The following is a 482,636-nucleotide window of genomic DNA, read 5'->3' as shown; positions in this document are numbered from 1 at the left end:
TCCCATTTCTTTTTATATTTTTTTTTTTATATATTTACCTCAACATTGATGTCTTCCAGGTCTTCAGTAGGAACATTTGCTGGAGCAGGCCATGTTAGTCCTGCAGTAAGTCAGGATTTTATTTTGTAGAAAGTTTTCCAGGGGTTGAAGAAGATCTTGCATTCTAAATTCTTTAGGGAAAAATATTAACTACTTTGTTTTCTGTGATTTTTCAAAAGTTTTCGATAAGGTATGGCACATTGGATTAATGAATAAATTAAAATCTTATTGAATTCGAGGAGATATTCTGAAATGGTTACAAAGCTATGTGAGTGATAGGAAACAAAAGATCGTTCTAAATTCACCAGCCTCGTCAGTAGACAATCTCATATCAGGTGTGCCTCAAGGTTCAATACTTGTACCTCTTTTATTTGTTGTTTTCATTAACAATATAGCTGAAAATCTTGCATCTTTATGCAAATTTTGTGCAGATGACACATCATTTAACTACTCGGATCGCGATAGTGATCAAATGACAACGGTCATTAATCGTGATTTAAATGAGTTGGATAAATAGGAAAAAAAACTTGGTTCATGACTTTTAATGAGGAAAAAAACTGAGATTATGTTATTCTCAAATATCGAAATACCGATGCTTATTTTTTTCTTTAAACGGAATTGAAATTCCAATCAAAAATCATCATAAACACCTAAGTATTACATTTACTAGTAATGCAAAAGGATCCATGCATATTGAAAATATAATAGCTAGTGCAAACAAACATCTTAATGTATTACGAAAATTAAAATTTCAACTGAATCGTATCATTTCAGAACAACTATATTTATCTTATATTCAACCATTATTAGAATGTGCCTCTGATGTGTGGGACAACTGGAATGCTTCACTCACTGGAAAACTAGAGCAAGAATTGTAACTGGGTTACCGGTGTTTTCAAAAATTGAAAACATATATAAAGAAGTAAATTGGGAGACACTAGAAGAACGTCGAAAACCCAGAAAATTACAAATGCCCTATAGTATCGAACAAAAGCATGCCCCTGAATATATATGTAATCTTGTTCCACCTAAGGTACATTCTTTTTCCTACTATCCATTGCGAAACGGAGAGGACATTTCATTGCCGTATTGTAAATTGTCTGTTACGAGGGAATCCTTCCTTGCAACTACTTTTAAGGAATGGAGCAATCTCGACATTACAATAAAAAAGATAGATTCAGCATCCAAATTTAATTTGGTTTTAACTAGGAATAAGGATCGATCCATAGTACCAAAATATTTTTCATACGGGCCTAGAAAGCTAAATATACTGATAACCCAACTAAGATATTCTGCATCTTTTCTGAATTATGACTGCACCGAGTAAATATCGTCTCAGATCCGCTATGTAGATGTGGTACGAACATAGAAGATGTTGACCACAACCTCTTTCGTGGTCCTTTATATAAAGTCCAAAGACAAACTTTGTTTAATAATTAAAGCTAGCTCTGTGGTACTTATCCACTTGATGCAAACATTTCACTATCTGGAAGCCCTGAATTAACATATGAAGAAAATATTTGTATTTTTCAGCAGGTTTTTCAGTATATAAAAGGGTAAAAAAGATTCTTAATAGAAAATAACTTAAAGAAAAATATATTGTAAAATTAAGGTGGCATCCATATAAGGACTCCACAATTGGTATACATGTATTACAAAATAGCAAGCAGTTAACAGGGAATCAAAAGTAAAATATGGTAATAGTCAACTAAAATATATACTACTGATAGAAGGTCTCAAAACATTTACCATCAAATTATGAATAATTTCTCTCTGGTCTTTAGCCTGGGAAAGTAACTGTACCTTTTAGTTGACTCTTGGTATTCTGATTATGTCATAATTTCTGTTTGTATAGAATTTAAATATTGAGCAAAAAATTTTTTTTTACTATCTCAAAGTTATAAGCAACACTTTAAGCTCACTAATGATAAAAGAAACAAAAGAAACAATTAAAAGTTTTTTTTGTAGAAAAACGTTAACTACTTTTAAATTCTTGGGTCCTTATTCAATGTATTGTAAACACTGTTACCTTTTGTATAGAAATGTAAAATCTCGTATTTTTAATGGTAGAGAACATTCAGATTATTTCCCCTGTAATATAGGTGTTAGACAAGGAGAAAACTTGTGCCCTGCACTATTTTCATTATATGTAAATGACTTGGAAAATTTTGTGTATAGTAAAATCATTATTGGTCTGAAAAGTATATCAGATGAAATAGAAACAGAACTTGATAATTATTTAAAACTTTTCCTGATATTGTATCCAGATGACACTGCTATTTTGTTGGAATCAGAAAAAGACTTGCAAAATCAACTTAATACATTACATGAATATTGTAATATTGGGAAACTGAAAGTTAATGTAGACAAAAGAAAAACTATTGTATTTTCAAAGGGAGGTGGTATGAAATTTTATTATGAAGTTCAAGAAATAGAAATAGTTAAGGACTTCACATACTTAGGCGTTTTTTTTTTCTTTAAATCTGGTAGATTTCTCGAAGCAAAAAAAATATAATGCAGAGAAGGCAACCCGTGCAATGTATGGCGTACTTCGTAAAGGGAGATTACATAACTTATCTATTGAATGTCAGCTAGATATGTTCGATAAAGTTATTAAACCCATATTTTATTTGGGTGTGAGGTGTGGGGGGCAGGGAATATTTCCGTGATAGAGAGAGTTCACCTTAAATTTTGTAAACTTTTGCTAAATGCAAAGAAATCGACGCCAGATTTCATGATTTATGGGGAGCCAGGGAGAAACCACCTTGATATTTACATTAAATGAAGAGTTGTCAAATATTGGGCAGAACTTATTACAGGGAAGGAAAATGTCGTTTTATATAGACTTTGTCATAAGAATTTCAATGATAATTATATGTGGCTTATTTATGTGAAATCCATCTTAGATAACTGTGGTAAATCAAATGTATGGAATAACCAATATTTTACTAGTATATCCTGGTTAGTTAACTCATTAAAACTAACACTTATAGATCAATTTAAACAAAATTGGCAATCTGACATTCAAGGGTCGCAGAAAGCTCTAAATTATTAACTTTATAAAAATAGTTTTGAGTTTGAGAATTACTTAAAGATTTTAAGTGATAGGAATTGTATCACTCTTTTTAGATTCCGAACCACAAAATCATAAGCTGCCTATAGAATCTGGCAGATGGCGCCACATTTCTAGAGAAAACAGAAAAGGCAATGTATGCAACTCTCAAGAAATTGGTGATGAATATCATGTACACCTCTTAATGAGGAGAGAAAACTTTATTTGAAATCAAAATTTTATTTTCGCCCGAACATCTTGAAATTTAATGAGTTAGTGAGCAGCAGAAATTTATCAGATTTTAATAATCTTTGCAAATTTATACGAGTGATAGAATATCCAGGGTAACCGCTGATATTGTTACAATTATCATAATATGTTTTATATAATTTACCTCTGTGCAGTACATTCGTGTAATATTGTATTATTATATTAACTGATTTTGTTTCTCTGTACCTATTTGGTTATAGAGAATAAAGTTTTATTGTACTGGGATGATGTCTGATGACCTTTTAATGCAAAATAAGAGTTTTTGATTACTGGTGTCAGTTTTTAGAATTATGATTTATTATATTATCAGACACTCTAGGGTTAGAATGAGACCACTCACTTCGTCGCAAATAACTTGGTGAATTTAACAACTTTTTGACATCAAAACTTTTGTATCACATCATATAAGAATACAGAGATAACTCATATTGGGTCAATGACCCATTCCTTTGACATGAAATGGGTGATTTAAAATATTACTATGGGTCAATTATATAAATAATGTATTATTTTCGTACCAACATGGGCCATTGATCCACGCCTCCCTATACTATTTTGTCATTTTTTGCAAGTTAAGGCCAATGGCTAATGACCCCCTCCCAAAGTGATCCCTGGAATACCCAATTAATATTTTACAAAAAGAGACAGAATAATTGACTATAGTTTGGTTACTCCATACCAGAAACACTCATACTATTCTAAAATTAGCTGTTACAAGGCAGCCATAGAGTGGAGGTCTGGGATTGATGGTAAACTTCCCACTTATTGATCTACCACCAAGGTCTACTGACGGCTGGGTAACCTCATCTTCTGCTGAAGGGTCATCCCTAATCCCTTTTGGGGTTCAGCGTCCGGGCAGTTTTGACTAGTAGACTAGTAGACTACAGTCTAGTAGAATTTGATTCGGACTAGTATTTTTCTTTTGGTCCATAAAATAATCAAAATAATACGTACAAAGCAACAGAAGTAAATGAGCAGCTCGGACTCGACTAAAATATGTTAGCATGGACCAGGTGCACCGATAGGGTAAGCGTCCTCTTGTTTTCTAGAAACACCCGCCAAGCTCTCATAAAAAGTCAAGTCCGGGGTAGACGAAAGAGGAAAGGACAACTGTGACCCGTTGAACAAATCGGTTCTCATGGTGAAGATAGATACATAGTAACGATCCACGAGTTCATGATGACGACCATAAAACTTCTGGAGTGATGTCTTCAATCTTTTAGCAACATAACCTTGTTCCAGAATCGTAATTGTAAGAAGTCTAGCGTGGTACCAAAAGTCTGCGTAGTTACGGCAAGGTCTGGCATAACGTATGAGTTGTGGATTGAAAACTCCGTACGCAGATGCTGAAAGGAAAGTTGACAATACGGAATGAAAAGTCATCGCGTTTGTCGTTTAGTTTGGTCAATAGTTTTCTTTACCATCGATCTTTAAGTGTAGGTCAAGCTTTGAGGCTGATTTCACAGTCTGTAGTATTCTTTATCTTTGGGGTAGATGCGATGTATAAAATCCCCGAAACTAGGATTGTTTAACGATAATACGTCATCTATACAGCAGAAACTGAGATTAAAGGATCTAGCTAAACGATGTCCCTTCTTTTGGATTAGATAAGCTTTAAAGTCAGATTCATAGGAGTGAAGGAATAAGTCAGCCAGTTCAGGAGCACAATATGTTCCTACTGAAATGCCGACCGTTTGTTGAAAACGCGTCCACCACACTATGTTGTCGATAAAAAAAATCCCAGCATTTTGAAAACATGAACATGATTTGGAATCGTTTATTTACAAAGCATAAAGAAACTCTACCAAGTACTTCATAACTATATCTAGGCGTGACGTCCTTTTTTTGAGTAACAACAATGTATGTTTTTTTATTCGGGATTTTAACTGATGTAACCTGGATTTAGAAAGAAATTCAAATTTACTCATATAAATATAGTTAAACTAACCAATGTAACTATGTAACCTGACTAAAAATGCACTGAAAACTGAGAAACTGTGCAGGGAAAATATCAAGTGATCAGATGCTACCATTGTAATCATAGAAAGCAGTGTAACCTGTGTTTAGAAAGAAATTCAAATTTACTGTAACCTTAAATATAGTTACAAGTATACTCGTGTAACCTGAATAAAAATGTACTGAATTGTATATGATTGTTATGTTACTATCGAAGTACCATACATTATCTATATTTTTATTTCCAAGTAACAAGTGTGGACACAGACTAGTATCGCCCGACATGCAAATTTTAACATGCATACGTTTTGTCTTGAACGTGTTTGCATTGTCTAGAAAACTTCTCCATTTATTGATATCAATAATTGAATTATGCACATGTTAATAAATATGCATTAACATGTGTTACTAAACATCTAAATGGGGAACAAATTGCACTATGAATTGCTATTCGGTCGAAAGCTCCTTAGAGCTTGTTTTTATTTATGACACTCCGAATCAAAATAAAGTTTTCTTATCTTATCTTTAGTCATATATGCATATTACAATGCTTCTTTCTTGAAGGAGTACTTGCACGGATGAGTTAAACTTGCTATGTCATTTTATGAATTGATAATTTCGCTTTATACAGGTTAGCTTGATGAAATTCGGGACTCTCAGTTTTTTTTTTAGATCAACAGAAACCTACAGTGTGGTATCTGCCAGTTACATGGATGGCCTTTATTTTAAAATGGTAGGGGCCATAAACTCAAAATCAAATAAGAGCATTTATTTAGTAGTAAGTAAAATAACATCAAAATTTCATAACGATTGATTAACTATAAAGTCATCGCACGAAAACCAAATGAATATGGACGACGACACGGACGCCGTCGACGGTACCGCCGCTGTCAGCACCATACCATATACAATGTGAATGCTCCATTTTCAATTCCCTACAAAGCCTGTCAATTACTCTTCTTTAGGACCAACTTAGTAGTGTGTGATTTGCTAAGAATTTACATTTATAAGGTATTTTCTTTTACATTAGTCCTAGTTAAACAGTTCTCTAGCAAAGGAGAATAAAACTGCATAATGGAAAAAATTCCCACTTACGGTCATGTACTCAACAGATAACATTCGAAATTCTTATGAAACAAAATTATAATACCGATATATGAAGGACTTTAAGGCTAAATCCATCGATACTGGCTCACAATTAACACTTCAAAATCAATATTTCAACTAATTCTTGTATCAAACAATTTTAATCAACTTCTAAATAGTTATATACATTTGTAGCCTGAAAAATGTTTCCTTGGACAAAAACTGTATACTATAGTACTTGTTTTGCAGCTGTATAAAATATATCCAGAGGCACTGCCAGTATCGTTCAATTTCAGAACCAATGTAACGTGTATGTACATTCAGCATTTCAAAACACTTTTCTTTAGAATCTCTATTTCATTAAATCCTGTTAATCTTCACAATTTAACAAAACTTAGTTATTTTATAGGTGTGTAGTATCAATGTCTTGATACTAAACAAAACCCTCATCCTTTTAACAGAAAAGCGATTCATCCATATTTTTCTGTCTGCAAATATAAGAAAAAGAGTTGACGTTTATTTGAATACTTTACAAAAATAATCAAAAATGTTGTTTTTGTTAACATACATGTAGTTGTATATCAATGCCTGCATTTGTTGATTGAGTGTATGGTGTTACTCTACATCTATAATCATATACAGTAAATCTAACTGTGTAATTCAAAATCAATGTCTATTGAATATTCTAAGGAAAACAGACATCGCTATGGCTGTAAAACATCATCTGACATCACTATGGCTGTAAATCATCACCTGACATCACTATGGCTGTAAAACATCATCTGACATCACTATGGCTATAAAACATCATCTGACATCACTATGGCTGTAAAACATCATCTGACATCGCTGTGGCTGTAAAACATTTTTAAAGAACATTGCATGTGCAATGTATTTTAACATGCATGCACATATGTGTACAATATCATAATAAAATGATCTCAGAAAAGGAGATTATGATTATAACCTCATTTCAATTTCCTAAACTATTTCTCCACTTATTATGATAAGGTCAAATGTTGAAAATCAAATTTTAGCATTCTCAATGGAGAAATAATACTGATGGAGAATCTTGAGTAATACAAATACATGCACATATATACAGAAACCTGAAAAATGATCAAAAGGTTTGTCAAGTAAAGATTTTGTTCGTGTTCATACATGTATTTAAGTGCTTTGATTTCAAAAGCAAGTTAACCAGGTTACCTTTAATGTACTTTTGTACATGTATAAAACATACTTGATTTAACAAATGCAGACTTGACGGACCCGTTGTACTTGTACAGTACATTATTTACACACAATAACATGTACATAAAGTCATAATGTGACGGTTTTCTATAAATCGATAATTTAACAAAAAATGTTAAGTAAACTTTAAGTATTCAAAAAAGATTTTATGTGGTAAACATCTTACAAAAAGTAACATTTACATGTACAATGCTTAAGTATGAAGGTGATTAAAATTATATTTTTATGTACATGTACAACATGTACAAACTTTACTTTATTTACACGAAGTCATAAACCAAAAAAAAAGGCTAAGTTAAAAATCATATAAAGAGTTGTCAGTACATGCAGTCTGACATATACATACAGTATATAGCAAAATCGTTGGAGCTAGCTCCTCGGGAATGTACTTACATGTACACACTACTTTTATGTGCACAGAAACTCTATGTATAATGTAGAGTCCCCGAAACTTCATGTTACAGTAATGGGGAGCTAATTGGACTACCCCAACTTAACAGATTCCTCAATGCCATGTGTTTTGCAACAAAACGCCGAAAAGTTCATATACATGATATACACTTATGTGTATGGAACATGAACTGTTAAACAATATGTAAAAGGAAGGTCCTATTTAACCTTGGTACCCAAGTTTTTCTCCAGCAAAATGTGAAGAAATATGGACCATATTCAACTTGTGTTCTTAATAAAATGCAATTTGAATAATCTATACCTATACTACTAGACTGCTTCTTGAGCATTTTTCCATTAAAATATTTAACAATTTGAAAAAAATCGATTTCAGACCCACTTTTGAAAACACAAAACCCAAACCTCATATTAACTGTAACGTAACCTTCCGCTCCGTGCGTAGTGTAGGGAGGGTTATATTATCATAACTACATACCCCTAACCAAAAGTTTTTATTTGTGATATTGAAAAAATAATAATTAAAAAGTCTGCCAATTGTCTTTCAGAAAAAGAAAGAAAATTAAGCCAAAGATGTTTTTTTTATCCTAGATGGAAAAAGAAAGAGTTAGAAATACTGGTTGTTTATATTTAGAATCGATTAACGTGAGTGTGCTCTTGGTCGTGGATAATTCCTTTTGGGATTCGGCTCTTGAGATATTTCTTGTTTTGACCAATGCTAATAAAATTATTACTTGTTTAGTCTTTGCATATTTGGTTTTCATCGTATTCTGAGTTTCTGAATTTGGTGTCGCTATAATGACTTATTTCATTTCAAAAGTTTTAAATAAAAATGAATCCGTACCTACCGACCCCACAAAATTTCAGAATGGTGATTGGAATCATAACTTTATGGTTTTTTTTTCGGCCTCGGGGATTTCTCATCAATTGACTGGCATGCACCAATAAGTTTACTTATCTACCTGTCTTACATGCGTTGAAAGTGTTGATTTTATCCCGAAAAGTATTTTGCAGGGTCAAAGATTCAGCAAATGCTGTATGCTGTGCAATATGAGCATGCAGATCACAAATTGGATCACTAGGTCACGGATCGACATTAAACCACCTGGTAATGCATTTATGAATGAACTGAATGAATGAACGTGGTCACATGACTACTATAATTTCCCCGAATACACCATGACCCACATTCACGGGTATGACTGTGCCCGGGGAGTGTGTAAACGCTTCGATGCTTCGATGCTTTGCACCGTCCGTGAGAGACCCCAAATAATAGCCAAGGGAGTTAAGAAACCCCTCAGTCCGTCATGAATTACCAGGCGCGTAGCTGAGGCCAAATTGAAGTTTAGGCAAAATTACGGCAGGGGGGTCCAGGGGGGGGGGACCCCCCCCCTTTCCCGAAGCTCCGCGGAGATAGCGTTTTAGAGCATCATTTATGCCTCTCCTGGATGTATTTTATCTAAAAAAAAAATAAAATACCACATATGAGTGCAAATACCACATATGAGTGCAAACTGTGTCTAACAGTATTGAGTATATATGTTAGCACGGAAACAAAAATTAAATCAAGTATAGGAATAGTCAGCTGGTAATCAGCGTCTCGCATATCGTGCAAATGATTGGCTAAAACTGTGTTACGAAAGATTTTTTTGTGGGGATTTTAGTGGTTTATATCCACAAAGACAGTCGAATTATCAACTCAATTATCTGCTAGAGGCAACGATGTCCTAGCTTTATAAAGCACGAAATGAAAGGTGTAACAGATATACGGAAAGTGCTATCGTTTTCAAATTTATTATTATAGTGTTATTTAACCATTACAAATTAATACTCTGTTAACCATGTTACCTGACGTAACCATACCTATTACTGAGGTTGCAAATGCTGGTATGCTCAATTATGCACACATATTTGGACCTATCGACCTAAGGAACAATCATACCAACTTTCATTGAATTCTGTACAGTAGTTTCTGAGGAGAAGATCATTTTTAAAGCCAAAAAATCAAAAATAGCAACAACAAAATTCGACTAAAAAGGGCAATAACTCAAACATGGGAAGGTCTCACTAACCACTTCCGGGTCAAATGGCCATTCCCCCCCCCCTATTTAGTACCAAAAACACACTGAACCTAGACATATGCATTGTAAGTGCATTATTTGTGTGTATTATGATTAAAAGTAGTCAAAATAAAGCTAAGAATGTGTACTTTAAAATCATATATGTAATTAATTACAAAAGTGTATGAATATTGTTTACATGTGTGAGTAATTTGCCTCCATGCTGTCAGTTAGCAGAACAAGTAAAAATGTGGATTTTCAGTATTATTTATTCAAGCAAATTTTGTGAAGAATTTCTACTATCATCATACCATTAGCATAATGATTTTGGAAGCCTTACTTTCCAAGCTTCGCAACGGTATGCAACTTTAAGATGTCATTTGTCCTGGGAATTCACAGTGAGACTTTGAAAATTACTTATTTAACACGTAAAGTAATGGAAACGTTAGAAGTGGTTAGTGAGACCGAAAGCAGATTTTCACAAAAAAATTTCCTTCAGACAGATCTCATCATGCTGAATACTTTTACCCCATGTCAGTATTTTGTTAAACATAACGGTTTTGCAACAGATGCAAAAGACTGCTGTCTGATCCCCATGGTCTATTTTTAGTAACGGAGGCCACGTATTTGTTCACGGGTAAAAAAAATCCAACAATCATTTTGCGCAGGATACTCCAAGAAACAATCATACCAACCTTCATTGAATTCTGTTCAATAGTTTGTGAGGAGAATATTTTTGAAAGTAATAACATCAAAAACAGCAAAAAAAAAAACGGATAAAAAGGGCAATAAATCCAACATAGGTAACAAATTTTCAGCAAAATTTGACCACAGATCTCATAATGCACTTTTACCACCATATCAGAAATTGTTCTAACCTTAGGGTTAAAGAGATATGTGCGAAAAATTACTGTCCTGCTGTCGTAACCTGGGATATTCAATAATATGCAATGCGCACCGCGAAACATGCATAATCTATAAAAAGTATTTCCAGCAAAATAAATTATTTTTGTTATTATGTATGCAAATGTTCGAATCCCAACTAAATTTACTTTCCAACATCTTGAGCTTTCTGTTCAAAATGTAGACGTTCTAGTATCAGTACACCTAAATCCAATCTTTTAATTAACTCTAAACACTGTCCTGAACGAGCCCGGTTTAGATTTTTTGGACCTGGTTTCAATAACGCAAGACGTCGGACGGACACTTTGACGAAAGGTAGGTGTCTTATATATCTTTCTGGTACGACCTTGTACATACTTGTAACTGCTTAAAATAGTAACGCACACACAGCAATGATATTCTATTTTATTAACGATACTCGTATACGGACGAAAACGCCTTTTATCTCAACAGATTAGATTAATCAATCATATCAGTGACCTTGAGTACTTTTCATTCGAACAGTTTGCGGTTTAGATAAAAGAAGTATTGTTAAAATAGAAAATCATTGATGTTTGTGCGTTAAAATGGCAACGAATATAGTCGGATTCGATTTACAGCTAGTTGAAAGGACTAGTTCCAATCTCAATACAAATCTTGGAACGCTACTATGAAGTTTATATAGCTCTCCATGTATAAATCTGCCCTAGATTATACTAATATCCTACTTAACCACCACAGAACACCTGTGTGATCTTTTGGACACTGTCTTTTAACTTTGAATAGCTGTCAATTATGATGAGCATAACCTCTAAAGGTCAAGTAAATACAACTCACTGAGGCCATTTAAATCATTGTTCAATACAAACTTAAAAGGCAGTGTCCAAAAGATCACACAGGTGTTCTGAAGTAGTAAAGTAGCACACATTGGTATAATGTAAGCCAGATTTCTACCTAGAGAGCTATTTAAATTACTCACTAGCCTACATTAATAGGCATTGAAATTGGAACTGGTCCTTTTCAATAAGCAGTAAATACCAGTGAAGTGCGGGTGCTCGTGCAGTTAGTTTAGCGCGAAAGTATATAGTTTTACGTAAAATATAGTCCGTCTAGAAGTTAAAGTTCGTTTCTTCATACTGTCCCATCGAAGTCGTCAATATAATTGAAGTAATGAATGAATAAACAAATAAATAGATGGAAGGATGGATGAATGAATTTATGAACGAATGATTAAAGAAATTTATCATGCCAATATGCAAAAAAACTACTGTTTGACACTTATGTTCTATATTTAGTAACGGTGGCCATGTTTTCTCATGGGTCAGAAAAACTCAACAGTCATTTCGTGCAGAATACCCTAAAAACAATCATGCCAACTTTGGCTTCAATCGATCCAGTAGTTTGAGAGATTTTGAAACTGTGTCCACGGATGACGATGACGACGAAGGACGCAAAGTGCTGTCTGACCCCGTAACGATGGTCTTTTTTCAACGGATCAAAAATCCGAAGAACAGTACTAAGCAGAATTCCCTAAGAAACATTCATACTAAAGCTGTTTCTAATTGGTTCAGTAGTGTCAGTGGAGAAGATTTTTGATGAAAATATAAAAACTCTAACATGCCTACACTGATTTATACGAAAATTTGACCACAGATAGATCTCTGTTTAAAAGATGTGTTCTCGTTTTCACAAAGATTGGATAATTTTTCTTAAGTTATCCTAAACAGACTAGACATTGTCCCTAACGGAACTAATACTAGAACCCTGTACATTTGGGGAACAATGTGGACATACGATTCAGTTTTTTATGGTGGATAGACTATGTACTTTTTTGCTTCCATTTCTTAAACACCAAACTCCAAAAAGCAATTAGTACATTTTTTTTGTTGACATCATAATAATAGAATACATGTATGACTTATTCCTGGTAATCTAACACTCCAACAAGTTTCATTACAATCCTGCAAGTCCTTAAGGAGAAGTTGTAGACAACGCATCAGACCAAGTTTTGCTGAAAAAAAAAGCGGAAGTTCCAACGGTCATTATTTATATAAGTTTAGTTCAAACATAAATTTCTGACAATATGCACATTCCAATATGGTAATCTAATACTCCATTAAGTTTCAATCCTGCAGGTTGTTGAGGAGGAGTTGCGGACAACGCATCAGACCAAGTTTTGCTGAAAAACGCCTATTTAAGTTCACTTGAACAGCCATCATTTCTACAATTTTTGTCCAAACATAAATTCCTGACAGTATGCACATATCCATGTGGTTATATTACATCCCAAAAAGTTTTTTCAATGTAATGTTCCAAGCTGTTTAGAAAAAACCTTGGACAGACGGACAGAAAGACAGGCAGGGTGAAATCTAAATATCCCCATAACTTCGTTTGCGGGGGTTTTTATTAAAGTAAACGGATGCCAATGACGACGACAGGGTGATCGTATCAAAAGTGTGGAACATTGACCCATAAGTCCGAGAAAAAAAAAAAAAAAGGGCTGGAACAAAATTCAAACTTGATCTAGAACTTATTATGGTTAAACAAATCAAAGCCGGAGTGACAGAAAATATACCAAACATCAAAGCCGGAGTGACAGAAGATATACCAAACATCAAAGCCGGAGTGACAGAGGGATGGATGGACACAGTGCAAACCTAAAGTCCCCTTCACCAAAAGTCGCCGGTTGGAGACTAAAAGCATATTCAAAGTTTAAGAATTTTGTTTTGAAGGTGAGTACATGTAGGACAGATTTTGGCAATCTTTTGTGAGACTGTTTGTATGGTCCTTGACTTTTACTATCATTTGCTCATTGAAGCACCTTCCTTGATTAGCCTTCATCCATTACACAAAAGGCCAAAATATGAAAGATGTGTCGAAAACATATTGTATCTAACAACTATAATAAAAAACAACACTCTTCAATTATGAAATACTTTATTATATTCTTACATTACATGCTTTAATATTACAATTGGTGTTGTAATGAAAAATTCAATAGTTTAAAACACTTAGAGATGGAATTTCTCAAAGAGATCATAAGTAAGCACCTGGTTTAAAGCTTTCCTGGAACAAAGTTACACCATCACTTTGAATGTGTCACCTGTGAACAGCTTACTCAACTACATAAAATCCTTGGGTTGATTTACTCTAAACTTAGTAGGAAATTTTTATGGGAAAATCTTTACAAACAATCCACATTTGGTTCTACTTGCCACCAGAGGCTAAGATTTTGTTTGGCCAATTTTCAAAGATCCACAGGTACACGTGTACCAATATTTTGAAACTTTATTAGGATGCTGACCTAAATGCCCTCTACAAATGATCCATTATTTGTATGGCTCTGGTGGCTCAGCAGGTTTTCTGTAGGTGCTTTGACTGGCCAATGAAACACTGAGGAAACACATTTTGGCATATACACTGTACGTTTGATAGTACTTAACCAAGGTTTATCAAACTTGGTAGGAATATCAACAGGGACCTTTACAAGTAATTTGCTTTTTTTAGGCTTATTCAAATAATATGGCCACCAGCTTTCTAATTTATCAATGTGAGTCATTCAGGCTCGAGCCTTTAGTTATAGACAACTGTTAGATCATTCTCCTTTTGTCCATACTTGAATTCAATTCATCCTTATACAAAAATAAGTCAACAATTATGGCACTCAGTGTTACTAATAATAAACATGCTAAAAAATGTTTTCATTATAAAACAAGTACAAAAGAAAGGGTTTTGCCAAATATACAATGTAAGAGAACTAAGATAAAATACATGGAATTGATCATTTCAAAACATTTATTCAGAGTAGTACAGTTAAGACCACTGCTTCAACCGGATCTACACAACAGTTCATTGAATCAGTAATAATCCTGTTGTAAACTGTAATACACAAGCCACCCCAGCAGAAATTGCCGACCATCTGATCTGTGGAACTGATGAAGGACTAGATTCGTCAAGTTTTCCATAAAATATCATCAGAATAAGAGATATGACAAAACCTGGAAAATAGGATGTCAAAATTATTATTGCCCTATTTTAATATCTAGAAAATCAGTATTATATTAAAGTATACAACCAAAACTTTAAAATTCAAGCTGTTATTTTACTTGTTGATCTCAATGAATTTCTGGTCTTTTGGTCCATTCTCCAAATGTTTGGTCAGGGCCTAATCTAATGGGAGAAATGAGCAAAAACTTCTATTGGTTTGTGCTCACTTCTCCCATTTGTCTTTGACAGGTAGAAGTTGCTGTAATTGACCGCCAATATTGTTATTTTTCAAACAGAATTGACTACAATGTCTTGACATTGATGTCCTTTGGTAAAGATAATATCTAGTCATTGATGTCTAGGCCCTGTTGGTAGAGATAATATCTAGTCACTGATGTCTGACCCTGTTGATAGAGTCAATATCTTGTCATTGATATCTGACCCTGTTGATAGAGTCAATATCTTGTCATTGATGTCCTGTTGGTAGAGACAGTATCTTGTCATTGATGTCTGATCCTGTTGGTAGAGATAATATCAAGTCATCAATGTCTGACCCTGTTTGCAGAGACAATATCTTGTCATTGATGTCCTGTTGGTAGAGATAATATCTTGTCATTGATGTCTGATCCTGTTGGTAGAGATAATATCTAGTCACTGATGTCTGACCCTGTTGATAGAGTCAATATCTTGTCATTGATGTCTGACCCTTTTGATAGAGTCAATATCTTGTCATTGATGTCTGACCCTTTTGATAGAGTCAATATCTTGTCATTGATGTCCTGTTGGTAGAGACAGTATCTTGTCATTGATGTCTGATCCTGTTGGTAGAGATAATATCTTGTCGTTGATGCCTGTTGGCAGAGATAATATTTTGTCATTGATGTCTGACCCTGTTGGTAGAGATAATATCTAGTCATTGATGTCCTGTTGGTAGAGACATTATCTTGTCATTGATGTCCTGTTGGTAGAGACAATATCTTGTCATTGATGTCCAGTTGGTAGAGATAATATCTTGTCATTGATGTCTGGCCCAGTTGGTAGAGATATCTTGTCATTGATGTCTGACCCTGTAGGTAGAGACAATATCTTGTCATTGATGTCCTGTTGGTAGAGACAATATCTTGTCATTGATGTCCAGTTGGTAGAGATAAGATCTTGTCATTGATGTCTGGCCCTGTTTGTAGAGATTGGTAAGCAACAACTTGATTCATTTTTATTGTTTGTTTTAAAAGAATTTTAATGTAAAAAATATAATTTATTGAACTTGATTTCGAGATAATTGAGCCTTAATAAAGGCAATTTTTACTTGGATTCTGTGAGGAATTTCACTATTTCGTTAACTATAAAAAGTGGAGATAGATTTTCTTCCCAATCTATAGAAAGAACACTTAAATGACATTCTTTAAAACCGAAAATAAGGGGTTACTGAACTTTTTTTCTAGTAATATTAAAAAAATGAAATTCCCATTACATTTTTACAGAACATTTTCCTGTCAATTATCTCCCCTTAATAATTTGTGTTTGTAATTTTATCATACAATCTATTATCATAAAAAAATTTAAACATACTGTTTTACATCATTTAGAAGCTGCCAAATTTGTTCAGTATTGATCCTACTGAATTTTGCTGATTCAATGAAATAAGTTTGTTGTAATACAATTGAAGCAATAAATGTCGATAATACCTACAGAATATTGTGAAAACGATGTTTTTTATTTTCAATCAAAGAAGATTAATAGCTCTAATCTAATTATTTTTCATTACTTCCAAAAATTGCAGACAGTACATTACCTGGGTTAAAAATACTTTCACCTTGGTTAAAAGTAGCAATAACGGATACACAGGTTAGCACACTTCTTGTTTTAATTTAATTTCATCTATTTCTCGATTAGTTTTCAAAAAAATAATGACAATGACTGACCACATTTGTGCCATATTATATCACTATACGTAAGTAACAAAAGGATCCTTGTGTTATATTTGAATATTTTTTCTTTTACGGCTTCAGTCCGTCAAAGAAACGGGTCTTCCTTGCTGTTGATAACCACTTTCGCTTTGCAATCAGAATTTTTAATAGTAATCAAGGGAACCAAGGTTATAGCGGTTATCAAAAAGAATGTAATCTAGGGACAAAGACCAGACATGGAAACAAAGAACATAGAGTAACTTAAATCATACATACAAAGTAACAAAAGCTAATGAGCAACTCGGACTCCACTAAAAACTGTTTTCATGGCGCAGATGGATATTATACTGATGAAATTATACAGCAGAAGTGCAGTTTAGTAGAAATAATTCAAAGTAAAGGCTACTCCAGCAATGATAGAGGTTGTCTGGCAAGCTATTTTCTGACTTGGTGCCGTTGGGTTCCAACCTCTTACGTTGTAGGAGTAAGTAAAGGCATATTTCAACAGAAACAAAAATGAATGAAAATGACAGCTAAAGCAGCTTAAAGCATTATTTATTATAGTTCGATGAAAATATATAAGTCTGTATGATTTTGTAAGAAGACAGTAAAGAATGCTCCGGGCAATTGGTATGATCTACCTTAAATTCAGTTGAACAAAGTTAGATTCAGAATATTGGAAATACCCATAGAATTCAAATTTAGTTGAAATTAAAAAAAAAGAAAACAGAGGCAAAGATTGAAAATTGTATTATACAGTTAGATGCAGAATATTGAAGAGCCACAGAAATTCAGTTTTTCACTGATATTAAGATTAAAAACTCAAGTTTAATTTTGGACCCTGTGGACCTTCTTAGATCAATTGAAAAAGGACCCAAAATTTGAGTATGAGTATAGGGTCCAATTATAGCTGTCCATTTTGTCTTCCAGTAATTGGTGTCATAGGATAGACAGTAGCTGGTGTCATAGGATAGACAGTGGTGCCCTCTGGTTCTTACAGAAACACCATACACAACTGTAAGTGTACATTTGCTTTACTATTGTTACATGAATGTTTAGTTTTTGGTCACCAAATAAATTAAAAAAAAGAATGCATAAACATACCAGATGTAATACACAGCACAGCTATAGCCTGTTGTCTTCTGATATTGTATTTATCAATCAAGTGGAAAGTTCTGTACATTAATGTCAAGGAAAGCAGCATTCCTGCCCATCCAGCAAGACTTAGAAACTGAAGAACGTGATACCAAACTACAATATAATAAACAAGTATAGAATTCAGTTTATTTTCAAATTAAATTGTTTGTAGAAAAAATTAACTGTTGACCTAACATACAATGCTTACCTAAATTATCAGTCGATATAACTATTTGTCATCTTTTCACATTCATCTGTTGAGTTCGCACACTGTGCCAAAAAATATTAAATGCCTGTCCCCATTTATAGTGTGCTTACAGTCTCATAACTCAAATACAATAAAATGTTTTGCAAAGTGCAGCTAGATAAGCCCCTGAACAGATGGGGCAAATACTCTCAATTTGATTGTGATGAAGTGCTTAACACATGATAACATTTTGACCAGAATTGAAGTAGCCAAAAATTAAATACTTGCAATGAGATTTTTAAAAGATAACATGAACAGACACACAGAAGAACGGACAAAGTGTTTTGTATTATTCCCAAAATTTGTTTCTGTAGGGTATGATAAAATAACAATCAAAAGCCTAGATCAAAAGAAATGAACAATTCACAATGTCATGGCATCTAGTGGAATCAAGTCCCATAACTCAATAATCCAAAATAGAAAACGATCAAAAGGGAGCTTACAGAATATAAAGAGAATGAATATGGTGAATATGTCAAAGAGACAATAACCCCCTGTTCACCTAATATACTATCAAAAAATGTTATATGAAAATTGCTTTAAGCATTTTCAGGTTATTGCGCAAGTATGGGAAATCCTTCCTTTTTACGAATAACATCTAATAACTCAGAAATTTATAAAAATCGAAAGGGAGCTCACATCAATCCAATGAAACAATTCACCAGAAATCCTGTTTATGAATAAACTAATAAAGTCCCATTTCTAAATTGTAAAATCACAGTTTTTTTTAAATAGAAAAGGAGCTTTCATCAGTATTAAACAATTCACTAATATTTCACTAAAATTGCTGCAGTAGGTTTATGAGTTAGTCCGAAAACAGAAAATCACTCCATTTTTGTAGAAATAAAGCCCCAAAAAGGAAAAGTAAACATGAATTGAAAGGGAGCTAGCATCAATAAAAAAAAAAAAAAACAATGCGCCAAAGTTTCACGAAAATTGGTTGCAGCATTTTGAATTATTGTGTCAAGTATGAAGACTGACAGACAGGACACTGGTATAACTTATTTCATCCCTTCAGGCATATAAAATAAGGAAATAAATGTTAATAATCAAATGTTTTGTGGGTGCAGCTTGTTATGACCGCAGGGATTGAAAACCCTGAATACGAGTTCTGTATTTGAATAGTGAATAACTGTTTGACACAGACTAAGAATTTGACCAAAACTGAATTAGTCAAAATCTATTGAAGTAGATGACTACTGTGAGTTCAGTGAGTGAAACTGTTGCTTTCAATTTGAACTAGAATTTATTTTTCATTGAATCTAGAACTGAGTGTAAGTTAATTTATTGACAATTCCTTCTAGCTCAATGTAAAACTTTTCCAAGCATCTATCAATAATTATCTTACTTTATGTACATCTATACTTCATGCCCATACTTTCTTAGTTTCATCAAAAGCCATTGAATAGTTCATAATCAAAGTGCTGTCAGCACTGGAGGTTTACAAAAGTTTCATAAAAGTTGGTGAAAGTGTTTCTGAGTTATTGTCTAAAAACTTAAAAATCCCCCTTTTTTTAAGGAAAAAAATTCTTAACACAGAAACGAAAAATCTGAAATTTATAAAAATCCAAAGGGAGCTTACATCATTAGATATGAACAATTCACCAAAGTTTCATAAAAAAACTTGGTGAAAGCATTTTTGAGTTATTTTCAGAAGCGTGTATGGTGGACGGACGGACGGACAGACAACGGTATACCATAATACGTCCCATCTTTGACGGGCCTATAAAAACATCTCAGACAATATTTTTGTAGGTTATTGGAAAACCATTAAAATGTCTTCAACAAATGAAAATAAGTGTAAGCAGTTTTAGCTAGACACCTTTTTCCAGTACAAATCAATAATGAATTAATATTTACTTTTTAAGAATAAAGAAGAAAAACACACTTTGCTCTCCTGGTTTAGATTGAGCAACCACAATTGCCTTAATGAGAGAGGGCATTACGAAAGGATAGCAAATGATGAGGGCAAGACTGCCAGATTACCTCGTTCAGAGAGATATGCAAGTTTTGCACTATGAATTCAATTGAAGATGAAGTTCATTTTCTTCTTAATTGCCATACAGGAAGGTTTTTGTATATAAAAGTTACCCAAGTTCAGCTAAGTGATAATAATCTACATGTATTTATATGGATTATGTCAAATGAGGACTTACAGTTCATTTAACTGAGTACTTATACTTAATAAGTAGTGAATCATAACCATCATATATCAAAAAGCTATTATATAATTTTAGTGTGATAATGAGTTATTTACTCACTTTTGGTTGACTCTCCACATAATTATATATATATTTATACTGCAACCGTTCTACTTGAGCAATAAAAATGCATTGACCGTATATTTACGAGTGATATACGGTCACTGACTGAATATAACTTTTCTGTTGTGATGTCACAAATGCTACAATGTACATTGTTTTGAAGTTGCCAGGATGTTGTCCACTTCAAATAAAAAATGTTGGTTTCCTTACATAAACATTCATTTTTCTTTTACATTTTGTTGCAGAATAATAACAATAACAGTGCACTGACTTGACAAAAACTTTGATATTCCAATTTGGCTCGAACCAGTGAAAATGCTCAGCACAGCCTGGCATTTTCCCCCTGGTTCTAAGCCTCATCTGTATATCAGTTTAGCTTAACGAGTCATTGCCATCCTGGATACTCCATCACCATACCCAGGGTACTACATTTTGTACAAAGTACCCAGAATGAATGTATCATGAAGGAAAATGCAAGGATTACTTGAAAATAAATTATTATAGTACTCTGTGTATCATTATCGTTATTTAGGAAAATAGAGTAACATTCATCAAGTTTAAAGTACCCTGGGTATATTGATGAAGTACTCAGGAAGCATCAGTTTTATGAGAAGTCAGTGCATGTGTTATGTTTATATACACAATCAAAATAATCAGTATGAATGAACAGTCCAAAAAGTGACTCCGAAATGGGAGTTTGATAATCTATACTTTTTGGGTGTACTGTAGGTTGAATAAAGAATTTTAATTTATAGTGCAAAAGTGCCAAAACAAAACATCCTATTAAATAATGCATATACCTGGTTCTTCAGTAAAGAAAGCTGGAACAATTTGACAGGAAAGATAATCACAGAATATTGCCCACCACAATCCATATGAAACTCCAGGTAATTTGAACCAAGCGTGACTGAACAGTGCGATGACATACAGAACGTTGGCCGGAATGAGGAGAAAAAGACACAACCTTTCTTGTTTTACTCTGACTGTGGGCATTTCCACTGCCTAAATTTACAAAGTAATAGTCATTCTACAGAATAACTCAGGACGCCTTTCATGTTTCGTAAGCAGCTTTAAAAGGGAATTACAAGAATGCATTGAAATACAAGTTTTGCAGAATTTCATGGACCGGAAATGCATTCAAGTTAATAACTACTGACAGTTACGGGTCACAATATTTCCCGGATAGGTAGCTCAGTTGAAGACAATTTAAAAAAAAACTCGGCTGGCCCTCGTGACAACAAAATGTAGAATTATTCATGGAAATGACAAAGACCAACATCAGTCGAGTGGTTTAAACATAACACAACAGAAATTGTCATAAGGGGAAAATCAAAGAAAGGATATCACACCAGGGTCTTGTCAGATATAAAAAAAAATTTTTTGCATAAATCTTTGTTTTTACCCACAAAATTTTCTTTAATTCTATTTACCTCCACCCTAACCTGAGATTCTGTATCCGCTCCTGGACCCGGCATTCCTCCTCTTTTTTATTCGGATCAATATCCAAATAAAAAAGAGGAGGGTTGCAGGGTCAGAGGAATTTCGGACTAACCATGTGCAGGGGCGGCAAACTCTTCTGTCAGCTATATTGAATGGACAGAGGTACGCAAAAAGATCAACATATGGATCGTTACTCCTACAGCATAATTTGAGAGCTTCCATACCCGATTCACCAAGTCAGAAAATAGCTCTATTGCCAGATGGTAAAATAACGCCTGACTTGGCAATGAACGGTTTTACAGAAGATATAAACATGTTATTAAATATTTATTGATATCGAGTTGCTCATTTGCTTTTGTTACTTTGTATGTATGATTTTAGTTACTTTATATTCTTTGTTGTGTATGTCTGTTTTCCATGTCTGGTCTTTGTCCCTGGATTACATTCTTTTGATTACCGCTATAACCTTGGTTCCCTTGATTACCCTTTCAAAAAATCCTCGGACTCCACTAAAAACTGGGAGCATTGACCAAGTCCACCGATAGGGTAAGCGTCCTCTGCTTTTCTAGAAACACCCGCCGAGTTGCTCATAAAAAGTCAAGTTCGGGGTAGACAAACGAGGAAAGGAAAACTATGACCCGTTTAATAAATCAGTTTTCATGGCGCAGATGGATACACCATAACGATCCACGAATTCATGATGACGACCATAAAACTTCTGTAGTGATGACTTCAATCTTGTAGCGACATAACCCTATTTGTAAGAGTTCTAGCGCGATACAAAAAGTCTGCGTAGTTTTGGCAAGGTCTGGAATGACGTACGAGTTGAGATATGAACACTCAATGCGCAGGTGCTGAAGGGATGTTGCCACAGATGAAAGGAAAGTTGACAATTCTGAATGAAAAGTCATCACGTTTGTCGTAAAGTTTGGTCAATAGTTTTCCTTTACCATCGATTTCTAAGTGTAGGTCAAGATATGAGGCTGACCTTACAGTGGCTGTAGTATCCTTTATCTCAAGTTCTTTGGGGTAGATGCGATGTATCAAATCACCGAAATTAGGATTGTTTAAAGATAATACGTCATCTATATAGTGGAAACTGAGATTAAAGGATGTAGCCAAACGATATTATTTCTTTCGTATCAGATCAGCTATAAAGTCAGCCTCATAAGAGTGAAGGAATAGGTCAGCAAGTAAAGGATCACAATTTGTTCCCGACCGTTTGTTGAAAAACACGTCCACCACACTGGACAAATATGTTGTCGATTAAAAATTACAGCATTTTGTAAACATCTTCCTCTGTATATTTGGAAGATGATTTGGAGTAATATCTTACAAAGCATGAGGAATTTGTACCAAGAACTATATAGATGTACCATGTTTTTGGAAAAACAACGATGTATAATGTTTTTAAGTCGGGATTTTAACTGAGTATGGGGAACAGAAGTATACAGTGTTGAAAAATCATAGGTTTTAATGCTATTATATATTCTTAAACTGATTGTCTCCAAAAGATCCTTTGAATTTTTCAGGATCCACATTAAATTAATACCACTACGGGAGTAACAAGTATTGTGGTAGAACTGCAGACCCTCTTTGACAGTTATGAGTATAGAAGTTAAAAGTTTTGAAAGAGATTTGGTGGTACATTTCGCAGATTCAGCTATGAAACATTGTTTGTATGGATTCTTGTGGAGTTTAGGAATCCAGTACATAGACGGTAAATCACAATCATCGTCCTTGGTAGAGAGACCAAAAGAGAATAGCACAGATTTATGGTTTTCCACAATCTCTTCTTTGGAGAGTGTGGTAGCAGTATAGGTCTTATCACTGCTATTATTTTCTAGGTCTACCTCTGATAATAAACATTTGATGTAAAACGTTTTGCAGAAAAAAAACTATGTTGTTTTGGGCTTTGTCAGCTGGTACGACAACATATTTGTCGTGTATAGTAGACAATGTTTTGCTACATCGGGGTCTTTGAAAACTGATGTAGCCTTGGCACTCATTGATGAAAACATATAATAAAGTGTCTAAGTGAAACATTGTCTTCATGGCAAGAGGTGAGACGAAATGTATTATAGTTAATTGATATTTAATTTCAAGAAAGTAGTTGTTAGAACCAATAGAAACATAATTTAAAGATTTAACAATGATACGATGAAGAAAACCCTTACGGATAAGTATATTCAAATATTTTTGTTCAGTCTAAAAGGATTCTGTTTAAACTTTAGAGTTCATGTATAACAATACCACAAAAACTGGGATGATCTCATAGTGTATGGCAAGCCAAAGTGGACAGAAATGCATATTTATTAATATTACAAATGATGATAAGTATTTATAATTCATTTATAAATATTTAAAATATTAAAAATATTTATAAATCATGTATGAATATCTGTAATTTAATTATAAATATTAATAAATAAAATATAAAATTTATTATTCAAGCCAAAATGGATAAAAATGCTTATTTATAAATATCGATAAATAATTATCAATATGAATAATTCAATTATAAATATGTATAATTCATTTGTTAATGTTTATAATTTATTTATTTATTAATATTTATAATTCATTTATAAATATTTGTAAAGATGATGTGATGTACAAATATCTATAATTCAATAATAAATATTAAGTTATTAAACATTCATAATATCCCACGTTAAAACGTTACAAAATATTTTGTAACGTGCACTGCAAGAGTGCAATGTGATTTTTTACTTCGCTGAACCGTTTGTGTCCTCCAATATTTTGATGAATCCAAACAACCTTTTCACAAATGTTTCACACAGGAGCGGCATATAAAAATCCTTTACTTCCAATAAGTCAACATTCCAAACCAAATCACGATCTCAACTAAGTGGAATTCCTGCACGATCTGGAGCTATTCACAGAGGTTGAAGCGGGAAGGGTTTTAGATAAAAGAACTCCGTGTCTTACATGTATAGTTTATTTTTCTCTACAGTTTATGTTTCTAGTTGAATTGCTCACGAAGTTCAAGATAGATGGGTCTGAAAAATTGCCAACGATGTTAGAACTGTCAAATTTACGAAGTAAAGTATTGGTCGTTCCCTCCGCTGGACTCCAACTCGTACCGCTGTGACATCTATGGCAACACCGCCTGCGCAAAGTCCAGCGCCTTAGACCACTCGGCCAGCTGGGCAATATAAAAATATAGCTTTCGCTGGCCGGGTGATTCCTCCTCGTAGGATGAATCTAGGGCTGTAACTTAGTACACGATGTATGGTAGTACGGGACAGCTCATCTAGTTGTTATGTAGGATAGAGGATCAAATTAACTATATACATGTCACAACAAATCACTATTATAAACACGTCTAAGAATGTGACAGCTAAATATGTTCAACATCACCAAATGATGGTTTGTTTGTTTATTTATTTGTTGGGGTTTAACGTCCGAGCAGCAATATTTCAGCTATATTCAGACGATGAACATAAAATTGATGATAAAATGAACATGAAATGATGATGAAATGGAAAAGGGATGGGACACAAGGACAATGGGGTCGACAAATTTTGATCGCCACTGGAAATAGGGAGAGGTGGGTAGGATCGGGCAATTTAGCCTCCTGTGGTGGAGCCATATGGTTCCTACTCCGGAGAATACCACAGTAGGGTTCTTTAACGTGCGAGGAACGTGACATCTTTCCCAACACGGTGCACCACTATGGTTTGCGGTCAGGTTCTCCGTATTATAGCCTGACAACCCCAGCATGTAACACACCACCTGGGGCACACATCCCAGTTGCTCTGTGGGCAGAGCGCTCTAGCCCCGGCTAGGGTTCTGAGCACTATTTAGTCGCCTTTTACGACAAGCTTAGCGCTGCTGCAGGCCTATTCTTGTTACACCCGGACCTGCACGGGGGCCAAATGATGGTAAAATTTACATTTAATATTTCGGATAACCGATATCCTTCTTCAGCAAAAAAAACAAAAAAAAACTAACAAAGTTCATGATCAAAATATTGATTCTGAAGCTGAATCACGCTGTGAGTGATTGTACCTTTATCAAAGGCACACATATGTAAATGATAAGGAAGCTGAATGAGAGCGAGAACGGGGACGCCGTAATTAAAAACTAGAAAAGAATTAATTATAGAAGGGTCTGAAAAGTTCCCAACGATGTTAGAACTCTCAAATTCGCGATGCAAATTTTTGGTCGTTCCCTCCGCGGGACTCGATCTCGTACCGCTGTGACATCTATGGCAACACCCCCTGCACTAAATCCAGCGCCCTAGACCACTCGGCCAGCTAGACAACATATATAGACAGAAATAATGATACAATTAGTGACTACTGGAACTATTCGGTTATACATAATCTCACCATGGATATATTGCACACTCAAAAGAATGCAGCATTACAACATTGACTAACTATTATAAATGAGGGGCTACAATACTTAAAAGGTAGTGTCGTAGCAACTGAATGTGGTCATTGTCGGACTAACTTTACCAACAGACATGTCCAGTATGAGGTGTTTAAAATGTCTGTTATGGACCAGTGCTATTTTTCTGTTGATAGCAGCATTTTTTCAGATTCTGTCTGTAGCAGCACCATACTGGAGTTTTGATGGTTTACATTATGTAGGACTATGGAAATATGGACGCTGCGTATATCCATATACAAACTGTTACAGGATATGGCGCATCGAATACTTTGTTTCAGGTTTGTCAGTATATATATATCTCTTTAGGAACTACATAAGATATTGGATACCATGTTGATTTTACACCTACGAATAAGACTAGGTTATAGATAATTTATTTTCTCGCAAATTTATTGATTTGATCTACATCCATTGTCGGAAACCTACGGTTTATTAACAACGTATTCAACCGTGTGTTTCCGACGATGATCTGTTACTTATCAATTTTAAAAAGGCTTAACACGTTAGACTTATCACCCACAGGGACTTGAGATCATGAGTTAGATCTATTAAATGGATCTAACTCATGACCTCAAGTCCCTAAGATACGACCAATGCAAACAGTAGGATGGTGTTCCAACACCACAATTAATGTAATCAGAAGGGTCACGACCAATCACAACTAATGTAATCAGCAGGGTCATGACCAATGTAATCAGTAGGATGGTATCCCAACACCACAATTAATGTAATCAGCAGGGTCACGACCAACCACAACTAATGTAATCAGCAGGGTCATGACCAATGTAATCAGTAGGATGATGTTTCAACACCGCAACTAATGTAATCAGCAGGGTCACGACCAACCACAACTAATGTAATCAGCAGGGTCACGACAAACCACAACTAATGTAATCAGCAGGGTCATGACCAATATAATCAGTAGGATGATGTTCCAACACCACAACTAATGTAATCAGTAGGGTAGCAACAAAATCCAATCCATAATCAAGTCCAAAATAGATATTACACCACCAGATTAGCACTCTACAGGCATTTCAAACGAAATCAATTGATAGATAAATGTAATAAAAACGCCTATTTATATGATCAATAGAAAACCATAAATATTTACCCTGACCCCATAAAATCAGACTCAGTTAAAAACATAATAATGGTACATGTAGATTGAACCCAAGTCAGGGTTTTGAGTCCACCATCGCTCCCTCAAACATACGGATCCTACCCGTGACGATGTATTATATGATACTTGCCTACGTGTCCGTCCCGCGACGGTTTCTAGTTGATAACTTGAGGGCAAATCAATGAGTATTCAGCAAAATCCAAAAGGCAGTATTTGAGTTAGGCCACTTTAAACATTTTTTTCACCATTACTTAGCGGGGTATCACCTAATGTTACATTTTTTTCATATTCATGATCAAAAATATGATGATGACAAATTGATTAAAGTGGAAGTTTTATTTGAACAAAATCGTTACATGTTAGTTTGATCACTCTGTAAATTGCAACGGTTGTTATACTTCAAGGAAGCACAAGTAAAGTCTGATTTCCATAATAGTCGGTCACTCATCATCTAAAATGCTACCCTACGCTTAATCAAAGTGCTGATAGCACTGGACGTTTTTGATTCTTGTGAAAATTGTTGCACGAACAAAATTTCAAAGATTACATGATGTAAAATAAAACTGTGATCATACATTTGCATTTTTCATATTATTTAGAATTGTTTGCCCTAATATCCATAAACTGAATGTCAATCCATAATCCTGATTAACTTCACAAATTTTGTTCCAGTTCATCCTTTTAAAAAAAAAACCCAAAAAAACAATTAACTTTTAAACCTGTCCAAAAAGTAAATTTGCATTTACATTCAAAAATTTATGTTAACAGAGTATCTATTCTGCTCTGTAATTATACTCAAATAAAATTAATTTCAGCTTACACCAACCAGATCTCTGTTTTTTTACATATATATATATATATGTGTGCGTTGTCTACCCACCTCTCGTTCGGTAAATATCCATGACTTTTTGACTCGCTTTCGTCAAACATCAACACAATTCCACATGGTAGTCCGTTTTACTTAAGCGGCGATCTGAACAGCTGAGTAGCTGATACAGAAGACTGTATTGTAGGAATTGACAAGTTATCTGATCGTAAAGTGGTTGACTTTCTCGTAACAGCTATGATGAAATATTTAGCGAATTTTTGAGTAATATTCACAGATGTATTCTGAATGGTAGAAGCTCTTTTCATAACGATTTTACGTATATGTCAACGAGAGGGAGGTCTGTTGTTGACCACTGCATTGTACCATATGAACAATTAAAACTTTTCGACAATTTTGAAGAAGTTCGTGCTCAACATGTGATTGAGAGTATCTATAACGTCGACGAGTTTGATCCTCTTTTTTGTTCGACATTTGATGTTAACATCTCTAACCATCATTTTGATATGTGCAACAGGGAGGTACCGGTTAACACGGACATTAAATTTGACACTCGAACTCTACCGAATGACTGGATGACGGATGCATAAACGAACTCATTCGTAACTTATATTAGAACAGTCTGAAGTAAATCAATTAGAACTGGACAATAAACACGATTATCCATGATGAAATGAACTCCTTAAACTAAAGAAGCGCAAAGTTAACTGTGTGGAAGGCGGGAGCAACAAGCACAGGAGGATAAAGAAACCGTGATCGACCGACAGGCTTACGGAACTCTGGAACGAAGTGTGTGTAGCAGAACGGAGCTGGAACAATGTAATAACAATGACCAAAAACAATTACGAAAAATATTCGATAAAAACTGTCAAACTGCTTAAAGACAACACTGGTATCGTAGTCAGGAAGAACTGTTAAATGTACAAAATTCAGATCCTCGTGAATTTTGGCGAAAAAAATTGTATCGGCATTGGTAAAGATCGACAGAAGTACATTCCAATGGAAGTAACATTAGGTGATGGTTCTATTTGTACTTAAACTGTTCTAGAGAAATTGAAACATTCATTTGAAACACTTTTAAAGTGTAATGATGCAAATAACTTTTCAGATAACCATGTATTAGACAATGTCTCTTTCAGACTATTCAGACTCTGAGATAAGTTTTGATGAGGTATGAAAGGTGTTAATTAAAGATTATAATGGTAAAGCACCAGGGATTGATATGATACCTGTAGAATTGTATAAAAATAATGTTTTTGTTGGTATATTACAAAGATTATTTAATGTATGTTTTAAATGTGGTAAAACTCCCACTATGTGGAGTAAAGGAATTATAACACCTATACCAAACTGTACTACATCAGACCCGAGAGATCCTAAGTCATACAGAGGAATTACTCTAATACCTTGTTCATATAAATTATATTGCAGTATTCTGAATAACAGACTTGTATCTTGGTTAGAATCAAGAAATATTTTACATGATGAGCCAAATGGTTTCCATAGTAGTAGAAGTATAATTGATCATTTAATTACGTTTATTATTGAGACCAGAAAACCGAGAAAATTGTCTACATTTACTGTGTTTGTTGATTTTAAAAAAGGCGTATGATACAGTTAATAGAAATGTATTATTCAGTGATTTAAACCAACTGGGTATTACTACACATTTTTAATACTGTTAAAAAAATATGTATTCTCATGACGAATGTGCAATTAAACCGAACGGTAATATGACTAAATGGTTTACTGTCAATTCAGGTTTAAAACAGGGTTGTGTGTTATCTCCTGTACTGTTTAACATTTATATTAAAAGTCTTGTACTGATGTAAAGGCATTAGACATAGGTACTGACATTGATGGTGAAATGGTTAACATCCTTTTATATACAGATGATACAGTACTCAGAGTCAGAAAATGATCTTCAGTTGTTATCAGATGTGCTTAATACATGGTGTAATAAAAATCTACTTAATTTAGATAAAACTAAAATTGTACATTTTAGAACTCATTCTGTGAATAGAACAAGTAGAATTTTTTCATATGGTGACAAACAAATACGTGTTTTTAATAGCTATATTTATCTTGGTTTATTATTGACAGAACACCTTGATTGTAACGAAATGGCAAAAGCTGTTGCAAGGTCAACCATTAGAGCTCCTAGTTTACTAACTGTAAAGAGTAAAACACACGCAGGTTTCCAGAATAAAACTTTCACCAAACTTTATGATAGCTTAGTCTGGTCAACAGTTAGCTATGGTGCAGCGATCTGGGACACCAGAGATTTTTCATGTATAAATGCTGCCCAGCACAGAGCTATTAGGTATTTTATGGGTCTTGGTAAATATGCTCCCAATTATGCCATTAATGGGGATATGGGCTGGAGACTTCCGAGTGTTAAACAATGGCGCTGTGTTTTTAGACACTGGACTAGAGTTAATGTTATGCCTATGGATAGTTTGTTTGTTTGTTGGGGTTTAACGTCCGAGCAGCAATATTTCAGCTATATTCAGACAATGAACATGAAATGGATGATAAAATGAACATGAAATGAAAAAAAAGGATGGGTCACAAGGATAATAGGGTCGACAAACTTTCATTGCCACTGGAAAAAGGGGGGATGGGTAAGGTCGGTCAATTTAGCCTCCAGTGGCGGAGCGCAAAGGTTCCTACTCCTATCGAATACCACAGCAGGGTTCTTTAACGTGCGAGGAACGTGGCATCTTTCCCAACACGGTGCACCACTATGGTTTGCGGTCAGGTTTTCCGTATTATAGCCTGACAACCCCAGCATGTAACACGCCAGGGGTACCCCATTCCACCACCTGGGGCACACATCCCAGTTGCTCTGTGGGCAGAGCGCCTAGCCCCCGGCTAGGTTTCTGAGCACTATTTAGTCGCCTTATACGACAAGCTTAGCGCTGCTGCAGGCCTATTCTTTTAACACCCGGACCTGCACGGGGCCCCATGGATAGAATCAATCATAGAGTTTTCATATGGTGCCATAGAAATGCTATCAGTAATAAGAAAAAATGGTGTTTTACAACTATGGCAAACTTCAGAGAATGTGACTTAGATCTATATACAGATTTTTATAATATATTTTATAAGAATTTATTTCCTCAACTTGAGATGTTGTTTCATAAGTATAAAATTTAATGGCAAAGAGGAATTTTATCCAGTGATGTTGGTAAAATATTAAGAACTTATAAACTTTTTAAAACTACTTTTGAAACAGAATTATATTTAAGTAAAATCTATTACTCACAGATACAAAAGTGCATTTGCAAAATTTAGGTGTGGCATAGCCCCTTTATGTATGGGAACAGGTCGTTATGAAAATAAAGAGGTGAATGAACGAGTATGTTTTATATGTAATGATCAGATTGAGGATGAGAAACACGTGTTATTAGCTTGTCCTCTATATATAGATTTGCCAGAACAATTATTATATGAAGTCAAAGGTATAAATAGGGAGTTTGATATTTCATCTGATGATGATAAATTTGTTTTTATGTTTCAAAGTGTTGAATGCTTTGATATAGTTGCTAAAACCTGCTTTAATATTTTAGATAGAAGAAATAGTTTTCTGTATTCATGATAACATTTTATCTTTTAAACTTAGTCACGTTTTACAAGTGTGTTTATATTATGTCTTATTCAACTAATTTATATTTTATAATTTCTCACATGTACTTTTAATACATGATAATCTTTAATTATTGTATATACTATGTTTTATTATAATATTGACATATCTAATGCTATACATGTGGTGAGACTTTAATCAAATATTGAATCAAAATCTGAATCTGTGCCCTCTTGTACACCTGTTTGCCCGAGGCTTTTAAATAAAATCTTGTCATGTCTTGTATTGTATGTAGGTTAAAACAATTAATCAATGTCTTTATTCAAAAGCAATACATATTTACATACACCAGTGGTCAAATGTCTTTAGCATAACACATTATTAAATATATAACATAATAATAATAAGGGGTTTAATCCTGGTTTGCCCACATTTAATTATACCAATTATAAACAAAAAAGATTAAGGGTTTACTGACCATAAGATTGCACCGTCCATTCCAAATATATAGGTGTCATATTTGTGTGTTTCTGTGTAAAAAGAAGATTTTGTTTTCAATCTGTAGTTTCTTTCTTAATACATAAATGTAAAAAAAGATGAATGATATATCTTTATATACTTTAATAATACTTCAATGAAGTATATTATAATTAATTTGAACAATTAATATTGAAAAATAATTAACTATTATATCAGACGATCATAGCACATATAAATTATTTTGTCTTATAAGCACAATTTAAGACACATAATGTTGAAAACAAAATATATGAAACATTATACATAACACAAAAAAAATGTATTTACAAATCATGAATATTTCATCACAAAATATATTTAAATATGCACCGTGGATTCATATTACAAAAATACAATATTTACAATGTCAATTAGAAATCAGTCTTTAAGTCCAAGTGAAGTAGATGGGATGCTGTGTCAACGTGGTCTACCACGTTGATGAGTCCTTGGTGGTACCTGTCTTTGAGTGGCTGAAGTCTGGTGTCTATCACTCTGTATCTGCGTCTCTTTGGTGGGCGAGCTCTTCCTGCTGCGCACTGGATGATGGTGCATTCTGTAACTGTCTGGGTCTTCTGTAGTACCTCTATGATCTGGTAGATGTTTGGGTGGGCATATTGAACTTTCTTCTTGATGTTGTTGTGCCAGCCTTCCATGTGGTTGGTGGTGCGGGGTCCCTCGGTCTGGTAGTGGTTCCATAAGGAAGGGCGTCCTTCAACCCAAAACTCTGTCACATAGTTGGTGAATGATGTTGTGTCGGGTACTTTGTCAGCTTCTCCGATGTCTTCAAGTGCGTTGAGCCATACGTATTCAACTAGGTGTTGTGGTACGAGTGGTAGGACTGCTGCTCGTCGTACAGGCTGGGTGATGTCTTTATTTTCTTTGTAGTATTCTGAAGTCAGCATTTCTGTGTCTTTCGCCAAATACACTGTGTAAAATGGAAGAAGCAGCCTTTAACGATAACCTCAGGGAAGACGGTGAGTGCTGCGTTGTTGCTTTTTTGTAGTCGATGAATACGGTGTCTGGTTGGAGTTGTAGTTGGTGTTGTTGAGAGATGTGTCGGGTCTAGCTAAAGAAACGTGTGTAGATCTCGTCTTTTTCTGGTAGTAAAGCAAATACAAGTATGTACATGGAACCTTCTACCATTGCATGACTGTGTACAGCTGATGGAGCAGTGATGGACATACGTATAGAATGTGCCGTCGCAGAAAATTGTGTTGGCAGCTAGGTGAGTTAAGTTCTAGATAGTAGAGAAGATTAGCATGGGTGGGTAGAGGTCATCAGAAGGTAGAAGGAACTGGTCTCTGGCAATAGTAAGGTACCATTTATCTTGTAGATTGATGTCGGTAGTTGTCTTGGGTAGGCCTGGTATGTTGAGTAATTTCTGGTGGTAGAGTGCTGTCTTGCAGGAGTAGTATGTTGGTAGCTGCTCAATAATTTGCCTGGTGTCGTCGTTCCATTCTGGAGTACGGAGTTTGGTGAGTTCTTCCTCGTAGATGGTTGGTATTGGAGTGACCTCTGCGTTGGCTCATTGTTTCATTGTATGCATCACTTTCAATCACCCCTATCTTAGGTTGGATGACTGGGTGGTTGTGTGGTGGACCAAATTTGACAGGGTGACCCTCATGTGTATTAACTGTTGCTGGACAGGCTGGAATACTAGATCACCAGTAAACTCTGTCATTGCGTCTTTTCTTAACTCTGAAACGGTGACCTCCTAGGACCAAACTTTCTCGGCCAAACTTGTTCTGGACGTGCTGAACTTCTTGAAGTTTGAAACAATATTTTTGATACCCATTTATCAGCATATTAATAAACCCACATGTTTGATATGCCACAGTTATCAAGTATATCTTTTATATACATCAACTATTTATTTTCTAAACCATAGTTATTATAATTTATTAACAATAATCTGTATAACAAGTGTGATATTTTACTATCTTTGTCATTCATAAGTCGACCCCAAAAATTAATCATACGTACTTTTGCGCTTAAAGCAATTGGATATTTTCTGCATAAATAATAAAATCAGGTGTCGATTGTTTTAAATGCAACAACAATTTACAAAATTTAAGTTGAATACGTTCTAAAATGTCCATGTTTTCGAATCCCAAAATTTCAGATCCGTATAGTAAAATAGGCAACACCGCTTTATTAAAAGGGTCTCATTGAAATTCAATAGATAGATTATTTTTCAAAACTGCGTACATAGCTTTTGTACCCTGGTCATATAAATATTTTCGTGTTCTCAGAAAGGAACCACTTCTGGCAAAAATATACCAAGATATTTATAATTTTTAACTATTTCTAATTCATTTTTTTCAATACAAAATTTCAAGTTTTGTGGAATTCTTCCACAAGAAAATATTAGAACTTTTGACTTCTCTGTATTTATTTTCAATTGCCAATTTGAACAGTAAATAACAATTTTATTAAACAAAATATGCAATTCAGTACTGCTGTCTGCTAGTAAAACAGTGTCATCAGCATATAACAATAAAAATATCTTCAGGTAAACTGTAAGTTCATTTTCTAAATCCGAGCTAACTGATCCTAGGCCATTTAGATTAGCTCTTTCTAGATAATTTTTTAAGTCATTTAGATAAAATGAAAATAAAACTAGGGATAGATTTTCGCCTTGGCGAAACACCAATCTCACATGGAAAAAAATCTGATTTCTTCATTATTGTGAGCTACACGTGATTTAATATTTCTATACATATTTTGAATAACTCGGAAAAATTATTATTCAAAAGGTTAACTAAAAGTAAATGTCTGTGTATCGAGTAAAATGCTCCCTGGAAGTCAATGAAAGCACGACATAGTTTCTTTTTCTTCAATTTCAATAGTTCAAACAAAGCATAAAGAGAAAATATATGATTATTTGTGCTATAACTGTGTCTAAAGTCTGCTTGATTTTCATGTAAATTAAAAGTTAATGCAAACAATCTGTTATTCAAGACTGAGGTAAATATTTTCTTTAGGCTAGACAATAATGTTATTGGTCGATAATTTTTCGGATCAGACTTATTCCCTTTATTTTTAAATACACGAATAACATTTCCAAAAAGTCATGCTTCAGGCAACAAGCCTGTATTAAAAATCAAATTAAACAACTGTAAGTACACATCAATCATAATATCAACAGATGAACATATATATATTCATTAATTAAATGATCATCACCTGGTGCCTTGTTATTTTGAACACCTTTAATAGCTTTAAAAATTTCATCTCTTGTAAAACTATGATACAAGAACATATTCGATTCTTCAATATCATTTTCATATTCTGTAACTAAATTTGAAGCATTAGAGTTATTTTTATCAATTTCTTTAAAAAATCAAATAAAGTTCCAATGTCTATATCTGACTTTAGCTCTTTTTGTTTTTGTTTAAAATTTTCCAAAATTCACATGGATTCTTGTTTCTCGTAGTTTTCATGTGTTGTTTCAATGTTTGATTAAAATTACGAATACTAGTATCTATAGATACCTTATAACATTTTTCACTATATTTCAATCTTTCTTTAAATACATTTGATCCATAACGTTTATACAATAGTAAAGATTTCCTATATTCTTGTCCGCTCTTTTTGCAGTTTTTATCAAACCAATCAAATAGTATATACGCCAAATATTTTCTTAGCAGATTCAAGTATAACATTAGTGATATTATAAACAAGATTATTTACATTTGTTCTACGATATCAATATTTTCACCTTTCAATAAAATACATGACAATATCCCATCAACTTGATTTCTATCAATATTATCATTGAAGTCTTTTGTTTTGTCACTTTCCACTTTCCAATGAGTGCTACGGGGCTCTCAGTTGTGGCATCTACATTTGTACATGCATTTGTAACTATCTCATTTTTACAATCGATTTCGATAATCAGTGGTGAATGAACATCCGAGAAAAGTTTGCTAAAGTTCAAAACTTCAAAGTTACTCTTTTTGTGAAAAAGAAGTTCCTGAACATATACCGTAGTCAATTACACTCGAATTTTTACTGGTCGGTCTACCGATACAATCTGCATACATTCGACCATTTAAAATGAACATATTATTGTTGTACAATGATTAATCAACTTTCTACCATAAACATTTACAATATGATCAATGACGACGTTTTGAGATACCTAAATCATCCAATGAATATCTGAAAATTCATTCAAATCGACTAACTCATGTACAAATCTGTCACCAAAATCATTTATTTCATAGAAATTATTTAGTTTCCCAGTTCTACTATTAAAATCATCGCATAAGCATATATAAGAAGACTCATTTAGTAAATCATGAAACTCAATCTCTATTTCAGATATGGCATAATCTATAGCATATCTGGTATTTTCAGGTGGAATATAAACAACACTATGCATTGCATCTTGTTGAAAATCTAGAATTTTTTAAAATCAATTTTGAAGCAATATACATATTGACATTCTGTATTAATCGGAAGAATGAATTTTTTAAGAAAATTTCTACATCCAACTGCTATACCACCTGATCTGTGATTCGTAATTTTTTTCTGTTCTTGTACTAAAATGTGAAATTTTCACAATCAATTTCATCGAGGCCATCTAGTTTTGTTTCTGTATAACATACGATATCATGATTTTCCAATAAAGTTTTAAATTCTGGATATAATATTTTAGATTTTATACCACACACATTTAATGCAAGAAAACGTAAGTTTTTGCTATTTACAATGCTATTTACTCTACTACTATTATAACTGAGAAAGTCTGTCCGAGTAGAGTAACCATATTGAGCACAATGAATGTCATGTGACCCTCCTTGACTGACCTATGAGTGAAGTCCGTGACAGGTCTTTCTGTTTGAATTGTTTCTCTGTACCAGACTTGGGGTCAATTATATGCAAAAGTAATTGATTACAACATTTATCCAGAAATCGGATAGTTACAATTTATGGTCAGACTAATTTCAAGATTAATTTCAAATGTAATAGTTACATCTAATCATCATAAGGTCATGAACTGTCTTGTCAAAAAGAGAACATCTCTCTGGCCTAATAACGTTCACTGCAATGGAAAATAGTCTTTCAACAAAACAGAAGACATTGGTGTACACAAGTAACTCATTGCTAATTTTGAAAGCGGTTGGGAGTCTCTGTTTGATTTTTAATGATGTCCATTTTTCATTCAAAATGTTTGAATATTTGTTTACAGGAAATTAAAAGAAATAGCCAATAAAACGTCAATTAGTTTTTAATGATATTAGGCAATTGTATATATATTTCCATAATTAAGAAAATAACTCAATAACAATTGTGTGGTTCAATATTTCACTTACTCTCATATTGGTGACAAAATTGGATGTAACTGAAATTTCAGATTTCCACTTGTAATACAAGAACAATGAAGACATATTGCCTTGAAATTTCCAGATTTGTCTTTTGGTAGATAAAAATTATTCAGAACATTAGAATTCCTGTTGACTTGAACTTGTCTGAAAGTATTAAGTAGCAGTCTTTATAAAAATCAGACAGGAGGTGATTCATACATGTCAAAAACCCACCAAAATTAACTTTATTTCTTACTCCAAAACAGTTACAGATCGCATAACCAGTCTTTGTTTTTCATTTGGTTGTCGCACTTTTGAGATAAAAAAAGTATAGATTGTACATGAAATTGGGATTTTGCAAGTTATCGTTCTTGATTTCGTTCGATTTGGTTGATTTTAGTGGGAGATAGATGTATGATTTTCTCAAAAGTGCAGATCCGTAAACAGAAATCGTTATCGTTATGTAAAAATGTAGTATTTGTAGACTGAAAAAGGATCGTTCGTTCGGTGGGTTTTTCTACACCATGAATCACTTTACCATTGGCATGCAGTGTCCGAATTTTATATGGACTAGTACTTAAGTTCTTCTCCGTCTAAGAATCAGGCAAAATGAGTATAAGATGTGGCACATGAAGAAAAAAGAAGAGATTTTATTGCATCATCCAAGTATTTATTTCTCATAACCTCCAGAAATTACTGTCAAAGAGTAATCAAGGGAACCAAGGTTATAGCGGTAATCAAAAGAATGTAATCCAGGGACAAAGACCAGACATGGAAAACAGACAAACACAACAAAGAACATAAAGTAACTAAAGTCATACATACAAAGTAACAAAAGCAAATGAGCAACTCGGACTCCACTAAAAACTGAGAGAATGGACCAGGTGCACCGGTAGGGTAAGCGTCCTCTGCTTTTCTAGAAACACCCGCCGAGTTGCTCATAAAAAGTCAAGTCCGGGGTAGACAAACGAGGGAAGGAAAACTATGACCCGTTGAATACATCAGTTTTCATGGTGCAGATGGATACACCATAACGATCCACGAGTTCATGATGACGACCATAAAACTTCTGTAGTGATGACTTCAATCTTGTAGCAACATAACCCTGTTCCAGAAGCCTATTTGTTAGAGTTCTAGCGCGATACAAAAAGTCTGCGTAGTTTCGGCAAGCTCTGGCATAACGTATGAGTTATGATATGAACACTCCATACGCAGGTGCCAAAGGGATGTTGCCACAGATGAAAGGAAAGTTGACAATTCTGAATGAAAAGTCATCACGTTTTCCATAAAGTTTGGTCAATAGTAATCCTTTAAGTGTTTGTTAAAGTTTGCATTTTTAAGATATTGTTTGTTCAAATTTATTTGAAATGCACTATTGAAAAAATGGCGGGAAAAATTTCCCGCATATTTTCTCTTTTTAAGTAGAAAAAAATATCTAAGTCACAGATGCTTCGGGAAAAGTTTAAATAGCTTTTCAGTTTTTTTCTAGATGTACTCAATACGTTTGGGCAAAAAGACCTATATGAGAAACATAATGTGCACCCCACTGCCTGATTCTTACACAGAATGGTACTTAAAAGATTTTAAGCATTTAAAACTGATGACTTTGCACCACTAACATGATACACATCTTTTAAGGACCCGACACAATGCAATTGCATGTAAATGAAATGTAATCACTAATTACATGCAAAAATATTGAAATAATGCATTACTTTCAGTTACATGTAATAAAAAAAAAAACGCTGAATTACACATTACATTGAATTATTTCAAAAGTTGAAATTAATTACAGCTAATAACATTTTTAATAATCCCAGGTCTGATCATTGCATTAATTATGGTGTTTGAGTGATAAAGACAATTATACATAAACTAGTTTTCATTCAATTTTACGAGTTACAAAATGTAATTTTCTCAATAAATTCACTGTTTTGTTTTGGAGTATGGGTAGATTTTTCACTATTATGTTTGAACTCATCGTAAAGTAGAAACGCTGGAGAATTATTTATGGCAAAGAAACAGTAATTTTAGTAATTGGTAAGTTTAAATCTATTGTTTAAGTGAAAAGTTTGAAAATTTCCTAAATTCACGGCACTTGAATATTTTGAATGAAAGTTTTCATACTTTACATTATTTGCAAAATGACAAACAGATCAAATCTCATTTTATAGATGATAAAAAGTTTGTCTCGAAAGTTCCGCAAAAGGGGAGGGGAGTCACCTATGGTGTATGTGGCCCATGAACTAAATACAGAAGAGTTCATTATAACAGCCACTTGTAATTTGATAGAATATTTGTAGAACTTGTGTATAAACAGTATACATTGTTTTAAAGATGTACGATTGTAGGAGATACCAAGGGACATGTTGCAGCCTAACACGCTAGAAATAAATCAGTCAAGCAGTATTAAACAACATCAAGGATAGCAATATTACAATATGACAATAAGTTTTATCCCAAAAACCTCAATGTTTCCAGGGACCTACCGTAGAACAGGGTTTCTCAATTTTTAATATGGAATTTCAGGCTTTCTACTCACACAAGCTAGATCGTAAAATACTCCGGTAGCTACAACTATTCTTTGACCCAAGTCCTGTAAGTACCTGTGAATATGGAACATACATGTTTCTTTACAGGTTCAATGCAGAAACTGATATGTCCCTTAACTGATCCTCATTTTGAAATATGTAACATTTGATGTCAAAGCCTTTTCAATGAAGTAACAGTGAATGGCATTTTAATGGAAGATGTAGTATGATCACGTGACTTTTCACCTGTCAGGTATCTTATCTATCACTTTGGACCCAATATATCTGCATAAATGGGTGATAGAGTGATAGGAGCCGCTAGTCTACCTCTGATCGCCTGTATAGCGCTCATAGCAGCTGCTGTCTTCCAAATTCTCGCCCTGGCCTCGGCGAGCTGGGGATACAATGACAAAACATCAATGTACGTCGGTCTTTGGCGTGACGGAAGATGCTATAAATCTGATCATAGGGAATGTTTCAAATCTGATCATGTTGAGTATTTCGCTGAAGGTAAGGAAACTCGTAGAATTAACACCAATATAAAATAATTCTTGTACAAAAGTTAACATCTTTTGAGGTATCGTTACCATCTCTTTCTCAACTTCATGGTCTGCTCTGGAGATTACAAAACATTTTTTTTCAAATAGTGTACTATAGGATAAAGAATGTTTTTAATATACATGTAGCAGTCATACGAATATTTAGAGAAAGACTCGCATTATAAAACTGTCATCAAGAAGAGTTTAATATTTGGCAAGGAAACGTTGACTATTATGTGTTTCTGTAGATTACAGTAGGACATTGACCTAGCTTTTCTCCCAAAATGTGAAGTAGCTATTTATGGTGATCAAACTGTTGATTTTTAAAGATGTCTATATTGACAAACCGGTTACTGAATATAAAATGATTGTATAAATACATAATGTAGTTCCTGTTTATCAAAGCAGAACACCCCTTTTATGAAAATTTATTTATTATTTTAAAATTAAAGGATGATATGAAGTACATGTAAATGTAAATCATGTGACTTCTGACTAGGACAAACAGTAATAATCTTTATCCTAAATGTTTGCCACACTCTCTGGGCTTAAGTATATTAGCATAACAATCAATTTCTTCTCCAAATCATACACGCTTTTAACTTTACTTGTTTTATAAATAGAGTTAATCTGATCATAGAATAGAAAATTTAGCTTTGTATAACAATTACGGCGGATTCAGCCGATGTCCACTTAATTTGTTTTGTGAACGAAGAACGAACTTTATCGTTAAACAAAACTAGGCACCCTAGAAACAACAAACACACAAATCGGTTCTTTTCATTCATTTGATATAACAAGGATAGGTATGGTGTAAATGTTAAAGAGACAACCCAATCAGCAGGAAAATGTCAGCCAAAAGCCACCCACTGGCCTTCAATGAACAAGGTAACCCTCACACCACAAGGCAGGCTGCATCTGGCCCCAAAACATTATTATACATTCGAATCCGTCTCATTTGGCTTAATTATGGAAGTAATCAATCGTAATATTAGGAACAACAAAATGATATACAAAATCTTGAAAATAACGTACTTGCAAATGAAAAAGAACAAACAAAACAATCGAAACTAAAAGGTGACGACGAATACATACAATAATCCTCAATGCTTTCCTGTGCCTCTTGATGGTACCTTGGAAGATCGGAATTTAAGAACTTGCATAGTATGTGTGATACGTTAAAATTCTATTGATGTTGACCTATATTTTAGATTGGTTGAAAGCAGTTCGAGGGTTGGCATGTTTGGCCTTGATTTTCCTTTCTTTTCCGTTGGTGACACTTCCTGTGTACATGTACATTGCATTAGGGCTGTATTACAGGTGTATGTTGGGAACTATGGCACTATGTAGTCTATTGTCAGGTAAAACCTTTGGTTACATGTGACGATGACGTAACGCAGTCTAAAACACAATGACACAACAATTTTACCAAACATGTGACGATGACGTAACGCAGTCTGAAACACAATGACACAACAATATTACCAAACATGTGACGATGACGTAACGCAGTCTGAAATACAATGACACAACAATCCAACCAATAATGTGACGATGACGTAACGCAGTCTGAAATACAATGACACAACAATCCAACCAATAATGTGACGATGACGTAACGCAGTCTGAAATACAATGACACAACAATCCAACCAATCATGTGACGATGACGTAGCGCAGTCGGAAACACAATGACACAACAATCCTACCCAGCATTAAACAAAACAAACAAAACAGGTGAATGTATAATTCCCGGTAGGTATATACCGTCTTGCAGGGTTTGTTAGATAAATAAACCATAATTTGAAAAAAGTATTTTACTACAGACACGGGGACAAGACGTTATTTTTCCCTCATTATTTAACGTGTTGCACATACACAGCTTTTAAATCAGGGACTTTATATAAAGTCTCTGTTTTAAAGTAACACATAGCTATACTTAGTAATAGTAACCATTCTCAGTCCATTCAATATTACGATGAAATGCTTTAGATTAAAATAGAATGCAAGATTTCATGTCACAGAATTAGACTCCCATTCAACCAGCTCTTATAGACAGGGGTAGATCCAAGATTTCAGAGTAGGGGACGTATACAAAAGAGCGAGGTTGAAAATTTGTTTGATAAATTTAAGTTAAAATCACAATTTTAAGCAAACTTGTAGATTGTTTTCAAATATATGGATTTAGGGAAAATGTGTGTAAAATCATGATTTCATGCAAAATAAAAATACAACTGTATCAACGAAAGTATTCTTAACTCTACGACACACTAAGACGATCAAGAAAACACAACACACACAAATATTCAATAACTTAATGGTACGGGTATTTTGAATATTAAATCACATTAAATGAATGGAATAAGGACACAAGTGCTTTTTTATCAATGTAAAGTTGTCTGTTTTCAGCTGTATGCTGTCTGGCTGGAGTTGTTGTATACGGAATACAAGTAACGGCAATGGACTGGGAAACATCATGGTGTCTGTATGTTGCTATAGTGGGAGCAGCGGCAGCATTCATAGCATTCTTGGTTTTAGCTGTAGCCACCTTGACTAAAAGACCAGAAACTGTACGGAAAATTGAAAAAACACATATGTACACCATATATGCTGAACACTAGTGCAACAGACATATACATATACCATTTCCGATAAATGCTAATGTATGAACACGTGTGTATACATCTTGGCTGAATACTAATGTTACTGACACATGTGTATACCATCTTTGCTGAATACTAGTGTTATTGACGTGTATATATATATATATCTGCTGAATACTAGTGTTACAAACATACCTGTATACCATCTGCAGCATACTAGTGTTATTGCCATATGTTTACATCTTTGCTAAATACCAGTGTTATGGGCACATGTGTACACCATCTGCTGAATACTAGTGTTATTGACAAATGTGTATACCATCTTTGTTGAATAGTAGTGTAATGGACACATGTGTACTTTGTACTAATATTAGAGCTAGGCAATAGTTAGACAGTGTTATAGACTGTTTGTATTAATATTCTTTATTCTATAATAATACATTGTTTTCATTGCACAGCCCTGAGAAATGTTTGGAATGCGAGACGAACTTCCTTTATACCAAGAAATAAATGTATCAATTCTTCATAGACATTTGTCAGAGGAAAGGCCAACACATTTATATTTACACACACATGAATACTACTGTTTCAAAAAGATAGTTCCCCAAAATGTTGATTTAATATCAACTTTTATATTTACAAGGTGCTGCATATATGTGGATATGGTTAGCATCAAGGATTTACTTCCGTACACAATAGCTATATACCTTAAAAAAAGATTAATTTTCTTGGTAAAAAGTAATTTCTGTTGATACTATGAATTTTTCACAGATATAGGTATCTGGCTGGTCAATACATCACCATGAATATTCCATATTTTATAGTCCACAGTCACGTATTCTTCAACTGGAAAAAAAAACAAAAATCTTGGTGAGGTCGTAATGTATACACAGGGTTAACCTCAAGGGTCATTAAAAGAAGAGACTAGAGATTATTCAACAATTTCTGGAAAGTGGAAAAGATGAATTTTGATAATGATAATAATAATCAAGCAACGTAAAATAACAATAAAAAGCTTCGCCGAACGCAGCATGATACGACCACAGCCAGTTGAACTCTGTTCTTTTGGGGCAAATGTATATACATCTTCAACATATGACTCACGGTTCATTGTGGACACAAAAGCTAAAAATTCTAAATTGGACCAAAAATAAAAAAAAAAAGAAGATTTTTAGGGTGTTGCCCCACTTTGGCCCATAAAGACTGAAACTGCTAAATGCTATTTTAAATCTGTTAAGTATTCTTATCACGATATTTTGTAAGAAACGCATTTTAAAAAATTGTCAAAATTGAATGAGAAATAAACCTTCTACACCAATTGTAAATAAACATCCATTTTACCCATTTTGAACCTTTTTGGAGAACAGTAGGGCCTAGTGAACCCATTTTCAATAGCAAGTAACAATATATCAAACTTTCATGATATCTGGTTCAATACAACTAATGTTATCGCAAGGAAACCAAACAAATAACAACGCCGACGACAACAACGACGACAGCATCATAACATTAAACGACTGCAACTTTTGCGGTCGTATAGAATTGTTTCAATGCGAAGAACAGTACCAATCATATATTTGTTTATTCCTTAGACTAATCATCCAGATTAATCATACATTATACAGATTCAATATTTTATTATAGTCTCACCACTTGTATGACATTATATATAATACATTTAAAACAACAACACAATACAGTTATAATACACAAGTGCTATTCTATAATTAGAATATGAGAGACTTAATACAACGTATTAGGCCAAGCCGATTTAAGAGGATAAAATTATATTCATAAAATAGATGCACGGACCAACTGACGGACGAACAGACGGACGGATCAAACACGTTATATCACCCTAACTCATTCCGTGGGGTACAGTAACGGTTTTCTTTCGTAAAGAGATCCCGGTTTTGAAGAGTATCGCCTATTTATGACTAGGAGTTTCTCGTCCTCCCAATTCTGGGTTTAGAGCGAAGGTGAACTCAAAACCCTGACTGGAGGGATGGGAGTTTCTTTGTACAACCAATAATTAATGTGAGCATAGCTAACAAAAGGATACCCTCGCAACCCTAAAATATATATATATACAATATACAATATGCATACTGCCGTCACACATGTAAATTCTGGAATTTCCACCTAAACCAAAAAGTCATTCAATCAGAAAGAAAATGCCGTTATCCAATACAAATACATTTATTTACATAGTTTATTTCAACAATCTAGGTCCCACAAGGGGCAGTTATATCAATGTAAGCGAGATGACAGGAACCTTATTGGAGATACAGAAAATGGGTACAGGTACCTTAGCACATAAAAACTTTAAGGAACTCAGATAATACATCAAAAGATACACAATGGAATTACCTTAATTGTAATTATTCATCGATAGTAACATAATTGGTTTGATTGATTATCTTTTATTCCTTCAACAACAAGAAGAACTGAAATCTAACCTTGGGTGTCTGCGAATTCTCTGTCTTGCACACCCAACTGTGTAAAATGTCTTATTTTATATAAATTTATACAACTAACAAAAATGATACAACTTTCATATAACGAAAATCTGAAATCAAACCCCCCATACATGTATAAAATCTGAAATCAACCCCCCATACATGTATAAAACCTGAAATCAAACCCCCATATAACTAACATACATGTATAAAATCTGAAATCAAACCCCCCTATAACTAACATACATGTATAAAATCTGAAATCAACCCCCCTATAACTAACATACATGTATAAAATCTGAAATCAAACCCCCCTATAACCAACATACATGTATAAAATCTGAAATCAACCCCACCCCTATAACTAACATAAATGTTTAAAATAGAAATTGACTTACCTATAGTAAGTTTAAACTTAGTATTAGGTGAAACTTGAACTGTTTTAGGGTCTATGAAACATCCAGAATAAGTCAAGTCAGACATCTTCAAAAATAACTGAAACACACCATAGATCAACATTTAAATTATACTCCTTACACGAATTTTTCTTACGAATCGTTAAGAATCTAAAAAGTTTACATATGGGAAAACGTCGTTTTTCGCTACTGGGACAACCTTGTAAGACTCAGAAAATGTGACAATGTTTTAATATTAAACAACGGAAAAGTATAAAATATGGATTTGATTAAAATTGTGAAAAACAACATTCTAAAAATTAATGAAATTAAACATGCAAAAGAGCAAACCATAGCTGTTAACTTCAGCCACTCTCGACAATCCTGTAAGCCTCAGTGAAATAGCTCATATATCAAAATATTACGTCTAGAGGGCAAATTCGCTGAATAATTATAAACTTTAGCAAAACAACATTTATTTAGTAATAAAATTAATTTCACACATCGAGTGAAATAAATTTTATTGTTTTGATCGCGAGGCTTGCCGATCTATTCGAACTATAAAATTTCTTTCACGAGATATGAGAAATTCATAATCAACAAGCTTTGAGTGTAGATTCTGTTTCTCTAATGCACAAAAAAACGTCAAAAATACCCAAAATGAAAAGCGCGCGAAACATTATGATTCCGATTCTTTAGGAAACATGTTGGCGTCACACAAACGCAAACATTCCAAACAAAAGAAACCAGACGATTTCAAAGGTTTTTCTTTCACTTCAAATCTTCCCGAGTCCCTTCATAATTCTTATTTAAGGTAAGAAAACACCAAAATTATCCTATTTAACTGAAATATAACTACAATGGTAAGCGAGGCGATTCAAGATGGAGTCCAAGACAATTGATTTATAAGCCAATCGAACTCTGGGAACAAAAAAGTCAAGCGGTATGAAAATTAAACTGAGCACATTAGAGAATGACCATTATAATTCTAGCCATATACGCTGATTATTCAATGAAATACGAACAGCGCGCATAAAGTTAATCCTTTGACTGCCAGAGTTTTCTCTAAGAGAGTGCCAGACGTATTTTCAAAAATATTTTCCGAGCTGTTGTTCTGTGACGTTTCGTCGTGCAACGATTGTATGACGTTACAATGCTGCCTCCGATATGAGGCATCAAGAGGGTGGAATGAATACCATGCAATTGTTTCCCTATTACTATTTTTAAAAATTGATTTTCCCTTGATTGAAAGTCTGAAAATATTGACAGGGCAGCTAAGCTAAATATTAAACATTAAAAAACAATTACAAAATGTGAACGTAAATGAACAAAAAGCAAACGACACTGTCGACAGGGAATGACCTTTTGGAGGAAATAAAATAAATACAAAAAAAAGATGCTACCTCACTTTACCTACATTTTTTGTAGACTTTTATCTTAAATTGTGCATATAAAATATTTTTCCCGGAAAAAAATAACATAAAAAGGGCAGTGAGTACTATCAGACAAAAATGATTTCATGTAAAATGCTATTCAAACGATACATGTAAAAATAATAGTTTGTTTAGTTTGCATCCAACTGTCTTTCCAATCAATGAAAAGTTTAAGAGGAGTTTCACCTTTGAGCCTCAAAATATATGAACACTTTTATCGAAAGATCTCCCTTTCGCAGGCGCAAGTGGTCATAATTTTACTGCATCGTACATTCAAACAAAACACAAACAAAATATTGGAAGACAGACATGATACATGCATGGCGAGTCACTCCTTATTTTTTTTTTTGGAAGGGGAATAACTGACAAATTAAGAAAGCTTTTGACAGATTTTAAAATTCACATTATTTTACAATTGATTAAATTTCCAATCCATTTGATATACGGACTAAGACAATACCGATTGTGATTTTTTTTTCGGGGAACACTTCACTTTTTTGTTTTCACCAAAAATATGATTGTTGGAATAGAGGCGGTTAAATTTGACAAAAATGAATGTACAATGGTTAAAAAAACTTACCATTTCTATTGCTATCACTTTATTTGTTATGATCTGTGTATGAAAACCTATATTGGCCATTCTTTTTTAATTAAAAAAACTTCAAGATAATAAGTTGAAAATTCAAGATACAAGATAAAAAAAAGAGTGGCCGATATCGGCCTCCGTATCTGTGTATTCATTGGTATTATTTTATCACTTTTAACCCCCCCCCACTAAACGACATTGAAACCACCTTGTTTGTACGTCATTCCGTCAATGGATGGGCTTGTTTCAAAATTTGGTGTGGCTTTATAAAGATATGGCATACATTATAAGTAATTTTGGTTGATCTACGATATCAGCTTCCTGTTCGAGTTTTGCATGCCTAGAAAAATACCACGCCAGCAGCTTTTTTTGGGGGGATGGGGGAATGAAGGGGATAGGACCAGATACGTGGCCTTCGGTTCCATAGAAAATAGTGATAATAGAAAAATAGAACAAAAATAAAAAATGATTTTTTTCTCTAGCAACTGATATAAATCAAATAACGGTTCAATTGTCATCTTAAAAGACAAACAATTAATTGGGGGAAATGAGGTTCATGTTAGCAAAGGCTCATATATTTAAATGAATGCATGTACACTGTTTATTGAATTCATGTAATACCATGTCTAGCACTAAATTGTATATAAGCATTTCATTAAGATTATATGTTAACGTAAATGTTATAATTCTTATGATAACCAGTACATGTAACAGCATAAGAGAAAAACTTGTTGACGTTAGCCCCTCCCCCAGTCATCCAGCCAAGGTAATTAAAAATATATATAATTGATTAATAAAATCACTAGTGAATTACCAAAACTTTCCTGTATGGAGCCTCCCCTTTTTGCCTCTCAATGTCAAGTTCCGTCGTCACAAAGGCCTTGCTATTGTGGCGCTAAGAAAACAACAGGTTTTTGAAAGGGCCGATGGATCGGCCCTCTGGTACTGAAAGGAGTACTACTTTGGGCCGATGATCGGCCCTGTGGCACAGAACTCGTTAAATATACAATATTGTTGACAAAGAACAACTGAGATGCAATGCCAACTTTTACGATTTTGACATAGCTTTTACGGATGATTAACGAATTATGGTTTGCGAAAACTTAACGGAAACTTCCGGTTTAGTTACGAGTATTTTACAAACGGTAATGATTTTTCAATTGAGTTGCATTTTTTCATACAAATTCAAGCAATGCAGCCTCATGCTTATGCAATTTGACATTCTTTACGAGAGAAATATGTCAATATCAAACCAAAAATACATTTACCTTCTTCGCACGACAACCCATGCCTCTTCCCCTTAGACAAATCATTAGTATATATTCGCAAAGTGTTTGCTTGAATTCGTGTTAATCCGTAAATCCATCCAAAAACTTTCGTAAACTACTAGCAATCATTTGTAAATGAACCATGAAACAATCGTATAAAATAACAATCAAAACAGTTCTTGCGAATACTTCACGAGTTTTTACGATCGATTAACGATGCCTTACGAATGGTTAAGATTTGTGGACATTGTACTATTTCGACCCTAAAAATTACTAGTTGTTGGGTACAAGTTTTGTCATGGGTGATCGGTTTTTACGGTGGTTGATTTCTAAATTGAATTCCTGTTTGGCTGGTCCTTATTTGATTGACTTTGTCATTCGATTGGCTTATGTATTTTTTTTGTTTAGATCTATATTTATCGAGTCTTCAGTTAGAATTATTTTTGTATTTTGATTAATTGCACACTGAAATTATTATATTGTCATGATTTAATGTTTTGTTTTATACAGTATACGTTTATATTTGTATTCATTTCGTCTCTTGAAAATAATATGACCAAATCTTATATTTCGTCTTGTCTATTGATGCCTTTAAAGCTTGGATTGATATAATTTGACATGTCCATTTTTTTCTATTCTTTTGCGAATCGATACGTACGAATGCGAAATGTCTAGGAATCATTAAGAGTTGTTTACGAATGCCGACGAATTTTAATACGATTGCTTACGAATGCCTAAGAAATGATGCTTCATAAGGATTCACAAGAAAGATTCGTGTATTTCTATGATTTGGTTGTTTGACATCCTCACAAGTTTGGGAAGCAAGGGTAGACCCTGACTTGGGAGGATGCTTCTAGACAGTTGGAAATTTGTGATATAACGCCATCGAGAAATTGAATGTGATATGAAAAAATCGCTGATGGTTCTTGTGTGATTGTGTCACATTGTCAATAAAGCTTGTTCAAAAGTGATGTGACATTTTCATCTTGTTCTCCTGTAACAACTGATGACGTCACTAGAAATTCCACCATGGCAGATGCCAAATATTCCAAAAGAATCATAGGAACATAGGTTTTATGAAAGTTGAATATCAAATCATTTTATTTAATTTCAACATAACAAAGATGATTTACAAACACAATGTAGTGAACAGAATAAAATACATATACACCACTACTTGACTATGAACTCCCACAAAAAAAGAAATAAAAACTAGAAGCCCTGTTTGTCACAGTAGCCCCGCGTCATTTGTTAGTAGTGATAATAAATCATATGTGTCTGTAAGACACTAATGATGCCCCCGCTCGCTAGATTTGCCAAATTAAAACGTTTATTTTTGCATGAGGACATGGTTTGCTGATACAGAAAGGTTATGTACTGTCGATTGATGCAGTAAATATTTGGTGTGTTAGGCTAAGCACTGCAAAAATACTTGCGATGAGACAAAGAGGGCTAATGGACGGACTGACGTACACATTAAAAATGTTAATACCCCCAATAACAAACCCCTAACTTAGTTGCTTGGGGTATGTTTCTGACAAAAATTACTAAGTCCACCTATCACCCAGTTCCGTAATATTCCTAAGCCCACCTTTCACCCAGTTCCGTAATATTCCACAAAAATCAAGATCCTATGACCTTGCACACCATCATTATGTGTAGAAACATCCTGCAAAAAATATTTTACATGTAGTTCAAAAACAACAGGAGGAGATAGCCGGACAAGCAATATAGCCCTATTTCTGATGAAAATGACAAAGTCTAACTATCACCAATTTCCGTAATATTTCACGAAAATTAAAATTCTTTGGCCCTGCGCACCTTAATCATGCATAATCATGCATAGAAATATCCTGTAAAATGTTTTAGATGTAGTTCAAAAACTGTTCGGGGAGATAGCAGGACAAGCCATGATCATGTGTAATCCGGACGGACGGACATTGGTAAATTAATATGCCCCGACTGTTTGTCGTGGGGGCATAAAAACGGAAGTGATATCAAGGGTAAGTAAGTCCTGCTCAGCCAGTGGCACCTTTCATATTGCAAGTGAGTAAAATCTGGTGAGATAAATTTTGCCAAGGCAAAGTCACAGAGAGGTCCAACCACTAAACAACCGGAGCAACCTCAAGTGTACAACAGGTGCCATTCACACCTGTGCATCATTTCACAAAACTTACTTACTCCAGTGGATGTGTTAAGGATTTGCGTTTATGTAAGTCTAACGAGTGCTTTGTGAAAAGATGCCCAGGGCAATATCAGTTCATTTAACAATATCGCGGATTTGAAGTAATTTATTTCAAGAATGTATGAAGTTTAAAAAGTGGGTTTTAAAGTCAAGTCTGATATGAAGAATGATACTAGAATTACTTCGGGGGACTGGGCAGTTTTTAAATTCAGGCTTGCATTTGGTTAATCCATTCAAGTTTGGCTATGTTGAAAGGCTGATTATCATTTTAATATTGTTCTGTTTAATAAATATTGATGATTAGTTGGAAAAAATAATCAAGGGAACCAAGATCTGAACAGAAATCAAAAGAATATAATCCAAGGATAAAGACCAGACAGGAAAAACAGACACACACACAACAAAGAACATGAAATAACCAATATGAACATGTACACATAATCAGATTTAAAGCAAACAGCAACTCGGACTCCAACCAAAAACTGAAAGCATAAACCAGGTGCACTGGTAGGGTAAGTGTCCTCTGCTTTTCTAGAACACCCGCTGAGTTGCTAATAAAACGTGAAATCCAGGGTAGACGAAAACTATGACATGGTAAACAAATCGGTTATCATGGTGCAGATGGATACACCATAACAATCCATGAGTTCATGACTTCTGTAATGGTGACTTCAATCTCTGGTATAACATATGAGTTGTGATATAAAAACTCCATAAGCAGCAGCTTAAGGGATGTTGCCATAGATTAAAGGAAAGTTGACAATACAGGATGAGAAGTCATTGTGTGTATGTCGTATAGTTTTGTCCTTCATGAACAACCCAAATGCAAATGATGAACTTAAAGACTCTGTACTAATAAGGCATAACTGGATAATGTCAGTCGTACAATTGAATGTCGCATGACCAGTCAAATAGAGGCTGGAAATAATGGAATGTCCCATGACCGGTCAAACAAAGGCTACTAATGATGGAATGTCCTATGACCGGTCAAACAGAGGCTGGTAATGGTGGAATGTCCCATGACCGGTCAAACAGTGGCTGGTAATGGTGGAATGTCCAATGACCGGTCAAACAGTGGCTGGAAATGTTGGAATGTCCCATGACCAGTTGAACAATGGCTGGATATAAAATGGAATGTCCCATGACCAGTCAAACAGTGGCTAGCTGTGATATAATGTCCCACGATCAGCCAAACAATGGTTGGCCATGATGAAATGTTCCATGACCAGCATAACAGTGGCTGGCCAACCTTTATTACATCAATTTACATGAGTAACATATTCAGGGAATGTTCTATTCAATCATACAGTCATCATGGGAAAAACTAAAGTTACAACATCTACACAATTATGTACAGTAGAAAGGTCACAAAGAGAGCTTAATTCTATAGCTTCATCTTACTTATGAAAGAAAAGCAGGACAAACAAAGTTCCACAGATTTCAACTATCAATTAGTAGTAGTTTGAACTTCTTCAGTGTGTCAGTTGTAAAAGAATATTGAGGACACCTGCAATTATAACACATTTTTTTTTCTTAAAGCCTTGCCACTACATTAACACCCACCTCAGCATTTATGTCCATACATTAACACCTACCAGAGTACATAAGTTCTGTCCCTACATGAACACCCATCTGAGTACAGGAGTTCTGTACCTTCATAAACACCCACCTGAGTACAGGAGTTCTGTCCCTTCATAAACATCCACCTGAATACAGGAGTTTGGTCCCTTACATAAGCACCCACCTGGGCACAGGAGTTCTGTCCCTACATAAACACCCACCTGAGTATAGGAGTTCTGTCCCTTACATAAAAACACACATGAGTACAAGAGCTCTGTCCCTACATGAACATCCACCTGGGCAAAGGAGTTCTGTCCCTTACATTAACACCCACTTGAGTACAAGAGTTCAGTCTCTACATAAACACCCACCTGAGCATAGGAGTTCTGTCCCTTACAGAATGGATCTTCATAAGAACTTCCTAGTTTTCCATCAGCAAAGTTGACAGTAGCATCTAATGATATACTCTGTGTTTTAGATGTAAATCTTGTTCCTGCAAAAATCAAAGTATTAATGTACTGTGTCAATATCGGATGAGAAGAGAAACTTGTACTTAAATTTTACTTCAACATCTGAATACTGAAAAGCTGTTCATGTAAAATGGTGGTAATGTGCCAGCTAGAAATAGGACGACTTGTCGTGGTATTTTCATTTGTTCTAAGTATTCATTTTCTTATTTTCCTGTTATGATGCCCTTTTATGGAAATTTGTGATGAGCTATGGCAAATTATGAAATAATTTATTTTACTCATTTGAAAATCAGGTCCAAAAATAATGAAAACTTAAACTCTGACTCAATAAGAAAGCAGATTGATCAACACATGTCAGTGAAGTTACCTATATACATTTCACATCTACATCAATCTCATGGACTTCAATAACTCAAACTTACAAACGTAATAAAGTTTCTTCCCCTAGAGGTTTCTTAATAGATGTTTTACCAATATCAAAGTCAGGTGACTGCTTTGTCTATTCCAATCTTTGATCTTAATTGACAACAATGATTTTAAGCCACTACAATGACCAAGATAAATCAGAGCTAGTCTACGTACTCCAGTACTTTACCTTGTACAAACACAATGAAAATTTTGAGAAGTACCATTGTCAATAATGATATGCCCGTTGCCCTTTTAACTTGTCCTTATGCTTTAAATGAATTTATATGATCTAGAAATACTGTGAACCCTGTTAAATACCCTCCCCCAACCCACCCACCCCCTAAAAAAAGTAAATAAAAAATGCACACAAAATTTGGCACTAACATAACAAATAGTCTGTTTCTATGATTTTTCAATGAATAAATTTCCTTGGCCGTTTCTGCAATTTTTTAAAGAGTAGAACTTCATAACACGGAAACGTAAATTTTGACATTAATACAAATGGGAAGGGAGCATACTTCAAAAGATTTGAACAATACCAAAGTTTCATAAAAGTTAGTGAAAGTGTGTTTGAGTTATTGTGCAAAAACTTGAAAATCCCCTTTTTTCTATGTATAAAAATTCATAACACAGAAAAAAACAAAAAATCTGAAGTTTATAAAAATTGAAAGGAGCTTACATAAATAGATATGAACAATTCACCAAAGTTTCATGAAAGTTGCAAAAGTGTTTTTGAGTTATTGTCCAAAAACTTGAAAATCCCCCATTTTTCAGTATAAAAATTCATTACAAGGAAACGAAAAATCTGAAATATATAAAAAATCGAAAGGGGGATTACATCAATAGATATGAACAATTAACTGAAGTTTCATAAAGCTGGTGAAAGTGTTTTTGAGTTATTATCGGAAGTGTGGATGACATACGGACCGACAGACAATGGTATACTATCATACATCCCATCTTAGACGGGTGTATAAACAACCTTTGAAAATAACAGTAACACAGGAAACAGTATTTAATTTTCTCTGAGTTTATTCAGCTATTCAATATTAATTGATAAAAATAAACATACCTATATTCCATACAAGTATGGATTTATCTGGGGATAGCATAGTATTACCCTGAGTAACATTACTCTCAAACATAGAGATGTGTCCTCTGCAATGACAAAACAAAGACACTGTTTTTATTACAGAAAGTGATGCAATTCAACCCAAACAAATTAAGTGAATGTCGCACATGGATTCTTTAAACATTCAGTAATAAAACATACAATTTATTGCCCAGGGGAACAAACTAATTGGCCAGAGGGTAACAGTTTGAATTGAGAAATTAACTGGCTAGTCAACAAATGATCTACCTACTGGATAGACAAAAGCCAAACACAAATTTTAAGTAAAATCTATGTCCACTGACTGTTTTTCACTCATGAAAATTCACCAACAGTTTGAACCCATTCTAAAGAATATTGATTTTTGGATTTTGCCTCCTGTTTATCTAGAGATTTTTGTCTCCTGTTTATCTAGAGAGGCCTTTATACACTAGCTGATGCTGTTGTCTGATAACTGGTTTAGATTTAATGACCTCAGACATATAGACAACCTAATGATATTAAGAGTAAAACCTTTTGAAATGTGAATACAGTACTGTCATCCCAGTAAAACTAACGCCCCATGGAATCACTCATCTGGAACCCATTTCTTTGCCTTATTAATATTTAGTGCAAGAATAAAAAATGTTTTAGCAATTGAAACCTTTCTTTAACAGCTAGATGTTAGCCAAAAACTGCAAAAATGGCTATTTTTTTTTCACATTTCCAGAGCAGTAACTCCTATCACAAGGGACTGAAATCTTTTTATGGATCATTTCATCAATCAAAAGTTTCTCTGTTCAAGATATTGACTTGTATAAAAATAGACTGCCAATGAGACAGTCCAGCACAAACAATTAAATTTCTACAGGTCACCACATGGTCTTCAATGATGGGCAAAAACCATACCATAACGCAAGCTGTAAAAGGCTCCTAAATGAATAAAATGAAACTATTTATAAAAGACGAAAATCAACCTTATCTATAGAAAACGATGAACATAAAAAAACAATGACATCCACTAGACTACAGGCTCTTGGCTTGGGACAGGGACAGGGACATAAAGTATGTTGCCAGGGTAAACATGATTGTGAGCGCTCAACCCTCCCCCTAACCTGAGACAGTGGTGGGAAAATACACCAATAAACATGATTGTGAGTACTCAATCCTCCCCCTAACCTGAGACAGTGGGGGAAAATACACCAATAAACATGATTGTGAGTACTCAACCCTCCCCCCTAACCTGAGACAGTGGTGGGAAAATACACCAATAAACATGATTGTGAGTACCCAACCCTCCCCCCTAACCTGAGACAGTGGGGGAAAATACACCAATAAACATGATTGTGAGTACTCAACCCTCCCCCCTAACCTGAGACAGTGGTGGGAAAATACACCAATAAACATGATTGTGAGTACCCAACCCTCCCCCCTAACCTGAGACAGTGGTGGGAAAATACACCAATAAACATGATTGTGAGCGCTCAACCCTCCCCCTTAACCTGAGACAGTGGTGGGAAAATACACCAATAAACATGATTGTGAGTACTAAACCCTCCCCCCTAACCTGAGACAGTGGTGGGAAAATACACCAATAAACATGATTGTGAGCGCTCAACCCTCCCTCCTAACCTGAGACAATGGTGGGAAAATACACCAATATATATGATTGTGAGCGCTCAACCCTACCCCTTACCTGAGACAGTGGTGGGAAAATACACCAATAAACATGATTGTGAGCGCTCAACCCTCCCCCTAACCTGAGACAGTGGTGGGAAAATACACCAATAAACATGATCGTGAGTACTAAACCCTCCCCACTAACCTGAGACAGTGGTGGGAAAGTACACCAATAAACATGATTGTGAGCGCTCAACCCTCCCCTCTAACCTGAGACAGTGGTGGGAAAATACACCAATATATATGATTGTAAGTACTCAACCCTCCCCCTAACTTGAGACAGTGGTGGGAAAATACACCAATAAAACAAACTATAAAATCTGTTGAATTCAGATTTAACTCTTGAGATCAATACAGAATCCAAACACTTTAACAAATGAGACAAAAGACAACAAACTGTTTACTCAAACAAATATATCAATAAAAACACTTCCTACAGGATTTAGTGAAAACATATAAAATGTCTAATTAAAACAAGGTCATCTTGCAAATGCAAGATAAAAAGCAATGACGTTCACATGCATATTAACATAATTACGTGGGATTTGTTAATCTTAAACTTTGCAAAATAACTATCAAATGCCATCAGCATACTAAAAACATGAAATAGAGTACCTTAGTAAAGAACTTATTAATTTTATTGATCATGCAGTTGTCTGTGTGTTAACCAACAGGATTTATAGAAAACATATCATAAAATGTCTAAGTAAATCAAGGTCTTGCAAATGCCGAAATAAAAGTAATGGCATGAAGTAGGACAAGATGTAATGGAGTTAATTAATATTAAATTTATTAACAAGAGAGTCAATTTTAAAACAAATGAAAACATAATTTAACAATCAACAATGATACGGTGAAGATAACTCATACAGATAACTTTATTCCAAATTTTTGTCCAGACGAATAGGATTCTGTTTAAACTTTTGAGCTTTATCTATTACATTACAATAAAAACTAAGATGCGAAATCCCATTTTTGATTAAGTTTCAACAAGTACAGCTGAACTTCAGCATCAAATCTTTATATTTATGAATATATTTATGAATTAGTAAATTTAGTAAAACTCTCAACTAATTATGTCAACAAAAACCTTGATTCAACAATACACAGATATTCCAAGTAAAACCTACTTGTTATAGAAAGGTATTCCCAGTAAAACCTACCTGTTATAGAAAGGTATTCCCAGGAAAAACGTACTTGTTATAGAAAGCTATTCTACATAAAACCTTCTTGTTATAGAAAGGTATTCTAAGTAAAACCTTCATGTTATTGAAAGGTATTCTAAGTAAAACCTACTTGTTATAGAAAAGTATTCTAAGTAAAACCTACTTGTTATAGAAATGTATTCCCAGTAAAACCTTCTTGTTATAGAAAGGTATTCCCAGTAAAGCCTAGTTGTCATAGAAAGGTATTCTGAGTAAAACCTTCTTGTTATAGAAAGGTATTCCCAGTAACACCTACTTGTCATAGAAAGGTATTCCCAGTAAAACCTACTTGTTATAGAAAGGTATTCTAAGTAAAACCTACTTGTTATAGAAAAGTATTCTAAGTAAAACCTACTTGTTATAGAAATGTATTCCCAGTAAAACCTACTTGTTATAGAAAGGTGTTCCCAGTAAAACCTTCTTGTTATAGAAAGGTATTCTAAGTAAAACCTTCTTGCTATAGAAAGGTATTCCCAGTAAAACCTACTTGTTATTGAAAGGTATTCTAAGTAAAACCTACTTGTTATAAAAAGGTATTTGAAGTTCACAGTACTCCATGTTGTTCTTGATGCCAGGGTTTAGTTGTAACAATACAGACAGTGTTGCTGTTCTCCCTTTTATCTGCAAAAAGAAAGCATCATTTAACATAACTTTCTTGATACCAGAATTTGATTTTTTTAAGGAATCTTAGCTCAAGTTAATGGCCACATTTGTAAGCCAGGATTTCTCAAAAATCTCAAAATGAGTTTTCAACCTTCTTCAACCTCAGCACGACATATACAGACCAATCAATCTGCTCGAAGTGAAAGAGTAATCAAGTGAGCCAAGGTTATAGTGGTTATCAAAAGAATGTAATCCAAGGACAAAGACCAGACATGGAAAACAGACATACACAACAAAGAACATAAAGTAACTAAAACCATACATACAAAGCAACAAAAGCAAATGAGCAACTTGGACTCCACTAAAAACTGGGAGCATGGACCAGGTGCACCGGTAGGGTAAGCGTCCTCTGCTTTCCTGGAAACACCCGCCGAGTTGCTCATAAAAAGTCAAGTCCGGGGTAGACGAAAGAGGAAAAGAAAACTACGACACGTTGAACAAATCAGTTTTCATGGTGCAGATGGATACACCATAACGATCCACGAGTTCATAATGACAACCATAAAACTTCTGTAGTGAAGACTTCAATCTTGTAGCAACATAACCCCGCTCCAGAAGCCTATTTGTTAGAATTCTAGCGCAATAGAAAAAGTCTGCATAGTTTCAGCAAGTCAGGAAACTGGGTTTTGCTAAAAATGATAATTTCATTCACAAAAATTTTGTTTTAAATTTTTGAATCTTCAGTAAAGAAACAGAGCAAAAACAACCATGGACTACTAATAATGAAACTCTAGCCTTAATCAACCCAAGTGATGTCCCAATACATTATAGCAAAAACTATTTAAAGAAGTAAACTTTTTTAATGAAATGCTTCACAGGGTACAGCTTGATATGCAAATAGATGTCAAAATCTGAACAGATGGGGCAAGTTTGGATAAAACATCCGAGCTTGATACTGTTCTTAATTCTGAATGTGATTAAATGTTTTGAAACAGGATAAGATTTTGACCAGAATGGATGTTATGAGATAATTTTTTATATACTTAAAATAAGACTTAAATTATATTATCAGGCCAGACTATCAGACAGACAGACAACATGATTTCTATAAACCCCAAATATTCCTTCAATAGTAAAATTGTCTGTTCTTATGTATGAAAAAAGTCCCATAACTCAACAGACCCTTTTGTGCTAACTGTGGGATAGTCAATGAGTATATGTAGCGCATGCTCAATATACACTTCCTCAAAGAAATTTCTGTTGTTCTACCCAAGCCCTCCCATGTGGAAGTGTATATTGAGCATGCTCATCAACTTACCACAAAAGAGTCTATAAAAAACTTTGCCAAATGCAGCATGATGCACCTTCAGTTAGTCGAACTCTGTTGACTTGGGGCAATTGTGGACACAGTGTAAGTTACTGACACATTAATAAAGGGACTTACAGGTCAATATTGACACAACAACTGGTTTTGATAAAATATAGCACAATATTTTGAAATTCAACTTAAGTAATGTTCTGCTTTCAGGGTGTTTAAATGGATCACTTTGTGTCTAATATTTCAAAAACAGTTAATGACTGGGGAGATTTATTAGCATACTTCTAAATGCCTGTGTAAAGAGGAACACATTACGAAAAACTAAGATCAAATGAACAATTTTAAAATACTGTCTTTCAGAAGATGAAGTTTTGGTCCCTTTGACCACTGGTGAGAGGTACTCCAGTTCTGATTGGAAATACAGGTAGGGATTTCCACAAGGAATCCAATTCTTAAAAAATTCAGACCAGATAAAAAAGTTGATCTTCAGAATGTGGCCCCACTTTGGTCTCCTATAGACAGATAATGCTTTATGCTAATCAAAATCTGTTAAATAGTAAAAAAAAACCAGAATTTTACAACAAACAAATTAAAAACAGGTATTGTCAAAATTGAATGAGAAATAAACCATCTATATCAATTTTAAATAAACACCTATTTTACCCTTTTTGCAGAATGTTAGGGCCACTGACCCCATTTCAGATAGCAAGCTTTCTTTAATAGCAAGTAACAATATATACAAATTTTATGCCAATTAATTCACTACAATTAAAGTTATCACACAGAAACAAAAAAATTATCAAAGACAACAACATCGTTACATAATATGACTGCAATTTTTTGTGGTTTTACAATAATATATCATTAGAAATTAAAAAAAAAATCAAATGGGAGCTGACATCAATAGAAATAAACAATTCACCAAAGTGACATAAAAACTGCTGCATTTTTTTAGTTATTGTCTGCTTATATGTGAAAACCCTTCTTATTGTGGAGTAGTGGTAAGTCCCATAACATGAAAATGAAAAATCCGAAATTTATTCATTTTGAAAGGGAGCTACATATAAAAATATTGTATATATCCCAAATTTTCCCTTAACGGTGGATTGTCCCTTTCATGTATTGATGAAGTCCCACAACTCCTTAACATAAAATTGGAATTTTATATAATAGAAAGGTAGCTCAAATCAACAGAAAGAAACAATTCAACAAAGTTTCATGAAAGAGTAATCAAGGGGGCTTAGATTCGAGCGGAAATCAAAAGAATATAACCACAGGATAAAGACTAGACAGGGACAACTGCCACACACAACAAAGAACACAAAACAACACAGAGAAATAAAAGCAAACAAAAAATCTGGCTCACTAGTGATAACCCACTTTCAATCAAGATATATGGAACATAAACAAAGTCCTCAGTAAAAACCAGTAAATTGTCAACTTTTTCTAAAAATGGATTCAAATATATGGCAAACCTACAGAAAGAATGTGTAAAAATTTCAAGCCACTGGGATGTGTAGTTGCTGGGAAAACTGACAGAAAAAATAATTTTGGAAACAAGGACATACGAAAATACAGACAAGGATAAAACAGTATACACCCACTCCTTTGGAGCGGAGGTATAATGACCATCTCTGACCACTAAAAACTGGGAGCATGAACCAGGTGCACAAGCAGGGAAATGTCTTCTACTTTTTTAAATACTTGATGAGTTGTCCTAAAATGTTAAGTACAGGGTAGACAAAAGAGGAAAGAAAAACTATGAAAATTAGTGGAAGTGTTTTTCGAGTTATAGTCTTTAAGTATGAAGACAGATAACTAGATAGATGGACAGACAGACAATGATATACCATAACATATCCTGTATGGAAAGATAGGCATATAAAATTTATGAAACAGTTTCTGATATAATATATTATTTCTAAGGGACAACTATTCAAATTTTATTGGAGATGCATGCCTATCACATAAAACAAGAGACTCCTTTTCTCCCGAATCACTAATCTGGAAATATAATTTAAATGTTACAAGAACAGCAGAAAACTAATTTTTAAAATTTATCAACTATATTTGCTTCCCAATAGGATTTTAATGTCAAATTTGAGTGGCTGCAACCACTAATGGAGCTGACTGAGCAGAATCAAAAGTGAAGTCACTGCTGTCAACAATCCTATCATGTTTCGAAACATTGAATATGCACTTTTAGGGATGATGTACTTCAAAAATTGGCCAATTATTTAAATATAACCACCACAGGAGCCACCTGATCATTGATAGAGATCATTGCTGTTATCATACTACATTCTTAGGAACTGAACTGGCAAAAACCTAGAAAGACCACTAGCAGTCATCCTGTTCAATCAAGCAGATCTGTAAGAAACCATCAATACATCATACCTCACAAGTTTAATTAAGTGGTTGAATAAAATGTGAAAAGTTTATGGAGTATAGAAGAAAGTGGTAATGGTCATTTGAAACTTGTTTTGGTGAGATAACAAGAGGCTCCCAGGAGCCTGAATCGCTCACCTGGTTTAATAGCTTTAAAAAGTTGAATACATGCAAAATCTAAAAATGGTAAAACGTCTTTGACCAAATTTACACAGATGATATTTGTCATAATACTGAGCATTTTTAACATTAATCATCATTCTATTTATGCTGACAGAATAACATGTTAAAAGTGCAAAAAATCATTAAAAAATGCAATCAACAGATTTTTCCCAAATTTGCACCAATCATAGATCTTTACATACCGAAACATATATTTTTTTTAACTTTACATTTGTCATCAATCTGCTATTGTTTAGTTAACAACAGGCAAAAACAGGGAAAATGTCAATCACACTTTCTAAGGCCATAATTTAAAGAAGTGTTAACAGATATTTCAGAAATTTGCACCAAAAAAAAGATATTGAAATACTGAACATTTTATAATTTACAATTATCATAAATCTGCTTTTGTTTTCTAAAATATTGGCAAAAACTGATAAAAATTTCAAAAATGACATTTTCAAGGACCATAACTCCTAGAAAGGTCAACAAAGGTCAACAAATTCTCTGTAATTTGCACCAATAATAGATATGGAAATACTGAACATTTTATCAATTTACATTAATCATCAATCTGCTTTCATTTTTTCTGAATAAAAAGGTCGTTAAAAACTGCCAAAAAAACAAGAGGGTCTTGAAGAGCTTGAATCGCTCACCTGACAAACCATACCCTACTAAGTAAAGGTATCATGCCGTGTTACCATGTTTGACAAAAAAATTGCTGAAAAAGAGCATATACTGAAGAATGCTGTAACCTCAAAAGAGTACCTAAGGTACTGTAAAATGTTGGAAATGTCTTCAAAGTGTTTTAAAACCTCTGAAAGAAATTTGGGCAGGGGTACCCTTATGCCCTGTTATTCCACCAGGACTGAAGGGGCATTAGTCCAGTATAGATTTGCTGAAAAAGAACATAAAATGAAGTTAAACCATGGCTACCCAAAATTTTCTTCATCACCATACATATCAGGAAACCATGTTTACTATATAAACCAATTATCACTGAAATCAAAGCAAATAAAAAAAATATGTGGAAAAATGGCCACCAAGAACAATCTTTCGTCATCACCATTCAACTAAAAATATCTAGTTTCCTATACATGGAATCTGAGCAACTGGAGAAAATGGTCGTAAAATGGTAGCCATTTTGAAAATAAATTCTATACTGGCCGTCAACTCAGAATATCATGTTTATCTGATTGATAGCATTTATAGTTGAGAGAAAAAAAGCAAAAAAAAAGCATTTTGACCCCTGTGTTCAATTTTTAGTAACAACCGCCATGTTTTTTGACTGATGAAAATTTTTAAATGATCAGTTAATGGAGGAAACAGTAAAAAAATTAAATTGAATTAAATTAAATTTTGTTGCAATTGGTTTCAGAGAGTGTTGTACACATCAAAACAACAAAAAATCTGTTTCAGGGGCCATAAATCCTACAACAGGCAACAAATCATTTTGAAAATTTTGGCAAAGGTCCGTCTACTGATGGTGAACAATATTACTCTCCATCAGAATTTGGCTAAATTCAACGGCTTTTGAGTTATTTGCAAAAAGCTGTATTTCGACCCCCTTTATTCTATTTTTAGTAACAGAAACCATGTTTTTTCATCAATCAAAATTCAAAACAGTCACTTTGTGTAGGATAACCTACAAAAAACAGTAATACCAACTTTCATTGAATTCTGTATAACAGTTTCTGAGGAGAAGATTTTTTAAAGTAATAACATCAAAAACATCCAAAAAGGGCAATAACTCCAACATGGGTCAACAGATCTTCACCAAAAAAACATCACAGATAGATTTAATCATGCTGAACACTTCTACCAAGCAGAATTTGGTTAAACCTAACAGTATTGGAGATATATGTAAAAAACTACTGTCTGACCCCTATGTCCTATTTTCAGTAATGTCAGCCATGTTTTTTCACCGATCATAAATCCAAACAGTCATTTTGTTAAGGACACCCTTAAAAACAATCAGATTAATTTCCATTGAATTCTGTATTATAGTTTCTAAGGAGAAGATTTCTTAAAGTAATAACATCAAACACAGCAAAAAATGTTAAAAAAAGGCAATAACTCAAATATGGGTCAACAGATCTTCACCAAAACTACACCACAAATAGATTTCATCATGCTAAACACTTATACCAAGTTAGAATTTAATTAAACCTAACAGTTTTGGAGATATATATATGCAAAAAACTGCTGTCTGACCCCTATGTTTTATTTTTAGTAATGGCAGCTATGTTTTTTAACAGATCAAAAATCAAAACAGTCATTTTGTGCAGGATACTCTAAAAAAACAATCATAAAAAGTTTCATCCAAATCTATTCAGTAGCTTCAGAGAAGAAGATGTGTGAAGAATTGTTAATGACGACAACGACGTATGCCAAACGCCAAGTGATGGCAATAACTCACATGGCCTATGGCCAGGTGAGCTAACAAGGTAAAATTAGCAAAATAAGGGCAATTAACTCCAAAATTATTACATCGATTATCTTGATATAGACCTGGAAGATAGATCTCATCGAGCAAAAAGGCCTAAGATGTCTTAAATTTCTTCTATCTGTTATGGTTTTTGAGACATAAACAGAAATATATGGTGATACCCCTTATGTTCTATTTTTAGTAACAGCAGCCGTGTATGAATAGAATTTTGTGAGTAGACATGCCAAGGATGATTGTCACCAAGTTTGATCTAATTCCCTTCTGTGGTTTCAGAGGAAAAGATTTTTAAAGAAAAGTTAACGACGGACGATGTTTGTTTGTTGGGGTTTAATGTCCGAGCAGCAATATTTCAGCTATATTCAGATGATGAACATGAAATCGATGATAAAATGAACATGAAATGATGATGAAATGAAAAAAAAGTATGGGACACAAGGATAATAGGGTCGACAAATTTTGATTGCCACTAGAAAAAAGGGGGGATGGGTAAGGTCGGGAAATTTAGCCTCCTGTGGCGGAGCACAAAGGTTCCTACTCCTATCGAATACCACAGCAGGGTTCTTTAATGTGAAAGGAACGTGACATCTTTCCCAACACGGTGCACCACTATGGTTTGCGGTCAGGTTTTCCATATTATAGCCCGACAACCCCAGCATGTAACATGCCAGGGGTATCCCATTCTACCACCAGGGGCACACATCCCAGTTGCTCTGTGGGCAGAGCACCTAACCCCTGGCTAGGTTTCTGAGCACTATTTAGTTGCCTTTTACGACAAGTTTAGCACTGCTGCAGGCCTATTCATGACAGACGACAGAGGACAATGACGAGGGATGCAAATTGATGAGAAAAGCTCACATAGCCTTGTAAGACAAGTGAGCTAAAAAGCAGATTCACTCAATATTGTTCAAGCTAAATAGATTTTAAGTATTCCCCAAACTTTATTTTGACAAAATCTGAATTTGAAAGGCCACCAATGATTAAACTTGCCTTCATTTCATAACAGCCAGAAACAGGAAGTTGCTGTAACCTTGGTACTGAGTAATGACATAATGTAAACATTTCAATGGGAGGTGTAAATCTTATTCTTCTTGAGTTTGGTCTTGTGTCTGTTGGAGCTAGAAAAATCAACCAAGATAAAATGATGAATTATTAGCTGCTAATTAGCCAATAATGTAGATTTTCTATCAACTCTCCATAAACATATGCATTTGTGTGAAAAATATCACAAATGTAGTCTTTTACTAAAAATTAGGATTGTTTTTGCCATGCTGACCACTATGGTGTATTTTCAGATCAAACATTCCCACCATAGACCCGGACAGGAAACCCTAGGGAATGACGATGACTGATAATGCTGGACACCAAGTTAAAAAATAATGAAACAATAATGTAAATGATAATCCCTGATTTTATTTTCACAATAATATCTACTTGGTTAAAGGGATTTTCAAAACCACAAAAAATGTAAGTACCTTTTTATTTTGAATCAAAATTTGACCCAATAAACTTGATATCCTACAATATTTGGGATATGGGGTTTCTAAGAATAAAAAAAAACAACTTATTATTCAGAACTTAATTCTTAACCCTTGTTTTGCTGCACCCAGACCTATTTGGGATTGGCCCTGGTTCCACTTTATTGGTTCTAGCAGTGTTAATCTTAGTTCAGGAAAGCATAATTAGTGTCCATCTGCAAGCAGAGTGAATGTGCTTTAAAATTAGGCTATCTGATTTAGAGTTTGTTAAAAAAAACTGACTTGAAAGCTGAAGGAAGAGATTTTTTAGGGAGTAGAGAATTAATCTGTAGTGCTCTATTTACCCCTGGAATCACCACCATTTCTACATCAATCCCTTGTACTACTTTTGGTTTATGTCAAACAGAGGCTTTTTTTTTACATGAGTGACCCTTCAGGGGACTCCTGACCCCCCCACTCGTCACTATCCAACTGTATTTGGCTTCAGTAGCCTTCACGGGGTACAGGCTAAAGGATGAATGTGCTTTGGCTCCTGTTTTTTACTCCACATGTAGCAAAAAATGGCCAGAAATGGACAAAAATGACCCTTTTCAAGTGACAGACCCATTTTAAGACTCAGTTAAATCAACTGCTTTTACTCTTTTTTCTGCCAAACATTTGGATTTGGAAACAAACTTTGTACACGAAAAACTGTGTTGATCACTTTGTAGTGGATTCAACCAAATTTCTTGCATTTTACAGAGTTCTTTCCTTTAACAATACACAAACGAGATGAAATTCACCATGAATCAGCATTCTATACAAATCTACAACAGATGTATCAGCACTCAGTACAAACCTAAACTAGATGTATCAGCACTCTGTACAAACATAAACTAGATGTATCAGCACTCTGTACAAACCTACACCAGATGTATCACCACTCTGTACAAACTTACACCAGATGTACCACCACTCTGTACAAACCTACACTAGATGTATCACCACTCTGTATAAACCTTCACCAGATGTATCACCACTCTGTACAAACCTTCACCAAATGTATCACCACTCTGTACAAACCTAAACTAGATATTTCACCATTCTGTACAAACCTAAACTAGATGTATCAGCACTCTGTACAAACCTTAACTAGATGTTTCACCATTCCGTACAAACCTAAACTAGATGTATCAGCACTCTGTACAAACCTACACTAGATGTATCAGCACTCTGTACAAACCTACACTAGATGTATCAGCACTCTGTACAAACCTAAACTAGATGTTTCACCATTCTGTACAAACCTACACTAGATGTATCAGCACTCTGTACAAACCTAAACTAGATGTATCAGCACTCTGTAAAAACCTACACTAGATGTATCAGCACTCTGTAAAAACCTACACTAGATGTATCAGCACTCTATACAAACCTACACTAGATGTATCAGCACTCTGTACAAACCTAAACTAGATGTATCAGCACTCTGTACACATGGATGAATGAGTATGTTATCTAAAGGTAATTTATCACTGGAAATATTCAAGGTAATGTCAGGAGCTATTCCTTCTAAATCCGCTTTACATGAAACAGTTCCATAAACATCCATATCATCACCAATATTTTCTCTCTTATACTGAAATTTTCATACAATTGTTATTTTGTAAAATAAAGTTATGCACTTAAAAGAAGTTACACTTACAGTCAAATATCTAAATATGAACAGTATATTCTAGTTGTTTTAGGTAAATATCAGGATTTTATAACTAAGCAAGACATACGAAACATAATTGGTGTAGTTAATAGCGGAACAATAAACATAGGAAATGTTCTCAAAGCTTTAAATGACCAAAGAGGTCAAATACTTCAACAGTTGGGGCAAGAATAGACACAACATTCAAGCTCTAAATTCAAATGTTTGACACAAATGGTGAAAGGATTTAATATTGGCAATTAGACATTAGAACTAAGCAATTTATATAAAGTATATGGAAATGCCTAAAAACATATTATGAATTTTTTAAAGTTTTTTTTACAATTTATGAAAGCTTTTGGTATTGCAAGTCTAATAAGACCGAACTATTAAAATCACACATGGGACTACAAAGAAATGGCCATTTTTATATCATGCCCCTCGTTGATATTTTCCCTGAATTACTGAAAATGACAATTATAGTCAACTTGTCATGCCATTTTGATATCTATGATAATTCAAGAAGTTGTAGTAGTTAATATCATTAATCATTATGAAAAAGGACAGATTTCAACAATTAATATCATGCCTATTTCATCACTGTGTGATTTTTAGTCTGTGCTGTATGAGCATTTGAGTACTTTGAATATCCCAAGCAGTGAAGTTTGGTATTTCAGGGATGACGTCAAGTTATGAGTCAGTTTTACTGATAAAAATCTTGTTACTATGTTGTTTTTTTACAATATCTTGCACAATGCATCTCTTAAACTATAGCCAGATTACCAATATCACTATACTGATATTATGTGAAAATGGAAATAATGACCAGGAAAAGCTATTTTCATCAAATTATGCATTTCTCTGAAATATGCCAAAATTTAGCTTATGGTCTCACTAACCACTTCTAGCGTTTCCATTACTTTACATGCTAAAAATGTAATTTTCAAAGTTTCACTGTGAATTCCCAGGACAAATGACATCTTAAAGTTGCATACCATTGCGAATCTTGGAAGATAAGGCTTTCAAAATCATTATGCTAATGGTACAATGATTGTAGAAATTCTTCACAAAATTTACTTGAATAAACAATATGTGAATAAGTAAATTACAAATACGATTTTTAAGTACACATTCTCAGCTTTATTTTGACTACTTTTGATCAGAATACACACAAATAATGCACTTACAATGCATAGATCTAGGTTCAGTATGTTTTTGGTACTACATAGGGGGGATGGCCATTTGACCCGGAAGTGGTTAGTAAGACCCTATTTTGGCCACTTTTTCGGAACTTATTCCCACACAGTTAATTTCCAACTGTTTCCAAGCCTAATGTTTGTGGGATAGAACTCAATGATACCATTTCATCAAAATTCACTCAGTTATACTTATTTTATATAGTGAAGTATATAAAATGCTTGTATTTTTGCCATTTTTTGGCCTCTAATTTCCTGAAAAAAATCAACAATTTCTATTTATGAAACCATGTAGTGAAATATAAACTGATTACTCAAGTCTATAAACCAGAAATATCAGTTTTTAGTGATTCCTTAACAGTGAAAGACGTAACTATTGTGGAAATATTATTGTTCTGGGGTACCAATTTTTGGGGTTTTTGTGGGTTTGCTAAACTATAAAGTTTGATTCCCAATGAAAAGGAAATATCCTACATTGTATTTGTTTGTATAATAGAGTTGTCAAATCCACAAATTCAAGAATCTATGAACTGATCATTTTCACCTAAACCACAAAAATTGGTACCCATGAATAAAAGAACTTTCATGGTAATTCCTGCCTGACCTTTGTATATGGAACCTTGAGAAACAATGTTATATAAATCCTGCCTGACCTTTGTGTATGGCTTGAGAAACAATATTACATAAATCCTGCCTGACTTCTGTGTTTTTTTAACCTAGAGAAACAATATTATATAAATCCTGCCTGACCATTGTGTATGGAACCTTGAGAAACAATATTATACAAATCCTGCCTGACCTTTGTGTATGGAACCTTGAGAATCAATATTATGCAAATCCCGCCTGACCTTTGTGTATGGAACCTTGAGAACAATATTATATAATTCCTGCCTGACATTTTTGTATGGAAGCTAGAGAAACAAGATTATTAAAATCCTGCCTGACCTTTGGGTATGGAACCTTGAGAAACAATATTATATAAATCCTGCCTGACCTTTCTGTATGGAACCTTGAGAAACAAGATTATTAAAATCCTGCCTGACCTTTGTGTATGGAACATTGAGAAACAATATTATATAAATCCTGCCTGACCTTTGTTTTTGGAACCTTGAGAAACAATATTATATAAATCCTGCCTGACCTTTCTGTATGGCTAAAGAAACAATATTATATAAATCCATAAACTTATATTTAAGTTATATAGTATTCTAAAATGTTCAGCTCCCATTTCCTATATGGATAAAGTATCAATCCAAACCTGTCTTTAATAGTATAGAACCTTTTCACATAAGTTTATCAAGATCTATCAACTAAAACTCAAGTTACTGTATGGCAAGTTACTTTGATCGGTGTAAAATATGACAATTTTGAGGCAAAAAAGTATCTGAAAAATTTTGGCATTTTTAATTTCAGGGAATGCTAAGTAGTGCACTAAGTAGTGGAATTTATTTTGGTGTTTTTGGAAAGACCGCTCAAATATGCCAAAATTAGCCCCAATGAAAACTACCCACTGTACAGTATCAAACAGAGTGGATGATGACAACAATGATGGAGCTTACAACCTCCCACAACTCAATCTAAAATGAAAATAAAAAATTCAACAAACTTTTTATAGACTGTCAGACAATCACAATAAAGAGCTGTGTTAAGTTTTAAGGATTTCACACAAATCTTCTCAATTAATTGAAGTTTGTCTTATTGCATCTTGAAATGAACGAATTAATTCTTGAAAAATAGGTAAATAAAAATACCATTTTAATTTTTATTTACCTATTTTTCAAGAATTAATTTCTTTACCTGGTCCATGCTCACAGTTTTTAGTGGAGTCCGAGTTGCTCATTTGCTTTTGTTACTTTGTATGTTATGTTCCTTGTTGTGTATGTCTGTTTTTTATGTCTGGTCTTTGTCCCTGGATTACATTCTTTTGATTACCGCTATAACCTTGGTACCCTTGGTTACTCTTTTATCATAAACATATGTTTCTCATGTTTTTCATAGTCTGACAGCTTTTTTTTTTCCTGGAGATATTTGGCTTAGCACCAATAATTGATGTTTGTCTTATTACATAGGACTAAACGTATGAAAAAGGTATGGTTTTCATACACATTAGAAAAAAACCTTTTGTTTCCATGTGATTTTATAGGCATAAAAACATAAATTTCCATATTGGTCCTAAACATATGCTATTATTTCAGTTACTATATGTCCTTTGTTGTGAATGTCTGTTTTCCATGTCTGGTCTTTGTCCCTTGATTACTCTTCCTATATATTTTTAAACATATGAAAACACATGTTGCGATTTTTCCTGTAAGACTCCAGATACAGTGCCATATATATAATTGTTCCCCCTATAGGTGGATGTGTTTAACTACCAATACAGCCTTAATAAACTCTGTAACAGCCAAATAAATTGTGTTTTTCCCTTTATGTAGTATAGGCTTCCATGCTGCTTGCTGAAATTAAAAAAAAACCCCAATATTTTAAGGAAAAAATGCATGCCTGTTTATAAAGTCAAAATGTGATGGATAGTTTAAAGAACCTCATTACTTTGTAAATACAATGTAGTACAAATGTTACAAATATTATGAAACCAATCAAAACATGTGGAATGTTTAAGTATAACAATAACGTGAGTGTATGTTATTGAACCCTTATCAGAATGGCTTAAAAAATATCCTATTGTGTATTTTTTTAACTAACTAGTTGTAAAATAAAATAAAACTGGGTTAATATTTGTCCAACATGTTTACCTTCTGGGAGAGTAGACTAGATTTACATGAAAGTTTGGACACAACAGAACCTAAATTGATATCAACTATTTTGCCTAATGGTACTGCTACATTCAGCATGCTGTAGAATTCTGTATTTCTCTGGGTAATCTTAAAAGATAAAAATACACTGTCATCATATTTCCCTATATTAATCCACAAACCAATAATTATGTAATTTTACCCAAAACAAAATGTCAGGACCCAGTTATATTACAGTCACTAAGTTGTAAGTATATTCTCAGTTAAACAGAGAATGGCATGTAAATCAGTCACACTAGTGAAACAGAGATTGGCATGTACATCAGTCACCATAGTGAAACAGAGATTGGCATGTACATCTGTCACCATAGTGAAACAGAGATTGGCATGTACATCAGTCACCATAGTGAAACTGAGATTGGCATGTACATCAGTCACACTGGTGAAACAGAGATTGGCATGTACATCAGTCACCACAGTGAAACTGAGATTGGCATGTACATCAGTCACACTAGTGAAACAGAAATTGGCATGTACATTTGTCACCATAGTGAAACAGAGATGGATATGTACATCTGTCACCATAGTGAAACAGAGAATGGCATGTTCATCAGTCACCATAGTGAAACAGAGATTGGCATGTACATCAGTCACCATAGTAAAACAGAGATTGGCATGTACATCAATCACCATAGTAAAACAGAGATTGGCGTGTACGTCAGTCACCATAGTGAAACAGAGACAGATATGTACATAAGTAATTACAGTGAAATAAAGAAAGACGTGTTCATCAGTCACCACACTGACACAGACATGTAAACATACATCTGTCATCACAGTGACACAGAGATATCATGTACATCAGTCACTATAGTGACACTGAGATGAACAAATACATCAGTCACCATAGTGAAACAGAGATGGCCATGTACATCAGTCTCCACGGCGAAACAGTCACCATAGTGAAACAGAGATGGCCATTTAAATCAGTCACCATAGTGAAGATTTGGGGATAGTGACCTGGCATTAAACAATCTGATTCAGTTAACAACATTAGAGGACTATACGATGAAACTAGATCTGCATTTTATAGAACTATTAAACAGATTATAAAGTTGGAAAAAAATTTTTGACCTGTCCTTAAGTTGTCGTCTGGAAACAACTTACAGGTGAAAACAATGTTTAAAACTGCATTATAAGAAAATGCATAATTGGTATCCACTGAAAACTAAACTATATCTGTATTTTATAACAATTACAAAATATAAAATGTTGGAAAGAAATCCCCTGATAATTTCTCAAGTTACCATCTAGAAACCATCAATGGATGGACAGATAAATATATGGGTGGTAGGACACCTGTCTACAACAACTAAATATCACAGTATACCCTGCCACTACACGATCACAGTATACTCTGCTACTACATGATCACAGTATACCCTGCAACTACATGATCACAGTCATTCTCCCAAGTCAGGGTTTTGAGTCCACTCTAGCTCCCTCAAACCCTGGACATCACTCATTCATATTTAGTGGGTATCGTCCAGCCAATTCCGATTGGTTGCTTCTCTGGGTGAGAAGCACCCATGAAAATCGATTTAACATAAAATGTCTGTGGAAAGGTAAACAATAATACGAGGTAATGGACGATCCGATATAGTAACTGAAAGTTGTATGATGTCACAAATGATGCAATATGAGCAAAAATGATAATTGTAGATTCTGTGTGGAGTCTTTACTGAAAAAAATGACGTTATGTGTAGCCACTTTGTAAGTTATATCGAAAGAGTAATCAAGGGAACCAAGGTTATAGCGGTAATCAAAAGAATGTAATCCAGGGACAAAGACCAGACATGGAAAACAGACATACACAACAAAGAACATAAAGTAACTAAAATCATACATACAAAGAAACAAAAGTAAATGAGCAAGTCGAGCATGGACCAGGTGCACCGGTAGGGTAAGCGTCCTCTGCTTTTCTAGAAACACCCGCCGAGTTGCTCATAAAAAGTCAAGTCCGGGGTAGACAAACGAGGAAAGGAAAACTATGACCCGTTGAATAAATCAGTTTTCATGGTGCTGATGGATACACCATAACGATCCACGAGTTCATGATGACGACCATAAAACTTCTGTAGTGATGACTTCAATCTTGTAGCAACATAACCCTGTTCCAGAAGCCTATTTGTTAGAGTTCTAGCGCGATACAAAAAGTCTGCGTAGTTTCGGCAAGCCCTGGCATAACGTATGAGTTGTGATATGAACACTCCATACGCAGGAGCCCAAGGGATGTTGCCACAGATTAAAGGAAAGTTGACAATTCTGAATGAAAAGTCATCATGTTTGTCGTAAAGTTTGGTCAATAGTTTTCCTTTACCATCGATTTCTAAGTATAGGTTAAGATATGAGGCTGACTGCACAGTGTCTGTAGTATCCTTTATCTAAAGTTCTTTTGGGTAGATGCAATGTATCAAATCCCCGAAATTAGGATTGTTTGAAGATAATACGTCATTTATATAACGGAAACTGAGATTGAAGGATCTAGCTAAACAATATTCTTTCTTTCTGATCAGATCAGCTATAAAGTCAGTCTCATAAGAGTGAAGGAATAGGTCAGCTAGTAAAGGAGTACAATTTGTTCCAATTGGAATGCCGACCGTTTGTTGAAAAACACGTCCACCACACTGGACAAATATGTTAAATTAAAAATTCCAGCATTTTGTAAACATCTTCCTCTGTATATTTGGAAGATGATTTGGAATTATTTCTTACAAAGTATGAGGAATCTCTACCAAGAACTATATATTTGTATCTAGGTGTACCATCTTTTTTGGAAAAACAACGATGTATAATGTTTTTAAGTCGGGATTTTAACTGAGTATGGGGAATAGAAGTATACAGTGTTGTAAAATCATAGGTTTGATGCTATTATGTTCAGATAATAGTCTTGAACTGATTGTCTCCAAAAGATCTTTCGAATTTTTCAGGATCCACATTGAATTAATACCACTACGGGAGTAACAAGTGTTGTGGTAGGACAGTAGACCCTCTTTGACAGTTGTGAGTATAGAAGTTAAAAGTTTTGAAAGAGGTTTGGTGGTACATTTTGCAGATCCAGCTATGAAACGTTGTTTGTATGGATTCTTGTGAAGTTTAAGAATCCAGTACATAGACGGTAAATCACAATCATCGTCCTTGGTAGAGAGACCAAAAGAGGATAGTACAGATTTATGGTTTTTGAAATTCTATTATGTGTGATTCGATTGGATTTTGGATCCAATTTAAATTTAAGTAACTCACTAGATGGCGCTGGACGATACCCGCTAAATATGAATGAGTGATGTCAGGGGTTTGAGGGAGCAAGAGTGGACTCAAAACCCTGACTTCGGAGGATGGATCACAGTATACCCTGCTAATACATGATCACAGTATACCCTGCAACTACATAATCAAAATATACCTCACCACTACATAATCACAGTATACCCTGTTAATACATGATCACAATATATCTTGCCACTACATGATCACAGTATACCCTGCTACTACATGATCACAGTATACCCTGCTAATACATGATCACAGTATATCCTACTAATACATGATCACAGTATAACCTGCTACTACGTGATCACAGTATACCCTGTTAATACATAATCACAGTATATCTTGCCACTACATGATCACAGTATACCCTGCTAATAAATGACCACAGTATAACCTGCTATTATATAATCACAGTATACCCTGCTACCACATGATCACAGTATACCTCACCACTACGTGATCACAGTATACCTCACCACTATGTGATCACAGAATACCCTGCTACTATGTGATCATGGTATACCTTGCTAACACATGATCACAATATATCCTGCTACTACATAATCACAGTATACCCTGCTACTACAAGATCACAGTATATCCTGCTACTACATGATTACAGTATACCTTGCCACAGTATACCTCACCACTACATAATCACAGTATATGTAAAATCATGAAAAGTTCTTGAAATCTTGAAAGTATGGACATTCATAAGCTTGACACATATCTTAATCTTATCCTATTTATTTTTATTCCCCATTTATATAATCCAGATTATTAACAAAACAACATATGTATTAAAATATAAGACAGACCTAAAAGACAGACTTTAAAACAAGCCATATCAAAATCAATAAATAATTTGAAAAATGGTTGAAAATTGCATCTTTTAACTTCCAAATTAATTTGGATGAAAATCTAAAACTGCAGAAAAAGTAAACATCCTAAACCATCAATTTCAGTCAGTCACCAGACAGAAGACAAAGGACACTATTCCATCACTGAATATTACCACTCCAGGCATTGTTAAACTTCTTAATAAAAATCAACCCACACGAAGCTTCTGGTCCAGACAATATAAATGGTCAGAAGAACATAACACCAATACTGCAATTAATTTATACAAAATCTTTTGAAACTGGAGAAACACACTCAGACCAGAAACATGCAAACAAACCAGCTTTCAAACATCAAGCAGTTCATTATAGGCCTGTTTCCTTAACTTGCATTAACTGCAAATTAATGGAAAACATTGTCACAAAACATATACAGAATCACATGAAACAAATAACATACAGAATGATCTTCAACAGGGTTTCCGACATTTCAGGCTCACATGAAACTCAGTCATTCTCCTTCATTCAAGAATTGTCTGAAACTGACAAAAAACATTCAAACTGATCTAATAATTATGGATTTTGCAAAAGCTTTTGAACTGTACATCTCTACCAGTCACTAACAAGAGGCTTTCAGGAATCTGAATCGCTCACCTGGTTGAATTTTGCCTTTAAAAGGGCAATAATTTAAACAAGTGTTCAATAATGTTGACTCAAGAAAACTTTGATAAGACTTATCATGAGGATCATTTCAGCAATTCTTGAAGTCAAGGACGAGCATGCAACAAGATGTTAGACATAAAAGGTCTCCGTAAAAATATGGATTTCCTCAGGACTGAATGATACTTTAGATGTGTAACATCAAGTTATAAGGATAAAAGTATGTATTAATCGATATATTACAAGGAAAAGACCAACAAAAACAATTTAAATAGACAATAACTTGATAAACATTTCGTGAACAGTCGAAGGTCAAAATGGGTGATACAAACATGGCTGATTCTTTGACAGAAAAGATACAAGATAGCCTTTCATCTTTTTTACAACCCACCCCTGAAACTCCATCATAACTAGGAATCACCAGTGGAAATAATAGAGTTATCCCTGACAGTCCTGATGCTTTGCCTGCCACACAAAAACAAACCCAACGACAAACTTGGCGTCGCAACTCGATCAGTGATCTCAGAGAACTTGGTCTGGACAAAAAATCGTCTGTTAGAAAAACTTTTGCTGAAAAAATTATAGATGCTTTAACAAGCAAAGAGGTACTGAGTTCAATTATTCTGATTTGTTCTTGCTAATACATTAACAGAGACACATTGAAGAGGAGGTTCATAAAAGGGTTAGTAAAGAAGTAAAACTCCTCAAAGAACAAACAGATGAACAAGCACAAACACAAGAAAATCAAAATCAGAAAATTACTAGGCAGCTTATAGACATATCACGTCTTCAAAGGTCAGCTGTAGATACCATCAAGTGCGAATGAACATGACAAGAACTTGGAGTACCGTCAATCCAGAATTACTGATCTCGAGTATAGACTTGAAAATCAGGAGCATTATTTGCGCAGGACCAGCCTCCGATTTCACAAGATCAATGTACCTGTAGACGAGAAGGGTTGAATCGTCCACCCAATTGATACAGACAATCTTGTCCTAAACATTATAAATAACAAACTTAAACTAAAGAACATAACACTAAATGATATAGGTCGGTCACATGTCATAGGAAAAAGTGCGAAATGGAAAATCACAGATAATTGTTTGTTTCATTTCATATCGTACTAGAAACTTAGTATATACAAATAAGTCTCAGCTAAAGGGTGACGACAATGGAATCTACATAACTGAAAATCTAACTCAATTCAGAACAAATCTGGTTCAAAAACTATCAAAGTTGAAGTATGAAAAATTAATTGAAGCTTATTGGACATTTGATGGCCGCATCTATGTTAAAAAACTAAAGAAAGCAGTAGACTAGTAATCCGTGGTTATGATGACATCAATGATTTAATTGACTCAATAGATCGCCCAAGACATTCAGTACCTGATTTTGACTACAACAGTCTGGTCGCCTTATCCTATTACATGTATTACTTTATCTTAAAAAGTTTCAGAACTACTAATCATATTTATTCTCTGTTGTTCGAATTTTTAAAGTTTTATGTCCCTATGTTACCTCGTTAGTGTACATGTGTGTTATGTCCCTATGCTACCTCGTTAGTGTGTGTTTGATCATGATCTATGTTATACACAATATTTACGCAAATGATGATTGAACTAAAAAAATCAGCTAGGGCGGAGTTCCGCCCAACAGTAAGATATAACATAGCATGCAAATATTGTTTGTCTAGACTTTGAAAACTGGTCATACAGGTTTTTCATGGTCAACTGGTTTTCAATTTTTAATTTCAATTATATCATATCAATCAATAGATTATTGGATTCTTTTCTTCTTCAATTTAATACTCGTTTTCATATCCACTTTTTTTTCGCGCTAAATCCTACTCCATCAAAGTCCGCTTTATAACAATATAATAATTGTGGGTATGACGAATGTTATGCAAATCATAAACTGAAAAAGTCTACTTAAACGTTGTTTGTTTTGGATTGCTGCTAGACTATCCGAAATGTATCATAGGCTCAGAGCCTCTGATGAAGAGTTCGTCAAAAATATCAATCCAGACAGACTGCATCACATTGTTCAACGCCATTACTAGTTTAAAGCAGTATCCTGAAGATTATATTTTCATTTTCTTTGTTTGATAAGATTTTATTTATCTTGTGTAAACTTTTCAAACTTCTATGAAGTATAAAGCACAACTATATAAATATTTAATTTATTTTTTTCATATTTATGTTACCGAGGGCTCCCAATTTCCTTATTGTTTCACTTCCATGCCTCACTTTTACATGTTATCATTTCTCTTCTCCTTAATGTATATTCAGAGATATAGGGCGGCTACAGGTCAGTTTAACTGTATAAGAATTAAACAAAATGGATTTCTTAGTAAAATTGTTTGTTTGTTGGGGTTTAACGCCTGAGCAGCAATATTTCAGCTATATTCAGGCGATGAACATGAAGTGGATGATAAAATGAACATGAAATGATGATGAAATGAAAAATGGGATGGGACAATGGATAATGGGGTCGAGAAATTTTGATTCCCACTGGAAATAGGGAGAGGTGGGTAGGGTCGGGCAATTTAGCCTCCTGTGGCGGAGCCCTATGGTTTCTACTCCGGGAAAATACCACAGCAGGGTTTTTTAACGTGCAAGGAACGTGGCATCTTTCCCAACACGGTGCACCACTATGGTTTGCGGTCAGGTTTTCCGTATTATAGCCTGACAACCCCAGCATGTAACACGCCAGGGGTACCCCATTCCACCACCTGGGGTACACATCCCAGTTGCCCTGTGGGCAGAGCGCTTAGCCCCCGGTTAGGTATCTGAGCACTATTTAGTCGTCTTTTACGACAAGCTTAGCGCTGCTGCAGGCCTATTCTTTTAACACCCGGACCTGTACAGGGCTCTTAGTAAAATAAATAAATTTTATTTCGATATATTTAAGGTTAACCTGCAATTTACTTTAATGGTCTTGGCACTCACCTTACTGCAATCAACTTTACCAAATATTGACATTGTTTTTCTGCTGTTTGTTCTACATTTTATTCTCATAGTCGGGAATATCGAAAATAATCCAGGTCCATCATATGCAGAAAATAGAAGCGAAAATCACTTACCAATTTGTAACTTGAATATTCGAAGTTTACGACAGAGACTTGATTTCACGGATAACTGATATATTGGTACTGACTGAATAACACTTAGATCACAGTATTTCAAACGATGAAATTTTTCTTGATAACTTTTCAAATAATATAATCCGAAAAGACCGCAACTGTTATGGAGAAAGAGTAATCAAGGGAACCAAGTTTATAGCGGTAATCAAAAGAATGCAATCCAGGGACAAAGACCAGACATGGAAAACAGACATACACAACAAAGAACATAAAGTAACTAAAATCATACATACAAAGTAATAAGGTGGAGGTGGTCTTTTAATTTACTCCAAAGAAAACATTCTTATCAAACGAATCCCACAACTTGAAAATAGCATTGATGAAACTTTATGGGTAGAATTTGGAGCCAAAGGTAAAAAAAATATCCTATGCGCTGCATATAAGCCTCCGTCAACTAACTCTGATCTATTCTTTACACGATTAAATCATGCAATAGAATTCAGTTACCAATTAAGCAAAAATCTTGTATTTACAGGCGACCTCCTAAATCACAATAACAATAAACTAATAGATACAATTAATCTGTTTTTACAAATATATTTAAAAATATTATTACAAAGCCAACTAGAGTCACTGACGATGTAGCTCTCTGCCTTACCCAATTATTATCAGTGACACTATGCCGTGTAGCTATTCTCATGTTTTTGATATTCCACGTCAAATATCACATCACAATGCCTGTATTTCATTTGTAAACTGCCCTGAAAAATCCAACCGGACATACAAGCGAGAAGTCTGGCCCTACGATAAGATAGATAAAGAAAATTTGAAAATAGGCTTGATCAAACTGATTGATTAAAATTACTTCCTATATATGAAGATGTGAATGAGATTTGTAAAATATTACTGTCGAATTGAATTTCTTGAGACTGTAAGAGATTGTATACCGACAAAGCTCATAACGATATGCAAACGTGATAAATCCTGGTGCAACAGTGAAATTAGAAGAGAAATTCGGAAACGAGATCGGTATAGAAAATCGGCACTGAAATAGAAATGTGATAGGGATATTGCTAGGTACGAACAGCAAAGAAACAAGGTCAATAATATGAAGAAAAATGCGAAAGAAAAATTTGAACAAAATTTAGATAACATGATTTTGGAAAATACAACTTCCCCAAATTTCCTATTGGAAAATAATGAAAATGTTGATTAAATCAAATTAAGGATATTCCTCCACTTCGAGATACTGTTTTTAATCCAGGAGATGATGATTATATGTATGATGATATAAGTAAGTGTACCCTTCTTAATCAATATTTTTCATCTATATCAAAGCTTGATTTCGATGATAAAATTTTATTGAAACCTTACATATAGAAAAAAAAGTGAAATAGTTGATATTATAAAAATATTAAATCCAAATAAAGCATGTGGTCCAGATATTGAAAGTCATAAAATGCTCAAAATATGTCCAGAAAAAAATAGAAATTCCTCTTCAAATCATATTCAATAAATCCATCCATCAATGCATATTTCCATCTGAATGGAAAATTGCCAATGTTAGTCCGATATTTCAGGGTGACAATTTATTACAATCAAACTATCGACCGACATCGCTAATAAGTTGTGTTGGCAAAGTCATGGAAAGGATTATATACAAGCATGTTTACAATCATCTTGTCTCTAACTCTTTGATATATAAGTACCAATCACAATCAGGGTTTTTACCCAAATATTCTACAGTTCATCAACTTCTTGAAATGTATAACTGTATACTTGACTCTGTAGAAAAGAAAGAAATTAATTGTTTTGTCTTTTGCGATTTTTCTAAAGCTTTTGATAAGGTTTGGCATAATGGGCTTCTAAAGAAATTACAGGCTTATGGCATAAGGAATGATTTATTTCGTTGGTTTGAGAGTTATCTTGATTCAAGGAAACAAAGAGTTGTTTTAAATGCGTTTGAGTCTCTTTTATGTAGCGTATCTGCGGGTGTGCCGCAAGGTTATGTTTCAGATCCCCTGTTATTCATAATATATACATATATATATATCGAATAAAATTCCAACATGACTAGATATTTCATTTTGTATTTCACACATTTCACAAGTACTTTCACTGAAATACAAAATGAAATATTTAGTATATGTATTCATTCACCTAAAGATTTGCGCAAGCAGTGAAAGTACTTGTGAAATATGTGAAATACAAAATGAAATATTTAGTATATGTATTCATTCACCTGAAGATCTGCGCAAGCAGTGAAAGTATTTGTGAAATATGTGAAATACAGGATTTCTATTATTGAACGATATATATATATATATATAAATGACATTTCTGAGGACATAACTTCGTTATGTAGATTAATTACAGATGACACTTCGTGTAATTATTCTGACCAAACCTATGAGCATATCAAAACAGTAATTAATCAGATCTCCAGGAGTTGAATGACTGGTGAAAGCAATGGCGAATGTCATTCAATCCAGATAAAATGTTCTCAAATGTAGAAATTCCAGATATAACGTTTACTCACAACGATGTTGATATTCCCATTACCAACTGCCATAAGCACCTCGGAGTAACATTCAGTGATGGCACAAAATGGAACCTCCATATTGAAAATATTGTAACAAATGTAAAGAAGCATCTAAATGTTTTGAGAAGATTGAAATACCAGTTATGTAGAACTAACTTGGAAAAATTATATCTAGTGTATATAAGGCCTTTATTCGAATATGCTTCTGAAGTCTGGGATAACAGTGGTTCTGGAAACGCTTCTAAATTAAAACAACTCCAGTTGGAAGCATTAAGAATTGCTACAGAATTGCCAGTATTTACTAAATTAGAAATTTGTATTCCGAAATTCGGTGGGAATCTTTGGCTAATAGACGCATGTATAGAAGGTTACAAATGTTTTATAAAATACAAAATCAACATACATCTGAATATTTAACTAGACTCACTCCTGCTAAGGTCCAAAGTTTAAGCACTTATCCATTTCGTAATGGCGATGATATTATTCTACCTTATTGTCGACTCTCTATTACAAATAATTCTTTCATTTCACCAACAATTAGGCAATGGAATAGTCTTGATCCAAATATACGAAATTCTAATTCAATTGTTGTTTTCAAACATGCAATAAGAGGTACCGTGTATTATGACCATGTAGTGCAAGACATTACTCTTATGGCCCTAGGAAATTGAATATAATCTTAAAACAGATTTATTCAACGGGCCATAGTTTTCCTTTCCTCGTTTGTCTACCCCGCACTTGACTTTTTATGAGCAACTCGGCGGGTGTTTCTAGAAAAGCAGAGGACACTTACCCTACCGGTGCACCTGGTCTATGCTCCTAGTTTTTTGGTGAAGTCCGAGTTGCTCATTTACTTTTGTTGCTTTGTATGTATGGTTTTGGTTACTTTATGTTATTTGTTGTGTATGTCTGTTTTCCATGTCTGGTCTTTGTCCCTGGATTACATTCTTTTGATTACCGCTATAACCTTGGTTCCAATGATTACTCTTTCTTAACTCAAGTGAGATGTTCGGCATCATTTCTTAACTTTGACTTGTACATAGCCAAACTTATTTCGGACCCTACCTGTAGATGTGGTTCAGGAAATAAAGATGTAAAACATTTTTTCTTTGAATGTAGAAAATATAATGATTATAGAATAGAACTTTTTGACAATTTGCACTGGCTACCTATTGAGATGACTATAGATATACACATGCTTACCTGTGGTAATTCTGAACTTTCATATGATCAAAATGTAAGAACATTTAAATAAATAACATCGTTCATTTCTAGCACTTATCTTTTGGCCTATTTTGCAGTAAATATTTATTTATTTTTTGTCCACATATGCAACAGTATACAATAATCAAAGATCTGATTGAATACTGTATACCTAAAGGAGAGAGGTGCACAATAGGAATATGTAATGAAGAGTATGTGCAAGTTTCATTAAATAACATTCAGTAGTGTGGGAAAAGTTATGGGTAAGATTTGGTACCCCTATGCATAATGGATGGAAGGAAGGAAATACAGACAGAAGGAGGATGGACATTCCTATCACTTTGGCAGCACTGCCTGTAAACGAGCACAGTATTTCTTTTTTACAAGTAATTTTATGTATATCTGAAGATTTCACTCCACAGGACACAAACTCGTACCTCTGTTGTTAACAGCAAATAACAATGTTTTTTTCACCTTGACTTTTAGTTTTAACGTTGAAGATCAGAAAACATATTTTCAGATGTGACAATAGTAAAGGCGGTTACCTCATTTTCTGTGTTCTGTCTGAAAAAATCTGCTAAACCAGACAACAATGTAAATCCAAGTGTCACACCTGCTCTGCAAAGATAAAATTTGTTCAGTATAAGATTAAATGTCCTTTTAAAGGCATTTATTTGTGTATAAATTGTACTAATTAACTCACCATCTAAAATAATATGTGAAGGACTTATGAAATATTTGTAAGTGACCAGTTATTCCTTAAAAAAATAGCTTTGTGGGGTACAGCTAGATATGCCTGAAAAGGACCCAATACTCAAACCTAGTAAAGCTCTCAGCTTTGTGGAGCACAGCTAGATATGCCTGAAAAGGACCCAATATTCAAACCTTATACAGCTCTGAGTTTTGACTGTGATTTCTGGTAAATGATTGACACAGGATGAAAGTTGTGAAGTAATTTCAATATTTGGAATAAGACTTATTATAAAAGACTACATGGACAGACGAACGAACAGACAATAATTTTGATAGACCCCATAATTCTGCTAATGGAAGGCCTGATAATAAAAATCAAAATGGAAATCTAATCAAAGGAAATAAACAAGTCACAATTTCATGGCCATTGGTAGAAGGATCTTTATGTAATGGTGAAAGAAGGGAACTTTTGACCCATTTTTGTAAGAATAAAATCCCCTAACTCAAAAATGTATGATAAAAAATATAAGAAAACCAAATATGGAAAATCCCTCCTTTTTAAAAATAAGTCGCATAACTTGAAAACAGAAAATCAGAAATTTATAACAAGTAAATGGACTGCTTCCCACAAATAAAACAAAAAGGGTGTGTTCACCTTTAAGTTTTAGTCTAAAATGGCAAATTTCTCTTGTTTTTTTTATGAAGAAAGTCCCATAACTTTAAATCATAAAGGTCTCACTAACCACTTCCGGGTCAAATGGCCACCCCCCTATGTAGTACCAAAAACACACTGAACCTAGATATATGCATTGTAAGTGCATTATTTGTGTGTATTATGATTAAAAGTAGACAAAATAAAGCTGAGAATGTGTACTTTAAAGTCATACATGTAATTAACTACAACAGTGTATGAATATTGTTCACATATGTGAGTAATTTGCCTCCATGCTGTCAGTTAGCAGAACAGGTAAAAATGTAGATTTTCAGTATTATTTATTCAAGTAAATTTTGTGAAGAATTTCTACAACATTATACCATTAGCATAATGATTTTGGAAGCCTTACTTTCCAAGCTTTGCAACGGTATGCAACTTTAAGATGTCATTTGTCCTGGGAATTCACATTGAAGCTTTGAAAATTACTTTTTTTAACATGTAAAGTAATGGAAACGTTAGAAGTGGTTAGTGAGACCAAAATTAGAAATATAGAAATTGAAGGGGTCCACATCAATATAAATAAACAAATCCACAAAGTTTCTTGGGCATTGCTGTAAGCGTTTTTGAGTAACATGCATAGTCCAAACACAGAAAATAATCCCACTTTGTATTAATACAGTCCCATTACTCAAAAACAAAAAGTTAGAAATTTATAAACAATTCACCAAAGTTTCTTAAAAATTGGTGGCAACATTTTTTAGTTATTGCGCTGAGTGCGAATGACAGACACCAGTATACCATAAAACATCCCATCTAGACAGATGAGCTAAAAGGCAATTAATCCTTATAATACCCTTAAGTTCTATCACTCTGAAATTGTGTATTCATGCCATCAGATTGGAGCATGAATATTACTGAAATCTTGTTTACAATCATTCCATTGTCTATTTATTCTATCTTTCAAATTATTTTCTATTAAGACTGAAGAAATAACTCATGAAAAATATAAGAATCGTATAGAAAAAAATCTGTATTATATATCCTCTTGTATATAAAAGCATATTTATTGGTAATCTGTACTTTTTGCCTTAGATCTTGTTGACAGATATTTTTCTATCTCTTGTACATGACTATATATTTGAAAATATCTCTCAAAGAACTGAAAGTGATTGTGATGTCACAATCAATGATGTCACATATCAACGATGTGTAGTTACATTTGTGACAAATAGTATAATGTACATTAAAATGACTAAAAATGCAAAAATACATTATCCATAAACAGAAAATTAATTATTTTCAAACCTTAACTTGTATGAGTTGATATATTCCTGACATTTTCATGATCAAAATCGAAAGTAACTATTATTCTATATGTATATAATTTCAAACATAAATATATTTGCATACATCTTTATACGTACAAAATCCAATATTTTTATACTGGTCCTAAACATGTTTTAATATAGCAAATACATAATTACATATATTTATTATAAAGATAGCAGTGAGTGTTCCCTGTGTAATATATTCATCATAAAGATGTAGCAGTGATTGTTCCCTGTGTAATATATTTATTATAAAGATGTAGCAGTGAGTGTTCTCTATGTAATATATTTATTATAAAGATGTAGCAGTGAGTGTTCCCTGTGTAATATATTTATCATAAAGATGAAGCAGTGAGTGTTCCCTGTGTAATATATTTATCATAAAGATGTAGCAGTGAGTGTTTTCTGAGTAATATATTTATTATAAATAGATAGCAGTGAGTGTTCCCTGTGTAATATATTTATTATAAAGATGTAGCAGTGAGTGTTCCCTGTGTAATATATTTATTATAGAGATAGCAGTGAGTGTTCTCTATGTAATATATTTATTATAAAGATGTAGCAGTGATTGTTCCCTGTGTAATATATTTATTATAAAGATGTAGCAGTGAGTGTTCCCTGTGTAATATATTTATCATAAAGATGAAGCAGTGAGTGTTCCCTGTGTAATGTATTTATTATAAAGATGCATATGTAGCAGTGAGTTTTCCCTGTGCAATATATTTATCAAAAAGATGTAGCAGTGATTGTTTCCTGAGTAATATATTTATTATCATAAAGATGTAGCAGTGAGTGTTCCCTGTGTAATATATTTATTATAAAGATGTAGCAGTGAGTGTTCCCTGTGTAATACATTTATTATAGAGATAGCAGTGAGTGTTCTCTATGTAATATATTTATTATAAAGATGTAGCAGTGAGTGTTCTCCATGTCATATATTTATCATAAAGATGTAGCAGTGAGTGTTCCCTGTGTAATATATTTATCATAAAGATGTAGCAGTGATTATTCCCTGTGCAATATATTTATTATAAAGATGTAGCAGTGAGTGTTCCCTGTGTAATATATTTATTATAAAGATTTAGCAGTGAGTGTTCCCTGTATAATATATTTATCATAAAGATGTAGCAGTGATTGTTCCCTATGTAATATATTTATTATAAAGATGTATCAGTGAGTTCCCTGTGTAATATATTTATTATAAAGATGCATATGTAGCAGTGAGTTTTCCCTGTGTAATATATTTATCATAAAGATGTAGCAGTGAGTGTTCCCTGTGTAATATATTTATTATAAAGAGATAGCAGTGAGTGTTCCCTGTGTAATATATTTATTATAAAGAGATAGCAGTGAGTGTTCCCTGTGTAATATATTTATCATAAAGATGTAGCAGTGAGTTTTCCCTGTGTAATATATTTATTATAAAGATGCATATGTAGCAGTGAGTGTTCCCTGTGTAATATATTTATTTTAAAGATACATATGTTGCAGTGAGTTTCCCTGTGTAATATACTTATAAAGATGTAGCAGTGAGTGTTCCCTGTGTAATATATTTATTATAAAGAGATAGCAGTGAGTGTTCCCTGTGTAATATATTTATCTTAAAGATGTAGCAGTGAGTGTTCCCTGTGTAATATATTTATCATAAAGATGTAGCAGTGAGTGTTCCCTGTGAAATATATTTATTATAGAGATAGCAGTGAGTGTTCCCTGTGTAATATATTTATCACAAAGATGTAACAGTGATTGTTCCCTGTGTAATATATTTATTATAAAGATGTAGCAGTGATTGTTCCCTGTGTAATATATTTATTATAAAGAGGTAGCAGTGAGTGTTCCCTGTGTAATCAATTTTGATAATTCACATGTGAAATAATTCAAGGACTTTCACTCACTAAAATGTCACAACACTTTTTTCTTGTGAGGTTAACTTTAATTGATTATAATCACAAAATATAAAATTTATTTGATAATCAATAAATTGGATAATCAACTGGATATTGTGAATAACAGAAAGCATTTAACAAGTTCTTAACATACATTAAATCTTGGTGTTCTTCATTACTCAAAATTTTCAATTAATCATCAAGCAAGTATTTTAAGTGGGTATTAAACACAAAAGAATTAGAAATATGAGATTACATATATGTTTTGACAATAAATTTACAAATATTGAAACATTCAGTTAAGTAAATATACACCCACTTACATCTGTGTAAGAGGAGGTCTCTCTTTTGATTCAACAAGAGGTAGACAGCTGTAAACAATACCTTTCTGTAAAAGAAACATCAAATTGATTACCGGTAACTGTAGTGCAGTGGATCCTACTTCATCACATTGAAACCTGAAGAACAAAACCATTCATACATCTTCACCATGTAAAAAAATTCCTCTTATTTGCATAACATGAGACCAAAAATTAGAAAAAAATCCTCTTAACTGCATAAATATTTTCAAAAATTTACTTAAAAATGTATTTAAATGAGTAAAACATCAATACATTGTTATTGAAATCCCTATATTTTCTTAATAAACAGTGGTTTGGTACAACCATTGTTAAATGGTCAGAAGGTTGGTACAACCATTGATAAATGGTCAGAAGGTTGGTACAACCATTGATAAATGGTCAGGAAGTTGGTACAACCATTGATAAATGGTCAGAAAGAGTAATCAATGGAACCAAGGTTATAGCGGTAATCAAAAGAATGTAATCCAGGGACAAAGACCAGACATGGAAAACAGACATACACAACAAAGAACATAAACTAACTAAAATCATACATACAAAGTAACAAAAGCAAATGAGCAACTTGGACCCCACGAAAAACTGGGAGCACCATTGAGAAATGGTCAGAAGGTGGTACAACCATTGTAAAATGGTCAGAAGGTTGGTACAACCATTGTTACATGGTCAGAAGGTTGGTACTGTTGTACCCTCTAGTTTACTTTACTCCAACTCACCATTAGAGAGTGCCTTCTAGTTGTGTATAGTACTTTACCTCTTCTCACCAAAAGACGGTGTCTTCTAGTTGTTCTGAATGCTTTATTCAAACTCACCATTAGGCATTTCCCTCTAGTTGTGTTTAGTGCTTTACTCCTACTCACCATTAGAGAGTGCCCTCTAGTTGTGTTTAGTGCTTTACTCCTACTCACCATTAGAGAGTGCCCTCTAGTTGTGTTTAGTGCTTTACTCCTACTCACAATTAGGCATTTCCCTCTAGTTGTATTTAGTGCTTTACTCCAACTCACCATTAGACAGTGCCCGCTAGTTGTGTTTAGTGCTTTACTCCTACTCACCATTAGACAGTGCCCTCTAGTTGTGTTTAGTGCTTTACTCCTACTCAACATTAGACATTTCCTTCTAGTTGTGTTAAGTGCTTTACTCCTACTCACCATTAGACAGTGCCCTCTAGTTGTGCAGTGTGCTTTACATCTACTCACCACTAGACAGTGCCCTCTAGTTGTGCTGAATGCTTTACTCCTACTCACCATTTGGCAGTGCCCTCCAGTTGTGATCAGTGCCTTTTAGTTGAGTCAAACATTATCTATTGTATTCATGAATCACAGGCATATTCTTCAAAATACTGTGAAAGTATTATTGTTCGTGGGGTATCTATATTAGTGGTTTTTGTTGGTTGAGTAAACCACGAAATTTGGATCCCAATGAAATGGAAATTTCCCATTCGTTAGTATGGTAAAGGTTGTCAAATCCACGAATTCAAGAATTTTTTCCATTACCATGAAAATTGCTACCCACGAATAAAAGTACTTTCACAGTATTGGTTTCAGCAAAACTGAGGATTAATCATTTGTTTTACTGGAAAATTTGTGCTTAATACTAATTCAACTAATAAAATAACTTTTTTAATTTCAAGTTAAATAAGATTGTACACAACATAAAACACTTATATACTTGTAACACAACAACAAATGGCCACATGGTACCAGTACTTGTGGATATTTCAATACCTGTTCCATAAAACAATTGGCCACATGATACCACTACTTTTGGATATTTCAAATACCTGTTCCACAACAACCAATGGCCACAAGGTACCACTACTTGTGGATATTTCAATAACTATTAAACAACAACCAATGGCCACAGGGTACCACTACTTGCAGATATTTCTATACCTGTTCCACAACAACCAATGGTCACAAGGTACCACTACTGGTAGATATTTCTATACCTGTTCCACAACAACCAATGGCCACAAGGTACCACTACTTGTGGATATTTCAATAACTGGTTTTTCCTCTACTCTCATACAACTGTCTCTTCTTGGATTAAACTGAAAGAAGATTGGAGTTTGATTTAGTTAAATTATGTAAAAGAATGCATAAGAAGAACATTTATTGTAAAGAACAATAATATTTACATAAGAAAGCAAACAAAAGCAAGCCTACAACTTATTCCAATATTTCACTAAGGCTAATACGGTGTCATAACTAATAGATAAAACAAAAGTGATTTACAGTGACTTTCCTACAACCATGACACTCTTTTGTTACCAATCTGCTGAACAATACAAAGGATTGACAAAGCTATTGGGACATTTAAACTGACCAGTTGCTATTGTAAGAGTTGATGAATAGGTAGCCACTCACCCATGAAAATTTACCAGGTCAGGTGTAAGGCAGCCAATACTGGCTATGTTTCACATCATATGGAATTTTCTAAGCTTGTGAATATTACTCACAATGTGTTTTGTGTGACTTTAATGGTTTTTTTTTTTACATAATTGTTTTTTTTTTTTGTACTTGCGAACACAGGAAAAGTATTAATGTGGAAAACTATGATTCCATTTTGTGAAAAAATGGCTAAGTGCCACAAAACAGGAAGTTGATGTCATACAGCATCCAAAATCACCTTTTACACCCCTTCTATGTAAAGCCACACACAAACTTTTAAACCAATCCATCCACTGGGAGCCTGTTGAATGGGGATATAATTTTCTAAATATATATATGTTATATTATGAATTGTCAATAATTTCATTGAAGAAACCTTTGATTTATTTGAGGGGAAATATTTTTTTAGGTTATTTGTGTTATATGCAATTACTAGTGCTCAGGTTTTCTTATGAGAATTGGTGGGGGTTTAATAGTTCATAGGGCACGGTGTTGTACTCATTTACACATAGGCTGGGTCTTTATAGTTGATTATTTTAAACCAAACATTAGCAAAGTATAAAATACCAATAAAAATGAGGGCCAACCAGTGTCTAAATGAGTACTACACCATATCTAACATGAATTATTTCTATTCTATATATATGACAAAAGGAATCACTTAGGGGTAGAGGTATCAGATTATCTATATATATGAGAAAAGGAATCACTTAGGGGTAGAGGTATCAGATTATCTATATATATGACAAAAGGAATCACCTAGGGGTAGACGTATCAGGTTATATATTGATGCTTATCATATCAGAATGCAATTTAGTGAGATTCTTCCTCAATACTGAAAGCTAGGTAACGCCTCCTTGTTTAATTTTTTATAACAATTTAACTGCTGAGGTTGCAGTCTCCTGGATATTTTTTAGTTTAAAAAAATTACCACTTCAACACCATCTGCAGTGTGCCCTAACTCAAACAGCATTCCATTAATAAGATCTTGATCAGTAGGAAGTTGTAGATACTTTTCCTCTTGGCTAAGCCTAGCTTTCTTCTCTATAACAGGAAAGAACCTGAAAGCATACAACTATAAAACTAACTAAAGGATAAAAATGATTATTCTCTCTCTCCCCTATTTAGTGAAATCTCCATTTAATAATCCTTGAGGACTTCAAGGCCAAACCACCTGACTGTTCTAGCAAAACCTCTTCATTCAAATATGGTCCTTCTAGTCACGTCATTACGGGAGATTTGAACATTATAGAATATAGAAAACAATTCTCTCTGTAAAGTCCTTACTAAAGGTCCCAAATACCATGGACCATTGGAATTATAATTTAAAATTCTTATGAACACTGTGGAGAACTTAGCAAGAAAATGGATAAAACGAGAAAAAGACCTTCATTTGCTGCCAGAGTGGGTAAAAGCTGTGAGGTCTTTAATCCTGAAATGAATGAAGTAGGTCAAGCGTGTCAGGAGATCAGTTTTCAAAGATCTTAATATTTCTAAAATATCGTCTACTATACATGATAAATGTGTAGTCCACTAGCAGACAAAGCCCAAAACAACACTGTTTTTGTCTGTAAGATGCATACATTAAATGCTTATTATCAGTATTCAGAGATAGACATAGAAAATAAGAGCAGTATACTACCACCACACTCTCCAAAGAATAGTGGGAAAGTACCTATAACAATCCATGGCTAGAACAAATAAATACCATTCCAAACAACATTTAATAACACCTTCAAGTATTTGGACACTATTCTGGCTCTTAACAATGACGACTTCAATATTAATACTTAAAATGTATATTCTGCATAACTTTCTTTAAATTAAGCAAATATTGATAATAAAGAATGTCTGTTTCTTGATCTAAGTATTCATATCAATAATTGTAAACCTAATACTAAAAATTACAATAAAAGGGATGATTCCCTATTTTTAACTACAGTTTTAGATGGTGACGTCCCCTTGTTACTATCATATGGTGTTCACATATCACAATTGGTTTGACTTGCTTGTATTTATAACTATGTTTCGGACAAAACTTTGTGTAGCTTTAAACTGGTCTGGAGCTGGCATGTCACTTAACTGCTAGGAGTCCTTTGTTTGTTCATTTGTATAAGGTATAATAAGTTTCTTTATTTCTGTTTTAACAAGGAACTCAGACCTTTTTGAACTGATTTTTAGGGTTTTTTTTCATAGTGGCCACAAGAATCCATACAAGCATACAAGCAACTGACAATGACAAGCTGATAAATGATAATTTTCAGTAAATATCTATGTTCAAAGGGGCATTACTCCTATAAAAATTAGAGAATCAAATTTTTTCTGAAAATATGCACAACTACATATAGTGTTCCTACTACATACCAAGTTTAATGGAAATCAGTTGAGTAGTTTACAACAATTTGCCATGACAAGCTGATATATGATTTACAGTAAATTTCGTAGTTCAAAGGGACATTACTCCCCAAAAATTAGAAAATCTATATTTCCTGAAAATATGGACAACTACATATGCTGTTCTTGCTACATACCAAATTTTATGAAATTCTAGTGGGTAGTTTTAGAGTAGTTGTGATGACAAGCTGATGAATGATGATTTATGGTAAATTTCTATGTAAATAGGGGCACAACTCCAATAAAAAAAATTAAAGAATCAAATTTCCTGATAATATGGACATCTACATATGCTGTTCTTGCTATATACCAAGTTTTAGGAATTTCTGTTGAGTATTTTCAGAGGAATTGTGATGACAAGCTGATGATGATTTTTGGATAATTTCTTGGTTCAAAGGGGCATAACTCCAAATCAAAATAAGAGAATTTAAACTTCCTGAAAACATGCACTACATATGGTGTTCTTACTACATACCAAGTTTTATGTATTTCCTGTGGGTAGTTTTAGATTAGTTGTTATGACAACAGGACAAGCTGATACATAATGATTTATGGTAAATTTCTATGTAAATAGGGGCAGAACTCACATAAAAATTAGAGAATTACAATTTCTGATAACTAAATGTGGTGTTCTTGCTACACACTGAGTTTCAGGAATTTCTGTCGAGTTGTTTCAGAAGACTTGTGATGACAAGCTGAAGTGTAAGGGACGGAGGGATGGATGTCCAGACGCATGTCCAGACACACGAATTGACACTATTCCTAGACCTGCTTCCTGGGAATATGCAAACTAAATATGTTGCCCTGACTTTCTGCTGAGTAATTTCAGAGAGAAGTAGTGCTAAGAAACTGTGTGACAGACAGACTGTCAGAAAAAAAGAAAAAAAACCAATATGTCTGCCCATCAAAGTTGGGGAAACACATTGAAACGGATATCTTATACCATGGCATATGCCAAATGTATCAAAGTTTTCTCAACCAACATCCATGGTCAGTGAACATTTTAGTAGAAAATTGTACTACTGATTGAAATGGTTTTCTTAGTAGATTTTCCTTGATTGTCAGTTCAGTAAGATGACAAAACTTTGAAAATATTATGGTATTATTATGTAGTGATTATCATATTGGCTTAGTTATAGGTCCAAGGGTAGTCATATTGGCCTGAGGCCTATGAAGCGTAAACTGCCCAAAGTTATTTTGAAGAAAAAAAAATGTATACTTTAATAGACTACCTCAAGGTGACTTACCCTATAGATTTTCTCTAGTTACTACCTCAAAGTGACTTACCTTATAGATTGTCTCTACTTACTACCTCAAGGTGACTTACCCTATAGATTTTCTCTACTTACTACCTCAAGGTGACTTACCCTATAGATTGTCTCTAGTTACTACCTCAAAGTGACTTACCCTATAGACTGTCTCTACTTATGCTTGTCTTTAGAGTAAGGTTCCACTGTTGTCATGAAGACTTTTCTAACCTCTTAAGTCACTCTTAAGGTCTACAGATTTTATTACATGCAGCTTATCAAGGTGAGAAGAAAGATTTGTATTAAAATGTGTCGTAACATCACAAAAGTTTTTTGTTGATCTTTTCTTTTACTTCCTTTTAACCAAAATTGATATGTTCTAAACTATCCTTCTTGAAAATTGTGTAGTTTTCATCCACTGTTTGTAAACATTTCCACAAATCAACAACACCTAGCAGAACTCTCTAAAGTTATCAGCAAGTTCTCAAATATGCTAATATTAGCCTTGCAAACCCTAGGCCAATATGGGAAAAATCTGTATTGGCATTGTGGATTCTCGTATTGGCCTTATAAGATGTAATTATCGATGTTGCAGTTTTGTCTGTATTTAGTCATAATCAAGTTCATTAATAGAACATGGGTGGTCTCATTCTTCATATGGTCATTAATCTTACAGTCAGACAATCCTAGTATAGTTCGAGTCTATAATTAGTCCCCAAGTAAAAAAAAACCTTTAACTAATCGCTGCATCAAATCATAAACAAATTATAATTTGAAAATGATTTGAATCCAATGTAAATTACAATGCAAATGATCTAACAAATTGTAGTAACAAAATCCCAATGAAATCAAAAGCCGAAGTTATTTTCAATTGTGAAAATGGCAGGCAAGTCGCAAGCAAATCTAAAACAACTCATAACCAGAGCAAAAATATAAATTGCTTGCTAATAAAAAACCTTATAACAAATAGCAACCAAAACAATTTAATAAATTGCAATGAAATTGTTTTTACATGAATTACTGTCCTTTTATGCTAAGCCTTTGCATAAACAATTTTTTATAAAAAATAATTTATATAATGGTAATGTGAAAATCAACTGAATATATAACAACTTTATTCCTTGTTAGAAATGATCCCTTATTTAAACCATAATATATTTTTTGTTCCTAAAGATATCATAATAATTAAGAAATAATTAATGGAGGTATAAGGAGTTGTACTATTTACACATGGGCTGGGTCTTTATATTCAAATATTTTACACCATGTGTAAGGGACGTATAAAATACAAATATCAATTAAGGTCAACCTGTGTGTAAATGAGTACACCACAATACCTAACATAATTTATTTCTTTTTAAATATGACAAAAAAGCCTACATCTGCTTCTCAATTGCTGAGGGGTAGATATATCAAGTAACATACAGTTTGATGTTTGTAGGACACCAAATTACGGCTGGACTGTATATAGTTTAATAATTTGGCCGACGTGAAAATAGGCATTACAAACTTAACACATATGAAATACACAGTACATGAAATCAAAGAAAATGCTATATACACAATATCAAACAGCAACCTGAAATTAAGAAAAATCTGTAAAACTTGAAAAAAATCAGACTAAATTACTAATGACATCTCAGTATTACAAGAATTCAAAAAAATAGGTAACCCAGACCAGGACAGTGCCTTTATTCCCACGTCAGCATAATTACTTGTTTTAATGAGATAAAAACTTATAATTTGCCAGTTTAAATTACACATGTACATATGTAGGTCAACTGCAGCTACTTCTCGATCTATTGATCTTTTTTACAATTACCAAATTGTGGTTCATACAAATCCTCTTTAGACATGTTAGAAGAATCCATGAAACCCTTACATATAAAACATTCTATACTTCTCATGGAAATTTTAATTTGGACTACTTATCTTTATAGAAAATAAGTTCTTAGAGGCTCCATAGCTTCCCCATGCAGGAATGACTCACCAGAATATCTGAATGTATACTCTGTTCCCACTATCACAGTACTGTTAGAACACGATCATGGTACAATATAACAAGAATAGGTATGGTGTACATGTAAAAGAGACAACAGTCCTCTAGAGGACAGAAAAACTGATGACATACTTAAAAAATTATGTGATTTTTAACTATTTTTTAATTTGCTATGGTCATGTTTGTGTAAATTTCTGATAAATCAAATGAAGATGAAATTCGGATAAAAAAGTCATCATGATACATTAACTGAACATTTTTTGAAGCACTGGCAAGTAATTATTAAAGAATGAGTTTGATGTAATGAAAGATTAGATGTACTAAATTCAAACAAACAAAAAACCCACCTCCCAGAAGCCTGTTTTTCATCAGTCTAGAAAACAATAAACTACATGTGGACCCTGATACATTGGGATCCACTATACACATCAATGGATAAATATAGAAATCAACATACAACACAACTATGTTCAACAAATTGATATCATAAATATCAAATCTACCTAACAAATTGTTATTAACCCTTTCCTCCATAATGACACCATTTGACTGCCTTATTTTTAATCCCCCTTTCTAGGACTTGTAGAGGAATCAAACCTTGGATTCCTCTGCACTTTTTTGGCTAATTTGACTTGTAAGTTTTTGAAACTAAAAAAAAAAGGTCATTTTTCAGTAAGGTTGGGGACCAAAAAGAAATCCTGCAGGGGGTTCCAGAGGGGGTGTGACCCCTCTGTTTGGGGTTTTTAAGGGAGCATAACCTCTGTCAGAAAAATCTGGAGGCCTTACAGAGTTTGACACTAGCTTCATTTGCTTGCTGGTGAACAGGACTACTTCAGAGGTAAAACAGGTATTCCTTAGACAGTAATGATGGTTCTGTTCTTAGATCTTATGAAAAATAAGACAAAATTTAGATAGCCCATAGGACTACCATGAAAATTTTTCAAGTGGTTCTCTCAAAAGTTAGGGTGGCACAAGACTACTAGACTACTGCTAATGTCAATCCCTGCCTTACAGCTTTGCCAAATAGTCTAAAAAATGTGTTCAATAGCTATATTTTATGGCTTTAGGATGTTTCTGCCTCTACCATTTAATATTGATTTAAAAAAAACTTGAAGCCATTTTTCTGGGAAAAAAATTCCAAAAAATGCATTTTTCTGCCCTTTTGAGACCCCCTGCTGTCTCTATGGTAACTACATGTATGAACTGTCTCCACAACCTGTTTTCTGAAGATACTTTGCCAGTTAATACTTCCACCGAGTTTTTTAGATTAAATTTGAAAAATCTAGAACATTTTGAATGATTTGGTAGAATCACATTGTTACATCAGCCAAATTCCTTAATTTTATCCCTTTTGGGATTACCAAATCCCATGAAGGATAGGCCAAAAACAAAGAAACAGCAGAATAAATCCCATCAATAACTGTAGGTACATGTATTATCGACATTTATTGCTTCAATTGCATTACTACAAACTTATTTCATTGAATCGGTAAAATTCAGTAGAATCAGAACTTAAAAACTTGGCAGCTAATTCAGCTTTAAGTAAATCTCATTGAAATCGATTTGAAAGCCCTTGACAATTTGGACTTGGGCCGTTGGCGTTGGGACAAGTTCAATAATGAAGTTGTGTAGCCTTGTAGGTTAGCTTTTTGATAAAAACGAATCAATAACAATTTTAGTTATCACCTTGAAAAAAGTGGTTGCTTCAAGTTTTCTTCTGAACTTGTCGAAAAAATAAGAATTTTACGCAAAGACATATTCTTGTGTCCACAAAATGTCTACTTTCACTTTCTACTATATACTCCCAATTTAAAGCAGGAATAACACCGAGAACACAATTTTTTTTCGGAACTCGTTATGACTTTTCGCTGGAAATGATTGCCCAGGAAGTTATTCTTATTTTCATGTGTGCAATGCGTTGTTTGTACAGTCTATCGAGTCTGGTGCTACGTGACACAGTGAAGATCTCCCGTCGTTGAAGATGGGAGGTCACAGTGAGGAGGAAATACGTCAGAGAAAATTAAATGCTTACTGTACAACGAAGGACAAAGAAAATGGCAATCAAGAAGAAAAACCCGTCCAAGACACTACAATTAGAAGTGATAAAATGAAGTGTACCAAATATTTCACAATTTACATACCAAGGAAGCTAGTGTACCTCTCTATCCTTGTTGTTTTAATAGCAGCTGTAATTATCTATGTACCAAGAAGTTACTTTTTGCCTGAAGATGAGAGTCCCTATACTATGCTGGGGCAGGAAGGGGCTGCTTTGTTCAGAAGGTATGATAGAAATGGTGATGATCATTTGTCTGTCAGTGAATATGAAGCACTCTACCACCAGCTAGTTGGAAAAGGATTAAATGTAAGTCTCTCATATACATTTAAGAAACATGATCATGATAGTCAGAATTTCTTCTTTCAATTTGGATACTGATATATCGGGTTTGGAAGAATGATGTGCCATGCGAAAAATTGGAATTTGAGCAATACCCTGTAGCACTGAATTTAAAACGGCTTCTAACAATTTTCCAAGGCAGTTGAAATCATGCATGCTGATTCCTTATGTTTTGCTTTTTGCAAAGATTTCATTTTAATTGTAACAAGGAGTTTAATTGTAGAAAGGATTAGAGTCTTGTGTGATTGAACACAGATTGTATGTATAAGTACATGTATGTTTCATTGAGTGAAAACAAATGAGATTACATATAATAAAATTCCTAGACATCACATATTGGTTTATTGAATGGGAGATTGTTTGACACTTCAACACTTTATTGAATGGGAGATTGCTTGACTCTTGACACTCATTTTTGTACATGTACATATATGTAAAATCATAGTTACAGTACCAGTGAATTGAAGTTTCAAATATATTTGTTCTTACACTTTTTGTAAGTACAGCACCTCAGAAACCACTGCACTGAACTTCAGGAAGCTTTGTAGGTAGTGAGGTAGTATTGTAGTCATGCGTATATAGCCATGATCTGTAAAATTTTGTTAGAGTACTGTCTTTGAACAGATTGTAAACATATACTGAAACTACCCAACTGAATCTCATGAAATTTGGTAGGTAGCATGAAATGGAACTCTACCAGTAGTTTTGTGTTTCATAGATTATTCCTGGATTATAAGGTTTTTCATCTGTTATTATTGAAGCTCAATTTTTTAATAATACTTCAATGGATTTTTCATTGCCTTCTCTATATTTCACGAAACTGGGGATGAAAAATGTCAGCTTAAGGCTACCCATGGGTCTTCAATGAATAATGAGGAAACGTCACCTCTTTGGTTGCTTTTTTTTCCCTTATAGTCCCATTCCACACTAGAAACTTGTTTGGTGGCTGTTCTGTCCCTTGGTAGACCTGTCCCACATCAGAAATTTTCATGGCGGTTTTGTCCCTTAATAGACGAGTCCCAAATCAGAAACTCTTGATGACTGTTTTGTCCCTTTGAGAGTTGTGAAATACTTGTTTTGTTTGCAGATTTGTATAGGTATATAGATCTGTCCCAAATCAGAAACTTGTTTGGTGGCTGTTCTTTCCCTATATAAACCTGTTCCAAATCAGAAACTGGTTGCTTAATCATCCTTTTATACATGTAAATCTGTTCCTTACCAGAAATTACATTGTACCATCCTGTAGTTTGGACATTTTCTACAACTGTACATATCTTTACCTTGATACCATTGTGTGGTTGTTTTGGACATTTTTCTACATATATTTATATAAACCTACATGTATTCTCTTTCTGATGCAGTACATTTTTTGTGTATTTAGAGCTGGCTGTTTAACAAACAACAATCAATCAATTAACACTGATGTTAAACTTATTACATTCATGAATGTTTTAACTAATTCACTATCCTTAGAATTATATTAAATTTTTTGTAAGTCATGTATACATTAATGACATATAAAGTCTATGTTTCAAGTATACAATGTAAATATCAGAGACTTCCTGACTGGAAAGTTTTATCTATGTTGAGAAATTTGATTCTAGGGCCATCTGTTATTGACAAGGTTAGAAGTGTATCTCAGGTGTACATGATCAGTGTTACAGTGCTCAATCATGTATTTCTTATATGAGGACATGCTTTATATACAATATACAAATGTGTATGGGTAAAAATAATGATAATACTGATGTTCCCATATATTTACTGCAACCCTATATACATGTACATGTAAAACCCTTAATTCATTTTTCACAGTAGTAAATAAAACCTTAATTTCTATATAGTGCAGAAACTTTATACATGTAGGTACATGTACCTCTCTCATAATCAATGGCTACTATATGTTTCTTTTTTTTGGCAACTGAACCCCAGAATTCATGTGGATCAAAAGTCTTAAGAGTGCATTTTTTATAACAATCATCGGCAACTTAAACTTACCTGTAAGTTTATCAGTTACTACATGTAGCTCACCTGAACCAAGTGTGATTGGCAAGTCATTGTTAGTTGTGTGGATAAAGTGTAAGCCATGGCTGCCATTACTATTTTTAGACCACAGGAGTCAAGTCACCATTTTCTACATATATCTTAAAAACCATAAGAGGTACTGGTAAATAAATGTGACCTTCATTCTTCAGCTTTAAGAGCTGTACCAGTTTCATAATAGTGGAAGCTCTATGATGACTCCTTATTGGAGTTATTGCCCTTTGAAGGTAAAAAATAACATTTTTTGTGGGTTATATCTTATTACATGTACTTGAAACCATAATAGATAGAAATAAACTTTCAATTGTTGAAATGATACTTCAGATAAGGCCTACAAACGTCTACATTTGGTGCATGTTGTAAGATGTCTCTCATTGTCCTGGGAAGGAAAAAAATTGACTTTTTTTCATTTTTAGCTAATGTCTTGAGAACCATTACAAATACACATAGTAAGAAGCTTTCAATTGATGAAATGATCCTTTTGATTTAGCCTACAAAAGCCTTTTTAGCCTATATATAGAAACCATTATACATGTAGATAAAAGGAAACTAGCAATTTATGAAATGATCCTCTTGATAAAGCCTACAAAAGTAGTCATTTGGTTGATGTTATAGGACTACTCCTTGTTAGATTTATTGCCCTGGAAGGGGAACACAAAAAAGACAAATTTGTTGTTTTTATACGGCCATATAACAATGTATGTTATGATGTTGGCATTGTTAATTTTTTCATTTTCATGCAATAACTGTAGTTGCATGTATTGAACCAAATGTCATGAAATTTTTATATATAGTTACTTGCTGCTAGGGGAAGCTTGCTTCTTAAAATGGGATCACTGACCCATACTGTTCTGCAAAAAGGGGTGAAAAGGGGTAAAATATGTGTTTATGTCAAATTGATGTAAAAGGTTTATTTCTCATTCAATTTTGAAATTTTTTTAAAAATTTGTTTCCTACATATATGAAATCCTTTTTTAGAATATTCAACAGATTTAAATTCTGTTTGTATGGGGCCTCAGTGTGAATCCCTTCCTGTCATTTACTATCAGTATTGGAATATTTTTCATTGTTTTTGAAAAAAAAACGAGGTCTAACAGGCCAAAAACAGCATTTTTTGAAATATTGTTTTTTTTATTTTTTTCATCTGGCAAAACATTCTGGCTCTTTACAAGGGCTTTAAGAAGTATGCTAGCAAGTTTACTCTATCATTAATCAGTTTTGAGATAAATTGGTACAAAATGATCCATGAAAGAAAGCATCCTGAAAGAAGAACTTTATACTTAAACTGAATTTCAAAATATTGTGCAATATTGTTTCCAAACCATGTGTTGTGTCTGTGACGAACTGTAAGTCCCCATGTTTAAAAAAAAAAGGTTTAAAGTGGCTGTGATGATAGCATGCTGCACTTGGCAAAGCAGTTTATTAGCTATACTGCTTATTACTAGAAAACATTGTAGATAGAAATGTACTGTTAACTGTTGGAATGATCCTTATTATAAAGCCTACAAAATATATCAGAGAATAAGTATGGTGAATATGTCAAAGAGACAACCCCATCGGGATGAAAATGTAAGTCTCCCTTGTTTTTAGGCAATATCTTGAAAACTGTAATAGATATGTAGAAAGTTTTGATTGACGAAATGATCTGTAAAATAAGGTATTCAAAATCATTATTGGATTATTGTTGTAGGATAACTCCAATATAGATTTATGTCCTGTGAAGGAAGTTTTAAGTCAATGTCTTGAAAACCATTATAGATGTAGAGAAACATATAATTGATAAAATTATCCTAAAAATAGGGCGTACAAATGTCTTTGTTTTGTTTAAGTTACAGAAGAATACTCCTTAAAAAAGATAGAAACTTGTGATTTATAAAGAGATCTGTATGATCAGCACTACAAAACATTCAACTGAGTCTTGATAAGGATAAACTGAACTATTGTCATCGCTTGGCATCTGTCCCTGTTGGAAACTTAAAAAAAAATCTTGCCCCTTCAATGCAGACAGAAGTTGCAAGCAGATATAAGCCTCAGGCTGATTACTGGTTATTGACCCATCACTTTGAATGCATTTCCAACATTTTGCAGTGCTTTAGGTATTCTTTTGAACTTAAAGCATTCATCAACATTTGCTCTTTTACAGCAATTTTTTGGTCAAACATGGTAACAAAGCATGATACCTTCACTTACTTATTTAATAGGGCAAGGTTTGCCAGGGGCGCGATTCAGGCTCTTTGAGAGCTTCTTATATCAAAGAAAGTTCTGCAGTGTATATATCTTTAGTCTTCACTGTTAAGGTGTTATAAAATTTACCTACCAAATGTTGTTTGGAAGGGTATTTATTATATCCCTGCTCCAAAAGAGATGGTGGTATATGGTTTTATCCTTGTTTCTTCCTGAATTTCTGAAACACTTTTTTCTGTCACTGTCCTCTCAGCAACTTTTCATTACAGCGCCTTGAAGTTTTAACACATTCTTTCTGTAGGTGGGATTTATTTTTAGAAACATTCAACAATAACTTCGTGTGTATATGACTTGGTTATGTTCCTTGTATCAAGATCGAGCCATTGCTCACCGATTTCTTGTTTATTATAGCCATAAACTGTGAAGGATTTCTGTATGGGAATGATAAACAGTATCGCTATAGCAAATAAAAATATAGCAGGAATTTGAGTGCTGTAAGCATTAAAAGAATTCCAGTTAACATAGTATATATGATTTTCGATACAAAAAAATGATCTAAAAGAATTTGAAATAATATATGTACATCCTGATTTATGAAAGGACCATTTGATAAGACTCACAAATAAAAAATTCGAAAGATGTATGTAATTTATCAAGCACTTCAAATGAGTTTTTAACACTCCAAAATTTCCACTATTTTCACAAGCTTTGTTACAAAAATTTATAATTAGATTTTTATGGTATCGAGCACACTAGTGAGAAAAATAAAAAGTCCAGTTGTTGAGCAATGACTTGAAGAAGAAATAAATTTATATTTTTAAACATGTGATTTTTGAAGTTTGGGAAGCGAGTATATACATGTAGTAGGAACTTGGTTCAGCTTTAAATGACAATATTGCAAATCTCAATATGTTGTACACATGTTTCAAGGAGTAACATCTCATCAAATTGATGAGACTATTCTTATGGAAATCTGCTGACAAGACTAAATTATATGAACAAAAATATGATACATTGCTCAGTTAGCTAGAACAACTGAAAAGTTTGCTTTTGTTCCACCATCTCACAGAGCATTGGTTATACCACTAAATTGACCTGTTTATTTTAAACTCAATACAATTGTACAATCACAGCACTTTCTTATCACCAAATGTAATGTGCCGATGAAAAGGAAATGGATAAAGTTGGAGACAGCTATTTTATAGTTTATACCTAGTCATATCAAGAGTGAGGTATAAATATCCCATCTTTTACTTTACGTGAAAAAGCCAGAAATTAACCTGATCAAAAGCATCAGGGCTTACTTAGCATCTAGTACATGTACAATGGGCCTCAACAGGACTTTTTGTTCTAATGTGTGTATCTATTGTTGTTTCATGGAAACTTCCCCAGTTCTCTTAAACATGTTGAGTATTTCTTTCATAGTAATATTTAAGACACATACAGTAAGACATTTATTAATACCAAACAATTACTGTACATTACATAACTTGCTAAATACCTTGCTGTATCAAACTTAATTTGGCTTCTTGGGGGCTACTCATACTACACTATGGACTACGACAATTACATGTATAGTCCTACTATTATCATTGAACTATACCTAACTATTGAACAACAAAACATATTTACTATAGGCTTGTGGACGATCATGACAAGCTAAAGTGGAAAGATGAAAGAAAGGATCTGACTGAAAACCCTAATATGATGTCTAACTTTTAGGCGGCAGAATCCAGCCTTGCAGTGCTATGAGCGGTAGAAACCGGCCGAGACTGATTTAATTATTTACGACATACTGAACACAGGCGGCAGAATCCAGCCTGAGGCGGAAGATTCCAGCCTATTGTGATAAAGGCAGTCACAGTTATATATGTTCTGGCTCTAACTCCACAACCCTATATTACACTTAACTTATATCATATTCCTAGTTATGCAAAAAACCTAATCAATAAACAATGATAACGAAATATTAGTATGATGTATACCTGAATTGGGGGAAAATAATTTCCTGAAATTATACAGACTATACAGGCCAGACTGCCAAGTACACGTATGAGTAGCCCCAATATAAAGGTGTTGAAGGGGTCCTTTTAATGACCTTACTTATGTAAAAACAAAAGGACACCATTATCAAAATAGATAGATTAGATCCTATGACAAGTATAAACTGTAATTTAATAAATTAAATTTCCTATATGGTATGAGCATACAAATCAAAAGATTTTATATTGCAGTTTGTGATCAGCTACTGTTCTGTCTAGCAGTGCATCCATTTTCACTAAGGGATGTGTTCTCTTAGTATCAAATTCAAGTTGTCAAATCAACTTGGATATTGCATGATATTTTGTAAAATGGATGTTTACTTGCCGAGAAACCCATTTTGATAATCAATATGTCCATCTATCAGTCCATCCTTTACACTTTTCTCAGATTTTGTTGGAGAGATTGCTTAGATATTTGGTATATTTTGTTTTTACATGATAACTTTTACTATGTCCACCATTCCAGGTTCTTTGCTTACAGCCTGATAACCCTACAACTAAATATTTTTTAAGAGATGCATAATGGAAATTAGAAGGGAATGCTTAGATATCTGGTAAATTGCTTTTGCATGCTGACTTGTACTGTGTTGCAGTTCATGTATGGTTATATGTACCATGTTGCAGTTCATGTATGGCTATATATACCATGTTGCAGTTCATGTATGGTTACTTGAACTTCAACATGGTACCAGTCACATTTCATGAATTACAACAATGGTAAAAGTCACCCTACATGGACTACTGTGAATGTACTTTTATTCATGGATACCAGTTTTCGTGGATTAAGGAAGAAACACAAGTTCGTGGATTTTTGAATTCATGGTTTTTAGGTTTTCAATATACAAATCAATGGAATTCTCCTATTCATTGGGAACCAAATTTCATGGTTTGGTCTATCTGTGAAAACCACAAAAATTGATGCCCCACAAACAATAGTACTTTCACAGTACTTCATGTATGGTGACTTATATGATGTTGTAGTTCATGTATGGTGACTTGTACCATTGTTGTAATTCATGCATGATGACATGTACCATGTTGCAGTTCATATTTGGTGACTTGTACAATGTCTTAGTTAATGATTGGTGACTTGTACCATGTTATCCCTGTATGGGGACTTTTACCATGTTGTAGTTCATGCATGATGACTTGTACCATGTTGTTGTTCATGTATGGTGACTTGTTCCATTGTTTTAGTTCATGCATGGTGACTTGTACCATGTTGAAGTTCATGTATGGTTACTTGTACGATTGTTTTAGTTCATGTTTGGTGACTTGTACCGTGTTGTTCCTGTATTTGGGACTTTTACCATGTTGTAGTTCATGCATGATGACTTGTACCATGTTGTTGTTCATGTATGGTGACTTGTTTCATTGTTTTAGTTCATGCATGGTGACTTGTACCATGTTGAAGTTCATGTATGGTGACTTGTATGAATGGTTTTTCATGTCAAAATAGCATTATTTTCATCTAGATGTTACTTTCTATCAAGATACTTCTCACAACTATCTTGATACTACAAACAAGTATCTAGATACTTTGCATAACTATCTAAATGCTTCATACAAGTACCTAGATGCTTCATACAAGTATCTAGATGCTTCTTACAAGTATCTAGATACACAAAAACTCCTCACAAGTATCTAAATACTTCTCATAAGTATCTAGATACTTTGCAAAAGTATTTAGATGCTTCTCATAACTATCTAGATACTTATCAAAAATATCTAGATTCTTCTCACAACTATCTAGATACTTTTGATAAATATCTAGACAGTTATGAGAAGAATCTAGATACTTATTAGAAGTATCTATATACCCGTGAGGAGTTTTTGTGTATCTAGATACTTGTAAGAAGCATTTAGATACATGTACTTGTATGAAGCATCTAGATAGTTATGTGAAGTGTCTAGATACTTGTTAAAAGTATGCATAGTGATTTGTACTATGGTATAGTTCATGTATGGTTACTTGTACCATGTTGTAGTTCATGCATGCATGGTGACTTGTACTGTGATGTAGTTCATGCATGGTGACTTGCACTATGGTGAAGTTCATGCATGCATGGTGACTTGTACTATGGTGAAGTTCATGCATGCATAGTGACTTGTACTATGATGTAGTTCATGGATGGTGACTTGTACTATGGTTAAGTTCATGCATGCATGGTGACTTGTACTATGGTGTAGTTCATGCATGCATGGTGACTTGTACTATGTTGCAGTTCATGCATGGTGTTATGTACTATGGTGTAGTTCATGCATGCATGGTGACTTGTACCATGTTGTAGTTCATGTATGGTTACTTGTACGATGTTGTAGTTCATGCATGGTGACTTGTACTATGGTGTAGTTCATGCATGCATGGTGACTTGTACTATGTTGGAGTTGATGCATGGTGACTTGTTCCATGTTGTAGTTCATGCATGCATGGTGACTTGTACTATGTTGGAGTTCATGCATGCATGTTTACTTGTACCATGTTGTAGTTCATGCATGGTGACTTGTACTATGGTGTAGTTCATGCATGGTTACTTGTACCATGTTGTAGTTTATGCATGGGTACTTGTACCATATTGTAGTTCATGCATGTTGACTTGTACCATGTTATAGTTCATGCATGGTGACTTGTACCATGTTGTAGTTCATGCATGGTTACTTGTACCATATTGTATCAAAAAGAATGTTTTGCAAAATATTTACTTTGTTAAAGCTTGTTGGATAAAAAAAAAACACCCAGAACCTCCCAAATTCACAAAAAAGTTGTAGTAGATGGTGCACTCCTATTTATTTATTTATTTATTTATTTATTTATTTATTTATTTATTGTTTTTACCACAGGTGTCCAATATCTGTTCTTCCTGCTGAGGAGTTTTATTCCTTAAAATTCAGTCAACCCTGGTAATAAATATGTATTTTTACAAGTTTGAACATTTTTGCAGATATCTGAGATTGAATATATACCAGAACAGGTAATAGAAAAGGATGACCAGTTTTTGACACTGAGAGCTTACTTTAAACCACTGCTGTTTGAAACAATGACAAAAGATATGGCTGAAAGTGTAAGTCTGTCATACTGTTAGAAACTGTGACAAAAGATATGGCTGAAAATGTAAGTCTGTCATACTGTTAGAAACTATGAGAAAAGATATGGCTGAAAGTGTAAGTCTGTCATACTGTTAGAAACTGTGACAAAAGATATGGCTGAAAGTGTAAGTCTGATGTATTGTTAGAAATAATGACAAAAGTTATGGCTGAAAGTGTAAGTCTGTCATACTGTTAGAAGCCATGACAAAAGATATGAATGAAAATGCAAGTCTGATATGATGTTAGAAACTGTGACAAATGTGTGACAAAACATTTATTAATTTTAGCTGATCATCTGAATTGTTCAAAATTTTTTTAGCCTGTATGCAAACACACTAAAATCGTCATATTTTCAAATAGATGTATACATGCTTGCATACTAAAAATTGAGTATAATTTGGAACCTAAAGATAATTCATGATATCATGTTCATGACTGAATAGATTATGTATAAAAATCAATAGCTGTCAATAATATTAGTTTTGTATTAATTTCTCCATTATTTTGACAGGTTGAATTTCATACAGATGTTACATTGTTTCTTCAATATAATTTATGACTTTTTATAATTTTTATAATCATTTGAAAATTACTGCAGTAAAGGGATAAATAGACAATAACAGTTTTAATTGACTTGAAATAAAAATGATATATGGATGAGGCTTACAGTGCAGAAAGGAACATACTTATAATCATAGTCTCTTTTTGTAATGTAGAATCAAGGTATAATGCTAAGCTTTGCCAAGTGCTTTATTCAACTCATGTCAAATTTTTATATCATTTTTAGCTCACATGGCTGTAGGCAGTGTGAGCTATTGCCATCACTTGGCGTCTGTTGTCATCATTGTCTGTCACTGTCCTCATTAACAGTTTTCAAACATTTTCACTGAAACTACTGAATGGATTGGTATGAAATTTATCATGTTTGTTCCTTAGGGTATTCCTGCACCAAGTTTGTGCTTCAATTTTTGATCCCTTGAAAAACATTGCCGCCGTTACTAAAAATAGAACATAGGGGTCAGACAGAAGTTTTTTGCATAATCACTGTTTGGATTTTTAATCTGTGAATAAAACATGGCAGCTGTTATTAAAAATAGAATAGTGGTCAAAATGCAATTTTTTTTGCAAATAACTCCAAAACTATTGAATTTAGCAAAATTCTGATGTGAATAATATTGTTTACCATCAGAAGACGGACCTATGCCGAAATTTTGAAAATGATTCATTGCTCGATGTAGAAGATATGGCTCCTAAAGCAGATTTTTTTTTTTGCGTTTTTCACGTGTGCAACTTCGAAAATCTTCTCTACAAGCATAAAGCAAAATTTAATGAAAGCTGGCAGAATTGTTTTTTAGGGTATCCTGCACAAACTGATTATTTAAAATTTTTCATCAATCAAAAAACATGGCCGTCATTACAAAAAATAGAACAGTTTTTCCTCAACTGTAGAAGAATGATGAAGATGAAACTACTCATAAAATAAACATGATATTCTGAGTTGAATGGTAGTATTTAATTTTTTTTAGAGGCCATTTTGCAATGTTTTTACCAGTTGCTCAGATTCCAATGATCTTTGGTTTATTTGGAAAATATTTTGTTCTCAGTTGAATGGTGATGATGAAGGTTTGTTCTTGGCGGCTATTTTCCCCCTAATTTTTATACTTGCTTTGATTTCATTGTTTTTCTTTTAATGGTGATGATGAAAATGTTGTATAGCCATGGTTTATTTTCATTTTATGCTCTTTTTCAGCAAATGTTTACTTTGCTAATGCCCCTCAGACAGGGTGGAATAACAGGGCATAGGGGGACCCCTGCCCAAATTTTTCCAGAGATTGTGAAAACATTTTGAGAGCATTTCCAATATTTTACAGTGCCTTAGATTACTCAGTTGAACTTATAGCATTCATCAATATACCCAGTATGGTCTTTTTCAGCAATTTTTGGTCAAACATGGTAACAAAGCATGATACCTTTACTTACTTAGGTAATAGGGCATAGTTTATCAGGTGACCGATTCAGGCTTTTTGAGAGCCTCTTGTTTTTCTGCTCAGTATACTGTTGTTGTCTTTATACTGCAATCCTAATCAGTTTTTAAATCAGTTTAATTTTTGTAAAATGTGTTTATAACATTTCTTCCCCACTTGTGGCCCCTGATAGTGACACTAGTCTACTATAAACAGGTGGTTCATACAAGGGTGGGAAAGAAGCCTGAGCCAAAGTGTTATACACCCCCTGAAACGTTCATTTCCCACTTTAGTGTTCATGCATCGTTTATATTTCGTTAACACATCATTTTGTGTTCATTTAAAAGCACAATAAACACACATTAGAAGTGTTCGTTTATTTTTGTACATTCAGTGTTTCCTTATTCAACTGTTATTTTCACATTCATTTATTCTGTTTCCAGTTTTTATTTTTTTCATTGATATTTGTTAATATTATTTTTTTTCATTGTTGACATTTATCATACATTTTAATGCACACTGGGAGCGTTCGTTTATTGTGCGTTTGGTGAGCATTTAGCGTGTGTTTAGGTATTGTGTGTGCTGGAAACCTAAACATCTCGAGGAGTGTATACTGTCAGTGACCGTGTATCAATTAATATACAAGCATTTTGGTTACTCAAATAGAATGATTGCAGTATAAAAGGCCTTTCACAGTGTGGATCCTAGGGGGCTTGAGTCATCAATATCTTCCAAATTGCCGTAAAATGGTTGTTATTAATTTTTTACCGTTCAAACTTGGAAAAATAGAAGGACATGTTGAGAAAGACTCTAAATATGTCCTCCTTAATGTACACAAACTTGATCTGCTTTAAAATCACTTCTTTGTCTCTGGATATTAATTCATATTCCATGAAATAATTTCTTTTATTTTATTTACTTAAAGGAATGAAAAACATAACTGTAAAACTCCACTAATTTGATCCATGTGCAGATTTGTATTTTATTTTGAAGCTGTACTATGGATATATTGAGTTACTGGATGGATTAATTTGATGGTGCATATTTTTATTTTATTTTGAAGCAGTACTTTGGACACATGGAGTCACTGAATGGATTAAAAGAATGGACAGCTGTGAACCAGGAATGGTTGAACTTTGGTGTACAACATTTTTCAGTATTTTTTCCAGTGGAAATTACAGGTGTTGGCCAAATTTATGAACTATTTACTGATGGAAGATCTTCATTTATGTCATCAATAAGTTCTTCTCATTTGTCCAGTAATCGATACTATCCTACCAAACCAGAGGAGAGACTAATAGTAATACAGAGATTACTATCAATGTTTCATCCTCGACCATTTCTGGTGACTAGATTTCCTCCTAAAGGTGGTGTTGCTATGGTGCGGGCTTTATCAGAAGAATATATTGATATTGTTTTTAGGTAAGCAGTGAACAATTATCTATCATCATTCCACATACCTTGTTAGATCCTCATGAATTGTTAAATGGATTTTGATTTTTATGAAACTTTATAAGACTTCTTCACATCACCATTGTCATCATGTTAAGACTTTCTCATTTCAGCATTGTCAGCATCATCATCAAATAATGTCTTGATGTTTACCTAGCATCATCATCAAATAATGTTTTCAATTGATGTTTGCCTAGCATCATTATCAAATAAAGTCTTGATGTTTACCTAGCATCATTATCAAATAAAGTCTTGATGTTTACTTAGCATCATCATCAAATAAAGTCTTGATGTTTACTTAGCATCATCATCAAATAAAGTCTTGATGTTTACCTAGCATCATCATCAAATAAAGTCTTGATGTTTACCTAGCATCATCATCAAATAAAGTCTTGATGTTTACCTAGCATCATCATCAAATAAAGTCTTGATGTTTACCTAGCATCATCATCAAATAAAGTCTTGATGTTTACCTAGCATCATCATCAAATAAAGTCTTGATGTTTACTTAGCATCATCATCAAATAAAGTCTTGATGTTTACTTAGCATCATCATCAAATAAAGTCTTGATGTTTACTTAGCATCATCATCAAATAATGTCTTGATGTTTACCTAGCATCGTCATCAAATAAAGTCTTGATGTTTACCTAGCATCATCATCAAATAAAGTCTTGATGTTTACCTAGCATCATCATCAAATAAAGTCTTGATGTTTACCTAGCATCATCATCAAATAAAGTCTTGATGTTTACCTAGCATCATCATCAAATAAAGTCTTGATGTTTACCTAGCATCGTCATCAAATAAAGTCTTGATGTTTACCTAGCATCGTCATCAAATAAAGTCTTGATGTTTACCTAGCATCGTCTTCAGTTAATGTTGATGTTTACCTAGCATCGTCTTCAGTTAATGTTGATGTTTTCCTGGCATTGCACATTAAAATGTTGACTTTCAGTAGTTGTAATGGTTCCAATTCATATTTAAAAAAAAAAAATGAAAAAATAAAGATTTTTTAAAATAATGAAGTCTGTGAACTCAGAAACCAACAAAATTCTGACAATTAACCATGAAAACTTAGATATTTTGGCTAAATACCTTCATGTATACATAAGTGGTTTGATGTCAGAAAATATTCATGTGATACAATTTGAATTATTATTAATGAAGATATAGTTTGGTATAACTCTGACCTCAGTAAAGTATGTGTAGAATTATGGTTCTTGAATTGTCTTATTGTAGACTTTTGTTCCAAGATTAAACATGTTAGAAATCTGCCTTTAATATGGAGTTGGTGCTGGCTATCTGAGACAAATTTTTCTTTAGTCATATTGAAGATCACAAGACATCTAGAAGTGGACATTACTATGTATCAATAAGTGTAGAATTCTACCTACGTTTGTTTGAGAGGTAGATGGCTTTTGTGGTAGATTTGTACCATTTATAAGGATTTATATTTAGCAGATAAATATATGATTATTCTAATCTTTTTCCTTAGAATCCATGCAGAATTCCAGTTGAATGAACCACCATTTAATCCATTTTGGTTCACCCCTGGACAGTTTACAGGAAATATTATAGCCACCAGAGATTTTAAACACATTGTTTATTTCAATGTGTATGTTCCTAGTGAGAAAAAGTTAAATGTTGGTAAGTTGTATACAGTCTGAATAAAATGGTTGTCATCTTTCTTTATGTTCAGTGGGACCACTGGTTTATGGGCCAGTATTGGTTTGTACATGTATCACTATAGTTTGGGCCAATATTTACAGATACCTGCTTTCTTCTGAATATAGCTGAAATATTGCTGCTCGGACGTTAAACCCCAACAAACAAACAAACAAACAGATACATGCATGGCTTCAGGCTGATAATTAGGGCAATGGTACAAAGGTCATGTATTGATATATTTATCTTGTATTTTTAAGCAGTAATGAATTTTTTACCAATATGTCTCATGCTACTCCTGGGATATTGAAAAAAAAACATTTGCAACATGAATTGACAACATTATGTCTAGTCAACTGTGACCTCACCCAATAACATCTGACCATTTAAAATGTTATTGTCCTAGGTGGCATATAACATACAGGATGCAAGACTTTTTCTTGATACACATACAAAATATGTGATAATGGTTTTTATACGCCCATCTAAGATGGGGCATATTATGGTACACCGTTGTCCGTCCGTTGTACACACTTCGTACAATAACTTAAAAATGTTCATATCTATTGCTGTAAGCTCCCTTTCGATTTTTATAAATTCAGATTTTTTGTTTCCGTGTTATGAATTTTTATACTAATACATGTAATACTTTATAAAAAGCCAGAAACGGCCAAGGAAATTTTATTCTTTGAAAATGCGTTTAAAACAAACCATTTGTTATGATGATCGACCAGTAAATAAAAAAGGTACTTGGTAATCTTGTTAGAATAGTGTGTTTTAAACTTAGTTAAACTTGAGGTAGCCTTGACAGTGCCAAATTTTTTTTTTTGGGGGGTGGGGGGGGGAGGGTAAGGGTAATTAACACGGCTCTCAGTATTTCTAGTTGATCATATAATTCATTAAAAGCATAAAGACAAGTTAAAAGGGCAACGGGCATATCATGCTTTTAAAGCGCAGCTCTTTATTATGTATATCATAGTGGTTAGACAAGTATCAAATTATAAGTGTATTACGGTTGTTCCGTCAAATATTGATTTATATGTGTATCACAGTGGTTCAGTCCAATTTTGATTTATACCTGCATCACAGTGGTTCTGGCCAATATTGATATATACCTGCATCACAGTGGTTCTGGCCAACATTGATTTATACCTGCATCACAGTGGTTCTGGCCAATCTTGACTTATACCTGCATCACAGTGGTTCTGGCCAATATTGATTTATACCTGCATCACTGTGGTTCTGGCCAATATTGATTTATACAGGCATCACAGTGGTTCAATCCAATTTTGATTTATACCTGCATCACAGTGGTTCTGGCCAATATTGATTTATACCTGCATCACAGTGGTTCTGGCCAATATTGTTTTATACCTGCATCACAGTGGTTCTGGCCAATATTGATTTATACCTGCATCACAGTGGTTCTGGCCAATATTGATTTATACCTGCATCACAGTGGTTCACAATAGCGATAACCAATTGATTATCTGATTTATTATACAGGTTTTCACCATAATTGATTGCTATTTTCAACATAAATTTAAATTTTTTGATTAGTGGATTAATATTATTATGACATTTTGGCAGGAGAAAGTCTTTCTGGTTAATTTTGTTTTATCTCAGATTGTGGTTGTCAGACAAAGGTTTATCTCTGCATGGAATTTATATTCAAAATGTTGCTTTTTATGCTTTGAAGGTCTGTTTAGAGGTATTAAACCATCCCTTTATTCATCAACAAATAACCCATTCTCATGGCTTTTTGGGTAACCCATTTTTATGGTTTTATGGGTAACCCATTCTCATGGTTTTTTGTGTAATCTATTCTCATGGTTTTTTTTGGGGGGGTAACCCAACCTCATGGTTTTTCGGTGACCCATTCTCTTAATAAGTTGGGTGTCCATTCTTATGTGTTTTTTGGGATCTCTATTTTCAGCGATTTTGGTAGTATTAGATTCCCAATATTTTTCGTTGTAAAAATTAATAGTGAAATTAAAATAACATGCTCCAAACTAAATGAAAGATGAAAATTTACACTGATCCCATGAGTAATAGTCAGTCCAAAGAATGCAGATAAAAATGTGATTATTTTCTGTGTTGATCTGGATATTCCAGATATGGAATGGTTAAATGGCCCAACAGAGAGTGAGAACATGGAGGTAGATATAGGATACATGCCTCTGATGCAAGTAAATATATCAGCACCATCACGGATATGGAGGTTTCCAAGTGATATTGAATCACCTATGGATATAGACAGTAGTGTGTTAGATATTGTACAAAATATTAAATGGTCAAAGGAAATAGAACAAGAGGAGGCATTCAGAGAGCTAGAGGTCAAAATGTATCCATTTAAACAAGTAAGTATACTTTTGTACTTCCTGATAGAACTATTTATAAGTCAGCATACTGCTGTTATGTCCCCAAGCAAAAAAATACAAGTATATTACTTTGGTAAAAATATCATAAGGTTTATATTTTTAAATACTCCTCTCTCTAAGAATCGGGCAAAATGTGTATAAGGTGTGGCACATGAAAAAAACACCACAGTATTATTGCATTATCCAAGTATTTATACCTTGTGACTTCCAGAAATAAAAGTGTAAAGTTTGCCTTTTTAAGATGTTGATAGGCCAACTTAAGTTGAAATGCACTATGGAAAAAAAGGCAGGAAAATTTTTTCTCACTTTTTATACCACTGCAAAAATATTTCTAAGTTGTATAATGGTAGCACCTTTTTGTCTTCAGCATAGTTGTTGTTGGTTTCTGTTAACTTTTGTTTATGATAAATGAGTAAAACTTTTTAAAAAAATTAACACCATGCTCTTTGGGACTTGGTGGATGGCCCTATAATTTTAGAAGAATAAGGGGCTTAAGGGGGGAAAATGGGTCCCATCATTCAAGTTGAAAGGAAAAGTTTATTGTTGATTCAACTATTTCCCTTAGAGTATCATGCACTAAGTTTAAGCTTTTGATTTTTGGTCTGTCAATTAACATGACCGCAGTTACTAAAAATAGAACATAGGGGTCAAACAACAGCTTTTTGCAATTATCTCAAAAACCATAAGGTAAAGGCAAGGTAAAAGTGTTCAGCTTGATGAGAGCTACCTGTATGCTGATTTGCCGATTTTCTTGAAAATCTGTCAACTGATGTTTGAGTTATTGCCCTATGTCAACATTTTTTGCTATTTTTGATGTTATTATTTCAAAATCTTCTTCTCTGAAACTACTATTCAGATTCAAATGAATGTTGTTAAGGTTGTTCCTTAGGGTATTCTGCACAAATTGATCATTTAAAATTTTTTGAAACATTGAAAAACATGGCAGCTGTTAGTAAAAATAGAACATAGGGGTCAAAATACAGTTTCTTGCAAATAACTCAAAAATCGTTGTATGGTAGGTAATATTGTTAACCATCAGGAGATGGATCTTTACTGAAAATTTCAGAATGATTCGCTGAATGTAGGAGTCATGGCCCCTGAAACAGATTTTTTTTGTAGTTTTTAACATGCACAACTCTCTGAATCCATGTGACAAAATTTAATGAAAGATGGTGTAATTGCTTTTTAGGATATCTTGAACAAACTGATCATTAGAAATTTTCCATTGAACAAACTGATCATTAGAAATTTTCCATTGGTGGAAAAACATGGCCATCATGATATTCTGAGTTGACTGACAGTATTTGAAGAAAAAAAAACTTAAGCTGTCATTTTGCGAATATTTTTACCAGTTGCTCGGATTCCAATGATTACTGGTTTTATGTGGAAAAATGTATTCTAAGTTGAATGGTGATGATAAAAGTTTGTTCTAGGAGGCCAATTTCCCACTAATTTTTATACTTGCTTTGATTTCAACGTTATTTGGTATATTTAGTAAACATGGTCGCCTGAGTTGAATGATGATGATGAAAATGTTGTATTTTATGTTCTTTTTCAGTTTCAGCTAATATATACTGGGCTAATGCCCCCTCAGACCCGATGGAATAACAGGGCATTGGGGACCCCTGACCAAATTTTTTCAGACGTTCAAAAACACTTTGAAAGCATTTCCAACATTTGACAGTGCCTTAGGTACTCAATTAAAATTACAGCATTCATCAATATATGCTCTTTTTCAGCAATTTTTTGTCAAACATGGTTAACAAAGCATGATACCTTTATTAGTTAATAGGGCATGGTTTGCCAGGTGAGCAATTCAGGCTCTTTGAGAGCCCCTTGTTAATTTTTGGTCCAGTTTTGAATTTTTTTTTATTGGATTCCCTAAGATAATTCCTGCCTGCATCTTCCAATCATATTGCAGATATCTCTTATGATTTTCGAGTTATATGGGGCCAATGCCCTCCAAAAAGTGACTTTTATTTTTTTGGTCCAATTTTGAAGAAAAAAATTCATTGGGTTCCTGCCTGAAATATACAATCAGATTTCAGATATCTCTCAGGGTCCTTGAGTTATAAGAGACCAAAGGGAACAAACCCCAAAAAATCAACTTTTTAATTTTTGGTCCAATTTCAAAAAAATTTTCATTGAATTTCAAATTTTGTGCTATTTTGTTTTCCAAACCAGTTGCGAGTCAATAATGAAATGTAAGGTCCTGTGCTTAAGTATTTCCAAAATTAATATTGTGTCCACACTTCCCCCAAGTTAACAGAGTTTGACATGTTATGGTTGTATCAAGCTGTGCTCTACAATGCTCTTTATTGCCTATATAAGTGGTAAAAAATATCTATGTCACAGATGCTTCAGGATGAATTTAAATAGCTTTTCAATTGTTTTCTAGATTTACTGAATATATTTGAGGCAAAAAGACTAAATTGAGAAAAATGATGTGCCAACGCTTGCCTGATTCTTACACGGAATGGTACTTTTTGATAGATAATGATTGTTAGCGTCAGCCCATTTACAATACTCTCTGGTTTTGACTGTTTCAGGTTAGATACTACAATTTTACAGAAACACTAACAAAAGCCAAAGAAGAGGATAAGTTAATACATAGTATATTATTATGGGGTGCTTTGGATGACCAGAGTTGCTGAGGTTCTGGGCGAACACTCCGAGAAACAGCCTTGGAGAGTTCGCCCGTTCTCAGTCTTTTGCAAGACAGATTTATTAGCAACTGGGCACTAGTGGTTGATTTGAAGGTAAGACTATTAAAAAATTATTTGAAGATTACCAGGGTGCTACAACTAATCCAATCCATTATGCTACTAAAAGTTAGCCATAAGTACATGGCAGATATGATGATTTGAAAAATTTTAAAAATATCAATAAATAAACAAATTTACTTTTACCTCTGTTTTATCCCTGTAAACTTCAGTGTTAATAATTGGAGCACTGTGTATTCAATTGGTTGTAGTACTGTGCATATGCTTGTATACCCTGTTACTGCTGTGTTTATTTACTTTACCATGTACATGTATGTCACACCACTAAACACTATACATTATGTATGTACTGATGAGGAGCTATTCATGATTATTTCCAGTGTTAATATTTAGGTCAACAGGATATACACATAAGGCTCTTTTTTGTACCCCCTCTGCAACATGGAAGGGGACATAGAAATACTGGTGTCTGTCTGTTCGTCCATCATTCTTTTTGGACACAACTTTTTGAATACCACTCAGTGGATTGAGTTTTATAGGATTGTTAGTCACCATATGTAGTTATACGAAGTTGCGAAGGGTATAATGTCCGTCAGTCCGTCCATCAGTCCACCTTCGGTTTTCCAGACTTTTTTTTCTGAACCCTTGCAGATATTGACATGATTTTTGGTATATAAGTTCACTGTGATAAGTTACAGGTCAGTTAAACTTTCGTTTTTCTCCAATGATTTTTACTAAAATTACGGGCCTTGAACTTGAAAAAATCATATTTCGCCACCCATTTTGATTCGACAAATTTTACAGGAGTTATTAGACTTTGTTGAATTGTACATGCTACACTATAGGAACAACAGATTTTGTTGGAGTTTTGTAAGATTGTTAGTTATTACATGTCGTTGACCACATTGGGTCGCCATTTTGAATCAACAAATTTTACAGAAGTAATGGAACTTCTGCACTTTCAACTTTTTTTGCAGTGGCTGGTGACATAGGGCTACATGTTGCTTGTTACATAATTAAGATTAATTTGACATCTCTTTATAAAACCATATAATGTATGTTTGACCATCTGGTTAGGCACCAATCATTTTTATACTGGAGGGGAGGCTGGGATTTTTTGAAAAAAAATAAAGTTATTCCAAATTTGAGCAAACATCTTTTTTTACTCAGCCATGGACAGAAAAAAATATGATTCAATATTCCTTCCATTACTTTACAATGTACATTTTCAAATAAAAATTTAACTCGAGCTGCTGCTGAAATTTTTTTTTAACTCAAAATAAGAACCAAGGCCCCCCACTCTCGAGAAGAAAATGGTTTGTGTCTTAACATTCAAGACATATTATTCTAGATCATATGAAATATTAACAGAATGTTTTATAGGATCTTGAGAAGGATTCCTCTCAGCCTTTGGAAGTGCAGAAGGCAGCATCTCATTTCTTAGAGAACTATAAATTCCCAGTGATGATGTATGTAGCATACCCAAATGGTACCATTGTACATAAAGTCAATGCTAATGAGTATATGGATGAAGGAGATAATGCTGGATTTATGGGCAATCCTTACCTTCATTTTCTTAAAAACGGCATCGCAAATGCTGAGAAAATCATGTAAAGGATATATGATAGTAACTCTAAGTTACAAAACTTTACCCAGTGATAAATTACGAAAAAAAACTTCTTAAAAAATTATAAGTAGTTTAATTTGAGTATATATAAATTCTGAAATTGTATACCTTTTATGCATTAACGGTTGTAATCTGTGTTTCTGTAAAATATATTATTCAAATCAAAATTGATCTATGCAATCAAACTCTGGATGATCATGTCTTATGCATATTGATTTTTTTAAATCTGTAAATGTTACATTCCATTTTTTACACATGAAAAAATAGATGTATTGTAGTGATCATGTTGTTTGTCTGTCCGTTTGTTTGCAGATCTTATCCTCAACTGCTCTCAAAGTGATAAATAAAATTTGATGAAACTCTTTCATATATTCTTTATGACTTGATATCATTGTGCATCTTTTTTTTCACATCTGATTGACTATAGGGGTTTATGGTTTCTAGGGAGGAGAGCAGGGATGAACATGTACTTTGAACAGAATTCCATTTAATTGTTTATTTATAAATTGTAGTCAGAATTCCTATCTATTTGCTAGTTCTACTTTAGATTTTTGTAATTTGTTTCTTTTCATGAGAGGATGAAATGTTGAGATTCTGTTGTACGTTAACATATGGACATGTTAATAACTGAAGTGCCTTATGTTACAATTAATGGTTAAGCTGATGTTCAATATTACTCTTTTAATGGTTTAGACATATTTCCTGATTGTAAAAATGATATATGTTCAGATGAAAAAATGAAATCTTCGAATAGTTTATGGTAAAACAGTTGTTTAAAAAAAATGGTATCCAACACCAGTAAGGTAATGACAAGGTTCACATTAACCTTCTTCTCTCAGACGTCTACTCTTTCAATTTTTGTACATATACTCATTTCTCTGAAGTAATGAATGTGCTTAAAAAGAAATATATATACATGATTATGATAATTTCTCTGAAATCAAAAACCTGTTGAATCAATATCTAAATATTGTGACTTTAGACTTTTATGTATCGTCTCATGTATGTTACTATGGTAACTTTTGTCTATCGAGTCTGTTGCTATGGTAACACTTGACTTGGGAGTCTGTATGATAGCAGTATCAGAAATCATTATGATATTGTTGGATGTTAAGAGAATCTCATGGTTAATAACTGTAACCATAGTAACAGGTTTGTTCATCAATGTAACATATTACTGTTATTTTTATTTTTATGTTTTGGTAATGGTTTACTTTTTGTCTACAAAGTCTATTTTTTCTATTAAAGAAATTTTCTTGTTGAGTGTATTTTTTTAAAAGAAAATGTCCTATATGGTTAACTATTTACATCAATTGGAAAACCTTACAGTGTTAATATGATTCAATCTATACATTTTAGTATAAAGTATCTTATCATCATCCCCTCAGTGGCAGATCCAGGGGGTGCAGGGGGTTGGCATCCCCCCCCTTTATATTGAAAAATTTGTCATTTTCATGTGTAAAATTGACAAACTAGAGGCTCTAGAGAGCCTGAATTGCTCACCTGGGCAAAAATAGACTTTATAGCTTTCTAAAGCTGGAATCTTGATCTTACTGTACTATTGTCACAAGAATCATTTAATCAATACAGAGCATCTTAGTTATTCACAAGGTTTTTCATATTATAAAAATAAATCTCTAATTGTCAGTTTTTATTAAGGGCAATACCTCCAACATTGAGCATCAGATCTTTATGAAAATTTTGGCATAGGTTGGTCTCACCATGCTGATCAATTGCAACCCCCTCGCCAGAAAATTTGGCTAAACACTTGTTTTCAAGTAAATTCAACAAGTCATCAATTTTTAGTAGTGGTGGCCACATTGCCAACAGATAAAAAAATTGTAAGGATAACCTAACAAACATTCATGCAATGTTTGGTTTTAATCCATCCTACAAGGTGTGTGAGAGAAGATTTGACAAAAAAATCAATTTCAGGACCCAGAACTCATTCATTTGTCAATGGATCTTTCTGAAAATTTCGGCATACATGTAGGTAAACCCGTCATGCTGAACAATTTTAATTGAGCCAGACTTTAGCTACACCCAGCTGTTTTCGAGTTATTTGCTTAATTCTGAAATTTGACCCATATAGTGTATTTTTAGAAACAATGGCCATTTTTTTCCACAAGATCTATAATCCCTATACATAGATTGTTAAAAAAACCCTTACGAACATTCAAGCAAAGTTTTGTTTCAATCAATCCTGTAGTTTTAGAGGAGAAGATTTTCGAAGTTGGAAATGTAAAATTGGGGGATCTATTTAACATACTGTACACTTAAATTAACCAGTTCTAAAGGACGTGCTTTAACCAAATATTAAACACTTCTGTGCAAAGAAATGTAACTAAACCAAATGTAACTGAACAGAATGCACACTTCATACAACCATTTCTGTGAGAAGATCTATAACCAAACTCAATGAACACTTCAACCAACAATTTCTGTTGAAAGAAATGTAATAGATCAATCAAGCACTTCTGTAGGAAGATTTATAACCAAAAGGATTGCACACTTCAATCAACAACTTCTGTAAAAAGAAACTTATCAGAGAGTAATCAAGGGAACCAAGGTTATAGCGGTAATCAAAAGAATGTAATCTAGGGACAAAGACCAGACATAGAAACCGACATACAACAAACAACATAAAGTAACTAATATCATACATACAAAATAACAAAAGCAAATGAGCAACTCAGACTCCACTAAAAACTGGGAGAATGGACCAGGTGCATGCTCCGGTAGGGTAAGCGTCCTCTGCTTTTCTAGAAACACTTACCGTATTGCTCATAAAAAGTCAAGTCCGGGGTAGACAAACGAGGAAAGGAAAACTATGACCTGTTGAATAAATCAGTTTTCATGGTGCTGATGGATACACCATAACAACCCAAGAGTTCATGATGATGACCATAAAACTTCTGTAGTGATGACTTCAATCTTGTAGCAACATAACCCTGTTCCAGAAGCCTATTTGTTAGAATTCTAGCGCGATACAAAAAGTCTGCGTAGTTTCGGCAAGCTCTGGCATAACATATGAGTTGTGATATGAACACTCCATACGCAGGTGCTGAAGGAATGTCGCCACAGATGAAAGGAAAGTTGACAATTCTGAATGAAAAGTCATCACGTTTGTCGTAAAGTTTGGTCAATAGTTTTCCTTTACCATCGATTTCTAAGTGTAGGTCAAGATATGAGGCTGACTTCACAGTGTCTGTAGTATCCTTTATCTGAAGTTCTTTGGGGTAGATGCGATGTATCAAATCTCTGAAATTATTTAATTGTTTAAAGATAGTACGTAATATTTATAGCGGAAACTGAGATTAAAGGATGTAGCCAAATGATATTCTTTCGTTTGGATCAGACCAGCTATAAAGTCAGCCTCATAAGAGTGAAGGAATAGGGCAGCAAGTAAAGGGGCACAATTTGTTCCCATTGGAATACCGACCGTTTGTTGAAAAACACGTCCACCACACTGGACAAATATGTTGTCGATTAAAAATTCCAGCATTTTGTAAACATCTTCCTCTGTATATTTGGAAGATATTTTGGAATTATTTCTTACAAAGTATGAAGAATCTCTACCAAGAACTATATATTTGTATCTAGGTGTACCATCTTTTTTGGAAAAATGACGATGTATAATGTTTTTAAGTTGGGATTTTAACTGAGTATGGGGAATAGAAGTATACAGTGTTGAAAAATCATAGGTTTTAATGCTTTTATATTCAGATAATAGTCTTGAACTGATTGTCTCCAAATGATCTTTCAAATTTTTCAGGATCCACATTGAATTAATACCACTACGGGAGTAACAAGTGTTGTGGTAGGACTGCAGACCCTCTTTGACAGTTGTGAGTGTAGAGGTTAAGTTTTGAAAGAGGTTTAGTGGTACATTTTGCAGATCCAGCTATGAAACGTTGTTTGTATGGATTCTTGTGGAGTTTAGGTATACAGTACATAGATGGTAAATCACAATCATCGTCCTTGGTAGAGAGACGAAAAGAGGATAGCACAGATTTATGGTTTTCCACAATCTCTTCTTTGGAGAGTAAGGTAGCAGTGTAGGTTTTATCACTGCTATTATTTTCTACGTCTACCTCTGATAATAAACATTGGATGTAAAACGTTTTGCAGACAAAAACAATGTTGTTATGGGCTTTGTCTGCTGGTACGACAACATACTTGTCATGTATAGTAGATAATGTTTTTGCTACATCGGGGTCTTTGAAAACTGATGTAGCCTTGGCACTCATTGACCTACTTAAAACTTTCATTCATTTCAAAATTAAAGACCTCATGGCCTTTAACCACTCTGACAGAGAGTCAATGTCTTCTTGTTCTCATTTTGTCCATTTTCTTGCATAGTCCTCGACGGCATCCATAAGAACTTTAAAGTTATAATTCCAATTTATGGAGCATGGTTCACAGTACTTGGGACCTTTAGAAAGGATATTACGCAGAGATTTCTTTTCGATGAGGGTTAAATCTCCTGTAACGACGTGACCAGAAGGGCCATATTTGAATGGTAAGAACAGGTGGTTTAGCCTTGAAGTCCTCAATCTCGAGGTTCTGCAAATAGCCTTTTATAATCGAAAATTTTGGATGCAATGGGTGAAGTATAGGAATATGAAATAATTGGTATGGATTTGTCTTTTGAAATATGGGGGAATTTAGTGTACACTTCAATCAGCCACTTCTGGACAAAGAAATGTAACTAAACCGAATGTACACTTCAATCAACCACTTCTGTAGGAAGATCTATGACCTAACTCATTGTAAATTTCGATCAACCACTTTCTGCAGAAAGAAATGTAACAGATATTGTACACTTCAATTAACCACTTATTTAAGTAAATTTATAACCAAAAATAGGAAGATCTATAACCAAACTTATTGTGCACTTCAATTTACCACTTCTGTAAGAAGACCTATAACCAGAAAGAGGACGATCCATAACCAAACATATTGTACACTTAATATTATTATCAGTACCTCTTCTTTGCTACAAGGAATCCTTATATAGGTTTGTACAAGGAATCCTTATATAGGTTTGTATAAGGAATCCTTGATTTGTATAATAGTAGAAATAAACTAGGTTATACTTTTTTTACTTTTTAATTCTCTACAGAAGTTTATCAAATATAGATATACAACAAAAACAAGATGCATGCACCATTAACCATTCAACTAGACAATACACGTACAGTACGACATCGGCAGTGTTTTACCTCATGGATTGCCATGTATGGTTACAATTATAAATAAGTGCTTTCAAAACCAAAATCTCATCAATCTTATCCTCTTTGTTATGTTTTTGTTTCTAATAAAATGAACTGTTTCCTTTACCATGAACTAGAAGTCTGGCTAAATTTATAACTCTGATGTTGAAATCCAAAAAACATATGTTTGGAGTCAAAAAGTTTAATCTCATATAACATATACAATAAAAAAACTCTTAATAGAAATTACATTTAAATTATAATAAAGGTTAAGACAAGTCTAAAAAAATTTTATCCAAATCATTACATTATTATAAATGTCTATAAAGAGGGCAAACTTGGTTTGACTAACAATTACAGTGTATAAACATATATATATAGTATAACAAAGGAAGAAATAACAATAGTCAGGAAAGATCACCCTGATTGTCCAGCAAACATTCAGGGGAGGTTACTCTGTCACTCCTGATCTGCTGCCACTATTTGCCACTGCATCACTGACATATCATTGCCACCTGTTGACAGAACTCGAGAATCATCGAACAAGAACGACACATTGGTCACATGACTGCTGTGGGCTTTTGAAGCATTTCCTTTAGCCTGTTAAAAAGATAAATAAATTAACTTCTATTACAAGAAATTTCATATCATTAAACAAAAACAATAACAATAACATAAATATCATTGCATGACTGAAATATTTGGTGGCCTTATTTAAATATGTCTATATGTTTTTTTCTAATAAAAACCACAAAATTCAATCAATAAAAACACTATAACTTGACATAGTTGATCATAGATAGGATATGGTGATGGGAAATCAGGAGACACATCAGTCTAACAGTTTTTGATCATTGTCATAATATGTTGTTCTTGTAAATCTACTAAATAAGGTAATTACCATAGGTTGGTTGCATGGGTACTTGAACAAGTTAACTTTGCCAAAGTCATCAGCTGATACAAGTAGTTCTTTGTTGTTAGATCTGGCACAATTGTTGACATCTGTACCATCTGCACCTCTTGGCCAAATACCTTAATACAAAATCATATATATAATAACTAAACATTAGTTTATTAATGGTAGGAACACAACATCATTTCACTAATGATAAAAACACAACATCATTTCACTTATGATAAAAACACAACATCATTTCACTTATGATAGAAACCCAATATTGTTTTATCAATTTTTGAAAAACAACATTATTTCACTAATTGTAAAAACACACCAGCATTTCACTAATGATAGAAAAACAACATAAATTCACTATTGATAGAAACTCAACATCATTTCACTTATGATAGAAACACAGCATCATTTCACTAATTGTTAGAACACAACATTATTTCACTACTGGCAGGAACACAACATTATATTGCTAATGATAGAAACCCAATATTGTTTTACTTGTTATAGAAATGCAACATTACTTACCTAATGATAGGAACACAACATTATTTCACAAATCATCAAAACCATATATGTAATTATAGAGACACACTATCATTTAATAAAAATAGACACAAATTCTTTGGTATGACTGGATTGTATTTAACTAAAACTGCATGACATTGAGGATCATACAGCAATATATGGATCTTGTAGCAACATAACAGGGTTATGTTGCTGCAAGGTTGAAGTCTTCACTACAGACGTTTTATGGTTGCCATCATGAACTTGTGGATTGTTATGGTGCATCCATCTGCATCATGGAAACTGATTTGTTCATCTTGTCATAGTTTTCCTTTCCTCTTTCGTCTACCCCAGACTTGACTTTTTATGAGCAACATGGAGGGTGTTTCTAGAAAAGCAGAGGACGCTTACCCTTCCGCTGCACCTGGTCCATGAGCCCAGTTTTTAGTGGAGTCCGAGTTCCTCATTTGCTTTTGTTACTTTGTATGTATTATTTTAGTTACTTAATGTTCTTTGTTGTGTATGTCTTTTTCCATGTTTGGTCTTTGTCCCTGGATTACTTTCTTTTGATTTCTGCTAGGACCTTGGTTTGCTTGATTACTCTTGCCATAAAATTATCTGACAGGAAGTATCATGAACTACTTGTTATATTCCATGTGTTCAACTGTAGCTTACTCTGGATAATTCATGTTGAAGAAAAGAGAAAATTATGCAGCACCTTATAAATCAAGTACTTCATGTCTTGGTATTTAATTTGACAGTTTTGGTTGACCAAGGGGGATAATCTACTAATCTGTAACTTCTCTCAAACTACTGAATGGATTTAGATGAACATTTCATAGTTTCTTTATCATATGATGCCTTTGCGATCTATTATTTTGATTTTTTCCATCTGAATACCTGAAATCACTTATGGGTTTTACTATATGCTTTCTGGGAGGGAAGCTAGGGTGATTACCAAGAGAGGTTTGCTTAGTTTTTCTAGTTCTTCTTACCATTAGAATTGAAAGACAAAGTACAATTCTGTGTTGCCCATTCTATGTCTCTTAAAGATGATGTGGAAGTCTCCTGTTCACAGCTTGGGACAGTCCCTGTAAAAATAAATTTTCAACAACCTTTTCTAGATAGGCAAGATATAATTGCAAAAATCATTCGTATACCCTTCGTTGTTCTTTTTTGTGTCTTTGTATGACCTCTTTTTTTAACATATTGAAACATTCCCTTGGTATTAAATAAGATGGCCAGGGATTGCTATAACAGCCATAGACTGCTTAGGTTTTTTTATAGTTGTCCACATGCATAAAAACCAAATTCTAACAAATCCGGATTTTTGGTGTCATAAATCAATCACTAAAGTTACGTTGTATGTAATTACATTAAATGTGGTACTACCACAATACTAGTTCTGTTTGTCAGTATGACAATAAAACATGCATGGGACTCACAAATGTGTCAGGTGCCACACTACTATGAACTATGGTTCATAAGTAGTCTCCGCATTTGAGCAAAAACTTCAGAGAAGGCAAAATAAATTAGCCAGTCCTAAAATGTGTTCTAATAAAGCAAAAAATGAACCAACAAACATACACAAAAATTAAAATTTCTAATCATGTGTCTACAGGTGGTTGATATAAAGTGTGGAAGTGTTGTAAGGAAAAAAAACTTGGGAATACAAACTCAAGTACTAACTAACCAGACAATCTAGGTTAAGTGTCAACCTGAAGTAGACAATATCTTAAAGCTGCATTAGCTGTCATTTTTGTCATTTTTTTGTTTCTGTTGAAATATGCCTTTACTGAACTATTTCTACTAAATTGTACCTTTCTGTATAATTTCATTGATATCAACAATTAAAATGTGTTAAATACATGAAGTTGGTGTCTATATTTTATTGTCTTGCAAGACAAAAAATCGACCTAGATAAATTTGTATGCATATGACTTCTGGTGACCTTAATCCATGCATGTGCTGTAAGGGTCACGTTTTTTAAAAACAGATCTGATTGCAAAGTGAAAGTGGTAATCAATGACAGGGAAGACTAGAATCAAGCCGTAAAAGGCAGAAGTTCGAATATAGTGCAAGGGTCCTTTTGTAATTTACGTACATATGTATTCTGATAAAATGTGGCAAAATTATGGTCAGTAATTGTCATTATTTATTTGAAAACTAATAAAGAAATAGATGAAATGAAATGTAAACAAGGCACATGCTTACCTGTGCATTGGTTATTGTGATTTTTTTACCAAGGTTAAAGCATTTTTAACCCAGGTTAATGTTCTGTCGGCAATTTTCGGAAGTAATGGTGAAAAATAATTAGATCAGAGCTATTGATCTTCTTTTATTAAAAAAGCATTGTTTTCACAATATTCTGCAGGTATTACTAACTTTTATTGCCTCAGTTACATTACTACAAACTTATTTCATTTTATCAGTAGAATCAGAACTGAACAAATTTGGCAGCTAATGAGGCTTTAATCAGACCCTTGTAATTGTTTCTGATTTCTATTTTACAAATAATAGATATTTGTTTTAACAAAATGAATTAATTGTGTATATTTGTTTGTTGGTTGGTTTAGACATTTCAGGAACCATGCATTGTTCTGGTCACACATATATATCATGTCAAAAAATATCACTCTCTAAGCTAAAACAAATTAATAAAATGAACATAAAATTTTTTTTTAGACATTTGTAAATCAGACATGTTAGTGAAAGTGACCCCTTCATATAAGGATGTGAAATGATTTGCAATTTTGCATATTACTGATGGTATGATACCAGGCTATAGAATACATGTATTATTATAACTTACAGAACAGAACTTCATAGTCCCCTGAGTTACTCATAATATACTGTCCATCTGCTGACCAATCAATGTGTGTGATAAAACTGCTATGTCCCTGAAAAATCAAATGCAAGTCACCTTTAATTACCTATGTGTGGTTAATGTCCATTATTTAATTAAAAGCAAAGATGTCTTAATTGGTTTGTTCCCCTAAACAAAGTTCCTATTTAAATTTAAGGAATGTTTCCAATTTTTTAACATGTTACACAAAATACAGTTGAACCTGCTCTTACAGTCACTTTCCAACCAATGATTTTCCCTATATAATTTACCTCCATCAAGCAGTCACCTGTTTATGTTGAAAAGAAGCATTTTTTTTTTATAACCGCCATTTTTTTGGTCTACATTTGGAAATTTTCTTGAATCTACAATCTTTTCACCATACACGCCAGAGAATAATGAACAGCATTACAGGTGTTTAAATTAGGTCAATTCAAGGGTTGGCCTAATTTTGCTAATAAAAACAAATACACATGTATAACAATTGTCAAAAAGTGTGAAAATCTACTGAAAGGTAACAAAAAATAAAAAAAGTTTACACTGATCTGAGACAAAATGTCATAAAATATTTACTCCAGAGGCATTATATGGCATATAATACATCTGTTTTGATGAAATAAATCCTCTTTAACAGTAAGAACTCTCGCTCATTTGTACTGATATAAGTAAATCCTCTTCACCAATAAGCACTCTTGCTTTTTTTACAAATGTAATGTTATGATTACCTCCCTATCACCACAAAGGGTAGAAATCCTTTATTGAGTAAGATCTAACAATAGATCACAGTAGTAATTTCTGTGTGTTGTGTAATTCCAATCAAATATTTTAGTTTATCTCATTGACAAATTCGATAATACATTTAACCAATACTATTATTACCGATTTGAACACTTGGTCCAGAATCCAATCAAATGCTACGTGGGGCGCAGCTTGATACAACCACAGATGTTGAACCCTGAATAATTGGGGCAAGTACAGACACACCATTCATATTTGACACAGCTTGGAATCTCAATTAACGCAGGACAAAAATTCGAACTGATTTGGCCCTAATTCCTAAATGGTTACAGTCAAAACCTACAAATTCAATCCCAAACTTCCTGTGGGGATATGACTCCTTGTGGTACAATATCAAAGTGATCCATTTCCTTCCACTTAATCAACAAGAAATCAGAAGAAAACAAAATTGTTTCTGGCCACTTTGTTGCCCCTTATTCTCACTGAAGTCACAATCCCAGTCTTCCTTTTGCTGTTAAAATTTATATGAGATCCTTTTACTTTTACTCAAGTTATCATACTGAAACAAGGAAAATGCATGTTTCTGGCCCTTTTTTGGCCCCTCTTTCCTTCAAGGTTCAATTCCAGTTTTCCTTTGGTGGTATAGCACCTTGTAATAAAATTTCAAAGAGATTCATTCATAAATAGTCAAAGTACACTCTGGACATCAGGAAAATGCATGATTCTTGCCCCCCTTTTTGGTCCCTAATTTCTGAAAAGTCTTACCCCAAATTAATCCAAGTCTGACAATTGTGGTATAGAATATTTTGGAACAATATCATAGACATTCCAATGCTTTTACTGGAGTAATATAATTAAATTCTATGAAATGCTTGTTTTAGGCCCCTTTTTGGCCACTAATTCTATAAAAAAAATCTATACCAAATTTTCTTTTGTAGTATGGAACCTTGTTATAAAATTTTATAAAGATCAACATACTAATACTCAAATTATGGCATCCTAGTGACTATGGATGACAATGACAACACTGTGGCAAAGACTACGACAACAGCACCATACCAATATATGACAGCATTTTTTTTTGCAGTCTTACAAAAATCAAAATACAGGGAAAACATCTACAAAGGACTCACACTTAATTTTCCATTAACATAGTAAAATGCATTTTTTGGTCCCAAAATCAATCCCTGTCTTTCTTTTTAGATTTGGTACCTTGTGGTAGAATTTCATAGAGACCCATTGAATCATACTCAAATTATTTTCAAAACATCAAGAAAATGTTTAATTCTGACCCGTTTTTTGGCCCTTGAAAGCAACCCCAGCCTTTCTTTTGTGGCATGGCACCTTGTGGTACAAATTCAAAGAGATCCATTCATAGTTAATCAAATTATTGTCTGGACATCATGAAAATGCTGGTTTCTGGTCCCTTTTTGGCCTCTTACTCTTAAACAGTACAAGTCTCGACCCCAAAAATCAATCCAAGTCTTCATATAGTGGTGTGGCACCTTGTGGTATAATTTCATAAAGATCTTTACATTTATACTTGTGTAAATGTCTGGACATGAAGTGTCTATGGATGACAACAGTGTGATACCATTATAGGACCTCTAATTTTTTGCAGACTAATAAAAATTAGAAACATTCCTTACTTTAATTTCTAACAGATTTGAATCCATTTTTAAGAACTTGCCCATTTTCAAAACATTATTTTGTTTGGAACTGTTTGAATTGCATCTGATGTTAATGACGTTACAGTGCCAAAGTAAGTTATACCAATAAATTGGTATGCTCAAAATGTTTCAAATCCAATTAAAGAAATATATAACGAGTGTCATCTGTCCATGTGTGACCTGACAGGGTAGTCAAGGAAATTAAAAATACCTTCTGTAAAGAGTATCATTATAATTTGTATTATGAAAGATGTACTTACATGACATCTTCCAATACGACTGTACTTTTTACCACCATCATCTACAGCATATATGTAGATATTGTTGTCTCTTGAGCCTAGGGCCAAGTGTGCTCCATCTAAACAAAAAGAAATAGATGGTTTTTACCTTTGTTTTTACTGTTTCCTATACAGTATTTAAGCATAAAAACATCAACAATTTTTAACTTGTCTCAATAAAATGTCTCATCAATGATATATCTGCTCAATTTTGCAGTAAAACTTGGTATTACAATAATATAAACATTTTAAACAATGAAATAAATGAAAAATTTATAAGTTCAAAACACTGGTAATTAAAAATTTATACACAAAACTTGGGTAAAAATGTTGTAATAGGATTAATCACTGTTTTATTGACAATTCACTCATAAATAAAAATCTGAAAGGACTTCATGTAAGGTTCTAGTTAACACATCCATAAGTTCTAGAAAAACAGTGTTTAATCCTTATAATTCCAATCCCAAACTATCTGAAATGTATATAGTTTTCTTTCTTTGAGACTCTGATTCAGTGAAAATGGACATTACAAATGACAGTATTCAAGCGTCCCAATAATAATGCACGAAAGAGACCTATGCTAATTAGAATGGAATTATACAATTACATTTTATTTTTAAACTACTTATAGAAACCTTTAAGCTCTGATCATTGGTTACATTTTTTTCCTGTCAATATAATAGAACTTAAAGGGAGAAAATAAATAAGATAAATACAACAAGTCGATTTCTAATCAAAATTCGTTGTATTCTTATAGTTTTCCTAATTGTATTCTTATAGTTTTCCTAATTTTCAAAACACTTTTAAAGATTTGTAGACAAAATTAATATTCTATTCAAGGTATCTTCCCTTGAAACAAATATAAAATTACACTTTTTCTAAAGTATCTAATGGTTACATGAGAGACAACAGTATTCTTTGTAATAATTCAGGTTTATTTTTTCTCAGAAAGGATGGTAAGTGGTGGACCCTAAAACTACCTTTGAACAAGCATTCTGAGAGTTTTACATGGCAATACAAAGTCCCATACCGGACGAAATTTCTGTTGAAGAGAACAGAATGCAAAATTCATGTAAAATTCATCAACAAAAAAGTGAGGAAAACTTCAAGTCAGCATTAATATTCTAAGTCCAAGGCCCATTACTCAGCAAAATACCAATGAACCGAACAAAATTTGAACTTGCTAAGGGCCATAACTCAGTAAAAAATCTGTAACTTGCCATGGTAAAGCAATGTACCAGATATCAAAGGAACATCTGCAAGCATGACAAAAACAGTGTGGAAAACTGAGTTCCTACATTAATTTTCTCCGTCCAAGGGCCATAACTCAGCAAAAAATCAACGGCCTGAAAAATATTTGAATGTGCCAAATATCAAATGAATATATGCAAGCAAGACGAAAAAAAGTGTGGAAAATTGATTTACCAGACTAACAGAGTGCAAACCTAAAGTCCCTTACACGGGTAAAGGACTAATTACACTGTTAAAATAGTAACTGTAAGACCATACCAGGTGAAAACAGACAACATTCTATCTGCTCATTTCCATCTGTGTGTTGGGATATAATACTGTGAGTTGATGAATCTATAGCAACCCATCTACCAGTTTCCATACCAACCACAACAATAGCACCATCTGAACTGAAGCAGCAAGAATGGCCAGGATCCTGGAAAAATGTAAAAAAAAATCTGTGTTAGCTTTATTTATATATCTAACATACTGTGGATTAATTTCTATTTCCACAAATAAATTGAATGGCATTCTCTGCTTTATTCATATTTCCACTGATAGGGATTGGCAGAAAAGTGGTGTTCTGTCAACATAGATTTTCCCATTTTCAGTTTACCATACCACTTGCAATGGTGCCTCAAGTTTTCATTCTGAAGAACTTTGCATACTGAATGTTTTACTTGCAATCACTGATGTGTCATATGATGTGCATATTTTATTCCCAATTTAAATAACTTAAATATCAAAGTGCTCTTTTTTAAATGTCAGTGTTGTAAAATATGTGTCTAAAAAAAACTAAATGCTTACAGTATTTTCATTTTAAATCTTAAGTAAAAAACAGCTATGCTTCAGTGATGACTTACCCAAAATGCAGAGAAATTTGTCATTTTTTTTTTCATTTTATACATTCCTGTACAATATTCAAGTATCCAATGAAATGGTTGTTTACCTCTACCCACAAAAACAAATGAAACCACAATATATATATATAGTTGAGTTTTAAATCCTTGCTTCTGACCCCTTCTCCTAAACAGTCAGAGTTATAACCCCTAACATCAATATAAATGCTCCTTTTGGGAATTGGAATCTTATAGTGCAGATTTCAAGAGAACCCTACACTAGTACTCATGCAATTGCTTGAAAACAAAAAAAAAAAAGGGTTTACAGCCCCTTATTCCTAGAACCTCTGAAAATCAGTCACAATCTGACCTTTGTGGTATATATTGTTGTTGTACAATATCAGAGAGATTCATATGCTTACACTTGAGTTATGTAGTTAGGTTTTATGTTATTTCTGTTTATAGCCCATTCTTTAACTCCAATTTCAAAACAGTTTGGGCAACAATTCCAGAAAAACAATACCTATCTTCCTCTTGTGGTGTAAAGATCCTCCTTCTATTATACAAGATTTGGAAAACTATGTGGCAACAGACACCAACGTCAATAGATAAAATTGCTGTGGGGGTCATGACCCAACATTCAGAATTCAAATATTGGGTTATAGCACATTACATTTTTTTTATTTGAATGTATACCTTTTCAATAAAACTGAAATTTTAGGCACCTATACAAGAGCAGAAATTACCCATGAATAATATTTCATGCTTAAATTGTAATCAGTAAAAGCTATTTAATCCGTTTTAGTACATGAACTATAGTCATAACATGCATAGTCTTTGTTCTGTTTAGCAGAGAAGAGAGCAAACTGTTTTTAAGTTTTTAAGTTCTGATTGTATTGGAAGTTCAAAAGCCCTGAGGATAAGCCATGAAAGGACTGTCTTTTAGAGGGTCAATGCCAGATAGCCTGATTCAAAAACCCAATTCACCATCTATATCGAAGTCTTGCCAAACCTCCATTTATTTTTTTTAAATTGATGATCTTCACACAGTTTTTCCCTTCTGGCTTTGGTCACGATTTCATAAGCAGCCTATCATAAATATCAATTTGTCATTGATTGATATTCACATTGTCACAATTATTCCCCTGAAGGAAAGCCTTTTAATTCCATTAATTAAGGTTGATCACAGTCTGTATTTTATTGCAACTAATCCAATTGAAGGCATTCAATTTTTTAATTGATCGTAGCGGCTTACATTCATTGAAAAAATAGAACGTTGCATTTCTAAAGCATCTTGGTTCTTTCACATGTCTCAGCCCCAAGACACTACAATGGCCTGAAGGGAACAAGGTGGTCACTGTCAGGAATTTCTTTGGTGCTGATCTATTTTTTGTGGCTGATAACAATGACCATGGCAGGTCATCATAGCTGGCAGGTGAAGGGGGATTTTTTGCGGGTGTGACCTGTCAATTGCCGGTCATTTGGCATGTATGAATATACATCTATACAAATTGCAAAAATAAACTTTTTAGAAAAGGATTTTCACAGGACTAAATTAGTCCAAAAGTGAGGTACAACATACATTTATTACTTTTAAACAAACTTTTATCCTCCCATTTTCAGAGATTTGAAGAAAGAACTCCCACTGTATATAAACAAGAGGCTCAGAGGAGCCTGACTCGCTCACCTTGTAAAATTTCATCTTTCAAGGGCAATAAATTTAATTAACAAGAAGATGTCCAACAAATTTGACTCAAGAAGACTTTGGTAGGACTTATCATTAAGGATCATTTCAGAATTTAAAGAAATTAGCTAAACCAAACGGTTTTGGAGATATAATATGCAAAAAAAAACTACTGTCTGTCACCTATGTTCTATTTTTAGTAACAGTAGCCATGTTTTTTTTGAAAATCAAAAATCCCCACACCAGTTCTAAGCAGGATTTCCCAAGGAACATTCATACTAAGTTTGGTTCCAATTGGTCAAGTAGTGTCAGAGAAGAAGATTTTTGAAAGAAATAACATTAAAAATGGCAAATAAACGTCGAAAAATGGGCAATAACTCAATCATGGCTTAACAGATTATAATGAAAATTGGACCACAAATAGATCTCATCATGCTGAACTTTTTTACACTGTCTAAATTTGACTAAACCTAATGGTTTTAAGATATATGCGAAAAAACTACTATCCGACTCCTTTGTTCTATTTTTATTAACGGCAGCCATGTTTTTCAACGAATCAATAATCTAAACAGATATTTTGTGCAAGATACACTAAGGGAAATCTGTGCAAAGTGTCATATAATTCCGCTCAGTAGTTTCTGAGAAGAAGATTTTTGAAAAATTGTTAACAGACAACAAAGACGACGATGGATGACGACGACAGATACCAAGTTATGCCAATAGCTCACATAGGCTTCAGCCAGGTGAGCTCAAAAAGCTATATTTAATTATGCTGTTTAAATGGACCTCTTCGGCCAAAATTCTATCAATATAATGCTTATTATAGAATAGTCTTCTTAAATATAGGACATGTTCATTTGTTGAGTGACATTAGTAATGTTCTTGATCCTATTGGAACCAGTTGTATTATACTATACATACAGGTAATTCCAGAGACCAAACTGCTGTTTTTGCTGTACTGTTCCACATGTGAATCATCTTATCTGATCCTGCTGTTAAGAATTGCTGTTGTGATGGATGACAAGCTAAACCCCAAAGTTCATCCATATGTCCCTACATATATGAAGAAAAACTTCCATGTGAAAATTAAAAAATGTAACAAGCAATGACTGAGCAATAGCTCACTAGTGATACCCCCACCTTCAATCACAATATAAAGAAAATAAACAAAATCCTCAGGAAGCTGTTGTAGAATTTTTACGAAAATGAATCCCATCATAGGGCATACCTTACAAGAAGAATGTTTTAAATTTCAAACCACCGTGATGAGTAGTTGTTTAAAAAATTTGTTGTTGAATTTTACCAAAATAGATCTCACCATATTGCATGTCTACAGGAAGAATGTGTTAAAATTTCAAACTGCTGTGGCAGGTGATTGCCACAGAAAGCTGACAGGATACCCTGCCACCTAAAGGTGAAATATAGGGGTGTCAAAAGTGACAAACTGTTCAAAATGGTCTAGCTGGAATCAAATACAGCAAAGAATCTACCTGAACTAAAGGTTGAAGCTCAAGGTCAAGTGATCCACAGAGTATGGTATTTTTTGTCGTTCCTACTAATGTTGGTGCTCCTTGACCTTTGCTGATCATTCTGACTCCACCAAATTCTTCTGGCAGCTGGAAAAAAAATTACTAAAAGTAGTCAATGAAAGATATTATAAACCACCTGATCCAATGCTACTCAGAATAAATAATTTGTAACAATGAAGATGTTAAAGTAAATCACTGCAAATGTATTAATTTTTCTAATTTTCTTGAAGGACAGATAACTATGAAAATAAGTCCCCTAACACAATGAAAATTGACATCCAAGAATATATTCACTGAACATAAGCTGTAAAAATTATCAACCACAAAAATTAATCCACTTCATTCTTATGTACAATTATTTTCTCATCTCTAAAATCAAACCAAAAACTGAGTTATATATAGTTCTAAATGCCTTAAATTGTTACAACAATAAAATGCTCCACACAGCACACCTTCTTACGACCACAGAGGTCTAACCCTCAATAGTTGGGGCAAGATGAACACACCAATCAAGCTTAATACAGCTCTGAATTTGGTTTGTATTTAAATGTTCGATACATTATAGAAATTTGACAAGAACTGAAATGGTTGCTTTGTTGGCCCTTTATTTCTAAATAGTTCAAGTCAAAAACTCCAAAATCAATTCCAGCATTCCTTTGAGGAAATGGCACCTTGTGCTGCAATTTCAAAAAGATCCATTCACATTTATTCAAGTTACCGCATAGCATGTAATTATGGCGTGATGCTTATTTTGGTGTATTTTAGCTGTCTTTCTAAAACCGTCAAAATAAATTACACCAAATTTTACTCTGGGCTTAAGTACTAGGTTTATCACTTAGTGTCCACCGAATTTAGAAACACCAAAATTCTTGGTATACCTCTTTACCTAAAAATAACCAAATTTTACACCCACTAAAATAACCCACAATACATGTATGGTATTATAGGGACATCAGGAAAATGCTTATTTCAAACCAATTTCTGGCTCTACTTGCCAAAACAGTTCACATCACAAACTCCTTAATTAATTCTAGCAATCTTTTTGATATATGGCACCTTGTGGTATAATCTAAAACAGATTCATTCACTTTATCCGAATATTTACTTTTGTCCAGACTCGGCAGAGATCAGAAAAATGCTTCGTGTTCTGACCCACTAATCCTAATTGTTCAATTCACAACCCCACAAAAAAAAATCAACCCAAGCCTCAAAGTAGTGCTATGGCATGTTTTAGTACAATCTAAAAGAGACATTTAGTCAAGTTATTATCCAAACATGTCTATGGACAACAGCATTAGAATCATTATATGACTGCTATTTTTTTCAAGGCCTTTTATTGATACTTAATTGCCCCACCTCTTTACACAGTCCAGTCCTTTCATATGAGCTGTTCCACTGTATAACTTTTCTATCCTTTCCACCACCTGTTAACAATGTACCATCTTCAGGGTCAACACAGATGGAGAAAATTCCTCCCTCATGGGCCCCAGTTATAGCTTGGCCAGCTTTAGTTGTACCTAATCAAGTCAACAATAATTTTGAATATCAAAATTTAGTGTTTTAATGTATGACACATCATTGGTATCTGACACAGTAAAATACCAGTATAACTAGAGGCTCAAGTGAGCCTGAATCACTCACCTGGAGAACTTAAAATCATGTGGTCATATCATTTGATCATTTAAAGTTTAAATGGCCACTGGCAGCCATCTTGTTTATTCAAGCAGAACCAAAATATCATTAAATATTAAAGTTGTCCTTTTCATTATTTCTGCCAAGTTTGGTCACTATTGGCTTAGTGAAAGCTAAGAATTAGGCCAAAATGTGTTTCCCTTTAGGGTTCCAATGGCAATTTTGAATGGCCACAGCCACCCACTGAGCCACCTCAGCCACACAAAAAATGGATAGTTTGTAGAGGGCTTTGAGATCATTCACCTTATTAAGTTTCAAGACATTTGCACCAGTGGTTTCAGAGAAGTTGATCTTTGAAAATTGGCCAATCAGAGTCTAAATGCCACTGACAGCCATCTTGTTTAATCAAACAGAAGCAGAATTTTATCAGATGCTAAAGTTGACCTCTTTATTATTTCTGCCATCTTGTTTAATCAAGCAGAACCCAACGTAATTTTTTGTAAAGGCTCTTGCATACAACATTTCTGCCAAGTTTGGTTAAAATTGGTCAAGGGGTTTTCATGTAGTTGAGCAATTGTAAAAACTTTGTAAGAGAATGCCACCAGCATACCAGAAAACATGGAATAGAGTACCTTAGAAAAGAATTTATTAATTCAATACAGTTCTCTGTTTGCTAACCAATCGGAATAATTGAAAACTTATTAGATGTCTAAATAAAACAAGGTCTTCATGCAAATGCCAAGATAAAAAGTAATCGCAGGAAGTAGGACAAAATGTAAAAGCTTTCTAAACAACATTTTGCCAACAGTCTAAAAAGTACTTTCAATAAAATTTAAGAGAGTTGTTAGTTTGCACATTATAGCAACAGATTCTCCTTTCTGCAAGTTTCTTCAGTTTTTGGTTCACATAATTCTTTTTTCGCTTCATCCCACACAAGTCCTTAAATGTTTAATAAAAAAAATTTTAAGTCCCAGTTTCATAAATAATCTCAAATTGAAATTGTCCTCAATTTCCTTTCTCAACTAAAATTTAAACCAAACAATTCACAGATTTAAGGAAAATTTCAATATATTTGTTAATGAAAAACAGGCCCAACATTTGTGATCTTGATAATTCAAATAATTTTGAAGTATTGTCTGCTGATACCCTTTACAACTTGTTTTTGTCTTGTATTTTTTCAATTACAGAATTCTGTTCCTGAAGTATCTCTTTTCATTTTGAATTTGTGCTATCAAAGCAAAATATACTGACATCATCGTCATCATCAAGAAACTGCATTACCTGCTTCCATCAACAAACAGCATATAATTTTTTTCTTTTCTTTTTGTGTTTTTATCAATTAGGTCAATTAAGATACCACTAATATTTAGTAATTGTACTGAGGAAACAGCAAGTTTTATTTCTGACTATTGGCCTCCCGGTGTAATATTTAATATTTTCATAAGGATCATTTCAGCAATGGAAAGTTTCTTTCTATCTATTATAATTTTCAAGATATTGGCTAATTTTTCATCTTTCAAGGGCAATAACTCTTATAAGGAGTCATCCAACAACTTTGATCCCTCAAGACCTTTGAAGGCCTTATAATAAGGATCATTTCAGTAACTGAAAGAGTTTGGCTAAACCTAACGGTTTTGGAGATATATGCGAAAAACTACTGACCCGTATGTTCTATTCTTAGTAACAGTGGCCATGTTTTTCAACCGATCAAAAATCACCACATTAGTTCTATGCAGGATACCCAAAGGAACATTCATACCATGTTTGGTTCCAATTGGTCAAGTAGTGTCAAATAGAAGATTTTTGAAAGAAATAACATTAAAAATAGCAACAACAAAAAATGTCGAAAAGGGGCAATAATTCCAACATGGCTTGACAGATTAAAATGAAAATTTCACCATAGATAGATCCCATCATGCAAAACACTTTTACAGTGTCAGAATTTAGCTAAAACTACCAGATTTGGGGATATATGCAAAAACAGTACTGACCCCTACGTTCTATTTTTAGTAACAGTGGCCATGTTTTTCCACCTATCAAAATCCCCAAATCACATCAGTTGTATGCAGGATACCCCAAGGAACATTCAGACCAAGTTTGGTTCCAATTGGTCAAGAAGTATCAGAGAAAAAGTTCTTTGAAAGAAATAACATGATTTAAAAGAATAATGTGATTTACCTTTAGGCCAAATGATTATGCTGCCATTTGAATCACCAGTTATAACATCACCATTCTCAGCAAATGCAACACATAATACATACTTTGGTTTATCAAATTTCTGAAGAAAAAAATTGAAACAATCATTGGTGAATGTACTTTTACTTAGTCATTGGTGTTTTACAGCTAGTTGAAATAGATGAGTTCCAATTTCAATACAAATTTAGGTAGGGTACAGAGTAGTTTAAATAGCTCTCCAGGTAGAAATCTGCCCTACATTATACCAATATGTCCAACTTAACTACTTCAGAACACCTGTGTGATCTTTTGGTCTTTTAAGTTTAAATAGCTATCAATTATGATCTCAACCTCTAAAGGTCAAGTAACTACAACTCACTGAGGCCATTTTTTCTATACTGGTACATTTTCAAGTTTTTATTTTAGGGCATCTTACACACAGTCACTGTAAACCAAAGAAAAAAGAAAACTGTGAAAGTCCTATTGTTCGTGGGGTACCAATTTTCTTGGTTTTCATGGGTAGGCCAAACCACAAAATTTGGTTCTCAACCAAATTCAAGAATCCACAAAATTGTGTTTCTTCCCTAATCGACGAAAATTGGTATCCACGAAGTAAATTACTTTCACAGTAAATGATATTAGTATTTACAATCATTTTATATATTTGAACTTTTTTTCTTTTATGGCTGGAGTCCTTCAGTCTTCCTTGCAGTTGGATAACCACTTTCACTTTGCAATCAGATTTGTAATTAAAGAAGCGACCCTTACAGCACATGCGTGGATTAAGGTCACCAGAAGTCACATGCATACGAATTTATCTAGGTCGATTTTTTGTCTTGCAAGACAATAAATATATAGACACCTATTTCATATATTTAATGCATTTGATGTGTGGATATCAAATGAAATTATACAGGAAAAGTACAATTTAGTAGAAATAAGTTAAGGTATATTTCAACAGATATAAAATATTACGAAAATGACAGATTTAAGTAACTCACTAGCCTACATAAATTAGTATTGAAATTGGAACTTGTCATCTTCAATCAGCTGAATCTTTATGAGTGTACTTTTACTAAGCCATTGGTGTTTTATGAATGTACTTTTATTAAGTGACTGGTGTTTTGAATCCATGGATTTTATTTGAACATCATAATGTACATTTTGGTGGAAATTGTCGCAAAATTCCCCAAAAATTATACCTCAATACAAGGGAAACCCAATGTGTGACATCCCCTCGCTGTATAAAACTCTAGGGAAACAGAATGTGTGGCATCCCCTCCCTGTGTAAAACTCAAGGGAAACAGAATGTGTGGCATCCCCTCGTTGTGTAAAACTCAAGTTAAACACAATGTGTGGCATCCCCTTGCTGTGTAAAACTCTGTGGCCTTAAAAATCATCAGGGTTCTAGATTATCCTACTGACTCAGTATCTACTAAGTCTTATCAAAATCTGTTGAAGAATGTTTTGTTGATTCTAGAGAATAAAATTTCTATTGAAACTGACTTACAGAAAGGTAGAACACATCCCTATTGCTGTCTAGTGCTAGAATTGACTTACATAAAGGTAGAACACATCCCTACTGCTGTATAGTGCCAGAATTGACTTATGTAAAGGTAGAACACATCCCTACTGCTATCTAGTGCTTTAACTGACTTACAGAAAGGTAAAATAACATATGTACTGTTGTCTAGTGCTAGAATTGACTTACAGAACGGCAGAATACATCCCTTCTGCTGTCTAGTGGTAGAACTGACTTACAGAAAGGTAAAACACATCGGTACTGTTGTCTAGTGCTAGAATTGACTTACAGAAAGGTAGAACACATCCCTTCTGCTGTCTAGTGCTAGAACTGACATACAGAAAGGTAGAACACATCCCTACTGTTGTCTAGTGCTAGAACTGACTTACAGAAAGGTAGACCACATCCATTCCACTGTCTAGTGCTAGAACTGACTTACAGAAAGTTGAACACATACCTATTGTTGTCTAGTGCTAGAACTGACTTATGTAAAGGTAAAACAAATCCCTACTGCTGTCTAGTGCCAGAACTGACATACATAAAGGTAGAACACATCCCTACAGTTGTATAGTGCCAAAACTTACTTACAGAAAGGTAAAACACATCGGTACTGTTGTCTAGTGCTAGAATTGACTTACAGAAAGGTAGAACACATCCCTTCTGCTGTCTAGTGCTAGAATTGACTCACAGAAAGGTAATACACATCTTTACTGTTGTCTAGTGCTATAAATGACAGACATGTGCGTCTTTGTGAGTATGTTCATAATATAAAATTTTATCAAAATGTTTTTTTTAACTTATCAGTATCTCTCTATACCAGTAAAAGTGACTAAAAAGAGGATGTTTGTTAATCTAAAACTTACATCAAATATACCACTTTTCTTTGTGAGTTTTCCGGACTCCAATGTCCAGAACTGTATATGTGATTTGCCAACATCAACGATACTGTTGGGTTCTGAGGGATGAAACTCTACAGCTAATATTGGGTCTTGACTTCCCTATAAAAGTATCCTCAAATTAAAATTACAATCATTATTTGTTTTCCACAGGTTAAATCATTTTTTAAAAACTCTTTAATAAATAGTCACATACTTTATTCAAATGTGACCATCTTCATGTTTCGTTAGCCATTATACAATAGATGCCTTCAATGTATTGTTATACAGTAAAGTTTGTGTTTCTTTAAATGAACCAGATGGACACTGTATATCATCACAACCAATCTTAAAAATCTCTTTCAGAAGACATTCCACTTTTGTTCAAAATAATTATTTTATTTTATCTTAATAATTAAATATATATAAACCTAACAGATTTTATTTCTACTTCAGATTCTCTGCTTTATCAGACAATATCCCAAGATTATTAGCATATTATAAACAAGTAATCTCAGATGGTGAGATTAAATTCACTCAATCTTTTTCTAATATATGAGAAAAATAATTCAAGAAAATTTCAAAAATATTTGAGTACATGCCCCTATTTAACACATATTTCAGGCACTTTGTCATGTTGTTTCCAAATTTTACAGCAATTTAACTATGTCTTTACATACAACATAAATATTATGAATCAATCCATTTATATTACACTGCAATCTTTTCAATTTTATACCTAAAGAAATCACTTTTCAATTCACAAAGCATGCTTATAAACATCTACCTTCTGTTCTAATATATTTATCTATTTAATCTTTCATCACACATATATCATCTGGTGTCCTCCATTTTTTTGGAAAACAAATCTGTTTTTCATGTATAATTTTCATACAAAAAAATTTATCTAGTTTATCATTTCATTTAAAATCAAATCGCCCTTCTATAATTCTATGGTAGTCAATGATTCTGTGAATTATGAATATCCTTGGTATATAAAAACTGAGTCAAATTACATTAACAATCATGGACTCATGAGAATATTACTGCATATGTTATATTTAAACAAGGGCTTTAATTTACCTGCTCAGTTATTGCTTTCTGTAATTCTGGTTGTTTATCATTTGACTGGTAAAACTAGAATAATTTGTTCTTTTAAATTGACTGGTTGAACAGTGAACAATAAATTTGATGAAAGTGGGAAGTGCCTAACATCTACTGTTACCAGTTTAAAATGTCTATCTCTAATTGTTTTTGAGAAAGTGACCCTATTTTTACTTATGAAACAAATTTTGTATCAAATTTGGAACAAAGGTAATTTGACAATGATTATTCCTTTTATTTCAAACCACACCTTAACTTTAACCATCTTGAGATAGAGGTAAAAAAAAGAATACATGACAAATCTGTCAACTTAATATATGACAAATGTCCTTGGCCTAATGAACTGTTTTTAACCAATATGTAAAAAAGTAACAAAGAATCAAGGACAATTCCTTCTAGATACAAAGGACAATTCGTTCTAGATATAAAGGACAATTCCTTCTAGATGCAAAAGATAATTTGTTCTAGATACAAAGGACAATTCCTTCTAGATGCAAAGAACAATTCATTCTAGATACAAAGGACAATTCCTTCTAGATATAAAGAACAATTTGTTCTAGATACAAAGGACAATTCTTTCTAGATACAAAGGATAATTCCTTCTAGATACAAAGGTCAATTTGTTCTAGATACAAAGAACAATTCGTTCTAGATACAAAGGACAATTCCTTCTAGATACAAAGGACAATTCGTTCTAGATACAAAGGACAATTCGTTCTAGATACAAAGGACAATTCGTTCTAGATACATCCCTATTTGCCAGTATTAAGTATACATACTCTTACCTTAGTAGAGGCAATTTTGCGTCCTTTTTCAGTATCAAAAACAAACAATTCGTGTTCATTGCTTTCATCAACAACGCACAATCTCGCTCCACCATCCTACAAAGTAAGTCAGGAGTTCATTCACATGATCTCCAGTCACATTTCTCTAGTAAGTTGTATGTACTCATTGTTATTGTTTATTATAGGAAATAAATACAAACTAACTTTAACAGTGTACAATTTTTGCCAATTTTCACTCAGCAAAAAAAAGTAATTGTGGAAGTATTTATCATACAATGAAAGATATAAGATATGTCGCAATGATTTCAGTTGTTATTCAAAGACAAAGTAGAGACCTGTATCAAATATTTTATGGTTCTGTGAAAGTATTATTGTTCCTAGGGCAAATATTTTTGCAATTTTTTGTTGGGTTTGTAAACCACGAAATTTGATTCTCAACCAAAAGGAAATTTTCCATTCGTTTGTATGATATAGTTGTTACTTCCACGAATTCAAGAATCGATGAACTGATCATTTTCCCCATAACCATGAATATTTTACAATATTTAATTAAAAAAGCTCAGAACACTTTGATCTTAAATCATAACTAGTAGTTATCTACCATCAAATATTTCTGGATAATTCAAGAGACACAGATAAACATAGTTTTCTTTCCGTAACGAGTGGTTTACATTATTTCTCTACTTGATAAAATGCTGAAGGAGTATCAGTTTCTCCCATGAAATTTGTAGAAAACTTGGAAAACGTAAGGCCATACAAAAAAAATGCCTAGGTTCTGAGGCCACTACTTCAAAAAAATTGATGCAGGAGGGATGCTTTTTTTTTTCCTGAGAAGTTTCATTGAATTGAACAATTCTGTAAACGTACAGGATGTTGAGAAGTTAAATAAAATACTCCATGGCAAAAAAACTTTACTGAAATATGGGATGTGGCAAGAAATAAAAGCCATCTCTCCACCACAAGACAAACTTTCTTTTTTAATGATCAATGTTAAATAAAAGCCTCATTCACATCATACTTTTTACATTTCTGCCAAGCACACAAATGATTCTGTAACTAATTAAAAGTTGATTTCAGACTGAATATGAAAATTTCCGGATTTTACCGTAATAAAAACCGCAGATGCGGGAGGGTTTTCAGGGATGTGGCGGTGCCTGAGAACCTAACATATTTTTTTTTAGCCTAAAATGGTAGAAAAAACTTGCGCCAAAATTTAATCACTGCCCAATGTTTAAAATCTCACACACATTTTTAATCACTGGCTAAGAATGGGAGAAAACTAAGGCTAAGGCCTGCATATTTCCTGTGTATAATCCATTTCCCAATCTATCTTAAAACATTTCACAAAATGGAAAATTGAACTGAATAATTTGTCACTCACATGTTTGGAGAAAGACAAACAGGTAACAGATCTGTCAAATTCTCCAAGGCCTATGACATGGAGAGTATTGAGACTTGTAGAATGCCAAATCCTTACATGTGGCTGAAATAAAATAACCAACTATTAATAAAATATCTTCTTAATTATTCAAAATAATCAGTACATCTAATTAGACATGATTTTGTTCTGACTGTCTGTATAAACATTAAGAACAGGCAAGGTCTTCATAATGGAGGAAAAAGTACACACTTCAATTACTTACATGATACATCAATTAGGGATATGACCATGGTGTAATCTACAAGTCGAGTAACTGTGTATTTTGAAATCAAGTTGTTTGCTTCAGCATTTTTTGCAGTTGTATAAAAAGAACAAAAACCAGAGTGACAATCTTCATAGATAGAGATAGTAAAATGTAAAAAAAACAGTAAACAAACCATACAGTAATATTATATGATGTACAGTGAATGCTGTAGGAGTTTCTCCACATGTGTAATACATCCTCAAGTTGAGCAAATATTACTAAGGAAAAGATGTAGAATTCTACATCCACATGGAAGACATCCTACATCATCACTGTGTATAACAAAAAGAGGAAGATATAGAATTCTGCACCCACATGGAAGACATTCTACATCATCACTGTGCACAACAAAAAGAGATGTAGAATTCTACATCCACATGGAAGACATCCCACATCATCAGTGTGAACAACAAAAAGAGATGTAGAATTCTACATCCACATGGAAGACATTCCACATCATCAGTGTGCACAACAAAAAGAGATGTAGAATTCTACATCCACATGGAAGACATCCCACATCATCAGTGTGAACAACAAAAAGAGATGTAGAATTCTACATCCACATGGAAGACATCCCACATCATCAGTGTGAACAACAAAAAGAGATGTAGAATTCTACATCCACATGGAAGACATTCCACATCATCAGTGTGCACAACAAAAAGAGATGTAGAATTCTACATCCACATGGAAGACATCCCACATCATCAGTGTGAACAACAAAAAGAGATGTAGAATTCTACATCCACATGGAAGACATCCTACCTCATCACTATGTACAACAATCAGACATAGATGAAGAATTCTACATCCCAGTGTAATATCCTATCATCGTAGTGTAACATAGTGAATAGTCATTTTATATCACTTTAAAAATATAATAATCTGAATGGGTATATAGAGACAAAAATTTACATTCAGTGGAAAATATATTGAGAAGATTGTCATTTAAACTGTAATATTGACTAAATCTAGAACTAACATGCTCCATGCAAATGATTTGGATATGATATGATAGACAGAGGAGACACACAGTGTCATGTTATATGTTAGACAGAGGAGACACACAGTGTCAGGTGATATGTTAGACAGAGGAGACATACAGTGTCAGGTGATATGTTAGAGGAGACACACAGTGTCAGGTGTTATATTAGACACACAGATGTTATTGTTACCTTCTTTTCAGATTCCTCTTTCTTTTTCTGAATCAAAGAATATAAAGCTACTAGTGACTGTATATATATCCATTACAGCTAAGTACTTTGGGACCTAGCTTAGTTAACTGTTGATTGTTGATTCTCTTTAATGTTGTAACAAGAAACATGTTTTATAAGAGCAGTTTGATAGAAAAAATGATAAGTAAACTAAAAATTTTAATTAGTTTTTGGAAGATATTACTGTCATAAAAAGAACAATAAATCACTTGCATTTTAAGACTTACTTTTGTGTCTTTTCTCTCATGGCCTGCCACTTGTCCTGTAGCTACTCTTACTTTATCAGGATGAATAGCTAAACTAAAATATATATAACGGTCTACTGTGTAGCTGTACATACATTAATGTAATGGGTACAAAGCAAATAAATACAAGGGGAAATAAAACAGCAGGATAGAAAAATTTATGCACACCAACATAACTTGAACACATACATGTTAAAGAGGGAATGAAAACATACATGTTTAATTACAAGAGTTAGTATGTTTAGAGTGAATCAGCCATTAAAAAATATTTAACAGAAATTACATGGGAACTTATATCTTTAACCTTAAAAACGGTGAAGCAGCTTTAATTGATTACAACCATATTACAACCATATCAGATACAGATTTCTCATAAATACAATTATACACTGTAATACAAGTCAACATGAAACATAATGACATGTTTTGTCTGCAGCTTAACAACAGATAAACTTACCATTTAACATCATCTGTATGGCCAAGGTAATGTCTCTGTGTTTGTTCCTCTGGGTTATGGAGAACAACAACTCCAGCACAGAAATAAATAACCTCTCCATTGAGGTAGTAGAGGTTAGATCTACAATCACGCCCTCTATAACCATAACTCAACGTGTTAAGGACCAACAATTCCAATATCAACCTACACAAAACGATGGAGTGAATGACCATGTAACAGAGCACACAAAAAACTGTGTCGAGAATGACCATGTAACAGAACACACACAAAAAACTGTGTAGAGAATGACCATAGAATAGAACACACAAAAAACTGTGTAGAGAATTACCATGTAACAGAACACACACAAAAACCTGTAGAGAATGACCACATAACAGAACACACACAAAAACTGTGTAGAGCATGACCATGTAACAGAACACACACAAAAACCTGTAGAGAATGACCATAGAACAAACACACATAAAACTGTGTAGAGAATGACCGTGAAACAAAACACACATAACCATGTAGAGAATTACCATATAACAGAACAAACAAAAAACTGTGTAGTGAATGACCAAATAACAGAACACATAAAAACATGTAGAGAATTACCATGCAACAGAACACACAAAACCCTGTAGAGAATGACCATGTAACAGAACACACAAAAAACTGTGTAGAGAATGACCATGTAACAGAACACACAAAAAACATGTTGAGAATTACCATGCAACAGAACACACAAAATCCTGAAGAGAATTACCATGTAACTGAACACACACAAAACTATGTACAGAATGACCATGTAACAGAACACACAAAAAACCATGAAGAGAATTACCATATAACAGAACGCACACAAAACCTGTAGAGAATGACAATGTAACAGAACACACACAAAAACTTTGTAGAGAATGACCATGTAACAGAACACACAAAAAACTGTGTAGAGAATGACCATGTAACAAACACATAAAAACCCAGTAGAGAATGACCATGTAACAGAAAGTTGTTTGAAAAATGCAATTGAGTAAGAAGGCAAATATCCTGATGTAAAATAATTATTTTTTATATTTATTCTTAAAGTAGAATGATTCTTTCCTTGACTGGTACCAAAAATGAAGTTGCACCCCTTGCTATGCTAAGTATACCCAAAATCATACAAGTAGTTGATATTGGACAGCAACCGAAATTGCTTATAACATATGGCCTATCTATAAGAAGCCACAAATTTGAAATTAATCCATCTAGTGGAAGCCAAGATTTTTGTGACAAAAATTTTTTTCAATCATTCCATGTAGTGAAAAACTGCTAAGCCCCACTAAACAGGTAGTTGAAATCAGCTAGTGAAATTGCTTACAATATAAGTCCCATCTATACAAAGCCACACATCAAATTTGAAATTGATCCATCCACTGAGAGCTAATTGCACTGAAAAATTTGGGTGGACAGACAAATGGACAAGGTGCTTCCAATTAGGGGGGTATAGAAAAGCAAAATAAGGAGTTATGTATGGTACACCTATTATCTACACAACAAAAATAGTTCATGTCAATTTCTTTTTGAGTGAGCTTCACATTAAATCCACATGATTTTCATGTGAATACTGAATTTATGTTATTTATTTTTTTTTTGCATAACAAGACTTTCAGCTATCTAACAAGGATACACATATTCAAGTTGAAGTTTCTGTTCAGGAGCTTTTGAAGTATCTTTGCCCCCCAGCACAAAGTCAGATTCTGAGGTTGGGGCATATAGGCTAACTGGTCGTCCTCTAAGAAATATCCTCAAGTATCCATCCTCTGTAATGTATAAACTAAATAATGATAATCAGTTTAACTTTTAGTAAATTTACCATCCCATACTTTGATGTGATTAAGAACAGTGAATGAATGTTTAGTTGTCTCACAGAAATCTGCGATTGAGACCAGTGAATGAATGTTTGGATGTCTTACAGTAATCTGTGATTGAGACCAGTGAATTAATGTTTGGTTGTCTTACAGTAATCTGTGATTGAGACCAGTGAATTAATGTTTGGTTGTCTTACAGTAATCTGTGATTGAGAACAATGAATGAATGTTTGGTTGTCTTACAGAAATCTGTGATTGAGAATAATGAAGGAATGTTTGGTTCTCTTACAGTAATCTGTGATTGAGAACAATGAATGAATGTTTGGTTGTCTTACAGAAATCTGTGATTGAGAACAGTGAATGAATGTTTGTCTTACAGTAATCAGTGATTGAGAATAATGAATGAATGTTTGGTTGTCTTACAGAAATCTGTGATTGAGAATAATGAAGGAATGTTTGGTTCTCTTACAGTAATCTGTGATTGAGAACAATGAATGAATGTTTGGTTGTCTTACAGAAATCTGTGATTGAGAACAGTGAATGAATGTTTGTCTTACAGTAATCAGTGATTGAGAATAATGAATGAATGTTTGGTATCAAAAAGGAAAACAATCTAATTATTCATAATTTACATTTTATTTGATGATTGAAGCATCAATGATGGTCACCTTATACAGTTTTTTATGAAGTGTTGCTAGACATGGTTTACTGAAAAATGTTGTTATAGACAGGTTTTACTGAAGTGTTGCTATAGACAAGTTATACTGAAAAGTGTTGCTATAGACAGGTTATACCGAAAAGTGTTGTTATAGACAGGTTTTACAGAAGTGTTGCTATAGACAGTTTATACTGTTGGGTTATCACAGTTTTTGTTAGTAATCAGTGAGTATTTTTGTCCCTAATGTATCAATGAATAAAAACAACCTATTTCCTATAATTGGAAATTGCCAACAGACAGTGATGAATGGATCACTCAATTTATTATATTACCTGAATTCCACTGTGGGTCTTTAGAACTGAAAATAATCAATAAAATGAATTATCTCACAGATACATGTACTTAAATAGGTTACACTCATGCCAAATCAATATTTTATTGCCACAAAATATACAACACATGTTACAAAAAAATCAAACTGTATGGAAAAACACATGTTTAACAACAACCATCCAAGAAAATTCAGTTGCATTGCAACTGATGAAAAAAAAAACGTGTTTAACCACAACCATTCAAGGAAATTCAGTTGCATTGCAATTGATGAAAAAAAAAATATGTTTAACCACTACCATTGAAGGAAATTTAGTTGCATTGTATTTGAAGAAGAAAAAAAAAGGGTTTAACCACAACCATCCAAGGAAATTCAGTTGCATTGCATTTGATGAAAAAAAAAAAAAAACGTGTTTAACCACAATCTTCCAAGGAAATTCAGTTGCAATGCATTAGATGAAAAAAAAAATAATGTCAAATGGAGTTGAGGGGAAAATTTCCATGAGATACTGTTATTAAACTGGACACTCAGGTAAGTAGCGGTCAATGTCAATCAAAAGTACTCTATCATTACAACATAAAGTTCTAATACAAGTGAAAATCATATAACACCAATACTTTTTTGCCCCTGACGAAGGCCATAAGGCCGAAAATTTGGGCTCACATATATCAATTTGTTTTTACATTTTATTCTTACTTTATTTGTATTTAGTTCCTTTTTTACCTTTTAAACATGGCTATTGTTCACTAATTCATTATTCATATTTACGTTTAATTTGAGCCACTTCACAACATAGATTTTTTTTTTAAATCACATCACTTAATGTGTTTCTTCATGTTGTGTGTGGCAAGTCATGTATCCATGTGAGAAAGGGATGTATTTAATTGAGTTAAGTTAGATGAGACCTTTAAGTGCCCATGTGACGCCAGGATGCGACTTTAGTGCACCCATTAAAAAAGTCAAACCATGAAGAGAAGAGGTGATCAACTTTATGTCGAAGCTTGAGAGATGTTTTATTTTGAACCATGATGTTGTGTTTGACACACCAGGAATAAGACTATAAAATAAATAATTAACTTAAAAAGAAGTTACAAAAACTAAGGCCATTCATTTAATTAAAAATTGGTTTGTAATCAATTAAGATATATGAACATATCAAAAACCAGCTCAACATCTACATGTTTCTTGAAATTGGACTAAAAAGTTGTAAATTATGAAATCCCAAGGCAGAACAAAACAAACTATAAATCTGTAACCCATTAAGATACATTTACATACCAAAAATCTGTAACCCATCAAGATACATTTACATACCAAAAATCTGTAACCCATTAAGATACATTTACATACCAAAAATCTGTAACTCATAAAGATACATTTACATACCAAAAATCTGTAACCCATTAAGATACATTTACATAGCAAAAATCAATTTGATTTCAGGACTTATTTTGGAAATAAGTATGTTGGAAGGGTCATAAGTCCTACCTACACACAAACTGAAAGACCAAATTCTCTTCCTTTATTACATTGTAGCACTTTTCATGTAAATCCTTAACAGAAACACAGTCAGACATCAAGTATTTTCCTAATTTGTTATCCCAGTGATATTTGTATAATGGTGATGGTCCCTTTCAAGCATTACAACTGAAATCCAGGATCATTAAATAAACCATGCAAATAAACTAATTCAATAAAATATCACACTATAAAAATATTGTGTCAATATAACTAAAAAGGTGAACAGTGTATTAAAGGATTAATAAACATACAAATCTAAGGAGATAATCTTAGTATGGTGAATCTTTTCAATACTCATCTTATCTATAATGATTTGGTCCTATACCACTCACTTTATTCACAAGTAAACAATACAAATCTTCCATCAATAACAAAATCCAATGTAAATCACCTTGAGTAGGATTAAAAAGGCTTAACAACAAACCAACTAAATCCTTACAGGTCAGTGCTTTGGAATATTGAGGTAATATAAGTTTTGTAAAAGGTTAATGTATTTTCCAGTAACAGCTCTTATAATTGTAAATAAAAATTAACAAAAGTTGTCATTTCTAAGTTGAATTGGCTAAATTCAACTTACAAAGAAGTTTAAAGAATATGGCTTAGCAAAATGATAAATCATGCAAATCTACTGATAGCTTGATTCTTAACCATTACATACTGGAATATATAACAAGGAATTTTAACAGCACTAAAAAATAGCAAAAGCCAAAAGTGAAAAAAGGAAGGCAACACCAGCAGCTACTTAAGTATTATAGCCTGTATATATATTGTAAAAACTACATGAGGAGAAAACTTTACCCTTTTGTTGGCGTCCTTGATAACAGATTGGTCTGTGATACGCTACGTCTAAAAATAGAACAGACCAACATGCTAGACAAAATATAACATGCAGGACATGCAGTGTACATTTACATCGGTCCAAGGAGCCTGAATCACTGACAGGACATACATTATACATGTTCTTGTGACCAAGGAGCCTGAATTGCTCACAGGACATACATTATGCATGTATAAGGGACATGGAAACAGGGACACATGGAAAAGGATGAAATAGTATACCCCCTCTCCTTTAGAGCAGGGTAACAAATCCTGTAAGATACCATTTAATGAATTGTAGACCTTAAAATACATGAAAAGTACAGTCCCCTAAAATCATAATCTTTGGACATGATTTCATAAAATAATTTAAATAAGTTTACTCACCTGAGTGAGAATTTTCTCAAAATAGTCCTTTTTGCAGCTCTTACCCAAATATTACGTCTAACAATCAGCTTTAATGGCCTGATCTTATTTTAGGGATCAGTAAGTGTAGGTTTCAAGCTGTTTATCTCCCAAATGCATGCATTTATTGTGTCATATCAGAGGAAGTGATTTTAAAATGGATTTTAAATATTGACAACACTGTATGACAATAGATGCAAAGTGAAAAAATAAGCTCAAATGGACAGGAAGACAACACCTAAAATAAAAACAACAAAACTATCAGTTAGAAACTGTTAACCTATGAGTAATTAACAAAGGCTTATAATCTGATGAAGTCAGGTACATACAAATGGCACAATAATAGAACATCAAATGGTCAATTAATTACAAGTTTATGTAAACAATCTTAAGTCAGATAGTCACCTAATTTTAAGTCTACATAAACAATCTTTTGTCAGGTAATCACTTAATTACAAGTCTACGTAAACAATCTTTTGTCAGATAATCACTTAATTACAAGTCAATGTAAACAATCTGTTCATTTTGTACAACAGTTTTTTTTTTTTTAAATAATAATGGTAATAACAAATTTACTGAACTCATTATTTTTTTTAATTCAGTTTACTTATTCAGCCATGTCTTTGCAACCAACATTGATTTCTAAGGTGTGGGGTGCACCAAAATAATGAAGAGTAATCACAGGAACCAAGATTATAGCAGAAATCAAAAAAGTAACCCAGAGACAAAGACCAGATAGGGAAAACAGACAAAAACAACAAAGAACATGAAATAACCAAGATAATACACACAAAGCAACAGAAGTAAATGAGCAACTTGGAGGACATGAGACCAAAAAAATAGAAGGACATGATACTAAACAAGAGGCTCCCAGGAGCCTAAATTGCTCACCTTCTTGAATTTTGCCTTTCAAAGGCAATAAAAAAAAGTTGTCCAACAATTTTGACTAAAGAAGTCTTTGGTAGGACTATCACAAGATCTTTTCAACAATTGAAAGTTTCTTTTAATCTATCATAGTTTTCAATATATTGACTGAAAACTATTAAAAACAAAAGTCATTTTTCCCCTTTCAAGGGCAATAACTCTTACCAGGAGTCTGAAGACTTTTGTAGTCCTAATAATAAGGATCATTTCAGCTACCGAAAGAATTTGGATAAAACCTAACGGTTTAGAAGATATATGTGAAAAACTACTGTCTGACTCCTATGTTCTATATTTAGTAATGGCGGCCATTTTTTTTTGACGAATCAAAAATCTCCATGTCTGTTCTATGCAGTATACCCCAAGGAACATTCATACAAAGTTTGGTTTCAATTGGTCAAGTAGTGTAAGAGGAGATTTTGGAAAGAAATAACATTAAAAATAGCAAAAATCGTTGAAAAAGGGCAATAACTCCAACATGGCTTAATGGATTACAACCAAAATTTGACCAGAGATAAATCTCACCATGCTGAACACTTTTACCCATGTCATAATTCATGTTTTTTGACGAATCAAAAATCCCCACATCAGTTTTATGCAGTATACCCCAAGAAACATTCATACCAAGTTTGGTTCTAATTAGTCCAGTAGTTTCAGAGGAGAAGAGTTTCGTATAATTGTTAACGACTACAGTGGACGCCAAGTGATGGCAATAGCTCACCTGGCCTTTGGCAGGACATGAGACCTAAATAATGGAAGGACATGAGACCAAAAAAATGGAAGGATGTGAGACCTAAATAATGGAAGGATGTGAGACCTAAATAATGGAAGGACATGAGACCAAAACAATGTAAGGACATGAGACCTAAATAATGGAAGGACGTGAGACCAAAATAATGGAAGGATGTGAGACGTAAATAAAGGAAGGACATGAGACCAAAAAAATGGAAGGACGTGAGACCAAAAACATGGAAGGACATGAGACCTAAATAATGGAAGGACATGAGACCAAAACAATGGAAGGACATGACACCTAAATAATGGAAGGACATGAGACCTAAATAATGGAAGGATGTGAGACGTAAATAAAGGAAGGACATGAGACCAAAAACATGGACGGACATGAGACCTAAATAATGGAAGGACATGAGACCAAAATAATGGAAGGATGTGAGACGTAAATAAAGGAAGGACATGAAACCAAAGAAATGGAAGGACATGAGACCAAAACAATGGAAGGACATGAGATCTACACAATGGAAGGACATGATACCAAAAAAAAATAGAGGGATGTGAAACCAAAAAAATGGAAGGACTTGAGACCAAAAACAAGGAAGGACATGAGACCTAAATAATGGAAGGATGCAAGACCAAAATAATGGAAGGACATGATACCTAAATAATGGAAGGACATGTGACCAAAATAATGGAAGGACATGAGACCTAAATAATGGAAGGATGTGAGACCTAAATAATGGAAGGACATGAGTCCTAAATAATGGAAGGACATGAGACCAAAATAAATTGAAGGACATGAGACCTAAATAATGGAAGGACATGAGACCAAAATAATGGAAAGACAAGAAACCAAAATAATGAAACAACAGGAGACAAAAATATTGTTTTTAGTTGTCATTGATATGATATTCGTATGCAAACTGTAATGTCACCAATTTCATACAGACTAAAAAGGAACAAAACCAATACTGTCTGGACAAACATCACCATCATAAATTTGTCAGCATATAAGTGTCTTCAATATGAATATTAACATCAAACAGGTTTAAAAAAAACTACACTATGGGTTACAAATTTCCACATGTAATGTCATAATGACATACTGCTGAACAAATGGCTAAGTTCAACATGCTCAAAATGTAGGAAAAAAATTAATTCAATTTCTCCATTTTAATAGGTACACAATCTTCAATATAATCACTGTGCAAAGTTTAAATAATATTAATTATTAAGCTTTAATACTTATTGAGTTATAGTTTTCCTTTCCTCGTTTGTCTACTACGGACTTGACTTTTTATGAGCAACTCGGCGGGTGTTTCTATAAAAGCAGAGGACACTTACCCTACCGGTGCACCTGGTCCATGCTCCCAGTTTTTAGTGGAGTCCAAGTTGCTCATTTACTTTTGTTACTTTGTATGTATGCTTTTAGTTACTTTATGTTCTTTGTTGTGTATGTCTGTTTTCCACGTCTGGTCTTTGTCCCTGGATTACATTCTTTTGATTACCACTATAACCTTGGTTCCCTTGATTACTCTTACAGATTACACAAATTAAGTATGGAAGGATGAAGTGGAGCAGGGACTGAGCATGTGACTTAAAGGGAGGGACTGAGCATGTGACTTAAAGGCAGGAACTGAGCATTAGAATTAAACACAGGGACTGAGCATGTGACTTAGGGACTGAGCATGTGACTTAAAGGCAGGAATTGAACATGTGAATTAAATGCATGGACTGAGCATGTCAATTAAAGGCAGGGATTGAGCATGTCACTTAAATGCAGGCACTGATCATGTGAATTAAAGGCAGGGACTGAGCATGTGAATTAAAGGCACGGCCTGAGCATGTGACTTAAAGGCAGAGACTGAGCATGTGAATTAAATGCAGGGACTGAGCATGTGAATTAAAGGCACGGCCTGAACATGTTACTAAAAGGCAGAGACTGAGCATGTGAATTAAAGGCAGGAACTGAGCATGTGAATTAAATGCAGGGATTGAGCATGTGAATTAAAGGTAGAGACTGAGCATGTGACTTAAAAGGCAGGGACTGAGCATGTGAATTAAAGGCAGGGACTGAGCATGTGAATTAAAGGCAGGGACTGAGCATGTGACTTAAAGGCAGGAACTGAGCATGTGACTTAAAGGCAGGGACTGAGCATGTATATTAAAGGCAGGGACTGAGCATGTGAATTAAAGGCACAGCCTGAGCATGTGACTTAAAGGCAGAGACTGAGCATGTGAATTAAAGGCAGAGACTGAGCATGTATATCAAAGGCAGGGACTGAGCATGTATATTTAAGGCAGGGACTGAGCATGTATATTTAAGGCAGGGACTGAGCATGTATATTAAAGGCACAGCCTGAGCATGTGACTAAAAGGCAGGGACTGAGCATGTATATTTAAGGCAGGAACTGAGCATGTGAATTAAAGGCAGGGACTGAGCATGTGAATTAAAGGCACGGCCTGAGCATGTGACTTAAAGGCAGAGACTGAGCATGTGAATTAAAGGCAGGAACTGAGCATGTATATTAAAGGCACAGACTGAGCATGTGACTTAAAGGCAGGAACTGAGCATTAGAATTAAAGGCAGGAACTGAGCATGTGAATTAAATGCAGGGACTGAGCATGTGAATTAAAGGTAGAGACTGAGCATGTGACTTAAAAGGCAGGGACTGAGCATGTGAATTAAAGGCAGGGACTGAGCATGTGAATTAAATGCAGGGACTGAGCATGTGAATTAAAGGTAGAGACTGAGCATGTGACTTAAAACACAGGGACTGAGCATGTGAATTAAAGGCAGGGACTGAGCATGTGAATTAAAGGCACGGCCTGAGCATGTGACTTAAAGGCAGAGACTGAGCATGTGAATTAAAGGCAGGGACTGAGCATGTGAATTAAAGGCACGGCCTGAGCATGTATATTTAAGGCAGGGACTGAGCATGTATATTTAAGGCAGGGACTGAGCATGTATATTAAAGGCAGGGACTGAGCATGTATATTTAAGGCAGGGACTGAGCATGTATATTTAAGGCAGGGACTGAACATGTATATTAAAGGCAGGGACTGGGCATGTGCATTAAAGGCAGGGCCTGAGTCATTTACATGCATATATTGATCAAGATTACATGTAATAATTGCCTCAGTTCATTCATAATTATTAATTAAGCAGATAATAATCAATGACTTGTAATCAATATTTTATCCCCTTGCTAACCTACCCTGTCAAGGTAAACAAACAACAAAGTGAAGGAAAGTGGAGAGAGAAATAACAAATCACTAGTCTCATTAAAGATTTCCAATAAAATGAAGATCTCCATAGTAGTAAATGGTAAATATTGACATGTTTCTATGTAATTATGTGTGAAAGACAAGATATATCAGTTCAGTAAATTATTCATTAAGAGATTGGTGGTAAAGCCTTGGGGTCTAAAATATTAAAGTTTGTCTCTGTCACTGATACATTTGATGAATTTTCTGTAGATTTTATAAACCAAATTACTAACAGCAAGGTTCATAAATTGGTCATGAAAGTCTCCCTAAGATATTTGTACAATCAACTTATGTTCACTTAATGGTTAAAAACTGATAAAAATCAGAGACAGATAATTATTTTTTTTTGTTATATTGATTGGTTTTTAAACTGTTGTAAATTTTAACTATTGGCACTGGACATTCATCAACTACACATGCACATACTATTATTGGTGTGGATTAAGGTCTTTTACTCAACACTTACAGATCCACAGTCACATCCAAAGTAATGCATTACAATATCAGGTTGACTTCATATCAGATATTTGTTAAGGAGTCAAAATATAAATAAGGACAAAACTGAGAATATAAACAAATGGAGACAAATCTGAGATTTAGGAATATAGAATATTAAAAAAATTGGAACAGATCTGATAATATATAAAAATTAGAGACAAATCTGAATTTTTTATATAAATCAAACATGCAAAAAAAACAAGATAACAATCAAAAATGCATCTTTCAGTTTATGTAAATCATAATGCAACTTTTTTTTATAAAATAAATGATTTTGAATGTCATTCTCTTTATTGATGACAATGGTCATTACCAAGCAGAATAAAAATAGAACTTACTATTTACTGGTTTGTTTTGCCATTCTGTTTCTGTTCACAGAATAAGTTTCCAGATAATATCACACTGTCACATGATCAATTAGTTATGAATGAATAATGTGACCATGTGACTTATAAACATACTGAGTTGTTTCACATGATCTATCTACTATGGGTGAATGGTCAGGTGATCAATAGTTATGAAGAACCATGTTAAAACCTCTGTAATTAAGTGATGGATCTAGCAAAATACTTAACTAAATATCATAACACATTACAATGTCAATGATTTTGCAGGTGAAATAAATTATTGACATGTAATATATTCAAAACATACCATAGTTAGTTACTTAGAACAAAAATTATGTTTCCAGCATACTTTAATAGATATTTGGCACCCCTTTAAAATCTCTGGCACACACGTAAAACCTATAGATTATTTCAACCACGTGTAAAAGAGCTACATTTGAAACTGAAGGTTTGTCATGTCTAATTTAATGTGATATTCTACTTGGATTATGTTTTATTTGCCCAATAATTACACACTTCTCTAATGCTGTGCCTTTGTAGTGCAATAAAAAAAAAAAAACAATAGTAAAAGTGTGATGATCACAACAAACAAGCAATAAACCACACAGTATAGATGAATATGAATATGACAGTTGGTAATTTTTTAAAAGAAATTATTTAAAAATTCCTAATTCAGTCTCATAATTCATTACCTCTTCTTAATTGTCGATGCATAAATTAGTGTCCGTCTATTTAGTCTCCTTTGAATGGATAATCAAATTGTTTTCATGCTTTTCGGCTGAATCTATTTTCCTTTGTCTTTGGTAATAGTTTATTCTGGTTTGTTTACCGATCCTCTTTTCTACTTTTTTATATTTTGTATTAAGTTTGTACTCTACTTTATTAAACGAATGTTGTAATTAGTCTTTTCCAGATAATGCAGATTCTTCAGTATGCTGAATTTGATGTCCATTTGGAGAGTGACTGATACATTTATATTTTGAGATGTTAATCTTTATAATGGGCTTTTGTTTTGCCATTTATACACATACCAGGTAATTGATTACCTATGCCAAAATATGATTATCATTGTTGATGTGTTGAGTTTTATTTTACTAAATCAAAACAGGAGCAGAGGTACTTAGTTATGAAAGGCCTATAAGTGTAATATACAGACATGATTTTTCACACAGGAGATGTTCTGAGCTACCTATGACATATAATGAAATGAATAAATAAATACTTTTTAAAAGATTTACTGTTCATTTTATGAAAAACTCTGTGTTGGACATAAAAATCATTTTTGTATTCCTCTATCAATAGGTGTGTGAAGTAAAAAAATATATAATACAAACATTTAAGATCAAATTTCTTCCACTGCTTTTTTTTCTTTTGCAGACCTCTCTACCGGTCCCTTGTGTCACAAAGCTTAAAACCAACAAGTTGTACCTAATGCTGTGCTAAGGACCCCCTTTTGTTTCAAATTTTTATTTGTGTAGTCAAATGCATCTGACTTAAGTTCACTTCATATTATTTCCTACAACCTTGAAAAACATGCCTAGCTTGGTATATATTCCACTGTATCATGTTTATTTATTATTTGCCAAGATAATGTTTCCCACAGACGCATGTCAATACATGTATAATGTTTCCCACAGACACATGTCAATACAATTAAGTACTACAAAAGTTTGTCAAAATTTTCTAATTTTTGTCACTTTTCCAAACTTCCTGAAAAATGAGTTACTAAAAATCAGTGAAATTATGATAAACATGTATAAAACAATATGACAAACAGTATGAAAGAAAACAGGGATATCAACAGCTTAAAGAAAACAGGGATATCAATAGCTTAAAGGAAACAGGGATATCAATAGCTTAAAGGAAACAGGGATATCATCAGCTTAAAGAAAACAGGGATATCAACAGCTTAAAGAAAACAGGGATATCACCAGCTTAAAGGAAACAGGGATATCACCAGCTTAAAGGAAACAGGGATATCAACAGCTTAAAGAAAACAGGGATATCACCAGCTTAAAGAAAACAGGGATATCAACAGCTTAAATGAATCAAAATCATGAAATTTCCTTAAAAATCCACATAACCTTACAAGCAAGACTTGTCTGACCCCAATTATATCAGATTTTATTGACCATATTCATCAAAATTTGCAGTACATATATGTATTACAACTTTCAAAATACTAAGGCCTCATTCCCTAAACTGCACACGGCAGAATCTCTCTGTGATGTTTCCTATTTCGATAGTTTTGAGTACTTCTTGAGTACTACTCAATTTTTGGATTAAAATCTTCCAATACATTTGATTCTAATGTTGCTGATGAGAAGGAACTCCTTGAATAAAGCATACCAAAATCTGAGGGTAATGAATAAGAGATGGGTTCCCCATATCCCCATATTTATTACGGACAGTCCGAAACCCCTATTCAAGATCTAAATCTAAACTGGGCATATGGGCATATATATGATTCTGTGAAAGTTTCATTTAATTCCATTCAGTACAGGAGTAACGGATAAAAGATAGGTACTCCCCTCTCTCCATATTCATAAATGATAACGTTCATGCTTTGCTAATCAATTAGAATCAAAATAGAAGGTGCACAATGGGAATACATAATAAATATTATGTGAAAGTTTCACTAAAATCCATTCAGTGGTTAAGAGGAGTAACGGATAAGAACTAGGTCCCTCTCTGTATAGCTAAAGCAAGGAAGTACAGACAAAAGGACAAACACTCCTATCACTATATACTCTCTACTTTGCAAGTGGGAGGAAGTGGGAGGTATGAAAAATGTTTCCAAAGAAACATCCTTATACCAGATATTATATATTGTATACTGTTTATTGTATTGTTACTATATTCTGTATGGTATCAATGTGTATGTACAAATGATTGATTGATTGATTGTTGGGGTTTAACGTCCGAGCAGCAATATTTCAGCTATATTCAGACAATGAACATGAAATTGATGATAAAATGAACATGAAATGATATGTACAAATGAACTTATGAACTTATGTTAGTATTTACTGCTACAAGTTCAATAGATAAAAATCATATTAAATATTTGTAAAATTTGTCTAAGATAGGAGAATCTTCAATATGTATAGAAACACTGTGCAAAGTTTGAATTATATTGCTTTATTTTTTAGTTACAGATTGAACAAAGGAGGTAATTTCAACATGCTGAAAAAAGAAGGTAGACAATTAACATTTGACAAATGTCTCTATGATAGGAGAATCTTCAATATATAAATAAACACTGTGCAAAGTTTGAACATGGTAATCATTACCTGGCAATATGTAATAATAGAATAAAACTAGCATTAGGGCACTACTATTATGCTTATAGTTTTTTACTTTCTGAGGAAACAAGTGACAAGTGTTTCCTGGGAAAATAATATAACAGAAGAACTTAAGTCAGATGCTAGTCAACTAGAATACATAAAGGAAACCAATATAAAACACAACCCATCAAACTACATACCAAATCATTCCGTCTAGTGGAACCTGAGAAAAATGTGGCATGATTGTTCTTGGAAGAATAGAGGACTCAAGAAACAAATGGACACATAAATGCAGTAAAGTGTCATTATAATAATAATAATGATATTCTTAATTATGAAAATTCTAATATATCAAATTAGGATTGTATAAGAAACAAGAGGCTCCCAAGAACCTGAATTGCTCACCTGGTTCAATTTTGCCCTTCAAGGGCAATAAATTTAACAAGAAGTTGTCCAACTATTTTGACTCAAGAAGACTTTGGTAGGACTTATAAGGATCATTTCAGTGATTGAAAGTGTCTTTCTATCTATCATAGTTTTCAAGATATTGGCTGAAAACTGTAAAAAAACAAACAAAAAAAAAGCGTCATTTTCCCCTTTCACGGGCAATAACTCTTACAAGGAGTCGTCTGACAACTTTTAGCCCTGACAAATTTGTAGTCCTAATAATAAAGATCATTTCAGCTACTGAAAGAATTTGGCTAAACCTAACAGTTTTGGATATATATGTGAAAAACTACTGCCTGACCCCTATGTTCTATTTTAAGTAAGGCAGCCATGTTTTTCGACAGATCAAAAATCCCCATATCAGTTCTATGCAGGATACCCCAAGAAACATTCATACGAAGTTTGGTTCCAATTGGTCAAATAGTGTCAGATGAGATGAATTTTGAAAGAAATAACATTAAAAATAGCCCAAAAAACTTGAAAAAGGGCAATAACTCCAACACGGCTTAACAGATAAGAACAAAAATTGGACCACAGATAGTTCTGTCTGACCCCTATGTTCTATTTTTAGTATCGGCGACCAATGTTTTTCAACAGATCAAAAATCCCCAGATGAGTTCTACGCAAGATACCCAAAGCAACATTCATACCAAATTTAGTTTCAATTGGTCAAGTAGTGTTAGAGGATAAGATTTTTGAAAGAAATAATATTAAAAAATAGCAAAAAATGTTGAAAAAGGGCAATAACTCCAATACGGCTGAACGGATTAAAATGAAAATTTGACCACAGATAGATCTCATCATGCAGAATTTAGCTAAACCTATGTTTTTGGAGACATATGCAAAAAACTACCGTCTGACCCCTATGATTTATTTTTAGTAATGAAAGCCATGTTTTTCGACAGATAAAAAATCTCCACATCACTTCTATGCAGGATACCCCAAGAAACATTCATACAAAGTTCCATTCCAATTGGTCAAGAAGTGTCAGAGGAGAAGAGTTTTGAAAAATTGTTGACAACGACAACGACCAACAACGGACGCCAAGTGATGGCAATAGTTCACATGGCCTTCCGCCTGGTCAGCTAAAAAAGTAAAGTAAAAAAACGAACAGGAAATATACTTGTTTGCTGCACCAAGGCCTAAAATTTCAACTTGTACAAAACTGCAATTCACTCTGATTGAAGGTAGGAGTTTACCTGACTTGGTGTGAAGTTCCATTTAGTTCAGATGAGTTTGTTACAGATCCCCACTTCTTCATGTGAGTGCGTGATTTGGCTGAGGACGGTGGTGTCCCACCTCTGGCAGGAGTAACATACACACTATCTAGAGGTGAACGTCTTGGTGTCCTTGGTTTTAGTGGGGTACCTGACGATCTAAATGTTGGCTTTGATGGAAGAACACTGTTCTGTGCTGAAAAATGCAAAAAAAACAATTACTTAGAAAGTAGTTCAATAAAAAATAAGAATTAAAACACTGATCTGATTAAATCTGGCCTTGAAGTAGTGGGCACATTTTGTTTCATCTGGCATCCTGATAATTTGTGTAACGAGGTGTCCACCACATTGGTAACAAATGTTGTTACTTAAATAAAATAATGCAACTTTACAATTAATATTATTGATTTAGTTATAGTGATGCTAATGCAACTGCTGCATACAAAATACGATTGACCTAGCACAAGTGATTCATGTTAAACTGAACTTAAGAGAGAAAACTTTACAAAAAATCTGAACAAGAAATTTCAAAGGTAGTAGACCTGTGACTGTGGCTGGCATATACAGTGAAACTTCTCCAAACCGGCCACCACTGGGACAAGAAAAAATGGCCAATTTATAGGGGTGGCCGGTTTTGTGAAAAATAGCAATGCATTCTAAGAGCTGTTCCCAATAATGTGTTCTGTAACCCTACACCTTGTAAGTTTGTTGGTCGATACATACTTAATGCCAATTCAAAACTTTTGGCCTTTCATTACATTTCAAAGCTTGCATCATTTGTAAATGATTTGATTTTATAAACCGTACTGCCGACAAAATAATGTTCACAGTCTTGAAAGAATGTGCATTAAAGATCAAAGGGCTATTGATGGTAATTCATTATTAGTATTGTTTTGGTAAATTACCTATCAACAAAGCCTAATAATTTCACAACTATGTTGTTTTGGCTTGGGTACAGGTCACATTGACAGTTAAAAGATCATAAAGATTGTACCATTAAATGACCCCGGTTTCCTGACGTGTGTACACACCAATTAACAGCCAACCAGTGACAAAATGTAATGTCTGGATTAAATTTGTTGTTTAAACTACTGTCCCCTTAAATTATCATCTGTCCACTGATGAAATGTAAACCATTCAGTGAATGAATTATAAATTACGTAATATTACGTAATCATTTACAGTTTTGACACATTTATAACTGGTGAACAGTAACTGGGAGGCCGGAAGTGAGAGGTTGTTTTTATTTGAAATATGTAACTAAAACTGTGAAAAACTGGCGGATGTACGGTTTTAGGGGGTGACCGGACTATTGAAGACAAAACACACAGGCTTTAAGATATATCGGCTGGGACTTTTGAAAACGATCAGTTTGAAGGAACGACCGGTTTTCTGAGGGTCCGGTTTGGAGAAGTTTCACTGTACATGTACATGAAAAGGATACAGGATTGTGACATTGAACTGCATGAGAAAAAAATGATTGACCTAGTAGAAGTTGTTCATATTCAACTGACCTTATCAGAAAACTTAACATAAAATCTTAACATGGCACCAACATGAATGGCAATGCCAGAAAAGCCTCAGGTGAGACATAAATCAAGAGGTCAATGCTGGCAACACTCCTAATGTTAAGGACTGAAGTTACAGAGAAGTTGGAATTTTTTAGATTAGTCAGTTGAGCTAAAGACCCAAAAGTGAATCCTTAGTCCTTCTGCTTAACACATCATTATAAAAGTTTTTCAGCAAGACATCAACAAACACAAGATGATGGTATAAGATCACTTGAAAAGATGTTCCAAGTGATTGAAAAGATTGAATATCAACATTTAAAACTTTCAATCAATGATGTTAATATTGTATGTATCAATATTTTGATGACATTAGATTAAACCATAGAGGTTTGAAGCTTTTCATGTTTGACAATAAATAACATCCTCCTTTATAACAATTCACTGATTGTTGTTGATCTTCTAATTTTCTCTGGCTTGAGCTGGAGAAAACTAAACAGAGTAAAATGATCAATAATAATCTGTTATTTTGTCTATGGTGTTTCCAATGACAATAACACATGTAATGCTGAACCCTTACAACACGTTAGACTTTTTATAAATGAGATGTTATAAATTTTCGTTCCAGCGGGACAAATGATAAAATATGAAACTAGCGGCTCTAAAGAGCCTGAAACACTCACCTGACTTAAAAAGCCACATTCTATTTTTTGTAAAAGCCACCTTGATTTTTCTTTAAAAAAAAATTAACAATGCTCATACCTAAGGAACAATACTATCAACTTTCAATTAATTCTGTCCAGTAGTTTCACAGGAGAAGATCTTTTAAAGTAATAACAAAAATAGCAACAAATAAAAACTTCCAAAAAAGAGCAACAACTCCAACATGGGAAAACAGATTTTAAAGCAACACAGATTTTGTCAAGCTGAACTCTTTTCCTGTCAGAATTTTGATAAACCTAACAATATTGGAGATCTATGCGAAAAACTGCTGCCTGAAGCCTATGTTCTATTTATAGTAACGGTGGCCATGTACATTGCCTACAGATCAAAAATGCCCACATTCTATCGAGGCAGAATATCGTAAGGAACATTAATGAGATGTTTGGTTTTTATTGGTCTAGTAGTGTCAATGGAGAAGTTTTTTTGAAAGTAATGAAATTAAAAATAGCAGAAAAAACGTCCAAATAGGGCAATAAACCATTTTGGAATTAACAGATTTACACAAACATTTGACTACAAATGGATTTCATTATGCTGAATACTTTTACCCTAAGTCAAAATTTGACTAAACCTAATGGTTTTGGAGATATATGCTAAAAACTGCTGTCTGAAAAATTCCTAAATTAGTTCAAGGCAAAATAACCTAAGAATTTGGTTCTAATTAGTCCAGTACGTTCAGATGAAAAGAATTTTATAAAACATTAAGTTGCAAGGTTGTTGTTTTATGTATCCCCCACTCCTACAAGAAGTTGATATCTGACAACACCCAAAATTGCTTACACTGTACGCTCCATCTATATAAAGCAACAAACCAAATTTGTAACCAATCCATCCATTGGGAGCCTAGATTTTTGTCTATCATTTCATTAGTCTTCAAGTTGATATTGAAGAGAGCCCAAAATCACTAATAATGTATGCCCCATCTGTATGGAACCCACAAACTAAATTTCAAAACAATCTTTCTTGGGACCCGTAACTTTTGTGACATTTTCTGTATTATGAAACAAGTGGTTCCTAGGATCCTTAATTACTCACCTGTTCCATTTTTCACCTTTCAAGGGCAACAACTTGACCTAATGGAGACTTTTGTAAGCATAATAATAAGGATCCTTTTATCAGTTGAAAGTTTTTTTTTTTATCTATTATAATTTTCAAGATATTGGCTAAAACCTGCAAAAAAACTAATTTTATATGTCTTTCAAGGGAAATAATTCTAACAAGGAGTCTTCCAACCTAATGACGACTTTAGTAGGCCTAGTAGGCATAGTGGTCATTTTATCAAATTAAAGTTTTTTTTTCTTTCTATTATAGTTTTAAAAAAATTGGCTAAAACCTGCAAAAAATAAAATAATTTTTTTGCCTTTCAAGGGCAATAACTTTGACAAGGAGTTGTCCAACAACTTTGACCCAATGTACACTTTTGTAGAGCTCTTCAAGCTGAAGGAGCATCACATTTTTTTTTATAATATCTCTTATAGTTTTTGAGACATACATACAGAAACTGGTGACTTGACCCTGGTGGTCTAAAAAATGCAATGGTGGCCATGTTTCACACTTGAACTATATACACGTTCAATACAATTTTTCAAGTAGATACCCTAAGGATGCTGATGACCAAGTTTGGTAATAATCCACTGAGTGATTTATAAAAAAGATAACGACGGAAGATGACAAGGACAAAGACGCTGACAATGACAACTGATGCCAAGTGATGACTACAGCTCACATGGCCTTTCAGGCCAGGTAAGGTCAAATGAAACAGGTAGTTGATATCAAACAGCACTCAACATGCCCCATCTATTAAAAGCCACATAGGTAAATGCATATTTCATGGCAAAATAAAGGTAAATTCTCCACTGACATTGTGTTGGATTGATAAATATATTGCATTAATAAATAAAAAAAACATAGTATAAATAAAAAAAATATTACCAAAATATGGGAGGATATGTAAAATCTTGACCCTGCTCCATATTTTAAATAAAGTCCCATAACTCAAAAATTTAAGACTAGAAATGTCTCAAAAAGTATATACAAAACTTTAGACCATCATAAAAAACAAGTGTGTAAAAGTTTACTGGATCTCTAGTGTGAAATATTAACAGATGATTATTTGTAGACTATGATACAAACCATCTTTCATGGGAATATAAAAATATAACTTTTTATGAAATGTCCATTAGAAGTAAATGGTGCAGATATAGGCTAGAAACCACTAATTCCACTTCCCATAGGCTTCTATGCTAATTTCACAATATTCAATGGCTTCTCTGGACTTTACCTTAACTTCAACATGCAGAGGACTATATATCAGCACGATTCTACATATGTCAGCTCACAATCCTAAGAATGGCATGTGGGGTTAGCAGACTTCCAGTGCAGTACTGATCACCGGAAGTGAAGGGTTTATAAATAGCATGGGAAATCCTAGTGTTTTCATAAGATAGGGGTATATTTAGAAACCATTATGGAGATTAGGCTTCACATCACAAGAAGTAAAATGCACGTATAAAATGTACAGGAACATTTTTCCTATCAGAAACTGTTTAAATTTTTTAAATAAGATGAGAACGTTTTTCACAGTAATTTCTGTGTAGGACTATTTTTGTGTACGTTCCAAATGCTCATTGGTTGAATTGGTGGTCTGTAACCTAAAGAGTCACTTTCTGTCTTAGAAAAAATAAATAACTATACAGATATCTTCCTATATACATACTGAATGCATTTGCAAAGTTTCAGTGAAATGCGACAAGCACTTTTTTTAAATATTTGATTTTTAAATATAGGGTAACCAAGTTAAGCAAGCAAAAAAGTGACAATATTCTACCATACTTAAATGCATTAAATATTTGCAAAGAACTTTTTCTGACTTTTCAAATAAAAGAAATCAATCATGACTTGTTTTTTAACAATATTAATAAAGAGATAGCCTTTAAAAGTAATCATTTTCTGAAAAATTGGTCTATTTTTAAAAATTTATGTCTGACATGCCTCCCCCTTTTTCTTGATCACATGTCAAAAACCCTAAATCTTTTAATTTTTACAAAAGGTGATATCTTTGGCTTTAAATTTGTAAATACAGTGTTTTCACATTAAAACTTGACCAGTAAAGGGCACCTAAAGCAAAAAAAGTACTCAAAAATGGATTTTCCATGTTGCCATAAGGAAATGCTTATATGTCCTTAACCGCAGTAATGAAAGTGAGTTTTTCCTCATTTCTAACCAAATTTTTGCTCAAATCTACACAAAACTTGATTTCAAGTGCTGATTACCACCATATTGAGGTAAATATAGCCCTCAAAGTTTAATATTTGATATTTTTACTAAATTTTCTACACTTTTTACATGATAGGACATAAAAATCAGCCAAAAAGACCAATTTTCCATAATTTGGACCTATAACTTAAAAAAATGCACATTTTGAAGGATTTTTGAAGTGTATTCCTCTCATGCCAAAGTTTACAAGATCTTCAAGTAGTTTAAAGCTATTCCAAGAAACTTTTCATTTTGCCATGGCTTCAGCTTAAGGCTAGAAACCACTAATTCCACTTCCCATAGGCTTCTATGCTAATTTCACAATATTCAATGGCTTCTCTGGACTTTACCTTAACTTCAACATGCAGAGGACTATATATCAGCACGATTCTACACATGTCAGCTCACAATCCTCAGAATGGCATGTGGGGTTAGCAGACTTGCAGTGCAGTACTGATCACCGAAAGTGAAGGGTTTATAAATAGCATGGGAAATCCTAGTGTTTTCATAAGATAGGGGTATATTTAGAAACCATTACGGAGATTAGGCTTCACATCACAAAAAGCAAAATGCACATATAAAATGTACAGAAATGTTTTTCCTATCAGAAACTGTTTAAATTTTTTTAAATAAGATGAGAACGTTTTTCACAGCACTATGAGGAACAGGGGTAATTTCTGCATCGAACTATTTTTGCGTACGTTCCAAATGCTCATTGGTTGAATTGGTGGTCTGTAACCTATATGGTATCAATGTATAAAATAAAATACAATCAGATTGTGATTAAAATATTGATCATAGGTTTAAATGAGTTAAAGGTAGAAAAAACTGATAATATAGAAAATATGAAGTATTTATTCAACAATAAATAAAAAAAGGTGTAAATTATTCATGTATTCAAATTCAATTACCATCAAGTAATTGAAAAAAAGGAGATGTTTTTATATCTAATTATCAATATGTCCTTGAATACAAATGTAAGTTCCTAAATAAAATGACCACAGTTTGATATGACTACACATGTCAAACCCTGAACAGTTGGGGCAAGTATGGACACACCATTCAAGCTTGAAATAGCTCTGAATTTTGATTGCAATTAAATATTTGACACAGGAAACATATCTGACCAGATTCCTAGTGGACCCTTTTTGGCCTATTATTCTTCAATAAGCAAAACCCCCCAAAATCAATCCTAGCCTTCCTTTGGGGACATGGCACCTTTGGAACAATCTCAAGAATATCCAATGACTTTCACTATCATTATTATCTGTACCTTAGGAAACGCTTTTTGACCCCTCATTCCTTTAATATCAGTTCAAGTAACAACACCTAAAATCAATCCCAGCTATCATTTTGTTGTATGGCACCTTGTACGTGTACTATAATTCAAAGAGATCCATTCACGTACAGTCAAATTATTGTCCCAACATCATGAAAATGCTTGTTTCTGGCCCCTTTTTGGCTGCTTATTTCCTAAAATCAATCCCAGCCTTCCTTTGTTAGTATGTAACCCAATGGTACAATTACAAAGAGATTCATTCACTTATAGTCAAGTTATTTACCAGACATCATGGATAAGAGCTTTATGACTTGTGAAGCGCATGTTGAATTCTGTTCACTTGGGGCTAGTGTGGACACTTAGTTTTTGACACTAGCATAGGGATTTAAAGTTCATTCTGGACACAACAACTGGTTTGGATGCAAAATATAGCACAAAATTTAAAATTCAATTACAGGTGAAAAAAAAATCTTGCTTTAAAGGTGCTAATCAAAAACCTTTGCCTTTCAATCCCAGTAACTAAAAAAGATAAAAGATGTAAATCTGATAGAAAAATGCAGGCAGGAATTTTAATAAGGAATCCAATAAAAAAATTCAAAATCAGATCATAAATAAAGTGTGATTTTTTGGGCACTGCCCCCTTTTAACTCGAAAACCATAAGAGATATCTAAAATCTGATTGACAATGCAAGCAGAGATTTTCATCAGAATCAAATGGACATTTTTTTTTAAATCTGACCAAAAAAATAAATCTTTTTTTTTTCAGCTGTGACCTTCAAACTCAAAAACCCTGAGAGATATCAGAGGAAATCTGATTGAATAATACAGGCAGAGAATTTTATGAGAATCCAATAAAAAAATTCTAAATCAGACCAAAATAAATAAAATGCTTTGCAGCTTGATGCAACTACAAAAGTTAAACCCTGATACCCCATTTAGACCTGATACGTCTTTGAATTTTGATTATTAGATATTTGATAAAGGATAAATACTTGACAAGAGTCAAAGTAGTTATTTGTTTGCCCTTATTCCTAAATGGGTCCAGTCAAAATCTCAAATCAAACCCAACCTTCCTTTGGGAATATGGCCCTTTATTCTTACTTGGCTATACTCACAACTAAAAATATTAATTCCAGTTTTCATTTAGTGTTATGGCATCTTGTAGCATCAAAAATTTAAATGAGATCCATTCACTTTTACTCAAGTTATTGTTCAGACATGAGGAAAATGCTTGTTTTAGGCTCATTTTGCCCTCTTAACAATATCATAGACATTCCTATGATTTACTGGAATTATATATTAAATTATATGAAATGATTATTAAATGTTTGACCACTTTTGACGACCATTCCTGATCAACCAATGCCAAACTTTCTTTGTGGTTTAAAACATTATTATAAAAAGAGGCTCTCAAAGAGCCTGAATCGCTGACCAAACAAACCATACCCTATTAACTAAGTAAGCAAAGGCAACATGTTTGGAAAAAAAATGTTGAAAAAGAGCATCTATTGGTGAATGCTGTATGTTCAACTGAGTACCTAAGACACCGCAAAAATTTTGGAAATGCCTTCAAAGTGATTTTAAAACCTCTGGAAAGAATATTGGCTAAAAAAAAACAAAAAAAAACATCATTTTTCCCCTTTCAAGGACAATAACTCTTAGCCCTGAAGACTCCTGTAGTCCTAATAATAAGGATCATTCCAGCCATTGAAAGAATTTGGCTGAACCTAATGGTTTTGGAGAAACTACTGTCTGACCTCTATGTTCTATTTTTAATAATGGCAGCCATATTTTTCAACAGATCAAAAATCCCCATGTAAGTTCTATGCAGGATGCCCCTAGGAAAACTCGTACCAAGTTTGGTTCCAATTGGTCCACTAGTGTCAGAGGAGAAGATTTTTGAAAGAAATAATATTAAAAATAGCAAAAAATGTTGAAAAAGGGCAATAACTCCAACATGGCTAGACGGATTAAAATGAAAATTGGACCACAGATAGTTCAGGCCATGCTGAACACTTTTATCCATGTCAGAAGTTAGTTAAACCTAACAGTTGGGGAGATTTATGCAAAAAATTACTGTCTGATCCCTATGTTCTATTTTTAGCAATGGCAACCTTGTTTTTCAACAGATCAAAAATCCCCACATCAGTTCTATGCAGGATACCCCTAAGAAAACTTGTACCAAATCTGGTTTCAATTGGTATGAGTGTCAGAGGAGATTCTTGACTCTAACATGTCTGAAAGGATTATAATAAAAATTTGACCACAAATAGATCTCATCATGCTGAACACTTTCACCCTGTCAGAATTTAGCTAGACCTAACAATTTTGGAGATATATGCGAAAAACTACTGTCTGACCTCTATGTTCTATTTTTAGTAACGGCAACCATGTCTTTCGACAGATCAAAATCCCCAAATCAGTTCTATGCAGGATACCCCTGGGAACATTCATACCAAGTTTGGTTCTAATTAGTAAAGTAGTTTCAGAGGAGAAGAGTTTTGTATAATTGTTAATGACGACAGACGACGATGACGGATGCCAAGTGATGGCAATAGCTCGCATGGCCTTTGGCCAGGTGAGCTAAAATTAGTAAAAACTGCATTTTGACCCTTATGTTCTATTTTTAGTGATCAGTTTGTGGAGGAGACTCTAAAAAACTTTCATACATTTTGTTGCAATTGGTTTCAGAGAGTTGTACACATTAAAAGACAAAAAAATTTGTTTCAGGGGCCATTAATCCTACAACAGGCAACAAATCATTTTGAAAATTTCGGCAAAGGTCTGTCTTCTGATGATGAACAATACTTCTCTCCATCAGAGTTTTGCTAAATTCAACGTTTTTTTAGTTATTTGCAAAAAACTGGTTTTCAACACCGTTGTTCTATCTTTAGTAATAGTGGCCATGTTTTTTCACCAATCCAAAATTCAAACGGTCATTTTGTGCAGGCTACCCTAAAAACAGTAACCCAACTTTCATTAAATTCTGAAGAATAGATTATGAGGAGAAGATTTTTGAAAGTCATAACATCAAAAGCAGCAAAAAAAACATCAAAAAAGGGTAATAACTCCCAACATGGGTCAACATATTTAAAAAAAATTGGACCCCAGATAGATCTTACCATGCTGAACACTTTTACTCATGTCAGAATTTGGTTAAACTTAACTGTTTTTGAGATATATGCAAAAATCTGCTGTATGATCCCATTTTCTATTTTCAGTAATGGCGACATGTTTTTTTACGTATTAAAAATCCAAATGGTCATTTTGTGCAGGATACCCTAAAAAGCAGTAATACCAACTTTCATTTAATTCACATAAACCAATTGCCTTTGGAAGACAACACTGACGATGACGACAGCGCCATACCATTATGGGGTCATATAAAAGATGATTTTTTTCGGGAGTAGACTCCCTTTGGTCCCTTATAAATCGAAAACAGTAAGAGATATCTGAAATCTGATTGAAAAAAGCAGGCAGGGATTTTCATAAAGAACCCAGTAAAAAAAAATTTTTATATATTGGACCAAAAATAAAATAGTTGATTTTTTGGCATGCCCTTTAAGTACAAAACAGTTAAGGATAAGTCCATCCTGTAAAAAAAAATTAAAAAAAAAAGGATTTCAAAAGGAACACATTTACATCTAAAAAAAAGGAATAACAAAGTTTTTTTTATCAATTCTAATGATAACACCAATTTTCCCCCTTTTAGCCCCATTTTTTCAAATGGGGTAGGGCAAAACCTCAAAAAAACTATAGGGCCCTCCATCATGATCCTAGGAAGAATGTATAAAAATTTGGAAAAGATCAGATAAGTTTACCAAAATTATCATAAATAAACTAAAGTTAATGTATGCCATACCATTATAATACCAAAAAAAATTGAGGTAGTATACAAAGCTTATTTCTAGCCCCTTTATTGGTCCATAATTACTAAATAGTTTGAGTCAAAACCCCAGAAATGAATCCCAGCCTTTCTTTTGTGGTACAATTTCAAAAAGATCCATTCATATGCACTTAAGTTACATGTATTAAGCAGTTCTGGCCCATTAATTGGCCCATAATTCTTAAGCAGTTCTGGCCCGTTTATTGGCCCATAATTCTTAAGCAGTTCTGGCCCCTTTATTGGCCCATAATTCTTAAGCAGTTCGGAGTCACAACTCCAAAAATCAATCCCAGGCTTCCTTTTGTTGTATGGCACCTTGTGGTATAATTTCATACAGATCTATACACTTATACTCAGGCTACTATCTGGACATGAAGTGTCTATGGACGAAGACGACAACCACAGCATGATACCATTACATGATGTATAAAAATGATAAAATAAAAATTTTTGATCAAGATACCTTTCTCAGTTTCTACTTGGTTAAGCCTTCGTAAAATGTCAGCCACTGCACTCTTCAAACAGACAATTTCATCTTCCTGTTGTCGTACCTTCTTCTCCAGATAGGTCACTCTTTCACAAACTTCCACATGATCCTGTCTTAGTAAACCATCTGAAATAAAAAAATATATCTGGAGGTAACAGACAGAATATATCAGTTGGTAACAGACAGAAAATATATCTGATGGTAACAGACAGAAAATATATCTGGTGGTAACAGACATAAAATTAGGGGAAAAAAAGGATAAAAAAAATCAAATACAAAAATAAGTGCTTTAAAAATATGAAATTAAGAAGAACATACTTTCCATGATTAAAATGCAAACTGAATGGAACTACAAATGTATCATAATTACATATCTAAATAAATTGTCACATACATCATGCTTTTCCCTGCTCTTTGATTAGCCTACCATTTTCTCCACTGTAATAAACATTCCTTAATTTTCATGTAGATTTCATGGACAATTAAGAGCATTTTTTTTTCTTGTTTGGAAAAACGGGGGTATCTGATCAGCAGTGGTAAAAAGAATACATTTATAAAGTTTTGTTGTAGTTGATCTTTTTGTCCATCAGTGAAATTTTCCTTTTAATATTGTACATTTAAATAGGTCATTCTTTGAAGGACTTCATGAAATATCCATATAGAAAGATGTAAAATCTCAGAGTTTTTTTTACACATTATTAGTTAATTAAAATGCATAAGAAATGAGGAAATACCAGTTATATAATGAAGCAAAATGTACTAAAATATGAAAGCTATTAAGAACATGAAGTTATGCATACCCCAACTCACACAGGAAGTTGATACTGAAAAGCAACCAAATTTGCTTACAACATTTATGCCCCATCTATATGAAGACACCAAATTTGAAATTAATCCACCCATTAGGAGTTGAGATTTTAGTATCGAAATATGTTCTTTATCATTCCATACAGTGAAAAATGGCAAGGTCTATAGAAACAGGAAGTTGATATCTTTACCTTTATACCGCCCATTACCAAATCAATTTGTTGCCAAAGAATATTCTGGGATTCTTTTTTAGTATAAGCCTATATTTGTACCCCACTGCATCAAAAAGCCAAGATTTTTACGACTCAACTGTATGAACGTCTAAGCCTTCCTGGGATAGCACGTGTAAACAAACTAAACAATTTTAGGTATCATCATGTAGCCTAGTGTCTCAGCTTTACAATGAGACCAAGAAAGTTGCAGTAACACTTAGGGTTATGGGGTTAAATGAAGAAAAAAAACCTACCCCGCTGAAAAATCGCTTAAATTGATATATATTTCCATGTCAAAACCCCTGGAGTATCAATGCTTCAGTCAAAAATGGCTTATTTGGTATTTTCTGTTTAGTATTATCACAATTTATACTTCTGAGGTTTTTGATTTTTCGGCCAAAAGTCACATAAATTTGACTCTACAAGTTATTGCTCTACTAAAACGTCTCAAATTTGGTATCATTCAATAAATGATTTAATGTTCTACATAAATGAATCACGAAAAACTAATTTTCAAGAAAGGATTTTCAAAAAATGTTAAAGATATGACCCCTACCCCTAGAAAACTGGTCTCAATATCAAACAGAATTCTCATTCAAAGCATACTGACATCGTAGAACTCATATTTTAGACATTCATAATTAAGATAATGATGTTTCAAATACATCTGATCAATTAAGGCAGTTAGATTTTTCTTTTAGGGTGACAATACTATAAAATCGAAAAAAACGAAATTTTCTTCTATATCACCCGATAATGTCTTTTTTTAGATTGCCATGGTTAAACAAGCTTTTGTGCAATATGGCACATTAATATAGTGTCTTAACTTCAAAATGAGCTCAAGTAATAAATATTTGAACACTCCAAGTCAAGTTATGTGGAAAATTGTCACCCCTACCCATGAAAAAAAATGCCTCAACATGAACTAAAATGTTAATTTTTGGCATATAAATGGTGTACAATAGACATGTTTGGTACTATTGTTTTAACTAATGATGTAATCAACACATCTCCTCATTTCAGGTGCGTACTTGTCAGTTTCAATGTGACAATAATGAATTTTTCATAAAAAAGGGAATTTTCCTAATTTCACATTTTCTTCAATTTCACTTATAATTGGCAATTTTTTTTTTCAAATACTGTACTTCAAACAAGCTTTTGTATATTCAACTACGATTATATAGCTTTCTAATGTGCCCAAGTAATAAATATTTGAACTTTTCCAAGTCCAAATAGGTTAAAAATTGCCACCCTTATCCATGAAAAAAGTAAGTCAACATGAACCCAAATGTTAATTTTTAGCATACAATCGATGGAAAAAAAAACAAGTTGGGTTCCAGTGTTTTAATTATCGATGTATTCAACAAACCTGCTCCTCTTAGGCACGTACTTTTCAGTTTCAATATGACAATAATGAGTTTTTCATAAAAAGTGGAATTTTCGGATTTTCATATTTTCTTCCATTTCAACGGTAATTGGCATTTTTTCACAATTTACATGCTAAATTTTGTGATAATCTGTTTTATTCTTAAATTTCCCCTTTTCAATATTTTGTTGACTACGGGACAATAAAAGCATAATTTTGCTTGACAATGTGACTGATACAAGAAGAACTCCATAATAAATGCCAGACAGACATTACGTATATTTCGTGTATGCAATAAACGATCATTTTCTTTCACAATGGGGCAGACTTTAGTGGGTAGGGATACTACTCTTTCGCCAAAATGGCCTGGAATACGTTTAATTGTGCATTGCCTTGGCTCACTAGAAAGGTAAGATGCTTTATAAATGTGTTTGATTATACAAAAGTTTTTTTGAAGTAGAGTACTTGAAAAACATTACCCATGACAGGTGAAATGGAAGAAAATATGAAAATCCGAAAATGCCCATTTTATGAAAAACTCATTATTGTCAGCTTGAAACTGAAAATAACTCGCCTGAAATGAGAATATATGTTGAATACATCGATAATTAAAACAATAGTACCAAAAATGTCTTTTTTACATCAATTATGTGCTAAAACTTAACATTTTGGCTCATGTTTGGGTATACTTCTTATGGGTAGGGGGTGGCAATTTTTCATCTATTTGGACTCAGAAAAGTTGAAATATTTATTACTTGGGCTTATTACAAAGCTAAGGTCCTATATTATTGTAGTTTAATATACAAAAGCATATTTGAAGTATGGTATTTGAAAAAAAATTGCCAAGTATATGTGAAATAGAAGGAAAAATGAATGTCCGAAAATTCCCCTTTTTATGATAAACTCATTGTCACATTAAAACTGAAAAATTTGTGCTATGAAAAATACTAAAATTTGTGATATTTGTGCTAGAGAAGATATGTTGAATATATCCATAATTAAAACAAGAGTACCCAACAGGTCTACTGTACACCGTTTATATGCCAAAAATTAACATTTAAGTTCATGTTGAGACATTTTTTTTCAGTGGTAGGAGTGGCAATTTTCTACCCAACTTGACCTGGAGTGTTCAAATATTTATTGTGTAGGCTTATTTTGAAGCTAAGACACTATATTAATATATCATATCACACAAAATCTTGTTTAAACCACGGTAATCTTAAAAAAAAAAGGCAATATCTGGTGATAGAGAAGAAAATCCTGAAATTCTGAAAATTCCTATTTTTAGTAACTGTTACCCCAAAAGGAAAATCTAAGCACCTTAATTGATCAGATATATTTGGAACATCATTATCTTAATCATGAATGCCTAAAATATGAGTTTACAGTGTCGGTATGCTGTGAATGAGAATTCTTTTTGATATCGAGACCAGTTTTCTAGGGGTAGGGGTCATATTTTTAACATTTTTTGAAAACCCTTTCTAGAAAATTAGTTTTTTTTTTTGTGGTTCATTTATGTAGAACATTAAATCATCTATCATATAAATTTGAGATGTTTTAGTAGAGCAATAACTTGTAGAGTTGAATTTATGTGACTTTTGGCCGTTTTTTTTCATTTTTTTATGAATTCTGACTGCGAAAATTGCCAAAATTCATCAAAAGAACCCCAGAAGTATAAATTATGATAATACTAAACGGAAAATACCAAATCAGCCATTTTTGACTGAAGCATTAATACTCTAGGGGTTTTGACATGGAAAAAATATATCAATTTAAGCGATTTTTCAGCAGGGTAGGGGTAGGTTTTTTTTATTTTATTTTCTTGGTCTCATTGTAAAGCTGAGACACTGAGCTACATGATGATACATACACATGTCAGTTTACTTTGTTCTGTAGAAAGAAGTTCTTAGAATCAAAAAACTTTAAAAAAAAAAAAATTGATTTTTGCCTCAACGAGGTATAGAAAGTAGCCAAAAAATACAAAAATGCTTCAGTTTATTTTTTGGTGACAAAAAGATTCATAAATGGGAGGTATAAGAATACCTGAAAATCATATTTTGGTTGATGAGTGGGGGGTGCATGGGGGTTATCTCAGCCCACTTACTAAAATAAATCCATCTATGGGAAGCCAAGGTAATTGTGACTTAAACTCTCTTGTAAACTCTTGTAAAAATTACTTAATGAAACAAGCAAGACCAATCAATGTCTGGACCTGCGCGCACTGCAGCTGTGATTTATAGTTGCTGAGGTAAATGCGACCAGAAAAATGTGTCAGATGAGTATATGGAACTACACAACATAATTCCCATTCAAATCTGAGAACAAACTTTATTGATAATATGCACAACTACATATGGTGTTCTTGCTACATACAAAGTTATATGAAATTCTGTTGGGCAGTTTTAGAGGAGTTGCAATTACAAGCTGATACATGATGGTTTATGGTAAATTTCTTACTTTAAAGAAGCATAACTCCCATAAAAATTAAACAATCAAAATTTCCTGATAATATGCGCAACTATATATGGCGTTCTTGCTACATACCAAGTTTCAGGAATTCCTGTTGAGTAGTTTCAGGGGATTTGGGATGACAATCTGAAGTGTTACGGACATACGATGCATGAAGTGACTCCTAGACCTGCTTCTGCCTTTGGCAATGCAGGTAAAAATAGATTGATAATTTGATTAAGTATGAGTTAACTATATTTAAGTAGCAGTCTTTATGAAAATCAGACCCTAGGTGATTCATAAAAATACAGCATATTTTATGTAGACTGAAAAAGCATCATTTGTTTCGGTGGATTTTTCTACGCCATGAATCACCTCTACCATAGGCAATGCCTGAATTTTACTTGGACTGGTTCTTCATATAAGACTACACACCAAAAATGTAAAAGTAATTCTATGAAGAAATTCAATGTAGAATGTAGTTGTATTCACATGTTGAAGTGATATGGACAGTCTTACAATTTATTATGGAAACCAAAAAAAAAAACACAATGGTGAAGTAGAAATTAATAGCTGCTCAATTCATTTGAATGCTTTAAATCTGTGGACATATTATATAATACATTGTATATATATAAATATACATCATATGGAGGTATATAATAATGTACCGGTATATAACAATAAGATTAGTAAGTTAATCCTAGCCACACTTCACTTACCTTCCTGTTTAGTTTCACTTTCATTCTCCATCTTACTTTCTAAATAGATTATAAATTTATGTCCAAACAGTTAACTTGTAAAAAACATCCTTGACTTAAAAACTTAATTATAAATATACTGAATGCCTCCTGACCATACATGTAGGTCAAACAGAAGTTTAAATGTATTGCTTTTTTGTCAGGTAATGTATACAGGTGTAAATAATTTACCTGGATAGACAGGTAAGTATCAATCACATCTCTAAAGTAATGATAGGTAATGTGACAAGTTCATGACAATAGGCTTAAAATAAGATAGTAAATAAATAATTTGAATTCTATGGGTTTTATTGTGTTAACATTCATCTAGATATTATTTGTTATTATTGTATGCTTCAATGATTAACTGGCCACATAAATAACTCAAGTAGACATGTTATGTAGTCACTGACCATTTTATGTTGTATACATGCAGTCATATGTATTTTGAAAAATATTTGCCAAACATTACTCCTGAAAAAAGGTTTGAGATCAAGGTCAAATTAACAAGCTCTACCGATAATAAGCAACAACGTATCAGCTGTGATGAAACGGGAAATGTGTTAAGTGAACAGACATAAAAATTACCATTTTTCCTTTGCTTGTACAAAAACAGGTGATAGAATAAAAATTAGAAATCATAATTAGCCATGATGTACTGTATAAACATGGCAATAAAGGGAAATAACCTGAATTTTTACCTAAAATATCATCATAAACTATATCCATAGCTGTGTACCATTGTCAAACTAGGCCATATCCTTATCAATAGAACAAAAAATCCACACTACACAGACATATTTATTGACTAGAGGCTAAAATCAATAGTCTTGTAGTAAGATCTATAAAAGTAATGATTCATCAGAGGACTATATTATAATAGCTTTTCAAATATTACTTTTTGTTACCGTTATTCAAATTCAAATTATTTATTAGCACAAACACATAATTGGCAATGGCTTAATATTAAATGAGACAATTACAATGATATACATGTATGTAAAGATAACTAAATGCATGTGTACTGCAATGAGTTAGTAAGTCACTAGTCATATCATCACTAATAAAGTATAACATTGACTACTTCAATGTCTCATTTCTTATGGTTAAGCATTTACTTATGTAGGAGGTGACCACTGTCAAAATTTTAACTGACTTGCTGTTAAAACAGGCTTAAAAAAATTGGGTTTCATTCAGATCATTTTTATTATGAAAGTTACAAATTAATGTTTTCAAGATAGACCTTTGTTCTTAAAATTTTTGGACAATAAAACATGAAGTGTGTCTCATAATCAAAATTTCCTATGTTACAGCAATTGCATTTTCTTTCTTCATGATGTATAAATAAATATCTCCCTTTTTCAATGGAAAAGTTGTATGTACTTGTTTTCCTCTCAGCTCTTCAATAGATCTACATAATCACTACCTTGTAAAACATGTCCTAAAGAAGACTAATTTTGGAGAATCAGTTATTTTTTAACATTGTTGCTGAAGAGTTATATCATTCAACCTGTTTTATACTGGGTAATATATTTTTTATATTTTTATTATTTATTGCCCCATGCAGGTCTGGGTGTTAAAAGAATAGGCCAGTGGCAATGCTTAGCTTGTTGTAAAACGCGACTTCATAGTGCTAAGAACCCTGGATGGGGACTAGGGTGCTCTACCCACAGAGCAACTGGGTTGTGTGCCCCAGGTGGTGTAATGGGGTACCCCTGGCCTGCTAAATGCTGGGGTCATAAGGCCATAATAGGGAAAACCTGACTGCAAACTACAGTGGTACAACCTGTTTGGAAAGATGCCATGTTCCTCGCACATTAAAGAACCCTGCTGTGGTATTTGATAGGAGTAGGAACCTTTGAGCCCACCGCAGGAGGCTAAATTGCCCGACCCAACCCCCTCTCCCTATTTCCAGAGGCAATCAAAATTTGTCGACCCTACTATCCTTGTGTCCCTTCCCATTTTTCATTTCATCATCATTTCATGTTCATTATAGCATCCATTTCAAGTTCATGGCCCGGATATGGCTGAAACATTGCAGCTTGGACTTTAAATACGTAACAATCAATCAATCAATCTATCAATTGTACATATGCAAGTCCAAAATTATCAAATAAATGATGCATATTCTTTACAAAGGTTTGTAGATTGGGCCAAAATTAAAATTAAGTTTGTTTCCTCTTTAGCGACCGGGTCTGAAAAAGCCATCGGGTCAAAAAATTTTCAAAATTTTTTATATTTCTTTTTTTCAACACCTGCCTGCCTGGTCTGTATCAAAATCATGACCTGGACAAAGGGGAAACAGATTCTTTTAATAGTGCCTTATGTTGCAAATTTTTATTACACATGAGGTGGTTCCTATTTTTCACATTTAAAAACATAATTTTGGTCTTTAAGGAGAGTCTATTAAGTTCATATCTACATGCCACATTAGAAGCCTTTCAACGAACACCCAAAATTTCTTGAATTATTTTCATGTGAAATTGTTCAATAACTGATGTGTCTCCGTCATTTATATCAAACCATCATATTTCACAATATAATACTGGATTAACTAATGTATCAAAAAGTTTTTTCTAAAAGTTTCGGGTTGTCTGTGCCAGTTGTTTTCTTTATCTTGAAATATGCTTTTCTAGCTTAACAATAAGGGTATTTATGGTCAAGTTAAATTTGCCATTATGTTTTAGCATTATACCAAGGTAACAGTACTTGGATACTGTTTCTAAAGCATTACCATTGAATAAAAATGATTTTCGGCATAATTTACCACTGGAATTGGACTACCTTGGACTTTCCTACATTGACCAGTAGTTTACAGTCATTACAAAATGTACATAAAATACTAGTATTGTTTGTTAAACAATTGAAAGGTCTTTCCCTTGAAAACTTTCTCTTTGTAATATACACATTAAGACATTTTGTTTGATACATAAAATGCTAACCTTCTACAACAGATTGACTTTTAGCACTTGGTAACCTTGTCAAATGCAATTGTCCATGTTTTCCATCATGATTTTTGTAATGTAAACTTGACCTTTTTTTTGATATACAACAACCCTACTTTCTGTGAACTTTAGAATTTTGCACTAATTAACCCCAACTGGGTTCTTTTTCCATATAACAAAATTGAAATATGTGATGTACACATTACGACCTTTAATTTGATATGCACAACCTTACAATATAAATAACTTAAGTTTTGCACTCATTGACCTCACCCAACTCATTTATTTGAGACAAAACATCAATATTTTGGATGTACCTTTAAGATATGCAACAACCTTACCCTCTAAGAACTTTAAATTTTTTCACTTAATGACCCTACTATTAAAACATGTATGACTTATCATGGTTGAAACTCTGATTTTTTAAATGTGCTCATTCAGACCTTCAAAATGATATATCACATCACCCCCTTGGATGAAGTTGAAAAAATGATGCAATATCAAATCTACAAATAGGTATTGATGAAATATATAAAACCATTGGAAAATATGAAAATTTCAAGTTGTAGTAATATCATTAGTATTTTATATTGGTCCTTGGTATTTTGTCAAACAGTTGTACTGAATGACCATTTGTGTGTCTATTGTGGATTTTAAAATATATACCCCTGCTCTCAAAACTTAAAATTTCAATAGATCCAAAACAAGACATCTCAAATCTGAAAACTGTATGATATAGTTTGCAGAACATATGCAACAAAATAACAAAACAATTTGGGCAATTCTGGAGCTCATTTTGAGCCCAATGATTATTAAAATATGATGCAGTAACAAACTCAAGAACCAGAAGTCGTAGAGACATGAAACTACCACCATACATCTTAGGATTACTTGACCTTGAAAAAAATACAAGGTCAAGGTCATACATTTATGTCAAGGTCACAAACCGGATTCTGCAAAACATTTAAATTGTCATAACTTTTGAACAAACGGTCTGACAGTTGTAAATTATGTCTCAAAATGTAGGGCTTAACGAGAGGGTCATTTAACATGCTATATGTATGCACTTCTCTCTTATTTTCTTAATATCAAGGCCTGTAGTTTGCAGTGAGGAAGCTTTCTAGCACTCTATGACCTTTGACCTTGGATGCAAATGATAGGTCATATGGACCAAAGGTCACTGATGAAGGTCCCATGTTTCTACAACTTCAGGTTCTTGAAATATAAATTTTAAAAACTTAAGTATATATTTCAAGGGATATAACTCCTGTATGGTTTGATAATAAAATACATGTTTATGTTTATTCATTAGGTCTTCTTCTTGTGTATATGAAACAGTTTTTAGATTGATTCTATCCATTATGGTTTTCAAGATATGACCAATTAAAAGAAATTGTTTTAAGGGAACATAACTCTTAAAGATGATAATGAAATCTTTAGCAGGGTCATTTTCAAATAGAACATGGTGACATCTACATGTTCACCAAGTATGATAATGATATCCTGAAAAATGAGTTCAGGGGACCATGTTGAAAAAAAACGCCAATAAAAGGGTGATAACTTCTACAATGGATAATGGAATTCTTCACAGGGTCATCTTATAAAAATTACGAAGGAATAAAAAATTTTTTTTTTTAAATTCAACAAACAAACAAAAAACATTAAAAAAACAATAAGGTCTTTCCCATGTAGGGAAAGCCCGTAATTAGGACTATATTGTGAACCAGTTTTGCTGCTAGAAAGTAGCACAATATCATCTGCATATAATAGAAAATTAATAGACACTCCAAGATAATAACAGGGTCACAATTGACAGACTGCAGTACTTTAACAATATCATTAATAAAAATATTAAATAAAATCGGCTATTTATGTCACCTTGTTGGACATCACATTCTGAATCAAATTCTTCACCCAGGCAACTACCAAATTTAATTCTGGTGGTTATATTTTCATACATGGACAGCAAAATATTAAAAATACTTTTCGGAATGTTCAATTTCAACAATTTGTAGAAGAGGCGTATCCTCCAAAAATTCAATGTACAATGTAGTTGTATTCACATGTTGAAGTGATATGTATCAAATGCTTTAAGTTAATAAATCCAGCATACAACTTTGTTTTTCTAGTTTTGTCTTCAATGATGATAAATAGTAAGCTGTCCTACTGTTTGGTTTAAAACAATTTGGTTATCACTTGTTAATTAGTTAATCATATCTAGGAGTCTTGCATGAATTACTTTCCCAAATTTGATGTAATAGAAACACCTCTATAATTACCTGGATCATATTTATTGCCCGTCATGAATTAACACTAAAAAACTTTCATTCCATTTACTAGGGTATTGCCCTGATTTCAACATGAAATTAAAAATTTTCTCCAACAGTTTGTGGATATGTTGGCCTCCATGTTCAATTATTTCATTAGATATTAAATCAGATGATGAGCTTTTGCCTAATTTTAGACCTTTAATAGTAAGCTGAATTCCTTCCATTGTCATGGAATTGATATTGCATGAAACATGATCTAACCATTCTTTAAATTCCTCAAATTCACTAATTATATTTTCATGTGGTCGGACCCTAAACAGTTGGGGCAAGTGTGGACATAATGTCAGTTTTTGACACAATTAAGCATAGGGACTTATAGTTCATTATGGACACAACAAATGGTTTGGACACAATATACAAATGTAGCACAAAATTCGAAAATTAATTAAAACATTTTTGAAATCAGACAAGGTCAAAAACTCCAACAAGGAGTTGTCCAACAATTTTGACTCAACAAAGACTCAACCACATGTTGAGTGGCTATACAATCACTATACTTAGATATCCACAGAATCAAATAAACAAGAGGCTCCTGAAGAGCCTGAATTGCTCACCTGGCAAACCATGCCCTATTAACTAAGTAAAGGTATCATGCTTTGTTACCATGTTTGACAAAAAATTACTGAAAAAGAGCATATATTGATGAATGCTGTAAGTTCAACTGAGTACCTAAGGCATTGTAAAATGTTGGAAATGTCTTCAAAGTGTTTTAAGAACCTCTGGAAAAAATTCGGGCCTGGGTATATATATGCCCTGTTATTCCACTGGGTCTGAGGGGACATTGGCCAAGTAAACATTTGCTGAAAAGGAACATAAAATGAAGTTAAACCATGGCTATATAACATTCAACTTAAGAGACCATGTTTACTACATAAACTAAATATCGCTGAAATCAAAGCAAGTACAACAAGAGGCTACCAGGAGCCTGAATCGCTCACATGGTTAAGTTTTGTCTTTCAAGGCCAGTAAATTTAACAAGTTGTCTGACAATTTTGACTCAATAAGACTTTGGTAGGACTTATCATAAGGATCATTTCAGCAATTGAAAGTTTCTTTCTCTCTATTACAGTTTTCAAGATATTGGCTGAAAACTGAATTCAAGGACAATTACTCTCAAAAGAAGTCGTCTGACAACTTTGATCCCTGTAGACTTTTGTAGGCCTTATAATAAGGATCATTTCAGCAATTGTCAGAATTTGACTAAACCTAACGGTTTTTAAGATATACGCGAAAAAACTACCATCTAACCCTTATGTTCTATTTTTAGAAATGGCGGCCATGTTTTTCAACAAATAAAACATCCCACATCAGTTCTATGCAGGATACCCCAAGGAACATTCATACCATGTTTGGTTCCAATTGGTCAAGTAGTGTCAAAGGAGAGGAGTTTTGAAAATTGTTAACAATGACAACAATGAATGACAACGACGACGACAGATGCAAAGTGATGGCAATAGCACACATAGCTTTTGGCCAGGTCAGCAAAAAAAAGCCATAAACATAGAATAAGAGGCTCCCAGGAGCCTGAATCACTTATATGGTTGAATTTTGTCTTTCAAAGGCAATAAATTTAACGAGTTGTCCAACAATTTTGACTCAAGAAGAATTTTGGTAGGACTTATCATAAGGATCATTTCATCAATTGAAATTTTCATTCTATCTATTATAGCTTTCAAGATATCAAGTAAAAATGGCTAATAAAGTAATTTTTTGCCTTTCAATGGCAATAACTCATACACAGAGTCATCTGACAACTTGGATCACTGGGAACTTTTGTAGGCCTTATAAGAATCATTTCAGCAATTAAAAGTTTCATTCTATCTATCATAGTCATTTTATTTAATAAAAAACAAAAAAATTAAAGCTGCATTAGCTGCCAAATTTGTTCAGTTATGATTCTACTGAATTTTGCTGATTCAATGAAATAAGTTAGTAGTAATGCAATTGAAGCAATAAATGTTGATAATACCTAAAGAATATTGTGAAAACAACGCTTTTGTAATCAGAGAAGATCGATAGCTCTGATCTAATTATTTTTTGCCATTACTTCCAAAGATTGCCGACAGGACATTCACTTGGGTTAAAAATACTTTAACCTTTGTCAAAAAAATAACAATAAGGGATACACAGTTAAGCACATGTTTTGTTTTCATTTCATTTCATCTATTTCTTGATTAGTTTTCAAATGAATAATGAACATATTTGAGCCACATTATATCACAATAGGTAAATTTCAAAAGGATCCTTGCATTATAATCGAACTTTTTCTTTTACGACTAGAGTCCTTCGGTCTTCCTTACCGTTCAATAACCACTTTGGCTTTGCTATCAGATTTGTTATTAAAGAAGCGACCCTTGCAGCACATGCACAGATTAAGGTCACCTGAAGTCACATGCATAATTCATATTAAATTTATAATTTTCACATTAACTTATGTCACAACCTTTTTTGTTTTTTAAAGATAATTGAATAAAATCTTCAGTTCCCCATTTTTACGTCTTCCGTCAGCATCTGCTACACTAATTTCATTTCATCAAAAGGGGAAAAAGTAGTTTAATAAATAAGTGGAAAGGTCTGGGAATCTTGTTCTCCGCAGCGTGATAATTTTATCGATAAACTGCTTAATTAACAAGTTTCTTATCTCTTTCATTATAGGTCTCTGATATAATGTATTAGAAGTCCCTGCTATTAGACACTGTTACTGAGTGTTAGAGTGAAGAGCTGCATGCTTTGCTAGAAACAGCAAAAAAAAGAAAGAGCTAGAAAGAGCAAGAAACAGTGAATCAATGCTAAAAAAAAGGTTAAAATCGGCTGCCATACTTTATAATTGTTGACAGTAATGGGTCAAACAACTCAATACTATATTATTATATATCTATATACATCATTACATTACATGTAGACTGTAGTATGTACTCAGTACGGGTGTGGTTTGTACTTTTTAATTGGATCACCGAAACTTCATTTCGTCTAAAAAAAAATGTATAGAAACTAAAAATGACTAATATATGTGCCTTAGAAAGTATTGAGCTATTACCGACACCATTTGCGATGCTAGATGAAAAATCAGAGGAAATATCCATAATTAACAGTTTTAGCGCACTTGTTGTGTGTAAAACGTCATCGATTTAGTCGGTCTTACTAATTCGCGACAAAAAGCGACTAGAAGCGTCAAACGACTAGACAGGGAAAACAGACCTAAACAACAAAGAAAATGAAAAAAACCAGGCGCGTAGCTGAGGCCAAATTGAAGTGTAGGCAATATAACGGCAGGGGGTCTGGGCTTAAGGCCCCCAGCAGGTCCAGGGCGGAGCCCTGGTAGGGGGTCCAGGGGGGCGAAGCCCCCTCCCCTCTTGAAGCTCCGCGGAGATAGCGTTTTAGAGCATCATTTATGCCTCTCCTGGATGTATTTTATCTCCAAAAAAAATTGGAAAAATTAAGTGCAGGAAAAAACTTTTTTAAGTAAATGAGCAACCCGCACTCCACTTAAAGGTTACAGACCACCAATTCAACCAATGAGCATTTGGAACGTACGCAAAAACAGTCCTACGCAGAAATTACCCCTGTTCCTCATAGTGCTGTGAAAAAAGTTCTCATCTTATTTAAAAAAATTTAAACAGTTTCTGAAAGGAAAAACATTTCTGTACATTTTATAGGTGCATTTTGCTTCTTGTGATGTGAAGCCTAATCTCCATAATTATTTTTAAATATACCGCTATCTTGTGAAAACACTGGGATTTCCCATGCTATTTATAGACCCTTCACTTCCGGTGACCAGTACTTCACTGCAAGTCTGCTAACCCCACATGCCATTCTGAGGATTGTGAGCTGACATATGTAGAATCATGCTGATATATAGTCCTCTGCAGGTTAAAGTTAAGGTAAAGTCCAGAGAAGCCATTGAATATTGTGAAATTAGCATAGAAGCCTATGGGAAGTGGAATTAGTGGTTTTTAGCCTAAAACTGTGAGCATTGACCAGTTGCACCGGTAGGACAAGCATCATCTGCTTTTTCATAAACATCCATTGAGTTGCTCATAAAATGTTATGTATGATGTACGCGGGTGGGCGAAAGAGGAAAGGAAAACTACGACACAGTAAATGAATCAGTCCTCAAGGTGCAGATGGATACACCAAACGATCCACGAGTTTATGATGACAACCATATTGCCAAACCTTAATTACTGCCCTTTGCACCGAACAAAACGCCTGCAGGAAAGGGCATTAGTGGCATGATTTCGGGTCAAAATTTAGTTGGTGTGCGTATTGTCACCGGTGACGCGTTGACACTTAATAGTTTTTGCTCTATATTGCAATTAATTTTTTTCTTCATATTGTCATGGGATTTATATGGATCGACAATCATTTTGTCATTTGTCCAGATGTGCTCTTTTTGGGTTTTAAGCCTTTTTGGCGGAATTCCTGAATATAACTAAAATATCCAGATTGACTTGAGATTGTGGTAGGGTTTAAAATGTGTAACCCGTACCCGTGCCAACTTTCCCCCGTATCCAAATAATGTTTTCTTAAAATATTCATTCTTACGGTATGTTAAGAACTGAAAATTGTGTGAGATGTGGAAAAGTCCGTTTCAATTCATTTCTCATCAAGAAAATTATGTATATTTTTCTGATAAATCTTGTTTGATCGCTTTTCTGAAGTAAAAAGTTCTAAAATGTGTAACCGGTAGTTACCATATCCAACTATTTATTATTTCTCACTTAACTGTCCGAATTTTATGTTTTTCTAAAATCATTAAGAGGTTAAAACTTCACCTTAAAACTTCGGATAAAGTTTTGAAAGATTTGATTTTTTTTTAAAGAGGTGATTGAGTTTGAATTCCACACCGTACTTAGCGTAAATCCCCGTACCAGCAAAGAATGAATACGATCTTATGCAGAATGATGTTTGTTTGTTTCTTTGTTGGGGTTTAACGTCCGAGCAAAAAGAAAACTAAGTCTCATCGACATAGTCTGGTGCGATTTTTACAGTGATTTATACAGGTTATATATAAAGCATTATTATTATAAATTAAAGCGCGTTTCTTTGAAAATCGACACGATCGAAACGGTTGCAAAGAATGCATTAACATTTGACAAATGAAGAATAAACATTACTCATGAGTGATTTTTCACCGGAAGATCGAGGGATTGATATAAAATCAGGATGAGCATTTTCGGGTACATTTTTGGCTATAACTTTTGTTTTATTTAATGGCATTAAAAATTTTTTTTAATGATTTCTAAAGAAGAATAAAAGTGCTTTTTTTGGCATTTTAAATTGTTTAGAGACAAATCCTCAATCTTGACAGAACGAACTTTTTTTCGTGGTGAAAAATCTTCATTTATGGACATAATTAAGCTGAAAACTTTAATATACATGTATATATTATTTTAGGAAAATTTCATGTAGATAAAATAAAATTTGGAGGTATCATGATATATAGAATCTTAATTAGTCTCACAACAGTAGTTTTATGAGCAGAAATATTGTCAGGTCGAGCTACATATAAATGCCTAAATTGGATTAACAATCTCTAATCACCATTAACTGGCTCTTAAAACTTTCACACCTTGTTAATCTAATTCATAATTAATCATGCACGTAAATGAGTTTTTGACCAATTTGATGGACTCTATGATCCGAACTTTGGTACAAAAAAAGCATTATCAGAGAGCTATAATGCTGTTTTGCAACAAGAGAATGAATGACAGAAACTGCCTGTTAACATGCTTGTTCTCGGTTTCCACTTTTTACAAAACTATGAAAACTATGAGATTCTTATAGGCTTGTCTGGCACAGGTAACTATCACCTAAAAACGAGTTTTCTAGAGCAGTTATTTCGAGTGACGAATTAGTTATTCCTAAAAGACTTATTGCACCTTCTGACATAATAGAATACTGAATTAGGGAATGAAAAATGGCATGTAAGGCTAGGAGACATTTATCAGACACATCGCACGTACAGAAAAAAAAATTGTCTGTCCTCCCAGAATCATCAATTTCCTCCAGCAATAAGTAGTCAACATATGCACTTGCAAGGTATGTAATAGACAATAACTTAATCACTCATGCACCCATTCAGGGTGCCTTTATTGTTCAAGGTAGAAGGGGTAAGTATTGTGTCACAACAGTTCCCAAAGCATCATGTCAATGTCCACCTACAACAACATGTTTCCATATCCTAACAGAAAAACTCCGCATAGGGCTTGAACCTGCTGAAAAAAAAGGAACCGTTGTCAATCTTCACCTACTAGCAAAAACAGTAGAAAGAAAGCAAGCAACCAGTATCAAGAAAAAAGTTACAATTTAATTTACAGACAATCCAAGAAGATGACACTCTGAATGAAACACGTACATGCATAGATGTCAATCCTGAAACACCACATGCTAACTTAACCTACATATGGAAAAGAATAAACTCGATTACAACAAAAAACATATCCAGGAAGACATTTTATCATAAGGCATACCTTGGGTAGGAACGTTAAGACATGCATTCAATTTTAACAAAACCGTTTCCATAGAAATCGGGTTTCTAAGACCCTTGTCTGGCACTAGTGTTTGACAATGAAAAACAAAAGTGGTCATCGCACAGAAAATTTGAATAAGTGTCAAGCAAATCAGTACAAATGCACCATACAGGCAACCACCATTGGGTAACATCAGTCCAAACAGATAAAAAGAAAAACAGGTTTATGTTTTAGATAGTTTATTTGATAAATTGACAGTTTCTCAGGAAATCCAGTTATCACAATTTACTCATACATGTAACAAAATACACGGCTTCTCGTCAAAATCCCAGAAATTCATGAACAATTTAATTCAGTTGATTGTGGTTTATATGCGATTACAAACACGGTTGAATTCTGTATAAGTGGTTTTACTGGGGATTCATATTCAGTTTGAAGAAAAATATATGAGAGACCATTTGATTTCATGTTTGGAAAAGGGAGAGTTCAGAATGTTTCCTAAATCACTAATGGGTCAAGTAAGTAAGGTGAAATCAAAAATTGCAACTGTAGAAATGAATTGAGATGAATTGTCGTGAGGCCGATGGTACTGAGGACATGGTAGGTTGTGACTATAAAAATGGGGTTAAAAGCTGTAATTTTTGGAAACACAAATCTTGTGCAGACGCTATGTATAGTTTATTACTCAAACACCATAATACTATAGTACAGAGAACAATTCAATACTATTTACATAGATACATAATATACACAAGAAGCTGGTTAATTTACATGTATTGGAAGGAATAATATTGAGTCACATTCGTGGTGAGTTTCTATATACATAAATTTAGAGAACTACCCTTGAGACAATATCTTTGTAATTTTTCGCATAAGTTTACATAAATTGTTGAGAACAGAAGGTGATGAGCTATTCATCAAAGCTTTAGATTTAATAATATTTGGTCTTTCAACAATTTTTTTTTCTACGAGAAGGATTTTTCTGTCACTATCAAACGATGTGCACTTAAACAAATAATGGAACTCACCCCCCAATATCGCCCGAATTTCATAAATGACATTTTCTATAGTTTCTCTACTTATATTTTGCCAACTCCCACTTTTAATGGGAAAGTTATAATTCAAGGTTTTAAATCTACAAAGAGTAATAATATTTTTGTCACCTCGAATAATTTTCAATTCCAAAATCTTCTTTGTACAATCTATAATTCAGAGATTCAGATGAGTGTTTCACTTTTGAGTTTCACGACTGTTGAAATTGGTCTAAAAGGCTTTGCTTAATTGCCAAAAATATCCAAGATTCATTATGTTCGTGTTGTTCGTTCCAAAACAAAAGACAAAGCACACTCATCCAGTATTGATTTAACCTTTTTACCCAGAATAATCTATCGCCTTACTTTTAAGAGCAAAGTTAAAACAAATTGCAGGTAGTTTTTCAGATTTTCCAGTAACTAATTTAAGCCAAAAGATGTTAATGACCCTCAGTTTAATTATTTGTTCCAGTGGATATCTGCCTAGTTCCCCGTAAACCATAAAATCTTGAATTTACTTTTTTACATGCATTAAGGTCTTACACAATTTTAGATGCACCCTTTCTATAACAGTATTATGTTCAATGTCCCAGATATCGCAACCGTATAAAAGAATAGGTCGTATAACTCGGTCAAATAAATCTAACTGGTATTCCAGGAATAAGTTGTGTATTCTGCATTTACGTAGAACGTCGTACACAGCTCGATTTGCCTTCTCTACGTTTGTCTTTTTTGCTTTTGAAAAGCTACATGTTCTTGACAACAATATTCATAAATAATTGAAACTTTCAACCGTATCAAGAGATGCATCATTGTACATTGTACTTAAAACTTAGTTTTTTTAAACATCTTGCCTTTTGAAAAAAAAAAAACCAACAACTTTACTTTTGCCAACATTATTTTAAAGTTCCTGTTCTGCCGCAGTGCAGATAGCATAACCAACATCATCTCATAGAACATCTTTATTCAACAATGATAGCGGTAAAAAGCTACAAAAGAAAAAGGAACACATTCTAAGTTCACTATTCTAACTAAAATGAAAAGAAAAATACAATAAACACAAAATCAAGAAAAAACATATGAATAAACATCAGATCTATCAAGTAGATATCCCTCAAATATAGCATAGAGACACGTGTTTCGACAAATATTCGTCAATAAATAACGTAGAAAAAATTACCAAGGTGACACTTTTGGCTTTCCGTACATTTTAAACGAAAAAAGCGAGGAGAGGTGCAAAACCGAAAATTTCAAATTAAATCTCGGTTAAGGGGTAATTAAGGTTGCAAAAGTCATATAATTAGGTTTGGGTAAGTGAAATATGGAATAATAACGCAAAAAATATAATTCATAACCAAAAACCATAAATAGTACCACAAGGCGCTCCATACATTTTACATAAACTTATCTCTTAAATTGACCTTCTGGGACGTATCCTATATAAAAAAAAAATAGGCTTATAACAATGCTTAATACATAAATATTGTAAACTAATGATAAAATTTAACTTACATCGTGAGCTATCATAGATTTAAACGAATTGTTGATTGTTTATGTCCACGTGGTTTGTTAACACGAGGAAACTTATTATCGGGGAATGAAACATCTATAATAGAAATCGAACAGACCTCAAATAATTATTGCTAAAAATAGAAAATGTTTAGAATTGAAAAATAAATTGTTACCCGGTAACAGAACAGTTCCCACAATGTGCAATAGTCATAAAGTGCATCAAGTTGTTTTGTAGATCGGATTCTGATAGTAATACCGTGTCGTCAGCATATAATATAATGAAAAGATTTTTAAAAATGAGAGAGTTCAGTTTCAATTTCTTCTGTTAAAAAATTTAGTCCATGAGTGTTTCGATTCTTGAACATTGACATGTATTGGAAAGAATATAGGTGACAAGTTTTCTCCTTGTCTGACACCTATGTTAAAAGGAAAGAAATTTGAATATTCCGTCCCATAAATTAAATACTCACGGCTTTATATAATTGATGCTGAACCTGACAAATCACGTATCAGAGAACAAGTCCGTCCTGCCAAGATTTTTCTACTTTACCTGACTCAAAATGAAATAATTTTTATATCGAAATGTACCTATTAGTATAAGCTTTAAGAATAAGTAAACATTATTCATTAAACATGACACATTTTATGAATAATGAACTTTATTCATCAACATGTACCCCTTTTCATCGCGATTTTTTTGTCAGCAAAAGTACGTCCTGTCAAGATTTTCGCTTTATTATTCGACATTTTCAAAAAAAAACTTTAAATGATTTAAAAGCACTTTTATTCTTCTTTAGAAATCCCATTATTTTTTAATGCCACTAAATAAAACAAAAGTTAAAGCCAAAATGTACCGGAAAATGTCCGTCCTGTTTTTAGACCAACCCCTCGATCTTCAGGTGAAAAATCACTCATGTGTAACATGTTTATTCTTAATTTGTCAAATGTTAGTGCGTTCTTTGTAACCGTGTCGATGGTGTCGATTTCAAAAGAAACGTGTTTTAATTTAAATATAAGCTGTATAAATCGTTGATTTAAGGCTTTCAACAAAGAAAGATATTGGAAAACTACGACTTTTAAGGTTAGAAGTATTTTACAAATTAATAATTGTAGAAATTTAAAAGAAAGATGTTACAGAAAAAGAAATGACATTAAGCAAAGAAATATACGTATAAATTGCAAGCTACAATGCTAAAAATGCAATTCACGAGTTAACATTGAAACAATCTTCGATTAACAAAGATAGAAAGTACAGAGAACAAATGGGAAAGTAACAAAGTTAAAAGAAACGCGTGAACATATTTATGGCGGATATCCTCTACCATACTAAGGAGATGCGCGGACAAGACGGAGGTTAGAAGAAAGAAGAAATAAACAAGTACTATCTTTAAAAAAAGATAGCCGACGCGGTAAAATTTTGTCCTTTTTTACTTCTAAGTTTCTACAACAATTTCTGGCCAAATACTGATAACTTACTGGCGTCCGAAAAATCTGTATCGAAAATTTGGAATTGCGTTCGAAAAAAAATTATCGAAACGGTAAAAAGTGAAATGCCATGTGTCATTTTCTTGAAGGAAATGTAGAAACTTAGAAGTAAATCAAAGTACTTAGGTACTGAATCAATTTATATCGATCGTTTGAACTTTTTCGCCTCAAATAATCGTCAAAAATTTGAAATAAAAGGAAAGTACTGGGATTGAATTAAAACGTATCTGAACATAAGCTTATTATTGTAAATAGTAAATGTTGAACTCTTTGATTTATTTTTAAATTCACTATTCTGATAACGAAGGACGTTACAAAAAACAAAAACAAAAACAAAAAAAAAAAAAAAAAAAAAACACACACACACACCAATTTCATAATGCATCGTGGCAATGCGCCAGTTTGCGTAATATTCAGGTTCGATGTCGGTTTGCATGGAACACCTAGATGAATGAGCAAAAAACTCTCCGACATACTGCGTAACTGAACTACAAACTATTAGTTGGTCTTTCCCAGTTCCTAAATATTTTCAAGTCGGTTATTGACCCCCAGGTCGAACTGTCTGTCAAATCATTCAAACTTAAGCCGCCACAATCATTGAAATAAAATCCTTAGATACTTGCCTCTCTTAACTAGCTACATTCCGCAGTTGATATAAGCTTTGTAGCTCAAGTGCTACAAGTTATCGCATAGACACCTCTGTTTCAATTAAAGTGCTTAGTTTCCTGGGCATCTAGTTCCACACACACGTGCATTAACATAAACGCCAAAGTCTGATATAGCAATTTCAACAATTGTGTATGGTGCAGACAACACTAGCCATGCACTTTTAGGCCCTGCAGTACCTGGAGCACATGCAGTTCCATTATCTTTACACATGACCAAAACAGCCCAATAGAATGATTATTACAAAAAGCAATATCACCAGACGAAAGACTGACACCATTCCAGAGAAATGCATTATCGAAATTCCTATGCCATCGTCTCAGCCAAATTTTATTTTAATTCCGAAGTCATGAGGAGAAATAAAGATACACGATATAGTGAGTGATACATCGGGATAGTTTTGGGGAGTTATGATACACTTTTGTAAAACATTTGGCAAAAAAAAAAAATAGTTGCCAATGAAAGCATGGAAGTCCTTTCCTTATAAAAGTTTTTTGATCGGATCCACTGCCCCTTTTTGTAAATATTTGGATCCGTCGGGGCCTGCATGAAATATCAGAAGGCAGCTTTAGTATTCCGACAATTTATGCTCGCAGGTTTTCATTTCTATCTATATTATGCGTCTAAAAATAAATGGACAACTTAATTGAATATATCGACAGTGAACGACTGATTGCATAGAAAAAAAACAGGTATGATAAGAGATTAGAAGTGAACTATTAATTGGATCGTTGTTAATACAAATGTACAATCCTAATTAATCAGCATATTAAGTTCGCAGTAAAAGTTGTTTACTGGGTTTGTTTATTGGCGTAGATAACATAGAATTAAATTTAGTGTATTAGAAATACCTACAAAATATACCTAACTAACTGCATTTGAACCTATATGGGGTATGCCAATGGGACTATGTTACGGCGGCAGTGTAAGATAATTGCAGATGCTATCAGGCTTTACAAATCTAAAGGCTCTGGTGACTGCTATCTTCGATTTAAATTGATAAAAAGAACAAAATTTTACTGCGTCGGCTATCTTTTTTTTTATATAGATAGTACTTGTTACCCAATACACAAACCTCCCAGTTGTCATGATTGAATATATTGTTTTCTGTTTTTTTTTTAAATATGAATTATGTTAACTAGGTTTTAATGTATGTACTATATTTTGTCGGCTTATTGATTTTTGGGGCCCGCATAATAGTAAATGTAATTTTGTAATAATTAATTATTTAGCTCGATTTAATTTGTTTCTAATTTCTGACAAACAATAAATATTTGAATTTCATTGAATTATTTATGAGCCATAATTTACAAAATCTAAGTATGCATACAATTAGTTATACAGTAGGCGGTCGCGCGAGATCTGTAAGGATAGTCAAGACCGTAAAACAGTAGTTGTGTAGAAACATGTTAACCTACAAGGTAGAACCACTGAGACCAATGTACCATTACAAAATATTAAATCTATAAGAAAAAGGGGGAAACCAAATTTAAAAAAAATCATAGACCGGACATTTATAGACCTTCTTATCTAAAGTGTGTGTGTGTGTGTTTGTGTGTGTGCGATGTTTTGTTCTCTGAGTCCCTCGATTTTCTTCCTGGACATCCCGTTTTTTTTTTTAATAGAACCAATTATTTCTTCCCCTATTACCAATTAATGCTTTATATTAGTCGACTGTAAAATCATTGCTTTTACCAGGGTTTAATATACACTCCCTGCTTTTACCCATAATTTATGAAAAAAAAATCAGTTTTGGTTGGATTGTTTAACGTTTTTAAATGTGCTGAGCGTGAAAAGTGATGCGTTCAAACATTTAACCATATGTACATTCTTATAATTTGTACGTTGGTCTTTAGTCAGATTACATTGCCGCCATGAGTATTGTGGAGCGGGAAGGTTGAAAGTCTATGACAAAGGAAAGCGGGTATTTGCAGAAATGCCTGTGAGCTAACAAGTTAACGTATATGTGTTTTTTTATGACTGATGAAGTTAACTAAGATTAAACATCGTGTCGTGACCACTGCCACTATCACTGGTATTTCTTATGCTGTATCAACATAAATAACTGAACCAAATTATATTTTTTGTTTACTAAGCAATGGCATCTACCAGGGTCAGACTGGTTTTACTAAATGATAAAATGAGATAAAATAGTTTTATTCGCCGATAATGGGTAGAAAATTTGATAAAATGATTAAAATTATTTGATAAATATGTGCAATATACTCATGATAATGACTCAAGTAATGATGAAAATACTGAGGTCAGTGAGAAAGGGTGTGTTCTCAAACCCGAAAATATAATAAAAATTTCAAAATTTACCTGCAAAAAATCAATATTTACTTATAAGTTATCGGTGATTGCCACAGGGAAAATTAATGAAATTGGTTGACTTCTATACTGCTGTACCCTCTTTTCGATGTATACCTAATTCCGATGTACTATTAATATCCCTTTTTGTACGGAACTGATTGCACGTGCTTGGATCAGAGGTCAGAGGTTGCTGACACTGAACCCTGCCTGTTTCGTGAAAACAACAAAGATCAGATTGACAGTATTCCAGGTAATTTTCAAGTTTTAAGCACAGCATAGAATATTTCCAACTTTTTCAAAACCTCTGTATGCCATATTATTTAATCCCTTTTAGAAATGTAGAAAATACGCTTGAAACCAATAAATCAGTATTGATTTATCGTCTGCCATTTGCAAAAGAGTAATCAAGGGAACCAAGGTTATAGAGGTTATCAAAAGAATGTAATCCAGGGATAAAGACCAGACATGGAAACAGACATACACAACAGAGAACATAAAGTAACTAAAATCATACATACAAAGTAACAAAAGTAAATGAGCAACTCGGACTCCACTAAAAACTGGGAGCATGGACCAGGTGCACCGGCTGCTTTTCTAGAAACACCAAGTTTCCGAAACAACAATCATGTGACCAAAATACGTCATGTATCATATGAATTAACTATGATAAGCCAGATTAACAAAAAATGAACATTTTCTGAGGATTTGTCAAATTAAAATATCAAACACATTTTCCATCATCATAGCATACATATTAAACAGTAGCTCTATAGAAATACTAAAAATAACTATCAAATTCATGAGTGAATGGTTGAATCAAAGGTCAATTTAATTTAACAGAAATTATCTAAAAATATATAACGTTAAAACTAGATTAATCTGTTTTGATTTACACCACTGTCACACCATGGTCATAAATTTAGTTTATATGTAATATATATTACATTGTTCTGTTTTTGTATATGCCATAACCATTTACTGTCTATTTTCTATTGTCCTTAAAACATTCTGCTTAGAAAAATTTGATGGAAATTAATAGTTATGCAGTATTTAACACTAGAAAATTATCACAATGAACAAATTTAAGCTAATTTGGGATATTTTTTTTATTTACAGATATATAAAAAAAAATGAAGAAAAAACAGTATCACCCTGATGTTTAGAAACCTGCCTTCAATGCAGTACAGAATGGATATTTTTTGTTTTACAGTTTTGTTTGCTGCTGTTGATTTTATAAAAGTTGTTCAAATGAATAAATAATTTAATTTTCTAAGTTAGAATTAATTCAAATGAAAAATAAGTTGCACAAAAATGGTATATGAAGTTCTTATATAAGAATATTTAAATATTTATCAATTTAGCAAGTTTCAATAATCTAATGATGAAGATCGTGTAGTATATCAATTTTAAATAATCTAAAATATTCTAAATGATTTCAATTTTTAAATCAATTTCAATCTAATGATTATTCGAATAGGAACTGAAATAAGATAAACATCATTTTGGAATAATTTGCCTTAAAAAATGAAGTGTTTAAATTCTCACATATAAATATTTCTCTTTAAATAGGCTAAAAAATAGATTCTATGAAGTTATTTTTGTCCAGTACTATTTTTTTTCTCAATAAATCCAATACTAGCATATTTCTATTTATATAGGGGAAATGTATTGTATTCTGTATGGCTCCCCATACTTGTTTAATCTCTGAACTGGAAATTCACGGATTTGGGGTACGACAACAACAATGGCAAATGATCAACATTTGATTTTCAGTCACTGGCGTAATAATAAAATAAAGACATGCACATAACATAATTTACAAAAGTGGAAAGTAGAATGTCCGAATTTTATTTTTATAAATATATTAGCGCCGTCTGGTCAAATCGGTAATTCGATCGGGAGAATATTATTTTGACCAACGGAATGGGGGTACCCCAGTATAACTGTAAATTATTTCAAACTCATTATATCATCTTGAAGAAGTTTCTTTAATCTTTTAATTGGTAGTAAGTTCATATGGTTAACCAAACAGAAAGACACAATGATTAACAGCTTACTAGGGTATAGTTGAGGAAAATGGAAATTTTCACGTTTCTTTCTCAAGACATAGGTACATTCATTAAGTCATCATAATATGGGATATAATGAACACCGTGAGCTTTACCATACATGTACCGTCTGTGTGAGACTCGTAAAAATAAGGACATTACAATTGGGTGTGTGTGGGGGGGGGGGGGTCGACCTGGATGAAAATTTTTGCTTCGCAAATGCAATATTTCTAAGCAGCAAGCGAAATCAATATTTTGAAAATCTGCCTTATTAATTAATGGGGGAGGTTTTTTTTCAATAAATGAATAACTTGAGAAAATTAAAAGTTTTTCCAAAATTGCAACCCCATAACCCTTTCCACTCACCGTCAAAATGGTTGATAACTTTTTAGCTCTTCACAATACTTTACATGTTTTATCCCTTAAGGGCATCTCTAGCAACATCCTTTTCAGTTTTGGCCCGTCAGATCAATCTGTACAGATATCGGAAATATTACAATTTTCCACAGATGGTGGGAATATTTTAAACGTATCAAGTGACGTAAGCAAAATTCAGGCGACAGCTGCAAATTCCAAACAAGAAAATGATTGCCTGTCCTATCTTAGAAAAGCTATGATAATAGATAATAGATAATATAATCAGTTATATTTTTTCCGAAGGCGGGTTATGTTCTTGACAACAGCAACAGCGGAACAGTGAAGATACACGTACATACATCCACGTGTTTCTTTTTTAAAAAACATCATATTCACTTCTTTTAATTAGTAAAAAAAATAGAGAAAGACTTGAAAACTCTCAGATAAGATTAATTTTTACAGAAATGATAATTCCACCTGTGTACTTTTATTTGTTTGGTTTAAGGAAGTGATGGATTTTCTCCGTAAGGACAGTCACTTTTTGTTATAACCATAGAGCTCACACCCCTTGCGGTGCTTGCTGTTATTGTTTTTCAAAGTGCACTTACCAAAAATAGTCTGCCATTCAGCAGATTTTTCTCTTTCATTTGATATTAATTTCATTTTAATAAATGCAACAGTTTTTAACAAACATGCAATGACAAATCATTCTTTATGAACCTTTTAAAAAGTGAATTTTTTGCTAATTTGTTTAAAAAGACCTAAGTTAGTTTGAAATGGAAAGTATTTGTATTCCTCTTATTTTAAATACCGGTACATAAAAATACATTGCCATTCTCCAATCTTTAATCTTTAATTTAGGACAACACTTATCAGAATCCATCTGGTGGTTTTAACAAACACCCTTAGCCTATTTTCAATAGAGAAATTTGAGGAAAATGGCAAACAAACAGCCAAATAGCAACCTCAGTGTTCTATATAGATTATTACAAGTGACTTCTCCCTCTAATATACACTCCCTGGTATAGCGAACAAAACAACATTGGCCGGCAACAAAATTTTGAAATATCCACCACAAGTACTTACCTGCCAGCTTTTGAAAATCCCCATGGAGGTTTTTAGGTGGGACAATGTGTGAACATGAGATTGAAACATTAATTTAGGGGTTAGAAGTCAGAGTTTATTTTAAGTTATTTTGACAAACTTGGGTTTTTGAATAAATTTGACCTGAAAAATTGTGTGAGTGGGACAAATAGTCAAAATCGTAAAAACATGATTAGATCCTGTAAGTTGGCAGGTATGCAAGTATCTCAACAAATGTTGGAGAGGAAAAGTTAATGAACAGATGAATGAAAAATTAAATATATAATTGATAAGTAATTTGTTTATTCTGGGAGGGTCGGGAGGGAAACTCAAAATCTTATTGAACTATGAAGGTCAACTGCCAGTGGCGGGAAAAATTATTTGACGGTAAGTGTTCATCTTATTATTTGTAAAATACAGAAATATAATATATAAAAGGAATAACAACTACCGTTTATTTTCACATCAGCGTAATTACTTGTGTTAAAGGGAATAGGATCCCTTTTCAACATGTGGGGTGTATTGTTAGTCTTTACATAATACAAGAAGAATCTGAAGTTCATTTTCCTATATTGTACTTGCATGTAATTATTTAATTAAAGAGGATAATTGCTCTAAATCTATGGTTACAGGGGGCAGCCATATTTGCTATAAATATTCTCCCTTACTGCAATATTACCAAATAGCAGCACTAATTACGATGTAATCTGATGTAGAATTAAGTAAACAACCCAATGTACCGTTCATAACAAATCAAAGACTGAAACCTTCAAAGTCACTAATCGTCAAATATTCTCTGCCAATGGTTTGGCTTACTTTCAACATCCAAATTAAATGACACGAATGTGATATCAAATGACTTCCACTAGAACCTTGATTGTGTACTATTTCATAAACATGATGACCCAAATGTTTTCAATCAAAGCAACTGGTTACCTGGAACCAGATTAAACAACTGGCAACGCCTAAATATAGATATTTGGGCCCTGATAATGTATATGACTTATATTGTCAATGGTAACAAGCCCCTGTGTTTGAATCGGAAACTGGGTAATATTACATAATTCATTGCTAACAGTTCATTTTGTCTTTAATGTAAACTTCCCGTTTCCATACAAGCAAAAAGACAGACATAGACATGTGTATGATATTCTTTGAAAGAGGTACATTTTAGCAATCTTTGGGTCGCTTATTGACCAGGGAAACAGATTAGGAACCAGATTAAAAAACTGACAATGAATATTTATAGATATCGGGGCCCTGCTAATGTATATGACCTTTATAGTCTTGTAACAATCTCCTGTGCCTAAATTGTAAACTGGGTGATGTTCAGTGCTAACCGGTCATTTCATGTAAACTTCCCGTTCTCATGCAACAAGAAACACAGGTAGAATATGTGTAGAACGCATGTGTATGATATTTAAGAGGTACATTTTTATCTTGTATGAAGCTAGAACTATGACGCTAGGGCGGTAAACACGGCACAGATCTGCAGCATAATGTGGAGTATAAATATATAATGATGCAAATATAAAGTACTGAAATTATGAGTGCAAGAAGTCGCTAACAATATTAGAGACTTTATAAAAATGATGAAAGTGGTTGTGAAAATTAATTTTAAATGCAAATGAAGTTTACATTTCTGTTAAATGGAATATACACAAGATAAGGGTCCATAGAAATACCCAAGAATACCCCAAAACATGGAATAATCATGAAAATTATAATTTTCTGGTTTGTTTAGATTTGCATAATATATAAGTTATTTTAACCGTTATATTATGTTTTTTATTTAATATATAAGAACTAAGTGTGTTCATCCTTGTGATCAGTCAATCATGAAGACTTTCTGGTATCTCACCTTAGTATATTTGAATGAGACCAACAAGTCAAGTGATTGTTTATGTGGAAAAATTTCGATAATTGTTATAATGTTACAATGTAACGATTTTGAAATTTCATTGGTTTTGAGCTGTCAAGTACCACATGATGGGCTTATGAAATTAAAATAAAATAGCACATTTTTTTCATTTTTATTTTCATTTAAATGTCTTTTTTAATACACAATTTGACACATCCTACTTTTAACCGTTATCTTCATCTGTAAATAAACATAAGAAATTATTTCGATAAGTTATATCATTGCACATTAAAGAATTTCTAAAATTTCTTAGATGTTTGGCATTCAAAGGTCGCTTTCCTTGCCCAGTTTTCTTTGCAATGTCCTTTGATTTGTTAAGCGGTTTGTATCTGCCATTTGTTGCTGTAATATCAATTGGTTTTTGAATCCAAGCCTTCAAAAAGTTCTTGAAGTATATTGAATGATCTGTGCTGATTTCATTCAGAAAATGTCCTCTCTGAATGACCATTGTATAGGACAGGGTACCAATAATGACAGTTGATGGACACAAAGTGATGGTTATGAATGTCATTACAATTGTTACCATAAAACGATAAATGATGGGCACCAAGTGTTGTAATGATCTAGAATGGTTGGTTTAATACATGGGCATGATAATTTGTAGTATAACACATGGATCAGATATTTGGTTTATGTTTGTTTTATTGGGACTTATTGTTATTCTGGAAAAGTAAAGTATCAACCTAAATACCCCTGCTATATCCATGGTGGTGGTGGTGGTGTTTTTTTTCAAATATACCAAATAAAGAAAACAAACCCCATCTGAAACACGGAGTGAAAAAAATCCAATGGTACCCATTAGTGTTTAATTGTTGATGAGGAACACCCTATACAATAATAATCAGTCCAGCAATGAAGATACATATGGAGATATGTCAATTTATACTTGTTTTTTGACGATAATTTTATTGTTGAAAAACAAAGTATAAATCAATTGTTTTGCAAATGATGTGAAAATTTAGTATATCCTATATATACATTTCCATCTTTTTTTAATGTTTGAGTAAATTTTTACCGAATATTTGATATATGTTTGATCTTTGGTATTGTGTTTATTCTACATTGAGAATGTCTTAGCTGTGAGTAAATCATCAATTCTTTTAAAAACTAGTCACAAATCATTGTATAAACAAATTATTTCAAACAATAAGTTTTCAATAGAAAATAAGTAACAATAAAATCAATAACCGCAATTACTGCCGTAATTATCACAACACGTCTCCAGTAGACCTGACCATGACATCAAAAGATAATGTAGCACATGGCCAGTGCTAAACTTTTATTTATTTAAATTGCAAAACATGATCTTGAATACTTCGATTTATTGATACAGAATTGTCAACATACATCAAAGAAAGCAAATCGATCGTCATGCATGATAAGCATTGCTTAACTGGTCATACAAGGATTTATATATAGCTTATTTAACTCCTTGGTCACATTGATAAATTCTGGGTGTTTTGTCTGGAATAAAAATTCAGAAAAAAACTGTATAAAAACATTATCCTTCATCAAATAAAACATATTTCAATCAATTTGGAGGTTTAAATGTATATTTTGAGGTATTCTTGGGTATTTCTATGGTCTGCAAGATAATAGGGGAACAAAAAGGACATATTTGTTATTTTTGGGTTTTTGATTTATCAAAATACAGTACAGTAACACCCAGAGAGGGAGGATTCTCTTTTATTTCGGAGTCCAGTGGAGTTTTACAGAGGCCACTCCTAAAGTCTTGTGAGTGATTTCTCCCATCTGGGAGTATTTCAGAGTCACTCCAAGTATTTTGTAATCTTATGTATTATAATCGTGGTTTAGGGGAAAACACAAGTTCGTGAATTCTTGAATTCGTTGTTTTGATGATCTTGTCATACAATTGAAAGTAAATAATCCCTTCCGTTGGGAATCAAATTTCGTGGTTAACCTTAACCACGAAATCTATGAAAATTGGTATCCCACGAACAATAGTACTTTCACAGTAAATTTTTTAGTGCCAACTGGTGGATAGAACTCATTTGATATGTGTACTACAATTCAAGAAGAAACTCTAATGGCAGAGTAGTTCCCATTGATAAAAAGAAACAAAAAACATCATGAAACAAGTGCCTTTAGTATTAAAACCAGGAAAATTTTTATGGCCATGCAAGCTTTTGCATCTATCTCCAAAACTGTTAGGCTTAGTCAAATTCTGTCTTGGGTAAAATGTTCAGCTTGATTAGTTCTATCTGTGGTGAAATTTGCATATAAATCTGGTTAGCCATGTTGGAGTTATTGCCCTTTTTGGACATCTTTTTGCCATTTTATGTTATTACATTTGTACTTTAAAACAATTTCTCCTTAGAAACTACTTTATAGAATTTAATAAAATGTTGATATGATTGATCCTTTGGTATGAGTGTTAGGAATTTTTAGCCAAGAAAAAAAAATAGAATGTTGCTTACTGAGACAGGGAAGCGATTCAGGCTCTTTAGAACCTCTAATTTTTTTTATACGTCTGTCAAATTTGACATATTATGGTATATAAATGTCATGTGTCCATCTGTCCGTAGTAAACATGTCGCACAGTAACTTGAGAATGATATATCAAAATTTCTTGAAACTTAATTTAGTTGCTTCTTATGATGGTAAAACAGTCTGCATACTTTTTGGTGAAAACCAGATTAAAACCTTTCGAGTTACAGGACTGTTAACTACTGTAGGGAGGGTTCACATGTCGCCTTGTATCTCAAGAGCGATTTACTGTATGATTATTGCTTAAAACTTAACACACTTGTTAGTTATATTAATCTAAAGATCTGTATACTTTTTGGTGATGATTCAATATTTTGTTTTCAAGTTATTGAGTTAAGGAGGGTCTTTTTTCACTTGTCACATCGTATCTTAGAAACTATTTATGGTTACTGCATAAAACTTTAGTTTACACACTTGTTAGTTATATTAATCTGAAGATCAGTATCCTTTTTCATGATGATTGTTTATTTTATTTATGAGTTATTGAATTTTTTATTGAATTTTTTTGGTAAAGAAGAGGTGTTTTCATTCTGCACCATATGAGCGGATATGTGTGGATGGTTGGGTCACAAAAAAACAGCCTTCCAACCCTCCCATGCATTAATGGAATAGCTCTTAGAAAGAACCAATATGGGGAATTTATTTAAGAGCAACATTTACACCTTGAACACTGAATCATGTTGTAACAATTTTTGCTTCTCTCTTTTATCAACTTTCTGTTTTATGGAACTTGTAAATTTTCAATTTATGTATTGACATGCAAAATTTTTTGTTGCAAAAATCTTTGCTCCCAGAATTATCATATAAAACATGTTAGCAATTTTTGTTGGTCTCTTTTACAAACTTCCGTTTGAGCAAGAATAAGAAATAAGTCAGGATATATTTAGCATGACATCCTGTATAACCCATTATTATTCCAAAAACATTTATTAAGTCGACGGGTGTATCATGCCCTCATGGTGCAGATGTGTATATAATTAAATTTTACATTTTCAAGGAACAGAAATTTATTCATGAAAAAGGATGGTGTTTTCCTGTTTATACACATTTACTTGAATAATGTTAAATTAAAATGAAACTGGCAAATTATACATATCCATAGTGGTAAGTTCACTTTAATTTTTGTTAAAAAATAAAAAAATTTGTTTTTGAGAACAGGAATCTGTTCATAAAAAAAGGTGGAGTTTTCCAGTTTCTGCACTACAACTCTAGAATGCTTGCACCAATCAAAATTGAACTTTGGGAATGTGTATATGTATATCCAAAGTGGTACGTTCACTTTATTTTTTTTATTTTTTTTTTTAAATTAAAATTTTGTTTTTTGGAGTTACTTACAACATCCCTTCGGCACCTGCGTATGGAGTGTTCATATCACAACTCATAGGTTATGCCAGAGCTAGCTGAAACTACACAGAATTTTTGTATCTCGCTAGAACTCTTAACAAAAAGGCTTCTGGAACAGGGTTATGTTGCTACAAGATCGAAGTCATCACTACAGTAGTTTTATGGTCATCATCATGAACTCATGGATCGTTATGGTGTATCCATCAGCAACATGAAAACTGATTTATTCAACGGTTCATAGTTTTCCTTTCCTCGTTTGTCTACCCTGGACATGACTTTTTATGAGCAACTCGGTGGGTGTTTCTAGAAAAGCAGAGGATGCTTACCCTACCGGTGCACCTGGTCCATGCTCCCAGTTTTTAGTGGAGTCCGGATTGCTCATTTACTTTTGTTACTTTGTATGTATGATTTTAGTTACTTTATGTTCTTTGTTGTGTATGTCTGTTTTCCATGTCTGGTCTTTGTCCCTGGATTACATTCTTTTGATTACCGCTATAACCTTGGTTGCCTTGATTACTCTTACAGAATTTAATTTTACAAAGGGTGTTGTTTTCTGGTTTTCACACAATAACTCTAAAACACTTGCACCATCTGTACGTGTTCTCCTTTGTGTACATGTATATGTTTGGAGGATTGATAGAAAATCCATTTAGCAGCTCAGTGAAAATTGCTTATTTATTGTTGTGCCTAAGTATTTTATTTTTAGGGGCACCATCTCTATCTCCCCGACCCAAAGATGTCTAGGGTAAACCTACTTTGAGTGCTTTTGGCTAATCAGTTGTGTCCATTGTGGAGTGCAGGGGCTATATTTTGACTATTATCCCCAAGCTTTTGCTGCAGTTGTAACCCTTCAAACATAAAAATTGCCCATATTACATATACATGTATAATACTCAATGAGACTCCTCTAAAACTACTCAGTGAGTTGTACAATTTATTACTTGTAAATGATTTATACACAAGATATGCAGTATTTTATTAATTGTTTACAGTTCCACGGTATCAGCAGAAAGGGGAATTATACAGGCCAATATGTGTATGATCCAACATTTGGTGAAAATGAGAACAGTGAACTGGAAGAATATTTCTCAGAGATACCATTCATGTCTTACATCAGTTCTACCCAAGTAAGCTATAAAATAACACTTAACTTAAAATCACTATAAATAAAATGTCTAATTATAATTGTGGGCTAAAGGAATCAAGGGAACCAAGATTTGAGGTGTAATCAAAAGAATATATATATACAGGAAAAAGAGACATGCACAAGAACATTAGATAACATATATCTACAAAGAAAAAGTAAATGAGCAACATGGACTCAATTTAAAACAGGTACAATATTCATGTTCATGGTGACTGATGGATACAATTGTGTCATTTTATTTAGTTTGAAATCATAAAATGCAGAGCAGTATTAATTTCCTGAAATGCATACATGTGCATTGAATTTAGTCACATGTGAAAAGATATTCACTTGTGGAAGGACATCATAGATTGATAAACTGACTAGACAGTTTTCTCATACTAGTTTGACAATGTTCTCATGCTGACTTGACTGCTTTCCCATACAGATTGATAGCCTTCTCATACAGACTGACAGCTTTCTCATACTAACTTTACAGCTTCCTCATTCTGACTTGCTGTCTCCCAAACTCCCAAATTTTGCTAATTGCAAGGTACATGTACAATCTCTGTTCTGGAGAAGCCTGTCTCCTTCAGAAAAAGGTTTAATTCACAGTAGCTTGAATGGTAGTTAACCATTTAGGATCATTCAAGCTGCTCTGAATTAGAAATTACAGAATGTTATTTAGCAAGCTAGTACTCAGAGTAGTCTTGGTCAATAGCTTTAGCTGATAAAGCCTTTTTCAGGTCATACATTTGAAATTTTGACAAACTGAGTCCAATATTGAAAAAAAAATTGTGAAAAATTGTGTTAAGACTTAAAACTTTCTTCTAAACCTTAACTGAAGTATTTTTTAAATTAAAAAAAATGTACATGGCCATCAACAGAAAAAAAAATTAATTCAGTATTTTACCCAATTCTTTACACTGTAGGTTAAATTGTTAAATACATATGTTATCATTGGCTGCTGTTAAAACAAAAAAAATATTGTTTCCTTTTTATAAAGAAAAAAATTCTCAAAAAAAATATCACAGGCTCCCCTTGAGAAGTGTTTCCTAATTTATGGAATTCCGTTCCTCCTCCTTGGCACCAACTTCCTATTTTGCTTATTAGCTGCACCCAGAGTTTAGATTTTCAAAATTTAATTTAGAAATTTGAAAATTGGTGTTTATATTTTTTTAAATTGCTATCTACTATGGGGTTATCAACATCCTAGCTATGGTTAAACACTTAGGTCTACTTCCCTGTTCAAAAATAGTACAATGTGTCATTGGTGCTTTTGTCGAGTCTGCTATTTTTTTTTTAGTATATTTGGCTTTTTAGGCTAGCCATGTTTCTAAGAGAGGAAAAAAATGAGGAATAAGATAGTGTACAATGAGCTGAGATAAGATACCATTTGATTGGTAAACCCAGAAAAAAGACTTCTGGTAATTTTGAAACCAATGTGGAACAGAAACAATTTTTGTTTAGGAATAAAAATTTTTTTATTAGAAATAATAATTTGACCCACTGGCTTGGTTTTGACCTGTTTTGGGCGAGGGGAAACAAACATATATTTTATTTTGGCCCTGTGTGGGAATTTAATGTCATTTTCAATAAGAATATGTGAAATTCAAGTAAAGTAATGTTTTTATACATAATTTGTTTTTCGTTCAAATCTTGTTCCCCTTGATTACTCTTTATCTTGTTGTGTTATGTCACAAATAGTATTTGACTTTGGTGAAATAACTGATTTGCAAAAACAAAACTGCTACTAAAACAGATGAAAAAACTTACTTTGAAGGCACTCTAGTATTTAATATAATTGTTATTAAGGATATGGTTTCAAATTCCCTGTCAACATTCTATATACCCTTCGCCTATGGCTTAGGGAATATAGAAAGCTGACAGGGAATTTGAGCCCAGTGAAAATCTTAGTAACTACATATAACTATAATATTTTGGCTTTTCACCCTTTCCAATTAATTAATAATTAATTAATTGGAAAGGGTGAATAGCCAAAATATTTTCACAAGTGCAAAAGAACCCTTAGATCTAACCATTGTATGGAACTTGTTCTGCACACGAGTGATCATATTTTGTTTATTCACAATAACAATAACATAATTTATTATTCAATTTATTAAAAATATTTTCTTCATAAGTTATGGATATTTTCAGAATAAATTTTAAATTATGTGATCGGCAGATTGATAGCATATCCGTGACGTTTCGGCAGGAGAATTTCAGAAGGTCAGAGAGTGCAATTACCAACTTTATTTTACAGTGTAAACTAACGAAATTTATTACACTGGAAACATTCGATAAAACATTGCTATCTATATAAATGATTGCAATAACTTTATAAACAGCTACTAGGTAGATTAAAAGAAGAAGAAAAAAATCAGTGTTGCAGCTTATTAACATGAGCATGTGGGTTTTCATGAGCAACCGATCATAATCATATAGTGTGGTATCTGATACTACATATGGAAAGAAATACTGTGATGAACTGCTGTATTTATTCTACATCTCTAATGGTCAACGATTAGTTACAGAATGAATCAAAACCCTAACTTTAACCTTAACATGTGCAGAACTAATTAATAGAATGATGGTCTATAGAATGTTTACAATGACAGTATTCCCACGATATCAGTCATCATAATCTAAAGATCAAAACTGCCTAGACTTTGCTGCAGACATTAATGTTTATGTAAGTGTCAATCACTACACGCCTCCATCCTAAGTTCAATCAAAATTATTTCCAGTTCATTCACTTAATGAATCACTGTCTATGTCTATAAACAATTTAACGGTAAATCTGCACATGTCCCTTACTCTGACTGAATCAATTATTTACATAAAATAAACTAAACTAAATTAAACATGCACACACAAAGACATGGTAGACTGCCATTCTTTGCAATTGATGATTACTAGAGGTTATTCTGCCATGTACAGTGTAATCACCACCCTTAACCACAGTTCAATCATTGGTACACAAACTCTCCATAGCGGTTTGGTGGTCTCCTGGTTCTGGATGGTCACAGAGTTGCAACAGTCGGCTTTGTAACTTCTGATTTCGAATTGCCATTGTCATTCTGAACAGGTTCCTGGGCAGTTATTGGTGGTATCGGTATATCCAGAATCTCAGAAATGTCAATCGTCTGATTGTCATATTTCTGTCTCATCTGATTTTGATGTCGTTTTACAGTTCTACCATCACTCATTTCTATGATAAATGAAACGGGTCCTGTTCTTTTTATGATAGTCCCATTAATCCATTTAGATTCTCGATTGTGGCTCAAAATATAAACTTTATCTCTCACACTAAATTTTCTCATCTTTGCACATTTGTCATGACATTGTTTTTGCAGTTCTTGTTTTTTCTCAACATGGTTATTAACATCCGGAAATGTCAAATCAACAAAGATCTTGGTCTTCTTCCCATCAACATTATTGCTGGTGCAATACCTGTTGTTGCATGCGGAGTAAGTCTATTGGTAAACAATAACTTTGCAATTCTCGCCTCTAACGTTCCTTTGGTAATCTTTTTAAGTCCCTCTTTGAATGTTTGGACAGCACGATCAGCTAACCCGTTAGTACTCATCTGATACGGTGATGATCGAATGTGTTTAATTCCATTTCTATCAACAAAGTTTTTGAACTCCTCGCTTGTGAATGGCGTTCCATTGTCACTTACAATACTTTCCGGTAATCCATGTGTAGAAAACATTGTTCTTAATTTCTCTATGGTGTTTGCACTAGTTGCCGAATTCACTATCTGTACATCCATGAATTTTGAATGTGCGTCTACATGTACTAAGAACATTTTCCCATACATTGGCCATGCATAGTCAATATGCAGTTGAGACCACGGTTTCGACGGCCACTCCCACGGATGCATAGGAGCTTCAGCCTGAGCATGACGATTTACTTGACAGGTATTACAAGCACGGACTGTCTGCTCAGTCTCCATATCCATATTCGGCCACCAGATATAACTTCTTACAAGCATTTTCATATGAGTTATACTTTGATGTCCCTCGTGTAATTCACTAAGTAATGTCAATTGACCCCGTGGTGGAATAACGACTCTGCTTCCCCACAGTAAACATCCATCATAAACACTAAGGTCATCCTTTCTGCTAAAATATGGTTTTAAGTCCTTGTCATCACAATGGTATGGCCAACCTTTCAGTACGTGATTCACAACCCTCGAAAGTACTGGATCTTTCCTAGTCCACGCCTTAATTTGGTTCGAATTTACTGGTGTAGAATCCATGTGTTCCATAACCATTACGACTTAGCACGGTTCATCAGCTTCCGTTTTTATAGGTAACGGTAATCTGCTTAATGCTTCGCAATATGCATTTAGTCTTCCTTCTTTGTACACTATGCTGTATTCATACGCAGACAAGGTTAATGCCCAACGTTGAATTCTTGCTGCGGCCATTACTGGTATCGGTTTATTTTCATTGAATAGTCCAATTAATGGTTAATGATCCATATAGATTAGGAATTTTCTATCAAAGAGATACTGATGGAATTTCTACAATGCAAAGATAATTGCTAATCCTTCTTTCTCAATTACACTGTAATACCTCTCAGCAGGTGCTAATGTCCTTGAAATGTACGCAATCGGACGATCACTACCATCTTCCATTCTATGTGATAAGACAGCACCAATTCCATACGGACTCGCATCGCAACACAAGATTAATTCCTTGTCCTGATCATAATGAACTAGAACTTTTGATGACTTCAGAGACTTCTTTAGAGAGTTCGAACGCATCTTGTTGTTCTTTTCCCCATTTCTACTTTGTTTCCTTTTTGCAGTAACACATGCAATGGATTTAACTTGGTTGACAGATTGGGTAGGAATCTATTGTAGTAATTTAGCATTCCCAAGTATGACTTGAACTCTTTCACATTTGTCGGAGAGGGGGCATCAGTAATTGCCTTTACCTTGCTTTCGATCAGATAAATCCCATTTTTATCAATTCCGTGTCCTAAGTACACAACTTCTGGAGCTAGAAATACGCATTTCACTTTGTTTCATCGCATTCCTGAATCTTGTAATTTTCTGAGCACTCTTTCTAAATTAGCTAAGTGTTCAGTTTTCGATGGACCCGTGACCAACTCGTACTACAACATTAGGAATACCTTGGAGTAAATTTTTCATGGTTCTCTGGAATATCCCTGGTGAACTGGACACACCATAGGGTAGACAGTTGTATTGATAGAGTCCCTTATGTGTGTTTATTGTCACATATTTTCTAGATTCTTTGTCAGGAATGATCTGTTGATACGCCTGGCTTAAATCCAATTTGGAGAACGATTCACCTCCACTCAAAGTAGCATAGAGATTGTCAGTTTTCGGTATTGGATAATTGTCAAGTTTTGAAACCTGGTTTATTGTCACTTTATAATATCCACATATCCTCACTGATTTATCCGGCTTAATGATCGGAACAATGGGTGCAGTCTATTAAGAAAATTCAACCCTTTCGATTGTTTTCTCTTTCTCGAGTCTATCTAGTTCATGTTCAATTTTCTCCTTTAACGCACAAGATACAGGTCAAGCTTTGAAAAACTTTGGTTTTGCATTATAATCTACGTAAATCTTCGCTGTGTTACCTTGTAATGTACCAAGACCCTCCTTAAACACATTAGGGTACTTACGCAATAATGTTTGCAGTTCATCAGTTTGTCCTGCTTTTAATCCATCAATTTTGAATATCAATTTCCAATCTAGCTGTAGGTGCTGTAACCAATCACAGCCCATTAAGCTCGGTCCCGTTCCTTTCACAACAGTGATCGATAATTCAACTGATTGATCTTGATAACTAACAATAATATCCGCTTTACCTATCACTTCAATTTTCTCTCCTGTATAGGTACGCAAACTACACTGATTTATCTAACTGATAATTACTTCCAAATATTTGTTCGCATGTTTTCTCCCTAATTAAGCTCATTGATGCTCCCGTATCTATTTCCATTGGAATATCTTTGCCATTTAATCCCACGGTAACAATGTACGGTTTCCTTTTCGCAGAACTTTCCACCTGATAGAGTGAATGTGTTTCCTCAAATTCATCGCTATCCTCCTCGACGAAATTTGCTTTATTTCGGTTTCGAGTTTCCTTTGGAATATCCTTTTTTTGGCCTCCACATCTGTAACAATCTTCCATTTCTCGATTTCGCTTAGTCACTTTGTGTACTGGCTTCAGTTCCTGAACTTGCAGATCATGTGCATTTTTAGCTGCCATTTCCATCGCTAAAGAAACTTCCATTGCTTTCTTAAACGTGAATCCCGGCTGTGCTAACAAACGCCTTTGGATTCTATCCTCTTTGATCCCACACACAAGCCTGTCTCTCAACATTTCATCAATAGTTGCATTGTAGTCGCAATATTCAGATAACTGTCTTAGCGCTGCCACGAATTGGCTCACTGACTCGTAAGGATGTCTATCTGCTATCAAATTTGCATCGTTGCAATATAGATGACGGTTTTGGATTCTGATGATCTTTCACTAGCGTAACAAATTCATCTAATGTTTTTGTTCCTGGTTTGTCTGGCGCAGACAAATTTCTAATCAGTTGATAAGTCCTTTTCCTGCACACACTCAACAGTATTGCTCATTTTTTCTCTTCTTCTTCAGTGTTGTTTGCAGTGAAATATAAATCTATTCTTTCACTATATTGTGTCCAATCTTCTGTATGTTCATCAAACTTGTCAATTTTACCATAGTTCGTCGGAATGTTAATAGCTTCTGCGATTTTAGAATGTTATAAACTTATAATCAATTATATTTATCCTTTTATCCCAATTTATGTGGTATCTGATACTACATATAGAAAGAAATACTGTGATGAACTACCTTATTTATTCTACATCTCTAACAGTCTACGTTAGTTACAGAATGAATCTACCTTTCACTTGAACTTTAACCTTAACATGTGCAGAACTATCGGTAATTAAAAGAATGATGGTTTATAGAATGTTTATAATGACAGTATTCCCACAATATCAATCATCATAATCTAAAGATCGGAGCTGGCTAGACTTTGCTGCAGAGGTTAATGTTTAAATAAGTGTCAATCACTACATATAGGTTGTCATGAGTAACTGATCACAATCATGTATGTTGTCTTAGCAACTGATCATAATCATGTAGGCTCTCATGAGCAACTGATCAGAGTCATGTAGGTTGATATGTATAGCTGATCACAGTCATGTGGATTGTCATGAGCAGCTGATGACAATCATGTAGGTTGACATGAGCAACTGATCAAAATCATATGGGTTGTCATGAGCAGCTGATCAAAATCATGTATTTTTTTGTGTAATTTTTGATTTTGAAAGGGAAAACATGTAAGACAAACACAATACACGAACATGTACAACAAGAAAGAAGTTCAGTTCATGAAATGAAAATCATCATAGTTATGAATTATATACTACAAAATTTAAAGTTTTTGTATTAAAAGTTATATCGATTTAGTCTATTGCTGCATCCAGAGGCATCCATTTTGTAATAATTTTCTCTTTTTGTGTAGGGGATAGGTAACAAGTAGAATATTCATCAATCTTAATACAATGTTTTAAGTGTTCTATTCCACCATTAACACACAGATAAACATTTTTACATCTGCACTTAAATATATAATACTTCAAAAACAGTAGCACATGGTTAATCATGTATTTAAAAGGATGTTCCTCATCTACCCCAAAAATAATTTCTTTTGCATTGAAAGGTATTAAAATACCCAGCCTATCAAACCATTTTTTTAAAGAAAGCCAAAAGTTTTGAACCACATTACACTCCCAAAAAATATGAATGAGTTTCTCTTATGTCTATGCAAAAAGTACAGAGCTCAGTCTCTTTTAAGTTACATTTATGTAAAAACGAATTACATGGAAGAATCCTATGAAGTAATTTGAACTGGAAATTTTGTAAAAAGGAATTTTTTGTGGCTAAAAAGGCCGTGGAATAATAATTATGCCAATCGTCTAGTTCAGAATTTCCCATTTTTGTTGGGAATTAATATTACTGTCCTTTTTCTTCTCTAAATATAACTTATAAAATTATCTACAATTTTCGGCATTTTTCTTGATAAAATCTATCACTTTATCTTCAATGTTTGGTAATTTATTACAATTACCAATTAATGCTTTCCATCTGATAATTTCATAATATTCTAAAAAGTCAACATTTTCATTGTATTCCCTTTTAAATTCATTATAAGAGTAAAAGCTATTCTGATTAGATAACAGATCATTTATGAAAAATATACCATTCTCTGAGAACTTAGGTTTAATGCACAATTTTTCCCCTATTTTCATAAATGGGTTAAGCCATAAGGATTGTTTTAGAATGGAATCAACATCCATATCATTTCGATCTTTTGTGTCTTTCAAAATAGAAAAATTGATAAATACATCTCATCTTATATATATATCTTATCACCACCCATCTCTGTATATAATCTGTCAAGAGAATTTTCCAAGGGGAGTAATTTTGAGGATCTAATAATGAAGCCAACTAAACTTTAAGCTATAGCAGAATGATACAATATCTGGAAGTTTAAGACCTCCTTCCTCAAAATCATTAATAATGACAGATCTCTTTATCTTGTCTGGTTTTCCATTCCAAAGAAAATTAAAGAAAATATTTTGAATCTCCCATAGAATGGTATCAGGGGTATTTGGAAGCACTGTTTAACACCTGTACGAAAATAGGAAGAGCTAAGGTCTTGATAACAGTTATCCTTCCAGTATATGTCAGTTCTCTACATGTCCATGTGTAAAATAGAGACTTGATGCACTGAATTTTATCATAAAAATTGCAAATGGTTTTGTCATCCTTTGTTAATTAAAACCATATGCCCAGTAATTTAAATCTTCCTGCGTGATTCCATTTAAAATTTTTGTGAGGAAGAATTTCCTCCCCACATCCCTTTCTTGAACCAATCCATAGTGCTTCTGTGCTTCTGTCTTGTCAATATTTACTCTCAAACCAGCACACTCTGAGAATTTGTCAAAGAGATATTAGAAATTTTCTAATGAAATTTCACTGTCATCCAGGATTAAGGAAGAGTTGTCTGCGTATTGACTTAGTAAGAACTCAGAGTCCCCTACCACGACACCAGACACATTTGGGTCATTTTTAATCACTGCACTCAGCAACACTAAAACCATAATAAATAGATAAGGTGACAGCGGGTCACCCTGGCACACCCCTCTTTCTAAAGTAAAAAATTCTGACTTGTGTCCATTATTCAGAACTGAACTAGAAATGTCTGAATAACATGTTTTGATCCACTTAATGAAGGTTGAACCAAAACCATAGAATTTCAAAGTCTCTTCAATAAATGACCATTCAACAGTATCAAAAGCCTTCTCAAAATCCACCAGCAGTAATAACCCAGGAATGTCATCCTCTTCCAGTTTTTCAATCAGGTCAAAAATCAGTCTGGTATATTCTCCAATATATCTACCCTTTAAAAAGCCCTTCTGTGGTTGACTGATAATATTTGCTAAAACTGGTTTTAACCTATTAGCCAAACTTGTAGTTGCAATCTTGAAATCTACACCCAGAAGAGTAGTAGGTTGCCAATTAATAATGACTAATTAATTCAATCTGTAACTCATTTTCTTTTTTGTCTCTTTCCTTCTTTAAAAAGGATGAGAATGATATAACAGATTCACATATCCTAAGTTTAATCATTTCCAATAATAATTGGGAATCAATAGTATATTCCTTATCTTCATCATTGAAACTAACAAGTAGATCACATTCATACTCTACTAATACATTTTTAATATCATCTTTTGCCTTGGTGACAAAGTCAACTTAATGCAAGATGCTGTTATTAATTTTCCATACTCCCTTCTCTCTACTCTGGTTTATAATTTTTAAGACAATGGACACTGGTGAATGGTCTGATCTATAAGTAACCCCAATGTCCGATGACACAGCAAATGACTCTAAGTCTGTAATGAGGAAATAACCTAAACGGCTATGTTGTTTGTCTGGACCAGCCATCAAAATCTACTGTCTATGGTATGATGTATCCTCCATATGTCTAGTTAATCAAGTTCTTGCATGATACCATGCACTCTTCGTTGAGAGAGGGGGTTGTTCTCTGTTTTGTAATTCAATGTGTCAAGATCATAGTTTTGAACAACATTCCAATACCCAGCAATAATTATGGAGGTAATACCAAATCGAGTGATATGATTTTTAATGGTATGGAAAAAAAACGTTTGTCATCATTGGGTCCATACAGTGTGGCTAACGTCAATCTGTATTCCTGTATAGTTATATCTAAAATAACGTAGGTTGTCATGAACAACTGTTCAAAATCATGTAGGTTGACATGAGCAGCTGATCAGAGTCATGTACGTAGATATGTACAGCTGATCACAATCATGTGGGTTGTCATGAGTAACTGATCACAATCATATAGGTTGATATGAGCAACTGATTAGAGTCATATAGGTGGTCATGAGCAACTGATCACAATCATGTAGGTTGTCATGAGCAACTGATCATTGTCACGTATGCTGTCATGAGCAACTGATCACAATCATGTGTGTTGTCATGAGTAACTGATCAGTTGCTCATGACTATCATGTATGTTGTCATGAGCAACCGATCACAATCATGTATGTTGTCATGAGCAACTGATCACAATCATGTGGGTTGTCATGAGCAACTGATCATTAACAGTTTAATATGGACTGACCACTTTCTTTTGGTTCATTGCAAAAAGTACACAGCTCAGATTCCTTTATTCCACATTTGTATAAATAGGAGTTTGTTGCTAGGATTCTATGACATAATTTAAACTGAAAATTCTGAAGTTCTGTATTCTTTGTTACTTTACAAGTGTGGACACAGATTGGTATTGCCCAAAAAGCAGATTTGAACATTTATTGTTATCAATGATTGAATTATACGCATGTTGATAAATATCCATTAACATATGTTACTAAATATCTACTGATATCAATAAATGTGGAATAAACTCTACAATGGTTTACCATAACCATCAGACAAGTCATATTACAATGCTTCTTTCTAGATGGTGTACTTGCATGTATTGAACTTGGCCATTTCACTTTTTTGTAGGTTAGCTTCGTAAAATTCTGGACTCAGTTTTTTTTTTTTTTTAGATTAACAGAAACCAACAGTGTGGTTTCTGTCAGTTACATGGATGGCCGTATTTTTAAAATGGTTGGGGCCATGACTCCAAATTAAATATAAGCCTTCCTTTAGTAGTTATAATATAAATTTCATAACAATTGATCAACCATAACTCAAGTCATCGCACGAAAACCAAGTGAATATAGACGACGACATGGACATCACTGTCAGCACCATACCAATATACACTTACGATCTCAATTTATTTACGATGACACTATTATATTAAATAAATACATGTACATATTTATCGGCAGATTCCAGGTTTGGACATGCTCCATTTCTAATTCCCTAAAAAGCCTGTCAATTACTCTTCCGTAGGAACAAATTAGTAGTGTATGATTTGCTAAGAATTTACATCTATAATGTCTTTGTTTTTAGATTTATCCTATTTAAGGCAAAAGAGAATAAAACTGCATAATGGAAAAACAGTTACAGTCATGTGCTCAAAAGAAAACATTAGAAATTCTTATGAAACAAAATCACAATACCGGTATACGAAGGACTTCAAGGCTAAATCCATCCATACTGGCTCACAGCTAACACTTCAGAATCAATATTTCTAGCTGAAACTACGCAGACTTTTTGTATCGCGCTAGAACTCCAACAAATAGGCTTCTGGAACAGGGTTATGTTGCTACAAGATTGAAGTCATCACTACAGAAGTTTTATGGTTGTCATCATGAACTTGTGGATCGTTATGGTGTATCCATCAGCACCATGAAAACTGATTTATTCAACGGGTCATAGTTTTCCTTTCGTTGTTTGTCTACCCCGGACTTGACTTTTTATGAGCAACTCGGCAGGTGTTTCTAGAAAAGCAGAGGACACTTACCCTAAAGGTGCACTTGGTCCATGCTCCCAGTTTTTAGTGGAGTCCGGATTGTTCAGTTACTTTTGTTACTTTGTATGTATGATTTTGGTTACTTTATGTTCTTTGTTGTGTATGTCTGTTTTCCATGTCTAGTCTTTGTCCCTGGATTACATTCTTTTGATTACCGCTATAACCTTGGTTCTCTTGATTACTCTTTCTACTAAATCTTGTATCAAACAATTTCATCAACTTCTAAATAGTTTGAAAAAATGTTTCCTTGGACAAAAACTGTATACTACAGTACTTGTTTTGCAGCTGTATATCTAGAGGCCAGTATTATTTGGTTTCAGAATTTGGTTTTAGATTCTCTATTTCATTAAATCCTGTAAATCATCTTCACAATTTAATGAAACTTAGTTATTTTTACGTGTACAATATTTAAGTATGGAGACTAAATTATATTTTTATGTACATGTACAAACTTTACTTTATTATGAAGGTCTGGAGACTAAATTATATTTTTATGTACATGTACAAACTTTACTTTATTGACACAAAGTCATAAACAGAAAATGGTGAAATTAAAAATCATATAAAGAGTTGTCAGTACATGCAGTCTGACATGTACATATATAACAAAACTAAAAATCGTTGGAGCTCCTTGGGAATGTACTTACATGTACACTGTACTTTTACATGTACATTACCCTCTATATGTATAATGTAGAGTCCCTGAAACTTCATGTTACAGTAATTGGCAGCTAATGGAACTACCCCAACTTAACATATTTCTCAATGCCATGTGTTTTGCAACAAAACGTCAAAAGTTCATATGCATGATATACGTGTAAATGTATGGAACCATAAACTTGTAAAAGATATGTAAAAGGAAGGTCCTATTTAACCTTGGACCCCAAGTTTTTACTCCAGCAAAATGTGAAAAAATATGGACAATATTCAACTTAATAAAAAGCAATTTTGAAGAAGAAAATAAAGCCAAAGATTTTTTTTCTATCCTAGATGGAAACAAAGAGTTAGCAATACTAGTTTATATTTATAATTGAGTGTAAACACACATGCTGGGAGTGTGCTCTTGGCCATGGATAATCCCTTTTCAGTATCCGGCGCTTGAGATATTTTTTGTTTTGACCGTCACCATCAAAAACAAAAAATATCTCCAGTGCCGAATTCGAAAAGGGATTAGGCTGTGGACTAAGTCTATTAAATGTTTAGTCTTTGCAGATTTGGTTTTCATTGTATTCTGATTTGGTGTCACTGTTATATTTCATTTCAAAATTTAAATAAAAAATGAAAATAAATCCCTACCTGTCCCAAATAGTATTTTGCAGGGTCAAAGATCAGTGGCGGATCCAGGTGGCCGGGGCCTTAGAAAAAAAAATATTAAAAAATTGTGTGTGTTAAATTATGAAAAACACTCACTTTGTAATCCTCAACGGTGTTCCTGTCAAGAATCTTTCTTTGCTTTTAATGAATTTAATGAATGAATGTGGTCACATGACAACTAATTTTCCCAAATACTCCATGACCCACATTCACGGGTACGACTATGCTGGGGGACTGTGTAAATGCTTTGATGCTTTACACTGTCCATGAGGGATCCTAAATGATAGACAATGACTTTAAGAAACCCCTCAGTCCACCATGTATTACACATACCACATATAAGTACAAACTGAGTCTAACGGTATTGAGTATATATGTTAGCACGGAAATGACAGTTAAACCAAGTAAAGGGACAGTCAGCTGATGGTCAGCCTCACTCATATCGTGCAGTTGATTCGCTAACACTGTGTTACAAAAGATTCTGGGGGATTTTAGTGGTTTATATCTAAAGAGACAGTCAAATTATCTGCTCAAAGCCACGATATCCCAGCTTATAACACACGAAATGAAGGATGTAACAAAAATACGGAAAGTGCTATCATTTTCAACTTTATTGTTATAGTGTTATTTAAAAAGGTAATCTAAAATAGAATCCCACTCCTCTAATTCTTGTTCTGAAATATTTTCCCACATTTGTTGGACATATAAAGGAAATTCCTTTAAATGGCCGATTCGTTGTTGATTAAATGGTTGATTTATACGGCTGTCTTTTTACGTACGCATATCCAGCTAACTAATACATACACTGATTACACATTTTGGTACCGTGACCAGGATGTGTGTGATTAGCGTATGTATGAGTTAGCTGGATATGCGTACGTAAAAAGGCAGCCATATGAATAAACAATATATCAGTGATGTTACATCACAGTTGGTGTAACTTTAACAAAAGGAAATGCAATTTGTTACAATAGTACTTCGCGTTGAATTCATGATACCCTATATTCAGTATAAATAAATTTTACCCCACCCTCTTTATATTCATTTATAATTACTTTTCTTCTCACCTTGTCAGGTTTCCCATCCCAAAGGAATTGATAGAATGTGTTTTGTATTTCTTTCAAAATATCAGGAGGCAGGTTTGGTAGGGTTGTATGAGACTGTACCATGATAGGAAGTGCCAATGTCTTGATAACATTTGTTCTTCCAATTAGGGAGAAATCTCTATAACTCCCAACAACCCAATATAATTTGTACTTCAGCCTCCATGATGTTGAAAGAAATGCCTAGTTTAGATTTCCCAGAAGTATTCCATGAAATATTTTTTTCCTAGTACCGGTAATAACTTTTCATTACTTCCCTTTCTTGAGACAACCCAAATGGCCTCAGTCTTATCAAGATTTACCTTCAATCCAACACAAACTGAGAAGCAGTCAAGTAGATATAGATAACTTTCAAGAGATCTTTCGTTATCATTTAGAATTCAGGTAGAGTCATCAGCATACTGACTAAGTAAATATTCAGTCATCTATTGAAACTCCAGACACTTCAGGGGCATTTTTAAGTGAAGCACTTAGAAGGTCAAGCACCAAAATAAAGAGGTAAGGGGATAAAAGGTCACCTTGTCGAACGCGTCTTTGTAGTTTAAAAAAAATCAGAGAGGTGACCATGATTTATAACTGAACTTGTGCTGTCAGTGTGGAATGTTCTGATCCATTTACAAAGAGATGGACCAAATCCATAAAATTCTAAAGCTTTTCCTAAAAAAGACCACTCTACAGTGTCAAAAGCTTTTTTCAAAGTCAGTGAGTAATAATGAGCTAGGAATATCATCCTCTTTTAACTTTTCCAGTAAATCATATACTAATCTCACACATTCCCCAATGTATCTCCTTTTTTAAAAACCCTTTTTGTGTTTGACTTATAATACTTTGTAAGACTGGTTTGAGCCTGTTTGCTGAAGTCACACAGTACTGTAATTGGTCATTAATTGTTCAAGTTTTGCTTTTCCTTCCTTATAACTATACCCTGCTGTTGGTTAACTGACGTTCAGAAGACTCTGGAATGCTTATAATTATACCCTGCTGTTGTTTAACTGATGTTCAGAAGACTCTGGAATGCTTATAATTATACCCTGCTGTTGGTTAACTGACGTTCAGAAGACTCTGGAATGCTTATAATTATACCCTGCTGTTGGTTAAGTGACGTTCAGAAGACTCTGGAATGCTTATTATACTCTGCTGTTGGTTAACTGATGTTTAGAAGACTCTGGAATGCTTATAGTTATACCCTGCTGTTGGTTAAGTGACGTTAAGAAGACTCTGGAATGCTTATAATTATACCCTGCTGTTGGTTAACTGACGTTCAGAAGACTTTGGAATGCTTATAATTATACTCTGCTGTTGATTAACTGACATTCAGGAGACTCTCGTTCTGACCATGCAACAGGGGATACTTAATATCATTTCAAAAGAATTGATAAAATTCTATAGTAAAACCATCTATACCTCCTGGGAGATTTAAAATTCTTCATATTGTTTAATAATTCAAACACTCATCAACAGAAAGCTTTCCTTCACACGAGTCTTCACTAGGTTTACTTATAAAGGGGTTGTTGTCATTTAGGAAGAGGTTTCTATGCAACTCTTTTAATTTTGAGCTAGAGCTCCTGTACAGTTTTTCATAAAAAAGTTTTTGTTCATATAGAATTGATTTTGGATCTTGAATAACCTGACCATTTTCCTGCATTAACTTTAATTTTATCTGTGTGATTTTTCTTTTCAAAGTTGCCCCATGCAGGTTCGGGTGTCAAAAGAATAGGCCTGCAGCGGCTTTAAGCTTGTCGTAAAAGGCAACTAAATAGTGCTCAGAACCCTAGCCAGGGGTTAGGGCGCTCTGCCTGCAGAGTAACTGGGTTATGTGCTCCAGGTTATGGAATGGGGTTACCCCTGGCGTGTTACATGCTGGGGTTGTCAGGTTATAATACAAAAAACCTGACCGCAAACCATAGTGGTGCACCGTGTCTGGAAAGATGCCACATTCCGTGCACGTTAAAGAACCCTGCTGTGGCATGCGATAGGAGTAGGAACCATAGTACTCTGCCACAGGAGGCTAAATTACCCGACCCTACTCATCCCTCCCTATTTCTAGTGGCAATCAAAATCTGTTGACCCTATTACCCTTGTGTCCCATTCTATTTTTCATTTCATGTTCATTTTATCATCCATTTCATGTTCATCGACTGAATATAGCTGAAATATTGCTGCTTGGGCGTTAAACCCCAACAACCAATCAATCAATCTTTTCAAAGTTACAAAAGAATCTGGTATTTCTCTCCCGTTCTACTTCCCATTTTGCCTTTGCTCTAATTAGTATCCCATTTACTGTTTCCTCCCTAAAACTTTCAACTCATTCTCTCTATATTCTATGTCATTTCTAATATCATCAGTGTTATTTTCTGTTAGTTGAATATATAATGCAGCTAATTTATTTTATATCTCCTGCTCTTTTTTATTTTTTTCTCGCTTATTATAAGATGAGTAAGAAATAGCTATACCTTTAATTTTCATTTTAATAGTTCCCATAAAAGTCAATACTGAAACTTTTATCATGATTTTCAAGATCTTGGTTTGCATCACATTCATAATCTGTGACCAATTCAGGAATAGCTTGCTTTGCTCTATTTACATAATTAACATCCCACAAGAGGCAGTTGTTAAATTTCCAGGTGCCAAGCCCACAAGTCAGATTAATTAATTTAAGCTCAATATGCACGGGGAGTGGTCCGACCTGTATCTTATGCCAATGTCTGATATAACAACAAACGTCTTTAAATCAGAAGAAATACAAAAATTATCTAAGGGATTATGTTTTTTATGTGGACCCAGCCAAGTGAACCTTTTGGTGTAGGGATGTTGATGTTTTTTATGTGGACCCAGCCAAGTGAACCTTTTGGTGTAGGGATGTTAAACCCTCCAAATATCTAAAAGATCTAACTCATTCATGATGTCCTGTATCTTTACCTGTGCTCTATAATTGTTGTGTGCCCTGTAATTCAATGTATCTAAATTATAATTTTGGATAACATTCCAATCTCCTACTAACATATCTGAAGAGTTCTCAAAAATGCTAATTTTTTCGTACTCAAGTACTGAAAAATTCTAGGTTGTCCTCATTAGGACTGTATATGGCAACCAAAGTAAAAAGATTTTCTTGCACAGTTAAATCCAAGATCACATAGTTGCCATTTATGTCTAGTGATTCCCTATTTATCTTAAAATCAAAAGAGTTTTTAAATAAAACTGCTACCCCTCTGCTTCTGCTGGAATGACTGCTAAATTTACAAACATAACCCCATTCTTTTGACCATAACTTTTCATATTCATTACAACTGTGTGTGTCAATTAGTACAGAAATATCATACCTGTACCTACATAGTGTAAAAATATCATTTCTTTTAACCTTTTCGGCTAATCCCCTGCAATTAAAAGACCCAATGACTACTGACAACATATTGTTATACATATACTTATAAAAAACAAATAAAGCCAATACCGATTGGTACATATGTTTAAAGAAATATGTCAAATTGAATATATTGACTTCACCAAGTTGCCAACTGTCCATGATGACTTTTGACTTATATGAATACAACACAGCTTGCATATTCCACATATGTTTCTGTCAAGTTTACAAAATATACAAAAAGTAAAAATACCCTTTAAGAGTATCTCAAATACTGAGGAAGACAAAACCTTCAAATAGGAATCAAAATCAAAGGGAAAAATGGACAGTAAAATACTCTTTAACTCAAAGTGCCAAAAAAGTGTATATTGTGCCTTATTATAATGGTGATGTGTATGGTCATCTATTATATCTTAAAGTAAGAAATCAAATGTTATTGATATGTATAAAATTTTAATTCTTTTCATTATTTGATAGTCATTTAGAATAAATTCATCTATATTCATATTTTCATATTTATTTTACTGTATATCTGTATGTTGGTACTTAAACTAGGTTGTGGTGACCTTATTTTTATGTGTAGTATTTTCAATACTGGCAATTTTATCTATATAGGTATTTGTCCAATATATAAATGAATATTTGATAGGGTGTGTATGTGTTTCAGGTCCCCCCCCTCAATTTGTTCTTTTTTTTATTTTTTTATTTTTTTGTTTTTTGTTGGTATATGAATAGGAAGTGTACCAACGGACAGATCCATAAACACAGTTAAATTATGATGGTCAATACTGGTATACATTCATACCATTTCCTATATTTATATATTACTTTTAGTTAATTCTATGGTCAACTTAATCATGTTACAATTGGCACTTCACTGATTTCAGAAAACACAAGAGTGTAAAGATAAAGAGATGGGATATTCTACTCCTGATGAAAAGAAGCGACCTAAGACCCAAAATAAAACTCCAAGGACTATGCTGAGAATGATGGAAAGACATAGAGAAAATGAAAGGTGAAAAAACACAATACGCTAAGAGAAGCCATTTAATAGCGGAGTTTTAGCATTTTTCAAACTAATTCAAAGTGCCAAGGGATCATTTATTGAAATTGTGTGTTGAAATATTCCAAATCTTTACATGTATGCTTAAGCCTTATACTAGTATGATGTCCTTCAAAATTGCAAGCAAAATATAGCCCAATATGTTGAATGCTTCAGGAGCATAAATAGTCTTTCGTCATGTTAGAATAGAAATATTTCATGTTAGGTATGGTGTTGTACTTGTTTTCACACAGCTTGGCCTTTATATTTGTTTTTAATACCTTGCTTAAGGCCCATGTGAAAGATAAATGAGTACAGAACCATACTGCCCCCTTTAATTATTTCTTAAATGACACATGACCCTGTGTCTTCCTAATCCCTAATTAACAGAGGTATTGGAAATAGTCTTATCTTCCAGGCTTGTTTGGCCAACTTAAAATGAGGACTGGTAAAAAGCTGGTAAATTGTACATAAGAATACGTTGTTAAAGGTCTTACGGATAAGGTACAGTAAGGTCCATATTTGGCCCCCTGCATGACTGGAAATTAGAAATTTGATATGAAATTTTTTTTCTGTTTAGATTGTTAAATGAATGGTAAAGCATATTCAACCACATTTACAGTCAAACTCGGATTAGTCGAAATCTCTGACAACTCGAACTAAGTACCAGCAAAACTCCCCTTACTCCAATACAATTTTACCTCTGATGACGCAAACTTGGATGAATTGAAACCTCAGATAACTCGAGGTAATCAATTAGTCCCCTCGATAGGACTTTGAGGTTAATTAACCCTGATGTCTCAAAGACAACTAATTAGTTGGAAAACTGATTGCTTTATTACAAACCATGATCGAAGTGTGTTTTAACAATGATTAGCTTGGCTTTTAAAATTAATTTGTTGACACTCTTTATGGCTTGATTTGTGTATTTAATTAATTTAAAATTGTGCATGTAGTGAAAAGAAACGAATTTTATTATGCCGTGGGAATTCACACTGACAGTGTATTTGGATATTTTAGCTAGTCCTTTATCATGGTCCACAGATCCCCCATCAGTTACACCTAATGACTTAGCTATTAAACTAGTTTATCACAAATGATAGGAAAGAGTCAATTTTTTTGTTTGGCTGCAGTCAGATTTTGGATTTTTTTGTCCCCTTTCGGCAAATGCTGAAGGGGACTTAGGTTTGCAGTCCGTCAGTCTGTCAGTCACACTTGGTTTTTCGGACTTTTTTATGTAATGCCTCATCCAATGGATTTCATATTTGGTATATAGTCTTATCATGACAAGCTACAAGTTAAGTTCGAATGATGTTATGGTTGAATGATTTTTACAAAAGTTGTGTCCCTTGGACATAGAAAATTTCATAAAATTTTAGGTTTTCCAGACTTTTCTTTGTAACGCCTCATCCAATTGATTTCTTATTTGTTAGCTAGTCTTATAATGACAAGTTACAAATTGAATTTAAATATTATTGTGGCAAAATGGTTTATATGGAACTTATGGCCCTTTGACGTAGAAAATTACGTAAAATTTTATGTTTCATCATTTTGATGCAAATTGCTGCTGTCATTCTAGAGTTATTTGCCCTATAATTCATAATAACGAAGTTTTTTTCAATTTTTAGGTGATAGAAAGAGAATGTCTTTATGCAGCTTTCTGTATTGCAAAAATGTTATTATCTACTGTAAAATGAAGCTCATGTTTGATTTTGATGGAATTTGCTTTTGCTGTTCAAGAGTTATTTTCTCTTGATTGTTAAAAAATAACACCATCCATTGTTATTTCACATATATAAAAAAAATCTCATAAAGGCAATGAGTTCAAAGGCTGAAAGGGGACACTATATTGCATCAGCAATACTGTCAGAATGCTTGTTTTTTTGGGTGCTTCAGGACCAGATAATTTGACTCCACCATTATCAGAATTTTCAATAGGGGTTCGTAACCATGTCCAGCTGCCAAGCTACAACAATTGCTGTTTGATTCTGGTAATTACAATCATTAATATTTTTATAGGTATTGAAAAAGATAATTTCTTCTGTTTTGGGTATAGCTTAAAAATGTCTCTGGTGGCATTTTCAATTTCAAATGGGACTGCCAGCCCACACTTTTCTGATATTATCATATTATTTATATTCTTTAAAACAATGTTTATTGTTCTTTCAAACATGTACATGTGATCAAGAATATGTAATCTAAAAAATCGAAAAAGTACCGTTTCATTTTCCAGTCTTTAACTCCCCTTGAAAGCATGGCGATCGAACATCTGCCTGCAGCTAATAAAAACATTGTTAAAAGACACGTTCATGCCTTTTTTACTGTCACAAGTAGTAGACAACACTCCACCATCAATGATGGAAACTTAATGTGCGCACATGATGTGACACATTAGTCACTCAATGCGCCATTCTAAGAGGAAATGCAACTATGGTGCATGATGCACAGTAATCCCAATCACTGGATATACAACATACAAAAAAAAGTCTTCCAATATGAACGCAAGACATTACAAAGTAGCGTGTAAAGGGAAGCACATGTACATGTTCAAGTACAACTTGTGGTATAAATTATTGACCAAACTACTAGTATTTCTGGTTTATTCTTGACCTCGGATTACTTGAACCTCAGGTAACTCGAACATTTTTGCATGGTCCCTTTGACTTTGACCTACAAGGTTCGACTGTATAATCATATCATTTTTCAGTGATTTAAAATATGATGTCCTAAATTTGGAAATCTTTGAATTTTTATCATATATGATATGCTGAAATTGGGCACTTTTTGGAACATTTTTGCAATTTCTGAGTGCCTCTGCCAACTTGACCTAAATTTATTATTTTTGATTTCTAAATGCCACTTTGACATGAGTCCAATTATTTAAGATATTCCTGGTTCACATTGGGGAAAACCTTTAAAAACAATAGTAGTGTAGCATTGAAAATTGGCATTTTTTCCCCAGTTTGTCGTTTTTGACATATTTTGGGCTTCCATAAAACTGAACCATATTCATACATTTAAAAGTGCATATCACATTTTTGTCATTTACTAAGGTCATAGTTTTCCTTTCCTTGTTTGTCTACCCCGGACTTGACTTTTTATGAGCAACTCGGCGGGTGTTTCTAGAAAAGCAGAGGACGCTTACCCTACCGGTGCACCTGGTCCATGCTCCCAGTTTTTAGTGGAGTCCGAGTTGCTCATTTACTTTTGTTACTTTGTATGTATGATTTTAGTTACTTTCTGTTCTTTGTTGTGTATGTCTGTTTTCCATGTCTGGTCTTTGTCCCTGGATTACATTCTTTTGATTACCGCTATAACCTTGGTTCCCTTGATTACTCCTTCAAACTTATTTTTTTCTTAAAATATGGAGCCAAATATGGCTCTTATCGTACCTTATCCTTCAGAATGTGACATTGTGTTGGACATGAAATTATGCTCCAAATAAAGAGATGTGTAAAGCTATGACTGATTCATTGCTTTTACTGTTCAGGTTTCAAGATAATTTAAGTGTCGTTTACAGATGGAAATTATTGTGAAAAATGAGACATAGTTGTAATTGCATTTTGCAATTGTTTGTATGCAATTTTCTTTATTTGAACAAATTAAAATCAGAATTTAAGCTAAAATGACAAATGGAAAAAATAGATGCATGCTATATATAGATTATTACATAGTGTTTTTTCATATTATATACTTTATTAGCTCCAAGAGCTGTTCGGCTCGAAGGAAGATAACATGAACAAGGGCTGATAAAGATCATGATGTGATAAGTACTATGTAATAATCTGTTTATGATACACTCCAAAATTAATTCAAATATCTTGGAAAACATAAATGAGGGCTGCCTCCATCATGTCCATATTTGTAAACAATTAAAAATTTTCTGGCATTGACCAGAAAAGAGTGATAAATCTTCCACACAATAATTGAAAGGTATGCGATAAATTCTGGAAGTGCACTTGTATTGACCTGCTGTGGCTATTTATTAGGAAACCATTATCTATGATAAGTTCATTGTATATGATAAAATTTGTTGATTTTCAGTATCCAGCTGTGCTTCACATTTTATTGTGTTTCTTGTTGCCACATTTATTTACTCAACAAATACTTCAAAGACTGTATAAGCTGTCAAAATATCAATGTGGTGGATATTAATAAGGCAATAAAGTAATCTAATGTAAATACATTTTAAATTGATTTTTTAGGGTGCGGCATCATACATTAAACAATAGTATGAAAAAAGTCTGTGATAGAGTACCAGGGGCTAGTCCATTTATGAAAGAGACTAAGGTAATCTTCATTTATCTCATCTACACTGACCATTGTCTGTAGATTTTTTCTGAATAGAATAGTGTTTTTTTTCCAATTTTGATTATTTTATGTAAAACAGCTTATTGTCCTAATTTATAAGACAACTTTTTAGCTTACCTGGCCAAAGGCCATGTGAGCTATTGCCATCACTTGGCATCCTTCATCGTTGTTGCCATTAACAATTTTTCAAAACTCTTCTTCTCTGACACTATATCTCCAAAACAGTTAGGTTTAGCTAAATTCTGTCACTGGGTAAAAGTGTTTTGCATGATGAGATCTAACTGAGGTTAAATTTACGTTTTAATCTGTTAAGCCATGTTGGAGTTGTTGCCCTTTTCCAATGTCTTTGGTATTTTTAATGTTATTTCTTTCAAAAATCTTCTCCTCTGACACTACTTGACCAATTGAAACCAAACTTAGTAGGAATGTTCCTAGGGGCATCATGCATGAAGTGATGTGGGGATTTTAGATATCTGACAAACCACATGGCCGCCATTGCTAAAAATGGAACATAGCTGTCAGACCGTAGTTTTTCGCCTATATCCCCAAAATGTTAGGTTTAGCTAAACTCTGAGGGGGGTAAAAGTCTTCAGCATGATGGTTCTAACTGTGGTCAAATTTTCGTTTTAATCCGTTGAGCCATTTTGGAGTTAATCGCCCTTTTTCAACATTGTTTGCTTTTTTTAATTTTTTTTTATTTTATTTCTTTCAAAAATATTTTCTTCTGACACTACTTGACCAATTGGAACCAAACTTGGTATGAATGTTCCTAGGGGTATCCTGCATAGAATTGATTTGGAGATTTTTGATCTGTTGAAAAACATTGCTGCTGTTACTAAACATAGAACAAAGATGTCATACAGTAGTTTTTCGCATATATCTCCTAAACCGTTAGGTTTAAGCTAAATTCTTTCAGTGGTTGAAATGGTCCTTATTATTAGGACTGCAAAAGTCTCAGGGATAAAAAGTCATCAAATGACTCCCTGTAAGAGTTATTGCCCTTGAAAGGGGAAAAATGATGTTTTTTTTTTTTTTACAGTTTTCAGCCACTATCTTGAAAACTTTAATAGATAGAAAGAAACTTTCAATTTCTGAAATGATCCATATGATAAGTCCTACCAAAATCTTCTTGAGTCAAAGAGTAATCAAGGGAACCAAGGTTATAGCGGTAATCAAAAGAATGTAATCCAGGGACAAAGACCAGACATGGAAAACAGACATTCACAACAAAGGACATAAAGTAACTAAAATCATACATACAAAGTAACAAAAGTAAATGAGCAATCCGGACTCCACTAAAAACTGGGAGCATGGACCAGGTGCACCGGTAGGGTAAGCATCCTCTGCTTTTCTAGAAACACCCGCCGAGTTGCTCATAAAAAGTCAAGTCTGGGGTAGACAAACGAGGAAAGAAAAACTATGACCCGTTGAATACATCAGTTTTCATGTTGCTGATGGATACACCATAACGATCCACGAGTTCATGATGACGACCATAAAACTTCTGTAGTGATGACTTCAATCTTGTATCAACATAACCCTGTTCCAGAAGCCTATTTGTTAGAGTTCTAGTGAGATACAAAAAGTCTGCGTAGTTTCGGCAAGCTCTGACATAATGTATGAGTTGTTATATGAACACTCAATAGGCAGGAACCGAAGGGATGTTGCCACAGATGAAAGGAAAGTTAACAATTCTGAATGAAAAGTCATCACATTTGTCGTAAAGTTTGGTCAATAGTTTTCCTTTACGATCGATTTCTAAGTGTAGGTCAAGATATGAGGCTGACTTCACAGTGTCTGTAGTATCCTTTATCTCAAGTTCTTTGGGGTAGATGCGATGTATCAAATCACCAAAATTAGGATTGTTTAAAGATAATACGTCATGTATATAGCGGAAACTGAGATTGAAGGATCTAGCCAAACGACATTCTTTCTTTATGATCAGATCAGCTATAAAGTCAGCCTCATAAGAGTGAAGGAATAAGTCAGCAAGTAAAGGAGCACAATTTGTTCCCATTGGAATGCCGACCGTTTGTTGAAAAACACGTCCACCACACTGGACAAATATGTTGTCGATTAAAAATTCCAGCATTTTGTAAACATCTTCCTCTGTATATTTGGAAGATGATTTGGAATTATTTCTTACAAAGTATGAGGAATCTCTACCAAGAACTATATATTTGTGTCTCGGTGTACCATCTTTTTTGGAAAAACAACGATGTGTAATGTTTTTAAGTCAGGATTTTAACTGAGTATGGGGAATAGAAGTATACAGTGTTGAAAAATCATAGGTTTTAAAGCTATTATATTCAGATAATAGTCTTGAACTGATTGTCTCCAAAAGATCTTTCGAATTTTTTAGGATCCACATTGAATTAATACCACTACGGGAGTAACAAGTGTTGTGGTAGGATTGTAGACCCTCTTTGACAGTTGTGAATATAGAAGTTAAAAGTTTTGAAAGAGGTTTGGTGGTACATTTTGCAGATCCAGCTATGAAATGTTGTTTGTATGGATTCTTGTGAAGTTTAGGAATCCAGTACATAGACGGTAAATCACAATCATCGTCCTTGGTAGAGAGACCAAAAGATGATAGCACAGATTTATGGTTTTCCACAATCTCTTCTTTGGAGAGAGTGGTAGCAGTGTAGGTCCTATCACTGCTATTATTTTCTATGTCTACCTCTGATAATAAACATTGGATATAAAATGTTTTGCAGACAAAAACAATGTTGTTTTGGGCTTTGTCTGCTGGTACAACATACTTGTCATGTATAGTAGACAATGTTTTTGCTACAATGGGATCCTTGAAAACTGATGTAGCCTTGGCACTCATTGACCTACTTAAAACCATCATTCGTTTCAAAATTAAAGACCTCATGGCCTTTAAGCACTCTGACAGAGAATCAATGTCTTTTTGTTCTCGTTTTATCCATTTTCTTGCATAGTCCTGGACGGCATCCATAAGAACATAAAGTTATAATTCCAATTTATGGAGCATGGTTCACGGTACTTGGGACCTTTAGAAAGGATATTACGCAGAGATTCGTTTTCCATAATGGTTAAATCTCCCATAACGACGTGACCAGAAGGACCATATTTGAATAGAGAGGTTTTGCAAGAATAGTCAGGTGGTTTAGCCTTGTAGTCCTCAATCTTGAGGTTCTGCAATAGCCTTTTATAATAAATTCAAAGTTGTTGGATAACGTCTTGTTAAATTTATTGCCTTTGAAAGGCAAAATTTAACCAGGTGAGCGATTCAGGCTCCTGGGAGCCTCTTGTTATGCTTTTTTTCAGTGTTATGAAAAATATATTCTTTAACGTGTCATTCTAAAATATTTAATCAGTACTCAGTATTTATAGTTTTCAAATGTTTAAACTATTGTATGTTACCATTGTTTGTATTCAACCATTTCATTTACGGTCTCTCCGCTCCCGAGTCAAATGGCAACCTCGATGTAGTAACAAAACACACTGAACCTAGATCTATGCATTGGAAGTGCATAATCTGTATGTTCACCAAAAGTGTCCAAAATGAAGCTGAGAATGTGTACTTTAAAATCATAGTTTTATTAAACTGGTGATATGTACGATTTCCCATGAGAGAACAGCCAGGTGTCGCTGTCCAAAGGTCATTGCGGTCACGTGGTGTCCGAGGTCATACGTGCATTTAATGAGCTTGATCAGAATTTGTGTTAATTTATTCAGAAGTTATTTGTTTTAAGATTCTATCCGTGTTTTTTATGATATTTGAGATGTAACTTTTTATTGATAAAATGTGTTTTGCAAGTGATGAAATAGGATTCGTCAGATTTCGGTGGATAAAAATTTAGCCATAGACCAAAGGGGTAAAAAATGGCGAACAAAAACAGTAGCAATGTAATGCCCGAAAGGGGCAATTTTGCTGAAATGGGAAAGCGCCGTACCAAAGAACTGTATCAGCTGTAAACTGGGAATGTATCGGAAACGGTTACGAATCCTGATAACAATAACATTAGCGATTATGAGTGTCATAGACAGAATTTACATAACGAATCATTGCGCATAACTACAGGAAGTCATTCGATCAATAACGAGACCGGAAATTGACAAAGTGAAAGTATTTCTGAGGACACTAAGACCGTGCAGGAGGTTTTAGAAAAATTTTCCGAAATGGAAAAGTCCCAAAGATGATGGCTAACTTGGCTGTAAATATCTTACAGCTCCAAGATAGATTTGGTAACGATCGACCAATGGCAGCCCAGACAAATACTAAAGTAGTCAAAGAGTCTGATAAAGACAAAAATGACCCTGACAATTTGGACTTGTCTGATGTGTCAGACGACGATTTAGATTCAGGTGAAGAAATGGACATCACAATTGACTCTATGTTAGAAGAGGATGATGAAAATACAGCTGCCTTCTTAGAGTTAGAAAAGAATATGAACAAGAAAAGAAGTTAGGGCCAGAAATAGATGGCACCATGGCCAAGTTAGCTGAAACAGCTATAGAAAAGCCACTGAAAGAGGCAGATTATCAAAAGCCGATAGAAAAATACTTGATACCAGAAAACTGCCAAAAGATTCAGGTACTAACTTGTACAAAGTATGATACTGTCTACGTGTAAATGTTTGTACTATAAATTTTTCTATGGCATATACATGTACATGTAAATATTGTACATGGAACTGGTTGTTTCAAATTATATTTTGATCTGTAAGTTTGACATAAATATTTTGAATCTTAAATGTTTCAATGACAATGTGGTGAAAAAACATTTCAAAATGGAGACTTTGCATACTGCTATCAATAACATCAAACCAAACCAGTATATGGCATCAGTTGATTTAAAAGATGCTTATTATAGTGTTCTTATACAAGAAAATGATAGTAAATATTTAAGATTCAAATGGAAAGATAATCATTATCAATTTAAAGTACTTCCACAAGGATTGTCTTGTAGTCCAAGGGTTTTCACTAAATTGTTAACCGGTTTATGGAAAATTGCGTGGAATGGGACACATAAATGTGCCATATATTGATGATAGTTTGTTATTAGGTGATACTTTCCAAGAATGTTTACAAAATGTTGAAGATACTGTTACTTTACTTGATGGACTAGGGTTTACAGTTCATCCTGAGAAATCAATCTTTTTACCAACTCATGAAATTGTTTTTCTTGGATTTATTATAAATACACTGGATATGACAATAAGATTAACCATAGAGAGAAAAGATTACTTAATTGAGCAATGTAAAGAGGTGCTTAGTCATACTAAAGTCACAATTCGTGATTTAGCTTGTGTGATAGGGAAAATGGTAGCTAGTGAACCAGGAGTACGATATGCTCCTCGGTATTTCAAGGATCTACAGATTTTTAAAGATAAATCTTTAAAATGTAATCATGGGAATTTTGATTCTTATATTGAATTGGATATGAGGAGTAAGGATTTACAAACTTGGTGGATTAACAATGTGAAGTCCAGTTATAAGTGTATTACTTTAACTCCACCTTCAGTCATTTTTATAGTGATGCTAGTAAAACTGGATGGGGTGGCTTTAATGAGACTTAGCAATCAACTGATCATGGGTTTTGGTCAATTGCTTAGACATCGGAGCATATCAATATTTTAGAATTAAAAGCAGCTTTATTTACTTTACAATCATTAGGAAATATGCTTCATAATACAAACATTAGGTTATATGTAGATAATACAGTTGCATTGTCGTGTATGAACAATTTTGGTGAACGGATACCCGCTTTAAATAACTTAACCAAACAAATTTGGCATTGGTGTTTTTCTAGGAACATCTATTTAAATGTGGCACATGTCCCAGGCAAAGAAAACAAAACTGCTGACAAACTATCAAGAAAAATTAATGAGGACATAGAGTGGATGATTAAACCACATATTTTTCAAAAAATTGAAAAAGCATTTGGTGAAATTACTGTGGATTTATTTATTTAACAAATAATAAACAGAAACAACAATATGTGTCTTACATGCCAGACTCAAACGCAATGGCTATTGATGCCTTTACAATTTCATGGACAAGTTCTAATGTTTATTATATATTTCCACCTTTCAGTCTTCTGGGAAAAGTTCTACAGAAATTAATAACAGAAAAAGTGGACAAGGGAACTTCAGGAACCAAGGCCGTGATGTAAACACGCTTTCAGGTCAGGCATAGAAATTCCTTCTTTTAAGACATTTGGCTGCCTAGCCCATACATAATTTCGTATCAAATTGACTCTCAACACCATGAATTGAAGTACCAGCTATAGAATCAAACATTTTTGCTGAACATCATTATATATTTCAACATTTAATGTACCAGTACTGTGTATCACGCCTCCGAACCGTGACCTTGAGTGATTTACCTGTCGAGTTGGCCATATTTATAAACTCAATCGTAAACAAAACAAAATACAAATTAAAATGTCCAACACGGAATCAGACAAAGCCAGATTCGAAGCCCTGAAAAACCTTTATAAAGGAAAGGACCTAGCCGATTGCTTTGCCAATCTACATATGACAATAAACAATGAGGTCGAACAAGTAAAAAATGATCTAAAAATAACAAACGAAAGAGTAGATAACCTGGACTCTGGAATATTAATGGTGAACGACCAGATCAGAGAAATTCTTCAGGTTTCGATTCCAAACCTTGAGCAAAAGATTGCTGAGGAGGCCAACAAAAGGCTCTGTTTGGAAATGTGGGGTCGGAAATGGAACTTGGTTATCGGCGGAATTCCCGGAAATCTGCAGGAGGATCCCAGAGCTACCGAATATAAAGTTCGAATGTTTTTCGAGGGGCCGTTGAAAATACCCAAGGAGGATGTTAAAGCTCTGTTATTACAGGCAACGCATAGGCTACCTGGAGGAGATGACGAAAATAGGCGTAGGGTCATTGTCCGTTTCGACAACCTACATCGGGATGACATTCTTTCTGCCGCAATGTCCCTCAAGAAGGGATCGGGTTACAGTGTAGTTCCGGATGTCCCACCGTCCGTTGGAACACTGCGGTACAATCTTCTTAGGCAGCGACGTGAGATGGCACCAGACGAGCAAAAGAGAACATTTCTAGTATACATGAGGGAACCGCCCTTTGTCATGTTAAAACAAAAACAAAAACAAAGAAATAAATAAACTGTGTTTGATTTGAAAATAATCCAAACTTTATTTTATCATTTAACAGGAGCTTATTTGATATTTGTATGTGTTTTTATTGTTGTATTTGTATATTGTTATTTAATAATGAATGTGTAAAATAATTGAAAATGGTTATCTTGGGTCCATCTAGACGTGGCAAACTTTTGTTAAATGTCCCGACTACAAAGCGTGGCTAATTTGCATACAAAATTGGTAGTTAATACGCATGCGTAACCAACGTCCCAGATATTGATACACACTACAAAGCAGCCGGACATGGATGAAAACAAACTTATAAATGTCGGTAAAAAATAGTAGAAAACGATTGCTAGAACAGCATTACTGTGTGCAAATCAAACAAAACTAATTTTACTAAAGCGTACACTTTGCAATACGAATGTTATAAAAAGGTCGGTTTAATCTTAACATGTATTTTGTCAACCCAGCTCTTCTGTTTACATTTTTGTTTCTGTTCTTAATATTCAATCAACGGTACGAGACCTCTTGATGGACACATGTATTTTTAACCGAGTCTTAATACAAGAACATTCAAAGATTTACTACGTTATAATTATCCTCCCATTGTCATTATTATGGAGGCTAATATTTTCTTTCATTTAAGGGGGGGGGTATTTGTGAAAATCATGTACTGTACAACACGAACTATAGGTGGCCTAAAAGACTATTTAAGTAATGCGAATTTGATGTGCTGCATAAACTCATGGTAATAATCACATCCATGCGAAGGAAGGCTGCATTTGGGGGACATAATATTGGGGATAAAATTGATCAAAGTGTGACTGTTTTGCTTGTCAAGTTACTGAATATGTGTTTTAGATATTTTTTTGCTGGTCGGACTGAAATACTTTTTCTTTTTAATATTTATTTGGCAATATATCCACTTTTTTTGCGATAATGGTTAAGATAACTATTGGGAGTTTGAACTGTCGGGGTTTATCATCTGATAAGGTTAAGAGACAAGATATTTTTCAAAAATGTAGACAAATATATGACATAGCTTTACTGGTTGACACGCATTGTAAAAAAGAATTAGAGACATATTTGAGGTCTGAATGGGGTTATGACGCAAAGTTTTGCTCTCATACAACCAACAGTAGAGGTGTTGCTATTCTTTTTCAGAACTCTTTTCAGATTGAAATTCTGAAAGAATTGCATGACAAGTCCGGTAATTTTCTGATTATTTCTATAAAAGTTCATGATTTAAAATTTACCTTAGCCGTAGTTTATGGTCCTAACAGTGACAACCCTACTTTTATTGATAATTTACAGCAAAAGATAGAATCATTTGGAAACTCATCTGTCATTGTTGGAGGTGACTGGAATGTTCCTCAAAATTATGCCATGGACACAATTAATTATGTTAACAAAAATAACCCTAAATCTCAGGAAAAAATAAATCATATGATGGAAGAGTTAGACTTGGTAGACACATTTCGTGAATTACACCAAGATATAAAAAGGTTCTCATGGCGAGGCCCAAATAAAAAGCATGCCCGTTAAGATTATTTTTTATCTTCGTCAGATTTTCAAGCTATTATTACTGAGTCAGAAATCGGTGTAGCATATCGGTCTGATCACTCCCCCATCCATATTACTATTAACTTTAACGATAACCCTAGGGGAAAGGGAACATGGAAATTCAATAATTCATTACTTTATGACAGGGATTATATCGACCTAATAAAAAAATATATTAATGACCTTATTAATCAATATAAAATTGATGATAATGATGATTTATATGAATCTGCATTCAGTATTGATGATCAGCTTTTATGGGAAACGTTAAAGATGTCGATAAGGGGTAAAACAATTTCATACTCCTCATTTAAGAAAAAAGAAAGAGACAAAAGAGAGACCACTCTAGAAAACGAACTAGCGAAATTGAATGAAAATTTTGCACAAAATGAAGAATTAGTTAAGCAAAAAGATCAAGAATTAAAAGCTATGCGTGAAGAAAAAATTAAGGGAATTACCATGAGAACAAAAGCAAAATGGTATGTTGAAGGTGACAGAAGTACAAAATATTTCTGTAACCTTGAAAAAAGACATTTCACAGAAAAAACTATACCTAAACTTATAATGGAAGACGAGTCTGAAATAACTAACCAGACAGAAATTCTCAAAGCACAAAAATCTTTCTTTGAAAATCTGTACTCGAGTAGGAATACTGAAATATCGGATAGACATTCTGTTTTTTTTCAATTCAAATAATCCTTTCATTTCTAAACTTAATCCTGAGGATACTGAATATTTAGAAGGTAATGTATCTTCTGCGGAAATGCTCTTTGCACTCAAAAATATGAAAAATGGAAAATCGCCAGGTATAGACGGATATACGGCAGAATTTTATAAATTTTTCTGGTCTGACTTAAAGTTCTTTATAATTAGATCATTCAATCAAGCATATGCTAGAGGTGGTCTCTCTGTGTCCCAACGACAAGGAGTAATTACATGCCTCCCAAAAGAAGGCAAATCTAAATTTTATTTAAAAAATTGGCATCCAATCTCATTATTAAATGTAGACTACAAGATTTGTGCCTCAACTATTGCATTTAGAATAAAAAAAGTCTTACCTAAGATTATTTCTGACACTCAGATGGGGTTTATGAAAGGTAGATATATTGGGGAGTGCACCAGGCTGATATGTGATATTATTGAAAAATGTGAGGAAAATGAAATTCCAGGTCTTTTAATGCTCTTAGATTTTGAAAAGGCTTTTGACTCTGTAGAATGGAACTTTATAGAAAAATCCTTGGAGTTTCAAGGCTTTGGTCCATCTATTATCCACTGGTTTAAAACATTTTACAGAAATTCAGAAAGCTGTATCCTTAATAATGGACACCTCTCAGAACGTTTTAAAATTGAAAGATGTGTACGACAAGGAGATCGCTATCACCTTATCTTTTTATTTTGTCTGTTGAGTTACTCAGTGCTGCCATTAAATTTGATCCGCAAATTAAAGGGATAAGTGTAAACAATTCAGAATTTTTAATCAGTCAATATGCCGACGACTCGTCTTAGATTCTTGATGATGATTTACAGTCTGTTAATAAGGCATTAGATTTAATTGAGCTTTACTCTACTTGTTCTGGGTTGAGAGCTAACTTTGATAAAACACAAGCTGTATGGATAGGGGCTCGAAGGGGCTGTGGAATGGAGCTTCCGACAAAAACTACTGTAAAATGGAATCACTCTGGTTGTTTTAAGTTACTTGGGATTCAGTATTCTCTTTCAAAACAAGAGAAATATATTGATAACTTCACACAAAATATCACTAAGATAAAGAAACTTTTAAAAGATTGGTCATTAAGAAATATATCACTAGTAGGAAAAATTACAGTCATAAAATCCATGGCTTTACCCATTTTAGTGCAATCATTTACAGTTCTTCCTGATCCACCGGGGCACATTATTAAGGAAATTCAAGACATATTCTTTAACTTTCTTTGGAATAGTCAAGTTGATAAAGTTAAGCGAACCACGGTTGTGGGAGTTTACGATGAGGGAGGGCTAAAGATGCCTCATATCCTGTCTTTCATGCATGCTTTAAAAGTTTCTTGGATTAAGAAAATCTTGGATCCAAATAATGCTGCCCCATGGAAAGTCCTACTGGCTGATATTTTAAACAATCATGGCCAAGAAAAGTTTTGGTTTTATACTAAAAGTGCACTAAACAATTTTTCAAATAGATTAAATCCATTCTGGAGAGATGTTGTTAATATATGGGCATCTTTTAAAGAAGATCCATCCACAGCCCCTGAGCATATAATTTTTCAACCACTTTGGAATAATAGTAATATTAAGATTGGTGGACGACCCATACCTTTTTCTCGTTTTGCTAAACCAGAACTATTTTTTGTAAATGATATGATAAAAGAAGCTGGAATGTTTCTAACCCCACAAGAATTACAAGAAAAATATGATATAGCACTTAACTTTTTAGAATATCACAGTTTGGTGCATGCTATCCCACAAAGGTGGAGAAATTATTTAATTGATAATAGAGTCGAAAGACTTGAAAATATCACAAATAAATATATATCTCTAATTCATGTCAACCAGAAAGTTGTGAGATCTTTTTATAATATTCTTTTGGAAAGATGTTTTGAATCACCTAAAAAATCTCAAAACAAATGGATTAGAGATCTGGGACTAGTGGAGGATGAAAACTTTGAAATTTACTATGACATTTCATTTAAAACCCTACTTAGCACAAAACTGCAATCATTTCAATATAAAATAAATATAAGAATTTTATATACAAATAGTCTTCTTTTGAAATGCAATCTCTCTGAGACAGAGCTATGTAGCTACTGTTTTGAGACAAAAGAATCCTTAATTCATTTATTCTTTGAATGTAATTTAGTGCGCACTCTTTGGCTCCAGCTTAGGGATGAACTGAGATCAAAAAGTAATATTACAATGGATATCACTCCAATATCATGCACATTAGGTTATCCCCCTTTTTATGAAAATTGTGAAATATTGAATATGTGCCTCATAATCATTAGATATTACATTTATGTTTGTAGAATCAAAAAAGAAATACTGAATTGGACAAAATGTTTGGAGACCTTAAAATATTTTAGAGATATTGATCTAAAATCATTATATCTATGTTCAAACCGACAGTCTCTATTCACCAAGTTAAGATGGCAATCTATAGACAATCTTTTTCAGTACGATGAGTGAATTTTTACAAGTCATATGTTGTTGAATGAAAAAATAGTATAAAACCAGTTTACAATATATACTTTATGTAACATACATGTTTTTTCTCATACACTTTTTTTTGTGTTAATACCATAAAATGTCACTTTTGATCATAATAAAATATATTTGACAAAAAAGTGGACAAGGCTCTTATAGTAGCACAAATTTGGACAACACAAGTATGGTTTCCAATTTTACTGCAGCAGACTTATCAACAACCATATCTTCTCCCAAAGAACAGTTTATATACTCTCAAGAACAAGATACACACCTTCCCAAATGCATTCTTAACCATGAAAACGCATTCAATTATTCTGTACATCTGTATGCATTTTATCATACTGAGAAACCAAATTCATACTTGGCAGAGGAACACTTCCTAAGGTGCCCATTTATGCAAGTTCAACACATATCAAACTTCTGTCGAATCTTTTCCATCATTTTAGCTGCCAACACCTCTGTATAAGTTTCATGGAATTTTTAAAAAAAAACACACATGTTGTAAATACATGTGTATGTACATCTTGTCTTAAAGTACATTCGTATCTTAAAGTTAACAAGTGTATATAGTCAAAACCTATAACATCTTTGTAAACTCAAACACATGACATTAATACATCTATTAAAATAACTACATTTAAACTAAGTAAAACATCAGTACACAATATTTACATAAACACAATATTCAATAATCAAAAAACATAAAACATTAAATTTGGCAATCTGGGGGCTACTCATAAAAAAAAAAAAAAAAAAAAAAAAACTTATTATAGAAATTAACTCTGGGGGGAGCCTAGCAGATACATGAAAGATGTAAAATTGAAAATATAAGTGAACTCAAAAAAAGAAAAAAGTATATTGTATCTGCGGGTAGCCCAGCAGATACTGTATAAATTTTGTCTAATCTTTGTACCTGGGGGGAGCCCAGCAGGCACACCTACATCGTAAATCTAAGTGTCTGGGGGAGCCCAGCAGACACGCCTACCTATTTTAGTACCTGGGGGCAGCCCGGCAGGCATGCCTACATCCTAGTTCTTAGTGTCTGGGGGGAGCCCAGCGGGTCTCTTGATTGGTTAGCCATACCATACAAGGTGACAAATTGGCAGAAAAGTTCAAAACCAGTCTTGTAAGCTGCTGCTGCATTTGCACTAACAGAAGTGTTCCATAAACGTTCCTTCACATAATCAAATCTTTCCACTGAATACAAGGTGTTTGAAATTGAACTGCCCATGGTGCTAGCTGTCGAAACTTTGCAGTCTTATTTATAATCGCTACTATAGACATGTTGTCGCAATGAAACACAGTTCTATGTCTAGCCCAAGTACTACCGCACAAGGACATAGCCATAGCTATGGGATATAACTCAAGTAAGGCCATAGAAGCTTCTTTGTTGTGCAAAATCTGTGAAGGAAACCTCTTGAAACCACATGGTACCATAAATACCCCCTAAAGTGCAGTCTGTAGCATATGTGAATAAATGCAAATCAGATGCTGAAGTAAGATTATAATTTAGAAAGAAAGAAACGCCATTCCATCCAGACAGGAATTTCAGCCACATTTGTACATGTATGTCCAATCTACATTCTTTTGTAAGATAAACATGGTGATGCAGTTTTTTAACAGTTCTGAAAACTTAATTAGATATGAAATAAATGAACATCTAGGATAAATTACTCTGCATGTCAAATTGAGATGACCCAATAAACCAAGTAATTGTCTCTTTGTACATGATTTAAAAGTCAGATATTTCTATATGTTTTCACCAATCCTTTCGATTTTTTCCCTGGGCTTCCATATATTCCGCATCTAATACTACACCTAAATATTCCAAACAATGAGTCATTCCAACAGTCTTATGGGGTGCAATCGGAATGTTCAACCTCCTGAATAAGAAGGTTAATATTGCCATACTTCTATCAGCTTCATAATTTGGTGGGTCAATTGTAAGGAAGTCATCTAACAAATGTAAAATGTTATTCACTTTGAGTACATACTCGGCTATCTAGCATATTGCAAGAGGTATTTGGTCAAATATTTTCAGACTTGACCGACTACCTAGACTAAGCTAAAATAAAAGTAATATTAATCCTCCCAATGAATACCATGAAATGGCCATAAATGTTCTGCTATTGGCACTAATTGTATGCATCAAAAATATCAGTTTTGCATACCCAACTACCTTTCCCACATTTTTAAATAATATGGATAGTAAGATCTTTTGGAATATTTCCCTTTGACAATGCCTATTGGATTAATGTAGTGTAAGTTGTACGGTATATTAATAAATGGACAATAGATGAAACCTTAATCTAGTTCAGATTGAATACATTTGAAGTGATATCCGGTTGCCGTCTAGCTGATAACATTTTTTTTTTTTTTTTACATAAATTAAGGAAGACAGTAATGGAGAAATACCAATATCAAAGCCATATTTTAGACCTAACACTAAGTTTTGCACAAAGCCCTATCTGGATGGTTGCATAATAGTTTTTGAAAATTGTCTATATTTAAAGCAGTAGACACTGGGCCTTGTGTCTTAGGTTTGAATGGCACTTAGGGGGCTATTAAGTTTTTTAAATGAAGACATTGTGATTTCCCTTGTTCTGCTTTCTTACATATAGCACATACATGTAAATTGTAAATCTTGGTCGAATACATCCTTTCTCTGCATTAAAGTTATTGCTAATTTCTAAACCACCGTAAGTAATCCTAAGTCTCCCCTAAGCATCCGTATCTCTGTTGTCATTTGTTATAGTGGCATAAACACAGCTATATCAGCATTGTGTACTTTAGTAAGAGAAATATTGGTAATAAAATTTTGGTTAAGAGGTTTATGAAAGGTATTTTTACTGAAAAACCTAGTTTACAAATGATTTGCTTAAACAAACTAAACCAGGATTACATATACAATCTCTAATTTTTGATAGTTATGCTGTGAATGAAAAATTGTGTATTGTACGAACTTTTGCAGAGTATATAAATAGGACAAAATGTATAAGGAATGGAGAACGAAAACTGTTCATCTACACTGTTAAACCATATAAAGCTGTAACGAAAAGTACTATTGCCAGATGGGTTAAAAATGTAACGAAAAGTTCTGGTATAAATGTTGAATGTTTTGGTCCACACAGTTGTCGTTCAGCATCAACACCCGCTGCTTTAAGCCAAGGACTACAACTCGACACTATTATGAAAAGTACCGGTTGGAAATCGTCAACAACTTTTCTAAAATATTCTAATAGAACAGTCGTTAGTGATAATGAACAATGTACTTTAGCACAAACTTTTTTGTCTTCAAATACTTGAAAGGTTGTACTGTCATTACACTGTAAGCTGGTTACACATTTTTTGCTTGTACATATGTATATGTGTTCAATAAAAATTTAGCATCTCTGATTTGATTGTTAACAAGCATAAATGTCGATAGAAGGGTTTTACAGTACACATAGTGGATTGATGATCTAGTTGTGCTCTAAAATCTCATGGGAAATCGTATATATCACCAGTTTAATAAAATGTTTCAATTAATCGAAATACTTGAAGATTGATTGTAATTTTATTTACCCAGTAACTGGTGATACAGATTTCACATGTCCACCACTTGAAAATATTTTGTTGTGGTTTTTCACCGACCCTATACTCAACTAGATCCTCAAGCTCTGAAGTATTACCTTTGGGCAGCAACAGTGGCTGTTCTCTCATGTGAAATCTATATCACCAGTTTAATAAAATTAAAATCAATCTTCAAATATTTTGATTAATTGAAACATTGTAATTTGCTACAAAAGTGTATGATTATTGTTTACATGTGTGAGTAATTTACCTTCAGTTTGAATAGATGATAAAGGTAAAAATGTGGATTTCCAGTATTATTCATTCAAGAAAATTTTATGAAAATTTTCTATGACCCTTTTATTTTAGAGCCTTTTAAAACCTTTGCCCTGATCTTGTAGGAAAAAAATGGTAGTACATCCACAGTGCATGAAATCAAAGAAATTTTCCTCTTTAAAATATGAATAAAATTAATAAGATTTTTATAGTTTTCAAGACTGATATTTTTAGTACAATTGTAGATGAATTAGATTGGATTTCTATATTTTGTAGGTTGTAATGATGCAGAGAATCATAGCATATATCTGTTTCCTGGAGAATACAATTAATTCTGTCTGTACCCATCTTGGAATTAAACAACTCAGAATGTCAAGTAATTTTATAACTGACCAATGGACAGGTATGCTACTTCTAACAGACTGTCCTGGTCTGTCATGCAGTATATTGCACAGTGGGATTGAACTCATGAGTCATAATGAAATTACTAATATGTTGTTATGATGATTTCCATGGCTATACACTAACGGGACAAAACGTTTTTCAAGTGACTGATTTTTGAGGGAATAATTTCAAAACTCTTTTGACTATAATCTTTAGAAGCTTCATTGCTTTTTGGGACTCATAGATCTTTCTTGCATGCTGCATGAAAACAATGAAATGTATGAAAACTTAACACTTTGTACAAAGAATGTAAAAATACCACTGCTTGGAGGCCTGAAGCAGTAGTTGAGTTCATTCTTGCACATTTTAGATAGAAATAACTCATGTAGCGAGGGTTTAGACTATTTATTTAAAGATGATTAGATAGTTAGGCCAGTTTTCCTTTGGATTTATTATGGTATGACCAACATTTTAGTACAGGTTTTGGTCAATTTATGTATCTTACTCATGAACACAGGCCCCTGTGGTTTATAAAAAAAAACCAATGGAGTTTATACATTATAGTTTTGGCCACAGATTAATTTGATAGGGTAAACATCTGTTCAAAAACTCAAACATAAAATTGTCTCTTTTTGAATAATCACAGAAGTTTTTTTGTGCCAAATTGCCATCACGCTAATTCCAATTTTCAACATAAGTCTTTAATATCTTTTACTTGTACACACTGACCATGTAAAGTGTGAGGACTTGTACACACTGACCATGTACAGGGATCATTCTGGGGCCATATTGCGGAATTATGGCATCTATTTTTCAAATGCTGCACTGACAGTGTTGCTGTGCGTTTCTTGGACGCTTCATTTTCTGAAATACTGCATCAATCGCTTGTTATGTGCGGCCATCTCTGTAAAATGTGTGTGTTACATTCAACGCCATATCTATTTGTTTAGATTGAACTGGTTGCTTATTGAATCGCTCTTACAATGTTCTTACAATGCCAAATCGGAAACAAGTCCCTGTTTAAAGTCTGAATTCATACTTTTTTCCATGAACCCGTTCAGATAATATTCACACCATAATTTCATATGATTTTGTGTATAAATAATTTCAAAAACATCCAATCTTGAGTTGCAGATAGACTTGAATCTAATTGTTGTCATGTAAACTGTGACTTGACCAAGTCTAAATTTTCATTTATTTTATACCACCAAAAGTTTATAGATAATTGAAGTATACTAAAAGTCTGCCCCAGAAAGTAGGAGCCAGGGGAAAGCCTCCAAAGTTAAGTGAATGATAATAAAATTGTTTCCCCATCAACATGAAATCCCAGGAAAAATCCTTCTAAAGTGTGAGGACTTGTACACTTTCACCATGTAAAGTGTGAGGAATTATCTTTTACTTGTACACACTGACCATGTAAAGTGTGAGGAATTATTTTTACCTGTATACACTGACCATGCATGTAAAGTGTGTAAGGAAATAACTATATACTGAGTATTATATTTAGCAAATTAAAGTTTGTTTATGTCTGCAAAAAATATGTTTCCCACATCCCACAAACTGTTCTGACATTTTTGGTTCAATAGTTTCAGAGGAGTTGCACTGATAAGGTAATTTATGAAGATTTTTTGCAAATTTCTAAGTTCTAAGGGCATAATTCCTACAAAAATTAGGGGATCAAAATTTTCTGGTAATATGCACAACATATGATGTTCTTGCTACTTACCAAGTTCCATAAAATTCCGTTCTGTAGTTTGAGAGGAGTTGAGCTGACAAACTTTTAATGGACAGATGGACAAGCCAAAAACAATAAGTCTCCCCACCAAAGTGGGGTGAGACATAATTACAATTAAATGATTCACATTCAGCACTTGTCTTTTATCACCATTTATGCACCTTCTGTGTTTACTGAAGTAAGCATTACCTCAGGTTATAAATATGACTGGATATATTAGTTGCAATTACCATATCATAATGAGAATGGATATGGTGAATATATCAGAGACAACAATGGATGAAAAATGTCACCTTAAGGTCACCCATGGGTCTTCCATGAATGATGGGGAAACACACTGTAGGGCAGACTGCAACAACATCATACACAGGTACAGCAAAATAGTTGCCCCCTATATACAGTTCAAAAAGGTTGAGTCCCTTGTTAAAACAGAAATAAAGAAAACTGATTATAGGTTACACAAATGAACAAAGAAAGGACTACTAGCAGTCAACTGATATACAAGTTTAAACCTACAAAAAGTTAAGCCCTCAACATATGTAATATCAGTCATAATTCTTCCTGTGCAGGATTGAGAACCACATTACATCATAAGTCATACAATAATGACACAACCCATGTCATGCCAAAAACTGCTTTTAAATATAGTGTGTAAGTTTCTGTGTAAAGACCCTATCAGTGAATCAATGTTAATACCAAAAAAATGCTATCTTTCACGATTTTACAACAATATCATAACTATATCTCTTAAGAATTAGCCTATTCAACAGTTTACTGATTGGATAATTATTGAGCTTTCCGTGCTTTGAAAAATATTCGCATGAAATATAGGGTGAAAGATAACCCCTAAAAACTGGGAGATCCTTCTAAAATAATCAAAATTAAAAAAAAAAATTGTGTGCTCTATTTTTTCTCTTTGGAAAGAAGTAATTCATTTATTTAAACAGGAAAGGATTTACAAAGACTATGCCTTTAAAATCCCAATTTTTCTTTATCTAGCCAAAACTTTGGTTATAGGGCCTATCTTAAGTTAGTCTGAGTCTGAGCCAAAACTTTGGTCATAGGGCCTATCTTAAGCCAGTCTGAGTCTGAGCCAAAACTTTGGTCATAGGGCCTATCATAAGTTAGTCTGAGTTCAAGCCAAAACTTTGGTCATAGGGCCTATCTTAAGCCAGACTGAGTCTGAGCCAAAACTTTGGTCATAGGGCCTATCTTAAGCCAGTCTGAGTCTTGAGCCAAAACTTTGGTCGTAGGGCCCATCTTAAGCTAGTCTGAATTCAAGCATAACAAGAATGATTTCATTTTGACCAGTATACCATATACTTCTTGGGAATCCAAGTGTCTGTTTATTAACCCCCTCCCTACAGATTTAGATGACACTTTGAAGGTTGGATATCAGATGACGACAGATAATTATTGTTGGGGAGAAAATACAACAAGGGTTTTTATGTTTAAAATTTAATTGGGGCATTCATTTTGTAAAGTCTACTCAAAGTGTTTCAAGTTCAACCATTCTTCAGTTTTAATGATCTCCCCAACAAAAAAGCAAATATATATTTTGTACATGGATTTCTGTCAATGCTTTCAGAAGAAGTAAAGAGAAGAAATGGTTCGATTGTAATTAAAAGAAAGGTACTGTATTCACATATGGATATTGGTTGTTTTATGTGTAATTCCTGCACTTTGTTATCAATTTTGTATGATAATTTGACTAAATTTTGCTTACATCAAAAGAATTTCATTCCATCAGTTTCTGGAAGTGTATTAAAAAAACCTTGTGAGCAGTGATAAAACTTTTTTTTTTCAAACTAGGGGTAAATGCAAATAGTGCTGTGGACAGCTAAGCATTTTTTCGAACTTTAATGGGCCTAGAGGGTATACGGCTATATCATATGTCAATGGAAAGATATAGCAGTTTTTGAATATCATTCTTTTTTAACTGAAAAGTGGTAGAGTTTTCTGCTATTTCGCATTAATTAGAGGAGGGGTCAAAGATAATCGACCCCAATACACTTTGATAAGTTTAGGTGAACTTGTTTATTTTAGGTATCAAAAAACAAGTAACATGTAAAGATCATATATAAAGAATTTCAAAGATGTAAAAAAGAACTTTTGGTATGATTGTTCCTTAGGATGTCCTGCACAAAAAGCAGCATTTGGATTTTTGTTCCGTGAAAAACATGGCTGCTCTTAGTAAAAATAGAACATATGGGTCAGACAGAAGTTTTTCACATATATCCCCAAAATCGTTAGGTTAAGCCAAATTCTGACATGGGGGCTAAAAAATGTTCAGCACGATGAGACCTATTTGTGGTCAAATTATCGTGTTAATTGGCTGAGTCATGTAAGAGTTATTCTACTTTTTCAACATTTTTTTGCTACTTTTGATGTTACTACTTAAAAGAAAAAACCTCATGAACTACTGGACAAAATTTAATGAAAATTGATATGATTGATCCTTAGGTATGAACATTAGAAAAAAATTTTTGAAGAAAAAACATGGCAGCTTTCATGAAAAATAGAATGTTGCTTATGGTGGGAGGTAGTGCGAATTTCCTCTGACCCTGCAACTCTCCTCTTTTTTATTTGGATATTGATATGTCGGGTTGGGGTCAGAACGATGTGCCATACAACAAGTTGGAGATTCAGCGGTACTACAGAGTACTGCCCTTCAACCGCTTGTAATGACTTTCAAGTTGAAATTGTGCATGTCACTCCTACCTTGTTTGATTCCGGAGTCATTTTCCTGTATGCTGATACCATATTTACTACACAAATTACATTTTTTATTGATGTTTTAATCATTTTCCATGAGAGTTTCATTTCTCCAATTTTTCGTATGGCACATCGTTCTGACACCAACCCGACGTATCAATATCCAAATAAAAAAGAGGAGGGTTGCAGGGTCAGAGGAAATTCAGACTAGGAGGGAGGTTAGGAATTCATGGTTTCTGTTTTTGTTAAAGTTTACCCGAGCACGCCTACAATAAAGGTGGTACATTTGGGTTAATTGGAAACTTCATTTTTTGATTATTTTTTTAGATGAATGGTTTTAGAGTTGTTATGATGTTAGACATGTGTTTTCAAAAAATTTAATAAATTGTGATGAAAATTAAATGTTTTTTTTTTTTTTATCTTTTTATGATACTAAAGAAATAAAGTAATAAAACTGTAATAGTCTCTATGAGAATAGTCTATAAATAGTGGATTCATATAAATTGAAGATTTGTGTTTGATACTTAGTATATGTCTAGAATACATAATGTGTTGTGGCTTCACATGCAACATATGGACCAGGTGCACTGATAGGGAAGCGTTCTCTGCTTTTCTAGAAACACCCGCCGAATTGCTCATAGAAAGTCAAGTTCGGGATAGACAAACGACCCGTTGAATAAATCAGTTTTTATGGTGCAGGGTCATATTGGCCTAAAACACAATTGAAAAGTAAAGTGTTGATTGCTTTAATTGTGTATTTGGTGATTTGAATTCATCAGAAAACATAAAATCTTATGGTAATTCTTGCATTGATAGGCCTGAAAAATTACTTGCAGTTTACCTACGTTCTGTCAAACTTTGTACTTCTATGTTACTTTCTGGTCACATTTTTTGGAAGGAAAGGTGTCTAAACCAAAGTTTTTAGTGAATACATTCATTATTTTATGGTCTATCATATGTGAAAATATAAAGTTGTTTCTTGGGTGTGCACATAGTTATCTGGATGTAAATATGTTCAAAAAAGCAACAAAATTCAAAATTCTCATCAGTTTTTGTTAAATGAAGTAAAATTGTGGCACCATTATGATGTCATTACAATGAACTAATGCCACAAAGTTTTATTTTTTCCCGTATTTATATATTTTACTATGTTATAAACAACTCTCATGTTATTACAACAAAGATGTGCATACCTTAATGCCCATTCACCTTTTACTCCTTTAAGCAATATTCCCCAACAGCCAAAAAGTTTGAGTTTGAGAAGCAGAGATTGAAAGTGTCTTCTCCAACTATAGATTCCACCACTACAGATAACATCAATCATACAGTTACACAAGAGATGGTTGCAAATTCTCAAGACTCACAGGGCGTCTCTTCTACATATAAAGTGGAAGGTTTGTATACCACTTGTATATATACATATGTACCACTATGTAAACTGATCAAATCAAATTCACTGGAGAAGTTTTCTATGATTTTTTTTTACATTATCTTACAAATTGAAGTGAAAAAAATATGGACTATGATTTTTACTTGCACCACCACCAGTGAAAGCAGGTCAAGTAGCCTCTCTGTACCACTAGTGACAGCAGGTCTAGTATCCTCTCTGTCTGTCTACCACCGGTGACAGCAGGTCTAGTAGCCATTCTGACCGTACCACTGCTAACAGCGAGTCTTGTAGCCTCTCTGTCTGTACCACCAGTGACAGCAGGTCTAGTAGCCATTCTGACCGTACCACTGCTAACAGCGAGTCTTGTAGCCTCTCTGTCTGTACCACCAGTGACAGCAGGTCTAGTAGCCATTCTGACCGTACCACTGCTAACAGCGAGTCTTGTAGCCTTTCTGTCTGTACCACCAGTGACAGCAGGTCTAGTAGCCATTCTGTCCGTACCACTGCTAACAGCGAGTCTTGTAGCCTCTCTGTCTGTACCACCAGTGACAGCAGGTCTAGTAGCCATTCTGACCGTACCACTGCTAACAGCGAGTCTTGTAGCCTCTCTGTCTGTACCACCAGTGACAGCAGGTCTAGTAGCCATTCTGACCGTACCACTGCTAACAGCGAGTCTTGTAGCCTCTCTGTCTGTACCACCAGTGACAGCAGGTCTAGTAGCCATTCTGACCGTACCACTGCTAACAGCGAGTCTTGTAGCCTCTCTGTCTGTACCACCAGTGACAGCAGGTCTAGTAGCCATTCTGACCGTACCACTGCTAACAGCGAGTCTTGTAGCCTTTCTGTCTGTACCACCAGTGACAGCAGGTTGAGTAGCCATTCTGACCGTACCACTGCTAACAGCGAGTCTAGTAGACATTCTGTCTGTACCACTGGTGACAGCAGGTCTAGTAGCCATTCTGACCGTACCACTGCTAACAGCGAGTCTTGTAGCCTTTCTGTCTGTACCACCAGTGACAGCAGGTCTAGTAGCCATTCTGACCGTACCACTGCTAACAGCGAGTCTAGTAGACATTCTGTCTGTACCACTGGTGACAGCAGGTCTAGTAGCCATTCTGTCCATACCACTGCTAACAGCGAGTCTAGTAGACATTCTGTCTGTACCACTGGTGACAGCAGGTCCTTGTGTCCATCACATTGATGGGTTCATTATTGTGAAAGTACTTTAATTTGTAGATACCAATTTTCATGAATTGGGGAAGAAACACAAGTTGAGGATTCTTGAATTCTACATAATGGAATTTCCTTTTAGTTTTGAACCAAATTTTGTGGTTTGGCTTACCCATGAAAACCACGAAAATTGGTACCCCACGAACAATAGTACTTTCACACTACTCACCAGTGACAGCAGGTCTAGCAGCCTCTCTGTATGTGCCTCCAGTGACAGCAGGTCTAACAGCCTCTCTCTCTGTGCCACTGGTGACAGCAGGTCTAGCACCTCTCTGTCTGTGCCTCCGATGACAGCAGGTCTAGCAGTCCAATAGAAACCTTTGAGATCAATAGGACAGTAAAATATTGTAGTACCATTCCGTATTATTGCCCTTTAAAGGCTGTTTTTGGATGAAAACCATGATTAAATAAAAGAAAGCTTCATTGATGTATTGATCCTTATGACAAGGCCTACTTAAGTTTCCATAGGGTTGTGGGACAAAACCTTATGAGACTTGTTGCCATGAAAAAATGATGTTATACGCTTATATCTTAATGTATCTTAAAATAATAGAAAGTTTCAACTGATAAAGACAACCTCAATGACTTTAAAATTAGTAGTTACTGCTTCTTTGCCAAACATAGAATGACAAATATTTTCACCTAATTTGAAAGTAGAAAATAGTATTAATTTTTTGGGGAGTTTTTACATTATCATCAATTTAATTTGATATCAAATAAAGTTACAACAGATATGAGATTATTTAATTTGGTATTTCGCATAATATGTGAAGAAAATACATATATACATTCGAAAAGGTAAAGTGTAAGTTTTATGTGTTGTGAAAGAAAGGAGAAAACAATCTTCAAGTCATTATTTTATTATAGGTTAATTTTTGGTGAATATGATTTATGTTATATAATTTTATTTTTTTTAAGTGACTTTATACAATTTCAATATTTATATCTAATTAATTCTGTTTCATTCGAATATCCATAATTAATGTTATCAGGAAAATATAATACAGACAAGATTTTTTTCCAATATTTTCCTTTTTTATTTTTTCCATTAAATGGTGCGAATGAATCTGAGTTCTGGATTCGTAAATTGTTCGTACTGCATGATTTTATAGTCTAAGCAAGCAGAATAGTCCACTTTCTTTACCCTTTGATTATAAGATGTTCGATTTCATCAGTTCCCAGTTCGTCCAATGATTGATCCCATCACGTTTGTGATCTGCACTACATGACATTGTAAGAGTCCCTTTTCACAGACATAAAAAGAATCCTGGTTGGAACAGGAAACTATGAACTACTTGGTTCTTTTAAGAGACGTGCTGTTATGTATCAGAGCTGGTTTTCAAAATCTTCCGAAGGAAAAGAAATACTGTATCAAAGACTTTTATTAGGTAAAAAGAATTCTGCCAACGCTGTTCGTTCAAAATGTGGAAAACATGTAGTGCCAACTTACCAGAGACACAAAAAACCCAAACAATGTAAAAGACCTCGTACAAAATAGAATACATAAAAGATTTTCAAGTTGTCTCAACAATCCTTGCCATAAATGTTATTAATGTAATAATTATTGTCCAACTATTTAAAACTGTGTGACTTAATACTATTTATTTATTCATTTCTTTAAAAACTTTTTCAAAATTGGTAATACAATTTTTCATTAAAAAAAAAAAAAAAAAAAAAACAACAAAAATTGCGACAATAAGAATCACCCCCCCCCTCCACCCCACAACAAAAAAAAATTATTTAAACTCAATTAAATAAACAATGATCAATACATCTTCTTTCATTTAAGTCCCTTCAAATTTTTTCAATTAACACTATATTTCCAATATACTAATCATATATAAGTATAATTCTGAACTGTTAACCACGACATTGTTTATTTCAGTCGGTATCTATTCAGTCATGGTCTGTTACACATACGATTGTAGGCACATGCCAAAATTTTAGCACAAAAGACTACAAATCTACAAAACTAATGACTGTTTTTAAACTAAATTTAGTGTATTTTATGTAATTTTAAATCACCATTCTAATGGTAGTACTTTTACTCCGGGAATATATCATCGTATTGGTCTTAGTGCAACTCTTATGGTGACTAAGACCAGTCTTTGTGGTGTTTAGATGGACCTGTTTGACTTATACAAAGCAGGGTCTGTTCACTTGATTACACATTCTTATGTTGAATTACAGACCAGAATCAATCAACTGAAAAATGATTCTTTTATTTAGGCCTACAGTTACGTCACAAAGGCACAGTGTTACTATACCCCCGCAAACACAGTTGGGGGGTTATCATATAGGAATCACCTTGTCTGTCTCTCCACATTTTTTGTGAGCACCTCATCAGTGCAATTCCTTAACTGCTCAAGGGATTTTGATGAATCACCCAGTCTGCCCATCTGTCCACATTTCTTGTAAATACAACTCCTCCTAAACCACTCAAGGGATTTTCACAAAATTTGATAGGAAGTTTGGGCATCATATATAGATGTGCATGACAGAATATGATGTTAGAGGACTCCAAAGGGAGACAATCCAAGTAAAGAGTTTTACATGGTAAAACCTTGTAAGTGCAACACCACCTAAACTGCTCAAGGGATTTTGATAAAATGTTATAGGAAGCCTTCAAGGTTGGCATGATATATGTTGATGTGCATAAAGGAATATAGTTACTGTTGGTGGAATCCAAATGGAGATAATTAAAGGCTTTTCATTAAACCCCATCAATTGATGCCAGGGGTATTCTCTTGTGAGCTTGTTCAAAGTATTTCTAGTATTATCTGTTCACACATTAATTCTAGTTTATCTATACTCGTACTGTTGAGAGTATAACATTGATATTATGATACATCTAGTCTTCATTTTATGTGTACTCAAACTGTTGAGAGTATAACATTGATATAGTGACACATCTAGTCTTCATTTTATCTATACTCATACTGTTGAGAGTATAACATCAATATAATGATACATCTAGTCTACATTTTATACTCATACTGTTGAGAGTGTAACATCGATATAATGATACATCTAGTCTACATTTTATCTATACTCATACTGTTGAGAGTATAACATTGAAATAATGATATATCTAGTCTACATTTTATCTGTACTCATACTGTTGAGAGTATAACATGGATATAATGACACATCTAGTCTACATTTTATCTATACTCGTACTGTTGAGAGTATAACATTGATATGATGAATGACACATCTAGTCTACATTTTATCTATACTCCTTCATCCAGTATATAAAATATCAGGTGCATAATGATGTTGAGTATAAAGTCAGCTGTATAAAACCTGAATGTTAGGGCACAGGAAACAGGATGTTCTTTAAAATCTATACTTAACAATGCAATGTTATGATTTCAGATAACATATTTATGGATGATAATGCATGCTGTGTTCCAGAACACTATGAAGATCCATACTTGGTATGATTGTAACAGATAACAATTCAAATATTTTTGTGCTTTACACACAATGGAAACACTTTGTTGATTGCATCTCATTTTAAATCATTGTTCAGTATTTAGCTAACCTGGCTTTGCACAGTGATTATATTTATTGGAGATGTGCACCTCCGATTATAAAGAAATTTAATGAATTTTTTCTCACATTTTGAGAATTTTGAACTATCTTTTTTTTTTCAGCCGGATATGTTATTATTAGGTCATAACATATTGAATTTTGTAACCAACAATGTAGTGTTTTTTTTTTTACTTGGTAAATGTTTATATACATATTTAAGACACTTATGTGTTTACAAATATATGTTGGTAACATTGGTTCAGATATGTATTGATCTTGTTCATTAACCATTTTCACTTTGCTCAGTATTTATTTAGATATTGATGTTGTGCACCTCATATTATGGAGCAATTAGTTTAATTAATTAAGGTCGTTCTCATTTCAATTTTTTTTTTTCTGCCGCCCTATTTCCCCGCTTCTGATTAAATTGTATCACGACAAAATTGAGACATCATCATTTGTCGTTCCAGAGTTATTTGCCCCATAGCGGAAAAACTATTTTGTAAACATTTCTTTAAGCATTTTAGATACATAACTGAAAACTCCATATTGATCAGAAACAGAGGGCAGTACTATTGAACAATGTTTTGGGAAGATTTAAGGTATCCCTGGTTAGGCGATTTCGCTACTTATAATTCGGTTGGTCACTAAACTGTAAGTCGTACAGACTTGGGACCTTCACTGTTGATCTTAGATGATATGTTGTATGTTTTGCACTTGTGGTTCTTGTTCAAACTTTGATGAGATTAACTCATGACCAAATTACGACGTGTTGTTTTGAATTCCTCAGGCACTTCATTTGCTGTATTTTGTCATTAATTTCTTTGAAGTATGAGTTATAACTACTGGTTTGCTGTATTTACTGTCTAAATATGTATTTAGGAGCCCTCTCCTTGGACATTTAGAACTACATTCGTATACAACGAATTTCATCAGTGGTGTGTTAAATGATTTTGGTTATTTGATATCTCTCTGAAAATTGGTGCACATGTTGAAAACAACAGTTCTTACCGTAATTAATGCATTTGTTTATAAAACTGATCTAAAAAAGAATATGAATGAAGAATTTTCGAAAGTACTCCAACAATCATGATTTATATAATGGAAATGTGATAATTGAGTATGATTGTCTCCTGCTTAAAGGTTAATTCAGAGTTGCTTTTATTCAAAGCTTCAAATGAATCAATGAATGCACAGATAGTTGCATGACAAATAAATATTTTGTTTGAAACAGCGTACGTAATCATTATGATATATTCGGTCAAAGCGCTGTAACTCCAAATGTTAAGCAAAAAAAATGAATCACGAAAAATAAAGAATAATGAAGGTATGTTATTGTGCACATCATAAATATCGAAACTAATCTGTTATATGTTCATGAAAATTAAATTGAAACAAAATAATTTTCTATTCTTTACTAATTAATCGCGATTTATAATAATGGAAGTTGAATTTCCTGCGCCTATGGGCGCCACCATGATCGGTTGAGCTGTGAGTTCACAAAGACGGTTTGTAAAGTGAAAATAAATAGGTAATTGATTACAGTGTCTGAAGAAACCACAAATTTGGGGCTTTTCCCCTATAATTTCAACCCAAAATAAACTGTAGAAGAGATTTAGGCACAACATGTAAGCAAATGTCAGACAACATTGACGAACAATGAAATTTGCAGCCAGAAGACTAGTATGTCTGAGGAAAATCTAATGGCTACTTCCGAAGAATGTTCGTGCGCCGATAAAAAAAACTTATAGAACATTTCTCTTTAATCATTCATGCAATCCTAAGCTTGACAAGACAACATGTTTTGGTGATTAGATAAACAGGATCACAGAAATATTTACGAAATATTCTTTGTTCACATACAGTCATTTGCTATGAATGAGTTCGCAAAATGGTGACGTCGAAACTCATAGACCCCACCCACCACAATTTTGTCTTAGTTCCTGGTTAAATAGTTAAAAGAAGACAGATAAGTCATGAGAAATGGAGGCACTTTTGCCGAGAAAAACTTCACTGGACAGTTCAAAATAATTGGTCTTCAATCATTTTTAGTGATGAAACAAAGATAATGTTGGGAAAATCAATAAAACTTATTTCTGGCTTAAATCTAAAGATTACGCCCAGAATGTGTTGGTATTCATGGTGACTTTGAGACTAATTGCCATGCATCAATGATGTTTTGGGGCTGTATAACTTACTTTGAAGTGTGGACTCTTACACCTGTGCAAGGAAACATGTGTAGCGAAAAGTATATATCTGTTCTTAATGATTGTTTGTGGCCTTTTGTTGCTCAGCACTTTTCAAATTGTCGATGGACTTTTCAAGAAGACATTGCACCTTGCCACATCTTGTTGTGGTCAAATCAATGGAAGCAGGAAAACTATATAAATACTTTACCATGGCCACCTCAAAGTCCAGATATCAATATTATTGAAAATGTATGGAAGGTGGTTGAAGCTCACGTTCAAAGAAGGGTAAATGAAATTAATAATACTGCCGACTTCGAAAGAGTGTTTCTTGACATTTGGAGTCATCTACCTTAGAAGCCTTTACGCAAGTTTGCCCAAGAAAGTACGGACTGTATTACATTCACAAGGACATATAATAAAGTATTAATGCTTTCATGTAAGTACATTTAAGCATTTACAATAGAAATATGCATGATATTGTTGTGATTTTATTATCAACGTTGGCCACTTTCCGAACTCATTCATGGCCAACGACTGTATTATTTGCAGTACTTGTATCAGTATCAGATTGACTTAGTTACGTCACGAGCCAGTTGGAAGCTATCGGTAAAAATTAATAAAGTCTGCTTATGATCTTCCTTCAGATTGGAGAGTTCTGCAAGATTTGGAACTTTGCATAGCCTTAACGTTTTACAAAAGTGCATTTTGCATTAAAGGTTATTTACTTTTGTTTACGTGGGTATGATTTATCATAAGAGCCTAACTTAATGCGAAGGTGTTTTTTCCCTTTAAAATAGAAAAATCAAAGTACTCATGTACTAAATCAATTTACATTTACTGATTTAGTTGCCTTAAGAAGCAAGAACAGAGACCGACTTAATGGTTATTAAAAAATTTAAACCGTTATTGTATGTACAGTAATACTATTAAGTCACATTGTTCCAACATTGTTGTTCAAACTTACACAACAGAGTAAAAAAAAACACACTTGTACACAATATTCATACTTTTGTAGTGACATAAAAGTATGATTTTAAAGTTTACAATCCGAGTTTTATTTTGACCACATTTGTTCAATACACATTCATATAGTACATTTACAATGCATAGTTCTAGGTTAAGTGTGTTTTACATAGAGGGGCGGCCATTTGACTTAGAAGTGATAGTTGAGACCTTTGCTTTGGAATACTTTATGATTACCTCCCTTTGAATTTTTCTGTGTTCATGAAAATCAGCATTTTATTTTGTTCTCAACTAATTGCATTTATGAAATTGACAGAAAAAAATAGTTTATTACTACACAGTTACTACTGAATTTATCTTTTTATAAGAATAAGAACTATTTTGTAAATTTAATAATTGTCAAAAACCTTGCCTTTTTTAATATATGCAAAATGTAAGTAGTGTTGATAAAGCTGCCGTTGTAGTCAATCATGCAAAGTGCCAATTGCTGAGAGGCAAAGGTCTTTTCTCTCGAACATGATTGCAGTCAGAGAAGGATGGATGGGAAAGGCCTTTCAATTGAGTTTTGATATTTTCCTGCATTTTTAGCAGGTTGAACCTACCCATTTTTTCAGCAGTGGACAAATGCATGACGATGATGCAGGTTCAGGTATGTTTTGGTCTTGTTTCTTATATATAGTTTTATAGGACTTAGAAAGGAGGTCTATTGCATTTATTTTTCTGGAGTTATTGTTCATTTTCACATTGAACATGTATTAAAGATTTGGCTTACAAAGATATCTGTGATCTCCAGATTTCTCTGGTCTAGATATTAGAGGTTGTTCAACCTGCTTCACCAGATTTCTCTGGTCTAGATATAAGAGGTTGGTCAACCAGCTTCATCAGATTTCTCTGGTCTAGATATTAGAGATTGATCAATCTGCTTTATCAGATTTCTCCGGTCTAGATATTAGCAGTTGGTCATCCTGCTTCATCAGATTTCTCTGGTCTAGATATTAGCAGTTGGTCAGTCTGCTTCACCAGATTTCTGTGGTCTAGATATTAGAGGTTGGTGAGTCTGCTTCACCAGAATACTCTGGTCTAGATATTAGCAGCTGGTCAGTCTGCTTCACCAGATTTCTCTGCTCTAGATATTAGAGGTTGGTCAGTCTGCTTCACCAGATTTGTCTGGTCTAGATATTAGAAGTTGGTCAATCTGCTTCTATGATATTTCTATTTTATAGAATGAAGATTTTTTACCAACTACTTCTAAGCTGGATAATTTCCCTGATGCTTTTGATCTATTATCAAGTCCTGTAGGGAATCTACCACATCACCACACTATTGTAAGTATAGGATAAAATATGAAGGAGGAAACTTTACGATGGGAGATAATCCAACAAGGTTAGTAGGGGTATCCCTTTGTAATCATCCTCACAACTGTAGTTATTAAACACTTCTATTCTAAACAATTATAAATTGTAAAGTACCAAAACCATTGAGCAATAAAGGACTATACGGGGGGGAAAATACCACAACGTGAAAATTTGTTACATAAATATTAAATATGCAGTTAAAAGATTTGGGTGAAAAGAGCTAACAAAACTTTTTTGTTTAAAATAAAATTATGTCAGTATGTCTATGTATTTTGTTGGCTTACTGTTGGCTCTGGCTTGGACAAATTTAGAAAAATGCAAATTATGTAACCATGGTTTTGATTTTTAAATTGAATTTTAACAAAACTCTTTAAATATGAATAGCTTCTAAAAACAAGTAATTAAAGAGAAGCATAAGATGCAATGGTTTTTCTGAATGTTGTTGGCCCAACGGAGGCATGCTGTATGGGAAAGGGCAAAAAACCACCATTTTCCTGGGTTCCAGGCAATAACTCATGTAAAAGTGTATGGATCTCTGTAATTGTTCCAAAAGTTTCCTGGCAAGTAAGGAAGGTTTTAGTGGATCTAAAGAGTAATGGCCCTTAGAAAATGAGCCTTGTAAAATTGGGGTGCTGATTATACACCAATGTACATGTAATTCCTAATCAAATTTCAAAAAATAAAATTGCTTCAACCCCAGGAATCCAACCCTAAATAGTTGGGACCAGTATGGAGACAGCATTCAAGCTTGATAGAGCTCTGAATTTGGATTGTTATAAATTGTTCACAGCTCAAAATTCTGCCCAAAATGAAAGTGGTATAAAAATCTTCAAAATTTGCATTTAGATGATAAGAAATAATAAATATATACTAAGTTGAAATAAAGCTTATCTCAGGCCTCTAATTTTTTGGTTGTCTAATTTTCTAGGATAGTAGTGATGAATGTGGTATAAAAGAGGATAAAGATGACTTTGATGTAATAGACTCTCCATTAAGAACAATATCTCCAGAATCTATTTTACCTACAGCACTTTCACAGTCATCTACTTTGTCTGAGGATGTGCCAAGTCGAGTTATGCAATACAGGAACAAAAGAAGGAACCCATTCAGGTCTCCATTTGATGACATAACTAATTTATCTTCACAGAATGACACAATCAAATCTGAACCAGTTTTCTCAAAGGAATGTCCAGGTAAAACATTTGGTTAGGCCACAGTTTTTAATTTGTTGATTTATGGGTTGCCAACCTGATTTTTTTCTGCTTTGAGGGAGAAAAAAATTAAACTGGAATTTGAATTTTCCTTTAAAATTTTTACTGCCCCCAATTACAAGAAATTGACCATTGCAAAATATTGTAACATCTCATTTTAACCAATACCTGATTTTAGTTTTGTTCATTCAAAAGGTTACAAAAGATAGAGAAGTCATTGAGGGGGATCGAACTGGTATGGTTGCATAATTTTTGCCACTTCAATTACCGTATTCTTCCATATATACCATACACTTTTTTTCAACTTTTTCTTTGCTCCAGAAGAGGGATGCGCGGAATACACCAAAGCAATGAGTTTCTAGATTTTTTTTCTAGAGACAATTTTAAGGTCTCTAATTTTCAGGAATCAGAACCAAAGTCGTCAACTGAAGTCAACATCGAGCCATTGTATTTTTGAGAACAGTTTTATCCATAAATGCCATTTCCTTGCATTTCATTGTTTGTACGGAAAACCACGACTAGCTTCTTATTGTTCTCTCAAATCAAGTCGTCTAATTATAACTTCTTCACCTGTCTGCAGTGGAGCGTTAAATACACAATACCGGGAGTGCCAACCTGTCCTCGGGCCCATTGTTATTCAATTATCAAGTAACAAAAGATCAAGTTAAAAGGTGAAAAAATTATTACTAATCCTTTAATCCGCTTGATGAACTGTTTCCAGATGTCAGATATCAATACACAACTTGGCAAATTAAAACATCTTTTTATAAACGGTCGAACTTGACGGCATTGTTTTAGTAAATTACCTGATTTGTATTCGAACAGGAAATGTCAGCAATGCCAACATTTCAGCAGACTCATCACTATTTATAAACTATTTTAATTTATAAATGGCTTGTAAACGCAGGAAAACACTTTTATTTAAGACATTAATGATGAAAAGATACCCATTTCGGGGAATTTACCGGAATCTTTTCATCTCAATATGGTCTTCTGCTGGTGATTTTTCCTTGCTTCTCAGTGCACATTTTACACGGAAACTAACTTTTTTCGCCAATCTCCCTTGTCAAGAAGGGGGTGTGTGGAATACACAGATTTATGTAATACACGAAAGAATACGGTATATCATATTAAAGAGTTTTTAAAGTTTTGGAAACAAGCTAACACTGGCTAGAGATGATTAATTGATTGATTGTTGGGGTTTAACGCCCTAGCTATATTCAGGCAATGATAGAGGTGATAAATCATAATATTTTTAATTGAACAGAAAGTAAACAGTTTCTATTAAATACTTAACAGTTTTAAGGGAAATCATGTGGTGATGAAAGTTTCATAATGTGATCATAAATCTCAAGTTTATTTTCTATATTGTCATATCCCTTAGCCCTTCACAATTTGTTTACTCCAAAAATGCTGATTAATTAATACATTAAACAGTACATGTTTTGACCAACCCTGTTTTAAAACTTAAAACTATAAATAAAAGCTTTTCACTTACTTTCTACCACATTATTTGTTACAAAACTATATTATACTGTTAAAATGCTATAGATACATGTACATACAATATAAGGAAATAAACATTGTTTAATTATTGCACATTGAGATGATATATCTATAAAGCTGGATAATTTCCTTGGTGCTTTTGATTTACTATCAAGTTTCATAGGGAATCTACCACATCACCACACTATTGTTAGTAATAAGGGCCCCACCAGGCAACCTGTAGAAAGCACTCTGGCTGTAACAAATCATGTCCAGGTCGTAATTTTGTTGTCTTTTGTTGTAGGCGTTTTTTATTTGGCATGAGGGTAGATCAGCTCTAAATGAGGTGTTGCATACCATTGTTGGTGACCTTTGACCTTAAACTTTGACCTCAAGATCAAATTAATGAATTTTGCTTATAATTTAGTGTCAAGGCTGTAACATTTTTGTCTTTTGGTGCAGGCTTTTGATATTTGACATAAATGTAGATCAACTCAGGACTAGGTATTGCATACCATTGCTGATGGCCTTTGACCTTGAACTTTGACCTAAAGGTCAAATAAAGGATTTTGCATAACTTTTGTGTTCAGGCAGTAATGAGATTTATGTGATAAACTGAATGTGTATGCATAGGTTGTACAGTGTTTTTAGCATAGCAGGGCCCACAGAGATGGATTCTACCTCAATGGTATCTAGTTATAAAAGATGTATCGGAAGAAGAAAGAAAGGAAGTGTTAGGCATCTTTAGAATCTTTAATTCTATTCCAAATACTGCTGTAGGAAAATCTTTTCAAATTTTATGCAACAAGGAGATAAATGTTTAAAGATTGGAACCAGATAATACAGATAAGCATCAATTATGATGTTTCACAGTTACTGGTTCTCTGAAGAAAAAGATGGTATTTTAGGGTTTTTCCACTGTATGGAAAATTTGTTATTTGTGATGATTTTAATTAAGTTCAAAAACCTACTATTGACTATAACTATAGAAACCCAAAAACAAGGAATTATTGAGATTATAGAGGAAAGAGGTCTAGTAGATCCTTTCAGAGAACTTTATTCTAATGGACTAAGGTATAGATGGAGAAAGAAAACTCCATTTAAGCAGGCAATATTAGAATTTTTTCTCCGAAAACATTATGAATAATTTGAAAGATACTGGAAATCCTAGCTATTGATCAGATCACTTTATGATTGTACTGAATTTAGAATTTAACCCTTTAATTGGAGGAAAAAGTCTTCGGAAATTTAACATTTCTTTACTGTATGATACTGATTATGAAAAGCTAGTAAGGCAGAAAATTTGTGATATCAAGAAACAATATTGTGCTCTTGCTTATAAACTTGATTTTGTAGAAGAGGTAGAAACACATGATATCTTTTTCATTATTAATTCTCAGCTTTCTAATGGAAATCAGAGGTAAAAGTATATCTTATTCTAGAAGAAACAAAATAAAAAAAGGATACTGACTTGAAAAATATAATTATGAACTAAGCTAAAGGCGGTGATGTCATACCATAACAGCAGGATGTCCTTGAAATGAAGGAATTTTATAGACTAAGAGAGATAACTCCTGTTCATTAAAAGAATTTAAGGATGTCTTCAGAAATGCTCAAGTTCTCATTTTATCACATGAACAAAAAGATAGTTTAGAAGGTAAGAGACTGCTGAAGCTTTACAAAAGATGAAAAATAAAAAAAGTCCAGGATATGATAGTTTTTTAAATACATTTGGAAAGATTTAGATTTTTTTATTGTTAACTCATTGAATTATGGTTATCAGTTGGATGAATTATCTGTTACACAAAAACAGGGTATTATTACATGTTTACTATAAGGGAACAAGCCACGTCATTTTTTGATGAACTGGCACCCAATTTTATACTAAACACAGTGTACAAAATTGGGTCAAGTGCAATTGCTGATAGATCATGATAGTATTATTGATTCAGATAGGACAGGTTTTATAACTGGGAGATATATTGGCAAAAATGTTAGACTCATTTATGATATTATGTAATACATGGAAGAACCTGATACACTTGGCTTGTTATACGTTGAAGAAACTGATACACTTGGCTTGTTATACACTGAAGAACCTGATACACTTGGCTTTTTATACACTGAAGAACCTGATACACTTGACTTGTGATATGTGGAAGAACCTGATACACTTGGCTTGTTATATGTGGAAGAACCTGATACACTTGGCTTGTTTATGATATTATGTAATACATTGAAGAACCTGATACACTTGGCTTGTTACTTTTGATTGATTTTGAAAAAGCATTTGATTCTATATCTTGGAATTTCTAAACAAATGTTCTTCATCTTTTTAATTTTGATGAATCCATCATAAACTGGTTTAAAGTTTTTTATCACAACATTAGTAATGCTGTTATTCAGGGTGGTAATTTGTCAGATTCCTTTAGTATTAGCCGTGGTTGTTGAAAAATGGATCCATTTTTATCATTTGTGCGGAGATGCTTGCTCTAAAGGTTTGATACTGAGAACAATTACTAGGGTAGAGTGTTAACTATCACAGTTTGCAGATGACACGTCTTTGATTTTAGATGACAATGAAAAGTCATTGCGAGAATCACTTTTAGAATAGTCCTTTTTCATATTCCCAACTTTGGCTTCTTTTTTTGAAGATTTAAAGCAAAGGGGAGTAACTTTCTACAAATTTGTCATCCTACAGACTGGTTTACTGTCAAATTGGAGCAATGGAAAGCAGTAGGCTTCAAATTCAAATATTCATTTTATCAGAGCCGTGATAAGTACTTGGATATCAAAGTGAAGGTAGTTTAAGTTTCCAAGAAAAATGTTTACTGTTTTCCCTTTCCCCCAATGAGACCGGCAACCTGGTTGTGGGTGTTGGTGGGTTATGTCCCTTTGAAAAACTTGCTAAAATGGTTTGCATCCCATAAATATGAAAAAGGACTATTGGATTATTTTGCTAGTGTATCAGGCCTGAATATTAACTATTCTAAAACACAATTGATATGGATAGGTAGCAAGAAATATAGTAGTGATATCTTATGTTCCAATAGAGATCTTTCTGGGGTGTGACAAGTTTTAAACTTCTTGGTATACATTTATATGTAGACCTTGATGGAATAATTAAGGTTAATTATGATGAGAAACTTATTCAGGTTAAAAATATTATAAAACAATGGTCTAGAAGAAATCTTACTGTAATTAGAAGAATAACAGTAGTAAAACCATTGTTATACCTGTATTGAACTATCTGATTGTCTCTCTGCCAAATCCTTCAAAAACCATGATTTCTCAGATCTGTGAGTTACCATTCATAGAATTCATCGAGATGTTTTGATCAAGGATCTTCATCAGGGGGTACTTGAGATGTTAGGTATAAATTAATTTATTCCAGCATTGAAGTCAAAATGGAGTAATATTATTTTTCAGATGTTCATAGAAGTAAATTTTTCAATTGTGGAACTGGATATATGAAACAAATAAGTGATAAAAAAAAAGAAAAAAAAACTTTCTTTTTTTTGTTTTGAAAAGATGTGTTGAAATCATGGGAGATAATTGTCAAAAAAGAAAAACAGAAGTGACTGTGAATATTTTTAATCCCGTCCAATATGGTTAATTGATAATATAAAAATTGGAAACAAATGTGTTTTTAATCACAATTGGTTTGATCATGGTATTAGATGTGTAAATGATATTTTTAATGATGATGGTTCTTTTGAACCACTGCAACAATGTTATGATATTGATACAGACTGTTTACTACTATTTATTACAGCTGTCAGAGCTGCAGGAAAATGTTACGACAGCTTTTCAAATTGACTGATTTCCCTTTTATACCATCCTGTGTTCAAATATTCATAAAAAATTTAAAAAATAATAATAATGGTTCTAAAGATATGCATTAGTAAACAATAACACAAAATAAGTGGTGTGAAATCTTTTGAATTTAGAGGGTATTTTATGGGATACCCGTAATATCTATAGACTACCCTTTTTAGTCACTAGAAATACTCAATTGCAATGGCTATGGTTACAATATAGAATAAACCATCATAGTTTACCAACAGGTTTTATATAGAGTCAAGGTTGTTGATAGCCTTTTGTGTGTTTTTTTGTTTTTTGTTTTGTTTTTTTTTTGTTGGTTTTTTTTTGGTAAAGAAGATGAAACAGTAGAACATATATTATGGAGTTGTATTTAGTCTGGTGGTACTTCTTAATGTAATTTCATTTTTGGAGATGCCCCTAAACTTCAAAAAGGAGATCTTTGAATCTTGAATGTGTTTGCATTGTCTAGAAAACACCTCCATTTATTGATATCACTAATTGAATTATGTGTATGTTGATAAATATCCATTAACATGTGTTACTAAATATCTACTGATATCAATAAATGGGGAACATATTCCTCAATGCCATAACCATAAGACAAGTCATATACATAAAACAATGCTTCTTTCTTGAAGGTTTACTTGCATGGATGTGTTGAACTTGATATGTCATGTTAAGGATTGACCATTTCACTTTATGTGCGTTTGCTTGGTAAAATTCTGGACTGAGTGGTATCTGTCAGTTAAATGGATGGCCTCAATTTGAAAACAGTAGGGGTCATGAACTCAACATTAATTAGGTTCATTTCTTTAGTAGTTAATGAAATTATATCAAAATTTCATAACAATTGATCAACCATAACTAAAGTTATTGTGCAAAAACCAAGTGAATGTTGATGATGACGACGACACTGCTGTCAGCACCATACCAATATATGACTGCAATTTTTTACATTAGTCCTAGTTAAGAGAATAAAACTGCACAACTGTAAAGTTTTCCCACTAACAGTCATGTACTCAACAGAAAACATTCAAAATTCTTATGAATCAAAATTACAATACCAGTATATGAAGGACTTTTAAGGCTAAAACTATCAATACAGACTCACAGATAACACTTCAAAATCAATATTTCAACTAAATCTTGTATCAAACAATTTTAATCAACTTCTAAATGTTTCCTTGTTTTGTAGCTGTATGAAATATATACAGAGGCACTGCCAGTATTATTTGGTTTCAGAACTAACATAATGCGTATGTACATTCAGTACTTCACAACACTGTCATTAACTTTTGAATCTCTATTTCATTAAATCCTGTAAATTTTCTTCACAATTTAACAAAACTTGATTATTTTTAAGTGTGTAGTATTAATGTCTTGACACTTAATAAAACCCCACCCCTTTTAACAAATGTTCAAGTATGAATGTGACTAAAATTATACTTTATGTACATGTACAAACTTTACTTTATTGGCATGAAGTCATAAACAAAAAATGGTTTAGTTAAAACTCATATTAAGAGTTGTCAGTTCATGCAGTCTGACATACATATATAGCAAAACTAAAAATTGTTGGAGCTCCTTTGGAATGTACTTACATGTACACAGTACTTTTACGTGTATATAATTTCTATATGTATAATATAGAGTCCCCGAAACTTCATGTTATAGTAATGGGCAGCTAATTGGACAACCCCAACTCAAAAGATTCCTCAATGCCATGTGTTTTGCCACTAAATAGCTTGCCAGACAACCTCTACCACTGCTGGAGTAATAGACTATCCTATTAGACCTAAAAATATGTCACCCTACCCACCCTCCTTTAGACCCCTTACTAAAAGTTTTGTATTTGTTATTTTGAAGAAAAAAAATAATTATAAAGTCTGCCTATTGTCTTTTAGAAGAAAAAAAAAGTAGAAAATAAAGCCGTCAATTCTTTTTTTCTATCCTAGATGGAAAAACAAAGAAAAATATTGGTTGCTTATACTTGGATTCGACTGTAAACACACATGGCGTAAGTGTGCTCTTGGTCATGGATAATTCCTTTTGGGATTCAGCACTTGAATTAAATATTTTTTGTTTTGACCACCACCGTCAAAACAAAAAAGTATCTCAAGAGGCGAACCCCAAAAGGGATTAGGCCGTGGACTCATTCTATTAGTTTTTGCATATTCTAAGTTTGGTGTCACTATGACTTATTCCATTTTGAAAATTTTAAATAAAAATAAATCTCTACCTACCGACTTGACAAAATTTTAGAATGGTGATCGGAAACATAACATTATCTTTTTGGCTTGGAGATTTCTCATCAATTGACTGGTGTGCACCATTAAGTTGACCTACCTCTCTGTCTGACATGCACATGGAGGTGTTGATTTTATCCCAAAAAGTATTTTGCTGGGTCAAAGATTCAGCAAATGCTGTAGGCTGTACAATAAATAGTGTACAGATTACAAATTGGAACACTAGGTTATGGATCGACACATTAAATCTTGTGATAATGCATTTAATGAATTTAATAATTAAATGTGGTGACATTACAACTAATTTCCCCGAATACACCATGATCCACATTCACTGGCATGACTATGCCCGGGGACTGTAAATGCTTCAATGCTTTACACCGTCCGTGGGAGACCCCAAATGATAGCCAAGGGCGTTAAGAAACCCCTCTGCCCATCATGTATTACAAATATTACATGAGTGCAAACCGGGTCGAACGGTATTGGGTATATATATGATAGCACAAAAATGAAAATTAAACCAAGTATGGGAACAGTCAGCTGATGGTCGACATCGCTCATATCGTGCAAATGATTGGCTAACTCTGTGTTACGAAATATTTTTTTTTTATTTTAGTGGTTTATTTCCACAATGACAGTCAAATTATCAGCTCAAAGCAATGATGTCCTAGCTTTATAATGCACAAAATGAAGGGTGTAACAGATATATGGAAAGTGCTATCATTTTCAGCTTTATTGTCATAGTGTTATTTAACAAAGAAATGAAACACACATAACCATCAATGTGATTGAAAGAAGTGAGATACACCCCAATTAAAATTATTTTCTATATTTATGGGGCAATCTATAGGATACAAGAGCACAATTATTTGTAATGCATTTTCCATAGGGTACCTATGTAGTTTGAAAATTAATTTCAAGAAAACCACACAAATTAGCAGAAAATGAGTTTCAGTTTCTAAAACTAGAAAAGCATAATTTTTATTTGCACAAAAAAAAAGTACATGGTCATGCGGCAAAAGTTGACCTAAATTTCAGTTGTTATGGACTCTTGAAAATTCAGCACAGAATACACTGGTCTGGTCTTTGTCCCTGGATTACATTCTTTTGATTACCGCTATAACCTTGGTTCCCTTTAAGTAGATATTATATGGAATTATGTATACAGCTAGATATTTATTCACTCAAATATATGTAGTATTAACTCTCAAAGTTCTTTCTATATAACTACCATGTATTTAAGGATTGTTTTCAATTGTTGGTTAGACTATTGGATATAAACAACGGTTTACACTGAAGCAGTTTATTTTAAAAAAAAAAAATGAATAGGGTAACAACAGAAATGAACACTTAATTCCATCCATAATAAAGTCAAGTCCAAAATAAATCTGGCAAAATAGATATTACACCACCAGAGCAGCTGGTACAACAATGGTCCTGACTTGGTACAGGCATTTCAAATGAAATGGTGGGTTAAATCTAGGTTTTACAGCACGTTAAACCACCCTCTTTCATTTCGGCATGAATATACCACTACAACCAGTGGTGATTAAATAACATTTGCATGCTTTTGTGTCATTATCGGTATATCAGCGGTCACATCAGCACAAAGAACAATTTACAAAAAAGCTAACATTACTCATTATTTTAAAAGAAACTGAGTATTTATCAACCAAGGACTGATATCTAAAAAAGAATTTGGTAAGAGACCTTTTGAGACACATTTCATAATACCCCTGATTCAGCAGTCTGTTACGCAGATATTTATGGCATTCAAGAAAATCAGAGTAGTTAGTACCATACTTGCTCTAGTGTAGCGATTCAATTGTGAAATATAAACAGTATATGCAGGAGATGAAGGTATATTGCTGTACAGGTAAGGAAAATTTATGATATTAAAATTAAAGTCGTCTCTTTTATCATAAATCTTAGTGCTGAGGTGACCACTGTTGTCAAATTCGAGATGAAGGTCCAAAAAAGAGGCAGAACAAGCTGTTTCTGTAGTCTCCTTTATCTCAAGCTCTGGTGGATGTATTTACTGTAACCATTTACCACATGAAGGATTGTTGATGGACAATACATCATCAATATATCTGTATGTAAAGTTTGTAAGGATTTAGCATTTTTTATATTTTTATTCTTTGTGAGATTCTGAAGAATTTCAGTCTTGTATGAATATAAAAACAAATTGACTAGGAGAAGAGTACAGTTAGTGCCCATTGGAATGTCAACTTTTGTTGAAAAATAGCTCATTCCAAATGTGACAAATATGTTATCAATGAGGAAATCAAGCAAACCTGCTTTTCTGTGTAGCGCATTTTGCCCTTCTGCAATGTTTTAGAAAAATATGTGGATTTGTAACCGAAAACAACATAATTTTTCGAAATAGCAAAAGAATTACAAATAAATCTTTTCAATCGAGATTTCAATTTATCATGTTGTAATGTAGTTTAAAGAGTTGAGCAGTCAAAAGTTTGGAAAAAAAACTTGTTTCTGAAAAGCTGTGGGATTTTATGTTTTAAAGTAAATCTTAAGAATTTTTTTAAGTATCCACATATGGATACATATATTGTAATTGACATGCATCCTTTTTGGGCCATCAGTCGACAGTGCCATTTGTAATTGACATGCATCCTTTTGGTACAGTTGGATACCACTGAAGTAGTAAGGTACCAATATAGGTTATATGAAATTGGAAAATGTTGGTTGATAACACTGAACTATTCAGAATTTCACAGAAATTAAAATATTTGTATCTATAACAATAATAAAGTATTTGTATGTATCATTTATATGTTGATTATATTGTAATATGCATGTTGGACTTCGAGAAAAAAGAAAGAAAATGGGATTATCTATGTAAAAGAGATTCACTTTACATGTAAAATTTATTTTATTTCTTTACAGTGGATGAAAACTTTGTGTCCTATGTTCCGTACATCTACAATTTTCACAAATCTGCGGTGTCAAGACGGAAAAGGTGTGATCAGACACCTCAACCTAGGTACAACCAAAAACAGATGAGTTTGTATTTCCCTGTCTGTACAATTCCTCAAACTATTCAATTGACCCCTTATGAAGTAGGAAGAATTTTTTGGAAAAGGAAATATCCCACTTAAAGTTTACACATGTCTATATAACACTTGAACTTTACAAATGTTTATAACTTATACAACAATCTAAAGAAAATTTAGTAGAAAAATTGTCATGCTATTTCATATTTATCTAACATACTCCTCTGGAAATTTCAGTAATATTTACTGCTTTATGAACTTATTTGTGGTAAAATGATAACAACTAATCTACAGATCTGATAGGATGTTTGCTCAATTTTGTCAAGCATGATTTACATTTAGTTCATGTAACATGTAGCAATACTTTCCATTAACATCAAGACTGTAACTTGTAGTAATGCTTTCCATAAAAATTCAGCCTTTTTTACTTGTAGCAATGCTTTCCATAAAAATTCAGCCTTTTTTTACTTGTAGCAATGCTTTCCATTAAAATTTTGCTTATGAAATGGGTAGCAGTACTGTCCAAGTCTCCAATAAATTTTGACTCCTGCCATTTGTAGCAATTCCATCCATTTACATTTGAATGAAGCTTTTGTTATGTGTAGCAATGCTATTTTTCAGTTTATCAGTTCTCGAATCAAAGGCTAACAAAATTGATCACCGAAAGACTACTTGGATGAATGGATTTATGATGTTTAGTCGCCTGAATAGGAGATCTTTCATTGAGTAAGTTAAATTTTGTCTCTGAAATATGATTAAATAACACTATAACAATAAAGTTGAAAATGATAGCACTTTTCATATAGCCGTTACATTCTTCATTTTGTGCATTATAAAGCGAGGACATTGTTGCTTCTAGGCGATAATGTGACTGTCTTTGTGGATATAAACCACTAAAATCCCCAAAAATCATAACACAGTGTTAGCCAATGCATGATATGTGTGACGCTGACAATCAGCTGACTGTTCCTATACTTGGTTTAATTTTCGTTTTCGTGCTAACATATATACTCAATACTGATAGACACGGTTTGCACTTGTGTAATACATGACGGACTGAGGTGTTTCTTAACATCCTTGGCTATCGTTTGGGGTCTCTCATGGAACAGTGTAAAGCATCAAAGCATTTACACAGTCCCCGGGCCTAGTCAAACCGGTGAATGTGGGTCCTTGTGTATTCGGGGAAATTAGTTGTCATGTGACCACGTTCATTTGTTAAATTCATTAAAATGCATGCATTATCACATGATTTAATGTCAATCGGTGACCTAGTGATTCAATTTGTAATATGCATGTTACATACAGCGTTGTATAGCCTACAGCAGCATTTGCTGAATCTTTGGCCCAGTAAAATACTTTTTTGGATGAAATCAACACTTTCCAGTGCATGTGAGACAGATATTGGTGTATGCCAGTCCATTGATAAGAAATTTCCAAGGCAGAAAACAATAATGTTATGTTTCCCGCCACTATCATAAAATTTTGTAGGCTTGGTAGGTAGGGATTTTTATTTTCATTTGATATTTTTGAATTGACATAAGCCATACAGATACAATGAAAACTAAATATGCAAAGACTGAACATGTATGACTTAGTCCACAGTGTAATCCCTTTTAGGATTCAGCGCATGAGTAATTTTATTTTGACGGAGGTGGTAAAAACAAAGAATATCTCAAGTGCCGAATTCCAAAAAGTTATTATCCATGACCATGAGCACACTCATGGCATATGTGTTTTCAATTTTCTTCTTTTTTTCTGAAAGACAATCGGCAGAATTTTTACGTTATTTTTTTTTCTTCATTATTTCAAATAAAAACTTAGTATGAGTAGGGGGTCTGAAGGAGGGTCAGTAGGGTGACCGGAAACATTTTTAAGGCCTAAACAGTTGGTCTATTTATTACTACAGTAGTGCTAGAGATTGTCTGGCAAGCTTTTTTTCTGACTTGGCTTGGGGTATTAAAGAACGGAATTTCAACCTCTTACATGACATGTCAGTAATGTTTTATATGGATTCCATAGAATATCAAATGTTTGTTATTGTTTTTATCTAAAATGTGATGCTTTCAAGTTCATACATATACCGCAATTTCTCAAGTAAAGCTTGTGTAAGAAAAACATCTGGTGTTGTAAATATATTGTTTTATGTAAAGAAAAATCAAATTAACTAGATCTCCCAATTGAAGTTTAGAGACATCTCCAAAAATTAAAGTACATTTACTGAGAGACAAACTTATACCTCCAGATAAAAACCAGTTGTCAATGTTTTGTAACAAGTTTTGAGTATGTTCACAACTCCATAATATATGTTCTATTGTTTCAACTACTTCAGTACAAAAAACACAAAAACAAAAAAAATAAAATTTTATATTAAAATCTGTTTGTTGCTAAAATATGATGGTTTATTCTATATAGTAACCATTGGAACTTAGTAGAGAAGTCTATAGATCCCATCAAATGTCTAATAAAGAGTTCACTCCACTTATTTTGTCCTGTAGGAACAGTGTTATTGTTTACTAATACTTTATACATATCTTTAGAACCTTTATATTTCTTCAAGAATATTTTAACATGAGATGGTATAAAAGAGCAACTCTGTCTGTTTGAGAAGCTGTCGTAACGTTTTCCTGCAGCTCTGACATCTGTAATTACATTCATATACTATAAAAAGTTTGTATCAAAATTATAGCATTATTGTAGTTGTTCAAAAGACAAAAAAGAACCATCACCATTAAAAATATCATATCTAATACCACGGCCACAAAAATGCTGATTAAATATATCACATCTAATATCGATTATATATATCATATCTAATACATGTACCATGGTCAAACCAATGCTGATTAAAAACACATTTGTTTCCAATCTTTATATTATCATTTAACCATCTTGGAGTGGATAAAAAATGTTCACAGTCACTTCTTTTTTTCTTTTTTGACAATCATCTCCCATGATTTGAACACATCTTTCCAAACCAAATTGTTTGTTTTATCACATATTTGTATTACATATCCAGTTCCACAATTGAAAAAAATACTTCTATGAACATTTGATAAAATAATATTACTCCATTTGTTATCTCTGTGGAAAATTCCTCTAATTCTTGTTGACATCAGAGCTGGAATAAAGGAATTAGCATATCTAGCATCTTGAGTCCCCCCTGATGAAGATCCTTGACCAAAACATACGATTATGTGAGTTCTGCACAAATTCATTCAATAAATCATTGATTTGAGAAATCACAGTTTTTGAAGGATTTGGCAGAGAGACAATAAGATAATAAGTTCAATACAGGTATAACAATGGTTTTACTACTGTTATTCTTCCAATTACAGTAAGATTTCTTCTAGACCATTGCTTTATAATATTTTTAACCTGAATAAGTTTCTCATCATAATTAACCTTAATTATTCCATCAAGGTCTACATCAAAATGTATACCAAGAAGTTTAAAACTTGTCACACCCCAGGAAGATCTCTATTGGAACATAAGATATCACTACTATATTTCTTGCTACCTATCCATATCAATTGTGTTTTAGAATAGTTAATATTCAGGCCTGATACACTAGTAAACCAATCCAATTCTAAAAGTGATTCTTGCAGTGACCTTTCATTGCCATCTAAAATCAAAGGTGTGTTATCTGCAAACTATGATAGCTTATGCTCTGCCTTAGTAATCTTAATACCATGAATGTTATTATTTTCTCGAATCTGTAGTGTAAGTATCTCTGCACAAATAATACAAAGATACGGAGATAATGGATCCCCTTTTCGACAACCACGGCTAATACTAAAGGAATCTGACAAATTACCACCCTGAATAACAGCATTACTAATGTTGTGATAAAAAACTTTAAACCAGTTTATGATGGATTCATCAAAATTAAAAAGATGAAGAACATTTGTTTAGAAATTCCAAGATATAGAATCAAATGCTTTTTCAAAATCAATAAAAAGCAACAAGCCAAGTGTATCAGGTTCTTCCACATATAACAAGCCAAGTGTATCAGGTTCTTCCACGTATAACAAGCCAAGTGTATCAGGTTCTTCCACGTATTACAAGCCAAGTGTATCAGGTTCTTCAGTGTATTACATAATATCATAAATGAGTAACATTTTCGCCAATATATCTCCCACTAATGAAACCAGTCTGATCTCAATCAATAATACTGTCAAGCACCATTTCAGATCTTTTAGCAATTGCTGCTGACCCAATTTTATGCACTGTATTTAATAATGATATTGGGCACCAGTTCCTAAAAAATGATGTGGCTAGTTCCCTTTTGGCAAACATGTAATAATACCCTGTTTTTGTGTAACAGATAATTCACCCAACTGATAACCATAGTTCAATTAATTAACAACAAAAAATTTAAATCCTTCCAAAAATATTTTAAAAACTCTGACTTTTATTTTTCATCTTTTGTAAAGCTTCAGCAGCCTCTTGTACTGAAATAATTCCTTCTTAACTATTTTTTTGTTCATGCGATAAAATGGGAACTTGAGCATTACTGAAGACATCCTTTAAATCATTTAATGAACAGGAGTAATCTGTCTTAGTGTATAAAGTCTTATAAAATTCCTTCAATTCATGAAGAATATCCTGCTGGTTCGTTATGACATAATTGTCCTTTTGAACCTGAGAAATAATTTTGCTCATAAAATTTCTGGATTCAAGACCACAGAAATATTAAATGAGTGGGTCTTTCACCCTCCTCTATCCACTGAATGTGTGATTGCATTAATTTACCTTTTATTAGCTCACCTGGCCTGAGGCCATGTGAGCTGTTGCCATCACTTGGCATCAGTTGTCATTGTTAACAGTTTTTCAGAACTTTTCTCCTCTGACATTACTTAACCAATTGGAACCAAACTTGGCATGAATGTTCCTATTGGTATCCTGCATAGAACTGAGGCTGTGTTCAGCATGTCGAAAAACATGGCCACTGTTACTAAAAAATAGAACATAGAGGTCAGACAATAGTTTTTCACACATATCTCCAAAACCATTAGATTTAGCTAAATTTTGACTGGGTAATAGTGTTCAGCATGATGAGATCTATCTGTTGTCAAATTTTCTTTCTAATCCGTGAAGCCATGTTGGAGTTTTTGCTATTTTTAATATTTCTTTTAAAAATCTTCTCCTGTGACACTACTTGACCAATTGGAACCAAACTTGCTATGAATGTTTCTTTGGGTATCCTGCATAGAACTTTTGTGGGGATTTTTGATCCGTCAAAAAACATGGCCACTGTTACTGAAAAATGGAACATAGTGGTCAGATAGTAGTTTTTCACATATATCTCCAAAACTTAGGTTTAGCTAAATTGTGACTTGAATAAAAGTGTTCAGCATGATGAGATCTATCTGTGGTCAAATTTTTTGTACTAATCCGTTAAGCCATGTTGGAGTTATTGCCCTTTTTCAACATTTTTTTGCTATTTTGTATGTTATTTCTTTTAAAAATCTTCTCCTCTGACATTATTTGACCAATTTGAACCAAAGCTGGTATGAATTTTCCTTTGGGTATCCTGCATAGAACTGACATGGGGATTTTTGATCTGTCGAAAAACATGGCTGCCATTACTAAAAGTAGAACATAGGGGTTAAACAGTAGTTTTTCGCATATATATCTCCAAAACTGTTAGGTTTAGCCAAATTCTTTCAATAGCTGAAATTATCCTTATTATTAGGACTGCAAGAGTTGTCAGGGATAAATGTTGTCAGACAACTCCTTGTGAGAGTTATTGCCCTTGAAACAGAAAAAAATGACATTTTCTTTTTTTACAGTTTTCAGCCAATATCTTGAAAACTATGATAGATAGTAACTTTCAAATGCTGAAATGATCCTTATGATAAGTCCTTCAAAAGCCTTGTGTCAAAATAGTTGGACAACTTCTTGTTAAATTTATTGCCCTAGAAAGGCAAATTCAACCAGGTGAGCGATTCAGGCTCCTGGGAGTCTCTTGTCTTTTTACTTCTCAGTTGCTCAAGTTTTTGTTTTTTCATCTCTAATTCATCAATGAATGTTTCATCAACACTATTTTCTAAGTTCATAATTAAATTTTTTAAATCAGTTTCATTTTTGATTTTCTAATGTTTACCATTGGAATACTATGGACGCAACTCTTCAGAGACAGCTCAGTGGATTTTGTTCAAACTTTGTAGGGTTGTTAGTCACTATATGTAGTTGATCATATTCAACCCCATTTTGATTAGGTGTATTGTTCCAGAGTTATGGTACTTGGTTGATATTTTACATGATTCACTATAGGAGCACTTCGTGGACGCAACTCCTCAGAGACTGCTGTAGGGATTTTGTTCAAACTTTGCAGGGTTGTTAGTCACCATATGTAGTTGATCATATTTAACTGCAATTTTGATGTTGCAAATTTATGGGAGTTTTGGGACTTAGTTGATTTTTTACGTGGTTCATATATGAACACTTTGTGGACACAACTCCTCGGATGCTGCTGAATGGGATTTGTTCAAACTTTGTAGGGCTGGTACTTGTAAGTCACCATATGTAGTTGATCATATTCAACCCCCATTTTTATTCAGCAAATTTTACAGGAGTTATGGGACTTAGTTGATTTTTTACATGAATCACTTTAGAAACACTTTGTGGATGCAACTCCTCAGAGACCGCTAAAGGAATTTTGTTAAAATTTTGTAGGATTGGTAGTACATGTAACCATATATAGTTGATCATATTGCATAGCAGATTTGATTCAGCAAATTTTACGGGAGTTATGGGACTTTGTTGATTTTTTACATGTTACACTATAGGAACACATTGTGAATGCAGCTACTCAGAGACTGTGAAAAGAATTTGGGTTCCAACTTTGTTGGATTGTTTGTCACCATACATGTATGTAATTGATCATATTTAACCGCCATTTTGATTCGGCTAATTTTACGGGAGTTGTTGGACTTAGTTGATTTTTTTACACGTACACAGCTTAATAGGGATATATTTCACAACATACCTGCAAAAGTCGAAATGCTCCATTTTTATGTTCCATCAATTTTGCTGTAAGACATGTAGTTTTTCTATCTGTTCCTTCATTCTTTTCGGTCACACTAAGGATTAAATGTACCTTTGAATTTTAGTTACTATGAAATCATAATTTTAATATTTATGTAACTTGGTTGCCTTGTTTTTTACTTTCTGTGCATATGCTTCTTCTCATGTGCTAATGATTGATTATCAATTGTGGTTCTACAAATATCATGAGTTTTGGGATATTTGGGGTTTTAACTTTTTCTGCGGAGGTGGGGTATGTGTAGCTAGCAATCTTGTTTGTACTTCCAGGAAAGAAAATTGTTGGAAGTAATTAAAATAAGTGTCAAAATACTCATTTCCAGCTGCGAAATCATTTACCAAGGAGGGTTTGACCACAAAAGACGTTGTTACTTTTTGGTTTTCAGTTGTTTCATCTAATCTAATTTAATCATGTTTTATAAAAAAAAAATAGATATTTACAACCTTTGTAAACATAGATGCAGACATGACATAGACTTTGAACTCAGCTACCTTATATCTCATTTTAAGCCAAAATATGTAACAAAATAGTGTGTGCATGTATTTCTTTTTTCTCAGAGCCAATCCAGGAGTTCATACATCACATATAAGTAAGATGATGGGACATGCCTGGAGACAAATGACATCAGATGATCAGCTTCCATACAGGTACCAGAATACTGCTTACTACTTATATTGTATCAAGATATAGCATAATCATCCATTTGGTTGCATCTTATCAAATTTGGAAAGGGTTAGAATAGAAGACTTTCACATTCACTTCAGTACTGGAAAAGTTCAACTGAGGTCAATAGATGTAAGATTGGGAATGCAATGCTTTAGAAAGGGAGAGAATTGAACTTGGGCACAGTGTTGTAAATATAGTATTGCCAGCAGTGAGTATTTAGCTCACCCTTACAGTTTTAGTATTGCCAGCAGGGAGTATTTAGCTCACTTTTACAGTTTTAGTATTGCTAGCAGGGAGTATTTAGCTCACTCTTACAGTTTTAGTATTGTCAGCAGGGAGTGTGAGCTCACAGTTTTAGTATTGCCAGCAGGGAGTATTTAGCTCACTTTTACAGTTTTAGTATTGCTAGCAGGGAGTATTTAGCTCACTCTTACAGTTTTAGTATTGCCAGCAGGGAGTATTTAGCTCACTCTTACAGTTTTAGTATTGCCAGCAGTGAGTATTTAGCTCACCCTTACAGTTTTAGTATTGCCAGCAGTGAGTATTTAGCTCACCCTTACAGTTTTAGTATTACCAGCAGAGTGTATTTAGCTCACTCTTACAGTTTTAGTATTGCCAGCAGGGAGAGTTGAGCTCACTCTTACAGTTTTAGTATTGCCAGCAGGGAGAGTGAGCTCACTCTTACAGTTTTAGTATTGCCAGGAGGGAGAGTGAGCTCACTCGTACAGTTTTAGTATTGCCAGCAGGGAGTATTTAGCTCATTATTATAGTTTCTTTGCTGGGATAAATCTAGCTTTGTCAGACCTGATTTTCTTCTGTTTTTAAGTGGAATTCCACTTTTTCAAGTCCAGATTTTAGCATTACTATTCTTTCTTTTTTGATGGAATGTTTTTTTTTCAATTTCAGCCATTTCTACTGTTTTTGGTTGGTTCCTTAAAACCATGTGTGCTTTATAATATCTATAGAAAACTAAACAGGACAACTTTATATTTACAGGGAGAAAGCAAAAGACTTTGCAGAGAGCATGAAGAACTTGGTTTGCGATGAATCCAGTGATAGTGATTAAGATACAAAGAACTATAAAAATCATGTACAATATATCTTTGTCACACATTTAACACTTGTATATGGTAATTATACTTTTGACGGAGCACTACTACCATCATTATTAGATGTGTAGCTGTGTATTACATTACTTCGTTAGGAATATTAAATAAAAATCAAACTACCATATTCAGCTCTGTTGACTGCTCATGATTTAGAAAACTTTAACTAAAGGATGAATTAGTGTATTATTTGAATAACATACTTATTTATGCTAAATATGATATGGGCCCTGCTACTAAAAGTGTAGGACACCCTTTAGTTTTCACTCTTTTCTGTTGGTCCAACCATCCATCCATCTGTCTGTCAAAAGTTTTTGTAAATGTATTTATCTCAAAAACTGTACATGGTTTTAAGCTCAAATCATGTACACTTTATTATTTTATGGTATGAACTGACATGTTACATTTTGTATTTTAAATACTGTATGTTTACTTTCAATTTCTGCAATTTCCGCTTTTTTAGTTGGCTCTGTAAAGCCATGTCTGTATAAAGCTCAAACTATAGAAACAGTGTACTGCGCAGATATTATATTGCAAGAGTTTGTGTTCTTCTATAATAGCATTTAATATTTAACTAGTTTTAATATTAACCAAAACTTCATATACATCTCACTTCTTATGTTTATCCACTTAAACATCAGTTCTAAACTTAATGTAATATTAATCTCAAGTATTGAATATCCATCTGGTGCTAACAACAACAAATAAAATGCATTTTGGAATGATTGGCATTGGCCATTTTGTGCTGACACTTGACAACAATACAATATTATTAGTAAATGTTCTTATAAGAAAATGATTATGTAGCTTCCATGCAAATACGAGGTGGTTTTCTCATGAACATTCTTTAAAAAAATGAGCATTGTTTTGTAAGGCTACAGCAGGGACTTGTCAGATTAGCATTGTTGTGTAAGGCTACAGCATGGACTTGTCAGACTGGTGATTTGTAAGGCTACAGCAGGGACTTGTCAGACTGTTGTTGTGTAAGGCTACAGCAGGGACTTGTCAGATTAGCATTGTTTTGTAAGGCTACAGCAGGGACTTGTCAGACTGTTGTTTTGTAAGGCTACAGCAGGGACTTGTCAGACTGTTGTTTTGTAAGGCTACAGCAGGGACTTGTCAGATTAGCATTGTTGTGTAAGGCTACAGCAGGGACTTGTCAGATTAGCATTGTTGTGTAAGGCTACAGCAGGGACTTGTCAGACTGTTGTTTTGTAAGGCTACAGCAGGGACTTGTCAGACTGTTGTTGTGTAAGGCTACAGCAGGGACTTGTCAGACTGTTGTTGTGTAAGGCTACAGCAGGGACTTGTCACACTGTTGTTGTGTAAGACTACAGCAGGGACTTGTCAGACTGTTGTTTTGTAAGGCTACAGCAGGGACTTGTCAGATTAGCATTGTTGTGTAAGGCTACAGCAGGGACTTGTCAGATTAGCATTGTTTTGTAAGGCTACAGCAGGGACTTGTCAGACTGTTGTTTTGTAAGGCTACAGCAGGGACTTGTCAGATTAGCATTGTTTTGTAAGGCTACAGCAGGGACTTGTCAGATTAGCATTGTTTTGTTAGGCTACAGCAGGGACTTGTCAGATTAGCATTGTTTTGTAAGGCTACAGCAGGGACTTGTCAGACTGTTGTTTTGTAAGGCTACAGCAGGGACTTGTCAGACTGTTGTTTTGTAAGGCTACAGCAGGGACTTGTCAGATTAGCGTTGTTGTGTAAGGCTACAGCAGGGACTTGTCAGATTAGCGTTGTTTTGTAAGGCTACAGCAGGGACTTGTCAGATTAGCATTGTTTTGTAAGGCTACAGCAGGGACTTGTCAGACTGTTGTTTTGTAAGGCTACAGCAGGGACTTGTCAGATTAGCATTGTTGTGTAAGGCTACAGCAGGGACTTGTCAGATTAGCATTGTTGTGTAAGGCTACAGCAGGGACTTGTCAGATTAGCATTGTTTTGTAAGGCTACAGCAGGGACTTGTCAGACTGGTGATTTGATTATACATTCTGTGTTATGATTTATGGATTTGATTGTTAATGAAAAGAATATTGTTTTACTATACTACATTGTTTGGTTTTGTAAAGAGTGTTATACTTTACCTCAGAAAACCATTAATGTCAGTCTGTCCACATTTCTTGTAAGTGCAACTTCTCCTAAATTGCTAAAGGGAATTTGATCAAATTTTATAGGAATGTTTGGCATCCTATATTAATGTGTATGCAGCATTATATATTATTGGAAGAATCCAAAGGGAGATAATCCAACTAAATTGTTCATTTTACTTTATTTGAAGGGAGTGTTCTCTTTTTGAGTCATGTGACTTTAAGGTGGCTCCATCATTTAAGAAGCCCAAATTTAATTGTCTTTATTTTGATATATGTTTTACAACTTTTTACCCTCATTCTAAATGTGAAAGAATATAGGAGTAAACGGGTTTAAACAGTGAATTGCCATTTCTTTTAAGATTGTGTACTGCTGTATATATGCAAATTGAAACCAACGCATTCTCAAACACATTTATTAGTGTTATTTGTTTAGCATACAGTAAATATATACCCTCTAATTTGCATTTAGTAAAATTTAGATTTTTCCCCACCATTAAGACCTACTTTTTGCCTAGAAAAATGCCCCCAAAATTTAACACATAAATTAATGTTAATAAAAATCACCAAATTTATTTTTTTCTCATAAACTGATATGTTATACAGACACAAAATTAAAGCATTTTGAGGGGGAAAAAATATGGGGTAACAAGGCTATTTACACTGATATACAGAAAATATCAGACCACCCCATTTTTATCTAAATTTGAAAATTCGATGGATTGGAATCAAAATTAAAATGAGGATATTTTATTTGCATTTAATACTAAGTAGCTAACCCAAAAAATAGTTTGATAAAAAAAAATCAATAACACTTGAAATATAGCCGTATTTGTGATATTTGATAATTTTGAGTTATCTCCCCTTTTTGGTGCATTTTTTCGTGTACTTTAGATCACCTATATTGAAAAACAAGTTGTTAACAATGTTCCATATTATCTTGATGAATTCACATGAAATAGTTTTCTTATTTCCAGAAATGAGGAAATTTTGAAATACCACTAAGTAGGAGAGCCGCATCATGTGCTTTTGGACATCTGTTAAATGATTTTTCAAATAGATTAGTTTAAAATATCACAGTGTGGATAATGTGTCAGAGGATAAACAAGCACTACATATTTTAATATTATTAAAACTAAGTAATTTACTTGACTTTTGATGTAAATCAATTTATGAAATGATTACCGCTATAACCTTGGTTCCCTTGATTACTCTTTAGAAGTAGTTTTCTATAGATTTCTGTTAAAAAGTACTTGTTAGAAGAGAAACAATTTAATTCAATCAGTTTAGTTAGGTGAATTTTGGTGTCAAATTTTCTATTACATGTTCTAAGAAGATGATTTCAATCTTTATATTATTTCTATACTCATTATTTTCACTTGTATTAATCATGTTTTTACTTTGTTTATACCAATATAATAAGAATGTTGTTTCAAACATGAATTGTTTTTGGTTTTTTTCCCTCATATTTTGTTATTTAATGAATTTCTTTTACAATAAGAAAAATATTGTTTTCTTTGATTGCCACTTGACTTGGGTTCTGATCTTCATTAGGAACTATTACAAAGGAATTCTGGGAGAACAAAAGAACACAATCCAAGGAAAAGGAAAACCGACACACAACAAAGAACATAAAAGAACCAAAATAATACAAAGAAAGAAACAGAAGAAAATGAGCAACTCATACTCCTAAAAAAACTGGGAGCATCGACCATGTGCAGCGGTAGAGTAAAGCACAGACTATTTTCTTTTTTAAGGGGTAGCCTGTGATTTTATATTGAGTTAAAAAAAAAAAGTTTGTGTCACAAGCACGAAAAATAATTTGTTTTTTTTTCTTCAACAGCAGCCTGAGTTAAAAAAAAAATATTTGAAAATCTACATTGCTAAATATTGAGGAAATTATTGAATCATAATTTTTTTTGTCCATGGCAGAGTAATTTTTTTTTAAATAATACAAGCTGCTGTAGTATAATATAAGTTCCTGTCCGTTCACAGTTCCGATTGGAACCTGTATTCTATAATAGAGGTTCCGCTTCACCATAATTCTGGTTCCCCCTGAATAAGTCAGGTTCCACCCCAAGAGAGGTTCCGCCCCTAATATTTGTATGTTATAAGGAAAAGAGTATAATTTTGGGGACAATGCAATATTGAAGGTAGATTTTGTTTAATAAGTGAAGATAACATGTTTTTGTATTTTACCTTTGTTTATGTTCGATATAATAAATTTCAAAATTTTAAAATTAAAAAAGCAAAAATTAAATTTTGTTTTTCTCCCTCTTGGACAGATAAAAAATATTGTATTTCGAAAATTTATCCAGTGAATAGTTATTAATATTATGCTCAAGTAGATGATTTGCATATCTCGGGTAAGTCAGTTCCGAGTGTCAGTGCTGCACTGCAAGGTAGTAAACCCCTTGTGAAATTTTGAGTGACATAGCAGTACATGTGTATGTTTCAGGTAATACAGTATATAGTTTTGGTTAGTTGAAACGTAAGGTAAACTACTGAGGATCCCCTGAAAATGAGCAACTTAACATGGAGAGTAATGGAAATCTGAATTAGTGGTTTGTAGCCTGAGGAACTAATCAGTGTCCAATTGTTTTTTTTTTTTACGACTATTTGGATAATTGACACTGAAAGTAAAAATTAGCAAAGCATTTTCAGGAAATGTAATTGTAGCTTGAACACTTTTTCCAATTTTCATGAAAAGCCGAAAAAAAGGTAAAAAAAACGAAAACAACAAAAAAACAAAAAAACAAAAAACAATGAATTAAGCATACAAAATGTTCAGAGGAAATAAATGGAGAAAATGAACAATTTAAAAAATTATGACTCGAAAGAATGTAAGAAAATATGAAAGTACCATTCTGTGTAAGAATCAGGCAATGGTTTGCACATCATTTTCCCTAATTTTGTTATTTTTGCCTTGAATATATTAAGTACATCTAGAAAACAACCAAAAAGCTATTTTTTTAATTTTATCCTGAAGCATCTGTGATGTAGACATTTTTTGCCTGCTTATATAGGGAAAGAGTGAGGAAAAATTTTCCCGCCATTTAAAAAGGCAAATTTTACAAACACTTTGATGGTTATTTCTGGTGGTTATCGGGTATAATTAATAAGTTAATACAATATATATATATAATATCTGCGTTTTTTCTCCCTACATGTGCCACACCTTATATATATTTATTATACGGAGGTAATTTCAGGAAAAACCCAGGTACAAATTTTGATTACTTGGTAGACTTCTAAAAAAATGTTTGATATGACTGAAAACGGCAGAGAGGTATTTCCTCAAATAAATCTCGAAAATTTGAATAGACCCACATCGAAACAATAAAAAATTTAAGTGAAAAATGACAAGGCTTGTTTAAAATTCATCATGAAATAAAATATGAATACATAAAATGAGCAACTTTTTTAATATTTGATTTTTAAACCAGGGGGGAAATGCCAGAGTCTATGGTATTGAGCTTTATACTGATGCCAAATTATAAAAAAAGAGACAACAACCGACCTTTTACAATAGTGAGTAATCTTGGTAAAATATCTACAGCAGCTTATTTCATTTTCAGTATAAATCAACTTATTGCATGAAAGAAAACCTGTTTTGCTTCCGAAAATGTCATTCAACCTTGGTTTGTATGTTCACTCTTAATTCATTCTTCAAGATTTTGATATTTTTAAGAAAAAAGAAAAAACTGTATCGTGCATTAGAAGACTAATTTAATCAAAGTACTGAAGTACTGAGTCAATGAAGCCTTCATAGTTTGCTCTGTTTCTTACTGCACAATCACATTTCTAATCATAAAAAGATCGTTATATTTTTAAACTAGGGAAAGTAATATTTTTACCATTCTTTCTTTTAGAAGCAATTTTTTTACAAAGACCGTTTATTAGCTGAGCTGCCATGACGTCTTGAGTTGACAAAATGAATGGGGAAAATGACCCACAACCTTTTCTTACTTTTCACACACACAGATTTGACGATACACATTTAAAAATACTTTGTATACCTGTTAATTCTCTCTTCCATGCTTTTTTTTTTTTGGCTTTTCTTATATCACTTCACTACATAGCTTTTGCTTCTACTTATCACAGAATTGAAGCAAATATTTATACAGATCCAAGTTGTCCCTTAGTCATACATGGACAAACCCTCTTTAGTTAAACCACTGTTGAATCCTGTGTTCCTGTGTCAAAGCATGTAAATTTGCAATTTTTGCTGTCTAATTACTTTCAAAAATAAATTATGACCATACAATCAGACCAGAGCATCAACATGGTAGTTCACGCAAAACCAAGGTTCTATCACCTCTACTTAATAGAGTTACTAACAGAGTTATAAAATTGAGCAGTCCTGAGAGACGCAAAAAGGGTATTCAAGACTGTGAAAGAAACAATCTCTATTTTCATGTCATTCAAACAACTTGTATTTTCTATTGGACCACATATATTTGTTTAATGGCTAAATCAGGTAACTAGCAAGTCCCATCCTTATTTAAAGCTGCATTAGCTGTCATTTTCGTCATTTTTTGTTGTTGAAATATGCCTTGACTGAACTATTTCTACTAAATTGTACCTTTCCTGTATAATTTCATTCGATATCCACAAATAAAATGTGTTCAATACATGAAATAGTTGTCTATATATTTATTGTCTTGCAAGATAAACAAGCGACTTAAATTAATTCGTATTCATGTGACATTTGGTGACCTTAATCCACGCATGTGCTGTAAGGGTCGCGTTTTTTTTAAAACAAATCTGATTGCAAAGTGAAATTGGTAATCAATGGCAAGGAAGACTACACATCGGAATCAATCCGTAAAAGGCAAAAGTTCGAAATATAGTGCAAGGGTCCTTTTGTAATTTACGTACATATGTATTGTGATAAAATGTGGCACAAGTATGGCCAGTAATTGTCATTATTTATATGAAAACGAATAAAGAAATAGATGAAATGAAATGTAAACAAGACACATGCATACCTGTGCGTCCGTTATTGTAATTTTGTTTTTACCAAGGTTAAAGTATTTTTAACCCAGGTTAATGTCCTGTCGGCAATTTTCGGAAGTAGTGGCGAAAAAATAATTCGATCAGAGCTATCTATCTTCTTTTATTAAAAAAGTATTTTTGTCACAATATTCTGTAGGTATTATCGACTTTTATTGCTTCAGTTGCGTTACTACAAACTTATTTCATTTTATCAGCAAAATTCAGTAGAATCAAAAATGAAAAAAATTGGCAGCTAATATAGCTTTAATGCAATGCTATCAATATATTCTAAATAAACAGAAGCTGAAGATTTTTGGTAAATAACATATTTACTATCTATTCTAAACTTAGACAAAAATAAGTACGTTACACAGTTTATAACATGTGTTGTTAATTGTAAATATGTGTATATGTATTAAGATGAACAATGATATGAATACATCAATTGAAACTATGCCTTTGTACTGTTTACAAGTAACACATTGTACACAAGTCTATCTTTAAAAAAATGCAGTAAAATTTGATCTTTAACTGCGTCGGAAAAACAGAATACATGTTACAAGTACATGTATGTATAGCATGCAGTACCTATACTTTAAGTTAGCTGTTGTTGCATAATTATAAACTGATCCAAAAAGTTCAAAACTTCTTATGTTTGTAATATGAATATAATCATACATTACACAGCAAAAAAATGGTAAATTATCAGGACTATGCGCTCATGATAAATTCATACCTATTTATCATAAACAGAGTACAAAGACCATTTTACAAATATTGTACATCAATAATATCAAAAAAATTAAACAGGATTAATACAGAAGATTTGACATGGGAGTGCTCCCGTGCAGTAACCCACCTTATTTAATAAAACTATTTTTTGTTTGCCGTCCCTTTCTGCCTCAGAAACTTTTCTTCTAAGGTCACGTGAGATATTCATACGCAGAGATGGCCGGTGACTGTAACAAGAACGAGACCACAATTAATTTTCAAGTGCATTTGAATATACACATTTGAGCAGATTGAAAAAATTCCACCGATGCAAACTAAATAAAACTTCTCTGGCCTTAAGATATGTACAAACAGGATTTTATATATAAATTGTAGAAAATTTTACCATCATTTTCTGAAAATAATACATATGACCCGGAGATGGGGTAAACATGACAAAAGAACTGAGTTAAAAGTCCAAATTTTTAACCTTCTTCCACTGAACCAAATCACAACGTTTAGTTAGAATGGATTAATGAAAAAAATCCCATGTAATTTTAACCTATTTTCTACCAATTAGAGGCAAAGCAAATAAGTTTCCAGTAAAATTATGGAAAAATGTGGAAGTTACCTACTACAAAACTTGGAACTATATATAAACCAAGGGGAATTAATTGTGTTCTCGTACCAACCGTTTTTCACCATCATGTGATCAACAGCCCGAAGAAACAAGTACTTAAATAGTGCGTAAATATTACATGAATTTCTAAATAAAATGAAAGATGCGAAATTTCCCTTGCATGCTGTTTGATTAACTATCAATTTCATGGTTATTTTTACTCCTTCCCATTTCAGGTATCACTCTTTTCCATTCACAATGGTATTGATCGCGGATGCATGTGAGTGCTACCGCAAATTATGATATTTAGCAAGATTTTCATGTGATACCTAGGTCAATTTCAGCCACTGTCGTGGCTTCATTGACAAAAAGGCTTTTTGACAGTGCGTCAAAAGGATGCTCTATGGTTTAAAATGTCATCCAATGGAAATGGTATTATTCGCAATAGTGTTTAGAATATGTATGATTATTTCAAAATATTAATTCGTGTCTTTCATACGGGTAGGTCTAAAATATTACCGTGCAGGTGTTAATCAGGCGTTAGACAAGGTGCAATGAAAATTTATTCTCCCATGCTTTTGATAAATATTTTAGAAGATTTCTCTTGCGTAATAAAATCAACATGGATTGACAAGCCAAAGAGCAGAAATCGAAAAACAACTAGAAAACTTTATCAAGTTCTTATTTCCTACTAGCGGAGCTCGGGATGCAGCCATATTTTTTTCCTGTTTTTGCAGAGTTACCTCCCGTAAATGCAGGTGCAATTTCGAAGTCTCTCCAATCGATGATCGGATTCGGGTGCAGAAAAAAGATGCAACTCGAATGAAAATGGAATCTCCAACAGACAAACACAACGGTGTTTCTAAAATTTACAGGGTGTTTCAATTTGTTGGTAGGTTACATAAGGATGATTTTCATTTGTATCCTGGGTAAAGAAAATTTATGGCAGGGTCAGTAGAAGGAGAAATTCCCTTTTGACTTTCGAGATTTTCTAAAGTATCGTCGATATCGGATGGAAAACCTTACGTGTTCCGAATAGACACCTGCTCCAAAGGGAGATAAATGTTGACAAAATGTTGGTCCGCAAATCGGGATACCAGTAGTAGGAATGTGGGAAACGCTTATTTTTCGGGGGGCGGGGAGCACCCAATGCGTATGCGCATGACGTCACATCCGGTGGCCGTGGACCGGCAGTGACCGGTAGGGGGAGGGACCGGAAGTGGACGTTGGGTATGACCGGAAGACCAATAAAGGGAACATGGGGACCTTTTTATATAGGAAGGGAGGCCTTAAAGGTGGGGAAGGGGAAAAGACTTCCATAGGTATCCCCATTAAGTGTCCTAATTAATAGTATACTATAAACAGGTAAGTATAAAAAAAAGTATAAAAAAGGGGTGTATTATGACAAGAGTTATCTTTCTTTGTTTATATACATATATACATATATATTTGTTTTAATTTTCATTTTTTTCATTAACTGTTCATTAATTGTTTTTTTAATTATTTTTGTAAATTATTTGTAATTTCATTGTCTTTGTGTAATAATTGAATGGACACTTTTTTAATTGTCGACCATCATTTCATCACCTATTACAGACCTACTCAACCTTTTCATCGGTTTTATCCGTGTTATGGGCTCTATCGGGTAAATTCCTTTTTTCATACTTTCAATGTTTACATTGGGGGGGTAAACCATTGAACTATGGAATTTTATTTTTCTCTCCATAATTCCATTCGTGGTTTGTTTATTACGCCTTTTTTTTTTGTTTGAGACTTGTGTGCTCATTTAATTCTTTTCTTTTGTTATTATAAGGAGATTGAACTTTTTACTGCTATAATATTTTCGATATTTGCATGTCGCGTACACCCTTTGAACGAATGAGGCTCTTTCGGGTAAATTTCTTTTTTTCATTCTGTCAATGTTTACATGTCGCGTGTACTAGATTTGACCCGTTATGGGGGTAAACCATTCAACTACGGAATTTTATTTTTTTTCTCTATAATTTCATTCTTGGTTTGTTTCCTTCGCCTCCATTTTTTGTTTAATTATTGTATGATGTGGTTTTTATAAGGAACTTTTCATTGCTATAGTATGTTTTTAAGTTACTCACACTTTGACCCGTGTTATGAGGCTCTGATAATAAATATGTTTGTTAAGCTAACGGTTTTAATAGGTGTTATCGGTTTTGAGCTACCCTGTTTTGTAAGGAGGTCTTTCTTTAGTCTAGTTTTATTACACAACAAGATTTTTTTCTTTTATATTTTATTTACAATTCATATTCATATATTCGTTGGAGTGTTGTCAAATCCGGCACCTGCTCAACGGTCTGTTCCATCAATTGTTCTTCTTCCCCTTTAAGTAATTTTACGATCCGTTCTTCTTATGATTCCGCTTTTGCCGTCCGAGTATCGTTAACGTCAAGGCTGTTTTTTTTCACTCTATTTAATCTTCACTTCCTTTTGTTTACATGACTTCTGGTCTTTGAACTAGGTTTTCATTGTACATCCCATATAGCTCCTCCTTTTTTGATGAACTATTCTCTCAGGTTCTGGCACCGTAGATCAATATAATTCATCTTTTTGAACTTTTGTAACTTTCTTGATTTCTTAAGGTAGTTTTTTCTTATACAAGGATGCGCGATATTCCGCTTTGGTGTCCACTAGTAGTCGTACATTTTACGCTCTTAATACAGCTACACGATCTTTGATCTCTCTATACAGTTCCATTTATAGGTGACACATCTGTTTTCTGGTGTTGGCTTTTTTCTTTCCTCCAGCTGGTCTACCACGAGGTCTTTTTGGGACCTCCTTTTCTTTTGACAGTTCATTCTTTGGTTTGCATTGTGCACGTTATGTCGTCCATTGCACGTGTATGGCATCACGTTTGGTGACCTCTTCTAAATGAATCCCTCGACAGGGAACTATCTTGTAAATCTTTATTGCTCCGGGTGTGTCCATCTCCTTCGCGGGTCATTTACGAAGTGACCACACATCCTTTTTCATCTCCATATATACTTTTTTTCATCCAAGAACACATCCTGAATTTCCCATGGGAAAATGTTGCTTCTCAATCTCAAGTTGTTGGGAGTACCCTGTTTCATGTTGATCAGTAAATATCCGTGGGGTTTAGCGGTGGCATACTCGTACGATTTCACAGAGTAGTTTGTCTTTTTGGGGAGCATTTGTTGGGCCATGGTCATGGCCTGTGATACGTCTCTGGGATTTTTAAACAGAACCAAGTAATGGGCATTCAGACTGATGGTTCTGTGATACTTGTTTTTGTTGAACAGATTCTGGACCAACAACATGACACTTATATTTTTATGGTGATATGGTGAGAATATGTTGTGAAAAGATGCGAGATAGACTCGGTGACCGAATTCATCATATCGTTTAGAATAAGCAAGTGTTTCTCTCTGGGATCCAAGGTGTCAAGGTCGGGGAGTCCTTGTACAAAGTCGACATCCTCCATGGTTCCATAAATCGTCTGGTACACGTCGTAGCACCGCGCTATCCGATCGGGTCTAGGTATCATCATGTGCTTCACGTTTTGTACGAATCGACGTACAAACATCGTTTTTACAATTCCGGTGGGTCCTGCTATGACACTGGTAAAGGGGTGGGCCCACGGCATAAAATGGTCGTCCAAGTATCCTTTGGGTACGTCGAAAGCAAGGGGATGGTCTGTCGGGTGTATGAAAAAGTTTTCGTCAGTTGGATCCTTGGGCAAGCTTTCTTGAGTTTCATCCTGGATCGATTGGGGTAGCCCTTTCGTATAAGGGTCTTGGCGTAGCCCATTCATAAAAGTATCTTGTTTTTTTTCTTTTCCCAATGCATATTGGTGTAGATCTGTCATCAGAGTATCATAGTCCGATAAACCAGTTTGCATTGATTCTGTCTTTCTAAGGTTGTCTTTTGCTGGACAGGATGCGTATGTGGACTGTAGTGGTCTGTTTGCATGGTTCTCGTAGCGTTATGGAAACAGTGATCCTTGCGATGATCTAGAATAAGGAGAACACCTGGTTTCACTCCGATGGGGTAGATCAATTAAAGCTTGATATCCATGAGTTTTCCTAAAATGACGTTTCATATCATACCTTCTTGTAAAGATCATCTTGCTTGCTGGACAGGTCGTGGACATCTTGTAAACGACGACCTTCTTCTTCGACAACTGAGAACAAAATGATAACCAAGTCTATTTTACTTTTACTTTTAAGACTATTTTTTGCAAGTCTTCTCGCTGATATTCCTTCCATACTTTACCCCTCCCCTTTTATGATGCTATGTTTGGCTCATTAATCTCCCCTTTCTTTCTTATGACCCTTAATATTGACTCTTTATTCCGACACTAACGACTCTTGACTCCTACCCCCCACTGTAACGACTCTTGACTCCAACTTGACTCCGACTCTTGACTCTAACGACTCTTTATTCCGGCTCTTGACTCCTACCCCGACTCTAACGACTCTTTACTCCGGTTTTTGACTCGTACCCCTGACTCTAACGACTCTTGTCTCTACTGATTCTAATCACCTACAATTTTCCCATTTACTCATGCTAACCTTGACTATGTCTATCTTTAACTCTTAACCTTTAACCTGACATGAGGTTTAACACTAGATCGTTATTTCTTTAACAATAACATTCATAACACAAAGTGTTAGTGTGACCGAAAAGAATGAAGGAACAGATCGAAAAACTACATGTCTTACAGCAAAATTTATGGAACATAAAAATGGAGCATTTTGACTTTTGCAGGTATGTTGGTGAAAATAATATCCCTATTAAGCTGTGTTCGTGTAAAAAAATCAACTAAGTCCCACAACTCCCGTAAAATTAGCCGAATCAAAATGGCGGTTAAAGATGATCAACTACATACATGTACAAACAATCCAACAAAGTTGGAACCCAAATTCTTTTCAGTTTCTGAGTAGCTGCATCCACAATGTGTTCCTATAGTGTAACATGTAAAAAATCAACAAAGTCCCATAACTCCCGTAAAATTTGCTGAATCAAATCTGCTATTCAATATGATCAACTATATATAATTAAAAGAGAGAAAAATAAAATTCCGTAGTTCAATGGTTTACCCCCATCCCATAACGGGTCAAATGTAAACATTGAAAGTATGAAAAAGAAATCGGTTTACCCGATAGAGCCTCATAAAACGTTCAAAGGGTGTACGCGACATGCAAATATCGAAAATATCATCAGTAAAAACAAAAGAAAAGAATTAAACGAGCACACAAGTCTCAAACTTTAACAAAAAGGGCGTAAGAAACAAAGTAGGAATGAAAATATGGAGATAAAATTAAAATTCGTCATTGGTTTACGCAAAACAACCCCAAAGCGGGTCAAATCAAGCACACGCGACATGTAAACATTGAAAGTATGAAAAAAGGAATTTACCCGATAGATACTACGGATAAAATCGATGAAAAGGTTGAGTGGGTCTGTAGTAGGTGATGAAATGGTCGACAATAAAAATGAAAGGCAATACACCATTCAAAAACTATTAACGTTCTAAATGTACAACGTGTAAACCTTACAATTGTCAGGACAATCATTAGTGGTTAGTCAAAATTTCAAACTGAATACAAAAAAATATTAAAACAAAAACAATTAAAACAATGATAAAAATTTATTTCCCTGTTGTAAACATTGCACAACACTTCCTTACACCTGTAATGTATTCATAAAGCACAATAAAAGCCGGTAAAAAATCAATACACGGGCTTTTGAAATCACCAGTAAAATGTTTCAAACATCTGTCTAATCCGTGAGACATCTATTCAAATTACACAATCCATTGAACACAAAGAAAATCAAATCAAAATTTAAAATCTATTCAAAGTGCCCATTCAATTATTACACAAAGACAATGAAATACAAAATAATTAAAAAAAAAAACAATTAGCGTTAATGAAAAAAATGTAAATGTAAAATGTAAAAAAAAAATATATAAAAACAAAGAACGATAACTCTTGTCATAATACACCCCACCTTTTTTTAGACTTACCTGTTTATAGTATACTATATAATGAAACTAATTAGGACACTCAATGGGAATACCTATGGAGGTCTTTTTCTCCTCCCAACCTTTAAGGCCCCCTTCCTACATCAAAAGGTCACCATGTTCCCTTTATTGGTCCCCCATTTAAGTCCACTTCCGTCCCCTCCCCACGGTCACCGGACGTGACGTTATGCGCATGTGCATTGGGTGCTCCCCGAAAAATAATAAGTGTTTCCCACATTCCTACTACTGATACCGTTATATCGGCAAAAAATTCGGCAGGCTTACCAACTACATTTGTTCTTACGAAATTTTACGAGTGCTGTAACACTTGGCAGCTCATGTTAAATACCCAGGAACCTGAATTATATAATACCGGTTTCTTTTGTAGATTTCATATGAATACTCTACCTTAAGCATTTTAACCTCTGGTTCAAAAATTGATTACCACGGAACCTGAATTGTATAAAACAAATTTACATTAAGGCTACTTTTTTGCTTGCGGGAACCAATCAAAACTTGATATTAAATAACCCGGACCCTAATTATATAATACAAGCTCCACTTTGCAAATTTCTTATAAACACTTTACATTAAGGCTACTTTTTAGCTCACCTGAGCTATTGCCATCACTTGGCGTCCGTCGTCGTTGTTAACAATTTTCCTCTGACACCACTTGACCAATCGGAACCAAACTTGGTATGAATGTTTCTTGGGGTATCCTGCATAGAAATGATGTGGGGATTTTTGATCGGTCGAAAAACAGGGCCGCCGTTACTAAAAATAGAACATAGGGTTCAGACAGTAATTTTTCGCATATATATCCAAAAGCGTTAGGTTTAGGAAAATTATTTCTATACCTGAAATGACCCTTATTATAAGGCCTTCAAAAGTCGTCAAGGATCTGAAATTCTGACGGGGTAAAAGTGTTCAGCATGATGATATCTATCTGTGGTCAAATTTTCATTTTGATATGTTTAGCCATGTTGGAGTTATTGCCCTTTTTGGACTTTTTCTTTTTTTTTTTTTTCTTTTTTTGAATGTTATTTCCTTCAAAAATCAACTCCTCTGACACCACCTGATCAATTGGAACCAAACTTGGTATGAATGTTCCTTGGGGTATCGTGCATAGAACTGAAGTGGGGATTTTTGATCCGTCGATCTGTTACTAAAAATAGAACAAAGGGGTCAGACAATAGTTTTTCAACAGTATCTCCAAAACCGTTAGGTTTAGGAAAATTATTTCTATACCTGAAATGACCCTTATTATAAGGCCTTCAAAAGTTGTCAGGGATCAAAGTTGTCAAGTGACTCCTGTAAGAGTTATTGCCCTTAAAAGATGAAAAATGGCAGGTTTTTTGCAATTTTCGGCCAATAACTTTAAAACTATAAAAGAAAAACACTTTCTATCACTGAAATGATCCTGCCAAAGTCTTCTTGAGTCAAAATTGTTGAACAACTCTTTGTTAAATTTATTGCCCTTGAGAGACACACTTTAACCAGATGAGCGATTCAGGCTCCTCTGAGCCTCTTGTTTGTTTATGGGAACCAATAAAAACTTGATAGCAAATACCCCGGAAACCTGAATTATATAATACATATTCCGCTTAGTAGATTTCATATGAATACTCTACCTTAAGGATACATTTTGCTAATGATAACCAATAAGGACTTAGTTATCAAATAACTGGTACCCTGAATTATATTATACAAGTTCCGCTTTTCCAATCCATTTTCCACCTTATTGATGTATTATTTTTCTTGTAGGATCTATGAGACATTAAATCAAATGACCTTGTATTATATAATGCAGGTTCTACTTGGTAGATTGCATATGAATACTCTACCTTAAGTATGAAAATGGTCGGTGCCCAAGCGTCCTCTGCTTTTCTAAAAACACCTGTCGAATTGCTTGTAAAAACTCAAGTCTAGGGTAGACGAAAGATGCAAGAAAAGCTATAACACGTTACACAAATTTGTTCTCGTGGTGCAAATGGATACACCGTAAAGATCCACAAGCTCACGCTGACAACCATAAAACTTCAGGTGCTGAAGATGTTGCCGAAAAGTTGTGTGTCCGTCTGTTTAACGAGGGTTTCCAGATGATAAATTTAGAACAGATCAATGATTTTTTTATTGAAACATTGAGCTAAATCATAGGTATTTTGGATGTTCCATCTTTTTTGGAGAAACAGCGATGTATTATGCTGTTGTGGGGAGAGAGTATGTTGAATAGCACTATAAAGGATTGAAAAATGATAGGTTTTGATGCTGTTAAATTCCAATAATAATCTACCGTTGAAGGTTTCTAGAATTATTCAGGATCCACATTGATCTGAAAGCAATACGGGAGTAACGAGTGTCGTGGTTTTCAACTACCGTATCTTCTTTGAAGAGTGTGGTAGCAGTATAGGTCTTATTACTACAATTATTTTCTACATTTACCTTCGATAATAAACATTGGAACATTGGATGTCTTGCAGACAAAAAAACTTGTTTTTGGCTCTGTCCGCTAATACAACAACACATTTGTCTTGTGTAGTAGACAATGTTTCAAAACATACATTTGAACTGTGTAATGAGACTTAAGCTTGTATCAATGAGAAAAGAATAAATACCGTGAGAAACACTTTTGAACAGCTGTGTAAGGAGACACCAATCAGAAAATAAGAAATACTTTTGAACAGTTGTGTGGTGTACCAAGAGGTTCAAAATTATTTTTATTTGCACATGCTGTAAAAATTGTAGCATAAACTGAAAAAATATAGCAGATGCAATATATTTTTACAGCTTACGCTGTATCTAGGTTTTGTAGCATTTACGTGCCTCGAGGTTCATTAAAAAAGTAGTATATATGCTGCATTAAATACACCATATGCTGTACTTTATGTACCATATGCGGTACTTTATAGCTTAAGATGTATCTGTATGTATCATATGCATTTGGTTTTATGTGTTCCGTAAGTATCAAATATAATTTTGTTGCATACGCGGCAAACACAAAATGTGTTATGAATATTCATTAAATGTGTTATGAATATTCATTAAAGAGGCTGCGTGTGCGTCGGTCTGCTCATTAGAATATTCAATATTGCAATAATAATGGTTCAATGTTAGCTTTCTAACAAATTAATTCACTATAGGAGGAGCAAAGTATAATTAGCGTTTACTAAAACAGGCGTATGAAGCCTTATTGGTACTGTTTCTGACATCTGGAAATGTCATTTTTATTCTGAACAAGATAGAAAATAAGAAAACAGGTGAAATGTTTCAAAAACATTTTACCTGAAAATTATTGGTACGGCATACCGTACCTGTCAAAATTAATGGTACGCCCAGGTAACAATCAAATCATCTCGGAATGTACATTAGAATAACGAAGAAGTGCATATGGTGCTGAGGACGGCTAAGGATTTTTCGAGCTTAAATGGGCCTAGAGGGTATACGGCTATATCATGTGTCAATGGAAAGATAAATCAATACAATTTTTGAATATCATTCTTTTTTAACTGAAAAGTGGAATAGAGTTTTCTGCTATTTTGCATTAATTAGTCAATCGACCCCAATACACTTTGATGAGTGATTTAAGAGAAATCGTTCTTTGTAGGTAACGGAAAACAAGTAACATGTATGTATAGAATTTAAAAAAAAATGTAAAAAAGAACTTTTTCCGACAAAAGTTGACTATTTAATCGCGAACAAAAATGCCCCTAAAACTGATTGCATTTTAGTGCATTTTCAATGATTAAGAGATAATAGGACACCGTAGAATATTACAATGTATATCTAAGTATACTTTACTGAATAACAAATAAAATAAACACAACGTTCTCGATTCGATCTGCAACATGGGTTTGCAAAATGAGTTTGAAGTTGCAAATGTTCACATATTTAAGCTATTAATTGTACTAAAATTGTATAACTCGAAAAATAAAGTACTTTCTGATACCTGTCCGCATCACTAATATGTAATACAATATATTTGAATCTTCCAGGAAATAAAATATAACCATGTACTTTTGAACCTAATGGTACATGATACATTGTGTGTACAAGTAGACATGTATCTGTGCGAACAGATGAAGTACATTTAAGCAGCTATGTAAGGAGACCTGCATGTATCAACAAGAGCAACTGTGTAAGAAGACTTGTATTAATGGGAATATCTACATACATACATACATACATACATATTTCCTCTTTCGTCTACCCCGGACTTTACTTTATATGAGTAACTCGGCGGTTGTTTCTAGAAAAGCAGAGGACGCTTACCCTACCGGTGCACCTGGTTCATGCTCCCAGTGTTTGGCTGATTTTTTATTTTTTTAATTTTTTTATGAAATGCTCAAGGCAAGTATGTAAGTAAGTACGTAAGTAACTAATTTATTTTAAATCAGGTTAATGATTACATACATAGGAAATAAAATAAGCTCTGATGAGCTTTTATACCGACTACGCTTATAGTTAATTCATGATATCTTTAATTTTACATGTTAAATTTTAAAACAGCTTTTAAAATTGCTTATACGCAGCTTTTTAAACTCTTTTTCTGAATGTTTATTGCTGCATTTTCGGTTGCTATTTACTTTTTACCAATACTTAAAATATTCTTAGAGCGTGTGTTTACTGTTAATTTATTACACCAAATCAAAATACAGTTTTATTATCTCATTCTTATCTTGTCACTGTGCTATTTCTTACAGCTTAGGTGTTCATATACCTTCCCCCTCCACTTGTATGCTCGATAAAAATGGTTGATAATACAGAAAACTTTTGAAATCACTGGAGTGGTTCCCGGTAGGCCCTCTTCTTAGGCCAGTCATCGCCACTGTGGTCAGCGCCCTTTTTCAAGAATTTCTTGATCCACCACTGAAAATGTTAATTGATTTGGTCCAAAAATAATGTGTGTCGAATTGACAAAGGAGTGATAGGATGATTCGGACCAAATAAAAAAATGGACCATTGCAAAGTTGGACTAGAGATATAAACCAAATTACGTGTGCGTATTCTATTAAATGGCATATATATTTACAAATTAAACAATGAAGGGTGAAAGCTCATATTAACAGGGCATATATTCCAGGGGTAGCAATTGTTCAAGATTAAAATTTAAAAAAAAATCACCATTAAGAAAATAAAAATATTTCTTACAAATAACTTAGAGATGTTAATTAGTTTTCGAAGAAAACTATCTGCATTACAGTAATATTAAGTAGTAGTTCAGATCACCAAAAATAGGTGAGCACGCGCCAATTATTACTAATTATCGTGATTGATCGGACCTTCACACGTTATGATAATCCTGTTAATTAAATCCATTTTAATTGAAGTAACGAGCCCCATAAACATAATTGACAGCCGTAAATTGTTTTAGAATACTAAAAATTGTGATCGGTGTTGATTGAAAAAAAAAGAAAAACACTTCCCTTTTAAGAATCAAAATATTTTCTTAAGTCCTAGCCCATAAGAAAACATAAGATAACAAAACAAAATATATCAAGTACAACGAAGAAAAAAATGAGAAAATTAGATGAAAAGAATGGAAAAGCATGAAAAATTAATAAATTGGTCCAATTCACTATGGTCTGATCTTGTGTAGTCCGATTTTGTCAATGTCTATTTTTGCGATGGTCCATTTTTGTTATGGTCCGATTCATCATGCATTAATGTTTGAATGTTTCACCGACAGAGGGCTCTTTCTGTATATAAACAAGGAAACATCAGAAATATGTCATTACTGAATATAGAGAAGTAAAGAATGAAAGTGATTTTATTAGCAACACTCCTAGGAACTGTCTTATCAGTTCGGTTAGGAGGCTACCAGGAAATTAAGAATTCAATGATCCCAGATGAGGTTTTGAACAAAGCAAAAGATGCACTCCTGTCAGTAGTTTCAGCCAACTCATTGACTGCTGTTGATATTCGTTCACACATCGTCCAAAGTGAAAGACAGGTACATTCTTATTTATTATGATCTATGCATAAAATTTGTGTGATTTATTGTATCTATTCATAAAGGAAGATATTATTAAGTTATGCACACAACGCTACACATAGTCATGTTAAAAAGAATAAGACAGACACTGCCACATAAACTTTATAATATTGAGGAAATTGGGTTCACCATAAAATTTGTAACCTGTACCCATACCAAAGTTCCGGTACCTAAATCACGACATGGCCGATTTTTCTATTAGTATTACTTTTGGGAATTTTGTACTGAATCTTGGTTCTGACGTTTTTTTTAAATGATATTCTAAATCAATTGAAGTTATAACAAGTTGAAAACATTGATGATATTTTCAAACTCAGTTGATTTTATGTTCTCAAAAGTCCCGAAATGTGTAACAGGAAGTTACTGTGCCAAACAAATAATTGACTATTTCTCAATTTCCAGTCTGAAGTTCATTTTTTTCTGAAAACATTCAGAAGTTAAAACTTCACTTAAAGACCTTGGATGACGTTTTGAAAGATTTGATATTGTTTTAAAAAAGAACTACATGTAAGAGTTTGAATTCCATACCATGCTGTAGCACAAATCCCTGTACCAGCAATGAATGGATACGATTTTATCCAGAATGGAAAAAAAAGTCTCATAAATAGAATCAGATGTGATTTTTATCACCCTTGAATATTTGAATAATATTATGGTGTTCAAATGTGAAATAGATAGTAAAATTGTACAAATACATATGTAACAAAAATACAGGAATTTCGTGTTACACATTTCGGTACTTTTGAAAACTGAAAATCAAATAAAAATCATACTTATGAAAAACATTTTAAAAATCATTCTTTATCACATTTCATGTCTTTACTCTTTAAATATCCTTTACAATATGGTCTGTTGCATAAATTTAATAGTACTTCTGGATACATGTATCTTGATGATATTTTGGCAGTATTTAATCCTAAATTGGAACACTATGATCAAAATATCTACCCAACAGAACTTAAGTTGACCAAGTCTAACATAAACAGTAATCATACACCCTTTTTTGATGTAGATCTAACACTTTAAATTAAAAATGATGTTGCTCACCAATTTGTTTAGCACATGTTTTGCTCATCTGGCTGAAGGCAATCACTTGGCATTCGTTGTCGTTAACCATTTTTAGCTCACCTGGTCAAAGGCAATGTGAGCTACATGTATTGCCATCACTTGATGGTCGTTGTTGCCGTTAACAATTTATCAAAACTCTGCTCCTATGACAATACTTGACTGATTGGAACCAAACGTGGTATGAATTTTTCTTGGGGTATCCTGCATAGAACTGAAGTGGGGACTCTTGATCTGTTGAAAAACATGGCCACTGTTATTAAAAATAGAACATAGGGGTCAGACAGTAGTTTTTCACATATATCTCCAAAACCTTTAGGTTTAGCTAAATTCTGACATAGGGTGAAAGTGTTCAGCATGATGAGATTTATCTCTATTCAAGTTTTGGTTGTAATCTGTTAAGCCATGTTGGAATTACATTTGTATTGCCCTTTTTTAAAGATTTTTGCTATTTTTAATGTTATTTCTTTCAAAAATCTTTTCCTCTGACACTACTGGACCAATTGAAAGCAAATTTGGTATGAATGTTTCTTGGGGTATCCTGCATAGAATTGATGTGGGGATTTTTGATTCGTCGAAAAACATGGCCCTCATTACTGAAAATAGGGGTCAGACAGTAGTTTTTCCCATATATCTCAAAACTGTTAGATTTAGCTAAACTCTTTCAATTGCTGAAATGATCCTTATTATAAGGCCTTCAAAAGTATTCAGGGATCAAAGTTGTCAGGTGACTCCTTGTAAGAGTTATTGCTCTTGAAAGATGAAATTTTTTTATTTTTTTTTTTAGTTTTTAGTCTATATCTTGAAACCTGTACTAGATAGAAAGAAACTTTCATTTGCTGAAATGATCCTTATGATAAGTCCTACCAAAGTCTTCTGGAGTCAAAATTGTTGGACATCTTCTTAAATTTATTAACCTTGAAGGACAAACTTTTAACAGGTGAGCAATTCAAACTCCTGGGAGCCTCTTGTTTTACAGTGTTCATCCAATATTTTGAAAACTATGGTAGATAGAATGAAAGTTTAAATTGCTGAAATGATCCTTATGACAAGGCTCACAAAAGTTTGTGGAGATCTAAGTTGTCGGACTACAAGATGTACTTCTTGTTAGAGTAACTGTCCTTGAAAGGCGAAAAATTATGTTTTTAGCAGTTTTCAGCCAATATCTTGAAAACTATAATAGATAGAAAGAAACTTTTAGTTGATGATATGATCCTTATGATAAGTCCTGCCAAAATCATCTTTGAGTCAAAATTGTCGGACAACTCCTTGTTTGAGTTATTGCCCTTGAAAGGCAAAAATTTAACCAGGTGAGCTATTCTGGTTCCTGGGAGCCTCTTGTTGTAATGTTATTTCCCCTCTGATACTATTAGAGCAATTAGAACTAAACTTGGTATGAATGATCTGCATAGAACTGATGTATCACAAAATCATCTTAATTTTTGATATTAGAAAATGATTTCTCTATGTCTAAGATTGATTTTCTGATACATGTATCAGGAAATAGTTTCTAATTACATGTATCAGTTTTGATAAAAGGAATTTCTGATATACAAAAAAACTTTTCATAAAAACTAAAATGATTGTGGTTGTTATACCCCTTTGAACTTCATTCACTTTTCCGTGGAACTCCTTCAATCTTACAGTTCAAGGTGGCTAAATTGTATTTATGTAAAAAATTATTTTTGAGGATATCAAAATATATATTGAATAAACAGTAGAATTCTGCCATACATGTACCAGTATATAGATGCATAAAAAGTCAAAGGTACATGTATCAGTGCCATTAAGTTTTCTGTTAGATTGTAGTTACATGTATTTGCACACAAACATGTATACAGTAAAAGCAGAATAGTACTACATTAAACAACATGTGATTTATTTTGATAGCTTGTTGCTGGATTTAATTACCATTTTGTGGTGGATGTAGACTCTTCCCAGACTGCTAACGGGGTAGGTGCATACTGGCTGTTATTGTAACTAATACCTTCTATGTAAGCTGTGAATTGTTGTAAAAATAATTTGTGACTTGTAATATAAGCTGTGAATTGTTGTAAAAGTAATTTGTGACTTGTAATGTAAGCTATGACTTGTTGTAAAAGTAATTTGTGACTTGTAATGTAAGCTGTGAATAGTTGTAAAAGTGATACTGTATGTGACTTGTAATGTAAGCTGTGAATAGTTGTAAAAGAGTAATCAAGGGAACCAAGGTTATAGCGGTAATCAAAAGAATGTAATCCAGGGACAAAGACCAGACATAGAAAACAGACATACACAACAAAGAACATAAAGTAACTAAAATCATACATACAAAGTAACAAAAGTAAATGAGCAACTCGGACTCCACTAAAAAATGGGAGCATGGACCAGGTGCACCGGTAGGGTGAATTAAAGTAATTTGTGACTTGTAATGTAAGCTGTGAGTAGTTGTAAAAGTGATACTGTATGTGACTTGTAATCTAAGCTGTGAGTTGTTCGAAAGATAATTTGGGACTTGTAATGTAAGCTGTGAATTGTTTGAAAGATAATTTGGGAGTTGTAATGTACATTTACATAGTAATATGTGACTTTTAATAATGTCCTATAATTTTATTGTTTTAGATATGTTTGTTTTCCACTTTAGGTTGCAGTAACTTGTGACTTTGTTGTATTTTACCAAACCTGGTCAAATACAAATCAATTAACAAAGAGTGAATGCACCCCCAGAACTAGGAGACAGGCAGGTGGAACAAGTAATGCTGATTGTAATGATGGTGCTATACAAGAAGCTGTACAGGAAGCTGTTCGTTATGTCAATAGTATGAGCAACAGCATGTATCACATGACCCCTGTCAAAGTTGCAAATTGTAAACAGCAGGTAAATTTTTTTGTGTAATGGCATACATAACATTTTGCTCACCTGGCCCAGATATTATTTGCACATATTTCCTAAACTGTTAGGTTTAACTAAATTCTGACACAGGTAAAAGTGTTCAGCTCTTTTGTGGTTAAATTTTTGTGCAAAGCTGTTTAGCCATGTAGGAGTTATTTCCCCAATTCAGGGGCGGACCCAAGATTTTAGATTAGAGGACCACACAGATAAAATTTTTTGAGGTTAAATTTTTGAAAAAACTAACATCTTCCTTACACTTTCTATATTTCTATAGTTTGATGATTATTATACTCCCGCTTGGTGATTTTTGTATATAGTCTATCATCCTCATGTTCATTCATTGTCACCCAATCCTGTTAGTTAGTCGGAATTCATTATCATCATTTAGAAAAATATATTTTAGTTATTGAGAGAATAGTTTAGTACAAAGTCAGCAAAAAAAATATTGCTTCAATATAACAAATCTTATTTTGCAACAAACTACTTGTTGGTATGTAGAATCAGATACTAACTACTTGTTGGTTTGTAGAATCAGATACTAACTACTTGTTGGTATGTAGAATAATCAGATACTAACTACTTGTTGGTATGTAGAATCGGATACTAACTACTTGTTGGTTTGTAGAATCGGATACTAACTACTTATTGGTATGTAGAATAATCAGATACTAACTACTTGTTGGTTTGTTGAATCAGATACTAACTACTTGTTGGTTTGTAGAATCAGATACTAACTACTTGTTGGTTTGTAGAATCAGATACTAACTACTTGTTGGTATGTAGAATAATCAGATACTAGCTACTTGGTGGTTTGTGGAATCGGATACTAACTACTTGTTGGTTTGTAGAATCGGATACTAACTACTTGTTGGTTTGTAGAATCGGATACTAACTACTTGTTGGTTTGTAGAATCGGATACTAACTACTTGTTGGTTTGTAGAATCGGATACTAACTACTTGTTGGTTTGTAGAATCGGATACTAACTACTTGTTGGTTTGTAGAATCGGATACTAACTACTTGTTGGTTTGTAGAATCGGATACTAACTACTTGTTGGTTTGTAGAATCGGATACTAACTACTTGTTGGTTTGTAGAATCGGATACTAACTACTTGTTGGTTTGTAGAATCGGATACTAACTACTTGTTGGTTTGTAGAATTGGATACTAACTACTTGTTGGTATGTAGAATCAGATACTAACTACTTGTTGGTATGTAGAATTGGATACTAACTACTTGTTGGCATGTAGAATCGGATACTAACTACTTGGTGGTTTGTGGAATCGGATACTAACTACTTGTTGGTTTGTAGAATCGGATACTAACTACTTGTTGGTTTGTAGAATCGGATACTAACTACTTGTTGGTTTGTAGAATAATGAGATACTAACTACTTATTATATTCACTGTTTATATTTGTCAGGTTGTTAGAGGCATGAGATACAGTTTTAATGTCAGTTTTCAACAGTCCACTTGTATGAATAATCAGGAACATTTGACTTCTATGTTAAACGATTGCCCACCAAGCAACTCAGCTACACATGTAAGTATTTATACCAGTAGTTATTGTATTTATTAAGAAGTATAATATTGTCCATGTATAGGTATTTGGTTAGAATTAATCCTTCCATGTTCGATCTAAAAAAAAAAAATAACCGAAAAGTCATTCCAGGCAATATAGAAAAAATTTTAATTTTGCAGTATTCGCAAACCCCAAAATTGTGATAGATTTTAAAAGTATATGTGTTTTAAAGAATAAAAATGTCCTATTGTCTTGTGTTAATGTGATTTTGATTATAACTATAGATGTTGATGTCCTATAGTTTTCACTTTATCCATCATTTCTTCTGTCAACATTTTTATATGTGTGTAAAACATAGGTGTTAACCTTCAAAACTTCTCAAGTGGGAGATCACCATCTGTAAATATTCTCAAAGCTGGAGATCTCCCCTCAAAATTTTCTCAAAGCGGGAGATTTGCTGAGGTTTTGTTTTCACCACATTTTAAAATTAGCAAGTCCTTATTTGAACTTAAATCCAATTTCACTGCAACAATATTTCCTGACATGAAAGATGACTCACAATGTTTTCCTGCATTGCAGTTATGGTAAATTAATGAATTTGTTTTGACAAGAATTGAAATAATTGTTTTAATGATTTTAAGCCAAAAATTCAAATGAGAAGGGAGAAATTCTGAATACCACTGAATCTCCTGCTTTGACACAAGTACGTAGGCTAGAGGTTGTTGAATTTTGAATGAAATGTTGGCAAGATTGTGCTAAAGGTGGGAGACTTTTAACACCTATGGCATAAAATCTGACAAAAAAGTGCTGATTTGAATATAATGAGAATTGGGTATGGTGAATATGTCAGACGACAACCCCACTATGATGAAAATGTCAGCCCAAGGCCTCCCATTGGTCTTCAGTGAACAATGAGGAAACCCTCACACCACAGGGCAGGCTGCAGCTGGTCCCAAAACAACATACCAGTATTATTATATAGAGTTGCCTCTATATACTCAAGTAACATAAAAATAAACGAAGGTGAAAACAAAACCAGACATACATGTACAGAGGCCAGAAATTCCTGACTTGGAACAGGTAAAAAAATGTGGGGTGAAAGTATTTTGGCGTGATCACCACCCTCCCCTTTCATATCTGGCCACTGGGGAAAAAACATTACACAATTAAACACACCTAAAAATCAGTTCAAAAAGGTCTGAGTCCCTTGTTACAACGGAAATAAAGAAACTGAATATAAATTACACAAATGTACTAACTAAGGACAACTAGCAGTAAACTGACATGCCAATTCCAGATCAGTCTAAACCTACAAAAAGTTATGTCCCCATCGTATGTAAAATCAGTACTAATTCTTCCAAAGCTAGGTTTAGATGAAGTACTTAATTATCATATAAAGATGCACATAAAATCTTGGTCTACATTATGATAAATTACTTCCTTTATTGTGCAAAAATCATAAATTTTTAGAATCATGTTTTGTGATAGCAAAATCACCAACACATTATTTGCTATGTACAATTTGAAGTATTTTTCCCCTTTTTCAGACAGACCATTTCCATTGTGAGATAATTGATACAGCTTGGATGACACCAAGATATACCACAAACTGTAAAATGAACCAAGCAGTAAGAATTCTGTACAACTAATTGTAAAATGGGCTGATCATTAAGTTTGATTTTAATGGAGTATTTTAAAGTTTCCTAGGTTTTTAATTTAAAATCATCTAACTGTAAGTCAATTTCTAGTTTCAAATTTTTAAGTTCTGTGGCCCCATCCATTGTGTGTCAGAAACCAGTTCTGTATTCAAAATTTTATTTTAATACAAATTCATCTGGCTAAAATATAACATACTTGCCCCAAATACTCAGGGGTAAAACTTTGTCCTTTTATTGCCCCAACTACTCAGGGGTGAAACTGTGTCCCTTTATTGCCCCAACTACTCAGGGGTAAAACTGTGTCCCTTTATTGCCCCAACTACTGTGTCCCTTTATTCTACTCAGGGGTAGTCCCTTTATTATTAACATTGTAATAACTAACATTTTCTTTTTACAGTGATTACTGGTACAAGGATATCTATAGCAGTATTATCAGTATTGTTTGAATTAAAATGTTTACTTTTCTGTTAATTTATCATTTTAATGCATGTTGAAGAATGTATATGACTGTGTCCACCAGTTTACACAGCTTACAATATGTGGAATTTTCTTAAAAATCATTTTTTTGCGAGGAAGTTTGACTTCATTGAAGAAAATTTCCTTTAATTCTTTTTATATGCTTTTCATTTTTTTTTTAAATTTTTTACCACAAAACAATTGCAGTCATATTATGGTCTGTCCTTGCAGTTGTTTTCTTCTGTAGACATTTTATGTCCATACAGTTCCTGTTGTCTGGGTAATAAATTGGCTATAAATGAATAGATCTTTTTGTAATGACCATAAAGTGCCATATCCCAAAAAGAAGGCTGGCCTTTGCTGTATGACTGGACCCATTTGAGAATAAGGGACCAAAAAGGGGACATTTTGGTTCTGATCAAATTCTTATCCTGTGTCAGTATTTAATTGCAATAAAAAATCAGGGCTGTATCAGGCTTGAATGGTTTGTTTCTTGCTCAGGGTATGTTCAGGGTATGACTGTTGTCATATAAAGCTGCACACTGCAACACATTTTATCTTTTATGTCAGGACTATAACTTGACTATAAATAAATGTATCTTTTTGAAATTATACACATAACATAAAAGGATAGCTTGAATTTATTTTTGGGGTTTTGACTTGGAGCTGTTAATTAATTTAGGCAAAGAAGGGGCCATTTCAGTTCTTGTCAAATTCTTATCCTGTGCCAAATGTTTAATCACACTAAAATACAGAGTTGTAACAAGTTAGAATGGTGTGTCTATACTTGCACAAAATGTTCAGGGTTGACTTCTGGTCATATCAAGCTGTGTCCTGTGATGCACGTTTTATATTTTATGAAGACTATAAAAGGGGACAGCAAATTTTGTGGATATGCACATTTCTTTATTCTAGTCAGATGTTAACCAGTTTGAAAAGTCCCATCTTAATGAAATTAACATCCTTGTTTGTTTTTTTTAGCTCACCTGGCCGTAGGCCATGTGAGCTATTGCTATCACTTGGCGTCTGTCCTCGTCTGTCGTTATCGTTTACAATTTCTTCAAATATCTTCTCCTGTGAAACTACTGAATGGATTTGGATGAAACTTAAGATGGTTGTTCTTTAGAATACCGTTTAGATTTTTGATCTGTTAAAAAACATGGCCGCCGTTCAATAATAGAACTTAGGGGTCAGATAGCAGTTTTTTGCATATATCTTCAAAACGGCATATATCTCCAAAATGGTTAGGTTTTTCCACATTTTGATATGGATAAAAGTATTTAGCATGATGAGATCTATCTGTGGTCAAAATTTGGTGTAAATCTGTTGACCCATGTTGGAGTTACTGCCCTTTTTGGACATTTTTGCTGTTTTTAATGTTATTATTTTTAAAAAATCTTCTCCTCAGAAACTACTCTACAGAATTCAATGAAAGTTATCATTTTTGTTTTATAGGGTATCCTTAACGAAATGAATGTTTAGATTTTTGATTGGTTAAAAAACATGGCTGCTGTTACAAAAAATAGAACATTGGAGTCAGACAGCAGATTTTTGCATATATCTCCAAAACGGTTAGGTTTAACCAAATTCTGTCATAGGTAAAAGTATTGAGCATCTATCTGTGGTTAAATTTTGGTGAAAATCTGTTGACCCATGTTAGAGTTATTGCCCTTTTTGAACGTTTTTTGCTGTTCTCAATGTTATTACTTTAAAAAATCTTCTCAGAAACTATTCTGCAAAATTCAATGAAAGTTGACATTTTTGTTTTATAGGGTATCCTTAATGAAATGTCTCCAATGAATCAAATGAAGTCAAAATTGTCTGATAACTCCTTGTTAGAGTTACTGCCCTTGAAAGGCAAATATTTAACAAGGTGAGCGATTCAGGCTCCTGGGAGCCTTTTGTTTATTTTTAATACGACCACAAAAAAAAATTGAGTGGTTGTATAATAATATTCATATCATATTTGTACTTAGCATACATTAACTTTAGTTTATTTTAGATAATTTGGGTAAAGCTTTTGCGATTTTTTTGAAATATCAACTGTTCAACACATTATTCTTAGGGACATGGCGAAGGGAGTTTTTGCCATACCCCTTTTGGAAATAAGGGGGTTAAAGAGGAAAATTGGTGTTATCATTTGAATTATTGTTGAACCAGTTTTTATTATGATTCAGATGTAGATCTGTCCATTCTGAAATTCTGTTTTAATTTTTTTTTTCAGGGTAAGGTTATCTTTAGCCATTTTGGAGTTCAATAGGTTAAAAATTAGGCTGTACCAAAAAAAAAATCGACTTTTTTATTTTTGATCTGATTTCCAAATTTTGTTTTTATTGTTGAATTCCTTATGAAAATCACAGCCTGTGTTTTTTTCAATCAGATTTCTGATATCTCTTACTAACTGTGTTGATTATATGCTGATACGTGTATTTGGTGTGAAACCCATTTATATGTACTTGCTGATGGCATGTAATTTGATCAATATATGAGTGAAGTGTGCTTTAAGTCCTTCCCAAATTTTTTGTTTCTTTCAAACATGTCAAAGCAGTATCAAAAATAATAATTGTATTTATTTAAATCATGTCGTACTTTGAGAAGTTTTTTAGTCCCGTAACATGTACAACTAGGGAGTCACAATACTAGTTAATGCATTGACATCCATCCTTCATTTAGGACTGGAAGCAAACAGAGTATTTATAAACAACATCAAGTATGTTGATCATATATTTAATACTTAATAAGCTTAGTGATATAATTAATGATCAATTAAATAGTGGTCAGTGCTGTGATGTCAAATTTTAATTTCAGTGCAATATAAAATGTTTTGATTCTCACCCCAAAGCCTAAATGGCCCTTTATGTTCCATTGTTTTTAGCTCACCTAGCCCTAGCTGTAGGCCATGTGAGCTATTGCCATCAGTTGGCATCCGTCATTGTCGTTAACAATTTCTTCAAACGTCTTTTCCTCTGAAACTACAGAATGGATTTGGATGAAACTTAAGGTGATCGTTCCTTAAAGTATCTTGCACAAAATGAGTAATTGAATTTTTGATCTGTTAAAAAACATGGCCGTCGTTATTAAAAATAGAACATAGGGGTCAGACAGTAGATTTTTGCATACATCTCTAAAACCGTTAGATTTAACCAAGTTCTGACTTGGGTAAAAGTGTTGAACATGATGAGATCTTTCTGTGGTTAAATTTTGGTGAAAATCTGTTGACCTATGTTGAAGTAATTGCCCTTTTTGGATGTTTTTTTAGGGTATTCTTAACAAAATGACTGTTTGGATTTTTGATTGGTTGAAAAACATGGCCACTGTTACTAAAAATAGAACATAGAAGTCAGACAGCAGTTTTTTGCATATATCTCCAAAACTGTTAGGTTTGGCCAATATCTTTTAATTGCTGAAATGATCCTTATTGTAAGCCTACAAGAGTCTTCAGGGATCAAAGTTGTCAGACAACTCCATGTAAGAGTTATTTTGCCCTTGAAAGGCAAAAATTTAACCAGGTGAGTGATTCAGGCTCCTGAGAGCCTTTTGTTTTCTAGTTGAAACAATTGTATACTATTAATTGTAAGTCATTTAATGCATTGACATCATGGAACAAGCTCTCAAAGTTATTCACATCAAGGAGTAAGCTCTCAAAGCCATTCACATCAAGGAACAAGCTCTCAAAGTCATTCACATCAAGGAACAAGCTCTCAAAGTCATTCACATCATGGAACAAGCTTTTAAAGATATTTGCATCATTCAACAAGCTCTAAAAGTTATTTACATCATGGTACAATCTATCAAAGTCATTCACATCATGGTACAAGCTTAAAAAGTCATTCACATCATGGTACAAGCTTAAAAAGTCATTCACACCATGTTACATGCTCTCAAAGTCATTCACATCAATGAACAAGCTCTCAAAGTCATTCAAACCATGGATTCTGATTTGCCAAATTACAAATTTCAACCACTCTTCTTTACCAGCCTGTTGATGACAATGACCTCTTCAGATGATTGGCTCCATAAATGAGTGTTTCCCCGAACTGAAAAAACCATCATCTGTTTACAACTGTCCATCAATTACTATCACACAGAGTTTGTACCCTTACAATGATCAGATTAGAATGTCTGTATCCTTCTACTGAGTTGTGAATTCTTTCAAGATTAGGCTTATCCTGATCATGACTTGGTACAAAAAAACCTCCAGACATGTTTGGGAGAAAAAAAAAATCACAATTATATGTTGCCTTACATACATAAAACAACTTGATTGAAATATTATAATTTTTAACGAGCAAGAAAATTGTTATGATCTGTATATACATGGTACTTCAACAGAGGAAAGGCAACCACATATAGGGCAACTGTTGATTCCAAAAACAACTACTCTACTTCAAACTAAAGAAACAAATATTGTTATGAGTTGAATTTGACCCAGCATTTCAGTGGTTAAATCATGGCCACATTGTTTTCATTGACATCAGCATGTACAATGTAAGTTCCATTCCTACTCTACTACTCTGAAAACTATCAGTATGATTCTGAGGGATGGGCTGACAGTTTTTATGAATAAATATCTTGGCTCGGAAACATTTGGAAATAAATATTCTGACCTCCACTACCTAGAAAATAGAAAAAAATTCTTTCCTCCATATTCTTCTGTACAGTGTAATGTAAATAAACACTGTCATGATTGGGGACATAACAATAAACTCCCTCCTATATGCAGATTACATTATATTGTTATCTAGCTCTGATAAAGGCTTAAAAAATTCATTAGATATCTTGCTTAAATTCTGTACTTCCAGGATCTGGAAGTCAGTAAACAAAAATCTAAAGTTATAGTTTTCAATTCAAATGGGAAATCATACTTGAATTATTTTACATTTGATAAAAATATCCTAGAAGCAGTGAAATCATACTGCTATTTAGGAATTACAATAAAGTATACTGGTAATTTAAACACCTCCATTAACTTACTAATGGAAAAAGGTAGTAAAGCATGGTTTAAGATAAAGAAATCAATAGGATTGGATAATCCTTGTTCCCTCTTGGAAAAACTATTTGATACTTTAATCAACCCCATTATTATGTATGGATGTGAAGTATGGGAAATTGTAGCTTTAAAGATACAGATCCATTTGAACATTTACACATTAAGTTTATCAAAGACATTTTAGGACTACACAGCAAAGCAACAAATGTTGCATGCCTTGCAGAATTCAATAGACTCCCTTTAAATACAAATGTAATGATACAAGTAATCAAATTTTGGGAACACATATGTGATTCAAAATACACACTTGTTAATAAGATATATAATAATATCGCCCAAAATGACAAATAGATCTCAACAATCAGGAAATGGATAAAGGAGTTGGGATTTATCTTCCTCATATTAAATACCCATGATATCAAACGCCATCTATCAAATATAAAACAAAGAATACTTGATCAAGCTATTCCAAATAAATATAGCTGCTTAAGGCAAAATAATAAACTCTGCTCTTATAAAAGTGTATACAAATCAAATTGCAACCTGCTTGTATTATTGTATGCAAATTTAAATCTGACAGATCCACAATTTGTAAATCTAGGATTAGTGCTCAGTCTCTTGCAATTGAGAGGGGACGCTACCAAAAGACAAAAGTTTCTTTTCAATAACAGAAAATAATTTATCTTTAATATTAAACAGTAACTGTATGATTATTTTAAAAGCCTTAATTGAATACATAAAATATATGTTTAGCCTTGTCAGTTAAACAAAGTTTTAATAAGGTACCTCCGCTCCAGATTTTCAATATGGTTATTTATTAGAACTGTCATTTTCTGTATGTTTGGATTTGTGTATTGTGTCATAACCATTTATTGTAAATATGTTTGGACGAATAAATATTTGTAATTTGTAATTTGATAAAAAAAAAAAAAAAAACAATTATAGTGATTCACACCTAGGCGATATTATTTAATTTAGCAAAGTTTCATAGTGTAAATAAAGTAAATAATATTAAAATCGTGGAAAATTATCCAAAGTCCACAAATTTAATGTAGATGAAAAATCAGCTGACCCAGAACTTTATATTACATATTTCAAATCTCTGTCTTTAAATTGTTGCTGCTCGGACGTTAAACTCCAACAAACAAAGAAAGAAAGAAACAAACAAACAAACTGTCTTTAAATTGAAATGCCCTCAAATGATTGAGAATTCTCTATTGAGAATACTACTGTGAGTCATCAGCCCTAGCTCTTGAAACTCCTTGGGCATCAAACAGCAAAATTTATCATATTCTACAACTTTACAACAATTTTGAAAAGTTAAATGCTAATTTATTTAAAGTAATTGAAATTATCAGTCAGTAAGATCAGAGACTGGTCATATTTATCAGTTAGTAAGATCAGGGACTGGTCGTATTTCTAAACAAATAACTTAACCTCTAAAATGTACTGAAATAAAGGGTTCTGTGTAGGTTAAAATCAAATAAAGGGTTCTATGTACGTTAAAACCAATGAATTCTATGGGTGATATACACATTTATACAATAGGAAATAGAAACTATTCAAGAAAGGTTATAAAATTGTCAAATTAGTAATGTAAAAGTTATGATAAAAATACTGAGTAATGATGTGTTCTCAAAACTCAAAATGTTATAAATATTTCAAAAGTGACTTGTAAAAATCAATAATTGTTATTGAAGTTATCAGAAATTTTTCCTGGATCAACAGTCAGTTTATAACTACATGATGTTAAAGTGTTTATTGTTTTGTTAATGAGACAAACTGTATATCAACCTACCATAGAGTGAGATATTTGTTCTTCCACAAGATGTTTATTTAATTTAAAACAAATATTCTTTAAAGCACATTTCTGAAAAATGGTCATTTTCACTCTGCAGATTTTTTCTCTTTCAAAAGTTATTTTTATGTCAATTATAAATGAATCTTTTAAAAAGTGTAAATAGCAGTGACATAGATCAAAGTAGATTCTCAGTTTAATATACACATCCTGGCAATTCAGAAATAACTATTTTAAGTATGATTATTACGATTTTAGGTGATCAACAACCCAGATACTGTTTTTGGTGATGATGGCCACGACTTGTGTCATCGTGGAATGTTCAAAGATTTCCAAGTGAAACACATGAAATTTTACAGTTCTTCTAAAGGTACTTGAAGATATTATTCTTGTATCACAAAGATAAAAGAAATCTTGCTTTGGTTTTAATCATTTTGTTCTGTGAGGAAATTAAAAAAAATCTATGAAGTTTTTATTGTGAAATCATCATAGAAATATGTGTATTTCTCTTTACACTTTCTCATTGAAAAAAAAATATGAAAGCCATGTGCTACATTTAGCATCTTTGTACCTAAGGCATTCACCCTACTGAACACCTGGTCCAAGTGATAATTGATGGAGTAAGTTTGAGTATCTGCACTACAGCTTAACACAGTGTCCAGAAACTTACCCTACCAGATCACATGGTCCAAGTAATAATTGATGGAATAAGTTTGTGTCACTTCACTACAGCTCTGCATTGTGTTCAGAAACTTACCTTACCATATCACCTGGTCCAAGTGATAATTGATGGAGTAAGTTTGTGTCACTTCACTACAGCTCTGCATTGTGTTCAGAAACTTACCTTACCATATCACCTGGTCCAAGTGATAATTGATGGAGTAAGTTTGTGTCACTTCACTACAGCGCTGCACAGTAAAGACACTTACCCTACCAGAACACCTTGTCCAATGGTTTATTGATGAGTAAGTTTGTGTCATTTCACTACAGCTCTGCACAGTGTCCAGAAACTTACCCTACTGGTCCAAGTGATAATTGATGGAGTAAGTTTGTTTCACCACCCAACACACATACCCTAACAGTACACCTGGTCCAAGTGATGGAGTAAGTGTGTCACTTGGCCTTAGCTCTGCACAGTGTCCAGAAACTGACCCTACAAGAACACCTTGTGCAAGGGTTTATTGATGAAGTAAGAATAAGTTACTTCCCTACAGCTCTGCGCAGTGACGAGACACTTACCCTAACAGAACATCTGGTCCAAAAAGTTAGTTGATGAAGTTATTGTGTGTGACTATTCAACAGCTCTCCATAGTGACCAGACATCCTACCAGAACCCCCTGTCCAATGGTTTAGTGATGTATAAGTGACCAGACACTTGCCCTAGCAGAACACTTTGTCCAAAGGTTATTGATGGAGTAAGTGTGTGTATTGAGTTTCACTATCCAATGGCTCTCCACAGTGACCAGACACTTACCTTCAAGAAAATCTTGTTCAAGGGCTAACTGATGGAGTAAGTATGTGTTACTTCTCTGTAGCTCTCCACAGTGACCAAGGGTTAATTGACGGAGTAAGGATTTGTCACTTTTCAACAGCACTACATTGAGCCTTCAGTCTTAAAGTCTGCTACCTAAAGTATTAAGTGATAACTGATTGAAGTAATTACATTTTAGAGGAAGACAAGAGATACAGTATTTTCTGTGACAACATGAGAATGGCATATAAACTTCAGCAAACAGAGAAGGGTACGGCTGTTTATGGTGCTACAAAGTTTGCTGATCTTACAGGTAATAAGTCTAGTCGTCAGGTTCACCACTAGTGAAGATTATCTAACCTAGTGTGGTCTGATTGTAATGCTTACATCTAGGGTAGGATCTCTGCCCTAGTGTCGTTTGGTTGTTATACTCACCACTAGGTGTAGAATCTCTAATCTAGGATGGTCTTAGTGTAATGCTAACCACTAGGGTAGGGTATCTGTCCTACGTGATCTGGTTGTGTTGGTAACCATTAGTGTAGGATTTCAGCCCTAGTGTGGTCTGATTGCTATGCTTAACAGTAGTGTAGGATTTCTACCAGAGCATGGTCTGAATGTGATGCTAACCACTTGTGTAGGATCTCTGTCCTAGTGTGGTCTGGTTGTGATGCTAACCACTAGTGTAGGCCTCTACCTTAGTATTGAGTGGTTGTGATGCTAATCATAAATGTAGGCCTCTACCTTAGTATTGAGTGGTTGTAATGCTAACCACTAGTATAGGATCTCTGTCCTAGTGTGGTCTTGTTGTGATGCTAACCTTTAGTGTAGAATCTTGAATGTTTGTAGTGCTAAGGGACCAACAAATTGATTTTTTATGGGGGGAGGCTAGGATCAAATTATCTATCCTGCCTTTTTATTCTGAGAAAATGTAGGTCCTGCATTATTTTTTTAATATAAACAGAAAAGATTAAGGGTATAATAGATCCTGACTTTTGGGGTTTCTGATTTATAAAATTCCATATGTCTCCGGTTCATGCCTGAAACTTCCCTACTGTTTTTTGCAACTAACTGACATCTCACATTAACATGCGAGATCTCGTACTTATTTAATCAACAATTACAACTTGACTTGAAATGATCAAAACTTAAAGTATTGTGAAAATTTAAATCCCCCCCATTTTTACTTCTTCTGAGGGTCTGCTAAAATTTATTTCAGATCATTTCTACAAAAGGAGAAAAAGTAGTTTAATGAATAATGGAAAAGTCAGTTAATCTCATTTTCCACCATGTGATAATTTGATTGATAAACTGACTAATAAAATAAGTTTCTTATCTCTTTGATTACAGGTCTCTATCCAAATGTTCCTTTTATATCATTCAATTTTTATAACATTTAATTATGTTTCTGGCAGTTATTCAACTCAATGATATTCTATTATTTGTGAAAATAAAATTAAGATCTGGTGTTCCAAATTGAACTGAAGATTTGAAGGGACTCCTTTTTTTGGATGTTTAGTAATAAATTAGCATGTAGGGAGTGAAGTTCTTGCAGTAATGTGTCAAGAAGCATTTAACATCCTTATGCATGTTCCATTTAATACAATTATCAGTCAAATTCTCCATCCTATCATCAATATTTTATGGTTAATAACCAGGAAGTGAAGAGCAAATATTTTAACCAAGTAAATTTGACGGGAAAATTCAAACTGATGAAAAGTATCTAGATTTGAAAATCTTATATTGATCAAGGAGATTTATTTTCTTACGCAGAAGTTAGTTACCTTGGAGTATAATTACAGTTTAGGATAATACTCTGTGGAAATGCGATTGCAAATTAACTTTTGGACAAGTTTAAAAAATTGAGAAAAAGGTTAAATGGAACAAAATTTATAAATGTGTGTGAAGTTGGATACTGTTTAACTATTGATTACAGTTAAATGTTTATGTCAGAAATCAGTAGTATTGATTGACATTCTGTTTATACAAATTAGCAATAACAGTTCTAAATCAAATTGGAAATAAAAGTGTATGATTGTAGTTATTTTTTACATCATGTAATCTTCTAAAGTTTGTTCATGCTACAATTTTCACAAGAATTAAAAACCCCCAGTGCTAACAGCACTTTGATTATTTTTTCTCATGGCCTATCCTGACTTTTACTTCATGAAAATTTAAATCCTTCCATTTGATCCTAGCCCCCGCTATAAAAATCAAATTGTAGTCACTAGAGCAAGATCTGTAACCTAATGTGGTCTAGTAATAATGTTCACCACTAGTGTTGAACTCCATTGTAGTTAAAGCAATGCTGTTGGCACAGGGCATAAACAATTGTAGTTGTCATATACTAATATGTCAAAGTACAATGAAATGTCTCCTGGGATTGTATGTTGACTGATGTCAAAACATGGTAACAGTCAATTTTTAGAGGTATCTACTACAAAACATCATAATGCTTGAAATATCTGCCAACTACAATCCATCGTATATATTAGTCTAGCATTTTATATGTGTTTAGTTACTATACTGAGCATTGTGTACAAGTCCAAAGATAAGACTTAACACGACTGGAACATGGTATAAGATAGGCCGGCAGAAATGGGTCAGGGAAGTGAATTCAAAATGAAAGTAGCCTTTAAATCAAAATTGAAATATGCAGTTCATAGACAAAGAAAAAATCAACAAGAATTATTTTCAATAACTAGTTCTGGTGCTATGAATTATTTTTTTTTAAATGGACAGATCTTTGACCTGTCTTATCTTGCCCCTTTCAGCAATTTACAGCCGCAAACAAGATCCAGTTGTATAGTGGTATGGCACTGTATTTATCTGTGTTGTCTGTAGACACTTGGTTTTTGGCCAGTTGATCGTTGTAAAATTTTATAACAAGGTTCAAAACTACAAAAGGAAGGTTGGTTTTGATTTTTGGGCTTATACTTCCAAGGATTTTAGAATTAGGGGCCAAAAAGGGGGTAAAAGTAAGCATTTCATAGATTTTAACTATATACATGTACTGTAAAAGTATTAATTTTCACTGTGTACTTATTTTCATTATTTTGGCAGTGGACTGAAGAGTATGAAAAATAGTACCTGAAAAATTGAGTTTAAAACTATGGAATGCTTATAATTTTTTGAAACTGCGAAAATTGATACCTACAAATATGTTCACTTGATAGAATCTGCGAAAATGAGCAACCTGAAAATTAATATGTTTACAGTAACTCTAGTAAAAGCATAGGAATGTCTATGGTATTGATCACAATATTTTATATTACAATAGTCAGGCTGGGAATGATTTTTGTGTTAAAACTTGCAACATTTTAGAGATTAGGGGCCAAAGAGGTGGGGGAGGGGCAGAAAAAAACACTTAACTGATGCCCAGAAAAAAAAATCTTGACTCCTAGTGAATGGATCTATCTGACATTGTATGACAAAGTGGCATACAACCATTGAATCACTTTAAAATTATGACTTGAACCTTCTTTGATTTAGAGGCCAAAAAGTGTCCAGAAGCCAGTATTTTCTTTATGTTTGGACAATAATTTAAAGTAAAAGTGCATGGATCTCATATACGGGTAAATTTTACTATGAGGGGCCATACCATGAAAGGGAGACTTGGATTGATTTTTTGGGTTGTGACTCTTGCCAAATAAGAATTAGGAGCCACACAGGGGCCAGAAACAAGATTTTTTTCAGATTTCTGGATGGTAACTTAAATGAAAGGGAATGGATGGTTTTCAAACTGTGCCACAATGTGCAATGCCCTCAGAGGAAGGTTTGGATTGTTTTTGGAGGTTTTGACTAGAACCAATTAGGAATAAAAGACCAAAAAATGACCACTTTGATTTTGGTCTGATTCTTATCCTAAGTCAAAAATCAAATCCTAATCAAAATTCAAAGCTTTTTCTAGTTGATATGGTGTGTTCATACTTCCCCCAACTGTTCATTGTTCAATCTCTGCAGTCATATCAATCTGTTCCCTGTGAAGCATTATATTTTTCAATGACTGTACAACACAAGAAAAATGTCTGTGCTCAGTGTGGTGTTAAGTTGCGATGCTTGGTTGTGGCTTTACTCATATTATCAATTTAACATTACACAGGAGTGTTACTTATATTTTACCTACTTTATTTATTATACCCCCTACTTGTGGGATGTATAGTGATTGTATGTTTGCTCTATTATTATTGGGGGTTAATTATATTATAATTATAAATCCATGATTAGTACTTTTGATATAGAGAAAGAATTTAAGAGATTTGTTGGAAAGAAATGGAGCTCCATTGAGAACAAAAACAAGAATATGAAGAAAGCTTTCACACAACACAGAACTATCCCAGAATCATTTGATTGGAGAGACCACAATGCTGTAACTGAAGTGAAGAACCAGGTATAACAAACATAAGGCCAAAACTTTTGCAGTGTTTGTTTCCCAACCAAGGGCGATAAAAGTGGAAACAATGCTTGTCAAAACATCAGAAAGGAATTAAATAATTCTTTGGCAATAGAATGTTACAGTGTTTTCCCAAGGGCCTTTTTGCATCATGGTAGTGTAATGATATTTTGATTTGATGTGATGAACTGATTTTCCTGTAGATAATGCACATATAATTTTTATTCGCCTATCTAAGATGGGAGGGACGTATTATGGTATACCATTGTCCATCCGTCCGTCGTGAACACTTCAGACAATAACTCAAAAACACATTCTTCAACTTTTATGAAACTTTCGTGAATTGTTCATATCTATTGACATAAGCTCCCTTATGATTTCATGAATTTCTAATTTTTAGTTTCTGTGTTATGAATTTTTTACTTAAAAAAAGGAGTATTTTCGAGCTTTCGGACAATAACTCAAAAACACTTTCACCAACTTTAATGAAAATTTGGTGAAATGTTCATATTTATTGACGTAAGGTCCCTTTCGATTTTAATAAATTTCAGATATTTCATTTCTGTGTTATGAATTTTTTTTCTTAAAAAAAGGGGATTTTCACATTTTCGGACAATAACTTATAAACACTTTTACCTACATTTAGGAAACTTTGGTGATCTATTGATCTCAGCTCCCTTTCAATTTTGATAAATTTCAAATTTTTCGTTTCCATGTAATGAATTTTTATACTTAAATAAGGCAGAAACGGCCAAGGAAATTTATTCGTTGAAAAATCATTGAGAACAGACCCTTTGTTATGATGATCGACTAATAAATATAACAGGTACTTGGTAACCTTGTCAGAAAAGTGTGTTTTGAACAAGATAGAAATGTATGGGTGAAAAATCAAGACAACAAACTTAGTTAAACTTGAAGTAGCCTTGATGGTACCAAATTTTGTGTGCAATTTTTATTTAATTTTTTTTGGGGGGTGGGGGTATTTGGCAGGGCTCACAGTATTTCTAGTTGATCATATGAATTCAATTAAAGCATAAGAATAAGTTAAAAGGACAACAGGCGTATCATGCTCTTAAAGGGCAGCTCTTTATTTAATTTGTAATGGAAAGGTGCTATCTAAATTATCTAGTTTACCAGTATGCTATTTGAATTTTCTAGGGATAACACTGTGTTATGAGTCTCAATGTTAGGTTTTAGGATACAAATAATGTTTTATTTTAGGCCTAATTAGTTTGATAGTAAGATGTAACATCATTATTATTTAAAATGTTTTTTTAAACAGGACATATTATGGCATAATGGTGTATGTCCCTCCATCTGTCAGTCCATTGTTCACACAATAACTCAGAATTGCTGCCACCAATTTTCGTGAAACTTTGGTGAATTGTTCATTTCAATTGATGTGAGCTCCCTTTATACATATTTTTATAAATTTCTGCTTAAATAAATTTTTTTTGTAATGGGACATTATTCAATTCTATTCCTTTTACTGTTAACTATTAATATTTAAATTTAAAAAAACCCAGAAAGTTTCACAAATTCTGGGACAAGTTGAAAATACATGTAGCTTTAGCTACACAACCATTGATAAAAAGAGATTCAAGCACTTTACATGTATGACACAATGCAAAATTTCTTGTTTATTATACCCCCCCACCCCCACTGTAAGGTATATATCGAGAGGGGTGTTTGTCAGTCCGTCTGTTTCACAGAGGTGTACCGATATTTTATCCCTTAGTCCTCCTACACCACTGAATGGAATTTGATGAAACTTTCACAGATTCTTTATTGCATTATGCCATTTTGCACCTCCTACTTTGATTTCCAATTTGAAGGTCTTTTTGAGGTTTCCTCTTGTAAAACATGGACTTTGTCATTTTGTCAACCAAGGGTCCTTATCCTCAACTCCACTGAAACTCCTGAATTCTATTTTGCTGAAACTTTCTTAGATTCTTGTTTACATGATACTGCTGTGCACATTTTATTTTGTTTTTCCATCTGAAAGCTTAAATCACTTCAGGTATTCTATCTGGTTACTGTGTAGGGAAGTGGGAGGTATCATCAAGTGAATTTTGCTCACAATTTTTTATATTATATTTTGTATCAAATATTTCATTTCAATCAAATTCCAAGCTGTATCAAGCTTGAATTACTATTGCTAAGGCATTGAATGAACTTCTTCTTTCCATTTTTTTTATTAACAGGGAAGTTGTGGATCTTGTTGGGCATTTTCCACAACAGGCAACATTGAGGGACAGTGGGCAATAAAAAAGAAGTCACTGATGTCTCTGTCAGAACAAGGTATATAGGATTGAATTTAATCACAAGGGTTTAATGGGTAATACAAGCAGAATATAATCATGAGGGTTTTACCAGATTAAACTGACAATATAATCACAAGGGTTAAATGGGTAATACTTACAGAATATAATCAGAAGGGTATTAACAAGCAATACTGACAGAATATAATCACAAGGGTTTAATGGGGGTAATACTGACAGAATAGAATCACAAGGGTTTTACAAGCAATAATGACAGAATAAAATCACAAGGGTATAATTGGTAATACTGACAGAATATAATTACAAGGGTATAAAGGGTAATACTAACTGAATATAATATAATCAGAAGGGTTTAAAGGGTAATACTTACAGAATATAATCAGAAGGGTTTAAAGGGTAATACTGACAGAATAGAATCACAAGGGTATAATGGGTAATTCTGACAGAATATCATTACAAGAGTATGATGGGTAATTCTGACAGAATAGAATTGCAAGGGTTTTACGGGCAATAATGACAAAATATAATCACAAGGGTATAATGGGTTATATTTACAGAATAAAATCACAAGGATATAACAGGTAATACTTACAGAATATAATCACAAGGGTATAGTGGGTAATTCTGACAGAATAGAATCACAAGGGTTTTATGAGTAATACAGAATAGAATCACAAGGACATAATGGGTAATACTTACAGAATATAATCACAAGGGTATAATAGGTAATTCTGACAGAATAGAATTGCAAGGCTTTTACGGGAAATAATGACAGAAATAAATCACTAGGGTATAATGGGTAATACTTACAGAATAGAATTACAAAGATACAATGGGTAATTCTAACAGAATATTGTTACAAGAAAGAGTATGATTGGTAATTCTGACAGAATATCATTACAAGGGTATAATAGGTAATTCTGACAGAATAGAATCGCAAGGCTTTTAGGGGAAATAATGACAGAATAAAATCACTAGGGTATAATGGGTAATACTTACAGAATAGAATTACAAAGATATAATGGGTAATTCTAACAGAATATTGTTACAAGAAAGAGTATGATGGGTAATTCTGACAGAATATCATTACAAGGGTATAATAGGTAATATTTACAGGTTATAATCACAAGGGTTTAATGGATAATACTAACTGACATAGTAGGGTACATTAGAAGGACTGTAATAGTCAAAGAACTTGTTTCTACACACTCATAAATGGGTTGTATTGTTCAATTTAAATTGATGTTTCTGACTCATATTTTCATTAAGTTGCTAAATGTTTGTAATGAAGTGAACTTGTGTTACCCTACTTGTAATATAGTGCTACACTGCATTAACTTTGTATATTCGTTTATTAATCTTACACAAACAATTTTGCCTTATCTTGTCTGTTTTCAAATCAATTCTGCAAAAAAAAATTACCTTGTGTGTTCTTCCTATCAATTCTTCTGTAAAATTTTTACCTTGTCTTTTTTTCCATCAATTCTTCTGCTAAAAATTTTATCTTGTCTGTTTTCCAATTAAGTCTGCTAAAAATTTTACTTTGTCTAATTTTCTTATCAATTCTTCTGCTAAAAATTTACCTTGTCCATTCTTCCTATCAATTATTCTGCTAAAAAATTTACCTTATCTGTTTTTCCATAAATTTCTCTGCTAAAAATTTTATCTTGTCTGTTTTCCAATCAATTCTTCTGCTAAAAAATTAACCTTGTCTGTTCTTCCTATCAATTCTTCTACTAAATTTTTTTTCTTGTCTTCTGCTATAAATTTTATATTTTTCCATCAATTTTTCTGCTAAAGATTTTACCTTGTCTGTTTTCCATCAATTCTTTCACAAGGAATTTTACCTTGTGCATTTTGGCTCTGTCCAGCATCCTCTTGTTTACCAGAACTTTTTTGTTGTTTTTAGGGTTTTTGTAATTCTTGTCACAAAAATCAAAATCTAAGGAACCTTTCATGGGAACAATTTGAAATTTGGTTTGCAGATTTACCTTGATAGGTTACAGCAGCTCTATTTTCTATAAAGTTTTTTGTTGCTTTTTAAGATATCTTAATATTTTTTTTTGCTAAAAGCTTAGTAATCCTTCATTGGAATTAATTTGAAATTCAAATTGAAAATTCATTGGAAAGCTTTGATGTGAAGTTTCAGTACGATTGTTTTGCAATCTTTAAGCCAGGTGTTTCTTTGAGTTTTTTTTTAGATGGTGGGGGCATCTGTGACCTATCAACATATTTCTTCTAGTTTCTTCATTGTCTCCAAGCACTGAGCTGGTACAATAAATAGAAAATAATTATTTTGATAGAAGAACAAATGTAGCTAAAATTTATATAGACCTTTAAAATACCACTACTTGACATTTGACAATCTGTACCAGATGTAGGACATTACTGTAAGACCGTGTGTCTTATCTTTTGACAGATGGTCTGATTCAGACATGGGCAGACTGGTCTTATCAATAGCGTGTCTCATTACATTCAGTTCATTAGGTTTGTCTCCAAAAATTATATGCTCATCTGGTTTCTCAAAGTACTAAGTTGAAAATTCAGGGTGATTTGTCTTTCTTCATTACCTGTCCATATTTGGTGCCAAAGAATAATCTTTAGAGTTGGTAATTAAGGTCTTTCCCACCTAATGGTTTTATCTATGTTTTTTTCCTTCCAACATTTACTTGAACTTGGCTGTGTTTCGTCATTTTTCAAGATATTACCAAATTTGGACTATCGATAGACCATATTAAGAACTTATACAGGATGACCCATTGAAGGATTTCATCGTCCATTATAAAAGTTATCTCCCCTTTATTGGTGTTTTTTCAACATAGTCCCCCTCTTCATTTTAAAGGATATCATGATCATACTTAGTCATCATGTACTATAAGCAGATGACCCTGCTAAGGATTTCATCATCTTTGTTAAGTTATGCCCCTTCGAAACAATTTCTATTAATTGCTTATATCTTGAATACCATTATAGATAGGATCAATCTGAAAACTGTTACATGTACAAGGGCACATAACTTTATAAATAAACAGAAACATGTAATTTGTTATCACACATTACAGGAGTTATATCCCTGAAAATATCATACTTGAGTTTTGAAAACTTGTATTTTGAGAATTGGAAGTCGTAGAGACATGGGACCTTCACTAATGATCCTTGACCCATGTGATCTGTATTAGCACCAAAGGTCACAGAGTGCTAAAAAGCTCTCTCATTGCAAACTTCAGGCTTTGATATTAAGCAAATGATAAGAGATAAGTGCATACTTGCAGCATATGAAATGACACTCTAGATAAGCTCTACATTTTGAAGGTCTAAATAAGCACATTTTAAAAATCAAAGTTTCAACCCCCAATATTTCATACATATTTGAAGGATTGGGTCATTATGTATTAATATTAAAAGTTCTTTGAAGTTAAGGTTGTCTTGTAACAATTGAAAGGTCTTAAGCCAGCACTCCACAGTTTAGTTTAGTTTCACACTTTTGGCTAGGGATGAAAAATGACATTAATGGAAACCAGTCTTGCAAGCTTACTTATACCAAATGTCTAAGTTCTTTACTTGGTCATCATGAACTTGTGGATCGCTACGGTGTATCCATCTGCACCATGAAAACTGATTTGTTCAACGTGTTATAGTTTTCCTTTCCTCTTTCGTCTACCCTATACTTGACCTTTATAAGCAACTTGGTGGGTGTTTCTAGAAAAGCAGAGGACGCTTACCCTACCGGTGCTCCTGGTCCATGCTTCCAGTTTTTAGTGGAGTCCGAGTTGCTCATTTACTTTTGTTACTTTGTATGTATGATTTTAGTTACTTTATGTTCTTTGTTGTGTATGTCTGTTTTCCATGTCTGGTCTTTGTCCCTGGATTACATTCTTTTGATTACCGCTATAACCTTGGTTCCCTTGATTACTCTTTCAATGACATTTGACTTCATTGTGATAGTGAACATAAGTCAATTTTTTACCATGCTAAATTTAATAAGTGGATTACAATGAAGAAGGGGTTTTTGAAGGAAAAAGTTCGGACAGTTTCAGGGCATGAAATAAAAATTTAAGATATTTTTAAAACTGATTTTATGAACTTTTTTGCAAATTTTCACATATTTTTGCATGGTCTTTATGGTAACCCTATTTGCTGTGGGTAATTTTTTTCCAGAACATTTGCACTGCACCCTGAAGGCCTTGGCTTGAGCTATTTCTAGATATATAGATTTACAGATGCTTGACAATTTTTTAAAGTGATAAATGTTACAAAGCATCAGATTACAAGACCAAAATTAGGCAGTTCTACAATTCTGTGGAGTGCTGGCTTAAGTGTACATCTGAAATATTGATGTTTTGTCCCCAAAAATGGATTGGTTGAGGTCAATGAGTGCAAAAACTAGAAAATTTTATATGGTTAGGTTGCTGCATATCAAATGAAAGATCATAAAGTGCACATCACAAATTTGAATTTCGTTTTACCAAAAATAAATCTGATTGGGGTTAATAAGTTACTTGTTTGTTGGGGTTTAACGCCCGAGCAGAAATATTTCAGCTATATTCAGGCGATGAACATGAAGTGGATGATAAAATGAACATGAAATGATGATGAAATGAAAAATGGGATGGGACACAAGGACAATGGGGTCAACGAATTTTGATTGCCACTGGAAATAGGGGGAGGTGGGTAGGGTCGGTCAATTTAGCCTCCTGTGGCGGAGCCCTATGGTTCCTACTCCGGGAGAAGACCACAGTAGGGTTTTTCAACGTGCAAGGAACATGGCATCTTTCCCAACACGGTGCACCACTATGGTTAGCGGTCAGGTTTTCCGTATTATAGCCTGACAACCCCAGCATGTAACACACCAGGGGTACCCCATTCCACCACCTGGGACACACAACCCAGTTGCTTTGTGGGCAGAGCGCCCTAGCCCCCTGATAGGGTTCTGAGCCCTATTTAGTCGCCTTTTACGACAAGCTTAGCGCTGCTGCAGGCCTATTCGTTTGACACCCGGACCTGCACGGGGAGGGGTTAATAAGTGCAAAATTTTAAAGTTAATAGGAAGTAGGGTTGTTGCATATCAAATGAAATGTCATCAAGTGGACATAACAAAAATTATGATGAAAACCATGACAGTTGTATTTAACAAGGTCAAGTGCAAAAAAGAAATTGTTGTAGAATGGTAGCTTGTTACATATCAAACAAAAGGTATGTACTTAACAAGGAGAAAGCTTTCAAGGGACTTTTTAATTGTTTTACAAACAATAGACGTACTAGTTGTATGTACTGGTGATTAGTTAGTGAAGAGTTTAAATGATATTAATTAGCCTGTTTCCCAATAAATGTTGCTGTTGAATTTTCATCCTACATTCAATCAATAATAGGTCTTCACAGCTTAACTTGCTACTTGGTTGAAGCTTACCTTGACCAGATGTCTTATAACTTAACTTGGTAGTCTTGCAAGCTTACTTATACCAAATGTCTAAGTTCTTTACTTGGTCATCATGAACTTGTGGATCGCTACGGTGTATCCATCTGCACCATGAAAACTGATTTGTTCAATGTGTTATAGTTTTCCTTTCCTCTTTCGTCTACCCTATACTTGACCTTTATAAGCAACTTGGTGGGTGTTTCTTGAAAAGCTGAGGACACTTACCCTACAGGTGCACCTGGTCCATGCTTCCAGTTTCAAGTGGAGTCCGAGTTGCTCATTTGCTTTTGTTACTTTGTATGTATGATTTTAGTTATTTTATGTTATTTGTTGTGTATGTCTGTTTTCCATGTTTGGTCTTTGTCCCTGGATTACATTCCATTGATTTTCACTGAATCTTGGTAACCTTGTAAGATTAACCCAGATTAAGTGTCTCATTTATGTCTCATTCATTTACTTGATACCCTTTTAAACCTACCTAGAACTAGTATATATTTTATTTACATTCTATTTCCTTTTGTTGTCTGGGCCTTTCGGGGCTATACTCTTTTTGTGGTCCTGAAGGTATTTACTATTTTGGATTAAGGTGATACACTGGTGCATTTGGTTTGTTCATTTCCATTCTTTTTTCCATTGTTAGCTTACCTATGCCTTTATTTAGTAGCCATTGTAATTTTACATGTACCCTTATTTGCTATCTCTGTAACTAAACCCCAGCAAACAAAGTTTGGGGGGTATATAGGAATACCCGGTCTGTCTGTTTGTCTGTCCAAATGTCGTGCCATTCGTCGTGCTGTCTGTCCACCTGTCCATATTCCTTGTAAGTGCAACTCCTCCACTCGAGGGATTTTGATGAAATTTTATAGGAAGGTTGAGTATTATAATTAGATGTGCATGAAGGAATATAATTACTGTTGGATGACTCCAAAGAGAGATAAATTTAAATTAAAGGTTTTACATTTTAGTCTATTTGAAGCAGGGGTATTCCCTTTGTGAGCTTGCTCACAGCATTTCTAGTTGCACCAAGAGCTGATGTGATAACTTCACTTGGTAACTTTGTAATTTTTACTTTGACCAAATGTTTCATTCCTTGACTTAGTAACATTATAGGCTTACCTAGACCCAATGTTCCATTCCTTTACGTAGTAACATTATAGGCTTACCTAGACCCAATGTTCCATTCCTTTACGTAGTAACATTATAGGCTTACCTAGACCCAATGTTCCATTCCTTTACATAGTAACATTATAGGCTTACCTAGACCCAATGTTTCATTCCTTTACTTAATAACATTAAAAGCTTACCTAGACATCCTGCTTATTGCTGTTATTTGGTCTTGTTAATATTGGGCTTAACATGGCAAAACTTGAGAAATTGTGTCTCAGGAAATAATTTCCTGTATAAAATGATAAAAATGTAATGATTTAATCTCTGCAGTCATTTTTCTGTAAAACACACCACCTATGTACAGCATGGTTTTGTGCGTTTTTTTTGTGTATATTGCTTGTTTAAGGTTGCAGATATTTAATTTCAAGAAGATGTCTAATTCCATTTATAAGTTCATTCAACAAATATGTTTCAGTTATTTGCTACTGACTTGGAACTTTTGGAGGACAAATACGTAACAATTATACACTAAATTTGCTTCGGGGAAACATGTTAAATATATATTATATAACTGATGAATTTTATTTCAATACATTACATTATTTCTTGCATTCTATTTGATCAGTAAGATATTGGTGTCCTTTTATTGTTTATCTTCCCTTGGTAAGATTTTATTTGTTTTTATTTGAACCAGGTGAATAATTCTGACGCTATTATTAAGGACCTCTGTTTATTTCAGAACTAGTGGACTGTGATAAACTGGACCAAGGATGTGAAGGAGGATTACCATCCAATGCTTACAAAGAAATAGAAAGATTAGGTATCTATCCAATGATATTATTAACCAATACATTATTATACCCTTGCACACAAAGTTTTGGGTTATGTAGAAATTATGATATATGTTTGTCTATCGGTGTCGGTCTTTCTTTCTGTAAGTCCATGGGCTTGATAAACTCAAGTCGGTCAATGAATTTGAACTTTTTCTATGAAGGTTTGACATCATATTCAGATGTGCATGCAAAAGATGATTTTTGTTGAATGCTTCCTAATTAAGAGAGATAATTAATTCTTAATTCTGCTTAATGGCTTTGCATGTAGTTGACATATTCATTTAGCTTGTATATGTAATAGAATTTGATGAACTTTTTAATGAAGCAAGAAAAGTTTTGTTAAAGCAACACATACCAAACCATCCAATTAGAAAATAAAGTTATTACAGCAAGGTTCTGGAAATTTGGCCAGTCAATTTCTGTTGTTTTGTCTGTCTTCAGAAGAAATTTTTTGTTAGTGCCAGTCATTTTTATTCCTTCAGACCATGTGCATAATATCACTGAACTGGAGTAGAAAAAAAAGAGAAAAAATACACATTCTTTTGCAGATTTGATAGCCTTTTCTTTTTTCTGGCATTTGAATTCAGTGAAAATGAGCTGTTACCATATTTACAAACATCTTTCATTTGACCAAAACCATGTTGATGTTGCCAGTGTAAACAATCGGCCATTTGTATATTACATGTACATACAAAAAACATTGCTTGTACAGAGGTGTAGCATTCAAAACTGGATTGGTATGGCAAGGAGGACACCTTGCCATGGAGTTCTGGGGGCAGTCGTAAAATACCTTTTTAAAAAAAAAATTTGATAAAAATTTTAGGTTCAGGATGCAGTATCAAGGAAAATTACTGTTACAGGGCTAGCCATACCTGCTGTACTAGGCACTATGTCCCTGTTTCAGCAGAAAAAAACAAAGAATTTATACAATTTAAAGCTCAACTTGAAAATACTTTACTGAAAAGACTTTGTACACATATGAGTGTTTTTGGATCCCTACAAGGAAACAACAAAACATTATAAGTTTGAAGTACAACAATAACAGAACACTATCAGATAATGAAATTCAACAACAACACCATATCAGATAATGAAGTACAACAACAACACCATATCAGATAATGAAGTACAACAACAGCACCATATCAGATAATAAAGTACAACAACAACACCATATCAGATAATGAAGTACAACAACAGCACCATATCAGATAATAAAGTACAACAACAACACCATATCAGATAATGAAGTACAACAACAGCACCATATCAGATAATGAAGTACAACAACAGAACCATATCAGATAATGAAGTACAACAACAGCACCATTTCAGATAATGAAGTACAACAACAGTACCATATCAGATAATGAAATTCAACAACAACAGCACCATATCAGATAATGAAGTACAACAACAGAACCAATTCAGATGATGAAATACAACAACAGCACCATATCAGATAATGAAGTACAACAACAACACCATATCAGATAATGAAGTACAACAACAGTACCATATCAGATAATGAAGTACAACAACAGCACCATATCAGATAATGAAGTACAACAACAACACCATATCAGATAATGAAGTACAACAACAGTACCATATCAGATAATAAAGTACAACAACAACACCATATCAGATAATGAAGTACAACAACAGCACCATATCAGATAATAAAGTACAACAACAACACCATATCAGATAATGAAGTACAACAACAGCACCATATCAGATAATAAAGTACAACAACAACACCATATCAGATAATGAAGTACAACAACAGCACCATAGCAGATAATAAAGTACAACAACAACACCATATCAGATAATGAAATTCAACAACAACAGCACCATATCAGATAATGAGGTACAACAACAGAACCAATTCAGATGATGAAATACAACAACAGCACCATATCAGATAATGAAGTACAACAACAACACCATATCAGATAATGAAGTACAACAACAGTACCATATCAGATAATGAAGTACAACAACAGCACCATATCAGATAATGAAGTACAACAACAACACCATATCAGATAATGAAGTACAACAACAGTACCATATCAGATAATAAAGTACAACAACAACACCATATCAGATAATGAAGTACAACAACAGCACCATATCAGATAATAAAGTACAACAACAACACCATATCAGATAATGAAGTACAACAACAGCACCATATCAGATAATAAAGTACAACAACAACACCATATCAGATAATGAAGTACAACAACAGAACCAATTCAGATGATGAAATACAACAACAGCACCATATCAGATAATGAAGTACAACAACAACAGCACCATATCAGATAATGAAGTACAACAACAGTACGATACCAGATAATGAAGTACAACAACAGTACCATATCAGATAATAAAGTACAACAACAGTACCATATCAGATAATGAAACAACAACAGTAACATATGAGATAATGAAGTACAACAACAGCAGTACCATATCAGATAATGAAGTACAACAGTACCATATCAGATAATGAAACAACAACAGTACCATATCAGATAATGAAGTACAACAACAACAGTACCATATCAATTTTTTTTAGTTAATTCTCATTGAGTAATGACAAGTCAAATGTAGTAGAAAACTCAAAATTTTTGCTAAAAGGAACTAAATTTTAGTACAAAATTGATAATTTTTTCAAATTTGTAATACCTGCGCCTGTGTAGACCCACCAAATATTTAAAGAATGACTGTTATATTTTTTCCGTCTATGAAAAATAACCTCAATCACATGGTGCACACTATATTACCTGCATAGCAGGTTATTTTAAAGTGCACCACAGGCATTGCGGTTATTACAAATAGACTGATAAAATATAACAGTCATTCCTTAAATATTTGGTGGGTCTACACTGGCGCATTTTAATTTAAGTACCAAAATTCAACAAATAAATCATTAAAAAAGTTTAATGACATCACAGTCATTACAAAATTTGGTCTGAGATGATAACCGAAATTTTTTATCCAATCAGAAACCGTGTTACTTCTGAAATTAAATTATTCAAGAATACCAATAAAATAGACAAAAATGCTTCAGAATATCAAAATATTACATGGGTCTTCATTGGCACAGACATTTGTATTTCACATGGTATGGATAATTTACTCCCTGATTTTGTAAAATTTAAGACAACAAGCTTTTTTTATCAATGATTATGACCAAAATGTGCAGTACAGATAAGTTATAAACACTTAAGTAAATAAAAGTTTGCTGTAACTGGAACATCAATCTTCACAAAAATAAGGTGACCAATTTCACCCGTAAATATAGCTCAATCTTTGCTTTATATGATTGAATTATTTTTGTATATTGCAATAAAGATATTAATTGTTAGAAGAATGAGACTTGCAGAATTTTTTATAATCTTTTGTGTTGAAATACCGGGTTCATACCAAGCTTATACTATTCTCTACACTAAGGACATTTATGGTTTTGTTTACACATTTACTGTGTAACTTTTGCAAAGATGACAAGGTGAACAAATGAAGACTGTGTAACTTTTGCAACGATGACAAGGTGAACAAATAAAGACTGTGTAACTGTTACAAAGATGACAAGGTGAACAAATGAAGACTGTAACTTTTGCAACGATGACAAGGTGAACAAATGAAGACTGTGTAACTTTTGCAACGATGACAAGGTGAACAAATGAAGACTGTGTGACTTTATTTTACAAACAACATGTGTCAATAGTATGAACTAACCAAATTATGCACAAAATCTGGCTACAGTTGACTGCACATAAAAAGATGACACATGTCAAACTCAGTTCTAATATTCTCTTATTTATGAGGCACAAATATAATTTAAAATTGCAAAGTGTGACGTTTCTGGAAAAATATTTTTTTCTGGGATTTTGAAATAAGGTTTCAAGAAAAGAACTAAGTTTCCAAAAAAAAAAAGCAATTCAGGGAATAAACAATGTAAGGTTATTTAACTAATTTATAAGCAATGCTTGTTCGTCAGTTGACTGTTGCGTTCTGCTCACTTACAAGGAGGTTAATGTAGGTATTCAAGCAAGATTAAATAAAGAGTTTAAAAGACAGCACTAAGATCACCTTGAATATGATACTTTAAAAAAATTACCAAAACAAAAAAAGTTGTATGTTAAAATAGGCAATAATGAGTTGACAGTTGTGGACCCACTTTAAAAGCATGCTGGGTATACACCCACCCCCCTTTAAATGTGATTTTATTTTGCATGAACTCTTGAATTTTCACAAATTCTATCCCCGAAAATTGTCTTGCCTCATTTCCCTCTGCCTTTATTTCTATTAAAGCCTCCCCCTCCCCCCCAACATTACCTGAAATATTGGATCCAGCTCTGTTTATAAGACTGTTTCTAAATATTAATCTTAGCAGAGGACTTGTACCCAACACGTCATACAAAATCAATAGGTGTGAAATCAAGTTTTCAAGTTTTGTGTATTGATCAAGAATGTATTTTATTTCCTCCTTTCCATGTATCGTTACTGGTGCTTACACCGAAATTGTTCTCATTATAATGTAAAACATAGAGGCTCTTAGCACAAATATATCCAATGAATATAAACATGTAGCACAAATGAAATTTAGATGATTTTCAAAATTGTAACATTATGGTGCCCAATTCCAGGAGTGGTAATATTTATTAATTTAGGAAATTTTCGAAAATGTAGAATTAAATGTTTTTAAATTCTCGGAAACGTAATGTGCCCTATAATTGCAAATGACTGTCAACATTTGTTCAGCAAGCACAGCTTTTGGGGTACATAGGTTTCTCCCTGTCTGTATGTCTGTCAGAACAATTTTATTAGGAGCTTGCAGCATTGTTATGAAACTTTGTGGGATGTTATATAAGCTCATTGAGATGTGCAAACTGTCAGGAATTTTTTGGGTAAAAAATTGTAGAAATGACGGCTGTTGAACTTACGCATTTTCAGCAAAACTTGGTCTCATGCGTTGTCCACAACTCCTTCTCCACAACTTGTTATAAAACTTAATGGTGTGTCAGATTACCGTATTTGGAGGTGCATATTGTCAGGAATTTATGTTTTGGCAAAAATTGTTTGAACTTTGAAACTCGTCCTTAACGACTGAAAGGATTATATATATATATACTATATTGGGATGTGCATATTGGCAGTATTTTATGTTTGAGAAAAAATTGTAGAAATGACAGCTTTTGGACTTAGAAGTTTTATGTGTTGTCTGTAACTCCTACTCAACCATGAAACTTAATGGGGTGTTCAATTACCATACCAAATGTACAGGGTTCAATATGCTTAGCGGGATATTAAGTCCCGTTAGGAACAATGTCTTGTTCCTTTAATAACAGGTATATTTCAAGGTTCCAGTGCCTAAAATTGCAGTCTACTTTGATAAACAGAGTAATGTTCCCAAATTATCTAAACTAAACTATGATGTGTTTATCTCATGAATACAATAAAAACATATAATGTTTCTATGTGTATTTTATGTCTTAGATTAACTTTTTACGTACCTTTTTATATGTAAATAGCTTTTTGTTTTAATTTCATTATTTTATGAAGAGACTTTGATCTTGCTTTTAATATTTTCATTTCATTAAATGTTCTTGCCTTGATATGGCCCTGGTCGCCGAAACGGCATTAAAAAACCAACAATCAATCAATCAATAAATACATCAAGATAAATCTGCATGAATACTTGAGTAGTGATGAGTAACAATATTAATGATCTCCAATGTTTACAGTAATAGGTAAATAACATCATTTCTAATAAGGATGGTTTAATACTTTAGGTGGTGTGGAGACTGAGGTTCAGTATAGATATGATGGTAAAGATGAGAAGTGTGTCTATAACAGATCTGATGCTAAAGTTTATATCAATGATTCAGTATCCATTTCTAGTAATGAAACAGGTAATTGTATTGTTAAATCAACTAGTTGACTGTTGTGGAGTGTACAGAAATCCTTTCACTTTAGGTCCAGACAGTGACTGTTGTGGGATGTACAGAAATCCTTTCACTTTAGGTCCAGACAGTGACTGTTGTGGGGTGTACAGAAATCCTTTCACTTTAGGTCCAGACAGTGACTGTTGTGGGGTGTACAGAAATCCTTTCACTTTAGGTTCAGGCAGTTGACTGTTGTGGGATGTACAGAAATCCTTCCACTTTAGGTCCAGACAGTGACTGTTGTGGGGTGTACAGAAATCCTTTCACTTTAGGTCCAGACAGTGACTGTTGTGGGGTGTACAGAAATCCTTTCACTTTAGGTTCAGGCAGTTGACTGTTGTGGGATGTACAGAAATCCTTTCACTTTAGGTTCAGGCAGTTGACTGTTGTGGGATGTACAGAAATCCTTTCACTTTAGGTCCAGACAGTGACTGTTGTGGGGTGTACAGAAATCCTTTCACTTTAGGTCCAGACAGTGACTGTTGTGGGATGTACAGAAATCCTTTCACTTTAGGTCCAGACAGTGACTGTTGTTGGGTGTACAGAAATCTTTTCACTTTAGGTTCAGGCAGTTGACTGTTGTGGGATAAACAGAAATCCTTTCACTTTAGGTCCAGACAGTGACTGTTGTGGGATGTACAGAAATCCTTTCACTTTAGGTCCAGACAGTGACTGTTGTGGGATGTACAGAAATCCTTTCACTTTAGGTCCAGACAGTGACTGTTGTGGGATGAACAGAAATCCTTTCACTTTAGATCCAGACAGTGACTGTTGTGGGATGTACAGAAATCCTTTCACTTCAGGTTCAGGCAGTTGACTGTTGTGGGATGTACAGAAATCCTTTCACTTTAGGTCCAGACAGTGACTGTTGTGGGGTGTACAGAAATCCTTTCACTTTAGGTCCAGACAGTGACTGTTGTGGGATAAACAGAAATCCTTTCACTTTAGGTCCAGACAGTGACTGTTGTGGGATGTACAGAAATCCTTTCACTTTAGGTTCGGACAGTTGGCTGTTGTGGGGTATACAGAAATCCTTTCTCCTTAGGCTTAGGCAGTTGACTGTTGTGGGATATACAGAAATCCTTTCACTTTAGGTTTGATAATTGACTGTTGTGGGATATGCAGAAATCCTTTCACTTTAGGTTCAGGCAGTTGACTGTTGTGGGATAAACAGAAATCCTTTCACTTTAGGTTCAGACAGTTTACTGTTGTGGGGTATACAGAAATCCTTTATCTTTAGGCTTACGGAGTTGACTGTTGTTGGATATACAGAAATCCTTTCACTTTAGATTCAGACAGTTTACTTGTGTTGGATATTCATAAACCCTTCCACTTAAGGTTCAAAAATTTACTTTTATATGCATAGATCCTTTCATTTTATATTCAAACAGTTCTCTGTCATGTCATATGCATAGATCCTTCTTGTGGGATGTACATGCTTAAATGCTTTTACTCACAATTGTGAGTGGACGCTACCAAAATATCCCCAAAAGTAATCGTATTTGCGCTTCATGCAGTAATTCACAAATTGAAGATGAAGTGCATTTTTTCATACACTATCCAGCCTATAAAGTACCCAGACAAGTTCTCATCAACAAGATAAAAAACAAAGACAGAAGTTTCTTTTCAATAACAGAAAATAATATATCTTTAATATTAAATAGTAACTGTATGATTATTTTAAAAGCCTTAATTGTATACATAAAATATATGTTTAGCCTTGTCAGTTAAATAAAGTATTAATAAGGCACCTCCGCTTCAGATTTTCGATATGGTTATTATTAGAACTGTCATTTTTTGTATGTTTGGATTTGTGTATTGTGTCATAACCATTTATTGTAAATCTATTTGGATGATTAAATATTTTGTATTTGTAAAAACTAATTACTTAGTATTGTTCCTTTGACTAATGACTAATTACCCAATTCCTTTGACCTAAGACTAAATACCAAATTATCTCCCTTGACCTGTGATTAAGATATTGCTTTTATATTTAAATAATGTTTAATTTTTAATTGAATGTCTTGTTCTATGAATAATTCAGGAATGTTTTTTATGAACTTGATGATGATTATTATAAGAATAACTTACCACTGTCATTGATAAACAATTGACTTTTTTCAGAAATGGCAACTTGGTTGTTTGAGAATGGCCCTATATCAATAGGGATAAATGCCTTTGCAATGCAGGTAATATAAGCTCTTTCATATGTGTCAACACTTCTGATTTTAACAAGAGGCTCCTGGTATTGTTTGGAAAAATGATAATCTCTTTGTCGCATTCTGTCTCCAAGTTATTACTAGAATTATTAACCCTTACCATGCGGGAACCGTAATATTACAGTCATGGGCTGTTTTCCGATTTTGGGGTTCTTGCAATTTTATTTTTGGCTTTGAAAACCATAATTTGATTTCATATGCAAGCAGCGTGAATGTGCTTTAAAGAAGGCTTTATTATATAGAGTTTTAGCAAAAATTGGGACATGACAGCTGAACAAGAGGTCATGAGTTAAGAAGGCCAGAAAAAAATATGAGTTTTTGAGGGGTAGACCTCAATTCAGCAGAATGGATCCATAGTGCTTCATTTCACCTGGTTTCTACAGAACAATTGTCTCTCACCACTCACATAATGTCAACCCCATGTACTAGCCATTTCTGGTTTTAGGCCAATCTGAAGCCAAAAATTGCAAAAAATCCTCAATTTTTGTCATGAGTGACTCCTCTGGGGACCCCTGACCTTCCACTTCCGACTGTAATGAACAATTTATGGCTTAAATTAACATCAGAGGGAACAAGCATTGGAAAAATTGCACTTTGGACACTGTCTTGCCTTTGGTGAGCACCACATTCGGTGAAAAATGACCAAAAATTTCAGGCAACATTATTCCTGTGCAGAAAAAAAAAATGTGTGTATCAAATGCCTACAAGTGATTTACAACATCATTGAATAATGAAGGGGTGACAGATGGTGAATGGTTTCTGTTGTGTACAAACATTTGCCCAAATTTTGCAGCAAAAACAGTGCTATAACTATCTCCGGTCCATAATATGTTTTCAGTTTCCAAAAGTTAACACCAAATGCTGTTTTAGCTAATATTTTTAAAACCGTAATATGTGTAGTTAGAAAGAAACTGTCAATTGAAGAAATGATCCAAATGATTAGGCCTACAAGAGTCTCCATTGGAAAAAAGATGTATGATGACTTCTTATGAAAGTTATTACCCTTGAATGGCTAAAACTGATGTTTTTTTAGGGTTTCTTTTTTTTTGCAGTTGTCAGCCAAAATCTTGGAAATCATCATTGATAGAATCTTTCAGTTGATGAAATAATCCTTTATCAAAACTAAAAGATATGATTATTTAGTATCGGGTAGAAAAAATGCTTATTCTGTGAAAAACCACACCGATTCAAACAAAAAGTACTCCTGGACTGATGATGTTAAAATGTTGGAATTTCTGGTCAACAACATTTTTTGTAGAATTTGGTGGACATGTGTTCCAACAGACATCAGAATACCTATGGGAACGAATATTGTGTGCCACTCTTGGCCAACTGTTTCTATGCGCATATGAAGCCAGATTTTTAGGAGGGCTACTACAGAGAAAGTTGCCCAGACCTTCAGTTTCAGTTTCCATTACTGTAATTGTACTATTTTTTGCAGTGTACTAATTTTTGCTATTTTTGCGATAGACAGAACATACATGTATAATGCGTAACATTTTTTTTTAAATTGCGAAAACGGATATCTGCAAATATATTCACTTTACAGAGTCTGTGAAAAAAAGTGACCTCGAAAATTAATATGTTTACAGTATATCTGAATAATCCTAGTTTCAAGGATTCCTACATCTAATCTATCCAAATAAACTTGAAATTTAAAAGATAACTGTACACCTTCTTCTGCTTCATATATAAATCTCACTTATACATAGATAATACTGGACGTTTGAAATCAAATATTTATGACAAAGGTGATGATTTTGACTTCCTTATTGTAAAGGTCCTCTTTCCTAGTGGCAATACAACATCTTCAGCCTATGAAGTATACATTTCATAGTTGATCTGTTACCGTCAAGCCTGTGATCTGTACGCAGGCACTGATATTGTCAAATAAATTTCTTAATCACGGGTACCTTAAACCTTTGTTAATTTCATCACTACACAATTTATATTGTCTTTATTACAATTTGATTGCCCCATATGATGAGACAAGATATCAATTAGATTCCACGTCTTATCGGATTGATAACTCACCAAATTTGACACTATAGCTGCATAAATATATCGGAGCAAGTGAAAGGAACTAGGTTGTATGACTTACTACGATAGTTTTTTTAATTGAATCACACCATGATGTCAGGACTTTGATGCATTTCTTTTCCTATTAAATCTTCAACTAAATTCTTGACATGATGTTATTTTGTTTTTGCACAATTTATTGCTGTTATATCATGTTCAAATATTCTGCTGTTTTTAAATATATAGTTGATATTGTCCCATGTTTTATCATTATGTTTTTTGTCTGTTTATTTCCACTATTTCGGCATTATTTACACGTTGGTACTTTTGTTAATTGAATGATATTGTGAATAGATTTTGATGTCAGGGAGCTGTTACCAGATTACAATCACTGGATGGGTACAGCTAACCCTAATGTCACTCCCATGACAATCACTGGATGGGTACAGCTAACCCTAATGTCACTCCCATGACAATCACTGGATGGGTACAGCTAACCCTTCTACTAATGTCATTCCCATGGCAATCACTGGATGGGTACAGCTAACCCTAATGTCACTCCCATGACAATCACTGGATGGGTACAGCTAACACTAATGTCACTCCCATGACAATCACTGGATGGGTACAGCTAACCCTTCTACTAATGTCACTCCCATGACAATCACTGGATGGGTACAGCTAACACTAATGTCACTCCCATGACAATCACTGGATGGGTACAGCTAACCCTAATGTCACTCCCATGACAATCACTGGATGGGTACAGCTAACACTAATGTCACTCCCATGACAATCACTGGATGGGTACAGCTAACCCTTCTACTAATGTCACTCCCATGACAATCACTGGATGGGTACAGCTAACCCTTCTACTAATGTCACTCCCATGACAATCACTGGATGGGTACAGCTAACCCTAATGTCACTCCCATGACAATCACTGGATGGGTACAGCTAACCCTTCTACTAATGTCACTCCCATGACAATCACTGGATGGGTACAGCTAACACTAATGTCACTCCCATGACAATCACTGGATGGGTACAGCTAACACTAATGTCACTCCCATGACAATCACTGGATGGGTACAGCTAACCCTAATGTCACTCCCATGACAATCACTGGATGGGTACAGCTAACCCTTCTACTAATGTCACTCCCATGACAATCACTGGATGGGTACAGCTAACCCTAATGTCACTCCCATGACAATCACTGGATGGGTACAGCTAACCCTTCTACTAATGTCACTCCCATGACAATCACTGGATGGGTACAGCTAACCCTAATGTCACTCCCATGGCAATCACTGGATGGGTACAGCTAACCCTAATGTCACTCCCATGACAATCACTGGATGGGTACAGCTAACCCTAATGTCACTCCCATGACAATCACTGGATGGGTACAGCTAACCCTTCTACTAATGTCACTCCCATGACAATCACTGGATGGGTACAGCTAACCCTAATGTCACTCCCATGACAATCACTGGATGGGTACAGCTAACACTAATGTCACTCCCATGACAATCACTGGATGGGTACAGCTAACCCTAATGTCACTCCCATGACAATCACTGGATGGGTACAGCTAACCCTTCTACTAATGTCACTCCCATGACAATCACTGGATGGGTACAGCTAACCCTAATGTCACTCCCATGACAATCACTGGATGGGTACAGCTAACCCTTCTACTAATGTCACTCCCATGACAATCACTGGATGGGTACAACTAACCCTAATGTCACTCCCATGGCAATCACTGGATGGGTACAGCTAACCCTAATGTCACTCCCATGACAATCACTGGATGGGTACAGCTAACCCTTCTACTAATGTCACTCCCATGACAATCACTGGATGGGTACAGCTAACCCTAATGTCACTCCCATGACTATCACTGGATGGGTACAGCTAACACTAATGTCACTCCCATGACAATCACTGGATGGGTACAGCTAACCCTTCTACTAATGTCACTCCCAGTTCATATTGATAGTGCTTAAGTTTTTGTGTGGTTCATCTTGCTTTCCTTATTTTCAGTTTTTATAGCTACATTGTGTATGTTCATTGTTTCTGTTTTCAGTTCTGGCTATGTATTTGGATTTTAACATTTGGACTATCATAAGGATCATATCAGCGATGAAAGTTTCTTTCTATCTATTGTAGTTTTCAAGATATTGGCTGAAAACTGTAAAAAACCAACTAAATTCTGATATGGGTAAAAGCGTTCAGCATGATGAGATCTAACTGCAGTCAAATTTTCATTTTAATCCATTGAGCCATGTTGGAGTTATGCCTTTTTTTCAATGTTTTTTGCTATTTTTAATGTTACTTCTTTCAAAAATCTTCTTCTCTGATACTACTTTACCAATTGAAACAAAACTTTGTTTAAAATGTTCCTTGGGGTATCCTGCATAGAACTGATGTGGGGATTTTTTATCTGTAGAAACATTGCCACCATTACTAAAAATAGAACACAGGAGTCAGACAGTAGTTTTTTGCATATATCTCCAAAATGGTTAGGTTTGGCCAAATTTCTTTCATAGCTGAAATGATTCTTATTATTAGGACTAAAAAAGTCTTCAGGGATAAAAGTTGTCGGATGACTCCTTGTAAGAGTTATTGCCCTTGAAAGGGGAAGAATGACGGGATTTCTTAAACAGTTTTCAGCCAATGTCTTGAAAACTATGATAGATAGAAAGAAACTTTCAATTGCTGAAATGATCCTTATGATAAGTCCTATCAAAGTCTTCTTGAGTCAAAATTGTTGGACAACTTCTTGTTAAATTTATTGCCCTTGGAAGACAAAATTCAACCAGGTGAGTGATTCATTCTCCTGGAAGCCTCTTGTTTCCAAAGGGCACTTTTTGTCGCGATGTTTGATTGTAGGGCACACTGATACTTCTGAATTAAAACCTTTTTATCTGAACTAATACTTAATTTGAGAAAGTCATGGATTATTGTAATATTTAAAAAAAATACTATCATAACCTTAGATAAGATAAAGATTCTAACAAAACTAGAAATATAAATAATTGCATGATTAAAGCACCAAGTTATGAGGAAAAAAATAAATAGCAAGACCTGAGGTAAAGTTACTACCCAAACTGGAAATGTAAAAAAAAGTTTAAATATTTATAATATTTTATTATTTTTAAAAAATAATACATAATTATAAAATACAATATAGATGAGCACCAACCAGATCATTTGTCTCCTATGAAACTACCAGTAGTGTAACATCAGAATAAAAAATATAAACAACATTATATACATATATTACATGTGGTCAAACTACTTATGCAACTAAGGAAAAACTAATTAATATTAATTTAAGTTCAAATTTGACAGAAAGTAAAAATAATATTAAAAAATGACTTAATAAAATTTCCTTTTTTTTTTTTAAGAAAAGTCCAAAAGTGTAGTCTTGAACAAATTGAATTTGATTTGACATTATAGATAAAATATACATCACAGTTTAATTGTGATGAAACTTGGTTTAAAGACATACAAAAATCATTGAAAACTTGCAGATATGAGTCTTCATTTTTTTTTCACCCAAGTACAATTTCACAACTTTGTCAAGATCCAGATCGTCTGCTGAATTAGTGTTCAGGCCAACAGTCATAAGTTTGTTGACAGTCTTGACATCTAGCCTGTTCCTATAAGTAGGGACTGTTAGTTTCACTCTGGAGAAAACGCTGTCTACAGCAGAAGTCGAGATAATTAAAGGGAATAGGAACCCTTTTCAACATGTGGGTTATATTGACAGTTTTTACATAATACGAGAAGAATCTGAAGTTCATTTTCCTATGTTGTACTTAATTACTTAATTAGAGAGGATAATTGTTCTTAATCTGTGGTTACAGGTGTAATACCACTATTTCGGAAACATACAAGAAAGTAGTTTGTAATGACACGAAGTAACCCCAATATTGCACCCTATCATCCTCCTTGTTTAATAGAGGTCGATACAAACTTGGTGTCATCTGAAAACTAATTGGATCGCAATACTTCAAAAACTTCATTTTCTTTAATCAGTGTAGGGTAAAACAGTTCTGAACAAAAACTCTACGCCCCTTGATATAGCTAAATTTCAAAATGAAAGTGATTTCTGCACCTGTCTACTTTCACTTTACCGTTCTTTCTTAGAAGGCACATAAGGTATGTTGGTATTTTTATGAGAGTTAAGGTAAAGGGTGACCATCATAATGATACCCCTCTAGCACCATTTGTACTGATGTAAAAAAAATTTGAGCCTTATAAAAAGCTGAATTTAACATAGAAAGTAATGGAGACCAGAAATAGTGGTATGACACATACAGGGGGCAGCCATCTTTGCTATAAGATAATCTCCCTTACTGCCAAATTACCAGATGGCAGCACTAATTATGATGTAAATGTGGCACTTAATCTGATGTAGTAGTAGTATTAAGTAAACAACCCTAGAACTGTGAAGAGTGTACAGTTTGTCACAAGTAGAAAATCATGAAAGTAGTTGTTAAAATTTATTTTACTTGTGAGTGAAGTTTACATTTTTGTTATGATGACCTTAACCTCTATGTTATACCATCCACCAGTGTATTTGGGTAGCTTGTACTCTATATACAAGTGATTTACTTGTTTCTGAGTGAATAACACTGTTCATTTTATTTAAATATTCATAGACCAAGCCTATTTTTAGTTTCAATTACTTAATTGAACTGAATGCTGGACCTTCTTTTAAAAAGAATTTGATGCTCAGATTCTTCCTAGCTAAAGTAGTTTTAAGAGCTTAAAGTTATGGTAACATTCATTACAATTACACACAAAATGGCCCTATTTTCATTTTGCAATATAAATGCATGCACCAGTCCTAAGAACCTTCTTAATACAAAACATTTTTTTTTAAGTTGTTTAAGAAATGTTGTAAAAGGATTATTAATACTAGTATCATTTAATTTTTTTCTTTGGTTTACAGTGACTGTGTATAAGATGCCCTAAAATAGAAACTTGAAAATGTACCAGTATAGAAAATTTAACAATGATTTAAATGGCCTCAGTGAGTTATATTTACTTGACCTATAGAGGTTAAGGTCATAATTGACAGGTATTCAAACTTAAAAGACAGTGTCCAAAAGATCACTCAGGTGTTCTGTAGTAGTTAAGTAGGACACATTGGTATAATGTAGGGCATATTTCTACCTAGAGAGCTATTTAAACTATTCAGTAGTCTACTTAAATTTGTATTGAAATTTGAACTGGTCTATTTTAACTAGCTGTAATTGATGTTAAACTTTGGATGCAACTGGTGAGGAGGGACCAAACAATATGGCCACCAGATTTTTCAGATGAGCCTATCATGTTCTCTAAAGCCTCTAGTCGCAGTCTGTGTTGTAATTTTGTACTAATACAATCTGCCGTAGTGTTATACTATCTCAATGATATCTTCTTGTCATTTGCCATCAGTTGTACCTCAGTCAACACAACCATCATTTAAAATTCCACTCAAAAGTTATATTTATACTCTGTGTTTAATTTTCTGACCGTAATAATTGATTCTGACAATACTTTACTATATATATGTATAATATTTACTCTATATTAAATTTAATCTAAGCCAGACAAAGAATCTCTTATCAATGCTCACAAACTTGAAATGCAAAAATATTTAAATCTTTTCAGAGTGTCTATACCATATGTTGATGTATCAAGGTGCTTTAAGTAATATACAAATTAGTGCACATGAATGAATGAGGAAGATATTTTAATGTACCTAGAAATGAAAGATACTGTCCCTTATGTCACTAAATGAAATAGAAAATGAGAAAAATTTTCATTTAAAATGCAAATCTTTTGATGATCGAAGAGTTACTTTTAATGAGAATTAAATTATCTAACAGTCAACAAATCTTTATTAAACCATGAAAAGTTCTCAAATTGACTCCCTCTTTCATATTTAATTGTTAGCATGCTCATTAGGAAGAGTCTTCTATAGTTAACATACATATTATCAATGATATTTTAATTACCATCTATTATTATTTGAATAATGTTTAACCAAGTTCATTATATATTTTTAACAGTTATCTGTTGGACAATTACCATTTATTATGGATAAGTTTGTGCAAAATAGTATTTAGAATTTTCCGGTAGTATTTTAAATTGTTAAATGTTTGAAACCTAGACAGTCACCCCCTCTCCCCCTCACAGTTCTGCTGTAATTTGCAGAAAATAGGCATACACATATATCAAAATACTTTTTTTTTCATATTGGATTGCAATAGAGAAGGAAAAAAAATTGACCATGGACTATGGCTTTACTTTACAGTTTTACATGGGAGGAATTTCTCATCCTTGGAAGATCTTCTGTAATCCTAAAGATTTAGACCATGGTGTCCTCATTGTAGGGTATGGTGTAGGTAAGTTATACAGACCATAGTGTCCTCATTGTAGGGTCTGGTGTAGGTAAGTTATACAGACCACGGTGTCCTCATTGTAGGGTATGGTGTAGGTAAGTTATACAGACCATGGTGTCCTCATTGTAGGGGCTGGTGTAGGTAAGTTATACAGACCATGTGTCCTCATTGTAGGGGCTGGTGTAGGTAAGTTATACAGACCATGGTGTCCTCATTGTAGGGGCTGGTGTAGGTAAGTTATACAGACCATAATGATCTCATTGTAGGGGCTGGTGTAAGTAAGTTATACAGACCACGGTGTCCTCATTGTAGGGTATGGTGTAGGTAAGTTATACAGACGAAGGTGTCCTCATTGTAGGGTCTGGTGTAGGTAAGTTATACAGACCACGGTGTCCTCATTGTAGGGTATGGTGTAGGTAAGTTATACAGACCATGGTGTCCTCATTGTAGGGGCTGGTGTAGGTAAGTTATACAGACAAAGGTGTCCACCTTGTAGGGTCTGGTGTAGGTAAGTTATACAGGCCACGGTGTCTTCATTGTAGGGTCTGGTGTAGGTAAGTTATACAGATCATAGTGTCCTAGTTGTAGGGTCTGGTGTAGGTAAGTTATACAGACCACGGTGTCCTCATTGTAGGGTATGGTGTAGGTAAGTTATACAGACCATGGTGTCCTCATTGTAGGGTATGGTGTAGGTAAGTTATACAGACCATGGTGTCCTCATTGTAGGGGCTGGTGTAGGTAAGTTATACAGACGAAGGTGTCTTCATTGTAGGGTCTGGTGTAGGTGAGTTATACAGACCATGGTGTCCTCATTGTAGGGTCTGGTGTAGGTAAGTTATAAAGACCACAGTGTCCTCATTGTAGGGTAAGGTGTAGGTAAGTTATACAGACCATGATGTCCTCATTGTAGGGGCTGGTGTAGGTAAGTTATACAGACCACGGTGTCCTCATTGTAGGGTCTGGTGTAGGTAAGTTATACAGACCATGATGTCCTCATTGTAGGGTCTGGTGTAGGTAAGTTATACAGACCATAGTGTCCTCATTGTAGGGGCTGGTGTAGGTAAGTTATACAGACCACTGTGTCCTCATTGTAGGGTAAGGTGTAGGTAAGTTATACAGACCATGGTGTCCTCATTGTAGGGTAAGGTGTAGGTAAGTTATACAGACCATAGTGTCCTCATTGTAGGGTCTGGTGTAGGTAAGTTATACAGCAATCAGTTATAAATTGCTATTTTATGGTAAACTATATGTATATACTGTTTTTGCAAGTATATGTAAACTTAATTTCATTAGTATCGTAGAGGACCTTTCGCAATTTGTGAAAACTTGCGTCGAAATCATTTGCTGAATTTTTTAGTTTAATCTGTCTATATGATGAGGTTAAGTTCTGAAATTAGGAGCCAAAAAGGGGGGTAGGAAACATGCATTTCCTGATGTCCAGATAATAACTTGCCTATTAGTGATTGGATCTCATTTATTTAAGTACAAGATGCCATACAACAAAAGGGAGACTAGAATTGATTTTTGGGTTTGTGACTTGAGCCAAGTAAGAATAAGGGGTCACAAAGGGGCCAGAAACAAGGTTTTTTTTTTCTTCTGATTTCTGGACGACAACTGGTGTGAAAAGAAATGGATTGCTTGGAAATTGTAACTTATCTCCACAGGAAGTTTAATTTTTCAGGTTTTGACTCAGAACTATTTAGAAATAAAAGCCAAAGATCACTCTGGTCAAATTGTCAGTCATAATTCAAAGCTATGTCAAGTTTTAAATGGTGTATCCATACTTGCCCCAACTATTCAGGGTTCGACCAAGCTGTGCCCACCCTGTGAAGCATTTTTTAAGTCAATATCATGGAAGTCATAATAGATAGAAACTTTCAATTGATTAAATCATCCTGATGGTCAACCTTACTAAACATTCAACCCTGTTCAACTTATAAAACGGTATGACCCTTAAAGGTAAAATTTAACAAATCATCCTAAAAAACTGTTGAAGATAGAAAATAACTGTAAATGTTAAAATGATCCTAATGATCAGCGCTACAAAAGATGCAACTGGGTTATGATATTAAGAAGACTGCTATTAGTTTGAAGTTTTTATCTATAGAAACGTAGCAGAGGGAAATTATTTTTTAATCCTGACATCCAATTCATCACTCAAAAGAACTGAGTCTAGGGTGAGTGATTCAGGTCCTCTAGGTTGAACTCTTATTGGAGAGGTTGGTTTGGGTAACACCTGTGTCCAATCAGTATTGAACTGTATTGTAAGATGTGGGTAAGTCCAGTCACTCTTTAATTAGAATGTCTAATTCTCCAGCCATAAATTAAAATGAAATGAAAGGGTAACATTCTATTCATAGGTTTCTTATTGTACATGTAATATATTTTGGAAAGTTTCGTTAATCTATGTTTCAGATGGGAGTAAACCTTACTGGATTGTGAAGAACAGTTGGGGACCTGACTGGGGTGAAAAAGTAAGCATTATTGTGTTGGATTTGTTCTGTAATTGGTTGAATTTCACATGTGAAAGTTAAGTTGTACAATCTAGTACTAGTATGGTTAATGTGGGGCAGGTAAGTGTGGAAATTATTTTCTTAACACTTTTCTCAGCAACCACTTATTGCAGCCTCTTTATGTACGGTATCCAGCATCGGGTACAAGTCACACCTGGATTTCGATTTCAGGCCTGTCAGACATCTACTTCCTGTTAAACGAAATTCTGCCATTTCTATCTGAATCATTTTTATAGGAATTACTGTGATTTTTAGCTCACCTGGCACGCTGCCTGTAAACTTTTTCAAACATCTTTTCCTCTGAAATTACTGGACAGATTGTAACCAAACTTTGCATGAATGTTCTTCAGAGTATCTTTAATAATCTATGTGTGGGAATTTTTTATCTGGTGAAAAACATGCTCACCGTTACTAAAATTATACTATAGGGGTCAAATTACAGTATTTTGTGAATAATCAAAATCTGGTAGGGTGTAAAATTGTTTAGAATGATGGGATGGACCTATGCAGAATTTTTCCAGAAATATCTGTTGACGGATGAGTTATGGGTCCTGAGATGGATTTTTTCCTAATTTTACATTTCAAATTTTGAAAGTCTTAATTTCTGAAACTACTGGATGGATTGTAACCAAACTTGGCTTCAATTTTCCATAGGATATCCTTACCAACCTTTGTGTGCATGTGGGTAAAACATGGCCACCATTAATAAAAATAGACCTTAGGGGTCAAATTGAAGTTCTTTCTAAATAACTTTGAGACCAATGGGTATAGCTAAAATCTGATAGAGTAAAATTGATCAGCATGGTGAGACGGACCTATGCCAAAATTTTCATGAAGGTCTGTTGAACGATGTCAGAGTTATTGTTCCTTATTTGGAATTTTTGTCAATTTTTACATTCCCAACTTTGAAAATAGTCTCATCAGAAACAAGAAAACTGTTATATTAAAGGGCTTCTAGCTACTCCTATTCTAAATCTTGGCAGTCACCATTGTAAGATGACTCCTTATTGCTGTTGTCAAGCCAATAAATGACAATGAGAGTTATTTTATAATTTGAAAACCAGATGGAAAACTAAGTTGCTCTCTATTGATTAAATTATTTCAGTAGGGTCCAATTTTGGGTTTTTGCTTTAGAAGGGAATGTTTTGACCATGTGAGCGATTCAGGCTCTCTAGAGGCTTTAGGGTTGGTTATAATATTCTTTATTCAGGAATTACTTTTATTTCTTGGTTTGATATCCTTTATTCTGAGATTATCATGATTTGGTATCAAAGGATCTTTTTTCAAACTTAGTATAGTAATTGAGTATTATAAAATACAAAGAAAGTTCAAATTTCAGTTTGATCCAATTATTTACACGAAAGTTACAACCATTTTAGAGCCAATAACTTTAATTATTTTATTTTCCTGTTTTGTTGTTATACCATAATCATTTAAATGTGTTGGCACAATTAAATTTTGTCTTATATTGTTTATAGGGGTACTACCTGGTATACCGTGGAGCAGGCGTTTGTGGACTCAATACTATGTGCACATCGGCAGTCGTTAAATAACATAAGATACAGATGAACTTCTGTTATTTGTACCCAGCTAATTCTGTTACGTATTTTTTTATAGAATATCATTAATATGTAATCCTTTGTCATTGATGCCTGTAATCCACCTCTAAAGTGAAGGAAGAGTTGTGAAGTTTAAGTTTACAGGTTGATTTACTCAGCAGAAGATACTGTTCACAGTTAAATATCTTGCAGACTCACATGCAGGTACTTTCATTTCATGCAAAAAATGGATAGAATAGAAAAAGAATTAAAGCAAAGTTCAGTTATTTCAGAGAAAATAATCATTGTGAAGGTCCTAATTTGACCAGAACATTCAAAATATGTTCAAAAACAGTTTAAGATAATCAAGTGCATTCACTACTATTGTGGTGACAATTTTACAACACACACTTCTGTCGGAAGCAGTATTGATAGTTTACGCTATTTTGATCCTCATATTGTGTATTTAAATATATAGTTCAAATCAGTGTAATATTTAAAAAAAACTTTAATGTTAAAAAAAATGCCGTGTATTGTAAGGTTGTTTGATTGTTGTATGATTATGATATTCCATTCTTCATTGTAAAGTATTTTGAAAAATCCTTTTTGTGTTCTATTTTTTATTTGGGGGATGGGAACTGTTGTGTATTTATTATAATATGATAATGCTGGATCTTTTCAGACTTGTATTGGTGTCAGATGCTCAACATTACTTTTGATTGCCCGATTATTAACCAACTACCCAAAATATGTTAAAATATGTCAAAAACTGACCAATTAATATGAATTCAAAGCGGGCATCTATACGGGCCAATATGAATCAAACAAGGGCCATTACGGCATTATAACTTCCGGTCTTTTGAGGTAGATTTGGATTTCATGAACTTTGATCACCAGGACTAAAAGCTGCAGAAACACATAAAAATCTTCCATTTTATGACTCGGTTGCGGGTTGAAATTCAAGCCTAACACACTCAAGGCAAGCATGCTACTATAAGAATCTGGAGGTGTTTTATTATGTTCTTCCAACAAAGTTGGGCAACATATTGTTTTACTTCTGTTCTAATATTCTTCTAACCTCAGTCTTGTCTGTGGATTTCCTCAGAAACTGCTGAATGGATTGAAACCAAATTTGGACAAAAGATAGACCCCTATATGTAGATGTGCACAAAGGTTTTCAAATTTCAAACATGGTCGTCCAAAAATCACCAAAAAAAAAAAAAAAAACGTACACGGTTGATAATTGCTTAATAAATATGACACACGCGCTTCTGATCGGCCAAATTGAAAATTTAAAAAATGGTCACCATTCCAAAATCGCCACCACTCAAAAACTTAAAAATCATGGAGCTGTAGAAACTGATTTAAAATGCTCCTATGACTATCGGGAACTGGGAGAACATCCTGTTACGCTGTGCATAACAATCATATCTATTTTTTATTTAGTTTGCCTTCAGTTTATAAACCAATTTCTACTTCAAAAGCTAACACTTATAAAATTTCTTATGAAGCATGTAATCATGTTGATCTCAAATTGGATATAATTTGATGAACTGTCGAACAAATTTACCGAAATTGGGGATGAAGGTCTTTTTACATTATTTTTCATAGATTGATCTATAGTTGTTCACAGCATAAAAAATGAAAATAAACACACTAAAAATTTCGTTTGAAGGAGCAACCACCACTTCTAATATCATTACAATCTTCTCTCTGGTTGAAAAAAAGTTTAGTTTTCAACAAATACTACTGAGGTTTCCTCTGTAGAACAAATATTTAATCACCACAATTAATGAAAATCTGTTAACAGCTTACAATACTGTGAGCATTGTTCATTAGAAGACACCTACATTGACACACATACTTTCTAAAATTTCCATTTCAATCCTAAAAAATATTCAAATCAGCAATTTACAACTCCAAATTTTCTGTTAATCAGCAGGCAAACATAATCATACTTAGAATGTTTATTAGGTATCCATAAATAGAGTACACTGGGCTACACTCCCATCAATCTAAGTTATTGGGTACTAGAAACCCCCAATTCATTGGTACACATTTATCAAAATTCAAAATAAGTGGTGCACTATGGTATGGCCTAATAATCATTTCTCAAAGTTTCATGATCTTCAATGCATCAGAGGTCAGAATACAAAACGGGTATCTGAGTGAATTGCCAAGTTCATGTTTGTCTACTTGAAACGCAAAAATACTGAAATTGACAAATTTGGGAGATGTACTATGGCATAGTATAAAATTGCTCCCCACAAGTTACATAAAATTCATCAAATTAGAGGCGCCCCGTGCAGGTCCGGGTGTTGAAAAGAATAGGCCTGCAGCAGCGCTAAGCTTGTTGTAAAAGGCAACTGAATAGTGCTCAGTAACCTAGCCAGGGGCTAGGCGCTCTGCCCACAGAGCAACTGGGATGTGTGCCCCAGGTGGTTGAATGGGGTATCCCTGGCATGTTACATGCTGGGGTTGTCATGCTACAATACAGAAAACCTGACCGCAAACCATAGTGGTGCACTGTGTTGGGAAAGATGTCACGTTCCTCACACGTTAAAGAACCCTGCTGTGTTATTCGATAGGAGTAGGAACTTTTGCCCTCCGCCACAGGAGGCTAAATTGCCCGGCCCTTCCCATCTCTCCCTTTTTCTAGTGGCAATAAAAATTTTTCGACCCTTTTGTCCTTGTGTCCCATCCCTTTTTTTTTTCATCTTATCATTTCATGTTCATTGTCTGAATATTGCTGCTCGGACGTTAAACCCCAACAATCAATCAATCAAACTAGAGGCTCAAGAGAGCCTGAATCGCTCATCTGGTTAACCATTTGCTTATTTGAAAAACTTGAGGAATGAGACAGGCTAAGTTAAAATCAACTAAATTGTCAAATGCAGGAAATGCTTTTCATAGCATTTTCATGACCTGAACCAGAATTTTGCTAAATGCAACAATTTTTGAATTTTTTTCAAAAACCTGTTTTACAACCCCTAAGTTCCATTTTTAGTATAGGCAGCCATATCTATTCACAGATTAAAAATCACAACAGTCATTTTGAGCACAATACAATAAGTACGCAATAAGAACTATTATGCTTATTTTCATTCAATGATCTTAAATAGTTTTAGAGAAGATTTTCAAAGTTGTACATATGAAAAAAAAACTGTTTCATGGGTCGCAACTCCTACATCAGTTGACCAACCTTTTGAAAATTTAGGGATAGGTCCATCTCATGATGCTGAACAATTTTACCCCATGCCAGAAATTTGCTAAAGGCAACGGTTTTTGAGTTGTTCGCAAAAAACTGCAATCTGACCCCTATGTTCTATTTTTAGTAACTGGGGCCATGTTTTTTCATGGATCAAAAATCCCAATGGTCATTTTGTGCAGAACACTCTGAGGAACAATCATGCCAAGTTTAAAACCTGTCAGTCCAGTAGTTTCAGAGGAGAACTTCTAAAATTTGTCCACGATGACGACGACGGACGCAAAGTGATGGCATAAGCATTTACATTATGCATCACCTACAAAATTACTAAGTTGTACTGTAAATAAAAAGTACATAACTTGGGAACCTGGAAAGGGGAGATACAATAAAAGTCATCATGCAAAAAAATTATCCAAAATATCTATTTAAGTCTTCCCTTAAATGAGACAGAGAATTTCCATTATGCATCACCTAACAAGTTCTACAGTAAACACATGAATCATACTGGACACAATTTATATGGGTGATAAACTCAGCACTTCTGACATACAACTCCAAACCACAATCAGTACTTCTCTCTTTTTTTTTGATGACACAATGACAGAATATTACTGCAAATTTACCTTTAATTATAATTTCCTGACAATATCCTCATCCCAATATGGTAGTTTAACACCCCATTAAGTTAAATAACAACCCTGCAAGATGTGGAGGAGGAGTTGCAGAAAACAGCTGTCATTAAAAAGTAGTTTGGACAGACAGACAGGATGAAATCTACAATATACTCAAAAACTGTGCTGGGGGTGTAATAAGGACTGTAAACTCCTGCATTAGACACATACTACTAAAATTCCCAAGCTTGATTCAGTTTTTATTTTGAGCAACCTAGATGACTTTGTCAATTATAAACATATAGACTCCTTTTGCATGTTCTCAAGAGTTTTAGTTACTATCAATTTTTTTCTTCTTCTATACTTAATGAAAATTTACAACATTATTAATCACACACCTAATCATGGTCTTCAACCATACCTAATAGACAATAACTTTTGGAAGCCAAGGAGTACAAGGGCACATTAATTAAACAATTGTTCTTGTAAGCTGCTCTAATTGATAAACTTAGATCACTATGACAAACTGCATTCAAAATAAAAATGATGATTTAATGACAAAATGATAGTGATAATGACTATTTATAAAATGAATGATCACATGATTATAGAACTCTACTCCATTATGAACAATATAAAAACAGTTTACAACACAGTACAACATATGACGATGTCCTGCACAGTATCTATTTCCTGTTGTAATTATTATAATTACTGCTTCCACCAAAGCTTCCTTGGTTGTAATTCTGTCCTGAGTAACCTGTGTTGTAACCACTACCCCACTGGCCTTGTTGACCCCAGTTTTGTTGCTGTTGTTGCTGTCCCCAACCATAGCCCTGGTTTCCTTGTTGATAATTCCACTGCTAAAAAAAAAAAAAAAACAACAGATTTATATAAACTGCATCCTATGTTTTGACTGACATGTTAATTGTTAGCCTTACAATTCTGTTTACACAATATGATTGTACTGTTTAATCTCTAAATGCTAGTGATTTAAACTCAATCAATGTATGTAATAGACTTGGTCCTGGATTCAATTTGGATATCAAATCTGCCCTGTAGAAAACTTGTTTTAAATTAGTTTTTAACCAAACAATTGCAGAATAATGCCTCTGTATCTTTTTATTGAAAAGTTTCAACACATATGTTTGCAACTGTCGACTTCCCATATCTTTGTATTGCAAAAAAAAAAAAAAAAAAAAAAAAATTAAAGCCCTGTTTATCACAGAAGCCCCTTCCTCATTTGTTAGTAATGATTTCTTTTTTGTAAGACACTAATGATGCCCTGCTCGCTAGATATGCCAAATTAGGAACGTTTATTTTTGTATGAAGACATGGTTTGCAGATTCACTCATGGTCTGGGGATAAAAAATTCCCATATATATGCATATCTACATATTGTATCCTGGCCACATAGTGTCATGAAATTCTGTTGGGTAGTGTCAGACTAGTTGCCATGTGAAAAAAAGGACCAATGGACGTATTAATGGACACATAAAAATGTCAATACCCCCCGTAACAAATCCCCAACTTTGTTGCTTGGGATATATTTCTGACAAAAATAACAAAGTCTATCACCCAGTACCATAAAATTTCATGAAAATCAAGATCCTATGACCTTACAAACCATCATTATGTGTATAAACATCCGGCAAAAAATATTTTAGATGTAGTTCAAAATCTACTGAAAGAGATAGCCATACAAGCCATATAGCCCTATTTTTGACGAAAATAAGTAAGTCTAACTTTCAACAATTTCTGTAATGTTTCATGAAAATCAAAATCCTTTGACCCTGCACACCTTCATCATGTGTAGAAATATCCTGTAAAATATTTTAGATGTAGTTCAAAAACCATACGAGGAGATAACCAGACAAGCTATAATCCATATATTTCTGAGTAAAATGACTAAGTGTAACTATCACCAATTTTCGGTAATATTTAACGAAAATCAAAATCCTTTTACCCTACACGCCTTCATCATGTGTAGAAAAATCCTGTAAAATATTATAGATGTAGTTCAAAAACCGTATCAGGAGATAGCCGGACAAGCCATATAGCCCTATTTCTAAGTAAAATGACTAAGTGTAACTATCACCAATTTCCATAATATTTCATGAAAATCAAAATTCTTTGGCCCTGCACACCTTCATCATGTGTAGAAATATCCTGCATAATATACATATATGTAGTTCAAAAACTGTACGAGGAGATTGCCAGACAAGCCATGTGTAATATGGACGGACAGGGGTAAATTAATATGCCCCACCCACAGTTTGTCGCGGGGACATAAAAACAAAAAAACAGATACAGAGACATATTTTCTCTAGACTTGGCAATGTCATAGTAAACATAATTTTTGCCATGTTGAACCAGAGATTATCAACCCTATAAACTAAGCAGATTCCGATCATTAACAACCAAGAAACTGATTAAAGTTACATGTATATAAGCAATAACATATGAATCAGTGCCAGAATGAGACCATTAGAAAGTCAGGGCAACGAAAAATTGTAACAAGACATCTACTATAGCCCAAAAGACGATCTTAGATGTCAGTAAAACCAACAGCAGAAAACCAAGGTTTCAATGAAAGTTCTGAGACAATCTGTCATAATATTGATTTTAAGCAACAATACTTGATTTCAGGCAACAACCAGAAAGACAAAATAGATTTCAAAAGAGACAAGTTACATCCAAAGCCACTTGTCTAGGAAAGCTAACAAAAAACGGATGTTGGTAAAATTACATAAATAGTCAACGCTGCCTCATAATATTTTGGGCCAATGAAAACTCATTTCTTTCTCTCATTTCAGTTACTGATGCATATTCAAGAAACCAAATTTCGGCTAAAAGAAACGCACTAAAAACTATGCTAAAATAATATTCTGTAGCACTTACCCCATAACCTGTCTGTTGATTCCAGTTGCCCTGGTTACCCCACTGATTATTGCCCCACTGCCCTTGGTTGCTCCATTGTCCACTACCTTGGCTCCCCCACTGGCCTCCACCACCCTGTCTTCCATAATTACTGCCACTTCTATTATAGTCTCGACTCTGTCATAAAAATTATTTTAAAGTATTAGCTCAAATATTCAAAATTAACATAGAAGTATCAGTTATCAAAATATACCACTCTATATCAATAAAAAGTATGTTTGGGTCATAACAAAATAAAAAGAAATATCTGCTTAAAATCTATCTACTATATCCCTCTATTTTAGCCAGCCTCCTTGTGATACAGTACAGTCCAAACCTTACAGGAATCTTCATTTTAAACGTATCAAAGAGTAGGTCCCCTGCCTTTCACCTAGTAACCTAAGTATCCATATGTGTCTCCCTTCTCACTTAAGCTTCAAAGCTGTGCAAGTTACCTTAAGACCTATTAATGCAAACCATTTATGGGCATAACAAAAGAAAGTCAAGTGGGCACATTCTACAGGCCATGACATAACAAACGGCAGATATAAAAAGATAACCCTCTGTCAAAATCAAAATTGACCATTTACTGTTAAGTCTTTGAAACTTGTTTAAAACTGCATCTGTGAGAAAAGTTCTCCTGAAGATAACCCATCCCCATCCTCATTCATAATAACCATACAAGTAACCCCATAAATCAACAAAATAAGAGGTGCACAAGGGAATTATGTGGTAAAAATGTGTGAGTGTTTAATTGGAATTCCATTCAATGGTTTGAGAGCAGTTGCAGAATAGATCCAAGTGCTCTTAGCACTGGAGGTTTTTGATTCATGTGAAAATAGTACTATACACCCAATTTCACAAATCCCCAAGATTACATGATGTAAAACTGTAATCATATATTTTGAGTTTTTATGAGCAATTTGGCGGGTGTTTCTAGAAAGTAGAGGACGCTCACCCTACCGATGCACCTGGTCCATGCTCAGTTTTTAGTGGAGTCTGAGTTGCTCATTTACTTTTGTTACTTTGTATGTATTATTTTAGTTACTTTATGTTCTTTGTTGTGTATGTCTATTTTCCATGTCCAGTCTTCGTCCCTGGATTACATTCTTTTGATTACAGCTATAACCTTAGTTCCCTTGATTACTCTTTTGCATTTCCCATATTGTTTTCTAAATGTTTAAACTGGACCTTAATCTTTAATACTGATTTTCGAGATATGCATACTTGTTAATGTTTGTAACAGTTCGTGTTTGAGATTCTCCGTAATTGAAACTGTCATGCGGGGATTTTTTTTTTTTTTTTTATTTTTTTTTTTTAGGGTAAAAGCATTTCTTCAGTAAAAATTCATTATTTTGTAATTTGCACAGAAAACATAGTAATTTTAACCAAAAACCTACCACAAATCTTAAATTTTATTAGGGAGATTTTCATTGATTTTGTGGGAGTGTTCCTCCTGATATAGTAACAGGTATGGATATATACATGCATATATGTCACAGCGGTACAAGTTCAAGTCCCATGGAGAAAAGGAAAAAAACTTTGCTTTGCAAATTTGACAGTTCTAATATCGTCGAGAATTTTTCAGACCCTTCACTGCTTACATTATCTTCCCTGTATCAATTTGATCTGATGGAGCAGTGTAGCAAATAGTCCTCACATTGTGAGACATATGTACAATATTGATTTGTTGCGACTTATATCATTAACTTGGTTTACCCTACAAAACACCACCTAGATTTACCATACAAGCTGGCCAGACAAAGCTTTATTTTTATATAGTCTCGCTGGCCAAGTGGTCTAGGGCGCTGGACTTAGTGCAGGCAATGTTGCCACTGATGTCACAGCAGTAAGAGTTCAAGTCCCAATTTTAAAACTATCCAAAAGTTAATGTGCATTTACATTCAAAAGCTATATTAACAGAGTATTTATCCTACATAACAATTATACTTAAATAAAACCAATATCAGCTTAAGAAAATAATTTCCTTAACACAAGAATTCCAAAAACTAGACACTTTAATCAATTTGAATTTTCCCACCAATACTTGGTTGAAATAACTACTCTTCACTTTTTGTTTATATATAATAAAATATTAATGACAGGATGGATAATTTAACTTGTAAGTGTGTCAAAATGAAAATATTTAACATATTTTATCCTTCAAGACACATTACTGCAAGAAATGAATTCCCTAAATGTAAATTTATTACTAAATATCTTTCAAAGGCCAAAAAGAAGTCCCTCAAATCTCGAGTTGATATGAAGATTAGATCTTAATTTTATCTACATAAATAATAGAATATAATTGAGCTGATAAATTGTAATGTTCAGAAATAGTAGGGGAGTTCCAGTGACAGACAAGGTATTTTGATCCTGAAGGATCAAAAACCTAAAAAGGACAGTTCTACCATCATTAGGAATTTTTCAGACCCTTCTACACTTACATTATCTTCCCTGTATCAATTTAATCTGATGGAGCAATGTAGCTAACAGAGTTGTCACATTCTGAGACCTACATAACTTTTATCATTAATTTGATCCTTTATCCCACTACAAACCTAGATGAGCTGTCCTGTACTACCATACAATGTGTACTAAGTTACAACCCTAGATTTATCTTACAAGGAGGAATGACCTGGCCAGCGAAAGGTATATTTATAAAAAAGCCTAGCTGGTCGAGTGGGTTTGGGGCCCTGGGCTTTGTGAAGGCGGTGTTGCCATAGATGTCACAGCAGTACGAGATCGAGTCCCACAAAGGGAATGACCAAAAATTTGCTTATTTACCTCCGCAAGGTGAGCATACATGTATAAAATTACAACACAATTGAACAGGACAGAAAAACAAGAGTTTTCCAGGAGCCTGAATCGCTCACCACATTGAATTTTGCCTTTCAAAGGCACCAAATTTAACAAGAAATTGTCCAACAATTTTGACTCAAGAAGTCTTTGGTAGGACTTATCATAAGATCTTCTCAACAATTGAGTTTCTTTTAATCTATCATAGTTTTCAAGATATTGACTGAAAACAGTTAAAAACTAGAGGTTCCCAGGCGCCTGAATGGCTCAACTCGTTAATTTTTTGCCTTTTAAGGGCAATAACTCTAACAAGGAGTTGTAAGACAATTTTGACTCCATTTGATTCATTGGACACATTTGTAAGCCTTATAATAAGGATCATTTCAGCAATTGAAAGTTATTGGCTAAACCTAACAGATTTGGAGATGTATGCAAAAATCTGCTGTCTGACCCCATTGTTTTATTTCTAGAAACGGCAGCCATGTTTTTTTTTTTCAGCGATCAAAAATCTGTCATTTCTTTAAGGATACCCTATAAAACAAAAATACCAACTTTCATTGAATTCTGTAGAGCAGTTCCTGAGGAGAAGAATAACATCATAAACAGAAAAAAAAACATCCAAAAAGGGCAATAATACAGATAGATCTCTTCATGCTGAACACCCGTGCAGGTCCGGGTGTTAAAAGAATAGACCTGCAGCAGCGCTAAGCTTGTCGTATAAGGCGACTAAATAGTGCTCAGAAACCTAGCCGGGGGCTAGGTGCTCTGCCCACAGAGCAACTGGGATGTGTGCTCCAGGTGGTGGAATGGGGTACCCCTGGCGTGTTACATGCTGGGGTTGTCAGGCTATAATACGGAAAACCTGACCACAAACCATAGTAGTGCACCGTGTTGGGAAAGATGCCACGTTCCTCGCACGTTAAACAACTCTGCTGTGGTAGATAGGAGTAGGAACCTTTGTGCTCCGCCACAGGAGGCTAAATTACCCGACCTTACCCATGCTCCCTTTTTCCAGTGGCAATCAAAATTTGTCGACCCTATTATCCTTGTGACCCATCCCTTTTTTTTTCATTTCATGTTCATTGTCTGAATATAGCTGAAATATTGCTGCTCGGATGTTAAACCCCAACAAACAAACAAACTTCATGCTGAATAATTTTACCAAGTCAGATTTTGGTTAAACCTAACCGTTTTGAAGATATATGTAAAAATCTGCTGTCTGACCCCAATGTTCTATTTTTAGTAGCAGCGGCAATGCTTTATAACAGATCAAAAATCCAAACAGGCATTTTGTTAAGGATGCCATTTAAAACAAAAATAACAACTTTCATTTTATTCTGTAAAGTAGTTTCTGAGGAGAAGATTTTTTAAAATAATAACATTAAAAACAACAAAAAATGTTGAAAAAGGGCAATAACTCCAACATGGCTTAACATATCAAAATGAAATTGGACCACAGATAGATCTCATCATGCTGAACACTTTTACTTCATGTCAGAAAATCGCTAAACCTTACAGTTTAGGATATATATGCGAAAAACTACTGTCTGACTCCTATGTTCTATTTTTGGTAACGACGGCCATGTTTTTCGACAGATCAAAAATCCCCACACCAGTTCTATGCAGGATACCCCAAAGATCATGCATAACAAGTTTGGTTCTAATTGGTCAGGTCGTGTCAGAGAAGATTTTTGAAAGACATAACATTCAAAATAGCAAAAAAACGTCGAAAAAGGGCAGTAACTCCAACATGGCTTAGGTCTCACTAACCACTTCCGGGTCAAATGGCCACCCCCCTATGTAGTACCGAAAACACACTGAACCTAGACATATGCATTGTAAGTGCATTATTTGTGTGTATTATGATTAAAAGTAGTCAAAATAAAGCTGAGAATGTGTACTTTAATATCATATATGTAATTAACTATAAAAGTGTATGAATATTGTTTACATGTGCGAGTAGTTTGCCTCCATGCTGTCAGTTTGCAGAAAAGGTAAAAATGTGGATTTTCAGTATTATTTATTCAAGTAAATTTTGTGAAGAATTTGTACTATCATCGTACCATTAGCATAATGATTTTGAAAGCCTTATTTTCCCAGCTTTGCAATGGTATGCAACTTTAAGATGTCATTTGTCCTGGGAATTCACAGTGAAACTTTGAAAATTACATTTTTAACATGTAATTTAGATCTCATCATGCTGAACACTTCTACTCCATGTCAGAATTTGGCTAAACCTAATGGCTTTGGAGATACATGCGAAAAAATACTGTCTGACCCCTACTTTCTATTTTTAGTAACAGCGGCCATATTTTATGACAGATCATAAATCCCCATACCAGTTCAATGCAGGATACCCCAAGGAACATTCATACCAAGTTTGGTTCAAATTGGTCAAGTAGTTCAAGAGGAGAAAAGTTTTGAAAAAATTTTAACAACAATGACGACTGACGCAAAGTGATGGCAATAGCTCAAATGGCCTTTGGCCAGGCGAGCTAAAAAGGTTAATTTTCCCCTTTCAAGGTCAATAACTCTAACAAGGAGTCATCTGACACCTTTTCTCCCTGAAGACTTTTGTAGTCCTATTAATATGGATCATTTCAGCTATTTGAAAGAATTTGGCTAAACCTAACGGTTTTGGAGATATATGCGAAAAACTATTGTCTGAACCATATGTTCTATTTTTAGCAACGGCTGCGATGTTTTTTTTGACGGATCAAAAATCCCCACATCAATTCTATGCAGGATACCCCAAGGAACATTCATACCAAGTTTGGTGTCAAGTGGTGTCAGAGGAGAAGAGTTTTGAAAAATTGTTAATGACAACAACGGACACCAAGTGATAGCAATAGCTCACCTGACCAAAGAGAAGAATGAAGAGAGAGGTATTTTGATCAATAGTTAAATAGTTTCCAACTTAACACACATTCACAAATTTGGTTTCATTTCACTTATTTAAAAGTTTTTTAAAACCTGTCCAAAACTGATTGATTACTGATTATTGGGGTTTAATGCCCAAGCATCATTTCAGCTATATTCATGCGATGTCCAAAATTTAAAAAAAATTCAAATTTAGAAAAATTAATTCAAATTCATTGTTTATCAATTATGAAATACTGATGGAAGGATGAAGATTTTGACTGATTAGTGTTAAACAGAACACAATTAACACATTTAATGCTTTTTCACACTTTTTGCAAAGAAAAAATATTCCAAAGCAAATTTTTAACTAAGATCTTTAAAGGTCAAAATTAGAAAAGATATTCTCTCTCACATCTTCATTTGTTTTAAAGTCTAGATCTTAATGTCATTTGCAGCAATGATAGAATGTGATTAATCTTAATAATTGCCTGAAACATATTTATTGCTTTTTAAAGGAGACTTTAATTGATATAAAAGGAATTAATTATATATGCACTATTTTCTGTCAATTATTCAGAAACGTACAGAAAAATTTTCAATGTCAGACCAAAAATAAATGAAACAACCTTAGTGAGCGCCCTCAAATACCCCACATGTCCCCATGTTGGACACTTAAGTAATTTTTTTTGTAAAGAGACAAAAACCCATGACACAAGGTATTGTGATCCTGAAGGATCAAAAACCCATAAATGGTCCTCCTCGGTTGACCAATGACAAATTCTGTGTTTGCATCATGAAACCCAATGAGTAATTCTGATAGAAAAAAAATAGTACCTGTACAATGGCATTGTGAAAGTTTTGTCTAATTCCATATCGTGGTTTGAGGAGACTTGGGAATAAATCTGGGGACCAACAGCAAATCATCATATAACCCCCAAGCAGAGGTAAAAAATTAGCATTAAGTTGACAGTAAATACAACTGCTCATTGTACATGTACATATGATAAGAATAAACAAACCTTCCAATCTCCTCCACGTCTGTCATTATATCCACCACCACTTCTTCTGTCCCATCCACGATCATCTCTCCTATCTCTACCACCACCACCACTACCACCATACCTGTCGCGACCTAAACAGAGAGTCAAGATAAATTCCATTTCCCTGTCCTAACCATAATATGATTGACTGGAGCAGGCAATATGATCAACTAGAAAGAGTTGTTTTCATATACATTATACTAAAATATATGCCTTTCTCTTACCTGTTCTGTGCAAATAAAAGTATACTTTTAACTATAAGGGCCACAAATGAAACCATAAAAAGTAAGAGCATGTATAAACAATACATAAAACTAAAAAGCTTGACATTTTGAAAGCTTATGTAATAATTGACAAAGCATTTGTTTACACTGCAAAGTTTGAATAATATTACTAATTCAGATTACAGAAAATCAGTACCCCTCACCATGACAAGGATGAAGGGCTATTAGACCTGCTTTCATCATTGATTTAACCAGGTAAAAATACAGACCTTTGTTCCATGATCCACCACCACGATCCCGTCCACCTTGTCTGTCATTTCTCCAACTATCCCTCCTTCTGTCATCACGTCGGTCACGGTCTGAAATTCATTTAAATAGTATTCATACGTGTTAAACAACAAATATCCCTGCCATCATTTTAATGCAATGAACTGTATGTAGAAGATGGGTGTGGCACTGATCAATAAAAAGCTTTGCTGAGTCAAGCAGTATATGATTGCAGTGGTCAGACCCTGAACAGTTGGGGCAAATGTGGACACAATATTAGTTTTTGACACACTTTAGGACTTAAGATTTATTATGGATACATCAAACGGTTTTGACACTATATTGCACAAAATTTTAAATTCAATAAAAAATTTTGAATGTCAGACCAAAAATAAATTAAAGAACCTGGGTGAGCGCCCTCAAATACCCCACATATCCCCATGTTGGACACTCAACTAAATTTTAATGTAAGCGAAATAAATGTAGAAGGAGCCTGACAAAAAAAGGAATTAAATCATTAGAAAAGATTGCAACAAAATAAAATTAAAAAAAGAACAGCATTCCAATGTCCCCCGCAACAAAAAAGGAAGGAAAACTCACTGAAATTTTCTAAGTCCAAGGGTCATAAAAATCAATCAACCCTAACCAAAGTCCAATGTAATCTGTAACTTCTCATAGTAAGACTACATACAAAATCTGAAATCAACTGGTGAAAGCATTACACAAAAAAGGGCGAAAAACTTTAAATTCACTGAAATTCAAGGTCCTCTGAATATAGCTGAAATATTGCTGCTTGGACGTTAAACCATAACAATCAATCAGTCATTCTAAGTCCAAGGGCGCAACTTCCGTAAAAATCATTCAACCGTAACAGCTGAACCTAATCTGTAAGTCTTCATAACAAGGCCACATACCAAAAACAAACTTATTTGGTAAAAACATAACCAAAAAAAAGTAAGGAAAATGTGCGTCCTCTTGACGCATCGGGGGGAAAAAAAAGATGTTTGAAAATAGATTTTTTCAGTCAGTAGAAAAGATTGTGACAAAATAAATTTTAAACAGATTTTTAACAATGACAACAGACAACCACAATGGACAAAAAGTGATAGCAATAGCTCCACTGACCTTCATCCTAGGTGAACTTAAAATGAAACATGTACACAGAAAAAACCGAAGTACCTTCATATCCTAATCTTCATTTGAATAGCAGCATGCTGTGAAAATTTAGCTAAGTTCAAGGCCCGTAATTTCAGAAAAAAAATCATCTGAGCAGAACTTAACACAAACTTGTCCTTTAACTTATGGTGAATTAATGTTCTAAAAATCATGTCAATATCTGCAAGCATTTCAAAACAAGAAGCTCCCTGGAGCCTAATCGCTCAACTGGTTAAATTTTTGCCTTTCAAGGGCAATAACTCTAACAAGGAGTTGTCCAACAATTCTGACACCAGAAGACTTTGGTTGAACACATCATAAGGATCATTTTATCAACTGAAAGTTTCATTCTATCTATTATAGTTTTCAAGATATTGGCTGAAAACTGCTAAAAATGTAATTTTTTGCCTTTAAAGGACAATAACTCTTACATGAAGTTGTCTTACAATTTACAACAACTTGACAACAAAAGTATCACACAATACAATCGATCATACTAGCAGGGTGTCAAGCCACATTTGGCCTAAAAAATATAGGATTATAGGGATTTTTCTTCAATTTACAGGACAAATATAAGGATTTTTATATCAATTTATAGGGATAAATAGGCTTTTAATTGAAAGATTTGTGTTGAAAGTCTATGGTTTCAGCCTAGAAACCCAGCAAATTTGGTATTTAACAAAAACTGGAATATGACAACATACATTGTAAACTAAAAAGACATTTAACTTTGATTAGTTTCCTGTCCAGCTCTTACATATCTGATACAAAACCTATATATATAACCCTCAATTCTAAGTACATGTATTATGGTCTCCTCCTCCCCTACAGCCATTTCCTTTACTCCTATTTATCATTTTTCCTAATTTACATTAAGCCATTATAAAGTTACTCTTTATATCACATTAAAATTAAAGAAACATATATTCAAAATGTGTAATGAGTACATGAAAATATCATTAATGCTTTTGTTTCTTTGTATCTTCTTCATGTGCTGCAGATGTTTCTCCAAGTTGATTTCTCTCCCTTGCCTTCAGAACTGCTTTCCTTGTCATCCTGCTTTTTTGAACTTGTATATGATGGTGTTCATGATGTTTTGTACCATGCTTTGCTTGCATTGTGTCATTTTTCCCCGAGAGACGTGACCTTTCTTAACACTGAGCTTTTCTCCTTCTTTGACACTTTTTGTCTCTCTCTGATTTTTCTGGGTCCTTTAAAGCTTTTTTCTGATTTGCTTGTACCTGTATCAATCATCAATGGGACAACCTGAAGAGATGATCTATGCCCTTTTCCTTCATTATCTTTTCTAGTTTCATTTTTCCTTCTTTATGGAAGGCATTGCCTGCATCTGTATCAATCTTAACTTGTTTTTCTGTTTCTGTCTGTTCTAGCTCTCTTTGTCCAATTTTTTTTTGGTAGCTGCTAGTTCTTCTCGTTTTCTCTTTAATCTTTCATTTTCCCTTTTCTCCCTTGCTTTGGATAATTCCACTTTTTTTGGGGGTTTCTTTCTTCTTCAAGAAGAGAGTTACAAGCATGTGCAGTTTTCAAAGCTTTGATCAATTCCTTTGTAAAAATATGTTTCTTGGCTGCTAATGTTGAGGATTATAAAATGCAACTGCATCCTTCACCATTCATATGCCATTAATGGCTTGCTCTGAAAACAAAGTCTTATCATCAGTGACCACATTAATATTCACTGACAAACTCCTTTCTACATCTGCATTTCCATGTGGCAATACAAAAGCTGTTCTAATTACTTTCTCCAATAGTCTGTACTTAGTTTTGCCATCATCACCTTTCAAGTCAAATTCTTCTCTCCAGCAGTTGTCAATTCTCTGCTCCTCCACTGCTACAGGCAGACTGCTGTCCTGCTGATAACATTTCCACTCATCAGTAACCAACAAAAGATCAACTGTCAGTTCTAGTTATCTGGTTATTTGTTGAATACATCTGACAGACTCGCTGACTGTTCCAGTCTTTTTCCATGGATTGAGACAACTAAGACTCATGATAAGGGCATCCCCCAGTGGTAGTCTCTTCAGTAAATGCTCAACTGATCTACGGTAAAATGCTTGAATTCCTAGAATTTGCTTTTTCTGCTATTCAGAACTCAACTTTACCATGTGATGCCTCACTTATCACCTATTACTATGTCCTGATCACTTAAGCAATTCTTTACATTATTGACATCAATGCTCAACAATTTCTTGCCTGTTTTGCCCTCAATTAGTTCTGGCTATATGAAATGTCTCACTTTAAAATCTTAAAAGCAAAACATTCTTAAAGATAAAGTTAAATTCTTCAAAAGGCTTCAATGACTTTTCATTTAAATACAAACTTTTCAATAAGGATATCCCAAATCAAAGACAATATATCTCTTTGTAAAGTCTTTCTACCAATGTGAATATATGATGATCAATAAATATGGCTTAAATTTTGCTACCCTGAGTACACCAGACAGAATATAATACTTATAAGGTACTTTCCCAGAAACAGCTATTTAATAAATATATATGAGTATCTTAATTGCATATAAAATAGTAAAGAGATACATTGAATATGATTCATACAGGCATCATATATCAGTGTTTTTTTTATCATTTCGAAGAAAAAAATATCAGACTTTTCTGAATATATAGGGTTTTATAGGGATTTTAATGAATTATAGGGAAAATATAGGGACCTTCAAATTTTTAGTAAAATATAATAATTTATAGGGACTTGACACCCTGAGAATAGCAAAGTTTTATACACAGACAATTGGACAGATTAGGTTTCAAATAATGGTTGACTGATTTGTAAAACTGAAAGTTGGTAACTTTGGAAAAAATCAGCAGAGCCAAACAAAGCATAAACTTAACTCATCAAGGTAGACTCACATACCAAAACTCAGCTCAATATCTGCATGCGTTAAGAAACAAAGTACGGAAAACTTAAATTTTGGTAAATTTTTCATAGTTAAAGGGCCACAACTCGAACAACAATCAGCAAACCAGAACAAAACATAATCTTTATCAGTAAATCATCAGTGCTAATTCTGTGAAGTAGTTTCTGAGGAGAAGATTTTTTAAAATAACAACATAAAAAAACAGCAAAAAACGTCCAAAAATGGCAATAACTCCAACATGGGTCAACAGATTTTCACAAAAATTTGACCACAGATAGATCTCATCATGCTGAATACTTTTACCCACATCTACCCAACGTCATAATTTGGCTAAACCTAATGATTTTGGAGATAAATGCCAAAACCTGCCGTCTGACCACTATGTTCTATTTTTAGTAATGGTGGCCATGTTTTTTAACCCATCAAAAATCCAAACTGTCATTTTGTGCAGGATACTCTAAAAAAACAGTCATTATAAGTTTCATGCAAATCTATTTAGTAGTTTCAGAGAAGATGTAGAAGAAATTGTTGACAACGACGACAGACATCAAGTGATGGCAATAGCTCACATGGCAAAGTCCAAAAAAAAAAGTATGAAGTTGATATCAGACAGCACATAAGTATGCTTAAAGCATATACTCGATCTAAACAAAGCCAAACACCAAATCAAACCAAACACTGGGAGTCAATATAATTGTACCAAAATATAGACAAGAGTCAAACGGACAAGGTGATTCCAAGAAACTAAGGTAATTTCATGTAAATCCATACACTTAACAATCAAGTTTGTCAGGACACCATAATGTCTACAGATGCTGCATGACAACACCAACAACAACAGCACAATACCATTATACAAAACGAAAAGCTTCACTGAGCGAAGCAATATACAACCACAGCCAGTTGAACTCTGTTTAATTGGAGCACAGGGGTCAAGATTAACTTTTAGAGGCCAGTAGCCACCTGGGCTACTTAACAATAAAATCAATTAGCCCAGACTTTTTCGGACAAAATTTTGGTACTGATTTACTTTTACTATGGTAAAAATACTTGTTTGATGGTATGAACTATTTGTTCATTGTTGAAGACCCTCAAGCATATTCAAAATGCAGAACAGGAATAAAAGCCCTGTTCCTTGATATTTTTTTTTTTTTTTTTTCAGTGTATCGTGTGATTTGTTGTCACACACACATTCACTCATTCACTCCATAGCTATTTGAAAACCCTAAAATGTGCAGTTGAAGTTTAAGATGTGCTTTGGATCATTTATCTCTTTCAATGAATTAAATAAAATTCCACATTTTACCAAATAACGGATGCAGAAATTAATAAGAGATTCTAAATAAGAAACCAACATCGGTTATGAATGATTTCCATATTATTAGAACTGGTTAAAATTTAACTAGGGACACTATGTTTCCGATGGAATGGCAACCAGTTAAAACTCTCACCTCAACTTTTGTTTACAATAAATTTTTTTAACCAATTCGCCAGCTGGCTTACTAAAATACAAAAAAATGGTTGCCAAGGCACATTTCTGGTCACCACTGGTGAGTGGGCAACCATTAATCTTTTCCCCTGAAGCAAGTGTGGACACAATATCAATGTTTGTCTCACTTAATCAAAGGGACACAACAACTAGTTCAGAAACAATATTGCACAATATTTTGAAGTTCTGCTTACAGGTGCTTTCATGGATCACTTTCTACCCCATAAGCTCAAAAACAGTAAATGATAAATTTGCTAGCACATTTCTTGTAGAGAGATGTTTTTGACCCCCTTTGATGCCTTATAACTCAGTGAGAAATATTCTTACTGGCTGAAAAATACAGGTCGAGATTTGCATGAGGATTCAAATGTAAATAATTGTTCAAAATCAGACCAGAAATAAAATGTGATTTTTAGGGTATGGCCTCACTTTGGCCAAAGTATAAACTGAAAATGTTAAATGCTATTTAAAATCTGTTACATATTCTTAATGCAGAATTTTATATAAACAAATTAAAAAAAAAATTGTCAAAATTGAATGAGAAAAAAACCTTCTATACATTATACCGGTTTCACAGTGTTCACCTTAGCCGATATAGCCTGGGCTAGTGAAATAATGTTTTCTTTCCTCGTTTCGGGCTCGTTGAATCCTACACTGTCCTCTATTATTGGGACTAGTCATTGAGAATTTTAGAGGAAAGGACTGCATTTGCCCTTTTCTTGCAGATGAGTAGGGGCATTTTAAAACCTTCTTAATCAATTTAAAACAAGCATTCTGAGAGCATTGCATGGCAATATAAAGTCCCTTATGGGAAGAAATTTTTGTTGTGAAGAACAAAATGCAAACTTGATGCAAAATTTGTTAACAAAAATGTGTGGAATACTTAAGTCTGCATTAACTTTCTAAGTCAAAGGGCCATAACTCAGCAAAAATACCTTCGAAGCGGCTTCTCTTAGTTGGTGGAGGTAAAGCTGCTTTCCCTTCAGTGACATATTCTGCTACAAGTTTAGCTGCTTCATCTTTATCCAACTCTGTATATTCTATGGTATCAAACAGGACTCCTTCCTCAGGAAGTGAGAAATTAGCTACAAAATACCAGCCAAATATATATCAAATAGAGTTCTTGATGAAACTGAGCAGCTGCTCCAAAATATCCAGAGGTTTAATGGAACAGCTGAAGCTAGAAAAAAAATTGTCATGACAAAGCAATTATTTAGATAAAGTGTAAGTAATATAAGGTGATTTTCTTCACATCCTACCTTTCATTTCAAGCACAGCTTTTTCAGGGACATCTTTTCCTTCCTCCTTTGTTCGTGTCTCAACACGCTTTTTGAATTCTTCATCCGTTGGGACTATCACGACTGCTTTACGTTGAAAACCTTCAAAAGGCTGCATTTTACGTCTTCTGGCCGATGCATACACATTTGTCTAGTATGGCAACAAAGAATAGAGATAATTATTCTGGATACAACATGGCTGCCATAAAGGCATCATCATCATCCTCCAATAATTCATGGTACAATCCCCCTCCCACTACCTACCTTACCCTCCCCAGCCTTCACCACAATCATAAATATCAACATGGCGATACATAACAGCATCATATAAATTGCATGACAATAATGGAACTAGACATTAGCATCATCATTTCTCATTCTCTGGAAACTTTTCTTTTCTGGAGACCACTTACCTTAAATTATAGACAGAAGAAGATGATGGCCTGGAGAGAAAACATACCTACCTTATTTTCTATGAGATGACTGACTCGCTGAACATTTGATTAATGTGTGTAAATACTATTATCATTTTCACATACACTACATATCAACTGCTACATATAACAATGACTTTACCATCAAACATTGAGAAATAATAAACAAATGGTGGCTGCAGAATGGTTTATGTAAATTGAAACACATTAAACTCCCTTATGACTAATGCTAAGAATGGTCATATGAGTTTAATTATCTAGTTACTCTCCTATTTGTTGATATAATTTGGTTAGGGATGCTGTATTCAACAGTATGCCTTGTAGTTAAATCCTCTGAAAATTTGTAAATACTAGTGACTGGAATAAGTTATTTTCAGTGATTCTCTTGTTTACATTACATGAAGCACTCATCCTAACAAAGTGATCTCTGACAGCCTTTAACCAATTCCTATTCATATCTTTTATGTTATAAAGTTTATAAGCACATCCAAGGTAATAATCAACATCTCTATTGTAACGAGAGATTTCAGTGTGAATTAATCCATTGATGATGTACGTGGTTCTATATGTCTGATTCTGTAAAATCTAATGTGGTTTATACCATGGTCAACATCAGCCAGTCAACTTCTGTTCCTTGGCAAAATTACATTACTGAGGGAGATGATGAAGTTTCTGTTGTTCCAATGGAATAGGCTGAGAAACAAGATACTGAACTTCATATGACCAAAATTAGCATTTAACATATCAATAATAATGAACACACATTTCATGCTTGAAGATTGCTTATCACTAGGCATGCCAGAAAATAAAACCTGTACAAACCACTAGTGGATTGATTAATATCTTAGAGGCAGTTATCATAACTAACTTGACTGCTTCATACAGAAAATGAGATTACACAACAAACTCCTCATTTCATTTTATTTTATTTAAATAATTCCTGTTTCAAGATATTGCATTACAAAATCCTGCAATCAGACTAAATCAATGATTTATCCATGAACATCTTCCATGTCCTGAGTTATATCACATGTCATCCCTAATAATGTATGTATGCCACTTGTCTATGACTTGTTGTCTTTCATACCAATACAACGTGTGTATGCCATCTATAACAAGTTATTTTCAGATCAATCATCACTATAATCCATCTTAATACTTTAATCAATTTTTCCACCATCGGAGAGGAACATTGCTGCATCCCTACCGGAACAAATATTACCGAATTTCACGCACCGATTGTTTCAAAAGTACAACAGCCACTCTGCAGCCACCTTTAATTTTCATTACAAAACCCTCCCTACATACCTGATCAAGGATATAATTTCTTTTCTTAGAAGCACCAACTTCCAATAGCTTGTTCAGACATTTAGTGGACTGGTCAATCAAAACATCCCATCTACCTGCATAATTCCTCTTACGTGGAAGACCCATTACCTGAAGCAACAAATTACATAATAACTGCTTCTACAAAAATATTTCTTACTTTCAACATTTACCATCGAACATTTATTATCCTGGCTACTGCTGTACTTTATGTTGTAACCCCTACCAATAATAAGATCTGTCAAACTTGTGTATTAAAAATGTTCAGGTTCATCACCTAAACTTGACCTAGCTACAACACTGCAGTACAATTTATAAGAAATTCATTCAAGTCAAGAAGTTGATACATAACAAATTTCCTCAAGAAAATTATTAAACATAAGAAATTTAGAAAGTTGAGGTGTAACTGAAACATAAATCAACCAATATTTAAACTGTACAGTCCATTCATTTCAAAATAATAGCCCACAAAAAATTATGAAGAATTCATAATCATCGACAGCAGTAAAACTAGTATGTGCATCCTGTACTTGCAGAGAAGTAAAAAAATATTTGACTGAAAAACCATTCCTGATGAAAATTTCTAACTATTGCTTAAGGCAATATACATAATATGTATTTTTCAGTAAACTGTGATGAACTGATGTTAAAGTAAAAAAGTCAAAGCATGAAAGAGATATGGAAATCTTAAAACAGAAATGCCAAGGTCAATTGACTTTGACTTTTGGGGAAATGTGCATAAAACAGATATGGCATTGTGATATAGTGATGCTATTACAACTGCATCCCAATTATGATTGACCAAGTGGTTCATATCAAACTGATGTAATAAGAAAACTTAACACAGAACCTATAAAAGTAATACAAGTCTCCCTTTCTGCTTCTTTCATCACAGACAAGACAAAAAAGTAAGAACATGGTACACTGTTAGAACAACTGACTAAAGGTTAGTGTACAATTCAATTAGACATTTTTACTGATTGTAACAATAATTCAAACAATGGCATAACAGAAAGAAGAAGAAAATTTTCATTAGCTTACCCTCATTTTATCAATGATACTATTGGTGCCCAGAACATTGTACTTTTTCTCCACATTTTCAGCTACATATTTGTCCACCCAGTAAGTTTTACCAGCACCTGGTAATCCAACCATACATATCATCTAAAACACATACAAAAAAATTAGAGTTGATGAGGTTTAAGAAATAGAAATCACTATGATGACTTGAGAGAACCTCGAACTAGTGGAGAAGGATACAGGTCTATACAGACTATCATAAAGTTAAAGAAATGGACAGTTGCAAATTAGAAATTTCCCTTTATTGTTGAACATTATAGTGTCCTGTGTTTCAAATTTTCAAAGCTATTCTTATCTCCTTACATGCAAATGTTGCAGTACCCTCCCTTTGATCACTTCAGTGATCTCCATGCATTCAACAAATAAAATGTTTCAATATTATACATTTTCAATATTATTGTCGTGCAACCAAGTTATTTAAACAAAATTCATCAATATTTGTCAAAATTCATTCATTTCAGATTTGTCAAATTATGATGCACATGTACGATACCATTTGTTACACAAGTGTGAACAAAAGAATAAAAATATAATGGTATTTAAGGGCCAATACTGGCTGTATTTTATAGCCCCACCACTTTGATCAAAATGGTAGAACTGAAAAACTGTTCCATTACTTTGCCTAATCAACATGAAACTGGAGACAATTTCATAGATTACCTCACATTCTTCTTTTTTGGCTGGTGGAGCAATTCCACGAACCCTTTCTTCCAATGGAACTTTGTCAATGAATATGAAGTCTTCCTTTACTTCAAACCATGGCTCTTCCTGTGGGAAAAAAAGATAAGACTTTCCAATATTTTCTATTTAGAGATAAAATTAGGTAATGTTCTTGACTCATCATCATCCATTTGTTTTCAGGCTACAATTTAAAAGCATTCAAGACAGGAATTTTATTTTGGTTTTTAACACTAGACCCTTGTTAAGAATTTTTTTTCCAGCAAAATTTCATTCATTTCAATACTTTGTAACAAAGCTTTTACAGCACATAAAAGAAATATCTGAACTTGTTTAAAAATTCTTGGATAAGATATGTAATTATACAGCTTTCTGGTGCTTTATATGATGTAACACATTATACCTTAATGTTTTATAGATACTCAGTCAACTGAAATAACAAACCAAACCCATTATGTTTTTAACTGCTGTTACTTTCTTTAATTTGTATATAAACAATAAGCAAGTTAAAAAAAATGTGGGGTTGGTAAAGTAATCCACTAATACTAGCCTTTTTTGCAGCAGTATATGCTAAGTTAAAATATGTTAAAAATGTGGGGAAAAAGTTTTAAAATTTCTCCATAAAAAGTGCACTTCATCAATATGTGTATAAAAACAGTTCAAAGTTTAAATTATATTAATTTTATAACCTTTTTAGGAGGTGCTGTCCACAACATAAGATGACAAAAATTGTTAAGTGCAACATGATAAAAAATGTATAAAAAAGTAAATAAAACATTTCCATGTGCATATCTTCAATATGTATATCAACAGAGTGCAAAGTTTGAATAAAATTAGTTTGACAATTTTTGGGTTCCAGATTACAAGAAGTAGGTACTGTCTACAACATAAATAGACAAAAAGTTTTTAAGTTCAACATGCTAATATACATATATATATAGGCAAACATTAATCAAAGTTTCTCAATAATAGTAGATGTACAAATATTTAAGTCCATTTTTGGATATCCAAAATGCCTAAATTGATTCAGATCAAAATCTACGATAGAAGGTGCACAATGGGAACATGTAATAAAGATTCTATGAAAGTTTCATTCAATTCCATTCAGTACTATAGCAGGAGTAGGGGATAAGAGATGGGTCCTCCACCTCCCCTTATTCACAAATGGCTAAGTCCATGACTTGCTATGTGAAACATTTGAATCAAAATCTAAAATAGGAGTTGCATGATGGGAATATGTAATGAAAATCATCTGAAGTTAAGATTCAATTCCATCCAGTGGTATAGGAATAGCAGATAAGAGATGGGTCACCCTAGTGTAATGGAAGGAAGGAAAGAGGTACAGACGGACACCCCTAAAACAATTTACCCCCTTCTCTGTAAGTGAGGGGTAAAATAAAAAAAACTTCTGTGACCCCTTATTATTAGGCATGATTTACCTGAAGTACAAAATTCATATTCAGTGTGGGAAACCATTTTTTTCCTCAATTTGCCATTCTGGCTAATGGAATATTAATCTTGCTAGCCGAATACAAATTCAACTAGCCAATTTTTTGGGGTTTTTTTTTCTGTACTATCATCTGTTTTCTCTTCCGATTTGACTATCTTCTGCCTTTCTTTTTCATTCTTCAACTATCTTTTCATTTGTTTTTAAGTTTAACAAAAACTTTTCCATTTTCGAATATTCTCTCCCATTGAAGTTTATGTACTTTACAGTAACAAAATAAGTACTCCATTTCTGAACTCATTTTAAAAATAAAATTATATTTCAGCAGATTCATCTTTATGAAACGAGAAAATATTTTTCATCTGCTTCTTGTTCATTCTTATTATGACAATAAACAACTAATTTGCAAGGTAACAAATCTTAAGTTACAAAGATAATTTCGTTTGAATACTAATACGAGAATGGGACCATCATGTAGGTTTTGGCACATCCCGTTTACCGGAAATAAAAATGGCAGATCGTTAACAATGCATTACAAGTCAATGAAATTGTGCATATCATGCCAAAATTCACTTGACATATTCAAATTAAACTTTTTAAAATGTAGGGAACAAATTTTTAATGTATGATGTTAAAGGATGTTTTACTAGATAATCTGTTGGCTGTTTAACTTTCCTTGGAACTTGCCAATGACGGTTGCCAAATTGACAAGTATCAGCTAATGAGAACTTGCCAAAATACACATCTACTCGTATTTGGTGAGCTGGCGAGCAGTGGTTTCCCACACTGATATTTCATATAAAAAACCTACCTGTGCACCAAAATTAACCTCAAAGGATGTGTTTTTGGTAAGAATATGTGGAAACATTGCTTTCCCATCAAGTTTGGATTTTTGCTCTTGGAAACACACACCAAGATCATCTCCATTCTTGGCAAATGAAAAATACACTTCATCTTCATCCATTTCATAATCCTACAGGAAAAAAACTTTGAGCATTAGAGGTCAAGCGAACATGACTGATAACATGTACAGATCCGCATCACTGTTTATTAGAATTTCTTCAATATATGCATAAATACTACACAAAATATAAAAACTTATGAGTTACAAATTACACTAAGTATGTTCCAATAAAACCATTAACTACTAAAAAAAATGACAAAATTTTATATCAAATATTTGTCCTCTTCAACTGGGATAAAATACCAGAAACAACAATGAAGTGGAAATTGGCAAAATGGGAAGTAAATAAACAGTAAAATTAGTAATGATAAAATACGGATTAAAAAATCAGAAATCTGCTCATTCACAGAAAACCACACTTCTATTTCAATAGGAAGTGCACATCTTTATTACATATAAATAACAAATGTTTGAATAGTAAGGGATAAAACTTATTGAATTTGGATTATGCAAAGTATGTACCATCCACAATAGTGTTGAAAAATGGCCAAGTTAAATATGCTAATACTTAAAGAAAAATTTCAACTAATTGTCCCTAATACAAGATTTTCCTTAAGGGTATGGCATTTGTGGTACAATTTCACAAGTGATTCATTCCCTTTTATTCAAATTATAATCCAGGGAAAAAACAAAAAAACAAAAAAAAAACCAAAAAAAAACTCATTTCTGGCTTCTTATTCCTACTTGGCTCAACTCACAACCCGAAATTCCATTGGTGGTATGGTACCTTGAATAAAATTTATAAATAAGATCCATCCATTTTCATATTTTACACTCAAAATATTGTCCCAACATAAGGAAAATGCCTGTTACATGCCCATTTTTTTGGCCCCTCATTCCAAAAAAGTTTAAATCTTAACCCCCAAAGTCAGCCCCAGCCTCCCTCTGGTAGTATGGCACCAATCCCAGCCTCCCTCTGATTGTATGGCACCTTGTTAAATAATTCCAAAGCGATACATTCAAAAGTAAAAGATATTGTCTGGACATCAGGAAAATTCATGTTTCTGGCCCCCTTTTTGGCCCATAATTTCTAAAATAATCAAATCTTAACCCCCAAAATCAATACCATTCTGACCAATATGGTACAGAAAATTGCATAAGAATTTAACCAGAATCGAAGTAGCCTTTTTTGGTCTTTAATTCCTGATTGGTTGAACTCAAAACTACAAAAATGAATTACAGCCTTCTTTAGGTGGTACGTCATCTTGTGTTTTAAAGACATCAGTCAAGTTATTGTCTGGACAACACGAAAATGCTTGTTTCTGGCTCATTACTCGGGGATCTCCATGGATCAAAATGAATGCATGGCTCACTATCTGGCGAGACAAATTTTCATCAAGATGCATGTCCTTTCACACAGTAAATAAATTGCCAAAGAAAGTATGATAAGGTTGAATGAGACATATTTAAAAGCAAAAACTTCAACATAGAAATTAATAATCAACAATTGGAAAATCTTTCTGTCTGTACTGTCTAACTCAATTATATCAAGTTTTCACTTCCATATGCTCACAGCTCTACAGAAATTAAAATCACTTGTAGATGTGGTCATTTTGTTGATATCATTGAAAAAGTTCTTGATAATTTAATCAAAATATCCCAGACAGTCAAATGTCGTTTTCATTCGAATCTGTCATTAAACAATACTTTTGAGCTTTTGGGAGACGATCCATCACCCTTTCAGTGTCAGATAAATGCTGACATCGTAAAGACATTGTTGTATAAATTTAAGATCTTCCCCCTCTCCAATCTTTCTCAAATTTAATTCAACTCTTGATACTTTCTATATTTTATTAAATGAAAAGTTATCAAATTTTATTCATTTAAAAAAAAAAAACAAAAAAAACAATAGAAATCATTACGCATATTTGAATCTTATTGATTCGGTTACAGTGATAATCGTAAATTTGACTGAATTTTGTTTACACACACGTTTCACTCTCTGACACATTAACCCATCAGAAATCACCAATCAAAACACTGTATTACCGTTATTACCATTAGAACAAACACACATGTCAATCATATTGATTCATGACAGGTAAAGGTGATTAATAAGCAAGAGTAATTGGGAAATACATTGCTGTTTTGCAATGTGTGACGCAAGTTTGAATACATGGCGCACATCAAAGGAAAACATGGCCTCATTTTGAATTCATGGTGCAGTGCCATGCAAAGAGAGGTCATGGAGAACCCTGATCAATCCAAAATGGTTCAAGTCTTAATGCCTAAACATATTTCCAGTAGGACCTTAGTGGTATAGAAACAGTGGAACAATCCCATAAACAGGCATATGCATTTATATTTATTGGAATTACTTACAATGTAGTTAAATTCTATTAAATGCTTGTTTTTGGCCCTTTAATTCAAACACGTTCAAGGCCATGACTCCCATATCAGTACCAACCTTCCTAGTGTGGTTTGAAACCTTGATATAAGTTTAACTAATTAATATTCATGCAAAAACAACTAAGGTATATATAACAGTTGCTTACCATTATATGACCACAATTATTTTGTGTTGTATAAACCCCCCCCTATTAGTGTGAAAAGTGCTTACAATATAGGCAGTGATGACATCACCAGCTGTAAACTGCTGTCCATAATCAATGAATTTACAGTCAGTTGAGGCTTTACCAGTCCCACCATAACCATATGATAGAGCTTCTTCACCTGTGAATTAAAATTCAGCCATAAAACAGGGCTTCTTAATCTATAAATTAGTCAAACCTTGGTAGGGACCATTGAAAGTCATCAAGAGTTGGAGAAATTTAAGTTTATAAATTTCCTGATTTTTTTTCGTTGCAGATTTCTTTATCGTTAGAAATTCCTACAAAGTTTCGTTAGTTCTTGGTTATTTTTTATTTGCTTTCAGAAGGATTATGTTGATTAATGGACATTAAAAATGCTGTGTTTGTTTTTAAAAAACTTTCAGATTTCGAAATTTGGTAAAAATATTTTTTTTTTATCTGTTTTTCTTTGGTGCTTTCATCTTGCCAACTTCAGAACATTTTCAAACTTCAATCAGTACTATGTTAGATTAAAACCACCTAATTAGTGATGACTTAAATATTCCCTGTGATTACTTAAATTGCCACTTTTATAAAATGCTGGAATTTTTAATCAGCAACATATTTGTCCAGTGTGGTGGACGTGTTCTTCAACAAAGTCGGCATTCCAATGGGAACAAACTGTGCTCCTATACTTGCTGACCTATTCTTTCACTCTTATGAGGCTGACTTATAGCTGAACTGATCCGAAAGAAAGAATATTGTTTGGCTAGATCCTTTAATCTCAGTTTCCGCTATAAATATGACGTATTATCTTTAAACAATCCTAATTTCAGGGATTTGATACATCGCATCTACCCCTAAGAACTTGAGATAAAGGATACTACAGACACTTTGAAGTCAGCCTCACATCTTGACCTATACTTAGAAGTCGTTGGTAAAGGAAAACTATTGACCAAACTTTACGACAAATGTGATGACTTTTCATTCAGAATTGTCCTTTCCTTCATCTGTGGCAACATCCCTTCAGCTCCTCGGATGGAGTGTTCACATCACAACTCATACATTATGCCAGAGCTTGCCGAAACTATGCAGACTTTTTGTATTGCGCTAGAACTCTAACAAATAGGCTTCTGAAACAGGGTTATGTTGCTACAAGATTGAAGTCATCACTACAGAAGTTTTATGGTCGTCATAATGAACTCGTGGATCATTATGGTGTATTCATCTGCACCATAAAAACTGATTTATTCAATGGGTCATAGTTTTCCTTTCCTCGTTTGTCTATCCCGGACTTGACTTCTTATGAGCAACTCAGCGAGTGTTTCTAGAAAAGCAGAGGACACTTACCCTACCAGTGCACCTGGTCCATGCTCCCAGTTTTTAGTGGAGTCCAAGTTGCTCATTTGCTTTTGTTAATTTGTATGTATGATTTTAGTTACTTTATGTTCTTTGTTGTATATGTCTGTTTTCCATGTCTGGTCTTTGTCCCTCGATTACATTCTTTTGATTACCGCTATAACTTAGGTTCCCTTGATTACACTTTGATTAATGATAGGGTTTCAGTTTTTCACACGTTTAATTATCCAAGCTGACAAAATGGCTGGCGAGTTAATGAGGGTTATCCTCTAAGATTTATCACCGAACAGACCAACTAGTCAGTTCCAGTTTTTTCGAAACGTCCAAGATTTTATTTATAGTTTATGTAGGAGAAACATTTGGGTACTTCAAATTGTGTTAGAGAAAACCCTGGTGTTTGAGTCATCCGAGTTCGAGCGACGGAAGTACAACCGTTTAACGTTGACGAAGGACATGGTTACCGTATATACAATGAAACTTCTCAAAACCTGACCCTCAGAAAACCGGTCTTTATTTCAAACCGGCCATTTTCAAAAGTCCCAGCCGATATACCTTACAACCTGTGTGTTTTGACTTCAATAGACCAGCCTTCCCCCTAAAACCGTACATTGTCCGGTTTTTCAAAGTTTTAGCTACATAATTCAAGTAAAAACAACCTCTCCATTCCAGCCAACCAGTTATTGTTCACCGATAACAAATGTGTCAACAAAACTGTAAATGATTACATAATATTATGTAGTTAAAATTCATTCACTGACCAGTTTGCACTTCATCAGTGGACAGATGATTACTGAAGGGGACAGTAGTTTAAACTACAAATTTAATCCAAACATCACATTTTGTCACTGGTTGGGTGTTAATTGGTGTGTACAAATCATTTAATAGTACAATCTTTAAATTGTCAATTAATGTGATCTGTACCAAAGCCAAAACAATAAAGAGGTAAAATCATTTAACTTTGTTGATAGGTAAGTAACTAAAACAATACAAATGATTAATTACTATCAATAGCCCGTTGATCTTTAATACACATTCTTTCAAAACCGTGAACATTATTTTGTCGGCAGTACGGTTTATAAAATCAAATCATTTACAAATGATACAAGCCCTGAAATGTAACAAAGAGCCTAAAGTTTTTAATAGGTAAAAACATGTCTCAACCAACAAACTGACGAGGTGTAGGTTTATAGAACACATAAATGGAAACAACTCTTAGAATACATTGCTATTTTTCACAAAACCGGCTATCCCTATAAACCGGCCATTTCATCTTGTCCCAGTGGTGACCAGTTTGGAGTATTTTCACTGTTATTGAGTATAAGATATAAGTTGATCTGCCTTTAACCGGACCCCCCTTTTCTGTCCAAAATTTCTGGAACCCAGTTTCTTGGGGTTATTTCAATTTTTTAATTAAATTGTGATTTAAACTGATATAACACAGTACATGTATTTAGGTATAATGGGAAAAAGCTTGTTTCTTTTAAGCAAAATTAAATAAAGAACAGCGTTCCAATGTCCCCCATGAAATAAAAAAAGTATGGAAAACTTTAAATTCACTGAAATTTTCTTAGTCCAAGGGCCATAAGTTCCATAAAAATCAATCAACCCTAACCAAAGTCAAACTTAATCTGTAACTTCTCATAGTAAGACTACATACAAAATTTAAAATCAATTGGTGAAAGCATTACAAAAAAAAAGTGCAGAAACTGTAAATTCCCTGAAATTTTCGATGTCCATAGGCCATAACTTCCATAAAAATCATTCATCCATAACCAAAGTCTAGCTTAATCTGTAACTCTTCATAATAAGGTACCATACCAAAAACAAACATATTTGGTAAAAGCATAAAAAAAAAGTGTGGAAAACACGGACGGACGGATGCCTGGCGACGCGACAAAAAAGATTACGATTATAGTATAATTCCATTAACTTGATTTTTTCATAAACATCGGATCAAGCCACTAAAGTAATCTACAAATAAAGACATACTGCAGTATATTCTCCAGTTGTTTCCCATTAGATCATAGAGAATTTTGCAAATAATCAAGAACTAATTGAAAAATCCTTCTCAATTGTATATTCTCTACCTGCTCTGGTATATAGGTAGCAGGAAACAAGATAAAAGTAAAAACAAATTTAATTGCAGTGGCATACTAATAAAATGTGTAACAGTCAACCTCAATTTTCAGTCCCTAAAATTAATGAAAATATTAAATTTGATAAAATGTAAAAAGGGAAATACTGATCCTTAATAATCTTTTTTTACAGAACATTTTTGGGGGTAATGTAATTAAAATGGAATCAAAAAGTTATCATGATTACACCACTTTTCACCCAGTAATCAATTGCATATGATTACTTGTAATCATAATTTATAATGATTACTGATTATGATTACCCCATCCCTGTAGGAGGAACATGATGCTCATTGACAGACCTGAATTATTAGCCTTACTCTGCTTGATCCGACCCCAAATTTTTCAACATAAGACCAGTCTTACCCAACTGCATTGATGTAGATGAAGCTGACCAACCAACTCTTAGGACATGTGTAGTTATTTCCTCTGCAGGTAAATGATCAACATTTAAATTCTCCAACAACTGAAAATATTGTTTTTTAATTTGATATAATATCAGAGGTGACAGGGATGTGGAAATTAATTGGCAAAATCTTTTGAAAATTAATTGTAAAATAAAGAGTCCTTACAGTAAAATCAGAATTACAAAACTGAAGAAAATCTCAGTGTGGGAAACCATTTTTTTTCATCAACTTGCCATTCTGGCTAGTGGAATATTGATCTTGCTAGCCGAATACAAATTCAACTAGCCAATTTTTTGGGTTTTTTTTTCTGTACTATCATCTGTTTTCTCTTGGATTTGACCATCTTCTGCCTTTCTTTTTCATTCTTCAACTATCTTTTCATTTGTTTTTAAGTTTAACAAAAACTTTTCCATTTTCGAATATTCTCTCCCATTGAAGTTTATGTACTTTACAGTAACAAAATAAGTACTCCATTTCTGAACTCATATTTTAAAAATAAAATTATATTTCAGCAGATTCATCTTTATGAAACGAGAAAATATTTTTCATTTGCTTCTTGTTCATTCTTATTATGACAATAAACACTAATTTGCAAGGTAACAAATCTTAAGTTACAAAGATAATTTCGTTTGAATACTAATACGAGAATGGGACCATCATGTAGGTTTTGGCACATCCCGTTTACCGGAAATAAAAATGGCAGATCGTTAACAATGCATTACAAGTCAATGAAATTGTGCATATCATGCCAAAATTCACTTGACATATTCAAACTAAACTTTTTAAAATGTAGGGAACAAATTTTTAATGTATGATGTTAAAGGATGTTTTACTAGATAATCTGTTGGCTGTTTAACTTTCCTTGGAACTTGCCAATGACGGTTGCCAAATTGACAAGTATCAGCTAATGAGAACTTGCCAAAATACACATCTACTCGTATTTGGCGATCTGACGAGCAGTGGTTTCCCAAACTGAAATCTTCTCTTTAATATAAAACTTCATATGGTTAGGTGTTAAAAATTTTACTTTATGACTTAAATCATTAAAGTTCTCTTTTTCCACTTAAGATGTTTCGATTACATTATACTTAATACTAACCCTATTGTCAAACCCTGAACATGTACCATTCTTCATCTACATTATAACAAGTAAAACAATTCAAGAATTCTTGATAAGCAAGGTGCACTAGCTTTAAAAAGTGTTCTATTAAACAAGTAAATAAAGGCCAAAAAGTTACAAGTAATAGACTTACTTTCACTTCAAAAGCAACCTGTCCATTCGTAATTCCATAATTTGCACGAACACCTGCCCACATCATAGCAAATCCTCCATCTGTCATTGGTGTAGCAGACATGTTACTATCATCAAGCTGCAGACTCAAGTCAGAATTAACTGCAATATATATAAAAAAATTTCTGAAATAATATGTCAGTCATTCTCAACCTTTGAATTCTTTTTTCAACATAGAATAAACAAAGGAGCCTAAATCACTCACCTGGTTGAATTTTGCCATTCAAAGGCAATAAATTAAACAAAAAGTTGTCCCACAATTTTGACTCAAGAAGACTTTGATATGACTTATCATATGGATCATTTCAGCGATTGAAAGTTTCTTTCTATCTATCTTTTTTTTTTCAAGATATTGGCTGAAAACTGTAAAAAAAAAAAATAATTGTCATTTTTCCCCTTTCAAGGGCAATAACTCTTGCAAGGAGCTGTCTGACAACTTTTATCCCTGAAGACTTTAGTAGTCCTAATAATAAGGATCATTTCAGCTATTGAAGGAATATGCGAAAAACTACTGTCTGACCTCTACGTTCTGTTTTAAGTAACAGTGGCAATGTTTTTCCACGAATCAAAAATCCCCACATCAGTTCTATGCAGGATACCCCTAGAAACATTCTTTTGAAGTTTGGTTTCAATTGGTAAAGTAGTGTCAGAGGAGAAGATTTTTGAATGAAGTACTATTAAAAATAGCCAAAAACGTTGAAAAAGGGCAACAACCCCAACATGGCTTAATGGATTAAAATGAAAATTTAACCGCTGATAGAACTCATCATGCTGGACACTTTTACCCGTGACAGAATTTAGCAAAACCTAACGGATTTGAAGATATACGAGAATAACTACTGTCTGACCCAAGGGTCCATAATTTTGACAGCCCATGTCAGACATTTTATCAAACTTCAGCAGACGTTTTTGTCAGTATTTTACATGCTCAGATAAAAAATAAGCTTAAAAAAAAAATCTTTGTTATTTTAAAATAAATATTGGAAAGTGTGTTATTTCATCACATACTCGTCTTTTACAAAATATCAGAGCAAGTGAACGATTTCAACCACACATGGACGTTCTAACATGTAAACAAAACATCCTATCTCACAGTCTTTTTCATCACATAGGCGAAGAGCCGAAAACTTCTGAGTGATGAAAAAAATTGTTGATTATTTAAAAAAGAAAATCGCAAACACATTTTGTATATTGATTTATATGGTCTGTTGACTTCTGTGTTGAAACAATTCAATCGACAAATTAATAATTACAATCTACGACTGATTTGTAGTTTCAGTTCCACATGCTTTTGTTACCTCTGAAAGATCGGCAGGAAAATGGTGAACTTGTCAATCTTTTTTCTGAATTAATAATAAACTAATAAATGTATGAAGATTCTCTGAGTTACTTTAATCAATTTGTATATGCAATGGGGCTGCACGTGTAACGTTAATTCAATTATGCAATAAACTAATCAGTTATAGGTAAATCAAAGTCACAGGTGGCTGCATATCAGCTAAAATTGACACACATCTGTCAATTAATTTCCAATAACAATTAGGAGACAGGTAGACAGGATGTTTATACACTAATAAAACAATGCAGACTGTAATTTGCAAGGGTTGACAATTATTTATGTTCGATATTGGAAAATTGTCAACGGTCATTTCCAAAATTTGTCTGTCAATGACTGGCATTTTTTACCGTTTCTGAATCCATGGTCTGACCCCTATGTTCTATTTAGTAACAGCGGCCATGTTTTTCGGTGGCTCAAAAATCCCCATTTCATTTCTATGCAGGATACCCCAAGTAACATTCATACCAAGTGTGGTTCCAATTGGTCAAGTAGTTTCAGAGGACAAAAGGTTTGAAAAATTGTTAACCTTGACATAACTATCAATTTGAAATTGTTAACTATGCAGGGTATCCTTGCTGATCGCGAAAAAGAGGAGTTGATCTTAAGAAATTGATTTGAGAGATGACACAAATGCCAAGTGATAACATTTATAAGTATGGAGGTGAAGTAAAATGAAAAGAACTTTTTATTATAGTCAGTGGTGAAGTATTTTAAATATAGGAATAATTTGATTTTTCAAATAGACAATATTCACAATATAACTGACAGTCACAGGTTGATTATCATGGCAATCGAAAGTAATGGTACCTCTTCTGACTTCAAAACAAATCTAAGTAATCTACTGAGTAATTTAAACAGCTCTCTAGGCAAAAACCAGTCCTACATAATACCAATGTGCCCAGAACACCTTTTACATTTTTTTTTTATATATATTATCTATTTTATTGAAAACTGAACATTTGTTAGTTTGAAAACATCGAGTACCGTTACCTTATCCCGGTTCATTAACGTTAGTAGCAATAATATCAAAATATATACAGATGTTAGTATTTGTTAGTACATACATGATTTTCAATAATAATATTTACACACATCACACAGAATAACAACGAAAAAAACCACAGATAGATAAATCTAGAGCAGTAAAAATGTAATTTATTAACAAACATACAGATTTGAAAGCAGTTTGTTTAATGGGGAAAAAAATTAGATAATTAGGATTTGGGACAAAATTAAAAAACCACATGAAAGAGAGAAAAAAAAAATTAATAATAATAATAAAAATAGATTAATAAATAAAAAATAATAATAATAATAATAAAATTTAATAATAAAAAAAACAAGATTTTTTAGTTTCCCTGGTAAATTTCTTAATCTATCTGTTGGCATTGTACATATGTTATTTATTGTTTCATCATTTAGAATGAAATCTAAGTATATATAAATTAGTTTTCATAACAGTGAAAATATTCCACAATTCATTAAATTGCTCTAGTTTGTTATTTCTGACAGCAATAGATTTTTCTATGTTATATAAATCTTTGACAATGTTTTTAAATGCTTGTAAAGATAACTGTTCTCTAAAATATTTACAATTGTACATGAATTGTTTAATTTTGAGAAGAAAAGATTAAAAACCAGACTTCTTCTGCCTCTAGAAGTATCTCCCAACAAAAAATTCTTTTTAGTAAAGGGAATGCTGATATCATTCGATACAAGCCAAAAATCAATTTCCAGGATAAAATTCTGAACTTTTTCAGAGTTCCAAAATAAATGTTCTATAGTCTCAACCTCTTCATCACAAAAAGTACAATTTGCAGTATCTGTAATTTGTATATCTAAAAAGATATTTATTTGTTGCAATTATGTATGATTTATTCTAAATTGTAACCATTGTTTAGTGTTTTTTGTCACTAAAAATGGAAGTTTAAAAATATCCTTCCATTCTTGATCATTAATATCCAATATGTCCCCCCATTTTTGTTGTCCACAAGGCACACAATTATTTTTTATCCACACTGAATACATATCTTTTGTGCCTTTTTCACTCTTCATAAACAATGTAATATAATTCGGACAGAATGGACATACAACATTATCATCATTGTACACAAAAGATCTCTTTGTCTGTCTTAGTGCAGATATTAAACTCTTATACTTCATAGTATCAATATTAAAAGCAAATTTCTGCTGAAGTTTTAATTTAGACAAAAAGTATCCATCTTCTTTCAAAATATCGTTTACAAAGATAATACCTTTTTGAAAAAAATCCTCATAAAATACAGGTTTATTACCAACAATATTTTTATTCCACCACAAGGGACTAGTAACAAAAAATTTCCAGCTATCATCTTTATCTTTTTCAATAATACTGTTCCAAGCATTAAATACATCTTTCCAAAACATATTTTTACATTTTACTGACACTGCATATCCATTCCCACATTTTAAAAGTTTTTCTCTATCAACAATAGAATATAATATATTAAGCCATTTACTCTCAGAATTGAAAACTTTTCTAACCCAGGTGGATTTTAAAGCATCCATAAAACATGCAATATTTATCATTTTCAGTCCACCTTCAGCATGATTTTTTTGTAAAATCTCCTTCTTTACCCTGCCTGTAGGTGAATTCCAAATATACGAGTAAATAAGGCCATTTATTTTATTTATGACCACACTTTTTGGACGTGGTAATGTTAACATAAGATGGTTTAGAATTGGTAATATCAGAGTTTTAACAACTGATATTTTACCAATGACAGTCAAATTTCTCTTCGACCATGTGTTAATTAGACTTTTAATCTTAACCAACTTTTCATCATAGTTCATACCTATCATATTAACAAGATTAACATCAAAATATACATCTAGTAATTTGAAAGTTGTTGCTCCCCAAGACAAATGTCTTTCAGGGCAAAGCACATCTTCGCTATACTTTTTGCTGCACATCCAAACAACCTGGGTTTTCCCAGATATGTTTGCATACCAATCTAGCTCTTGCATAGTTGCATTTAAAGATTTCTCTGACCCGTCCAATATCAATGATATGTCATCGACATATTGAGACAGTTTATGATCTACTTCAAAAACCTGAATACCAGAAATATTTTTCTTACCCCGAATTCTGATAGCAAGTATTTCTGCACACAGAATGAAGAGGTAGGGAGACAAAGGATCCCCCTGTCTACACCCTCGACCGATTTGAAAAAAAAAACAGATAAGTTCCCACACTGTATAACGGCAGAGTTAATGTTTTTGTAAAATACTTTGACCCACTGTATAATAGAGTCTCCAAAATTAAAGTAACTCAAAACATTTAATAGAAAGCTCCATGACACAGAGTCAAACACTTTCTCAAAATCTATTAACAATAACAAACCAGGTATATCTTTTTCTTCGGTATATTGCAAAATATCATAAATCAATCTGATATTATCTCCTATAAACCGACCATTTATAAACCCAGTTTGATCTAAGTCTATAAATTTGTCTAAAACTTTTCTAATTCTTCTAGCAATAACCCCAGAACCAATTTTATATACTGTATTTAGTAGATAAATAGGACGCCAGTTCTTTAAAAAGTGTCTTGGCTTATTGTCTTTAGGAAGACAAGTAATAATACCTTGTTTCTGTGTAACTGACAACTCTCCCATCATTGCCCCATAATTTAGTGAGTTTAAAACATAAACATGAGAGCCAGGTGATTTGTCATTCTTCATATTTTTCAAAACCTCACTGGCTTCTGTGATAGTTATCTCCCCTTCTAATGAATTCTTTTCATCCTCAGATAATCTATTGAAACTCAAATCCTGTAGATCATTTTCAAGATCAGTTAGGTTATAAGTATTCAACGGATCATCTCGAGAACGATATAATTCTGTATAAAATTTTTTTGTTTCTGTCAGTATATCAAATTGATCTGTTACAATAGTACCATCTTCCTTTTCTATTTTAGGTATAATCTTATTAGCAAAATTTCTAGACTCAAGTCCACAAAAATACTTTGTTGGTTTTAGATCTTTTTGGACACTGTTAAAATGTAACAAATACTGTAAAGTATTAATTTTCGCTATTTTTGCGGTGAACATAAAAGTGTGAAAAATAATACCAGTGAAATTGATTTTTAACACTACATTATGCTGATAATTTTTCAATCCGCGAAAATTGATACCCACGAATATGTTCACTTAACAGAATCCGCAAAGATTAATAGGTTTACAGTATTCAAGATTGCTGCAACCAGATTTCCAAATCATCACTGAGTTAAATAAATATTATTTCCGATAAATATTGCAAACACAACTTTTCGAAAATATATTTTTCTACTGAAAATGTAAAAATTGAAAATTATAAGGGAGATAACTGACATTCTGAACGAACAAACATGTTATCCTATAATTGTTTACACATATGGTTCTACAAAATTTAGACCTGTTAAATTGAAAGAATGTGTTAAATCAAATGTGCAGTAGAAATTAGTCATTAACAAATGACTCATTTTCTACTTGTCAATTATCACCCAATATCCCTATCATCTGATTAATCAAAGGTTATAAAATGCTTATCACCAAAAATACCCGAGCCTTACCTGGGAGTTAGTTACGACAGGATGTAGGTTAGGTATATAGTTGCATAAAGGTGACGCTACATAATTGGCTTGGGATAATTAACATGTGTGTAATCTTAATTGGACAATCAAATAATTGTAGTGGAGCACTAAGGGGGTACTCAAAAGGGAAAGAGGGGTGCAGGCGTGATAGGGGTGGAGCATTTGGCCCTAGCAAGGACACTGCAAAAGTCCACCAAATTGTCTTCCTAATTCAGAATGTATTTGTTTTCACAAAAGTTAAAACGGCCTAAACGTTCTCCTCAGAAATTTGTAGTGCAAGTTTTGCTTCAAGTTAGTATCAGACAGTACTTCTTTAATAGTTATTAAATACTTACATCTATCAAGCAGCATTCCTTCTGCTATTTCCCACGCTTCATCTTCCATTACCACCTTTTTGGGTGATCTGCTCCTACTCCTCCTAAAATTAAGCAATAGTGATTGTTTTACACCACAAATCAATGACTTGTTGAAAGTATAAATAAATGAATAGTGAATAAGTGATTTCTTGTTATTATTGTATATTAGTGCTTATATTTTCATCTTTTATACCACCAAAAGACTAGGTAGAGTAAAAAAAACATTAAGACAATGGAGACATTTGAATTTAAGTTGTTTTACCACTCCACCAAGCAACCTAACAGCATGGGAAGTCAATTCATGAAACGAATTTCCCCATGCTTATTTAACTCTGCTATCATGAATTAAATATTAAAATGAACAAGGATTTGTAGACAAAGCTTAGTGTGCTGTCCCAGTTAACATGATCATCATTAATGTTACCTCCTGTCTCTGGAACGAGACCTCCTTCTATCCCTAGATCTGCTCCTATGACGGGAATGTGATCTCTTTCTCCTATGCCTACCTTCATCTGAAATTGAATTATTTGATTAACATGTTTGCTTCTTTTTTTGCCTAAGGATTTGTTATAACAACATTATTTTTACCTGTTAATATTGTGGTAACTGATTTGAGTCTCAATTGTCTTTTAACCTTTAATGATGCCTTAATTATTGTTATTTCATTTATTTGTCTGCATACAGTCATTCTTGGTTTTCAACTAAACCAGAAAAATTGCTTTGCTCATAGATGCTTCATGAATTATGATGGGGTTTATAAACTTGTTCCAGAATGACTGTATGCAGACAAATAAATGAAATAGTGATAATCTTTGAAAATTGGTCATTAGAAGCTTAAATGGCCTCATATGGTCATCTTGTTTAATCATTCAAGTGGAACAACAGTGGATTTTAAGTACAGGCCCTTGCATACACCATTTCTGCCAAGTTTAGTTGAAATTGTTGAAGGGGTTTTCATGCAGCTGAACAAAATACATTAAGCTAATGGACGAGAGAATAAAGAGATGGCATAAACTCACAGAGACCTTTGGTCCAGGTGAGCTAACAAATGATTGGCTGTCCATAAATGGTGATAGATCCAATTGGGATTTGTTTTCTATTTGTCAATCATCGTCAGATAACCCTGCATGCCCCGATCATCTGATTATCAACCAATAATTACTTGATGTTTAATTCGGGGTTAATTACGACAGGACGTATTTTCAAAAAGGTGACACTTCTTAATTGGCTCGGAGTAATTAACAATTACTAAACTTTCCATTGCTCTGATAAGACCAGAAAAGACCAAAAGCATTTATTCTAAAAACCAGAACAATACCGAAACTAGAAATTACGGGTGAAAACATTCGATAAGGTAATTGAAAAATCAAGAGTGAAAGGACAAATTCCTGGGTGGGACCCACCAACAAATGGGTCAGTTGATAGGTATGTAATGTTACTTGAAATTGTTTTGAAGCACATTCTTTGTATCTTATTACTTACATCAAGGCTTTGTATCTGTTAATTAAGAGCACTAAAAATTAAGTCATGTCATTAAAAATTTGGTACATTTTCCTTTTTTTTTTGTGCATGTTTATCATTTGTTGTTTAATCATTTTTTTTTATTTACAGCTACATCTAAGGATTGGGAGATATTACGTAGAAATAATATTTAATGCAATCTTTTGGTTTTTTAATTCTACAATTATAAATTGATAATTACTATAAATACTATAATAATTATGAATAAAACATAATAGGTTGTATTTGAAACATAACATAAGAAATGAGTAAACTGGAACCATTTTAGCAGTAGACAACAACCAGCTGAAGACACAGTCTAATCCTTGTTTGGACAAGAACTTATTACTGACAATTTTCACAGTCCTAATTAAGAGCTTTCTTTGCAATTCTTACGTACACATTATCTAGATGGTTTGGAAGCTTAAGTAGTTTCTTTTGCTTCTGAAGACTTTCAATTATTATAACTATCAGAAACAAAAGGCATCACCAGACTGTTTTTGCAAGTCCTTCACTTGAATCAAAATTGTTGGTACAACAATCAATACATTCGAAGTGTTTTATTTATAATTATTATAGTAATTATAAATTTTAAAGTGCAGAATTCAAAAATCAAAAGATTACATTAATACTTGATAAAAATATGAAATACTATTTCTACATAGACATAGCTGCCAGGAGCCTACATTGCTCACCTGGTTAAATTTATGCCTTTCAAAGGCAACAACTCCAACAAGAGGCTCCCAGGAGCCTGAATCGCTCTAATAAGGAGTTATCTGAAAATTCTGACTCCATGTAAACTTTGGTAGAATTTATCATAAGGATCATTTCATCAACTGAAAGTTTATTGGCTGAAAACTGCAAAAGCATAATTTTTTTGCCTTTCAAGGACAATAACTCTTACATGAAGTTGTCTGACAACTTTGATCCTTGGAGACATTTGTAGGCCTTATAATAAAAATCATTTCAGCAACTGAAAGTCTCATTCTATCTATCATAGTTTTCAAGATATTAGCTGAAAACTAAAAAAAAAAAAAAAAAAAATTGTTATCCTGTCAAGGGCAATAACTCTTACATGGAGTTGTCACAACTTTGATCCCATAAAGACTTTTGCAAGCCTTATCACTTTCAACCCTGGATTAATATTTTTCGCGAACTTTCAGTGCTGGCATTAATTTGACAAGTTGAACAAAGATATGTCGCCTCAGAGACTGAATTCAAAATGCGTTGTTACAAGGAGTTACGGGGTGTCATTTTGCAAAAATAATTTTTAAAGTGCTTGTAATAACAGTAACATTTCTAAAATAACATCAATGCTATAAATAGCATTAACTAAAATAAAAGTGATTAAACAACTAACTTCAAATACAAAATGCCAACAAGAAACTTTATAACACTAAACTGTAAAAAAAAAAAAAAAAATATTTTGAAAAATCGAAAAAAAACAACTTTTTTTTGTATACATGTATTTTAATTTTTCATTCTTCTATTTAATACATGTAAGTACATGTACATTGAATTTGCTTAATCATTTAAAACATTTGCTTAATTCTTAAAAATGACTGATTTTCAGTATTTTCACTGCATGTCCTTTTTTTATTCATAAGGTTTTGTTTAGAGTATTCACTTTCATTCTAAAAGGCCCTGTGCAGGTCTGGGTGTTAAAAGAATAGGCCTGCAGCAGCGCTAAGCTTGTCATAAAAGGCGACTAAATAGTGCTCAGAACCCTAGCCGGGGTCTAGGGTGCTTTGCCAACAGAGCAACTGGGATGTGTGCCCCAGGTGGTGGAATGGGGTACCCCTGGCGTGTTACATGCTGGGGTTGTCAGGCTATAATACGGAAAACCTGACCGCAAACCATAGTGGTGCACCGTGTTGGGAAAGATGCCACGTTCCTCGTACGTTAAAGAACCCTACTGTGGTATTCTCCTGGAGTAGGAACCATAAGGCTCCACCACAGGAGGCTAAATTGCCAGACCCTACCCACCTCTCCCTATTTCCAGTGGCAATCAAAATTTGTCGACCCCATTGTCCTTGTGTCCCATCCCTTTTTCATTTCATCATCATTTCATGTTCATGTTATCATCAATTTCATGTTCATCGTCTGAATATAGCTGAAATATTGCTGCTCGGACGCTAAACCCCAACAAACAAACAAACTCATTCTAAAAGTCGAATTTTGCATGAAAAAATGTGAATGATTATTTGTTGTATGTACAAAAAATTATAACGAGTAAGGGAAGTTTTGATTAACAAAGATTATTTCCAATTAAGTTAAGAAATAATAAAGTTTTAGTAACTGATTAATTAATGTAAGTACAATGTCAATTGAGCTTTCAATATCTTAATCATAGCAATCCCTTTTAGTGTGAAATTTAGTGAAACACTCTGGCAGACATAAGTGTTTTCCACAGTCAGCACATCCAAATTTAGTTTGTTTCATTGGGATGGCCTCATCATTCATATGTCTTCTGTAGCAGAGATGGCATTTTGACTTCTTCTCAAATGTGGTAGGAATGTGCCGCTGAGTAAGACGGTTTTCCACTGGCGTCAAGGTTGGTCTACCCCTCTTGGTGATGGAAGTAAATCCATTCACCAAACCCTTAGAAATCATTACAGAAAACTCCAGAAATGTCATGTTAGAGTTTGTGTTCAACTGAAACAACTTAAAAGCATTAAGTTTGGCAATTTCAATCAGCAAAAGGAAGACATGTTTACTCCATTTGTTGGTCTTGTGTTTGAAGCAGTAGTACTGGATATATTGACCTGCTGTGTCTACTCCTCCCATGTAAGTTGAATAGTCCTTGACAGACACGGGACATAGAAAAGGTTCTCTGGAGAAATTTCCATTCTGGTTGAAGACTCTTTGAACCCCTGATGTTCCACTGTCATGTATATTTGACAACATGTAATCATAATTCTTGTCTTTTCATACACAGGCAACAAGACGTCCCTTTTGCCGAAATTTCATGTCACCCCTTTCATTGATGCCAAGTGTTTTTTTTTTGCACATAATGTCTCTATGTAGACCTCTTCTATTGTATCTCACTGTGCCACAAGCTGATGTTCGTAAATTTTCATACACAACAGAGAAAAGTTCAGGGCCAGTGAAAAAGTTATCAGTATAAACATGATAACCCCTGTTTCTCAAATTCCAATTCTGAAGGCACCTTTTCACTACGTTCGACCCAAGGTTTTCTTGTGGATTTCAATTTCTACCTGGATAAATGTCAACATATTGCACATATGAAGTTGTTGACTCTGCTAAAACCCAGGCTTTTACACCACATTTGTGAGGTTTTTGAGGCATATATTGTCAGAATTGCAATCTACCTTTAAATGGAATCATTGTCTCATCTATAGTAATATTACTTCTTGGGGTGAATTCTTGTTGAAAGTGAGAGTTGAAATGATTAACAAGGGGTTTGACTTTGAAGACAGAATCGAAATTTTTATGGCCAGGAAGAGGTTCTTGTTCAGAGTTGTAAAAATGGAGGTATCTCATAATCTGTAGAAAGCGGTCTCTGCTCATAGTATGTAGAAATAAGGGAGAAAGAAGAAATGAATCTGTCAACCAACATCTTTGTTGAAGGTTTTCGATCTATCCCCATCATGAAACAGAGCCCAAGAAAAGCATTCATCTCAGGTATTGTTGGACATGACCATTGCATTTTATTTTCATTTGGATGCAATACCTTTTGTAACTGTGCATACCGGTCAGTTTCGGTAACTAGAAATTGATTAAATGCTGCACTCAAGTACAGTTTTAAGAAATCAAGGGACTCTTTCTCCGGCCCCATGTTCCTTGTTGGCCCAGTTCTGCCATTGGGGTTGAAAAGATGAGGAAAACCTCTCTCATGATAAACAAAGACATCATGCCAACCATTATTCAACTGGAATAACATCCTGGACCAGGGAAACCGTCAGTATCAGACTCTTCAGAACTTACTTGACCATCAGCATCAGTATCATCATCCCCTATACCTTGTAGTTGCAATAGTCTTTGGAGCCTAGCTTCAGCTTTCTGAACCTCAGCTTGATTAAAACCATCAAATTCATCAGAATCAGTTTTAGAGGACATTTTGACAGGGATGTCAGAAAATGATTACAGAAATAAACTGGTGCAACCTGGGTACATGCATCATAATATAAATAACTTCCTTTTACCACAGGTCTGTGGTTGTTTTATTTCAAATTTACACCAACAAAAGCTGTAAAATACCACCAGAAAAGTATCCTGTTGATTTCTGATAATGTACAACCTAAAGATATATTTTTAAATCGGAAGACCACTTATATTTTGCGTCTTTCCTTGATCCACCGAGTCACTAAAATGCGGACCGCCATGTTGTTTATGTAATTATCTCAGTGATAGGGCTTTCCCGATCTATTATTAGAATACGTTTTGTGGTTTGAGAAATAAACTAAAATAAACATGAGATAACAACTGCGCATACACTTCTCATTCTCTGTATCGTTATTATACTCATTTGTGTTGAATGGAACTATTTTATACGATGAAACTACCGAATACTTCCAGATGGAAAGCGGACAAAACGGGCACCTGTCTGGAATGTTGTATGAATACATTTTGCCGTCTTCACAAAGAAAAGCCTTTTTAGCGAGGAAAATCGGACGACTGGAATATGTATAATTTGCCATTGGTTTGCCAATTTACATTTGGCAATTTAACAAAACAAATTTTCAATGGTTAAACAGATATCGACCGGTCATTTTGTGCAGAATACCCTAATAAACAAAAATACCAACTTTCATTGAATTCTGTAAAGTAGTTTCTGGGGTGAAGATTTTTTTAATTAAAATAATCAAAAACAGCAAAAAACGTTCAAAAAAGGACAATAACTCCAATATCACCAGATTTTCACCAAAATTTGACCACAGATAGATCTCATCATGCTGAATACATTCAATTTCGTCAGAATTTGGTTAAACCTAATGGTTTTGGTGATGTATTCAAAAATCTGCTGTCTGACCCTATGTTCTATTTTTAGTAATGGTGGCCATGTTTTTCAAAATGGTCATTTCGTGCAGAATACTCTAATGAACAATCATCTTATGTTTCATCCAAATCCATTCAGTAGTTTCTGAAAAGATGTTTAACTAAAGAAATTAATGACGACGACGTCAACAGACACCAAGTGATGGCAATAGCTCACATGGCCAATGACCAGGTGAGCTAAAAATAATACATCCACCATTCTACTCTGAGTATAGTGTAACATAATACAACCGCTTTTTTGCAACCCTATAAAGCATCCAAACGCAAGTTTGTGAAGGACATTCTAAGAAACATTCTTACCAACTTTTATGAAGTTCTATCCAGGAGTTTCAGAGAAGATGCTTGAAGGAAAGTTGACAGACGACATAAGACACCAAGTAATGGCAACAGCCCAAACATGTTTAAAATGCAATCCACTTGTCATAATCAACATACATGTACATGTAGCAGTATATATTTGTATAAACACACTTACCATCATCACAAGGAGCCTCATCAACAGTTTCAAATTCTTGACCAGCTAATTCTTCCTCAATATTAGTACCATCACCATTCTGTTTGTCTGCTGATTCTTCTGGCTTTCCTTCCTCCATAGGTGTTTCTTCCTGCTTGAACTCAGGTGTTTCTTCCTGCTTGAACTCAGGTGTTTCTTCCTGCTTGGACTCTGGTATTTCTTCTTGTTTTGGCTCAACTGCTTCTTCTTCAGCTGGTTCAGACTCTACTTCAGGTTGGCTCTCAACTTGCTCTGTGTCATCAGCAGGCTTAAATCCAAATACTCTCATTGTATAAGTCTTATAAAACATTTCCATGTATTATTTTAAATATTTAAAGCTGCATTAGCGGTCATTTTCGTTTCTGCTGAAATATACCTGAACTTTGAATTATTTCTACTAAATTGAACTTTTCCTGTATAACTTCATTAGATATCCACAAATAAAATGCATTAAATACATGAAATAGGTGTCTATATATTTATTGTCTTACAAGACAAAAATCAACCTAGATAAATCCATACGTGACTTCTTGTGACCATAATCTGCACATGTGCTGTAAGGGTCACATCTTTAATAACAAATCTGATTGTAAAGTGAAAGTGGTTATTCAACAATAAGGAAGACCGACAGACTCAAGCAGTAAAAGAAAAAAGTTAGAATATAATGCAAGGATCCTTTTGAAATTAACCTATTGTTACATAATTGGCTCAAATACGGCCATTATTTATTTGAAAATTAATCAAGAACTAGATGAAATGAAATGAAAACAATACACATGCTTACTTGTGTATCCCTTATTGTTATTTTTTTACAAAGGTTAAAATATTTTTAAACCAGGTGAATGTCCTGTCGGCGATCTTCGGAAGAAATGGCGAAAAATAATTAGATCAGAGCTATTGATCTTCTCTGATTTAAAAAATGTTGTTTTTACAATATTCCATAGGTATTATCGACATTACTACTAACTCATTTCATTGAATCAGCAAAATTCAGTACAATCAAAACTGGACAAATTTGGCAGCTAATGCAGCTTTAACGTTTTCTAATTTTTTTTTCTTAAGGAAATAATTGGCAAAAGTGACATAGGAAAATACTAAAGACACCAGTGTTTTATTTGCTAAATCTCAATATATCATAAATACATTGTATCTACAAACAAAAGTTAATGGAAAAAAAAAAGCATTTAATACTGTTTAAAATAAGACAAGAAAAATTGTAACATATCTCCAAAGAAAGAGAAACCGATAATGACATTTATACAAGCCGAAAATCCCTACCCAAGTCTACATAGTAACACTGGGATGAACTGTAAACTCAATTAAACCTACCTACCAAGCCATTTTTTCCGAAATCACTGTCTGAGATCCAAATGATCAATTTTACATGGCTTAACATATGTATTTATTTTTAGACTTTTTCTTCTCATCTATTTTCAAATTTTCATGCCAAAAGTCACATGGCAATAAGAAAAGTAAATAAGAGCCAGCCATTTTCTTCTTTTAATTCAGGAAATTTCAAGTATTTTAGACAATACCTGATGGAACACCCATTGTTCTTGAATTTGATAAGTTATTTTATTATGTTAATTGGTTTCTGAATACAGAATATGATTTAACAAGATGCACATACATGTAGCCAGGGTTGAGTTACCTTTGACTAATGTCAACTTCCTAGATATTTACATCAGACTGACACTCCCTTTAAAACATTTGTTTGACACTTCATGGTACAATTTCACCCATACAATCATACTGTCTCAATATCATGAAAATGCCTTTCTTTAGTGGTATGGCACCTTGTGGTTCAATTTCTAAGAGATCTATTCACTTATAATCAAGTTATTGACCAGACACAGTTGTATCATGAAAATGTTTCTTTCTGACTATTTTTAGACCCCTAATTCCTGAATGATTCAAGTCACAACTAAAAAAAATCAATCAAAGCCTTCTTTTGTGGAATGGCATCTTGTATTTCATAACATATCATCAGGCTTTCAAGTGACTTTTTGTAAAAAATATTTTTAGGGCCAAATTCTTAAAAAATAAGGGCTAAATTTAGGATTTTTTAAGGCTTTTAACACAAGAATAAGTTTTCAATTATAATACTAAAAGAAAAACAAGTTACTTACCACTGACTAAAGACAACAATATAAAAGCTGTTTACCAAACAAAAAGATCATGTCAGTGGCCATCAACGGTTGTATTCAGCAACTGCTAATGACCACCAAAATGTCTTCTGACGTCTTTATTTGATCATAATACACTACAGCTAACGACTATTTTGACCATTCCACTTGTCCACCGTGGACTAATCAAGTTATTCACGCTTTGCCCACCCTTTGTGTCCTTGGTGGACAGACGTCCACATGCCCACTGTGTCAGGTGGACAGTATAGTGTCCATGCCCACGGCCTCCGGTGGATGCGTGATAACCTGTTGATTGGATTTGATCCATGATCGGCAATTTTATAACCAAGTTCCATGGATATTCACAGTTTATGTTTGTACACAGATAGACCTCATCATGCTGAACACTTTTACCCCTCAAGAATCTGGCTTAACCTTATGGTTTTGGAAATATTTACAAAAAAATATGTTTGACTCCTACATGTATGTTCTACTTTTTAGCTACTGCAGCCATGTTTTTTTATGGATCAAAATTTTGTGCAAGACACCATAAGGAACATCCATGCAAAGTTTCACATAATTCCGCTTGTAGTTTCAGAGGAAAAGATTTTTTTTAAAATTGTGAATAGACGACAAGAACAGACGCTAAGTGATGGCAAATTTCGAAAAAGCGATAAATTGTTTTGGGTGTGGCCCCTTTGGCCCCTAAAATCTTGAAAACAGAAAGAGATATCTGAAATATGATTGACAATGTATACCAGGGATATTCATAAGGAATCCAATAAAAATAATTTCGAAATCAGTGTGCTGTTTGCACTGTTTTTTTTCATCCTTGTGAAAATTGTAGCATGAACAAAATTTAAAAGATTACATGATGTAAAATTTAACTATAATCAATATATTTGCATTTCCCATATACAGTGAAACTTTTTCAAACCAAACCCTCAAAAAACCGGTCTTCCCTTCAAACCGGCCGTTCTCAAAAGTCCTGGCCAATATACCTTAAAAACTGTGTGTTTTGTCTTCAATAGACCAACCACCCCCTGAAGCTGTACATCAGCCAGTTTTTCACAGTTTTAGTTACAAATTTTAAATAAAAACCACCTCTCAATTCCGGCCGCCCGATTGATGTTCACCTGTAATAAATGTGTCAACAAAACTGTAAATGATTACGTAATATTACGTAATTAATGATTCATTCACTGACCAGTTTGCATTTCATCAGTGGACAGATTGATAATTGAAGGGGACAGTTGTTTAAAAAACAAATTTAATCAAGACATTACATTTTGTCACTGATCGGCTGTTAATTGGTGTGTACACAAGTCAGGCAACCGGGGTCATTTGATAGTACAACCTTTACGATTTTTGAACTGTCAATTAATGTGACCTGTACCCAAGCCAAAACAACATAAAGGTGAAATTATTAGACTTTGTTGGTAGGTAATTTACAAAAACAATACAAATAATTAATTACCATCAATAGCCCTTTGATCTTTAATACACATTCTTTCAAAACCATGAACATTATTTTGTCAGCAATACTGTTTGTAAAATCAAATCATTTACAAATGATGCAAGCTTTGAAATGTAATGAAAGGCCAAAAGTTTTAAATTGGCATTAAACATGTCTCGACCAACAAACTGAGAAGGTATAGGGTTATAGAACACTTTAATGGAAACAGCACTTAGAATGCATTGCTATTTTTCACAAAACCGGCCATTTTTTCTTGTCCTAGTGTTGGCCGGTTTGGAGAAGTTTCACTGTATTACTAACAAGTGTTTTTCCTAATACATTGTATGTATAAACAGAATGTCAATCAATACTACTTATTTCTGACATAAAAATTGTAATCAAACATTAAACAGTATCCAACTTCACACACATTTACAAATTTTTATCTGTTTCACCTTTTTCACAATTTTTTAAACCTGTCCAAAAGTTAATTTGCAATCACATTCAAACATATTTCCACACAGTATTATCCTAAATTGTAATTATACTCCAATGTAACTAATTTCAGCTTAAGGAAATAAATTTCCTTGATTAATATAAAAGTTTCAAAACTAGACACTTTTAATAAATTTGAATTTTTCCGCAACATCACTTAATTAAAATCACTGCTCTTCACTTTCTGTTTATTAATCATAAATATTGATGATACATATGCAGGATGGAGATTTGGACTGATAATTGTATTAAATGGAACATGTTTAGCATATTAAATGCTTCTTGACACATTACAGCAAGAACTTCATTCCCTAAATACTAATTTATAACTAAACATCCCAAAAAGAGTCCCTAAAATCTTCAGTTTAATTTTGAACACTACATCTTAATTTTATTTGTAAAAATAAAAGAATATTATTGAGCTGAATAATTATCAGAAACATATTTACAAGTTGTAAAAGATGTACTGAATGTTATAAAAGGAATTACATTTGGATTACATTTCAGCGTAGTGTTCAGAAACAGGAAGAAAGTTCCATGCATGAACATTAAGTATATTGATAAATCAAAAATCGAATAAAAAGGTTGGGTTTTTTTTTTTGGCATGACCCAATTTTGTACCCCTTTAACTCCAAAACAGTTGAAGATAAATAAGCCTACCCTGTAAAAATTTCATAATAGAATTTTGAAAGGAGCAGAATGAGATCTTAATTACCAAAACTGGATCAACAATAAGCTTTATGATTACACCCATTTTCCCTTTTAGACCTTTATTTCCAAAAGAGGCGGGGCAAAAATCTTCAAATCTTATAGGGTCCTCCACCATGTCCCTAGGAACAATGTGTTCAAATTAAAAAAAGATTTGATAAGTTTTACTAAGTTAATGGATGCCAACAACTACAACGCTGGTAGGGTAATACTATTATACAACAGGTAAATCTTTTGTGGTCGTATAAAAACCATCATTTTATTTTTTTTGTTGATGTGGAAAATGATGAGCACTAGATAAATCACTAAACAAATTTTAAGATAACCTGACCTGAATCTAACTTCTCCCTGACAATACATTGTAGGTTACAACTTTAAAGGTCTTAGCTTGTCAAATACATGGATAAGGAATACCTTTTCTTCAGAAACAACTTCCTGGGGTTCTTCAACTTTGCTTTCCTGAGATTCAGCTGGGGCTTCTTGTGAACTTTCATCCAGACTTTGATGACTTAAGTCTTGGGAGGATTCATCTAAAGTTGAATCATCACCACCTGAAACTATCACAAGTGATTATTTTGTTTTTACTACATGTATCATTCATACTAATGTATTTATACATTAATATTCCTGCACAACAGAAAAACATGTTTATCTAGTGATGGTCCAATTTTCACTCCATTCCATCAAGTATGTATTTTTTTTTCTGTTTTTTTTTCCCTCAATATCCTATATTTTTATTTTCAAATTTCAGAAGTCTCAGATTGTTGGGGTGGTTTCATAAGTTATCTTATTCTTTCAGTGCCACTATTATCTGTTATCTATCCATTTTCATATCAGCATTACACTTGAAGCGAGTCAAGTAAAGGTAAACAAACAAGCAGAAAATCATTTCTCCTTCCTTCTTCAACAGCTACAAATACAGGAACTAATTGAAATAGGGAACCCATTTTTATAGATTCAACCTCTACCCATATTATTGAAACTACATGTATATCCACAGTGTTCATTCCAGAAAATTGCAAAAAAAGGGCCAATGGGTCATTTTCAGAATAGAAGGGGCTAATATAGCAGTATGATAGTGGGCAATTTTTAGATAAATGTAACAGGAAATATTCAATCTACAGATAAGTTAACCTCAGGTCCAGAGTTCGCAAAATTTGTCCGTCTTGCCTGTTAAAAAACGGGTTTGTCTGATGTTTTTATCATGAGCGACGGTCCAAGGACCGCCAGTAAAAAATGGCCATCATGGTGCTTTGTTGGTTTAATTTCTTGTTTGGTTATTAGATGTTGACTGGTTTGGGTAATTCCATTTCTGGTTTGACATCGGGTACCAGATTTTTGACAACGTGCTAATGTGGCCTATTCAACACTTTAACAACGGCCAGCTAAGCAAGAAGCAAATAAAGAATCTGGGTGGATGATGTCAGTGTGACTGTACTGTCTTATGTTCAGACTAATAATACAGCTCCTATGAAAGATGATGATGATGGGGAAATAGCTGCGAAACATGTAACTCTTATCTATTTTTTTGTGATTTTTAACGTTAGATCATAAAATCAGAAAAAAGGAAAAGATTGAGAGCTACGATTTAACAGCTAATGGGGAAATGGACAGTGGTGATGAGTTTGACTTTGAGCAGACTGAAGCAGAAAAATTTTCATTGATTATAAAATATGCTGCTGAAGAATGATTATGATAAAATAAGATTATTGATATTCAAACAATCATATTGATCATAAACTAATCACATGCAAAATGGGAAATAGATCAAACAGTATTTATAGACATTTCTGAAAACAGATTGAGAAAAAAAATTCCACAACTTCATGAAAGTCAATACCCCAAAAATGAAAAGCATCTTGGCATCCATGAAGAATTTCGATTTGTCCCATGACTGACAGGGCAAAAGTTTTTGCAGACTCTGTTAGGTTTGTTAACACTTTAAAGTTTCATTTTTAGGTGAGAGGTACCATATATGCACCTCAATTGAATTAAGAAAATATTATACTGCTGATTCAAACTGTCAATCATTTAGATGTTCCAGCTCCACTTAGATTCCTTCTGTTCTTATCACGATCATATCCTACCAAGACCCAGGCACATTCTGTTTTCCATTTTGCATGAAATTCTCCAAGTTCGCAGTGATGTGTCAGCAGGGTCAGAGGGAACGATCATGTCCCCTGCTGCACTACCTGCAGTTTCCCCAAGTCGTTTTAACCAGTTCGTTTCTCCTGTTTACTAGTAAAAAGGTCAAGGCCATTGACACTTTATATAACGAACACGTCCACACATGGAATCAAAAATTTTTAGGAAATTCAGAGTACTGTGAAACCACAGAGCCCACATGCCACCCTTTTTGTGAATAATCCATCTCTATAATACCTTGCTTATTTATCAGCAAATGAATATAGTAAAGGATAAACTGTGCAAAATTTTAAGATTACTGTCTTCAAAATTTATTTTCGTTAATGCGCACTGCTTAAGCGATACTTCAATTTGGGAATTTTCAGTGGTTCTTTTCAAAATCTTGCTTTTCATTGAGATTGATGGATTTATGTATATTCTAACTTAAAGAAATGTTAGCAGTGAAATAAAAAACATTGCGAAAAAAATTATCCAGCACTAGTCACCGCCAGGCGAGTCTTCTTAAAACATTGATGTTTAAGCTTTTGTTATACATGCAGTTTTATTAACATATTTTAATAGAAGAAACTTGCTTATGCGTAGAATACTGTATAAAAATGCAATTAGCAAGGTTGCAGGAACAAAATAATTGCTTTCTTCAATCTTGACAAGTAATGTCCTAGATTTTGACTTGAGCAGATCCTTCAGTTCGACTGATCTTCCCTTTTGTTTTTTGTTTTTAATTTTGTTGAAATACCTGCTTCGCCCTTTTCTTCCTTCAATGCTTTGCTGAGACGTTTGGCGAGGACTGCCTTAGTTCCTTTCGTATCAAGACCCCTAGCTTTCAATTCATCACGCAACTCTGCGACTTTCAGCTTATTTGGATCTATATCACTCATTCTTGACAATATCTTGGGTCTCCGTTTTCGGTGCAATCGTTAAATAACTAGTTTGGCAACGTCAAACAGACTTATAGTCTATTAAATTCCAACGAAGCTTCTTCCGACTGTTTCAAATTACAAATGGCCGCCAAAGGACGCACATGTCCAATTCCTAAAAATTACCAATTTGCGTTTGAGAAATTGACGACACGAAACAACAAAGAAAAAGAAGAAACGAATTTTTAACACTGAGTACCCAATCGTACTTTCAGTCACCAGACAATCTATTCCAGTACAAAAATTCTGACTATTGCAAAGTAATCAAATCACATTCCATATATTTGTCTACAACGATGACGAACCATATTGTACAAGGTATTGTACTATAGTTCTCAGTATCGTATTAATTTTCCCATAGACTTATATAGTGAAGTGTATATTTTTAGGATTTAAAAAAAAATATGTAAATTGATTCAATAAAACTTTCACTAGCATTTCTAAGGACTTGTGAAAAAATAATTTCCTGCAAAGAAAATAGGGTGAGTCCACGAAGATCGGACAGAAAAGTATTCTCGAACTATAAATAGCCATTTTCCCTACTTTCACTTTCGTTTTGCACTAACCAAACCAACCTTTTCAGTGGAACATTTTTATGTTATTATGTTAGATTTTCTTTTAAAAAGATCTTCATCTTACAGTGTGATGTTTGCTCTATTTTATAAGTCATTGTTCATATCTTTTGACACAACATTAGTTTGTAGAGAGGCAAAAAGAAAATGCACTATATTTTTTATAGCATCAATGTTTTGACGTACACCCGCTCAGGAATATGTAATACGATACTGGTACCTATATCAAAGTGTAATCAGGTACGAAAATACAATTAATTCCCCTTAGTTTTCGTTGTAACGAATATAGTTCCAACTTTGGTAGTAGGTACCTTCCACATTTTTTTCATATTTTTACTGGAAACTTATTTGCTGAAGTTTTGCCTCTAATTGGTAGAAAATAGGTTAAAATTACATGGAATTTTTTTTCATTAATCAATTCTGACTAAAAGTTGTGATTTGGTTCAGTGGAAGAAGGTTAAAATTTAGGACTTTTAACTCAGTTCATTTGTCATGTTTACCCCATCCCGGAATTATATATATTAATTTCAGAACATGATGGTAAAATTTTCTACTATTTACATATACAATCCTGTCTGTACATATCTTTAGGCCAGAGAAGTTTTATTCAGTTTGCGCCGGTGGAATTTTTTTAATCTGCTCAAATGTGTATATTGAAATGCACTTGAAAATTAATTGCGGTCTCATGCCGTCAGGGGAACCGCTGTCTGTATAGTGGTCATTGTTACAAGTTTGACAACGCATTACAGCGTTTGTCTGCAGCTATCCGTCAAAATATGTTTGACGAAGCTGCAAAGTTGGAACGTATCTTTCTAAAGTACGAGCCAACTACTGTTGTAACTTCTGGCTCAGCTAAGTACCACAGTTTGGTACGTGACCAGACAGCATCCCATTTACTTGGTCCATTGTAGTCTGGGTCCACCCAGTTGCTGCCACGGGCAATGGGAATTGCCTTTTTAATGTTATTTCGGTAGCATTATTTGGCAACGGAAATGCTTCATCTGAGCTCAAATTGAAGACATTTTTCGAGATATTTGAGAATGCTGCGTACTATCAACGCATTCATTCAAGTCAGCTGCACCTGTTGCTCATGATTCAGTGAGCAAGCCTTCAGTAGACCCCGACTCTTCCATTAATTACTCCGATATTACAGACCCCGTACTGAAGGCTACCGTCGCTTCTTTCATTCAGTCTAACCAAACTGAATCGGACAATGGTCAGTCTGTTCACGTGACGGAATATGATTCCGATTCTCATGATTTAGAAGAAGTAGACGTGACTCCTGCCCACACTGACTCCTTTGTTCAGTCAGACCAAACTGAATCAGACTGCAACCAGTCTGAACATGTGATTTCTGACCCCATTCCTAAATCACATGTTTCAAAGGCTGCCAATGTCAGTGTTCAAAAACATGACACAAGTGATATGGACATCACTAATTTGTCGATGGATGTAGTGCACAACTACAAAAATCCTTTGACAAATTCCGTGACATCTTTTTTGAACATTGATAAGCTATATGACCTGGACTCGTGACATCTGGGGTGCTTTACATAATACCAGCAAATTCACTCTGTCACAGAAGGCCTCTGTATTAAAAGTCTCCCACGAGACTTGGATACAGCTTACCCCAGAGCAGAGGTCACGACGCCTGTTGAAATTAGTTAATTTCAAGATCAGGCCCGTGGACACTTTGACCTCGACCTGAGGTCACTTGACCATACCCTCTGTGAACAGAGTTGCGTAAAAGCCGGGTATGCGAAAGCGCGTGAAGTCATGCAAGACTCACACTGCGACTAACAAAAAACTTAAGATTACTTAAGTTTGAAAATAAAAAAACAATATATCGTGTGGTTGTTGTGAACTAAAGCTTTCAACAGAATTAAATGAACTTAATAATAAAATAAAATAAAATAAAATAAAATAAAATGAAGTGAAATGAAGATACTGAAATGAAGAAACTGAAATGAAGAAACTGAAATGAAATGAAATAAATCTTAATAAATGATTCATTAAAATAAAATTGAAAAAAGGAAATTTTTGACTTACGTAACGGACATTTATTCGCCTGCAAGACAGGAGGATAAAAGACATTACATACGGCAATACTTTAAATATTACATTTTTTTTCTGGGTATAACTTACTCTACGGACATTTATTCGCCTGCAAGACAGGAGGATAAAAGACATTACATACGGCAATACTTTAAATATTACATTTTTTCTTGGACATAACTTACTTTATGGACGATATTTATTCGCCTGCAAGACAGGAGAGTAAGAGACTTACAATACAGATTTATTGACAGAAAAAGAGAAAGTAAATTAAATAGTATGTCCCTCTAGTCAGCAATTGTATGAGAAAAATATCTGAAATTGTGAAATTTTAATTTATAATGATAAAAAGATTGATTGATATATCAGGACCTTCAAAAATATTTTAAAATAAAGGGAGGGAGTAATGGTGATCTCCATATATTGATTGATTGATGGTCCATGAAGTTCAATTCTCCTACTTGCATTTCAAAAACTTATATATAGTTAAAATTACTTTGATTTTTTTACATTACGGTCTACGGACAACCTTTATTCGCCTGCAAGACAGGAGAGTAAAAGACTTGACATATGTTTTTTTAAATAGAAATGATAATCAATAATTTTAGATAATTTTTTAGGTAAATAACAGAAAAAAAAAATGAATTATCAATGATTGGTTGATTGAGTATTCATTAAGTTCAACTTTCCCCTTAAATTTCTCTTTGTGGATTTTAAATTTTATAAATTATTTTTTGATTGAATATTCCAGAATAAATTTTCTATATGAAACCAAAATTATCCGACATAAAAGGAAATGAAGGGAGGGGGTATGGTTAATCACCGAAACTTTGGCTTAAGAATTTTGGGGGCCCACCCCCACACGTTTCATAGCCTTGACGTGGCGTGGGTGCTCTTCCATTATTTACATAATTACTGTATGTAATGGTTGTCTAATATGAAGATTGCCTGGATATAGCCTGTGCTGATCGGGCTTAAAACACCACTAATTAATATATCTATTTTTTGTGTTTTATAAACGTTATCATGAACTCGTGGATCGTTATGGTGTATCCATCAGCACCATGAAAACTGATTTATTCAGCGGGTCATAGTTTTCCTTCCCTCGTTTGTCTACCCCGGACTTGACTTTTTATGAGCAACTCGGCGGGTGTTTCTAGAAAAGCAGAGGACGCTTACCCTACCGGTGCACCCGGTCCATGCTCCCAGTTTTTAGTGGAGTCCGAGTTGCTCATTTACCCCTGGATTACATTCTTTTGATTACCGCTATAGCCTTGGTTCCCTTGATTACTCTTGAACATTCTTCACGGTTTTTTTTCATCTCCATTCCGAATCCATTTTATACTTACTCTATCCTTTGTTTACAACGAATCTGTCGTGACATCTGGGAGTTATAAATGAGTGATAAAATACAATATTAAAGACTGAAAAAGTTTTAAAAACATATGAAAATGACAAAATAACATGATTAAAATACAACCCGCATAAAAACAATATTACACACTGAAATTGTCACGAATTGTGTACCTCCAGACTTTACGGCCGCCATATTGGAGAAACGAAAATGTTGAAGTCGTGACCGTATGTAAATAAATGTCTACAGAAATGCACCAAAAACATTTATTTTAGCTAAAAATAAAAGAATATAACTATTTAGATACAAAGAAACTTTTATTCAATGAAATAAATCAATATTTCGGTACCAGTCTTTACCAGACTTTTGTGCTCTTTACCACTCTTTGTTTAGAAGTACCCAGGTTCTAGCAGTAATCAAAAGAATTGTAATCCAGGGACAAAGAACAGACATGGAAAACAGATATACACAAAACATGCAACATTCTAATAACCGACACTTTCTCCACTAGTACCCTTACGAACAAATCCTTTCACACAAGACGTCACGATGACTTAAGTTGCAAATCGACAAACTTCATGGATCAGAATGCAACTTATGCGGTTTAGTATATGTCGATGAAACACAAGAACGATTAAACAAACGAATATGGGGTCATCGTTCGGGAATTAATACCACTAAATTCCCGTCAGTTAATCAACATTTCAATCAACAAGATCATTCAATCCTCTCTATGACAGTTTGTATTCTTGAAAATAAATTACCGCCCAACGAACAGTCCTAGCTGTCCTAAGTAAAAACTGTCGTAGGGAATGAGACGATTACTGGATACGTAGACTAAGTACTGTAATACCTTACGGGCAATGACAACATCAAAAGTATAAGAAACCTTTCAAGCCAATATAACAATAACATAAATGTGATGAATTTATTTGACTCCAAATCCAAGACGGATAAGGAGTCATGGCCATCGCCACTATACGTCACCTAAGATGCATGATGTCTGCGGATCCATAGATTGTCTTCTTCCTTTTATACAAAAATTTTTTGGGCTTCATCACATTCAAACTAAACTCTATTCTATACCCCTAACTCTTCTACACTCCTGTTTCTGAACCTACCTCATCATTATACAGACTTTATACATCATTTTTGGATATTGGTTTCCATAGACTCTTTAAACCAGTTTTTGTTAACGGTCAAGATGAAGAAAAACGATTTCTTTCACTACCGTTTCTCAACGAAGGTATCTATAGATGCAATTAATTTGGATAACATCCTCCACCATAAAAACGCAACGAACAAAGTTCCTCCATATTTCAAGGACAAATTAATACCGATTATTTCATATTCCTATACTTCACCTATTGCATCCAAAATGTTCAATTATAAAAGGCTATTGCAGAACCTCTAGACTGAGGACTTCAAGGCTTATCCACTTGGCTGTTCTTGCAAATACTCTCCATTCAATCATAGTCCTTCCTGTCACGTCGTTGCGGGAGATTTAAGCATAATCGAAAACGAATCTCTCCGTAAGGTCCTTTCTAAAGGTCTGAAATACCGTGAACCACACTCCATCAATTGGAATTATAGTTTAAAGTACTTAAGAATGCCGTGGAGGACTGCGCATGAAAATGGATAAATCGAGAACAGGAAGACATTCAATTTGATTCTCTGTCAGATTGGGTAAAGGCCGTGAGGTCTTTAATTTTGAAGCTTATGAAAGTTTTAAGTAAATCAATGAGTGTCAATGCTACATCAGTTTTCAAAGACCCCGATGTAGCAAAAACATTTTTTCCGTGAATATTGACTTTTTTTATATAAAAAACTTAACTAAAATATAGCATTCAAGATAACTATGTCTTCACAATGCATGACAAATATGTTGTCGAACAAGCAGACAAAGCCCAAAACAACATTGTTTTATCTGCAAAGTGAATTACATCCAATGTTTATTATCAGAGGTAGACGCAGAAAATAATAGCAATATTAAGACCTATACTGCAACTACACTCCCCGAAAAAGAGATAGTGGAAAACCATAAATCTGTGCTATCCTCTTTGATCTCTCTACCAAAGGTGATGATTGTGATCTATCGTCTATGTACTGAATTCCTAAACTCCACAAGAATCCATACAAACAACGCTACATAGCTGGATCTACAAAATGTACCACCAAACCTCGTTCAAAACTTCTAAGTTCTATACTCATAGCTGTTAAAGTGGATCTCCAGTCCTACCACGACACTTGTTACTCCCGTGGTGGTATTAATTCAGTGTGGATCCTAAAAAATCGAAAGGTCTTCTGGAAACCCTCAATTCAAGATTATTATCAGAATACAATAGCATAAAAACCTAGCATTTTTAAACTCTTTATACTTCTTTTCCCCATACTCAGTTAAAATCCCACTCAAAAACATTATACATCGTTGTTGACCTATTCCGTCACTGTTATGAGCCTGACTGGACCCTTTAATCTCAGTTTCCGCTATATAGATTACGTATTATCATCAAACAATCCTAGTTTCGCATCTACGCAAAAAAAAAACTTGATATAAAGGATACTACAGACACTGTGAAGACAGCCTCATATCTTGACATACACGAAGAGATTGATGGTAAAGGAAAACTATTGATCATTAAACTATAAAACAGATGTTTATAAATCTAGCAAGTTCTTTCAGTCATATAGGATCTTGTATAATTAATCAAGAAATTTATCTTCTGGATTAAGTGATAAACTATTTTTGTTTAAAACTTTGTTTAGAAACTCGTTTCTAGTAGAAGCAATTTTTTCACATACCATCAAAAAGTGGACCTCATGCTCAATACAATATAAGTTTTTTTTGGTTTTTTTTGCAATGAGGAACTGGGTTGATTATACAATGTTTCTACCCGTTTCAATGGGGAGGCTATGATTGCTGATTAGTAATCTAGTAAGACTTATTCTTTTGTTCAAGTTTTATACAACAGTCAAATACTTTTTGTATTGGAAAATGAATTTGAAATTTCTGAAAGTTCTTATTTTTTCACTTGTATTCAGACCACTTTCCTAAAAATTAATTAAGCACACTTCTTTATTTTACATGTATCAATTATAGAACGATGCACGTCGCAATACAAAAAAAGACGTCAAATTTTGCCGATTTCGACGTTACCAAAAATGACACCAACACCGTACGCTACGTCAACATAGTTTTGATTGGAGTTTATCTTATTAGTTCTGAATATTTGAGTATGTATATATATACCACCCATCAAGGGTTCCCATAGATAAGTATTGTTTTATTTTCTTCGATCATTATGTTTTCTTTTGCACATTTATAACAAGAATTTAATCATGGAAACTAGTCAATGTAAAAAGGGTATCTCCCAATTCTCCATAAACAGCTTGATTTGAAGTTCTTATGTTAAGAGTTAAGTGTCAAATTCAAGGTGAAACTGTGTCGGTGCCTCTTTAATTTCGAGTTCTGTTGGATTAATAAATGGAAGGCATTCTCCTAATTTCGGATTATTATTGTACAGAACATTATATCCATATGTGTAATCAAAGAGTAATCAAGGGAACCAAGATTCTAGTGGAATCATTAAGGACTTCTTTATCCTTCTTGTCTTTAACAAAATTTTGAAGGAACTCCGATTCAAATGAATAAAGAAACAGATCTGCTAGGAGAGGGGCACAATTAGGACATATTGGAATTTTGATGATTTGTTGAGAAAGTGATTATGCTGTCAAGGAGAAACTCTAGCCTACCAATCCCTTGTTGCTCTTGTAGTAATTTCAAACAATTTTTATATTAATACCACGTTTTTTTTTTTTACCGTAATCGTAGCCTAATGCCCCTACACCTTCTTTACTATGTTGGTTTATGCAAAAATACCACTTTTATTGTCCCCTGCAATGCGTCACGAGGGGACATGGAAATGCCGGGCGTCCGTCCGCCCGTCCACGTTTTTCGCACTTTTTTTTTGTAATGCTTTCACCAAATAAGTTTGTTTTGTGTATGTTGCCTTATTATGAAGAGTTACAGATCAAGATCATATTTGGTTACGGTTGAATGATTTTTACGGAAGTTATGGCTCTTGGACTTAGAAAATTTCCGCTTTTTTGTAACGCTTTACCAATTGATTGTATATTTTGTATGTAGTCTTACTATGAGAAGTTACAGATTATGTTCGACTTTGGTTACGGTTGAATGATTTTTACGCAAGTTACGGCCCTTGGACTTTCAATATTTCAGTGAATTTTAAGTTTTCCGCACTTTTTTTGTAATGCTTTTACCAATTGATTTTATATTTTGTATGTAGTTTTACTATGAGAAGTTACAGATTAAGTTCGACTGTAGTTGTGGTTGAATGATTTTCACAGAAATTATGGTCCTTGGACTTAGAAGATTTCAGTGAAGTTAAAGTTTTCCACACATTTTTTGTAACTCTTTTATCAATTGATTTTATCTGTTGTATGTAGTCTTACTATAAGAAGCTACATATTAAGTTCCACTTTGAATATGGTTGAATGATTTTTACAGAAGTTAAGGCCCTTGGACTTTCAATATTTCAGTGAATTTAAAGTTTCCTAAACATTTTTTTAGGCGGGGACATTGGAACGCTGTTCTTTTATTAATATTGCAAATTACGGTATGCTAAATATACAGAAGATACAAGGAGTAACTTTTCATCAGCAGGATTAAAACAAAATATATAGGAGTCTAAATCCAAAAATAAATTGTGTACAACAACTAACTGAAAAGTAAGCAATGGATGAGGACTTTGTTTCATGTAGAGATCTATTTTAAAGAGGTTAATGTATTATTTTATATTTTCTTGGAAATATCTTACCTATGTTACGGCCGAAATCGGAATATGGCCCATTCCGGAATGGGACTCGTCCTGAATCAGAATAACGCGAGACTCAACGTTATTCCGATTCAGGTCGTCCGATTCCGGAATGGGACGATCTCGTTTATAGATATTTCAGTGCATATTTCGAGAATTGTAAAGGGAACTTTGCTAAAATTAGCTCTTACCACTTTTTTTCATTTTTAATTAAAAAATTGCTATAGAACAGCACCTTATTGATCCATAAATCCCTAAAAAACGGTGCACGTAAGTGATTTTTCTTTTTAAACTCAATAATTTTACTGAACTTTAAACAATAAGCGGGTATACCACCTGTTAAATATTCATTCATTTACTTATGTTACTTTTTATGTATTATTTTAGTTACTTTATGTTCTTTTTTGTTTTTTTTTTCTTTTTCCCATGTCTGGTCTTTGCCCTTTGATTACATTCTTTCGATTTTCGATAGAAATTTGGTTCCCTTAATTACTTTTTAACTATACACCACATTATTACCATATATTTTATTTTATATTGTTTAATTTTGTTGCTATAGAAATATTTCTATTTAAATTTATTTCCTTAATAATTTGATTTTTATGTATATAACCGAAGAAAAAATAAGTTCAGCATTTATAATTTACATTGGACAGGAGAGCTGAAAAAGAATTGTAGTCACATTTCTGTTCTATTTTTTTTTCGGCTACATGTTTAGCATGATGGAACATTTTATTCCTAATTGCTTCTATCACATATCATGATGCCAATGATATGCAAAACACTTAGTTATGTTTGATATATTTAAATATTTTGGTAATATTGTATTACAGATAATTTATATTTTCTATTAGTTCCACCATTTTCATCAGAATTAGAGGAAATGAGTTATTATTTGTTCGTGGGTTGATTGAACTGAACAAGAATAAAGAACCATGGAAAGTCCTAAAGATTATCTCTTCCCTTTTTCTTAGGGTGTAATTCATTGTTACAATCACTATGAAATCTATCTGGCAAGATTTAATAATAAAGTTCTTTTTCCACTTTTATTCGTACAAAAGTTTTTACTTTTTCCTTTTTACCTGTATTTGTATATATTTTTAATTGGGTGTTAATACTTTTCAAAACTTATGGAAAGTTCGACCTCGTTATAGGGATCAAACTGCACTAAAATATTTACATTGTATTTTTAAACTGAAGATGTGTACTAAATAAAAAAATATTAATATTTGTTTAAATATGTTCTATAGATGTAAGACATTTGTACTGAATATGATGTAAAAAATTCAATTTTAAGATTAGAAGGAAATTCATAAATCCAGATATAAAGACCATACATGGAAAACAAACACACACAAAAAGCTTATACTAATCAAAAAGGTACAAAGATGAGCAAATCGCGTGAATCCTCAAAATTGGGAGCATGGACTAGATGCATTTGCAGCGTAAGCATGTTTTGCTTTTAATGAAGTTGTGCGAATTTACACAGAGAAAGTAAATGGAATAAAAATAATGTTTTATTACCAAATTAAAGGACCAAATAATGTGTAAAAAATATTTGGGACTGATAACTCTAGGTAGGAGGGAAGAATGTAAAACGCGATTTCTCTTTCACTGAACTAAAGGAAGGTTAGAAGCAAATACATTTGAGAATCAGCATACATGAATGACTTTTATAAGTTCTCTAAGTATGTGAACGGTAAAAACACCGAAAACAATAGTGTAATCAAAGTACCGAAGTACTGAGTCAATGGAGGCCTTCATAATTTGCTCTGTTCACTTTTCAAATTATAAAAAAAGTGTATAACATCAAAATAGGGAAAGTAATTTTTAAAACCCTCTCTCGGAAGGATAGGTATACACTTTTACCCTTGTCTGTGTCTCTGTTATTATTTTGTTCGATATGTTGCTATATTAGTCCCGTGCAGGTCCGGGTGTTAAAAGAATAGGCCTGCAGCAGCGCTAAGCTTGTCGTAAAAGGCGACTAAATAGTGCTCAGAAACCTAGCCGGGGCTAGGCGCTCCGCCCATAGGGCAACTGGGATGTGTGCCCCAGGTGGTGGAAAGGGGTACCCCTGGCGTGTTACATGCTGGGGTTGTCAGGCTATAATACGGAAAATCTGACCGCAAACCATAGTGGTGCACTGTGTTGGAAAAGATTCCACGTTCCTCGCACGTTAAAAAAAAACCTACTGTGGTATTCTCCAGGAGTAGGAACCATAGGGCTCCGCCGCAGGAGGCTAAATTGCCCGACCCTACCCACCTCTCCCTATTTCCAGTGGCAATCAAAATTTCTCGACCCCATTATCCTTGTGTCCCATACCATTTTTCATTTCATCATCATTTCATGTTCATTTTAACATCCACTTCATGTTCATCGCCTGAATATAGCTGAAATATTGCTGCTCGGGCGTTAAACCCCAACAAACAAACAAACAAGCTATATTAGTCAGATTTCGCATTTTTAACGGCTAGATTACATTTGTTTCTTATTTTTCTGAATTTTTCCAACTATCCGGACCATCATGCTTTTTGCCTTGTTATGACAGCGGTTTTTCTTCTTTATTAATTTTTTTAGCGAGAGTTGATCCAAGGTGGGTCTTTCTTGTTTACACTAATGATACGGTTTGGTATAACCTCGTCACAGACAGATATAATTTTATCCGTAATATTTGAAGTAGACGAATCTGTTTTTTCATTTACAAATAGGGAGTCCCAGTCTACTCTAGCGAAACGATCTTTCAGTAGATTATAATCTGCTTGTTCATATAGATAGATTTTTCTTTTATAGGGTTTTTGTGGGTTAGATTTTGGGAGATTTAATATTCCAAGAGTGGGTAAATGGAAGCGAACTTGATCTAAAAGATGTGGACCTACATCAGTGATGAACAGGTTGATTGGATTGTTTAGCATGACAAGGTCAATAAGGGATGATGAGTATTCAGTAAAATGGGTAGGTTCACTAATTGACTGCTGAAGGCTAAACATTTGAAGAAGATCTTTAATTTTATTGTTTGGAGAATTAGATAGTTGATTAATAAATAAAATTACATGTCACAATAATGTCTTTATCAGTATTCAGGGCTAATTCTAAAGACTCGGAGACTTCTTCCCATATATTATCGTTACTGTTTGGTGGACCATAAAATGTACCGTATAAAACGATTTTCTTTTTTAAGTCTTATTTCTAACCATAAGCATTCTAATTGAACAACGCAAAGGTCGGGACGCCAGATACAGTCGATGTTGGATCTTACATACACATCAACACCCCCACCCAAACGAACTAGTCTATCTTTGCGGAATAGTTGGTATCCTGTTATCGATATTTCATTATCAGGTACAGTCTGTTTTAATCAGCTTTCCGTAAATGAGAGGATATTGAAGTCGTTATATTCAATTGATATTTGCTCAAGTTTTGGTTTAATGCTTTGCATGTTCAAGTAAAGAAAAGATACAGAATTCTTCAGGATTTGCGAATAACTTATGTTTAAGCTGGAGGAAGCGGTGTAGCTGGTATTTAATGGTTCTGTGCTACAACTGGATGTAGACGAGGGCCCAGGATTAGGTTCAACGCCAGCAATTATCAATAAAATGCAAGCAATCATATAGTAGAAAATTTCAGTTTTTATTGGGAAGTCTGGAACAGACTGAGTATAACTTGATATATGTTTCCTCTTTATCTCGGTACTTGCTTTTGTATTTAGTTCCCGATTTAGCTCATGATCAAAAAGGACTATGCTCAAAAGAAGTATCAGAGGGACAGCGGCTAATCCATAAGTGATAAATAAACAAATGAATTTGATATTGAACAACGAGAGACATTTCTTAGATTTCCTTTTACGCGATAATGAGTAAAACAGTCCGATTTTCTCTCTCTCTGTGTAGCTATATCATACGTCATCATGACCATTTAAGACAAGATTTTATTGATAGCCTCAGACAGAGTAGGTGTAAAACAAAAAAAAACAAAAAAAAAAAAACATGTACATACATGTAAATAAGACAAATACACAAACACAATACACAGAACAGTCAATATAATTAAATATGTGAATACATACAGATTCACATTTATATTTTAACACATTCCCTTTTATGTGATATTAGCAATTTTTCGTAAAAAAGCACACACTTTTTTGTATAATTGAACATTACAGGTAGACAATGACCCACCAAATATACTCATATTCGGTTGTTTTGAGTAGTAATCTGAGATGTAACGAGATCTTAAATACTTAACCGTTGGATTATTTCACTGGAAAAATATGTGAAATTCATCTCCCACCCTTTTTACGAAGATTACATATTCTTTGACTCCGTGGGACTCCAGACCACCTTCCAGTTTCCAGTTGGTAGTTTTAAGTTAGGCCATCTTAATTTTGTCAAATGAATACGTTCTGTTGGGGACACTCAGAGAAGATATGGTTCAATTCTGAATTCATGTTTAAAAAAGGAATAGAATTCACCACGAGATGTATTGTCCATTTGTAACAAACCAAGATTGATAGAATTGATCACATAATGTCTGTTTAACTGTGACCTTAAACCAGTTAATATTTACTCTGTTTAACTGTGACCTTAAGCCAGGTAATATTTACTCTGTTTAACTGTGACCTTAAGCCAGTTAATATTTACTCTGTTTCACTGTGACCTTAAACCAGTTAATATTTACTCTGTTTCACTGTGACCTTAAACCAGTTAATATTTACTCTGTTTCACTGTGACCTTAAACCAGTTAATATATTCTCTGTTTAACTGTGACCTTAAACCAGTTAATATTTACTCTGTTTAACTGTGACCTTCAGCCAGTTAATATTTACTTTAACGTGTTCGTTCCATAAGTAACTAAAACCCGTATTATTCAAGATAGATTCAACATGATAGTTGTTGCACCTAAATTTGGTTGGATTATTGTCATGCAATTTTAACATAAGCCGAAGCATTATATTTGATAGTTTTTGCTCTTCTTGCATAGTTCTTGCCCAAAAGCTAACCATTCTTAATTAACAAATATTTCAAGTGGAATTCTACCCAACTCTCCATAAACCATAAAATTTGGAGTGCTGCTTCTCAGCTTAAGGATATTTTTACAAAATTTAAGATGCACCTTTTCAATGTTTTGCTTATTTCCAAAACCCCAGTCCTCAGGGGAATATAAAAGTATTGGTGATATCAAAAGTATCAAATAACTTCAGCTGTAAATCTATTGGCAGTAGAATTTTTCTTAGTTTCCTATAGAGAGCAAAAAGAGCTTTTTGGGCTTGATCTATTAGACGCTTTCTTGCAATAATGAACCTGCCATTGTAATTGAAAACCGTGCCTAGATATGTGCATGCATACGACTCTAATAATATTTCTATATTTTTGTTATATATTTGGAATTGAAAATGTTGTTTACACTTTATTTTACTGAAAACAATTACTTTTGTCTTTTCAGTATCAACTTGTAACTTCCATTCATTACAGTAATTAGCAAACACATCCAATGCTTTTTGCATAGCTTCCTTTGTTTCTGACATTATAATTGTATCATCTGCATAAAGCATCACAAATATTTTGAGATATACATCAAACATTTCTAAGCATGAAATTTCTATCAAATCTAGATTTTGTACTTCATTGTCTTGTGAAAAGATTTCTAGATTATTCAATAAAAGTGAGAAAAAAAAAAGACGACAAGTTTTCTCCTCGTCTTACACCAACTCCACAGTGAAAAAATGCAGAGAGTTTACCTTGATGCCTAATATAAGACTTAATATTCTGATCCATATTAAAATTAACTGAAAATATTTTCCCTGTTACATTGGATTTTTGAACTTTTAGCAGACTATCTCTCTAAACTATGTCAAATGCTTTTTTAAAGTCAACAAATGTGCAAAATAGTTATACCTTTTGAATAATATATAGCTAAAAGGGAGTGTAACACAAAAATGTTGTCAACAGTAGAATAACCCTTTCGAAATCCAGTCTGTGATTCAGATAAGAGCTCAATCTCATCAGAAGACTTAGTAAGTCTTTCATTCATTCATTCATTCATTCATTCTTTAATTCCTCAAAGTAGAGATTACATGAATTGCAATTACATAATTACAAATTAATTAACACACAAATAGGAAGTATTAAATAATAATAATAATGAATTGTATTATTAATTCATATCTATATACAAGTAAAGTGAGCAAGACATGTTCGTGTACTGGTGACATTACATGCATTAGCTACAAAAATGTATTGCAACAACGTAAGCATCTTAAATATTCGCCTGTTGACTTTACAATATGGATGTAGCAAAGTCGTCTGAATTCAACTATATCGGAATCACAGAGTTCAGTGGAAGTTTTTCTACCGAGGAGAATTCGGACAAGCGATTCATCATCATACTCGCATAGTTCTACGTACAACTCTAGAGGAAAATGTTCAATTATAAGGTCCATCCAAACATTAAACAACTCTGAAGTACTTGTACAGTTTTGGGTAGCATGGACAAGCATGTCGGTGAATATTTGATCTCATAATTTACATGATTGTTCGATTAAGTTTGGTACAGAGGAAATGTATTTAGCAATAATGTGAGCGGTACGCAGATCAAAGCAGTTTGTAGGGTACTTCCAGATGTCAGCGACAGCAATGGAATTGTGGATTTCTCTGAATCGACTAAAGCCACTATGTAAGTCTATACGTGTTTTCCAGTCATTATCATGTTTTGTATGAACCGCATTTACCACCATATGTTTCCATTCTAATTTGCCAGGAAAGTCACCGTCTCTGATAAAGATCGCAAGGCATTCGGACAGGTTATATTTGATTAAGATATCTAAAATATCCGGGATAAAGCCTATGCGATTTCGATTGTCTGTTAGGCATGTAAAAAGTCTGTGTAGGAAGATAGTTTTCGCCAAGCAGCTATTATCCAACTTGCAAAGTTTGCCGAAGAAATAAAGTTTGCGTTTTTCGATTTCACTTGTTATGCTGCGTAACCCAACCATACTTTCGCAAATGTCCGATCGTGTGAGTGTGCTGAACTTTTATGCATGTTTGACAACAAAATGTTGAAATCTATTTAGAAGCGCTAGCTCGGTATTCGTTAAATTGTTCCATACTTCACAACCGTATAGAACGGTGGGTATAACAACAGATCTATATAATTTTATAAGCACTGACGGATTTGTATTTCCACATCTGATATTGGCAATTGCAAAATAAATGTTTCTACCTTTCCTACAAACGTTCGTTGTCCTTGAGAGAGACTTAAATTTACCATTGAGTTCAATCCCTAAATGCACATGGCTTTCTAAAATTGGAATTATTTCCTGGCTAACTGTCCATTTTAAGTCTGATTTTACGAACGATTTAGAAAATTGTATCACACACGATTTCTTGCCATTGAACTGAAACCGCCACTTATTCGCATATTCGGTGCACACATCAAGCATTCGTTGCAATGCTTTAGGTGTTGTAGCAATGCATGTAATATCGTCAGCAAGCGAAGGGGCACAACATTTTATACTATTTACACCTGTTACCTGATTAGGATTACACAGCTCATTGATTAAATCATTAATAAACACAAGGTATAAAAAAACCAGATAACACACCACCTTGCCTTACACCTTCATTTACTTCAAAATACTTCGATTTGCATTGATTTACAATAACCGAACTTTGTGTATTACTATATAACATATTTATACAGGACCAAGCTTTACCTTTAACACCTAAGTTACAAAGTTTGACCATAAGTGCTTTGCACCATACCGTATCAAAGGCTTTTCTACTGTCTAGGAATGCGGCAAATACTTTACTGTGTTGTTCAATGTTATTATAAATTGTTTCAAGAAGACAAAAGGACGCAGTCAGACAACCCAGACCTTTCTGAAACCCGTGTTGCAGTGGATTTGGAAACGTTCCTGGTATTATCACGAATGTTTGTATACGTTGGAGTAGGAGTTTTTCAAATGTTTTCAACACACTGGACAAGAGACAAACGGATCGGTAACTGTCAGGGTGTGACTTAGGCTTGCCACCGCCTTTAAATAACGGAACCAAAAGACCCTTTCGCCAATCACTGGGTAATTCACATTTAGATATCATGGTATTTAGAAAAACTGTGAGGCATTCAATTAGTTTCGGTCCGCCAAAAATTAAATGTTCATTTTGAACCAAGTCATTTCCACTTGCTTTTCTACGTTTTAATTGTTTGATAACCGCCGCAACATCTTCGTCAGTTATGATACCACCGGGTAAGTATTGTTCTTTAACAACGTCACACACAGTTTCAATGTCGTCATACATTTTATTCACTTCACGGAATGTTGATTCGTCAAACATAGAAGTATCGGACGGTGTATATAAGTCTTTGAAGTAACTGGCAAACGCATTATAAACCGATTCGGGGGTATTATGAACAGTGTCATTAAAGTTTATCTCATGGCACACCTTTGACTGTTTTGGTTTCTGTCGCTTTATAAGTTTCCAAAACAACCTTATATCACATTCAGCTGCATTGTTTATATCTTCGTATGTCTCTTCTATATATTGATCATGAGCAAGTTGCTGTATATTCCTAAAATTACATTTCGCTCGTCTATAATTAAAGTAAGACGGATATTGCATACCCCTTGGTCTACCATCCTGCAACCATATTTTACGCATTTCACGTTCTTTACGATGCGCTGTTTTTACGTCTGCATTCCAATACGGTTTCGTATATGGATTGAATCTGTTACATGGTATTGATTCTTTTGCCGCATCAAGTATCGTAGTCACCAAATCCGAATAAAAGGAATCTATGTCTTTGTCGTTGTGTTGAAGATCGTGTATAAGTCTATTTAACGGTTCACGAAGTCTGTCTTGGTATTTACGCACATGCTGATCGGTGACTTTGTGCCACGATGGCAACTTCGAAAATTTGTTTGACTCAATATGAATATTTTCTTCTAGCACAACGGATGCAATAACGGGCAGATGATCCGATGTCGAACTGAACGTTCCTTCTTCGAGAATTTTGTATTGTCTTAATTGTCTGACTAGCGTCTCTTCAAGTAAAATATAGTCTAACATGGTGTTCTTTAAGGGAAATGTAAAGTCTGGACCTTTCCGCAAAGCTTTAAATGAATCAGTAAATGGGTGATATAGAAAATGTCTTTTTACGAAATTTTGTAGTTCTTTTGATTTTACTGTGTTTGTAAGATTCATGTGTTTACTGATGCAACTAGCGTTTAAGTCTCCTGCAACAATAATTTTACCATAATTAGTGTAAAACGAACACAGGTCATCAAGGGCATTTAGCTCTTGCCTATAATTATCAACTGAACTATCTGCAGGTAAGTACACGCCAAAAATAAAAATTGATCTAGAATTTTTGCATTTCACTTCAATACCTACAATTCTATCAGAGTTCATATCTACAATTTCTTTAACTGAGAATTGTAAAGTAGATTTATACATTAAAGAGATACCACCATTTCCTTGTGTATAGTAGTATGGTTCATGTAGCTTGTCAGTTTTTGATATATTACGATACCTTTTATCAATACTTTCCATATACGAAAGAAAGTTTGGTTTAAGTTTATGCTCACATAATAATTGCAATATCACAATTTGTATGATTAAGTAAATTTGCCAAGCACACAGTGGATGACATTATACCTCTCACATTCCATGTTAATATGTTAAGGCTCATTATAGCAAAAGCAACACAACAAATATTAAAAATAAACATTATGAACAACATGGGGACTAGTTTATTGTATATACCAGACTAATTTTCTGGACTTTCACTCCATTTCTGTTGCCAGTCGCGGTTGCTTAACCATCTTCTACATCGTACACCGGACGGCCAATGAGTATTGTTTTCAATAAGGTCAGCGCAATCTTCTGATACGTTCAATTTTGCGGAAATACAAGACGATCCATATTTGCCATGGAAGAGTTGTAAAAATGTAGGTTTTACTCCTTTTAATTCGAGAAATCGTAGAATATCAGACCTCGTGGACTTATTGTCAATTCCAGATAAATAGAACCTTGCCGAACATTTTCTGGGAGACACACCAACGAATACATCAGAGTTGGTCGGTTTTGTTTCCTCGGTATTTCCATGCACACGAACAGGAATTCTAAAATTTACTTGGTCTTCATTCGTATCAATTATATTTATATTGTTCGATTCGGAGTTTAACAAAGTTTGTTTAACACCACTTGATTCTGATGGTAGCATGTCATCGCTGTAACTTAAAACTCGATTCGTACCGTTACTTTCGCCGGAAGATATTCTTGTGTCTAACTGTTTATTGATCTGCGGCGAAACTGTACTCACTTTTTCGTGTGTATTTGCCGACGTGTTTTTGACATTTAAATCCGTAGGGGCTCGCTCCGGGGACAACTTCGAAGCATAAGACGGCTTGTTCAACACTTTTAACTCGTTTAATGTTTTTTGCATCATAGCTTGTAGCTTGACATGTCTATCCAGATCTGAGTTTATAAGATCTATGTCCGTTTTAAATTTGTTTAAGTCAAAATCATCCAGCGGTTTGATTTGTTGTGAGATTAATTTAAATTTAGTGTCATTTTGTATTGACTTTCTTTCACATTCACTCAAATGTGTATTGAATCGATCTTTTAGATCGCACAATTCTGAACGTAGCTTACCGTTTAACAACTGTAGATTCTTAATTGTTTTTTCTTTCAATTGCTCGGATTTTTCTAGTTCTGACACCTTTTCCAAAAGAGCATGTAAACTAACACGCATCTCGATAATTTCAGTATTAAGGGACTCGCTAAAAGTTTCGGTAACAATGGATTTACTGTGACCATCGTCTATTCTGAAAACTTCTTCAATTTGAGTTTTATCGCCTTGTAGAAACATATATAATATATGACAATCTCTAGCATACTTTGTTAATGACGAGCTTTTGTAGTCGTTTTTCTTGTAAATAATTTCCCCGTGGGACACCCTTGTAATGATTTTGCTCGACTAGCAAGCGAACTTCGATACCATGTAAGGCAATCTTCCGAATTATTTGTTAGTTCAATAAGTTTTATTATGTATGCATCTTTAGGGAGATCTGCAAGATCCCGATCTAGTTTTGCAATGAATTCTTGTTGAGGAACATAATCCCTTTGAAAAGTTTGGTTTAAGGTAGAGTTGAGTTCACCGTGGCCATTGTTTACCTTTTGTTGACTTGGGGTACCAATTTCGGTGAAAACTCTGATAAAGTCAGTGTTTTGGGGTGAATACTCTCCTAAAGTTCCATTTAACTGAGAACTATCAATAACGCTCTGATCCATGGGAAGAACAGGCGATGAATCCATAAATACATCCATAGTTTGACTGATTTCAACACCCGGGCAAATAACATGTCCACCACTATCGGTAGCCATCTTTGTTCTTATAAATAGGTACAATAATTTCTTGTGACCAAAGTTCTGGTACAATACCTGTATCGAGTACTAAATTAAAAATCTTAAAGTATACAGGCATTAGCCCCAAAACAATGTTTTTAAGATATTCGTTAAGAATATCATCAACTCCACAGGCTTTGCCATTATTTAGATTTCTAATATTTTTTTTTACTTTTTGTCCTCAGTGATTGGACCATTAAGTAATTCATTTAATTCACTTGGTAAGTTGTTAACAAAATTTTCAAAATTCTTGAACTCTACTTCGGCTTCCATTTTGTTATCAGTCTTGTATTGCATATTCCTGAGCGGGTGTACGTAAATGACTATCATTCAAAAGTACAGGGTAAATATCAAGCAATGACACAAAAAACTTGTTTTTGAGGAAAAACAGTATTTTCATGAAAAATAATGTTCAGAAAAGGCTTCTATTTTATGATATCAAATTAAAAGTGAAAGTAGAAAAGGTCAATTTTCAGTTTGACCAGTCCTGGTGTACCAAAGTTTGTGCCTTTTTACTAAAATGGACCTAAAAATTATTTTTGACATTTCCTTAATAGAAAAACATGGTCAAAAGTTGAAACTCCTCGTCTATGTTTTTAAAAATTCATGAAAATTTAAGGTAAAGTATAGAAGTCTATGAGGCAAAGAATACAAGACTGAGACCTTTTGCTGCGTCTGTTTTTTTTTTCAAATAAATACCGCCAAGAAACTTGAACTACCGTTATTAATCCAATAAACGAGATCGCCCATTCCGGAATAAGACGGCCTGAAACGGAATAACGTGGAATCTCGCGTTATTCCAATTCAGGACGCGTCCCATTCCGGAATGGGAAAATTCCGATTTTGACCGTAACACCTGTTTTTCTTGGTTTCGAATTGGTTTCGAATTTGTGATGTAGAAATGCGACTATCTATCATATGATATCAATTCAAAGTAAAGACGTTTTTGATGTGCAATACTTTGTGGAGTTAAATTAATGAAACTTTGTATGGAAAAATAGAAAATCATATTTTTAGCATATAATGTGAAGGTTTCAATATTGAAAAAATATGTTAATATAAGCAATTTTGATTGGATTGGGGCACATATTTTGCTATTCACTCACAAACTGTAACTGTGACTGTTGATATTGTAGAAAACTGAGTCTTTAGACTTTAGGCTACATTTCATGACACAAAAATTGTCAAAAATAGTGTGAAATGACACTAAAATCTAAAAATAGTAACAAATAAAAAAAATGAGTTCCCCATCACACATACAATAAAAAATTGGCTGAATTATGATGTGGTCGCATCTTTTATGATTTGCAAGGTCTTATGGTGGATTATGCGTTTACTGTAGTAGAATTAAAGGTTCTAATTGGTTATTAATTGTTCTAATACATTGATATTTGTTTTTTTTGTATTTTCAGGTAACGAAGGAGAATAGAGATTCTACTGCAGAAAAAGGTGATTAACTCTGTTATGGAATCTATTAAACAGCTGGGGCAACTGGAACATAGGACTGATACATCAGGAAATATCCTACCAGTTGAACAAACCTTGAGAAGTTACTTTGATTTATCAGACACTTTAGTAATCGTCTGATTAAAATGTAATTACTTTGCATTTTACTATTCAAATTTTAATTCTTTATTCTCATTAAAGCAATATTGGTTTGTTAGTATAAATAGAAAATAAGTATTCATAATAATGTTGAGTTGTATCTTAACAATACAGAAACGTCATGTAATCTACTTTGTGTTTTTTTTAATTGTTTGCTTCTATGAGAATGGGATGTTTACATTAAAATATGAAATGATCGGATAGCATTGAACTTAATATAATATTACTCAGTCTCCGATTCACACACAGGGGCTCGTTACAATTGACAATATAGGTCATAAACATTATCAGGGCCCCGATATATTTACGGTTTTTGTACATCGGGGCCCTGATAATGTTTATGACCTATTTAATCATTGCCAGTTGTATAATCTGGTTCCCTTGTCAATATCATAAGCGCTAAAAATTGTGAGAAACTTGTGGAACAAAAAAATTACCCGCACTTCCTGTATGGTAACCAGTTATTGATTGAGTAACATTCGGGTCATCACGGTTACGAAAGAGTAATCATATCAAGGGAACCAAGATTCTACCGGAAGTCACCCAATTTCATGCCATTTCGGATGTTGAAAGAAAGCTGAAATAAGTGGCATAGAATATTTGACAATTAGCGACTTTGAAGACTTCAGTCTTTGATTATAAGAATTGAGACCGGTAAAGGTCCTTGATATTTGCATCTATACTACTGTAGCCGAGTTCGGGCTGTATTGATTTAGGCCTTGGATGTGTAGTATCTTCTATTATAGAGCAAGACTCAACAAAAACTGTCTCTGAAATAATAATTAAGTGTTATTGTTTGTAAGAAACAGGCAAACTGATGGGAAAAATAGGAAACATGCATCTCAAAACCCCACCGATCTGACAATAAAATATCACTCAATGATGCTTTATCTATTTGAAAAGACCATTATTTGGTCTCTGCATCATTGGATTTGCTCAGAAATTTTTCAATAGAATCTTAGAAAAAGGAGGTTTTTGACAGAGTTATCTGCCCTTGAAATGTTAATGTTTTTTGTAACTCAATGGTCCAGGCGTGTGGAATATCTTTTCTGTTTTCCTTAATTCTGATGGTGCATATAGTCAAATTACACTATCAAAATGATGTTTTTGTTCATACCATGTTTCACCTACTGCCTGATTCTTACGGGGACTGACACTGAAAAACTATAAACGTAACTGTCAAAACAGCAAATCAAAGAACACACTCAGTTTATTTAAGGCACTGAAGAAGGTCATTTGTTGACAAAATTTTGCCCATTATATACTTTATTATAGTGTGTTAACATCTTTATCGGTATCGTTGTACAATCCATTAGACATATATATATATAGATAATACGTCATATATATATATATATATATATGACGTATTATCTTTAAACAATCCTAATTTCGGGGATTTGATACATCGCATCTACCCCAAAGAACTTGAGATAAAGAATACTACAGACACTGTAAACTTTACGACAAACGTGATGACTTTTCATTCAGAATTGGCAACTTTCCTTCCATCTGTGACAACATCTCTTCAACACCTTCGTTCATATCACAACTCATACGTTATGCCAGAGCTTGCCGAAACTACGCAGACTTTTTGTATCGTGCTAGAGCTCTAACAAATAGGCTTCTGGAACACGGTTGCTACAAGATTGAAGTCATCACTACAGAAGTTTTATGGTCGTCATCATGAACTCGTGGATCGCTACGGTGTATCCATCAGCACCATAAAACTGATTTATTCAACGGGTCATAGTTTTCCTTTCTTCGTTTGTCTACCCCGGACTTGACTTTTTATGAGCAACTCGGCGGGTGTTTCTAGAAAAGCAGATGACGCTTACCCTACCGGTGCACCTGGTCCATGCTCCCAGTTTTTAGTGGAGTCCGAGTTGCTCATTTGCTTTTGTTACTTTGTATGTATGATTTTAGTTACTTTATGTTCTTTGTTGTGTATGTCTGTTTTCCATGTCTGGTTTTTGTCCCTAGATTGCATTCTTTTGATTGCCGCTATAACCTTGGTTCCCTTGACTACTCTTTCACATACTAAAATGAAATGGTACCCATCTTCAATAACATCTTGTCACACACATTACAAATGCGCATATTTCTATCTATATTATAAAATCTTCCCGTCTCAACGTTCAAATTGTGCAAGGAAATACGATTTTTACAAATAAATGGTTTATAAACATAGTTTACAGGACGATCTAAATAATATTGTACACAATATAGATCATACACAAATCTATACAATACACATTTTGGTGACTCATCATAATATGCCGCCATTTCACTAAATCTGGCAACCACTCTTTCCTTGAATTCACTTATGAATAAATCAATATTAGTAGCACATTGGGTTAACCGCCATTCAAATATAAAATATCTCTTACTTTACATACCCATGCAATTGTGTTTATCATTAGGCTATCATACATATCATAAGAACAAGTATTCAAAGTACAATTGTCTGTATTCATCAGCTTAAACCAATAGTTAATCATTTTATTATATCTATTTATAAACATTGGAAACCTTCCAAGCTCACAGTATACCATATAATTAACCGTTGAAGTCCTGACTATCAAGATTCGTTTGAGAAAGTTTAAATTGTACCTTTTCAATATCATCTGACTTATGATGTCCCCGGTGCACCTGGTCCATGCTCCCAGTTTTTAGTGGAGTCCGAGTTGCTCATTTGCTTTTGTTACTTTGTTTGTATGATTTTAGTTACTTTATGTACTTTGTAGTGTATGTCTGGTCTTTGTCCCTGGATTACATTCTTTTGATTACCGCTATATAACCTTGGTTCCCTTGATAACTTCCCCAAACTTCACATGCATAATTTAATATACTTGATACATAAGTATCAAACAATGACAATAAAGTTTCATGATTAAAACAGTCATCATGGATTTTGTTATACAAACTAAACAAGCCATTTCTACCCTGATTGGCTGACATCCTTTGGGTACAGGCAAAATTACCGTTATACCTAAACAATATACCAAGGTAAACAAACTCATCGCAGGTTTCAATTAGATTATTATTTACAAACCACTTTTCGTCAGTCTTCACTTCTCCTATATTTCTAAAAACAACAACCTTTGTTTCTGACAAACCATATTCACTAGAATATGTACTAACACAGTCAATCATATTTTGTAACTCATTTATGCTCTCACTGAACAAGACAGTGTCGTCGGCATACATAATAAGAAAGAGATTCAACATTTTAGTTCATATGGCTGATATCCTTGTCTTGTCAGTTCAACTTCCATATCATTAACATATAATGAATATAATAAGTGTGATTAAGATTCCCCCTTGCATGAGGCCAATACTACTATTGGAGATGACGCCATCAAGTTTAATACAACACTTAATTGTTTTGATAAATGGACTTAATCGTATCGAGCAACTGCCCTGTAACAAGTCGTAACCATAATTTCGCAAGATATACGCTATCAAACGCTTTTTTTATAGTCTATAAAGCAACAATACAACCTTTTCGAATTTCCGAAAGATTTTGATATCATAGAATAGAGAGCGAAGATGGCATCTGCTGTCCCGTACCCTAGCCAAAAATCAAACTGGGCATCAGTAAAGAATAGAATGATTTTCACTCCATCTCTTAGTCTTAAGTTGACCATAGCTGTAAAAAAAGTTTTCCGATGTTAGATACTAATGATATCCTGCGGTAGTTTTCGGGCTCGTTTGGTTGGCCTTTCTCCGCGGTAGTTTCCGGGATCGTTTGATTGGCCTTTCTTGTAAACCACAATACTTTTTGCCCACAGTTCTGGGAAGTAACCAGAATTCAGTATAGAGTTAAATAGTTTACAAAAGACTGGTTTAATAAAAGGCCTACTGAATATAATTTATTCTTTCATGACTTTGTCGAAACCTGATAATTTGTCACGTTTCAACCTCTTCATACAAGTTTCTATATCAGGTTCTGTAAATGGAATATCTAGTTCTTCATATACAGTTTCTGTAACATTGTAATCGCTAGTCTCTGCGTTTTCTACAGTTTCGTTGGAAATCAAGTTTCTGAAGTGTTCTTCGAATTGTTCAAGGGTTAGTTCTATTTTAACACGAGATTTTTCTTTCTTTTTTTTTTTTTTTAAATTTTTTGTAAACTCGTTTCGGATAAGTCTTTTTGAGCAAATCTAACATGTTACCACGTTGGTATTTGTATCGCCTCGTCAGTTTATTTTCTGCGCATTTATATTTCTTCTTTGTTATATTCGAGTCGATTCTATTTTCGTTAGATTGAAACTTATTAAAACTGTCTAGAGCACGAAGATAATCTTTATATAGGGTCTTGCATTCATCCGTAAACCATGGTTTGTCACAAGAAGTATGCTTACTGTTCGCTCACATCACAATGTTCTTTATATTCAACATTTATGTTCGTAAACTCCTCAAAGATGTAAGTCAAAAATTTACTTAACGTTTCAACTCCAATAACGTCTTCGAACCTTTGCGCATTCATCATAATGTTGTTTTTTTATTTTTTATTCGCTCTCATTATTCCATCTAAAAATATCAAATTCGTGATTAAAACAGCAATATCGTCTTAGAAAAATTAAGCCCATGAAAATGCCCAAGCGGTACAGGAAAATAAAGATCTTGTGAGGCCGAATTTAGTGAAAGAGTAATCAAGGGAACCAATGGTTTGGCGGTAATCAAAATAATGTAATCCAGGGACAAAGACCAAACATGGAAAACAGACATGGAATATATAAGCCCCCTCGAACCAAGACACGCATTTGCAGGAGGACGTACGGAAGCATTTATGCTATATCATGAAGTGTCAGAAGATTGGATCGACTACTATGACGTAACCTCCTTATACCCCTTCATCTACAAGACGAAAAAAGTACCACTAGGCCACCCGGAAATAATTACGGAAAATATTAAAGGAATCGAGAACTACGAAGGATTGATCAAATGTAAAATTCTATCGCCCAGTTGACTTTACAAAATTAACAACAAACTTATTTGTTCCGCTATGCAGGACGTGTGCCGAAAACCATCAAAATGAGTGTTAGGCATGAACCATTTTCTTATGGTGGGTGGGGGGGGGGGAGGGGGATGCTTGGATTTCCTAATTTTAAAATGTTTTTTTTTTACAGACCAAAATAAAATTGGATTTTTTTTTTACATTTTCAGCAAATATTTTTATTATTATTTTTTTTTGAGAAACTAATCATTTTTTTTTTAATTTCCTGAAATGTATGCTTTTTGATCTCTGCAAGAGCAATATCCCAGCGTATGCTTATAGGAAAAATGCATATTATAAAGCACATGGTTCAAGGTGATATTTTATTACGGTAATATAAAACAATTTTGTTTATAGCCTTGTCTTGGTTTTGGTGGGCCAGTTCCTGCACTATGGTAGTCCCTTAGACCATCATAGTGATACCAAGATCCTTGAATTTTCATGTTGCAACTAAAATGTCCTCCATTACCGTATGTTATCACAAGCAAGGAATACCTGAAAAAATCATACGTAAATACATACTCAAACATCTTTTTGCATTATTTTTGTTTTGTTTCAGAGAATATCAGGTTTGAACAGTCACAACAAATGATCCCTAGAGATATTTAGCGTCAATAGTAATTGTTCTATAATGAAAATTACACCATAATATATGTATACATGAATGAGTATAAAATGATATTAATAAAACATAGGTAAAAGCTACGTGACAATCATCTTAGCTAAACTTAACTATTTAATATAATAAAGCTGAACATATAATTATGAAGAAAAAATCACTGAAAGGTCTGGTGTTTCAGCTAGAGAAAAGGGGATTGTAAGAAAAACACACACACAAAAAAAACAAGAAAAAAATAGAGAAGAGGAAAGCTCGAGCAGTTTTAAAATGTGGTAGACCAGAAAAACAAAACAAAGTTCAAACAGACAATATTTCCCGCTTCCTAGTAAAAAAAAACCAACAGATAAAGAAAACGTTCAAAAAAATGTTTATGTTCCGCCATTGTCTTGCATTGCTTGGAAGACTATGTTTTAGACATTTACAATATTTTCTTTCATTTCTAGTCAAAATCACATGTTGTGATCTACTTTTTTGTTTTTTCTTTTGAAATATTAAAGTGTTATGTTTTCCTTTCAGTTTTATGTTTGGTATTTATTGGTTTTGTGTTCAGTTCGTATCCAATCATTTAATCTGTGCTACAATCATTTAGTATATTACAAAGGATAGGTGCAAAAAGAAAAAAAGAAAATAATCGAGAGATTACAAATCCAAGGTATAAAAAGAATGGAAATCGGGAGTATGTCAAGGAGACAACCACTCAACCAGGAATGGAAAATCGACAGCCTAAGGCGACCTATATATCTTCAATGAACGGTAGCCTGAAAATCAGATAAAACAACCAGCATATATACAAACGCATATAAAGCACACAAAAAACTAACATCAACAAATAACTAAAAAAAATATGAGTAACATGGACCCCTATAGAAAATAAACTAAAAAAAGTTAACACATGGTAAATTTAATAACTATATTTAATGCACTGAACACACTTCTTCTTTTCCATTTTCTTCTTCCTCTTCTTCTTTTTAATTTTCTTCTTCCGCCACTTCTTTTTTCAGATTTTTCAAACATTTTTTTTTTTGAAAATTCTGAATTATTTTATTTTTTTTCGGCTCTTTTCAAAATATTTTTATTTTTTTTAATCAAAATTTGAATTAATATTTTTTTTGAAAAAAATCTCTAAAAGAGAGTTTATTGAAACATCGAATAGAACAAATGTGGTCATCGCTCAGGCTCGACTGAAACTGTACAGCGTCTTGGAACAGCTTGGCCCCCGTGCTTTGTACTGTGATACCGACTCCATAATATTCAAAAGTAAGAAGGAGAACAGAAACCGAGCCTAGGAGATAATTTAGGAGACTCAACGAATGAAGTAGCTGGAAACAAGATCAAAGAATTTGTGACGGGCGGCCTTCAAATTAACCAAACCACTAGATGACGGGACGACGACCTGCTGTAAAGTGCGAGGAATTACGTTAAATTATAAAAACGCACTTCAAATCAACTATGAGATATTAAGAGAATGGTAGTGAATGGATCTGAAGACACCAGGGTAGATGACAGAATGATGAGAAGGAAGAAACAATTGTTGACAGTACGACAGCGGAAAGATTACCGTATCATCTTCGCTAAACGCTGTATTAAGAAGGAATCGTACCAAAGCTACCCATATGGATATTGAATTGTAAAGACATTGTGAGATCTTCGACCCCCAAGTGTTCTCATGACGGAGAAATACAATAACATGAAAGTTAAACAAGCGTTGTTATTGAAAGGGTAGTAACTCGACTTCGAAACCTCCGGGTGAATTACCGCAAACGAATGCAAACTTAACCTTTCAAATACATCTAACCACACCACAGTGAAAATCAATAAGACATAGCAAACAACACCTGTCCCCTTACAAAGTCGTTCATCAAGTCAACTAAATAATTATCTTAAATATGAATATTACACAACGACATTACATCAGTCGGTCGAGTGTACATTGACACATATCAGCAATACCATTAAAATAAGGCTCTCGATATAAAGATCATTACTATTATAGATTGGAAAGCTCAATCGCATCATTTTAGACAGGTGATTACAGACCCACACCACTATGAAACAGACCTGTTGTCCATCTAACAATACCATTCAAAAGCTCTTAACGTTCCGAGTGTAAACATCAATTGTACAATGTGTGGTCAGTATAATCTTTAGACGATAAAATAGAAACATTAATATAAAACATATTAAACATAATTAAACAAAACATAATTAAAACAATGATAAACATTACACAACATGTTATAATCTCCTTACAACTGTAATGTATTCATAACTCACAATAAAAACAGGTTGAAAATCAATAGACGGTTTGTTGAAATCACCAGTAAAATGGGAAATTTTAAAAATCTGTCTAATCAGTGAGACGTCTATTCAAACGAATTACATTAAACGATCAAGCCTCAAATTTAAACAAAAAAAAGGGACATAGGAAACAAACGACGAATCCATTGAACGTCACAAAAAGAAACAAATAATTGAATTACACAAAAATAAACTACCCAAAAACAATGAAAACAATGATAAATCAAACATCCCAGTTGCACCACAAATGTATCCATAAACAAAGCCAATTAATATATTTAAAAAACCCTATAGAAGGACATATGATGAAAACATCTACTCAAAGTGATCAATCAATTTGACCTCATTACACAATGACAATGAAATTACAAATAATTTTACAAGAATAATTAAAAACAATTAAAGATAATAAAATTGTATAATTAAAAAAGCAATATAAACAAAGAAAGAGTCATAATTCCCCTACCCCTTCTTTACCTGTTTAGACCATACTATATAATGACCATAATTAGGACACTTAATATGGAGATCATTTCCTCCCTCTCAACCTTTAAGTCCAGCCCTTCCGAGATCAAAGGGTCCCCATGTTCCCTTTATTGGTCATGGGTCCCCCGCCTAAGTCCATTTCCGGTCACTTCAGCTGCCCTCGCCTCCTGGTCACTTTTGGCCCCCCTCCATCTCCCGGTCACTTAGTCTTAGACAAGCTGTCATCAAAAGGTCAAACTAGTTCATGTGTGACAATCAATAATAGACCATTAGTCATCACATTGCACAACCAGGTGTCCGCTATGTTGAAAACTGCTCCTCACAGACCTTACGCTCGAGTGCACATTTACAATAGAAAACCCCCATAGAAAAGGTCATTAAAGTGATCTAGAGTGACGGTCTTGACTACTGAGCTTCTATAGTTTCCGACATTAAAATCATGTCGTCCGCATACATCAACAAATATAATGCAATCTCTTGAAATTCCAGGGGAAAGTTGTCCTTTGTTATAAATTTGAGTTCAAAATTGTTAACATAAAATGAAAATAAGTGAGAGCACTTCTCCTTGCATAACCCCCAAATTATGAAAACTTTACGACAAACGTGATGACTTTTCATTCAGAATTGTCAACTTTCATCTGTGGCAACATCCCTTCAGCACCTGCGTATGGAGTGTTCATATCACAACTCATACGTTATGCCAGAGCTTGCCGAAACTACGCAGACCTTTTGTATCGCGCTAGAACTCTAACAAATAGGCTTCTGGTGCACGGTTATGTTGCTACAAGATTGAAGTCATCACTACAGAAGTTTTATGGTCGTCATCATGAACTCGTGGATCGTTATGGGGTATCTATCTGTACCATGAAAACTGATTTATTCAACGATCCATAGTTTTCCTTTCCTCGTTTGTCTACCCCGGACTTGACTTTTTATGAGCAACTCGGCGGCTGTTTCTAGAAAAACAGATGACCCTTACCCTACCGGTGCACCGGATCCATGCTCCCAGTTTTTAGTAGAGTCCGAGTTGCTCATTTGCTTTTCTTACTTTGTATGTATGATATTAGTTACTTTATGTTCTTTGTTGTGTATGTCTGTTTTCCATGTCTGGTCTTTGTCCCTGGATTACGTTATTTTGATTACCGCTATAACCTTGGTTCCCTTGATTACTCTTGCATGGGTATATAAAGTAAGAGATATTTTATATTTGAATGGTTGTTAACCAAAGGTGCTACTAATATTGATTTATTCATTAGTGAATTCAAGGAAAGAGTGATAGCCAGATTTATTAGTGAATTGGCGGCATATTATGATGAGTCACCAAAATGTGTATTGTATAGATTTGTGTATGATCCATATTGTGTACAATATTATTTAGATCGTCCTGTAAACTATGTTTATAAACCATTTATTTGTAAAAATCGTATTTCCTTGCACAATTTGAACGTTGAGATAGAAATATGCGCATTTGTAATATGTGTGACAAGATGTTATTGAAGATGAATACTATTTCATTTTAGTATGTGAAAAATATGGCAATATCAGAAGGAAATATTTAACACAAAATTATTGGAGAAAACCTCCTCTTAAACTTGTAAAATTGTTGTCTGTTCATAATATAAAAGAATTAACAATTCTGTCACGGCTTGTGTTTCCTGTAAAAGTTCAATAATTTCGTGGATGTTAGTGTGGGCGTGGTGGACTTTCTTCTTGATTTTGTTGTGCCATCCTTCTAAGTGATTTGTAGTTCTAGGGCATTCTGGTAGCGGTTCCATAGGAATCGGTTCAACCCAAAACTCTGTCTCGTAGTCGGCAAATGTAGTTGTGTGTGGAACGTTGTCAGCTTCCCCCATGTCCTCAAGCGCGTTAAGCCAAACGTCCTCTACTGGGTGCTGTGGAACAAGTGGTAAAACTGCTGCTCGTCGTACAAGTCGGGTGATGTCGTCGTTCTCCACGTAGTATTTCTGTAGTCCGCATTTCTGTGTCTTTCGCCAGATAAATTGGGTAAAATGAAAAAAAAAAACCCATTACAGTAATGCTCGGGAAGACGGGTTTTTGATAATGTATCGATGACCTCCCAAGACTAAACTTTCTCTACCAAACTTGTTTTGAACATACTGAACTTGACGGTTTGCCATACTTGAATTGAATGCTTTAGAAAAGAAAACAGCTCCATTTTATAATAATTTTTGGTGAGAAATATTCAACATTGACATTAATTGCAACCTGGGTAAGCTGCAACTCTTTTACTTCAAATGTTTAAATCAGAATACTGTAGCTAGGACGCAGACTACATATTAGTAACTGTCAGTAATTAAGCATGGGTACTAAACAATTATAATTTGAAAAAAATGGATAAACTGCAACAATAATGCAAAATAAATATAAGAAGATAAATGCAAAAATATCAAGTTTTTCATAAATTGTAATAAGCATAACAATAACAAGTAAAAAAAAAGATTCTAATACAGGTCATTTTGTTTTTTTTACAGTTGTTTTGTCGAAGTAAAATATTGAAATTATTTTTTTTTTACATGTTTAACCTCTAAGAATGGAATTTTTATGTGAAACACTTGTATTTTTGTACTTTTTAAATGAAATTAATCAAAGTCATACATACACTTTATTATACTTATATATATTTTAACTGTGATATACAGGTAAATTACAGGTAAAATTTTAGCAATAATTCAGAAACAAACTATAATTGCTAAAACAACAAATCCTCACATGTTTATTTAGGTATGTAATTAAAAGTGGGAGAAACAGGACGACACTGTACATGTGTATGGCATGCCACTGTCTTCACAACTTCGTTATTTGCATTATTCATTTGCATACCTTTGATTTATTCTTGTGTATTCTACTTCATTTCTCCTTATTTGGATATGGTCAGTTTTGGTTACTTTTAAGTTCATTAGAATTCTTGTGAAACTAGATTTCGTGGTTTGGTATATAAAGAGTAGTATTTTGGTAACTTGTCATATTGTAATTTTTGCATTAAAAGTGTTGAACTGAACATTTATTTTTTTCGGAAAATGTAAGTACTATTATTGCTTTTTTGTTACTTTATGATAAATCTTTTGCTAATTTCATTTTAGTTACTTTGGTTAAAAATTTTCTTATAGATTCTCCATTTCATTTATTCATTGAGATATCATAAATTTGCCATCAATTAATTATTTCATTTTTGGTTGCAAATAGTTTCCATTTTTTTGTATTTCCCTTTTCGACCTTAATTGTTTTGTTAAACGCATTTTTAACTTATTTCAGATTGTAAATACAGACGGTTTATTAAATAGAAGCTGGATACAGCGATCAAATAATAGACATAGTCTTGTCACACTGATGGTATGCTATATTTTCATTTGTATTTTATTTCATGTAGAGTGTGAAAGCTGGTTTCTATATCAAGATATCAAATCTTATTAGTAATTAGTGATAACTAATTTGATTTCTAATTAATGGTGTAATATCTTAGTATTTCATGTGAGTAAAGCTTAAAGATAGTTAAATGTGCTTGTCTTAGTATAATGTTCTTTGTTTTTGCTGTTTTGACAGTTACGTTTGTAGTTGTTAAGTGTCAGTCCCTGTAAGAATCAGGCAGTAGGTGAAACATGGTATAAAAAAAACATCTTTTTGATAGTGTAATTTGACTATATGCACCATCAGAATTAAGGAAAACAGAAAAGATTTTCCATATTATGTTAGACCATTGAGTTACAATTTCATTGAAATGCACTGAAATTAACATTTCAAGGGCAGATAACTCTGTCAAAAACCTAATTTTCCTAAGATTCTATTGAAAAATTTCTGAGCAAATCCAATGATGCAGAGATATAATAATGGTCTTTTCAAATAGATAAAGCATCATTGAGTGATATTTTATTGTCAGATCGGTGGGGTTTTGAGATGCATGTTTCCTATTTTTTCCATCAGTTTGCCTGTTTCTTACAAACAATAACACTTAATTATTATTTCAGAGATAGTTTTTGTTGAGTCTTGCTCTGTAATAGAAGATACTACACATCCAAGGCCTAAATCAATACAGCCCAAACTCGGCTACGGTAGTATAGAAGCAAATATCAAGGACCTTTACGGATCTCAATTCTTATAATCAAATACTGAAATCTTCAAAGTCGCTAATTGTCAAATATTCTATGCCACTTATTTCGGCTTTCAACATCCGAATTGGCATGAAATTGGGTGACTTCCGCTAGAATCTTGGTTCCCTTGATATGATTACTCTTTCGTAACCGTGATGACCCGAATGTTACTCAATCAATGGCTGGTTACCATGCAGGAAGTGCGAGTAATTTTTTCGTTCCACAAGTTTCTCACAATTTTTCGCGACCTTTGGGTCGCTTATGATATTGACCAGGGAACCAGATTATACAACTGGCAATGACTAAATAGGTCATAAACATTATCAGGGCTCCGATGTACAAAAACCGTAAATATATTGGGGCCCTGATAATGTTTATGACCTACATTATCAATTGTAACGATCCCCTGTGTATGAATCGGAGACTGAGTAATATTACATTAAGTTCAATGCTATCCGATCATTTCATATTTTAATGTAAACTTCCCATTCTCATAGAGGCAAAAAAAAAAAAAACAAAAAACAAAAAAACAAAAACAAAAAACACACACACACAAGTAGAACACATGACGTTTCTGTATACAACTCAACATTATTATGAATATTTATTTTCTATTTAAACTAACAAACCAGTATTGCTTTGATGGGAATAATGAATTAAAATTTGAATCGTAAAATGCAAAGTAATTACATTTTATTCAGACAATTACTAAAGTGTCTGATAAATCAAAGTAACTTCTCAAGGTTTGCCCAACTGGTAGGATATTTCCTGATGTATCAGTCCTATGTTCCAGTTGCCCCAGCTGAAGTATAATGTTTAATAGATTCCATAACAGAGTTAATCACCTTTTCTGCAGTAGAATCTCTATTCTCCTTCGTTACCTGAAAATACCAAAAACAAATATCAAAGTATTAGAAAAAGTAATCAAGGGAACCAAGGTTATAGCGGTAATCAAAAGAATGCAATCCAGGGACAAAGACCAGACATGGAAAACAGATATACACAACAAAGAACATAAAATAACTAAAATCATACATACAAAGTAACAAAAGCAAATGAGCAACTCGGACTCCACTAAAAACTGGGAGCATGGACCAGGTGCACCGGTAGGGTAAGCATCATCTGCTTTTCTAGAAACACCCGCCGAGTTGCTCATAAAAAGTCAAGTCCGGGGTAGACAAACGAAGAAAGGAAAATTATGACCCGTTGAATAAATCAGTTTTCATGGTGCAGATGGATACACCATAACGATTCAAGATCAAATCAACTGGTAAAAGCATTACAAAAAAGTGCGGAAAACTGAAAATTCACTAAAATTTAAAAGTCCAAGAGCCATAACTTCCGTAAAAATCATTCAACCGTAACCAAATTTGATCTTAATATTTAACTCTTCACAATAAGGTCACATACCCAAAACAAACTTATTTTGTAAAAGCATTACAAAAAAAGTGCGGAAAACGTGGACGGCACGACGGACGCCCGGCATTTCCATGTCCCCTCGTGATGCATTGCGGGGGACAATAAATAAAAATAGTATTTTTCCATAAACCAACATGGTAAAAAGTGTAAGGGCGTTAGGCTACGATTACGGTAAAAAAAAATACCAATGTTGTGGTATCAATATAAAAATTGTTCGAAATTACTACAAGAGGAACAATGGATTGGTAGGCTAGAGTTTCTCCTTGACAGCATAATCACTTTCTCAACAAATAATCAAAATTCCAATATGTCCTAATTGTGCCCCTCTCCTAGCAGATCTGTTTCTTTATTCATTTGAATCGGAGTTCCTTCAAAATTTTGTTAAATACAAGAAGGATAAAGAAGTCTTTAATGATTCCACTAGAATCTTGGTTCCCTTGATTACTCTTTGATTACACATATGGATATGTTCCGTTCAATAATAATCCGAAATTAGGAGAATGCCTTCCATTTATTAATCCAACGGAACTAGAAATTAAAGAGGAACCGACACAGCTTCACCTTGAATTTGACACTTAACTCTTAACAAAAGAACTTCAAATCAAGGTGTTTATGGAGAATTGGGGAGATACCCTTTTTACATTGACTAGTTTCCATGATTAAATTCTGGTTATAAATGTGTAAAAGAAAACATAATGATCGAAGAAAATAAAACAATACTTATCTGTGGTAACCCTTGATGGGTGGTATATATACATACTCAAATATTCAGAACTAATAAGATAAACTCCAATCAAAACTATATTAGACTCTAGGCAAATGGTTTGAATACAAGTGAAAAATAAGAACTTTTAGAAAATTCAAATTCATTTTCCAATACAAGAAGTCTTTGACTGTTGTAAAAAACTTGGACAAAAGAATGTCTCACTAGATTACGAATCAGCAACCATAGCCTCCCCATTGAAACAGGTAGATACATTGTATAATCAACCCAATTTCTCACCGCAAAAAACATTAACTTAAATTGTATTAAGCATGAAGTCCACTTTTTGATGGTATGTGAAAAAAATTGCTTCTACTAGGAACGAGTTTCTCAACAAAGTTTTAAACAAAAATAGTTTATCACTTGATCCTGAAAACAAATTTCTTGGTTAATAATACAAATCCTATATGACTGAAAGAACTTGTTAGATTTATAAACATCTGTTTTATAGTTTAATGATCAATAGTTTTCCGTAACCATCAATCTCTTAGTGTATGTCAAGATATGAGGCTGTCTTCACAGTGTCTGTAGTATCCTTTGTATCAAGTTTTTTGGGTAGATCCGAAACTAGGATTGTTTGATGTAATACGTAATCTATATAACGGAGATTGAGATTAAAGGATCTAGCTAATCGACGTTCCTTCTTTTGGATCAGATCAGCTATAAAGTCAGGCTCATAACAGTGAAGGAATAGGTCAGCAAGCAGAGGAGCACAATTTGTTCCAATTGGAATGCCTACCATTTGTTGAAAAAGACGTCCACCACACTGGACAAATATGTTGTCGATTAAAAATTCCAGCATTTTGTAAACATCTTCCTCTGTATACTCTATATATTTGTATCCAGGTGTACCATCTTTTTGGAGTAACAACGATGTATAATGTTTTCAAGTAGGGATTTTAACTGAGTATTGGGAATAGAAGTATAAAGAGTTGAAAAATCATAGGTTTTTATGCTATTGTATTCTGATAATAATCTTGAATTGAAGGTTTCCAGAAGATCTTTCGATTTTTTAGGATCCACACTGAATTAATACCACCACGGGAATAACAAGTGTCGTGCTAGGACTGGAGATCCACTTTAACAGCCTTGAGTATAGAAGTTTTGAAAGAGGTTCCGTGGTACATTTTGCAGATCCAGCTACGTAGTGTTGTTTGTATGGATTCTTGTGGAGCTTGGGAATTCAGTACATATAGACGGTAGATCACAATCATCACCTTTGGTAGTATAGGTCTTATTACTGCTATTTTTTTTCTGCGTCCACCTCTGATAATTAACATTGGATGGAATACGTTTTGCAGACAAAAACGATATTTTGGGTTTTGTCTGCTGGTAGGACTACATATTTGTCATGTATAGTAGACAATGTTTTTGCTACATCGGGGTCTTTGAAAACTGATGTAGCATTGACACTCAAAACTTTCACATGTTTCAATATTAAAGACCCCACAGCCTTTACCCACTGTGACAGAGAATCAATGTCTCATTCTCGTTTTATCCATTTTTTGTATAGTTCTCTACGGCATCCATAAGAACTTCAAAGTTCCAACTACATGAATTCCAACTCATGTAGCATGATTCACAGTATGTGAGACCTTTAGAAAGGACATTATGGAGACACGATCGAGTTATTCCAGTGCTGCCTTACGTACTTTATAGACAATATTTATATCTTAACATGACATGTCTCTGACATTTAATGATGTTGAAACTAATTTCACAGTGTATTTCCTCTTTATTGTACTATCTCATATATATATATATATATATATATATATATATGTCTTTTGCATTTTGTGTTCCAGTTGGAGTTGGAGCTTTCTTCATTGAATAAAAATCTTAAAACCTTGAATCATTCACGACAGCAGTTATCTCAGCACAAAAAATATATGACACACGAGAAGACTTTGATTACAGATTTCTCTTTCTTGTAGAGTAATATACTAGCTACTCCAAAAATATAGTATATTTCTTAACTGTTAAGGTATGCCAAACTAGTTGCGAAAATTCTGACTTCTTAATGCACCATTGTTGCCTAAGAGACAGGCTTTTGGACCAAGTTTATAAAAAAATATGTCTCATATGCTGTCTTAAAATGTTTTACTTCCAATATCCAGATCTTCTGTCTCTGACCAACATAATTAAGGATGGATTTAATTTTTACATTTATAATATTATATCCATTGTCTTTCCTACAAACTTCAAGACTTATTTATCTGTTTGGTATTTTTGTTATTACCCTTCAATTGCATTGATCTAATTTCAATTGAATTTAGATTTTTTTCATTTTCACTTATTTACTGTTCTTATCTTGTGTGCTAGTTTGACTATTGTTTTGACCAGTGGCAATTTCATGCTGCCCATTAGTGTTGAAATATACCAGAAATAATTAACTATGGTTTAATGGGCTATAAAACTTAGTTTAACCCTGCATTCCTATTGGAAATAACTGTACCAGGACCATTGCTATAGTTACCAACTCTCTGGTTTTTACCCTGATATTGCCATTTGTTTTACTTTTCTTTTGACTATTCTTTTTGACTTTGACTTAGATTTTATCAGTTCGATAATTTTGTTATTACCCTTCACATATTGAAATATATAGATATTAGGAAATTGAATGTTTTGTGGCTTCAGTCCATTGCAATGATGTCAAAATAATGCAACAATTACTGGTATACACCATTTGACAAAAATGTTTGAAAATTGTAAGCTTTGTTTTTTTATTCCAACATATATACAACCAGAAAACTATGTCCACACCAAAAACAAAAACAAAAACATCTTTATATCTTCTCTTATGATAAACCATGAAATAATGATTTTCCTTAAAGATTTCTTTTTCAGTCCTTCTTGGCCCCAAATCCTAAAAGCAATAACCTATTCAATCAATCCAAACCTTCCTTTGGTATATGTAAACTTATCCTATAATTTTGTCAAGATCTATCAAATAATACTCAAATCAGGGTTGGCAAAACAGCGGGAAATACCCATATTTCCCACGATAGTCGGAAATACTGGGAAATAAAAATCTTGTTTTTTTTTTTCTCAACATTTAAGCATATCTTTCTTGCATTATACATGTACATACATGGAAAAAATCAGTAATACATGTAAAAAAATCACTTAAAACATTCTTCATTAAATTTCTGATACTATTATCTATGATTTTTTCATTGTTTTTTGCAGCTTTCTGTTGATAACAAGACTTAAACTACAAACCATACAGTATAAGTACTTCAACATTTGCATGTCTTAACTAATTCCACTTATTGATATACAGTACAGGAAACAACATACCATGACTGATCACCGATATAGTGGTACACCACTCTAAGAGTGGTAGCCAATAACATTATTATTTCTTGAGCGTTTCTTATAAATTCTTTTTGGAAGTCGTTGGGCATAACCTACCTTTCAAAACAACAGCAAAAAAATGGGAATATCTCTTTCAATAAAAACAATTTGTTGGTTACCACTAACATAATGGTGTGTGTATGTCTCTTTCTGTACTGTAGTTTTGCCAAAGGTCAGATTAAACTTTTCTGACTGTTCCGACCTGCAGACATTTGTTATTTTTTTTTAAAAGTGTACACTCACTTTCATGATCATACATTTCACTGTGCAAACCAAAGGATACAATTTGGGATTTTATTGACTTGAGGTCTAATGTTTCCAAATATTGAAATAATGGTAAGATATGTTATTTTTATTACATAGTAAACTACACTGTAAATTCCTTTTTTTTTTTTAAAGAATAAGATCATATATTTTAAAATATTTCTTAGTATTTCCCTCACTTGAAATTTGATAGTGTTTCCCTGGATGGGAATACCGGAAATTACCAGTGGAAATTACTGCCACTTGAATTTCCTGCCAAACCCTGACTCAAGTTATGCACAAAAACTAAAATTCTACAAACCACAATCAAAAGCATAATAGAAAAACTTTCATCTCCTGATATGTATTTTATTTTGAAGTTTTCCAATATGACTTTTTGTCCCCTGCCCCAACATCAAAGGGGACTTAGAAATACTAGTGTCTGTTTGTGTGTCTGTCCATTACACTTTGTGCATGCAACTCCTTGTTAACCACCTGATGGATTCTGTTCATACTTTGTGTGATTGTTAGTTACCATTTATAGCTGACCCTGCTATTTTGATTCAACAAATTTTACAGGAATTATGGGACTATGTTGAATTTGTAGATATTACACAACAGGAACACTTTGTGGATGCAACTCCTCAAAATCCGTTTATCAGATTTTGTTCAAAGTATGTAGGACTGTTAGTCACCATATTATGATTACCATATTGCGTCACCATTTTGATTCATCAAATTTTTCAGGAGTTATGGGACTTTGTTGAAGTTGCACATACTGCACTATAGGGACACTTTGTGTCTGATCTTGTTCAAATTTTATAGGATTGTTAGTCACCATTATTATGTTGTTAATTCTATTGCGCTGTCATTTTAAAGGAGTTATTGGATTTTGTTGTCTTTGTACATTCTACTCTATAGGGACACTAAGTGGATGCAACTCCTGGGAAACTGCTCAACAGAATTTGTTTCAAGTTAGTAGGATTGTTAGTCACCATATGTAATTGATCATATTGTGAACAATTTTGTTTTGACAAATTTTACAGGACTTAAGGAACTTTTGCACTCACTTTCACATTTTTTGTGGCAGTAGGGAACATATGTCAAGGTGTAGCAATCTTGTGTTCAAAGTTTGTTAAACACCTTCTGATTACTTATGACTAACTTTCACCATGTAAAATTGTAATACAAGTAATGGTGTTCATTTTCTTGTACCAGTGGTCTTCAATATGAATTTCCTGAACACCAGAAGTCTTTTTATTTTCGTCATTTACTTACAGTATAAACAAGAGCATCTTTTCTAGATCTGATTTCCTCAACAAGCTGCAGTGGTCTCCCTTTAGGAACTGGTATTGTGGCTATAACAGTCAAACTTTCCATATTCAGTACCCTTCTAACTGACCTAATAAAACTGTGACTGAATAATTCCATCTTGCCAATTTCATCTATCACAACAACATTACTCTCATCACTCTGCAAAAACATATACATCAATTGGTTAACATTAGAATTTATTCAATTTGAACCATTTGTAGTAATGTGTTACATGTATTAGTCAATAGAACGATTTATTTTTCACACTACTTTCAAGGGCTACAAATATGACTTATGTACTCAAACACACAACTAATTACATCATACAGATTGGGTCTATTGGGAGCCACAAAACAACATATTAAAGAACCTTAGTGAGGGAGCTCACATACACCACATACCATCAAACAAATAAATGTTAAAAAAAAAATCACATACAAAAATTGGCACACTATCGACAAGGATTCAGAAAAAAAATGGCAAAAAACTATTACTTCTACAAAATTTTCTAAGTCTAAGGGCTATAATGTCAGCAAAAATCAGCAGAGCAGAACAAAACACAAACTGATCTATAACTCATGGTGGTTGACTCATAAACCAAAAAATCAGCTCAATATCTCACCCTGCAAGCTTTTACACAAAGAAAGAATGAAAAACTTAAGTTGGACTGACAGACAGAGAGGTAAATGATACTGTACCCTCCACAACAGGTAAAAGTTTCTTAAAGAATTATTTTTGGCCTCTAGAGCATCAAGTAAGATACCAGATATTCTTGGCTGTCAGATAAACATTTTGAATAGTGTACCAGAAATTCTTTGGCCTTCAGGTAAAAGTAACAATTACCTTAATTTGTAGAGTTGGTAGAGCTGTCACTTCAAAAGACTGTAGACAGACTGTATACTTCCCAACTGTATACTGATGACCTTGTGGAATGTCACTTTAATATTAAACAGTATAGAGACAATCATTTCTCAATGTTGTGTAAATATAATAAAACTCAAACAGAAAGAACAGTAACATTTTACTGTATTCCTGATGTCATGTATTAATTTCTTATTGATAAAAATAGTATTGATTCTGTTTCTATGAACTTTTAGGGCATCAACCATTCCCATGTGGTAGGATTGGAACATTGTGTTATCTTTGCATAATCTTTGATGGCCTGGTTATAAGGATTGTTTCTTAGATGGCCTGGTAATAAGGAATGTTTCTTTGAAGGCCTGGTTATAAGGATTGTTTCTTTGAAGGCCTGGTTATAAGGATTGTTTCTTTGAAGGCCTGGTTATAAGGAATGTTTCTTTGAAGGCCTGGTTATAAGGATTGTTTCTTTGAAGGCCTGGTTATAAGGAATGTTTCTTTGAAGGCCTGGTTATAAGGATTGTTTCTTTGAAGGCCTGGTTATAAGGATTGTTTCTTTGGTTGAAAGTTTCTATCTGATTTGTGCTTTGGATCAAATAAAATAAACAGATGTGCTAAGATTTCTAAAGTTACAGTGCAACATGTGAAAATAATCCCATAAAAATATATGTAAGATGTCCTAACACTCTGAAACCCTAAATGAAATTTTCTATAAAAAATACAGACTGTTTGACTTTTATAACAAACAATTGTTTTAAGTTCAGTTTTTTGTATAGGGTTTTTTTTAAGTTATGCTGCAACATGTGAAAAAAGTACTATAACAAATGTAAAGAAGTTAATTACTGGTACTAAAAGAAAGATGGGAATTTCACAAAAATGTATACAGACCTTCAACCAGTTGTAAAAAAAAAAATGTGTACAATTTGAGGAAAATCCAACATGCCATTTCCATGGGATGACATGTAAGATCTTGACTTCTCCTTTTTTCTTTTTTAAAAACAAAAAGAAAATGAAACCTGAATTTAAACAAGAGGCTCCAAGGAGCCTGAATCGCTCACCTGGTTAAATGTTTGCCTCTTAAGGGCGATAACTCTAACAAGGAGTTGTCAGACAATTTTGACTCCATTTGATTCATTGTACACACTTGTAAGCCATATAATAAGGATCATTTCAGCAATTGAAAGCTATTGGCTAAACCTAACAGATTTGGAGATGTATGCAAAAATCTGCTGTTTGACCCCTTTGTTCAATTTTTTGAAACTGCAGCCATGTTTTTTCAGCGATAAAACAATCTGTCATTTCGTTAAGGATACCCTATAAAACAAAATTGTCAACTTTCATTGAAATCTGTAGAGCAGTTTCTGAGGAGAAGATTTTTTTAAAGTAATAACATCATAAACAGCAAAAATGTCCAAATAGGGCAATAACTCCACAATGGGTCAACAAATTTTCACCAAAATTTGACCACAGATAGATCTCTTCATGCTGAATAATTTTACCCCTGTCAGATTTTGGTTAAACCTAATGGTTTTGGAGATATATGCAAAAATCTGCTGTCTGACCCCAATGTTCAACTTAGTAACAGTGGCCATGCTTTATAACAGATCAAAAATCCAAATGGTCATTTTGTTAAAGATGCCCTTTAAGACAAAAATACCAACTTTCAATGAATTCTGTAAAGTAGTTTCTGAGAAGAAGATTTTTTAAAAATAATAACATTAAAAACAGCAAAAAATGTCAAAAAAGGGCAATAACTCCAACTGGGGTCAACAGATTTTCACCAAATTTTGACCACAGATAGATCTCATCATGCTAAACACTTTAACCCTATCAGAATTTAGGAGATATATGCAAAAATCTGCTGTCCAACTCCTACGTTCTATTTTTAGTAACAGTGGCCATGTTTTTCAACGGATCAAAATCCTCACTTCAGTTCTATGCACAATACCCCAAGAAAAATTCATATCAAGTTTGGTTCCAATTGGTCCGGTGGTGTCAGATGAGAAGATTTTGAAAGAAATAACATTCAAAATAGCAAAAATTCAAAACATGGTGCAACATATCAAAATGAAAATTTGATCACTGACAGATCTCATCATGATGAACACTTTTACCCTGTCAGAATTTGGCTAAACCTAACGGTTTAGGAGATATATGCAAAAATCCACTGTCTGACCCCTATGTTTCATTTTTAGTAATGGCGGCCATGTTTTTTAACAGATCAAAAATCCCCACATCAGTTCTATGCACAATACCGCAAGGAACATTCATACTGTTTGGTTTAAATTGGTCAAGTAGTGTCAGAGGAGAAGAGTTTTGAAAGAAATAACATTAAAAATAGGAAAAAACGTTGAAAAAGGGCAATAACTCCAACATGGCTTAACAGACTAAAATGAAATTTGACGAGAGATAGATCTCATCATGCTGAACACTTTAACCCCCCAGTCAGATTTTGGCTAAACCTAACGGCTTTGGAGATATATGCGAAAAACTACTGTCTGACCCCTATGTTCTATTTTTAGTAACAGCGGCCTTGTTTTTCGATGGATCAAAAATACCCACATTAGTTCTATGCAGGATACCCTAAGGAACATTCATACCAAGTTTGGTTCAAATTGGTCATGTAGTTTCAGAGGAGAAGAGTTTTGAAAAATTGTTAACGAAGATGACAGACAACGACGACGGACGACAACGGACGACAACGGACGCCAAGTGATGGCAATAGCTCACATGGCCTTTGGCTATGTGAGCTAAAAAAACCAGGGGCAGCCAGGAGCCTGAATTGCTCACCTGGTTCAATTTTTGCCTTTCAAAGGCAACAACTCTTAACAAGGAGTTGACCGACTATTTTGACTCAAGAAGACTTAGGTAGGACTTATCATAAGGACCATTTCATCAATTGAAAGTTTCTTTCTGTCTATTATAGTTTTCAAGGTATTGGCTGAAAAGTGCTAAAAACATCATTTTATGCCTTTCAAGGGCTAAAACTCTAACAAGAATTCGTCCAAAATCTTTGATCCCCCTGCAGACTTTTGTAGGCCTTATTATAAGGACCATACAAGCAATTGAAAGTTTCTTTCTATCCATAATAGTTTTCAAGATACTGGCTGAAAACTGTGAAAAAACAATTTTTCACCTTTTAAGGGCAATAACTCTAACAAGGAGTTGTCTGACAACTTTGATCCCTACAGATTTTTGAAGGCCTGATAATAAGGATCATTTCGGCAATTAAAAGAATTTGGCTTAACTTACAGATTTAGAGAGATATATGCAAAAAACTTCTGACTGAAATATTTATTCTATTTTAAGTAACAGCGGCCATGTTTTTTGAGAGATCAAAAATCCCCATAACAGATCTATGCAAAATACCCTAAGGAATATTCATACAAACTTTGATTCTAAGTGGTAAGGTAGTTTCAGAGGAGAGGATTTTTTAAAGTAATAACATTAGAAATAGGGATAAAATCTTGAAAAGGGCAATAACTCAAATATGGCTTGACAGATTAAAACAAATTTGACTTCAGACAGACCTCATCATGTTGAATTTTTTCATCCAATCAGAATTTGGCTAAACCAAACTTTTTTGAAGATATAAGTGATAAACTTTTGTCTGACTCTTATGTTCTATTTTAAGTAACAGAGGCCATATTTTTCGGCGGATCAAAAATCCCCACAACAGTTCTATGCAGAATACCCTAAGGAACATTCATACCCAATTTAGTTACAATTGGTCATGTAAAGTCAGAGGAGAATATTTTTGAAAGAAAAAAAAACATTAAAAAAAAGCCAAAAAAAAAAAAAAAAACATAGAAAAAGGGCAAGAACTCCATCACGGCTTAAACAGACTAAAACAAAAATTTTACTACTGATAGATCTCATTATGCTTAACTTTTTCACCCTGTCAGAATTTTGCTAAACCTAATGGTTTAAAAGATATATGGAAAAACTTCTGTCTGACCCCTATGTTCTATTTCAAGTAACTGAGGCCATGTTGTTCAATGTATAAAATATCCCATATCAGTTCTATGTAGAATACCCTAAGGAACATTCATACTAAATTTGGTTTCAATTGGTCCAGAAATGTCAAAGGAGAATATATTTGAAAGAAAACACATTAAAAAGAGCAAAAAAATGTCAAAAAAGGGCAAAAACTCCAATATGGCTGAGGTCTCACTAACCACTTCCGGGTCAAATGGCCACCCCCGCCCCCCACTATGTATAATGTAGTACCAAAAACGCACTGAACCTAGACATATGCATTGTAAGTGCATTATTTGTGTGTATTATGATTAAAAGTAGTGAATATAAAGCTGAGAATGTGTACTTTAAAATCATATATGTAATTAACTACAAAAGTGTATGAATAGTGTTTACATGTGTGAGTAATTTGCCGCCATGCTGTCAGTTAGCAGAACAGGTAAAAATGTGGATTTTCAGTATTATTTATTCAAGTAAATTTTGTGAAGAATTTCTACAATCATCATTAGCATAATGATTTTGGAAACCTTATTTTCCAAGCCTTGCAACGGTATGCAACTTTAAGATGTCATTTGTCCTGGGAATTCACAGCGAAACTTAGAAAATTACTTCTTTAAAATGTAAAGTAATGGAAACCTTAGAAGTGGTTAGTGAGGCCTTAACAGATTGAAACGAAAATTTGACAACAGATAGATCTCATCATGTTAAACATTTTTACTATTATGTCAGAATCTGGCTAAACCTAAACAGGTTTGGATTTATATGTGGAAAAACTTCTGTCTGACCCCTATGTTCTATTTTTAAAAGTTGCGGCCATGTTTTTGGAGAGATAAAAAATCCTCATTACAGTTCTATGCAGAATACCCAAGGAAACATTCATATCAAGTTTGGTTCTAATTGGTCAAGTAGTTTCAGAGGAGAAGAGTTTTGAAAAATTGTTAACAACGACGGAAACCAAGTGATGACAATAGCTCACATGGCCTTTGAAATGGTGAGCTAAAAACAATATCATTAAATAAACAGTATCCTTCTATCTCTTATAAAGTACAAATATTCATTTTTTCTAAGATATAAACAATAAATGATTATGTCTATTTATGTATTTCAAAATAGGCACAGTCATCCTGAAATTTATGAAAACATGAAATTTCTGTTACCATGGCAAAGCAGTGATTTTGGCAAGTAAGTCTGGTTATCATGATTTTACTGTTATCTGGGCCTGCCAGTGATATTGGAAAGTAAGTACGGTCATTGTAATATTTCTGCTAACATGGCCTGCCAGTGATATTGGAAAGTAAGTCTGGTCATCATGATTTTACTGTTATCTGGGCCTGCCAGTGATATTGGAAAGTTAGTATGGGCATTGTAATTTTACTGTTATCTGGGCCTGCCAGTGATATTGGAAAGTTAGTATGGGCATTGTAATTTTACTGTTATCTGGGCCTGCCAGTGATATTGGAAAGTAAGTATGGTCATTGTAATTTTACTGTTATCTGGGCCTGCCAGTGATATTGGAAGAGTAATCAAGGGAACCAAGGTTATAGCAGTAATCAAAAGAATGTAATCCAGGGACAAAGACCAGACATGGAAAACAGACACACACAACAAAGAACATAAAGTATCTAAAATCATACATACAAAGTAACAAAAGTAAATGAGCAACTCGGACTCTACTAAAAACTGGGAGCATGGATCAGGTGCACTGGTAGGGTAAGTGTCATCTGCTTTTCTAGAAATACCCACCGAGTTGCTCATAAAAAGTCAAGTCCGGGGTAGACAAACGAGGGAAGGCAAACTATGACCCGTTGAATAAATCAGTTATCATGGTGCAGATGGATACATCATAACGATCCACGAGTTCATGATGATGACCATAAAACTTCTGTAGTGATGACTTCAATCTTGTAGCAACATAACCCTGTTCCAGAAGCCTACTAGCACAATACAAAAAGTCTGCATAGTTTCGGCAAGCTCTGGCATAACGTATGAGTTGTGATATGAACACTCCATACGCAGGAGCCGAAGGGATGTTGCCACAGATGAAAGGAAAGTGGAAAGTAAGTATGGTCATTGTAATTTTACTGTTATCTGAGTGGGCTAGTAATATTGGAAAGTAAGTCCAGTCATCGCGATATGTTATCAGGGCAGTGATATTAGTTGCGTTTTTGTACACCTGGTATAGAGAATTTGCCAAAAATACAGAAAAATATTATATTCTTACTAGTTCTGTAGCCTGGCTAATAACCCCTTTTCACCATCTAGTGTAATGACATTAAATCCTGTCCTCTGTCCTTGAACCCTTTCTTCCTCTGTATAAAATCCATTTACTTTCACTGAATTTGATTTTAATTGTTCAGCAACTTTTTTTATCAATGTCGTTTTGCCAGCACCTTAAAGAATTTAAAATCATTGATAAATGGAGAAAGCTTTTGATGAGATGCAATAGAAAATTAAAACTAAATATTTGGATGGATTTTATACACTGGCATTAATACTAACCTTCAATACTAAACCATTTATCATTTCCTGGTCAAGTGGATTTAGTCCAGTTGTCAAAGATGACAAAAATTATCACAATGTGTAAGGCAGCAACCATTTGATATTATGTGTGTGTGTGGTGGGGGGGTATGGATTTTTTTCTGAGATTAACTTTTGTTACCTTGAGAAAAAACGACTAGTAATTTTTTCCAGACCCAATCAGAAACAAATAATTTTTTTCACCATCTTAATTGAAAACCATCTTTTTTTGTTATCTCACTACGACATAGCATTTTTCATGTTTTAATTTAGGCAGTAATCTTTTTTTGTCATCTTTTTAAATCAAACTATTTTTTTTTCACCAGTTACAAGTCAAATAATTTTTTCCCAAATCTTTCAGAAAAAAATCCTTAGCCTTCCCACTCCCCCCCCTTTCCCAAGAAAATTGAATGGTTGCTGCCTAATAAGATGTTAACAATAACTGTTTTATAAATTACTGAAAAACAAATCAGAAAACTTAATATTAAGAGCAATTTGAAGTGCTTTTCATCATCTACAAAATTGATCCTGTGACCCTGAATTTTGATCTATGACCTTAAAAATCTATAAAGGATGGATTGTCCATAAGATGAAGTATGTACTGAACTTTGTCAAAGTCAGTTGAAATATGTTGATTTTCAGAAACATCACATGGATGTTTTAAGACTGTGACCTTGACCATTTACCTACTTTGATAAAAATCCACAGGATAATCTTCAAGATTTTTTTGTAGACTAAATTTGTAATAATTTAAAGTCTCCACAAGGATGTAACAGAATGACAAACTGACTAATGGATTGATGGACAGGACAACAGATGGATGCATGATCAGACTTACAAGTGGATAGATGGTTAACATGACTGTCAACTTCAAAGGGCAATAACTCTTAAACCAGTTAAGGAAAGTAATAAAAGTTTTGCAGAACAATTGATATTACCAATCTGCACAAATTAAGCCTGCCTTTTTATATCAAATACCATTACTTAGTAAAACAGTTAAACTTTTGCCCCCAAGTTCTAGTGTTGCATCAGCAGCTGTTTTGGTAGTCCAAAAACCGAATATACATATCATACATTCCAGACTAAAGTAAATTTTAATCCATTTATGAACAGAATATTCTATAAAAACTAATTGTACATATGTAAGAATAATGCTTTTGTTTATTTTTTTAAAGAGATGAAATATTAAATGTATATTCATTCTCATTATTCTTGACAAAATTGTATTTATTTACGGTGTGTCCATCTGCACAATGTAAACCTATTTGTTTAACATTTCAAAGTTTTCTTTCCAGAAAATATGAGGACCCTTACCCTACCGGTGTACCTGGTTCATGCTCCCAATTTTTAGTGGAGTCTGAGTGGCTCATTTACTTTTGTTGCTTTGTATGTATTATTTTGGTTATTATAAGTTCTTTGTTGTGTGCATCTGTTTCAAGATTCCATGTCTGTTTATTGTTTCTGGATTACATTCCTTTGATTTCCGCTGGAATCTAACTAGCTTGGTTACCTTGATTACTCTTTGAATGTCACATCCTTATAAAACAGCCAACATTTTTACGATTGTACATTGTACAGCAATTGTATATTAAGTTCCTCAAAAAATCATTTTTATTACATGTTTTTTTGTTAAGGTTCAGCTAAAGTCAATATCTAGGACATTCCTTAATGAAATGTTTTTATTCCTAGTTTTAATAACACATTAAATTTAACACTGAAACATAGTAAAATGCATCTTTATATGTATTTTACATACAGACACAAGTCAAACTTAGGAAAAAATGTTTTATAAATTCTAAAGAACACAAAGAACAAAAGTGTAAACCACATATTTTAGAATAAATCCACAGCTGTAAAAAACTAGATTTGAAGTCTGAAATTTATATAGTCCTGTTCCTAAATGTATTATGCAGTACAAGCTAGCATTAATTTTCTTGAAAGAGTAATCAGCTAAATACCAACACCAATATACATAAAATATCAAAATTTTCATTCAAATCTGGCAATTTTTTGTCACAAATTATTGCTAGCTTGCACTGCACTAGATATTTAGGCTACAGCATAATTGCTTTTCCAAACAAAAATCTATTCTGGTAAATCTGTACATTTATTTTAAAATTTGATGTTTACACTTCTATTGTTAGCAAAATTTAGCTGTAGTAACATGTTTTGTGAAGGAAAGAAACATGCATATATGTAGAATACTGTATAAAGAAGCATTAAGCAAGTTTTCAGGATCATAATAATTGCAGTCTTAATATCTTGACTAAAATTATCATGACATAAATGTCCTACATTCTGAATTTAGCAGAACCTAAAATACCACAGGAATAAGAAATGTAACTTACCTGGAACACCAGTTAGTAAAATAACTTTTGGTACACAGTAAGCCATTAATGTCTATTAATCTTTGGTCCAGAAAAGAAGTATGCAGCTACATTTGGTCTGCACTCTCTTATTATCAATGTTTACAACTACCTGTAATTGTAAGACACAATACTATCCTGATGAAATCTTATCCTGTGGATATTATTTCATATTTATTTTTTTCCAGAGGATATTATTTGACAATGAAAAATATTCCATATCTATTAAATTGTTTCCTTTGCTTGATTTTTAATATTACTGTAAGTTATTATAAAACAGCTAGAGGTATTCCTTTAATTGTAATGAGTATATTATTTCATACTATTAAATATTATCTAGAACATGGGTCACATATGGTGACCATAATTCATACTCCTAATAAAAACCCATGTCTATGTACTTAACAGAAGAAACATCCATAAAAAAATGCGTTAAAAAAATTAAAATATCAGCCTTCATGAGTACTATTAATAAATTTGGTTGGATCTGCTGGTGTATTATTGTCACAAAATGAAAAAAAAAAATTCCTGTCAATTTGATTGGAATTTGGGCAGTACTTAAAAACTAACATCAATTGGTTTAACAATATGTTTAGTGTGATGTTTTGTTATTGAAAATTATCCATAATAAAACTTAATTGTTTCATTATTTACTTTTTCAATATAGATGTACATGAACATGTAAGTATATTTTTATGAGGATAACATTTAACCATAGAATAATATCCTGGATATAAATAATTTGTGAAACATCCCATAAAATAATATCTTGATTACTAATATAAAAGATACTAATTGATATCTAAAAATATCCTGGATAATATGTCACATCAAAAACTATCCAAATCTGAAACACCTAACTTTGTGAACTCTTTTACCCGACAAAAACCAAGCCCCACTTTGTACATTGTAAAAGTAACCCTTTCAGACACATGAATGTTTAATCATGATGAGATCGTGTACATGGAAACAATGTAACAGCCATGGAAAACATTCAACTATTGAAGGAATTACTGTTATATTTTTTCGGGCTTTGATGAAATAACCTCAATCATGTGGTGCACACTAAATAACTTGCGTAACAGGTTATTTTCAAATGTGCACCATGGGCATTAAGGTTATTTCAAATAGACCAGAAAAGTATAACTGTCATTCTTTATAGATTAATTTTAGTAACAAAATTTAAGGAATAAATCAGCAAAAAAGGTTGATGACGTCACAGTCACATGACAAAATTTGGTCTACGAGATGATGGACACAATTTTTTTATCCAATCAGAAAGCGTGTTACATCTGAAATTGAATTATTATAAAATATCCCCAGATTAAATTTGATATTAATTTTTTTTTCCAGTGGAAAGTATTTCACACAGGATACCATTGGAGGTTACATAATACTTTCATAACATAGACAACATTCATTGACTAAATCTTCAACACTAATTAGATATATTATAGGTGAATGATAAACATTGAATCACTTTGTCTTTTAACCATTCAAGTTAATAAAGAGAGTATATATCGAGAATGGATATGGTGTATATGTCAAAGATACAAAAACCCAATCAGAATGAAAAATGTCAGCTCAAGGCCACCCGTGCGTCTTCAATGAAAAATGAGGAAACCCTCACAGCACAGGGCAGGCTGCAGCTGGCCTCAAACAACATTTTCCACAGGTACAGTGAAATAGTTGCCTCTATATACTACAGCAACATAAAAGTAAACTGAAAGTGAGAACAAGGCAATACATTCAGAGGCCAGAAATTATTGATTTGGGACAGACATTTATTCAAAACCTATTTTATGTCTGGTCTATGATTTTTACAAATTTTATGTTTTATGATGGTACATTGACTATAAACAATTGATTACATTGGTTCTACCTTGTAGCTTATGTAGGTTTACATGTATACATTTCTGTAAATATATAAATAACTACTAAAAAATTTTGTTTGTATATTTGTACTATGTAAAGTGCATTATGCATATATGTGGGTCTTAACAAATTATTGTAGTTGTGTTTGCACCAATAAAATATTAATTGAGCGAGTATACTGTGTATATGTTCCCTATATATATGTAGATAGAGAAGGCATATGTTTTCATACATACTGACACTATGTGAATATGGAGGATATATATGTCCTCCTGGACATATTGAAGATAATTCAATTAAAATGAATTATTAAATAAGATTGAAATAATTAATGGCAAAACTCCTGATCAATCCATAGGACGCGTTTACGTACCAATTAATTTTCTATGCATAAATCATAATTGTAAGCAATTTAAAAGCAAGGATCGAGTTTTATAGTATCTCTAATAACAGACTAAAAAATCTTTGTTAAAAGACACAGTTTTATTTTTCAAATTTATAAATTTGGTTACAATGTCCCTTAGTTTTTTACTTATGTTTATGTTTTTGTTTTTGTCTCGTTCCGCAGTTTACATGTACCATAAGAAAGCGTGGCAATACCAAAATATTCAAAACTAAACAAAAGAAGAGACATGTCTACATCTTCTGACCTCAACTGCAAGGTCCATCTCTCATAAATTCACTTCTCATTCGGTTATCGGATATATATAGAATCCTAGTCATGTGCACGTTTAAGCAATATTTTGTATTTAAAGTTCGTGTTCCATTCCCCGGTACATCCAATCCCTACAACCAACCTCTGGAATCAAATAAGGGTGAACAAAATGGGCAACTCTCAGCTCAAACTTCATATTGATACAGCACAAAAGACAGGAGCATGTCAATTAAGCAAGCTTGGTTTAAAAGAGGTAACGAAGTGCTTCTACTCAATTTGACTATAAATATTATAAAATAATGCAAATATTCACTTTATTAATATCATACCCATTTGACCACATATATCCGCAAGGATGAAAATTAGCCATTGTCCATGTGTAGCCCATGGCTGGGCTACCGAACTTTTGGGTGAAATTTAGTTGAAGATTTAGAAAATATTAAACAAAAATATGGTCTGGGCTACCAGCTTGTATTTCATTATTTTTACCCCTGTAAGGGTCTTACTCTTATAACAAATGAATATATACATTTTTTTCTGCTCAGCTTTATGCTTTTATAGTTTTTACTATGCATGGACACTGTAAAATGTGCTGTTTTTAGTATATATATAATCCATAGATGCATCGCACATTAAAGAACCCTGCAGTGGTATTCGATAGGAGTAGGAACCTTTGCGCTCCGCCACAGGAGGCTAAATTACCCGACGTTACCCATCCCCCTTTTTTCCAGTGGCAATCAAAATTTGTCGACCCTATTATCCTTGTGACCCATCCCTTTTTTTTCATTTCATGTTCATTTTATCATCCATTTCATGTTCATTGTCTGAATATAGCTGAAATATTGCTGCTCGGACATTAAACCCTAACAAACGATATTGCTGTGAATGCTAACCTTTGTAGTGGAGTACTGCTATGATCCTTTGTCATATATGGTTGTGGGTGGGAATGTGAGACTGTCATTCTATACCCACGATCTATACCAGTATTCAGACTTATTATCATAAGCACAATTATTTTACATGCACATGCACTAAGTTGCTCAAGTCCAGGATTTTTATATAGCTATATTAAACTCCTTGCTCAAGTGTGGTTGCTTTGTCAGTTCTCATCTAATTTTGATGTGTGCTCCAGACAGTGGAGGAAATACAATAAAAAAAAAAGGAGGAAAGAAGAAGTGACAACTTTCATACAGTTTGATTGTTTAAATTTTACAGGTGTAAAGCATAATGTTATAGTCAGTTAGTATATGCCCATTATAGTAATATGGAGTAGCCATTTTTTTTGTAACTATAATGTTTCACTATTATGAGGAAGGCAATGGCCTTAAGTCCGAAGCAAAAGTATCAGGCTCCCTGACGTACAAGATTTTAGAAGAGTTATTGGGGGACACTTTTGTGGAATGTCTCCTATCTACATGTAGCTGACCATTAATCTGTTCTGTTTATTTTATTGTAGTTTGAAGATAAGTATCAAAATATGAATCTACTATTGAATGCATCCACAGATTTTTATGGTGTACAGTAAATCACAATGGCAAACATTGCATAATTGTAATATTACATAAATTCAATACTAATGGATCATTTCATCTTTTAATGTAAACTTCCCATTCTCATACCAGCCAAAAAAAAGAACATGCATAGAAGTGAGTATGATACTTTTTAAAAGAGGTACGTTGTAGCGATCTTTGGGTCGCTTATGATATTGACCAGGACCCAGATTAGGGACCAGATTAAATAACTGGCAATGAATATTCATAGCTATCAGGACCCTGCTAAATATTACCTATTTAGTCTTGTAACGAGCCCCTGCACCTGAATCAGAAACTGGTTAATGTTAAATGCTGACTGATCATTTCATGTAAATTTGCCGTTCTTGCACAAGCAAGAAACACACGTTTAACACTGATGCATGATATTTAAGAGGTTCATTTTTATCTTGTATGAAGGAAGAACTACGATGCTATGGCGGTAAACACGGCATAGATCTGCAGCCTTACAAGGAGTATAAATATATAATTATGCAAATCATATGCGAATATAAAGTACTGAAATTACGAGTGCAAGAAGTCGCTAACAATATTAAGGACTTAAAAACGAATTACCTTTATAAAATTGTAAAATTTAGATATAGTACAAATGTTTGTACTTGAATTGACAATGAAACAGCCAGAGAAAGGAACAATAATACATACAGTGAAGCATTATCACCTAAATATTCAGTGTTACTGATTTATGTATACAATTGATCATAAGTATAGTTGTCTTCTGAAGACATTAACCACATAAATATTTCATTATTTTCTAGCTTTTCTAAATTTTTGTATTTTGAACTTATCTGATTTAGATGAGAAGATCTTATTATGTCAAGCTTAGGGCCTTTTAGAATGAAATGAACTCTATCTTTAACATCCCAATAGCATAATTTACGTAATCTTTGATTCATACTGAATATTACGTGCCAAAGTCTGTATCACATTCTGTATCAACACGAGACTCCTATATCAACCTAGGGCCACGGCTCCCAGGGTGAAATAGGTCAAGAGTTGATACCACATATGATATGGATTTTGACATGTGATGTTCATTATATCATATATTTTATCTATACTTCAAGTGTGCTCTGTGTGTAGGGGTATGATATAGGGTATGCAATATAGGTCTAGGGTGTGATATAGGGTATGCAATATAGGTCTAGGGTGTGATATAGGGTATGCAATATAGGTCTAGGGTGTGATATAGGGTATGCAATATAGGTCTAGGGTGTGATATAGGGTATGCAATATAGGTCTAGGGTATGATATAGGGTATGCAATATAGGTCTAGGGTATGATATAGGGTATGCAATATAGGTCTAGGGTGTGATATAGGGTATGCAATATAGGTCTAGGGTGTGATATAGGGTATGCAATATAGGTCTAGGGTATGATATAGGGTATGCAATATAGGTCTAGGGTATGATATAGGGTATGCAATATAGGTCTAGGGTGTGATATAGGGTATGCAATATAGGTCTAGGGGTCTGATATAGGGTATGCAATATAGGTCTAGGGTGTGATATAGGGTATGCAATATAGGTCTAGGGTGTGATATAGGGTATGCAATATAGGTCTAGGGGTCTGATATAGGGTATGCAATATAGGTCTAGGGTGTGATATAGGGTATGCAATATAGGTCTAGGGTGTGATATAGGGTATGCAATATAGGTCTAGGGGTCTGATATAGGGTATGCAATATAGGTCTAGGGTGTGATATAGGGTATGCAATATAGGTCTAGGGTATGATATAGGGTATGCAATATAGGTCTAGGGGTGCAATATAGAGTATGTCATATATGTCTATGAGTGCAATATAGGGTATGTGATATAGATTTAGGGATGTGATATGGGGTATGCAATATAGGGTAAACAATAAAGGATTTAAACAATCGTTTATAATGCGTGTACAATAAAGATTCATCTTAATCTAAATATATCATATATTCTAATGCCAGTCCAGAGAGTAGGCCAGTTATAAATGTAGTTTACATTTCTAATGAACATGTAGTTTTTATTTCTAATGTATGTGCAGTTTATATTTCTAATGAACATATAGTTATGATATCATTTTTTATTTTAGTTCCCAGAAGAGTTACACAATTTAACACAGAACTTAAGAATACTAGATTTATCAGACAATAAGCTTCATAAGCTTCCACTGCTAATTGGAAATTTTAAAGTATTGAAAAGTTTAATAGTAAGCAGTAATAAACTAGGTAAGCATAAATTTTGATGTTTCATTCTGTGACACTGTTGATAAAATTTTGAAAATTCATTTAAATGATATTTTCTGGACTCTTTTTTTTTTCTCTTCATATTTTGAATAAAATAGATACGACCACAGTAGTCTAACCCTGAACAGTTGGGGCAAGTATGGACACACATTCAAACTTGATAAAGCTTAGAATTTTTATTATGATTAGATATTGGACACAGGTTAAAAATTTGACCAGAATTGAAGCAGTCACTTTTTGGCCTCTTATTCCTAAATGGTTGAAGTTGAAACCTCCAGTATCAATCAAAACCTTTATTTGAGGGTATGACACTTGTGGTATAATTTCAAAGTGGTTCATTCTCTTTTACTCAAATTATTATACAGAAATAAAAAAAAGTTGTTTCTGGCCCCTTGTATTACTTGGCAAAAATCTTCCTATGGTGGCACCTTGTAGTAAAATTTATATGAGATCCATTCATTTTTACTCAATTCATTGCCTGAACATAAGGAAAATGCTTGTTTCAGGCCTGTTTTTGGCCCCAAATTCCTAAAAAGTTTAATCAATCCCAGCCTTCCTTTGGTGGTTTGGCATCTTGTTATACAATCTCAAAGCGACCATTCATTAATAGTCAAGTTATTGTCTGCAGGAAAGTTCATGTTTCTGGCCCCCTTTTTTGGTCCCTAATTTCTAAAATGTTCAAGTCTTAACCCCCAAAATCTACACCAGTCTGACCATTTTGGTATAGAATATTGTTGAACAACATCACATACATTCCTATTTTCTACTAGAGTTATATCATTAAATTTTATGAAATACTTGTATTTGGCCCCTTTTTGGACACTCATTCAAAAATAGTTGGGGCCATAACCCCCAAAATCTATACCAACCTTCCTTATGTGGTTTGGAACCTTTTTATAAAATCTTTACAAGATCAACCAATTAATATTAAAGTTATCACTTCGTCCGTTGTTGTCAACAATTTTTCAAAACTCTTCTTCTCTTAAACCACTGGACTAATAAGAACCAAACTAATTGTAAATGTTCCTTGGGGTATCTTGCATAGAGCTGATGTGGGGATTTATCATCTGATAAAAAACGTATATTCCATTTCTACAAATAGAATATAGGGGCCAGACAGAAGTATTTTGCATATATATTACAAACTGTTAGATTAAGCCAAATTCTTTCAATTGCCGAAATGATCCTTATCATAAGGCCTATATGTCTGCAGGGATCAAAGTTGTCCAATGACTCCTAGTTAGAGTTATTGCCCTTGAAAGGTGAAAAATGATGTTTTAAGCAGTTTTCAGCCAATAATTGAAAATTATAATAGATAGAAAGAAACTTTCAGTTGATGAAAAAATCCTTACGATAAGTCCTACCAAAGTCTTCTTGAGTCAGAATTGTGGGACAACTCCTTGTTAGAGTTACTGCCTTTAAAAGGCAAAAAAATAACCAGAAGAGCGATTCAGGCTCCTGGGAGCCTCTTGTTTATCAACAATTTAGGATATTTATGTTCGATTATTAAGTTTTACTGCTGGAAGTACATGTATATATCTGTCCCATTAATTTTCATCTGTTAAGACTTTTGATCCCTATATTGAGAAAGTATGCATCTTCAGCTTGATAGGTTGTACTGTATGTATGAATTTGGTCTGTCACAAATCAACTTCCTGTTAACCAAATTGCTTAGTAGTGATTTTATAGAATATAATTGTAGCTTTTCTTTTTTTTATTTCAGAAAATCTACCATCTGAAATAGGAGGTTTACAAAAACTAGAAACTCTTTCTGGAGAAAATAATCATATGTCCTGTATTCCTTCAAGTATTAGTGATTTAACTAATCTTAGAACTGTTAACCTCTCTGGTAATCAGATAACTCATTTTCCTGTTGACTTGAGCCGACTTAAACAACTGGATGCATTAAATCTGTCCAGAAATAGAATCACAGTTCTTCCTGAGAGTGTAGCATCATGCCAGGCCATAGAAATCAACTTAAATCAAAATCAGGTACATCACCGTCTTGTCACCTGGATACAGTTTTTTTTTTATACAACCTCAATTTTTTTTTACTTCAGTTGTATAATGGTATCACCCTGTTGTTGTCTTTCGCGTTGGCATCCATTAATTTATTTATCCATTTACAGTAAATTGGGTAATTCTTATACGATCTTTTTGAAATTTTGATACATTGTTCCTAAACACACGATGGAGGGCATTATAGTTGGAGGTTTTTGCCCCATCCGTTTTGGAAATAGGGGCTAAAAAGGAGATAATAGGTGTTATTATTAGAATTTTTAGGGAAATCTTATTGATGATCTGATTTTTTGGGTTTTTGATCCTTCAGGATCAGGCAGTTATTCAGCTTTATAAAATTCTATTATTGTTGCACATGGAATTCAGATCTAGACTTCAAATCAATTGAAGATTTGATGAACTTCTATTTGGCCTTGAGAGATGTTCAGTAAAAACTTTGCATTAAGGAAATTTAGCTTTTGCAGAATTTGCCAAGAAATACTTGATGTGTTAAGTATGATTCATATAACAGTTTACAAGCTCATTTTTCTTCATTACATTGATATTTTGTAATTGAAGAGCAGTAACTCAACCAAGTGAAATTGACAGGAAAATTCAAATTGATAAAAGTGCCTGTTTTGGAAAATCTTATTATTTTCTTATGCTGAAAATGGTTTATTTGTGTGAAATTACAGTACTGTAGGAATAAACTCTGTAAAATAGGTTTTGAATGTAATTGCAAATTTATTTATTTTTGGGCAGGTTTCAAAATTTGTAAAAAAGATGAAATGAAACAAAATTTGTAGATGTGTGTAAAGTTGTATACTGTTATATTCTATCAATTCACAGAATCAGTTTTAATATTTAGAAGGGAAGAAAATTCCAAATTACATAGGAAGTGCAAATTTATGATTACAGTTTCATTTTACATTTTATAATCTTTGAAATTGATTGTGTATGACTGCTTACTATTTTCACAAGGAGCAAAAACCTTCAGTGCTAACAGCACTTTGTTATGATTCACATGTCAATCTGTTCCTTTTGAAATTCTGTTTAAAAAAATTCGACAGGGTAGGTTTATCTTGTTTTGAAGCTATTGGTACATTGTGTCTAGACCAGTTATTGTGTTAACTGTAAGTCCCTCTGCATAAGTTTGTCAATACTAATATTGTGTCCACACTTGCCCCAGGAGAACAGAGTCTGACTTGCTGTTATCATATCATGCTCTACTCCGCAAAGCTCTTTATTTGTCATTGTTGGTAACCATTTAAACTTGGGATTGGTTTTAGAGAAATCCTTTGCGGGAAGTCATTTGGGAGGAATTGGGTTGGTTAAATATCATATATTTATGTTTGTTACCTGTATAATTGCTGTATTGCTTAGTCAGATTTCCTTCAAACTTGGTGTGTGCTTCAAATGTCATCATTTAAGTAAGATTAGAGAAATCTGATAACCCATGAGTTATGATATAAAATGCTCTTTCTTACAGTGATTATAGGAGTATGGGTATAGAGATATCATTGTTCTGCTGTGAACCAGCAGTCATAGTTTACCATCTTTATGAATTCCCATGTCAAAATGTTATTTCAGATTTCTGCTTTACCTGGAAGTGTTGCCAAGTGTCCAAGGTTAAAAGTTTTAAGACTTGAGGAGAACTGTTTGGAAATTTCAGCTTTTACACCAGAGATTATGAAGCATTCTAAGATAGCTTTGTTGGCAATTGAAGGGAATGTGTTTGATGTGAAGCAGTTTAACAACCTAGATGGTTATGATGAGGTATAAATTTGTTACACAATAAATTTATATTGTATATCATACTCCGATGGTTCGAATGAGGTATAAATTGGTTACTTCTGTTCACTTGGTTCTAATGAGGTATACATTTGCAGTGGCGGGTCTGGAAGGTGGGGGGGGGGGGGTTTGCAAGGGGGTTTGGCCCCTTCCTATTTTTATTGGAAAAATTTTCTTGTATAAAATTGACAAAAACTGGCAAATACTGTCCTGGCACCCCCACTTTTTCTGAGAAACCTTTGCTGGCACTCCCCATTTTTCAAAGTCTCTGGATTGGGCCCTGAATTGTTACTTAATAACATTTTATTGTATATCATACTCAGATGGTTCTAATGAGGTATACATTTGTTATTCCTGTTCACACAGTTCTAATGAGGTATAAATTTGTTACTCAATAACATTATGTTGTCAGAGCCTTCTAGAGCTTACAAAAAGGAGTGTTTACACTTATTAATGACCTTTGCACAGTATTTTGAAATTCAATTTAAGTAAAAATTCTGCTTTCAGAGTACTTTCATGGATCACTTTTTACACTGTTATCTCAAAAAGCGTTAAAGATATAGAAAATTTTCTATCACTTCATAATGCCCTTATAAAGAGAATGAATTTACAAATCTTTTCATTAAAATCAGATGAAAATTTAGAAAAAAAAGCAGTCTCCCAAAATATGACATTTTGTGGCCCCTTCAACTCCTTGACCAGTGACCCATTTTTATATAGCAAGCTTCCTCTAGCAGAAAGTAACAATACCTCAAAATTTCATGACGTTTTTGTGCACTTCAACTTCAGTTATCGCTCGAGAATGAAAAACAGATAACAACAACAAAGAAATCACCAAAAGGTCTTCAACAAGTGTAACCTGTCAGGAATCACTGACATTATCCATGTAACGTTAAACATTTCCATTGTGCACCTCCTGTTTTAGATTTTGATCCGAATTAATTTGGGAGTTTTGCATATTAAAAAAATTGACTTTTTCATTTTTGAATACTGGAACATGGGGGACCCATCTATCGTCTGTTTCTCCTATTATAATGAATGGAACTGAATATAACTTTCAAGGAATCTTTATTATCTCTTCCAATTGTGCACCTACTATTTCATATTTTGGTCTGAATCAATTTTGGGGTTTCACTTGACAAAAAAAGGGACTTAGGCTTTGTAAATATGGGGACAAGGTGGATCCACCTCTTTTCAGTTACTCTTCTAATACCACTGAATAGAACTGAATGAAATTTTCGCAGAATCTTCATTTCATATTCCCATTGTGCATCTCTTATTTTAGATTTGTATCCAAATCAGTATGGAGGTAAAAAGGTGCATATCATCAAATGGGGAAGGAGGTATCAAGTTCGTGAGCATTGCTCACAATTTTTCTGCCCCGTGCAGGTCCGGGTGTTAAAAGAATAGGCCTGCAGCAGCGCTAAGCTTGTTGTAAAAGGCGACTAAATAGTGCTCAGAACCCTAGCCGGGGGCTAGGGTGCTCTGCCCACAGTGCAACTGGGATGTGTGCCCCAGGTGGTGGAATGGGGTACCCCTGGTGTGTTACATGCTGGGGTTGTCAGGCTATAATACGGAATACCTGACTGCAAACCACAGTGGTGCATCGTGTTGGGAAAGATGCCATGCTCCTCGCACCTTAAAGAACCCTACTATTTTCCCAGAGTAGGAACCATAGGGCTCCGCCACAGGAGGCTAAATTGCCCGACCCAACCCACCTCTCCCTATTTCCAGTGGCAATCAAAATTTGTTGACCCCATTGTCCTTGTGTCCCATCCCTATTTTATTTCATCATCATTTCATGTTCATTTTATCATCATATTCATGTTCATTGTCTGAATATAGCTGAAATATTGCTGCTCGGACGTTAAACCCCAACAAACAAACAAACAAACACAATTTTTCTAGTATTTAATTTTTTACTTTCAGTACATGGAGCGTTTTACAGCAACCAAAAAGAAGTTCAACTGATACTGAGTTCTATTGAAAAATATTCTTATCATGAAATGAAATCATGTATATACGGTACCTCTTTCTGCAGGCAGAGAAGTACTTCCATGCGGAGTCCTATTGTAGCTACAAAAACATCAGTATGAAGCTCAAAAGGCAGGTTGATCAGTATGAAATTATGAATTTATTGTAAGATGTATACTGTTTGTGAACTGGAAGTATGCACTATATTTGGAACAAATTTTCATATATGTTTAACATGTTCAAATGCATTTTTTTATTGATTTTCAAATGATATTCAAGTAGCAGTCTCTGTAAGAATCATGCAAAATCTGAAAAATGTGATACATCCCAATAAAGGCTACATAATTTTATTTTTGTAATTAAGTTGTTTTATGAGTCTATATTGTGAAATGTGTAATTATTCATTCATGTCTGCCTGCTCTTAGGAGATAATCAACATTGAAAATACAATAGATTCTATTGTATTTGAGTGTCATTTACAGAGTTATCCCCCTTAATTTTGAAATCTACTGTGGACTCTTTATAATTTTTATCTCCTATGAATATGGGTTTTCATGAAACGCATTTCAGACAAATTATAACTGATAAAATTGAAGAAGAAAACTTGGATCAAAAGTAAATTCAGAAATCAAGCAAGAAGATGCATTCTCTTGTATTCATTATTTAGTGGTATGTAAACCTTTTTGAGTAGTCATATACCAACTTATATGAATATTTGATGATGGTCATCTGATGTGAATGTTTTAAAGTGACTAACCAAACACAAATGTTTTAAAGTGACTAATCATGTTTTATGATGATCAACTTACATGAATGTTTTATGATGATCATAATGTAATCTCAGTAGCCAATGTAGTTAGATGATTTTATGGAAAAAAGCATGAACATATAATGGGAATGGATGATATCTGTAGATTATACTCTCCCCTTATATCACATATATCAAAATCTTTTGAAACAGATATATAATATAAAAACAGATAGGGAGTTCCATTGTACAATAAAATGCTTGCAGGGTGCAGCTTGATATAACAGCAGAGGGCTCACCTTTAACTTTTGGGACAAGTATAGAAACACCATTGAAGCTCTGAATTTAGATTGATATAAAATATTAGACACAGGATAAGAACTTGATCAGAACCTGGACATAATGAAAATGCTTATTCCTAAATAGTTCGTCACAACTCAAAACAAGTAGATTTCAGCCTTTTATTTTTGTAGTATTGCAACTTGTACAATTTCAAAGAGATCCATTAACATATTATCAAAGCATTATATGGACAATATGAACATGCTTGTTTCTGGCCCATAATTTCAAATCACATGCCCAAAAATCCTTCCAAGTCTTCCTTTTGTGGTATGGCACTATTTGGTACAATTTTCAAAGATGTTCATTCACTTATAGTAAAGTTATTGTCTGGACATAATGAAAATGTTAGTTTTTGTCATTTATGGTCCTTGATTTGTAACAGTTCAAGAAGTTTTATGGTCGTCATCATGAACTTGTGGATCGTTACAGTGTATCCATCTGCACCATGAAAACTGATTTGTTCAAAAAGTCATAGATTTCCTTTCCTTTTTCCTCTACCCCGGGCTTGACTTTGTATGAGCAACTTGGCAGGTGTTTCTAGAAAAGTAGAGGACGCTTACCCCAATGGTGCACCCGGTTCATGCTCCTTGTTTTTAGTGGAGTCTGGGTTGCTCATTTACTTTTGTTACTTTGTATGTATTATATCTGTAACTTTATGTTCTTTGTCCCAGGATTACATTCTTTTGATTTCCACTAGAATCTTGATTACTCTTTCAAGTCACAAGGCACAATCTCCTAAGTTCATTCCTGCTTTTTTTTTGTAATTGTACCTTGTGGTACAATTTCAAAGTGATCCATTCACATATTGTCAAGTTACTCTGGCCCCTAATTCAATAATAGTTAAAGGTCTCAGTCTTGTATTCTTTGCCCCATAGGCTTCTATAGTTTACCTTAAATTTTCATGATTTTTAAAAAAAATAGACAAGGAGTTTCAATCTAACTTTTGACCATGTTTTTTAATTAAGGAAATGTCAAAAATAATTTTTAGGTCAATTTTAGAAAAAAAGGCATGAACTTTGGTACACCAGGACAGGTCAAACTAAAAATAGACTTTTTCTACTTTTACTTTTATTTTGAGTTCATAAAATAGACCCCTTTTCTGAAGCATTATTTTTCATGAACATACTGTTTTTTCTCAAAAACAATTTTTTTGTGTCATAGATTGATATTTACCCTGTACTTGTGATGAAAAATGATAGTCCTTTGCCAAGAAACAAAAACAGGAAAAGGCAAAAAAGAAGCGCACTACATTTCTTAGCCGCCATGTTTTGACGTACACCCGCTCAGGAATATGTAATACAAGACTGATGCCTATTACTAATAAAGACTTTTAGATATCTTTAAATGTTGTTGTTTTTCTATAACTGTGTTCAATTTCCAACTTAAAGACAAAATATATCTGTCCTCCTGCTTTCCTATGAATTTTTATTCCAATTTTCATATAGGTACCCTTTAACAGTATTCAGTAAAATATCTAAAACTTGGCAAAAAAAGACAAGTTTTGATAAAAAATAATTTAGTTACCTATTTAAACATTAAAAGTGGTCTGTATTGATAAGACAAATGCCTTAACTATTCTATGAATACCAAATTGTTTCAAAATCTCAATTTTTTTGGCCCATATTCACAAAAAGTCAAGTTAGGACCCCCCTTTTTTAGCCTTAACACAAGGGAGCCTCTTGATAATTTAAAATCTGCTTACTGAAACAGCCAATTGCACAGAATTGAAGTTCTTGTTTAAACAAAGGTAAAATAGAGTCAAAATGTTGTATATTTATCATTATTTTAATGAAAAAGACATCTTAGTCCCCAAAAATGCTGATTTTCAGTCAAATTTGGTACCCTGGGCATGTATAAATGTACTCGGTAATTACAAAAGGAGAAGTATCTCACAGACCCAGATAGATATTTTGCAAGAACAGTAGATAACATATACAGAAAACATCAAAGTTTCTACTTACTTCACACACTATTGAAGAAAATTCATTTTTTATATGTCGTTACCACCAATTTTTTATAAGCCGCATTAGAATTTGAGTGGAAGTACCAATAGAAATGGTCATTTATGAGATAAAAAATGTTTTATTGGTCAGTTTTCACTTTTAATCAATCAAATGACTGTAGTACAGCACTTCTTGAGCAGTTAAAGTAGAATAAAAGTGAAAATGCAAAATACATTTCAGTTTTAATATGTCATATGTAACAAGTGCAATTCAACCATTTTCAAGTCTCTACTCCAAGTATTAAAAATGTCAAAAAATCAAAACTGTTTATAATTCAGCAGTTTAAGTCACCGTATTTATATCTAATGTAGTTGTGCTGAGAAAACTTTTAATAATAACAATTGCAATCCATTGGTCATCTTTTAATCTATAAAAACATTGCTAATTTCCAAATTTAGTAAAAATATGCCATAAAAGTAAAAAATGAGGCCTTGCATCACTCTATTCCATTTAAAGTTGTTCCATTTAGTATAAAATATGATATATTGTTGTTTGAAAGCCTCTAGGATAATTCAAACTCACTTACTAAAAATCTCACTTTCCTGTGGTTATCAGGTCTCAGTCTTGTATTCTTTGCCCCATAGGCTTCTATAGTATACCTTAAATTTTCATGATTTTTTAAAAAATAGACAAGGAGTTTCAATCTAACTTTTGACCATGTTTTTCAATTAAGGAAATGTCAAAAATAATTTTTAGGTCAATTTTAGAAAAAAAAGGCACGAACTTTGGTACACCAGGTCAAACTAAAAATAGACTTTTTCTACTTTCATTTTTATTTTGAGTTCATAAAATAGACACTTTTTCTGAAGCATTACTTTTCATGAACATACTGTTTTTTCTCAGAAAATGATTTTTTTGTGTCATAGATTGTTATTAACCCTGTACTTGTGATGATGAAAAATGACCTTTGCCAAGAAACAAAAACAGGAAAAGGCAAAAAAGAAGCGCTTTACATTTTTTTTAGCTGCCATGTTTTGACGTACACCCGCTCAGGAATATGTAATACAAGACTGATACCTAAAGTTGTAACCCCCAAAATCCATAGGTCTCACTAACCACTTCTAACGTTTCCATTACTTTACATGTTAAAAAGGTAATTTTCAAAGTCTCACTGTGAATTCCCAGGACAAATGACATCTTAAAGTTGCATACCGTTGCGAAGCTTGGAAAAAAAGGCTTCCAAAATCATTATGCTAATGGTACGATGATAGTAGAAATTCTTCACAAAATTTGCTTGAATAAATAATACTGAAAATCCACATTTTTACCTGTTCTGCTAATGGACAGCATGGAGGCAAATTACTCACACATGTAAACAATATTCATACACTTTTGTAGTTAATTACATATATGATTTTAAAGTACACATTCTCAGCTTCATTTTGACTACTTTTAATCATAATACACACAAATAATGCACTTACAATGCATATGTCTAGGTTCAGTGTGTTTTTAGTACTACATAGGGGGTGGCCATTTGACCCGGAAGTGGTTAGTGAGACCATAAAAAGTTTGAATAATTACCTCCCCTTCCCCCCCCAAAAAAAATCCATCTGTCTTCCTTTTGTGGGAGATAACTCTGTTCTATACTTACTCATTGTAGTTTTTTATTATGTTATTTATTATGCTGTTACCTTTATGAAATAATTACACAGTGATACCAAATAAATTTCGTTTCCTTGTTTTTTCTCTGATACTGAAGGCGTACTATTACGAGGATTGTTGGGATCAAAGGCTTTGGTGGTTTCTGTCTGTGAAACCTATGGGACTACTGTCATAAGGGTCTGAGCTTGATCCCAATGAGGTTCCAATTTTATAAATGTTGCTGTTCTGAAATGCATGAAAAAGGGACGGATACATCAGAATTGTTTCGGGGTTGTGTATTTTTGTATATAGTTTTTATTGAATTTGGTCATAAAAAGAGCAAATAAAAGACTGAAACCCATTTCTTAATCTGAATAACTGCTCCCTTTTTTGCCTGCCTGCCAAAAGGGCTATGTAAGCTATTGCCAGCATCTCCGTCGTTGTTAACAATTTTCAAACTTATGTTCTTTATTATATTTTGCATAGAATAGGTGTGGGAATTTTTTATCCATCGAAAACATGGCCGGTGTTACTAAAAATATAATATAGGGGTCAGACAGAAGTTTTCCCCATATATCTCAGCAACCCTTAAGTAAAGTTCTGATTTGGTAAAAGTGCTCAGCATGGTGAGATCTATCTGTGGTCAAATGTTAGTGTAAATCTGTTAAGCTTGTTGGAGCTATTGTCCTTTTGGCCATTTTTTTCGTTGTTGCTATTTTTATGGTTATTACTTTAAAAAATCTTCTCCTATGAAACTAATGGACATAATTCAATGGAAATTGATATGATTGTTCCTTGGGAATGAGCGTTAGGAAATTTTATCCAAGAATAACATGGCCGCTTTTACAAGAAATAAAAGAACAACGTCCTATATTTATTTATTTATTTAACTCCTTGATTTTGATAGGACAGTGCTTAATTTATTGATTAAATTGTTATTTTTGAGAAAGGGAGGAATGTGTTAATGACTTTAAGAATTAGTATTGTTCATGTTAATTATAAATTGAATTATATGTACTTTAGGGTATAAAACATCCAAAAAGAGGAATTAAAAGAACATCTAAAAAACAAGTAACTATACAACAGCAAAAATACCTAAGGCTAAACAATGAATGTCTCAGCAAATGCACATGTATACAAAAATACCTGGGTGAAAAACAAGTAATAAAAGAACACAGGATACAAATTTGACCAGAAATGATGTGGCCCCTAATCCTTTATCAATACAAGTCTCATGCCTGAATCCTTGTCTTCCTCTTCTTGTATTAGAGGTCCCAAATTATTGCTGCATATCAGGGAAATGCTTGTTTATGACCCCCTCACTCCTAAATGTTTCAAATCACAACCCCTAAAATTAATTCCAGCCTTCAGTGATGTGGCACCTTATGGTACAATTTTAAAGAAGTCCAATCAGTTTTACTCATTGTTTCTAAAAGTTCTGGCTCCTTATTCTTTAATAGATCAAGTCAAAACCCCCAAATTCAATCCCATCCTTCTATTAGTGGAATGATACATTGTGGTAAAATTTGAAACAGATCCATTCACAAGTTATTGTCTGAACATTAAGAAAATGTTTTTTTTTTCCTTTTTTTGATCCTTCATTCCTAAACAATTCATCTCACAA

At 33.6% G+C, this 482,636-nt stretch overlaps 11 protein-coding genes and 1 long non-coding RNA gene across 34 annotated transcripts; 7 read left to right on the top strand and 5 right to left on the bottom strand.

Annotated features, from left to right (window-relative positions):
- Positions 1-13,924: 13,924 nt before the first annotated feature.
- Positions 13,925-21,700, bottom strand: LOC148623238 (uncharacterized). Its single transcript, XM_088564921.1, has 3 exons — positions 21,347-21,700; positions 18,003-18,149; positions 13,925-15,002 (listed from the first exon to the last, which is right to left on the bottom strand). Exons 1-3 carry the CDS (start codon positions 21,537-21,539, stop codon positions 14,854-14,856), a joined length of 489 nt encoding a protein of 162 aa, XP_088421047.1. The 5' UTR covers positions 21,540-21,700; the 3' UTR covers positions 13,925-14,853.
- A 4,718-nt stretch (positions 21,701-26,418) lies between these two features.
- On the top strand, positions 26,419-43,976 carry LOC148623237 (uncharacterized). 2 transcript variants are annotated; one of them, XM_088564960.1, is made up of 3 exons: positions 26,419-26,686; positions 42,059-42,208; positions 43,257-43,976. In XM_088564960.1, exons 1-3 carry the CDS (start codon positions 26,482-26,484, stop codon positions 43,466-43,468), a joined length of 567 nt encoding a protein of 188 aa, XP_088421086.1. In that variant the 5' UTR covers positions 26,419-26,481; the 3' UTR covers positions 43,469-43,976. The 2 variants fall into 2 exon arrangements, with proteins under 2 accessions (XP_088421086.1, XP_088421085.1); XM_088564959.1 differs by lacking the exon at positions 26,419-26,686 and adding an exon at positions 40,494-40,818.
- LOC148623236 (AP-5 complex subunit mu-1-like) lies at positions 43,848-98,656 on the bottom strand. 3 transcript variants are annotated; one of them, XM_088564956.1, is made up of 14 exons: positions 98,499-98,656; positions 92,104-92,233; positions 90,731-90,832; positions 88,747-88,811; positions 84,407-84,479; positions 72,206-72,334; positions 71,828-71,908; positions 68,031-68,202; positions 66,097-66,224; positions 58,710-58,810; positions 55,287-55,372; positions 53,708-53,829; positions 46,308-46,404; positions 43,848-44,296 (listed from the first exon to the last, which is right to left on the bottom strand). In XM_088564956.1, the coding sequence occupies exons 1-14, from the start codon at positions 98,567-98,569 to the stop codon at positions 44,205-44,207; spliced, it is 1,449 nt and encodes a 482-aa protein (XP_088421082.1). In that variant the 5' UTR covers positions 98,570-98,656; the 3' UTR covers positions 43,848-44,204. The 3 variants fall into 3 exon arrangements, with proteins under 3 accessions (XP_088421082.1, XP_088421084.1, XP_088421083.1); XM_088564958.1 differs by lacking the exon at positions 46,308-46,404; XM_088564957.1 differs by lacking the exons at positions 43,848-44,296; positions 46,308-46,404 and adding an exon at positions 50,836-51,260.
- Positions 98,657-98,688: 32 nt separating this feature from the next.
- LOC148623235 (selenoprotein N-like) lies at positions 98,689-121,637 on the top strand. Of its 4 annotated transcripts, none has more exons than XM_088564953.1 (7): positions 98,689-99,174; positions 108,419-108,538; positions 111,594-111,949; positions 113,476-113,627; positions 115,761-116,005; positions 118,576-118,785; positions 120,133-121,637. In XM_088564953.1, the coding sequence occupies exons 1-7, from the start codon at positions 98,794-98,796 to the stop codon at positions 120,361-120,363; spliced, it is 1,695 nt and encodes a 564-aa protein (XP_088421079.1). In that variant the 5' UTR covers positions 98,689-98,793; the 3' UTR covers positions 120,364-121,637. The 4 variants fall into 4 exon arrangements, with proteins under 4 accessions (XP_088421079.1, XP_088421077.1, XP_088421081.1 ...); XM_088564951.1 differs by having other exon boundaries at positions 111,591-111,949; XM_088564955.1 differs by lacking the exon at positions 108,419-108,538.
- A 4,141-nt stretch (positions 121,638-125,778) lies between these two features.
- Positions 125,779-190,939, bottom strand: LOC148623234 (echinoderm microtubule-associated protein-like 2). 11 transcript variants are annotated; one of them, XM_088564910.1, is made up of 23 exons: positions 190,828-190,928; positions 182,498-182,536; positions 176,919-177,068; positions 165,787-166,000; positions 160,845-160,874; positions 152,342-152,367; positions 151,171-151,303; positions 149,517-149,663; positions 149,042-149,114; positions 148,776-148,802; positions 147,297-147,398; positions 145,916-146,011; positions 144,015-144,149; positions 141,633-141,732; positions 139,179-139,339; positions 137,784-137,909; positions 137,215-137,346; positions 134,050-134,206; positions 132,523-132,620; positions 129,822-129,909; positions 128,005-128,100; positions 126,494-126,624; positions 125,779-126,192 (listed from the first exon to the last, which is right to left on the bottom strand). In XM_088564910.1, exons 1-23 carry the CDS (start codon positions 190,871-190,873, stop codon positions 126,052-126,054), a joined length of 2,448 nt encoding a protein of 815 aa, XP_088421036.1. In that variant the 5' UTR covers positions 190,874-190,928; the 3' UTR covers positions 125,779-126,051. The 11 variants fall into 11 exon arrangements, with proteins under 11 accessions (XP_088421036.1, XP_088421035.1, XP_088421042.1 ...); XM_088564909.1 differs by lacking the exon at positions 160,845-160,874 and adding an exon at positions 154,660-154,707 and having other exon boundaries at positions 190,828-190,927; XM_088564916.1 differs by lacking the exon at positions 182,498-182,536 and having other exon boundaries at positions 190,828-190,939.
- Positions 182,686-193,229, top strand: LOC148623233 (uncharacterized). 2 transcript variants are annotated; one of them, XR_015919398.1, is made up of 3 exons: positions 182,686-182,719; positions 189,058-189,267; positions 190,446-193,229. It is a non-coding gene; the product is annotated as an uncharacterized LOC148623233 (long non-coding RNA). The 2 variants fall into 2 exon arrangements; XR_015919397.1 differs by lacking the exon at positions 182,686-182,719 and having other exon boundaries at positions 187,773-189,267.
- Positions 193,230-200,818: 7,589 nt separating this feature from the next.
- On the top strand, positions 200,819-290,167 carry LOC148623231 (uncharacterized). The gene is made up of 14 exons (XM_088564907.1): positions 200,819-200,899; positions 211,524-211,658; positions 230,368-230,495; positions 234,728-234,812; positions 250,808-250,934; positions 254,239-254,282; positions 256,591-256,759; positions 261,364-261,425; positions 265,898-265,999; positions 266,958-267,222; positions 277,704-277,800; positions 278,432-278,536; positions 285,416-285,505; positions 286,521-290,167. Exons 1-14 carry the CDS (start codon positions 200,894-200,896, stop codon positions 286,588-286,590), a joined length of 1,485 nt encoding a protein of 494 aa, XP_088421033.1. The 5' UTR covers positions 200,819-200,893; the 3' UTR covers positions 286,591-290,167.
- On the top strand, positions 237,866-245,017 carry LOC148623232 (uncharacterized). Of its 2 annotated transcripts, none has more exons than XM_088564906.1 (2): positions 237,866-239,400; positions 240,903-245,017. In XM_088564906.1, the coding sequence occupies exon 1, from the start codon at positions 239,003-239,005 to the stop codon at positions 239,273-239,275; it is 273 nt and encodes a 90-aa protein (XP_088421032.1). In that variant the 5' UTR covers positions 237,866-239,002; the 3' UTR covers positions 239,276-239,400; positions 240,903-245,017. The 2 variants fall into 2 exon arrangements, with proteins under 2 accessions (XP_088421032.1, XP_088421031.1); XM_088564905.1 differs by having other exon boundaries at positions 237,868-239,400.
- Positions 290,168-306,766: 16,599 nt separating the features above from the next.
- On the top strand, positions 306,767-358,188 carry LOC148623230 (cathepsin L-like). 2 transcript variants are annotated; one of them, XM_088564903.1, is made up of 15 exons: positions 306,767-307,018; positions 310,016-310,078; positions 310,749-310,982; positions 312,422-312,541; positions 314,068-314,148; positions 321,681-321,792; positions 323,093-323,206; positions 327,132-327,280; positions 329,488-329,584; positions 336,828-336,908; positions 342,735-342,854; positions 345,012-345,076; positions 353,448-353,538; positions 355,951-356,009; positions 357,527-358,188. In XM_088564903.1, exons 1-15 carry the CDS (start codon positions 306,824-306,826, stop codon positions 357,599-357,601), a joined length of 1,656 nt encoding a protein of 551 aa, XP_088421029.1. In that variant the 5' UTR covers positions 306,767-306,823; the 3' UTR covers positions 357,602-358,188. The 2 variants fall into 2 exon arrangements, with proteins under 2 accessions (XP_088421029.1, XP_088421030.1); XM_088564904.1 differs by lacking the exons at positions 353,448-353,538; positions 355,951-356,009; positions 357,527-358,188 and adding an exon at positions 346,365-346,487.
- Positions 358,189-361,652: 3,464 nt separating this feature from the next.
- Positions 361,653-413,231, bottom strand: LOC148623229 (heterogeneous nuclear ribonucleoprotein U-like protein 1). 2 transcript variants are annotated; one of them, XM_088564902.1, is made up of 18 exons: positions 412,941-413,231; positions 410,474-410,610; positions 405,257-405,542; positions 398,687-398,774; positions 398,242-398,324; positions 391,918-392,057; positions 390,624-390,723; positions 386,814-386,926; positions 384,101-384,262; positions 381,825-381,932; positions 381,126-381,248; positions 380,067-380,195; positions 378,307-378,475; positions 377,983-378,132; positions 371,519-371,608; positions 371,005-371,117; positions 364,307-364,462; positions 361,653-362,268 (listed from the first exon to the last, which is right to left on the bottom strand). In XM_088564902.1, exons 1-18 carry the CDS (start codon positions 413,080-413,082, stop codon positions 362,092-362,094), a joined length of 2,466 nt encoding a protein of 821 aa, XP_088421028.1. In that variant the 5' UTR covers positions 413,083-413,231; the 3' UTR covers positions 361,653-362,091. The 2 variants fall into 2 exon arrangements, with proteins under 2 accessions (XP_088421028.1, XP_088421026.1); XM_088564900.1 differs by having other exon boundaries at positions 410,474-410,616; positions 412,941-413,225.
- Positions 413,232-448,046: 34,815 nt separating this feature from the next.
- On the bottom strand, positions 448,047-466,869 carry LOC148623228 (cancer-related nucleoside-triphosphatase homolog). 3 transcript variants are annotated; one of them, XM_088564899.1, is made up of 6 exons: positions 466,796-466,869; positions 464,253-464,382; positions 461,609-461,777; positions 455,395-455,488; positions 454,516-454,710; positions 448,047-448,336 (listed from the first exon to the last, which is right to left on the bottom strand). In XM_088564899.1, the coding sequence occupies exons 2-6, from the start codon at positions 464,296-464,298 to the stop codon at positions 448,238-448,240; spliced, it is 603 nt and encodes a 200-aa protein (XP_088421025.1). In that variant the 5' UTR covers positions 464,299-464,382; positions 466,796-466,869; the 3' UTR covers positions 448,047-448,237. The 3 variants fall into 3 exon arrangements, with proteins under 3 accessions (XP_088421025.1, XP_088421023.1, XP_088421024.1); XM_088564897.1 differs by having other exon boundaries at positions 466,746-466,867; XM_088564898.1 differs by having other exon boundaries at positions 466,725-466,860.
- Positions 466,870-466,894: 25 nt separating this feature from the next.
- On the top strand, positions 466,895-476,685 carry LOC148623227 (leucine-rich repeat-containing protein 57-like). The gene is made up of 5 exons (XM_088564885.1): positions 466,895-467,053; positions 470,419-470,554; positions 472,296-472,564; positions 474,161-474,346; positions 476,291-476,685. Exons 1-5 carry the CDS (start codon positions 466,970-466,972, stop codon positions 476,330-476,332), a joined length of 717 nt encoding a protein of 238 aa, XP_088421011.1. The 5' UTR covers positions 466,895-466,969; the 3' UTR covers positions 476,333-476,685.
- Positions 476,686-482,636: the final 5,951 nt, after the last annotated feature.

The sequence above is a fragment of the Perna viridis genome, chromosome 2 (genome assembly GCF_037379345.1).
Source record: "Perna viridis isolate PV_CMFRI_1.1 ecotype Kerala chromosome 2, ASM3737934v1, whole genome shotgun sequence".
In the NCBI taxonomy this organism is placed as follows: Eukaryota; Metazoa; Mollusca; class Bivalvia; order Mytilida; family Mytilidae; genus Perna; species Perna viridis.
The sequence above is the reverse complement of the archived record's forward strand: the minus strand, read 5'-3'. Positions and strand labels throughout refer to the sequence as shown.

Bases quoted from the DNA above. Each gene is read 5' to 3' on its own strand.
- LOC148623237 (XM_088564959.1), top strand. From the start codon at position 40,602: ATGGGTGATAGAGTGATAGGAGCCGCTAGTCTACCTCTGATCGCCTGT. The intron at 40,819-42,058 runs GTAAGGAAACTC...CCTATATTTTAG, and splicing joins TGTTGAGTATTTCGCTGAAG to ATTGGTTGAAAGCAGTTCGA. The intron at 42,209-43,256 runs GTAAAACCTTTG...GTCTGTTTTCAG, and splicing joins ACTATGTAGTCTATTGTCAG to CTGTATGCTGTCTGGCTGGA.
- LOC148623229 (XM_088564900.1), bottom strand. From the start codon at position 413,082: ATGAGTGATATAGATCCAAATAAGCTGAAAGTCGCAGAGTTGCGTGAT. The intron at 381,933-384,100 runs GTAGGTTTTTTA...TTTTTCCCACAG, and splicing joins AGGTTAATTTTGGTGCACAG to GAAGAGCCATGGTTTGAAGT. The intron at 378,476-380,066 runs GTATGTAGGGAG...TTGCCATACTAG, and splicing joins GAAATTATATCCTTGATCAG to ACAAATGTGTATGCATCGGC.
- LOC148623234 (XM_088564909.1), bottom strand. From the start codon at position 190,873: ATGGATATTTCCTCTGATTTTTCATCTAGCATCGCAAATGGTGTCG. The intron at 147,399-148,775 runs GTAACAATAACA...ATTTTATTTCAG, and splicing joins AAGAGGAATCTGAAAAGAAG to CCACATGTAAGGATTTGGCA. The intron at 146,012-147,296 runs GTGAGTGACAAA...CTTACTTTGTAG, and splicing joins GTTTGTCTTTCTCCAAACAT to GATGGTGGAGCGAGATTGTG.
- LOC148623230 (XM_088564903.1), top strand. From the start codon at position 306,824: ATGAAAGTGATTTTATTAGCAACACTCCTAGGAACTGTCTTATCAGTT. The intron at 310,079-310,748 runs GTAGGTGCATAC...TTTCCACTTTAG, and splicing joins CTTCCCAGACTGCTAACGGG to GTTGCAGTAACTTGTGACTT. The intron at 321,793-323,092 runs GTACTTGAAGAT...ATTACATTTTAG, and splicing joins ATTTTACAGTTCTTCTAAAG to AGGAAGACAAGAGATACAGT.
- LOC148623238 (XM_088564921.1), bottom strand. From the start codon at position 21,539: ATGCCCACAGTCAGAGTAAAACAAGAAAGGTTGTGTCTTTTTCTCCTC. The intron at 18,150-21,346 runs GTATATGCATTA...ATTATATTGTAG, and splicing joins TTTCTTTACTGAAGAACCAG to TTTGGTATCACGTTCTTCAG. The intron at 15,003-18,002 runs GTATGTTTATGC...CCTATTTTCCAG, and splicing joins TGTGCTGTGTATTACATCTG to GTTTTGTCATATCTCTTATT.
- LOC148623236 (XM_088564956.1), bottom strand. From the start codon at position 98,569: ATGTCTTTGCGTAAAATTCTTATTTTTTCGACAAGTTCAGAAGAAAAC. The intron at 92,234-98,498 runs GTGATAACTAAA...GTATGCTTTCAG, and splicing joins AAGCAACCACTTTTTTCAAG to GTTCTTTCCTGTTATAGAGA. The intron at 58,811-66,096 runs GCAAGTTTAATC...TTCTTTTTGCAG, and splicing joins CTGGCTGTTATGAAATGAAG to ATAAAAGGGAGAACAGCAAC.
- LOC148623228 (XM_088564899.1), bottom strand. From the start codon at position 464,298: ATGGCTTACTGTGTACCAAAAGTTATTTTACTAACTGGTGTTCCAG. The intron at 454,711-455,394 runs GTAATTGTTACT...ATGTTTTTGCAG, and splicing joins TACCAACTCTACAAATTAAG to AGTGATGAGAGTAATGTTGT. The intron at 448,337-454,515 runs GTAAGTAAATGA...TGGTATTTTCAG, and splicing joins AAGATGCTCTTGTTTATACT to GTAACGAAGGAGAATAGAGA.
- LOC148623227 (XM_088564885.1), top strand. From the start codon at position 466,970: ATGGGCAACTCTCAGCTCAAACTTCATATTGATACAGCACAAAAGACA. The intron at 470,555-472,295 runs GTAAGCATAAAT...TTTTTATTTCAG, and splicing joins AGTAAGCAGTAATAAACTAG to AAAATCTACCATCTGAAATA. The intron at 472,565-474,160 runs GTACATCACCGT...ATGTTATTTCAG, and splicing joins TCAACTTAAATCAAAATCAG to ATTTCTGCTTTACCTGGAAG.
- LOC148623231 (XM_088564907.1), top strand. The intron at 211,659-230,367 runs GTAAGCTATAAA...CACTGATTTCAG, and splicing joins CTTACATCAGTTCTACCCAA to AAAACACAAGAGTGTAAAGA. The intron at 230,496-234,727 runs GTGAAAAAACAC...TTGATTTTTTAG, and splicing joins AGACATAGAGAAAATGAAAG to GGTGCGGCATCATACATTAA.
- LOC148623232 (XM_088564905.1), top strand. From the start codon at position 241,253: ATGTCCAACACGGAATCAGACAAAGCCAGATTCGAAGCCCTGAAAAAC.